The 531,173-nt window shown below is 41.7% G+C and overlaps 2 protein-coding genes across 8 annotated transcripts; one reads left to right on the forward strand and one right to left on the reverse strand.

The window, feature by feature from the left end:
• Nucleotides 1-2,939: 2,939 nt before the first annotated feature.
• On the forward strand, nucleotides 2,940-206,508 carry ASPH (aspartate beta-hydroxylase). Of its 7 annotated transcripts, XM_077810224.1 has the most exons (30): nucleotides 2,974-3,112; nucleotides 9,123-9,203; nucleotides 41,830-41,979; nucleotides 42,497-42,541; nucleotides 44,076-44,144; nucleotides 82,973-83,062; nucleotides 88,325-88,399; nucleotides 88,893-89,129; nucleotides 89,988-90,053; nucleotides 93,863-93,919; nucleotides 96,119-96,163; nucleotides 98,551-98,589; nucleotides 103,546-103,590; nucleotides 104,058-104,090; nucleotides 105,677-105,721; nucleotides 105,835-105,876; nucleotides 106,842-106,892; nucleotides 107,657-107,701; nucleotides 124,556-124,594; nucleotides 142,471-142,553; nucleotides 148,221-148,307; nucleotides 152,938-153,088; nucleotides 165,797-165,933; nucleotides 172,072-172,170; nucleotides 173,917-174,006; nucleotides 178,414-178,551; nucleotides 193,491-193,626; nucleotides 194,467-194,558; nucleotides 198,082-198,215; nucleotides 202,472-206,508. In XM_077810224.1, the coding sequence occupies exons 2-30, from the start codon at nucleotides 9,197-9,199 to the stop codon at nucleotides 202,620-202,622; spliced, it is 2,478 nt and encodes an 825-aa protein (XP_077666350.1). In that variant the 5' UTR covers nucleotides 2,974-3,112; nucleotides 9,123-9,196; the 3' UTR covers nucleotides 202,623-206,508. The 7 variants fall into 7 exon arrangements, 6 of the variants coding, with proteins under 6 accessions (XP_077666346.1, XP_077666347.1, XP_077666349.1 ...); XM_077810220.1 differs by lacking the exon at nucleotides 9,123-9,203 and having other exon boundaries at nucleotides 2,940-3,112; XM_077810221.1 differs by lacking the exon at nucleotides 9,123-9,203 and having other exon boundaries at nucleotides 2,940-3,112; nucleotides 105,683-105,721.
• A 1,229-nt stretch (nucleotides 206,509-207,737) lies between these two features.
• Nucleotides 207,738-342,543, reverse strand: CLVS1 (clavesin 1). The gene is made up of 5 exons (XM_077808987.1): nucleotides 342,155-342,543; nucleotides 310,631-310,805; nucleotides 234,782-234,892; nucleotides 232,942-233,177; nucleotides 207,738-207,825 (listed from the first exon to the last, which is right to left on the reverse strand). The coding sequence occupies exons 1-5, from the start codon at nucleotides 342,541-342,543 to the stop codon at nucleotides 207,738-207,740; spliced, it is 999 nt and encodes a 332-aa protein (XP_077665113.1).
• Nucleotides 342,544-531,173: the final 188,630 nt, after the last annotated feature.

The following is a 531,173-nucleotide window of genomic DNA, read 5'->3' on the forward strand; positions in this document are numbered from 1 at the left end:
TTATTTCATAGAATCCAAAAAATGTGCTTGGAGCCTCATAGTACAGATAAACAACACAAATCCGTGCACTGAAGAGCTGAAAATTGATGATTTGATGTATAACTCTGTTGACTGGAGGATAACTATTGGGTGAGTTTCTCTGAATGCAGCTCACTGACTGAAAAAGTGGCAGATCAAAGGAAAGCTAATTACTTCTAGAGTACCTCTGTGAAAAAGGAGCCTCTTTCCCCACTATACTCTAGATCTCCACTGTGAAGAAAGAACTAATATTGTCACACATCTATAGCCATTACCTGCATCTTTACTATGCTGCATATCCTAGCCAGTGGCACAAGGAATGGCATTTTAGTCTCCTGCTCCAGTAGCACAAACTCCTACCATTCGCACATCCTCAGCGGAAAGGGTGCTCTGAGCCACACCTGATAAGTTTGTAGTGTAGATATGGCCTTAAGTCAACCTATGTCAGTATACAGCTGCGACAGAAATTACATTGCTAATGCATATCAACACTTTCCTTCTTATGTCAGCTGTGTGTATCCTCACCAGGAGCACCTGTGTCAATTGCACTATCAGCATGGGGCAGCTTGCGAAAATAAGTAACAGTAAATCGGCATTGTAGCACCCAGGGTAAGCAAGCATATTTGAACCCCGTACCATTTTTTTCCATCATTTTCCCACCCCACTTTTCCACCCCCATAGCTCTGTGCCCTGAGTAACTGCCCCACTTGCCCCACCCTGGTTACAGCCATGGACTTAAGCAACACAATGTCTACATCAATGGTTTTCAAATTTTTTTTTTTCTGGTGACCCAGTTGAAAAAAAATTGTTGATGCCCGTGACCCAATGAAGCTGGGGGATGAGGGATTTGGGAGAGGCTCAGGGCTGGGGCAAAGGGTTGGGGTGAGGGCTGTGGGGTGGGGCCAGAAATGAGGGGTTTAGGGTGTGGGAGGGGGCTCTGGGCTGGAGCAGGGGGTTGGGGTGCAGGAGGGGGTCAGCGCTTTGGACTGGGGGTGCAGGCTCTAGGCTGGGGATGAGGGGTTTTGGGTGCAGGAAAGGGTTCCGGGTTGGGGGGGGGGCGGGCTCAGGGCTGGGGCAGGGGCAGGGGATTGGGGCACAGGCTTACCTTGGGTGGTTCCCGGTCAGCAGAGTAGCGGTGGTGCAGAGGCAGGCTTCCTGCTTCTCCAGGCACCGTGGATGGCGCTGCACCCCGGAAGTAGCCAACAGCAGGTCCGGCTCCTAGGCGGAGGTATGCAAATGGCTCCACAGGGCTCTCACTCACAGGCACCGCTCTCCCCCACTCCCATTGGCCGGAAACCAGCCAATGGGAGTGCTGAGGCAGTTCTCGGGGGGGGCATGGGGCACAGCACGTGGAGCCCCATAGCTTCCCTGCCTAGGGGCCAGTTGCTGGCCGCTTCCGGGGAGCGGCACAGTGTCAGAACAGGTAGGAACTAGCCTGCCTTAACCAAGCAGCACTGCCGACGGGACTTTTAATGGCCTGGTCGGCGGTGCTCACCAGAGTTCCGTGACTCAGTGCCTTACATTCCGCGACCCAGTACTGGGTCACAACCCGCAATTTGAAAACCATTGGTCTACGCTGACACTGTGTCAACCTAACTACATTGACCTTGACTCAATAAGTCTACCGCCACGAGTTGCATGAAGTCAGGGTAATGGGGCAATTACATCAACAAGAGCAAAATTTAAGTGTAGATACTTTCCATAGTTGGTTCAATGTAAGCTACCTTGTATGGACCTAACTCTGTAGTGTAGACCAGTGGTTCTCAAACTTTTTTTCCCGCAGACCAATTGAAAATTGCTGAGGATCTCGGTGGACCACTTAATGATCTTTCCAAATGTTGTTTTTACCCTTAGCTAAACTATTGTAAAGCGCTTTGGATAAAAGTGCGATATAAAAAAAACCCTTAATAATAATTTTTTTTGTTCTACAAATAAAAGCACACAACTCATTTTAACATCAGTAGTCTTACCTTTCTAATGTGGTGGATGTGCCCGCTCTCCCCCAACTCAGCAATCTCCAAACTTGAGCTGGGAAGGAGAGGGGGCTCTCCCCCACCACAGCAGCCCCAGAGATGAGGCTGGGAAGGAGGGTTGTCTCTCCCCAGCAGCTACAGCCCTAGCGCTGGGGGAAGTCCTCTTTCTTTTGCCGCTGCAACGCTGCACATCCCAAAATCCTCCCATCCCCTCTTCTTACCCCACTGCTCCCTCCCACCTACCCCCCCCCCATTCTCCTCAAGGCCACCACCCCACCTTACATGTGCATCTTCTCCAGGGTTCAGGCACCTAATTAGGGAAGCCATACCTGTGCAGCTCCACTAATTAGGTGGGTGACCCTGCATTCTCTCATGTGCGGCTGCCCAGCAGTGCACCTTAGAGGGAACTATCCGCAGACCACCTGAATGGAGCTCAGAACCTCTGGCGCAAACTACAGCTGGGTGTACGGTAGCAGACAGCATTAGCCAGTTCTAATACTCCTCACGTCATGATTGCACGCTGCTTTTTTGCGCAGGTAACTGAGCACTGTCCCTTTCCTAGAGATAGGGAAACTGAGGCACAGAGGATCACTTAGCAGCATAAGTAGGTGAGCATGCAGCTGAGACCAGGGTCACGCCACAAGCCCTGGGTAAACAACTCTACGGAGCGCGCAGCCACACCAGGCCCCCCCACCCCTCTAAGCAGCCCCGCCCACGTCCCCCTCGCGGACAGCGCGCGCACTTCTCCCACTGGGTCGGAAGCTGAATCCTCGCGAGAGCGCTCGCTCCATGTTGCCACGTTCCAAGCGGCCGGTTCGGAGAGGGAAGGGGAGAAAAGGGCAACGTGTCCCGCCCAGTCCTCGTGTCTACACCAATAAGACGCAAGTGATGCCGACGAGAGCGCTAGGATTGGCGGAGGTAGCTGTCCGTCGGCAGCCGGGGCGGGTCCTTTGACTGCAGTGGCTACACACGCAGGGTCAGGCGGCTGCTGCGGCTGTGTCCTCGCTCAGTTCCTGGGAGCCCGCTCCTGCCCTTCTGCTCCCTGACAGGCGGTGACATGGCTCCGCGCAGGAACCCCTCCAAAGGCGCCGGCAGCAGCCCCAGCCAGGGGGCCAGGAAAGGTCAGCGCTGCCCGCCCGCGGAGCTGGGGCCGGCCCGCCGGCTGCCCCCTCGCCGGCGCGGGGGCTGGGGCCGCGCAACAGGCTGGGGCGGAGCCGGCGGGCCGGCTCCTGGGTGTGCCGGGCAAGGGGGTGCCGCTCCCCGTTGTGCCCGGCGGCGCCCGCCCTTCGAGCCAGTCCCGCACAGGGCGCCCGTAGCGGGGGGGAGGGGGCGCGCTGCAGCAGCAGCAGCAGTCTCGGCCCCTGGTGCCCCGGGGGTGGGGCCGGCGCGACGCGTGTCCCGGGGCGGCTGGTGCCCCGCGGGAGGGGGGGGCGGCGGCGGCTGCAGCATTTTCGAAGTTGCCGCTCTCTTGAGTCCGTGGCTTCTGTGGCTGGGCCCGGGGCGCGCCTCGCTGCACACCGGGCTCCTACGGGACGGGAGGTGAAGGCGGGGCAGCGGGTGTGGGGAAGCGCCCGGCAGCGGGTGTGTGTAACTGCCTCCCTCTCGCTGCCTGGTCACCTTCAGCCTCCTCCGTGTGTTTACGTGTCAGCTTAGCTCTTGGAGGGCGGGGAGGTAGGAACAGATGGTTTAAATCTGTTACTCAGATTTCATTTATTCCCCTTTTTTGCTGGAGTTGAAGTGGAGGAAAAGCTTAGAGTCTGGCTCAGCAAACAGGGAGATTCCAAATGACAGAGGATTAATAATGAGTAGAGCTGGACATATCCCTAGGTGTGCTTAGGCCAGTAATTACCAACTTGAGTGTCTAAGAGAGGCGTCCATGTGTGTCTTAAATTCCCCTGTAAAAAGCAGTCTGATTTTTAAAAAAGGTGCTGAGCATTGCAGTCAGTGGAAAATATCGCTGTTTAGCACCTTTTTAAAATCCAACTGCTTTTAGTTAGCTGTCCAAATTTGGATTTGAGATCTTCACTTAAGGCAACCACGTTTGAAAACTGTCATTCTTAATCTGTAGGCTTCTTACTTAAATGTAAATGCAGTATGAAAAATGCGGCTATAAAGGAAGACTTATTTTTAGAGCGTAAGAGAGATGAACAACTTGAAACTGGATCAACAAACCTAATCATAGAAGTAAAATAATAAATGTTTACAGTAAACTCCTGTAACACAACAAAGCTAACCTTAATGAAAGGAAAGTACTTGTCAGGTGAAAGTATATGAATGCCTTTCTGGCAGTTGTATAACTGTACAGATTGTAAGGATCTGATCTTTTTAGCTTTACAGTGAGCAAGCTTTCTGTCTGTACTTGGTTAGCTCTTTTGGACTTACAATTTCTCAGTTTCATTTGACACCACTGGCACAGATGTGATGTTGGCCTTGCATTTCACGTATGTAATATAACACATGTGCATAGTCCTAGTAGAGCTCACAGTGCTGGATGAGAGGTTCATACGTGTGACATTTTACCCATATTGATCCCCTTGATAATTGAGTGCAATGGTTTCATATGGTGCTATAAAGAGACAAGGTGGCTGAAAAAGGACCAACATCTGTTGGTGAAAGAGCCAAGCTTTCCAGTTACACAGAGCTTAGTTATGTTAGTTGCTGCTGTATCCCTTAAATTTCTCTAGCCCAGTTGATTCAGGAATTATGAAGACAATATGATATTATAATAAGTGTCCATGCAGCAACAACAGAAGGAGCTTATTTCAGTGTAAAATTCTGTAAAATGCAGGTTTTGAAAAACAATACATTGAAAGTGTTCATCCTGTATAGAATCTTGAATGCTACAGAGAACTCCAACATAGATAATACTTAATAATTCAAATTAAACAAAACAAAACCTCTTGATCAGAGTTTGAAAAATTCATTTACCTGTCGTGAGTAAGAACCTTTCCCAGGAACGTACAGTGCTGATGAAAAGCAAAATCGGAAAGTAACTAAAATATTTCTCTGATGGATTATATCTACAAAGGGTCAACCCATCCTAAGTGCTCAATTACTGGGGGCGATATACATTCATTCCTATATTTTCTTTCTAAACCAATTCTCTGTATAGCTTTTCATGAATGATGTACTCGAGTATTCGGGTTCCAATATCTAGACCTTATAAGCAAATTTACCTAAATTTGGGTTATTGCCGATTATGTACTATATGTATTTTAAGAGGTTTTTCAACAAACTTTGTATTTGTGGATAATCTAAGCGCTATACCCAGATGTACAGACACTCTGTTCTCAACTTGTGTATCATATAATTTTAACATTAGCTTTAACAACATTTTTTACCTCTGCAAAATCTGTCCTTTTATTTTAAAAAGGTCGGGCCTGTAAGCTTGCATAGGGCACCTTCCAGTTGTGAACAGCGTAAACAGAAGCAGGGGGGGTCTATCTAAATCTGCAGCACAGTCCCAAGATGCAGCAGAGTAAATGATAACCAAAGTATTGTCACTTTTGACTACTTCTAATCAGAACTCTGTGGGTAGCTGCATGTAAATGACAAGTCTTGGGTCAGTTTCTTGCTGCTACCTGAGAAAAACAAGAAGCAGCAGAGACAGGCACTGGACAATGGCTGCTCAACAGGAATGAAAGTGGTGGAGACTCCTTACATTGCATTAGCAACTAGGTGTCTTTGGAGACAGAGATAGAGGAAGCTCCTCTCCTCACTCCAGCTCCCAGAAAAGAAAGGTGTGACGTGGTGGGGAAATACAGTTGACATTTGCAACATGAGGGTGTGAAAGATAGAGCCCTCTGACTGGGGAAGCACCTTGTAAAGATTTCAGCTATCCTTCCTTTTCTCAGCAACTAATGGAGGAAGACTTGGCTTCCCATCTAGCATTGCCCATGGACAGCGGAGCCAGTGAAGTCAGTAGGAACTGCAGTACTGTTGAACATCAGGACATTTGTTTAGGCACCAAAGTCTGACCATTTTGGTATTAGTCTCACAAGTAGATGAAATCTGAAACAGTCTGAGTTCCTGAAATTGTTATACAGAAGTTGAAATTGGTATAGACTTTGAAGTTTAAACCAAAAATTAGAATTGACTTTAAATAGCATGTGCTTTTAAGACTACAAATAAAACTCTATCCATGTTGTTCATTTTACCATTCTGAAAATTCAGATGTCAAAGTATCTTTTAACATATTTGTAATGTTTATAAATAGTTATTTCTTTCATAAATATTTGAGTTGCCTACAGTTGGTGGTGGTGATCTTGCTGAAAAGCGACACTTAGGTTAGCATGGGTGCAAGTTTCTATGTAATTCAGTGCATTGGGGTGGAAGTCAGGGCAGACCTTACCTCTAGCAGTTTTGGGGCTTAATCTTTCCTGGAACAGAATGGAGCAGCTTTGTTACTTTCTTAAAACAAACACAACAGTGTCTTATTTCGCACTACTAACTAATCATCATTGCCAGGGGACCCATTGAGAAATACATGCCCTTTGAAGAGGGACAAGGTGTATTTCCAAATTTTAAATACAGTAACTCCTCGCTTAACGTTGTAGTTATGTTCTTGAAAAATGTGACTTTAAGCGAAACGACATTAAGCTAATCCAATTTCCCCATAAGAATTAATGTAAATAGGGGGAGTTAGGTTCCAGGGAAACTTTTTTCACCAGACAAAAGACAACACACACACACAGTATAAGTTTAAAACAAACAATTTAATACTGGTACACAGTGATGATGATTGTGAAGCTTGGTTGATTTGGTGAAGTCAAAGGGTGGGATATTTCCTAGGGGATGTCTTACTGCTAAATGATGAACTAGCAATTGGCTGAGCCCTCAAGGGTTAACTCGTTGTTAATGTAGCCTCATACTCTACAAGGCACCCTGACATTAGCTCCCCTCTTCCTTCTCTCCCTGCACAGCAAGCAGGAGGCTCCGGAGAGCAGCTCCAAGGCGGAGGCTCCGGAGAGCAGCTCCAAGGCGGAGGGCAGGAGTAGCACATGGCAGTGGGGGGAGGAACAGCTGAACTGCTGGCAGTTAGCAGCCTGCTGGGTGGCTGCTGCACAGGGCACTTAAGGGAGCAGGGAGCTGATATGGGGGCTGCCGGTCCACCCTGGTTTCAAGCCCCCACCAGCTAGCTGCAACGGGCTGCTCTTGCAAGCAGTGGAAAAGCAGGCGGCTGCCAAACAATGTTATAAGGGAGCATTGCACAACTTTAAATGAGCATGTTCCCTAATTGATCAACAACGTAACCAGGAGGACTTTAAGTGAGGAGTTACTGTATAGGGTATTGGTTCATGGTTTAAATCTAACTATTTAACATTTGTATAAAGCATCATTGAGCATGAAGTTTGAGAAGCAATATATCGGGGTGGCCAAATTTACTGACCCTCCGAGCCGCATTCAACAATCTTCAGAAGTTGGAGAGCAGGAGTGCACCCGCAGAGGTGTCTGGCTTCAGCCCCGCTCCTGCTGAAGCCCCAAGTCCGGCTGGAGCCTCGAGACCCCCTTCTTCGCTGGGCAGAAGCCTCTACTCCACCACACTGCTGCAAGGCAGAGGTACCAAGGTGCCGCCCCCCCCAGTCCAGTAGGTGGAGATTGGGGAGGGGCGTGGAAGGCTCTGCACACCGCACCTCAATGGTAAAAGAGCCACATGTGGCTTGTGGGCCACAGTTTGGCCACCCCTGCAATATAGTTACATGGTATGGGGTAGAGGACAGGAAACAAGTAGGGGAAGAAGAGGTTCATATAAATTAATCTGAGGTTGATTTCTTTGACAAGGTATTCATCAAGTGAGTTTCTTTGTCGGTGTAGATTTTGGAATTGCCAGTGGAGTGTGTGACTGCTTCAGATCTTACTATGAAGTAATTGAATGCTATGGTTCTTACATTGAGAAATTACAGTGGCTTTTCCAACAATTTTTTTTCCCACAACTATTCTTGTGTTTCTCAGAGTTGGTACAAACATATGCCATACCAACTTTTACTAGTGCAAGACTTAATTTTGCTCTTAATAACTGAGACTTTGTAATCTGTTATATTTAAATACAGCCAGTAACTTAGTGTATACAACAAAATGTTGTCTTTGGATATGTAACTGATAACTTCAAATTGTTTTGGGGTCGCTAACTTCTACATTGCGAAACTGAATAGAAATCTAACTCAACATTAATAGTAGTATGACACTATCCCTATAGATATTATCAAGTCACATTGGATATGTAAGTGAATTAGAAAGCTTTGAGCTTGAAATTGAAATGAAGACATAGTTATAACTTCATTATTAAGGATGATTTTTGTGGCGTTTTCTTTTGGATATGGCTTGTTATAAAAACTTCTGTATTAGCAATTCACTTGAGTAGTAAAGTGCATTAGATATAGAAGTTTTTGCTGTAAAGGTTAGCATTTTCATTTTGTCAGAATGTGCGTATTGAGGGTTTGGGGTACATATAATAAGCCTGCTGTGTATCAGAGCAGAAAAATTCAAGTGCATATTTGTTGTTTGTGTTTTGTTTAAAAAAAGGCTACCTACAATCTAAGTCCTTATCAAACATTTGCAGCTTTCCCTGAATTATAGCTGTTTTCCTACTTTTCAGAACAATATTCCATTTATTCCAGTATCCTGTGTGTGACAGTGGCTTTAGGAAAAAGGTTCAAGAACCTCCCTAATGGTCTGTTACGTATAACCTGGGAAGTATCTTTCTAACCCATCATTGCAGTTGGTGGCTGGCTTAAACCCTTCATGTTTCAGGGCGTATATCCCCTATAAAACTTTTAATATTTGTATACAGTAGAACCTACACTCACCAATGAGAGACTGGTGCTCCATTGTGCTATGCACGGCACACGCACACAACAAAAGACAGTGTCTGCATCAAGTTACTTACAATTTAAGTATATTAGATAAGATCAAGGATATCAAGTTGGAAAAATTCTGGGGGTTGCTGTTTGTGGAGAGGTTAATGGGTCGTTCCATCCTGGAGGAGGGTCAGGAGGTAGCATGTCAGTCTTATCCTGGAGAACATGTAAGTGGGGGTGGGAGGCAGTAGTGGACAGGAGAGTGTCTCTCACTGATGGCTGGCCCAGGGCAGGGATTTGGGCCCAGCTCACTCTGTACTCTGCTCTTTTCTAGGCTGTTGCTGCTTCCTGTCCAACTGGGAGTAGAGGGTCTGGAGGAGGCACTTGAGCATCAGCTTGCAAGGAACTATGAAAAGTTTGTGGGGGACCAACTCTGGGGGTGGGAGGAGCTACTCCCCTTTCTCATAGCAAATGATGCGCTTGGACAAGAGAGACCTATTTATTTGTGTGTGAACGTTCAATCATCTGCCTTTCAATAGTCTTCTGAAGATCAGAGGAGGATTCTCCAGTTACTTTGGAGTAGTGGAGTGATTAGTTCTGTCCTTTCTCCAGGATCCTCCAAACTTCTTTAAAGGCAAAATTTGGGTCCAGCAGGAGATCTTTATCTTCTCTTTAATTTTATCTCTTATTGCAGAACTGTAACCTGTAGTATGTAAACTGTTGCTGAAGCAAGGCTCTGTACCAAATGACTGGAAGGTAGCTAATGTAATGATGATCTTTAAAAAGGGCTCCGGAGGTGATCCTGGCTATTAGAGGTTGGTGAGCCTAACTTCAGTACCAGGCAAACTGGTATTATAAACTGTAGTAAAGGATAGAATTATCAGACACACAGAGAAACACAATATGTTGTGGAAGAGTCAACATGGCCTTTGTAAAGGAAAGTCATGCCTCCCCAATCCATTAGAATTCTTTGAGGATGTCAACAAATGCAGACAAGGGTGATCCAGTTGATATAGTGTACTTGGACTTTTAGAAAGCTTTCTACAAGATTCCTCACCAAACACTCTTAAAGAAACTAAGTAGTCAAGGGATAACAGGGGTCCTGTCATGGATCAATAACTAGTTTAAAAGGTAGGAAACAAAGGGTAGGAATAAAAGTTCAATTTTCACAATGGATAGAGGTAAACAGCGGGGGTCTCACAAGCATCTGTTCTGGGACCTGTAGGTTCAACATATTCATTAATGATCTGGAAAAGGGAGTGAACAGTGAAGTGGCAAAGTTTGCAGATGAGACAAAATTATTTAAGGTACCGTTACAGAGGGATCTCACAAAAGTGAGTGACTGAATTTCACCTGTCATTTAGTTGCCCAATGTTGATAAGTGCAAAGTAATGCACATTGGGAAAATAATCCCAGCTACACATACATAATGATAGGGTATGAATTAGCTGTTGCTACTCAAGAAAGAGATCTTGGAGCCACTGTGTATAATCTCTTGAAAACTTCATCTCAATGCACAGCAGTGGTCAAAAATGCTAGAAGAAACTTAGGAGCTATTAATAAAGGGATAGAAAATGAGATTGAAAATATCATAATGCCACTATGCAAATCTATGGCATGCCCACACCTTGAATACTGTGTACAGGTCTGGTTGCCTCATCTCAAAAGGGACAAGTTCAGAGAAAGGAAACAAAGATGACCAGTGGTATGGAATGGCTCCCATATGAGGAGAGACTTAAAAAGATTAGGCCTGCTCGTCTTAGAAAAGAGGTGACTAAGGGATGATAGAGGCCTATAAAATCATGAAGGGTGCCAAAGAAGTGAATAGACAAGTGTTGGTTTCCCTTTCCCACAATACAAATACCAGGGGTCACCAAGTGAAATGAATAGACAGAAGGTTGTGGAACTTGTTGCCATGGAATGTTGTGATGGCTACAGGTATAACTGGGTTTAAAAAAAAAAAACCAAACCAGATAAATTCATGAATAATAAGTCCATCAATGGCTATTACTCAAGATGGTCAGAAACCCTCCTAAACATCTGACTGCTGAAAGCTAGGATAGGAAGAGGAGTGGATAACTCTAACTGCTCTGTTCTGTGCACTTCCCTGAAGCTCATACAGGCCACTATCAAAGACTGGATATTGGGTTTAGATGGACCATTTGTCTTACCCAGTATGGTAGTTCTTACATTCTCATTGTCCTCCTGCATATTTCTGAGATCTCCATGCTTCTCTCTAGCTCAAATACTGTGATTTATCAACTCAAAATTATTATTCTCATCTCCTAATTTGCCATAATCCTTCTTCATTCATTTTCCTCCTTATTGATTGCTCTCCTCTTCTCTTTCCTATCTGCATTCAAGCTTATCTTGAGGAAATCCTGATCTATTCAGTTTTTTGGGCTGTTTTAACTATTTTGGCTAGGGTATGATTGGAGATCTTTTAACTAAAAAATATTAAATCAGCACAACTTCTTGTGTGGATGCAGTTATACCAGTAAAAAGGTGCCTTGTATTGGTACTTTTCCTGCTAAATTTATGGGACTAAGCTATACTAATAGCAGCACCTTCATACTATACTCCTGGGGGAATTCTGTGCCACTGTGTGCATGCATAATTAATGAGCTGCACAATTTTAATTTTTTGCACAGAAAAAAGCTCTGCCCGGAAGTTGCTGCAGTTTTGCCTTTTGCCCACCAGAGGGCATTGTGCTGCTAGAACAAAGCAGCCTCCCAGGCAGCCCCAGCTGAAAATAAGGTTGGCTGGAAAGTTGCTGAGTTCCACCTTTTACCCACCAGAGGGCACTGTGACGATAGAACAGAGTAGCAGCTCCTGGCCAGGTAGGGAAGAGAAAGAGCTTGCGTTGTTCACAGCGCCTGTCCGGCGAGGTCAGGAGACAGGGGCTATGGGGAGACAGACAGCATGGGGCTGCTGGGGAGTCAGATAGGGGCTTATAAGGGCTACCTGGGGGAGAACAAATTGGTAGGGGCTGAATGGGAGTGGAGGTTTAGGGCCACAGGAGGGAGGAAGGTGCAGGGCCACATAGGGACAGAGGGGTGGCTGAGTGGGGGCACAGAGACACATGGGGACAGAGGGACGGGGTGCAGGGTCACATTGGGTTGCATGGAGTGGGTGTCTGAATGGGGGTGGAGGGACACAGGGATCGGGGGTGCAGGGATGCATGGGGACAGGGGCAGATGTGCCTGACTAATGGGAGAGGCAAGGGGTCAGCTAGGGTCTGCAGGGGGAAGCTCCCTAACAATGTCCTCCCCCAAAACCTGTTCCATACTTTTCCCACCCATATGCAACAACCCTCCAAGTTCACACCCGATCTCCTTCCCTCTTCCTCAGCTCCTCCATTACCCCGTCTCCCCAAGCCTTCTGAGGGGTAGGGAAATACGGTTCTGTATTGTAGCTTAAATGAATTATTACTCGGAGTTCTGTATTAATATACCTAGTAAGGAATCTATTTGTCAAAAAACATTTCCTGAATTTTTGTTGTTGTCTGTATTGTTACAGGCAGAATGCTGACAGATATTTTGAAATAAATTACCAAAAATAATTGAAACTGGTGTGATTATATTGTGTTGTTTTGATAAATAAAACATGCAGAATTTGAAGATATTGTGTGCAGAATTTTTAATTTTTTGACACAGAATTCCCCCAGGAGTAATATTAGTTTAACTGCATCCATATTAGTATGATGTACTACCTTAATTATATCTATTTGAAACTCTCAACAAAGTGGTACAAAACTGTACAAACAAGTCCTGTTTCTCTCTGTTGCCTCATCTCCTTTCCCTGTTATCTCCAAGGTCTTCGAAGAAGCTGAATTTTTCCAGTGCTGTTGACTTGCTCTTCTGTCAGACTCCTCCAGTACTTTCTCATCTAAATGCTCTTTCACTGTGCTCCCTGCTTGTGGAATGGCATCCTCTTTTTCTCTCAGCATCCTCACTCATTCCTCCTTGAGATCCCTCCTGATGCCTTGTCAAGGTTCCTTCCCCACTCTGAATTCTAGGGCACAGATGTGGGGACCTGCATGAAAAACCCCCTAAGCTTATTTTTACCAGCGTAGGTTAAAACTTCCCCAAGGTACAAACTATTTTACCTTTTGTCCCTGGACTTTATTGCTGCGACCACCAAGCATCTAACAAATATAACAGGAAAAGAACCCACTTGGAAACGTCTTTCCCCCCAAGCCCTATACCCCCTTTCCTGGGGAAGGCTTGATAAAAATCTTCACCAATTTGCATAGGTGAACACAGACCCAAACCCTTGGATCTTAAGAACAAGGAAAAAGCAATCAGGTTCTTAAAAGAAGAATTTTAATTGAAGAAAAAGTAAAAGAATCACCTCTGTAAAATCAGGATGGTAAATACCTTACAGGGTAATCAGATTCAAAACATAGAGAATCTCTCTAGGCTAAACCTTAAGTTACAAAAAGACACAAAAACAGGAATATACATCCCATTCAGCACAACTTATTTTATCAGCCATTTAACAAAAGAGAATCTAACACATATCTAACTAGATTGCTTACTGACTTTTCACAGGAGTTCTGACCTGCATTCCTGCTCTGGTCCTGGCAAAAGACAAACAGACAGAGAGAACCCTTTGTTCCCCCCCCCACCCCCCCAGCTTTGAAAGTATCTTGTCTCCTCATTGGTCTTTTTGGTCAGGTGCCAGCGAGGTTGTCTTAGCTTCTTAACCCTTTACAGGTGAAAGGGTTTTTCCTCTGGCTAGGAGAGATTTAAAGGTGTTTACCCTTCCCTTTATATTTATGACACATCTGCTTTGGTGGCTTGCTTTATTTCATTGACTTAAATTCCTATACTGCATCTGCTCTTTTTGCCCTATTTCGATCTCTCTATACTTTCCTTTGTCTACTTTAAATGGTAAATTCTTACAGGAAGGGATTTTTTTTTAATAACTCTGTAAAGTTAGTGCTATGTAAGTGTTTGCTAATAAGTGTTTGGACTAGTCTGAAGTCCCAGTGCTCCTCACCCCATTTCTGAATGTTAATGTGCCAGAATTAATTGTACTATTCAATTAAATAATCAGTTCAGTTCTTTAATTTCACTTTTAGGTCAAGATGAAATCTTTTCTTCACAATTTCCTGTAGCAGTTATTCAAAAATATGCAGATCTTATTTTGGTTTCTTAGCACTTTTTAGATGGATATTACATGACCATAGTAGTAGAATACCTACTATTTGTACTTCACTAGTTGAACTACTCAGGCCTTTGTATGATACCAAACTGCATTATGGGAGTTTTGAAACGTCAATTTAAAATTCTGCAAATACTTGACAGTGAAGAGATGGATACTGCATTAACAAGCTACTGGCTGGGTCTCTGATCAAATTGCCACTTAATGTGGGCCTCTAGCTATATTTTTAACACTACTAATTGGTCAGAATACTTGGATTTGGAGCAGGTAACCTTAAACTACCAAATATGCTTTCTGATTTTCAACATTGCCTTTCTAAACCAATTCATCCAAAAAGATAGATTGTAACCCGTCTGGCTGATGCTGACGTGTTTTGCCTGGTTCTGAATGCATCCTATGAAGTGAGCTGTAGCTCACGAAAGCTTATGCTCAAATAAATGTGTTAGTCTCTAAGGTGCCACAAGTCCTCCTTTTCTTTTTGCGGATACAGACTAACACGGCTGCTACTCTGAAACTTAGCTTTACCAATGGCTAGTAATGTCTATGTGATTTGTGGAGCAGCTTGTTGCAGTGATAAAGATCTGTCAGTCCTAAAATACTGATTTTCTGCTATCTATACTTCAGTGTATGTTTTTTAGCGTTTCTAAGGATTTCTGTCCAAAAACTTTAAAGCAGAAAGCAAAATAATAAAACTCCTCACATAACAGGCCTCTCTATCGACACACCATGGATAGCTACTACTTGTCGTTCTTTGGGGTTAATTTTTAATCAGACTTACAGAGGACACCAAAAGTGGAAGGTGAGCAAACTATACTGTAAAATAGCCAGAACAGTTTAGAGCAGAAACTGCTCCTCATCATCCTGCAGGATAGTGACTGCAATGTCACCATACATCCATGACCTGTAGGCTTTATTACTGTAACACATTCTACTTCAGAATAACCTTGATGTGGGTTTTTTTTTGTTTTTAAAGCAGCCTGTCAGATTTGCAACACAGGATCCAGAGTACATCACCACCACAATGTTTTCGTCTCTTCTTTGGCTTCTTGTATATCAGATTCCATAGTTCAGAACTCATCTTTGAATCCGTGAGATTGTTCCAGGTTATTGAAGAGCCAGTCAGAGGCTATCTCTCAGAAACTGCTGCCTGGGTCACCTGTGACGAACTGGAAAAAAAATGAGCTGATCAACCTAAAGCGTGGAATTTGTGTGTGTAAGACATGGAGCTTTCTCAGCAACTGGCCCATGACTGGAACTCTTACCTGAAAGATACTGAAATAGCCATGAACGTCAGTTCCTTCAGAGCAAAGTGTAAAACTCCCTTCAGTCTAACCTTCCCTCAGTAACTGCACCAAAACCAGATATTAAAAAACAAAACTCCCGATGAAATGGAGACAAGAGAGCTCATCTTGTTCTTACTTAATAGATAGTGCAGAGATGAGTGTGGTATAAGAATTTAGAACTAATAAATGTAGAGGATCCACATCTATGGAAGGGAAACAAACAGCTCTGAAATTGGGAAGTAACCAAGCACCTGCACCCATTGCATTAAAGTTTTTCTACTTAATACTGTCCTTCCTGTACTCCTTTTCTACTCTTGCAGTTAATGGACTAATTAGCTCCTCCAGCCCAGGCTGATCTAGTAATTAGTCATTTCTTCCCTTGATTAGGCCCTCTCTGAGGGAACTAATTGGATTTACAGTGATCACAGTGCTGGTTCAGTTGCTTGTTCTGAGCACTCTGTCACAGTCAGACGGGATTTGCCCAGTCTGTATATTCCATAGACCGATCCTCTCAACTGAGAATGCTTTGTCCCCAGCTCTCATACTTCATCTTGGTCTTCATCTGAATTGTTTCAGAGGAGCACAACTATTCTGACAGATAGAAATTCTGTCTTTCATATAGCTTGTTATTGATCCATTATCATTATTTATTTTATTATTTAAGTACTTAAACAGTTCAGGCAGGAACTCTGCCAGCCACCTACAAAATAGTTCCTTTCATCCCTTAATCATTCCAATAAACATACTCCTAAAGCCTTTCCAAAAACCACATCCAGTAATTGCTTTGTAGATTAGGACCCCAGGCCTCAAACTACAATTTGAAACTGACTGCTTACAAACTGAGACATTAAAAGACGCAAGTGTCACAGCACACTATTGCTAAAAAATTGCTTACTTTCTCACTTATGCCATATAATTGATAAAATAAATCAATTGGAATATAAATATTATACTTACATTTCAGTGTATAGTGTATAGATTTTTTTTTTTTGATTGACTGGCAACTCTGAACATTTTTAAAGAAGTCGTTTTGTGAATCTAAGTTTAAAAAAAAGTGTTTCAAACACTTTTTAACACTTTTTTTTTTAATTGAAGGAAATTTCGAAGTGAACCATTTTGATTCAGAATAGACACTTTTAAAATGAAGCATTTGAAAATTAAACATTTATGTTTCTTTACATTTTTAGTGCTCCAAGCCCCCCTCTCTCCCCCTCCCGTGAAACTGACACAAATTTGCTCTGCCTTCTGTGATGTCTCGGAAAGTTCTTCAAAGCATTTTCATTTGCCAATAAGCATTACTTTGGTCTTGCCAGGGGTTCAATTCGACCCAGGTACTCTTCAGTCAGGTGTACTTTTTTTAGGCATTCTGACAGGTTGTTAGTGGTGATGAATAACTTTCATAAATCTCCTGTTATGTCTCTTACCCAGAATAGACTTTAGGGAGCATCCGGAAATGGAGTGCATTTCTTCAACTGGTAGTTAAACTGATGAGCAGGGAGTTGGTCTGAAGATTCTGCTGAAGGTACTGCTGTCACAGACCAGCCAATCTCCTGCTGGGAAGCTCTTCTGCTCCATTACTAGTAAAGCAATTCAAGTCACTTTCAGTCATGAAGTAGAGGGTTTGGTGGTGGTAGTTTAATTATTTCAAAGTGCATAAGTTATACTGCCATACTAATATCTCTCTGAAAGACTAGTTTTCTATACTAGAATGATGTGGGGGCAGGAGGGGAGGAAATACAGAAAATATAAAGGGAAAAACATAAGGGGGAAAAGGGATAACTAAGCGTATGACTTTCCATTATCTTTTTTCTTAAAATCCATTTGTTCCTATCTTAAGTAATATCATGCATGAAACTACTAATACCCAACTTTGTGGCACTGTACCAAATTCAATTTGAGGCCACACTTAATAAACTCTCTAGCTTGTGCACTTTAAAAATGAGCCAGTTTTCTATTACTTGGCTTACTGTAGTGAAAATGAAAGAAATTGTCCTGATTTTTCTAGAGCAGTGGTTCTCAAACTATGGGTCGAGACCCTAAAGTGCATCACAACCCCATTTTAACGGGGTTGCCAGGGTTGTCTTAAACTTGTTGGAGCCTGGGGCCAAGCCTGAACCCACCAAGCTTGAAGGCTTCATCCCTGAGTAGCAGCCCCTTGTCTCAGGTTGAAGCCCTTGGCATTTGGCTTTGGCCTCCCAGCCCAGAGTAGTGGAGTTTGGGGTCCCCTCCTCCCCCAGTGGCAGGACTGGGGCAGGCTCAGGCTTCAGTCCCCCCTCCTGGGGTTGTGTAGTAATTTTTGTTGTCAGAAGGGGGTCGTGGTGCAATGAAGTTTGAGAACCCCTGTTCTAGAGCAACATTTCTTATACTTCAAATGCTGCTGTTTCAAGTCCAAGTCCTTTTTACAAAGATGAGTTTTAATGGTGTGTTTGGAGAAGAATTAAGGTAGTTGAATACTTTTAGATGAATGGTTTAAAAATTCTCAGATTTGCTGAATGTAAGAGCTTGTCTACATGGTGAAGTAGCTATTGCACAAAAACTTCTTCGCATTAGCTCCATGTGCGGACACTTATTCAATACTGCGTGTCCACATGGGATGCTAGTGCAGAATAGCTATTTCACTTTAAATTCAGACCCGAGTTTATTTTGAAGTTGCTCCCCTGTGAGGACAAGCTCTGAGAAATCCAGTCACACAGAAGTTTGGGACTTCCACATATATAATTATAGGTTTAACTGGCATTTTTTTAAATGTGAAGAACGAAGGGGACTCTTCCTGTAGCTTGGACTATCTTTGAAAGTGAAGCCGTTCTTCGAATACAGACTTAGTGGTTTGGGATACTGTATTTCTTCCAACATCTGATTTAATACCTGTAATCCAAACTTCTGAAGGAACAACTTGCTAAATGTGAACAGGCGTCTTCTTTATTTATATTTTTTTCTCCAATGAGAAAAAAATTCTGCAGTTACATGTGCAGTCTTTGAAAAGCTGCTGTTGTGCACGTGTAGCCATGACCTGGCACAATTCTGAGGTTTTTATTCTCTTGTATCCTATTTTATCTTTTTCTTGTTTCTGTTTGCTCATGTTTTTCTTCCCTGGGTGTCCAAATGTATAACAGAAAGCTCCGTACCCCTGTGGATAGGGTGAGTATTCTATTGTTGGCTTTGTGGTTTTAGGCTGCTTTGAATTCTTATGGCTCAGCTAACTGTTGAGAAGCAGAAAACATTTGGACTAGTGGGGTATTGCCAGAACACGTATCCATGAGCTCTTTCTACAACCCTTCTCTATCAAGGTTCACGGCCTGAGCAAAGTGTGGCCCAAGATACTTGCATTTGAATGTAAGAAGGTAGACCCAGGGCGCACGTGCTTGGTGTAGTACAGATCATTGTTAACACCTCATCCTGTTCTTAGCTCTTTTCATTGACTACCCATTGAAGAGACTCCAGTTCAAAGTGTGTCCTGATGTTTAAGGCCTTCTGTAGAATTCACCCTAGTTACGGGATAAATTTTGTCTACCATGACGGTCATGTTCCACTGGAACCAGAACTGTCCATCAAAGGATAGAGGCTCATGAGTGCAACATAGAGCTTTCACAGGAGCTAGACCTATGGAACTTACGTTTGGAAGAGATAAGAATGGCAACAGACCTTGCCATTTTTTTTTTTTTTTTAGAACGCAATGCAATCTTTTTTAAACCTGGCTTTGTTTCAGTAATTTTTTTCCACGTTCAGCCCCCCTCCTTCTCTAAATAAACTCATCAAGCTATCTCTCCTACATATTGGAATTTTGGGTAGTGTATTCTTTAATTCTACTTCATAGTGGGCATTGGCATTTAAATCATAGTAGATAATACCAAAATATACAGTTACAAAAGCATCTTTCACATTTCATTTTATGGACCATATGGTGCTTAACATAAGAATGGCCATACTAGGTCAGACCAAAGGTCCATCCAGCCCAGTATCCTGTCTACCGGTGCCTGGTATGCCCGGTGCCCCAGAGGGAGTGAACCTAACAAGTAATGATCAAGGGATCTCTCTCCTGCCATCCATCTCCACTCTCTGACAAGCAGAGGCTAGGGACACAATTCCTTACCCATCCTGGCTAATAGGCATTAATGGACTTAACCTCCATGAATTTATCCAGTTCTCTTTTAAACCCTGTTATAGTCCTAGCCTTCACAACCTCCTCAGGCAAGGAGTTCCACAGGTTGATTGTATGCTGAATGAATTAGAACTTCCTTTTTTGTTTTAAGCCTGCTGCCTATTAATTTCATTTGGTGGCCCCTAGTTCTTATATTATGGGAACAAGTAAATAACTTTTCCTTATTCACTTTCTCCACACCACTCATGATTTTATATACCTCTACCATATCCCCCCTTAGTGTCCTCTTTTCCAAGCTGAAAAGTCCAAGCTTCTTTAATCTCTCCTCATATGGGACCCATTCCAAACCCCTAATCGTTTTAGTTGCCCTTTTGTGAACCTTTTCTAATGCCAGTGTATCTTTTTTGAGAGGAGGGGACCACATCTGTACGCAGTATTCAAGATGTGGGCGAACCATGGATTTATATAAGGGCAATAAGATATTCTCTGTCTTATTCTCTATCCCTTTTTTAATGATTCCTAACATCCTGTTTGCTTTTTTGACTGCTGCTGCACACTGCTTGGATGTCTTCAGAGAACTATCCACGATGACTCCAAGATCTTTCTCCTGATTAGTTGTAGCTAAATTAGCCCCCATCATATTGTATGTGTAGTTGGGGTTATTTTTTCCAATGTGCATTACTTTACATTTATCCACATTAAATTTAATTTGCCATTTTGTTGCCCAATCACTTAGTTTTGTGAGATCTTTTTGAAGTTCTTCACAGTCTGCGTTGGTCTTGACTATCTTGAGAAGTTGAGTATCATCTGCAAACTTTGCCACCTCACTGTTTACCCCTTTCTCCCGATCATTTATGAATAAGTTGAATAGGATTGGTCCTAGAACTGACCCTTGGGGAACACCACTAGTTACCCCTCTCCACTCTGAAAATTTACCATTTATTCCTACCCTTTGTTCCCTGTCTTTTAACCAGTTCTCAATCCATGAAAGGATCTTCCTTCTTATCCCATGACAGCTTAATTTACGTAAGAGCCTTTGGTGAGGGACCTTGTCAAAGCCTTTATGGAAATCTAAGTACACTACGTCCACTGGATCCCCCTTGTCCACATGTTTGACCTCCTCAAAGAACTGTAAGAAGTTAGTAAGACATGATCTCCCTTTACAGAAACCATGTTTGTTGAGTTTTGCGCAACAATTTATGTTCTTCTATGTGTCTGACAATTTTAGACTTATGTATGTAATTGCCAGGATCACCTCTAGAGTCCTTCTTAAATATTGGCTTTACATTAACTGTCTTCCAGTCATTGGGTACAGTAGCTGATTTAAAGGACAGGTTACAAACCATAGTTAATAGTTCTTATGGAATAGCTTATTCTTCTTAGACTGTGTAGTAAGCTGAAATGTGTTTGGTATGGAATCAAGTACTAGAATTAGCTTAAGGTCTTTTGAAATTCAAAAAAAATTCCCAAAAATTCTTTCCCCTGACTAACTCTATCAAGCACTGTTTGTGTAAATACCAAAATCCACGTTGAATTCATATGCAAAAACTGTTGTTGGACGCTGTACAGTGGTATTGTATTTCATAGTTCACATTTTGGGATGCGTAGCATATTGCCACTGAACAGAAAGAGTGGATGATCCAAAAGCTTATTTTTGTGGTGGTGTCGGTTTCCTATTGCATTACTGTAATCATGCCTCAGTGGGTCACAACTGAGAATGCCAAACTTGGGGCAAACAGCTGAGAAACAGGGCAAACACAACCCAAAACTGGTAGTTATTCTTCCATAAAATATACCAAACCAGCAACAAAAGTAAACTTCTGCTTCACCATACTGGCTAACAAGAAGTCATAAAAACAGTTTCCTTAGGCATTCCAGTTCTTATATTTTTACCACCAAAACCACTGGATTTAAAGGGGAGTGGTTCTGTACAACCAGTCTCATCACATAAAAGGTTCTCCTGATCCTAAAGGACCAGCCATACACGCAGGTCAATATATAACTCAGATCTTGCCCAAAAATCACGCTGATGCCAATCCTTTAGTATCTAGAATCTAAAGGTTTATTCATAAGAAGAAAAGGTGAGAGTTAAACTTGGTTAAAAGAATCAAATACATACAATAAATGCAAAGTTCTTGGTTAAGGCTTGTAGCAGAGATGGAATAAACTGCTGGCTTAAGTCAAGTCTCTGGCTACTTCCAAATCATTGGAAGGTCCTCAATTCCTTAGTTAGAATGCTCCCATTAATATAAGTTCATAGTCCAGAGGCAGGATAGAGGCAAAATGGAGGTGTTTCCAGGCCCCCTGTACCTTCTGCAATGTGGAGGGAAACCCATTGTTTTAAACAAAGCCCTCCACACAGCTAGTGGAAAATTACAGGTGATAAGATAGTGTTTGGAGTCACATGGGCAAGTCGCATGTCCATGCATGAAGGTTTGAAAGCAGTAGAAGCCATTACCTATACCTCAAATAGCATGTTTGCAGGACAGTCCATTCCGTGTAGATGGCATCTCCCACGGTCCATTGTCAGTTAAGTGTTTCTTGATGAGCCACTTAATTTGAATAGTCCCTCCAAGATGTGCTGGCTAACCTCCTGGGGTAATGCCCACAAGGTGCAAACATTTGAAATCCAGGTATAGAGCCAATATTCATAACTTCAATTAGAAAAAATGATATATGCATACAGATAGCAAATTATAACCTTTTCATAGACCTCTTACATGCCACATTTTGTACAAGATTTGTTGCAAATACATAAGGGTGGTTGCAACAATGATCTATGTGGTCATATTTTAATCAGATAATGTCACAACTGCATAAACACCTTAAGTGTAAATATCATGTGTATTTATTCATACTTGAAATAGTTATTTGCAGTGGTGGTGTTGCTGTTTTTGATCCCAGGATATGAGAGGGACAAGGTAGGTGAGGTAATATATTATATTGGACCAAATTCTATTGGTGAATGGTACAAGCTTTTGAGCTACACGGAGCTTTTCTTCTGAAGTAGACATGGGATGTCACATTCTTCAAAAGAGCAGCTTTGCACTGCTCTAAAGTTTGTACTGTCCATCAACAGAAGTTGGTCCAATAAAACACATTCCCTCACCTATCTAGTTTCTCAAGCAATAATTAGTCAAAGAACAATTTGGTTAATGGAAGTGCAGGGTGGATGTAGCTTTTACTACTTGTCTTTTATCCTTACTGCCACGCCATCTGGAACTGCTCCTTAAGGAAGATCCATTTTGCTATTTCAAGGACCTTTGATGTGGGATGTCACATTTGCTGGTAGTCTCCATAACGAAGACAGAAGCTTTGTTATAGAAAATCTCAGGCAATAACTTTTTCCACGAGTCAGTCTAATTAATCTTAGATAAAAGGAAAGCAGCATTTATCAGCACTCTGCATAACTTTTGAAAAGTTAGTTTGTTTCTAGAAGTATCTAGAATATCAACTTGTTTTTCCAGTAAGGCAGAAGAAGTTCTTCAGGTCCTCAGTGGAGAAGCATATTTGGTGATCAGGGAAATTATGGTTCTTTGATGCAGCTTTTCTTCTGCATGTTTGTCATGTGTTTGAGTCATAGGTATGGAGTGTCAAATACTCTGAGAGTATGTATGTTGGGGGAGAGGGGGATTTTTACATCACCTCTTAGGCCTTATCTACACGATGACTTTCCACCTCATGCTGCCGCTAGGTGCAAAGCCACCCGTGCCATTAACGAGTTAGTGGTAATGTAGAATATCTAGCATTCTGCAGTGCCACTAAGAACAAAATGAAGGAAAAATGGTAAATTTGATCCCTCAGGCAGGGGATTATGGGTTTAAGTAAAAGAAATCCATAATGGAGAAGTATCCATATTTCGTGGGTATCCTACTGCTGTATGACTCCAGGATAACTACCTAAGTGTGCCAGAAGGAACTTCTGAAAATAAGGTCAGGTAGGATGCTAGGTTTATACATAAAGTTATACTGGACAAAGACAGACAGAAAAGCTTCTGTATGTTGATCTGTATAATTGATTAAGCTTACTGTGTCATAACTATCTACTAAATTATAGGTCCAGCTATAATGTGTACAGAGCAATAATCAGGTTTCACGTGTTTGGTATCGGTTAGTTCTCCAGGTGTACACATCCGCGATTAAAAAACGTAGGCAGCATCTGAATTTCTAAACTAAATTTCTAAAGTTAAAGCAGCTTCCTTATCAAAACAGATAAGGGCACAGTCCATTTTTTTTATTTCACCCTTTTTAGGGGTCATCTTTGCTCTTTCCACATTCTCCAAAAATGAAACAAAGAAAAAAAAAAACCCAAAACACCTTGATTTTTACAATGGAATTAAAAGCTATGAAAAGTAGGTCCTGGAGCACGACTGGAGGTCAAGTTGTATAGGGTTAACTGCATACATTGAATCTAATGTGAGTCACCTTATTATACAGGCATAACTTTGAAAATCTGAGCATGTGAAGTACAGAATCTTTGAATATTCAATTGCTGCAATAAAACTTTGAAGTAACGTACAGCAGTAGTGCTACAAGACAAACTTGTGTAAGCTTATATTATGAAGTGACTGTTTTAAGTCTTTTGCCCTTGCTGTTTCTGTAAACTGTACACAGACTACCACTAAACGAATAGTTCAATCTTTTAAAAAAGCTTCAGTTTTTAAAAATCTGCATGGAAACACGGTGCCTCTGCTTAATGCCCTTGTTAAAACTGTTTCAAAGCTAATTCTTTTATTGGATTCTTCATTGTAGAGAACTTATGCAGTGAAGTTCTGATTCTATCCAGGTGGTTCTTTCCTGATGAAGATCAGAAACTGGTAATTTGTGTGGAGAGCATGCAGTGATTGACTTTCTCTCCCCTTCCCCTTCCCCCCCCCCGCCCCAAGTGCATCATATGGACTGACTTCCTGCATGGAGAGGGGTTTTTTTGAGTGACTTAATTTGAAATGAAAAATAAATCTTAACCTGTATGAACTGTCTTGCAAACATTGCAATATGAAGTGATCAGATACACATATGCTGAACTTTGACAGACTGTAATATTTGTACTGTTAAAACTTTTTTTTGTTTTTAATGTTCACAATTAAAGATCCTAACCTGTGCTTTTGTACATATTATAACTAACTTACTACTGCATAGTGCTATTGGAGCATGATACCTAGTTATGACAAATGTTTCATATCAAACGCTAAGAGTGTGAAGTCTTGTTATGAACTACAGTTTTATAAACTAACCAATTTATTTGAGCATAAGCTTTCGTTAGCTACAGCTCACTTCAACTAAGTGCTCTTTTAAATATAGGATGGTGATTTGCTTTGAGGGGAGAAGAAAGGAATTTGAGTTGACCAGAATTCGAGTTATTCAAAATTAGCACGATTACTGGTCCACATCTAGCTAGAAATCTACCATACCATCTTCCATGCTTAGTACTGTGAAAAGATGTGGACAGTAGTTGGAAAATCTGCTCATGGAAATTATTTTCTGTTAAATGAACTTTTCAGGATTAATGCAGAGAAGTGATACTTTCTATTATGGATAAGATGAATGCTTAAGGGTGTTTGTTTTAAAAGTTTGGAGCCTAAGTAGAGTATATGAAGCCAGATTTAGACTTCTAATTTGTCTAACTAGCTTCTACAACTCCCGTTTGAACTCGGTAATCGCTTCAGGTTCTTAATGTTTTTGAGAATCAGATTGCTTTAATGAAGTACCAAACTTGAAGCTCCCAACTTCAGAAATGTTGTCAAAAGCTTTTAGAATGCATTTTGAATGTCTCCATGATCTTTGTAATTTTTTTATGCTCACAACATAGTACAGGGATAATTGAAGTGTAGCCATTAGAATTTCTTTTCATTACAGGTAACTCTTTCAAACCATGAAAGAAATTCAATCCAGCAAAAGAACATCTCCGCTGGCCGCTCTCCCATAGTTTTAATTGGAACATATAGCTAAACATGATGATAGGAAGTACACTACAGAGTGTATAGAACAATGAGGGAAATATTTTCCCTCAAAGAATCATGGCCTTAATTAATCAGAAGTTGAAAACTTTTAATCCTTGGTAACTAGAAATTGCCATTTAAGGTGCCCAGCACACCCTCTACATTCACATGAGGAACACCTTACAGTATCTCTTTTTATATTTAGTCTGTGCTTATATTCACACCCATTCCCATGGTATCTTAATCATTTCCCCAGCGTGGGACTGAAGCCACATCACTAGAGCTAGTAGAAAAATGTCTACAGGAATGTGTCAGTTTTGTCACCTCATCTGATAGAAACCAGGCAGGTTTTCTGGCAGCCCTCTCTGGAGGGCTGCCACAGATCTGAAAGCCTGGAGACCTGTTGGAGCCATAGCAGTCAGGGCTTTGTTCCACTCTCCAAGTCGCAGGGCTTCAGAGTCTTCAGCCAGCTCAGTGATCCTCTTCAACCTCATTTTAATGTATGTATTTTTTTTTTAAATCTTAATTCCCATTCCATTGGAAGATTTGCGATTTTGTTCTGATGCAGAAAGAAATTTTTTTTTTCTTCCCGAATTTCCTGCTGAAGGGGCATTCCAGGTTCCCCAGCCCTACATACAGCTAGATACACATCATGACTACTACTCTGAGTAGATACAAATGTGTATTCCACTTAGGAATGTGCATGCCCAGTGCACTGGAGCTGGAGAAATTTGCCTGTAAGTAGAGGGGTGTCACTTGCATCTCATGGCCACATTCCCCCCCGGCTCAATCAGGCAGCACCGCCCCAACACCCTCAGTTCCTTTTTACTGCTCGTGGCTAGAGTTGGAGTTCTGTGGTCTAAACCTCACAACTAGTTCCTTTCCTTCCCCCCCCCCCCCGCCCCATTGTGTATAGTTAGCACTACCCTCCGTGTTAGTGTAGTGTTAATTGTAGTAATTTTCCTTGGTGATGCCTTCACCAGGGTTTAAACATTGTCCTTCGTTTGGGGGAGCAAACCCCACGTGCAGTGCTTGCTCTGTTTTGGCGAGGGCCATGTGAAGGAGTTTTGCGTGATCTGCATATCACTTAAGAAATAGACTCATGTGGCCTCAGGACCTTTATCTGAAGCAGCAACTGTTTGGATAGGCCATGCGGCCTTCTTCAGTACCAAAGCCCTTGCTGGATTGGAGATTACCCTGGGACTCTGAGGGTGCTGCTGCTTCACATTCTAGAGCAGGTCCCTCTCTGAAGAAACAGGATCTGTTTTCCATCAACTGTGCTGAGGAAAAGGTCCCGGAAGACCCAATTAAGACTCCTCTTGGTCTTGGAGTGATTTTTCTGCCTCCCCAGAAAAGCGTGGACTGGCATGGAGTTGATGCTGGCATGCAGGATGTTGTGGATACCTTTAACCCTTCCTTGGTACCAAGTAGGGAGGTTAGAAACCCTGAACCACCGACTCTTGTTCCAGCTTCTGGACTCAACGGATGCCTGGTACTGATGAGGGAGAAGCCAGGTTCATGTCCACCCCCAAGGATAGGAACTCTGAATGATTGGACCTCATGGGTAGGAAGATTTACAGCTCTTCCTTACAGATGTGAATTGCTAACCAGGAAGCCTTGCTGTCCAAGTAAGACTTCAACTGGATAGCTGGGGCAGATTTTGCAGACCAGCTGCCCAAAGCTTTACAAGAGGGGTTTTGGGTATTTGTCACTGAGGGTTGCTTGGTAGCTAAGACATCCTTGCAGTCCACTCTAGACATCGTGGCCTCTGCAGTTTCCATGACTGGGGCTTCCTGTCTGGAATTCAGGCATTGCTCCCACTGTCCAGCAAGCCATTGACGATTTGCCCTTTGACAGCCAAAAACAGCTCTCAAATTAAACTTATGAGACTCTGCTCTCCTTCAAGGGCTATCATGTGGTCCTTGGGAGTGTATACTCTGGTACCACTATGATGTTCAATGGCGGTGGCAGCAGTATCATCATCAGTGCATGCTTGGACTGCCTTTCCCTCCCCTGAGGCAATGCGACTACCCCAGAAAGAGTGATAGATCCCACAGAAGAAAGCAGTTGGGCTTGAGGTTCAGACAGTCCAAGCACCCATTTTGACTCCTTGGTCCAGAGCACTGTTGTAGTTTGTTGCTCCTCTCACCTCATCTATGCCCTTTGGGGAAAGGCTAGCCTGCTTTCACAATCCTTTGGGCTCTGTCACCACCAATAGCTGGATCCAAAGCACTGTTTTATCAGTTATGCTATCAGTTTCCTCTTCACACCTCCTCCCCATCTTTCCTCCTCGTCTCTCTTTAGGGACCCCTCTCATGAGATATTGCTCCTCAAGCAGGTCTGTTTTCTTCTGGCTTTGGGAGTGGTGGGGAAGGTACTTCCAGTATCCAAATCCAAGGGAGGCATAAGACCCATCCTCAACCTTTGCAGCCTCAACAAATCTATCAGGCACAGGAGGTTCTGAATGGTCACTCCATTGATGTCCTCCCTGCATTGTCTCAAAATGATGGGTTTGCTGCTCTGGACCCCTACTTGCATATGGCGATTTTGCCTAGCCAGAGAAAGTTCCTTGAGTTTCTTGTGGTGGAACACCCCAAGAGTTTTTACTAAATGCATGGTGATTGTTACGGTGTATCTCACAAAGAGGAGATTTCACATCTTCCTAGATCTGGATGTTTGGTTACCGAGGGGCAGATGCAGAGGGGAAGTTCTTGCTCATGATGGCACCACACTGAACTTCTTCGACCCATCTGTGTCTCATCCTAAACAGTGGAAAGTCAATGTTGGCTCCCACTCAAAATATTGAATTCACTGGGGCACTGTGTTAAATTTTTAGGGATGGAAAATGTTAACCAGTAAGCATTAGTCTCACCAGTTAACTTGCTGTCAGGGTTCCCTCCCCACTCTGAACTCTAGAGTACAGACGTGGGGACCTGCATGGAAGACCCCCTAAACTTATTTCTACCCCCTTAGGTTAAAAACTTCCCCAAGGCACAAATCTCTACTTGTCCTTGGACTGAGGTATGCTGTCACCACCAAGTGATTTAACAAAGAACCAGGGAAAAGGACCACTTGGAGTTCCTCTTCCCCCAGCAATCCCCCCAAGCCCTTACACCCCATTTCCTGGGGAGGCTAGAGAATAATATGCTAACCAATTGGTTACAAAACGTTCAAAGACCCAAACCCCTGGGTCTTGGAACAATGGAAAAATCAGTCAGGTTCTTAAAAGAAAGATTTTATTTAAAAAAAGAAGAAGAAAGGTAAAAATAATCTCTGTAAAATCAGGATGGAAATACTTTTACAGGGTATTCAGAGTCAAAACACAGAGGCTTCCCCTCTGGGCAAAACCTTAAAGTTACAGAAAACAGGAATAAACCTCCCTCTTAGCACAGGGAAAATTCACAAGAAAAACAAAAAATAAACTGATCTGCCTTGTCTGGCTTACCTATACTGGTTGTAATATTGGAGACTTGGATTAGGATGGGTTGGAGAAGATGGATTTCTGTCTGGCCCCTCTCAGTCCCAAGAGAGAACGGCCACAGAAACGAAGAACCCAAAGCAAACCCTCTTTTCTCTCCCCCCCCTTCACCCCCCGAATTGGAAGTATCTTTTTGTCCCTATTGGTTCCTTTGGTCAGGTGCCAACCAGATTATTTGAGCTTCTTAACCCTTTACAGGTAAGGAGGAATTTTAGGCTACCCTTATGGTTATGACACCTGCCTTAACGGTTAACCCCCACACCGTCCAGAGCAGTCCCGCATCGGCCCTTTACCGGCCAGCTGGCCCTTTAATTGGTTAACTGTTTCAATGAAATATTTTTTTAATAGTTTAAACGGTTAACTTTTTAAATGGTATTTACATCCCTATTAGATTCCATGACATCAAGAGCATTTCTGCTGACTGACCATTTTCAAACCATTCACCATCTTTGTCTCTGTTTGCAGCCTTCAACCTTCCACAACAGTTCAGACATGTCTGAGGTTCTTGGACCACATGTCTGTTTGCACACAGGTGGTCCAGTTTACAAGGTTGTGCCTTTGCCCTCTTCAAATATGGCTTAGGACAGTCTACTGTCCATCCTCTAGACAGGCTGGTTCGTCTCTATCCGCTCGTCCTGGACTCCTTGCAGTGGTGGATGCATCTAGAGAAAGTTTACCAAGGTTTCGATTGTCTGGCTCTTGCCAGCCAAGTTGATTGTTAATGACTCTCCCTGATGGATGGGGGGGGGGGGAAGGGGGCACCTGGGGTCGCTGAAAGTACAGGGACAGGGGTTCGAGCAGGAGGCCTCACTACATATCAACTTCCTGGAACTGTGGGCCATATACAGTGCATGTCACACTTTTTTCGGCACTGTGTCAGAGACTCGGTGGTTCACATACTCACTGAGAATACCACTGTGATGTATTATGTGAACAGGGGAGTGTGCTCCAGGTTGCTCTGCCTAGAGGAGAACATTACTCCGATAGCCATTCACTTACCTGGGATTCAGAATAATCTCGTGGACCATCTCACCAGGTATTTTTCCCTAAGTCACGGATGGCCCTTGAAGACAAGTGTCCTCTGGGACAAGAAGAAATGTCATCTGTTCTGCTCTCGAGAGGGCCTCACTCCAGGCTCCCTGCCCAAGGTTTTCTATCTCAGGTGGTTCTTCTGAAATCCTTTCCCCTAATCCAGGTCATACTCAAGCTCAAGGCTGGCTCATTCTTATTGACCCAGCCTAGCTGAGATGGTGGTTCTCCGATCTTCTCTTGCTGTCTGTTCAGCCTCCTATACTGCTGCCTCTCCATCCTGACCTACTAATTCAGAATCACAGCTGCATCTGTGGGGCTTGGGGGCAACACCACCTCATATAGCCAGGGGAGGGAGTACAGGTAGGAGGCACGTGTGCCACCCCTTTATGGGTACTGTTAAGCAATATTTCTGGCTCTGGTGCGCTGGGTGTGCACACACCTAAGTGGAATACACAGCATCATCGCATCTTGAAGAACCAGTTATATTAAGTAGCTGTTTCTTCTATTAGAAAAATACTAAGCATGAGTGTCAAACTACCTCTTTTAGAAACATGATAGGCAGCTTATAACCTTAATGTTCTACCATGGAGAGCTTGTATGTGTATACACACACACACTTACATTTTTGTTATCCTATTCAAAGTAGTTTAAATAGTATCTCAGATCTGCTTCTGTTATGAAGCTGACTTGTACTTTGGGGTAAGAGACGATTAATATAGCTCAAATAAACTTAATTCTGCATTGTCATACTTATTTTTTGTAGATATGTCAACTTGACTTTGAATTTCCTGTCTTGCTGATACTAAAGATCTACACATTTAATATTTTTCTCCCTTATGTATTTACAACTTTAAGTGATGCTTTAAGATTTAACTGCTTTGGTCTGTGAATATCTCCCCACTTGAAAAACAATTTAAGTGTGTCTACTGTGTGTATGAGTGTGCACACTTTTTGAAAATTTGATTGATAAAACACTGTTAAGGTCCACCATTAATAATGAAGCAATTAGGGTGGATAAAAGTAAACTTAAAAAAAAATCAGATTTTTTAAAAATTTAAATTAAATGCATATTTTAAAAAAACTATTTAAGAAAAGGAGTACTTGTGGCACCTTAGAGACTCACCAGTTTATACGAGCATAAGCTTTCGTGAGCTACAGCTCACTTCATCCAATGAAGTGAGCTGTAGCTCACGAAAGCGTATGCTCAAATAAATTGGTTAGTCTCTAAGGTGCCACAAGTACTCCTTTTCTTTTTGCAAATACAGACTAAGACGGCTGTTACTCTGAAACCTATTTAAATTAAATTTGAAATTGACAGCCTATACTTGTTTAAACTCACAATGATCTATTAAAATAATTTAAATTAAATTTTTAAACAAATAAGTAGTACACTGGCTGAAATTTTTAAAGGAAGTCAAACCACTGAACTAATGGAAGTTGCTGTGTACACTCCGGGGACTAGAATTTGAAGTGCTAAACCAGCTTTTGACAGCACCAGCCTCTCCTCCAGCTGCGGAGAGAATGTTTTCTTTATTTCAGTTTTTATTCAATGAGTTCAGTTCGCTGACAAGTTTCATTTAGAGTTAAGAAACTGATAGGTAATTGGAAAAAACAGTAAGGGTATTTTTGCCTTCTTCTATGCCTTCTTCTAAACAATAAGTAAAAACTAGGTGTGAGAGCATGAGATCTACTAGTTTTAAAATCTTCATGGCTCTGGTGACCAGAAAACCAACCTTCCACACAAACTTCCTCGTGGCTGGACTTTACAAAAACTAGACAAGCCATTTACAAGACACACTTTGCTTCTCTACAAAAGGAAAAAGGACACTAAACTATCTAAACTACTACATGCCACAAGGGGCCACAACAGTGGCTCCCTTAACCCACCCAGCAATATTGTTAATCTTTCCAGCTATACTCTTAGCCCAGCAGAAGAATCTGTCCTATCTCAGGGCCTCTTCTTCTGCCCCTCCACCCCCACAAACATGATACAGTTCTGTGGTGACCTAGAATCCTATTTTCGACATCTCCAACTCAAAGAATATTTCCAACATACCTCTGAACAACATACTAACCCACAGAGACCTTCCTACCAAGACTACAAAAAGAAGGATTCTGGGTGGACTCCTCTTGAAGGTCGAAACAACAGACTGGATTTCTACATAGAGTGCTTTCGTCGACATGCACAGGCTGAAATTGTGGAAAAGCAGCATCACTTGCCCCATAAACTCAGTCGTGCAGAACACAATGCCATCCACAGCCTCAGAAACAACTCTGACATCATAATTGAAAAGGCTGACAAAGGAGGTGCTGTCATCATGAATAGGTCGGAATATGAACAAGAGGCTGCTAGGCAGCTCTCCAACACCACTTTTTACAAGCCATTACCCTCTGATCCCACTGAGGGTTACCAAAAGAAACTACACCATTTGCTCAAGAAACTCCCTGAAAAAGCACAAGAACATATCTGCACAGACACACCCCTGGAACCCTGACCTGGGGTATTCTATCTGCTACCCAAGATCCATAAACCTGGAAATCCTGGACGCCCCATCATCTCAGGCATTGACATCCTGTTGTCAGGGTGTAGATAATGTAGACTCCCTCCTCAGACCCTAAGCTACCAGCTATGTAGACTCCCTCCTCAGACCCTAAGCTACCAGCACTCCCAGCAGTCTTTGAGACACCACTGACTTCCTGAGGAAACTACAGTCCATCGGTGATCTTCCTGAAAACACCATCCTGGCCACTATGGATGTAGAAGCCCTCTACACCAACATTCCACACAAAGATGGACTACAAGCCATCAAGAACCGTATCCCCGATAATGTCACGGCAAACCTGGTGGCTGAACTTTGACTTTGTCCTCACCCATAACTATTTCACATTTGGGGACAATGTATACCTTCAAATCAGCTGTACATGCATGGCCCCACAACATGCCAACATTTTTATGGCTGACTTAGAACAACGCTTCCTCAGCTCTCGTCCCCTAATGCCCCTACTCTACTTGCGCTACGTTTGATGACGTCTTCATCATCTGGACCCATGGAAAAGAAGCCCTTGAGGAATTGCACCATGATTTCAACAATTTCCATCCCACCATCAACCTCAGCCTGGACCAGTCCACACAAGAGATCCACTTCCTGGACACTATGGTGCTAATAAGCGATGGTCACATAAACACCACCCTATACCGGAAACCTACTGACCGCTATTCCTACCTACATGCCTCCAGCTTTCATCCAGACCACACCATACGATCCATTGTCTACAGCCAAGCTCTACGATACAACCGCATTTGCTCCAACCCCTCAGACAGAGACAAACACCTACAAGAACTCTATCAAGCATTCTTACAACTACAATACCCACCTGCTGAAGTGAAGAAACAGATTGACAGAGCCAGAAGAGTACCCAGAAGTCACCTACTACAGGACAGGCCCAACAAAGAAAATAACAGAATGCCACTAGTAGTCACCTTCAGCCCCCAACTAAAACCTCTCTAATGCATCATCAAGGATCTACAACCTATCCTGAAGGACGACTCATCACTCTCACAGACCTTGGGCCAGTCCTTGCTTACAGACAGCCCCCAACCTGAAGCAAATACTCACCAGCAACCACACAACAGAACCACTCACCCAGGAACCTATCCTTGCAACAAAGCCCGTTGCCAACTGTGTCCACATATCTATTCAGGGGACACCATCATAGGGCCTAACCACAGTAGCCACACTATGAGAGGCTCGTTCACCTGCATATCTACCAATGTGATATATGCCATCATGTGCCAGCAATGCCCCTCTGCCATGTACATTGGTCAAACGCTACAGTCTCTACGTAAAAGAATAAATGGACACAAATGAGACGTCAAAAATTATAACATTCAAAAACCAGTCGGAGAACACTTCAGTCTCTTTGGTCACTGTATTACAGACCTAAAAGTGGCAATTCTTCAACAAAAAAACTTCAAAAACAGGCTCCAGCGAGAGACTGCTGAATTGGAATTAATTTGCAAACTGGATACAATTAACTTAAGCTTGAATAGAGACTGGGAGTGGATGGGTCATAACCCAAAGAAAAACTATTTCCCCATGTTTATTCTCTCCGCCCCTCCCCCCCCACTGTTCCTCAGATGTTCTTATCAACTGCTGGAAATGGCCCACCGTGATTATCACTACAAAAGGTCCCCCCCCGCCCCCCAGCTCTCCTGCTGGTAATAGCTCACCTTACCTGATCACTCTTGTTACAGTGTGTATGGTAACACCCATTGTTTCATGTTTTCTATGTATATAAATCTCCCCACTGTATTTTCCACTGAATGCATCCGATGAAGTGAGCTGTAGCTCACGAAAGCTTATGCTCAAATAAATTTGTCAGTCTCTAAGGTGCCACAAGTACTCCTTTTCTTTTTTCAGAGACTATCAGTTCAGGGAAGAAAACCAAAGAGAAAAAAGGAGCTGAGCGCTGGCATCTTCTGAGAGAGTATTAAAGGCACAATATCAAACTGTCTGAATTTGAAGAACAGTAAGGGGCCAATATGGCCACATCAGGAGCTCATTAAGAACCTGAAAATCGTATGGAATCCTACAAAAAGTGGAAATATGGACAGATTGCTGAGGAGGAGTACAAAGAAATAGCACAAGCATGTAAGGAGAAAAATCAGAAAGGCTAAGGCACAAAATGAGTTGCACCTAGAAAGGGACAGTAAGAAGTTCTTTACATAAATTAGAAGCAAGGGAAAAACACAAATTGTAGGTCCATTACTGAGCAAGGAAGGATAGCTAATAATTAATAATATCAAGAAGGCTGAGATGTTTAATGCCTATTTTACTTCAGTCTTCACTAAAAAGATTAATGTTGATCATGTGTTCAACACAATATTAACAACAAGGTGGAACGAAGACAAGTCAGAACAAGGAAGGAACAGGTTTAAGAATATTTAGATGTATTCATTTGAAATTTAAAATCTGCAACACAAGTTCTACTTTTGGGGGGGAGGGAACGCTGCAGTAGGCATCTTAATGTTTTGATGGAAATACTACCTTCAGTAGTAAGTATAGGAGTAAGACTGGTTTTTTTTAAATAACCTACCCAGTTATAATTAATAGATATTGATAGTGATAGAACACTCCCAAGATTATCACAGCTTTACACTGGCAAGGAAGTATTCTAGCTAAGAATGGCTAATGTATGACTAAGGGACATCATTTTCTTGTGTATATACAGAAAATAGCTGTAAAATTAATATATTGTTGCAAAACAATAATCCAGCAGATCAGGATGGAAGATTCAGACATGTGACAGAAAAAGTTGAAAAAAGAAAAGTTGGAAAGAATAGGATGCAGAGAGATTTGTATTTATTTATTTATTTATTTATTGGAGGCAAGAGTCCACAAATAAGCTATTGGTCTACCAAAGTGTTCAATTATGAAGGCTAGGTAGATGAAGTCTGTGTAAAAGTTGTCAGTTGCTTTGGTAACTTACTGAGTATTGGAGACCATAAATCTCTGAAATTTCTCTCCCATCTGCTAACTATCATTTTTCACAGGAAAGACTTTAATGGAAAATCTACTTTAAAGTCAAATCAGAGAAGAGTGAGTTTTCTTTAGTTACCCTTTCTTGCATACCACTGTTACCTAATCTAACTAGGTTCTATATGTCCACCTTCTCTGAACCCTTTTAACCTTGTATGATAGCAGACTGAAAGCGTTGTACAAAACCACATAGTGCAGGGGTTCTCGCAACAAAAAAATTAGTGGCTTCAGAGTGCGACCCCCAACTCTTGCTGGTGGCCACTCTGACAGTTTTTCCTAAAATACTTCATTAACTTTAGGAAAAACAAATAAATATGCACATATAGGTCCAAATCAGTGTAATTTATTTATGTAGGGTTTTTTGCAGACTCAATAATAAAAATAACATACAGGTGTCTGTATTGTTTACTGGACCTAAACAGAATGGAAACACAAATGCAGTGCATTGCATGTTCTTATCTTTTGCGGGTTTTTATTCTTTCTTTTTTTGCTTGCTTTTTTTTAGTGACTTGCTAGCTAGTAAGTCTTGTTTCTATTAAGTGATATTTGTATGTTAATATCACTTTTCACAGCAGCAGTCTTGCTAGCTAGGAGGCAGTGAAAAGCTATATTAACAAACGTGAAAAGTGATATTAACATAACAGACTTATTCAGCTCTGGTAAGCTGGAGGACAAATTAAGCCTTGGATGGGGAAGTGGTAGGGAAGCAGCGGGAGCCAGAGGCAATGGGGTGGTGAGGCTGGACGGGGCCAGAGCCTGAAGCCCCGCAGTCGTAGGATAGAGCCTGCTGCCCCAGAGATGAAGCCAGAAGCCTGAACCCCACCACTCCTGGGAAGGTGGTGAACTCACACTAAGCTGCCTGCTCCTTTGGCGTTTTTGGCTCCGCTGCTTCCCCCCCAGCACCCCCCAGCACCAATCACGTCCAAGAGGCTGTGGCGTCAAGAAAAGCCCCTCATGGATGCATTTGAGAAACACTGAGTCATGGTGTATCTTTATAGTTGTCAAAACAACATTTTCAGGTATCCATGTGCGATAGACTATACATAGTAATTACCTTAACTGGCCCCAATTATATGGCCACTGTCTTCACCACCTATTCTGTGCCTTTTCCCTATTATTTGAATTCACTTCCTATTGTACTTGAATCACAAGTAGTATTCACTGAGCACTGCCAAGTCATAGCAGATGCCAAGTTTTTAAAATTTTTGTTTGGTTATGCCTTCTTAAAAAAAGGGCTTTGAAGAAATTTTTAGTTGGTGGATGGTTTTATTTTTAAAATTAGTTGGTTATGGTTTCTCTATACATGTTTTAAAAGCCTTTTTGTGAATTACTATGATCATTTAATAAGCAGTATCATCCATTAACACCTTATTTTCCTCTCCAGTGTTGTGAATTATTTGAAGTTGTATTGTGGAGATTATGGTTTCTAATCAACAAAAGCAGTGCAAGTTTGCTTATATTCTGCAAGGTAGTAATACTGTATTTTCTGTTGCCATATCTGATTATTTTAAAAAATAAATTGTCATATCCCTGCCTTATAGTATAGGCTCCACTATATCGCCACTGTTGCTGGTAAATTACTTGTCTTGTTTTCTCAGCATAGGGAAAACATTGTGACCTAAAGAGAGCTTTTGAGGATGAAGGGTATTGAGGATTAAATATGTGGAATGTAGCATTGTCACAGTTATCTAATTTTTCTATCAGAGAACCACTGTGGGTGTTGGTCACCACTGAATTGGTAACAATCATGTGTAGGTTTGCAGAACTGAAAAGGACGTGAAGGATGCCCCTATATTTGTTTGTGCCACATTATTTTAGAAATTTTATGCTTATAGAGAGATTATGTGGTTACTATTGGTAAAATCAGCATGGGCTTTGTAGGAAAATGCTCATTTAATAAGGAAAGAACCTCTTTGTGTGTATTTATGCTGCAGAGTTTAAGAAGTCATTTTGGGACTGAAGTCCATCTTCTTTCCTTTTTGCTAATGCAAAATGGCTCGTAGCTGTGACCCAAATTAAGAATGCTAGAGGCGAACTTGAGGTGCAGTTGAAAGGAGCGACTATCTGGGTTACTCAGTTCATATTTATTCTCTAATTCCTGGATGTTCTTAGTAGTCATGTTTTTTTCATTTGTAGTTATTTAGCTGTGTTTTATCCTTTAATGTGGACAGCAACAAGTTTCAAAAAAACAGTTTACTCAGGATGTTAGGAAAAAGTGTATGTGCCAACACAAAGCAAGTTTCTTGGGTGCAGGCTAGCTTGAAAATTGCTACACAGACAAACTCTGGGTCTAGACTTTGTTTTAGTTTATGCTGCTGGATTTAATGCCCTTACAACTTGGGCATTGAGGCATGACTTATTACAAAAAATACAGCAGCACAGTTTGTTCTGTTTCATTTGCCTGGTATGTTTGGTGTTCAGGGATTAAGGGAGGAGAAAGGACCAACTATCCAGAATGCTTTGTTAAGAGGAGGGAGTAAATTTGATTGTCGTCAGCTCTGGATTTCCATATGAGAGCTTAAAAGCCTGTAGCTTGTGAAGATTGCTCTAAAAATAGCTTCGGTGAAGAGTTGGCAGTCAGGTCCAGTTTCAGGTTCTAGCTGAGTTAGCTTTATTAAACTTTTTTTTGCCACTGTTGCAAGACTAGATTGAGGGTAACTCGTTCCTTGTTCCGCCTTGGACGTTGATTTTGGATTCCAATATACTTATTTTATCCATGGATAAAGAACACTAGTGCCATGGCTGAAGATTCAGGTATAATTCTAACCTTTGGCAGAAATGAAAAAAATGCATAATTGTACTTTGGCTGTGTCTGTCTTTTGTGCTCAGCTGAATAAGGAGCATATTGTAGTATGTGGGTGTTTTGGATTCAGTTTACTATTTTGCTCTGCATCACAAACTGCTTTTATTTTTGTTATTTAAATTAATTCTGAAGTAGAGATCTTTTTTTCCCTAGATTTTTATTTATGGTAGGTGGTCAGTCATACTCAACATAGGTTTTTAGCATAGTATTCCTATTAAAACAGAAGGCTTTTTTTTACATGTGAAGGTTTCACTTGAACTTGCTTGCTTGCTTTATTTATTTTATTTATTATTTTTTTTAAAGTAGAGCACATTTCAGAACGTATTAAGAACCATAAGTAAATGAACAAATTTGTTCCCACATAACCTCTTTATTCATAGAAACTATTCATAACCAGTAGCTTAACATTTGTTATTGAGGAGTATTATGTAGTTCAAGACACTTATGGTATCTGTATAAAGACATATGGCAGGGTAAGCAAAGGCTTACCAGATATGGAAACTGACCTATTTTCTACATAGCTGATATGTGCGGAGAAAGGGCTTCAAAGTTGAATTAACTCCCTGGAATGAGTTCAAAACCAGAGTTAGTATTCCTTAATGGTTAGCTAGCTTTTAGCTCTGACTCTATGTATGTATGTTTGCTTCTGTAAATGATGGATGAATCTTATAGTAAAGAATTGAACATTTTCTTTTTTTTTTTTTAATGGTTGCAAGTTCGAGCAAATCTGTTTTGTTTGATTTCTGCATAGTAAAATTGTTCAAAGCACTTAAAGGTGGGGAGTCAAAGCTTGTAAATGGAAGCTACACTTGTAACATGATATTTGTGTTGTAGGGTCTGATTCTGCGAGACTTGGATAAAACTGTTCTTTAGAAGTGGAAGTCTGCAGCAGTAATATTAGGTTACTTATTTAATTTAAAAAGCTATTATTTAGATGTCCTGTCTTGTTGCTCTGTGGTACACAGTCCTTTTTCCAGAGAGACAGCGGTAAAGAAAATGCCACAAGAGAAAAGAGTATAGAAAAGAAATGGAAGTATAAAATAGAATCATGCTATATTTGCTCATGCAAATACAAATAGTTTTCTTTACTATATCATATGATCTTTGTCACAGACTTCTTTAAAACACCCATTTAATATAAACTGTTCTTACAAGTACATAATCACAATTATGTTTCATAAGAGTTGGATGTGTGGTGGTTTAGCTTATAAAATAGCATATTTATCTATGCTCTCTCTAAACATTCAGTAACTTCTTAGCCAGGGATTTTTTTTTCATATGATTTGTAATATTTGCTATATATATTACACCTTGTTTATCGTTGCCTGCAACCTTCCCTTGTGAATTTAACCACTAATCACTAGTGTATTGAACTATACTCATGTGTCCGAGCATGAGGTTAAACTGTCCTAGTCTCTTTCTAAAGATTAGTGGAAACACCATACTAGGGGAAAGTTATGGTTAGAATGTCAAAGAAACAGAATTCTATACTTTATAAACAAAAATCTGTGCTTCTAGGACCAATATTAAATAGATTTTTTTTCTCCACTATAAATATTGCATCAGTAACAACTGAGCTGATGCAGCCGTTTTTGTGACTGTCTTTACTCTGCATATAAAGCAATAAATAGGGTGAAGGGTTAGCTTAGTATGTCTGTGATCCTGACATCAAGCAGGGACTGGAAGCCCTTCTGCACTGACTTTCCCTCCCCTCCCACCCCTGCCATGTAAGTCAGCTAAAGAGGCCACCACTATCCCTACTTCCTCTACCCTTATCAGGGCTACTACCTTTTAGTGTGGCTTTTTGTGTGTGTTTTTTTTGTTTTGTTTTGTTTTAAACTTGTGATCATTTAGCATTTAGGTCTCATTTTTCCTAATTAATCATATTAAAGATGGCAAACAAATATTTGACCTGGACTTTATATGATAATACTGATATTAAACACAAATCTTAATCACAGTACATTAGTGATGCTTAAATATTCTTTGCATTTGAAAAATGTATAATGTATCTTTTTAATTCAGTAAAGATTTGGCCTAAACTATTTGGGTTAACTCTGTTGTCTGGCAACCTTTGAAAAGTTGAGTCATTACAATAACTTTGCTGCTGTATTGTCTGATTATAATACCCTTTTGTAAAGTTTTTACTTTTCCCTAGTGGGTTTGAAGCGCATGCACATTGCACATCTAAATAGTCATTAGTTCCTTTTCTTTCTAACTAATTGTACTGGCAGACTCCCTTCACCTGTGAGAAAATCCAGGAAAAAACTGTATTCTGTTTTTATTCATTTTATTTGTGTTTATAACGTGGTGTGTGTTCTTTTAAAAAATGTAGTTAATCTTTTTTGGTATTTTTACTTTTATTTTAAAAAAAAAAAAAGAGTTTTCTTATTTCTAGCTGGATTTTTTTCATTGTAACTTTAAATGTAAATTTAATATCTCCAAGAAACATCTTGAAGGTTTGCAAGATTTACATTGGAAAGCAGGGACTACCTGTCTGATACTTCTGTGAGCAAGTGGGTGGGGAGTAGGAATAGCACTGGATCTGCCATTGCTTGCCAGCAAGAATTGTTGGCTAGGTACACAGCAGGGAGTAAACTGCTGTATGAAAATGTTTTGAAGTAACCTTTTCCCTAGAGCAAGGGGGAAACGGGAGAAATTTTGATGCTCTAAGTCACATTTCTTTCTCTGCCCTTAATAAAGGGATGCTCATACCAGATTGTAATTTTATAGTTTAGCCCTGTGAGTTGGGTACATAATATACTAACTCTGTTTTTAACATGAAGGCTTTAGAAACTTTTGGCAAATGGATACAATTAATCTCGCTGCTATTCATTTGCCTCGTCCTTTTTGAGCAGTAAAGAAGGGAACAACAAGGTGGCTGCGTTGTAGATCAAAACCCGTAATGTGTTCTAGCATTTGAACTCTGTCTACACAAGTGACAATGATGTGTGGTTTTTTTAAATGAGTTAGCTCAGTCAATTTATCTTAACTAGATAGAAAATCCTGTTTAAACCAGTGTAGATCTGATTTAACACGTCTTAGATCCTTTGATCTGATCATATTGTCACCTTCGTGGGGGCCTAGGAAACAATACAACCAATTTAAACCATCTAAAAGGAGTTAAACTGTGTATATGCAGGCATTAAGGAGGTGGATGTTCAATCGAGTTAGCTTCACTCATTTAAAAAACACCCTTTTTGCCTGCATATGCAAACCCTCTCTATTACAATTACTACTACTAATAAAGGAGATAATAGTAGTGAAAGTAACTTAAACCTGGTCTAAAATTTATGTCAACCTGTCTCACTTGGAGTTAAGACGATTTAAACCCTGGTACTGAGCCCAGAGAACGGATAGGTCAACAGATGAATTTTTCCGTTGACCTAGCTACTGCCTTTCCAGGAGGTGGATTTACTACATTGATTGGGAAAAACCCTTTCTGTTGCTGTAGCAAATGTCTACACTATGCTATGTAGTGTTATGGTGGCACTAGGTAATGCTATAGTGCTGTACACTGTAGTGCTTGTAGTGTAAACAGCCTTACAAAAGTTATTGAGCACTTGGTACTACAGAAACATTATTCTGTCATGATAGAATACGTTGCTTGCGCAGTTTGTAAAAACATGCATACTTTTATAATAAAATATTATGCCTTCTAATAGTAACCCAGTTTCCATGTTTACACATATTTAACAGAGACAAAGCATGGAGGAAACAAGAATGGGAAGAAAGAAGGCCTCTCTGGAAGCTCGTTTTTCACCTGGTTTATGGTAATAGCACTGCTGGGAGTTTGGACATCAGTAGCAGTTGTTTGGTTTGAACTTGTAGATTATGAAGAAGTTCTAGGTAAGAACTTTCATTTCTTAATATGTATAATTTAGTGCGTCAGAAAATGTGCTTCTTGTATCTTCATTCATTGAATTGAAGCATTTTCCGATTTCAGGAAGAAAGACTGAAGATTTAATCTTGCCTTCAGATAGATGGAAGCACATCACCAATTTGTAAATTAACTACTGCACATATATTTGCAAGTGTATTATTTTTACTAGATAAATATGTCAATGGACACCTGGTATGATAGGATGCGTACTATGCTTTTTGTATCATGTTTAAAATTCACAGTTCTGATAGTATTTGTTTTGTTTTTTTTAAAAAAAAAACTTCATGTTTATTAGGCGCTAAGAAATCTGTCCAGTCTTCACCTAGCTGATGCTTTGTTAGTTTGTACTTGATCTTTGATGCAGGTGAATCTAGGAGGATATTATAATTGACCTGTATGTAAGGTTCAAACATCTGATTAAAAACCTGATAGGGTCTGATGATGATGCAAATAATGATTTTTGTATTTTTACCATGCATGCAGCCAAAGCAAAGGACTTCCGTTATAACTTGTCAGAGGTACTTCAAGGTAGGCTACTGGGAAACAAACTTCCTTCACTCTCCCTGGAATTAAAATTTCATGCTAATCATATTCTGTTTTACTCTTTATTTTAACTTTTAAAAAAATTTCTTTCCTTCAGTCATTATTCAAATAAAAGACTCCGGCATTTTGTTATTTCTAACTTTTTTCTTCCTATTCTTGGAGAAATTCAGTTCTTCTTACTAGCTGAATGTTACAGAATTTCTAACTATGTACTTCAATCTCAAAATCAACAGCAATAATTTAGATTTCATTGGTGCAACAGAGTAGTGATGGCTTATTTATAGTCTATTCTGGACCTGTTCCTGGAATTCTGCTTCCACCAAACTGTCCTATTTTATAAACTATATTTTAGTTTATTAAAATTTTCTGTAGGATTATTTTTTTGTGAAGAACAGGAAAATAGTGGTTAACATTTATTTTTATTTTTGTATAAATTTTTGCCCCTGTGTTAGTGGTTGGTAACCGTTCTTTCCTCAAGGGAAAAGCAATGGCATGCTCAGAATAAACTGATAGGCTGTAAGAACCTCTAAATTTTACAACTCCTCCCCATGATCTTACAGCTTTGTGATTCAGGCTTGAGTTTTGCCATGATAATTGAGATATATCAAAAACTAATTAAGTATTAAATGACCTACTAATTGATTTGTTGATCCCAGGAAACATCTTCTTTTAGATGACATAGTTTTAGGTAATACTTTATTTTCTAGAAGAGACTACGTTCCCCTGAGTGTTAACTCTATATGGCTGCTAAAGCTACTGTGGCTGAAATAAAAGAAAAGCAAGATCTCTCATGTTTTGATCATGTATTAAAAATCCTTACTAGATTTTACTGATTAAGGCAGCTACCATTTATGACATGTTGCTTTTGCTTCTCTGTGTATACCATGGGTCATGACTAGTGATGATGATATGCCCTGGATGATGATTAGTTTCTTAGCTACAGTAAACCTATGTAGCCATTGGTGAAATGTCTGTGAATTCTTTCCTGCTTTTTGTGGGATATGGGCTGCTTCTGTTCCACTAACCCAATACTGAAACCAGTCTACCATAATTTTAACTGTCCGATAACATATATATGGGAAGTGTCTAGAATAGCAGTCAGTATGAAGAGAGAAAAAAAGAAATGGTGATTAGATTGCATAAATTTGTTTGATTACACCCTTTCAGATTGCTCGTGGTCATACAGCTAGCTTTGAATTCAATACATTCAGATAAAGTGCACAATTTCTAATTGAATTATATACTTGCTGTTGTGTGTGACAGACTAAAGAAATTATGCATTGAAATAGATATCGACCTATACTCCATTAAGAATCCTATTTAGAGAATGTGTTGTACTCAGTATGGTTTTGCTGTTTTCCACATGACTAAAATTGAATTAGGCAGACAGAGGCTAAATCATTAAAATATATATAATATTTACAACCCACTGTATATAATGAACACATGTTGAACATATTACTTTGGAAGCATTTTACTGAAGTCTTTCATCCTTATCCCTTCTTTTTTTGCGTTTTAGGCAAGCTTGGGATATATGATGCTGATGGAGATGGAGATTTTGATGTGGAAGATGCCAAAGTTTTGCTAGGCAAGTACACACAGAACTTTTTGGATTACAATCTGAAGTCTATGTAACATACCCTTCATATTTCATATTGCTTGATTTTGTCTCACTTTATGACATTAAGTGATTAAATTGGGAAATAGAGAAATACCCTAAAAATATAATTCTTTGCATGAAAATTGTAGGAACTCTTTTTCCTCTACAAAGTAGGTAGAATTATTTATTACCTCACATTACTTGACTTTAAGATCCTCAGACCTCAAAGTATTCACTTATCATTATACCAAGAATTTTTAAAAATTGATTATTTTATGTAAGATGGACCAGTACTTAAAACGCTCACAGTATTACAGCATTGTTCAAACATGTGTCAGGTCCATTGTAAATCAGGTTGTAGTAGAAATAACTAAATATTATATAAATGCTTTCTATACATTAAAAGTATGAGCATTTTGCCTTTATTGTCTGTTGTCCCTCAGAGGGGTCCTGAAAGCTCCAAAGATCACTGTTTACTTCCTTTGCCCTTCAAAGGTCTTGCATAACATTGACTATCCCTTTGACATAGAAAAAGCCTAGTCTAGGCTTCCTCTGGAGCACACCAACATTACTCCATTTGTGGCTAGAGAATACCTTTTCCTGTATTCACCTGGAATTTTAGTGGAGATACTTGTAGAACATAAACTTCAGATACTATTCATGTTAATGTACTACATCAGATTCATTAAGACCTCTGGACCACCATGTCTCAAACTTGGATCAAGACTTGCACGGTTATTTCATATGTAGCTGAAAATAAGTTTCATGTTGGGTTTTGACTTCAGTTTATTCTTCTTTTCTTTTTCTCTTGTTCAAATTAACCTATTCAGAGTTCTGGGCACATATATAAATGTTACCAATAAAAACAATACATGTACTGGTCGGACTGACATTCAAACTAAATCCTTCTGAATCTCTCCCACAATTCCCTTCCACTCTATTATAACAACATTGATCATCACAGTCTTTTAAAAAAAGGTAAATAGGGAGCCTGAATAGAGGGAAATAAGGAGCAATATATTGATCTCAAAACTCACCTCACTGTTGAAACTAAAGAGAAAATAATTTGTGTACTTGTTGAAAAGAAAACTTTGAGAAATTGTTACTCAGTGTACAAAGCTGGTGAAATACTTTGTCATCAAATGGAATTGGAAAGAGTAACTGAAAAATTTCAATTCAGTGTCCTGAAATTACCTGTACTGTTTGCATCTTGATGGTGCATCACTGCAAAATATTACATAAGAACAGCCATACTGGGTCAGTGGCTAATGCCAGGTGCTTCTGAGGGAATGAACAGAATAGGCAATCATCAAGTTGATCCATCCCATGTTGCCCATTCCCAGCTTCTGGCAAACAGCAGCTAGGGACACCATTCCTACCTATCCTGGCTAATAGCCATTGATGGGCCTATCCTCCTTGAATTTATCTAGTTCTTTTTTTGAACCCAGTTATAGTCTTGGCCTTCACAACATCCTCTGGCAAAGAGTTCCACAGGTTGACTGTACATTGTGTGAAGAAATACTTCCTTTAGTGTTTTTTTTTTTTTAAACCTGCTGCCTATTAATTTCATTTGGTGACCCATGTTCTTGTGTTGTTATGTGTTGATGCCACACTTCAGTGCAAACTTCTAGTATAGAATCAGAACATTGTGCATGCTCTCTGAACGGCCATTTAGTGCTACCCTCCCCGATTCCTGTCTGAAGAGAGAGGCAAGAATCTTTGTTCTTCAGTCCATTTGTTTAGTTCTTCTGTTTAGGGAGAGAACTCCTGAGATCAGAGCTACATTCAGTCTGCTGAAGACAGGTAGAGCAAGAAGAATTCTAATCAAACCTATGACTATGGGGCTGTGTGTGTCTGTAGAGCTACAGATTGGGAGCTGGCACTGAACATTACACATGCTTGTATTTTATCTTGTTTTTTGTCAACTTATGATCAACTCTAACAGATTTTTTTTCCTGTAATCATTCTGCAAATCTGAATTTTCTGATGGTGTATATAAATAGGACAATACTCTGAATATTGCTTTCATGGCCGTCTCATTCTGGCTGCATAGCTGGTAGCAAGATACATGTGTTGCTCTTTGATACATCTCCACTTTTACAGAACTTGATATGATTGGGGATTCTGCCAGTTCTGTGACACTGTTTCTATAATAAACTCACCTTCCAATGTGCATAAAACATAAATACTGTCTCCTTTAAATATGTTATAAAAGGTCACAGATCAGTTACTATTTTTCCCCTCTAAATACTAGTTTTGAAATATAATTTTACTGTTACAACAATATGTTCTGGAGGATGGGAAAAATAATGGGTGGTTTTAAGTAGTTTAGTTCTGTTGCAGATTAATACACAAACTTTAGGAATTAAAAAAATAAAACTGGTCAAGCCATTCCATAGTATGATTTAATTGCAGTTCACATTTTAGGAAAGAAATAGATAGTAGCCAAGGGACTTGGTTCTGTTAATAATCTTGTATAAATAGATTATAATCTGTATAGTACCATATATATTCATAGGGCTCTAAAGACAAGTAAAAGAAATGACCCTGCCCTGAGAAACGTGCCGTCTAAAATTAAGTTTGTGAAGCTAATGAAGAAACACGTATATTAATAAGGCTGCTTCATCTGCTTGTGTGCAACTATCCAAGTACTTGCATGGTGTGACTATTTTACTATGTATCTTGTGTGACTTTGATTAGATTTTTTTTTTTTTTCGTTTTGTCAAAGGATATCTTTTGTGGTGCATATATCTGTGGGAGTACAAAATTAAGAGATTGTTTCCATGTTAATTTAATACAGTATTAATAATGAGAAGATCTTTACTGCATAATATTTAATGCTAATAAACCATAATTTTTTCTGCTCTTTAACTGGCCTTTAAAGTAGGAGAGAAATCACTGTGCTTTAAAATCCTTGACATTCAGACCTCCTACTGGCAGCACCAAAGGTGACATCCACTTTCAATAATATTGTAGCTGCCAGCAGGTTTAAAATTTATTTTAGTTAACTTAATTATAAATATAATTTACATTTTCTAAATAGCGAAAAGTGATTCTCACCAATGTGCTTTCAAGAGGAGCAAAAGGAATGTAGGTTTTTATTGCAGGAGTGTGATAAGTAGATGATTTTAATATACCATGTGCTACAATAATTATGTACGCTGGAACAGGAGGAGACTGCAGTATCCATCTTAAATTTCTTTTGTATTGATTTTGGACCCTATTCCTCTTTCTGTTGAAGTTATTGACTTCACAGGGAGTAAGGTTGGGTGTTTGGCTAGTACCCTTCACGCATTTGAAGCAGTAGTTTGGGGGGGGGGGGGGGAACCTTTATCTTTCTGCCCAAACAAAATAGTTTTTCGCAGTTCAGTTGTAGACCCTTATTTTCAGGCTGAATTGATTTAAGTTTTTGGGGATCTTTGAAAGATGCATCGTATGTTTTATAAAAAAGACATTGGAGATGGCCTGTAACTACTGCATGAAGCATTGGTGTAAATGAGGGCAGAATTTTGGTCCTCAAAACTTATTTTTGAAACTTTAAGCAAATATAAGGTTCCTGCATTATTTTGGGCTGGAGTAAATAAATGCATGGCTAATTTAAATCTATATTGGATTTCTCTATATTTGTTATCTTTTTTAAAAAAAAAAAACAGTGCAAAGCAGCATTATGTTTTAAGTTGCCAGATCATGCATAAACAAAGTAATCAAGAATAGAGAATATTAGCTTTTTTAATCCTGCTATTCTTTCTTTGCTATGTTATGCACCCTTTTAAAAAGAAGTTAGCTTTCAAGTTTGCTAAATTAGTTTCTTGTATGTCCACTGGTGCCATTTGATTAACCTTCTCATTCCAAATGATGGAGACAACTACCAAGAGTTCTTGTACCCTTTTTTCCTTACTTGCTAGTTCCTCCTGTTGACTGAACTGACACCTCAATCTTGTCTACTGCCTCTGCTTAGAAAAAGGGAGCTTCCTCATCTGCGTCTCTGAGAGCATATGTTTTGGGTTCTTTTTTTAACCTCTTCCCTCACTTTCATCCTAACTGAAAGGAAATTGACGTCCTAAGTAGAAGTGAGGGCGTTTTGGGGAATTCCCTTAGCAGTAGAGGTCTGCCCAAGTGCTTCTTCCTGCTGCAGTTATTAGTGGCTTCAGTGGGACTTCAAAGAGACATATCTTGTGCTCAGCAATGCCTAGTGCAGAAGTGACCTTGAGGCCACTTCTGTTTTCCAGGCTTATTGGGAACTATTTAGGAAAAATTCTACAAGATCCAGTTTTTAATAGATCAACTCCTAAACCCACAGCAATGTGTCCGCAGCCTAATTCCTGTAACTGATTGATAAAGTGGTCTTGTATGTGGATAAGACTCCTTGGAAAATGTTACATTTCCAACCTTTTTCCAGAATTTTTTCATTAGAAGCTGGAATTTCCAGGCTCTGGAAGTGTCTTACGCACTTCCTCAGTAACACATTCCCTTTATTGATAGAAATCCAAATGCAACATTCTCATCATCTGTCTGAATCATGAAGAACACCATTTGGAGTGTGGAATCAAGATAGATTTATTTCTGGGTCATTGCAAGTAGACGTTCCTGGAAGGTTGCAGCATGATCAATTTTCTGGAATTTTGGTGTAGGAAACTCCGTCAATATACTGCTCCTCTGGATTCCTCAACATTATGTCTTTTCACATAAAAAGAGGGAACAACTATGGTCCCATAATCACAGAATGGGGTGAACAGCATACTCCCTAAATCTGTAAGCCAGCAAATTTCTTCTCAATCACAACCATTTATGTTCAGTGCAAAATACCTGCAAGCAGCAGGAAAAAGGGAGCACCATCAGAAAAATCTCTGATCAGGTAACATTATTTGCAGCGTTCAGCTTGGTAGGGCAGTCCTAAGATTTGCTCTTAATATTTCATCTTCAAAGATGGAAGACTGGCATGCTCTTATTCTGTGGGAGAAGTATTTGTGGGAGCAGAGATGCATTTCCTTATTTCTCTTGATAATAAATGTACCCCCCTCAAAAAAAATCAGTCATGACACGGAAGCAGTTGTACTACACTTATCACATTCTACAGTCTGTGAAAACCCTGGTTCCCTAGATTGCTATTGATTTTAAATAGCGCTATCTGGTTTCTTCTGGGCTTAAGGACCTATTTAATTAAGGACCATTGACTGAGCCTGGTCTACCTAAGAACAAATCTACAATAGCTACTTCTGATATTTAGTTTTACTTCTGGATAAAATCTAGAAGAACTTGTATTGCTTATGCCTATGCAAGTATCTGGACAGCTTGGCTTTTTGCAAAGGCATCTATTCCCTTTTTTGGTCTAAGACAGACACATTAGGATTTCTCTTGGGTGGTTTTAATATATGCAATGTATATTAGCTTGGGTTTTAGATTTTTTTGTAAAGACTAAAAAAACTAGGTCATAGTTTTCTGAGAAGTTATTTTTGGCAGTCTTTTTCAAGTTCACCGTTAATTGTCTGGTTATCTGTTGTATTCTTCCTATATTGTTGGAACATATTGATTCCTGGCTACTTTCTAGATGTATAGCGCCAGAGCAGTGGTTTCTATATACAAAAAATGTAAAATCATTGTTTGTATTGTAGCTCCCAGAGACCCCACTTAGATCAAGCTCCTGTTGTGCATGGTACTGTGCAAACATAGTACCGGTAAGTCTTCACCTCAAGAGTTTACAATCTGTACATTTGTAATTTTGATTTCTTTTAGTAGCTCTCCACGGCTCTGGTTAGCCCCAGCTCATACTGCTTTTGTTTTAAAACGAAGGAATATACTTTTTTGACATAATACAGCTACAGAGTAAAAAAGCATCTACGCTTATTTCTGGTGCCTGCGGATCGGATCATGTCTTGTGTTGTATATATCCTCAGCATGCCAGCAAGGGGAATTGACAAGCAAGTGTTAAAAAAAAAAAAAAAAAAAAAAAAAAAAAAAACCAACAGAACACTATGGTTATGATGTAATAGAAAACTCTGAGGTAGAAACGATAGAAAACAAGAACAAGCACAGCTCTTGATACCCACCTCCATATATAAGCTGGAATGGGCAGAATAACTCCAGAGACACTTGATCAGGCCAGTGGATACTGACTCTGAGCGCATTTTGCCCTTTAATTGTGACAAACTTTTGTTTAAAATACAGAGTTGTTAAACCAAACGTTCTCGGATGTTGTCATAGAGATTTAATAATTGTGAGCTCTGAAGTTTGATAGCCTTAAATTGGATTTGATGATTCTAAGCAGGGATGCTTAGTTTCTTCTTTGACTGCTAACTCATGTTGATTCCATGTTAGGTGTGTGCATGCCCATGTGCACAGCTGCCGGAGATTTTTCCCCAGTAGTATCCATAGTGCCCCCTGGGATCCTATACTCATGCATCATTATAAGGGACAGCCCCATGCCCCCTCAGTTCCTTCTTACTGCCTGTGACAGTTGTTTGAATGTCTTTCTCTCTTGCACTTCCAAGTGTTCCCTAGTGGCTTTTGGTCTCCGTTTCTTGCGTATAGTTACCTATTAGTTCTTAGTTGTTAGCTTAGTTAGTATAGGTAGTGGTCCCATCATATCCCAGGGCGCTCCCCCGTACTGAAGAAGGATAAGAAAGCAGTGGTGGATGAGCCAGGACCCGTGCCACGCCACTTGCTGTCTTCTGAGCTGCATGCAGGAGCATCTCCAGGGCTCCAAGCCCAGTGAGGAACCGCCGCCAAAACCTGGAAGCAGTTGGGACTTGCACTTGAGAGCCCCTTTGACACCAGAGGCATTTCAGGCTTCCAGGGACCTGATGGCCTTCCCCATTCCGCCCACATTGCAAGACTAACCTTCGACCTCGGAGTCAGTGAAGGCGGCTTCCTCCAGAGGGAAACCCCTCATGGGCCTGCCGCAGTGGTCTGTCGCTGGATCCTCGATCCCAGACTCCTCAGCATTCTCTGTCTCAGTATTGATTCCAGTCTTCACGGTATCAGTCTCCGGAGTCACGATGCCAGTCTCCTTCCCTCTAGCGTCAATCCCCATCATAGCTGGCAGGGGAAAGCACTGACATCCGTGCCCGTGGTCTCTGAGGGAGAATTCCTTCTCGGACTTGGAAGAGGAATCCATCCCCTTGCCACCGAAACACCATTTGGCCTGTACACTGGGTTTCGGGACTGTTCCTGCAGTGGGTGCCTGACCATCAGGGGAGTAGCCAACACACTGGCCATATTGGAACCCCTGGGGGTTCTGCCTGATGCTAGGAATCCCACTCCCATCAGTCATCCACATCTGAGAAGCAAGCCCCAGCGCCGTCTGTGCAGTTGCAGTTGCCTGACTCGAACTCCAATGCCGGTACCGAGGCTCCAGCAACGGCTCCAGAGCCATCTACCCCAGTTACAGAGGAGGTTCCAGCCCCTCCCACAGCATTAGCATTGTCCTCCTCATCATCTCCAGATGAGGCGGTGGCTGGTCCTGCCCACCCATTACCATTGGATAACTTTCGGGTTCACCACGAGTTCCTTAAACGGGTCATCTCGAATTTGGAGCTAGAAGTGGAGCTGAAGGAGCCCACAGACAGTCTCTTGGATATTCTGGGCTGCAGCAGTCCCCTCTAAGTTTGCGATGCCAGTCCATGAAGGGGTGTTGAAACTGGTCAAAGGACTCTGGCAGACCCCATCATCTCTGCTCGCAATATTGAAAAGGGCAGAGAAAAAGTATTATGTCCTGATCCAGGGTTATGAATATATGTACCCACCGCCTGGATCCCCACTGGCATCCGCTGTAAATAAGTGGGAGACACAGGGTCAGGCGAGCACTACACCTAAAAATATGGACACAAGAATGCTGGACTTGTTCGGAAGAAAAATGTATTCCACTGCCAGACTCCAACTCAGGATCTCCAACCACCAGGCATTGCTGGGGAGATATAAATATAATACCTGGGACTCCATGATGAAATTTAAAGAGTCCTTGCCTCAGCATTCGAGGCAAGAATTCCTGGCCATCATGGTTGCCTTGGATGAGGCTGACTCGGCAGCCAGGTCAATGGCCTTGGCAGTGTCCATGCGGCATAGCTCATGGCTGCAGTGCTCTGTCTTTTCTCCAGAAGTGCAGCAGTCGGTCTAAGACCTCCCCGTTGAGGGCAACACCCTGTTCTCTGAGCTGACGGATGCCAATCTGTATGGGCTGAAAGACTCAAGGGTCATGCTGCGATCTTTGGGCCTATACGTGTCCCTGGGCTCCAGAAAAGGCTTCCGGCCGCAACCACTTCACAAGTTCTCAGGACCTCTAGGCACGAGCCCTTCAAGAAGAAAAGAAAGGGCTATAAACGCAGACAGCCTGCACCTTCCACCTCGGCCTACCCAGCTAGCCCTAGACAGGCCTTTTTTGAGGGTGCACCTGAGGGCAGTGTACCAGACTTAGCACAGGATCCACCCCCCCCCCCCCGCCCTTTTGTTTTTACCATCTATCTACGTTCCATACTTCATGGTCCCAAATAACTTCGGACCACTTGGTGTTCTCCACTTTGACACTCCGATATATTCTGCAGTTTTCATCCATCCCGCCCTCTTATCCCCCAGTCCTGTCCCTCTTCAGGCACCCTTCTCACAAGCATCTCCTCGTCCAGGAGATAGACTCTCCTGTGGGGGGGGGGGGTTGGGGGGGGGTTACTCCCAATATTTCCTGATCCCGAAGCCCAAAGGAGACCTCAGACCCATCCTAGAATGAGCACCTTCTCCTCAACGAACATCTCAAGAAGTTGAAGTTCTCCATAGTCTCCCTGTCCTCCATCGTTTCCTCCCTGGATCTGGGAGATTGATATGCCACCCTCACCCTAAAAGACGCCTATTTCCATATCTCCATCTTCTGTGGACACAGGAGGTTCCTTCAATTCATGGTGGGCCAGCGCCACTACCAATTTACTGCACTCACCTTTGGACTTTCATCAGCCCCAAGGATTTTTACAAAGTGTATGGCGGTAGTTGCGGTTCACTTGAGACATCGAGGCATACAGATCTATCCATACCTTGATGACTGGTTAATCAAGGGCCAGTTGCGTGTTCAGGTTCAACACAGCTTCAGTATAGTAAGGGTCACTTGGCTACGGCTGGGTCTGCTGATAAACAAGCAGATATCCACTCTGATCCCAACACAGAGGATAGATTTTATAGGAGCAATGCTCAACTTCAGTCAGGCCAGAGCCTACCTGCCAGAAGTCCAGTTCCCCCATGTCAGATTTCACCCGCTCATGACCCCTCAGTTATGTTTTGAGATTGCTGGGTCACAAGGCAGCGTGCACGGTATGTACAGCTGCACCTCAGAGTTCTACTCCTCCAGCAAACGCCACCTGGAATTATTCCTCTCAATCCCGTCAGCCGTTCTCGCATTGTTGACTTGGTGGGCAGATCCGCGATCAGTAATGACCGTTTGCCACTCTATGCCCGTCAGTGACATTGATCTCAGATGCATCAGACCTGGGTTGGGGACCCCACCTTGGCAGTTGCAGTATCCAAGATCTCCGGTCACAGGAGGAACTCTCCCTCATCATGCATGTCAGGAAACTGAGGGAGATTTGCTTGGCTTGCCAGGTGTTTCTTCCTTACATCTTGGGCAAGGTGGCGCGGATCCTGATGGACAATATGGCCTTGATCTATAATAAAAAAGGAGGGGCTCCTTCCTCAGCCCTGTGCCAGGGGGCGTTACGGTTGTGGGACTTCTTCATCCAACATGTTCACCTCAAGACAGTGCACCTTCCAGGGGACTGGAATACGCTGGTAGATTGCCTTAGCGGGTCCTTTTCCTCTTGCCACGAGTGGTCCCTCCACCCTGAGGTAGTCAGTGCCATCTTCCAGAAGTGGGGCACTTCCCAAATGGACCTGTTCGCCACCAGGAAAAACATGAAAGGCTAGTAGCTCTGCTCAATGTGAGGGCTCAGCAAGCGCTCCCTGTCCAATGCCTTTCTGCTCTGATAGTCTGTGGGGGTCTGCTGTACGCCTTTCCATTGATACAGTTGATTCACAAGGGCCTCGTAAAGATCAAGAGACAAGGCAAGGATAATCCTAATCGCCCCCAGCATTAGTTTGGCATACTTCTGGAACTGTTGGTAGTAGCTGGAATAGAGCTCACGATGCACCCAGACTTGATCTCCCAGAACCAAGGCTGCTTATTCCATCTGAACCTCGCATCCCTGCACCTGGCAGCCTGACTGCTGTGTGGCTGAACTCGGAGGAACAAGCCTAATTGGAGCAGTACCAGCAAGTTTTATTAGGTAGCAGAAAACCCTCCAACAGAGCGACCTTCTTGGCCAAGTGGAAGCACTTGTAGGTTCATACTAAGGTCAGAAGGGACCATTATGATCATCTAGTCTGACCTCCTGCACAACGCAGGTCACAGAATCTCACCCACCCACTCCTGAAAAACCTCACCTATGTCTGAGCTATTGAAGTCCTCAAATCGTGGTTTAAAGACTTCAAGGAGCAGAGAATCCTCCACCATGCTACAGAGGAAGGTGAAAAACCTCTAGGGCCTCTTCCAATCTGCCCTGGAGGAAAATTCCTTCCCAACCCCAAATATGGCGATCAGCTAAACCCTGTGCATACGGGCAAGGTTCACCAGCCAGATACCCAGGAAAGAATTTTCTGTAGTAACTCTCATCCCAACATATTGTAACATGATTATGTAACCAATTATATCCCACCACCTCAATTAGTTTACACCCAGCAAAATTAATTATACAGCAGACAGGAACAATCACAGAACCAGACAGAGATTATACAGACAAACAACAGCAAAGTGGGAACTATAATGACAAAACAATACAGAAGTGAGGATTTCACATCCCAGCTATTGATAAGTGAGTTCTTGCCAGACAGGATGCTATCAAACTAAGTTTCCTTTTACATTGTCTAGGCACTTCCCTTTCTCTGGAGGTGATAGGAACTATCCTGTCCTGATAGTGCCTAACAGCCCAATAGCACCTTATTTCAGTGTGACTAGTTTGGAATGTGAGGATGTGACCGTTCGCTTCCCAGCTTATGGCTGCCTCTGCTGCTTAGCCAAAGGCCTGAGCCTAAGCACAGGGCCACAAACTGTCACAGTAAGAGAAGGCCCTTACACTGGCAGACAGTGGTTTTGATTCTTTCTTTTATACCTCTATCACTAGCCAAGTGATAAGAATACACCTAAATTCTTAGAGTATAGGCCTTTACAGACAGGCCTGAATATCTATATCCTAACACTCCACCCCTTTTTTTTTTCTTTTTCTTTTGGGATCCTCCTGCCCAGGTATCCCTGGAAAAGCATAGGACATATGGCGACACATTTCCTGATAGGGCCAGGCATCAAGGTGGAAGGTGTCGATATTCCATTTGTCCCACTGCCCCTTGTGTAGTATTGTGCCCTGCACCTTCTCTCATACGGGCATACCACACTTATTCCAATTAGTGTTCCAGACTTCCCATTAGAGTGGGCCTGAGAAGGTTGGGTCCGGGTTGTCTAGTACACTGCAGGGTTTGGAGGGCTTATTACATTCCTAATAGGTTATCTCCCTATGCAACGTAACACAAGTATAGTTAACAATACAAAATCCACAGCAACACCGAGTCCTGACCACTGCAGTATGGTCCAACATCCGAGACACCCCCAAAATACTGCCTCTCCTCCTTCGATGGGGTCACGATCTTGTGTCCAGTTGCTGGCAGTTGCAACAAGCTGCTCCTGCAAGTTTTGTATGCTTTTGTCCATATCACAAGTCCATTGAATGTTCACAGAGAAATGGGATATTGTCCAAACCAGCTTGACCACTTGGTATGGAATCAGGCAGTAGGCACTGGCTTATTCACAGCAATAAGATTCACAGATCCATTTGTGCACCAAAGTCCATATAGCAGCATGTAGATGGGTGTAGTTTGGTTATGGGCCGGTGTAATTGTGCCCCCAGTAATATGTACATTCCCAGCAAAACACCTTATACACAGTACACCCAATTGTCCACCCCTTGCATAGGCCATTGATCCTGCTCCTCTATAGTCATAGGAGAGGGGCACATCCAAACATCTTCTATTGATTTACACTATTTTACACACCCCTCCATTAATTCCCAGTGAGCTCCTCCCCTTTTCATTATTTCCATAGGGCTTGTGGGGGCCACCTTAGTTGCCATTCCATTTCCAGGTACCACGGTAGCTATTACACAGGTCCTGGCCTCCTAGTTGAGAATTTGCATTCCCATACACATCTTCCCCCCCCAAGGCCAGCCTTTTGAAGCCACCCCCCACCCATATCATGAGGTTTTCTGTTCATTAAAACACAACAATGCTAGCAACAAGACAAACACCACAGACAAACAACACAAAACATAGATCCATGGTATTCTGGGTTATTTTTCCCGCTGGCGCCAGCTTGCTTGTAGAGTGTCTGAAAAACAAAAGAAACAATTTCCTTCCCCATGGTGGGGACAGATTATTGCTTAATAATAATACCACTTTCTTTTACAAATGTCCTTGCTACTTGCAGGAAAAACAGAAGAATTACCTCCAGACTGTCCTTATTTTGTTCTATAGTCAGGCTAGTGAATTACCTCACTCACTGGTCATTTATGAAATTCATGAGATGGTGTACCTCAGTTTCCCCTCTTGTACAACAGACCAAGTTTGCAATAGTTTCTCTGCTGTACCAAGCTTTAAGTTTATTCTCAGGTAATAGCTGAGACACAGCTTCAGATTTTAGCACTGTACACACACACACACACACACACACACACACACCCCCCTTAAGGTTAACCTGTCCCCCTTATTTTCAGGCTTGACTTGTTTGTTTTTTTTTCACCTCCCTTTCCTGAAGGGCCATAATCTGAGTCTTCTAGTAGCTTGTTTGCTGACCAGATGTATTCAGTTATTTGCAGCTCCTTTGTGCCCATCAGCTAGGTAATTTGCATTTGCACACAGAGGCTTACTAGCTTGCTTCTGGATCCAAAGCTGTTAGCAGCTCAGACACTGTCTTAAAAGGGAAGCATTTTACTTCCACCAGAGTTCTGATTACTTTCCACTTTCATCTCCTGCTCCAAAACACAACGATCTGAAAAAGAAAGCACAACCTATTGTGGCTCCTTTTGGAGCCCTATTAGGATTTTAATGAAGTACCATGTTTTATTTGCATTTCTTTTACTCCTTTTTCAATATACACTGCACATGTCCTGGGAAAATGCAAATTCCTTCCATATAGTTTAACCTCCATAACATCATATTAGCCAAATTAATTTTACACAAGGTATAACTGCCTCCCCCATGCCTACAGAGTTTTCATGCACACCCACCAAAGCAACAATCTAATCCCCCAGAGCCATCCCAAGGCTCAGTGTTCCCCTCATTCCTCCCCTTTTCCTTTTCTTTTACCTGTGCACACACACACAAAATTCTGTTTTGCCTAACATCCCTTGCACTGTGATTACTCTTTTTTACACAACTGTACCCTGATTACACTTCCATCTTGTACAACTAGACACAACTAGGGGCAGCCAAGTTAAGTTCCAAAAGAAACCTCTTCCATCCTTTAGTGATTTTGATTACATTACCCAATAGTCAAATAATTTTGCTCAGATTCTCTCTCTGCCTGCTGCCTGCAGCAGTCCCCTATAGACCATTTCTGTGGGAAAAGGGCCCATTTTCCCTCAGAATAGCCATAAAGGCTTCTGGGGACAGAAGCATAGTGGTGGTAGTAGCCACTCGACCTGACCCCCTTGGATAATCTAATTACCAAGCTTCCATCCAATGTGACTGCCCAGAGTTGCACATACAGTTACATTTATATAACTGGGTTTTATCATTAAACAAAAACTTCCTTCTTGACATCTCACATAAGTATCCAAAGTACCCTCCATTAAAACTTCAGAAAAACAAAAGAGTGTGGAAAGGCAGGTTGCACTTTGAAACTTTTATTTTTTTTTTTTTTTTCTCCACTCCCCCAGGACCAAGTCTCAGATCCAGTCTCTAAAGGTGGTCTGTTAACTCTGCTTTTGACCTTAAACCTTTTTGTGCCAAATCATCTTTCACTACCCCTAACTAATTTACAACCCTTCAGCAGCCCTTGCTGAAGCAGCACCAAACTTGAAAGATTACTGGCAGCTTCCCATAATGCTGCCCTTACTTCAAACCTCTCAAGCAGACTGAAGTGCCTCTTTTCCCTGGGAGGCATTCAGTCCCCATGGGTAGGGACCTTCTTCCCCTACCCATATACCAAGGAGGGTGGGCTCCTCAGCCACCCCCCATACCTCTGGGTCCCCTAACACTTCCTCCATTTCCTTTTTAATCTTATCCCAGGTTGACCCCTGTACCTGGTATGGGCCCTGGTCCTCCCTTATCCATTCATCCAAAAAATCCTTTACCCTGGCTTGCCAGAACCCGCAACTACCATCACGAGAGTTCGCGATACCCCCTCCAAGCAGCTGCGCGGACTGTTGGGGAGGGGGACTTACAGGCTGCCACTCACCTATCCAATGCGATGCATCCGAGTCACGGCACCAAGATGTTAGAGGGCTTATTCCTTCACCCACTTACTTCCCTGGTCCTTCTCGCATGAACAGAGAGCAACAATACCCGAAGTCCAAAGGTGCAAACAATTCGATGTTTATTGGGGTGAACTTCCAGCAAGCATGATTCCAGTTTCCTTCCTTAGTATCCTCCTTCCCAGCTCTGACACCACAGAGCCTTACACCTGTGTCCCTGTTCCCATTCCTACCCTTAGCTAAACATGATTCCAACTTCCTTACTCCCATTCCCTGTTCCCATTTCCCCCTTTAGCAAAACATGATTCCAATTTTCTTACCCCCATTCCCTGTTCCCATCTCACACACCCACATGCCCACCCCCACCCACACCCACACCCACACCCAGTCACTTCCTCATTGACTACAGATTATATAGTAAAACTTGACTTCTGCTTAGCTATACCTTAACCAATCATTTTCCTGAAATTTAACTAACCAATCCTAACATATTGTAACATGATTATGTAACCAATTATATCCCACCACCTCAATTAGTTTACACCCAGCAAAATTAATTATACAGCAGACAGGAACAATCACAGAACCAGACAGAGATTATACAGACAAACAACAGCAAAGTGGGAACTATAATGACAAAACAATACAGAAGTGAGGATTTCACATCCCAGCTATTGATAAGTGAGTTCTTGCCAGACAGGATGCTATCAAACTAAGTTTCCTTTTACATTGTCTAGGCACTTCCCTTTCTCTGGAGGTGATAGGAACTATCCTGTCCTGATAGTGCCTAACAGCCCAATAGCACCTTATTTCAGTGTGACTAGTTTGGAATGTGAGGATGTGACCGTTCGCTTCCCAGCTTATGGCTGCCTCTGCTGCTTAGCCAAAGGCCTGAGCCTAAGCACAGGGCCACAAACTGTCACAGTAAGAGAAGGCCCTTACACTGGCAGACAGTGGTTTTGATTCTTTCTTTTATACCTCTATCACTAGCCAAGTGATAAGAATACACCTAAATTCTTAGAGTATAGGCCTTTACAGACAGGCCTGAATATCTATATCCTAACACCCAGGAAAGAATTTTCTGTAGTAACTCTCATCCCACCCCATCTAACAGCCCATCACAGGCCATTAGGCCTATTTACCATGAATATTTAAAGATCAATTAATTACCAAAACCATGTTATCCCATCATACCATCTCCTCCATAAACTTATCAAGTTTAATCTTAAAGCCAGATAGATCTTTTGCCTCCACTGCTTCCCTTGGAAAGGTATTCCAAAACATCACTCCTCTGATGGTTAGAAACCTTCGTCTAATTTCAAGTCTAAACTTTCTGGTGGCTAGTTTATATCCATTTGTTCTTGTGTCCACATAGGTACTGATCTTAAATAGTTCCTCTCCCTCTCCGGTATTTATCCCTCTGATATATTTTTAGAAAGCAATCATATCTCCCCTCAACCTTCTTTTAGTTAGGCTGAACAAGCCAAGCTCCTTGAGTCTCCTTTCATAAGACAAGCTTTCCATTCCTCGGATCATCCTAGTAGCCCTTCTCTGTACCTGTTCCAGTTTGAATTCATCCTTCTTAAACATGGGAGACCAGAACTGCACACAGTATTCCAGGTGAGGTCTCACCGGTGCCTTGTATAACGGTACTAAAACCTCCTTATCCCTACTGGAAATACCTCTCCTGATGCATCCCAAGACCGCATTAGCTTTTTTCACAGCCATATCACATTGGCGGCTCATAGTCATCCTATGATCAACCAATACTCCAAGGTCCTTCTCCTCCTTCATTACTTCTAATTGATGCGTCCCCAGCTTATAATTAAAATTCTTGTTATTAATCCCTAAATGCATAACCTTACACTTCTCACTATTAAATTTCATCCTATTACTATTACTCCAGTTTACAAGGTCATCCAAATCCTCCTGTAGGATATCCTGGTCCTTCTCTAAATTGACAATACCTCCCAGCTTTGTATCGTCTGCAAACTTTATTAGAACACTCCCACTTTTTTGTGCTGAGGTCAGTAATAAAAAGATTGGTCCCAAAACTGATCCTTGAGGAACTCCATTGGTAACCTCCCTCCAGCCTGACAGTTCACCTTTCAGTAGGACCCGTTGTAGTCTCCCCTTTAACCAATTCCTTATCCACCTTTCAGTGTTCATATTGATCCCCATCTTTTCCAATTTAACTAATAATTCCCCATGTGGCATGGTATCAAACGCCTTACTGAAATCTAGGTAAATTAGATCCACTGCGTTTCCTTTGTCTAAAAAAATCTGTTACTTTCTCAAAGAAGGAGATCAGGTTGGTTTGGCACAATCTACCTTTTGTAAAACCATGTTGTATTTTGTCCCATTTACCATTGACTTCAATGTCCTTAACTACTTTCTCCTTCAAAATTTTTTCCAAGACCTTGCATACTACAGATGTCAAACTAACAGGCCTGTAGTTACCTGGATTACTTTTTTTCCCTTTCTTAAAAATAGGAACTATGTTAGCAATTCTCCAATCATACGATACAACTCCTGAGTTTACAGATTCATTAAAAATTCTTGCTAATAGGCTTGCAATTTCGGGTGCCAATTCCCTTAATATTCTTGGATGAAGATTATTTGGGCCCCCCGATTTAGTCCCATTAAGCTGTTTGAGTTTCACTTCTACCTCAGGTATGGTAATATCTACCTCCATATCCCCATTCCCATTTGTCATGCTACCATTATCCCTAAGATCCTCTTTAGCCTTATTAAATACTGAGGCAAAGTATTTGTTTAGATATTGGGCCATGCCTAGGTTATCCTTAACCTCCACTCCATCCTCAGGGTTTAGCAGTCCCACTTCTTCTTTCTTTGTTTTCTTCTTATTTATATGGCTATAGAACCTTTTACTATTGGTTTTAATTCCCTTTGCAAAGTCCAACTCTACTTGACTTTTAGCCTTTCTCACTTTATCCCTACATGTTCTGACCTCAATAAGGTAGCTTTCCTTGCTGATCCCTCCAATCTTCCACTCCCTGTATGCTTTCTGCTTTTTCTTAATCACCTCTCTGAGATGCTTGCTCATCCAGCTTGGTCTACAACTCCTGCCTATGAATTTTTTCCCCTTTCTTGGGATGCAGGCTTCCGATAGCTTCTGCAGCTTTGATTTAAAGTAATCCCAGGCCTCCTCTACCTTTAGATCCATAAGTTCATCAGTCCAATCCACTTCCCTAACTAATTTCCTTAATTTTTTAAAGTCAGCCCTTTTCAAATCAAAAACCCTAGTTGCAGATTTATTTTTGTTAATCCTTCCGTTCAGTTTGAACTGAATAAGCTCATGATCACTTGAGCCAAGATTATCCCCTACAACCATTTCTTCTATGAGGTCCTCACTACTCACCAAAACCAAATCTAAAATGGCATCCCCTCTAGTCAGTTCAGCAACTACTTGATGAAGGAATCCATCAGCTATCGCATCTAGGAAAATCTGAGCCCTATTATTATTACTAGCACTCGTCCTCCAGTCTATATCTGGGAAGTTAGTCTCCCATGATCACACAGTTTCCATTAGTATTTACTTTATTAAAAACATTAAAAAGGGCTCTATCCATATCCAAATTAGATCCCGGCGGTCTATAGCACACCATAAGCACTATCCCAGGGAGGCTCTAATAGTTTTCTTCCCCAATGTCATTTTTGCCCAGACGGACTCTGTCTTATCCATTCCCTCACTTCTTATTTCTTTACATTCTACCTCATCATTGATATACAATGCTACTCCACCACCTTTACCTTTATTTCGGTCTTTTCTAAACAGCACATACCCTTCAATACCTGTAGTCCAGTCATGACTACTATTCCACCATGTTTCTGTTATCCCTATAATACCTGGTTTCACTTCATCTGTTGGGCTCCTGATCAGAGTCTTGCCCTGATATAGACCTCTCTATAGACCATCTTGGACTACCTGCTCCTCCTGAATCACCATGGTCTGGCTCTATCCTTGGTCAGGGTCTACTTTGGTGGCCATTTCAACCTTCCATCGTCCAGTCCAGGGCAGGTCAGTATTCTCTTATGAGATGACAGACTGGTTCCTCAAGGGCTTAGAGAAACTATATCCACAGGTCCACATCCCAGTCCCCCGTGGGACCTAAATCTGGTTCTGTCCAGGCTCACACAACTCCACTTTGAGCCATTGGCTTCTTGTTCGCTGCTGCTCTCCTGGAACGTGGCCTTCCTAGTGGCAATTATGTCAGCTAGAAGGGTCTCTGAAATCAGAGCCCTGACTTCAGAACCCCCTTACACAATGTTCTCCAAATACAAGGTCCAGCTGCACCCCCATTTGGCCTTCTTGCCAAAGGTAGTGTCACCGTTCCACTACAGCCAGGACATTTTCTGCCTGTCTTATTCCCGAAGCCCCACAGTTTGGATGAGGAACATGGTCTGCATGTGTTAGGCATGCCCTGGCCTTCTACATTGAAAGGACTAGACCCTTTCGCCCTTTCGCAAGTCAGCACAGCTATTTGTGGCAGAGGTGGACAGGATAAAAAGTCTGCCCATGACATCCCAAAGAATCTTGTCCTGGATAACTGCCTGCATCAGGTTTTGCTATGAGTAGGCAAAGCTTCCGCTGCCGACTATCTTGACGGCCTATTCCGTGAGAGTTCAGGATTTGTCAGCGGTCTTCCTCGCACAAGTTCTGATCCCAGACATCTCCAGAGCTGTGACATGATCATCTATTCATACCTTTGCTTCCCACTATGCTATCACCCAGCAGGCCTGGGACAAAGCACACTTTGGGAAAGCAGTGTTACAATCAGCATGCCTGTGAACTCCAAGACCACCTTCAGGGATACTGCTTGTGGGTCGCCTAACATGGAATCAACATGAGCAAGCACTCAAAGAAGAAAAAAATGGCTACATACCGTTTGTATGTGTTGTTTTTTGAGATGTGTTGCTCATGTCCGTTCCATGACAACCCACCCCACCCCCCTGTCAGAGTTGCCGCAAGAAGGAACTGAGAGGCGCCTTATACCGGCGAATGAGCGTGGGGCTCCAGGGGGCACTACGGCCAGCCCTATGGATACCATTAGGGGAAAAATCTCGGGCAGCTGCGCACGTGAGTGTGCCCATACCTAACATGGAATGGACATGAGCAACACATCTTGAAGCACGAAAGTTAGGTAACTGGTTTTTTTTCTGAGACTGCTCCTGCCTTTTAATATTAAGTGCCACAAGAGACAAGATGAATATGAACATTATTCAGTTTGTTTACAGGGAGGAAGGTGTGAAAGAGGAACCAGATTTGCCTTGTTGCCTGAAGCATTGACATGGTGCATGTATTGTCCAAATTTGAATCTCTACTTCTTTGCAGAGTGACACTTTTTGTAACCTCTCTTCTATTTCTAATTAGCATTCCTGTAAAGACTGCTGTCTGTGACATGAGATGTCTTTTCATAGATCCTTCTTCTTCAGTTTCCTTTTTCCACCTAACTGCTCTCCTTTTTTTCTCTCTCTTTCCTCTATTCTTGTGTAGGCTTGACCAAAGATGGCAGTAATGAAAATATTGATTCCCTTGAGGAAGTCCTTAATATTTTAGCAGAGGAAAGTTCTGATTGGTTTTATGGCTTCCTCTCATTTCTCTATGATGTAATGACTCCTTTTGAAATACTAGAAGAAGAAGAGAGCGAAGCTGCAGATGATGTTGATGGTACGTCACAGAATGAAGGGGTTCAGGGAAAAAAGACTTGCGTTATTGTGGATTTACAGAACCAGTGACTCATTCAGGGGCTAATTTTATTGGCTTGTGAAAATGTCCATGCAATCATCAATCTTAATATGACAGGGCTTTCTGGCAGTGGGTGGATTTAAAAAACAAACCAAACTCTGAATGAACATTCTAAATATGAGCTAAAATCAGCCAGCCAGGTGATATAGTTTCACTACTTGAAAAGCCTTTCAGTGACTTTCTCCATTTTGTGACTAGGAGATTAACATTTACACAAATGTGTAATTATGCCTAGGATAAAATAACTAAATAAAAAGTATCTGCAGTTATGTAGTTGGCTTCTGTATGGTTTTGCTTCAATTTGTGCATTTTGTGCACTAAAGTTGGCAAACTAACTATAGTAAGCTGTACCGTTACCCCTTATAAACATTTGTCTTTCTAACGATCATTAATTGACGCATTTTGTAATGGGCTTGATTACAAGATATTCTGGCATGATTAATATGTTATGTAAATATATATTTATATGTTAATCCTTACTAATATAGCTATTATAAAAATGAGTGCTCTTATGAAATACCATATGATAAATTATTCATACCTTAAACTTAAAATTAATTTTGTGATTCACTGATTTCTCAGATACATGCTTTTTACCCATTTAATTAGAAGCACTGTATAGTGCTTGTAAAATGTGTAAAAATTATTTTGTTCTAGGTTAGTTAACATATCGTATTCAGGAAAGAGCATGTCAATATGTTTATCTAATTTGAAAGAAAGCTTTCAGTCAAATTTTTTGTATAATAATCACACCCTAAGGGCTGCTCTGATCTGTTTTCAAGGGTTTTTTTTAGTGAGCATTTTATGAAAGTGGGAAATTGTGAATATGTATTTCTTATGTAATGATGAAATATATTAAAGATTACTCCACACAAAATAGAATTTAATGTCTTCTATTTCTTGCGAAATTCAACAAACCTGATTCGATTTTTGCAAGGGTTAATCTGTTAAATTGTTTAATGCATGTTTCCAAAGTCTATTTTGGCATATATGGATTTGTTGATAGTGAAGGTAACTGCTGTAGATAGACAGGTTTTCAGTGGTGTTCAATCAGCTTCAGTTCTTATCTAGTTCAGAAACCTTGAACTGAGATCTCACTTTAAATTTACAAATATGGTATATTCATATAATTAATTCTTTGATATTTTAATGTTGAAAATACCATAAGATTTTATTAATGATGCCTATTAACTTTGCTATGCTTACGTTTTTGTAAAAAAAATTCTGTTATGAAACTCGTATCTCAGGGTTTTAATTTGTCATATCCAGGCTGAAACTTAATGTGCTTTATTTTAAATGGATTTTGAATTGACACGGCCGTTTTAAAGATATATAAATAGTGTTGTAGCTCGGACAGCACTGATACATAATTCAAAATGAAACTAATGAAATTAAGCGTAGGTGGCATCTTGAACTGCAAGTAAATTGCAGAATGAGGTACGGAATTTGTCTTGAAATATTAGGGAACTGGAAACTCCCAGAAAGGGCAATAATTACTTAGAGTAGGGTATAACTCAAAGAAACAAGATAAAATGAAGGGAGGGAAACGTCTGGTTGAGTGTCATGAACATTTATCAGCAATAAGACATATTAAGAATATAAGGGCGTTTTCCAAGCAAAATGGTGGAAGCTGAGGACGCTTAAAACAAAATTAGAGCAGTAGAAAATACTTTAGAAAACAGACAGGGGGGTAGACTATATGACCTACTAGAGCTTTTCAGTCTCTAGAATGGGATTTTTAAAAGTGCTCATTTATTGGCTTAAACTCTGTTCCTGTTGAAGTTAACACTGTGTCTATACGGTGAATTAAGGTGTGACTGTATCATGGGAAGGCATATCTGCATTAACTGTAATTTAGCCTGTGTGAGTAGTGAAGAAGATGTGGTGGTGCAGACTTCTGTGTGGGTTAGCAACCAGAGAACATATCCAGAGTCCCCAGTTGGCTTCTTATGGGACATAGCCAATACTGAAGTCACCACATCTCCACTACTGTCATGCACTAGCCTGATTACAGCAAGTGTGGGTATTCCTAACTGCACTACAATTACACAGGTGTAGATGTACCCTAAAATCCCATTGACATCAGTGGGAGCAGTGTTAAGTCAATGCTGAGCAGTTGTGAAATCCTACTCTTAAAGTCTATGATAAAACTTGTTTCATTGCACTGAAATATGTTAATGGTTATCTAACGATGCGAGGGACTTCGGTCTTGGAGGTCCTAATACAAGTTTAGTGAGTTTTACTTTTACTTCAGTGTTTTTTAAAAATTAAAATGTTTGTTTATTGTTGGGATTCCCTCCGAGACCTTTTCCATGCAGCTTATCCAGAACATCTTCTCTAGTTTTGGGAGAATACTTCATCTGGTTCTTCAGAAACTCAGTTCGACTCCACATTTCATCACTCAAGTTCCTTTATTTGGTGTACAGCAAGGCTACGCTGAGTAGATCAGACTCAAGCGTAGGGGCTGGGTATAGGGCGTACCACATATCCAAAGTTACACAGAAAACCTCTTCCTTTATATACATTTACATATATGTTTATGACATTGCATCGCATGTTTTTGAATTGGCTTGATTACTTTTCAGGAATCTCTCCCTTTACAGCCTGCTCTTTCCATGTGCTGCTCATATAGAACCTGATTTTTACATTCTGTGTTTATCTTGTCCATTGTCCCCAGCATTGGGGTGTTCTGGCTTATCTTAGCTAGCGTAGACATCATGACTTCAACGTACTGCTTGTTAAGCCCCTATTTACAGTCTAACCTTCCATTCACCTTCCTAGTCATGCCCATTAAGAAATACTGCAAGTTACTTATGTCAAGTCAGGCCTACAGTTATATTCAGGTAAGCAAGCGAATAGTTAGAACTGAAACTCAATTCCATCATGTCTAAGTACAAACAATATGCTTGAGCCTTACATAGTTTGTTCTGAAATGCCCATGTAACAAAATGGTGGGTTAAAGTGGGTTAAAGCCTGAACTTAAGGTTAGCATATTTCAGGTTCCCAAAAAGAGGACACTGCAGAAGGAGGGACCTGGGGGGAGGAGAGGGCAGAAGGGGGAGCTGAGAAGGGAGGACAGTTGGGAATGCTGGAGGGGGTAGCTGCAGCAGGGGTACTCACTGGAAGGGATGGGGGGCAGGGAGCAGTGTTGTTGTCTGTCACTGTGGCAGAGTGGCTGGCCCAAGCTCAGGATGCAGCGACAGCCATCAGTCAGTGCCTTCCTGTGGGCCCTCTTGTCCAGGGCTGAGATCCAGGACCTGGATGGGTGGGATCTAGCAGCTGGGGCTTGCAGGAAAATAGACCAGTTAGCTGCAGGGTACGGATCAATTGGGAAGCAGACCAGTTGGGGGTCTTTCTGAGCTGCAGCTTGTGTGCTCTGCAAAAATCTAGGACACTTCCTGTTTATAAAATCCCCCTTGGACAGAGAAAAGAGACTCAAAAAAAGAGGCTTTGTCCAGGAAAAGCCAAACATATGATTATCCTTTGTGACTTAATTCATTTTTTAAATGCATTTGGTATATTAAAATATTAAAATCACAAAAGCCAAAGAAATGTGTAAAATGTGCAAAATTTCATTTACTTCCACATACATTGATACAATCTAAAATACGTTCAGAGAAGAGAGCCGGGTTACATGTAACAGTTGAAGTTAAGTGATAATACATATTTTAATGGCACGTATATGCCGCATAAATAATAAATTCTCAGTTTATTTTGTAGTCCTAAATGAAAGAATACTGTTCTGTGAGATCTTATTAATGTGACATGAACTGAACTCACATCCTATACCATATTATTAATTTTACTGTGAAGATTTATGACTAAATATTTTCCCTTGGGATACATTTATGATGGTCTTCATCTTTCTCAAAAGGTTATTTTTAATAAGGTGCATGGAGTTGCATCAAATAAGTGTCCTGTTGCTTTAAAAAAGCTGCAGTTAATGATTCTCTTCACCTCTCCAGAATTTTTATGAACAATATTTCTGGATGCCCTTCTCTGTTCTGCTCCCTTATGTTTTCCATAGATGGAAAATTTCATAACATTCAAAATTGCAAACAGTTATCAGAATTCAAGTCCACAACCTACAAACAAGATATTATATGACAAATTGCATTTGTAAAATTGTTAGGTTTTCCAGAGAGCTCAGAAAAGCGTTGGGGCTAAATAACTTCAAAAACTAGGCTTGCTGACCCTCAGTTGAATGGGTTGGATCTGAAAATGACTGGTTATGAGGTTTCAAACAGAAATCTTAATTGTAAATATGAAATACGATTCTTCTAACTTGTGCAATCTTCTATAATTTTATTCTAGAAGAGAAAATCAGGTTAATTCTGTGATTTATCATTTTTGTTTTCTACACAATGGTTAGGGGGAGCACTGTTAAAAAAAACTTAACTTCTGATCAGCTTATTAAAAATACTATTTAGTGATCTGAGATGGTGGATGCTGGGAAGTCCTTAATCTTTCTGCATAAGCTTTTGCTTGCTTTTCTGTGATACTAATAAAAATGAGTTACATAAAAGTTATAGTTTTGTTCCACCCACAAAAATTGTAATGGCTGATAATATATTGAAAGGCTGAACCCCTGATTTCTGTGACACCTTCAACAGTATTTAATGTGAAAGTGTAAGCAATTTTTTTTTTTAAGAGACCATGTTTAGAATGTCTGGAATCAGTTATATTAAAGTTGAATAAAATGAACCAAGAAATGTTTATATATCTTTTGAGATTACTATTGCATATATTTTGGAGCTTTTTAAAAAAAGTACCTTTAAAATTTTCACTCTTAAACTTTTTCAAGGGCAGTTGGTTATAGGACCGCTCATTCTTAAGTAACATTTCATAATTTTGTATCATTAGTTAGTCTCCAGTGACTTACCTTAGAAGAAATTAAAATTTTGTGAATTATTCATTTAGGTTACATGTGGGGGTTGGAAAGGAAGGGAAAGGCATTGAATGGTTAGGGAACATTTTAATTGCAGCTTCGGTTAGTAAAAATGGTAGGATAGAACAAATCCATTTTTAAAACGTTTTTTGCTTAATACTTTGAGATCAAAAAGTCTGTCAGTGTGGTTCAGTCAGTCTGCACTGATGTGTTTCCCAACTCCATAGCCATCCATCAAGGTAGTTTTCTGTAGAAATTAATGCATTTCATGCTGCTGCACCACTACCAAGGGGTTTTTCAATCAGTTTTCACAGTTGTGTTGCACTTATGAATGGTTCCACTCTGATGAGGCTAACAAAGAGAAAAGACTTACTTCTTGGACTTTGTTTCTACTTGGCGAACAAGATGCAATACTCGTACATCTGTGATTTATCTTCACAAAGAAAAGCCAATTTTTAAAGCCCAATTCTTTCTATTCAGAGAGAAGATAGATAATCTGAGCTATGAATGTTCTCTAATAACATACATTCCGTCCCAGATATTCTTGGGATCCGTACAACTGCGGGAAGTGTTTTAATAGATTTTTAGGTCAACATCCTTCAGCTCAGAAACCCTGATCAGATGTACCATGGCTACGACTCAGTTCTTCCTTTCATAGTTAGGTGAACAGGCAAGCAAGAGAGTCTTGAGAGAAGCTTACTCTGAATGACTTGACAGCAGTTCCTGCAATCCTCTGTTATGCTAGCTGTGTAAACTACAAAGCTGTCTTTCATTTGAGAGTGTGGGAAGAACATCTTTCCAAGCTCTGATTTGCCTGTTTACCTGAAGGACATGTGAAACTTGGTAGCAAATAGAATCCAACTTAAGGTAAGTGGTAGCCTTTTATAAGCAAACTATTTTGGTTGAGCAGAAGGCCATACAATTCCAATATAGTAAATTGCAGAAGTAAAATAAATGATATGGACAAGATAAAAAAAAAACAAACATAAATTAGTTTTCTCTTGTGGTTCTTGTGTGGAGTATAGATAGATGTGTAAAATTCAGAGATCAAGATCGGTGGATTTATAATATAAAGATTAACTTCTTGCTTGGAAACTTACTTTTTGCGTTCTTAGTTCCACAATTTAAATATCTTCCTTTGTTAATCTTCTGTTAGAGATAAACTTTTTGTATGCAAGCTAAAGATGGCTAGTTTGGGAAACTATTTGGTGGTGGACTGACATGAAACTCTTTTTTCTCTCTGCTACCCTGATGTGTCTGGAATTTTCTGGGGTATGGCAACAAATATGCTCAGACTGAATGTGAACTACAAAACTTATTTCTAAGTATTAAAGTGTAGCCTTTGATGTTTACTTACAGTTCTAGTAAATGTGCTTTACCTTTGTAGAACAAGGATAGTAATAAATAATGTCAATGTCAGTAATGAATTTGAGATAATTTAACTCTTAAAATTCCATTAAACTGTACTAAAGCTTTAATATCGCTAATTATTAAGTTCAGCATTGTGACTCCTGGGAAAACAGGACTTTCTTTTGTTAGAAACTCGCTCAGAAATATTTACATTTTACCTTCTTAAAAAAAAAAAAATCCACCTAAGAGTGGTCAACTGATGGGGGAATGTCCTCTGGATTCTAAATGTATAGGACCAAATCATGCTGTCAGTATTCAAACAGAAATCCCCATCAACTGGGAGTTCTGCTTAAAAATCGGTGACATTTTATGAGCATTTTTATGTGCATTTTTTTAAAAAAAGAGAGAGAGAAAATTACCATCCTTTATTTATTTATTTTTTGAATAACCACTGGTTTAGTAGACCCTACCAAAAAAAAAGAAAAAATCCTTGAAATACAAAACAACAAACACTGCTACAGCAGTTCTCTTCAGATCTATACTGACCTCAATTTAATGAAACTGACTCTCAAAGGCACTTCATAAGTGTATTCAGTCATGTTAGTTTAAATGTTTAGAAAAAAATGAACATTTTGTCAAATAAAACATGAGAAGTAAATTGTTTTTTAATTATTTATTTTTAAAGAGTGAAACTTGGAAGTTTCCAAGAAGGTATTGTACATCAGAATATAAAGTGCGAACATCTTTAAAATGATATCCTTTAGAAGTTTCATTTTGTTTTAAATACTCTAACTATTCTTTGTCTTTAAATGTTGTTGTTTCTGAATTAATAGTACTTGTGTATTGTTTCTCTAGTGATGAAATGCTTGAGGTGCTTTATTCGTGTGATTCATTCTACATTTTCTTTTGTATTAAAAAAAAATGTGTGATACAAGCATAAGAATTTAAGAATCCCTTGTGTGTAATGTTTTAAAAGTTAGTGTCAGTTAAGTAGAGTTGTGTAGTACCAAGTTGACTAACATTAGGCATTATGAAAAGACACTATATTTATAGTAGTATTTGTTTTTACATAATTTAGTAAGCAGCTTGTGAAAAGATTTGCAGAAGTCTCCAAATCTGTCATAAACCTTGAAAATAGTATGTGTGGCAAGGCACCCCTTCTGTCTCGCTGGACTTAGCGCTCCCTCCTCTGGCAGGGACAGGGCCTGGGGTAAATCAGCCCCACTCTGGAGCATGTCTCTCTTCCCTTTCTGGGGTTTGTTTCTCAGAGCCTTCCCACTAAGCCTCAGGGCAGGCCTGAGGAGTGGTCCTCGGCCAAACACAAAAGAAAACAATTCTATAACGCACCGATTCTAAAGGGGAATAACTTTCCCTGGCCCCCTCACTGGGGCAGGTGTTGTCCTGTCGCTGGCCCTGGGGTGTCAGTCCTGCCCCTAAACAGGCACTGGGTTTGGGTGTCTCCCCTCTGGGGAGGAGCGCACTCTCTCAACTGGAGAAACCTGTCTCTATGCTGCCACCAGCCTTGCAGCAGTTTGTCCTCCCCTCACCAGAATAGATATTTTTTTTAAACAGGTTTCAGGCAGCCCTTAATTGGACTCAGGTGTCCCTAATTGACCTGAAGTAACCCTTTCCCAGTTTGTAGGAAAAAGGGCCTTTAGCATTCTAGGGCTAACATATCTGTTTTCCCAGACCCTCCTGCAGCCATCCAGCCTGACTTTGTCACATATGTTTATCACATATGATTGAAATGGTAGTAATACTGACTTTTACAATATATGCCTTCAAATTTATGAAAACTATATTTTAGTATCTTCTAAAAAATGTGGTATGTACAGCCAAAACAAAACAAACTTTTCAGGAAAAGTTACTGATTTGGTTGAAATCTTTCTTGTGGCTAGCTGTTTGTTTATGTATGTATGAATGTATGTAGCAGTGTGGTATAGGATTGATTTCAGCTATTACATCGTTCTCCTAGAAAGTATAACTATAATATGTTAATGTTAACCATGTGAGGCATTAACCGCTTGATATGCGGTAAGGGTTTTGTTTTGTTGAAATCATATTTGTTTACCATAATAATTCTCTCTAACAAAACAAAACTAATATTGGTGCCAAAAGTTGTAAAGCATTCAAATCAGATCAAAATAGAGTAGTAATTTTAAAGTATGTTTGTTCTTGTTTTAAGTGTTTAGAGATATTTTATTGTAGAATTCTGTGACCAAGAATGATAGACATGGCTTTGATTTGGAAATACTATTAGTTGGCTTGCTAAATAGAGGGGAACGTAAAATTTGCACAGCTGAGGGCTGCATTAAGAACTTGCTCAGAACTTGAGGACTGTTCTTTGTCTACATAAAAAGAGTTGGACTGCAGCAAATTATGGGTATTTATAAACAAGTGAAACATCCATAAAATACAAACAGGGTATTCGCTGAGCTCTCTCCCTATGGAGTATGCACATTTCAATTAGAAATAAAATTTTAAATTACTGATCTTTTGGGAGAAAGGTACAATTAAGTTCTGTACATTTTTTCCTAATTAAATCACTCTCTTATTTATGCAAAAAGCTTTTGAAATAACCAGTTTTTTTTACCATTTTAAATTATTAAACAGCTTAAAATGTGTTTTCATATCTACTTGCTTCATAAGTTTGCTGAATACATTTTATTACTTCTGCTATCTCCATCAGCTCAATAGTACTCCTCCTTTTGCTTCAACTGAGTGATTTATTTGGTTCTTGTAAGTTTATTCGCTCGAGGCAGTAAAGTTACACAAGTATAATTTTGCCAGCCAAGTTAGGCCTTAACTATTTTATCACTGATAAATCATGAGGCGAGAACACAGTTTGGCTTTCAGATCTCAGGTCAGGTTTGCAGGGCCAGCAGTTCAAAAAGTCTTTTTCAGTACAATAAAGATATTTTTTGTCAGTTTTCAGCACAAAGTACGCAGTTTAACTGTAGAGGCCAAAAGTATTCATATAATCGATTGGTGGATACGTTTAGTAGTTTGAAAGTTGTTTCAGTTAAAGTACCTATAGCCCCAGACACATACTGTACTTGGTCTTCATCTCACTGGCTGGCTATGCCGTAGCAGATTACACAATGCCTACTGAAGTAAGCTTGCTCATCGGTAGGGAAGGCTGCCATCACCATGGTGGTAATGGTCTAATTCTCCTTTTGTTGCTGTCTGTGTGATGGGTGCAGGGGTCTACTTATGCTTGGTATTTGTGGGACTCATTTAACTGTTCCATGAACATCTTACCCTAATTTGAGCCCAGTCCTGCAATCCATGCTGTCTCCAACAAATGGAAGTACAGTAAAGAGTTCTTATTTTAACAAATATATTACTCAAAATATATTTAGAAATGGTTGGCATTTGGAAGAAATCTGGAACTCTACCATAAAGAGCCAATGAAATGTTGTTGCTTTAGATTGGTAAATTATGTATGTTGTTTGCTTAATGTATTGAATATCACAAAATATGTTTATAACCTGTTTCCATCTTACAAACATCAGGAGAGGAGCCAGGAGGGGTAGACAAGAGAAAAGCTAAGGCCAAAGGTACTTAGTGCTTTTTGTCAGTGAGTTTGGTGCAAATAATTTCTAATGCCTGAAATGCATGAGATTTGCAAACCAGGTAATTGAACTCTGGCTACTAATGCTAGATGTGATGGTTGTCTTTTCAGTTGGAGACGCAGCAAACAAATACCCTGCAAATTATCTCAGTCAGAATTTCAAATTCCGTTTATCCATCTGCAGCTAATTTGCGTGCTTTCCTAATCCAGGATATAATTAACTGTAAATCTATTCAAAAACACTTTGTGCAAGTTTTTTGCATGATTTCGCTGAGTATGACTTACAACTTTGTTATTTCATATTGTGTATGTAGAAAGATACATTTTGAATATATGCCACGATTTTGCTTTGTCCTTAATCCTCTTCAGTGACATCTTTACTGTTTTCAGATATTTAAGGGATTTATTGATCTTTGGGCAGAAGAGGGACCATTAGGATCATATAGTCTGGTTATTTACCGAACATAAACCATAGAATTTCATCCAGTAATTCTTCAGTGTGGTTTAGAAATTAAAGTAGAGTTTAGTGGTTGTTCCTATTATAATTGGATGTTGTTTCTAGGGTTTGCAATTCTAGTCTTATTTGAAGAAAGATTATTCCCGGCGAATGTATTGCATCTACTACTCTGTACTGGGCAGCCTGTTTGTTGAATGTAACAAACTTTACATCATCATTGGTTATCATTTTTTCCTCTCAGGCTAGAGTACCAAATTATTTTTTTGTTAATTTACAGTGGAAAGATTGTTAGAAAAAATGTCTACTGGGGAAAGCTCTCATGCACATATGAATACTGTTTTTTCTTATCCTTGCATGCCAGCTGAAATGTATAGCTTTTGTTTTGCATTGTGTTTGGAATAACTTGTTTTGAAAATATTAATAAATGAGCCATTTAATTACTTGTTCTGTTTGGGTTCTTCCTGAAGAATTGTATGGTATTGTAGTGAAGGAATGTTATGAAATGCCTTTAGTCTTTGTACATCCTGTAGAGAACCTGTTGAGAGGATATATAGTGGCTGAATTATAAGTTTTATGAATTGAAAGAGTATATTCTTTTCATATACAGAAAACGTAATGAGAAGGTACAGGTAATCAGTTAATAATACACTACATTACAGCTTTTGCTATTATTTACTCTGGCAAAACCTCCGGTAGGCTTTAAGGGGAAACTTTCCTGAGTAAGAATTGAATATCTGCTTCTGTTAAATTACATAGGTAAAAAATTACTATTGCTTTTCATAGGAAGAGGACCAGACTAATTTCTTTTATTTGTAGGTGTGAACAGGGCTGAAAGTAAATTACTTTTTTCTATGCTAAACTCGTCATAGTAAGCAAAACATTTTTCTAGTTTCTAGGTTTATGTATGAAGTGGAAAGGTATTTTGACAGATGATTTTTTTTTTTTTTGCACAAAGTATGAAAATAGCATCAGAGTAACTTTATTTTGCTGAATCACCTTTTCTGCATATTGTTAAGGAAATTAAATATTAAATCCTAATGACAATTGAGGACAAACATTAGTGTAAACCAGGGGTGGCCAGCCTGAGAAGGAGCCAGAATTTACCAATGTACATTGCCAAAGAGCCACAGTAATATGTCAGCAGCACCCCATTAGCTCCCCCATCCCGCTCCCAGTGCCTCCCATCCACCGGCAGTCCCATGGATCAACACCTCTTCCTCCCTCCCCACACCTCCCAATCAGCTGTTTGGTGGCATACAGGAGGCTCGGGTGAGGGTGGAAGGAGAAGGAGCAATGGCATGGCAGGCTCAGAGAAGGGGGCAGGAAGGGGTGGAGTGGGGGCAGGGCCTGTGGCAGAGCCAGGGGTTGAGCAGTGAGCACCCCCTGGCACATTGGAAAGTTGGCACTTGTAGCTCCAGCCTCAGAGTTGGTGCCTATACAAGGAGACACATATTACCTCTAAGAGCCGCATGTGGCTTTGGAGCCACAGGTTGGCCACCCCTAAACATTCCCTCCCCGTTTGAAAATTTCTACCAGTTTCAAATACCTTACAGTAGTATTCCCTTTTTAAAATATAACTGATAATCTTTTTTTGTGTGTGTACTTTCAGTAGTTGAGAAGGCTGTGTTGATCTGCTTTGTTAGCATGTTATCTGAATGTTGCATCATAGTCCTAAGCTATTGTAATTTAAATAAATAAGACAAATTAAGTATGAAAGGGACAATGTCAAGATAAAAATCAGAATAAAAACGTATGTATATTAATGCTATTGATTAAAATGCCAAGATTTTAAAATCAGATTTACCTCTCATGCTGTTCATTTGCGTTTCATTGTACAATGAAACTAGACGGATCAGTTTGGGGTTTTTTTGTTTTTTGTTTTGTTTTTTTTTACAATCAGTTTCTAGTACTCCCTATTCTGGTTTTAATTCACTAACAGTGTTGTTGTGGTCTCAAACTTTTTCCTATTCAAATTAATTTTTTTTGTAATCTTTGGCCTAACTAAGGTGACAGTGTCCCTAAAGTGTTATGCTATTGATATTAGTTACTGTAAATTTCCTTGCTGATCTATGAGGTTGAAAAATTCATTAGTAGATCTTGTTTTAAAGAAGTAGTCTTACAAATACAATGCTTTATCATGTAAGATTCAAAGTACCAGGATCAAAGAGGTGTTAGACAAAGTAATTGAAAAGCCTGAGTGTTCCGTAAAAGTAAATTAACGGTATCAGGTATAGAAAAGTAGTTTTATTAGTGGATGAAATTGAAAATACAGCAGTTTAATATAAGATGCTTATTTTCTGCATCTGCTCCATGATTTCAGACTTCAGTATTAAACTCAGATCTAATTTGTTTAGTTTTATAAATGTATTAATAGCTTTAAATTGCAGTCCTAATTAACAAATCTTTAGGCATCAAGATATCTTTCTGCATAAATATTTCATTAATTTTGTTATGGGTTAATTAGAATAAAAAGTAATCTGCTAGCTATGCCAGCATTAGATGGGGGAAAAATAATATGGGTGGTCATCTTAGATTATTCAGGTTTGGAGCTGCAATTGTCATTGAATTATGCAGATAAGTTGCACAAAATTGTGTTCAATGATCTAAACATTGTGCTCTTAATTAACGTTTTTCATTTTTTAAATGAAAATCTGAAAAGTAAAAGAAGCAATTAAAGAACCACTCAAGAAAATAAGAGAGAGAGAAGCATCCAGGAAGAAGGAAAACAAAGTTGTAGAAAAGAAAAAGAAAGCCATGGAAGGAAAAGTTGCTGACCGAAAGGTTAAGAAAGTTGTTGAGGTGGCTAAACTGAAGAAAGATTCTGACAAGGTTAAAAAAGACAAAGGCAAGGAAAATGAAAAATCAGGAATAGACAAAAATGTGAAACCCAATGAAACTATGAAGAAATCAGCCACTGAAAAGGAGGTTACCCCTTCTCAAGCAGGGAAAGACACAGTAACTAAAAAGATAGCTAAAATCCCTTCCGGAGTTTCTGAAAATTCAGCAAAGGAAGATGAGAAGAAAAAACAGAAATAGGAGTTTGATGGTGAGAAAAATTCAGTGTATTGGTAACATAATTTAGTGTATTAGTAACAATTTTTCTGAAAGTCATTAGTGTGAGTGACAGTTATGCAGACTGCTTATGTGTGTACTTGCATTTGTAAACACACAACAAATATATCTGCTGTGGAGCTCAAATGTGTACATAATGTATTTGATCACAAGTCCTGTACATTAAAAATTGTTGGTATAGCTTTGAAATCTGACTTTTTTCTTTTTTACATAAAATATCAAACCAATCTAACCCTTTAAATATGTCTCTTGCTTTGTATTAAAATTACATTTTTCTTGTAGATATGTGAAGAGTGTAAAAACATTGTGGATCATATGTAGAAGTTTATTAATGTATTATTTAGAGGTCAACCTGGACATTAGCCAAGTGTTGAAAATTCCTGTTGTAAGAAACTAATTCTCATTTCATTAGAAGACATGCAAACTAGAAATAGTGTCAAGAAACACATTTGTCAGTCTGATGCTTTTATTGAGTGCTGTAATGTTTTTCAATGGTCCTGTGACCGTTTGCTTTGTATTGCTATTACTATGCTAAATTACTGTTGTGTTGGCTTCATCTTTTGTCTGAAACCTTTGTTAGGTCACTATGGGTGAGATTTTCAAAAGTATTCAGCAGCCAAAATTGGGGGCAGATTTTCAAAAGTGCTCAGAAGCCAGCAGCTCCCTTCTCAATGGAAGCTTCTGGGCACTTTTGAAAATCTAGCCACTTACTGAGATGTCTAAATGGGAATTGTTGCTTGCTGATCAAATTTCAGGAAGCTAACATTGTACCATTATTTGTATTTTGGCTGGACTGGGTTAGAGAACAGACTTGTGTATTGTAGCCACTCATAGAATAGCTTATTCCTACAATAATTCTAAATGTTCTACTTCTGTACATTAGCTCACTTTTTGGATTGGTATTTTATTGTTTTATTTTCAGCAATGAAGAGTGAGAAGTATCCAAGAGCCTTATTAATTGGGGTAAATAGGATGTTACAAACTTTCTTCAGAAATAGTGTATTTCAGTATGTTACAAAATCTGTACTTAATTTCTAGTTGGTATATGATAAGAGATACTTATTGTACAAATTCTGATTTTATTGTGCAAACAAATAGAATTGATTATATGCTGAATCATTGCACAATAAAATTACAAGAGACTAGAACAAAATCTGAAAATGATACTTGAGGGTCACTGACTATAGTGGCTGGTGGTCCCTAGCAAGGTTTTGGAATTTGACACCTCAGTTCTGGTTCTACCATAAACTGTTCTATGACCTTGTATAAATTACTTCACTTCTGTCTCTCAGTTGATCCAGTACATATATGCATGCTTACTTGTATTGAGGCTTAATATTTGTATGGTGCTTTAATACCTTTATATAGTGCTGTGAAGGAAACAATATTTTTGAAAACAAAAACAATGGCAAATACTACAGTACAATGTGACACAATTAGGAGGAATGACATACTGAATTACTTTCTAAATACTGGGAAAATATAAATATAAAGTGTATATATACACACCCGTGTACTGATCAGGGTACATTTTAGATTAGCAAAAATGTGGGAGTGAACATAGAAATCTCTCAGAACAGCTCTAAAAATTTTTTTCTAAATCTTCTTTGGAAATGGGACTGGACATCTATTCTTGCATAACAAGCCCAGACTTCTCCTAAATTTAAGTTTCAGTAACAATATTAATACTCTTATCTCTTACTCCACTGTAATCTGTTGGAAATGAAGATAAATATTTGATAGAGAAACGCTTTTCTTGTAATTAGGTACTGGACGTACTTCTATTGGCAGATTACATCTAGGGTCCCTCCAGTGTCTGGATTGAGGGTGTGTACATCAACATTTTTCTTATATCTGGTAACAGAGAAAAGTACATCTGGGTGGAGGGAGGTGGAGATTTGAGTGTCTATCTCTAATGCCTCTATCTCTTCCAAGCTCTGAACTGCCACATTACAGTTAACAGTATCAATTACTTTAGATTGCTTTTTTTTCTCCTACTGGGAAACTGGAACAGATGTCTCAGTATACATAAAAAATAACTTTTTTCACTTGCCATAAAAAAAGTCTTCAAAGTGAACAAAGCAGTTATATTTAAGAATATGTACAAGTATGTATTTTTAAGTTGCACGCATCGAGTGGCATTGAGGAAAAAAGGCAGAATTAACTCTCCCTCATACGCTCCCGTGCCCCCCCAAAAAGCCACAAAAACCCCAAACAATCCTCTTATGTCCCAATCTTACAAAGATTATACACACATGAAGTTCCATTGATTTCATTGGGACTATTCCCATGCATAAAGTTAAGCACGTGTGTAAGACTTTGCAGCCTTGGAACCTTACTTAAGATGCTGTTCTTTGAAAGCAGCTTCATGACAACTTCTAATGTAGTTCAGACTGTCATGTTTCTTTGTAATTGTTAATTCACGTTTTTCTGTGAATTCTAATATGTATATAGTTTTAAATGGAATAAACATACACATACAGGGTGTGTGAAAGATCAGTCACACTGTAATCTAGTACTTGGGATTGTGTCTCAAAACACATTTCATTAAAATCAAACATCTAAATCCAATGCAGTTGTTACTGTATAAAGGCACGTTTAAGAGCCTGAAACTAAAATGTGTGTACTGTTTCAATCAAGGAAATGATACTTACAAGAAACATCTCAACAGAAGATTGTTCATCATAGTGTACCTTCTTTCTGAAAGCTGTTGGTCCTCTGAGCATATTCTGAGGACATTTGGCCTGGTCTACACTGGGGTGGGGTGGGTAGCTACAGCTACGTGAGTAGCTGAAGTCGACGTACTTAGATCTACTTACCACGGTGTCTTCACTGCAGTAAGTCAACAGCGATACTCCGCCGTCGACTCCACCTACGCTTCTCGCTCCAGTGGAGTACCAGAGTCGACGGGAAAGCTCTCGGCGGTCAATTTATAGTGTCTTCACTAGACGCGATAAATTGACCCCTGCTGGATCGATTGCTGCCTGTCGATCCAGCAAGTAATGTAGACAAACCCAAAGGCATGTCTTGCATAAGTATGTTGCACTAGAGTGACCCAGTCAATCTTATGTTTTTTTTATAGAGAAAAAGTCAAATATGCAATATTAATCTTTTAACTCTGGATTTGCTGGTCTGCTACAATCTGTTCATGCTGTTCCATGTAATTTAAAAACACCTGAGCTTTATTAGTATAAAAGATATGAGTTAAACAATCCTTGTACCACAGTAATTTAAAATATCCCATTAAGTATATAAAAGTACTTGTTTACGTACATAAAAATGGTTCAGAATAGCCCAGAAATGGTTGTGAAATTAAGGTATATAATGCAGATTTAGCTTTCAGAAAAATTGTTCTAAACAGAATAATAGTAAAAAGGCTGATGGAACTGAAGTGGTGGCTTAAAGTCAATTTTAAAGGGGTATGGTGTAGTTCACTTTGGAGCAACTTGTTTGCTTCCTGACTTCCTATCACATACTTACAGCATATCTGTTGCTCTGCCAGTTTATACTTAAAGAGAAATGGAGAACTTGAAACAACGAAACCAAGACACGAGCACATACTTTAACATATATTTTATGCTCTGTTGATCTACCAAGTTTGTAAACGCAGTTGATATTGTGAGAGATCTGAAACTAAGAGTTTGTTTTGGCGTGTGCAGCAAGACGACTGAATTGCCATGGTGTTGGTTTTTTATAAGTGAGGAGGAGTTAGTATGCAGAGTGGTGAACTGCAGCTTTGTTTGTTTTTTTTTAAATCAGGCTTCAGATATTTTAAGTACTGACATGTTTCATCTGTGCTTGTAACTATTAGAAAGAAGATCCTACAGAGCTGTTGAAATACTTATAGTTGGTCATTTCTCTAAGTTTTTTGTTGAGAATGAATTAAAAAAACCTATAGAACATAATCCTGTCTAAAAACACCTAAAATAGAGTTGAGGGAACTAAAGTTCTCACTGCCGCCTCCATTGTTGAGGCCTCAAAAATTAGACCTGTTTGAGCCCTAATGAACGCTGTTCATGGACTAATGCTGGATTTCATTAATCCTAAAACAAATCCTGATGTATAATCAATTTGAAATTTTATGAGTTTGACATTTTAGGAATGAATGTTTCTATTAATGAGAGAGAGACAATACAATCTGATATGTTTCAATGAGAACAATACAGGAAGCGTGTAGACCTTATAGAGTGGTTATTGAATAAGAACTCTGGCTTGTATCCACTCTCTTATAGCAGAGGAAAATTTATCCTGATTATCAGGATATCCTTGAGAATGTTTTACATCCTAAGATCTCAATCTCTCAATGTGAGTGACTCAGACCTTTCACTTATGCAGTCTAGTTTTAGAAAGTAAGTGGTAAATGTGCATTAGGTACCAATTCTGCACTGGACACCTAAAAGATGGGACTAGGTGATCTTCCCACCTGGAAATTCTGTGACCCTCTTACCCTGGCACTGATCACTGTATGTGTGCATCTCCCTTGTTTTCCATTATGGTGAGATCCAAAGGCACTTATTTAGTTGTACGGCAAGTCTTACTATGTTGGGGAAACCTTTGTACCAGAACTCTGTGAATCATAATTTTGCTACAGAATTCATAGACCTGATTTATGGACTGAAGAGAACTAAAGGGTAGATTGCTAAATCTGAAGGCACAGTTAGGCTTGTAGCCTTCTTTACAATTTATTGAGCTATATTTGTGAGCCTAGTCAATTGTTTTATTGCGAGCTATGTGTTATGAAAACTTTTTAGAAGAACTCAAGATAAGACAGCTTAAAAAAAATCACGTACCATTTTTTAAATTTGGAAATAGGTGAAGTGAAAAGAAATGTCTGTTTTTATCAGCATACATTACTTTTTCATACTAAACAAAGCCTATGAACAGTATTGTGATGTGTTTAAATCAGTGTGGATTTTGTTCAATAAACTTATACCAATGAAAGAAGTTTGGGCATCTTTACCCATTTTTCTAAATTTATGTTTATGTATTCTTCAAATAACCTCTCAACATGCTTTAGTCTTTGCAGAGAATGTATTGTTAGGGACAACCTAGAACAGTACATTGTTTGAGTAAATCCTCAGGTGCTTATACTGTCCATTTGTTTTACTGATAATATAATTGAATCTCATGCTGATTATCAAGATTATCTCATGCTGCTATATAATTAAATCAAGACAAAAAAAGCCTAAAGTTAACTTTATAACTGAAAAATGCAGGACTTAAAGAAAGATCTGTCCCAGCACAGCCAACACCAGCTGAATCTGAAGAGTCCATTCAACCTGCAGAGCAGTCATTCGTTAAATCAGGTAAGGTCTCTCACAAACTGTACATGACAACAAAAGGCAAGAAAAATTTCAATTGAATTATGGTCCTTTTGTCTGCGTGGATGTGAAATTGCATGACCTCTCATTACAGGTAAAAAAAATCCCTTCTTTCTGTTGCCAACATTTGCCATTTTACTTCTTAATAGTTGTTGGTTTACTGTAGTAATTCATTCACAGAATATTCAGGAATCACTTTAAGTAACTGTTCTAAAATCAATAAACATTAAAATTCTTAACTGGTTAATTCATACAACAGAAAGCATCTGTAAACAGTCTTGACTACAATTTGTATAGTATTGTTCCAGTATATTTTTCTCTAAGAATACAAATGCTGATATGCATATAGATGTAGTAGAGTACTTAATCAAAAATGGGAGCAGATTTGCTGGTTTGAATAGTCTTCAAAGTTTAATTTAACACTTGCTCCACCAAGTGTTACATGAAGGTAGTACAATACATAAAAATGTACATAAATGCTGTCTCTTATGATTTCATTGCTCTCCTGGTTAGAGGACAAAATATCCAAATATAGAATTTAAGTTTGTGACTTGGAAAAAGGCATAAAACTTGTTTTTTAAATTAAAACAACATTTTTAAAAATTGTTTTTATAACATATATAATAGTTTATACTGGGAGTTCATATTTGGCTCAGCTGCTGGAACAAAAGTGTGGAAACAATTGTAAACTCATCATTAATGCCCCTTTATATAAATATTAATAATGTTGCTGCTGCTATTATTATTTGTATTGTAGTAATACCAAGAGGCCACCAAACTAGGCTCAGGAGCACACAGTGGTTTGCACTGCACACACACACACACACACCCACCCCAAAAAGAGGTATTTTCTTTTTGTAATTTAAATGCTTTTTGTGTGTTTGCAATATTTTAAGCTCAATAACTGGGCAAAGTTTGATCAGTGTTACATATTTTAAGCATTCAGTACTTACGTACTACTGAAGTACTTGTACTTATGTTCAGAATCTACCTTCAGGAACAGATTTCCTGATTAAAACATCACAAAGATTAAAACCCACCAGTCCTACGCAGAATTCAAGGAAATAAAGACCTAATTTTACAAGTGCTTGCTAGTAAGTATTACTTACTACCAGCCACAATGCATGGATTGGACTCTAAAAACCGATTTTCTGCATCTTTTTCTATCCATTGAGAAAGCACATCCTATTGAATATGTGCATAGGACTATACAGAATGAGTTACGAATGTAGGGCATATTGTTAATAAACTGGAAATTAAGAGTGTGCTAAAAATGCCGAATTATTTTTCTTGTACCACAATTAATAAAATTCATAGAGTTTTTAAATAGTAATTTCCATGTTTTCTGAAGATACCAGGTATATGCACTTCATCCAAACATACAAACGTTGCTGGTTTTCCTACAGCATTTAATTTTGCTATACAATTCATTTAAAAGCTGAGTTAATAATTTTCAATTTCCCACACTGATTTTAAGTGATCTGAATGCATGAACTGCATAAGTGCCCAAAGTATTATTACGCAAATTAACTATTTTGAGTGGTCCTTTCTGCAAACATGTATAGTACCTATTTGGTGTAATAATAAATATAAATATTAATATTATAAATTGATTTATATTTAATATTAATAGTACAACTTAATCCTACAATTTTGTATTAAATAATTTCTATCCTATGTCTATAATCTTATCAGAAGAAGCACCCTAGGAAAACAAAGATCTGGTGTGTTTTCTAAATTCCTATGTCGGAAACGTTAACATTTGTCTTCAGTGTTTAAATTTATTTAATCTAAAAAGCATATTAAAATAATTTATCTAAATTGAATTGAGTACAGTTTGGTATATTCCTTTAAGCAGTTATTCTCCCAGTGTCTGTAAATCCATTGTTGTCACTTACTCTTTTTGAAATTCTAAATTCAAGTATCTAATTATATAATAAATTTATCTGACACTTCCCTCTATATAGTGTAACTTTTTTGCTCCTGAATAAGGGATTAGAAAAAGAATAGTCACTATTTGGACCGCATATATAATAGTCTGACTATTTTAAATTTATATTGATAATGGAAGAGAGTTTTATGGAAACTTTTGCAAATGAGTTCTGTGGTTTTGTTTTTAAAATCTTTGTAATAGACATCAGTATTTAAAAAAAGAAATCTATTGGTAATACTTTATTTATAAATAGTACTTTCCTACTTTAAGCATTAAAGATTAACCCATTCCATTTTTCTTGGCTCAGACAAATTCTTCAGTTTGAGCCACTGTGAAGTAGGCTCTGGACAAGGACTAAAAGACTTCCTTTCTGAAAAATTAGTCCATTTTACGAGTAATATTTTAATTTGTTGAGAAGCTCAGGTAGCTCAAGCTGACATGAATTTATGTAGTATATGTTCAGTGTGTGTAAAACTGAAGAGCCAGAAGGCATTTAAGGGTCACTGGTTTTTACAAGACTTATTAGTTGCCATTTTGTTTACCTTTATCTTTGAATTTCAAATTCAGAAAAAGATTCATATAAGGATTAATAAACTGGTATTTTCCTCCATATCTCATTGTGTGTGTGTGTGTGCGCACGCTTCATAATAGGAAATTAAATCTTTCTTCAATTGATAGAAATATAGTGTTCCAAAATTTCATATTTAAAACCCAGGACCTATCTTTCTGGAACTTATAATGATTACCCCTTAGGGCATTCTGCACCAAAATTTTTAAAATTATGCTCCAAAAAATTAAAAATTCTACATACAGTAGTTTAAAATTCTGAAAATTTTATCTGTCAAATAAATGAAGGCTCCAGCATGACATTGTGGATCACAGGACACTGGCTGCACGGAGGTGGGAGATCACTGTGCAGCTCCCCCCACCCTGGGACACAGACTCAGCGATGAAGCTGCACCCAACCCTGACGTAGTGCAAGGACAGGGCCCTGCCCTGGAAACACCACAGAGCCCTGCCTCTCCATGTCAAGTATGGAGGGACTTAGTATGGGGGGATCCAGGTGCAGCTGGTTGGGGCTTGGTAGAGTGGGGATCCGGGGGGGGGGGTTTCTGGGTGAGGGGTGAGGTTCAGTGGAAGGGTCTGGATATGAGGGGGGTTTGGATGGGGGAACAGCTCCCTGTAGTGATCCCTCCTCCTGCAGCTGAGGCACGATGGGCGCGGGAGGAGTGGAGGAAGGAGGGTTTGCAGAGTTTCCTACAGCCAGAAGAGAAATCTGGGTAAGTCTGACATGGCCCCGGATACTGAAGGGGAAGATGAAGTCCTGTCCTCCCCAGCCCAGTTGGGACTAGGAGCTGAGCCCGGCGCAGGGTAGGAGCCATCAGCTGGTTCTTCCCCAGTCCCATCCCGTACCCCATGGTGATTTACCTCTTTGCCAGCTGCCCTGGACACCTGAAGCATACTGCTGGGGAGGGTCTTATAACTGCTCTTATGGCTTCCCTGTCAGAAAGCCATTTTTCGGCAGGGAAGCAAAGAAATCTGCAGGGGACATAAATTCTGCACATGCGCAGTGGTGCAGAATTCCCCCAGGAGTAAATCTGGTGACTGTCAAACACTCAACCTTCCTTCCAGTATTTGCATATTGTAAGAAGAAATGGTATCTTTAGTAACAGTGTAGGCCAAATATTCAGTGCAGGAAGATGTTATTGTGTATAAACCATTGCAGACTCAACATAGGTTTTCAGAGCTTGATGTTGGGAGTGGGGAGAGATAGCTCAGTGGTTTGAGCCTCGGCCTGCTAAACCCAGGGTTGTGAGTTCAATCCTTGAGGGGGTCATTTGGGATGTGGGGCAAAAATTGGGGATTGGTCCTGCTTTGAGCAGGGCGTTGGACTAGATGACCTCCTGAGGTCCCTTCCAACCTTATATTCTGTGATTCTATGTCTTCATTAAAATTGAGTATTTTTGTATTTACCTAGTAGTTGCGCACCTACCTGGCCACATGCTTCTGTGAATTTCTAGTTTAGCCTGTGCACATTAAGTATTTGTAACTGAGTTACGTGTACACAAATGAGCGGTTGCACATACCTAACTGTAGTAATCAGTTTCTGTCTCTATCACATGAAAGATGATAAAGGAAGCAATAAATAATATGGACATGGCATATTTTTTCTCATCAAGACACCTTTGAAAGCTCAATTTGATAATACAGTATGTATTGCTGTTTATCACCTCTTCTTTTTTTTGTGTGTGTGGGTAGTGTCTTAAATTAGAGCCCCGTAAATCTGAGAGGTGAAATAAAGTTAAGACTTACAAAACAATGTCCTTGAAGGCGCATGCGTGCATGCACGCATACGTACACTTTCTTTTCGCAGGCTTGTCTTTTAACTCCTGTAGTACTGCTTGGGAAAATATTCTGTATTCACATCTTATTTATGGAGCTATATAATTGCTGGAAGGAGAACCAATCATCTGAAGCAATTTTTAAAACCAGGTGTGTGAGGGAGCGTGAGACAAAGGTTTAATCATAAATAAAGGGGTCAGAAATGGGACCGTTGTGTGTAATGTGGCATGAACTGCTTGGGAAGTCTTAACAGTGGAAAAATTGACACCACTTACCTGTTTTTTTTACAAAACAAAAACCCCACTGACTTGGATAGTATTTTGCTGTCCCTACAGCATGACACACACACGACATTGCCCATAAGGTAAAAGTGTTTTATTTAAGAGATTGAAATAATGTGGTGGGTTTTAGAACCATAAAACGTAATAGTGGGTCAGGTAAATTACAGAGTTTTACTGCTACTTGAAGCAGTTCAATTTTTTTCAGTGCCTGCCATTTTTATTTTTAAAAGTTGTGGGGGCTGATTTTTTTTTCTTGTGTATGTTTATGTTTATATAGGTTAACACCAGAGAGTTCTTGGTGATTACTATATGGCAGCTGGAATGCAACTATCTGAAATCACTCGAGATACTGTCACTTAAAGTTGTACAGGAAAGTTGATGTTCATGACATACTAAAAAGCATAAAGCAAATGCTTTCAATTCATCTTCAGTGAAATTGCTAGAAGTCTGGCAAAGGTGTTCATTTATACTGTTTAAAAAAAATGCAACCTATTTTATCTCATCCCCTACCTCCAATCCAATTAATTACAGAGGTGATAGGAAAACTCTACAATGATCTAATGAGGTCAAGGAGTTTCTTTACTGAATATGTCCATCTTTTTACTACAAACTAACTAATTGCAACAGTTTCAAAGTGCAAACTTTGTTATCCTTTGCACCTATCTTTGACATATTTTATAACCCATTTAGAGCACAAGAATGTTGAAGCAGAACTGGAAGAGGAAATTCAGGCCATTCTTCATGAAGCACTCCATTCACAAGCTGGTATGAATTCAGACTTCGCAGTCACCAGAGAATTTATAAACAGCACAACAGACTAGACAAATTTGAGAGAGATTCTTGATGATAGTGTACTGTATTTCCTTTCTACTGTATGTGAGAGGATAGCCAACAAGTTGTTAACGCCCAGGTGGTCTAGGGAACAAAGCCCGATAACGGGCCTGATTTTTCAGAGGTTCTGAGTACCTGTCGCTCCCATTGACCAGTCTACAAGTAATGTTTCAAAATGTTATATCTTGACATAGCAAGAGAAGATACGGATGGTGTCATCTGTTACTGGTTCTCTCTCCTAGCTGTTTCTCCAGTGGATCAATGTACAGGCATTTTAGAAGTTCATTCTGATAATGGTTAAGACCCTACTTATTTAGGGGAATGTCTAAGAACTACTAGAGATAAATTTGAATGTGGATTATTTGTTGGAAATTTAATTCAGCGGGTGCTGGGTATGGTGTTTACATCCTCTGTACTTATTAATCAGGAGAGAGGCATGAGGAAGGTGCAGAGGAAGGATTAAATGACGAGCATGAGGAAGGTGCAGAGGAAGGATTAAATGACGAGCATGAGGAAGGTGCAGAGGAAGGATTAAATGATGCACGGCAAGAGAAGGATGAAGTATACCAAGAAGCTTTTGAAATTCCTACAACCGATGACCTTTATGGAGCTTTAGAAGATGAAATACCTGAAGTATCTGAAATACTAAAACAAATTCAGGAAGGTATCTGAACCAATTAAAATATTTCTAGTTGATTCTTATAGAAATAGTAAGAGCTAATATATGGAACTTATCTAAGTGTAACAAGACAGAAATTCTCATTGAAGTTTTTAGGGCCTTTCTTTTGTGACAGGCCGGTTACTGCGTTTGTGTGTACAAACCATTAACTCTGAACATAACTGGCAAATATTCACAAACAAATACATCTTTGGTCACCTACGGGAGTGAACATTGCACTTTATGAAGTGCATGTAGTGCATGCCTTTTAAGAGTGTGATTCTATCTAAATTTTAGTTTGGTGTAGATATGTGACATGTTAAACCTCAGCAAAAGCTATTCCCAAATATACATATTTCGTAAATCAAGACAAGATTAACGCATTTTAATTCATAGCATATTAATTAATCCTATTGTTTTATTTGTTTTTAGCAAGATTATTTTTTGATTGCTTTAGATTTTCTTTCTTCTACCTACACATTTTTATTATATTCTCCAGATGGTCTTACTGTGGAAATTTAGGGGCTGTGCTGAAGCCTATTTGAAATTTGACTCTGTCATTACCTAGTTTTATATATATATATGTGTGTGTGTGTGTGTGTGTGTGTAAAATCTCACTCACATTCTCTCTCTCTCTCTCTCTCTCTCACACACTCTCACACTCTCACACTCACACACACTCACACTCACACACTCACACACTCACACACACACACACACACTCACACACTCACACACACACACACTCACACTCACACACACACACTCACACACTCACACTCACACTCACACTCACACTCACACTCACACTCACACTCACACACTCACACAATTGAAAACACTTCTTTCATTTTTGTGTCTCAGAAACTGACAATCATGATCAGGTAGAGGAGCATGGAGTAGGTGAGCCTGAAGCAGTTGAAATTCCTGGTATGACTCTTTTTTTCTTAACTCCATAATACTGGTGTTTTTTGCTATACTGCTAAAAATAAAAACAGAAAAGCTAAATAGAAATCACTGAACTAATCTAGAGTTGTGATTTTAAAAACACTTCGTACTGCTCCAAAATCTTTATATTGTTGTCTGAGGTATTTGAATCCTTTGAATGGACTAAGAAGTTTGCAATTTAAAATTAATAATGTAAGGAAAGAATTTTTGTAATCACAAAAAAGTATCTGTCTTCAATAGTGCAGAAGCTGCAGAAAGACTTAGTGCATTCAACGTATGCCCCTGGCTGTCTAGAATATGTATTTGACAGTAAAATTCCACAAAGAACATGTTTTTTTCGCATATGGACAGACTAAAAAGACTAGGAAAAGATCTCTGGTTGGATATTCTAAAAGTAAATGCATTGCTTTTCGAGTAAGGTTTTATGTATTAAGAGTTTTAGTATCTTATTTAGTTTATTTTAAATCAGTAAACAAAGGGGGGGTAATAAAGCAAAAGAGAATTTTTAAAAAATTATTATCCATAGAAGTAGACTTTCATTATGTTATTTCAATTAATGCTGTCAACAGCAAGCTTTGCTCTCAAGACTCCTGCCTCCATGACTGTTTGGTGAAAACCTGACTTGTCATGCAAGTGACAGTTTTGTATGGAGACTATTATCCCAGAACCCTTTAACCAGGTAGCTGATTCACTAAGCAATATTGACCTTGACCTCAAAAAATATTTGAAAAATACAGCCAAAAATGGTGGTGTCCTGTCATTTAACTGACTGTTCTTAATGGTATAATGAAAACTTTTTTCCCCTCTTTCTGTGGTACATCATAGATTAATGTACAATTTCCCATAATCTTGTCTCCCTATTCTTGAACAAAGATGTATTAGTCACCAGACCAATGCTGACTTGATTTTTTTCTATTGTTTAGTTGTAATGGTTCTATATGTATGTTGATAGACAAGAGTGGTGGTAGAATTTGTAAGTGAGCTGTAAATGGGAGGATTTTATTGTGATATGGGCATCCTTATATAACTATAAAAAGTTTGGAATCCACATTTTTTTTCCCTCTTGTTCTTACTGTGAAATTGCTCTTGAAATTTAGGCCCTATGCCTACATATGGAACTAACATAATGAAAGTCTACTTCTATGAATAATTTACATTGATAAAAATATGACCATGTAGATCATTGTTGCTACCACTGTTATATAATTGCAACAGATCTTGTACAACGTATGTTATGTAAGGTGTCAATAGAAAAGTTATGGTTTGCTGGTGTGATCATCCTATTTGTATGCATGCATCATTTGTGTATCTGGAGTTATGAATATCGACACTATACCTGTATTTCAAATGTTTGCTCCTGGGTAACACGCACAAGGTATTTACATCCAGTCTAGCTAGCACATTGGGAAGGGAATATTTTAGTTGATGGCCCATCAGTGAACACAATAGGCCATGGAAGAAACCTATCTTCACTTGATGAACTTTCGTGTGGACATTCTAGCTAGAATATGGGTAATAGCCCCTGCTATAAGAAAAGGAGTACTTGTGGCACCTTAGAGACTAACCAATTTATTTGAGCATGAGCTTTCGTGAGCTACAGCTCACTTCATCGGATGCATACAGAAGCATGCAAGGGCATGTGACTAGACCATGTGGTACTGAACTCCATTTAGTTTGTGGAAAAATATAGGCACAAAGACTGAGAGCTTTCCCTCCACATGGCAGAAGCTATAAAAGGCCCTGGAAGCATCTCCGTTTTGCCTCTTTCCTGCTCTGATCTCTGGATTATGGAGTTATACTAATGGGAGCATTTTAACCAAGAGACTGAGGACCTTTCAATGATTTGGAAGCACCCAGAGACTTTACAAGCCAGCTGTTTATTTCATCACTGCTTGAAACCTGCTATAGGAACTCCTTGCTTAACGCTGTAGTTACGTTCCTGAAAAATGCCACTTTAAGCGAAACGATGTTAAGTGAATCCAATTTCCCCATAAGAATTAATGTAAATGGGGGGGCTAGGTTCTCGGGAAATGTTTTTCGCCAGACAAAAGACTATATATAGATATACACACAATATAAGTTTTAAACAATTTAATACTGTACACAGCAATGATGATTGTGAAACTTGGTTGAGGTGGTGAAGTCAGAGGGTGGAAGAGGGTGGGATATTTCCCAGGGAATGCCTTGCTGCTAAATGATGAACTAGCACTCTGCTGAGGCCTCAAGATTAACACATTGCTAATGTAGCCTCACATGCTACAAGGCAGCATGAATGGAGGGAGGGGAGACAGCGTGGCAGAGAGAGACAGAGACACACACCATGTGTGTGTGACAGAGAGATGTGCCATTGCCCCATTAAGTATGCTGACCTCACTCTAAGTACATTGCCTTTTTAAGTAGATCAGCAAGTTGAGACAGCAGCTGCTGCCAGCAAGCTCCCTTTGTCCTGAGCTGTGTCATGTCCCTCCCATCCTGCTCTGTGGAGATGAGATACAGGAGTGAGGGGAGGGGGACACCCTGACACTAGCACTTCTCTTACACCCCCCTTGCACAGCAAGCAGGAGGCTCCAGGGCAGAGGGCAGGAGCAGCACATGGCAGTGGGGGTGGGACAGCTGAACTGCTGGCAATTGATAGCCTGCTGGGCGGCTGCCGCACAGGGAACTTCGGGGAGCTGATGGCGAGGCTGCTGGTCCACCCTGGTTCCAAGCCCCCACCAGCTAGCTGCAACGGGCTGCTCTTCCTAAGCAGTGGACAAAGCAGGCGGCTGCCAAACAAGGAGCATTGCGCAACTTTAAATGAGCATGTTCTCTAATTGATCTGCAATGTAATAACGAAACAAGGTTAACCGGGACAACTTTAAGTGAGAAGTTACTGTACAAGAACTCTGCAATTATTGTATGTATTTGATTCCTTTAATCAGTTTTAACTCTCACCTTTTTCTTATAAATAAGCCTTTAGATATTAGATACTAAAGGATTAGCAACAGCGTGAGTATTGGGGAAGATCTGAGTTATATATTGATCTGGGTATGTGGCTGGTCCTTTGGGATCAGAAGAACCCTTTGAAATTGACTTTAAATAACCATTCATCATTAAATCTAGTGTCTGATTGTAGAATCCAGGGCTGGAATACCTAAGGAGGCTGCATTTCTGACTTCTTGTTAGCCAGTGCAGTGAGACAGAAATTTACTTTTGTTGCTGGTATGGTATAGCTTGTGGAAGAAAAACACACCAGTTTTGGGATGTCTGCCCTATTTCTCAGCAGTTTCTCTTGAATTTGGTAGTCTCAGTTGTGATCCGCTGAGGCACGGTGACAGCCTACATATGGAACTTGATATTGAGTGATAGCCATTAATGGAACTAACACAATGAAAGTCTACTTCTATGGATAATTTTCTTTAATTCTCTTTTGCTTCATTGTCCCTTTTTGTTTACTGATTTAAATCAACTAAATAAGGTACTAAAACTCACAATACATAAGACCTTACTCAAAGAGCAATGCATTCACTTTTAGTATATCCAACCATAGGTTCCTTCCTTCCTTCCTCTTCTTAGTCTATCAGTGTGTGAAAAAAACATATGTTCTGTCTGGAATTTTACTATCAGACATACATGAGTCCAACCACACAGGTTCAGTTGCAGGTTCAGTTGCAGTTGTTCATTCTCGGCCAGTTTTCCCTATGTACATGGAGAAGTTGGGGGTTATTTGCAGTGATTGAGAGCCAGAATATTGTCACCCATTAAAATATCAGAACATTAAATATGAAAAAACAGCAAATGTCTTTTTACAGATCCATATGAATATTACATGGATTTAGAAGAGCCAGCACATGAGTCAGAAGTTCCAGGTTTGTAAACTATTAAAAAACCTCTCATTAAAAATTATTTGTATATGTTATATATGGTATTCAGGTTTGTAGTCTCAAGTAGTTCGGCATAATAAACAGTTTTTGGTGTATGTTGTAAATGTTAGTCTGTAATGAGGAATGGGCAAATCTGGGTGTGGCTTTGGTTTTGCAAAACAGCAGTTCTGTTTAATTTTGGTAAGTGAAAAAAATTTAGGCCACCACTGGTGAAATCTTTGCCTCATTGAAGTCAATGATAAAACTTCCTGGCTTCACTGAAGTTAATGGATTTCACTCCATGTGTTTTGGATTTTTTTAACCTGTAAGGAGTTTCCTGTGCTCACTTGTGACTCTTAAACTGGAGTAACTATAGATCCTTAGATTTTAAGGCCAGAAGGTACCATTATGATGATCTAGTTTGATCTCATGCATAACACAAGCCATACAATTTCACCCATAATTCCTGCAGCAAGTCAAATAACTTCTGATTAAACTAGAGCAGCCTTTTAAACGGACATCAAATCTTGATGTAAAGTCTATAAGAAAATCCACCACATCCCTTGGTAAATTGTTTCAGTAGTTAATTACCATCATTGATAAAAATTTGAACCTTATTTTCCCATTTGAATTTGTTTAGCTTCAGCTTTCAGCCATTGTTAAATTTAAGATCCCCCTGCTATAAGAAATCTTCTTCCCCTAGAGGTAGCTACAGATTGTGATTGTTTCTCCTTAACCATCACTTTGAAAAATTAAATAGACTGAGCTTCTTTAGTCTCCCACTTTAAGGCAGGTTTTCCAGACTCCAGATCATTCTTGTAGCTCTTTCCTGAACCATTTCCAATTTGTCAGCATCCTTTTCAAAATATGGAAACCAAGACATTTCATTACAATAATGGAACACAGGGACATAGTATTCCAACGGATGCTTTATATGCAGGTAATACCACCTCTCTATTCCTAACCTATATTGCCCTCTTTATACAGCCAAGGATTGTGCTAGCCCTCTTAGTCACAGCTTTGCACTGGGAGTTTGTGTTCAGTAGTTATACACCATGACCCCTAAATTCCTTTAGAGTTTCTGTTTTCCAGGATATACTCCCTCATTTTGTAAGTCTGACCCACAATCCATTGTTCCTCGTATTATCTTTTGCATCTGACTATATTAAATGTTCAAGTGAGTCCAGTTTACTACACAGTCCCAATCCCTTTTATTATTAATGACCTGTCCTTATTTACCACTTCACCAATCTTTGATTAATCTACAAACTTTATTTGTAAAGATTCTGTGTTTTCTTCCAGGTCACTGATAGATAGCACTAGGACAAGAGCAGATCCATGCCAGACTACACTAATAGTACCCCCAGCTGATGAGTCCTCATTAGTTATTTTTCAAATGTCAGCCAGTTTTTAATCCATTTAGTATGTGCTAAGTTGTATTTGTTTAGTGCTATTTTTAATCAGAATGCCATTTGACTTAGACTTCTGCAAGTCATGTAGTACTAAGTAGTGAGCTGTAGCTCACGAAAGCTCATGCTCAAATAAATTGGTTAGTCTCTAAGGTGCCACAAGTACTCCTTTTCTTTTTGTGTCAACACAGTTATCTTTATCAACCAAACATGTTCTCATCTAAAAAATATATAGTTTGCAAAACAATATCAAGTTCATAATTCTATCTTCCCTTTCATCTTGAAATAATTCTTACCCTGTTTCTGAGACCACAAGGAAAATGAAAAATAATAGCATACATTTTTTAAGATCATGTATAGTATATGTAGAAACATTATTTTGATTAAATGCAAAAATCTGTTGCCCTAATTCTTGGAATACTATTTGCTTTATAGCTGTAAATACAACTCCCTAGGCCCCAATCCTGCAAATACACACGTGCTTCATTTGACTTATGGAAATAGTCCCACCAAAGACAACGAGACTACCCACATGCTTAAAGTTAAGCACGTGTATAAATGTTTCCAAGACTGGGGATTCCTATTGTAGATTGTGGATGTATGGTTTTATAAAACAATATTCAGTCGTTAAACATAATGTTGCATGATTACAAATACTATTAGTATTAGTATCTGGAATATAATTGGAGTAGAGCTAAATGTTTACTCTCGGGGTATTTTGGTTACTGCTGTGTTCCATGGCTATTTTATGACTGATTAATCTAGACAAAGCAAGTAAATATATTTTTCTTTTTAGATAACACTGAATTAGCACAGGAAGATGCTCTTGAACATCATGGAGGTACTGTAAAAGAAAACTTTTTCCTTTTCATACCATGTGGTTAAAAAGCTACATTTCAGTTGTGGGGGGAAGGGTGCCTTTCTTCCTACAATTTAAGGACTTCATCAACTTTTTGATGGTGCCTTACATTTATATTATAGTTTCCATCCTGCGGGATTCCAAAGCACTTTATAAACCTAACTTGTATATGATGTAAAACAATGCAGCTGCCCCTGTAATGGGGCCACATGAGTGGAACACTATCTTGCTCAGAATATGCATGTGGGAAAGACAGAAACTAGAATGGCTCTTAAGTAGCAGGCAACAACTTTATTAACTTAATACTGGGTAAGGGCAATATCTACCCATTGGTAGGGCCCTACCAAATTCACACAGCCTCCAGCATGTAACTTAATCCCAGCTACACAGTAGTGAATGCCACTAGCTACCTATTCATGAATTACCCTGCAGAAGAACACCAGCAGATTCTCTAGTCCCAGACTTTCGCCCAAAAATGTGCATATCTTATTGCCCAGCACTCTACTGGACAATGCAAGCTCATAGAAAGTTTCATTTCATCAAAGGAAAATGACATGCACCGGTTTTGTTATCCTATATGTGAATCACTGGGATTCACAAAGCCTGAATTTGGTGCCTAGGCTTCCTATATAATGAATGTGGAGAGACAGGCCCCTCAGAATGGGATTCACACAAGTCAATACTCTAGTCAGCTTCTCACCTAACGTAGCCAAAGGAAGGTTCCAAGCTGAGATGTGTGTGCTAAGCTCCTCCCTCTATGTGCCTAAATCTGGGCTACAGGAAGGCACCTCTGTCCTCTTGGGAAACCCTCTCTTGGTGTTAGGTGGTTATGCTATTTTAGTGAGAAGGTGGGGTGACAGTGTCCACACTGGGCTAGAGATGAAAAAGAGAGCATGAGAATGACACTGTAGCATGATGTTTGGAGCACTCACCTGGGAAGTGGAAGGCCCAGGATCCAGTCCCTCTGCTCCAATGATTTTTTTTTTTTTTTAATTATTTCTCCACAGGGGTGGATAAACGGCTTCAACAGGAAAAACTGGGGAAGCCCCCACATCAGAATATCCCATAGTCAAGAGGCTATGGCACTTACTTGAGAGGTGGCAGATCCCAGTTCAAATCTCTTCTCCCTGCAGGTGAAGAAGGGACTTGAACCAGGGTCTCCCACATCCCAGGAGAGTACTGTAACCACTGAGCTAAAAGTTATGAGGAAGAGCTTCCTCCCCTCCCCTTCCCACAGCATTTTGTGTAAGCTTCTCTATGTGGGCCCAATCCAGTAGGTGAGTTTTCAGCATGCATACCAGATTGGGCACTGCAAGTAAGTTAGTCAGAGGAATGCCTATATTTTCTTGGTTCAGGCATTGCTGTGGAGTTTAGGTGCCTGGACTCATGACATGGGTTGCAATGTGCATGCTCACAGGCAGAAACATAGGCACTTAGGGAAATTTTACTGCAAACACTTAAATGCTAAGTGAGTTTAGGCTCCTGCAGGGTCCCAGGGATAGCTGAGCAGGGATTTGTGAATCCTGTTGGTGCCTGATTCTGGGATTTAGGCACCTGAGGTGGCAGTTAGGCACATAAGTCCTTTTGTGAATCTTGTTCTAAATCGTTAGGGGTATTCAATTTTTAGAATAACATGTTAATTTGTTTGCATTTAAATTGAGCTTTTCTTTTAGTACTTACTGATATTGCATAAATTTGAAATAAATACTCAGTGCCCATCTAATGTACTGGGTACCTTTCCAAAATTTTGAAATTCACATCATCAGCAACACATTAAACCTCAGTATAATAAATAGCCAGTTCTTAAAGTTCTAATTGCCATTGCCCAACAGCAAAATAATAATAAAGCCTTTTAGTCAGTTAGTCTCTTTCCTCTCCAAAGACTTCAAAGAAGAAATAGCCCTTGAATTATGTACAAAGGTAGCAAATTTGGCTTGACTAAATAAATGTATAAAACTATCCTGTATATCAATGATAATTGTCGTGAGTATTTATCTCTGTTTGGGTCAATGTGCTGAAATCTAACTTTGATCTCATCTGGTTGAATGGAAAAATACTTTTTGAACTTTCACTTTGTCAAAATTCTCTTGATTAAAATTTTTAATGAGACATTTATGGGTCCGGTTATATAGTTGTTCCATGTGTGGAATTCCCATTGATTTCAATAAAGGCTCTGTGTGTATGTGGAGCTGCTGCCCAGTCAGGCCCCAAAACTTTACTGGGCAAAGCACTTGAATGCGCTGCATTGACTAGATGAGCTCATTTCCAACTCTAACACCTACACTTAGCAAATGTGCTACATTTTTATGATGCTTTGCTAAATCAGACCCCAGAACTTTTGATTAATATTAATTCTTCTGTTTTTTTAGAACCAAATTATGGAGAAGGGACTGAGACCCAGGATACAGGTAGAGATCTAATACTGTTATATTGGACATGTGGGAAGATATTTCGGCTCTTAAACAAATGTCATTAAGGTGGAGTTAAAGCTGAAAATAAATACCAATTAAATCAAATACTATAATATCTTAGTTTAAATGTGATTGAGCATTATATAATTGTTAGTTAATGCTCCCCAAACAACCTTAATTTCAGCCTACAATCCAGCTATATTACAGTGTGGAATCTGGGTCATGTCAGAAAGTTACAAATACCTTCTGTGGCCTATTCAGTCAGAATATACTTTGGGTTGTGGAAAAGATAGATTATGCTCTTCAGCTAATGGTGGTTATAATGAGACATTAGTTTTGAATAATATTTTGGGCATTATCACCTCCACATATGTTTTTTTAGATAATATCCTCAAAGGATTTTCACTCTTGAGGTCTGACCCAGTGAGAGAAAGGTTGGGAACTTCTCTAGCTCCAAGCTTCTTGGGGGAGCTCCCTCGGATAGTTGTGATGTGATAGTTTAGCATTGCTCCCCTCTACCTACTGGTTGTGTGCTGCCCATTGCCACTACCATAGCCCTAGAACCTTCCGGGCCTTTGCTTATTGACTGCAGTTAGGCAAGGAGCCTACAGGAGCTGCAATCAAAATCATCTGGAGCTGTCACTAGTGGCTCTGCTTTGACCCATTGATCCTGCTTTCAGTGCTGGATGTCCTTTGTTGGTGTCTCTACCTTCTTGGCAACACCAATAAGTTAAGTTCATTTATTTTGTTTGGATGCAGTGTGTTATATTCAGGAATATGAAGCTTCTTTGAGGCCATTGCACATGAACAGAGGTGATTGAAAAGACTCTGATTCTTTAGCTTTCGAAGGAGACAAATAAGAATAGCCACAATAAAAGTATATAAAATAGCGAATGTTATAGAGAAGGTAGATCAAGAGCTTCTGTTTTCTCCTTGTTCTTATTTTCTGTCTCAGAACATAAGAAAAAGGAGACCGTCAATTAGATTAAAAGGTGGCAAACTCCTAAAAGGAGTTTTTTTCCCCCACAACATATATAATCAAGTTGTGGAACTCATTGCCACAGGATGTCCTCAAAGCCAAAAATTTAGCAAGTTTCAAAGAGACTGGTGTTTATATGGATAACAGGAATACAGACAGTTAAAGCAGTTAATCAAAACAAATTTTGGAAGAGTTTCTAAGCCTCATGCCTCAAGCTTTAAGCCATGTTAAGTTATGTCAGTGTACAGCAGGGGTGGGCAAACTACAGCCCGTGGGCTGTATCCGGCTGCCAGCTGTTTTAATCCAGCCCTCGAGCTCCCACTGGAGAGCAGGGTCTTGGGCTTGCCCTACTCTGGTGCTCCAGCCAGGGAGCAGGGTAGGGGGCCGCTCCACGCGGCTCAAAAGCAGCAGCATGTCCCTCCTCTGGCCGCTATGCGTAGGGGCAGCCAGGGGGCTCCGCTTTGCACACCGCCCCAAGCACCCACCCCGCAGCTCCCATTGGCCGGGAACCGCAGCCAATGGGAGCTGCAGGGGCAGCGCCTGCAGACAGGGCAGCATGCAGCAGAGCTGCCTGGCCATGCCTCCATGTAGGAGCCGGAGTGGGAACATGCTGCTTCCAGGAGCTGCTTGAGGAAAGCACCGCCGGGAGCCTGCACCCCCAAGCCACCTCTTCCTGCTCTCCGAACCCCTCGGTCCCAGCCCAGATTACCCTCCTGCTCTTCGAACCCCTCATCCTCAGCCCAGCCCCAGAGCCTGCACCCTCAGCCGGAGCGCCCCTTGCCCTGGCCCAGCCCGGAGCCCTTTCCCACACCCTGAACTCCTCATTTCTAGCCCCACTCCAGAACCCGTGCTCCCAGCCAGAACCCTCACCCCCTCCCACACCCTAACTTTGTGAGCATTCATAGCCTGCCATACAATTTCTATACCCAGATGTGGTCCCTGGGCCAAAAAGTTTGCCCACCCCTGGTGTACAGGCACCGCTGTAATTAAACCACAGTTGTGTGTCCACATTATGCTCCTCATGTCGGTGGAGCTCATCCACCATAGCAGCTCTTGCAGCGACACACAGAACAGTATACCATGGGTAGCTGTCCCACTGGGGAACTGGCCGCATCATGTTTTGGGTAGGATTTGCAATGCCTCATGTGGGCGGGTTCAGCGTCACGTGATGCAGGTTTCCCAATCCCATCGTTCATAGATTCACAGATATTTAGGTCAGAAGGGACCATTATGATCATCTAGTCTGACCTCCTGCACAACGCAGGGCACAGAATTTCACCCACCACTCCTGCAAAAAACCTCACACCTATATCTGTGCTATTGAAGTCCTCAAATCGTAGTTTAAAGACTTCAAGGAGCAGAGAATCCTCCAGCAAGTGACCCGTGCCCCATGCTACAGAGGAAGGCGAAAAACCTCCAGGGCCTCTTCCAGTCTGCCCTGGAGGAAAATTCCTTCCCGACCCCAAATATGGCGATCAGCTAAACCCTGAGCATATGGGCAAGATTCATCAGCCAGATACTACAGAAAATTCTTTCCTGGGTAACTCGGATCCCACCCTGTCTAATATCCCATCACAGGCCATTGGGCCTATTTACCATGAATATTTAATTACCAAAACCATGTTATCCCATCATACCATCTCCTCCATAAACATATCGAGTTTAATCTTAAAGCCAGATAGATCTTTTGCCCCCACTGCAAAAGGCATGGGCATCCTACTAGATTACCAGCTGCTTTTCAACTGCCATGGTAACCTCCAGCCCAGCCATCTCTGTCAGAAAGCATGGATCCTGCGCTGCTATTTAGTATTGTGCTGTGCATTCTGAACCCAAGGAGGAGCTCAGTGGGGGAGGAGTGCTGTGTGGCTGAAGGAGGCCTTGAAGGAGCATTTTAACACTGAGCCACAGTAATGGGTGCTGCTGTAGTGTGTTGAGCCTGGCATTGTTTCTCGCGCTGTGCTATGAACCTTGTAATGATTGCTATGTGTGCCCAAAAAGTAACGCATTTTAAATCACTTTGGAAAGTAGCACTTGGTAATGTGACCAAACTGACATTGCTGAACAATAACACAAGAAGCCCACAGAAGTGGGGGGGTAGAGCAGGGAGAGGAGTGTGTGAGAGGAACTGTGTGTGTGTGTGTGTGTGTGTGTGTGTGTGTGAGAAAGACAGACACACACACACACAATGTGTGTTGGGGGAGGGGGGTGAAAGAGTCTGTGTGTCAGCATGGTGTGTCTCTTAAGACAGGGGACTCAGCCATGCAGTCTGCCTGCCGCTGCAGCCCTAGTGTTGCAGAGAGCAGGATTCCCCCAACACTATGTTTGGCTGTCATTGTGTTTTAAATTCCCATGAGTAGAGTGCTTGGGTACTGCTGCAACCTTGGAAGATACCTAGATCGGGGGGCTGTAGGGAGAGTCTTATGATTCTCTCCCCCTGCCTCCCTATAGTGATTTCTCCCCACAGACCCCGCCTCAGACCCACAGCCTCAGTAGAAGCAGCACCTCCCCTGTAGTACAGAAAAGAGCGCATTTGCGAGGTGCAGCCAGCTTGGCAGATGCTACATGAGCTCTCCAGCTGAGCAAACAGGAAGAGCAATTTCAAAACTTCCTGGGGCTTTAAAAAGGGAGGGGTGCATAGCTGTGTAGCTGGCTGCAGGAGAGTAGAGTTCAAAATAGTGACCAGAGTGGTAACGGTGGGCATTGTGGTATACCTGCTTGAGGTCAGTTATGGCAATGTAAGGAATTCAGTGTTTACACTGGTGCTGCGTCATGTCGCAATGCCTCTCATCAGGATGGTTTTATTATGTTTACATATCAGGTGAGTTAAATCAGCAGGAGGAGCATTGTAGTGTGTAGATCTCTACTGTTTTGTCGATAAAAGCTGCCTTTTGTCAGAAAAACTGTGTTGTGTAGACAAGGCCTAACTATAAAGGGATTCAGAGGCAACGTGATGTTAGAGACAGATGATCCCACAGCTGCCTAATGCAAGATATCTTGCACCTTCTGAAGCTTCTGGTGCTGGCACAGGAGACTGAATATGGGATTAGAATATGGACCACTGGTCTGATCCACTAGGGCAATTCTTACCTACCTATAAAAGTAATAGGAAAAAACAATAGACAGAATTAAGGGGGAAAAGAATTGGTTCACGGGTAGAGCAAGACAGCTCCAGAGAAGAGAAAAAAAGTAAAGAGCAAAGTTAACAACATTTAGGTTAGTAACCCTAATACGTTTATGCTGGATTTTATTTTACAGAAAAACCTATTAGTCCGTGTTTTTTGTATGACTGCACTTGTGTAAATAACTGTAAGATAAAATTATAACCCCTTAGTGTATGCATAATTGGAGACTGGAAAAACGGAAGAAACTGCAGGTAAACTACTTTGGGATAGTAACCTTTAAATATAAGTAAATCTCCTCAACATCAAAATAAAGAGAAAACAACCCCAACTGCCACCCTATTTCTGCGAGAGGCAAAGGAGATTGATTGATTTTTTTTTTTTTTTTTTTTAACTGCTGCACAGGTAACTTAAAATTCCCTATCTGAAAAATTTATTATTTTTCAAGTAACATCTAAAGTTGCTATAGGTGAAAGATTAGAGAGAGTAGTTAATTTTTCTCTTTGTATCAAAAAATTGTTTTTGGTGCATTTACAAGAACCTGTATATAGGTAGCTTCACTGTTCTGCCTGCCTAATCAATTGTTTCCCCCTATTTGTGTAGAGTGGGAGAAAGAGAACTTTAAAAAGTAGGAAAATGTGATTTTTGAATCCATGAAATTTGGCAGGGAGATTCCAGGACGTGTAATATCTGAAACTACTTTTAACACATTGAAATTGACAGGATTTCAAGCTAGCATCCCCTTGTAAATTAGATTGTAAATAACATCTTGCTTATGAATTCTGCATTTGTTTAGTAAAGGTAATTTTAAAGAATGTTGTTCTCATGTATCATTTGAATGTATCCCCATTTCAGGTAAAGAGCCTGTAAATGAAGACTACTACGAAGAAAGCATACAAGGTGAAAATAAATACATTTGTTAGTTGTTTACATTACATTAATTATGCAACAATGTTTGTGTATTATTTTTAGGATTTCATACACAGAAGGTTCCTAAATGTTATGAAAATTGGGGCCCATATCATATTGGCATGGTCACTTTCTCAGTCCTTGTCAGGAATTTTAGCCTCCTTAAAACGAAGCATGATTTAAATTAAGCCCCACTGTGGTAGACTAAGTCTACTGTTCTGGGTAATGCAAGCCTGTTCTAGATGATGATTTGTTTGTGGTTATCTTTCAACAAAATCATGTACTTGTTTCCATTTTTATAGAGTAATTAGAAATTTCTTAATATTGTAGAACATTATTCCTTCCTTAAAAGAACCTTTTTTTAGGCATTTCACATTTTATAAATGTTCTCTTGACGCTTAGCAATGATGTTGGCCCAAAAGAATAAGTTTGAATCTAAGAAATGTTGTTCCCAACAGAATCAGCTGCTGATGCTGAAAAGGAAGATGAAAGTGAGTATAAGCTGTTCTCATCTCTCTGAAAGGAGGGCTTAAAGTTTATTTTTCTAAAGTTACTCTATCTTAATACAGCTTTAAGACACTTGTTAAAACATGTACTTGACTGAGATTTTTCCTGTTGCATACAGTAGTTTTAAACAGCTAATTTCCTTTGGAGTGTAAAATTTAAAAAAATATAAAAGCAGGTTTTCTTTCCCCCCAGGTTATAACAAAATGTTTATTAATATTTTTACTGCTTACTGCCTCTTGTGAATCTCAGATACTGAATGTGGTATCTGAACTCCACGGTTGTCCAAATCTATTTGTGGTCTTGTTGTTCCTTAACCTTTTTATACTTCAGTTTCTTCAGTATCTTTGGACTTGACTAAATTAGGTTCTGCTTCTGCATGTTGTTTCTTTAACTCCTGTGTAAGCAATGGAAACAGAAAGTACTCAGAGCCTTGCAGGAACAGACCAGTTCACTCCAATAGGTCTTACTCGCATGCCTAAAGTTGCTCATCGGAGTATCTGTTTGCAGAATTGGGGCCTTAGGCTTTGTCTGTCATGAGGGTTTCCCCTGAATTCAGCTATTGATGGGCAGTGACTAGAGTAGCTGAACCAATCAAGCCTCCAGGGGTAGAAAAGATAAAATGATGTACAGTAAGTCACAATTTTCACTGGTGCCGCATACCTGGTTCAAGTAAGACTAAGCTCGACTGGTGCAAATAGTCTCTGTGTGTCAAAGGGTGACCACCACCTGCCCCCGCCTCAGGGTGGCCCTGCAATCCCCCTGCCTCGATTTCCCTCTTCCATGCACTGGCTGTTCCCCCTCTTCCAAAAGGCCCATGGTCCTCCCCCATTCTCCACCATATTTGATAAGATGGCTCCTGCCTGGGGTGCTCTCCAGTTGCAGGTCACAGTATGATAGATCTGTCTGCCTCAATTTCCCCTTTCTCCCAGAGTCCCTAATAACTCCACACATATTGTCCACATGTAAATAGCCCTTTGCAGGGTTAATTTATTACAAAAGTTCCACAACAAAAGACCAATATTCCCCACCACAGTATGTGAAATATTTCAAGTCCCACTAATCCATGAACCCTGGCAACTTTCATCATGCTCCTGCTCTCTGGCATTCACTGGTAAAGTATAAATTGAGCCTTAGTTTGTCTTAGTAAACATGTCCACTAACTTTAGTGCAGCTAAAATTGAAAAATCAAACACATAAGTCAGGAAATCAAAAAGTGTTGGCTCCTATAGCAATGTTAACTCTGCCATGTAGTACAGTTTCTATACAACACAGTTGTTACTAATGGTTTTGGGAAACTTCTAACATTTTGACATTTTCTTATTTGAAATTGACTTAAATTTTTTCATCTGGAACGCACGCTTAGAGGATGGATGGTCCACTGGTTGAGGTGCTTGCTTGGGAATCGGACACAAACTTCACAGAATTTTCCTTATCTCAGTTCTCTTCCTGTGAGGTTTTCCATGGGAGGGGTAATATGAGCCTTAGAAATTAGCCTTCGCTTTGTTTTGTTGAAAGTTTAACAAGTGTAGAACTTACTTTAGGTATTGCTACAAATATTCTGTCTTCTTAGCTGCAGGGGCACTTCCAGAACCAGTAAATGAAGATACAGAGCCAGGTATATGTTTTCTAAGTATAATCTTAAATGTCTGCTATATGCATTTTTTTGAAGTATTTGACCCTAAAACAGCTAATTTTTTTTGTTTTATTTTTGTAAACCTTGAACTCTAGGTGAAATTCCTGAGGACGTGGAAATTAATAAAAAGCAATCAGGTATGAATATTTGTTTTGTAAAAGTATTTATTTTCATATTCAAATTGCCATATCCGTCAGTTAAATGTAAAACAAAGGGATATAATTAATTAATGTTTCCTACACTGGATTACAAGAAATATTGAGGTTTTAGATCTCCCAATAGAAAATGTTAATGTTGCCCACTGACGCATCAACTGTTAAATAAATGTTTTAATTACTTGCAGAAAGTATTTGCATTTGATTTAAAAAATTGAATGTATGGACTCTTAATTCTGAATGCAGTGTTGTTGTCGCCATGTTGGTCCCAGAATATTAGAGACACAAGTTGGGTGAGGTAATATCTTTTATTGGGCCAACGTCTGTTGGTGAGAGACAGAGAAGCTTTAAGTTGGTCCAGTAAAAGATATTACCTCCCCAATCTTCTCTCTTTATTTTGACGACTATTTGAAAAGATTTAAGTTTTGAAAACCTTTAAATTTGTGGCTTTGGTGTTGCTAGCTACTTTCTTGTTGGGCTGAACTTAATACAAAAGCAACTTAATATGTCAGCTCACTGTGAGAAAAATCTTACAAGCCTTACTCTGTCTTTGCTCAGTCAGTGCTTCCAGTGAACTAGATGGGAGTTTTTCCTGAGTAATGCCTACAGGATTTGATCTTATATTAATGTAGTTTTTTTTCTTATGAAAATGTTTTAGTTTAATGAACTTAAAAAACCTTGCTCTAATACAACTAACTGAAAGTGTATATTACTGTTGGTATTTCATATTACAATTATTTCAACTTTTAATACATAGCAGTTTTACTGAAAATGAGATACTTATTGTAGTGAAGAGGCATTAAAAACTATTGCACATAACAGATTTTAATAAGTAATATCTAGTGTCACATCCGTACCCATCTGTTGAGTCTGCAGTTAGTCTGATAAGCAAACTCATGCACACAATACTGTAAGTGTATCATACACCTTAATTTTCTTTGTAACAGAGGAAAAAGAACATACAGAAGACACTGTTGCTGTTGAACCTCAGGAAACAGGTTTGTGTAGTAACTCTTCTCAATACATCTCTGAACTCCTAATTGTTTTTAGCAAATATTTCTATTATGAAACTCAAGAACTGTGACTGCTGTGAAATGGAATCCTGTCCTGTAATTAGGAAGTTATGAACTAAATTCTTTTTTCTGTTTCCAGATTTGTTCTGCAAAGGTTAACAGTGTTAAAGTGCATACTTTTTTGAAGCTTTTAGTGTGGTCATTTTTGTAATAACACCTTTGCTGTAATAAATGTTATCAAACAGTGAGGCTGAGTGACGAGGTATATATTTTTGGCTTTAAATACAAAAGGACATAAGAATAGTCATACTTGGTCAGACCACTGATCCATCTGGCCCAGTATCCTGTCTTCGTACAGTGGCCTATGCCAGATGCTTCAGAGGGAATGAATAGAACAGGGCAATTGAGTGATCCGTTCCCTATCGTCCAGTCCCAGCTTTTGGCAATAAAATACAGTAATACAATTTTAAATTTAAATGTGTGTAAATAAAGTAAAAAGCATACATGCTGAAAAAGTGTACACGCACATTTCAAAAGGTGTGTGTAATGGGCCCAGTGTCCCCATTACAGACCCCTAGCAAAAGCCCCCTTCTCCCCACACGCTCTAAAAATAATCTGTTCAGAAAATTATTTTGAAAGAGTAGCATGTGTTAATGAAATAGTTCCTAGTAAAATGACCCATACAGGATTATTTAACAGTTTTGAAAACAGACACATTATATGTAATTGCTGCAAAATTTGATTTACAGAAGTTCCTGTTGAAGCAGAGAATTACTCAAATGATGATCTAGTGGGTAAGTTAATTTTTAGAGTGTTATCTTTAATAAGATTAAACCCTTCACAGTAGTGAAATTTAGGAAGAAATTTGTGTGTGTGAGAGAGAGAGAGAAAAGTATAGGTGCTCAAATATTATTACTTGAATTTGCTTTCACTTTCTGAAGTAATAGTCTTATCTTGGTGTGAGTACACCCTAGGGCCATTTATTATTGAGTTAACAGGAAGTAACTTCAGAATACTATTCCAATTATTTTTAATTCAAATTTTAAATGAATAAGAAAAAAATTTGCCAAAATAAAAGCAGACTGTCCAACAGATGAAGAGGTAAAAATAAAAATGTGTGTATCTGAAGAAAGCAATGCATTCTTTAGTGTAATTTTAGGTACTGGTCTGAGAGGAAGACTTTTTATGACGGGGTGGGCAAACTTTTTGGTTCAAGGGCCACATCTTGGCATAGAAATTGTATGGTGGGTCATGAATGCTCAGAAGTTGGGATGTGGGGGTGGGTGAGGGCTCTGGCTGGAGGTGCAGGCTCTGGGGTAGGGCCAGAAATGAGGAGTTCAGGGTGTGGAAGGGGGGCTCCAGGCTGGGGCAGGGTGGTGAGGTGCGGAGGGGAGGGGTGAAGGCTCTGGGGTGGGGCTAGGGATGAGGGGTTTGGAGTGTAGGAGGGTGCTCCGGGCTGGGATTGAGGGGTTCAGATGGCAGGAGGGGGGATATGGGCTGGGGCAGGGGGGTTGAGGGCTTCAGTTGAGGGTGCAGGCTTGGACTGAGGGATTTGGAGGGCAGGAGGCGGATCAGGGTGCCGGAGGGCGCTCCAGGGGTTTGGGGTGCCGGAGGGTGCTCCAGGCTTGGATTGAGGGGTTTGGAGGGCGGGAGGGGGATCAGGGATGGTGTAGCGGGTTGGGGCGTGGGTGGGGGTGGCTCGGGGGTGCAGCCTCTGGGCAGTGCTTACCTCAAGCATCTCCTGGAAGCAGTGACATGTTCGCTCTCCAGCTCCTACATGGAAGTACGGCCAGGAGGCTCTGCTGTGTGCTGCCCCGTCCGCAGGTGCCACCCTGCAGCTCCCATTGGCCGTAGTTCCTGGCCAATGGGAGCTGTGGGGGCGGCGTGCGGAGTGGAACCCCCGTCTGCCCCTATGCACAGGAGCTGGAGGCAGGACATGCTGCTGCTTCCAGGAGCCGCGCAGAGCGGCCTCTGACCCTGCTCCCCATCTGGAGTGCCAGAGTGGGGCAAGCCCCAGACTGCACTCCCCAGCAGGAGCTCGGGGGCTGGATGTGGCTGGCAGGCCAGATGCGGCCCACGGGCTGTAGTTTGCTCACCCCTGTTTTATGACATGCTACTTTGAGTATTTTTGTCTTAGTCATCGGCTTACCAGACCGCCACAGTACTTCCAGTTCCTCCATTCATTATCTAAATGAACAGAGTGATGCATAATGTTTGTCAGACTCCAGATGTTCAGAACTTAGTACCTTTTGAGATTTAATTCTACAGATAGATACATGGTTTTGTTCCTTTGTCACTATCCAATAAATTGAGCCCCATGCACACGCTTTCCTTGGGTCCTGCTTTCAGAGTTCAACATCAAACATTGCCAGTTTTTCTTTTAAAACAGAGCAGACAAGTTGTAAGAAGTACAGTGCAGAATTTCCCATGAGCCGATGGATAGACCTTGCAGTCCAGAGGGAGATCAAATGTGCCCATCCGACTGGGCCACTCTGGGGGTCCCCAGCATAATTTTAGTCAGCCTTTTGGTTAGAGGGCAGTCTAATGTATGGCACCCTCCCTGGGCTTCCCAGAATCTCTGAAGTACTGTGTTGTGGCTCCATCCCTAGCCATGCCCTGGAATACCCCCTTCACTAGAGGTTGCCAGGCATCCTTGAAAGGCAACCTTATGGATGTCCTCCACTGTACCTGTGCTGTAGGAATCTGTCTCTGGCATGGTTCAGGACTTTTAAGGTCTATTTAGACCACTCCAGCTCTTTCATCTGGCATAAAGGGGCTGCAGCAGAGATGAACATCTGATTCACTGTCTTTATTTTTTTGTCATGTTTCCTGTCTCTTCTGGGTGCAAGTCTGTTTCTTTAGTCTTTGATCAATCTAATAGAGTTTTAGACACATACTCTTCAATTTGTATCATTTAGAATTTGTCAACTTTTTGTTTGTCTTCAAGTGCAAAATATTGTCTGGGTTTATTTCCTGGTACAAGACAGAGATACACTCATCCTTGTTCAGTTTTCAAAAAGTGCTATGGAGAGATTTTGGATGAGTTAGTCTATTGTTTAGTCTTGTTCTCATTCCTCTTTCAGTTAATTCTTCATCCTCAAACTTTTGTGTATCTTACATACTACCTGGTATCTCGGATATTTCATGTGCAGGCTATATTTCTGGTTAAAGTTTTCACTATACTACTTTTGATTGAATCATCTTTATTTTTAATTGCAATGAAATCCTATTCAGTTATCATCCAGTAAACAGGTGGTTCAGTGGTAAAATTGTCGCCTACTATACAAGATACCTGCATTTGTTTGACTTTTGGTCAATGCAGGAGTGGCTGTGGTAGTGAAAGATCCAAGAACCCCACGTTATGGCTTTTTCCAAATCTCAGTTGTGAAGTGGTTAGTATGCTAAATTACATAATGAACCTTGACTGAGGGAATCTAAAATGTTTGTAGTAGTACATAATTCCATATTGGCTATGAGGTTTATCCAACAAATGTTTTGTTAATCCTGGCATGGTACATTCCACTGCTTATGACACGATATGAACATGGATATGAGATTTATCTAAAAATGCAATTTAGTTAATTGTTTAACAATAGCTGTTTTAGAAAAAGTTTATAAACTAAATAAGGTATGGCTGATAGATATCTTTGACAGTAGTAAATTCAGTAAAGATAGTATCCAGATTTGGTATGTTTTTGTTTTGAGGCTACAACCTTAGTCCAAGGAAAGATACTTGTTATCAAGGCTTATTTGTTCCATGGAAATGTTACTGCTTCCGACTTCAGTACAAATGCAATACCATATGGTAGTACACATAATGAAGAAGCTAACATTTTATGGCTCTGGTGCAACTAGTCCCATAATTTTCAAATTAGAGAATTATCCTACTTTCATAATGTTCTTCAGACTGGTACAAAATGTAGTAACATCACCCTATTGTGTGATTTGCATACTGTTTTGATGCTTAATTCAAATTCCAATCATCAATTCAAAATGTTTTGGTAGATGCCATTGCTGTAATTTAGGATTTCTTCTGATGTGATTTTTGCCTCATAATCATGTGTCAGTGAATGTTTCCAATATTTGCTCAGAGTAATTTGGCATATGTTAAATACGAGCGTCTGATTCTCCTGTCTTTCCACATGTGTAACTATGTAATCCCTACCACTGTTAATGGAAGCGTGAATGGATCATGTGGCAGAACTGGGCCCTAATTGTTTACTGTGTTCTGGTGTAAAGAGAGCCTTCAAGGCTGTTACAGATTTTCATAAACCATGTAGAGACTGGCTCAGAGGTAGTCTATGACATGAGTTTCTACCAGCATGGTTGTGTGTGTGTGTGTGTGTGGGAGGGGTCTGGTGAATCCCTGTCTGGAGAAATTGTGCCTTGCTACTGTAACCCACACACCTCCTGGGTGTGGTGTTCTGAGAGAGAGGGAGAGAGTGCTCTACAGCCTTAGCTAACAGCCAGTTGGCTTTTGGCTCATGCACTAAGTTCTAGAGGTCCCAAATTCAATCTCATCCGCCGCCGACCAGGGTCTATCAGTGTTCAAGTGGGGGCTTGTCTGGGATTTCAACTGGGAAGTGTCTGAAGCTCGGGGTGTGCTTCCTCAGCTAGGGGATGTATGTAACCCCCACACCTACTGGGTGTGGTGCTCTGTCCTATCTAGTGGCACTGAGACCACAGAAAGAGATTAATGAGTCTGCTCTACAGCCTTAGCTAACAGCCAGTTGGCTTTTAGTTCATGCGGTAGAGGCTCATGCACTAAGTTCCAGGGGTCCCGGTTCGATCCCGACTGCTGATGACTGGGGTCTGTTGGTGTTACACTACCAATACAGAAAATGCCAGTAGCTAACACAGTTTGACTGTGCGTTTGGTCACAGTAAGTACCCCTTTTTTTAAGGTAACTTTCTCTCAGTCTGTCCCTTAAAATATGAAGATATGTAACTTTCTTTTGCCAGTATTAACAAATAATTTAGTTTAGCATAGCAAACGTGTTTTAGTACCTAAGGGGGACAGAACTTCATCTCTATATCGTTTGCCTCTTTTATATTTGTATTCATTACAGTAACTGAAGTATGAAGGGTAGCTCAGATGAGAGAGTAAAAGACATTTACCAGCCTCTAATCAAGCGTAAATTGATTTGCATGTGGAGTTTTAGAAATCTCATATGGTACAAGTAAAAAGGTCCCATTGTTTAATTACTGCAGAATTCTCATAGCTCCCTTGCTGGTGATTTTAGGGTTATCCTTCCACTGTATGTTGTTTTTACATTTAATATAGCCCTTCTCAAACTGTGAGACTGGCCTTCTGGTGGATGTTGCTCCTCTTCTGGGAAACTCTGGGAAATGTAGGGGGAAGAGAATATATTTTTCTCTTTCTCCTTAGGACTTGGAATAAGCTAGAGCTTGTTAAATTAACAAATTCAGTGCTAATTACTAAATATACTATCTGACTATTCAAAATAAAATGACCCACTCAACAAAAAGAAACCGGCTACACTGTTTATACATACAGTGTGTAAGAAAAGCATTAAGTTTTTTACCTTGCTCAGATGAGAAACTCTGGTAAGTGTGGAAAATCTTGATCTAATTGCACAATTCTTTTTAAGAAAATATATATTGTAAATATTGTGAGTCCTGCACTTAGGATGGAAGAATCCAATGCACCGCTACAGACTAGGGACTGAATGGCTCGGCAACAGTTCTGCAGAAAAGGACCTAGGGGTTACAGTGGATGAGAAGCTGGATATGAGTCAATAGTGTGCCCTTGTTGCCAAGAAGGCCAATGGCATTTTGGGATGTATAAGTAGGGGCATTGCCAGCAGATCGAGGGACGTGATTGTTCCCCTCTGTTGGACACTGATGAGGCCCCATCTGGAGTACTGTGTCCAGTTTTGAGCCCCACACTACAAGAAGGATGTGGAAAAATTGGAAAGAGTCCAGCAGAGGGCAACAAAAATGATTAGGGGACTGGAACACATGAGTTATGAGGAGAGGCTGAGGGAACTGGGGATGTTTAGTCTGTGGAAGAGAAGAATGAGGGGGGATTTGATAGGTGCTTTCAACTACCTGAAAGGGGGTTCCAAAGAGGATGGCTCTAGACTGTTCTCAGTGATAGCAGATGACAGAACAAGGAGTAATGGTCTCAAGTTGCAGTGGGGGAGATTTAGGTTGGATATTAGGAAAAACTTTTTCACTAGGAGGGTGGTGAAACACAGGAATGCGTTACCTAGGGAGGTGGTGGAATCTCCTTCCTTAGAGGTTTTTAAGGTCAGGCTTGACAAAGCCCTGGCTGGGATGATTTAATTGGGGATTGGTCCTGCTTTGAGCAGGGGGTTGGACTAGATGACCTCCTGAGGTCCCTTCCAACCCTGATATTCTATGATTATATGATTTTAAAACTTAGGTTTATGTCAGTGTGTAGGCTACAAGTCTACAATTAATTTTAAAAAAGTAAAGGTGAAGATGTAAGGGGGAGAAGTAAGTGTAAAATGTGTGTCTTGCCTAAATGTCTGCATACATGGGCAGAAATGGATTTTGCTATCGATGCAGGGGAAGTGCATATGGTGGGTGTATGAAAAATGACACCACAAGAAAGAGAGGAAGCTACACAGTACCTATTCTGCCATTTCAGAATTGGTGAAGTAGGACTGTTAAATGGAACATTAGGTTACTGCTGGCACTTGGTAGTGTAACTTGTGATATGCATGATGGGGAAGGAAAAAGAGTTTCCCCTAGCTCCTGATTTGGGATTATTCTCTTTCACCCCTTCTCCTAACACAGCTGGTTTTCCACAGCTGTTACATACACCTCATTATCACCAAACCAAGCGGTAGCTAGCTTGCATCCAGCTGTGTCTGCCATCTAGTCCCCCCCTTTAGGTAGTGGCTTTTTCCTTGTGTTTCAAGCACCCTAGCCTTCCATTTCCCCCATCCCTTGTTTTTGATGGAGTTCTGTGAGCATTTTCTCTACTCAGTTGTCATTTTGGGGAGAGGAGGATAATCTTTTTATAAATTGCTAACTGGGTATGTAACGTTTGTTCAAATATAGATGGTTCTGATACTTTTAGGTCTCAGACTTTACTAGCTGCTTTCACACAGGAGACATTCTTGTTATATTCCCCCCTATCCTCCAGAATATAAAATTCACACTTATCAAACAGTCCTGACTGAAAAGACATTTTGGGTGATTGAGTGTTCCCTCTCTTTCAGATGGGTAAAAATCATTTTTTAAAAAAATGACGATACATTTAAATTAAATATTTGAATTTAAAATATTTTTTTAAATATATGTACATTTGAAATTATGACATCCAGTGTTAAGGCCTAAACCTACTATAATCTATTAAAACAATGAGGAATTAACTGTTAGTCTTTAAGGTGCCACAGGACTCCTTGTTGTTTTTGTGGATACAGACTATCACAGCTACCTCCTGATACTTATATCTATTAAAATTACTTAAATAAATATTATTAACCAGTACATGTTTGCTGCTGCAGTTTCAGTCAGACCACTGAATTGGTGGAAGTCACTGGAACCAGAGTTTGTTGAAGTGCTAAGCCACTTTTTGACAGCAGTAGCCTCTTCTGCAGGTGCACAGAGATTATTATTTTCATTTCATTTTATTCAGTTGTTCAGTACAGTTCCGTGCCTAGTTCATTGAAAGTTAAGAAACTAATTGGGAGTTGAAAAAGCAGGAAAGCTTGTTTTCCTCTTCCAATTGATGAATAAAATCTAGGTGTAAAAGGATAAGATCTACTAGTTCTAAAATTGGGAAGGACTTGGTGACCAGAAATAACCATTTCACTTCACTAAATACAGATACTTCCTTTGTTTAATAAATCAAGTAGTTTAAAATTCAAAATATGTTTTGATAAAAGCGTTTACTTTTGTATCCGGCATATTTAAGGTACTGGTAGTTTTGTTTAACTAATAAAAAACTGTTTTAAATGCCAATTTCCATTCAAATAGAATTTGACACAAATAATGAGTAAACAGTCATCTAGGAAATAAAAAATTCACCATTTCTAACATCAAAAATGCAAATTAAGACTCTGAACAGATGTATAGGAATACTTGTGGCACCTTAGAGTCTAACCAATTTATTTGAGCATAAGCGTTCGTGAGCTACAGCTCACTTCATCGGATGCATACTGTGGAAAGTATAGAAGATCTTTTTATACACACAAAGCATGAAAAAATGGGTGTTTACCACTACAAAAGGTTTTCTCTCCCCCCACCCCACTCTCCTGCTGGTAATAGCGTATCTAAAGTGATCACTCTCCTTACAATGTGTATGGTAATCAAGCTGGGCCATTTCCAGCACAAATCCAGGGTTTAATAAGAACGTCTGGGGGGGCGGGGGAGGGTAGGAAAAAACAAGGGGAAATAGGTTACCTTGCATAATGACTTAGCCACAGATGTATGTTAAGCTATATAATTAGATATAGTGTAACCTTCTGAATAGCAAAAAGTACCAAATTTAGTGCAAAGGCTATATTGAGTTGTGAATGAGCATGTTTTAATAGGTTGATTCTCACTGGTTGGAAACTTCCTTTAGGAAAATAAAAAGTACAAATGCAAAACAAGATTAAAATCCGTTATTTTTCATAGACTACATAGAAGGGTGCGATTATGTAGTCCAGTGGTGCCCAAGCTTTTCCTCCCGTGCCCCACCCCTTACTAGTAAGGGAATGTGTCATTCACCCCCCCCCCCCCAGCCCCCCAGTGCTGGGAGAAGAGCGGTACATCCTCCCTGCTCCCCAACGGGGGCTGGCCTGGATCCAGTTGCATCCCCTAGGTAGATGCCCAACAGTTTGGGGGCCACTGATCTAGTCTGACTTCCTGTAAAGTAAAAGCCATAGAACTTCCCAAAATAGTTTAAATCAAGGACTTCTATTTTCTGATTTAAATTAATTCACCATACCCTCTTTGGTGTTATACTATATCTTTTCTTTAATTTCACTGGAGTTCAGTTCATCAGAGTTATTCAGTGTGAGTTTCTTCTGTTTATTTAAAACTCTGTTAAGTTGGTGCAACAGAAGTAGCCATTCAATTCAATATGCTCTATTCACTTGGTGCCTTTAAGTGTCTTTGGGAAGCTTGGTTGATTAATATTTAATATATTTGAGCTGCTTTTGGGGAAACTGAGAGATCCAGGAGGTTTCACAGGCATATTATAATGTCAGTAGGGGTGGCTTGCAAATGTAGGGCCAGATTCTCACCATGTGAACTTCAGTTGAGCTGCACATATTTAAACTTGACCGACTTGCACCAGCTGACGATCTGGCCCATTATGTGTGGGATCTCTGGAACAGAGGTGTTTAGGTGTGGGAAGCCTCTGAACACTAGGAAAGGAGAGAAGGGGCTTAATACAGGGTTTGGGTGTATTGGAGTTCTGAGACAGGTATTTCTTATGGATTTTGGAGAATGGAAGCCCAGTGGAAAATCTAGCAAGGCACTACAGCACAATAATACTTCACAGATAGACTTGAATACATTGTGCCAGTCAAAGCCAATGATACATCAGGGTAAACAGAATCATTTCTAATCTTTTTTTTTTAAATGCATAAAACTTCAGGACCCAGTATTGGTAAATTGTGGGGTAGATTATAAACACATTTCATTTAGTTAAAGGCAATAAAATTAATGAAGTTCTGCTTTTAAAAAAAAAGCTTTTTAAAAGCATGGAAATTGTGAGTTAAGGAAATCTAAACAACCACAGCTTTGTTGCTGTAATTCCATCTATCCTGCGCGCACATGCAGGATTCAGCAGATTTAGAATCTGCAAAAACTCTGTTTTTAATATTGATAATAAAATATATACCTGCATTAGTTTGTACCAAATTTGACATTCTGATGTAAGTAATATTCACTGGAGATATGTGCAACCTAAGTTACTCTAGACTGTCCATCAAGAAATCCTCCATAATCAAGAATTTAAGACCAAAGGTCCTATCAATTCACCTTCCCCAAAATGGCTTGAAAAATTTCAGATTTTGGAATTTTTATAAACAGTTTAAAACCACTGTGGTCAGGCCTTTGCAAGGATGGGCACTCTTGTTGCTCAATTTCTCAAATTTAGGGGATAAGTTATACTAATATAAGCTCCTGTATACTGGTATAATTGTGTCCACACTAGGGAATTGTATCACTTTATCTATATCTGTTTCTAGACCGATATGATTACGGCAGTGCAAAACTTGTTTGTAAACCAGCCCAAGATGTAACGCAGTTCTCAGGGTCTCCAAACAGTCATGGTATGCAGTGTGTGAGACGTCAATAGTTATTGTAGTGTGATACTTGCCAGAAACACATCCGTCTTACATGAAGGGTTCAATGTGGCAAGGATAGAGGGAAGGGTTCAATGTGACAGAGTTAAGGTTTTTCTGTATTTACACATTTGCCAAATTTCCCCCAGCTTTCTGATTCTTAAAACTGCAGATATTCTTGCAATTTTTTTTCTCTTATCTTGTTGTTGTGTGCTTTACATCTTTAAATTCAGCTTAACATGTGGTTGAAATCCCTTTGTACCCTGTCCCTTCTTCCCTTCCACCTGTCACTGACTTTTAAAAATATAACTTTTTTATATTTCGACATGGCCCTAATTTCCTTTGCAAGTTAAATTCAAAGATCTATTCTATTTTCAAAGATCTATTCTTCAGATTAGTATTTAAATTTGGTACTCCCCATCTTCTATAGCAAAGTAGTATAGATCCTGGGAATTATAGCTTTCTCCAAATAAACTACAATGCCACAAAGTTGCATTTTTTTTAGCATGTAGATTTTTTTTTATTGTGTTTTGGTTGGTCCTTTAATTTAGATTTCCCCTTATTTTTTCAGATACTTAAAGCTTCAAAAAGACTGTTCCTACAGCAGGAGGACCAGCCCTAACCATACGCTACACAAGGGGAGCAGATGGTTGTACTAGATCTCATGATGTAATTACTGAACAGTTCAGGATCTTGGGAAATGAACACTAAAATATTATAAATGGGTTTTAGCCAACTGTCATTTTATTACACTTTTTTTTAACGTTTAGATGTTTAAATTTACATTCCTGTCTAACTTTTTTGTCAAGTTTAGTGCATTCATTGGTTTTATTTCTCTTTCTTCCCTGTTTGTGACAGCTGTGTGTTGGACATTCATTTTACATGTGGTATTCAAGAAATTTGTTAATATTCTATTTATGATGGAGCATCAGTTGAATTTTCAGATTTTAATATATATATATTTTTGTTGTAGGTACATACAGGAAAACATTGGGAACAGATTGGGCAAACAATGTACAAATGTGATCATAAATTTAAAAAATGTTACTACTAATGTAACATGAGCTTAACTGCATTTTTATTGGAAACACTAATGAGACATGGAGCTGTGAAGTTATGATTTGTATCTGTCTGCACTGATATGTCAACAGTTACACTACATGAGCTTCAAATCATTTATAATAATTCTACAGTTTATAAAACATACATGTCTAATTCTAAGCAGTATATAGACAGATTATTAAATTACTTTTTCCATAATCCTTTATGTTGAAATTTGAACGCATTACTTTATGCTTATTTGATTTTAAAACTAAGGAACCCGAAGACTTTAAAACAGTCTGGCAGGAAGTCGGGGTGTATATCGACACATAAGTATGTAATTGGAATCAGTTTGGGCTTAGTAAGGCCTACTTTATATTGGCCAGAGCACTGACTATCACAGCCGTAATTTATGTATTGTGATACTCAATAAACTATTCAGAGAGGGAAAAACAAAACAGATTTGCATAAATACCCAGCTTTTAATTTTAAAAGCTGACCTTGTCAGATAATATTTACCTAAAAATAAGGTTTAAAAATTTAAGAATACTGTAAATATAAAAACAGTTTTAATGACTCAACTCCATTTAATTTAGATTTTGAGTGACTGAGAATTTTAATAAAGCTGATGTGTTGTCTACCTGTTGCATGCTGCTGTTCCACAACTGTAGAGACGACATCTTTTCATTCTTGGGCTTTTTGTTGTTCCTTTTCAGCTCAGGAATAGTTGCTGTGATTAAAATATTTTAAAGTCTGATATGGGAACTAGAAAAAATAAAATACACCTTATTTTAAAATAGAGAATCAGTAAAATAACGAAGGTTGTGTTTTACTTGACAGGGAGATTTTTTTTGTTTGTTTCTTTAACACTGTTTTGAGATTTTCTGATACACCCATAGGAAAGGACATATGTGCTTGTTTAATGTGTAGGACTCCAATTCACTTTGAGTTCCATGAGCAGAGCAAGTGTAAAGTATGCCCCAAAGTGATTTCTTTAAACTTGTCAGGTTAGCAATAATCTTCTTAAACTGTGATGTGGGTTGAGGCAGAGTATGGCATTCTTCTTGGTGTAAAATTCTCAGTGTTTGTGAATTGCAAAGCAATACATTTTACAAAGCCATATTTTGTAGGGAGCTTGGAAGTAAAATTTAAGACTTGTGAAAGAAAAGAACATAAACTTTACTGCATTTTTGTGTAATATGACAGTCTGTTTACAGAATTATGGGACTATGAGGATGTTATGCTGTGATCAAATTTTAAACACTTTGTAATTAAGTATGTGATTTTTTTTTTATGAGCTTCTTGTTTACAAAAGTGTGCCAAGCTGGGAATGGTCAAGGGGATCTTTTAAAAAAAAGAAAAAGAAAAGAAAAAAGTGTGTTTCTTCTGTTTTAATGTTATCTGCAATAAAACACAGAAGAATATCTTTGCTTTGGTGGTGTCTTTATTTTGTACTCTTAAGTGCAGAAATCTGGTATCTGTGTTAATAAAGGTGTTTCAGTACCTACTTATCTCATCTACTAATTAATATCACCAATCTGTCCTCATATAGTTCTTTGTCAACATTTAATATACAAGGAGGACAAAATCTGAGCAGGACATAACCTTTATTTTGGTTGTGGGGGAGGGGAGATGAGGCAATGGCAATGGGTTGAGGACTTTATCTACGACAATGTTGCTGCATGTTTACTCCGCTTTTGAAGCTTGTCAGTCCAGTTCTAAAGCCAATTATGTGGTTGGCCAAAATTTGGTCCGGGGTATATATTTTTTTTTTCTTTGTGACTTGGAAGGAATGACATTTTACTCACTGAAATACACCAGTGTCTGGCAAAAAGGTCACGCATTCAGTGTAAATTTTCTGGAGGAAAATTGTGCCCGTGGTCCATATTTTGAATTAGAAGTGTAAAGTGGATGCTGTGCCTACACCATTTAAAGCAGACATTAAAAGGTCTGGTACACCTTGATTCTCTGACAATCCTGTGTCCTAATGTAGACTGGAACGTAGCTGGGCAAAGGGTTCCAAGCAAGGCACATCCCCACCCTTCCCTGTACTTTTCCATGCCTGCCCTGCTGTGCCCTCAAGAGACCACGGATTCTTACGCTCTGCTGTCTTTTTCAGTGGTGTTGGAAAACACACCAGTTCGGGAAAATAATACATAAATATCATGAAATGGGTCACTGTTTAACAACTAAAATATATTAAAGTTGAAAATACATTAGCACTTCAGTTGCCTCTGCACATTAGGGAAATACAATGTAGATGGAACTACTATAAGGTGGGTGCATAACTGGTTGGAAAACTGTTTCCAGAGAGTCAGTAATTAGCAGTGCTTCACAGTCAAGCTGGAAGAGCATATCGAGTGGGGTCCTGCAGGAATCAGTTCTGGCTCCGGTTCTGTTCAATATCTTCATCGATGATTTAGATAATGGCACAGAGAGCATACTTAAAAAGTATGCCAAGCTGTGAAAGGTTGCAAGTGCTTTGGAAGATTAAAATTCAAAATTATCTGGACAAACTGGAGAAATGGTCTGAAGTAAATAGGATGAAATTCAATAAGGACAAATGCAAAGTACTCCACTTAGGAAGGAACAATCAGTTGCACACATACAAAATGGGAAATGACTGCCTAGGAAGGAGTACTGTAGCAAGGGATCTGGGGCTCCTAGTGGATCACAAGCTAAATATGAGTCAACAGTGTAACACTGTTGCAAAAAAAGCAAACATCATTCTGAGATGTATTAGTAGGAGTGTTGTAAGCAAGACATGAGAAGTAATTCTTCTGCTCTACTCCATGCTGATAAGGCTTCAGCTAGAATATTGTGTCCAGTTCTGGGCACCACATTTCAGGAAAGATGTGGACAAACTGGAGAAAGTCCAGAAAAGAGCAACAAAAATGATTAAAGGTCTAGAAAAAATGACGGATGAGGGGAGATTGAAAAAATTGGATTTGTTTAGTCTGGAAAAGAGAAGACCGAGAGGGGACATAACAGGTTTCAAGTACATAAAAGGTTGTTGCAAGGAGGAGGGAGAAAAATTGTTGTTCTTAACCTCTGAGGATAGGACAAGAAGAAATGGAATTAAATTGCAGCAAGAGCTGTTTAGGTTGGACATTAGGAAAAACTTCCTAATTGTCAGGGTGGTTAAGCACTGGAATAAATTCCCGAGGGAAGTTGTAGAATCTCCATCATTTGGTGATTTTTAAGAGCAGGTTGGACAAACACCTGTCGGGTATGGTGTAGATAATATTTAGTCCTGCCATGCATGCAGGGGACTGGACTAGATGACCTCTCGAGGTCCCTTCCAGTCCTGTGATTCTATGATTCCCACTAATCAGAGATGAGCTAGTGGTTATGATATAACTCTTGTAAATAGGAAATTCTGGGATATACTGCAGATATAAATCATATATTTACAGCAACATATGTTTTGTAAAATTTGATATAAAACCGATGTAATTTAGATATTTGTAAAACAGTATAAATATAAAATAAAACTAAGTAACCACAAACATATAAATTGTATATTAATTAGAGTTGATGTGTGTATGGGTATAGTATGTATTAATTATATATGGTTGTATGTTTAATGTGTATCTGCAAGATGCTGCATATTATCTAAGCATGAAACGGATCATTTTTCTAATATGTAAAATATATTTTCAATTTTGAAAATACTGTTTTTAATGCTACATGAAAAGTAAATGTGTTTCTTCGTGGTAACACGTGTTTTTTGGTTGGTTGTTTTGTTTTTTTTTCATGGGCGAGCACTTTGCTTTACATTTGCACAGCTGCTTGCTGGCTGCTGAGAGCTGCTCTAGTTATCACAATCAGCTTAATGCAAGTTTACCCAGATGTTTCGCATTAGGATCACAGCAGTGTAATTTTTCAATAACTACACCCTCCTATTGCTCCAGAAACATTCACTTTTGCACATTGGTCAGAGTGAATGATGACACTCAGGTTATAAGACAGAATGACGGAGGATGGAGGTGCTTTGTATGAGGGTGAAAAACAGGGGAAAGGGTTGGTGGGCTTGAAAGGAGCTTGGTCTGAGTCCTGCTAAGTTTAAGACCCTGGCAAGACACTTGCACGGAGACGTCTAATCTCTACTGGAGGAAGACAGTTGTTTACAGTGTCGTTGTAGGTGTTTTGGACCCAGGATATGAGAGACAAGATGTGTGAGATATTTTATTGGACCAACTCCTGTTGATGAAAAAGATGCTTTCTAGCACCACAGATCTCTTCTTCAGGAGGGAGAAAGATCAGATTTGTAAGTCTTTACCATGGAGATGTTAGTTAAAACCATGAGTGCAGATAAGATCACCTAGACATAAGTAGTGAGGGCAGCAGTACTCACTGACCAAGATGCAGAGGGGAACGCTCAGTGAAGTAGGCAGAGAACCAAGTAAGATGGGGAACCAAAAGCTAAGGGAATACAAAATTAAAGGAGGGTACGATCAGTGTCAAAAGTAGCTCAAAAGATCAGGAAGAATGAGGATGGAAGAGACACCCTAAGGACTGCTCAAGAAAAGGTAATTAGAGTCTTTGAGAGCAAAAGCAGCTGAGAGGGCAGAAGCCAGATCAGAGAGAATTCAGGATGAAGCTAGAGAAGGGGAACTTGAGGCAGTAGTTATAGATGGCACATTTAGTGAACTTAGAGATGAAGTGAAGAGGGAAAATTGGGTGAGAATATACCGTACTTTTTACTGAGAGAGGAAAGAACCTGTAGAAATAAGTTGTGAATGGTAAGGGAAGGCAGGAGGGGGAAGAGCTTACAGAGGTGAGTGGAGTGTGTTGGTGATGGGGGAAAGGATAGAGAGGAGTGGGAAGTTAAAATAGTTCACTACTTCATGATTTACTACACAGTCCTGCCATATGCTCTGTGGATGGAGTTTAGTGACAGTGAATTCCACACGATCATAGAAATCAAAAACTCAGATGTATCAGTTTGTCTCTGTCAGCTAGGGTTGTAGGTCTCTCTAAAATATCATTCCATGAAAACACTGAAATGGACTTAGAAAAAATGTTTTTATTACAATTACACATGCAAATAGCATAATTATGCAAACAGGTGACAACTACATTTGTTTGTGTACAATCATAAATCAGAGTAAATGTATTCCTTATCCAAGCGGGCCTGTAGCTTTTGAATATATCAACCTATGAATCCTTTCCCATTTCTAATTAATATAACTTGTAGTTTAAAGATTTTTATATTTAATTATGGAGGCAAATAATTCTGACACTCCACCATGTTTATTTAATTCACTATTTTGTAACTTGATTAATACATTACAGGGCACAAGTCAATATTAAGGGAAATCCAGAGAATTTAGCAATCTAGGCGTATTGAAGTAGCAGTAGTCACTCCATAGTTAACTGTAAAGATTTTACATGCTGCCGATCATTCCAGGATAGAATTTCTAGGAAGTCTGGTAAAAATCAGGCAATTTTAAAGATTTAGTGTGTTGAAAATGTAGCTGTAGTTTACTTTCTTTTTCTTTTTCATCAGATCTCCAAAATGTCTAGGCTTAGGAATTTCTCATTTGTTTTGTTTTTGTAGCCCTTGCTGAGGAGAATTGTCTTTTAGTATTTTAATTAGTGTGTAGGTTAATGAGAGAAATTCTATGAAAACTATAAACATAGAGATATTAGGTAGATTGCATTGATACATACTTTCAGGCTGGGCTGTTTTCTCAGGAAATGTTTTGTTTGTCATTATAAAGCTATCTGAAGTACTAAATAGGTAAATTAATATATATCACAGGTAAAATATTCACAAACATCTAAATGACTCAGAAGCCTAAGTTCCATTTTTCAAAACTGACTTTGTCACCAAGGATCCTAAATCTGACTGAAAGTTAGAGATTTAAACACATTTGAAATTTTACTCCTATTGTCAAGCATAAGTGAATAGGTAAAAATAAGAAAAGTAAACAGAACCCATAGGTACAAAGTTAATCAAACATTTAGTGGCTGAAGAACTTAGAGGAATTATGTATAATATTGTGTGTGTGTGTGTGTGTGGATATCATTCACATACGTGTGGGGCGGGGGACGGACTTTTATCTTCTTTGGAAAAGATTGCTATTAGTTCTAAAACATTTCATGCAGCATTATCCCCATCCTGTGTTAGATAATAAGCTATAATTGAACTATAAAGTACCCAAGCATTTTTGATGAAAATGACTTAAGTGAAAATATGCTGCCATGAAGTCCTACAAAAAGTTTTTACGTTAACTGTCTCTTTTCCATAGGTATTGATTTACTGGTAGTGTGTTTTTGTACTGTTCTTCACTAAAATGCTTATGCTATTTCATTTTTAATCTTCCAGGAAAAAGTAAAGAAACTGAACAGGAACAAAAAGAAAAAGGTAAATGTCTATTCTCTTAAGGATGAGAAAGTTGTATTACATTGAAGACCAAAGTTATACCTTGTAGAAAGTGCGATTTTCATTAAATAGATAATTTGAAGTTAAATAAGCATAAAGTGTATTTGCTTTTGTGAGTTAATGTAAGAGTAATCTGAGAGCTGTGTTCTGTGTCATGAAGTCTTACCAATTTGTTCCCATGCATATGATACAGAAGATGGAATTAGCTAATCATTAGTAGTCCCCCTTGACAAAGCTTGAAACACACTAGCAGAGTAGCATGGGGGGACCTTCTGCTTCAGCCCATTCCATGTTTGTTCCATGGATAAGCAAACTATCAGGCACAATTAAAATTGCCGTGTTCTTATAACATCGTTGAGCAAGCCCCTTTGTCCTCCTGGGAGTACATTATGTGTTCTGTATATGGCATGTATTTTCCAGAAGTAGTATTTTTGAAGTGTTTCAGGGAGCTTTGAAAATAAGGATTGGGACAGGAACAGTCTTTGTTCTGTGTTTGTACAGTGCCTAGCACAACAGGGTCCTGGTCCATGATTGGGGTTCCTGGGTGCTACCATAATATGTATAAATTATTGTTATTTTGACTACAGATTTTTGAGGACAAATTAAAAAACCAAACCAAATTCAACACATTACCTAAAATAGCATTTCCATATCTAAATATGTACGGAAGTATTAAACAAATTCTTTGTGCTATAGAAAGCAAGGAATTTCCTCCTTCCATTTCCAAACTCCCATTTCTAACCCTTCAAGGTCATAACATTGTCCCTTAAATTTGTATCTGGTCTGGGATTGAAGATCTCTCATCCTGAGCCTCAGACCAGTGAAACTGGGGGGGAGCAAAAGTTCCCTATTTTAAGTTGTAAAGAAGGAAATATTTTGGTGATCGACTGATTTAAAGTTAGTTGAAGCTGTGTACAAATTTGTAATATTATAATTGGTCCTAAGGAGATGAATTACTAGACAGAGTGGAAGTGAGGCTGGCAAAGGTATATGCTAATAAAAGCTTTCATCATATGGCTCTCTCATATGGGTCACCACCACGCATACAGTATATACCTATCCATGAATCTAAAATCCTTGTACAGTAACTCTAGATATTTGTGCAGCAACATAGAACACCGTTAAAGCATGGCTGCCTTGGTTAGTACAATAAAAATCTAGTATGAACTAAATAATATACTAAGTTCATAAACTTCATACTTAACATCCTGTACTTGCATTCAGTTCAGAAAAGTGGATATATTGTTTGGAAAAATTGGTGTGTGCTTTAAATGGACACCAGATGGCTCTAAAAACAACTCTCATTCTACTTTAGTGTTTGCCTGAAAACAGTACATACATGAGTCACATTATGATAAGGTATCTGCTACTTTAGCACCAGGGTTCCTCCATATGTGGCTGCATCCCCTGTGGTCAGACAGTGCACACTGAGTAGAGCTGACTACTCTGGGGAGCTCCTTCACTAGGAGGCATCAGGGGCTTCAGGGTTTCCTTTCTTCCCTGGTGGAACCATAATTTTTATGTTTCCTGGCTTCTGAGTCCTTAGCCACGCAACTAAAAATGTTCTTTTAGCATAATGGGTTTTTGATGGAATTTCTAGGACTTTTCCCTCCTAACTTTTTTTAAAAAAAGTATTTAGTTATGTATGTACTGCATGTATGTATGTAGTTAGTAACGTAGTATTATTGTATGCATGTAGTTATGTATGTATTTAGTATATGTATGTAGTCATGTATGTATGCATGAAATATTTATTTTTTAATAAATCACTTGGTTTACTTGAGAATTAAACTAAGAGATTGGAAAAATAAGTGCAAGGATGTGAACAGTTGCGGGGGGATAGGCTCAGCAGGAAATATGGTACTCTAATAAGCTTAAATACTTGACAATTAAAAGTGTTCTAGGTAAATTTAATTAAACCATTTCAACTGTAGAATGAAATAATAAGAAATAGAATCAGGTGCCCACTTATATAGAGATCACATTTCAATCAGGACAAAAGCAAGGGTAAAGAAAAACTCACCACCATCCTCATTCAAAAATGGAAGTATATATAAAATTATAACTTCTTCAAGATTACTTTAAATATTCCCAGGGTAATGCATTGATTGGTGCAGCGTAATGGTAGAACCTTCTCCAGGCAGTGCATGCTAGAATGCACATGAGCACCCTCTTCCTCTCCCCTAAGGATCTCCAAATGATCTGAGGGTGAGGCTATCTGTATAAGGGGATGCTGCACCCTCTACTTTTTCAGTTCCTTCCAAATAATTGTGCCAGATGAAAGTGAACTGTTCTGGTCCATCAGATCAGCGGGTTTTCTCTTAAATTAGCAACTTTATAGAGTTGTAGTTGTTAGTTTTTAGTGTTAGTTTAGTTACAGAGTTTGTAGTTAGCTGAGTTTGGTTTCAGGTTCAGTTCCGTGTGATGGTGGACCTAAAGAAAAAAGCCCAGTTTTAAGAGAAGCACTTCAACACATTCTTGGCATTGCTCGAACATTTTAGGTGTTTTAATTGCCTCAAAGAAGGTCACTGTCACTCTGTCAGACTTTCACACCCAGAGCATGTAAGGAGAGGCAGAATAGACTTCAGGTGCTCCTGCTTAAGAAAGTTCGTGTTGCTAAGCTGTTGGGTTCTATGAGAGTGTCAGTTCTGAAGACTAAGAGGCTTGTTTTGGTTCCAACTGCTTTGTCTGGTAAGGCTAAGGTGCTTAAAGGATCCTGGGGATGTGTTGGGCTCTTGTTTCTGTTTCGTCAGATCCTCCTATTAAGGTTGGTGAGGTGTCCGAAGGCACTGTCAGTTCAGTTGGTGGCAAAGAATCTTAAGGTTAAACCCTTGGTTTCAGCTGTGTTGGTTCAGAAGAAGGCGGTGAGAGAGAAAATGGCCATTAAACCTGTATTTAATTAAAATTCTTAAAATCCTGGACTACTCCATATTTGCCTATTCTTGTAGGCTCTAACTTCTTCATAATTAGGATCCATCCACCCAAAGCTAAAACTTTTAGCAGGGCCCATTCTCCCCAAAACAGCCTGTCCCTGGGATATTGCTCTTTCTGTCTCCACAGTCCTTCATTCAGACTTCACAATAACCCAGGCCCCAGTAGTTTGTGGCATAGTGTCTTTAACAGCCCCTCTCTCCCTGGTTCTTCTGGTGCTCAGTGCAATCTTGGTTCATATAGGGGCAAAGCCATCCTGCGTGCCCCCACTTCTTCAGTCAAAACGTACCATTGGTTGAGCCCTGTGGTGCCTTCTCTTTCAGTGTCAACAATAACTGACTCTTTTCTGCATCATGATGCCTCCTCAGCAGGCCTCTCCTGCATATTGGATATTCCCAAAAATTGGAGCTGGCATTCCCAAAGCTCTGGCTGCCCCTCCATATGCTCTTCAGCATATTCATAAATGATCTGGAAAATGGGGTGAACAGTGAAGTGGCAAAATTTGCAGACCATATGAGATTACTCTAGACAGTTAAGTACAAAGCTTGGCCGCAAAGTTACAAAAAGATCTCACAAAACTGTGTGACTGGGAGACAAAATGGCAGGTGACAATCAGTGTTAATCAGTGCAAAGTAATGCACACAGGAAAACATAATCTCAACTATCCAGACTAAATGATGGGGTTTAAATTAGCTGTTACCACTCAAGAAAGGCATATCTGAGTCATTGTGGATATTTCCCTGAAAACATCTTCAGTGTGCAGCAGCAGTCAAAAAAGCTAGGAGAATGTGAGAAGCCATTAGGAAAGGGATAGATAGAAAAATATCACAAGGCCACTTTCAATCCACTGTACATCTACAACTTGAATACTGCATACAGTTCTGGTTGCCTCATCTCAAAAAAGATACATTAGAATTGGAAAAAGTGCAGAGAAGGGCAACACAAATGATTAGCAAAAAGAAAAGGAGTACTTGTGGCACCTTAGAGACTAACCAATTTACTTGAGCATAAGCTTTCGTGAGCTACAGCTCACTTCATCGCTCACGAAAGCTTATGCTCAAATAAATTGGTTAGTCTCTAAGGTGCCACAAGTACTCCTTTTCTTTTTGCGAATACAGACTAACACGGCTGTTACTCTGAAACAAATGATTAGGTTATGGAAGAGCCTCCATATGAGGAGAGACTAAAAACACAGGGACTGTTCAGCTTAGAAAATAGGAGACTAAGGGGGGATGTGATAGAGGTCTATAAAATCATGACTGGTGTGGCAAAAGTGAATAGCGAAGTGTATTTACCCCTTCACATAACACAAGAATCAGAGGTCACCAATAAAATTAATAGGCAGCAGATTTAAACCAAACAAAAGGAAGTATTTCTTCATAAAACACACAGTCAATGTGTGAAACTCATTGCTGGGAGATGTTGTGAAGGCCAAAAGTACAACTGGGTTTAAAAAAGAATTAGATAAATTCATGGAGGATAACTCCATCGATGGCTGATAGCCTAGATGGTTAGGGATGTAGCCCCGTGCTCCGGGTGTCCTTAAACTCCAGCTGCCAGAACCTGGGAGTGAACAGGAGATGGATCACTTGAAATTGCCTTGTTCTGTTCATTCCCTCTGAAATATCTGACACCAGCCACTATCAGAGAGGGTACTGGGCTAGCTGGGCCATTAGTCTGACTTAGTATGGCCATTCTTATGTTCTGAGGGTTAACATCTTCCAGCTGAGAAAGGTCTCTGCACTGCATTGCTTGGTCATCCCTTCTTAATGGGAGGGTGTCTCAAAATCCCCCTTCTCGTGCCAGTTGTCTCAGCATGTGCCTGCCCTGTAACGCCGCATCCTGGCCTAGTGTGGCATTGCAGGCACTCTCTGCCTAAGTTTCCCTTCTTTCAGGGCTTCTTAACAACTCCATGCCCCAAAAGGATGGAAGACAAAATTTCCCTACTGAGGTTCTACTTCATTAAATCCAAATAAGCTTGAAATAAAGTCTTTCCCCTGGGGCTCAAGGGTTGCTCAGCCCTCCTCTTTTGGGCCTGTGATTCTCAGTCCTGGCCTCTCTGGCCTGCAATCTCCACCGTTTGGCTCAGGGTATGTACAACTCTACTCCCTAGGGCCTGTTTTTCTCTGGGAGTGCCTTTCCCTTAAAAGAGCATCTCTTTCTGAGCACCTCCCTGTAACTGAGCCCTGATGGCCTTTTATAAGGCTCAGGTGCTCCTTATTCAATTAACCATTAATTAGCTTATCATTAGTAGCCTGGGCTCATAGTCCTCTTAAAGGGGCCAGCAACCCTGTGACATGGTTTAATGGTTCTAATTTTTGTCCTTCACCTTTGTATTTTATCAGCATTTAAAGCATCTCCCTCCCTCTTGCACTGGTCTTAGTGACCATGCTCTGGGATGTTTTGGCTTCACTTCAGGTGTCATTCTAAATCCAGCTTAGTTTATTTTTAAAGATGCAAAGTCCATATAATTCTAATTTGATTTTAACATTATTTTTATTCTATCAGTTACAAATAATGAACATATTAATATATTGCCCCTTGTAAAAATACTCCAGTATCTTCCTTCAAGGCACCCAACACTGCAGTAACACTATGCTAAGCCTTTGTGTGTATGACCATTACTAGAATACTAGAGTGTATTATTATGGAAGTCAATATGGAAATCTATTTCTGGACTTAACGAGGGATGTATAATTTCCTGTGAGTGAAGTCAAAACTCATTAAGAGGCCTGTGATGATGAGCAAAGAGGGGATATACTGAAAAATATCATTATTGGTCAGTAATTGTTCCCTATGATGAGCGTTGGCATATAAATGTACAATAACCAGTTTCAGCAGAAACCCTGAAGAACACTTTATGCTGCAGAGAAAATCACACAGGAATCACCACTGCTAAAGATTTATTATAGTCATTAAATTCAACAGTTTTATTAGTTTCTAAAATACCTAAGCATTTATTGTCTGATTATATCTCTAGATAAGTTAATTATAGGACATTTCTGACTGTTACATTAGGATAATTTAGAAACATCTTTAATTATTGCAGTTCAAGTGCTTTTAAATAGTCCTACCATAGTTGCTGTCAAATGCACATTTGTTTTGCTATCTTCTAATTTTTCCTTTATAGAAACCTATAGAATTAGCTGATCATTTAGGCCACCTGTAACTCACCAAGTGAATATTTAGCCCACCAAACCACAGGGCTATGACAGGAGTTTTCCATCATCATCAAATACCCATTCTTCTGCTGCCCTTTGGGAGACAGAGCAATTTCAACAGCTAATTTGTATAATGATGCGCACATAGGTTGAAGAAGAAGAAAAACAATATTTCCTGAGCAAGTTTTGAATTTCAAGTAGAGAGTAGTTATCCAGCTTATATACAATACACCGTGGTTACTCTTGCTATTCTTTCAGTTTAGCCTTTGTATCTTTGAAAATAGGACTGTAGTGTTCACAGTATTAGAACAATAGTAAAATTAGGCTTAGTACAATATTCAGTTACAAAACCAAATGGGAAGCTTTTAAGGATGATTGCTGTAAATATCTCTTTATCATTTATTTCTCTCTCGAGAAAGTAAAAAGTGCCCATCCACAGATCAATGGTAGGAGGTCATTCCAGAGACCCAGATCCTTACAGAAAATGTCCTGCCAGCCACAAGCTGGATCTAGCATCACTGCTTCCACTGATCACAACTGTGGCGGTGTATCACAGGAAGAGACTTATAAAACCACAAGAAGCAGCCTATATCTCATTGTAGGTAGACCTGACAATTGATTAAAAACACAATGAATACTTTCAAACAACAATGGAAAATCCAGCACTAGCAGCCCCACAAAATCTAACAAATAACTAAAGGAACTGTCCAAAGTAAATAAATTCAGTGTCATGTGAACACCCTTCCTATACAATACCATTCCATCAGCATTTTCCTCCTCAATGACTCTATTAAAATAATAAGTCATTCAGTGCACCCTGAAGGTAAATAGATCAGGGCTAGATCAGTTGAAACACCGCAAAGGCAAGAGTCCCTCATGGAGAATGCTTTTGTACACGGGAGGGCTGCTTTCTCTCTTATTCTCTGGCTCTGCCAGCTGTAACAACACAACTTCCACTTTCTCAGAATGGGATAGTCATACCAAATGTTTCTTGTGCCTCTCTTCATGTGCCATGAAGGTCCCTCCAACTTATTGCCCTCCTCTCTCCTGTGTGTTTAATTTATTGCACTCATCTGGTATCCTCATTCTTGTTTCTCATTTAGTGCAGGAAAAGCACCTTTCACGCATTCCACTAAAAGTCCTTCAAGACACACAGACTAAAAGTTTTGTTTGTTACTCAGTGATCTTAAAAGATCAAGAAGATCACTAGGTTACTTGTGGTGGAGTTTCTGTTCAACAGACAGATACACCTGTCCCCATGTAGGATCTGAGAATATTTCGCTTGAGCAATATCAACAACTTGGGTGGAGTGGTCTGAATACATGTTTAAACAGCCGTAAGTCAAAGCACCGTAGCAGGGTCCAAGTGGACGATTAGTGCATGGCATGCTGTAAATCAGTGGAGATTTACATTCCAGCTTGCTGTGCACTAACTATTTATCTAGACATACCTAGGAGTAGGGAATATTATATCATTACAGCATTAGTCAGACTATTATTGTGTCCAGTTTTAGTATCCACTCTTCAAAAAGGATGTGGACAAATTGAACAGGGTTCAGAAAAGAGCTTCAGTAATGACTCAATGTCTGGAAAACTTGGCATTCAGTGGGAGACGAAAGAAGTTCAGCTTGGTTAGTTTATCCAAGAGAAAGCTAAGAGGTGGCTTGGTCACATGTGACAGGTAATTACAAAGGAAGAACTTACCGATGTCTCTTCAGTCTAGCAAAAAAAAGGTGTAATGAGGTCCAATGGCTGGAAGCTGAAGCTAAATAAATTCAGATTAAAAATAAGGTGCACATTTTTAACAGTGAGGGTAAAAAACCATTAGAACAACTTGCCTAGGGATGTGGTGGATTCTTCCTGGGTAATCAGAAGTTATGGGCCTGATGTAGAAATTAGTGATTGAAAACCTTTGACCTGTGTTATGCAGATCAGACTAGATAATCATAATGCCCTATTCAGTCCTTCAGATATGTGAATCGATGAAAGCTTAACTTGTTTGGAACTGGTGAGGTATCTTTCAGTAGAACTGTGCTTCAGTATTCTGTTTAGATGCATGGTTGCCATTTGTTCATAATGGAATAATGTTTTTATTCAAGAATGAGGAAGAGGAAAGACCAGTAATTTGATTTGCCATCATCTTTCTCTTCCTCTTGCTTCTTCCTTTCCTTTTTTCCCTCCCCTATTTTAGAGGTATGGTATTGGCTTGGGTAGGTTAGTATGCTATGGTGCCTTTAGCTGATGATCATTACTTAAGAGGTTGAGGTTTGTAAATATGATGGTCAGGTACTATCTTTGATTTCTGTGCTTCTCTGAAATTTGACTTGAAAGCTAGCAAGGATCACTGACCTGTTCTTATAAAACTTATTCATTTGATCATGAACTTTGTTTATATTTGACTGTAATATTTTTATCATGGTATTTTCAGGCAGTCATTGGAATGATCTAAGGAATAAGGTATGGCAGGATATGCTTTGTTTGCTATTAATTGCATTCCACAGGTCTGAGGAGTGAAGCCAAAGGCAGATTGTCTTTTACCCCTGAGAAATCTGACAACAGCACAGCAATGTTTACCTCACAGTGCCTAATTGTGATTATAAAATGAGACTGAGCTATTAGGGAAAATAAAACATTTAAAATGATTATCTACTCTGTATCCTTGCTAGACTTATGATATAATTTCACAGGCCATTCATCAGAAATCTCCCCGCTACTAACTTACATTAGTCTGTCAAAATGTTCAGATTTATAATAATAATAATAAAGCACAGTGTTGTGAGCTGCATCTTCCAAGTTGATCTCATTGTGTAGGTAGTTAACGATTTCAATTTAGCTTGAAAACATTAATTAAACCAGCTACCAGGAATGATAATTGTGGTTGTTTTCTGTGTTCTGTACAACCATTCATTTTTGAGTTTGCTGTTTTTGTTTTGTCCCCCCCCCCTTTTCTTCTGTGAATACACCCAAGCAAATCAGAAACAACAACTATAAATTTTTACAAGTAAAATAGTGATTCTCTGTACAAAACCACATAATAGGGCAGTAAAAGCCTCTTGAAAGGACGCTAAAGGTCTCCTCCATTTTGGGCACAAGAGATGGGAAGGTAGACTGGACCAGATAAACAGTCCTTGGCTCTTGGCTGGGTGTGTGAGCACAGGCCCCGCCCTCACTGGTGCAGTGAGGCTATCAGGGTGGATAGATCCCTCCTTGCCTTGGTGGCCCATTGGGAGATCTGAAGTGTGTGGTATAAACTGATGAGCTCTCCCTGTCTTTCAGAGCTCCTCCTGGGCTCAATGTTTACTTGGTGTCCAGAAGCTCCCGCTTCCTCCTTTATCTGGTTTATGTGATGCATGTTATCACTGGGTTTCCAGTTATGATGTGAGCAGAGCCAGTCATCTCTTGGCTCAAGGAATGGTTTTCTCCCCCTCACTGGAGAACCGGCGAAGTGCAGTGTGGATTTTGTTTGCCTTCCTCACAGCAGTTGGGAGGCCTGATGTGGGAGTTAGGTCTTATTGTTTTCATGTTACTCACAACTTTGGCTGTACCTGTTTTTTTTCCCATGGCTAGTGGGGTCAGTTCATGCCATGCGGGACAGAGATGAGGGGGAGTTAATGGAGTAGGGAAGGGGAGGCCTCAGGGTAGCTGTTGTTGGGGGTTGCCCTGGCTGGACAGATCTGGAACCTGCACTTGACTGCTAGTGCTAATTTGAGGCTAGTTCTTTTATTTTGGATTTGGTTTACAAAGCCACAGCCTCCACTTCTATCCATGTGTGTTGCTGTGGATGTGGAAGCAATGAGACACAGACACCATAATATGGCAAATAAAGAGGCCACAACGTTATCCAAAACTGTTCCCTAACTGGGATAACTATCCCAGACTGTCCAGTAGCCTTCTTGCAGTGTGGTTCTCAATGGACACAAATGGCCTGAGTGGATTATAAACCAGAGGGTGGGTCTGAAGGCCATGCCCCCTCTCTACCCTGAGGTCTGCCAACATATCCTGACTGGAAGTCAGACCCCCAACCAGCTCCTCTCCGCCACACCAGGTATAGGGGAGATGAGGGGAGGGGACCTAAAAGCTTTGAGATATAGAGGTATAGCCCTTCACCATGCCTTGTTGTGCTCAGGACCAATGTCCAAACAGAGAACTCCTTAGACCATTACAGAGAACTCATTAGACCATTTCTAATCCACCAACTACTTTGGCAACCTGCCAAAGTTGTGACAATGGAAATTTAACACCCTCCCCCCCACCCCCCAAAACCAGACTTCCAGAATGCCAGATGGAAGGTGAAAAAACCCACACAGTTGTTTTCCAATTTCCAATATGGGAAAAAATCCTTTCCAGACCCCAAACCTGGAGCTCCGCCTACTCCCCAGCTTCACCAGGGATCCAGCAACTAGTTTAAGGGTGGGGCAGAAACAAGGAGTTCACAAACTCTACCAAACTTCCTAACACTCTACCACTAGCAAATGAGCCCCCAACACCACCCCAACCACCTAATGGCAGCAGCAGTAGGCAGGACAGGCTCCAGATTCAAGGCTCTAGATGCAGCATGTGACACCCCCTGCCCCTCCCCTTCCAATCACCACACTATGAACAGAAGGAAGGAAGGTGGAAGAAACATCCCCCCTACATTGTATGCAAAAGGGTAGGGGGTAGAGGTAGGAGAAGGGAGAGGGAGCACATGCTCCCAATTGAGATCTCTTCCTTATGGCCCTAAAAGGTATATGCACTACTCCTTGTCCATCAAAGCCACACCCTAGCCAGCCAAGTGAGCATTTGTGCACATCTGTGTCAGAGTAAAACTACAGTATTGCAAAATTTCTGTTCCCAAAATTTAAAGAGTACAAGAGTGGGAAAATATGAATGTATGCAAAATAAAATACTTTAAAATCAGTTAAAATTAACTGTAACTATTCTAGGATTGTTGATGATGATGTTCTTCTGATGTCCTCTCTTGGGAGCAAAAGTTTATACAGGAACTTTTAAGTCAAGGGATAAAATAATGTGTCCCATAAGGACAAAACATACTTCTCCTGATCCTGCTTTATTGTGATACTAGTATCTTGCCCTTTAATTTAACTTTCCAATAGATGTGATCAGTAAAAAGTGCCTATATTATAAATAGTTGATGAATCTTGTGCATAAAAGGCCCATTAAAAGTAACTTGCAATCTGTTAAAACCCAAACGATACAATGTTTCTTCACATAAAAAGGTAGGAGTAACACAACCCTCCCTACAATAACCTTGCAGCCTCTACCCACGACTTCCTTTTGGGTTGTGACCCCCACTGTTACAACACTGTGAAATTTCAAATGTAAACATCTGAAACCATAAAATTGACTATTTTTAAAATCTTCTGACCATGAAATTGGTAGGGCCCTACCCATTGTTTAACAATGGAAATGGAATTGTGAGAGACAATGGAGATTGTTTTATGTCACCAAATCTTAGTAGTTCTGTGCCATTGAGTAACAAACCTGTTCCTATATCCAGGATTGTAATTAAACACACCTCATACCATTCTTGCAAGACTAAAGCGTGATATATAAATACATAATTATTATTTTAGTATCTGAGCAGAGATGAAATGTAAATCTCCTAAGTGGTCATATCACTCTGCATTTATTTAGGGACATTCTCCCGCCTCCCCACCCCGAAACCAGATTTGTTAGCTTCTCTGTAATGTCTAATTTAACAGATGTGACCTCAACTGTTAAAGGATTATAACACTAGAAGGAAGTTATGTATAATTTATTAAAATACCCCTGCAGGAAGACTACAGGCTACATTTGATATACTGGAATACTTGATGGTTGCATTGAAAGCTCCCAGATGAACCCTACAGCATCTCAGTAAAACGGGCAGATGAAAATGATTGCCCTTTATGTAATGTTTACTGTGTCGTATTAGTTAGTGCCTCACAGCTGAATAATATTTATGTTAACAGTTCATTTTCAGCTTTGCATATTGGCCTCCTGCTGGTATAGAGTTGATGTGTAATTTTAAGGGGGATCAAAATGATATTATTTTGATTGAAACAGAGGAAAGGTTCTTCCAACCTGAGAAAAGAACAGGAGTACTTGTGGTGCCTTAGAGACTAACAAATTTATTTGGGCATAAGCTTTCGTGAGCTACAGCTCACTTCATTGGATGCATGCAGTGGAAAAAAAAACTGAGAAAGAGACTCAGTATATCATATCTATCCAATTTACAGTGCTGGTTTTTTTTCTCACTATCACTTCTGTGCCGTTGTTTGCTATATGCCTGATATCTCCCTCCCTTCTCATATCTATGTGAACATCACTGTCCTCAACTCAATGGGACATATTCCCTGTGTGGGGCAGTCTGCCCTTTTCCCCCAAGGAAACTAACCATTCCCATCCTCAACAGAAGTGAGAAGGACGAGACCCAAAATACAAAATAGCTCCTGTATATGGTAACAGATACCCTAGCCACGAGACCATGTAACTTTCCTTCGTATCTTATGGTAGTCAGCTTCTCTGCAGTTAGCTAGTCTTTCACTTAGATCCTGATTCATGCGTTAAGAACTGAGAATTAAATTCTGAGAAGTCACAAATGTGTAAAGTTTTTCTATATACAGAGTTCCAGTGTGAAGAACTTTGTTAAATTTGGCTGAATACCAAAAATAACTCCATAAAAAAGTACAGTAGTATTTAAAATCAAGTCATATATTTGGAATCAATAATAATAATAATTAATAATAAAGTCTAACGGGTTTTCTCGCCAAAAGAACTCTGTCATGAAAGTACTGAGCTCAAGGCATATCTTTTGGTTGTTCATTTGCCATAAACCTTTCTGATTAGCAGGTTTAATCCTGAAGATAAAGAGAGGCAGCATGATCCATTTGGAATCAGGAGACCTGATTTCTGTTGGTGGTTCACCCACTGGCTTGCTGAATTGGGCAATTCACTTGATCTTTGTGGCTCTTCTTCCTTTACAATCCTTTGAGAGTTTAGATTGTAAGTTCTTTGTGGCAGGGGATGTCTCTTTCCAGGTGTATTACAGTATTTAACACCATGGTTTTAATCTCAGTTGGGGTCTTGAGATGCTACCATAAGGCTAGAAGTGGAGAAAGCCTTTGAAAATTCTGTCCTGTAAAACACACACTAATTCTGTGCATTCAAGCATTCCCAACTGTTTTGGGAGCAATCATGACTATATGGCTCATGAGATAATCCAAAGATACATTAGATGGGTAGGAAGGAGGAAAAGGATATAAACTTTCTTGCTTCAGGGCCTCTATTAATCACTAGCTGATGGGCAGATGTCTTATGGCCCTGTTTTTCATAATTGTTCTTTACTAGGTTTCTGCCACCATCTCTATAGCATATGGTGCTGCTCACTGCTGGAGGCAGGATACTGGACTGGATGGTCGACCAATCTGATAGGGAATAACAATTGTACTGGTTCTGTTGGGTTCAAAATACATGAATGTTTCAATCAAGACTTTATCATAGCTAAAACACTACTTTACTTTACATATGAAAATACACCAAACCTGTTCCTCTCCTGTCATAGATCAATACAAAAGAGAGACATAGCAAAACAGAATATCAGCTTAGGCCACAAAGTAAAATGAAGATCTATTAAATCTTCCATGGGGAAATGAAATGTAATTCATACTGTGTTATCTGTGTTAAAAAGCATTGCATTTTTCACTCAAAATATCCCCCTATTCACTAGCATAGTTCATATTGCACTGTGCATTTGGATAGTGCAATTTGAGAGTGTCTGTTTCCATATTATGTAAAACACTCATAGGATCAATTTGATCATCATTGCCTTCTTGAAGTACTTTCTTCTGTACTCATCTACAAATGCTGACTTTCAAAGGATGGGATACAAAGAGACAATAAAATGGTTAGGAAAGCAAAAACAATCTGTTAATGAGGTGAGATTCTTTTGAATTTTATTCTCCATCCTATTTGTTAGTAAATACTAAGTAGGAGCAAAATCTTTTTAGATTTTGTATAGCTTTTCCCCATCTTACAAAGCAGTTTTTGAAATCCAGTTAGTCACTGTGTTGTATCAGGGATCAATAGGGCTAAAATAATGATGATGATAAATTTGTGCTTCTATAGTATTTTTCATCTAAGCATCCCAAAGCGCTTCCTATACTGAAAGTTTCACAGCAGCCCTGTAAGAAGGGTAAGGGATACTTTACACAACGTTTAAATATCACCATCTCTGAAATGAAATTTGGCATTTGTTTAACGTTCACAGCAATGCTACACAACAGTTTATAAAGAAACTATAAAAGAATACTCTCTCCATTTGAAACTTCAGGAGGAACTGAGATCTGGAAACTGTAATTACTAGAATTAAAATTTGGCCAAGACACAAGAGTGTTATACCAAAAGTGCCAAAGAATCTTCAATGACCAAAAGTGGTCAGGACTAGAAGTGGACAAAATATTTTTGGTTAATGGCGTATTCACCAAAAAAATGCAGATTTGGTCGACCCAAACTATTCACAAATTTGTTTTAAGTTCACTAAATGGTTACAACTGAACTAAAAATATCAACATGTTTCAGAAACGTCTAAATAGAATGTTTTGTTTCAACCCAACTTGAAAATGTTCATTTTGATTTTGGTTATTTTGACGAAAGCAAAACAGCTGGGAGGAGGCAGCTGCCTCCTTAGCCCCATCATTGGGAACCTTGCCAGGGATGTGGGAGGATTTGGATCAGATTCCCCCTCTGCCTAATGTGGAGAAGGGATTGGAACATGGTGTCTCACTTTGCAGGAAAGTGCCTTAACCACTGGACTATGGGATATTCTGGTGTGGATCTTTCTCAATCTGTCCTCTTGAAGCTGATCCACTTTTTATAAATAATAAAACGGTCATTGGAGCATAGATTTGATGTTGGTAGAGAGCAAGAGAGAGCAGACTCTGGGCTCTCATTGCAAGTGCTGCCTGGGAATAGGGAGACAGGCCAGAAGCTGGGAGGCCTGCATAGCAGGAGGAGACTCGGGAACAAAAGAGAGGCCCAGGGGAGTGCCCTGTGGTCACATAGAAGGGGCAGAGAGCTGGGAAAGACCCAGAAGTGTCTTCAGAGTTTTGTTAAGCCCTGGGTGGATGGACATTGTTTGTTGTTTCAGAGTAACAGCCGTGTTAGTCTGTATTCGCAAAAAGAAAAGGAGTACTTGTAGCACCTTAGAGACTAACCAATTGTAGCTCACAAAAGCTTATGCTCAAATAAATTGGTTAGTCACTAAGGTGCCACAAGTACTCCTTTTCTTTTATTGTTTGTTGTATTGTTTCATTTGAGCTTCTGAACTCTAGTAAGGGACTCTGGCCCTCCAGTCTGAGGGACAGTTGAGACAAACAAAGATCCTGGAGTCATGAAAGATGGTGGAGCCCGAACCTTTTGAGTTATAGTATTGAACTTTATTTTGTCATCTGAGGTGTCCATTTTAATAAATTACTGTGTGATGTGGGTGTTTATTAGCCTAAGATAATGTTGGAGAAGTATTCCTGAGGACCTCTGAGAAGGGAGAACAGAGGCTGAGGGGCCAGCAGGGCCACTCCATGCCAGGAGTGGGTGTTCTGACATGGCGACAGCGTGCCATTTACATGTAGTATTAATCAAAAAGACTGTTGCTGTTCTGAACTCCGACACAGAAATGTAATATTTCTGTTTCCTCTCATTTTATTAATGGCTTTTTGTCCCGAGAGAAACAAAGAAATAATTCAATCTAATTTAAATAAAAAAACATGCAGATAATTATAATTTAAATAAAAGCATGGACAACTAGTAGGTTTTTGTGTCAGGGAAGATATTTGTGTTAAATGAAATGTAAGAGCAAAGATTGTTTATACATAATCCATAATAAACTTGGAGAAAAGCAGTTATCTGCTGCTTTATCCTGTACACATCAGTAATTTTGTGTGCGCGCTCATGTTTAATACAACCAAATAGAAGATTTTTTTAGGAATAAAGAAAATAAGATAGATGACTGTCCTGGAAAGCTGTGACTCTGGAAAAGATTCAGGGTCGTGGTGGATAACTAACTGAACATGAGCTCACAGTGTGATGCTGTGATTAAGAGGACTAATGCTATTCCATATAAAGAGGTCATCATTAGGAGCAGGGAGGCAGTATTACCTCTGAATACAAAATTAGTGAGACCATTAATGGGATAAATACCACATCCAGTCCTGATGTGCACACTTCAAAAAGGATATTTCAAAAGGTTCAGAAAAGAGCTACAGTAATGGTTCAAATGATGGAAAACATGTTAACTGTGAGAGAATACAGAAACTCAATTTATTTAATTACATAAGAACATGAAGTTGCATTCCTGACCATCATGGCTAATAATCATTGATGGCTCTATCCTCCATGGACTTATCTAATTCTTTTTTGAACTCAGTTATACTTTTTGGCCTTCACAACATCATTTGACAATGAGTTCCACAGGTTGACTGTGTATTGTGTGAAGAAGTACTTCTGTATGTGAGTTTTAAACCTGCTGCCTATTAATTTCATTGGGTGTTATATGAAGGGATTAAAAAAAAATTCCTATTCATTTTCCCAACACCATTCATGATTTTACAGACCTCTATCATATCCCCTTAATCATCTCTTTTCTAAGCTAAACAGTCGGAGTCTCTTTAGTTTCTCCTCATATGGAAGCTGTTCCATACCCCAATCATTTTGTTAACCTTCTTTGCACTTTTTCCAATTCTAATATACATTTTCTGAATGGGACAACCAGAACAGCATGTAATGTTAAAGGTGTGGGCATATCATGCCACTCTCTAATTATCTATACCTTTCCTAAGGTTTCCTAACACAGTTAGCTTTTTTGACTGCCATTGCACATTGAGAAGATGTTTTCAGAGAACTATCCATGATGACTCCAAGATCTCTTTCTCAAGTGGTAACAGCTAATTTAGATGTCATCTGTTTTGTATGCATAGTTGGGATTATTTTTCCAGTGTGTGTTACTTTGCTCTTATCAACATTGAATTTCATCTGCCATTTTGTCTCCCAGTCACCCAATTTTGTAACTTTGTAACTCTTTGTAATCAGCTTTGGACTTAACTGTTTTGAGTAATTTTGTATTGTCTGCAAACTTTGCCACCTCACTGTTCACTGCCTGTTTCAGACCATTTTATGAATATTTAGTTTAATAATGAGTAGGTTAAGAGGTAACTTGATCATTGAGAGAAAATTTCTGCTAGTAGAGAAGTCTTTAATGTAACAGACAAATGCATAATAAGATCCCATAGATAGAAGGTGAAGCTAGATAAATTCAAACTCTAAATACAGTGCAAGTCTCTAACAGTGAGGGTGATTCACTGGGTTGAGATGGATTCTGCATCACAAGAAATCTTTAAAACACGATTGGATTCAAATCCCGGTGAAATATAATTTTGGTATGGGAAAATTAAGTTTTTGTAGAGTATGTTATTTCCAGTTTGTATTTCTTGTTGTACTAATTATTTAGACTGTATCCAGTCAGAAAAGACGTTTGTACATTCAAAATGGATAATTTTATTCCCAAAAGTCCATTTAAGTGAACCGTTATTCAATTTAAGTGCATACATACTGGCTTTCATATGTAAATATAGTTTTTTGCAGGCATAATGAATGGTTGCCTATTTTTTTCTGGTGTATTCTGAAACTACCTTATCATGCTGTGGTTAAAGGAAACGTCCAAACATATACTTGTGAATGTTCAGGGAAAGTCATAGTAGTTTTTGTTTTGTTTTTTTTTAAACTCTTCTAGCTAAGAAGAAACCAAAACTCTTAAACAAGTTTGATAAGACCATTAAAGCTGAACTGAATGCTGCAGAAAAGCTACGTAAAAAGGTAGGTTTGAATTCTGTTTCTCCTGGTGCGGTGAACTATGGCTACAAACAAACAGGCATCAAGATAATAGGGATAATGAATTTTATATTTGTTTCTGTTTTTCTCTAACCAGGCATTCAGCACACATTTGTGATTGTACTTCAATGTTCATTTTAGCTTGGTCATCACCTTTCATTCTTTCGGGTCATAATGTATGTTCTTTCATGTCTGTCATAGGCACTCACAGTGTTTTATAAAATTTACATCTTAACCACTTACTGAATTTTGTATTTTTTTTTAAATGTTCACATCTTTCTCTAAGTGCATATACAAAATATTTATTTTAAAAAATTATCAGGCCCTGGTCAATGGATATATGGACATTCTATATCCACCTGTAAAAATAAATATACTCCTCTATCTCTTCAGGCAGAAACCTGAGTGAACAGACTAGTTTTTACAAATCGTCCTGAACATCAGTAAATTCTGGCTCTGTCTTACTAATGGGTACACAAAGCTCCAACCTCTCTACTCACATGTTCAAATTGAATCACTGCAACAAAAGCACACCAGCTGAGCTCAACTGTCTTTAAAGTGATTAAGGAGATAGCAAATTCTTCAAATAAATAGGATCATATAAGGACTGATAATACTACAGCTTGTTAATATAAATGCCCAGCAAAACAAGAGAGATATAAATATATGCACAAGATGGAAATACCGTATGAATAACAAAATTCAGTGTTCATTATTTGTAAAACCTGGGGAAAAAAACAAACCAAAACCAAACAACCAACACCCCCCCACACACACATACACACCCCCCCCCCCCCACACACACACATAACAAACACCCATAACCTATATTGGTCATGCAGGGCATCAAATGTTAAAATGACTAAGTAGATATATAAGTGAAAACATAAGCTATGAGTATTGGGGACTAATATATCCTAAACTGCAAAAATATGCAATAGTTTGATGTGTAACCAGATAGCCTTATTTTTTCCCCCAAGTATTGCTATTAGACCATGTCATTTTTTTCCATTAATGCAATAGTAAAGAGCTCACTAAGCCAGTCTGTGTAGGAGGGAGGAATTGCAGATTTCTATTTTCTGAGATAACTCTTTTGGACACTGCTGCAATCCATTTCTTAATGTTAACTGGTAATACCAATCCAGCACCTCTCCAATACACAAGCTTAGAGAATGAAAAATAGCAACACTTAAAAATTTGAGAGAGCACTGAATATGGGGTTGAAGAACACATGCATTTTTGACAGGTATAGAGGATGTGTTAAAGGTTGGCATGGGGCTGTTTGCATCTTCAACAATCTAGCTTTAAACATTCTGGAGTCCTATAATACCTGTTTAATATCTTGTCTAGAAGAATCACAAGTATAAAGAACTTGAAGTATCCTTCATGTTAAGCCAGATATCCTCCCAGTTTTCTGTTGTGACAATAAGGCTAAGTTTTTTCCCCTGTTTTACTCCGAGACTGAGATTGAGAGGTAATAGCCACCTATAAGTAATTCCTACAAAGTGGCTTTTGTTTCCAAATTTCTTAACATGTTCCTAGAGGTGAGAGTTGAAAGAGACCTATTGTCCCCCATCCTTGCATGAATCCTTGAGCATAGCTGCTGAAAGAAGGAACTGTGAGACTGCGGTAGCCGATATTGCATATATAATCGAAGAAGGCCAGTCTATTGTCTTGTATTATATCTTTCATTATTGTTAATCTTTTTTCTCTTCAAATTGTTTTAAGCATAGAGCTGGCTTTGATCCTGAGGCCTGGGCTATTCTATAGTGGTACAAGAGGAGAATTAGTAAGATGAGACACTGTAATCAACATGGTGCAGGAGGCTCCATGGAGATGCAAAGATTGGATTTTTCCTTAAGTGTGTGGGTAGTCTCTTAAGGATATAAAATAAGAAAGGGAACCAAATGGCATAGCTATGCTTTTTTCAGTCTCAAACCAGGCCAGTGTGTATACAGAGCTACTAGAGGGCATCCACCTTCCAGTAGGATGCATTTGGAATGGTAGATAATCCATCCAGTTGCCTAGGATTTTTTAAGAGAGTGGCAAGCAAAGTTATTTTATATAAATTGCATGAAAAGCCTATTTTTTCAAGCAAAGGAGAGACCTTGAAAGGCAATAAGCAAATGATATAAGTCTGTCTTGTGCAGATATTCATTTTGGCTATTTCTATTCCTCTGCAGTAAGGACAGAGGGAGGAGACACCACATCTCTACATTCTTGGAAATTTCTTTTAATACATAGGCCATATTTATAGAAACAACTTTGGGGTGATTAGGATAAATCTTAACACCTAAATAAGTTATTTCCTTGCATTTTTCAAATGGAAAATGCTGAAACTGAGAAAGATCTGTTCTCTTGGATAGATCCATTGCTTGTGATTTATTCCAGTTAATGCAAAAACCAGAGATCTTTCCAAAAATATCAACTGCATTCAATAAAGAGGGGATTGATGAGGATGTCTGATTTAAAGCTTGTTAGAATTGCTTAATATGATTATTTATATCTATCGGTTCAAAGATGGCATTCCTGTCCTCTTGTAATAAGGAAGAAATATTGTTGGCTAGATCCAATCTAAGTCTTCTGGCAAATAGTTGACTTGCTTTATTTCCCTATTCATAATATCTTTATTTGACCCTGTTGAGTGAAAATTCAATGAATGCTGGATAAGCATTCATTATATTTATATTTCTCATTGATTAGAGAACATGGAAGGTTTTCATTATTTGGGTCAATCTTATACTTTCTCAGCAACTCATCTGTTTCCTTGTCCAGAAAGTCTAGTAACTTGAGTGTTTCTCTCTCCTTTCAGAGGCATACTTTCTGCATTCATCCCTTACAGTAGCATTCAGAGCTTCCCAGAAGATGGTATCTGAGGGAGCTTCTTTCTTGTATGACTTCAGAAATGACTGTATCAACTGCAGAACAAAACTTTGCATCTTTTAGTAGCAGAGTCCACCTAGGAGATTTTAATGATGCGCAACCAGTATCTGTGATAAATATAATTGGAGCATGATTACTAAAAACACACTTGTTGTATGATGATTCTCCATTTACAATTACATTAGAAACCTATCAGTTAGCCAAGTTTTAATCCATTTAATGTGTGCCATGTTAATTTTATATCTTTCTAGTTTTTTTAATCAAAATGTCATGTAGTACCAACTCAAATACCTTACAGGAGTCTAACTATATTATACCAACACAATTACTTTTATCAACCAAACTTGTAATCTCATAAAAATTTTGATTGGCATTAATTATATTAACCTCCTTTAATTCTTTATTAATAGAGTTCCATATCATCCAGTATATTGCCCAGGATGGATGTCAGATAGAATAACCCGGTAATTATAGACGTGTTTACCCTTTTTGAATATTGGCACAACATTAGCTTTCCTCCAGTCTTCTGGAACTTCCCTGGCATTCCAAGACTTGTTGAAAATCACCATTATTGATCTAACGAGCTCCTCAGCCAGCTCTTTAAAACTCTTGGATGCAAGTTATCTGGACCTGCTGATTTAAAAATTGCTAACTTTAATAGCTGCTGTTTAACAACCTCCTGTGATACTAGTGGAACAGAAAGTGTTATCATATGATATTGCTACATTACTACAGATCACATAACTTCTGTTTTTCCCCCAATTACAAAACAGAAATATTTCTTTCTTTCTCTTCTGCATTATTATTGTTGTACTATTTCCATCTAGTAATGGGCCAATACCATTGTTAAGATTATTTATGTTACTAATATACTTAAAAAACTTCTCCTTATTGTTCTTAACTCTGTTGGCCATAGATTTTTCCTTGAGTCCCTTTGCTTCCCTTATCACTTTTCTACAGTTCCTGGCTTCTGATTTATGTTCATTACTTTCAATTTCCCCTTTCTTCCATTGGTTATATATATAGATATAGATATAAATCATTTTTATAGATGCTTTCACTCTCCCCCCTAAACCAGGCCATTTTTTTAACCAATATGACCTTTTTCCTGAAATGTGGGATTGTGGCTTTTGAAGCATCTAGTAAATGTTCTTAAACAATTCCCAATTATTCAATTTTTTCTGATTAAATTCTTCCTCACAGCTGATTTGGCTCATAATTGTTTTCAGCTTTATGAAATTGACCCTTTTAAAGCGCCAGTATATATAACTGGTCTGGACTTTATTCTGTTTGCACATTATAAACGTGGTCAAGTCATGATCACTTGTACCCAAGTTACCATTAATTTTTAGTTCTGTGATCGGTTCCTCTTTATTAGACAGGGTCTAATATAGAATTTCCCTGTATTCTGCTGCAACACTTTTTGAGTTAGGAAATTATAATATTTAGAAATTCCAGGTAGACTTCAGTACTGTCAGCATGAGACTTCCAGCATATGTCACCCAAATTGAAGTGCCCCAGCTTCTCTCCCCCTCCGCTTACCCGCCAAGAAGGAGAGAAATTGGAATACTCAAGTACAATCCTATCCATCTGTGCCAGGGACAAAGTTGAGTCAATCACATCAAAGGCTGCCGATATAAAAGAATCGGCCTGAACATCTGATCGCTGTCCATTTTTGGGAAGAAGTTTCCAGCCAGCAAAACTTCTGTGGACTCCGTCCCATACCCAGATTCAGTGTAGAGGAAGCAATTGAATCTGAAGACTCCAAATGATCCCAAAGTTCCATTGTCATTGTCTTCTCAATGAACTTATGTAAAGATGCAGGTTAGAGACAGGGCGACAGTTAGCAAGATTCTCAACATCAGGAGATGGATTCATGAGTACCAGCCTAATGACTGCTCTTTTGGGTGAAGCTGCCACCTTGTCTTCTGTGAAGGGTTAAGGGTTAGTATATCACACTAAATAATCAACAGACTTGTTTACTGGATGTATGGTGTATACATTTCTTATTTATGTCTGAAACCACTTTGGGTCGGATCCATCTCTCTGGGTATACCAATGAAATATGTTCATTCCCTAACAGGAGCAGAAGTGAGACATCACTTCAAATGAGAGACGGTGATGTTCAGCTCATAATACAGCAGTAATTCTTATTCTTGTAATCATAATCCTTAAAACTAGATCACGTGGGACTGGATCATAGTTGTCATGTCAATCATTATATATGGTCAACCAAGAGGGGCTATTGGCTATGTGGTCATTGAAGTTGCCCATTGCAAAAAAGCGTAGATTACTTGGGCAAGGCAAAACCTTGGTCAACTCAGCTCTACTGAAGTGAAAATTCTAGCTACAGTCAGCTATTTCTAGTACTGCATTTTAAATTCCTTGATTAACTGCTTCTGACCAAATTTACTTTTTAAGGTGTAATGTGATTTGCCTTAGTGTCTAGTGTTTTACAGTACAATTTTAATCCATCTAAGTTTTTTTTCAGCCATTGTAAGACCAAGCAAAACAATTGGTTTTAACCAAAAGCAGCTAATTATGTTGAGCTATATGTATTCATAAAAATGCATTTCTCTGGAATAAGCAGGCAGTCTGGTCAGATAGTGTGTAAGAGAAAAACCTCTAAATTAACCATATGAAATATTTTTCTGCTTTGTTTTATGGAATCGGTGGTACTAGTCATATTACACCATTTATCCCTCAGGGTTCTGTAAGTGTTTTGCTACAAGATACAGAAAATATTTAGTATAAATATCTTCCTTTCAGGGAAAAGTTGAAGAAGCTGTGAAGGCCTTTGAAATATTAGTGAGCAAATATCCACAGAGTCCACGAGCAAGATATGGGAAAGCACAGGTACCAGTGAAACTGTTGTAAATGGAAAAATAATATTCAGAGGTTACCTAATAATATAGTCCTGTGTACAAAACAGACTTTCTGTATTCTATACAGTGATCCCAGTTTTTAAGTTAAAACCCCCGCTTATCTATTTCAAGCATCCTCCCCCTGAAAATAAAGACACTGGAAAACAAGCTCTGACTTCATAATAATTTAGTTCCTTGATACAGTAACTCCAAAACAGAAATAATCATTTTATTTTCATAAAGCATGAAGGAATCACAGGAACAGGTGTAATAAAAATCTGTTTGAACTCATATTAATCAAGATAAGCCAAGTGAAACCATCATAGTAGAAGGAAGTTGCTCTGTGCTACAATTAATGAGGCATTTGAACTGGAGTCACTATCCATTTTCACTCGGTAAATAACAGTTATGCTAAAACCAAAGTCCCAACTACTAAAAAAAATCTAGTGCATAGACACTGCTACACAGTGGACCAAATTCTCTGGTCATGTAAACAGATGAAATTCCATTGACGTCAAAGGAGCTACACCCTTTTACACCAGCAGAACATTTGGCCCCATTTGTGCGATGGTGCTTCAGTTAAGGACAGATTTCTTTATTAAACAGTGCTTTTCATATTTCCCTTCTTTATGAATTAACCCCTTCCACAGAGCTGTAATTTAATGCTTGCAAACGTTTTAAACAGTAACTCCTCATAGTATAATAGAATGCCGTAAATGTGTGTAGCACTATTCTCACAGTCTCACAGAGCTTAACAGTCAGAAAAGAACAAGACTCCATAACACTAAATAAAGTATTAACAAAATACCAAATGGTAGTTCTCTTGCTGCTGAAGCAGTCCGCTGGCCAACAGGAGGAGGGTTCAACTGGTATCAAATGTCTGTGGAAGCATTACAGAAGAATTAAAATTGAAACCAACAGCAGCCTGCATTTCAGTGGGGACTTTGGATGAAGCTGGTACAAGTGTGAGAGGAAGGTGATTTTAATACTTATCCCCATTGCACTTAGATTAAAGCTGCAGTTGTAAAAAAAAAAAAAAAAGAGAGAGTTTTTTTTTAAGAGAGCGGTTTTGGCACAACTTCAATCAAAGTGATTTTTTTGTGTGTGTGAGAGAGAGATAAGTACTGGGCCAAATTTTGCCCGCAGCTAAAGCCATTTTGTTACCCCACTGAGTTGTCCAGGTGTAAATGGGAACAGAAGTCTAACGGCTCAGGAAGCAGAGAGCAGTGTTCGTGTTAAATGCCATTTCTGCTATTTACTATTCTGGGGCTAGCCAGAGGCTGCTCTAATGTACTCTAACAGGAACAACTCCCTGTAAGCTGTTCCACTGGCGGAGGATTGTCCGGAGTTCTGGCGATGGCATGTGCCTCTCCTCACCCCCAAAGCACCCCTTAAACTGGGAGCAGGGGGTATGAAACCAGCTATGCTGACTTTTTGACATCCAAGGTTTCCTTCAAAATGTTGGGAACTTCAGTTGCCCTTTTAAGACAGTTTTAATATCACTTTGGACCACTTCAGCGTAGCAGTATGATTCTGAAAGGGGCTGAGGATCAGGCTCTAATATCATAATTAGCACTCTTTTCTCAGGCATGCATAAGTAATTTCTTATACGTCCATCTCTGGTTTTGGCAGCCTTGTATTCTACCTATAGAATTTGTAATCAGGGGCTAGGTGGCATTAACTTTCTACTTCTGTATGCTTTAAGTAACTGATGGAACTCCTATTGATTTCAGTGGAGGATAGGGACCTTTGAAAGCAGTTGGACAATCACGGTGTGCGCTGAAGTACTACGGATCATTCCCAGGACTGCCATAACATAATTTTATTTATAAGACACTGTTACTTTTAACAGGGTATTTGAACCAGTAAAACCCTACTCATATTCACTGTCTCTGATCACTAACTAAGGGCTCGGTCTGCAATGAAGAGCAGAGATGAAATCCTGGACCCACTGAAGTCAATGGGAGCTTTGCCAGAGACTTCAAGGAGGCCAGGATTTCACCCTAAGAGTGTCCTCACTCCTGCATTATGAAGGCACCATTGACTTCATACAATACATAAGAACTGGCCAGATTCTAATAGATAGATGGGGCTTGTTTTTTTTCTTGTTCTGAAAATTGTAAAGGTGTGGATGTTCCTCTCCCCAGATTTCTGCAACAGCAGTTGTTGTTATGGTATTATCCCAAAAGTACAAGCAATTTCTATGTTGATTTCTTGGCCTGGCTGAGACCATATCAGAATTGCTATATTGTAGTGGTAATATCTTACATAGATGTAGTGCCTTTCATCCTCAGAGATCTCAGAGCTCTTTCCAAATGATATGTGATGTGATATGTATCACTGAGATTTGATATATGTTAGTATCTTACCTCAGATTATACGATGGCAGCTGTTCATTCCTACTATATTTTTTCCATAAACATCCTTCCCCATCCTGCATCCTAGAAAATAAGCCAGTTTCTTGGAGGGTATTCCATCAAGAAAAAATAAATTATTCCTAACTATTGATTTCTGAGTTTGTCTCTGGGACAAACCGCTCAAATGTTTGGCCGATGTGACCATGTTGCTTGGTATTTTCCCATTTCAGTTTCAGCATAGTGAGCCTGAGTCAATCAGTCATGATGTGCTGAATTGATTGTATAAACAAAGAAGTTCATTGAACATTGCAAACTTTAAAAAAAACCCTGTAGGTAAAGAGTTGCTAGGTATTAACTACTGACAGCAACAATATGCAGCTAATGTGATTGAAACATTTTAATTAATGCCAGTGTAGCCGATAAAACATTGAATCCAGATTGATTGACCTACATATGTTTCCATTACTGAAGTGCTTGTGATACACAAAAGCACCTACCTCGTCATGCTAATTAGCAAAACATGAATGAAACACAGGACAATAAAAATAGGAGACATTCGGAAGGAGTCATAGAACACTACTAATTTGACTGAGCATAGAAAGCATATAAATTAATATCCACACTTTTAAAATTAAGTATGTGAGATCAGTCTAGCTCTGTTTCACTACTGAATACTCAGGAGCAAAATATATGCAGACAATGGAGAGAGGTTCCATGGTAGCGGTGAAATCTTGGTTCTCTTGAAGTCCATGGGAATTTTGCCATGGTCTGCGAAGGAGTGAGGATTTCATCCTTCATGTCAATATGCATCTAAGTCTGCTTTCAAACTTGAAAAACAAAATGAGGTTCATGGAACATTCCTAGTAGAATTTATCAGCTACTGTAGGATGAAGTGGGGGAGACAGTAAATAATTTTTGCGAGGTAAGAGAAAAAACTAGGTAAAGGGAAGAGTGAGAGTGCACGAGTGCAAGGTATAAATGGAAGAGGTAAGGGTGAAAAGCACGATGAACAGGGAGAAGCAAGTTGGGGTCCAGAAGGGTTCCAATGGTGGAAGAAGAACTGAATGGAGGCTGGGAGGAGAGCAAACAAAGGGGAAAATATCCAGAGTTCTCATACTGTCAGAAGGCTGAGAAGGTTGCTTTCCTGGCTGTTTCCCCCTCATTGGGAGAGGAGAGAGAACTCACCCAGCAGAGGGGCAGGAAGGGGATCTAGAAGGCCTTACCTTGCAACCTTGGCTATGGCTGGTGCTGGCTGCTTTGAGGGAGGAGTCCTGAGAGTCTGGGAATTGTCATGGTCTGCCACTCCGCCCCCCCACAGGCTTCTCCTGGCTGCAGCTGCTGTGAGGTTGGAGTGGAGGGGAGAAAGTGATGGGGTCCAATGTTCTGAGCGTTTTCCCAAGCCTTATAGAACCAATCTTCTCATTCACATGCTGATAAGGTGTAGCAATTTGTTTTTAAATAACACAAGATTTATTGTTATTGTTATATGCCACAAGCTACCAGAAAATTATTGAGCACCTGGTAAATTATGGTATCACTTTAACAATAGCTCAGGTATCGTTCAGCTCCCAGGGCGGCTGCTTCTCTGACTTTCTCATGAGCCAACGTCTGGAGAATTTAGAAAATTAGGCGTTCTCCACTGACAGCTCTGATTTGTATAAAAACATATTCCTTCCATATTGGCTTTTTAAAGCAGAAATTCTGATTTCAACTATCATCACCCACAAAGTTTTTAGAATTTGATATGATGCATTGCATTAGCATGTTACCTTTGAAAAATACAACATGACAAATTTTCAGTTGGAATAAACTCAGTGACTTCAGTGAAGTTACATGAACCAAAAATTTGGCTCCAAATCTATATATATTAGTAAATGGTCTATGCTGATACACCTTCTGATATAAGAATGCTGTTTCATCTCATTCACACGAATGCCTGTCAAGAAGAGAATGCGGAAGTAAGAATCTGCTGTAGGTGAACAAAGTGCCTTGTGCTTATATGCAGGTATATTTTCTCATACATATGATGACAAATATTTCCAAGGGATATGTGAATGCTGGATATAAATCCACCTTGCCAGAGTGCACAAGCAACTAGAGTTCTGCTCCAAGCTCACACCAAAATTGCCTGCACTTGAAGACACTTGTTAAATTTGACACATTAATGAGGAATGATACAGTTTTGCCTTTACCCAAAATAATTTTTTTTAAACTCCCAACTATATGATGATTTGTTATTTATAACAATTTTGTGATTCCACCTAGTGTGAGGATGACTTAGCTGAGAAGATGAGAAGCAATGAAATACTGCAAAAAGCCATCAATACGTTTGAGGAGGTGGCTAGCCTGCCAGACGTCCCTGCTGATCTGGTAAAATTGAGCCTGAAACGACAAGCAGACAGGCAGCAATTTCTTGGTAAGATTTAAATATCAATAAGGTTCAATAAGGATAAGTGCAGGGTCCTGCACTTAGGACGGAAGAACCCAATGCACAGCTACAGACTAGGGACCGAATGGCTAGGCAGCAGTTCTGCAGAAAAGGACCTAGGGGTGACAGTGGACGAGAAGCTGGATATGAGTCAGCAGTGTGCCCTTGTTGCCAAGAAGGCCAATGGCATTTTGGGATGTATAAGTAGGGGCATAGCGAGCAGATCGAGGGACATGATCGTCCCCTTCTATGCGACATTGGTGAGGCCTCATCTGGAGTATTGTGTCCAGTTTTGGGCCCCACACTACAAGAAGGATGTGGATAAATTGGAAAGAGTCCAGTGAAGGGCAACAAAAATGATTAGGGGTCTGGAACACATGACTTATGAGGAGAGGCTGAGGGAAATGGGATTGGTTAGTCTGCAGAAGGGAAGAATGAGGGGGGATTTGATAGCTGCTTTCAACTACCTGAGAGGTGGTTCCAGAGAGGATGGTTCTAGACTATTCTCAGTGGTAGAAGAGGACAGGACAAGGAGTAATGGTCTCAAGTTGCAGTGGGGGAGGTTTAGGTTGGATATTAGGAAAAACTTTTTCACTAGGAGGGTGGTGAAACACTGGAATGCGTTACCTAGGGAGGTGGTAGAATCTCCTTCCTTAGAAGTTTTTAAGGTCAGGCTTGACAAAGCCCTGGCTGGGATGATTTAATTGGGGATTGGTCCTGCTTTGAGCAGGGGGTTGGACTAGATGACCTCCTGAGGTCCCTTCCAACCCTGATATTCTATGATTCTATGATTCTATGAAATATGGCTTATGTGTATGACTTAAATGTGCAGAATTTATGGGGAAGATTTTCAAATGTGCTTAAGGGAAGGAGAAACACCGACCAGTTCCATTCATTTTCAATGGGATTTGTATACCCAAGTCCCTTACATACTTTTGAAAAATCTCCCCCTAAAATGCTGTTAGTTATCACTTATTTAGATTACAGTAATGCTTAGAGGGCCAAGAATTGGGCCACATTTTGCTAGGTGATGTGCCTATAGTGAATGACAGTCCTTGACTCATAAAGTTTACAATCTATACAGACAGAGGTAGGAGAAGGAAGTTTTGCTAGGCTTATTTTCAGAGGGTGTAACTGAGGCAAGGAGAGATTAAGTGCTTACACATGATCATGCAGGGAACCTGCAACAGAACAACCTTGGGTATGTCACTTCACCTCTTTGTCTCAGTTTTACTATCTGTAAAATTGGAATAATGATGCTTATCTTCACTTTGTAAAGTGCTTTGAGATCTACTGATGAAAAGCACTGTACAATAGTTAGGTGTTGTTGCTATTGTTGTTCTCCTGAGTCCCAGTCTGGTGCCTTTAGCGACTGTCCTTCCTCCCTGGATGTTTGGGAAAGTGCTGTTTCTCAAAATCAGACCGTCATTTTTAATGCATATTTTGAGGTTTTAAAAATCTATTTTGAAGCTGTTAATGTACTGTTAAGGGACTGTAATTAGTGAGTATAATTCTGTCAACAAGAAATCTCATATTTATTATTGTTCACAAGCTTTCTGTCAGTTTTATTTGTTTAGTTTTATTTATTTAAACTGTTCTATTAACATAATTTACACTTGTTGCTATTGAAACTCTTTCTAAGAAGCAGAAAGTTAAGTATTATGCCACCAGTGAGGTATTCTGTATCTCAGCTGTGTGGTTTGCTAGATCTCATGGGTTAAAGCACGACATGAAAACGGTCTTAAACAACCAATCAGTTGGCTGACAAAAAATCACTTGTCTTTAGTGGTGTTGCAGCCATGTTGGCCACAGGATTTTAGAGAGACAAGGTGGGTAAGTTAATATATTTTATTGGACCAAACTTCTGTTGGTGAAAGAGGCCAGCTTTGGGACTCTTATACCTGAAGAAGAACGCTGTGTAAGCACCAAAGCTGTCTTTCACCAACAGAAGTTGATACAATAAAAGATAGTACCTCACCTACCTTGTCACTCAAAAATCACTTGTTTATTTAATGGATAGGGTCTTGCACTGGGGTGGAGTACAACTGTATTCAGTACATTCATGGATAATTTAGGGCTACTTCTAGATTGTCTAATACAGATGGTATCTTGTACAGTTTTCCTTGTATATTTCTGTGTCTAGGTTTTTATGAAGTAGCCCATCACCATGGTATCTGAATTCTTACATGCTTTTTTGTAAGTTGGTCATACTTTTCAGCTAATAACTTTAGCTTAGAATTCTATCTTCATTGCAGAACAATGGAAGCTTAATCATTACAGTCATGAAAAGCATCTGCCCAAACTCTGAACTGCATAAAATAAACTTTAAAATTAGGGCTGTCGATTAATCATAGTTAACTCATGTGATTAACTAAAAAAAATTAATTGAGATTAATTGCAGTTTTAATTGCACTGTTAAACGATAGACTACGAATTGAAATTTACTAAATATTTTGGATGTTTTTCTACATTTTCAAATATATTGATTTCAATTGCAACACAAAATTCAAAGTATACAGTGCTCACTTTATATTATGATTTTTTACTACAAATATTTGAACTGTAAAAATGGTGAAAGAAATAGTATTTTGCAAGTCACCTCATAGAAGTACTGTGGTGCAATCTCTTTATTGTGAAAGTTGAACTTACAAATATATAATTATGGACAAAAAATAACTGCACTCAAATACAAAATAATGTAAAACTTTAGAGCTTACAAGTCCGTTCAGTCCTATTTCTTGTTCAGCCAATCGCTCAGACAAACAAGCTTGTTTACATTTATGGGAGATAATGCTGCCCTCTTTTTATTTACAGTGTCACCTGAAAGTGAGAGAGGCATTCGCTTGGCACTTTTGTAGCCGGCATTGCAAGACGTTTATGTTCCAAATATGCTGAACATTCGTATGCCCCTTCATGCTTCAGTCACCATTCCAGAGGACATACTTCCATGCTGATAGAAAAGGAGTACTTGTGGCACCTTAGAGACTAACAAATTAATTTGAGCATAAGCTTTCGTGAGCTACAGCTCACTTCATTGGATGCATGCAGTGGAAAATACAGTGAGCAGATTTTATATACACAGAGAACATGAAACAATGGGTGTTACCATACACACTGTAACGAGAGTGATCAGGTAAGGTGAGCTATTACCGGCAGGAGAGAAAAAAAAACCTTTTGTAGTGATAATCAAGGTGTGCCATTTCCATCTGTAGACAAGAACGTGTGAGGAACAGTGGTGGTGGGGGGGAATAAACATGGGGAAATAGTTTTACTTTGTGTAATGTCACATCCACTTCCTTCTTTATTCAAGCCTAATTTAATGCTGTCCAGTTTGCAAATTAATTCCAATTCAGCAGTCTCTCATTGGAGTCTGTTTTTGAAGTTTTTTTGTTGAAGAATTGCCACTTTTAGGTCTGTAATCGAGTGACCAGAGAGATTGAAGTATTCTCTGACTGGTTTTTGAATGTTATAATTCCTGACATCTGATTTGTGTCCATTTATTTTTTTATGTAAAGACTGTCTGCTTTGGCCAATGTACATGGCAGAGGGGCATTGCTGGCACATGATGGCATATACCACATTGGTAGATGCGCAGGTGAACAAGCATCTGATAGTGTGGCTGATGTGATTAGGCCCTATGATGGTGTCCCCTGAATAGATATGTAGACACAGTTGGCAACAGGCTTTGTTGCAAGGATAGGTTCCTGGGTTAGTGTTTTTGTTGTGTGGTGTGTGGTTGCTGGTGAGTATTTGCTTCATGTTGAGGGGCCGTCTGTAAGCAGGGACTGGCCTGTCTCCCAAGATCTGTGAGAGTGATGGGTCGTCCTTCAGGCCATCCATAGCTTCAGAAACAACTAGGACATCATAATCAAAAAGGCTGACAAAGGAGGTGCTGTTGTCGTCAAGAATAGGTCAGAATGTGAACAAGAGGCTGCTAGGCAGCTCTCTAACACCACATTCTACAAGCCATTACCCTCTGATCCCACTGAGAGTTACCAAAAGAAACAACACCATCTGCTCAAGAAACTCCCTGAAAAAGCACAAGAACAAATCGGCACAGACACACCCCTAGAATAAAGACTGGGAGTTTGTGTCATTACACAAAGTAAAACTATTTCCCCATGTTTATTTCCCCCACACACACACTGTTCCTCACACATTCTTGTCTACAGCTGGAAATGGCCCACCTTGATTATCACTACAAAAGGTTTTTTTTCTCTCCTGCTGGTAATAGCTCACTTTACCTGATCACTCTTGTTACAGTGTGTATGGTAACACCCATTGTTTCATGTTCTCTGTGTATATAAAATCTGCTCACTGTATTTTTCCACTGAATGCATCCAATGAAGTGAGCTGTAGCTCACGAAAGCTTATGCTCAAATTAATTTGTTGGTCTCTAAGGTGCCCCAAGTACTTCTTTTCTTTTTGCGGATACAGACTAACACGGATGCTACTCTGAAACCTTCCATGCTGATGACACTCATTAAAAAATAATGTGTTAATTAAATTTGTGACTGAACTCCTTGGGGAGATTTGACAAAATGCAAAGAAGTTACCAATGTGAGATTTCTAAAGATAGGGACGGCACTTGACCCAAGGTTTAAGAATCTGAAGTGCCTTCCAAAATCTGAGAAGGACGAGGTGTGGAGCATGTTTTCAGAAGTCTTAAAAGAGCAACACTCCGATGCAGAAACTACAGAACCTGAACCACCAAAAAGGAAAATCAACCTTCTCCTGGTGGCATCTGACTCAGATGATGAAAATGAACATGCATTGGTCTGCACTGCTTTGGATCATTATTGAGCAGAACCCGTCATCAGCATGGACACATGTCTTCTGGAATGGTGGTTGAAGCACAAAGAGACAGGGCCATCCTTAGGCATACTCAGCATACTCAGCTGCGTAGGGCACCGTAAAATTTGGGGCACACCTAGATATTAGTGTCCACCCTCCCACCTCTTCCTATCCCTGTTCTGACCCTTCCTGCAGGCTCCCACAGTTTGCTGCTGCAGCCTGGTGAGTCTTCCTCCAGAAGACAGGTTTCAGAGTAACAGCCGTGTTAGTCTGTATTTGCAAAAAAGAAAAGGAGTGCTTGTGGCACCTTAGAGACTAACCAATTTATTTGAGCATAAGCTTTCGTGAGCTACAGCTCACTTCATCGGATGCATACCGTGGAAACTGCAGAAGACATTATATACACAGAGACCATGAAACAATACCTCCTCCCACCCCACTCTCCTGCTGCTAATAGCCCATCCAAAGTGACCACTCTCTTTACAATGTGTATGATAATCAAGGTGGGCCATTTCCAGCACAAATACAGGTTTTCTCACCCCCCGCTTCCAAAAACCACACACACACGAGCATAGATTTTTAGATGCACAATCTGAGTATTCATCTTAGCCTTAAATGCTTAGATCTTCAGACATATAGTTTTTTTAAATAAATCCTTCAAAATACGCATTTTAATCTGAATTACGAAAGTACAAAAAACTTGCTTCCAAAGTCTTCCTGTCCTTTCTGTCCATCCCTTTCGCTGGACAAACGGGTTTCCCTTGCTTTACTTCTGACTATTTGATGAACTAGTTTTAAGAGAGTTTTCTAGCAAAATCAGTATCTTAGTAAGATATAAAATCGTTTGTTATGCCTAAAATCTTTGGAAACATATTTTTTAAAGTTGGTGAAATTTCATAAACATGTCTATTGTTATGGAGATCACACAAAGTAAATTAGTGTTCCCTTTTTCTAAAAGCAATGAACATTGTTACGAACACACTAAATCTCTGTGACTGATTAATTTAAAATAATGTCTTTGTTTCAGTGAGTTAAATATGTAATAATCTGGAATGATTATTTTATGAAGGCTTAAGAGTACATTAAAAATATAAAATCAGCTTAGAAATACTGATTAAGACAAATGTAAAGCAGAGAAGAGCTGTATCATGTATTCCCTAATATTTAATGTTGTATTCAGCAGGACAGCTGACTTGCCCTTACTACATAGTTTTTGCAAATAAATCTCTGACAAACTTCAGTGTATATCAAAAAACCTGTGACTGACATTTTTTATTTCCAGGTTTAGTGTTTTTAATTAGGTCCCTTCTGCGTGTCCAGTCTTCACCTTCTGGCATGCAGTGGAAAACATGCTCCATTTTCTTTAGAAAGAAATTGCAGAAGAGTGTTTTTTTCAAATGTCATTTGCTTCTTTTGGGTTCAGGGATTTGGCTGGAAGGGGTTGAGCAGGGTGGGGGAGGGAAGGAGGAGGGAGACAGTGGGGAGAGGGCGAGGCCTGGGCAAAGTGGGGGGCAGGGCCTAAGGCAGAGCAGGGGTGGAGTATGGGCAGGGCCACCGGCAGAAGAGGTGGGCTGGGGAGCTAGCCTCCCCGAGCGACAGCTTCACCCACTGCCCATGACAGCACGTAAGAGCAGGTCAGCTCCCGCACACCCAGTGCACACTGCAGTCTCCTTAGGCAGGAGCCGTATTCACAGAACTGAATGCGTCGGCACCACGCGTTCTGCGTGAGGGAGAGGGTATGGGGGTCTCTGTGGGGAACTGTGACTCTCCACTGCTGTGAGGCAGGCCGGGCATCTCAGTATCCTTTGCTGCCTCGACCCTCTCCCACCAGGCTGCGAGCTCGGGCTGCCATCGAGCGTAGGGGCGCCGGTTTAAGAATATTGCGTAGGACTCCATAAATCCTAAGGATGGCCCTACAAAGGGACATATGAATCTTTAGCGCATCTGGCATGTAAATATCTTGCAACACCAGCTACAACAGTGCCTTGTGAACGCCTATTCTCACTTTCAGGTGACATTGTAAACAAGAAACAGTCAGCATTATCTCCTGCACATGTAACCAAACTTGTTTGTCTGAGCAATTGGCTGAACAACAAATAGTACTGAGGGGACTTGTAGGCGCTAAAGTTTGACATTTTTCAGAGTAACAGCCGTGTTAGTCTGTATTCGCAAAAAGAAAAGGAGTACTTGTGGCACCTTAGAGACTAACCAATTTATTTGAGCATGAGCTTTCGTGAGCTACAGCTCACTTCATCGGATGCATACTATGGAAACTGCAGAAGACATTATATACACACAGAGACCATGAAACAATACCTCCTCCCACCCCACTGTCCTGCTGGTAATAGCTTATCTAAAGTGATCATCAAGTTGGACCATTTCCAGCACAAATCCAGGTTTTCTCACCCTCCGCTCCCCCACACACAAACTCACTCTCCTGCTGGTAATAGCCCATTCAAAGTGACCACTCTCTTCACAATGTGTATGATAATCAAGGTGGGCCATTTCCTGCATAAATCCAGGTTCTCTCACTCCCTCACCCCCCTCCAAAAACCACACACACAAACTCACTCTCCTGCTGGTAATAGCTTATCCAAAGTGACCACTCTCCCTACAATGTGCATGATAATCAAGGTGGGCCATTTCCAGTACAAATCCAGGTTTTCTTACCCCCCACCACCACAGGAAATGGCCCACCTTGATTACCATACACATCGTGAAGAGAGTGGTCACCCTGGACGGGCCACCACCAGCAGGAGAGTGAGCCTGCCGGTGGGGGGGGCGGAGGGTGAGAAAACCTGGACCTGCGCTGGAAATGGCCCAACCCGATGACCACTCCAGATAAGCCACCACCAGCAGGAGAGCGAGCCTGCGTGTGCATGGGGGTGAGGGCGAGAGAACCCCGACCTGGGATATTCTATCTACTACCCAAGATCCATAAACCTGGAAATCCTGGGCGCCCCATCATCTCAGGCATTGGCACCCTGTCAGCAGGATTGTCTGGCTATGTAGACTCCCTCCTCAGGCCCTATGCTACCAGCACTCCCAGCTATCTTCAAGACACTGCTGACTTCCATCGGTGATCTTCCTGATAACACCGTCCTGGCCACCATGGATGTAGAAGCCCTCTACGCCAACATTCCACACAAAGATGGACTACAAGCCGTCAAGAATACTATCCCCAATAATGTCACGGCTAACCTGGTGGCTGAACTTTGTGACTTTGTCCTTACCCATAACTATTTTACATTTGGGGACAATGTATACCTTCAGATCAGCGGCACTGCTATGGGTACCCGCATGGCCCCACAGTATGCCAACATTTTTATGGCTGATTTAGAACAACGCTTCCTCAGCTCTCGTCCCCTAAAGCCCCTACTCTACTTGCGCTATATTGATGACATCTTCATCATCTGGACCCATGGAAAAGAAGCCCTTGAGGAATTCCACCATGATTTCAACAATTTCCATCCCACCATCAACCTCAGCCTGGTCCAGTCCACACAAGAGATCCACTTCCTGGACACTACACTGCTAATAAACAATGGTCACATAAACACCACCCTATACCGGAAACCTACTGACCACTATTCCTACCTACATGCCTCCAGCTTTCACCCTGACCACACCACACAATCCATCGTCTACAGCCAAGCTCTGCGATACAACTGCATTTGCTCCAACCCCTCAGACAGAGACAAACACCGACAAGATCTCTGTCAAGCTTTCTTACAACTACAATACCCACCTGCGGAAGTGAAGAAACAGATTGATAGAGCCAGAAGAGTTCCCAGAAGTTACCTACTACAGGACAGGCCTAACAAAGAAAATAACAGAACGCCACTAGCCGTCACCTTCAGCCCCCAACTAAAACCCCTCCAACGCATTATTAAGGATCTACAACCTATCCTGAAGGATGACCCAACACTCTCACAAATCTTGGGAGACAGGCCAGTCCTTGCCTACAGACAGCCCCGCAACCTGAAGCAAATACTCACCAACAACCACATACCACACAACAGAACCACTAACCCAGGAACTTATCCTTGCAACAAAGCCTGTTGCCAACTGTGCCCACATATCTATTCAGGGGACACCATCACAGGGCCTAATAACATCAGCCACACTATCAGAGGCTCGTTCACCTGCACATCCACCAATGTGATATATGCCATCATGTGCCAGCAATGCCCCTCTGCAATGTACATCGGTCAAACTAGACAGTCTCTACGTAAAAGAATAAATGGACACAAATCAGATGTCAAGAATTATAACATTCATAAACCAGTCGGAGAACACTTCAATCTCTCTGGTCACACAATCACAGACATGAAGGTCGCTATCTTAAAACAAAAAAACTTCAAATCCAGACTCCAGCGAGAAACTGCTGAATTGGAATTCATTTGCAAATTGGATACTATTAATTTAGGCTTAAACAGAGACTGGGAGTGGCTAAGTCATTATGCAAGGTAGCTATTTCCCCTTGTTTTTTCCTACCGCCCCCTCCCCCCAGACGTTCTGGTTAAACTTGGACTTAAACTTGGAGAGTGGTCAGTTTGGATGAGCTATTGCCAGCAGGAGAGTGAGTTTGTGTGTGTATGTGTGTCCCCGGAAAAGGGGGGGGGGGTGAGAAAGCCTGGATTTGTGCTGGAAATGGCCCACCTTGATTACCATGCACATTGTGGGGAGAGTGGTCGCTTTGGATGGGCTGTTGCCTGCGGGAGAGTGAGTTTGTGTGTGTATGGGGGTGGGGAGGTGAGAGGGCCTGGATTTGTGCTGGAGGTGGCCCAACTTGGTGGTCACTTTGGATAGGCTGTTGCCAGCGGGACAGTGGGGTGTGGGGAGGTGTTGTTTTGTGGTCTCTGTGTGTGTATGGTGTCTTCTGCAGTTTCCACGGTGTGCATCCGATGGGGTGGGCTGTGGCTCGCGAGGGCTCGTGCTCGGATGGATTGGTTGGTCTCTGGGGAGCCACGGGTGCTCCTTTTCTTTTTGCGAATGCAGACTAGCGCGGCTGTTACTCTGAAACCTATAAAGTTGTCGTCAGATCTGGAGCAGGAGGCACTAATACTGTGAGGAGGGAAACATGCCACACACAGGTTTCGGAGTGACAGCCGTGTTGGTCTGTGTTCGCGGGGGGAGGGGGAGTGCTTGTGGCGCCTTGGAGACTGGCCAGTTTATTTTGGCATGGGCTTTCGTGGGCTGCAGCTCACTTCGTCGGATGCGTGCCGTGGAGGCTGCGGAGGACATTGTGTGCACACAGAGACCATGGGGCGGTGCCTCCTCCCACCCCACTGTCCTGCTGGTGGTGGCTTGTCTGGAGTGATCATCGGGTTGGGCCATTTCCAGCACGGATCCAGGTTTTCTCGCCCTCCCCGCCCCACACACGGACTCGCTCTCCTGCTGGTGGTGGCCCATCCGGGGTGGCCACTCTCTTCGCAATGTGTGGTGGTCGTCGGGGTGGGCCATTTCCTGCATAGGTCCGGGTTCTCTCGCTCCCTCGCCCCACTCCAGGGACCGCACGCACGGACTCACTCTCCTGCTGGTGGTGGCTTGTCCGGGGTGGCCACTCTCCCTGCGATGTGCGTGGTGATCGGGGTGGGCCATTTCCAGCGCGGGTCCGGGTTCTCTCGCCCCCCCCCCCCTCCATGCACACGCAGGCTCGCTCTCATGCTTGTGGTGGCTTATCTGGAGTGGTCATTGGGTTGGGCCATTTCCAGCGCAGGTCCAGGTTTTCTCACCCTCCGCCCCCCCACGGGCAGGCTCATTCTCCTGCTGGTGGTGGCCCGTCCAGGGTGACCACTCTCTTCACAATGTGTATGGTAATCAAAGTGGGCCATTTCCTGGGGTGGGGGGTGAGAAAACCTGGATTTGTATTGGAAATGGCCCACCTTGATTATCATGCACATTGTAGGGAGAGTGGTCACTTTGGATAAGCTATTACCAGCAGGAGAGTGAGTTTGTGTGTGTGGTTTTTGGAGGGGGGTGAGGGAGTGAGAGAACCTGGATTTATGCAGGAAATGGCCCACCTTGATTATCATACACATTGTGAAGAGAGTGGTCACTTTGGATGGGCTATTACCGGCAGGAGAGTGAGTTTGTGTGTGGCGGGGCGGAGGGTGAGAAAACCTGGATTTGTGCTGGAAATGGCCCAACTTGATGATCACTTTAGATAAGCTATTACCAGCAGGACAGTGGGGTGGGAGGAGGTATTGTTTCATGGTCTCTGTGTGTATATAATGTCTTCTGCAGTTTCCACGGTATGCATCCGATGAAGTGAGCTTAGCTCACGAAAGCTCATGCTCAAATAAATTGGTTAGTCTCTAAGGTGCCACAAGTACTCCTTTTCTTTTTGCAAAGTTTGACTTTGTTTTATTTTTGAATGCAGGTTCTTTTGTGCATAATTCTACACTTTTAAGTTCAACTTTTATGATAAAGAGATTGCACTACAGTCCTTGTATTAGGTGAATTGAAAAATACTATTTTATTTTTACAGTGCAAATATTTATTCTAAAAATTAATATAAAGTGAGCACTGTACACTCTGTATTCTGTGTTGAAATTGAAATCAATATATTTGAAAATGTGCAAAACATCCAAAAATATTTAAATACATGGTATGCTATTATTGGTTAACAGCGCAATAAATATTTTTAACCATTTGACAGCCCTATTTAAAATCCCTTCCCTAAAAAAAAATCTGGGGAGTTTTGGAATTTTGTCTTTTTAAAAAAATAAAGAGAGAAATTCTAAGCTCAAGCTCCCATAGGATTGTGGGATTCAACCTATTTATGCCCCCTCACCCCACAAGTATTATACTAGAGAGAAGTTTCAGAGTAGCAGCCGTGTTAGTCTGTATTCACAAAAAGAAAAGGAGGACTTGTGGCACCTTAGAGACTAACCAATTTATCTGAGCATGAGCTTTCGTGAGCTACAGATGAAGTGAGCTGTAGCTCACGAAAGCTCATGCTCAAATAAATTGGTTAGTCTCTAAGGTGCCACAAGTCCTCCTTCACTAGAGAGAAGATGTGGTCTAGTGGAATGAGTGAAGATCTGGGAGTCAGGAGACCGAGGGTCAGTCACACTGGCACTGATGCAACATGATTTGAAAGGAATCCCTTATGCACACATTTTGAAAAATAAATGTTGAGTGCCTCAGTTTTTAAGTTGCTTAACTTTAGACTCAAATGGCCTGACATTCAGAGATGGCAGCACCAGTATCTCCCACTGATTTCAGCTTGACTTGTGGGTTCACACTGTAGAAAACTAAAAACTGAAGCTGCCAAACTAGAGGGCACTTTTGAAAATTTAGGTCCCAGTCCTGTGATGATCCAAACTGACCCCTAAACGTATACAAAGTCAGACTGACTTAATAGGCATAAGAGTCCATCCAGATGGATCAGTTTTCAGGATTGACTTGCTCTTAACTTTTCTGTTCTTCAGGAAGATCCCAGTGCAGGAAGCACATACTTAATTTTAAGCATGTGAGACAATTGATTTCAACGAAACTATTCACATACTTAGTTAAGAACATGCTTAAATGATTTGATTTATCAGGGCCAAAACTTGAAGTTAAAGTGCTTTCCTGACTTCATGGAGCACTTTGAGATCTGCAGAAGAAGAATAGCTACAAAAGTGTAAAGTATTTTTACTATTACTGCCATACATAGAATTGTCCACTAGAGGTTCCCATAACCCTGGAAGATATGTACAGTACCATCGGAGATTTCTTAGGTATTGCTTGTAAGGTGAGAATGGGCTAATTAAATGTATTCATATGTAATGAAGTCCACTTTTATGTTCTGCATCATCTGTGATCGTTAATGAAAGATGGGGACACAATTCTTTGATCAGCATTTATTTCTTGTTACAATTGTTATAATTCACTTTTGTTCAATCAAATTAGGTCACATGAGAGGTTCTCTGGTTACTCTTCAGAAACTAGTTCATCTGTTTCCCAATGATATCTCATTGAAGAATGATCTTGGAGTGGGTTACCTCTTAATAGGAGATAACAGTAATGCCAAGAAAGTTTATGAGGAGGTGAGCTTCCATTTCATATCAATTGAGAAAAAAATACATTGTTAATATATTTATTCAAAATTTTGCTTACTAACTCCCTTAATGCTTTGTGAAACAAATCATGTATATGTATGGCTCTTACGGGTTAACATAAATAACACTTTTTTCATGAATAGTTGATTTTAAATTGGTTAATCAAATATTCCTCTTCTTTATAGACTAGTAAAGTTCAGGTGAAACTTTTTCACATGATTAACATAAATTGGCTCCTTATATCTTAGGGTAACCAGCTGTGTGTGTATTTATATACTAATGTACATAGGAATCTAACACTCATGATGAGAGGTGAAGACTTTTAATTATCTATAGGACAGAACATAGCACAGACCCCTTACTTTGCTCTGCCAATGCGCCTCAGCCCTGTTCTGGAGAGATGGATGTGTAGGCCCTACCAAATTCACGGCCGTGAAAAACACTTCACGGACAGTGAAATCAGACTTCCCCCGTTAAATCTAGCTATTGGAGGGAAGGAGGATGGGCAGGGCTGGGGGTGCCGCAGCTGGGGCATCTACTGTTCATCGGGCTCCAGCTGCTAATCAGCTGGGTTCTGGAGGGATGGGACTTCCTCTTTTCTTGCACAGCTACTCTCGGGAGGAAATCAGACCCACCTTTATCTCTGGGTACCTCCTCCAGCTGCAGGAAGCCCCTAGAGGTGGGTCTGATCCCTCCCCCGGCCGTGTAGGCGAAAAGGAAGTCCTGTCTCTCCTCAGCCTGGCTGCGTCTAGGAACCCCTGGCTGAGGCACTCCCAGTAGCACGGGGGAGATCAGACTGACCTCTGTGAACCTCCCCCAGCTGCAGGAAGCTCCACAGGTATTGTCTTCAGAGCCCAGCTATGAAGGCAGTGCAGAAGTGAGGGTGGCAATCCTGCAACCCCCCTACAACAGCTTTGCCCCCCCACCCCACCTCCTTTTGGGTTGGGACCCCTGCAGTTACAACATCATGAAATTTCAAATGTTAACATCTGAAAATGTGAAATTGACCACATTTGGCCAAGAAATCGATCAAAATGGACCATGAATTTGGTAGGGCATTAGGGATGTGATAGAGTGGTTCAATCTCTGACCTTTCAAACCTTGTCGTCTTTGCTCAGACTGCCAACACAAGTGCCAATTTAATCATGTATTTTATGTGGTGTTTTGTTCACTAGGATTGATGCTGCTTACCTGTTTCACACTTTAGTTGAATATCCTGGTAGAAGCTCCACCCATCTGGGAGGGTTTCCCTAGCCACATGGCAGAGAAAGCAGGAAACCCCTCCCACCATGTGTGGAGTTTCATCTGGTCTGGCAGGTCAGAAGCTTCCAGAGCTCAGGCTGCGTGAGGGGCTGTTCCCTGCTGAGTGAGGGGAGGCCCTGTCCTTCCCCTGAAGATGCTGGTGCTCTTGTTGGACCACCCGAGCTACAGGATTAACTAGGTTGGCCAGTGCAGGAGAAGGCTGTTCTCCAAAGTGAGGAATAGGCTAAGCTGTTGGTGCATTGTGCTGGGTCCACAGGGTAGTCAGTTGCTACTGTAGCAAATAAAATTGTTGCTCTACCTTGCACAGCTCTGTCTCCCCCACTCTCCTGGGAGGTAGAGGGAGCTCCTTCCCCATGTGGTGCCCCCAGAGGATCGATGAGCTGCTGGAGCTGGATGTCATGTTTAGGGAAGGGTGTGGTCGGAGCAAGGAGACCAGTTCCAGTCCCCACCTTCCAGGTGTTCTCAGCACAGTGTTTGCTGTGGCTGCTGCTTTGGCATCTTATATAAACCCTGCCTTAGAAGGTTAATGGTCCGTTATTATTTTGGCATGCTGCCAACGTTTTCCTACAGAACGTAAGTGAGATGAAAAAAATGGCAATTTTTAATAGTTGGTATCTCAGCTAAATCTGCACAGAATATCATGGAACAATGAAAAGACATGACGGACCTTGGACTAGAGACTTCCTTCTGAATTTCAATGGCATGTTGCAAACAGTGTAGGTGTTAGAGCTTGTTAAAAAAGGTCACAAGATTTCACTTGGAGTCACAAAGAGGCACTCATCACTACAGAGGATCAAGTCCTAAAATCCTAAATCAGTAATGGAATATACTGATGTAATTCTAAATAGCTACATTTTAAAAGAATATTGCTGAAAATCATTTCTTACTTCAAGCAGTGACCTGATTTTAGGGCTGTAGGTGTTTTCTTGCAACAATGAATGACATCCCCTAAGAAAATGAATGCTGCTCTTTGCAAATATTAGGTGGTAGTCATGTCATTAGCTGTTGCAAAGAAAATAAAGTAATCTGAATTTGAGTCTTGGCAGATTTCCATTTTCCCTCTTCTCCGCTTATTTGCCACTGAAGTTGAATCATCTTTGTAACAGCGGAGTTGGATTCAGAAAATGAGATAAGCAGCACTGTTTTAAAATCAGTTTTTCAAAGTTTTCCATAAGAAGTGGCATGTACAGTCAGGTTTTGATTTCAGAGGTGATCGGCTTATGTGCAACATGTCCTTTCTTTTCACTTCAAAGATGATGAACCTAAACATCATACCTTGAATTAAAAGACTTTTATGTCTATAACTAGACTTTAACCTGATGGGAAATATGCCCTATTTTATCAGGCTGTCCCCGTACCACTGCTGGAAGGGAATGTTAAGAAATAGGATTTCAATTTTTCCCCCCTTCCTTTGAATGTTATATTTAGGAATTCAGGAAGAGTGCATTAAAAGCAATCTTTGGAGGAGTCACAGATTTGTTTGTTTTCAAAGGTCTACAGATCATGATTTAACGCTCTTCAAGGAATTCCTCACTTACAGAGCAAGTGATCTGAAGGCAAATTCTGTCTGCCCCTTTGTGCCACTGATTGGTTATTATTCTGAATAGCCCCTGAGGAGCAATTTAGCATAACTTCTTTCTAAGCATAATTAATATTGTATGCAACAATAGCAACAGGTTAATATAATTTACAATAAATGCTTCAAGTGTACTTTCTGCTGATTTTTATTGGATCACTCTCTTGGAGTGGTCCTGAATGTAGATTTTTGTCTACTTTGTCTACTGCCAAACTAGAGGGCACAGATAAAAAATAATTATATGAGGTGTAAAAGAGCACAGAATCTAATCCAAAGGAAAGAAGAGAAGGTACTTGCCCAAAGATCTTTTTAAGAGGCAGGATTGTGTGTTGTGAGACAATTACTGGAAAAGACACAGGAGTATATGGGTGAAACATGTATGTGCATTGCTAAGGACTGACATAACTAGTAGTTTCAGGAATGTTTTTGTACTGTAGTTCTATAACTGCATTTTTAAAATATGGAAGGCTTCGCTATTGCCTTAGCCCTGGTCTACACTTAAAATTTAGATCAACCTAGCCACATTGCTCAGGGTATGAAAAATTTACTTCTCTGAGCACAGGCACTGACTTTCATTTTTCCGGGTGGGTGCTCCACCCCAAGGCCCTGCCCCCTCTCCGCCCCTTCCCCTGAGCACATCCTGCCCACTGCAGAACAGCTGACTGGCAGGTGGGTGCTAAGCACCCACTATTTTTTTTTCTGTGGGTGCTCCAGCCCCAGAGCTCCCACGGAGTCATCATCTATGTCCCTGAGTGCCATAGTTAAGCCAGCCCAACTCCCAGTTGACATGGCTAGGTCGATTGAAGAATTTTTCCATCCACATAGCTACTGCCACGTGAGGAGGTGGATTATCTACATCAGTGGAAAACCCCCTTCCCTCGATGCAGGGAACGCCTAGGCTACGGTGCTAGAACAGCAACTGTGCTGCTGTAGCCCCTGGCGTGTATACAGGCCCCCAGATTTGGTCACTCTGCTAGATCCTCAGCTGGTGTAAATTGGCATAGCTCCATTGATATCCACGGAGCTCTGCTGATTAAGCTGAGGATCTGTCCTGGTGTCCATGCCCATTCCTCTCACTCTTTAAAATAATGGAAGTTGTAGAAGTTGTAACAAAAGACAGACTTAAGAACGTAATTGATATCATATATTACCACACATGACACTAAAGTAAACACATAATTAGTCTCAAAAAAATAGAGAAGGGTGAAAGTGGTGAGTGTAGTTTGAGGGTATTGGAGCTTAGACCCACCTTCTTCATACTTCACCCTTTGCTTAAAACACTCCCATTCTACAGGGATGAGAAGATGCATACAATACTGTGACGCTCCCCAGGGGCACTTCGCTACCACCTGCCCTTAGCCAGAGGAAGCCTTGTCTGTGGGTCAGCTCCCAAACACCACCAGCCTCTGGCAACATTTACAGTACTCTCCAGACTTCCACAGGCCCTGCTCTCTCGTTACAGGTTAATGATAGGCACTTTCCAACTCCTGAGTCTTCCAAGCAGTCTCCAGCATCTCCCTGGAATGTCCAGCCCTGATCCACTGGGCACTCACAGAATTCCCAGAGGGCCTGTTCTCAAAGGAACGGTACCCACGGTTTGCCAGTTACACCATAGAACTCAGCTCTGCCTAACATATAGCACTTAAATTTGTTTATAGAGAAAGCAAGTATAAGTTTATTGAACAAAGACCAGAGAGTCAAATGATAGCAAGCAGAAGTACTGGAAACAAAGGGCTACATTTGAAATCAAATCATAACATGCATACTAGAGCCTACACTTAACTGATAAAATATTGCCATGTCAAGAGCAAAAGCTCTTCCAGCATACTGCAGTAAGGCTTGGCTGTGATCCTCCGTTCATGAAACAACCACGCTGTACTCTTGCCTCCTCAGTGGAAAGATTTATACTTTCTTTGTCTCTACAGTTATAGTTGAAAAATCCATTGTCCGCACTTGTGACAGGATAACCCCTACCGCTTGTGTTTTCCTGTCTAGGGCCTCCCCTGGAGACTTTACGATCACTTGATTAACATTTTGCTGAGACGGTAATGTGTGTCCATTGGGAACCATACGATACTCAGTTTGCATATAGACGGACAGATAAAGGTTTCTTGCCTGAAAGAAACTTTTCTTAACTTTTTTGCCCTAAGCCACAGACCTGAAGAACATAAGTTTCAGTATATAAACATAACTCCTTACATATTCTCTGTATACACATTTTACAATGATTGAGGACCAGTATGACAGACTTTTATACATACCTTATATGACATGCTTCGATGAACTACTATGTAGATACCAGACCCAAAGATCCCTGTAACCTCTGTGCACCCCAGTGCCCTCTGTCAGCAGACACCAAGAGGTCCCTCGGTCACAAATATCCTCTCTAAGCCTATTCTCCAAGCCACTTCAATCTATCCCAAGTAACATCTCACTTCTCTATTGTCTGTGGGCTTGTCTTCACTGCAGACTTGAGCATTGCCCCCAACTCAAGTTCATCCACACACAAAAACCCTTTAACTTGAATGTGGTGGTTCTTTCAACTCAAGTGGGCTAGCCTGTCAGGCGTTATAGGCTATAGCTTGAGTTTGCACAGCTTGTCAGTCACATGGTAACGCAGCCATGCTGCAGTGAGGACACAGGCTAGCTCCACTTGAGTGATGTAATTCCCTCTGTGTGCCAAGGAAAGGACAAATAAGTTATCCCACAACTCACTGGGAAAAAATTCATAGAGCAGCTCTGTTTGCTGCAGTGCAGAGAACCATGGGATATGCCCCTAGAAGTCTTCACACCACACACGAGTGAGTGCAGTGTGGTCATAGTAGCTGAAAAGTTATTTTACAATGTGGCCACTCGCACTTGAGCAAGGCTAACTCAAGAGAATTAACTTGAGTGTAGATTACTCAAGTTAATTCTGCAGTGAAGACATGCTCTATGAGACATGAGGGGGAGGAAAGGAAAATAAAGAAATGTAGCTGAACTGCTAAGATACGTGCAGATAATGTTAATTTGTGCGGCTTGTGATTTCTAACTATAAAGATGTGCTTGATGCTGTTTTACTGTACACATAAATTATTGTAGTGAGATACCAAAATGTCATGAAGGAGCCTGGAAAAACCTGACCAAGTCAAGTGATTCTTAGAGAGTTGTTAGCAGATGATAGTGTTTGTTTAAACCACAAAATCCTAACACGATTGTTGGTCTGTCACATTCTGAGCAATCTAAATTAATTTTGAAAAGAAATGCATAAATGAATATGTAATCATTATTTATTTGCTTTAAAACAGGTCCTGAGTCTGGCTCCAAATGATGGCTTCGCTAAAGTACATTATGGCTTCATCCTCAAGGCAGAAAACAAGATAGTAGAGAGCATTCCATATTTGAAGGTGGAATTCCTGTATTAGTCATTTTCTTTCTTTCTTTCTTTCTTTCTTTCTTTCTTTCTTTCTTTCTTTCTTTCTTTCTTTCTTTCTTTCTTTCATGAAAAATACATTTTACAGGTAGAAAAATGGTAGAAAAGGGGGAGGGGGAATTGTGATAACACGGGTTTAGCTATAAGCACAATAGTTATAAATAGCTATTTATACTACCCCAGAATATATTCATAACTGCACATATCTGTAAAGTGAGACACCTTTATATATCCAAGATTCAAGCATAAAGTATTAATGTTTCCTTGGTCACTAATGAATGATCTTATGTGATGGACAGGTTTGAGTTTCTGATTGTTTTGAGATTGGCAGTATGGGGCCAACCTTAAGGTGCTTGAGTAATCCAAATTATTCATCTGCATACTTTTGAATGTTTGGGAGGAAAGTTTGTAAAGTGAAACCCTGTCTTGGAATTTCCACGCTTCCTAAAAAAAACAAAAAACCTTCTTTTTGTGGGGGAGGGCTGTGAAGGAAGATGCAGTTGAAAAAACCACAGTGTTTCTAAGATTTTTTTGACTGAAGTAAGTGTTATTCATTCAACCTCAATGGGTAGTGATCAATGGCTCAATGTCTAGTTGGCAGCCGGTATCAAGCGGTTTTGTTCAACATCTTCATTTAATGATCTGGATGATGGGATGGATTACACCCTCAGCAAGTTCACAGATGACACTAAGCTGCGGGGAGAGGTAGATACACTGGAGGGTAGGGATAGGGTCCAGAGTGACCTAGACAAATTGGAGGATTGGGCCAAAAGAAATCTGATGAGGTTCAACCAGGACAAGTGCAGAGTCCTGCACTTAGGACAGAAGAATCCCATGCACCGCTACAGGCTGGGGACTGACTGGCGAAGTGGCAGTTCTGCAGAAAAGACCCTGGGGATTACAATGAACGAGAAGCTGGATATGAGTCAGCAGTGTGCCCTTGTTGCCAAGAAGGCTAACGGCATATTGGACTGCATTAGTAGGAACATTGCCAACAGATCGAGGGAAGTGATTATTCCCCTCTATTTGGCACTGGTGAGGCCATATCTGGAGTATTGCATCCAGTTTTGGGCCCCCCATTACAGAAAGGATGTGGACAAATTGGAGAGAGTCCAGCGGAGGGCAACAAAAATGATAGGGGGCTGGAGCACATGGCTTACGAGAAGAGTCTGAGGGAACTGAGTTTATTTAGTTTGCAGAAGAGAACAGTGATGGGGGATTTGATAGCAGCTTTCAACTACCTGAAGGAGGTTTGCAAAGAGGATGGAGCTAAGCTGTTCTCAGTAGTGGCAGATGACAGAAGAAGCAGTGGTCTCAAGTTGCAGTTGGGGATGTCTAGTTTGGATATTCGGAAAAACTATTTCACAAGGAGGGTGGGGAAGCACTGGAATGGATTACCTAGAGGAGTGGTGGGATCTCCATCCTTAGAAGTTTTTAAAGCCCAGCTTGACAAAGCTCTGGCTGGGTGCTTTAGTTGGGGTTGGTCCTGCTTTGAGCAGGGGGTTGGACTAGATGACCTCCTGAGGTCTCTTCCAACCCTAATCTTCCATGATTCTTCTATGATTCTATGAACCTAAATTCCAGGATAACAAATAATTTTACTTGTATATATTTATTTAGTGATATTTTACATGTCTATTTCTTGGATTGAATGGACACCTTACTGTAACAGCTAAATTAACTCCGTTTTACTGGTGTTTCTTTTTATTTCTTTCTCTAGGAAGGCCTAGAGTCTGGTGACCCTGGCACTGATGATGGACGCTTTTATTTTCATTTAGGTGATGCCCTGCAGAGAGTTGGAAGCAAAGAGGTACGAGTCTTACATATCCCTTATTCTAAAAAATGCAGTCCTGCAAGGTGCTGAGCGCTCTTTTTCCAATCCAGAAAAGCACCTAAGCATGGTCGTAACATTGGGAACGTGAATAGTCCCATTGGTTTAACAGCCTAGAGTGTGGTGGTGCTCAGACTGTAAGACATCAGCAGCAGAAAGTCTGCCTGGAGTGTGGGTGCACAGCAACCCATTGTTAAATCCTGATCCACCGGAGCGGAAGGGAAGGGCACAGAAAGATAACCAGTGCAAACCAAGGAGTAGGCAGGGCAGCCAGAGGAATTCACAGCTTCAATGAGTGAAATTTTTGACTAATAAGTCTGTGTTTGACTAAAAGATATGCTGCTACCACTGAAGGTAGAACCAACTCTGGACTACAGGAACTTTTCCCCCAGGGACAAAAATAGATGAATACAGTATGTGTGCATACTTGCTCACAGGTTGAAAGTAACAAACTCCCTTCGACCTCAACAATGGGAGTAGGACTCTCACTGCAACAGACATATAAGTAGTGCAGGACTTGGAACCAGTGCATTGGTTTCCTGTAATCATTCATGGGTTAAATTAGCAGGCAGATCAGTAAAATAGGATCCTTGCTTAAATATTGAGGATTTTTCTTCAGGACATATTGCGCACAAAATATGATGGAAACCAAGAGAGCTTCTGATTTATTGAATTTAGTATATTCAAAGTTCCACATGTGGATTAGCCCTACTTCTTTTGTGGGGAAATCAGAAGACCTGGGTATTTTTTAAACTATGAATCCTAATATTGACAGGAAAATAAAAAAGTTTCTTTGATAAGGAATATGGACAGCTGAAAACAAGAAGTTTTCTATTTGTGTGTTGTTTATCAGTGATACAAAAAATATTTCAGAGGCATTGACATTCAAGCCATTTTAGAAATGCAGTCCTCTTGTGTATCTTATATCCAATCATTGGAACAAATGAATCTGCTCATGGCATTTCTGTAGTCAACATAAACCAGTGGCTATAATCAGATTTTGGCTGTGATCTTAACTGGAACCAGATAACCAAATATGACTGACCTTCAATTATTTTATGAAAATCTTATATAACTGTGATTATAACTCCTCATGGAACAATTAGACTGAAGCTAAATCTCCAGATCCAGGTGACAATATTTTAGCACCTCAATTTTTAAAGTTGGGCTATCTCCTGTGGAAGTTTAATAAAATATCCCTCTGCTGAATTCTTGTGGATTTAAAAATTAATTTGCAAATAAGAATTAGTTGGCCTCCCCTTTATATATATATTTACTAATTTGTATTTGTACTAATATATATATATATATATAAATAAAACAAAATTGAAATGCTTTTATGCTCAAAGTGGAGAAGATTAAGGAGAAGAAGAAGAATCCTGCTTGTAAGGACTATACTAGAGGACTAAATTATTATGTGTGGCTAACGATACCACACAGACACAATTAATTTGTACCATCCTAATTCCCAAGTAGGGATTTGTACTAATGTATATGGAGTTGAAGGCCAAAGTTCTGTAGAAAAAGATCTGATCAATGATGAATGAACTTCTTGGGGTAGAGCAGACTGTTAAATTTATCACAATGGGAAAGTCCACTGTTAATCTAACTTTTTCTCACTGGCCTTGCTAGACTTGCTGAACTTCAAGATTTAATCAAGGAAAGAGATCAGTACATAAGGAACATACGGAATTGTCATCACAGAAAGTAGACATTCATCTATTAGGGCTAAATTAGCAATTCATCTTTGGTAAATTGCAGGGGGTAGAGTAGAAGAGGCTCTTTCCAACTCAAATAATCCTATAAGATGGCACACTGAATTAAAAAAATATAAAATAAATGGAAAGTACTATGTAAAGAATAAGTGGAGAAAATGATTTTTCATGGGGACTATATGGACTAAGTAATTATCAGACTATTAATCAATTGGAAAACATTGTTTATTGTTGCAGCTATCTTAAATTATAGAGTGGGCTCCGTCTAATCTTTCCCGACATTAACAGATGTATTTGAAATAAAAATGTTTTTAATATGGGCTAACAATAATATACATCCCTACACATAAATAGCACTAGTGATCTCTCTCCACAGTCAGTAGTTCAAACAGGTAATTCAAACTCTTGTCACCTGGGCTAGCTTTAGGTATATTGCAAATGAGCATGTAAAGTCTACTAGTAGTCATAGTTGTTACAACTACAGGCTGAGGAACATATGTTAAAAAATCATCCTGTTTCCATTTCAGAGGCTTAACCCAGATAAACTTAAACTATAAAGATATACTGGAGATTACCCAAGGTAATACATAACATTTTTATGATCCATACCTAAAGACACAATTTTAAAAATCTCCTCTCAGAAACTTGTAATATTTTGTAGCAATCAAAAGGAAAAGCTCCAAGGCTGTCCACTGTTATTCTATTTGTCAACATGGCTTTTCAGTGCTTTATACATCTACTGTAAGAGCACATTTTGCAGCAATTCTATCCTTCATAGATCAGAGTTTTATACACCAGAGTATCATCCAACGTTTTAAGAGTGATGAAAACTTAAACATAGACCTCCAAAGAAATAATTCTCTCTGGTTTCATAGTCCTTGATGGTTGCTTAATAACTTGTCTTTGAAATCCAACTCAGCCACTAAAGTGTAAAGTACTTTTTTTATTTGAACAAAAGTGTATTAAGTAATTGGTTAAAATGACACATCAGATTTTTTAGGAAGGAATTCCATTATGTGAAGAAATCCAATAGCTTCTTTAATCGGTGATGGCTAAGATTAAGTCAAAGCATGCAGTACTGTAGTATCTGATTCCTGTACAAGAAACACTTCTATTTTTGTTTCTACTTCTCTAGGCTTTTTGGGGCAGTTTAATATGCTGGCATTACTGTCCTATACTGGATGGAATGTCAAATGTGCTTAGTTGGATTGTATTCATTTTTGTCTATAAGCTTACCTACAGAGAGAACCAAAAGTGATTGTCCTTTCGCTTAAATGTTAAACATCTGTATTTCTACTGCAAACAATCTTGGGTGTTCGTCCTTTGTGCCATATGTGTGCAGTTTACTAGATGACTGTAGTTACTGTGTACAGCCAGGGATTCATTGTAACAGAAGGGATAAGGGGACTGTTTTCTATTCTATGTTTGTACAGTCTAGCACAGAGTGCCTAACCGGGGCCTTTACGTGTTACTGGAATACAAATAATAATTAATACAACATCATAAACACACGCAGTGTTCCACCTTCTGGTGAGTTCTCTTTGGAGTAGATCATCTTTTCTTCTCCTTGGATCTGTACTTTAGTGGCAGAAAAAGGTAAAATTAACCTTGCCTGCTGATAGAGGGTGAGAGCCTACGATTCCTTGCTTATGTGAGTAGTCCCACTGAGGTCAAGCTTGCAGGATCAGACCAAAGCAAGAGCATAAGAGTTAGACAGGATTTATTGTGGAGCAGTGGTTAGCAAACTGTGGCACACTGGCTGCAATCAAATGGGTCTTTATAATTGATTCAATAAATCAAAATGTGCACAGTCATATGGAACTGGGTGGGGAGAAGGCAGCTGCCAGTCAGCCCCTGCCTCTAGGGGTTACTGTTCCCATGCTGGGCAGTCAGGATGCTGGAGCTGGGTCTCCTCTCTGGCACCAGCTGATCTTTCTCCCCTGCCTCAACCTCTGCTCCCCAGCTGGCTTGGAGTGGCTGAGGCATGGTAGAAGAGGGGTGGGCAAGCAGGGTGGGTCCTCTGTTTCAGGAGGTCTGGGAGAGGGGCTCTTGGCAGCACTGCCTTGAGCAGGGAAGCCTTGGAGAGGGGACTGGAGAGCAGGGAGAATTTCGGGGGGTCACCTCCTGGTCTGGTGAGTGTGGTGTGTTGGCTAGTATGGAATCAGGATTCCTCTCTCACAAAGCCCCTGGTTCCATGGTGTCTGAGTGCTTCACAGTCTTTATGGTATTTGTCTGCACAGCATCCCTGTGTGCTAGGGAAGCGCTGTCATCCCTGTTCTATGGATGGGGAACTGGGGATGGGGGGGGGGAGTGATTTGCTCACGTGGAGCAAGGGATTGAACCCCCAAGTCTCCCATGTCCAAGGTTAGCCCCTGAACTATTGGAACAGCGGTCCTCTTAGTGAATTGCCATGGGTTGATTTTCACCTGTCTTGGTGACTACAGACTGGAATGTCTCACAACTTTGGTTGACTCGAGCTATCTACTCTATTTTTTTCTTAAGTGCTTATTACCAGGCTATCTTAAAGGATAAAATGATGCTCCTTTAGGAAGCCTGTTGCTTTGTCAAGAGGGAGTGTCATTCAGAGGTGTTGAAATGCCTTTTTAAGATTATTCTTTTCTGCTGAAGTTGGGCTGATGTAAATTGTTTGTTAACAATTGCAATCTGCTAGGCATACAGGTGGTATGAGCTTGGGCACCAGAGAGGACACTTTGCATCAGTTTGGCAGCGCTCTCTCTACAATGTTAATGGACTAAAAGCTCAGCCTTGGTGGACAGCAAAGGAAACTGGCTATACTGAATTGGTGAAGGTAAGTAATGAGTTTCTCCCTCTCTTTTTACCTAATAGACTATAAAGTTAACTCCAGATGCTTTACACTGGGTGGCTGAAATAGATTTAAGTAGTAAATACAACATTTACATGATAGGCCATTGAAGTTTATCAGGTGCAAAATGACATCAGAACCTCAGTGATTTGCACCAATGATGGGCACCCCCTATGAACTGTTGAGTTTTTGTAATTAGTAAGGGCTGAATCCTTCATCCCTTGTACTACAAAAGTCAGTGGCTTCATTCGGAGTTTTAATTGCATCAGAAATATGAGCCAAGGTCCCAAGTGACAGATACAATAAAGGATACCAGGATAATACTGTTTAGTTCTTTTAATGTTCTTTGCTCATTTAATTTGACAAGTGTAGTTCAGTTTTAATATTTATAGTAATACTTCATCATGTGCAAAAATGTATTCTAGTATATCTTGTAAAGAATACAGCCTTAAACAGAGACCTTACTACAACAGACTGCTGTGAAATCCTTGATGAGAAATGGGAAGAAGTAACATTTTTGTGCATACTTGTGTGTTGCAAAGTGTGAATCAGCAATATTCTACTATGCGGGCATTTTAAAAACACGACTACTCATTTCCATGAAAAAACAGACTGATTCCTCCAAGGCAGCCATTTTTATATTTATATATAAAACAACATATGTTATGGTTCTGGTGCAGCTCTAAAGCAAAAAAATTGACTGTCCATTGTAATTTCCCAGTTACTGAGAAAAACACATTTTCCTGAATAACTTTTGATTGAATATAAAATCTGCGTGTATCTACTGTGGCAGAGCTCCGATCTTGTCCCTGTGGGTCCCGCGCGTCCAGGCGGTTTATGCTAGCCTCAGAGGCTCACTGCAACCCTCCATGTAGCCCTTCTGTCTCCAAGGCCAGGGATACAGTCTACTGAGCCCTTTTCATCATAAGCCAGCAAGGAGGTTTGGCCTCATACCAAACAGTTTAGCCTCCTGTCCTGACAGGAGCCTGTTTTCCCCTCCCAGGAGGTGTTTCTGTAGTGGTGGATTGGGGGGAACCCGGGCCCACCCTCTACTCTGGGTTCCGGCCCAGGGACCCCAATGGTAGCAGCTGTTGGCAGCCAACCTTTCACTGCCAGAATTGCTACCTTTCCCTGGGCCACTTCCCCACAGCTCTCCTGCTTCTCCCTTACCAATGACTTGAGGGTGTCTTCATTAACCAGCCCTTCAGCCATACTTCCTCTCTTCTGGCTCCTCCCTGCCTGACTGGAGTGAGCCCTTTTATATTATCAGAGGGCCCTTAATTAGAGTCAGGTGGTCACATTAGCTTAATGGCCTCACCTGACTCTTTGCAGGTTAATTGGAGTCAGGTGTTCTCATTAGCCTGGAGCAGCCCCTCTTCTGGTCAGTCAGGGAACAGAAAACTGTTCATTCAGTGGCCAGAAGCACTGCCTTCTGCTCCTCTGCTGAACCCAAGTGGCCTGGAGGGAGGAGGGAGACTGCTGCTCTTGCTGCTGGGCCTCTGAAGCTAGCTCCTTGGTTCCCTGTCCTACCTCCAGCCTGGTTCTCCCCACTCCCCATGTGGTACCCCTGCCCTGATTGGTCCCTTATTCAGTGTGCCCATGCCCCACCCCCCATGCGCTTGTGCCTTTCGCCTGTTTGAGTTTGCCCCATCTCACTGCACCCCCTAACGTTCTTATGACCCCCCTCCCCTAGTGCAGCTAGAGGAGCCGGATTCCCATTCTGAGTCAGTGACTGCCCCCCATGAGCCCTTGATAGCCCCCTGTCCAGCCCACCCCTTTTGGTGCCCTCCTCCCCTGCCTGCAGCCTAGCAGGGAGGAGTGGTCGACCTGCTTCCCCTTTCCCCTCCTCTCTCTGGTGTTTTCCCCTCCCTCTCTGCTCATTATGATGGGGGATATGGCGGGTGGGGCCCCTCCAGCAGCCCCAGCTGCCCCTCTCCCACCTGCCCTTCCATCACCCCCCGCCCCCCGAACTTCTACCCTAACCGCCGCTACCAAACCACTGACCACTGCCCCCGCCAGGGCGCCGGCAGCGGCAGGCACCGGGGTGACCTCCACTGCTGCCACCTTCCTCGCCCCCTCAGATTCTGGGGGAGCCCCCCAACCAGTGTAAAGGGCCAGGGTAGGAAGAAGGGGAAGGGCCCTGCCAAAAAGACCAGGCCCTTCCATGGCAGGGACTGCCCTCACTGCCACGGCCCCTCCACCGGCCGCGGCATCCCGCCCCGCTGTTCCCTCCGCCAGCTCTGTGGGTGCTCCTCCACCGGCCCCCAGGGCATACGCCCAGGTGGCGGCAGCCCCCCCTCCTGCTGCTAAGTCATCTCTTCCACCCTCCGCTACCAGCTATAGCGGCCGGGGCCCCTTCCCGACCTTGACCAGGAAGCACGGCATCCGTTGCCTCCTGGTGCCCGCCTCGCCCCACGTGGAGATGTACGTGCGGGCGTTGGCGAGGGTGGTGGGGCCCACGGCCATTTTGTGGCAGCCTCCAAAATGTATGGCAAGGTCGTCTTCTTCTTAGCATCGGAGGCCGCCGCCCAGGAGGCGGTGGAGAAGGGCCTGGCGGTGGGGGGCATGTTCACCCCCCTGGAGCCGCTAGAGGACCTGGGCGTCTGCCTGGTCCTGACTTCCATCCCTCCTTTCCTTCCCAATGCCACCCTATTACCCGCCCTTTCGACCCTGGGGAAGCCCATTTCTGTCGTGAGCCCTCTCTCGCTGGGCTGCAACGACCCCGCCTTCCATCACATCCTCTTGTTCCGCCGGCCAGTGCAGCTCCAACTGCCACTGGCGGCATGTGGCGGAGAGGCGCTTGAGGGGTTGTTCTTGGTCCCCTACCAGGGGGCCCATTACCAGGTGCATTATTCCATGGGGGAGGCCCGGTGCTACCTCTGCCGGGCGATGGGGCACATCCAGAGGGACTGCCCCTTGGCCCAGCAAGGAGAGGCATCTGGGAGCCCCGGCAAGGCACCGGCCCCGTCATTGCTGGCGCCCCTGGCTGCCTGGCACCCGGAGCCGCCCCTCCTCCTACTCAGTCCACCAGTGCTCCCCCTCGGTCCCAAGGGGTGCTTCCCCCAGTGTGCCCAGATGAGCGGGAGAGCCCCGCCTCTGCTGCCTGCAATCTGGCAGGGCCCCTAGAGGAGGGTATGGCAGGGATACCGCTGGGTATGGGAGAGGGCCGGCCGCAGGGGGAATCTTCCCTCCCTCGTGCTGCCCCACCACTGCCTCCCACAGTCCCTGAGCCATAGCCCCTGCCCCCCAACCCGACCCCTGTTAGCCGGCCCCCCTGATGATGCCATGGAGTGCTGGGCCCTAGTCCAGGGGAAGCGGAAGGCTAGAGCTCTGCTCCTTTCCGCCGATGCGGGAGCCCCCCGGAAGACCAGAAAGGGGGGCACCGATGCCAAGCCTTCTGCCTTGCCCGCGGGTGCGTTCCATCCCCCGGTACCAGCTGGGGAAGACGTGGCACCACGGGAGGGCAGTACCGCCCCTCCATTGGAGTCCCTTCCCTCCAAGGCCCCCGATGGTGCCCCTGGAGCCCCTGTGAGCCCTGAGGCAAGCATTGCTTCGAGAACTGGCGGGGAAAACTCTGGGGTGGTGGAAGGAGAGTTCCCTTCCATCTACGAGGAGATTGAGGCCCTGGGTCTGACCCCGGTCACCCAGCGGGAGGATGACCCTCTGCCAGCGGGCCTCGATCTGAGCAACCTCACCCCGGCCCCGCCTTCTCCATGCTCCCTCCTCCTAACCGCTGTTTTTACTCCCGCCTCCAAGGGTTCCCTGGGCTCCTCCATCTGCCCGGCTGTGGGTGGCACCCTGCTGTTGGCCGCCAAGCCCACTGAGGCAACCGCTGGTGCCGTGCAGCTGGGACCCGAGCCCCACAGACTGCCCCTCGTGGGCAAGTGGCGGCCGACCTCCTTCCCGGGTGGGGACCCCACTGAAGATGCCATGGCAACTACGCCGGCCATTGTGCCGGAGCCCAGCATCACAGAGGGCCCCCTTCCCTGCCCTCAGCTCCCAGAGCTCAATCGAGAGGGGCCATTTCCCAGCGGCCTGGCTACTAGGGCCCAGGATCCAGCTTTTGCCCCTCTCCAAGACTCTGCACCCAACCCCTGCCTTGCTCCCACTCTGGATCCCTGCCCTGCCTCTGATGTCAGCCCCGTCCCTGTCCCCTCCACCTCCCGTGATATCATTGCTGCCCCTGGGGCCGTCATCTCCTCGCTCCTAGAGGATAGCTCACAGGGAGCGGCCTCTGTATTTCCCAGTTCCAACTCATTAGGGGCTGCTATCTTCCCTCCGCCGCCCCCAATCGAGCCAGGGTTTGAGGGGGGCTGCGTGGCGCCAGCCCATCGGGCTCCACGTCGGGGGTCTGCTCCTTGCCTGCCCATTTCGGTGGGCCATGGGGTTGTGTCAGTGGTCCCTCCGGAGGAAAGCCGGGGCTAGTGACCCTGGCCCCCCCCATACGCTGCGAGAGGAGCTGCGGGAGTTCCTTGAGGATGTCCGGGGCTCCTGTAACAAGGTGCAGCTCGCTCTCCAGCGATGGGGGGACTTCCATCAAATCCTCCAGGCTGCGAGGGCCCTCATGGGGGAGGGTAAAAGGACTGGGAAGCAGGCTGCCGCGTCCTACCAGCGGGTCTGCCTCTTCTGTGACTCTCTACTCACCTACGGGGTAGGTCACAGATTGTTGCGTGGCCCGTTGGGAACCGCGAGCGTCCCTGCCGGCGAGGATCCCCCCCAGCCCTCCTCATGGCACTTCTCACCATCACAATGTTAAACACCCGGGGCTGTAGGATGGATCTCCGCAGGTACCAGGTGCTCTCCTTCCTTCGGGAGGGGGTACTCTGTGGTTTTCCTGCAGGACACCCATACGGATCCGGCTGCCGAAGATAGCTGGCGGCTGGAATCGGGGGACAGGGTCTACTTTAGCCATCTCACAGTTCGTACGGCTGGAGTGGCGACCCTGTTCTCCCCCGACCTACGGCACGAGGTGCTGGGGGTTGCCAAGGCTGTGCCGGGCTGCCTGCTGCACCTCCGGGTCCGTATGGAGGGGCTTGTGGTCAATCTTGTCAACGTTTATGCCCCGACATTGGGCCCGGAGTGGCTGCGTTTCTTTCAGCAGGCATCCGCCTTCCTCAGCACCTTGGATCCTCCTGAGTGCCTGGTCCTGGGCGGGAACTTTAATACTACCCTCGAGGAGCGGGACCGCTTGGGGACCAAGCAGTGCCTGGCTGCCGCGGACATCCTCTGGGAGATAGTCTACCATCACTCCTTGGTGGACATCTGGCGCAACCATCACCCGGACAATGTCTCAACGTTCACTTTTGTCCGGGTGGAGGCCCATCGGTCGCGACACTCCCGGTTGGACCGCATCTATTTATCGCATTTCCACCTTTCACGGGCCCACTCCTCCAGCATCCGGCCGGCCCCATTCTCCGATCATCACTTAGCCACCGTGACGGTCTCTCTCTGTGCAGAGAGGCCAAGGCCGGCCTATTGGCATTTTAACAACAGCTTGTTGGAGGATGTGGGCTTCGTGGCGTCCTTCCAGGAGTTCTGGCTGGCCTGGTGAGGGCAGCGGTGTGCCTTTCCCTCGGTGCGGCAGTGGTGGGACCTGGGAAAGGTGCGCGCCTGGCTCTTCTGCCGTGACTACACCCGGGGCGCCAGCTGACGGAGGGATGCAGCGATAGGGCAGTTGGAACGGGAGGTCTTAGAGCTGGAGAGATGTCAGGCCGCCAGCCCCGAGGATCCATCCCCCTGCGGGGCATGCCGGGAGAAGCGGGAGGAGCTCCGGGCCCTCGAGGACCATTGGGCCCGGGGTGCCTTTGTTCGATCCCACATCCGCCTCCTTCGGGAGATGGATTGCGGCTCCTGCTTCTTCTACACCCTGGAGAAAAGGAGGGCGGCCAAGAAGCACATCACCTGCCTCCTAGCAGAGGACGGCACCCCCTCACGGATCCAGCGGAGATGTGCGGGAGGGCCAGGGCCTTCTATGGAGGGCTTTTCTCCCCGTATCCGACTGATCCTAATGCTTGCAGAGTGCTTTGGGACGAATTCCTGATGGTCAGCGCAGGCAACCAAGACCGGCTAGAGCTGCCTCTCACTCTGGCTGAGTTTTCGGAAGCCCTCCGCTGCATGCCCTCCAATAAATCTCCAGGCATGGACGGGCTGACTGTGGAGTTCTACCGCGTGTTCTGGGATGTCCTCGGCTGAGACCTAGTCACCGTCTGGGCCGAGTCTCTGCAGAGCAGGGTCCTCCCTCTTTCGTGCAGGTGAGCCGTGCTCGCCTTATTGCCGAAGAAGGGGGACCTCTACGATTTACAAAGTTGGCATCCCGTCTTGCTCCTCAGCACGGACTACAAGGTCGTAGCGAAAGCCATCTCGCTGCAGCGAGGGTCCATGCTGGCGGACGTGATCCACCCAGACCAGACCTACACCGTCCCAGGCCGCACCATCTTCGACAACCTGTATCTGGTCCGGGACCTCTTGGAACTCGGGTGTAGGGACGGTCTGTCGTTTGCCCTCCTATCCCTGGATCAGGAGAAGGCGTTTGACAGGGTGGACCATGGGTATCTCCTGAGCACTCTGCGTGCGTTTGGCTCCGGACCCGAAGCGTTTGGCTTCGGACTTCGGGTGGTGTACGCCTCCGCAGAGTGTCTTGTCAGGCTCAACTGGACTCTGACCCAACTGGTCAGCTTCAGGCGAGGAGTACGGCAGGGGTGCCCACTCTCGAACAAGCTGTACGCTCTGGCGATCGAGCCCTTCCTCTGTCTCCTCCGCAGGAGGTTGACGGGGTTGATGCTGCTGGAGCTGGAGCTGCGGCTGGTCCTGTCGGCATACGCCGTCGATGTGCTCCTCGTGGTCCAGGACCTGGGTGACTTGGCGTGGGTGGAGGCTTGCCAGGCTATCTACTCGGCAACCTTCTTTGCCCGGGTCAACTGGGTTAAGAGCTCTGGCTTGGTGGTAGGGGACTGGCAGCAGGCGAGCTCCCTCCCACCCGTGCTTCAGGCCATCCAGTGGAGCGCGGGTCCGCTGCTCCATCTCGGCATTTACCTTTCTGCCACGCATCCGTCTCCACCGGAGAACTGGCACAGTTTAGAGGGCAGGGTGGTAGAGCAGCTCCGGAGATGGACAGGACTACTCCAGTGCCTCTCCCTTAGATGGAGAGCGCTGGTGCTTAATCAACCAACCTTAGGCTGGGGGGGATCCTTTTGCACTTCCTCGATCCCAATAAGGCTACTCTGCTCTACCCAACTGGACTGGGTCTATCACACTACACACACACACACACTGTATATGAAGAAAAACATGTAGAACCATATATTGCCTGGCACAAGGAAGAGATCAAAACACAGGGTGCCTCTTGCCCTGTCAAGGAGCTGTGCACTGTGCAAGTCCTCAGGGCAGTGCCTTTCAGAGCTAGCTTCAGGAAAGATGGAGCCATGGCCCGGTCCCATCCACATCCACCAGCAGAGGCACAGAGAGGAAGTGAATACTGCACCCTCACCAAAGGTGATGCAGTGGTCATGGTACCCCAGCACTTTGGGATTTCCAGGAGCTGAGCCTGCCTTTCTGAAGTACAGTGCCTCCCTGAATTTCTTCAGTGGTGATACTGCGCCTTAAGAGCACTTTTAAGTCCATAGAATAGAGTTATGTAAACCATACAAGCAATGGAATCCCTGAAAGCACAAAAGTACAATCACAAAGAATGACAGAAGAGAGTAGGAACAGTAAGAGGAAGATCAATAATATAAGGAAGTGAAACAACAATTGGGATAGATGGATGTCAAGGAAAATGTAGAATTTCTGAAGCTTGATATGAATTACCATCTGCAATTTCCAGGCTTTTGTAAATTTGGATCTGAAAGCTGACATTGGAAAATATTTGTATACTCACATTATGTGTCTCATATTTATTAGTTTATGATATTTATTTTATTTTGTGTCTTTCATTTATATGTTAAAAATATTGCCCATGATGGAATTTAAAATGTTTTTGTTTGTAGTAGTTGTAGTCAATTACAGCTGTATACAAAGTTGTGGAGTCTGTGTTTTTCCCATGTAGAAAATGGGAAATCACTACCAAGGTAGCTAGGTCAGTCATTTGTCCAAATAACAGCGAAATCTGGTCCTTTAACATTTGTTAACCACTGTAAGCAAAATAATGATTAAAAGAAAAAGCTAAATCAGGTTGGATGCACAGTACTATGGGGTGATGACTACTAAAGTACTCAGAGGTAACGCAATATTTAGACAGATTATGTCATTGCACTTGGACTGTATTACTGGTCTTGATTTATGTGCACATTTTACTTTAACTGGGGAGAGAGATATTTCACATTCTTTAAGTTTAAGGTAACCTTCACAATTGCTAGTGTGAGTCCAAAATATAAGTTGAAGGCATCTCCAAAAAAAGATTTGTAGTATTGTATCCTCTCCCACCCATTACCATTCCCACCCCCCAATAACTCAATACAATTGTTTGAATATTTAAAAAAAGGTCAAATTAATTCTAAAGATGTACTGTGCTGCGAGCAAAATGTGCAGTAGCATTCCCGAGACGGTGGTAACAAGCTTAATAAAAACGGCTGTTTTATTAACTTCAAAGACATTCTGACTTCCGTTTAAATTTTTGTTAAAAGGATGAAAATCTGTGGAAGTTGTTTCCCCATCCCACATGATGAAAACCAATCTGTAATCATTCTTCCCTGCTTTGCATCTTATATGGTCATTTAACATCTATGTGAGATGGATGTAAATTGCAACCAAACAGGAATGAAAGAGTTTGACACTTTCTTTGCACAGGGGTACATGGCTGCACAAGGTGCCAGGCAGTAGATAATCAGGCCTCTTCTCCCTTAGAGCTGTTCTACGTATTGTTGAATGCAAGTTAGCAGTCAGTGTAGACCAGAACAAACCATATTCAGTACTATGGCAGCTTTACAGTGATTAAATTCTACACACTGAGGGTTTATTCATTATTAGTGATACAATGCTGAACACAGTTTGTCCTGATCTACACTGTCTGCTATAATGTGTTCATTGTATTACTTAACACAGCAGTGCATAGCCATGTTCAAAACAGTACCATTTTGTCGCTTAGACTACCATAAACGTATTTAATGTTCTGTTATGGTTTCTTTGGGATGGGAATGAGAATTGAACTATGTCTTGTCTTGCCCAGTGTACAAAGAGCTTAGGGGAAAATGCCTTTTTCTAGTATTCCTAGTTTGAGAATAGTCACTTTCCTTTCCTTTACTTTATAATAACACAGCTAATTCCAGGATCCAAAGAATATTCAAAAATGAGTATAAGCATATTTTAAAATATTACCATTTCAAGGGATGCTTATGCCTGGTAAGCAAGGGGTTAATGCCCCTGCAACTGCTGCATACAGTTTAATAATTAAGCTTTGGAGGGTCCTTGGAAAAAAATAGGGACAAGCCTAATTGGTGACAAGCCTCCAATTCCCTAGAGTGCAGAGAATCTAAACGAGCTGCATGGAAAGAGCCTGTTGAGTGACTGGTAAGTAGGTATGCTGGTAATATTGCTCTTTCTATGTCTATCTCGGTCATCATCATAGTATTTGAGGGATTTGGATTCTGAGGGCTTGTCTACACTGGCAACATTAAAGCCCTGCCGCGGCAGCGCTTTATAGTGGCTTGTGTAGTTGTGGCACAGCGCTGGGAGAGAGCTCTCCCAGGGCTCTTAAAAAAACCCACCTCCATGAGGTATTTTTTCACACCCCTGAGCAAGAAAGTTGCAGTGTAGACAAGCCCTAATAAGATGCAGGAAACTCCTCCTTTCTTCTTCAGTCTCCACGAAAGGAATAAATACGTCTCTGAATGAAAAGCAAACTAAGTTGCTTCTGCAGCTGGCACCTTTCCTTGGTGCAATTAGTTGCCCCTCTGCTAGCATGTAGCAGGATATTTTTGATTCATTGCACCGTTGTGTGGTATTTTTATTTAAATCCAATATATGTTTACTTTCTGGTGAGTTAGTTCTCATTCAAAATGTACAAAAGGTAAGCCATTTTTTGTATCCTGAAATAATCTTCACTAGTCCTAAATACGTACCAACACAAATAATGTTGTCCTTTCCTTATATTGTAGCTTTGACATTTGGAAAGGATCCCAGTAATACTTTGCCAGCAATGTACTACACTGAGTGGAAATGATTGATTAAACTAGATCATGTACTCTCTGTTTTCTCTGGCAATGTGGATTTTACTAATTAAGAAATTCAAGCCATCCTCAGCTGGAAGAAAATGAAAGCGGTAGCTACCCTACCACATATCCCCAATCCATAATTGGCCTTGAAAAGAGTGCTGGGTGGTTAAATAGAACCTTTTGCAGGTCGTGCTGACACCTAGGTTTGAAATGGTTTAGAAAACAAAGGATAAAGGTTAAAACTGAATGGTGAAATTAAGTTGTAAATTAGGAGGAGTAACTGTTTAATATAAAAAAGTGGGTAGAGACTTTAAGGAAAGCCCTGTCTTGCAAAGAGCAAAGGCATTAAACATTTATTTTGTGACACTGGTGATTTTATAGATTAAATAGGCTTTGGAAACTCAGAGTGAGGATTTCTTGTTGTGTTCAGTACTCTTTTTTTTTCTCTAAAAATCAAGATTAAGTGAAGAGAACCCATACTCAGGTGTAGTACAGTATTTGCAATTAAAATCTACAGTGTAATCAGATGCAAAGCAATAATAAGATGCAATTACTGTTTAAGAAAAAGACATTGAGGAAAAAAACATGTAGGGGTTTATAGAAATCAGCTCTTATTGAACAAATGCTTGTACTCAAGATACTATTCACATTTGGATTCTTGATTCGAACCAAGATTGGCTCACAACTGAAAAGAGTTGGCTCGTCTTAACCTGTTGTTTGAAATTATGCAAATAATACGGTATGGTAATTTTAAATATTTTCCTGGGAAATGCCAGTACTTGGAATATCAGCAAGACAGTTGGTCCCAGTCCTGCAAACACTCATGTGCTTGACTTCAACAGGACTACTCATAGTTAAGGCTACGTTTTAGTCACAGGTATTTTTAGTAAAAGTCATGGACAGGTCATGGGCAGTAAACAAAAATTCACGGCCCGTGACCTCTCCACGACTTGTATTATATACCCCCGACTAAATCTTGGGGAGGAGGGCAACACAAGGGGTGCTGTGGGTGTTCGGGGGAGGGGGCGTCCTGGGACTGCTGCTGGGGCAGGGAGGGCTGGGGGGGAGTTGGCGGGGCTGGCAAGCTCCCTACCCAGCTCCACACCTCCCCGGAAATGGTGACGTCACACAGCTCTGCGTGCTGTCTCCTCCCCGAGTGCTGGCTCTGCAGTTCCCATTGGCTGGGAACTACAGCCAATGGGAACTGCGGGGGTGTTGCCTTCAGGTGGAGGCAGTGCAGAGCCCCTTGGCCTAGGAGCCAAGGGAAGTGCCACTTCTGGGGAGCTTATCCCCACCCCCAAAGTAAATGCCACCCAGAGCCCTCACCTACTCCTGCACCCCAACTCCCAACCCTGAGCTCCCCACCCAAACTCCTGCTGTTGCTGGGGTGGTGGTGGTGGCCTGAGACTGCCCCAGCAGTGGCCGGTGCAGCTGGCCACTACAGAAGTCGCGGAAAGTCACAGAATCTGTGACCTCCCGGAGAAACTCGCAGCCTTACTCATAGTTAAAGTTCAGCATGTGTGTAAGTGTTTTCAAAACCAGGGTCTTGGAGATAAACACCGAGCTGTGTTTGAACTTTTCCACGTAGTGCTCAGGCTCCTGAATCCACTTTCCATCTGATAAGAGACAGATGTAAATATTACTTGTAGTGAAGAATTATCAAGTTGCTTTGCAGACATATTCAGTTCTATTCAAATCAGTTTGTCCGCAGGTCTGTGGAGACAGAGTCTTAAAAGGAAAGTAAAAGGACCTTCCAGTTGAATTTTGGCCTGGTTTGCTTACAAACCTCTAGAAGTGGTAGGGAAGATGCTACATACAAGCTGTGATATAGACCCATGCTCTTCATATTAGCAAGAGATGGGTGCTGGACCAGTTATTGTCAGGGATTAACAATATCTCCTTTTGGGAGGGAAAGATACAGACCTTTTGCATTAGATCCTTGCTCAAATGGAAAAAATGCTTGATACTGATATTCTAGCTAATCACTGCCCAATCTCAGCCTCTCCTTTTTGGGCCAGAGGATTGAGGCATTTGTCACAAAGCACCTTTGGCACCATTTAGAGTTTTCTGATTTTCTTGACCTGTATTATTTTAAATTATGGCCTGTATAAAGTCAAGCTGCATTGGTGTCCTTCCTCTGTTCCTGCCAATAGGTGGTCAGTTATTCACGATAGTACTTTCATCTGGAACAACAGCGTTTTATAGCTTTGAACATGAATTGGTATTAACTCACCTGCCGATTCTGGCTTGGGTTAACAACACTGTCTTCAGTGCTCCATTCTAGCCTTTCCAAAAAGTCTCAGAGGCGGATGATATGAAACTGCATATCCATAAAGTACCCTGCTTTAGGGTTTGCAGGGCTCTTTGATATGCATCTGAGGCAACTAGGAAGCCTGTGAGCTATTTAGGACTACATTACTACCGGTATTCTAAATTCAGCTCTGTCTTTTCCATCAGACCTAAGCAGTGCAGTCTTTCTCATCTGTTTGGACACTATGTAGGTCATACTAGTGTGGAAGGGTGAAATCTCTAAAGGACTTCATAAGGCTTGCATCTGATCCCTCTATTTACCCATCTGTTGCCCATGCATGTGTCAAGGATGTTTTCTACCCTCATATACTCCTGGATTCCCAAGCAGTGAAGGCGTAAAGTATTTTTACCAATGTATGGCTGGCAATGAGTCTGTAAACTTGTTTGATCATTGGACTTTTGCTTCCCTCCCTCCCGCCCCAATAAGAAAAGTAAAGCTTCTGTAGTTTTTGTTGGAAAATGATTTTTTTTCTTGTTGGAGTTAAGTATACAGGAAGATTGTAGTGAACCCCACCTGAAAAGAGGCTACAATGAGCACAGTAGGAAGCACAGTAATTGTAAACACTGTCTCTTATATTGGAGAGGGAGAGAGAGAGAGAGACTCCTAGCCACTAGAAAAAAAAAGGGAGATCTACAATAGACAGGAAGTACAATCCTAATTTTCCTAGATCTTGGCACACACACTCAGAAAAGAGCTGGTAAGAGTCGATCATTTTATTGTGGAAAACCTAGAGAATTCTAGGAATTGTACTTCTAAAGCTCTTTAGATACATCTGTGCTGCAAAGTGAAGGTCTGATTGTCACATGGGTAGGCACAACCAGATTAGTTTTGATCTAGTTAGCCAGATAATAATATCTGTGTAGATGTGGTGGCATGGACTTCAGCATGGCATAGCAATCAGAGTCCAGTCCCTCCCGGGTATGTCTATGTTGCAGCAGGGAGTGTGCCTCCCAGTCTAAATAGACAGACTGGTGCTAGCTTGGCTTGAGCTAACCTTTTCAACCCCCATGTACAAGCTTGGGTGATTGGCCGAGCAGCCGCCTATGCTGCAACATCCACGCTGCTATTTTTAGCATACTATCTCTAGCAAAGCTGGCACCAATCTGGCATGCTCTCGGAGCCAGCTGGGGTATGTACTCAGGTTGCTAGATGGTGCCTCTATGTCTACACTACTATTGTTACCTGTACTAGCTAAATTAAAGCTAACACAAACATACCTACCCATGCTATAATCACATCTTCACTTTGCAGTTGTATCAAGGTATCCATTTTCTGGGCTCCGCTTGCTGCCTGTCATTTAACTGAAGAAAGTCAAGTGGCAAGGCAGCCATTGGAAATGTCATGGATTCACACATTTTAAGGCTAGAAGAGACCATTATGGTCATCTACTCTGACCTCCTGCGTGAACACAGATCTTAGAATTTCTCATTGCAATCCTTGCATCTAGCCCATCACATTCAAACAGATGATATGGAGACGAACCAGTAAGAGCCCATGTTGCATGTTGAAATGAATTAAAATATCCCTACACAAATGCTTTTGTTTTCAAAAATTGGAGGAGGAAATGCAAAATTGCTCATGCAAAATGTGGTTCAGTGAACAAAATAAATGGTTGGGAAATAGAAATCATTTTTGTATCATTAGGTCCAATTGTTACTGTGTTCACTTATACGACTGTAAGATTAAAATTACTGGCTACAATTAGAATATTAATTCCGTAATTTATAAGATTCTATGCAAATATAATGTCCTAAGGAAGCAGAGAAGAGTAGAGCTTTAAATTTCTCATACTAACTTTTGAAGAATGATTCAGTTTTGAATGCATACTGGCTAAAAAGAGGATAGATGTTTATGATTTAAACTTCTCCACCATTTTCAGGGACTGTGTATATAATCCTTCTGCTGGAATTTCAAGTCAAATATTATCTTCCTTTTCAATGGTATCAGAGTATGCAAATGAAGCTTAGTAGACCTCACTGAAGTTTTAACTTATAATTGCAGAGTTAAGTAGAGTGCTTATATTGTTCCACTTTGAACCGTAAAACTCAGTTGGTCGCTTTGAGTTTCAGATTATGGTAGTGGGCTTGTTGTCTCGAGAGTATGCCAAGTACTAGTGTGCTGAGAGTGAACAGATCATCAGCACTCTTGTTAGCTTGCAATATAAAATGATATGTTACACAGCCCTTAGGCTAATGAAAAAGCAAATTAAAGTGGGGGCCAGTCTGTGAGCTGGCTGGGGATTATTGAAATTATTATGATACAAAAGTAATTGAATCTGAAGAATGACATGATGGTTGTTTTTACAGCCTTAAAATGCCTTCACAAAAACTGAAAGTAAGGAAACTTGACAATGATGAACGCTGTTACTGCTGTTAAATTAAAAAAAGAGAGAGAAGCAGAAAAACTAAGGAGGTGCTAAAACTGAACACAAATTCTCAGAATAATAATGATGGTTCTCACTACAGTCCCTAGAAAAAACCTGGAAGCTTATTCGTGATGAAGGGCTTTCTGTGATGGATAAAGGAAAAGGCCTCTTCTTACCTGAAGATGAGAACCTGCGAGAAAAGGGAGATTGGAGCCAGTTCACATTGTGGCAGCAAGGTAAGTAACCTATTTATTAGTGTTCCTTCTCATTGGCCCCTCCCCTTCGTTCACTCCATATTCTGTAATAAGAAATAGTAATATAGCTTTACGAAACCAATGCTATTTTGTTAAGTTTCTGGAACCGTCATCTGAGCCTGTGGAATTTGCACCCTGAGCATAGTGAGCAAGAATTCTTTATGATAAATCACATTGCCCAGGAGCACCTGCAGAATCCAACACCACAATACCCATCTCTTGGCAAAGTTGCCAAGATTTTGTTCTAGCAAAGTCAGTAGTGCACAAGTACAAATCAGCCCAGAAGATGGAGAGAAGGTGGGAAGGAAAAAATGTATCTCCAGTCTTTTGTCACCAACCAGATTAAATTCTGTCATTCAGAAATGATATGAGCTACAGTATATGTTTTAATAAACCAGCTGCTCTTTCTCTGAGCTGTGATGTGGGAGGCCTGAATGTTGGAATGACCTTAAGTAGTGTAGGGATTTACACATTAGAAAGAACTTTAAAATATATCATTTCAACACTGAGGTATAGTTTGTCTTAATGGGAGTCACTTTCATCTCTTTTTCCCCATAGAGCCTCATTCATTGTCTTATGACTCATACCCTAAATGAATGATTTAAAAGCAGGGTGCTATAACTTAAACTGATAATATTGCAAGCCATCTCTCTGCTTTAGTTTCAGTGTCTATCCTCTCTTTGCTTCTGTGAAATGGGGACAGTGACGCTTACCTGGCTTTTGTAGAAAGCTCTTTGAAATCTTTGGATGAAACATGCTTATGTGAGTGGGAAGCGTAGAGATTATTCATTTAGTGTTTCACTTGCCAATTTGTTTTGTTAGGAAGAAAAAATGAAAATGCCTGTAAAGGCGTCCCTAAAACATGTGCTTTCTTGGAAAGATTCCCTGAGGCTACAGGGTGCCGAAGAGGACAGGTACTTATTGACATGCTTCATTACTGCAATCCAAGAGGGTGGGGCAAGGTGATGCCGATGAGTACTGTACCCATAGGGGACACTGACTAGAGCAGAGTTCATTCCGTGGGCCAGATCCACTGCAGCTGGTTCAGGGAGTTATAAACGATACCCACTTGCACCAATCTGGCTCATGGGTCAGCGTGAAGATTCACCTCAAGGCAGGCAGGTAGTAGTGCCGCTTCCATTGCCCTTCCTCAGGTTTCTGCCTCTGGAAGGCAACTTTAAGACTCACCACAGGATGCTGTGTATCTCCCTGCCAAGTGCCTGGTCCACATAGAGAGTAACAGCCTATTCCTGCTACCAATTACTCAGTTAGTTGAGGATCTAAATGTCCACACTCAGCTGATGGCCCGAGCTAGGTCAGTATGATTCTACAGGATGAAATGTCATTTTTTTCAATGTTTTAATTAGGAAGTTGCTTCCAAAAACTGCATTAAAAGGATGCTAGGGGTGCAAAGTCAAGCATTCCAAATTTAAAGAAGTATAGAAATGTAGGTCTGGAAAGGACCTCAGAAAGGGACCCTGCTGAGACAGGACCAAGTATATCTAGACCATCCCTGATAAGTGTTTGTTTAACCTGTTTTTAAAAACCTCCAATGACAGGGATTCCACAACCTGTCTTGGAAGCCTATTCTAGTGCTTAACTACCTTATAGTTATACAGTTTTCCCTAATCTCTAGTCTAAATCTCCCTTGCTGTAGATTAAGACCATTACTTCTCGTCCTACCTTCAGTGGACATGGAGAATAATTGATCACTTCTTGATAACAGCCCTTAAGCTATTTGAAGACTGTTATCAGGTCCCCCTTCAGTCTTCTTTTCTCAAGACGAACAGACCCCTTTTTTTTAGCCTTTCCTCATAGGTCAGGTTTTTTAAACCTTTTATCAGTTTTGTTGTTCTCCTCTGACCTCTCTCCAGTTTGTCGATATCTTTCTGAAAGAGTGGCATGCAAAACTGAACACAATAACCTGGAGAGGCCTCACTCGCACCAAGTAGAGCGGGACTATTACCTCCTGTGTCTCACATACCACACTCCTGTTAATACACCCCAGAATGATATTAGTCTCTTTCACAGCTGCATCATGTTGTTGGCTCATATTCAATTAGTTATCCACAATAACCCCTCAATCCTTTTCAGGAGTACTGCTGCCTAGTCAGTTATTCCCCATTTGTATTTTCATTCCACAGTGTAGTACTTTGCACTTGTCTTTATTTAATTCCATTTTGTTGATTTCTGACCAATTCTCAGTTTGTCAAGGTTGTTTTGAATTCTAATCCTATCTTCCTATGTTCTTGCAACCTCTCCCAGATTGGTGTCATTTGCAAATTTTATAAGCATGCTTTCCAGTCCATTATCCAAGTAATTAATAAAAGCATTGAACAGTACCAGATCCCAGACAGACACCTGCAGGATCCCACTAGATACTTCCTCCCAGTTTGACAGTGAACCACTGTTAGCTACTCTTTGAGTACAGTCTTTCAACCAGTTATGCACCCAGCCTTATAGTAATTTAGTCTAGACCACATTTTCCTAGTTTGCTTATAAGAATGTTGTGTGGGACTGTGTCAAAAACTTCATTAAAAGCAAGATATATTTCATCTACTGCTTCCTCCCATTTAGTACCCTGTTAAAGAATTCTCTCTGTTCCTCAGTTCCCTTTCCATAAAATAAAGTTATACACTCACAGGGTGTTGTAAAGATAAATTCGTTCATGTTTTTGAAGCACTCAGATATTATGAGGAGAGCATTGTAGAAACACCTGTAAGGAAATTCATAATTTTTTATTCAGCACAGGGATTTGGATGGTGTGCATTAAATAAAGTCTGGGGACACACATTGAATGAGGGGGGGAAAAATGAATAATTAACTACTCATTTTCTGAACAAGACAGAGATCCTGTGGAAAAAATAGTATGTGATACCATATAAAGATTTTATCCTATCACATATCATAACGGAGTCAAATAAAGTAGCGTGGGCAGATTTAATTCTGGCATTTCCTAAGTTTTGAATGCTTGACTCTACAACCGTAACATTATTTTAATGCAGTTTTATGGATTTATATATTAATAATGTATGTGTGGTACAGTACTTATTAATTATATGTATGGCATAAGTTGTTTGATTATACCCCATATGCGTTCCAGGGTGGGACCATAGGTGTGCAGTTGATCGGGGTTTTATCTCTGTGTTGAAGAAGGTTCTCTTGGGATATTTGGGTGGCCTGTTCCATGAGACCCCAAGGGGACCTACTTCAATACAGAAATAAAAACCCCTCTGACTGCACACTCTAGTTGTTACATACCACCCCCATTGGAACCCACACAGGTATCATCAAACAACTATAACCCATACTCAGTGGTGACCCATCCTGAAAGAATCTTTCCTGAACCTTGATAACCCCCCAACCTCTCCAAGCTCATTATCAGAAGCAAGCTTCCCACAGACCGAAACACACCAACTCAAAGCAGCACCAGACCCTGCTAAAACAATAGATGTAAAACCTGCAGACTGATCTCCACGGCTACAATGATCAACACCCCACACAACACAGCTTTCAAAATCCATGGGTCCTACACATACCTGTCACAACATGTGGAGTACCTCATCCAGTGCACTAAATGCCCCAATAACCATAGGTGTCAACTCCATGGGTGCTCCAGGGCTGGAACACCCATGGGGAAAAATTGGTGGGTGCTCTTCACCCACTGGCAGCCAAGCTCCCTGCCCCATCCCCCCGCTCAGGCTCACCTCTGCCTCCTCCCCTGAGCATGCCGCGTCCCCGCGTCTCCTCCCAGTGCTTGCTGCCACAAAACAGCTGTTTCACGGTGTAACAAGCTGTGGGAGGGAGGGAGAAGGAAGGGGAAAGTGGCATGCTCAGGGGAAGAGGTGGGGCCGGGGTGGGGATTTGGGAAAGGAGTCCAGTAGGGGCAGGGAGGGGGCGGAGTTGGGGTGGGGACTTTGTGGAAGGGGTTAGAATGGGGACAGGGCAAGGGCGGGAGGGGGCGGGGCAGGGGTGGAGTCGGGATGGGTGGGGGTCGATCACCCACCAGTGCAAAGAGAAGTTGATGCCTATGTCAATAACAGCTATGTGGGTGAAACCAGACAATCGCTATGCTCTCAGATGAACTCACACAAGAAAATGGGCTGGTTTATTCACACCCCTGAGCAACATAAGTTATACTGACATAAGTGGCAGTGTAGACATAGCCTTAGTACCTTTCCCAGATCTGAAGCAGAGCTCTGTGTAGTTCAAAAACTTGTCTCTTTCACCAGCAGAAGTTGGTCCCATAAAAGATATTCGCTCACCCACCTAGTCTGGGGTGTCTAATATCTGGGGTCAGACACAGCTCCAGCCACACTGGATACTGCAATGCTGGGCTCTCATGACTCATCTTGAATCAGCTGTAGTAAAGTTCTGTTCTTCTAGTAGAAGGTTAGTGAAAATGACCTGATTAAAGAATTGTATCTCTGTTTGCAGATCAAGTATTCCGTCATGCACCCAGGGACTCATGTCTGGCCTCACACAGGGCCTACTAACTGTAGGCTGAGGATGCATTTGGGCTTGGTTATACCAAAAGAAGGCTGCAGAATTCGATGTGCCAAGGAGAACAGGTATGTTTATTTCCTTCTCATCCCTAAGGCTTAAAGAATTGGAGTGCACCTGTTTTCAGATGTGACCCACAACACAAAAATGACAATTCTGATGTGTTTGGGTTGCTGGCAAAGGGGTCTTCAATTAAAATATATAACAAGCAGTTTGGTCCCTAGAACTTGTTACAAATAAATGAATTTCAGTTGTCATGCAGTGACCCAACACTCTTTTGAGATTAAACCTGCTCTTTCATGCCACAGCCATTTTTCTCTTAGTAACTGTATCCATAGCCCAAAGGCTTTGAATCACAAGCCGTTAATCCAATGACATTTACCAGCTGAATGCAAGAGTTATGCCATTTTTCCCTTTCCCCTGCTTGGAGATCAGTCATCTTGATCAGCAAAATCTAGATTCTTCACCGCAGCTCTGTTTACTTCTTTACTGCTGTGGATAAAGAGCACTCTAGTCTGCCCATATAGACCAGGTCCTCAGCTGGTACGTATTGGCATAGCTCCATTGATTTCAATTCAATTGAAGTTAAAGGTAGTGAAGCTATGCTGATTTTACAGTAGCGGAGGATTTAGCCCAATATGTGGATTTGATAAAAAGTTTTCTTAAGTTTAAAATGCATTAAGAAGAAAAACTGCTTTCTATTAGGAAAAGTTGCGTTGCATTGCAGACCTGTTCAATATCCGTTTGCTCACCTTAAAAAACAATAACTAGATATTTGAGCTCAGGGAACATAATCCCCAGAGAAACAATATGAAAGACCAAGCTGTAGCATCTGATGCCTGCATATGGCATTATAAATAAAATCACAAAAATCTAAAACGAACAAAATGGAAAGTTAAGCAATTTAATTACCTTAACTTGGAAAAATTTGCCTTTCACTTATAGATTTTTATTTTTTGAGTCAGAAGCCGCCCCTCCCCAACCCCGCCCCTTGGAGTTCTGTTGTTTACACTAGGAATTTTCAGAGAGCTAGTATATTTCTTACAGCATCTGAGTGCATCCTGCTACTGTGGAGATGCATTTGGTGATGGAAAAACACATCAAGCATCATGACAACATGTAGCTGAGTGAAGTCTTCTGTAAACCAACCAGAGCGGATGATCTGCAGAATTCTGAGAGTAGGAGTTTTCAACTATTAATAATCTAGCTGTTTGCAGAAGTGATAGGACTCCTGCCAGCATGTACCTCATTTAAATAGTCCGTCACAGTGTCAGCGTTACAGCTAATGTAGTATGTTTTGTCTAATCACTGATGAATACGTTTGTTCTCAGCTTTCCGGCTCAGTATTTGAAATAGGTTGAAGGTACTGTACACATTTGGGCAGGAGGGAGTGGTGGTTAGATGGCTTAGAGGCTTGTTAATGAGCGTGGAGCCTTCCACCTTTCGGTCACTGTTGTGAATTCAGGGCAGTAGTCACTGAGAGTCATCAAATGGCTGTTCGTTGACCTGTGTGAAACAAAGTGGTGGGTCTCATTCCAGATCCGAGCGTACCGGTGTCCACAACTCTCAATCCATGATCACAACTGACATCCTTATTTGTCATAATCTGAGCGGACAGCTTAGTGGCATGGAGACTGAACTACCCTCTCACCTGTTGCACTGGTCCCTCCACATCTGGTACCTGTCAGCGAAGCATAGGGAAGCTGGTGGTGTTACTACTCTGTACAGAGAGGGTTTCAGTCCCTAGTGCTCTGAGTCTGGCACATTCTGTACACACTAAATTCACTTATAAAAATGTAAAACTAATGTATAAGGGCCAGGTTCTGCTACACTGACATGTACAGCTCCAGTTTACTTCAGCAGAAGCTGAATATTCATTACCAAAGACACAATTCCTCCCCCCGCCCCAAATGACAATATTTAAGGGAACTGTGTTGTTTGGACTTCTGAGTAACCAGTGAGGTAATAAAGAAGCTGTTTTATGCTGGCTTGGTGAATCTAGGTATTGGAACCATCTTTATGGGGATTGTCTGCCCCGTTATTTGCATAATTGAATGACCACAGCTTGCTCCCCACTAGGGCCCCGGTCACAGAGGTAAAGAGATTAAAACATGGACAGGAAATAAAATGAGGTTCAGCTTGAAAAAATGCAGCCTAATACATTGGGGTAAAAATACAAACTGAGGCATAGCGAAACAATGGGAAGGAGAAGGCGGACAGCAGTACTGCTGAAGGAGACTTCCGCTGAGAGTATATAGCAAATCTCCTATTCAGGGCGTACCAGCTTAACTGGGACCTCAGACTTGAGACTCAAACTTCCCCTGATGAAGTCTAAGCGGATCTGAGATGACAGAATCAGGACCCAAGGATCTTTTATACAATTTCATGACTTCTGACAAGTTGGAATTCCTCAGGGAACAAAAGGTAGTTATAGGATGGCTTTGAAGGAGGTCCATCACCAGTACTTAGCTGTACAAATTAACGTAAGGCCATTTGCTTGTTCCTCCACCATTCACAGTACATGTCAAAGAGAGATGAATACTGAGATATCCTGTGTTTACAATTCATTTACATGCTAGTATGTTGTTTTGACCTCTAAATTATCAGAATACAGCATAGACAGGGACTGTTGGTTACATTATCCACCCTACTCATACATATGTGAATGTACAAAAACACAAACCTTATCTCCCCATATGTCTTCCGTGGGTTATTTATTTTGCAGGATGTTTAACCCTTTCTAGCCATGTGTCACAACTTCCCTTTGTATTATTTCTTTGTCCTCACTTGCAATACTTAATTCAGCACCTCAGAATTCAGGCTCTCGTCTTGCAAAGTGATACACACTCAAGGACGATTATACTCACTCAAGTGTCCCATTGACTTTGCAATATTGAGACCTTAATTAACATGCCGTTAAACTCCTTCTCAAGGTCATTAATGAAGATGTTAAAACTGAACCTAACTCTGATCCTTCCAATCGATTAGGTACCTTTGCTTCTGATACGCTGCTTCTCACCATTGTCCTTTTAAGTTTTGTTCTTCAGCTTGTTGTTAAAGAATGTGACTGCTCATACACAAGCCAGTTTGAATGAATTGTACGTATTATGGTTTGTGAGAGAGTATCAATTTTCTGCACTAAAATAAAAAACATGTAATATTTACTGTGTTCCCTGCCTAAGGCCATGTCTACATGGGAAAATTGCACTGGAATAACTTTACTTTCCCCATCTAGCCATGCTTTGCACCTTGGAATACCCACTCAGAGCGCTATGTGTTTTTTCCATATGGTGTCACACTCCATGGAAGCAGCGCTTAGCAAGCAAACTACAGTAGAACCACGGTTTTATGAACACCGGTCTTTAAAATGACCAGACATATGAACCATTGTTCCCAATTGGGGGGAAAAAATCACATAATGAAAGTGATGTCTGTGAAGAACAAGCTGTCATCCCTTCACATTCCAATGCTTTCAGGGCATTGGAAATCACTTTGCAGTGGGTGGAAGGACAAGAAGAAAGTGCTGCAGTGCTGCAATGTATGCACCAAACCTACTATCATTTTGAAATGTTCCGTTTTATGATTTTTTGATGTTATAAATGCCTCAATCCCCAATTCCTAAAACAGAGGTTATACTGTAGCTTAAAAGGGCATGGACAGAGCAGCTTGGACTCTCACTTTTGATTTAGTTATATCAGCATAATTATACCAAAATAAACTATGCTAGTGCAGCTTTCCCCTGTAGACACGCGCTTAGGCTCCGATCCTGCAAAGATTTATGCAGCGAGTCTACTTACATTCTTGACGTTAAGTTTGAAACCAGGATTTAATTTTGTAATTCTGTTTTTTTTAATCCAGTTTGTTTGACATGATGTGTTTCTTTTAAAACCACGTTGCTGGCTATTGCTCATCTCTCCATTATCCTCTAATAGCACATGTCTAAAAAAGGCGGGGGGGAAGACTTGATTTAAAGTATCCAGATAATTGAGAAGGGTGGATGCTCAATGCCTCCTAGACTCAGATCCCTAAAAGATATATACAAATAATGTATATTCCTGTATGTATACAAAGAGAGACAGAGAACATAAAAGTATAACTCAGTGAATGGAGCTACATCAAACTGAATTTTCTATAGTTTATTTCATTCAGAGCTCTGATACAGCATCTCATTTCTCTTTAAGTAGTACTAGATTCCTTATGCAAAACATGCTGATTACCTTCTCCATGTACAGAAGAGCATCTCCAGCACAAACACCTGCCCAGATAAGTACCCACTAATGGGTGCCCAAAACACAATAAAAAAGGATGTTCTTTTCTATTACAGAACCTGGGAAGAAGGGAAGGTTCTTATCTTCGACGACTCTTTTGAGCATGAAGTGTGGCAGGATGCTGACAGTTATCGGCTGATATTCATTGTGGATGTGTGGCACCCTGAGTTAACACCCCAACAGAGACGCACCCTTCCTGCCATTTAAGAGGTCATTTCTGATGCAAGAAACAGAGGAGGTTTAATCCACTGGAGTTTGGAAATATAAATACACAACATTAATTTGGCTGGCCATGTGGAAAATGTCACCCTTCTAGGGGTTAGAAGATATGAAGAAATTGTTCCACAATTACTGTGGACTTACTTACAAATGTTCCATTCTGTTTCATACTGAAATGGCACTGATCTGAGAGATTTGCTTGTAGGCTGCAAGTATAATAATACTCTTGTCAGCCAAAGAGTTATCAGGCCAAATTTTCAAAATGAGGAATGTGCAAATGTTTGTGACATGTCTCTATTATGTGTACCAGTACCACAGATGTACTTATTGGCCATGTTAATGCACAAATATCTGATTTGTACATGCACTGCTACCTGGTAATGACATGTATACATTAGATGTGCATAAACATTTGCACACAACTAGCTTTGAAATTCTCTCATGCAATTTCTAATCATAAATGTTTTAGGTATGAAACAATATGCATATAGTATCAACTGTAGATAATGTGAATGAATGGTTTTATTTTGTATTTTTCTACATGGGTAATTGTATTTTTCTATCATAACTATACATTTATCATTTCCTTTTGTGAACCACTAATTTTTTAAAAATATGTTTAATAAGTGTACGTCCAGCTTTTAGCAGAGGAAGGAACTCTACGTGCTAAGTGTGGCCTTTTCTTGCCATCTGGAAATGCAGACAGTAACCTGTATTATATAACTGCCAGTTGATAGAGTTTAAAAACTGATATCCAATCACTTTTGTTTTCCTAGAATGAAAGAATCCTTTAAGTCTCCTTCACCTATAAGGATCTCTTCAATTTTAGGACCTCATCCTGGGAAGTACTGGGACGTCCATTGTCTTAAGTGGGAGTTGCAGGTGATCAATAACTTTAGGACTATGTAGTTAACTGTTATGTTCCCTATCATTTCAAAGCCCCTTGTGTCATGCCATCTTCTGTCCAAGAAGAGTTGGACACAGCTCCTTCCAAGGGCTGCTTCTAGATTGACCTGAGTGGTCATTCCTCAGAATAAGAACCTAAATAGAAGAGAAACAGAATTCTCTGAGCTGGGAGCAGAGGACCAAATTCTGATTTGGAATTCTGATCCTTGCCTGGAAGCACAGACTTCCTGCTAGAACGCAGAGCCAGATAAGAACAGCTTTGAATATAGTTTTCAATGTATTAACTTCCATGTCAGAAATTAGAGCTCTTAGATTTTGTTAGTTATATCTCCAGAGTAGGGAGACAGGCCTCTTCCCATTTTAGGCTTGCGAAACATTCATGTTGCAGTAAACTGTCAAATGTATTGTGTTATTAAGGTGCCTTATATCATGGTATCTAAGCACCATGCATACATACTCTATATGCTCATAATCAGACTGTCCAAGATTGTTTACTGCATTACAGTGGCAATGTTGATAAAATAGCCTTAACTTTGTATTCCCATAAACTAAGAGTCACTTAGATTTTGGATCTATTAAATAGTTAGATCATATAGTGCCATATAACACATTGTATGATGGTTTGTGCCATGAGATGCTGTAACTATTTTTTGGAGTTGTGCATGTTTATTTCCTTTTGGATTAGCAAAATTTGATGATCATGCACTGATCAAGACTTCAGTTTCAGCCAGTCATGATCCAGAAAAACTTGGGTGTGCTTTCTAAACCAGACACAACTATATACCCACCTCAACAAGAAATTCACAACTCTCAGGTTAATTATCAGGAGATCCTAAAATAATTATATTCATTTCACAATTTGAAACATGTAAAAATGCTTATTGGGAGGATTTGATAGAACGATATATGAGAACTATTTATAAATGAGGTGCTCAGTATAACTGGGCTCAGTGGGAGGCAGCCTCTCCAGCCAATTGTTTAGTTGCATGGCATATTTTATAATACTGTAAAATGATTAAGAAAGATAAATGATAAAATAATTTTTAAAGAATGAATAGAAGTGTTTGGCTTTGACCCAAAATTCTTTCCTTTTAGAGTATATGTAATTCACCTGAAACTACATTGCAATTTCCATTGCTTGGATTTAATACCCATTCTCTAGAGGTGTAACAGATGTTGTTTAGGTTTTAATTTGTGAAAACTTGCCCTGCTTTTCTTGTAGCTCCGTTTGTTCCCTTGTTGTTTAGTAGTGTTTATTTTCTCTTCCTCTGAAGGTAGATGCTTTATCATTTGGGATTATGATTGGCAAATACATTAAAGCACTCAACACTAAACATGAGCCTATAAACATATTAATGCTCATTAAATAGTGAGGGATGCATCATTGTAGCATTTTATTGTGCCTTAAAAACAGAAGTGCCTTGATGCGGCGATGCGGATGATGTGGCTTCATTATTAGTAGCTTCTCCACCACTGAAATTACTTCTGTTGTGCTTTGGGGGCAAGGAGTCAAGAACATTATTTTTTGTTGGCTGTAGTTATTGGAATAGCTGTGCACCCAGTAAGCATATAGGGGAACCTATAAAATTGTACAGTGTATACATGACACATCATTTTAAGCTTTTTAGATTGCAAACTGATGCTAAGAAAGAACCTTTCTACATTGGAAATGCTAATGGAAGAAACAAATGAAAATGATTTTTAAAGTGAAAAATATCTTCAGTAAAATATTTTGTCCTTCATATTCGTTCAACAAAGGGAGGCAATTTGGCAGAGAAGGACTGTACAATCTAATGTTTGTCTCATACCAATAAGGTCAGTGAAAATTGCATTTCTTTTTCCTGTTCATAGTTATCATGTACCTATGCACAGAGTTATATGAGAAACACCATCTTACAGTCATGCCCTGATATTTTGGGATATGTATTACAGGCCAACACAGATGTTTATTCATGTCACCATTGTATGTTTTAGTCATAACAGCTTAAAGGGCTTTCTTACCTTTTATAGACACTGATGCTCATGGACTATGAATTCAGTAACTTTCAAAACACTTCAGCTGCACAACGCTGACTTAAATAAACTCAGGCTACTAAAATGTATTGCAGAATTCCCCAGCTAAGATTTTCTTAGTCTTCTTTCTCTCTACCTCATGACTTACAAAATGTTACATCACTGTTCTTGTGAGAGTATCATTTTAGTGGCAACACAGGTAAATGTGTTAACTAGGAAGGTGTAAAACAAGGCATCTCTCTTTAGTGACACTACAGTACTGTCTCCATTGAAGCCAGTGGAGCTATGCTGTGTTACACTACTTGACGACGTGCCTAGTGTATTCTACCATGAATTTTAATGGGGGGGAATCACTAAGATATATGTCTTCAATCTGGCAACATGCTGAGTGCTCATTTGTGGTTCTGGGCATTCCTGCAAAGTGCTTAGGGCCCTCAATACTTGTTGACATCAGCATGACCTTGCAGAGCTCTTAGCACCTTGCAGATCAAGCCCTATATCTACCCCATCCTGCTGAGAAATACAAACCACACCAATTATACTCTTTCTGCAATTATTCTGCATGTAACATTAGCAGCTGTAATAATCCCTAGTTGAGTATAATAGTATCGGACAGACCCCTTCTGGCCAGGTATAAATGTGATATTCTATGTCAGTTAGAGGTAGCACATTTTATTTTCATTCATTAGGGATGACTATTCCCAGTTGAACTATGTCATCGCTTCAGTGTACCACTCACAAGTTATGTGGCCCTCCCTGAGGCATTTTTAAAAGAGTATTATACTGTCCACTGTCAACTCATGTTGTTTATCTGACTTACAATTACCTTATTTGACATATGGGCAGCGACCACTTGTTCTAATAAATGCCATGTAGCACAACTGAATGAAAGGTAGAAAGTGCATGCAAAAAAATTGTACAATGGTTTAAAGAAATAAAGTCACAGCAGATGCAATTTCTTAACAGTGGATTGTTTTTATTATTATTTTTATCTATTTCCATTTCAGTGTAGGGATGGGATTCATTTTGCAAGTAGAGCAAAGAGAGAGATAACAAACTGATCTTTGGCATTTCCGTTCTACATTTCTGTTCTTCCACATTTCCTTCCAGTCAAAGTACTACATTATATAATTCATTCTAAATTTTCCCTTTCCGATTTAACCACAGCCACCATCTGCAATCAGCAGATCCTTCTGGCTATACCTTTAGCTGATTGCAGGAGGGAAGAGGGTTAAATGGCTCTGCAGAGCTTTCATTTGCTGTAGTGACCTAAATGAAACAATCTGGATTGAACCATTAATCACCAGTGAATTTTTTCCAAAGAGTTCTCCCCACCACACACATTTACAGACACACACAGGGCTAACAGGCTGTAGAGTTGCCTGTGGAAAAATACATTGGTAAAATTAAGTAATTGCATTTCAAATTGTGTGTGTCTGCTGCCCGCATAGCTCATTACATTTAGCTGACAGTTTTATAAAGGCTTCATAAATAAAGAATAATCTTTTCAGGGTACAGAAATAAATGAACCCTTCAAGCAGCCAGGATGATATCACATACTGTAATGTTGAATGACATTATGCTGGTGATGTTTTGGGTTTGGTTTTGTTTTGTTTTTTTAAAAAAAACCTTGGTAGGGATTGAAGGGTATTGGAGATGCTGTTATCTCAGGTCTGCGAGCTACATTAAACCTAATAATTCGACTGCACAGGTTAACTTCAAGATACTGTTCTTTAAAATGCACTTAATCTAAACTTTGTTTTAGGAAAATTAAAGCGCATCCCTGCATAATGACTCAGAAAAACATCCATCTGTGCATTCTTTGTATGTGTACAGAGGAGTTCGTCCTTCGCTTTTCAGTCATTTTAATGTTGCAAATCTAAAAAGGAAAACAAATTTTTTTTAATTTTTTTTTTTTTTACAACTAGACTCCTTACTTTATCTTAGTTAGCAACCTGCACCAAAAGAAATCTCTGTCTTTGTTTAGCTTTGGCTGCACAGACAGGTGGCTGGTGACAATCGTTAGTTGGTCTGGAAAAATGAAGGACCTGTTTTCAAGCACACAGAGAAAGAAAGAGAGTGAGTGTGAGTGTGTGTGTTTGTTTAAAGCGTGTTGTGTGCTTCGCAGGTTTCTGGTGCTGTTGAAGTTTGGAAATGCGTTTGTGCGTGTTGGTGATGCAGAACTCAGTCTAGAGCCAGTAGAAGTTGGGTGTTCTCGCTCTCACCCAGTTCCTCATGTTTCAGCGTGCCAGGTTCCACCACAGACTGAGACCTGAAAGCAAAACACACACATGCTAAGAAAGAGTAAGGCAGAAATACTAACATCTTCAGCGTGCCTTAGCTTCTTCAGGATATCGTGATCTTTGCTTTTTCTATGGTGCTCAATTGAAATGCATAAAAGTATTGATTTTACTATATATATTCCATATAAAATCACTGGAAAACATCTGCTTAACAGGAATACCACTTGCTTATTACATGTCCAATTTAACTATCTAACACTTACACATCATCATTCATGTTCTTTACTGTAAAGTAAAGGCCTGACCCTGAGAGGTTTAAAACAAACAAAAGGAAGCATTTCTTCATACAATGCAGTCAACATGTGGAGCTCCTTGCCAAAGGATGTTGTGAAGGCCAAGACTGTATCAGGGTTCAAAAAAGAACTAGATAAATTCATGGAGGATAGGTCCATCCATGGCTATTAGCCAGGTGTCCCTAGCCTCTTTTTGCCAGAAACTGGGAATGGGCCACAGGGAATGGATCACTTGATGATTACCTGTTCTGTTCATTCCCTCTAGGGCACCTGGCACTGGCCACTGTCGGAAGACAGGATACTGGGCTAGATGGACCTTTAGTCTGACCCAGTATGGCCATTCTTATGAGGTGCTGAAATGAAGACAATGGGATTTGTAGGGTCTCGCTTTCTGGATAAGGCCACAAGGCCCTGATCCTGCAAATACTTCAGTGGGACTTCAGATATGTAAAATTGCTCATGTGTGCCCTGTGCTTGCAGGACTGATGCCTAATTTATTCTTGCTACACACCTTGAGGTTGGCAAGAAAGAATTAACCCTGATTTACAAATATGGGAAATTAAGGCACAGGGCTTCTATGACTAGCCCAAGGCCCCAGAGGGGGTCAGACCCAGGATGAGAAGAGATGAGTCCCTGACTCTCAGTCCTGTGCTCAGATCTCTAGATCACAACCCTCTCTACCCGAAACAACTTGGCTTGCATAAACTCACTTTAAACAGCAGACCATTTTAAAGCCAACTCTCCATCCTCAAGCTGATGAGAATAGTTTGTCATTCAGTGCTAAGCTTTGTGGTGTGCCTATGAGCAGTTAGAGAGGAGTGAATGAGTGAGTATTAAGGGGAGTTTAATTTGATAGTGGCAAGATAACATGCAAAAACTAAAACTGAATGCATTAAACTAACAGGAAAAAATAAAACACATTCATTTTACTGGAGCTATTTGCCTCTACCTTTGCCCATGCTCACAATTTAAGAAGGGAAGGGCCAGTGTATTTTGTAGGATAGATATGCTGCGTAGCTCCAATGATGTTTCTTGTTATAGTGGGGGATAAAGGATTTGTCTACATGCCTCAATCATCTGTGTTTTGGGGCAGGAATTTACTCGTGTTGTTAGTTGGGGCAAAATCACTTGGTTTTAACATTTAAGAATGAACCAACGGGGAAATCATTTTGAGTTTTAAAATTAAAAAAAGATAGAAATAAAATCGTAAACCACATGATAATCAGTATGGTTTTAAAGAATAGTCTTTCCTTGATACAGTTATCCAGGATTACTGCCAGTTCATTATCTATAGTACATGTCTCTAATTCCTAGTCCTTAGTATGATGATAACCTCAATTTGACCACTAGCTGACTCACTGCTCACTGGTTAGATACTGCTGGACAATTGATAGGAATCATTACTTAAATGCATCTTGCAGTACTGAGAACAGAGAACAAATCCTGGTTAGGATTGATTGGTAAATTAGTAGAGTCTTCAGGTTTCTAAATCTTTTTCTTAAACCCCAAACTTATAAATAGCTGGTTTTTTACTAGCTATTTTTTCAAATTAAAAAATCTCCAAGCAGCTTCATTCTAGGTTTTCTAGATCACAAGAACTAGATACTTAATATGAAGTCTTTGTATCAAATGTTTCAAGAAAATACATTTCCCCAAATATATCCATTGCATGGAGAATTCATGCATTTTAATACACAAAGATTACTGAATCCATTATATTTGAGTTCACACAAAAATAGAGATTGAACCCAGCTCTATACATAAAAACAAATGACACAGCTGTGAAAATGATGCAACCTGAGTTCAAATAAGAACATAGTCTCTTTCTTTCTCTCTGTGTGTTTATGCATATACATGCATGCACAGTACTGTAATATATCAAAGAAACTGAAACCAAGAGGAAAAACAGCATTCATAGTCTATCAGTCCTTTCCTCTGCAAAGCTTGGTTTATGCCCCTACTGGTTGCAATTAAAAAAAAAAATCAACATTTGCAAACATACCACAGATAGCTCCTCTTCTATGTATAATGGAAAAAAATATTATGATTACCAAATGCTGCCTTTCAGTGGCCGCCTCTGGACATCTTTGCTCAAGCTTTATCGTCACTCCTCACTTGGGTGCTGTGACAAAGTTTCTCCTCTGCCTTGGTGGGTCCTGCGCTTATTGGCGGAGTTGCTTGCCTCAGAGATTCACGGCAGCCCTCAGTTTGGCCACTTTTGCTAGTGGCTCAAACCTGCCGTTAACTCATCTAACCTCATCACTGGCCAGCATGGGAAAAAGGAAGAAGAACAATCCCCGCAGTCTCTGCTGACCCACCATGTGGGTCGGGGAACAGCCCAGAGACCTTTCCCTCTGGTGGAACCCACAGTCCAGGTCAACTCCTCCTGTGTCTGATCAGGAGTTGGGAGGTTTGGGGGGGACCCGGGCCCGCCCTCTACTCCGGGTTCCAGCCCAGGGCCCTGTGGATTGCATCTGTCTAGAGTGCCTCCTGGAACAGCTGTGCGACAGCTACAACTCCCTGGGCTACTTCCCCATGGCCTCCTCCCAACACCTTCTTTATCCTCACCACCTGGTGTCTGATTATGCTTGTACTCCTCAGTCCTCCAGCAGTATGCCTTCTCACTCAGCTCCTAGTGCCTCTTGCTCCAGCTCCTTGCACACGTCACAAACTGAAGTGAGCTCCTTTTTAAATTCAGGTGCCCTGATTAGCCAGCCTGTCCTAACTGATTCTAGCAGCTTCTTAATTGGCTCTAGGTGTCCTAATTAGTCTGCTGGCCTGAATTTGTTCCAGCAAGTTCCTTCTTGTTCTGGAACTGCTGTTGTTATCTTACGCAGGGAAAATTGACCTGCTTAATCTGGGACTAATATATCTGCCTTCTAACACAATCCTGTAGCCTCCGTCTGTTTACGTGTCTGGGCAGAGTTCCTCTGGGCAGCATCCACTGACTCCCTTGATGCCTTCGAGGAACAGTGGGTGCTGTCTGGGGTTCTCTACTCGGTGTCCCTGTCTGGTTCAATTCGTTTGACCCTTTGACCGCACTACTGTCCCTGTTAGTTCATTAGTTGTCCCCCGGAATTACTTGGTTTCCACGTCCTGTGGATCCCCGTCTTAGGCTGTGGGGAGGGATCCTTTAGCAGTGGGCGGGCTTCCGCCCACCCACTTCCTGGATCCCAATAGGATCACTCTCCTGTAGCCATCTGACCTGACCCTGTCACAGTGCCTTTGCTCTGAAAGGCTGCAGGTCTCACCACTTCTGTTGTATCCTTCCCAGGCTCCTCATCTCACCTTTTTCCATGTGGGCCCATACACCTGAAACTCCCTTCTGAACCGGGTATGCTGTGCTTCATCTCCCTTCTTCCAATCTCCCTCTGTTAAACGTGCTTCTCCCCTGAAGCCTGTCAACTCGTTTAATTCACCCTTCAAGCACCTGAGCATCCAGGGCACCTGGGTTTTGCTTCTCTGCTTAGATTGCAGGGTCCATATCTTCAGTTTCTTCCATGTGTCACCCACCACTGTTCATATTCCACACATAATTAACCTAATGTGGCCCAGTGATGTGGAGAGGAAGAGACACAAAAGCAAGGTCCTATGCATTGTAACAAACCATTCAAATCATACTCCCTCACCCCTTTCTGTGCTGTGCAGCTAATCCTAATGCTCTCTGAATGGCAGGTAACTGTTTCTTTGTTTTAATGAGAGCAGCCCCTTCCTTTTGAACATAGCGTAAGTGAGAAGCCCCCTCCTGGGATTAACTTGATGTCGCAGAGAATGTGCGCTCTCCCGCACAGAAGCAAAGGCTCTTGGAATGCCCAGCCTTAGAGGGTGACATTCACAGGCACACAAAGCCTAGGTAAATGATCTGCGGGCAGGAGAGCTACAATGGGGTGGGCGGGAGCGAATCCCCCAAACCCCTGACAGGGCACAGAGCAGCCCTGCCACCGCTACTACTATCACAGCTCAGGGGCTGGAATAGGAGTCACAACTCACACACGTGCACACGTAATCCTGCACCCACTGGCTAGTCCTTCACTCCTGCCCCAACCCACCTTCAGTCTGAGTTAAAATAGCCTGAATACCTATTGAAAGATCCCTCATCAGAATATACTTGTCCACTAGATGCATCACAGGGCACTTGTTCACCACATTCAAGGCCACTGCATAAACCAGGTCCAATGACCAGCACATTAAAATAATACAAACAGAGACCCAACCTCAACCTTATCTGTGGCCCAGCTCTCTGACAGCAATAATCTGTTTCCCCCCTTTGTCTTCATTAGAAGCAGCTTAGCCCCTCCTCCACTAAAATAAATAGTTCAGCCCTTTCTTTCTAATACTTAAATCCAGCTTAACCCGAGGGGCAGAGTACTGATTTAAACAATCAGCACAGCTTGCCTGATCTCAACTGCATCTCTAAGTAATCACAACAAAGTCCTGTCCGGATTTTCACTTTCTAAACATGGATATTTTTATTTGCTGGAAAATGAAAGTTTAGGTGTGTTTGGTGGATTTTGTTGTTGTTGGGTTTTGCTTTTGTTTGTTTTGGTTGCTTGCTTTATGGAAGGAGTTAGGAAGAAACCAATGAAACAGCTGTTGATTATGTTAATTCTCACTGGGATGGAAAAGGAATTTTTCATGTACATGGGCTCCGGTAGTTACTAAAATGTAGCTCCTCAGAAAGGAATGTTGTCCATTTACACCAGTGAGGATCTGTCTTATAATGTCCTAGATTTCACAGTGGGCCGCAATAGGGTGATCATATTTCCCAAAGGGAAAACGGGACACCATGTGGGGCTAGCCCAAACGCTTCCCCCACCCCCACTGCAAGGCTGGCCCTAGCCGCTTGCCCAAATCCCCACATACACAAATGGGTCTGGCCCAAGCCCTGTCTGCACCCCCCCGCTGCCTTCGGCGAGGCTGTTCACCTGAGCCCTGCCTGCACCCCCGCCCCCGCAAGGGGGCTAGCATCGCCGCTCACTCCTCAGCACCCAATCAAGAGCCAAGGGGAAAAATGCCCACTTTTGCCAAAAATTCGGGATAGCTGGGACAGTGCTTAAAAAAGGGACTGTCCCGGCCAAAACAGGATGTATGGTCACCGTAGGCAGGGTGCTCCTATTGATGTGATGATGTGAATTGGTGGAAGGTTTGCAACATGAATGTATATTAGTGTTTTAAAATACGTCGTGAAATATTATATTCTGTAATTACTTTACCTAATTTTAGAAAGAGACTGTGGTCTATTACAGACTGCCTGTTTAGAAGGCACTTCTGCCTGCCATAGATTATAATATTGTCTAGCTGCAAAAACCAGTTAAATAAATGAAATACCTGTTTTATAACAGTGAAACTCACTCTCTTGGCTCCTGTTTCTGGGCCTACTTCATGTCTCCAATAAGTGCCTTCAATCCATAGAAAGCAGTAATGTTCTAGATGTGCACAAACAGATTCAACTCCGCATTTAAGGGTAAATGCTCAATCTAATATTAAAACTAGGATTCACAGTAGGGTGGGCTTTTTTTTTTTTTTTTTCAAAAATACCGAAATAGAGGAAGGTGTATTTACACTTTCTTCACAGCAATTCTGTCAGTCGCTCATCAAAATCTATCAATGAAATCTGATCATGTTGGCTGCATGATCATGTATATAACTTGTAGCCCTAGCATTTAAATACCAGTTTAAGCCATTTTGATTTTAACTGTTAAGTGGGCAGTACAAAATTTTGCACTTATGGTAGACGAGTTTACCTTGACTTATACCATCATCCCTGATAAAACTCAGAGACTATTTTCCTACCAGTGTTGTGCATAAACATGATGTAACACTTATTTAAATGAAAGACACAAATAAGTGGAAGTTCATAATTCCAACATTTCTTTATTTTGTTGCCTTTAAGTGATTACCTAGTGCCAAATTCCAAAATGATGGATAAGGTGGTATAAGTTAATTTAGATTCCTGCTCTGCGTCCATGTCTAACTTACATGCCAAGAAGCCAGAAGATGTAAGTTAAAGTAGAATGGAGAATACTTTAGCTTGCACCTTCTAGACTCTCAGTGAGTAAGGCAAACCTGTGTAGCCTCCCTTAAGCATGAGTGAAGCAGGCATAATTAGGTCTAAGTGAGTATAATTAAATGTACATTTCTGAAGGTATCTCCTATGTCCCAGTTCACCCATGATGTAACTCCAATGCATCTGCATTTACTTGGCTCTGAAGGCCATTTTCACCATGCATGAATGGGATATTCTATTCCAACAATGGTGTATCCTAATAGGAAACTAGACTTAGGGCCAGATCCTCAGTTGGATTGAATTCAATGGAGCTGCACCCACTTACACCACCTGAGGATCTGCCCCTTAGTGTTATAAACAGCTGCATTTTCACTTTATTGATTTCCATGGTGTAATAGCATGGTCTACTCTAGGCTGATTATTACACAGGGATCATATCACAGATATTATAAAAGAACTTGGATATTTTATAAGGTACAGTATCCACTGACTTCTGAGTGCGAAAATACACAGTGGAGATAAATGATATACAGTAAAAGCTGTTTTATCTGGCATGTTGGGGGAATGGGGGTTCTGGTAAGTGAAAAATGCCAATTAACTAAGAGGGAGGGAGGAAGTGCAGGGCTGGGGGTGCAGGCTGCAGGCTCTGGGAGGGAGTTTGGGTGCAGGAGGGGGCTCGGGGCAGCAGATTGGGGCATGGGAGGGATGTGGGGTGCTAGATCTGGGGGGCGCTCACCTTGGGCAGCTGCCCACAAGCGGTGACCTGTTCCGGTTGCTCCTAGGTTGAGGTGTGGCAGGCAGCTTTGCTCCCTGCCCCACCCCAAGCACTAGCTCTGCAGCTGTCATTGGCTGGGCACTGTGGCCAATGGGAGCTGCGGGGGCGGCGCCTGTGGGTGGAGGCAGCTCACAGAGCTGCCTGCCGCACCTCTGCCTAGGTGTACCCGGGACAGGTCACCGCTTGCAGGAAGCCGCCCGAGATTAACAGTCCCCGGTCCAGCACCCCGAGCCCCCTCCCTTGCCCTGAGCCCCCTCCCGCACCCAAACTACCTCCCAGAGCCTGCGCACCAACTCCCTGCCGGCCCTGCGCCAACCGGACTATAAACCTGAATTTCAATGAAGATCAGAAATGTCGTTTTATAGAGCTTTCCGGTTGGTGAAGTGCCGGATAAAACAGCTTTTATTGTATATAAATTCAGATGTCATGGGATTATGTTGAAATTGAGGTGAAATTGAGGTGATGGCTGCAGTTGAGGAATGAGTAGCTCACAGGACCAGGGAATAAGCCACAACCACTGAGAAGCAGATTTAGCCTATGTAGTCATGCTTCCCTGCCCTTCTGTATTTGTTTTCTATATTCAAGAAGAGAATTCAGTCAGTTCCACATTGTTGTGTGTGTTTCCTAGTGAGTTAGAGAATGGACCATTTTGATCAATTTAATTAATTTAAAACTGCATATTGCCGTGTATTCACTTTTCAAAAAAGAATGCTCTTCAGTGAATTTAGCTCTTGTGAATGTGGCTGGATGGACAGTCCTGGGTAATAAAGACCTTTGTTTATCCATGGAACAGGGGCAGTGGAAATGCAGGTGCCCCAAAACCCCTCCACTCAGGGTATCTTAACTCTTACACGGAGGATAGTTCATCCTCCCTGCCAATTAATTCCTAGGCCTTGCCAGTAAGATTATCAAGGGTGCTATCTGTGAGGTGGGTTTGGTGGTGTGGATCTCTGCTCACTGGGGGCAAAGGTAAGCACCCTAATTCACACTGAACAACCACTTTCAAGTCACTATGTCCTGGGCCATATGTGAGCCAATCATCTAAATAAGAAAGATGAATTATCCCTTTATCAGTCTTCTGGTCCATCCAGTCCCCGTCCCCACCTCACTATATTTTAGTGATTTGCTTGCTGGTTTTCTTCTAAAGCATTTGCTGCCACAATTTACAATACCCATCACTCCAGCCTTGCAAAGCACATCTTTTGTCTCAGTGGTTTTCATACTGCAAACCACAACTGACTGACTAAACTGAAAAATCTCTGCTGAAAAACTCAAATGAAGGTTGTGGATGCAATACCTACCTTTAGTGTCACAGGAGAGGAGGAGGATGAAAACACTGGGCCCCACCCGTGTTCCCAGTGAGGCTAATGAAAGTTTTGCTGCCTTAACTGGATGAAGGATTCAGTCCTTCCTGCGCCTTTTCAGGGAAACGTAAGTCACGATGGAGGAAAGGAATCCTGAATGGTTGTTAGCCTGAGCACTTCAGTCATGTATTCATTCCCTGCTTCCTTTGATAACCGCACTGGGATTCATACTGCTTCCTGTGGTAATTGAACATTTTGTTCTAAGCCCACAGGTGGTCATGCCAAGTGATCCTCCACACACATTTTACTTTGGGCTGGTGACTCATTCCCGTTTAATACCATCCAAACATTAGCTGGCTTCAGAAAGTATGAATCATCTTCCTGATAATAGTATCTGAAGTTATTGCGAGACGTGTCAAGCTAAAATGCTAGGGCTAGTCAGAGCACTAACATGTGACTGTGTTCTCCTTACAACCCACTGATCTAAGATGGATGCTGGTTTACATTGTATTTAGAAGTGAGGGTCTGCTTGGGGGCAGGAGCTGGACATGCAAACTCTGGCTTTGTCCTCCAAGGATCACAGCTGCTTCCACTGAAGGAAAGTAGAGGACATCCTCCACCCCTGGAAGTTTTTCTTGTCTTGAGGTAAGCCTGTGATGTTCACTGATTATTCACACAACAATTAAAGCCCCAATGCCCTTTGCTCCTGCTTCTAGGGTAAAACTCACCTTCTGCAGTCTGATGCAAAAGAAATTTCCATGGAACTTCTTTACATGATGTGAGAGGATATAGTAATGCTGCTAATGCCTCATTGTCTAGGATTTTGGAGCTGTCGATTCTAAATCTCATTTAAGTATCCTTTTTTAGAATAGCATTAAAAGTATTTATTCTTGTGGCACAGACTCACAGCATTTAGTATTCAATAAATAATATTCTACTTAAGATGTCTTGAAGCTTTTTCTTCATGGATTCTATTTTCCTCACCCTAAACCAATGGAAGATCAAAGACACTAGTGAGACTACTTTGCAGGAGTCTAACCTGTAATCTTGTGCATGGTCTTTCAGGACCCGTCTGTGATCAGCAGATTGGTAGAGAGTACACCATTTATTTGATGAAAGAAGCAGGGTGGGAGGGTTTACAGGCCAGGATTCATGTGTGGTGGGTTTACAGGCCAGGATCCATGAGCCAGGTGGTTCTGTCTCTATCTACTATAGAACCTCAGAGTTACAAAGACCACAGGAATGGAGGTTGTTCATAACTCTGAGATGTTCGTGACTCTGAACAAAATGCTATGGTTGGTCTTTCAAAGGTTTACAACTAAACATTGACTTAATGCAGCTTTGAAGCTTTGCTATGAAGATGAAAAATGCTGCTTTTAACCATCTTAATTTAAATGAAACAGGCACAGAAACAGTTTCCTCACCTTGTCAAATCTTTTTTAAACATTCCCTTTCTTTTTTTCAGTAGTTCACATGTAACACAGCACGGTACTGCATTTGCTTTTTCTTCTTTCTGTCTCTGTTGCTGCCTTATTATATACTTCCAGTTCCAAATGAGGTGTGTGATTGACTGGTCAGTTCATAACTCTGAGGTTCTACTGTGCATCCATTTTTAAAAAGGGTGGATTTACTTAGTTACACCCAGAATTTGCTGTCCCTCTGACAGTGTGTGGCGGTGACAGCTGTGGTCTCCCTGAGACAAGAATTAGGTGATTACACTGTGATTTCTCTGCCTTGGAGTAGCTTTTGTGGAAGGCTTGGGAATAAATATGGCTTTGAAACCCAAGCAGGGTGATTATCACAATGATGGGAGCAGCTTGTTGGTGCTGGAGAGGGAGACACTAGCAATTTCAGATTGATGTCTAGGTCCAGCGAGTGCGCCCAGAACTCCTCTAGTAAGGGAAGGTTCTATCATGCAGAAGAGTGGGAAGCACCCACTTTCAGTTATTTGGGGGTTGCCTGTTCAAAGACATGAGTCTTGCATGGTACTCAACAGTGGCAAGACGTGCTCATTCTGCTTGGGCTCTAAGGAGTCCCCCAGGCCTGGGGCTCTCCATCGCAATTGGCAACACAAATGTTTGCACTCTCAGACAGGTTAGTTACACATTTAAATTCTATTATTTGCTCCCACACGGGATGGCAGGCCCATTTTAAAGGTAATTTAAAAACAAAACAAAACAGGTCCTAAATCTTTCCTCATAAATCAGTGTTTCATATATGTTGGAGGTAGAGGGGGATTTGTATCATATCAGTCGCAAGTACAATTATTCACAACAATCCTCTTTCAGGGGACCACATAGCAACTCAGTTTTGGATCTGGCATTTAGTAGAAATCAGGTGACTCCTTTCTTCAGCAGTCTGCAAAGTCCTTCAGTCACTATGACACCTGCACAGAATATGGCCCTGATTCAGCAGAGCACTTAAGTCTCGATGGAGTAAAAAGAGCCTTGTTGAATGGGGACTTTAAATTGAGAGGCAATATTTTTCACCTGTTGCAGTTACGCCCCTTCTAAAGCTAGCTCCCTCTATGCTACGCAACCACATAGAGTTAGGGGTGGGCACAACTGAATCCCAGATTCTGTGGTTTTTGTTCAATAAAACTGTTCAGTAAATCTGAAAGAGAAAGTGCTCAGGTTTATGAGGGTCTGGAAGTGTGTGTGCGTTGGGGATGGGGGCAGGTGAGCTGGAGTTTAACCCCTTAGTAGAGGGTAGCATTCACTACATGTAAAAGGTTCCTGTGTAAGGCCCTGAGCTTGAAAACAAGTATTCATGTGTTCACTTTTATGCATGCGAGTAGTTCAATTGATTTAGCTGAATCTGTTCTTCTGTATTCAGTTAAGCATGAGTGTCTTCGCAGGGTTGGAACTCAGGAGTATGTCTCATTCAGAGCTATATCTGAATGTACTGAAAAGCCATTCAATGATCTTAAACTTCTCTACCAAACCAACCTTGCTTAGGAGAGCAAATCCAAAGTGGAAAGAAGAGTGAATCCTCATGCTCACTTCTGAAGCTTTGAATAATGCTCAAATATGTTCTTACTATTGAAAGAGTAAATGAAAACAAATGGGGTGATTCACTCCCCAGTGGGGATATTCTGAAGCTGGGAAAGCCAAGAAAACCCTGCTGTTTCTCCAGCAGATTAGCCTTCATTTTCAAATGACAGCATTATGTAGGGGTATGTATATAAATATGCGAGAGAGTGCAGCCGACTTTACTTGTGTGCGTAATTATATTAATGTGATTACATTACATTCAGTCACAAACTCTACAACAAGGCCCAGATTGCTACTCTCTTAATCCAGGTTTATACTGCTCTAACTCCATTGGTTTCAGAGACAAGGTAGGGTACGAGTGAAGTAAACCTATGGTGATTCAGCTGCCAGGAATTTAAGATGGCTGATCACACTTCCGAAAGGTGTTATAGACCAACAAAACCCCACTTCTGTACCAATAACATGCTCATGACATGCTCACCTTGAAAGCCACCTTTTCCAGTCCTATGCCTCCTTATTTAATCTTTCCTTCCTGCTACTAACAAGCCGATGCGCTGTGGCAAACAAGACGGTCGTGCCCAGGTTGTTGTTTTTTCCCCTCAGGAGCGAGAGGCTTCCAGCCTTTCAGACAGACACCAATTTGAGACACCAAGGACCTAGTTTTTCAGAGTACTTAGAATTATATAGCACTGCATATGTCCAAAGCCCAGCTCCCACTCACTTCAGTTTGCAGCACTGTGAGTGCTCTTCTGAAAATCAGGCCCCAGGGTCTCAAGTCTGGCACCCAGAAAATGAGGACCACACAATTATTGACCACCTGTGAAAAGTCTGAGTTAAGTGGGTTGCTTCACGTCACATAGAAACTCTGGCAGAGGCAGGGATAGAATTCAGTTCCCCATGGCACCATTCAAGAGCCTTAACCATAAGACTGTCTTTCTCTCCCTACAATCCCATCTCATTCACCACACACCTTCCAATTTCTGCAACAAATGAGGCAGGGGTCTTACACACAACAGTTTCCTTCACTACACCACCCCAATTCATCCCCAAAGCAGTTTCATCCTGTGCCCAGAAGAAGGGCAGGGTCCTGTGGAAAAAAAGAGTATGTGATGAAGTAATTAAAGCCTGTATCATAACGCACAAAGAGGCTGAATTAAAGTTACACTGGCAACCTTATTTCTGAAATTTTCTAACTTTTGAGTGGTTGACTTCAAACCTTAATAATGTTATTTTAACATAGTTTTTCTGTGTATATAGTTTCCTAGGGTTTTTAAAAAAGCAAACTGAAAAAAAACCACCCCAAAATCCATCATGTGGCATTATTTTGATACTCATTGTTCACAAGCAGGATTGGAACCTTTAGATCCTCCACACAGACCTCTGCCACGAGAGCAGAGGAGTAACTGGAACACCTGATAGCAATAGTAGGTTGTCAGACTCTGTGTGGACTGACACTACAGGAGGAGAAGACACAATTCACCAGTGGGTTTTGTGGATATTTGGTGAGAGTTAGGAGTCTTGGGTTCCCTGCCAGGCTCCAGAAGGGGTGTGTGCTTGAGTGAGCACAGACTCTTCTGCCCCATTCCCTCCAAAAAGTCCCTGTCCCAGTCCTGTCTCTTCCCCACCCATGGCTCCTTGTTCCAATTGCGTTCTCCTTGCCTACCTAGTCCAAGGCTCCACTCCTCACTCTCCTTCTCTCTACACTCATGCCCAGCCTCCTTTTGCAACTGGTTCCAGATCCCCACTGCTGGATCTCATCTGATCTGTCTTTCCCATCCCCTCCCCCCCACTGGCTTCCAGGCTCCTCATACAATCTCAGTCTCCCCATTGTCACTCCCTCACCCCCTCTCTGGCTTATTGTCCCAATCTCTTTGTCCGGCCAGTGCCAGTTCTCTTCCCCATCCCAAGACACGACCAGCTCCTTCTAAGATCTGTCTCTCCTCCCCTCTGCCCCCATTCCCTCCCACAGTGGTTCCTAGGCCCAATCTTCTTGTGCAGCCAGTCTGTCTCTCCCTCCCACCCCTAGCTTCTCATATGATATGTGTTATCTTCCCATTTCCCCTATCTGCTCCCAGTCCCCTTGCCCAACCAGTCACAGCCCTCCAACTCCCACAGTTTCTCTCTCCCCAACTCCCAGCTTGGCCAGACTCCTTGTCCCAGTCTACTGCTTTCCCTCCCCTCCCCTCTGGGCTGGCTTTTGGTCCTTCGATATTAAAATCAGATGGCTTCCTTCTCCCTGCTGCCTGGGTGCAAGCAGGGGGGTTATTGAGAGCACAGGAGAGACAGGCTCCTTGATCTCAGTTTCAGTGCTCAGCCTGGCCCAGAGCTGTTGGAAACTGCATCTACAGGAAAAGTTCAGCTTTGTTCCTGTAGCCCTGGACTGAAGCATGTTTGGTTGTTCTTTGGGGATGGTCCAGCACTATGAGCTGACTGAGTGGGCTCAGTGAAAATGGAATATTTGGAGCTTTTAGCTGCTAAAATCAAAGACATCTTTACTGAGTGTGTGCAAACTGTGATTTTTCAAAGGTTTATAATTTAGCCAAATTTTGGGTGGATTTTCACAGAGATGGCAAAAGGTAAATCACTGACACAAAGACCGTCCCCCCAATTTCAAGTCCCTGCTCCAAAGCATGGGGGCATTAGAGCTGTTCAAAGAAAAGTTCTTAAGAATATTTTAAAATTGGCAAAACAATTTTTTCCCCCAGCTTCATTCTTGGAAACAGCTGTACAATTTTGTCTAAAATTTCTCTCCCAATAAAAGTCAGCCTGGCCTGGAGTATTTCAGCCCTGCTGGATAAAGTTTGGCAGAGTTATATACAACTGAAAATAGGGTGTTATAATGGGAAGCGTTGGGCCACCTTACTAATAGGCAGTGCTACAAGTCCTGGCTATAATACGTCAGCTGTGTTTGTCTGCACTCCTATGGTTCACGGATCACTGTAGTACTTGAGTGCTGTGTATGGATTAAAACCACAGCCAGAGCTGCCTAGTAGAGCAGCCAGGTCTCTGCCCCACTCCAGGTATGCTCAGGATACCTAGTGTTGTAGATGTAGTCATAGCCTGTTACTTCTGACCACGCCTTCAGATTCCTTGCCCTCTGCTTCTTCGGAGAACGCTCTAGCATTTCATATGCTGCCTGCCAAAGATCAGTTAACAGGGCAAATGCACCACAGCCTTTTCCATTAGTTTCTGAAACTTTAGCAAAATCCGGTCACCAGTTGTAACATTTTTCAATAGCTAATAATCAGCACAGGCTACTGTACATTTACTAATGTGATATATGACATTATGTGCCTGCAATGCCCCTCTGCCATGTACATTGGCCAAACCGGACAGTCTCTACGCAAAAGAATGGACACAAATCTGACATCAGGAATTATAACATTCAAAAACCAGTAGGAGAACACTTCAGTCTCCCTGGTCACTCAATAACAGACCTAAAAGTGGCAATTCTTCAGCAAATAAACTTCAAAAACAGACTCCAACATGAAACTGCAGAACTGGAATTAATTTGCAAACTCGACACCATCAAATTAGGCCTCAATAAAGACTGGGAGTGGTTGGGTCATTACAAAACCTAATTTCCCCCTACTGTTACTCACACCTTCTTGTCAACTGTTTGAAATGGGCCACTCTCATTACCACGACAAAAGTGATTTTTCCTTCCTTGGTATCCTACTGTTAATTGAATTGTCTCCTTAGACTGACCTCCCACTTGGTAAGGCAACTCCCATCTTTTCATGTGCTGTGTATTTATACCTGCTACTGTTTTTCCACTCCATGCATCTGATGAAGTGGGTTCTAGCCCACGAAAGCTTATGCCCAAATAAATTTGTTAGTCTCTAAGGTGCCACAAGGACTCCTCGTTGTTTGTACATTTACAATATGCCCTCAGGCGCCTCCTTGGGTATTATGACCTGTTTCACTCATCATGAACCACTGACAGGGACGAAGTGCCACAAAGAAGTAAGCAGTTTCCTCATTTTTGAACCCAAAATATGAATAGTGAAAACTAAGCGCCACCTCCACCAATATTTTATATGTTGTTTATAACGCAAGGAATAGAACTATTTTGACTCAATACTAATATGAAATATCTGTTCCCCTCCTTGCATCCCTCCAGTTGGTGAGAGGAACAAGGCAGTTGCTGTTCATGGGCAATCAGAAGCTTTCACATATTTTCCTACTGATTTTATTAGGGCTGTCAAGCAATTAAAAACATTAATCTTGATTAACCGCACTGTTAATCACACTGCTAAACAATAACAGAATACCATTTATTTAAATATTTTTGGATGTTTTCTACATTTTCAAATATATTGATTTCAATTACAACCCAGAATACAAAGTGTACAGTGCTTACTTTATATTTATTTTTGATTACAAGTATTTGCACTGTAAAAAACGCCAAAGAAATATTATGAAAGTTGAACTTACAAATGTAGACTTAAGTAAAATAACCCCATCTGCATTCAAAAATAAAACACTGTATAATTTTAGAGCCTGCAAGTCCACTCAGTCCTATTTCTTGTTTAACCAATCACTCAGACAAACAAGTTTGATTACAATTTTAAGGAGATACTGCTGCCTGCTTCTTGTTTACAATGTCACTTGAAAATGAGAACAGGTGTTCTCATGGCACTGTTGTAGCCAGTGTTGCAAGATATTTACGTGCCAGATGCGCTAAAGATTCATATGTCCCTTCATGCATCCATGCTGATGACAGGTTCTGCTCGATAACAATCGAAAGCAGTGTGGACCAATGCATGTTTATTTTCACTATGAGTCAGAAGCCACCAGCAGAAAGTTGATTTTCTTTTGAGGTGGTTCTGGTTCTGTATTTTCCACATCAGAGTGTTGCTCTTTTAAGACTTCTGAAAGCATGCTCCACACCTCATCCCTCTCAGGTTTTGGAAGGCACTTCAGATTCTTAAATCTTGGGTCAAGTACTGTAGCTATCTTTAGAAATCTCACATTGGTAGCTTCTTTGCATTTTGTGAAATCTGCAGTGAAAGTGTTCTTAAAATGAATAATGTGCTGGGTCATCATCCCAGACTGCTATAACATGAAATATATGGCAGAATGAGGGTAAAACAGAACAGGGGACATATAATTCTCCCCCAAGGAGTTCAGTCACAAATTTAATTAACACATTATTTTTTAACGAGCGTCATCAGCATGAAAACATGTCCTCTGGAATGGTGGCTGAAGCACAAAGGGGTATACGAATGTGTAGCATATCTGGCACGTAAATACCTTGCAATGCTAGCTACAAAAGTGCTGTGCAAATACCTGTTCTCACTTTCTGGTGACACTGTAAATAAGAAGAGGGCAGCATTATCTCCTGTAAATGTGAACAAACTTGTTTGTCTTAGCGATTGACTGAACAAGAAGTAGGACTAATGGACTTGTAGGCGCTGAAGTTTTACATTGTTTTGGTTTTTTTTACTGCAGTTATGTAATAAAAAACATCTACATTTTTAAATTGCACTTTCACAACAGAGATTGCACTACAGTACTTGCATGAGATGAATTAAAAAATACTATTTCTTTTGTTTATCATTTTCACAGTGCACATATTTGTAACAAAAAAAATATACACTTTGATTTCAATTACAATACAGAATACAATATATATGAAAATGTAGAAAAACATCAAAATATTTAATAAATTTCAATTGGTATTCTATTGTTTGACAGTGCAATTAAAACTGTGATGAATCGCGATTAATTTTTTTGAGATAATTGTGTGAGTTAACTGTGATTAATGTAGACTCCCTCGTCAGGCCCTATGGTACCAGTACTCCCAGCTATCTTCAAGACACCACTGCCTTCCTGAGGAAACTACAATCCATCGGTGACCTTCCTGAAAACACCATCCTGGCCACTATGGATGTAGAAGCCCTCTACACCAACATTCCACACAAAGATGGACTACAACCCGTCAGGAACAGTATCCCCGATAATGTCACGGCAAACCTCGTGGCTGAACTTTGTGACTTTGTCCTCACCCATAACTATTTCACATTTGGGGACCTTCAAATCAGCGGCACTGCTATGGGTACCCGCATGGCCCCACAACATGCCAACATTTTTATGGCTGACTTAGAACAACGCTTCCTCAGCTGTCGTCCCCTAATGCCCCTACTCTACTTGCACTACATTGATGACATCTTTATCATCTGGACCCATGGAAAAGAAGCCCTTGAGGAATTCCACCATGATTTCAACAATTTCCATCCCACCATCAACCTCAGCCTGGACCAGTCCACACAAAAGATCCACTTCCTGGACACTGTGGTGCTAGTAAGTGATAGTCACACAAATACCACCCTATACCAGAAACCTACTGACCGCAATTCCTACCTACATGCCTCCAGCTTTCACCCAGATCACACCGCACGATCCATTGTCTACAGCTAAGCTCTGTGATACAACCGCATTTGCTCCAACCCCTCAGGCAGAGACAAACACTTACAAGATCTCTATCAAGCATTCTTACAACTACAAATACCCACCTGCTGAAGTGAAGAAACAGATTGACAGAGCCAGAAGAGTACCCAGAAGTTACCTACTACAGGACAGGCCCAACAAAGAAAACAACAGAACGCCACTAGCCATCACCTTCAGCCCCCAACTAAAACCTCTCCAACGCATTATCAAGGATCTACAACCTATCCTGAAGGACGACCCATCACTCTCACAGATCTTGGGAGACAGGCCAGTCCTTGCTTACAGACAGCCCCTCAACCTGAAGCCAATACTCACCAGCAACCACACACCACACAACAGAACCACTAACCCAGGAACCTATCTTTGCAACAAAGCCCGATGCCAACTGTGTCCACATATCTATTCAGGGGACACCATCATAGGACCTAATCACATCAGCCACGCTATCAGAGGCTCGTTCACCTGCACATCCACCAATGTGATATATGCCATCATGTGCCAGCAATGCCCCTCTGCCACGTACATTGGTCAAACTGGACAGTCTCTACGTAAAAGAATCAATGGACACAAATTATATGTCAAGAATTATAACATTCAAAAACCAGTCAGAGAACACTTCAATCTCTCTGGTCACTGAATTACAGACCGAAAATTCTTCAACAAAAAAAACTTCAAAAACAGACTCCAGCGAGAGACTGCTGAATTGGAATTAATTTGCAAACTGGATACAATTAATTTAGGCTTGAATAGAGACTGGGAGTGGATGGGTCATTACACAAAGTAAAACTATTTCCTCATGTTTATTCCCCCCCACCCACTGTTCCTCAGACGTTCTTGTTAACTGCTGGAAATGGCCCACCTTGATTATCACTACAAAAGGTCCCCCCCCCCGCCCCGCTCTCCTGCTGGTAATAGCTCATCGTAAGTGATCACTCTCATTACAGTGTGTATGGTAACACCCATTGTTTTATGTTCTCTATGTATATAAATCTCCCCACTGTATTTTCCACTGAATGCATCCGATAAAGTGAGCTGTAGGTCATGAAAGCTTATGCTCAAATAAATTTGTTAGTCTCTAAGGTGCCAGAAGTACTCCTTTTCTTTTTGTGATTAATCGACAGCCCTAATTTTTATGTTATGGTATTTTAGCGCTTCTGCAGTAACTAGGTGCTGACTGTGAGCCAGCATCAAACGTGCCCCATAAAAACAGAAGGGGGATAGTAAGGTCATACTGGAGTTAATAACTAATAAAACAGTGAAAGACCTGACTTCCACAACCTAGCCATCAGGAGCCAGTCTGAATAAATAGGAACCCTGCATGTCTCTGCCCAGAATGAGCCCCTAGTTCAGGCTCAGAAATATTCCAAAAAATATTTCTTTGTTTATTATGCTGTCTTAAGTACTGTTTTTTTTCTATTAAAGCAGGTATTTGTTGTCTTCGTTAGATATGGGAAATAAAATCTATCCTCCCTAAACGTACAGCTCCTTCTCTTTGAGCACTGCGGGAATTTTCTGAGACAGTAGAAGCAAATTTGTTAATTAGATTCAGTTATTTGTCTTGAAAATGATCCTTTAAGAAACTGAATCATGAGCAGAAAATATGAAAAACATCTTATGTGTACTTAAAAATCAGTTTGATCTAATCTGGGGTCACAAACCCTAAAAATGCCTTAATCATAATCTTTCAGGGCCAGATGATCAAAAGAATTTAGGCACCTAAAGGGGCCTATTGGAATTTCAAAGCACTTAACTAGGTTAGGCACCTAACTCCTACTGATGTCAATGGCTAACCTATTGAAGTGCTTTAAAAAATCCCAATAGGCATCTAACTACATTTTTAGGCACATAAATCCTTTGAAAATCTGGTCCTTGGTCACTGCAGGGCAGAGTTAAGGATGTTCTGGTGTCTACACCATGGATTTCCACATGTTAGCATGTCTGGATTTCTTTCAAGTGTAACTGTAATTCTGAATATTCTCGGTTTATAATGTTTGATTTTTGGGATAATTGCAACATCCTTGCAGTGGCACGGGAACACTTTTAAGAGTGGGGGTGCTGAAAGCCAGCCCCCTTATCCCTGTCCACCCCACCCCCCAGAACTGTGGCCGCGAGCAGGGCAGTGTCTGTGGGAGAGGGGGACTTGGACAAGGGTAAGGGGGCCAAGGCTGGAGCCACAGCTGGGAGCAGGCGTGGAGCAGGCATCCGGGACCCCGCATAAAATGGAGCACTCCTAGGTCCTGCGCCTATGGTATTTTGCCCTTAAATCACTCATACGTGTTCTCAACCTAACCTCTGTCATAACACAGTGTTTTGGCTGGGTAGTTTTGTTAAATTTCATTTCTCAACAGTTTATTTGTAAGTGGTATTGGCTTTTCAGACCTGTCTTGATTAAGGCAAGTTCCAAGGGGTTGTGCTTGTGCTGACATGGGCAACAGAGAGAGTGGGGGAGGAGCAGTTAGCTGACAAATTGTGTCCCAGTCTACCACAAGTCAGGGATTCCCCTTCCATCTCCTTTGCCAAGGATCTAGCTCAGAGGAAGACGTGATCCAAGACCCAGCTGTTGATAGGCGACGGCAGTATAATAGAGAGGCAGGTATTGGAAATGAAAGAGATTCACATGATAGTAAGGGCAGAATACATACTGCTGCTGAATCCAAGCAAGACTAAGGTGGCACTCTTGGGAAAAGGGAAGATCTTCAAAGAATTACCTTCCTCTGTAACATCCACCCTGATTGCTAACTCAGTCTTCAGCTTGGAGATCCTTTTGCACTCACTGCTAACGGAAGTCCAAATAGCTATGGGCAGTCATTTCCATCTGTAACTGGCATGTTGGGCATTCCTGACCCCCTAGGCTTAATTAGTTCAACCCATTATATCTAACTGTGAAGCTACATGGCCAGAAAAAAACTCCAACTGGTACAAAATGCAGCAGCTCATTGATTAAACAACGAAGATCTCCATGAGGACTTCAGTCTGGTGCTCTGGTCTCGTACTGACTGCCTATTGAATAGAGTCCAACTCAGGGCCCATATCTTGATATTCAAAACTCTGTGTGGCATTGGCCCTCATTAGGCGAGAGAGAACTTCTCCCTCCATAATCATGATCTCCCACAAGAGCTACATTGCTCAACCAAACAGGCTTGCCATCACTGGAGGCAGAACTTTCACAGGAGCTGGACCTAGACCGGAATGCTCTCCCAAAGAGAGATGACTGACCCCAGTTCTCACCCATATAAACAATCTAAAACCAACGTAACCACACTTTGAGAATGAGTTGATCTTGCCATTACTATATTAATGCTAGTTTTCACGTTTTATTACCTTGTCTATTTCAAAACTTCATTGAACTGAATCTTAGTAAACAGATCAAATCTGAATGGATTTTGTTGTTGCTGCTGCTGTTCTGGCTATTACACTCATTATCTGGAGTCATCAGCAGTTTTGCTGTGTTTTCCATCTGTTACTCAGTATAAGGGCTCTGGTATTTTTCCATGGTATGAGATAATTTCAGAGGCTGGGGCTATCATTTCCATTTGTTATGATTTTTTCTCAGTGTGAGTGGTTGATTTCCGCTCAGGTCCTTGGTTGGACCAAAAGGAAACAGCAGATGGTTTGAGTAAGACCCTGTTCACACTATAATATTTTCCAGGTCGTGAAACTGCTTTCAAAATCATTTTAATTCCTAGGCTCAAGAACTATTTTCTGTGCTGTTTTTTAGAATGTTTTCCTCATTTACACAGACTGACATTTGCTAAAATAAACATGAAATTGTTTACAAGAACAGATCTTGTCCAGCAGTTTCATGGTACTGGAAAAAACCTGCTGAGGATGGGGGAGGGAGGTAGTGTTGTGGTCTCATTGCTAATTAGTATTCCAAAACTCGGCTCAGTTTTGCATCTCTGAGGCAGCGCATGTACCTGTTCCTTCTTCATTGTACCTGTATCATTTGCCATCATCCTAGACTTCCTGGGGTATTTTCTTATCTCTGGTGTTATGTAGTTTGATATGTGCAGGTGAGAATTTGACTAAAAGTGTCAGATATATGTATATTTTTAAGCTACTCTCTAAGCACACACCAGGTGTTGGTCATCTGATAAATTCTAAACAAAATTATGCTTGAGTTAAGAGACAAGATTTTATGATGCTTGTGGAGAAGCAGATCTTCTCTGAGAGGAGAGAAAAAAAGAGTGATTAAATGATGTTAAGGGGAAAAACTCATTTGTATTGTATGAAAAAAGGGAGATTTAAGATCAAGAAATCACTTACTCCTAAAAATACACTAATGACTAGTGCCAGGCTTTGGTGGATAAGCAGCCAGTTATCTGCATGCTAAGGCCCTGGTTCCACAAAGGCTTACAGATGCGGTTAACTTTGTATGCTGTGAGACGTTTCACTGAAGCCAGTCAAAGCATGTGTATGTGTATAAATCGTTACAGCAGTGGTGGGCAATTTGCGGCCCATCAGGGTAATCTGATTGTGGGCTGTGAGACATTTTGCTGACATTGACCATCCACAGGCACGGCCCGCTGCAACTTCCAGTGACCGTGGTTCACCATTCCCGGCCAATAGGAGCTGCGGGAAGCAACGGGCCACAGGTTGCCCACTACTGCTTTACAGGATCAGGGCCTAAATTTGCAGAATAAGAATGTGGAATCTCTCTTATGTGGGAAGCTTTAAAAAAATGCTTTTTCCCCCTCCAGAGCTGTAATTAATTCCATGTCATTTTGGCTTGTCAGTCCTGTCAGGCTGGATTCCACTGTTACAAAAAGAGGTCCTATCCCTGTCACACAGAGTGATTCAGGTCTGTGAGTCCTAAACGCCTCAAGTGTCACCAGTGAGGTAAGCATAGATGCAATCTTCATTGAAAACAAAGTAGTGGGTTGCAGTTTAGTGGAATAGAATCATAGAATCATAGAATATCAGGGTTGGAAGGGACCCCAGAAGGTCATCTAGTCCAACCCCCTGCTCGAAGCAGGACCAATTCCCAGTTAAATCATCCCAGCCAGGGCTTTGTCAAGCCTGACCTTAAAAACCTCTAAGGAAGGAGATTCTACCACCTCCCTAGGTAACGCATTCCAGTGTTTCACCACCCTCATAGTGAAAAAGTTTTTCCTAATATCCAACCTAAACCTCCCCCACTGCAACTTGAGACTATTACTCCTCGTTCTGTCAACTGCTACCATTGAGAACAGTCTAGAGCCATCCTCTTTGGAACCCCCTTTCAGGTAGTTGAAAGCAGCTATCAAATCCCCCCTCATTCTTCTCTTCTGCAGGCTAAACAATCCCAGCTCCCTCAGCCTCTCCTCATAAGTCATGTGTTCTAGACCCCTAATCATTTTTGTTGCCCTTCGCTGGACTCTCTCCAGTTTATCCACATCCTTGTTGTAGTGTGGGGCCCAAAACTGGACACAGTACTCCAGATGAGGCCTCACCAATGTCGAATAGAGGGGAACGATCACGTCCCTCGATCTGCTCGCTATGCCCCTACTTATACATCCCAAAATGCCATTGGCCTTCTTGGCAACAAGGGCACACTGCTGACTCATATCCAGCTTCTCATCCACTGTCACCCCTAGGTCCTTTTCCGCAGAACTGCTGCCTAGCCATTCGGGTTCTAGTCTGTAGCGGTGCATTGGATTCTTCCGTCCTAAGTGCAGGACCCTGCACTTACCCTTATTGAACCTCATCAGATTTCTTTTGGCCCAATCCTCCAATTTGTCTAGGTCCTTCTGTGTCCTATCCCTCCCCTCCAGCGTATCTACCACTCCTCCCAGTTTAGTATCATCCGCAAATTTGCTGAGAGTGCAATCCACACCATCCTCCAGATCATTTATGAAGATATTGAACAAAACCGAGCAGAGAGATTGTGCTGCTGCACAGCTGGTGAGACCAGCGGAGATGATATCACATTCCCCAGGGGCCAGCATATCCCTCCATCCTTGAGTTTTTCTTAGGGCAAGTCTACACTTAAAACTTTAATGAAGATGCTCTAAGCTGACAGGAGAGAGCTCTCCTGTCAGCATAGTTAATCCAACTCTGCAAGAGGCGGTAGCTATGTCAGCAGGAGAAGCTCTCTCGCCGAGATAGCACTGTCTACCTGGGAGGTTGGATCAATTTAACTACTTTGCTCAGGGGTGTGGATTTTTCACACCCTGAGTGATGTACAGTAGAATCTCAGAGTTATGAACTGACTGGTCAACGACACTCGTTACTTGGAACTGGAAGTACACAATCAGGCAGCACAACAGCAGAAACCAAAAAAAAAAAAAAAAAAAAAAGCAAATACAGTACTGTACTGTGTTAAACATAAACTACTGAAAAAATAAAGGGAAAGTTTTAAAAAGAGATTTGACAAGGTAAAGAAACTGTTTTGTGTTTGTTTCATTTAAATTAAGATGGTTAAAAGCAGCATTTTTCTTCTGCATAGAAACATTTCAAAGCTGTATTAATTCAATGTTCAGTTGTAAACTTTTGAAATAACCATAACATTTTGTTCAGAGTTAGGAACATTTCAGAGTTACGAACAAGCTCCATTCCTGAGGTGTTCGTAACTCTGAGGTTCTACTGTAGCTACAGCAGTATAGGTCTGTGTACTGTAGAGCAGACCTCAAGAGTGTGGTGTCATCCAGCAATGACACTCAGAAATCCACAAACCTCACTATTCTGTACTGGGTCCCCCACCAGTCAATTAGTACAAATTAGTGAGCTTCGTGGATTTAAAAACTACCATTTTAAGCTTTGGAAGCACTATGCACAATCATCAGATCCAAAAGTAAAGGTCTTCCTATAGGCTTAAGAGACCAGCTTTACTAGCTGAACAGATAATGGGTAGTGACTGCATAGGCACTTGAAGGAGACTACTCAGTTTTTAGAGGGCTACGGTGCTTGTTATACACCAACTACCAGTAGTACATTACAGGGAGCTAAAATCTATCATTGACAAGTGTGCTCAGCATGTACCAAATCAATATGTGAATGTAAAACAGAACAGAAATAATCCTGTATATTATGTCATGGAAACGGCATTCCATTGTGATATTTTTTCATTGAATACAATGAATTTCATTAATTTCAACTTGTTTTTGTTCACAGTCATTTGTAATCAGAGAAGTAATTATGGTACTGCCAAGACACTGGCCTTTCACTGCTATGTAGTAATCACTCTTCAGGCTAAAGTGCCCCTTACTTTCAGCTTCAGCAAAATGAGCTCCTGCCTCTTACTAAATTGGGTTAGTCCAACCATTAGACTGGTGATGACTAAATACAAAACCTATCATGTGAAACAACAGGACAGAATTTGCACTCATGGCCAGTTCTCACCTTGTCATGTGTTTCGGTGAGCACCCCCTCTCTAGGTTGGAGGATGAGTGCTTCACGTGCATCGCGTTGTAGGAAGTGTGAGTGTATTCATTTTCATCACTGTAGTCAGGACCAAGTAATGTCCGAGCCCAGGTTCCCATGTCATAAGGAGGAAGCATACCTCCAAATTCAGAGGGCAGGCATTCAGGGTGTATTAGCTGGTGAAGACTGTTCAGATTGTTGCCATGGAGAAAGATCTGAAACAAAATAAAACAAAGGCACAGTCAGTTCCTTATTTCATAAAGCATTATAATTTAGAGCAGTGAATTTGCTCTGCAATTTATGGGTGGGGCTTTTCAAAAGCACTCAGCGTTAGCTTAACTCTGCTGTCATTGAAGTCAATGCTGAAAATATGGTACTAGAGATGTTCCCTGCCATTCCCATAAGATATCATATAAAACCAGGGAAAGTGGGTTGTGGAATTATTTTTGAGGGAAGGGAGGAAAGATTCCTGGAAGTGGGTTCTAAAGCAGGCTCTGAAGAAGTGGGATATGGTTCTATTATTGGGTGCCACAAGAGAGAGAGCATGAAGAAGAGAGAAGGGGAGATAATAAAGGGATGGGAAAGGTGAGAGGTCTGTAAAGGAGCATAGGGAGCAAGAGGAGACAAGATCAGAGATATAAACTAGAACAAGATCATGAAGACCTTGAACATAAAGGCAATGAGCTGAAACTGGTACAGTAGCAATTAAACGTGGAGTCCAGCTCAGTGACAGAATCACTGTCTTTTTCAGATAGGCACCAAAATCTAGACCTATGTATTTTCAGAGCTGTTCAAAACTCAGTAGTTTTGGTGTGCAAAGGGTCATGTGTGAACATTTTCCTGCATTTGCATCCACATTCTCTCCAGTCAAGTGAGTTGTTTTGGGTTCAAACAAAACATGGCGTTTTGACTGATTTTTCATCAAAATTGCACAAATTGCTAATTTTGTGCTGTTTCAACACATTTATAAACTGACCCAAGTCCATGTACCTGAACAATTTTCTTTGAATTTATCCTCAGTTTCTGAATTTGTAACAAAACACTGAACCACACAAAGCTTCTAGTAATTTATGGTTTTATTTGAACACTGCCCAGCTCCAATTATCCTTCCACTCTTTAATCCGGACATGTTTTCACACGGAAGGACTCCTCAGTCTGTTCAATACTCCTCAGATGGAGCCCAGGCCAGATTTTGGTGCCTTTCTGAGATCCATTCTCGTGACTATGGACTTCAGGATAAAAGTGGACAAGGACAGTGAGGTCCACTAATCCAGGTACATCTCTTCAGCAAAGACCTGCTTCTCTTCCTGCTGTGTGAGCTGATGTAGAGAAGTGGAAGTTTTTGTGGATACCAGTGGGAGTTAAGAAAGGCAACGTGCTGAAGAAGCAAAACTGGCAAGTTCCTTGGAGTTGATGGTATCTCACTGGGCAGAGGTCTAGCTCTATGGGAGCTTTTTCATATGGGTGGCTTCAATGGGAGACTGTGCCTGTCCTCCACTATCATAGCTCATAGGCTCCGTCCATAGGCATGCCTTATCCACTGTATAATAGGATAGCGCCTGTTCTTTGTAAGTAATCAAAGGTTCTCTGGGCCCTGACTTGAATTCTGAAAATAACCTACTTCTGCTGAATTATTGATTAAATCTAGGCTAATTCCAAACTCCAGCTGAGGCTTCAGTCATAGCTGCAGTTCTCAGAGGCCCATTCCAAAAAAAAAACCCCAAAAACCCAGAGAAAAAAGAATAAAGCAAAGAAAGTAGAGAGTTATGCAAGCCATTCTGGGTCTGAAGCTTCACAGGTATTCTCCCCCTCTAATTACCCTTTTTCTTGTCTTGTCTTTGAGGAACGGTTTGATTAGCGTGTACAGGGCATGAATGTACCAGGGCTGGTTGACAAAATGGACTCCCCCAAAACGAGCAGGAAAGCTGTCCTGTAGAGAAGAAAGAAAGGGAAGGCAATTAACAGATGCACCAAATTAGTCAGGCAGCCAGCAGGACTAAAGTCAGAGGAACAAGTTTGCATCTTACTATCTAATACACCATTTAATCAGCAGTCTGCTTGTGGTGGGGGGATGGGTAGTGCAGAAACAGATGCACTGTTTTAAGGAGCCACTATCCCATTTCCCTCCGTGCAGTTACACCTTGGTTTCTAGTGCTTAAAGAAAGCAGATATCAAGATCTCTGCCCAAATTTCTTCTGACTCCACTCCAGCACACTGCAGCTTGCCGAGAAGGGAAATGCAGCAGGGGTGATGAACACAGCTTGTTTCCTGAAAATCCCTTGGGGGGACTAATTTTAACTCCTTATTGTGTTATGTAGCTGAACTGCAAATTCCCACTTATGTTCCAACACACAGCTCATTTTTTCACCCTTTCTGCCACCCTTGCCCCCTCCCCCATCCCATTCCCCCTTAAATCATCATTACAATAGCTGAACTTTCTGGGTGAGTGAGCAGCACATTATGGGGAGCAGGGCGGGTGGGAAATGCTGATATGTGAAGGTGTTGACAGAGAGAGAGAGACAGAGCATGTGACAGCACCATGGAAACTGACACCACCAAGTGCTTGCTGCTAAGGTTTAGTACAAATATCCAAGCATTAACATTCAGGTAGAGTAGTCTAACAGAGGTGTTTGCTTAGGTGCAAGAGCATGCTACTGCAATGTGGTACACATAATAAATAGGCTACTGAAGTTTCTTTAAAGGTACACTGTAAATGATATTTTGTATCTACATTCACATCATGCAAATGTCAGGGTCTATCAGGGAACAGGCTAGGCTCCTTTCACTTTTGTAAACAGTGCAACGGCTGCTGCATATATGTACTGATGACACCCACAGAGAGAAGCAAATTGGCTGCTTTCTGACAGGAACTCGGGCCTCTTTGTAAATAACTAAGAAGATACGTTTGCTACTGATACATTTTGCTTGTCAACAGCTCCAAAGGGAGGCAATTATTATTTCCATTATGGCTATAGCATTCAGTAAGAATTTTAGGACCAGCTCCTCAGCAACTATAAATTAGCGTGGTTGCATTGACCTCAATAGAGCTATGATGATTAACACCAGCGAGGATATGGCCCTTAAAGTAGATGCACCTGGAAAAAAATGGAAATATATGAACTTTCAGCAAAGCCAAAAGTGATTTCTGCTCTGTACAAGAATGATGTAAAAAGAGCACCTGAAGCTGATTGGAAAATGGCATTTCCATCCCATGGAAAATTCCCATATATTGATATTTGCTTTTGTCCCAATTTGGGATGAAAAGTCAAAATATAGAAACATTTCACAGAATGACAATTTCTGAAAAATTTCCATTGAGAATGACATTAGTCTCTGTGTCTGCCTGAGCCACCACAGTGCCTCATGGGAGCTGTAGTTCTGGGTCACTCTTGGTCTCTGTAGCAGAGCTGCAGACTGTCTCTCCCAGTAGCTCAGCCACAGGGAAAGACTGGAGTGCAACATAAGAGATGTAGTATGGACAGGAAGCAAGGGAGCATAGAGGAATTAGGGACCTGGAACTACAACTCCCATAAATCACCATGGTAGCTCATGGTAGCAGACACTGAGATTAATGTTGACCCAAAACAAAATGGTTTGGTTCAAATGACCTGCTATTGCTCTTTTCCCATGGCAAATTTCAATTTCAACTGAGCTCCATTTGCCAATGAGAAAACATTTCACTTCAGAATATTGTGACCAGCCCTAATGGCACCTTCTCCCAAAGTAAATCTACTTTCTATGTGCATACAGAATTATATGGGCCAGGTGGTCAGTGGTGTATATTGGCATACCTCCACTTGGCCCATATACATACAATTTAGTGAGGAAAGTAAGTTTTACTACTATCAGTGCAACACAGCCCTGGAGGTCAGTGATTCTGGAGGTCAGTGATTTGTGTACAATGGGATATACTAAGTACAATAGTGAAGCCACCCATGCAACCACATTGTTTAAATACATTCACATTTAAACAATGTATGCCTTAATTACTGATGGAAACCACAAAAGGCAATAGGATTCCCCAGGGGGTACAGAGGGAAACTTCCTACAGCATCCTGCAGAGTTTTTATGGAAAAACTTAAGTTTCCTTTATGAACAGGAAAAAGCCCAGCTTTACTTTCAGATCCCAGCCTGGGTTTGTAGGGCTATCAGTTAGAAAGACACATCATTTTTCTTTTCAACTCTGTACATTCAATATGGATATTGCTGAGAGACAGCTCTGGAACGCCAGTGTACTATTTTTACATAGACACCTATCATAGCAGAAATATATTTGAAAAAAAGACTGACGTCTCAAGAAGTGTTTTGTATTGTTTTTAGCTAGTTGCACTAAGATGTGTGAGATCTCTCCCTGATCGCGCCTGGGCTCTCTGCTGATTTCTCTGAGGCAAGATGAAAGTAACTAAAGTTGATTTTCTGTTGGAGAGCTTGTGCTTTTAGGAATTCTTTGTCTTTCTTGTGTCTTTGTGATTCCTTGGGAACGTGCATTTTATAATGAGAAGATTTTTTTTTTTGGGTCTGTCTTGAGTACATTTTATTTGAATCCATGCTGGGAAACAGATACTTAGTCTTTTCTCTAGCTGAGTCTTTCTTACAAAAGTTGGGCCTAAACCTTCCCATTGATATCAATGATAATTTTGTCATTGAGTTTTCTGGGAGCAGGGACTGCATCTTGCAAATAAATCTGGAAATACATTAATGACTGGATCCAAAGCCATTTGAAATCAGTAGGAGTCTTTCAGTTTCTGCACTGGTGATGAAACTGTGACATCTGCGGATTTCTCAGACTAGCTATCTATGTCCTTATCTCACTCCATGGGGCTCGTATATGACAGCATCATACACAGATTGTAGGAAACTTTTTGTTTCTAGTATTGACTTAACTGGTGCTGTAGAAAAGACTTTCTGTTACAGAATTCCTCTTTTTTGTTTGACTGTGTTTCTTTCTCTCTCTCTTTCTAGTGCTTTTTTTCTCCAAAGAAGCTAGTAACAGAAATAAACACTGAAGTGCCAGAGTGGAACTTTCAAGAAAACTGTGAAGTCCACATCCATCTCAATATACCTTTTCCTTTCAGATTGTAAAGACAAGACTCTCCTAGTTCAGAGATCAGAAGGGAGGAGGTGCCACAAGTTCTCCTTTTCTTTTTGCGAATACAGACTAACATGGCTGCTACTCTGAAATCAGTTCTTTCCCTCTCTCAAGTTTTATGTGCCACCTGTGCACTGCAATGCACAGCAGTCTGGGACTGAAAACTGTCAAGCACATAATGGTATGTTAAATAACTTGGGAGGAATATCTATGAATTGAGTGTGAGACACTTTTTCACCACTTCCTCCCACTCCCTCCATCACCGTGTTCTTTTATTTATTTAGCCATGTGAACACGCAGCAGAAACCTTCTACTGTTCTTTCTTCATTCTTTTGTGCTAAGGCTAAAAATCAAGATGATCTTCTAACATTAAATAAAAACTTCTGACACCAAAGGATATTAGCGAGGGAAGTTAATCTTCTGAATATAAAAGTTAGAAATGGGTCTGAGGTGGAACACTGGATCCAAACCTTCCGAACTCAACCACCAATGATCAGAACCAACATACAAAATCCAAACAAACTTCCAAATTTGGGAAAGTTCAGATTGAAATCACATTCCAGTTCTGAATTTTGTGACTCAAACACATCACTAATGACAGTGCATGTGTACAACCATTTGCAATCAAAAAGCAAAATCATATCTCCTTCAAAAGTCCAGTGCAATCTGTGTAAAAATCCCCTCATCAATGCAAATAAATGCACAGCCTCTTCTATTTGAACACAGTTTTGCCTACATTTGGGGAGGGTTTTATTCGCAAACAAAAGTGTTTAGATTAGGTAATTTTTTTCTACATTGAGCACAAAAACTAAAGCTTCTTGCTTCTCAGTACATTTGATCATTCCCTATAATGGTTTAGAGCTTCCACAGATGGTATTAATAGTTCAGTAACAGTCTCTCCACAGAGAAGTACTGTGACTAGTGCCATAGTGGTGTAAGGAGACTTTCAGCTCTAGGTCCCAGGTCCAAAACTAGCCTAGTTTGGTGGTGAAAGGAACTGAAACTTATTGCTGTCTGATGCCTCTGCAGTGGCCTATGGCTATATGTAGGTTAGGCTAAAAGGTGTATTTTAAAACATGTTGGCTAACGTGCTTTAACACATTTTGAAGCCCTCATGTAAACAGGGCAGGTTGTGTTAGCCAGCTGAGGTAAATATTTATGCTTGTCTACCCATTGAATGAGCATGGGGGCTGACTGTTTTCCTACCCCCGCCAGCACAGTTCCTCAGACTCAGGGTGCTGGAGAGGCTTGTACTGGTACTGCCCAGGCTTTTGCTGTTTGGTGGATAGTTAGAAGGTTTCCTGTTCAATCTCACAGCTTCTCCCTGCACTAAATTCAATTTTAAAAAGACACTGTAAGAACTCATTAATTTTCCCATGGCTAATCAACAAGCCTAATGATTCTCACCAGAAGTCCTCTCTTCTAAGAAGGATTTAATAACAAAGGGCTGTAGCTAAATCTGAAGTATAAACTGAAGTATAAAGTGAACATTGGGATGCACTATCCCAGGGGTTTTTTTTGTGTTTGTTTGTTCTCCTGCCATACTGACTAATTCACAAAATTCAGTAATTCACAATAGGTCTCCCAGTCATTAGTGCAAATTAATGAGGGCCCACAAAGCATCTGTTTGTGAATCTTGGCAGATGGTACCAATGAATTAGGGTAAAGAACACAGATTTGTTTAGTAAACTTTAATTTGTGATAGAATCACACTGTCATATCACATGGTCTAACCAAATAGCTTTTAAGGTAACCTTGGGGCTGCAGGGGGAATTCTTTCACTTTTTCCTCCTCTTCCTCTGCTGAAGCAGCTCAGAACCATTTAAGAATTTTAAAAATATCCAAAACTCCAAAAAGCATGCTAAAAATTGTTATTCTGGGTTCCCCCACCGCAGACTAACTTTCAGCCCAAATCAGCCTCTGGTATGACTTCTAGCTTGAGTAACTGTCATGTCTTCACTTTGGAATCCTGGCAGAGGTGTTACATGCATACATGTCCTCTCTCCAAAATAACATGCAGTCCAATTAAATACAAAAAACCCCTCAACAGTGTGGTTGTGATTTTACAAAATTGAAGTGAGGAACTCAAAAGTTACCGGGACGCATTGCTCATCTGCATTTTGTACTACAATACCGGCAGTTCTGTATCCTCTTTGTTATATGTCATATAGGTGTGTGCTCACTGTGACTAAGTTATGGTGGGTGTCAAACTATAACTTTGAATTTCTTAGCATCTGTGGGTGTAAAATCTGACCCATTAACTTATATTAACATGTTTTCGTTGTTTTTTTTTTAAATGTAGCTTCCCTGTTCTTTTAAAGGGGGTGGGGGTAGGGGGGATAAAGTTGCCAGTGAAGAAGTCTGCAAGATTATTTGATTATACCTCTGAACCCTGCGGAGTATACAAATTTTGAAATTACATGTTGGGGTAGTGGGGAGATGTCATAAATATAAAGGCAAGGTAAACACCTTTAAATCCCTCCTGGCCAGTTAGATAGCCCTCCTGGCTAGTTAGATATGCATTAGATTCTGTTTTGTTTAAATGGCTGATAAAATAGCTGTGCTGAATGGGATGTATATTCCTATTTTTGTGTCTTTTTGTAACTTAAGGTTTTGCCTAGAGGGATTCTCTATGTTTTGAATCTGATTACCCTGTAAGGTATTTACCATCCTGATTTTACAGAGGTGATTCTTTTATTTTTTCTTCAATTAAAATTCTTCTTTTAAGAACCTGATTGCTTTTTCATTGTTCTTAAGATCCAAGGGTTTGGATCTGGGTTCACCTGTGCAAATTGGTGAGGACTTTTATCAAGCCTTCCCCAGGAAAGGGGGTGTAGGGTTTGGGAGGATTTTGGGGGGAAAGACGTTTCCAAGTGGGCTCTTTCCCTGTTATATATCTGTTAGATGCTTGGTGGTGGCAGCAATAAAGTCCAAGGGCAAAAGGTAAAATAGTTTGTACCTTGGGGAAGTTTTAACCTAAGCTGGTAAAAATAAGCTTAAGGGGTTTTCATGCAGGTCCGCACATCTGTACCCTAGAGTTCAGAGTGGGGAAGGAAACTTGACAGGAGGCAACCAAAAAACCATCAGATCTGGAAGTACTTTAAGGTTTAACTTGAAGCCATAAAACTCCTGGGGTGCTCTATGGAATCCTGTTCTAGAGGTCTGCTGAATGAATGCATATGCTATTGTTATACTGAGTAATCAGAAATAGGCTAGAGAACTTAACAAAACTCTCTGAGCTACCAAACCTACTGTGAACTATTAGCTACAGTTATTCATCTGAAGTCCTCAAAACAGCAGAGGAACTGTATAGATGCCAGGTTTCTAAGAGGAACCATGTTTCCAAGCCTCTCTATGACAGCAGGTTTAGCAATAAGCTTAGGAGAGTAGTCAAGGCCTCGAAGCTAATTCTGTTTGTCTTTGTGTTACCCTCTGGTGGTTCGTTGGAGGTGGAACTTCAGGCTTGGATTGAACTGGGATGAGCCAGGGATAAGAGAGACGACATTGACTTGACCCTGACAATGTTTATGATTAAAAGCTGTAATAGTTTTGTCTGTTGGTTAAATGATTTTTTACCTGAAGATGTCCACGTGGTTTTATGTTGTTGCTGTTATAGCTATGCCCGGAGCCAGAGTTCCAGGTCAATAATATTTCTTTGACTATTGTCACCACACTAGCTCCTGCAACAGCTCCCAATTTCCTCTCCCTTCTTTCATGAACCCTGTCCTCCTCGCTGACTGGATTAGGATCCTCTACCTTTGCGGTCTGTTGTAAGTCGCTTCTGGGAGGCATGAGGTAAGGCTGGCATTGACAGTAGTGCAGCACCTTTCTCGTATTGCAACGAAGCAACATATAGCATGATGGCCTGTGTCCTGGTACAGAACCTTTCAAAGTAAAATGTTAGCACAGTATCCATCATTAAAAGTCAACATGTGTGGTCACAATGAAGACCCCTGTCATTTCCTTATATTTGGAAAAATAACTGTGGGGTATTTCAGACAAAAAAAGGGAGCCAACTGTGGCTAAATGTTGACCTTTTAATGGTGACCACTAATTGAAAAACCTGATTTTTTTTAATTGAAATTTTCAGGGAGAGAGGAAGGTGGCAAAAAATTGAGTTTTGGATGGAAAGTTGAGTCAAAAATTCTAAATTCAGAGAATTTTGCCTAGCTAGAGTAAGCACAGTATTCTAAAGGAACAAATGGTGGCCACATATACATACCACAGCCCAAGGGGGACTGACCCAGTATAAGCCTCTCCCACTTGAGCTAAGGGAGTAGCTGCTTTAATTGTGAATAAATAGGAGGCTCTTTTTCCTCTCTGGGAACAGATTTGATGGTTTGCACTTAGCCATTATAATATCCTGGTTTACTGGTGATTAATGCAAGAAGCTGATTTGGACTGATGTTTCTTTATTTAGATGGTATTCAAAATGTGGCTATCACTGGACTATAGGCACATTTGAAAAAATTTAATTCAAAATACATACAATATCAATTGGACCAATACACAACATTTACAACTTACCCCAAACTATCCAGACTAAAAGTCTCCCTTCCTAGCTATTTCCTACCCTATAGAAAGCCTGTGAAAACAGAAGAGCTTTGCAGCCTGACCTGAAGGTAATAGATCAGTTATGATATCAAATCAATAGGTCGAAGAATGGGGGCACTGTGTTTCTGGGGGGCAGAGAAGAAAACACTGAGTCACTTTGACCATATTTAAAAGGGCAGTGAAGGGAGACACATAAGTGCATGCAAACAGCCAGGGGTAAAGTGGATAAAGTACACCAGTTAATTTCTCATACATCAGGAACTGTAAAAGCAAAAGCTGCTTTAAAAGGGAAACACCTCTGTAGAGTCAGTCTCCTTAAACATGCATTGTTCCCCTGAGCCATATTGTTGAAGAAATCTACACCACTAGTATAGCACTTTTATTCTGTATTTCCTTCACATTGGCCTTGCAGCATCTGCTCATCTATTCTCGTCTGAAAGAATTTCAGACATGACGAAAGTAGACACTGAATGACTTCTATTAAAATGTCACAGAGAGGACAAATGCCCATAGCATTGGTTAAAGTGGATAAAGACAACCAAACAAAAAGCTATTAGGGAAGGTCTGCTGGCACTTGCCTTTCATCTCCAGAGATCTATTAACTTTAAACCAAAACTCCCCATCATGCTTATGGTTGTGGCCATGTATAAAACGGGAATATCATTGCGGGACTAAGTTTGTTCTGTGATCCGTCACTTTTATGTAACAAATATGACAATGGAGAAAAGAGGATTTCATTATTTATAACAATGGGCAAACTAGTTCAGACTAAATAGGAATGTCACTGAAACTTTGCGCAAGACCCAAATGGCTGGGGGGGAGGGGGGCTCTGGGTTTCGGCAGGGGAAGGGGGGGCTAGAGGGGCAGGGCCTTAGGCAGAAGGGGTGGGCCGTGCCGGGGGCTAGCCTTCCCGAGCCCGTGGTTCACCCACTACCCATGAATAGGCAGCTGAGAGTCTTCCAGGTCCAGGAGGGCAATGAGACAACAGTGGCAGCAGCAGCTGTGCAGCCCTGCAGGTGGGGGTAGTGGGTAGTGTTCAGTGAATTTGGATTTGCCAGGGCAAGGATCACCCTGGTGTCCCTAGGCAAAGACTCTCCCCTTCAAAATCCTCTCTTCCTGGAGCCCCATGATCTGCCTGGACAGAGACCACTTCTTCAAACCCTCCAGCTCTTTTGCAGCCTTGCAAACCCTAGAAGATGATAAGGGGATAAGTAACAGTCAGCATGGATTTGTCAAGGACAAATCATGTCAAACCAATCTGATAGCTTTCTTTCACAGGGTAACAACTGTTGAAAGGGGGAGGCAGTAGATGTGGTATATCTTGACTTTAGTAAGGCTTTTGTTACTGTCTCACATGACTTTCACATAAACAAACTAGGGAAATACAACCTAGATGAAGCTACTGTAAGGTTGGTGCATAACCGATTAGAAAACGGTTCCCAGAGAGTAATCATCAGTGGTTCACAATCAAGCTGGAATGGCATATCGAGTGGGGTCCCTCAGGGATCAGTTCTGGGTCCAGTTCTGTCCAATATCTTCATCAATGATTTAGATAATAACATAGGGTATGTCTACACTACAGAATAAGGTCGAATTTATAGAAGTCGTTTTTTTAGAAATCGGTTTTATATATTCGAGTGTGTGTGTCCCCACAGAAAATGCTCTAAGTGCATTAAGTGCATTAACTCGGCAGAGTGCTTCCACAGTACCGAGGCTAGAGTCGACTTCCGGAGCGTTGCACTATGGATAGCAATCCCACAGTTCCCGCAGTCTCCGCTGCCCATTGGAATTCTGGGTTGAGATCCCAATGCCTGATGGGGCTAAAACATTGTCGAGGGTGGTTCTGGGTACATATCGTCAGGCCCCCGTTCCCTCCCGCCCTTCCTCCGTGAAAGCAAGGGCAGACAATCATTTCGCGCCTTTTTTCCTGAGTTACCTGTGCAGATGCCATAGCACGGCAAGCATGGGGCCTGCTCAGGTAACCGTCATCCTATGTCTCCTGGGTGCTGGCAGACACGGTACGGCATTGCTACACAGTAGCAGCAACCCATTGCCTTCTGGCAACAGACGGTACAATACGACTGGTAGCCGTCATCGTCATGTCCGAGGCGCTCCTGGCCACGTCGGCTGGGAGCGCCTGGGCAGACATGGGTGCAGGGACTAAATTTGGAGTGACTTGACCAGGTCATTCTCTTTAGTCCTGCAGTCAGTCCTATTGAACCGTCTTATGGTGAGCAGGCAGGCAATACGGATTGCTAGCAGTCGTACTGTACCATCTTCTGCCGAGCAGCCTTGAGATGTGGATGGCATGCAGTCCTTCTGCACTGTCTGCTGCCAGCCAAAGATGTAAAAGATAGATGGAGTGGATCAAAACAAGAAATAGACCAGATTGGTTTTGTACTCATTTGCTTCCCCCCCTCCCCTGCTAGGGGACTCATTCCTCTAGGTCACACTGCAGTCACTCACAGAGAAGGTGCAGCGAGGTAAATCTAGCCATGTATCAATCAGAGGCCAGGCTAACCTCCTTGTTCCAATAAGAACAATAACTTAGGTGCACCATTTCTTATTGGAACCCTCCGTGAAGTCCTGCCTGAAATACTCCTTGATGTAAAGCCACCCCCTTTGTTGATTTTAGCTCCCTGAAGCCAACCCTGTAAGCTGTGTCGTCAGTCGCCCCTCCCTCCATCAGAGCAACGGCAGACAATCGTTCCGCGCCTTTTTTCTGTGCGGACGCCATACCAAGGCAAGCATGGAGGCTGCTCAGCTCACTTTGGCAATCAGGAGCACATTAAACACCACACGCATTATCCAGCAGTATATGCAGCACCAGAACCTGGCAAAGCGATACCGGGCGAGGAGGCAACGTCAGCGTGGTCACGTGAGTGATCAGGACATGGACACAGATTTCTCTGAAAGCATGGGCCCTGCCAATGCATGCATCATGGTGCTAATAGGGCAGGTTCATGCTGTGGAACGCCGATTCTGGACTCGGGAAACAAGCACAGACTGGTGGGACCGCATAGTGTTGCAGGTCTGGGATGATTCCCAGTGGCTGCGAAACTTTCGCATACGTAAGGGCACTTTCATGGAACTTTGTGACTTGCTTTCCCCTGCCCTGAAGCACATGAATACCAAGATGAGAGCAGCCCTCACAGTCAAGAAGCGAGTGGCGATAGCCCTGTGGAAGCTTGCAATGCCAGACAGCTACCGGTCAGTTGGGAATCAATTTGGAGTGGGCAAATCTACTGTTGGGGCTGCTGTGATGTAAGTAGCCCACGCAATCAAAGATCTGCTGATATCAAGGGTAATGACCCTGGGAAATGTGCAGGTCATAGGGGATGGCTTTGCTGCAATGGGATTCCCTAACTGTGGTGGGGCCATAGACGGAACCCATATCCCTATCTTGGCACCGGAGCACCAAGCCGCTGAGTACATAAACTGCAAGGGGTACTTTTCAATAGTGCTGCAAGCTCTGGTGGATCACAAGGGACGTTTCACCAACATCAACGTGAGATGGCTGGGAAAGGTACATGACGCTCGCATCTTCAGGAACTCTGGTCTGTTTCAAAAGCTGCAAGAAGGGACTTTATTCCCAGACCAGAAAATAACTGTTGGGGATGTTGAAATGCCTATAGTTATCCTTGGGGACCCAGCCTACCCCTTAATGCCATGGCTCATGAAGCCGTACACAGGCAGCCTGGACAGTAGTCAGGAGCTGTTCAACTACAGGCTGAGCAAGTGCAGAATGGTGGTAGAATGTGCATTTGGATGTTTAAAGGCGCGCTGGCGCAGTTTACTGACTCGCTTAGACCTCAGCGAAACCAATATTCCCACTGTTATTACTGCTTGCTGTGTGCTCCACAATATCTGTGAGAGTAAGGGGGAGACGTTTATGGCGGGGTGGGAGGTTGAGGCAAATCGCCTGGCTGCTGGTTACGCGCAGCCAGACACCAGGGCGGTTAGAAGAGCACAGGAGGGCGCGGTACGCATCAGAGAAGCTTTGAAAACCAGTTTCATGACTGGCCAGGCTACGGTGTGAAAGTTCTGTTTGTTTCTCCTTGATGAAACCCCCCGCCCCTTGGTTCACTCTACTTCCCTGTAAGCTAACCACCCTCCCCTCCTCCCTTCGATCACCGCTTGCAGAGGCAATAAAGTCATTGTTGCTTCACATTCATGCATTCTTTATTCATTCATCACATAAATAGGGGGATGACTACCAAGGTAGCCCAGGAGAGGTGGTGGAGGAGGGAAGGAAAATGCCACACAGCACTTTAAAAGTTTACAACTTTAGAATTTATTGAATGCCAGCCTTCTTTTTTTTGGGCAATCCTCTGTGGCGGAGTGGCTGGTTGGCCGGTGGCCCCCCCACCACGTTCTTGGGCGTCTGGGTGTGGAGGCTATGGAACTTGGGGAGGAGGGTGGTTGGTTACACAGGGGCTGTAGTGGCAGTCTGTGCTCCAGCTGCCTTTGCTGCAGCTCAACCATACACTGGAGCATACTGGTTTGGTCCTCCAGCAGCCTCAGCATTGAATCCTGCCTCCTCTCATCACGCTGCCACCACATTTGAGCTTCAGCCCTGTCTTCAGCCTGCCACTTACTCTCTTCAGCCCGCCACCTCTCCTCCCAGTCATTTTGTGCTTTCCTGCACTCTGACATTATTTGCCTCCACGCATTCGTCTGTGCTCTGTCAGTGTGGGAGGACAGCATGAGCTCAGAGAACATTTCATCTCGAGTGCGTTTTTTTTTCTTTCTAATCTTCACTAGCCTCTGGGAAGGAGAAGATCCTGTGATCATTGAAACACATGCAGCTGGTGGAGAAAAAAAAAGGGACAGCGGTATTTAAAAAGACACATTTTATAAAATAGTGGCTACACTCTTTCAGGGTAAACCTTACTGTTAACATTACATACATAGCACATGTGCTTTCGTTACAAGGTCGCATTTTGCCTCCCCCCACCACGTGGCTACCCCCTCAACCCTCCCCCCTCCCTGTGGCTAACAGCGGGGAACATTTCTGTTTAGCCACAGGCAAACAGCCCAGCAGGAATAGGCTCCTCTGACTGTCCCCTGAAGAAAAGCACTCTATTTCAACCAGGTGACCATGAATTATATCTCACTCTCCTGAGGATAACACAGAGAGATAAAGAACGGATGTTGTTTGTTTGAACGCCAGCAAACATACACTGCAATGCTCTGTTGTACAATGATTCCCTAGTACGTGTTACTGGCCTGGAGTGGTAAAGTGTCCTACCATGAAGGACACAATAAGGCTGCCCTCCCCAGAAACCTTTTGCAAAGGCTTTGGGAGTATATCCAGGAGAGCCACGAATGCCAGGGCAAAGTAATCCTTTCACATGCTTGCTTTTAAACCATGTACAGTATTTTAAAAGGTACACTCACCAGAGGTCCCTTCTCTGCCTGCTGGGTCCAGGAGACAGCTTTGGGTGGGTTCAGGGGGTACTGGCTCCAGGTCCAGGGTGAGAAACAGTTCCAGGCTGTCGGGAAAACCAGTTTCTCCGCTTGCTTGCTGTGAGCTATCTACAACCTCCTCCTCCTCCTCATCTTCTTCGTCCCCAAAACCTGCTTCCGTATTGCCTCCATCTCCATTGAAGGAGTCAAACAACATGGCTGGGGCTGAACCCCCTAAAATGGCAGGCAGCTCATCATAGAAGCGGCATGTTTGGGGCTCTGACCCGGAGCGGCCGTTCGCCTCTCTGTTTTTCTGGTAGGCTTGCCTCAGCTCCTTCAGTTTCACACGGCACTGCTTCAGGTCCCTGTTATGGCCTCTGTCCTTCATGCCCTGGGAGATTTTGATAAAGGTTTTGTAATTTCGAAAACTGGAACGGAGTTCTGATAGCACGAATTCCTCTCCCCATACAGCGATCAGATCCCGTACCTCCCGTTCGGTCCATGCTGGAACTCTTTTGCGATTCTGGGACTCCATCATGGTCACCTCTGCTGATGAGCTCTGCATGGTCACCTGCAGCTTGCCACGCTGGCCAAACAGGAAATGAGATTCAAAAGTTCGCGGTTCTTTTCCTGTCTACCTGGCCAGTGCATCTGAGTTGAGCGTGCTGGCCAGAGCGGTCACAATGAGCACTCTGGGATAGCTCCCAGAGGCCAATACCGTCAAATTGTGTCCACAGTACCCCAAATTCAAGCCGGCAAGGCCGATTTAAGCGCTAATCCACTTGTCAGGGGTGGAGTAAGGATATCGATTTAAGAGCCCTTTAAGTTGAAATAAAGGGCTTCATCCTGTGGACGGGTGCAGGTTTACATTGATTTAATGCTGCTAAATTCAACCTAAAGTCCTAGTGTAGACCAGGGCATAGAGAGTACACTTATAAAGTTTATAGATGATACCAAGCTGGGAGGGGTTACAAGTTTTTTGGAAGATTAAAATTAAAAGTGATCTGGACACACTCAAGAAATGGTCTGAAGTAAATAGGATGAAATTCAATAAGGACAAATGCAAATTACTCCACTTACAAAGGAACAATCAGTTGCAAACATACAAAATGGAAAATGACTGCCTAGGAAGGAGTACTGCGGAAAGGGATCTGGGGGTCATAGTGGATCATAAGCTAAATATGAGTCAACAGTGTAACATATTGCAAGAAAAGCACATCCAGTCATCTTCATTGTCTCTTCCATTCTTTGGGTCGCTACCACTGCTGCTTCTGTAGCTGTCATAGCCTTCACTCCTAAGCTCCTAAGAAGGAACCACCTCCTGCCACACACACATAAACTCTCCAAACCTACAAAAACACCACACACACACCTTCCCTCAAACTCCCCTAACAAATTCCCCCCCATGCTCCCCCTCAAATTCCCCCCAAATTCTCCTAACAAACTGTCCCCCAAACTCTCCTAACAAACTCTCCCCCCCAAATTCCCCTAACAAACTCTCCCCCAAACTCCTCCGTTTTCAGCTCTGTTTGCTGTCTCCTGTGCCCCTGCTCCTGTTAACCAGCTCCAATTTCAACTCTTGTAAAAATGTAATATGACAATTGTCAAGGTTCCTCCCCCACTCTGAACTCTAGGGTACAGATGTGGGGACCTGCATGAAAAACCTCCTAAGCTTATCTTTACCAGCTTAGGTCAAAACTTCCCCAAGGTACAAAGTATTCCACCCGTGGTCCTTGGAATGGCCGCTACCACCACCAAACTAATACTGGTTACTGGGGAAGAGCTGTTTGGACGCGTCTTTCCCCCCAAAATACTTCCCAAAACCCTGCACCCCACTTCCTGGACAAGGTTTGGTAAAAAGCCTCACCAATTTGCCTAGGTGACTACAGACCCAGACCCTTGGATCTTAAGAACAATGAACAATCCTCCCAACACTTGCACCCCCCTTTTCCTGGGAAATGTTGGATAAAAAGCCTCACCAATTTGCATAGGTGACCACAGACCCAAACCCTTGGATCTGAGAACAATGAAAAAGCATTCAGTTTTTTACAAGAAAACTTTTAATAGAAAATAGAAGTAAATAGAAATAAAGAAATCCCCCCTGTAAAATCAGGATGGTAGATATCTTACAGGGTAATTAGATTAAAAAAAACATAGAGAACCCCTCTAGGCAAAACCTTAAGTTACAAAAAAGATACACAGACAGAAATAGTTATTCTATTCAGCACAATTCTTTTCTCAGCCATTTAAAGAAATCATAATCTAACACATACCTAGCTAGATTACTTACTAAAAGTTCTAAGACTCCATTCCTGTTCTGTCCCTGGCAAAAGCAGCATGCAGACTAACACAGACCCTTTGTTTCTCTCCCTCCTCCCAGCTTTTGAAAGTATCTTGTCTCCTCATTGGTCATTTTGGTCAGGTGCCAGCGAGGTTACCTTTAGCTTCTTAACCCTTTACAGGTGAGAGGAGCTTTCCCCTGGCCAGGAGGAATTTCAAAGGGGTTTACCCTTCCCCTTATATTTATGACACGCCCCCCAAATCTCAGCTAGGGTGAAACACTGGCTGGGATTTCTTCCTGGAGCTCTAGGAAAAACAGAGTTAATAAGACACATGCATCTCTAAATATACTACCAAGTACATAAAGACTAACAATATTTTCCACATCTCAAGGACGATTTTAACCAGTTGATTCTGGGAAACTTTCACGGGAGAGTGCATCAGCCACTTTGTTAGAAGCTCCTGAGATGTGTTGGATGTCGAAATCAAAATCTTGGAGAGCTAAACTCCACCGAAGAAGTTTTTTGTTAGTTTCTTTGACGGTGTGAAGCCACTTCAGTGCAGCATGGTCGGTTTGCAGGTGGAAACGCCGTCCCCAAACATATGGGCGTAGCTTTTCCAGAGCGTAGACAATGGCATAACATTCTTTTTCAGTGACTGACCAGTGGCTTTCCCTCTCAGACAGTTTTTTGCTGAGAAACACTACAGGGTGGAATTCTTGATCAGGTCCTTTCTGCATTAAAACTGCTCCCACACCACGCTCGGATGCATCTGTGGTTACTAGGAACGGTTTGTCAAAGTCTGGGGCCCTTAGTACAGGGTCAGACATGAGTGTCGCTTTAAGCTTGTTAAAGGCCTTCTGACACTTTCCGGTCCACTGAACAGCATTTGGCTGTTTCTTTTTGGTTAGGTCTGTCAGTGGGGCGGCGACTTGGCTGTAGTGCGGTACAAATCGTCTGTAATAACCAGCCAAGCCTAAGAAGGATTGAACCTGTTTCTTTGACTTTGGGACAGGCCACTTTTGGATAGCATCCACTTTGGCCTGTAGGGGGCTGATAGTTCCTTGACCCACCTGGTGTCCAAGGTAAGTCACTCTGTTTAGGCCTATTTGACACTTCTTAGCCTTAACAGTTAGTCCTGCCTCCCTTATGCGCTCAAGGACTTTTTGTAGATGTTCCAGGTGGTCTGCCCAGGAATCCGAAAATATGGCCACGTCGTCAAGGTTCCTCCCCCACTCTGAACTCTAGGGTACAGATGTGGGGACCTGCATGAAAAACCTCCTAAGCTTATCTTTACCAGCTTAGGTCAAAACTTCCCCAAGGTACAAAGTATTCCACCCGTGGTCCTTGGAATGGCCGCTACCACCACCAAACTAATACTGGTTACTGGGGAAGAGCTGTTTGGACGCGTCTTTCCCCCCAAAATACTTCCCAAAACCCTGCACCCCACTTCCTGGACAAGGTTTGGTAAAAAGCCTCACCAATTTGCCTAGGTGACTACAGACCCAGACCCTTGGATCTTAAGAACAATGAACAATCCTCCCAACACTTGCACCCCCCCTTTCCTGGGAAATGTTGGATAAAAAGCCTCACCAATTTGCATAGGTGACCACAGACCCAAACCCTTGGATCTGAGAACAATGAAAAAGCATTCAGTTTTTTACAAGAAAACTTTTAATAGAAAATAGAAGTAAATAGAAATAAAGAAATCCCCCCTGTAAAATCAGGATGGTAGATATCTTACAGGGTAATTAGATTAAAAAAACATAGAGAACCTGTCAAGGTTCCTCCCCCACTCTGAACTCTAGGGTACAGATGTGGGGACCTGCATGAAAAACCTCCTAAGCTTATCTTTACCAGCTTAAGTCAAAACTTCCCCAAGGTACAAAGTATTCCACCCGTGGTCCTTGGAATGGCCGCTACCACCACCAAACTAATACTGGTTACTGGGGAAGAGCTGTTTGGACGCGTCTTTCCCCCCAAAATACTTCCCAAAACCCTGCACCCCACTTCCTGGACAAGGTTTGGTAAAAAGCCTCACCAATTTGCCTAGGTGACTACAGACCCAGACCCTTGGATCTTAAGAAAAATGAACAATCCTCCCAACACTTGCACCCCCCCTTTCCTGGGAAATGTTGGATAAAAAGCCTCACCAATTTGCATAGGTGACCACAGACCCAAACCCTTGGATCTGAGAACAATGAAAAAGCATTCAGTCTTTTACAAGAAGACTTTTAATAGAAAATAGAAGTAAATAGAAATGAAGAAATCCCCCCTGTAAAATCAGGATGGTAGATATCTTACAGGGTAATTAGATTAGAAAACATAGAGAACCCCTCTAGGCAAAACCTTAAGTTACAAAAAAGATACACAGACAGAAATAGTTATTCTATTCAGCACAATTCTTTTCTCAGCCATTTAAAGAAATCATAATCTAACACATACCTAGCTAGATTACTTACTAAAAGTTCTAAGACTCCATTCCTGTTCTGTCCCTGGCAAAAGCAGCATACAGACAGACACAGACCCTTTGTTTCTCTCCCTCCTCCCAGCTTTTGAAAGTATCTTGTCTCCTCATTGGTCATTTTGGTCAGGTGCCAGCGAGGTTACCTTTAGCTTCTTAACCCTTTACAGGTGAGAGGAGCTTTCCCCTGGCCAGGAGGAATTTCAAAGGGGTTTACCCTTCCCCTTATATTTATGACACGCCCCCCAAATCTCAGCTAGGGTGAAACACTGGCTGGGATTTCTTCCTGGAGCTCTAGGAAAAACAGAGTTAATAAGACACATGCATCTCTAAATATACTACCAAATACATAAAGACTAACAATATTTTCCACATCTTAAGGACGATTTTAACCAGTTGATTCTGGGAAACTTTCACGGGAGAGTGCATCAGCCACTTTGTTAGAAGCTCCTGAGATGTGTTGGATGTCGAAATCAAACTCTTGGAGAGCTAAACTCCACCGAAGAAGTTTTTTGTTAGTTTCTTTGACGGTGTGAAGCCACTTCAGTGCAGCATGGTCGGTTTGCAGGTGGAAACGCCGTCCCCAAACATATGGGCGTAGCTTTTCCAGAGCGTAGACAATGGCATAACATTCTTTTTCAGTGACTGACCAGTTGCTTTCCCTCTCAGACAGTTTTTTGCTGAGAAACACTACAGGGTGGAATTCTTGATCAGATCCTTTCTGCATTAAAACTGCTCCCACACCACGCTCGGATGCATCTGTGGTTACTAGGAACGGTTTGTCAAAGTCTGGGGCCCTTAGTACAGGGTCAGACATGAGTGTCGCTTTAAGCTTGTTAAAGGCCTTCTGACACTTTCCGGTCCACTGAACAGCATTTGGCTGTTTCTTTTTGGTTAGGTCTGTCAGTGGGGCAGCGATTTGGCTGTAGTGCGGTACAAATCGCCTGTAATAACCGGCCAAGCCTAAGAAGGATTGAACCTGTTTCTTTGACTTTGGGACAGGCCACTTTTGGATAGCATCCACTTTGGCCTGTAGGGGGCTGATAGTTCCTTGACCCACCTGGTGTCCAAGGTAAGTCACTCTGTTTAGGCCTATTTGACACTTCTTAGCCTTAACAGTTAGTCCTGCCTCCCTTATGCGCTCAAGGACTTTTTGTAGATGTTCCAGGTGGTCTGCCCAGGAATCCGAAAATATGGCCACATCGTCAAGGTAGGCGACTGCATATTCTCCTAATCCCGCTAGGAGACCATCTACAAGTCTTTGGAAAGTGGCGGGTGCATTTCGCAGCCCGAAAGGGAGTACATTAAATTCATACAGCCCGAGATGTGTGATGAAGGCTGACCTTTCCTTGGCAGATTCATCTAGCGGTACCTGCCAGTACCCCTTTGTTAAGTCCAAGGTAGAGATGAACTGGGCCCGTCCCAGTTTCTCTAACAGTTCATCTGTGCGTGGCATTGGATAGTTGTCTGGGCGAGTTACAGCATTTAGCTTACGGTAGTCCACGCAAAAACGTATTTCCCCATCTGGTTTGGGAACTAGAACCACTGGAGATGCCCATGCACTTTCAGAGGGGCGGATTACACCCATCTGTAACATATCCTGGATCTCCCGTTCTATAGCAGTTTTAGCTTGAGGAGACACCCGGTAAGGTTGGACCCTAATTGGGTGAGCATTACCTGTGTCAATGGAGTGGTATGCCCGTTCAGTCAGTCCTGGGGTGGCTGAGAACGTTGGCGCGTAGCTAGTGCACAGCTCCTGGGTCTGCTGTCGCTGCATACGCCCAAGGGTCATGGAGAGGTTCACCTCTTCCACACCACCAGCACATTTCCCTTCGTAGTAGACACCTTCAGGCCACTCAGCATCATCTTCTCCCTGGGCTGTAAACTGACAAACCTTTAATCCTCTGGAATAAAAGGGCTTTAGAGAATTAATATGGTACACCTTAGGCTTTCGGTTGGAGGTGGGGAATGCTATGAGATAATTAACAGCTCCCAGGCGCTCCTGGACCGTGAATGGCCCTTCCCACGATGCTTCCATTTTATGGGCCTGGAGCGCCCTTAAGACCATGACCTGGTCTCCTACTTTGAAGGAACGCTCTCTGGCATGTTTATCATACCAGGCTTTTTGCTCTTTTTGAGCATCCTGTAAGTTTTCTTTAGCAAGGGCTAAAGAGGTTCGGAGGGTGTTTTGTAGGTTGGTTACAAAGTCCAGAATGTTAGTTCCTGGAGAAGGTGTAAATCCCTCCCATTGCTGCTTCACCAACTGCAATGGCCCCTTAACCTCACGGCCATATACAAGTTCAAATGGGGAAAACCCTAAACTGGGATGTGGTACAGCTCTGTAGGCAAAGAGCAACTGCTGCAACACTAGGTCCCAATCATTGGAGTGCTCATTTACGAATTTACGTATCATGGCCCCCAAAGTTCCATTAAACTTCTCCACCATGCCATTTGTTTGATGGTGGTAAGGAGTGGCAACCAAGTGATTTACCCCATGAGCTTCCCAAAGGTTTTTCATAGTTCCTGCCAGGAAATTAGTCCCTGCATCTGTGAGGATGTCGGAGGGCCAACCTACCCTGGCAAAAATGTCTGCTAGTGCCTGGCATACACTTTTAGCCCTGGTGTTGCTTAGAGCTACTGCTTCCGGCCATCGGGTGGCAAAATCCATGAAAGTCAGTATGTACTGCTTTCCTCTGGCTGTCTTTTTCGGAAAAGGACCCAGAATATCCACAGCTACTCGCTGAAATGGAACTTCAATGATGGGGAGTGGCTGGAGAGGGGCTTTGACCTGGTCTTGGGGTTTTCCCACTCTTTGGCACACCTCACAAGACTGGACATAGGTAGAAACATCCTTGCCCATTCCCTCCCAGTGGAATGACCCCCCCAAACGGTCTTTGGTCCTGTTCACCCCAGCATGGCCACTAGGGTGATCGTGGGCTAAGCTCAAGAGCTTGGCCCGGTATTTAGTTGGAACTACCAACTGTCTCTGAGGATGCCAGTCTTCCTGGTGTCCACCAGAAAGAGTTTCCTTGTATAAAAGTCCTCTTTCTACAACAAACCTGGATCGATTAGAAGAGCTGAGAGGCGGTGGGTTGCTCCGTGCCGCTGTCCAAGCTCTCTGGAGGCTTTCATCTGCTTCCTGTTCGGTCTGGAACTGTTCCCTTGATGCTGGAGACATCAGTCCCTCATTGGATTGTGGACCTAGGCTTGGTCCCTCTGGAAGCAATATAGGGGATGGAGCTGTTTCTGTTGACTGTGAACCGCTCTCCGCTGGTGCACTATGTTGGGATTCAGGCTCCGGCTGAGCCTCTTGTGTAGGGTTATCGGCTGCTGCCAGTTCAGGTTCAGTGGGGCCCTCTGGTGTTGAGGTTGCAAGTACTGGATTCAGTGCTGACACAGGGTCTGGTGTTGGTTGTTCGGCTGGTTCCGGTTCTGGGACTGGTTCCGTCTGGGTCTCTGGGACTGGATCCACTACTGCTGTTGCAGACATTGGCCTAAGGTCCAGGTCCATCACCTCTGACTGGGTCCTGATAGCAGTTTCCGGAACAGAGCTAGGCCTCACGGCTTGTTTAGCCTGGCTGCGGGTGACCGTTCCCACCCTCTTGGCCTGCTTCACATGATTGGCCAAGTCTTCCCCCAACAGCATGGGGATGGGATAATCATCATAGACTGCAAAAGTCCACATTCCTGACCAGCCCTTGTACTGGACAGGCAACTTGGCTGTAGGCAAATTGAAAGAGTTGGACTTGAAGGGTTGAATCGTCACTTGGATCTCTGGGTTGATTAAATTGGGTCCACTAAGGAAGCATGGATAGCTGACACTTGTGCTCCGGTGTCCCTCCACGCGGTGACCTTCTTCCCGCCCACACTCACAGTTTCCCTCCGCTCTAAGGGTATCTGGGAAGTATCTGGGCCTGTGGACCTCTGGTGTGATTCCGGTGCAATGAACTGTAATCTGTTGGGGTTCTTGGGGCAGTTGGCCTTTACATGCCCCAGCTCGTTACATTTAAAACATCGTCCAGCTGACGGGTCACTGGGGCGAGGAGGGTTGCTGGAGAACGGGGTGGCAGGACGATAAGGGGTCTGGAGGGTTCTTTGGGAGGTAGGTGGGGCCTTGGGCGGCCCCCGGTAATAGGGTGTGGTCTGGGGTGGTCCCTTCTGGTCTCCGCTCCAACTGCGACCAGTTTTCTTCTTCTCTGCCACCTCCACCCATCTGGCTCCAATCTCTCCTGCCTCGATTACAGTTTTGGGTTTCCCATCTAGGATGTATCTTTCTATTTCCTCAGGAACACCCTCTAAGAACTGTTCCATTTGCATTAGGAAGGGCAAATTTACTGGAGATTCAACACTTGCTCCTGATATCCAGGCATCCCAATGTTTCACAATGTGGTAGGCATGTCGGGTAAATGACATGTCTGGTTTCCACCTTAGGGCTCTGAACCTCCGACGAGACTGCTCGGGTGTTATCCCCATTCTGACTCTCGCCTTGGATTTAAACAGTTCATACTTGTTCATGTGTTCTTTAGGCATTTCAGCTGCCACCTCAGCTAAGGGTCCACTGAGCTGCGGCCTCAGCTCTACCATGTACTGGTCAGTAGAGAGGTTGTATCCAAGGCAGGCCCTTTCGAAGTTTTCTAGGAAGGCCTCAGTATCATCGCCTGCCTTGTAGGTGGGGAACTTTCTGGGATGGGAAGTGGTACTTGGAGAAGGATTACTAGGGTTTGTTGGGATATTCTGCTGAGCCTTTATCTTCTCCATCTCCTCCACATACTTCCTCTCTTTTTCCTTCTCCTCCAGTTCTTTGTCCCTCGCTTCCATAGCTCTCCTGTGAGCAGCCGCTTGGTGTTGTTCTGCCTCCCTTTCTTGTTCCTTCTTCAGCCGCATGAGTTCTATCTGTCTTTCATGTTCCCTTTGTCTTTCCTCAGCCTGAAATTTGGCTAATTCCAGCTGTAGTCGAGCTGAGGATTTGGTCATTCTAACCTCTCTGTTTTTAACTAACTTTACACCCGAGGTTTAGAAATAAACAAACAAAACTTGGCTGTAAAATTTTGCTGTGCTGGAATAGAATACCTATTCTCTGATAGTGATTGTCAGCCTACAGAAAAAGACAATTCCCTTGTCTCTGTTCTGGGCCCAACTTAAAGCAAAAAACCTCCAAACTACTTGGAAACCTGCTTACCCAGCCCAAAGAAAAAGCAAATGGGTAGAACACACACCCCCTATTTACTTTTAGGAAGAAAAGAAAAAAAAAAACCTCTGGGTTGGAAGACTGTGAATTTCCCTGCAGGAGTTAAGTACCCTGCCTCCAGGCAAAGAAAACCTGCAATTCACAAGATAATCCCCTTTTGTCTCTGCTTGGCCACAAAGCAGGGAAAACCCAAGATGCTTTCAGTTTCAAAGCTGCTTCAAAGCCACAGGAAAAAAAAATTCCTTTTTAAAATCTGTATTTCTAGTTCAAAAAATCTCAACTGGATCTCAAAATGATTTCAGGTTAATCCCACCACTATGCCACCATGTCAAGGTTCCTCCCCCACTCTGAACTCTAGGGTACAGATGTGGGGACCTGCATGAAAAACCTCCTAAGCTTATCTTTACCAGCTTAAGTCAAAACTTCCCCAAGGTACAAAGTATTCCACCCGTGGTCCTTGGAATGGCCGCTACCACCACCAAACTAATACTGGTTACTGGGGAAGAGCTGGTTGGACGCGTCTTTCCCCCCAAAATACTTCCCAAAACCCTGCACCCCACTTCCTGGACAAGGTTTGGTAAAAAGCCTCACCAATTTGCCTAGGTGACTACAGACCCAGACCCTTGGATCTTAAGAACAATGAACAATCCTCCCAACACTTGCACCCCCCCTTTCCTGGGAAATGTTGGATAAAAAGCCTCACCAATTTGCATAGGTGACCACAGACCCAAACCCTTGGATCTGAGAACAATGAAAAAGCATTCAGTCTTTTACAAGAAGACTTTTAATAGAAAATAGAAGTAAATAGAAATGAAGAAATCCCCCCTGTAAAATCAGGATGGTAGATATCTTACAGGGTAATTAGATTAGAAAACATAGAGAACCCCTCTAGGCAAAACCTTAAGTTACAAAAAAGATACACAGACAGAAATAGTTATTCTATTCAGCACAATTCTTTTCTCAGCCATTTAAAGAAATCATAATCTAACACATACCTAGCTAGATTACTTACTAAAAGTTCTAAGACTCCATTCCTGTTCTGTCCCTGGCAAAAGCAGCATACAGACAGACACAGACCCTTTGTTTCTCTCCCTCCTCCCAGCTTTTGAAAGTATCTTGTCTCCTCATTGGTCATTTTGGTCAGGTGCCAGCGAGGTTACCTTTAGCTTCTTAACCCTTTACAGGTGAGAGGAGCTTTCCCCTGGCCAGGAGGAATTTCAAAGGGGTTTACCCTTCCCCTTATATTTATGACAGAACCCCTCTAGGCAAAACCTTAAGTTACAAAAAAGATACACAGACAGAAATAGTTATTCTATTCAGCACAATTCTTTTCTCAGCCATTTAAAGAAATCATAATCTAACACATACCTAGCTAGATTACTTACTAAAAGTTCTAAGACTCCATTCCTGTTCTGTCCCTGGCAAAAGCAGCATGCAGACTAACACAGACCCTTTGTTTCTCTCCCTCCTCCCAGCTTTTGAAAGTATCTTGTCTCCTCATTGGTCATTTTGGTCAGGTGCCAGCGAGGTTACCTTTAGCTTCTTAACCCTTTACAGGTGAGAGGAGCTTTCCCCTGGCCAGGAGGAATTTCAAAGGGGTTTACCCTTCCCCTTATATTTATGACAACAATACTTTCTGTTCCCATCACATGCTTTAGATCCAAGTGCCACACAGCAAAGACAAGACCAGTCTTTGAATGCTGAGAAGACTTTAGAGCTAGTTGGAACCGTTCTGACAAAACACTCCAGGCTAGTATGGTCCCTCTCATTAAGGTTTGCATGTCCTTGATAAATACATGGGAGAGGCTTAGCCATGATCTTGTTGAATGGTCTTTTGTGATTATTTTTCCTTTTGAGGAAGAGTTCTGTGGGGTTTAAATTCTGTAACTCCCATTGGCTTTAATGGGAGTGAGACAGAGTGCTGGGAAAGAGCAACTGAACGAGCACCCTGATCACTGTTTAACCATTTATGCTCCCAGAAATGGCCTGACTAAGGAGAGGAATTTCTGTTTACCAGATCAGATTGGGGCAGGGAAGCTAATGAGCTAATTAGCCCATTAACAGGGAAACTGGAAAACAAAGCACAGGAAGGAAGTGCAGAGCAGAAGAAAGAGAGACACAAGGCTAGCTGGACTACAAGGGAGCTCTTTGTGTGGAGAGACCTTTCCCACCTTTCCCCACCCCTTGGTAGAAGGGATAGCTAAGCTGAATGTCTCTGTAAATAGTATGGTTGCATGAGAATGGGAAAGGTGGTGAGGTGAAGCACTGTAAATAAACTACAGGGTGATATCTCCAGAAGGAAGGTCTGTGAGCAACCTGTATGAGAGCAAAGAAAACAGGAGCAGCAGGTGCCCCATCACAGGGAGTCTCAAATCTAAATCCTGGTTCACTGCTGAAAATGTTCCCCTAGGGAGATTTAATACAAGGCAGCTCTTAACGTAGTGATAAACACATTCCTACATCACTGCCTTTGATTCTGCATCACACACACATTCTTAGTCTTCAGAACAATGGAAATATAAGGAATCTATCTGATCATTTGGGAATACTTGTGTCATTCAGTCGCCACCTAATTTCTAATATGCCATTAGGTTTACTTTTTTGCCACATCCCTCCATGCAGAAGTGAAACCTGTTTCATGTATTTGTGTTTCGCAAAGACGAAAATAGCCCCAGGTCTAAATTGACAGGAGTGGAACAAAGTGCTTGCTCTTCAATAAAATATAATCTCTTTGTGTAGCACTCTGCCCCTATAAAATCCTTTTTTTCCTTCTAATAATGCAGCAGTACCCAGCTAATAAGAAACTTAATTGTAATTAACTGTCCTTGACATATATTTTGAGGCCAAACACAATATGATTAATACCAGAGATTCATGGCTTCACACTGAGCAAAACATATTATTCAGAAAAGTTGTCTTTACAGTGACAGATAGCTTTTTGAGTTTTATTCATGATATTTTCTATGCAATGCATTTAAAAATCAGCTATGAAGGACACTTTGGACTAAAAAGTCTACTGCTATAGAGTACAGAGAGCAGAATGATTTTCTTCATCATGATTGATTATTTTATCTTTTTTAATATTATAGGCTTTGTTGGTAGCACCACCTATAATTAGGGTTACCCGACACTTTCCATTATGAGACCCTGTGTCAGTTGCTTATAACTTAACCAGACTGTAACTGTTTGGGCTGAAATGTTCCAGGGCAGGTCTCTGCCTCAGGCTGATTTTTGTTTTCTAACAGTTTCAGCTAAAACAATTCACCCATTCCTGAGAATGAGGTTGGGGGAAATACATTGTTTTGCCCCTGTTAATAAAATTCTTATGACCACTTTGTTGAAAAGCTTTATTGCCCAAATGCTTTGGAGTAAGAACTTAAAATTTAGTTGGGGGGAAGGGTCACGTTGGTATTAGGGATGTGCATTTTGATGTTTCTGTGAAAAGTTGCCCAAATTTGGCCAAGCTATGAGCCTCCAAAAATGGAAAAATCTCAGTTCTCACATGCCGTAATGCACCTGTATTGTGCAGGAGATCAGACTGGATGATCACAATGGTTCAATTTCAGTTTGCACGTGTTATAATTAATTCAGGGGAGTCCTGTGGCTTGTATTGTGCAGGAAATCAGACTAGATGGCTCACAATGGAGCCTTCTGGCCTTGGAATCTATGGATCTATACTCAATAGAGACTTAGAGTTTGGCAGCTAAATTTTCTGATGATTCCTTCTGCACCAAGCATGCTACAGCTAAAGGCAGATGGGGCTGAGCAGGAGTTTTCCTGCAATTGCTGCTCCCAACTGCATCATAATGCATACTCACAAGGATCTGTTTCAGAGTAACAGCCGTGTTAGTCTGTATTCGCAAAAAGAAAAGGAGTACTTGTGGCACCTTAGAGACTAACCAATTTATTTGAGCATAAGCTTTTGTGAGCTACAGCTCACGATGCTTATGCTCAAATAAATTGGTTAGTCTCTAAGGTGCCACAAGTACTCGATGCTTATGCTCAAATAAATTGGTTAGTCTCTAAAGTGCCACAAGTACTCCTTTTCTTTTTACGAATACAGACTAGCACGGTTGTTACTCTGAAACAGATCCTTGTGAGTATGCATACGATTAAGTGAGCTGTAGCTCACGAAAGCTTATGCTCAAATAAATTGGTTAGTCTCTAAGGTGCCACAAGTACTCCTTTTCTTTTTACAAGGATCTGTATTAAGGTTGACTGGACAACTTTAATTCTGGTATCTCTTAACTTTTTAGTGCTTGAGTTTGCAACCTTAACCTTTTTTTATATTTATATATATATATATATATACTATGATTACACATATGCCATACTAAATTCTGTTAATTTACAGTGAAGGTTGTTCAAGGGAATGTCCTATCATTTTAATCACTAAAAATCATGGGAATTGCCAGTTAGGGCAGCATTAACACCCACATCAACCTCAGAGCACATGCCTTACCATACACCAACCATGCTCACAGACTTCTACAACAAACGCTTTTCCTTCCAGCGTACAACCAGCTTCAGGGCACACATCCAATTTCTCATTCTTTCACTCCAATGCACAGTCATAACTCTGATCTCAAAAAGAGCATTAGCGTTTACCAATAAAAAAATGTTGCTGAAAGAGCCCTCAATTTCCACAATCCAAGCAATTCCAAAGGAAGCGGTGGTTGTAGCTCACCAGCCATTTCATTGCCGACAGCCAAGCATGAAAATCATGAGTAGAGGAAACTTTGACTAACTCCAGGGAAATTTTGCAGCTTGAGCAGGAAAGTTCATGCCTGTCTTGTGCAGGAGCTCAGACTCGAGGATCACAGTGGTCCCTTCTGGCTTTTGAATCTATGAATCTATGTTCAGTAGAAACTTGTTAGAGTTTGGCAGCTATATTTTCTGCAGAGTCTGCCTGTAGTTCCACCTTCCTCCACCACAATACCAATGCAGGACAAGCCTGCAGAATACAAGTAGATCTATCACTTTCCTCTTCCGAATCTCAGTAGCCACTTCCCCACCCCGATCCCAGTGAGTCCAGGTCAATTCCAGGGTGCAGGCTAGATGGTTCTGTCGTATTTTTAAAATTAGTTCTGATTATTTTTATGAACTATTTTTCTTGGAGCATGAGTAGGAAACTGTGGCTATTCAGATTCGCTGAAATTTTATGGCTAGCAGCAGACCTTGACTTCAGGTTTTGGCATCACCCACTTCAGCTTCAAGAACACACAAAATTTCCCCTCTTCAAACTGCTTCTTGAGTCTAGCATAAAGTCCCATGTCAAGGGTTTATTAACACTTAAAGTATCAGATAAAATAAAACTTCATCTGTTTGACTGCCTGTTGTACTTATAGTTCAGGTTCCCAAGATTGTAACTGCTGCCTGGCCTGAGAGATTGGGGAAACGGGGAGTTCTCTGTGAGGGGCCCGCAGCTAGGGAATGCTCTTACTTGGATGTATCCAAAGCTCAAGACCTTTTGCTGTTGTTTCTGCTTCGTTTTGGGGGTTTGCATGTATTTTGTGCGTGCACATGTGTGAAATTGTTTGTTGAGGTTTGTCAGACCTGTTGGGGAATTTACCTAGTCACGTTGCATACTTATGGAGTGACCATTAATCACGTCTTAGGTATGATTGCAGCTGAGTTTCTGTTTAAAGCTGAATTTGCATCCCTTCTAAAATCCATCATAAAAATCCTGGTAAATTAATGGCATGGAGGGCTAGGTTTATTTTTAAGATATGGACCGCAATAAAGTAAAGTTCATGCTTGTGAACATGACTGACAACAGTAAGCAAAAAAAAAACCCCACCCCCAATTCAGACACAGCTAAATCTTTATCACAAACTAACTGCATTGCAGCCACGCTCCATAAATGCAGGATTTCTTTTATATCAGTAATGTGCTGGAGTCTAACATGAGTCATCAGAAAAGCTGCATTACCTACTGATTGCTAAAGTATTTCACACATACCCCTGTGCATATCCATCTTGCGTATGTCCATCAGCTTAACTGACCAACTACCCATTACTGAAACTGATAGCTGGCACAGTAATTTATCTAATCTTTTAAAATAGCTTCATTTATGTTGTTCCTTGGCCAGCTTTCCAGTGGGTCAAGGTTATTTCCAGTAGGAGCATTTCCAGCAGTTTGGTAAGAGTTTAGATATAACATTTCAGAACCAAAGCTGGTACTTGTCCACAAAACATTAGTGTAGTGTGAGTACTATTGAAAAAAAACTAGGTTTAACACTGGGGGGGATACCTGACCAGGAATCAGAGTAGCAGCCATGTTAGTCTGTATTCGCAAAAAGAAAAGGAGTACTTGTGGCACCTTAGAGACTAACCAATTTATTTGAGCATGAGCTTTCGTGAGCTACAGCTCACTTCATCGGATAACCAGGATTGTTTTTTTATGACATTGCACGTTTGCCATGTATGTGTAGTAGTTTCTCAGTGTAGTGAGTCTTTGAACAGAAATTCAAGAGAGGGGCCGCTGACACACTTACAATCCAGAAGGAGGAATGAGTCATTCATTCTTCTCTATCTCTACAGTCATTTGGTGGGAAAATTTAGGTGTCCACATTTGTTGGCACCTCCCCCAAAAGTGGTTTCAAGACCAATCAGAAAGCACCAGTTTCATAATTACCTGATTTATTCCCTTGATTGCCTTAATCCAGCCCTGAAAACTAACTGAAGCACACTGTGACACAGGGTATTCCATGGCTCTGACTGTATGGCCACACACCTACCAGAGAAACAGGGATGGTAGCATCTCCCTCCCTGCTTAGAGAGGGCAGGCCGGTGGGTAGCAGCAGAGGCGGAGAATAGAGAGATGAAGGCTGGAACAGTGGGCAAGATTGGACTGGGACACATGGCTAGTTTCAGTTGAACTGGCCATCAGAGCAAGACATCTGCTCTTCACGTGCATGACACTTAACAATGGCCTTTTCATCCAGTCACGCCACAGTTCTCTATAATTTGTGTTACTTCCATGGTGAATTGTTTTTATAGCTCCAATTCTTTCCCCTTTCCCAATTGTTAAAACAAGACACAATGTAGTCTCCAGTATTGTTAACATCATCCATTCCAGAGTACTCTCCAAAATAGATAGTATAGACCATAGAAATAATCAAGACTCCCACAAAAATATAAAGCAGCTAGCACCAGCGATTGTAATATAAATAAAATACAACCATTGTTAGAATGTTCAGGAGTTCAGATACTGCTTCCACAAGGCCATTTCTGAAAGATTTTAAAATGTGTTCTTCTTACAGAATACCCCCTTTCTTTTTTCTTTTCTTTTTTTTTTTTTTTTGCTATGAACAGTTAAACCAAGTTCAACATTAATCAGACCAAGGATAATTCATAATCTTGCACACTGTTCATGTTATGCTCCCAAGCTCTGTTTTTGTAACTTTCTGTCTCAGGCAACATTGTTGATCAGGATCAGGTTGCATTATCTGACCAACTGTTAACTTCTCTTAAATTTCTCTGTTACTCATATTGATTAATGTTGCTCCCCCACACCTTTCCAAATTCCTATAGTGAAGCTGCTCCTTTAGCTTGCTGAATAGAAGTCTGTGGATGAAATCCTGGCCACATGGAAGTCATTAAGAGTTTTGCCATTCAATTCAATGGAGCAGGATTTTTTCAGCCAGTATTTTCTGGGCAAGAGTACAAGAGCTATATTCTTCATTGCTGCATAAACAGTATATGGCTCACTAACGAGCACATGTCTGTATCTTGCTAGAGATAGTTACAAGATTAACGTATATGTGTCAGGAAATGTAAACAAGATGTTAAACACTCTCTTTGAGTCACAAATATATACAAAAATTTAGTTATGAAATTTTGAAGGTCACCTGATTTGGGAGATTCGTGCCAAACGGAGTGGCTCATGAATTTGTACTACCTTATATTTTCTGCACAAAGCCAAGTGAAACTCAATCATTCTGTCATGAATGAGTTCTATTTCAAGCTTTGGGTTCAGGTTCGTGTATATTCATGAACAATGGAACTGAAGAAAAAATTGAAACCAAAAACTTACAAATTTTGCACACAGAGCAAGTTATGGGCAATATCTTCTCTACCACCAAGAGAACCTGTGTAAAACACTTCTCTGGGACTGAAGAATGAGAGCTGCAGTCAAATTTGCAGAATTTCCCTCGCTATAGAGCAATCCTGCTGTGGATATAAATTGGAGCCTCAACTGTGGACCCAACTCCACATGAGGTTAGGGTTAGGAAAATGTCTGTATAAATGACAATTTAGTTCTGCACATGCCTGCCTCTATAGGGGTTCACCTCCCATTACAGTGAATTGGGAGCTTTTCCATCAACTTCACTGAGCTTTCGATCAATTCGTATAAATTAAATTCCTTCCTGGTGTGTTTCCAGTGAGGTTATTGGAATTACACCAGGGATGAATTTAGCCCTATACATGTGTCATGTCATAAATCTGTCATGTTAAACTCACTAATGTGTCTTAGTTCTGACTCCAGACTCACTGTTGTTGATGATGCGTAAAGTAGAAAATGTTTGTATCTGTAGTGTTTGCAGTTAGGCCGCTATTGCTTTATGTTTTAAACTGAACAAAATTTGGTGTGATTCTCATATGCGGAGAATAAATATAGAACATCAAGATGCCATTTTTTCCAGTCACTTTTCAGAGCATAATCACATTTCAGAGCCATCTATTGAAAGCCTTTCCTCCTTATAAAGAGGGAATCCTATAGTTTGGTAGGTATAGTGTAGCAATGTCAGGCTGTTCTAAAGAACCCATCACCATGGCATCTACATAATAGCTCAAGGCGTAAAGAACAGCACATACTGCTGAAGAATTTCAAGTTCTTTGTTCCCTTTTTTACCTCAGGCTCTGGAGAAACAACTGCCATATCAAGCAAGTATATTTTAAATGCTGCCTACGCTTTGTCTCAGGCTTGGGAAGATGAAATGATCTTGCATTTAAATGGAAATAATATGGAACACTGATCTGATGTCAGTTTGAAAGATTAAAATTATCAGTGGAAGTCTATAAGAGAGTTTGCAGTGATGTCTGACTACCATGGGGAATATTCAGCAGCCAATATTAAAGAGCACCATACAGTTGAGTCATAGGATGGCTTGGATACTTGGAAGAGACTAGGCTCACCTCTTTTGTTCTCGGACATAGAATTCTTCTGCTTTGCACCGAATAACACTGTACACATCCTTCTACATTACCACGCACCTTATTCATCCCTGTGCACACACCCCGCATAGTTGGACTTCTCCCACCTACCTTTCTCTCTGTGACTGCCCATCCCCAGCTTCTCTTTCATTCTCTTTCTTGGAGCTCCACAAATTCCTTTCTCCCATAGTGACTTCTGATTCCCTCCTTTCCATCAATGATCCCACACTTTAAAATCCATCTAACCCTTGAGACTCATATATTGGGTGTCAGGGATGTCTTATCTCCAGCAGCTTTGATGGGTGGGCCTCTGTTTTTGTTCTTAGATCCTGGTGCCTTCAAATGTGGTGCCTAATGCACTCTGGGGTATGCTCATTACAACGGAAGCCCAAAAATGGGGTAGACTAGAAAATAATCCAAGTCCCCAAGGGCCAGACCTAAATACCGCCTTCCCTATATTCCCAGTCTTTGGCCCTGGTTGTGGCCCTGGTTGTTCCTGCCACTGTTATTTCTGGTGCTCCGTTTTTTGACTCACCATGAACTTCTTTGGCTTTTTGAAAAACCATACAGTTTGATTCAAGCTCTTAGTGAAAGTAATTCACCACAGAACCCAGGATTCCCAGAGAGATGCAATTCTTGCATGAGTCCCCCAGAAGAACAAAAACTGTTATTAGCAACAAAGAGGTATAGTCTCATCTGGTTGTGCAGGGAATTGGGAGCTACCCACAGTAGTCCCTAAGCATGAGGATGTGAATATCCTTCATATACTTCAAATACTTGTCTGCCACTGGATTGTTGCCTACTATAATTCTTCTCTTGACAGTATACTGTACTCATCCTCTTACTTCCCATGGGCCTTAAAACTGTATCTTTTCTTTCATGGCCCTGGATGAACAAGGGAAACCATAGAAAACCTCGTCTAACAATATGACAGTTGCTGGGTACTATTTCAATCATTTGAGTCAAGTAAGAAAGAAAATGATTTACAGGACATGGCAAAGAGAAAAACATGTTTTCAGTAAAGGTTTTTGTACATAAGAAATTACTGAAGTTATAGCATGCTTCTAAACAAGGATCAATTGCAAAAAAAAAAAAAGCTATCCATTTAGAATAAACAAACATGCTGAACCATTCTGTTTCCATCCAATAGCCAGCATAAGGGAAGCACAATCCTGTTCTCCATGCATTATTGCATAATCATTTCAAAAATGAAAAAAATGGATTTTTAAATGTAAATCAGATTTTTTTAACTTAAATGTTTTTAAAAAATAAACCTATTTAAAATTAATTTGAAATTATGATAACCTATGTTAAAGGCCTAAACTTACTACAATCTATTGAAATCATTTAAATTACATTTTAAAAAATAATATTAATCAGTTCATGATTGCTGCTGAAATTTCAGTCAGACCACTGAACTGGTGGAAGTCACTGGCCAAGCACCTGGAACCAGAGTTTGCAGAAGTGCCAGACCAGCTTTTGACTGCCTTTTGTAGGTGCAGAGAGAATATTTTCTTCATTTCAGTTTATTCAGCTAGTTCAGTTCAATTACTATTTTAAGAAACCAATTGGGAGTTGAAAAAGCAGAAAGGCTTGTTTTCCTCTTCCACTCTAAGATCTACTAGTTCTAAAGTCTTGAAGGATGTGGTAACTAGAAACAGTCCAGTTCACTAACCATGGGTAATACTTGCTTTGTTTAATTAATCAGTTGATTTTAAATGCAAAACACATTTTTATAAGCTTAGGGCTTGATGACATGAACATTTAGTTAATAGCAAGCTGGGGTGTGAATCTACCTCTCACTAGCCTGCTACGGACTAACTGTCTGGGTGGACGCTACTGACGTGTGTGAACTATTAAATGAATGTATGTCACCAAGATCGATGCAGGCTGTGTCTACACTACCACTGATGTCGGGATAATTTATGTCACTCGGGTGTGAATAAAACACAACCGTGAGCGACATAAGTCACCCTGACATAAGCACTGATGTGGACAGTGCTATGTTGGCTGGAAAGCTGCTCCTGCTGATGTAGCTACCATCACCCGTTGGGGGTGGATTAGTTATGTCAACGGGATAGCTTTCTCCTGTCAGCACAGAGTAGCTACACAAGAGATCTTACAGTGCCACAGCTACATCGGTACAGCTGTGCTGCTGTAAGCTCTTTAGTGTAGACATAGCCTCAGACAGCTAATCCACAGTAGGCTATTGTGGGTTGCTTCATACCCCAGTTTGCCATGCACTAATTGTTCATGTAGACAGGCCCTTATTTTTATTTGGTCTTGTGTAACTAGCACATTTCAGGTGGGTTTATTTCACTAATAAAATAAATTTCAAAGGGCTTTTTGTGCATTTTGAATTCCAATAATCCAAATATTATTATTGTATTCTGTAGCCCCTAGGATCCCTAGTCACTGGCCAGAACTTGAGACAAATCATGAGTAATCAAATGAATAAAAACATCTACTAAATAATGAGTACATCATTCACTATTTCCTAACATTAAAAAAAAAAGAAGTAAAAACTGGGCTGAGCCTCTGAACAAAATACATTAAGCTATATCATGGCTTAAATAAATGTGTATAGATTCAGTATATCAGTTAGCATACAGAAGTATCAAATTTAGTGTAAAGGTTATATTTACTTGACAATCAACATGTTTTCATGGTTATCAACGAATGAGAATCAACCTTTCTTTAGGGAAATAATTAAAAATTGCATATGCAAACCAATCCTGAAAAAAAGTCATAATTCAATAAAATCTTCTTCTGCTACCTAGAATCACAAGTATTTATTTATAGAAAAATAACATCAAAATAATCTTAAATAGGTGGTTTGTTTGGGCTATGTGTGTCAATGGCACATTTATAAAATTGTGCTGATTGCATTTGATTAAGGTAGGCAGGCAGGTCTGCAAGGAGTGAGTGCGTGGGTGACATTATCAAATGTAAGATTTTGCTGCATTTTGTAGATGTCTCTCCTATTAAAATGTCAAATGAATGCTTTTATATAGCCCATGATATTGCACCCATCTTATTACTGCCTCTAGGGTAAATTTTAATTAGACCCCACTATAGAGTAGTGTGTTAATAATTGAACTGGTTTGCATATTCTTTTTTAAAAAATGAAGTGCTATGTATAGCATCATAATTATGATATTTCTTGAGGTTATTTTATGTGATAATCCAAAGGAACATGCCAGATGAGACCTGCGGTCCATCTAACCTAGTATCTTGTGACAAGTACCGGAGGTTTCAGAGGAAAGACGCAAGAAATGCCAAAGAAACTCTGGCCAACATGAACTCTCCCTGTCTAGGTAACTTGTAAAGTCTTGTTGCTGAAAAGCTCTCTCTAAACTCTGTCTTTTAGGTTCTAGGGAGACTGCTACAAAATCCAGGAAGAGAATAGGAATACAGCAGTCATACTAGAGCTGGGGAACTTTTGTGAACAAAACTATTTTTTGCTGAAAAAATGCAGTTTTAGATTGACTGAAACATTTAGCAAATCCATGTAGAATTTTGAAGGATGATGTCAATTGAATCCCCCTTCCCCTCCCAAAAAATCCCCCCAAAATCAAAATATTTTGTGTCAACATTTTTAAACCAAATATGTGGATGCTAACTCAGCATCCTGTTGATTCCCTCTTGAATTCTAACCCAATCACAAATGCTGATAGCTGCAAACTTTTCTTAAAGCAGGTACTCCAGATAGGTAGTCACACTGTGTAAAGGGCATATTTTCCAGGGCCACCTCAGTAGCTGACCAGCCAACTCCACAGATGTGCTGTTCAGCCACTAGACGTTTGAATACGTATGTTGCATAAACTGCAGGTTTCCTACCCGCAGCTTGGAATAACATCTCCCTTTGCCAATCAGGCACCACAATAACTATGTCCTCCAAAATGTGGACGGCCTGAAATAATAGAAAAACTTTTGTAGCATGGCCACCGATGGGCCCTACCGCCACTACCCAAATCCAAGTAGTTTTGCAGTTTTCTAAAATAAAAAAAGCAGCTTTGTATTTTTAATTTACCATGCCTGCAATTCTTTTACTGCAATTAACCAGGCTGTGTCCAGGGAGCTTCTGTGGTCTGAAGCATCCCTTTCACAGTATACTGAAGTTCAGTATGTAAAAGCATCATTCTGAGTCCTTGAAATTCCACGAGGCCTTTTTTCCTCTGTTCCTGCACTGAGTTATTTGAGACAATAACTCTGTGTGTCCTGTTCTGTTCTGGGCCCATTGATCTCTACAGTCTGCTGTAGAGGATCCCCCCCCCCCCCCGAGTTTCATACAGGAGGTGTGCAAGGTCCCAGGTGGAACTTTTAACTACAGCACCGCATTAGTGTGAAATGTAAGTTCTGCGGAGGAGAAGTGCCCCTGGGGCAAGGAGTCACTTTTTTGTTTACAAACAGAGGCAGGGTGATTAAGATAAGAAAGGGTTGGTGTTTAAATTAAGGATATGGAAGTTTAGCCTGTAAAAGAGGAATCCCTCTGTGGAAGGGGAAGGGGGGGGGACGTGTGCGCAGGACTGAGCCTAGGTTGCATTAAAAAAAGGGGGAGATTTAGGTAGTAGGTGAAAAGAAGAGGTCAAACCCAGGGAAGTGCTAGCAGTGTATAGAGAAGTTCCGACTCTATCTGTGGTACTTATGTGGCCCCATCACCATAGTATGCTGGGCCCCGCAATGTCTAACCTATTTCTCCTCCCAGGCCCTTGGTGAGGTAGAGCAGTGCTGTTATCCCCATTGTACAGATTGGGTACTGAGGCACACACAAACTAAAGGCCAGATTTTCAACGGTATTTAGGCACCTAGTGAGATTTTTCAAACACACTTAGAAGTTTTGGTGCTTTGTAAACCCCATTAGATGCCTAGCTTCATATTTGGGTGCCTAAAAACCTTTCAAATTCTGTCCTTAAAGCACAGGCCTAGGGTCAGAGAGGAAGTCCATGGGGGGAGTAGAACCCAGGTCTTTCAGAGCCAGCTCCCTGTCCAGCAGACCTCTCTCTTTCTGTTGTATGCGGCAAAAAAAAAGAGGACTCTGATAGATGGGAGCAAAACCAAGGCGGACAGTTCTCTGAGACTCCAGCAAATGGTCCCAGGATGGATGCCATGGTTAACAGCATGAAAAGCAGCACAGAGGTTAGGAAGGATGGAAAATGAAAGTCAGTGAGAGGAGATCACTTAAGTCCCAAAGGGAGGCAGATTCTGCCCCAGGCTGGGCTGTACAGCAATGGCTGCTGTGAAATTTTACGTTTTAACTGGAAACCATTTTGTTCAGTCAGTTTTTGTTCTGAGTTTGAGGAAAGGAAGGAATGAGAAAGTGTTGTATGAGTATCAGATATGTTTATGCCTCAAATTCTTAGGGTTTCAGCTGGATTCAGGCCAATTCCAGAACAAAGAACAGAAACTGCATCCACAGAGTCCATAAAGTCAACGATTATTGTCATGATTTGCATTATTTACTGAGCACCATCTGTATGCTCAGCACTGTTCAGAAATTGCCAGAAAATCCAGTCCCTGAGCCAATGCATATAAGATATAACTCTGGATAAGATGGCTCAGATACTTAAATATGAAGAGCATAGTTATTGACCACACATGTTATCACATGTTCACTGTGATGCTTATATCTATGAGTGGAGGCACTGATGGCAATAGAAGTTTTAGTAGATTAAGGACTAGAAGATTTGACCCGCCAACTTCTTTCTAAAGGAAGAACTGCTCAAAGTTCCTCTGCCTGTTTATTTTCCTTTCCTGCCTGTAGTGGCCCTGATATACCTCTGAAGTCTCAGGTTTTCCCCCCAACTTTATAGAATTTTCTTGGTGTTTAGTTTTAAATATTCTTCTGAGAGAATTGCAACTCAATCACTGTAGTGTTGTGTTTAAGAGCCTTCTGGAAAGTAACTAGCCTTTAAACAGAAGTAAAAGCAGTGTTGCCAACTCATGATTTTGTCATAAGTCTCAGGATAATTGTTTTCCTTAAAGTCCCAGCTCCTGGAGTGAAGTGGATATGCATTAATTTCAGCCTTCATTCTTAAAGAAAAATGAAGTTTGTAGTCATTGTGGCTGTGGAGAAAGCTTTAAAATGCGACCCCAGTGCAGCCTAAAGGCTCAAAAAGCAGAAGGCAAATAAAAAGAACCCAAAATCTGTTGTTTTTACATAATCTCATTATTTTAAAGCCAATCTCATGAAATTTTGGTGAGCCTGATTCGTGATTTTTTAACATGTGGAATTGGCAATACTGTGAAAGTGACTTGAAAGTGTAGGCTTCACTCCTGTTGAAGGTTAGTTTCTAGTCTATTATTTGACTCAAGCCCTGGGTTCTCTAAGCCAAGATCAGCTGATTCAAGTCCAACCAACCCTGGGATCACATTTTAGTGTAGACATACCCTAAGAGGTTGGCTTATACCCTGAAGCATTAGCATATGCTATCTTCTTTTTAAAGATTTCTCATCTTGTGAAAGGGGAGGCAGTATGATCTAGTGGTTAGAGAACTGATTCACTGGGCACCAAGGTGCAATTTCCCACTCTGATTTACTGTGTGACCTTGGACAAGTTACTTGCGTTGCCCTGTATTTCAGATCCCTCTATTAGTGATAAGAGGGGTAAAGGGACTAACCTTCTTTATAAAGTAGTTTGAGATCCATGGACGAGAAGCAATAATGTAAGTGTCAAGTGTTGTCGTTGTCATTTTTATTATAACTGTTTAAATTATGCTTTTGCTTTGTATTTTCTGAACTGGTAAACACGACTGATTCCATATCAATGTACTTGCTTCATGCTAGCACAGTGAGGTTATTCATTGTACTAAATCAGACCTCTCTATCTAACGCAGTGATCAGCTGTGCTGAAGATCTGATTGCTGGTTCAGCAGTTGATTGAGGAAAACCTTGGTTAATGGTCTGATGTGGAATGGAGGGACTCCTAATTTTGTCCCGCTGAAGTGGGACAGAAGGATACTTATGGAAGCAGCCTGTAGTTCCTTGGTGACAGAGCAAATGACCAAATATCCACTGGAAATAATCACCTGCATTTGGATGCTGAAAGTAGCACAAGTTTGTGCTGAGCAGGATATTTTTTTCATCAATTGACAGGATGGGGTAGTGTCCCCCAGTTTCCCACATTCACACACACCAGTACGGGGAAGAATGGGGAGACACATACCCTGTCAAGCCCTCTGTTGGAGAAGGAGAAGAATGGAGAATTAATGTGTTTGCTGGATGGGGTAGTGGGCCTGTCAGTCATCTCTGAAGATGGCACATATAGGATATGTCTGCACTGCAATCTGAGGTGTGACTGCAGCTGGAATAGACTTGCCCATGCTAATTTTACTTGTGTTAGCACAGCTAAAAAAGGTGGAATAGATGACGTGGCATGGGCTTCAGATCAGGCTGTACAAATATGCAAGGGACCCTCGGTACTTACTTGTTTCTAGCTTACACTGAAGTCCCTCCCGCCATGTCTATGCTGCTAGTTTTAGCAATACTAGCATGGGTAAAACTAGCATGGGCATGTCTATCCCAGCTGCAATAACCCTTTGGATTACAGTGTAGACTTACCCTGAAATAGCAGGTCACTTTGTCTGTCCCTTTTCCACTTCACAAGCATCTTCGTCTGCACTGAGAAGACATTGACAGGAAAGGGGATGACATGCTTTTTCCAGTTTTTGATGCTATTTTATAATATATGTAATCTAAATGCTCTCCTTCATAGCTGATCTGGTTTGGAGTTTAAAAAAAAAATTTTTTTTTTGGCAAATTGTTTTTTGAAGCTTTTTAGCCACCTAACTGGGTGGTCAAATTTTTGACAAAAAAAGTTGTGAAATTTTATGTATTTTCAATCAGCTTTAGTTGATAGCACTAGAAAAAGTGTAAGAATTATTTTTAAATTATTTGCAGCACAAAACAAGGCAACAAATTTCGCAAAAGAAAAGCTAAAACCATCCCTCACTTGTCCCATGTCCAGTAATTACAGCGATTCAGAGAAGACCAAAGAGTTTTAAACACAGGAGATGAAATCCTGGCCCAACTGAAGTCAATGGGAGTTTTACCATTGACTTCAATGATGCTGGATTTCCTCCAGGATGTATAACCAGTATGTTGACTTTTCATGCTCCTGGCAGAGGGAGCCAGGCATAGGTGTGCACACAGGGAATTTTATTTTATTTTATTTTTTTAAAGGCAAACATTTATTGAATACTCAATCATAAAGAACGGTATTTTTATTCATCAAACAAACTAAAGAAACTAAAATTTAACTAAACTTACTTTTTTTTAAATTAACAACTAAATTTTACTTAAAAATACAAACTTAAAAAATGAGACACAAAATACCAAATTCTTGCTGTAATGATAATCAGGCGTATACAAAGATACAGTCAATTTTCACGATCTTTATCCTTAACCAGATAATGAGCTAACCCAAATTGACCAAAACAGATTAAGGTTTCTTCATTTTCTTGTCCTAGAGAATGTCGCTCACCAGGTGTTATGGACTTAAATGCCTCAATCACATCATTGTAATTAACTGACGAAGCCAATTCTTGTTCAATGTACAAAATCATGAGTGAGTCGAGGCACTGTTGGGACATTGTACTTCTTAGTTTGTTTTTTACATGTGCTAATTTTGAAAAGGTTCTTTCACATGAACAGCTTGTAACAGGTAAGACTGCAAAGCATTGAATAGATTTGTAAAAGGCCTGGAACATGGAAGACTGATCTGATTCCTTTAGCCAATCAATCCACTCTCTGGTGGTGTTTGTAGTGCTACCTTTAGGAACAGATCCGTCATAACCCTGAAGCAATCCGACTTCAGCTTCCAACTCATCCAAGGACACTTTATATTTGTTGGCAATGAGTCTCACATCATCCCTGCCAATGTCTAAGCTCAGCAGTTTTCCCATTGCAGTCACAATTTACAAGTCTCCTGTTCAAATCGCTGGTCAATGCCGGTAATCACTGAGTCTAGGAGTGGGTAAAATGAAGTTATTCTCTCCTGCTCCTCTTTTGGATCACTGTAGACACTGCGCTGGGCAGGCCTGATGCAGCCGCTTATTCCTTATCCCTTATCACTAAATGCTGGATCAGTGTGAACTTTGTTTGCTGCATCATTAGAGGAGAAGAAATGGCAGAAAAAGCAAAACGCTGCATCCTTTGATGGGCTATATTCTAACCACCTATACTTTTCATACTAATTGGACTGAAAACTTCTTTGTTTATTCCCTCTTTTACTTCTAGGAAACATGCTCAATCTAGGCTGATAAGGACCTCTAGATAATCGAGACTGGCGTTCTAATCTATATTTTGGAATATCACAGATGGGTCATCAGTTGGAATGTTTGATGGCTTTGAATAGGAACTACACTGACCTGAACTAAGAGACAAAGTCTGTTTCTGTTGGTCATTACTCAGTTTATTGCGTGCACTGGAACTGGTGGTGGCATTATCTTCATGTAAGTTCTTAACCGAGGAGTCCGAGGTGTTTGCACTACTATCAGCACATTCATTATAATTCAGTTTCTCTGCTTCTTTTCTTATCGTAACAACGAACCAATCCATATTTTAAAATTAAAAGGGGTATTGATTGAATTAAAATGTAAAGCCATGGGCTTGTTATGCTATTTCGGTAGAGTACACACTGAAGATTAAGAACACTGTAGACGAAGATTACAAACACTGTAGACACTGCGCTGGGAAGGCCTGACGTGGCCCCTTATATAGGTCAAATAATTTTCTAGAATAGTAGTTGGAGGGGAGGACCAATGGTAATGCGGTGCCGCAGTAGTGGGGATGTATGCTGCGAGCGAACGCGGGCTTCCTATACATTTCTACAACATCTATATTACACAATTCGGCCCTTATTGCATAATACAACAATCCATACTTCAAACTAAAAGAGCATATCATGCGATTAAATTAAAACGCAAAGCTACTTTTTTTCTTTGAGACATTAGTGTGTGCTGGGCACACCTAGCACACCTCGTATGCATGCCCGTGGAGCCAGGGAACTCAGTCTGAAGCCCGCAGAGCCCTTGAGTTTGCAGACACAAACCTCAGACCCAGTGGAAGCAGGAGTTTGAGCTGGACACAGTCCAGGCCATGTGGGAGGATGACAACAGCATGGAAATAAAACTATTACTTTACTTATCAGCATATCAGGCAGAGAGATCTGCACCCCTCTGAAGCTCACCACTGCCTCAAGCCTCAGAGCAGTCCTAGAAGCCCTGGGGACCTACTGCTCCCCAGAGCAGAATGAAACTGTGGAGTGACACAGGTTTTTCACTAGAGACCATGCCAAAGGGAAGGGGATAGATCTCTAGGTTACTGCCTTACACACACTGGCTGCTACATGCAATCTGGGGGATTTGACAGATCCTCCCTCCCCCCCCGATTTGGGACAGCACAGTATGCAGCACATGGGGGATCACCATGTACAGGAGCAACCCCTCCAAGAAGGAAAGCTCACATTAGATAGATGCTTAGCCATGGGGCATGTGGTTGAAGTCTCAACAGAGAGGATGAAACTTTTAAGAGGCATCGCACCTCCCAGGAACATGCTGTGAGACAACAGAAAAAGGGAGCAAGTAGCCATGATTCTGTATGCCCACAGTGAGATGTACTTACTGTAGGAGGCAGCATGAGCAGGTAAAGGAGAAGTGCCTTGCACTAGGACAGCATTGCAAGGAGTGTGCCATGGTGAACCCTTTTAGCAGTGTGGGCAAGAGCAGAGGAAGGTCCCAGAAAGATTCAGTCAGACTTGTACAAGTGTACAAGCATCAATTACATGTCCTCATTGTTTATATTAAAATGTTAATAAAATAAGGGAGTGTCACGTGATCAGTTGAACTGGAATCAAAGGGCCCGTGTCCCCTGTGGAACAGGAAATGTGGGGAGTTAGGTGCGAAGCAACTCAGGCACATGAACTGGGTTTAATAAAGTGCACTGGGTTTAACAAAGTTCCACTTGTTCAACTTGAACTGCATTCAGCTACACACGCTGTGAATGAAACAATTACTCCTTCCCTCCAGAATAATTCATCCTTATTTGAAAAGAAAAAGGAAAATCACTTTTTACTTTAAGTGTTATGAAGTACACATAAAATGCAATCAAAACAGTGGGGAAATAGAATAAATTGCACATGGCCTGAAGAAAGATGTGTGTGTAATCCTTAGTTTTAACAACCATAAAACCGTAAAGTGGTTCTGAATCAATGAAAAGAATGGTGTGACAGCTGGAAATTGATTAGAGGCAGTTTTGGGAAGTTCTTTGAAAGCCTGCCAGAAAAATCCCATTATGATTTAGTCTCAATGGGACAAATGCTGCAGTCTGGACTTAGGCAGGACCTCCATCAATGGATGTTTTCATGTCTGCAGGATTTGGCCCAACATTAAGGCCCCATCCAACTAAAAAGGAGCCTATGTGATAAATGACCAATAGAAGCTCTACTGACCCATAGAGCTACATAGCCACTAAGGGTATGTCTACACTACGAAATTAGGCCGATTTTATAGAAGTTGATTTTTGGGAACAGATTGTATAAAGTCAAATGTGTGCGTCTCCACTAAGCACATTAAGTCGGCGGAGTGCATCCACAGTACCGTGGCTAGCGTCGACATTCCGAGCGGTGCACTGTGGGTAGCAATCCCACAGTTCCTGCAGTCCCCTCTGCCCATTGGAATTCTGGGTTGAGCTCCCAATGCCTGATGGGGCCAAAAATTTGTTGCGGGTGGTTTTGGATAAACATAATCAGTCAACCCTCGCTCCCTCCCTCCCTCTGTGAAAGCAATGGCAGCCAATCATTTCACGGCTTTTTTCCTGAGTTAACCATGCAGACGCCATAGCACTGCAATTGGCAGCCCGCTCAGCTCTCCATCACCGCTGCTGTTGCAGGCAAGTCTAAACGGTAGTGACTCTGGGACATGTGCGGGCCAGTTTAAATTTTAGCCGCATCATATTCATCTCCTTTGTTGCTGGAGAAGAAGTCTTGCGGCCGTCCTCATCAGTAGGACTTGTAGCCGTCTGGAACAGCAATGGTGTTTTGCTCGCTCCCCCGCTTCTGCTGCAACTCTGCCATCCAGAGCTCCTGCAATCCAGCAGCAGATTGTGCAGAAGGACTGAAAGCCGTCGTCATATGTATGACTTTTAGCCGTCCTCGGAGTGGCAATGCAATGTTGCTTTGCTCACTCGGCTGCTTCCACTGCAACTCTGCCATCCTGATCTCCAGCGACCTGGCTGCTCTCATAGCTGGCAGCACCGCGTGGTTGCACCTACCCCAGCCTATCCCTTGCTCCCATAGCTCATGACCCCTGGATAGTAGTAAGGAGCAATGGTGGTGCAATGCGCCTTTGGACGTTAACAAGCTCACTGCCGCTGTTCATCAAACCTCAGTGCAACTAGCATTTGCATTGTTTATTGCTGCTTGCTGTGTGCTACATGATGCCTGTGTAAGGGAGAGACGTTTATGGTGGGGTGGGCAAGGCGCGCTGTGCATTACAGAGACTTTAAAACCAGTTTCTCATTGCTGCAAACCCGCCCCCTTTGTTGAATTAACTCCCCGTAAGCCACTTTGAAATAAAGCAACTATTGTTTTGAAACCATGCACTCTTTCTTTATTACTTAAAAATAAACGAGATAACAGAAAAGATAGCCGCGGGTGGTTTGGGGTACATGTTGTCAGTCACCCCTCTTTCCCCCCTCCCTCACCATGAAAGCAACGACAGACAATCCTGTCACGCCCTTTTTCCTGGATTGCTCGCCTATGTGCCATAGTTCTGAAAGCGGGAGTCTGCTCAGATCACAGCTGGAGTTGTGATCATTGTAAATAAACATCTCGCATTTGCCTTTGTCATCAGTCCCCCCTCCATCCCTCCGTCCGTGAAAGCAATGACAGACAATCATTTTGCGCCCTTTTCCGTGGATTGCCCGCACAGACACCATAGCACTGCAAGCATGGAGCCCGCTCAGATCACCGCGGCAGTTATGAGCATTGTAAACACCTCGCGCATTATCCTGCAGTATGTGCAGAACCAGAACCTGCAAAAGCAGGCGAGAAGGCGACAGCAGCATGGTGATGAGGACATGGACACAGACTGCTTTCAAAGCACGGGCCCTGGCAAATTGGCCATCCTGGTGGCAATGGGGCAGGCTCATGCCATGGATCACCGATTCTGGGCCCAGGAAACAAGCACAGACTGGTGGGACCACACAGTGTTGCAGTTCCGGGATGATTCCCAGTGGCTGTGAAACTTTTGCATGCATAAGGGCACTTTCATGGAACTTTGTGACTTGCTTTCCGCAGCCTTGAAGTGCAAGCATACCAAGATGAGAGCAGCCCTCACAGTTCACAAGCGAGTGGTGATAGCCCTCTGGAAGCTTGCAATGTCAGACAGCTACTGGTCAGTCAGGAATCAATTTGGAGTGGGCAAATCCACTGTGGGGATTGCTGTGATCCAAATAGCCAACGCAATCACTGAGCTGCTGCTATCAAGGGTAGTGACTCTGGGAAATGTGCAGGTCATAGTGGATAGCTTTGCTGCAATGGGATTCCCTAACTGTGGTGGGGCAATAGATGGAACGCATATCCCTATCTTGGGACCAGACCACCAAGGCAGCCAGTACATAAACCGAAAGGGGTACTTTTCAATGGTGTTGCAAGCGCTGGTGGATCACAATGGACGTTTCACCAGCATCAACGTGGGACAACTGGGAAAGGTACATGACACCTGCATCTTCAGGAACTCTGGTCTGTATGAACAGCTGCAGCAAGGGACTTACTTTCTAGACCAGAAAATAACCGTTGGGGATGTTGAAATGCCTATAGTTATCCTTGGGGACCCAGCCTACCCCTTAATGCCATGGCTCATGAAGCCGTACACAGGCAGCCTGGACAGTAGTCAGGAGCTGTTCAACTACAGACTGAGCAAGTGCAGAATGGTGGTAAAATGTGCATTTGGACGTTTAAAAGTGCGCTGGTGCAGTTTATTGATTCAGTTAGACCTCAGCAAAACCAATATTCCTATTGTTATTACTGCTTGCTGTGTGCTCCACAATATCGGTAAGAGTAAGGGAGAGACATTCATGGAGGGATGGGAAGTTGCGTCAAATCGCCTGGCCACTGATTACGTGCAGCCAGACACCAGGGCGGTTAGAAGAGCACAGCAGGGCCCGCTGCACATCAGAGAAGCTTTGAAAACCAGTTTCATGGCTGACCAAGCTACGGTGTGACAATTCTGTTTGTTTCTCCTTGATGAAAACCCGCCCCCTTGGTTGACTCTACTCCCCTGTAAGCCAACCACCCTCTCCTCCCACCTTCGATCACTGCTTGCAGAGGCAATAAAGTCATTATTGTTTCAAATTCACGCACTCTTTATTAATTCATCACACAAATGGGGGATAACTGCCAAGTTAGCCCGGGAGGGGTGGTGGAGGAGGGAAGGACAAGGCCACACTGCACTTCAAAACTTATTGAATGCCAGCCTTCTGTTGCTTGGGCAGTCCTTTGGGGTGGAGTGGTTGGGTGCCTGGAGAGCTCCCCTCCGCCACGTTCCTGGGCATCTGTGTGAGGAGGCTATGGAGGAGGGCGGTTGGTTACACAGGGGCTGCAGTGATGGTCTGTGCCTTTCCTGCACCTCAACCATACGCCGGAGCATATTAGTTTGATCCTCCAGTAGCCTCAGCATTGCATCCTGCCTCCTTTCATCATGCTGCTGCACCTCTCCTGTTGCTCCAGCCATCTATTCTCTCATGTGCCCCTCCTGTCCTCGTGTTCATTTTGTGCTTTCCTAGACTCTGCCATTGTCTGCCTCCACGCATTATGCTGGGCTCTTTCAGTTTGGGTGGACAGCATGAGCTCAGAGAACATTTCATCGCGAGTGTGGTTTTTTTTGCCTTCTTATCTGAGCTAGCCTCTGGGATGGAGATGCTATTCACAGCATTGAAACATTTGCAGCTGCGGGAGGAAAAAAAGGGATATTAAAACTGAAAAAGACACATTGGCCATTTAAAAGGAGGGGCTGATGTTTTGGGGTTAATGTGCAGCACAAACCCAACTAACCCCTCACCACACCCAATTTTCTGGGCTTATCACTTCACCCCTCCCCCTACCGTGTGGCTAACAGCGGGGATGATTTATTTTCAACCACAGGCACACAACCCAGCAGGAACGGCCACCTTTGATGTCCCCTTAATAAAATTCCCCTATTTCAACCAGGTGATCATGAATGATATCACTCTCCTGAGGATAACACAGAGAGATAAAGAATGGATGTTGCTTGAATGCCAGCAAACACTGGGACCACATGCTGCCATGCTTTCTTATGCAATGATTCCAGACTACATGCTACTGGCCTGCTGTGGTAAAGTGTTCTACCATGGTGGACGGAATAAGGCTGCCCTCCCCAGAAACCTTCTGCAAAGGCTTTGGGAATACCTCCAGGACAGCTTCATTGAGATGTCCCTGGAGGATTTCCGCTCCATCCCCAGAGATGTTAACAGACTTTTCCAGTAGCTGTACTGGCTGTGAATGCATCCCAAGTCTTCAGGGCAAATTAATCATTAAAAATGCTTGCTTTTAAACCATGTATTGTATTTACAAAGGTACACTCACCAGAGGTGCCTTCTCCACCTTCAAGGTCCGGGATCCCGGGTTGGGAGGGTATTGGCTCCAAGGTGATAAACAGTTCCTGGCTGTCAGGGAGAGCAGTTTCTCTGCTTGCCTAGTGTGCGCTATCATCTTCCTCATCCCCAAAATCCTCATCCCTGTTGCGTGACAGTCCCTTGCAGGAGTCCAGGTACAGGTGTGGGGTAGTTGTAGGGCCACCCCGTAGAATTGCATGCAACTCATCAAAGAAGCAGCATGTCTGGGGCTCTGACCCTGACCAGGCGTTTGCCTCTTGGGTTTTTTGGTAGGCTTGCTTGAGCTCCTTAAGTTTCATGTGGCACTGCTGCGGGTCCCTGTTGTAGCCTCTGTCCTTCATGCCCTTGGAGATTTTTTCAAATATTTTGGCATTTCATCTTTTGGAATGGAGTTCTGATAGCACGGATTTATCTCCCCATACAGCGATCAGATCCAGTACCTCCCGTTCAGTCCATATTGGAGCTCTTTTGCAATTCTGGGACACCATGATCGTCTCTGCTGATGAGCTCTGTGTAGTCACGCCACGGTGGCCAAACAGGAAATGAAATTCAAAAGTTTGCGGGGCTTTTCCTGTGTACCTGGCCAGTGCATCCGAGTTGAGAGTGCTATCCAGAGTGGTCACAATGGAGCACTGTGGGATTGCTCCTGGAGGCCAATACTGTCGAATTGCGTCCACACTAACCCAAATTTGACCCGGTGGTGTCGATTTCAGTGCTAATCCCCTCGTCAGGGAGGAGCACAGAAATCAACTTTTGCCCATTAACTTGACAAAAATGGCTTTGTTGTGTGGATGGGTGCAGGGTTAAATCGATCTAACGCTGCTAAATTTGACCTAAACTTGTAGTGTAGACCAGGGCTAGGACTTCTCCTGATTCATTCTGCTCCTCATTACTGACACTGCATTAGGCATCAGAAAACCAGCTATGACCATCCTCTTGGTACAGACTCTGACCAGAACAGGCTCTGGTGAATGACACCAACTGATGCTACGCCACTTATATAACTGTTATTATTTCTCTTTGGATATAATATTAAGTACTTTATAAAGCTGAAATGTTTTTAATTCTAAAGACACAATGTCAGGTTAAAATTCTACTTAAACCCAGTTTCCCAGACTATGGCTAATATTAATGTATCCCTTGCATAACCCTTTACATTAGTATAACTGAAATAGTAGTTTAATTACAATTGCAGGAACACTTAACATCCGATTTCCTTTGTACCCTGCTGTTAGTTAGCGATGACTCAGATGTGAGCCATTCCTGGTCTGGGTTTTGAAAAACTCCCCCTCTCATTTTGCTCTGTTTGGAAAAAAGATGAACCCCACATGGAAGCATTTATCTACTTTCCACCTAATTCCCAAGCTTGGAGGGGGGTAAGCAAAATGGGACCCAAATCCAAACCATTGGGTTGGAGATTACTGTAATTATTCACAATTAGAGATTGAGCAGTCTTGACTGAGTACCCAGAAGCTGTTAGTACCCAAGTGACAGACCACTGCTTTAGCTCAAATCACTGTTTCTGCTGAAGGCATCTTTAAGTTTGCCTTGGCTCAAGTAAAAGATAAACTACAAAGAGAAATCACCAGGTCCTAGGAGTGAGAAGCTGTTTAGTGCTGCATTAGTACAAAAATCTTTCCTATACTTCCCAGGAAGGCCGATTGCATTATTACCTTCTTGGCGTCACATATCAGCTCTTTCTTTACGTCTAAACTGCAAGGGCAAGATAAGGGTTGGAGGCCTTATTCTCACTTATACTTTTGCTCATCCCAGTCTCTCATTGGACTCAAAGTGCAGGTCAGGCACACAATTATCTCATTAAACATGATATTAACCATTTTGTCTTATTTGAAACAGACATTGTGTTCTCCTATATTTATAGTACACTAGTTCCTACTGGGAACTCTAAAAAAGACAGACCTGGGTCAACAAGCTCTTCATGATGTAGTTCTTCCACTTGAAAAATCAAAAATTAATTTGGGTTCAAATGAAAAGTTTTGTAAGTTTTAATAAAGAACATAATTTAGTAAAGAACAAAAGTAAATACCTGGGCGAGAAGGCCCAAGTTTGACCTGACTAATAAAATTCTGTAGGTGCTGATCATCTCTTTCTAAGACTGCATCCTTGTCAAAGATTGATTGGTTCGGTGCATAAAAATGTTTCCCTTTAGATTTTAGATGCTGCCTTGTCTCACAGGAATACAAAGAGACAAGCAACATTAAAATGTGTTTCTACACTGAAAAGTGACTGTGCAAAAAGAGCAGAATCAGTTTTCCTATTTTTCATAGATTCCTAGATTTGAAGGCCAGGAACAACCATTATAATTATCTAGTCTGACCTCCTGCCTAAACAGGCCATCAAATTTCCCCCACTGAGTCCTGTGTCAAGTCCTGTAAGGCCTGACTGAGCTAAAGCATATCTATTAGGAAACCCTCCAATCCTGATTTAATGATTTCAAGTGATGAAGGAGTCACCAAACCTCTAAGTAAATTATTCCAAAGGTTCATTACCCTCGCCGTTAAAAATGTGCACTGTATTTCTAATCTGAATTTGTCTAGCTTCAGAATCCAGCCATTGGCTCTTGTAATGCCTTTGTTTGCTCGAACGAAAAGACCTCTTCTATCACTATAACAAATGAGTGCTTGTTGTCTATCTCACAATGATTTCCAAATCAAATATATTCATTTTGCCAGTAAAAAAAGATGTGTTCTTCCTAACAAACAAACCACATAAACTCTACCTAGGATTTGAAAGTACTGTTGGGTTCTTTTCTTCTTGTTCATTCTCACCAATAGTAAAGGGTTTGTAGGTCAAATTTTGACTTTAACACTTATACAGCCCAGTGAGTTTGCACAGGTATAAATGATTAGTGAAGAATGCACAAGCGTTTCCAGCATACTGTCTCTTTGCTGGTTTGTCTCTGCAGGGCTAACAGAAACAAAAAGCAGTATAAATGTATTCTTTCATCACTGGAGTGCCTCCTAATTTAAAGGAAAACACATTTTTTTAAGACACTGCCCCTCCCCTGTGATGGCAAATATCTGAACTGCAGTCAATAATGTAATGAGGTACTTTTGTGTCAAAACTGGCCCATCCACCAGCACCCACCTAGCAGATGACTACTGACAATATTCAGAGTAAGGGGGTAATTGAGCCCCATGTTTCCACTAATGGCACCATTTCAGATAAAGATGAATAAATAGATCTGAAAGCAGCACTGCAAAGGAACACAATTAGCACTTCCACAGGACTAGTAAAGGCGAGGTTGTGAGGAGCCCTTGCCTAAGCTCCCAGGGGCTATGGGTTAGGCAAGCAGCCTTGTGCCCCTATTGAAATCCTACCTGCAGCTGAAGGCCCCTCCCCCAGCCTAAGGGGAGGAGCCACTGAACCCAGAATTCAAGTAGAGTTGGGGGGCAACAAACGATAAAGCAGTGATGGGATGCAGCTGCACAATCACAGTGTTGCCATCTCTCACGCTTTTATCATAAGTCTTGTGATTTTTGGCATGTTCCTTTCCAGCAGCTGGAATCATGATCTTGCATGAGGATCTCAGCTTTCATTTAAAAAAAGTAGCTTGAGCCCTCATGGTGGCAGAGAATAGCTTGAAAACGTGAATCACGTGCACCTTAAAGGCTCAAAAACCTAGAAGGCAAATACAATTAGCCATGTTATTTTTAAAAAAAAAAAACACATGATTTTAAGCCAATGCTTTTGTGGGGCTTTATTCATGATGATTGAATGTTTTGGGTTGACAACACCGTACAAGGGCCTCCCACAGTATCAGTCTCTGCCCTCCCTGAGCTCTGGGAATTGCAAGGACAACTCACACCTGGCTTCACTGGCGAGCAAGATGCCAAAGAAAAGGCAGCTATGGGCAGGGAGTAGGCGGGGTCATGGTCCAACTCCTTCCCCCTACTGGCCCAATGGTTGGTGCAAAGTGCCTGTAGAAAAGCACTGGGAAAGATGGTGCCTGTGTGAGTAACAATCTCTCCAGTGCTCATCCTGAAGTAGTACAACCCCTCCACCTCCACCCCATCACCTTTACAAAATAAGGGGGGTAAATAACACAGTTTAGCGCTCTGTGGAGATCCAACTGAAATGTTGGAATTATTTAAGGAAACTATGCTTTTAGTGCACTGAACTCTGACATGTACATGGCTAGATGTGCAAAGTGAGAAACGCAAGCAGCGTTCCACTGAACGCCAGCATTTAATACACTTTTCAACATTTTGGTTTCTTGCATGATTATTTTTATCCTTCAGGCAAATGTTTCCGCAGCCTGTGAACCTTTTTATGTAAATCAGCTGAAACATTTGGCAAGTTGTATCAAAACTGCAGCTCCATATATTATTGAAGCTGAAAATAAATGGAAATAATACGTATGCATTAAAGTACAGATTTGTTTTAAAAATGAGGCCTGTAACTCAAAGAGGCTGGACTACATACATTTAGCGATTCCCTGTTCATTGACACTGCATATGATGTACTGATATATTTAAACAATATAATTCTGATGTTAATACTAACTTGTTTGCATTTACAACAGTGTAAACCAGAAATAGCTGTTGAAGTCGTAAAAGGAGAATCAGGTCTACAGTGTTGCTGTGTAGAGTTCAGTAAAAATGGATTTTTCAGTTTGTTGGGAATTTCAAAAAGTTGGAAAAAGTTTGTTTCGGGTCAGACTGAAACGAACATTTTCAAAATTTTCAGCAAATTGAAAAATCAAAAATTAATTTGGGGTCAAATGAAAAGTTTTGTAAGTTTTAGTAAAGAACAAAATTGTCAGACATGTAGATGAACATAACTTGTTGGGGAAGCGTCAACATGGTTTTTGTAAAGGGAAATCATTCCTCACCAATCTACTAGAATTGTTTGAGGGAGTCAACAAGCATGTGGACAAGGGGGAATCCAGTAGATATAGTGTACTTAGATTTTCAGAAAGCCTTTGACAAGGTCCCTCACCAAAGGCTCTTAAGCAAAGTAAGCTGTCATGGGGTAACAGGGAAGGTCCTCTTATGGATTGGTAACTGGTTAAAAGATAGGAAACAAAGGGTAGGAATAAATGGTCAGTTTTCAGAATGGAGAGATGTAAATAGTGGTGTCCCCCAGCGGTCTGTACTGGGTCCAGTCCTATTCAACAAATTCATAAATAATGAGGGTAAAGGGCTAAACAGTGGGGTAGCAAAATTTGCAGATGATACAAAACTACTCAAGATAGTTAAGTCCCAGGCAGACTGTAAAAAGCTACAAAGGGCTCTCTCAGAACTGGGTGACTGGGCAACAAAATGGCAGACGAAAGTTAATGTTGATAAATGCAAGGTAATGCACACTGGAAAACATAATCCCAACTATACATATAAAATGATGGGGTCTAAATTAGCTGTTACCACTCAAGAAAGAGATCTTGGAATAATTCTGGATAGTTCTCTGAAAACATCCACTCAATGTGCAGTTTTCAGAGTAACAGCCGTGTTAGTCTGTATTCGCAAAAAGAGAAGGAGTACTTGTGGCACCTTAGAGACTAACCAATTTATTTGAGCATAAGCTTTCGTGAGCTACAGCTCACTTCATCGGATGCATACTGTGGAAAGTTTAGAAGATCTTATTATATACACACAAAGCATGAAAAAAATACCTCCTCCCACCCCACTCTCCTGCTGGTAATAGCTTAAGTAAAGTGATCACTCTCCTTACAATGTGTATGATAATCAACTTGGGCCATTTCCAGCACAAATCCAGGTTTTCTCACCCGCCCCCCCCAAACACACAAACTCACTCTCCTGCTGGTAATAGCTTATCTAAAGTGACCACTCTCCTTACAATGTGTATGATAATCAAGGTGGGCCATTTCCAACACAAATCCAGGTTTTCTCACCCCCCGCCCCCCACACACAAACTCACTCTCCTGCTGGTAATAGCTTATCCAAAGTGACCACTCTCCTTACACTGTGTATGATAATCAAGGTGGGCCATTTCCAGCACAAATCCAGGGTTTAATAAGAACGTCTTGGGGGGCAGGGGGTAAGAAAAAACAAGGGGAAATAGGCTACCTTGCATAATGACTAAGCCACTCCCAGTCTCTATTCAAGCCTAAGTTAATTGTATCCAATTTGCAAATGAATTCCAATTCAGCAGTTTCTCGCTGGAGTCTGGATTTGAAGTTTTTTTATTGTAAAATAGCGACTTTCATGTCTGTAATCGCGTGACCAGAGAGATTGAAGTGTTCTCCGACTGGTTTATGAATGTTATAATGCTTGACATCTGATTTGTGTCCATTTACTCTTTTACGTAGAGACTGTCCAGTTTGACCAATGTACATGGCAGAGGGGCATTGCTAACACATGATGGCATATATCACATTGGTGGATGTGCAGGTGAACGAGCCTCTGATAGTGTGGCTGATGTTATTAGGCCCTGTGATGGTGTCCCCTGAATAGATATGTGGGCACAGTTGGCAACGGGCTTTGTTGCAAGGATAGGTTCCTGGGTTAGTGGTTCTGTTGTGTGGTATGTGGTTGCTGGTGAGTATTTGCTTCAGGTTGGGGGGCTGTCTGTAGGCAAGGACTGGCCTGTCTCCCAAGATTTGTCAGAGTGTTGGGTCATCCTTCAGGATAGGTTGTAGATCCTTAATAATGCGTTGGAGGCATTTAATTGGGGGCTGAAGGTGACGGCTAGTGACGTTCTGTTATTTTCTTTGTTAGGCCTGTCCTGTAGTAGTGACTTCTGGGAACTCTTCTGGCTCTATCAATCTGTTTCTTCACTTCCGCAGGTGGGTATTGTAGTTGTAAGAATGCTTGATAGAGATCTTGTAGGTGTCTGTCTCTGTCTGAGGGGTTGGAACAAATGTGGTTGTATCGCAGAGCTTGGCTGTAGACGATGGATTGTGTGGTGTGGTCAGGGTGAAAGCTGGAGGCGTATAGGTAGGAACAGCGGTCAGTAGGTTTCCAGTATAGGGTGGTGTTTATGTGACCATCGTTTATTAGCACTGTAGTGTCCAGGAAGTGGATCTCTTGTGTGTACTGTACCAGGCTGAGGTTGATGGTGGGATGGAAATTGTTGAAATCATGGTGGAATTCCTCAAGGGCTTCTTTTCCATGGGTCCAGATGATGAAGATGTCATCAATATAGCGCAAGTAGAGTAGGGGCGTTAGGGGACGAGAGCTGAGGAAGCGTTGTTCTAAATCACCCATAAAAATGTTGGCATACTGTGGGGCCATGCGGGTACCCATAGCAGTGCCGCTGATCTGAAGGTATACATTGTCCCCAAATGTAAAATAGTTATGGATAAGGACAAAGTCACAAAGTTCAGCCACCAGGTTAGCCGTGACATTATCGGGCTTTTCTTCATTCCTTTTCTTTTCAATGTGCAGTGGCAGTCAAAAAGGCCAACAGTATGTTGGGAATCATTAAGAAAGGGAATAGATCATAAGACAGAATATATTATATTGCCTCTATATAAATCCACGGTACGCCCACATCTTGACTATTGTGTGCAGATGTGGTTGCCCTATCTCAAAAAAGATATATTGGAATTGGAAAGGGTTCAGAAAAGGGCAACAAAAATGATTAAGGGTATAGAACAGCTGCTGTATGAGGAGAGATTAATAAGACTGGGACTTTTCATCTTGGAAAAGAGATGACTAAGGTAGGAATATGATAGAGGTCTATAAAATCGTGACTAGTGTGGAGAAAGTAAATAAGGAAGTGTTATTTACTCTTTCTCATAACACACAAATTAGGGATCACCAAATGAAATTAATAGGCAGCAGGTTTAAAACAAACAAAAGGAAGTATTTCTTCACACAATGCACAGTCAACCTGTGGAACTCTTTGCCAGAGGATGTTGTGAAGGGCAAGACTATAACAGGGTTCAAAAAAGGTAGATAAATTCATGGAGGGTCCATCATTGGCTATTAGCCAGAATGGATAGGCGTGGTGTCCCTAGCCTCTTTTTGCCAGAAGCTGGGAATGGGTGACGACGAATGGATCACTTGACGATTACCTGTTCTGTTCATTCCCTCTGGGGCACCTGGCATTGGCCACTGTCGGAAGACAGGATACTGGGCTAGATGGACCTTTGGTTTGACCCAGTTTGGCCGTTCTTATGTTTGTTTTGACAAAATCAAAATGACTACTTAAAAACATTTTTGAATTTTTAAAAATAAAATTAAAGGAACTTTTAAAATGAAAGTCATTAGCACAATATGTTTTGATTTTTTTTATTTTGGTGGGGGGGTTTCAAAACGAACAATTTGGCAAAACATTTTTGTGTCACTGACTCAGTGGTTTTCTCTAGAAAAAAGTTGCAGATGAAGAATTTTGCATTGTGTTGCTAAACAGTTGCCACACTCCACCCCATAGATGGCTATGTTTCAGCAATAGATGAATCCTTAGAAATAAAAAGATTTATACAATTATGATAATGATAGGAGTGGTTTATTTATTTATTTAATTTTGTTATGGAAGTGTATAAGGAGAGAGACAGGCTGTCTAAAGAGAGACACCAACAGGTCTTTCTCACATGTTGATTGCAACTTCTTTCATTTTACAGGGTGCATCAGAGAGTTCTCTCTTTGATCAAAACAGTGTTAATTGTTAGGATATAGATATTCAGGCCTGTCTATAAAGGCCTATACTCTAAGAATTTAGGTGTATTCTTATCACTTGGCTAATTATAGAGGTATAAAAGAAAGAATCAAAATCACTGTCTGCTGGTGTAAGGGCCTTCTCCTACTGTAACAGTCTGAGGCCCTGTTCTTAGGCTCAGGCCTTTGGCTAAGCAGCAGAGGCAGCCATAAGCTAGGAAGCGAACAGTCACATCCTCACATTCCAAACTAGTCACATTGAAATAAGGTGCTATTGGGCTGTTAGGCATTATGAGGACAGGACTGTATTCCTATCACCTCCAGAGAAAGTGAAGTGCCTAGAAAATGTAAAAGGAAACTTAGTTTGATAGCATCCTCTCTGGCAAGAACTCACTTATCAATAGCTGGGATGTGGAATCCTCACTTCTGTATTGTTTTGTCATTATAGTTCCCACTTTGCTGTTGTTTGTCTATATAATCTCTGTCTGGTTCTGTGATTGTTTCTCTCTGCTGTATAATTAATTTTGCTGGGTGTAAACTAATTAAGGTGGTGGGATATAATTGGGTACATAATCATGTTACAATATGTTAGGATTGGTTAGTTAAATTTCAGGAACATGATTGGTTAAGGTATAGCAAAGCAGAAGTCAAGTTTTACTACATAGTCTGCAGTCAATCAGGAAGTAGGTGGGTGGGGGTGGGCATGTGGGTGTGTGAGATGGGAACAGGGAATGGGGGTAAGAAAATTGGAATCATGTTTTGCTAAAGGGGAAAATGGGAACAGGGAATGTGGGTAAGGAAGTTGGAATCATGTTTGGCTAAGGGCAGGAATGGGAACAGGGACACAGGTGTAAGGCTCTGTGGTGTCAGAGCTGGGAAGGAGGATACTAAGGAAGGAAACTGGAATCATGCTTGCTGGAAGTTCACCCCAATAAACATCGAATTGTTTGCACCTTTGGACTTCGGGTATTGTTGCTCTCTGTTCATGCGAGAAGGACCAGGGAAGTAAGTGGGTGAAGGAATAAGCCCCCTAATATTAATCTACAAGTTTTATATTAATCAGAGGTAGATAAGCAAGAATTAATGAAAAAAATGATCTTTAGCAAATCTAGTTTAACAGGGTTGTTGTTTTTGCTTTTTATACACTTTGAAAGTAATGGGTCCGATCCTCAGCTGGTATAAATTGGTGAAGCAATACTGATTTTAATGGAACCATCTGGTTTACACCATGAAACAATACCTCCTCCCACCCCACTGTCCTGCTGGTAATAGCTGGTAATAGCTTGTTTTTGTTTCATGGTCTCTGTGTGTATATAATGTCTTCTGCAGCTTCAATGGTATGCATCCGATGAAGTGAGCTGTAGCTCACGAAAGCTCATGCTCAAATAAATTGGTTAGTCTCTAAGGTGCCACAAGTACTCCTTTTCTTTTTGCGAATACAGACTAACACGGCTGTTACTCTGAAATCTGACTCCTGAAGTTCTGGACCAGTGTCTTTAACGATGGGACAAATTCCAGCCCAAACTACTAATTCTTGATAGTACTTTAAGCATAGTATTTGCACGCTGATACTGATCCCACTGAGGGAGACAATGTGCTTCATACAGTTATGACTGAGATGGACAGGAAGAGAGTGAGATCCCTATGAGTGGGTGTGCTGAACAGCTGGTGCCTGAATAAGAGGGGAAAGGCTTGGACATGCTGAACAGCTGGTCTTTGGACACTACTGATGCCTAGAGGCTGTTGTAACTCCCAGAGCTCATGTGCGCCACTCAGCCTGGGGAAAATGGCTGGTGGAGCCCAGCAACAGGGTAACCTAGCCAGTCCTCCCTCTGCCCCCTCCCCCCCCGCCGACTCTCGTGTGTGACCGTGCAGCGAACCCTTTATAGGGAGGTGAAATATCATAACACTTGTCCTGTCTCAGAACACAGAGCCAGTTCTTCTGTGTCTGGGACCTCTAAGGATTGGGGCAGGATTTCCTCATAAATCTATGTGTATACTGCCCCCTGCTTGATAGAGCGTCTGACCTGCAGTCCTCTCTCCTCTAGTGGGTGCCACCAGAAGAGGATAGAAACCCTTATATTCGGTGGCTACTCTAGCTGTAGGTAAACTAGGCAGCTGCCTATAGCAGCATATTCTGCTTAGGGCATCAGGGTGGCTAGGCCAAACCTGAATGGGACTGCAAACCTGGACACTGGATCACGTCAGTCACTCAAATTTGGCCCATCTGACCCCATTATGAGGGAGGGGTGGCTGGGCCAAATCTGAGTCAGTGGTGCTGAGACCTGCTGCTTGCCCCCTGCCCTGACTTCTGCTATAAATACCAAACCATTTAAAGGCTTTCTGCCCCCTTCCCCATGAAAGTCCAATGAACCTGGTTGAGAAGCTCTGTTCTCGGGCTAGGCCGGGGGCAGCACACTGAATTTTGCCTAAGGTGGCAGAGAGTCTTGAGCAGCTTCTGCTTATATTGCTACATAAGTAGGCATATTTTACAGGCATATCTACCTCTAATTTTACTTAATTTCTTTTGCCACAGGATGAAAACTAATGTATTTAATCTATGTTGCATTCATAGGGATTTTCAAGGCCCTGCCAAAAATAAGTTTACAATTTGAAAAATGTGCTGTTTTCCCCCAAATATATTACAAGTTTTTAAAAGATCTTCATCCTTGAACCTTTCAAGATCCTCCCAGCCACCTGACGTACACCTCTTTGAAGGAGAGACAATATCTCAGAAATCAGGTTTTAGAGGTAAAAATTATCGGAGGAAGGACATAACACGGGAATGTGATGGTTATGGCAATAAAATTTGTGAAACAGCATGTTCTCTTGTATATTTAGCAAAGCAAACTACTGTAAATTTCATTCCATTACTGTCTCCTTGTAGAAAGCTTATTAATATTTGATTCATTGTCACAAAGAACATTTGCATAATTCTGACACTGAACACAAATAGATGGCACTGACGGCTCTGCTTCATATAGTTTCCTTCATGGCAACATTTCACTACTTACTGCATGTGGATGCATGCAATAGCAAGCAGGAAGCTAAGCGAGGTCATGATTGAAGATGCAGAAATCGAGATAAAAAGGAATTGATAAAACATTCATAAGTTGCTGCTATGTTGCATTTTGCATGTACAGACACTATTTAGAGATCTTTAAAGAACCGCGGTACATACTTTACATGACAAAACAGTTAAGCTGCAATGAAATTTGAGTTAAGTCAAGGAGTTCAAAGTGTCCAACTGTGTCACTTTTTTCAAGGCTGTCTTTACAGAAGCGGACAGGTTTAGAAAAGAAATGGTGCCTACATACACATCAACAGATGTTTCATCTCCAGTTAAATCATTTACAAAATGTTTTTCCACTCTTTCAGTGTGCCAGGTTGCCTGATTTCAGAGAGCTCTGATTTGAAAGTGTGGCCTACAGGCCCCATGCAGAAGTGATGTGTGGTGGTTCTTTGGGTTTGGAATTTGCACACCCAACCTGTGAATGAGCACATACAGAGGAAGTCACAGATTTTTGCCTTTTGGTTGCCAGAACGTCAGGAATAATAACAACTGGTAACATTATATACTTGTGAAATTGTGCTCCCAACACAACATAAACAGTGGGGAGGACACTGTCTATGACCCAATGTCTGAGACAGTGATATTGCGGGGAAATAGAAAGTGCAATCAACCAGAACAATTGTACCAGCGGTGCCTTTAAAAATAGATTGTTACAGTTTCCAGCAAAATGTTCATGTCCTTGCAAATCATTCTATTATTAGGCGAAGCCTTCTAAGACTCATTATTCTGAACCCATGAAGTGGTTATTCAGACAGTATTTGTACTGTATAATACAACCAAACAAAAAAATGTTGTTAAAAGAGGATTAACTGACAAAGTCGCTTTTAGGCAAAGATGATCACTTTCCAAATTCTTCCTGGCTATTAAGCTTGTGAACTTCCAGACCTAGTTTCCTCCCTGGGATAGGGACATAAAATAACTCTGTATGCTGTAGTATAACTGGCTTCTCTCCCTCTCCTATCCATGCACACAGCTAGAGCTGGGCGAAATATACTGTGACTAAGTTTATCCTCTGTCTTGGTGGGTCCTGCGCTTATTGGCGGGTTTGCGCGCCTCAGAAATTCACGTCAGCCCTTGGTTTGGCCACTTTTGCTAGTGGCTCAAACCTGCCATTTATTCAGCTAACCTCATCACTGGCCAGCATGGGGAAAGGGAGGAGAACAATCCCTGCAGTCTTTGCTGACCCAACGCCTTCTCACTCTCAGCTCCTAGTGCCTCTTGCTCCCAGCTCCTCACACACACCTCACTAACTGAAGTGAGGTCCTTTTTAAAACCAGAGATGTATCTAAATTATTTTGCTTTGCCTAATAAGATAATACAAGTGGGATTTATTTGCCTTGCCGGCTCAGCAAACTTGTTGATAAGCCTATCTCTTTAAGAGCAGTTGCTCTACTTTTAGAGTAGAATGTCTGTAAAACAGGGTACTTCATTAAAAATACCATAGCTGGCACTTTCCAGAGGCACAGAAAAAGAATATTCACTGGGTAAGTAATACATTATAAATTATAATTGAGATTCAACTCTCCAAGGGAGAAGGGAAGGTAACTTGTCAGTTGAAGCATTTTGCATTTCTGAAAATGGAGTTGGAGTTTAGACAGTATAATGATATCATTAAGAAATGCCCTTGCAAAGAAAGCAAAATTATACTATGCTGTTTCTTGCAAACCACAGGAGCTCTTTATTGTTCCGTCAGTGGCAGTTCAAAGAGCTCAGTGACCCCATTAACATTCACTCAGGCATTTATAGTAAATTGGAAGGGTGCAATTTATTGAATAGTTAATTATATTTGTGTGTTTGAATAACGATCACAGTTATTGATGTGGACTGCACTCAAGATTATCCAACTCGCACACGTTCTTCCCCCACAGTTTTATTTTTTTTAAAACACTACTCCAGGTAGAAGTTGATATGTGAGAGTGGAGAACAGCAAGAGCATGGGACAGTCTCTGGAGGCAGGAAAAGGGAAAGAGATGTGTGAGAACATTCGGATAGATATAGTATAAAACTAGAGCTGGGCAAAAAATTCCAGCAAACTGTTTTTTGGCAAAAAAAAATTGGGTTTTTAACTGAAGAATAATAAAAAAAAAATCTGCTTTCCATGGAAAATGTTGACTTTTCATCAACAAGCTGAGCACCCAGAACATTTTGTTTTGGAAATGGTGCGGCAGTGCCTCATAAGAGTTGTAGTTTGGCTGTCTCCTGCCTCCTTACTCCTCTATCCACCAAGTTCACAAATTGGACAATATCTCTCTTGATGCAAACTGTCCAGGGACTCCCATGATGCATCACGGTTGCTCAGTCAGAGGACGGACTGTGGTGCATCATGAAACATGTAGTCCACTCAAGTAGCCTGTGTCATGGAAGAGAATGGGAACTTGACAAACACCATGAGGCATTTATGGACTGGCATTTATGAATCAAAGTTTTTGGTTTTCTGCTTAAAGTTTTCAGTAACAAATTTTTAAAATTGGGTTTAGATTTTTTGCTGAAAAATTAAATGTTTCCTTGGGGAAAAGGATTATTTTCTGGCTAACCCTATATAAAACATACACATTGGGTAAGTAACTCTAACTAACCAATTATCCTTACACATTGGGTAAGTAACTCTAACCAACCAATTATCCTTATCAATTCATTTTATTTTAGGTAAAGTGCAGATTCGAGAGTCCTTATAATTTTAGAACCAGATTCTAATAGCCTTACTCACATTGAATAGCACTTCTTGAGTGGTCTCACTGAATTCAATGGGACTGCTTGCAGAATAAGGTCTTATTCCTCTCAAGTAGTGTATCAGAACATGGCCTTTATACATTGTATTAAGCAACATAGAATGTACAATACAATAAGAAATAACAGAGTAAAATAAAGATGGTTATGTTATAGTTCCAAGAAAGTTTAAAAAGTTTAGATCAATGGAACTGCACCAATTTATACCAGCTGAGGATTTGTCCCTAAATGAATTGACTTAACCTAGGATGTTAAAGCTTAATCAGGAAGTAACTGATAAATCAGAGACTTATCACAAGGAGATAAATTTGCTCCATGTTCTTTTAAGGTTGTAATTTTGGTGTCAATATGGCTCCTTAATTCAAGTTCTTATTGATTCATCAGTCAAGCTTTATACTTTCAATATTGTTATAGGATCGCTAGTGAGACTGTTAATGACAATTCAGTTAAAATTACAATGGGAGACAATTATTTAACTACTCACATGTCAGTTCAAACTTGCCTCCCAAATAACTACAACTGAGTCAAGCCTTCTTCCCACATATCACACACTAACCCTGAATATGGATTTATCGATTGCTACTTCTAATTTTGCATAGAATTTACCAGTAGTTTTAACTATAGGTAATTTGCAATTCTAATCTTAGTTTATAAAAGGTTGTGGTGTTATCCTAAGCAAATGTTTAAACAGCAGTAAACTCTTTGGCTCGTCACTAATCAATGTAAGCTTCTGTCTTTTGACTGACAACCTATCAATTTTGTGACATCCAAAATCATGTGTTAGTTAAAATATATCTAGCTGTAATTGCTCTAGGCAGCTATGCCTTCGTTCAGCTATATTTTCACTGCATGTAAACTAGAGCTGGTCAGAAAATTTAACTGAAATGGAAATGATTTTTTATTAAACTTTTTCCATATTTTGACCAGGTCTAATATAAATAGTTGGAAATAGTGGAAGATGCTTGGGTTGAAACGCAGTTTGCAAATGCAGGTGATCAAATGGGTGCCTAACTTGTCTAACCAAGAGGATGCATAACGTATATGTAAAGTGTTTAATGAGGTATTTACGACACATGAGGTTATAGCGGGTCAGGAATATTCTGACAAAATGTTTTTTGTCAGAAAATGCTGACTTGTCAAAACCAATACTTGTGTAGGAAAGGGTTGGTTTCTAGAAATTTCTTGAATTGGAAGAAAGTCCTGCTTCTCTGAACACAGTGGGAACCAAACAATAGGAGGCAATTTCTTTGTTTTCACTTCAAAACCTTTTTTCAGCCAGCCCTGTGCCCAATAAAACTTTCCCGCTTGGCTTTCTTTCAGGGGCGTGTTACCAGTGCTTCTCTTGCTGGCTGTTTCTCCCCAGAGACACACAGACCTCTACCAAACTAATACCCAAATCCCCTGTGTTTACATTCAGCCTCAGTAAAACCCCTCCACTCACATAGCTCAGTTTCTGACTGGACTTGCATATGGTGTGTGTTTCAGGTAGTGACTCCTATTGTTTCAGCTATTTTACTCCAAAAAGGAGCTTAACTGTTTCTTACATTTGTCCTAAATGAAGGGCAGCTATCACCCCACCAACTTCAGTGCAGTTTCACCCACCCTCCATCGTGACAATGTAATACATCACATTGACATGGATCCCAGTGTGCCACCAAAAATCTATGCAGCAGGACCATGCAAATTCTCAATAACAATGAGAAATAAAGTAAAAGCTTTTCTTGAGCAGATCAGAAAGTTAAATGTTACTGAGCAACCTGAGATATCAAATGACTGTGTTAAGGCTATGACAATCCAGGCATAATTTGCCATGATTATGTGCTCTACTAAGCATGTTGCTTTTTGGCAATGCAGAATGGCACTGGGATGACTAGGAAGAGAAAAGCTTTTGGGAATTAAAGAGAAGTTGTTGCAAAAGCACCAGTGTTGAAATATTTTGAATTAACGAAGATGCTAAGATCTCAGTGGATGCAACACAGGCACATTCACAATCCATGGCAAGCAGGAAGTTTTAGGATTTTACTTGACTGTATATGTCCTTGGCAGTGGGAGGTATCAGTTCACTACTGACATAAACTCTTGCTATTGTTTTAAGAGCTACTTGTAAGAAATGTTTGCTTCCTGGTTTTAAGAAATTATTAGTGTTAACATTGCTAAGAAGCCATAAAAGTTAACATAATATTCTCTTACTGTCTAATTTGTATAACCAAACTCCATGAAACCTATACTAAAATACAATAACTGCGACAGTAAAAAAAATGGCTCTAAGCTTGACATCTCCAATTTCTCTGTCTTAAGGAACACTAATGTTCATATAGCACTCTACTCTTGCCAAGAGCCAAATACTGTGAAAAGCCTCTGCCTGGCAAATATATTGTTGTGCTGATAGATTCTATTAAACAGTTAAATCTAATTTCCAAGTAATAAATGTGAGTTTATAGCCTGCTGTGCTTTTCTTTCTATTTGTTCCATTCAGTCTCTGGAGATGTTAGGCAAACAACCAGCATGGAGCTTCTCTTACTGAGAGAAACGTCTGTTTATCTGCATTTATTTTATATATATTGAATCAATCCCTATTTTCCTTCCCTAAAATTTCAGAGGTGTTCCCGATAGATCATTCAGACAACACTTTACTCTTCATCATATTGCAACAGCTGTGTCAGGCAGCTAGCACAAGCATGTTTTGGAATATTTCAAGTTGATCTGTTCCAATTGGTATTAAATGTTCATCATTGCAGTTTTAACTAGTTGTGACTGCACATTAAGCTATTCAACAAAGGAGGCTAATGTTATAAAACATTCCATGGTGGAGGTGGGGAGTTCAGCTCAATGAGCAAATGTATCAAAACCCTTTAGGGACAATTTTTCAAAATTTGGTGTGTAAATTAAGTCTACAAAATATATTTGTATGTGTATCCATTGCCAGTGGGTACTTGTTTATCCAAATATATTTGTGTATACAATTGCATGTTTTGTGTGCGTACTTTCAGATAAATGTATTCCCATTTTAGAATTCAAAGTTCTGAAATCTTTTGTCAAAGCTGTATGGGAGGCAAAGAAAGGTATCTTCACCTCCATTACAGCCTCCAATAAATTGTAATCTGTAGACATGTGAAGGGTGGCAAATAGCCTTGGGGAACCTGGGGTTGTCTTTGTTCAGAAACAGTTGAATGTTTCTTGTTGTAAGGAGCAGTCTATTTTCTTTATTGAAAAGAGTAATTGGAATCTGACCAGATTTATAATCTCTGTGGAGGCAAAGTCATATCTGGTACAGACAAATGTGAATCTTGCCTGTTTGACCATAAGCCACTGTTATTCATGGAGGAGCTAGAGGTGCCTGGGGAGCTCTGAGCTATGACTTGCAGACTTGACCCATATCCTGCCAGGCTGGTAAGATCAAGTAGGGAAGTACTGAGTCTGTTTTTTGAGGAGATTGTCAATCCCTTTCTTTGGTTGGCCTTTGCTGAAGAAACCTTGATTCTCAGAATTCAGCTCATTATCTTCTGTCTCTAATCTCCCTTTTCTTGGGAACGTAATTGGAAAGGTTATGTGGAAAGGACAACTCTGACAAATCCAGAGTCCAAAGATTTCCTTGGTCACTGTCAATCTGTTTTTAGGCTTGGATGTGACACACAGACTACATTGTTGTCAATGTTTGATGCCCTTCCAAGAATGACTTAAAATAATGGGCCAAATACTCAGAGAGTGTAAATCAGTCTGAAGTCAACAGAGCTACACCAGTTCACACTATCTGAGGATCTGGCCTCAGATGCCCATTCTAATTCTTTTATATATGTTACCAGCTTTAGACACCATTTGCTGACAGGTTAAGGCCCGGAGCAGGGACATAAGGAGTGCCTCTTGAGTAGCTCCATTCTAGCCTGTCAAAGAGACAGCTTTGGGGCAAAGGTTCATCTTCACTGAGGGAATTCTCATGCTGGGTAGGAGGTGGTTCTATTCTCTCACCCCTCTAGTTCAATGTACATATCACCATTAGTGAGGTGTTTGGGTGTTCAGCCTTCAGTATGCAGCTGATACACAGTTCTGCATCTCTGTTTTTTGTGACTTATACAGTACATGAGGTGAGCCTTCTCAGTAACTAACAGAGATGCATACTTAGATGTGAATGAGCTATCTTATTCTTAATTTGAATAAGAAATAATAGTGATAGGCTGGGGAAATCAGCCAGGAGAAGTGGAAAGATTTACAGCAGTTCTTTTACCTGAAGGACTATGCCTACCTTTTTTGTTACTCATGTTTACAACCTGGGGATCTTGATCTGGATATTTAGATAGCAGCAGTGGCCAAGAATAATGTTAACCTCTGTTTAGGAAGAAGGTTGTTAACTTTTTTGTCAGTTACATATCTTGCCATGGTCCATGCCTGATGAGAGTCTTACGATGCACTGTGGTGGCTCAGCCACTGGGAGAGACTGTGGTGCACCATAGTAGATAAAAGTGTAGCTGGGGAGTAAGGCACGTAAAGGAGAAAGGCAGCATGAGGGAACTGGAATTATAATTTCCCTGAGGCGCGATGGCTGCTCAGTTGGACACAAAGATTAATGTTGACTGAAAATGAAATATTTCATTTTGACCACACAAAACAAAATTAAATGTTTCTATTCAATGAAAAGAAGCCCATGCAAAATATTGGGATGTTTCTGAATAGAGATTTTTTTTTAATTTATTTTTCTGTGGAGAATTTTGCCTGGAGCTGGTGAAAGCTCAGAATTTCCAGAAATTCTGACAGTTTGAATTTTATTTTCTTTTATACATAAATAAATAAATACAATCAAAATATAGGAAACAAATTCTTTATGAAATAAAAATTGAAATTCATTCTGGTAATATCAAAATGGAATAATCAAAACGCTTTGTTTCATTTTTTTTTCAAAATGAAGTTTTGTGGAGATCAGAAACAACGAAAAGTCTGGTGGCACCTTAAAGAGTAACAGATTTATTTGGGCATCTTTAAGGTTAGTCTTTAAGGTGCCACCGGACTCCTCATTGTTTTTGTGGATACAGACTAACACGGCTACCCCTCTGATACTTGTGGAGATCAGCACATTCCTGCAAAATATGTCAGTTTTGACAAAAAAGCATTTTCTGACAGAAAAAAATGTTCCATCAGAAATATTTCAACCAGCTCTAGTTTTGATATTTATACTCTTCATCCTATTTGGAACAAAACCAAATGCAGAAATATCAGAATTTCCCCTGGGACAGAAGTTCCATTTTTCAGTCAGCTCCACTCTCAAATCTGTACTTCTAGATAATATTTTTAAATTAATTTTTTTGCACATTTTTATATCAAATTGTTTGCATGTGATCCTAAAGCATGATACAGGTGCATCTGATTTTATACAAGAAATAAAATATGTCAACATCAGGGACAAATTCTCCGCTAGTGTTAAGTCAGAGTCACACATTCTAAGGGACCATTATGATCGTCTAGTCTGATCTCCTGTATAGCACAGGCTAAAGAACTTCCCCTAAATAATTCCTAGAGCATATATTTTAGAAAAACATCCCAGTCTTGATTTAAAAATTGTCAGTGATAGAGACCCTACTATGAGCCTTGTTAAGTTGTTCCAATGGTTAATTACTATAACTGTTAAAAATTTACACCTTATTTCCAGTCTGAATTGTCTAGCTTCAACTTCCAGCCATTGGTTCATATTATACCTTTCTCTGCCCGCTCTGAAGAGCACTACTGTTAACTTGTTAACTTCAATTGAATTACACTAGCAGGGAAATAGCTCCCAAGTTTTTATAACTGTTTTACCAGCATATAGATAGAGTTGAGCAAAATCAATAATACAAGTTTCAACTTGGTGAATTTTGCCTGGTTTGGGGTTTCCTTCCAAACTAGGGCCAGGTCCAAAAACTTTCAAATAAACTTGTTAGCTTGAGCACATCTCCTGATATCAGCTGCTGCCCTATTTTGTGTAAATATGTCTGTACAACATTAGAGAAATTTATAATCAAAATCCTATTAGCATGTGGCTTTATTTATCCTTATTTTAAGAATTCCCTCAGAACAAATTCTGCCAATAAAATATATTGTGAACTTATTCTCTGACTAGAGCTCAAGGATATATTTTTCAAGGATACTAGTGTCCTACTTCTCTGGATGATACACACCGGACAACTTCCCAAGGAAAGTTTCTGAGTCAGCCGTAACCTGCTAAAGGAAGTTGTTAGTAATAACTTCCTCCACATTCTTAGTGACACAAGCCTGGGCACAGATGCTCAGTTGTGGTGCGGCTGCTTTGCATTGCTCTGACAGTGAAATCTGGCTACTGAGCTGTGTTAACGGATACAGACCCTGAATTCTCCAGGGGCACAGAGTGAGCATAGAGCTTTTATGCTACCTGCTCCTCCTGCACCTAACCCTTGTTCCTGGCATGGCAGGGAAAAAAGAGACATGGTCAGGACACCTCCTGATTCTGTCTGTGGTTTTAGCCCCAGGGGACTTTTGGCACGGGTGGTGTAAATTAAAGCAGCCTGAGAGCAGACAAGCGTTATATATGGCAGCACCCAGTTCAATGGAGTGCCAAAATGATCTTTACGCCACCTTTGCATGCCCATCCCTCAACTGCTGACTTGTTCTGCATGCTGCTCGGCTGGACTTCCAGATCCTTTGATCTTCTGGATTTCTTTACTAAACTAATCAAATTGGGATCAGTTTTTGTGAGACACTTTTCCTGATTTTTCTCAAGTGATCTGTAGTGCTTCTGCGTGGTGTTAAAGAAGCTGTCACATGTCAACTCATAGGTGGCTGCTCTTCGGTGCTGGCTGAGTGATCTATCTTTGTGCATTCGTATGTGTGTATACATACACTAGAACAGAGCACCAATTGCTGGAGACATATTTGCGTAAGCAGGGTCTGAATGAGCTCTCCCCTTACATCTAGTGGTGAGCTGTGGAAAAAGACTTCAGAAGCTGATCTTGTTTGCTTGACACACCCACCCTGCCTAGGTGCTCAGCATGATGGGATTGCTTGCCCAAATGATCAGTTGTGGCTGGTGTTAGATTCCCAGTCCTCTTGTTATTGGGGCAGGAATAATAAATGGTTGTTATCCTTGTTGTGTGAACGGAGGGCAGCAGAACTGTACTGGCATGCCCCAATAGAGGGACTCACCCTCACCTGAATGGCACTCGCTAGGGAGGGGACATGAGTTCCAAAGCCCAATGAGTTGAGAGAGGGTGGGGACAGGTACTTGTATGTGGTGCTGTAGGCCTTGTTTAATGGTCCTAGATACCATTTGACCCTTCCTCTCTCCATAGTATAATAAAAGAGCTAATTTAGACTCAAGAGAGTCTTGTTACATGCTGTAGAGCTGAAATCACTGATACCTAGGTCTAAGTATTATACCTACTTTGGGACAGTGTCTCTATTGCAAGAGACTGCCCAGTGTGCACCAGCAGTGAGGCTCCCCCACTAACAGCTGAAATCACTGAGAGCTGTGTTAAGTATGTGTGTGTGGGGCTCCTGAAGACATCTTGGTGAGTGGCCAGCCGGGTAGCTGGTGGAGAGGCGTGGCAAGTGGCCAGCAGGGAGGCTGGTGGAGAGGTGTGGCCAGCAGAGAAGCTGGTGGAGAGGGTCAGAGCAGAGCCCCGCAGAGGCATGGCAATTGGCCGTTGGGGTGATGAAGGAGTGCCTGAAGAGTGCAGCATGTAAGGTGCCTCCTTACCACCCCCTGCCTTTCACACAGGATGGGAGGTGAACTCTGTGAATGGACCTCTGAACTCTGGGGGTGCACCAGCCAAGGACAGCAACTGTGAGTGGAATACAGAGAAGGGACAGGCACGTTAAGGGGACTTTTGGGTTGTAAGACCCAGAGGGGAAAAAGATGCTGCCCATCTTACTTGGGGGTGGGTATTTTACTCATGGTGTGTTTATGAACCCTAGTTGCGGTGTTTTCCCAAATTAATGCTGAGTTAATTCCCTCCTTTTATTAAAAGTTTTTGCTACACTCAGACTCTGTACTTGTGAGAGGGGAAGTATTGCCTCTTAGAGGCACCCAGGGGTGGTGTGTAATTATCCCAGGTCACTGGGTGGGGGCTCGAGCTGGTTTTGTGTTGTATTGTTGAAAAGGAACCCCTAGATACTGAACCCAGCCCTTGTTGCTGCTGGCTCCACCTGGCAGGAGGATTGTATTTGCATATGGCAGAAGAAAGCTCAGTGTCTCCAGGATGACGATACTCAGAGCCATCCCTTGGGTAAGGCGAATCAGGGCAACCACCTCGGGCCCCACACTTTTGGGACCCCTGCACTTCAATAAAATCAGTACTGTCCCAATATTTAGCCCTTTGTCCCGCATCCCAACTGATGTACAATCAGGATGCTATTTGTCCCGATATTCAGGTGAGGTGATGGGTGGGGAGATGGGTGAGTGGGGCGAGGAGGCAAATGGGGAGGCGAGCAGCAGGTGGGTGGGGGTGAGGAGGCAGGAGGGCAGGTGGAAAGCGAGGAGAAGAGCGGTGGGCGGGCAGACAGAGGGGCGGGGGTGCTGGACGGACAGTGAGGATACTAGTGGGGAGGCAAGCAGTGGGCAGGTGGGTAAGGAGGCAGGTGGGAAGGCAGGAGAAGGGTGAGGAAGCAGGCAGTTGGGCGGACGGCGAGGAGGAGAGTGGTGCAGGGGGCATGCCGGACAGACTGCGAAGAGACTAGTGGGGAGGCAAGTGGCGGGCAGGTGGTGGTGGGGTGAAGAGGCGAGCAGGGGCTGGGTGGACGGGCACGCCGGTTGGACAGTGAGGAGACTAGCGAGGAAGCTTATTTGTCCCGGGCCCCGCACCCACCTAGGGACAGCCCTGACCATATCACTGGCAACCCTTCATGCACCTTCAGAAAAAAAGTAGCCACAAAGACATATTTATTTTCGCATTTGCCTGTGCACAGGGAAGGGGCCATAGCCCCAGTCCATCCACCCATACACCTTCTGGGATGGTCAATGTGCCTAGGAATGCTCTTTCCCCTTCAGAAAGCTCTGGCTGCAGCTTATGCAGAAATGCTGGGCAGGGAAAAGGAAATCTCTGTAGTTCTCCTTGCACCCAGTACAGCTTCACTGCAGCAGCTATACCTCTGCCCTAATTTTCTTAAGCATCCATGGTCTTTTCAGTGGAACACTCCAAAACGTGTCCCCCTACAAAAAGGATTGTGGTGACTATTTTCCACAGTTCACTATATTTCTTGGAATTGTTTTAGTTATCCATGAACATATTGTTTGAAGAAATGTTGTTATAGGTAAACCCTGATGAACTAATCTCCAATTAACTGAAACTACAGTCAATATTGCCCACAACCTTAGGGATAATTAATAGACCAACATCACAGACATAGGAATATGACTTCACAGCAGGAGCAATCAGAAAGAGAAAGGCTGTGAAGGGGGAAAGCTGTTCACATAGAAATGCTAACAACAAATAGAAATCAAAATCCAGCAAGTTATTGGCATAGTAAATTGTTTTTGTATAAATATCATCTTTTCCCCCTTTGCCTCTGTATGACCATTTTTCTGTAAGATCTACCCTTCCCCCAGACATCAGTGAAAGAAACAGAAATAGAAAATAGAAAAACTCTAGAAAGAAATAGAGCATCTACTAAGACATACAGCAACTATTTCCTCACTATGAAAGAGTGGACTTCATTAATCAGAGCCTTGCTTAGAACACATTTGTCCTTGCACATTTGAGGTATAATTAAAAGCGCCACACTGTACACAGTCATTTAGCATTAGAACGACCCTTGTTTAACATGGTGATGCTAGCACTATTTTAGGTAATTAAATAGGGTAATTGAGAAAGAGGAGAGCTGCTCTGTAGAGCTATAATGAACTCACCGGTGTGATCTTACATACAGAGAAATCCAATAAACAATGGGAAAATGAGCAAAATGTGATTTCAGGCCAACTTGAGTTTTAACTGGAATTTGTACATCTGCAAATCTTCATAAATAAGAAATCTGCATAACATCTATATATGAATAATTTCATTACTATCAAGCATATTAGGTATAACTAGAGGAGGTTCTACAGAATGGGATTAATTAACATGTGCACTGAATAACATCCATTCTCATTACTTAGTGTTGTTGCATTGCAGGAGCAGATTGAGAAAAACTGAAAGGGCTGAGTTGCAAAGACAAGCAGCTGTCTTTCACCAGGATGGAGAACACGATGCATCTTAAAGGTGACAAGAAACATTATTACATAGATTAATATTATTCAGTCAATTAAGGTTTATTTTTCAATAATCCTAGATTTCAGACAAAGATGGGCCCAAAGCTCTGAGTTTGTATCCAGATCAGTTTCCCTAAGACGAGAGAGAGAGGGTTCAGATTTGGAGTTTAGGTTCAGCCAATTAGGAAGAGAATCTGCAAAATTCATATCTGAAGCTCCGTAGAGATCAGGAGTTGGGTTCAACCCCATATGTAATAATAAAATAATGAACTGATTTCATCCCTGCTATAACTCCATCCACTTCACTGGCCTGATGCAGGGATAAGTTTGGTCCAATATTGTTCCTTAAAAAAGGGAATGGGTATATTCCATTAATTTGCCTGGTTGAATATCTGCATGTGGAAATTAGTGGCTGCAGATATTTACAAAGCACTAAAACCACTTAGATATTTTGTGGACATGATAAACCTTGAGACTAGAACCTCCTAAGTACTTCCATTCAGATTGGGAAAAAGGCATACATTTTTAAAGGTGAGAGTAATTAACAATTGGAACAATTTACCAAGGTTCATGGTGGATTCTTCATCACTAACAATTTTAAAATCAAGATTGGATGTTTTTCTAAAAGATCTGCTCTAGGAATTATTTTGGGGAAGTTCTATGGCCTGTATTATACAGGTCAGACTAGATGATCACAATGGCCCTTATGGCCTGGGAATCTATGAATCCAGGCACCCTCTGAAGTAGAAGCAACACACTCATACAGTGGTTCTCTCCCTTTCCCCCTCTAATATAGGTCTTGCTTATATTTAAAAAACCATCTGAAGCAACTAAAACATTTATTAGGATAGTGACAGGTATGTTAAAATGAAAAAGTTACTGAAACTATTTAAACAGGGAAATCAGTCACTTGAAAAGTCTGTATTTTATATAAGAGCATTTGACTTACAATCTCCACAATGATTTTGCAATTCATATGTCTGAATGCTCTAAAGAAGTTCCTGATTCCTTTATTCTGATGTCAGATGAATGGCCCAGTACTGGTTGGTGTCAGATTGGTAGATTATGTTCAACAAAAAAGAGAACAATTTTCCTTTTTGGTTGCGTGAGATGAACAGAATGGTTGTTTGGAAGTCATGAGGTGTAGTAACCTTCAAGAAGCATCAAGGCATTGTTTTCCAGCATTTGCAATCCAAATTGCAGCGTTTACAATTACCATTGCAAATGGAATCCTCCAGTGGTCTGCACAGTCCATAACACATTCCCCTTGTTTTAATTTGTTCTAGAAACACAGTTATTTTTATTTCCACATATATTTATTGCAATCATCTGTGTGTTCTTTTTAAATAAAAAAATTAAGAAATCATCTGCCACTAAGACTGGCAGCCTGTAGATAAACTGGCAGCCTGTAGATGAAATCCTTGCACATTACACAGGGATTTATCAGAAAATAATGCAGCCTCAGAACCTGTAATAAAAAGCTTTGGATTAAGGCACTAGACTAGGACTCAGGCAATCTGGGTTCAATCCTGTGTAATTTTGGGCAAATCACTTAATCTCTCTTTGCTTTAGTTTGCTATCTGTAAAATTGTGGATAATACTAATTCCCCATAGCACAGAAGGTATTGTGAGGATAGCTACATAAATACTTGGGAGGGAGATGATAAAGTGGGAGCCATGTAAGTACCTAAACTGTTCACACAAACATGTAATTTCTTGCTAATATTGTAAAATATTTGCAGAAATCTAATTTTAAATGCCTTTTCTATGAACATTCTCACCAGAAACCTAATTCTGAGAGTTATTTTCATTCTTTACAGGAACAGAAACAAACAAGGTGACCTAGGGGTCTGTAATGGGGCATGCTGACCCTTTAAGACAGGGTCTGGATCCAGCACTGGCCTGTTCCCAGCTTCTACCCAGTACAAAGGCATTCAGGAGGGAAGAGAAGAGGTTGCAATTTCCAAGGCACATGAAAATTGTAGGCCTCTCAGAAAAGCATGCTGGGAAAGTGGACAAGGACAGCTCTTTTCTGAATTTAAGGGAGATTGGTGGAGAGTTAGACCTGTACTGGATCTCCATGATGAGGCAGGCTGGGAAAGAGTAGGGTGTGGCTCACTTTTTTGAGAGAGAGATTGGTAAAGTGGTTTGAACTTTGGGTCTCTCCAATCAAAGGTCCTGGGAGGGGCTTTAGGAAGAAGCCTGTGAAAGGTCCTGAGAGGATACCTAAGAGACTGGCATACTGAATGTAATATATCCCCAGTGGAGGGAGTTCATATGGACTTTATTACAGAGCTGTCAAGTAGACAGAACCTTGGAGTGGGAACAAAAGGATTCTTGAAGTATCCAAGTAAGGGTGTTAGGCCAATGAGCCAGACAGAGGACTTCATGAAGTCATCAAGTCCAACACCTTGCACTGAGGCAGGACCTAGACCATCCCTGACAGATGTTTATCCAACCTCTTCTTAAAATCCTCCAATGGCAGGGATTCCACAATCTCCCTATTCCACAGCTGAACTACCATTACAGTTTAAAAAAAATCCTAATATTAACCTTGCTGCAGATTGCTGATTACTTCTTGCCCTACCTTCAGTGAGCTTGGAGAACAGTTGATCACAATCTTCTTTATAACAGCTCTTTTAAAGAATGCTATGGCCCCATTGTATACAGATCTGGTTTTCATGTAGTTTTACCTTGTTCCTATTTGTTTACAGGTGTCAGATGCACGTACCTCCTCTGAACTGGACTGTAACATAATTTAATGTCTGGTGTATTATCATGCTTGGAGGGCTTCTGCGGGAAATTAGGGAAGTCTGAATGGCAGTACATTGATTCCCACAGGGGGTCTTCCCTCCCTCTTCCCCATTACCCCCCAAACCCAAATATATTTGAGGGTATGATTTGACAGTATATTTCCATCTCCTGATAATAACAACTACTCCCCCTTCCTTTCCCTTCACTACCCTGCACATACATATGCACCCCGCACATGTATGGCATGCTTCATAAGGCAGAAGTTGTGGGATTTTAATCCCCAGGAACTCTTAAATGGATTAAATCTCAAATCTCTAAACATTATTCTAATTGCTACAGTAAGTAATACAGGCTTGAGGCAATGATGATTTTGTGTTTAAATGAAAGCAATAGATAATCAAAAATAAACATCTGAAACTTGTGCTAGGCTATAACTGGATGATACTCAAATGATTTTCAATTGAAATTTTGTATTGATTTTTCTCCCCTTTGCTTTCTGAGAAATATTATCCTGACTACAATGACAAAACCTAGTTAACTGAGTGCTTGCTTGCATCCCACATTCAACATACCTGTAACCCTTCAATGGCCAGTTTGAGGATAGACGGTGTTAGCTTGGAGGCTTGCTTGAAGGAGAAATTGCTCCAGTCTACAATTAAAATGAAGCCGTTTATCTGAAGCTCTTGATCTTCAATGAGAACTTCCAAGGACAACAGAATAGCCCGTAGAATATCTGTGAAGGAGTTCCTAAGGGCAAAGCAGACGTAAAGGATTGTAATTATCTTCAGACCACAGGAAATGCAGATATGCCTGGGATTTTTCATGTACAAGGAATCAGATATTTATTTTGGTGAAGTTCTTTAGAGAAGACAGATATTTAAAAAGCATCACCAAGGTATTCCTTGATTTGATAACATCTGTTCACTGATTGATAAAATAGATCCTGAGTTAAATCTCTTGGCATTTTGTGGCATCCCTTATAATAGATTTTAGCTCAGCTACACTGGAAAAATATTTGTCTACAGTAAATGAAACAGCCTTAGGGTATCAGTTTAAAACACTCTGCATTAACTATGACAACTAGCAAGCCCACAGAACGAATGAGACAGACATGCATCAGCCAGATTTTCCTGTGTTTCACAAAATTCAAGTGTTCTCTTTCATTAATTTTTTGCTGTTCTGTTCCTTTTTTACAATAATGCATCTGGTAACAACTAGAAACTAAATGTGATTAAACTCACACTCACAGACCCTGATAAATCAAAGACCTATGGTCAGATCTTCACCTGATGCAAATCAGCATTCTTGCTGGAAGAAAATATTCTATGAGCTATAGTCGTTCTCTTCAGAAACAGAAACATAGCCTATAATGTAGGGAGTACCAGGTGTACACTAGCTGAGGATTTGGCCCCTCGTATATATCCTTTCCTAGCCAGCACTGCCTGGCCATATATTGGCATGCTCCAAGGTATAGAAACAGCACAGTAACTCAAAAGTACAGATATCAGTGCTAAGATCTTTGAGTAAGGAAAGCCCGTTAGAATTTGAACAACATTTCTGGAGTAAGAAGCAATAAACTCGTGTTAAACCACAGATGTTTTAAAAACCAACAACATATGATGAAGTGGGTTATAGCCCACAAAAGTTTATGCCCAATAAATTTGTTAGTCTCTAAGGTGCCATAAGGACTCCTCGTTGTTTTTGCTGATACAGACTAACACGGCTATCCCTGTGAAACCTGAAACCACAGATTATATTTATTTAAAAAAGAGCTAGAGAACCCTGTTATAAACCTGAGACAATAGGATTCAGGTGGATGAAATAAGTAATGCATAGAACAAGGTTTAGCTTTATTAAGAAAATTTGTTTGCGCTAGCCCTCCTACTGAATTCCTGCACCTTGGATACATTCCACCAACAATTTGTTTACAATATAAGGAGGAAAACCAGAAACAGACAGGCAAGTCTGTACAAGACATGCATAAATTACATAGCAATAAATAAGAGAGGTATTTGAAAAGGAGGGAAGGGTTCATTTTTTGTATAATTAATTTTAGCCATTGCCCAGCTTATATGGTTCAAGCATAAAATGGAAAATAATGACAACAGATCAAAATAGGAACTTTGTATTAATTTGCACTAGGCTGACTGCAGGGGCTCTGTCAGCTCAGAGAGAATAATTACTAACATACTAACATCTGTAGTTATGAAGAAGGGAGAGATAAACAAAGACAGAGAAGGAAACACGGTACATTTTTCTTAACATGTAATTCTGGACTGGGAAAGTTTCTTTGGTAAACAATGAGCATGAGTCTCTCCAAAAAAATTATAGCTTAGTCCTTATGGAAATGATTATGTAATGCATAGGCACTGGCTTCCTCCAGGCCCGGGGGGTGCTCAACGCCCCCCCACCCCGTTCCACCCCAGACCCCATCCCATCCTTTCTCCCAAGTCCCCACCGCTTCCTGCCCCACCTCTTCCCACCCAATTCCACCCCCTCTCCTGAGTGTGACCCATCCCCTCTCCTCCGCCTTCCTTCCAGGGCGTCCTACATGTCGTGAAACAGCTGACTGGGAGGGAGGGGCAGTAGTTGATCGGCCAGGCTGCTAGGGGCAGAATGCACTGGGAGGGATGTGGGGGAGCTGGCTGCTAGAGGGTGCTAAACACCCGCTAATTTTTTTCCGTGGGTGCTCCAGCTCTGGAGCACCCACAGAGTTGGCTCCTGTGATATAATGTACTGGTACAGTAGCCTTTGTTATCTTTGCACTGTCTTTTTTAATTTCTAAGAGCTTTGACCATGTGGAAAGATGGCTGCCATTTTGTTTTCAAAGTTAATATTGCCTGTGACAGGGGAGGGACACATTGTGCTCTCTCATGGAAAATCTAGTTCTGTTTTATTTTGCTGTTTTTTTAAATCTTTAATGAGTCATTTTATATTGAAGGTATATTGTTTCTATTTGTATTAAACAAAAAGAAAACTGGAAAGCATAGTTTTAAAGCAGGTTTTGCCTTTACTACATAAAACCAAGGGCAACTCCACTGATCTGTCAGGACTGAATCCAACCCTTAGTTTTGCTCACCCCTTTTGGCAAATTTTGACCTAAGAGTTTATAATTTCTGCTTTGAAGAAACTGTATCCTGAAGATTGTTGTGTTGTGTGTAGCCCTGACCTGAAGAAGAGTTCTGTGTAAGGTTGTTTTTCTCACCAACAGAATTTGGTAAATAAATATATTACCTCACCCACCTTGTCTCTCTAATATCCTGAAGAATCAGTTTATTTTCTGTGCTTCTTTGTTCCCGCTTCATAACATAGTAAAAATACCCTTCAAAGTATAATCACCAGGGCAAAATATGATAATCTCAGAAGACTGCAGATGTTTGGGATGAAAGTGTGTTTAGCTTTCTTGGCATTGGGCATTATCAGCACCCTAGCAACAACAAGGGGGCTACTGGGAACCTAACCAAATAGTACCCCAAAAATCTGAGTTGGGAAGTCAAACTAAAGACAGTGCTTTCCTCAGTAGTGGAAGGCTGCAGCACAACAGTAAATTAATCTGTGTCTCATCTGAATATTTATTCTATTAATTTTAAGGATCCTATTGTCCAAAGAAGTGCCAAATGTACATATAGCATTTCCTCTCTTACCATTCTTTGGAACCACATCCAAAATAGGCGGCCAGGTCCACTCGTCAGCCTCTGGTGTGATCATTCAGATTTACCCTAATTGTGAGCTCAACTATAAAAAGTGAGTGACAGTTTATAAAAGGTGACCATAACCTATAATAACAAATGTTAATGGGAAAAGATATTGGAGGGAAACAGACTGAATTAGTCCAAATAAAAAAAGTCTATTGATATAACTCAAGGACCGTGTTAAGATCATGCTGGTAATCAAGAAAAGTGTGGAACCAGAAATTAGTAAACAAAAATTGGAGTGTTGGCAACTAGGCCTAATTGGTGCACAAAATAATGAGAGGACAAGCTATTCCATCCACCACTCCCTTTGGAGGTCCTGAAAGAAAGAGATTTTGGAAACAAACCTGACTACTGGAGTGAGCTTCATCATCATGGCTGTCACCATCACTTCCTCATCCTAATCCTGAAAAATCTCCTGACTAGATTGGGCCAGATGATGCCACCACCTCTATTGGCATTGGCTGAATCCCGAACACCACGTAGAATGTGGGACTCCATTTCCTCCCCTGCCGCCCATGTATCCTTTTCCTTCCTTGCCTCATTTATCCTCTATCCTAGTCCTCTCCTTTTTCCTTCTGTCTGATAAGAGTCTGGCCTAGTTGGCCAAGACTGCATATTTTGCAACACTACTGCAGGCTTGTGACCAAAAAAAGGCAGCTAAAACCAATGCCCTAAATAGCCCAATGCTGGTACAAGTTTGCCAGATCAAGTGGCTGATAAGACCACCGCTGTGCCTGTGTTTTTCCAGAAGCGAGATTCCCAGTGAGAGTCAGCACCAGACATAGAAGCTGCATTTTTTGTCTTTGATGTTATTTTCTCTCCCCTTGGTGAGTGTGTTTGCCTTGTTTTGTCTTCTTGGGAATGGGATTGGACTTTAACAACAACAGCAACAATGAGAGCTCCAGCCCATCTCAGCTAATTTCTTCTCTTTTCCCCAAAAAGGACAGTTATTACCATCTTTAATACCATCTAAGAGACTGTCAAACAAGAAGGTTTTTCCTTCTAAAAACTCTCTCCAGCTAAAGAGAAAGGAAACATTAAAATGAAAGCCATACTTAATATGTTACATTTCAAATGAACCTCATTTGAAACTGTTTAATGGTCAGACCAATGACTCAGTTATGTGAATACCATTGGCTCATATATTCCGTCTAAATTAATACAACACCTCTTAGCAGGATTTAACCAATAAACACTTTGGACAACCATGAACTTCCAATAAAGGAAAAGTAATTTCTCCTTCAGACTCTGTGCCCTCAATTCACACCCCACTGGCATTCTTGTCACATCATGGGAGGGTTGCTTTAGCTTGTGGTCAGACCTCCATGAATACCAGTAGCAACTTTCTAGCAGGGGGCACTGAATTGGAAAATGTGATCATGATATACTGGCCATGCCTCCTCACACTGTGCTCTCTCTTTTTGGGGCTGTCCTGGATTATTGTAGTTATCAAAACAGAAAGGGGATTGCAGGCACCTTGCACAATTATGCCAGGTGTATTCTCTGCCAATGGCAGCTCTGTACCTTGGATTATGTTGTGGGGGGGAGAGAATGGAATAATCCAAGTCTGAATTTAATCCCACATATGCCTTTTTAAAAACAGATTTAATGTTCATCACTGTAGGAAGCAACAAATAGGACTACACAGGGTGCAGAAATGGATTGGTCTCCTAGTTCTGGCCAGGAAAGCTTCCTTTATAGAACATTCACGGTGACGTTCCTTGTGCTGCCACCTTTGACACCTTAAAAGGAGACGGGGTGGAGTAATTTTAGGGATGGATGAGAACTGCTTGCACAAAGCATGAATATGTTTTATTTAAATTCTAAATCATACTGAAATGTTTGTTATGATTGGGCCTAAATCTTCATGGATGCCTACACTTAGGTACCGAAATCTGTATTTAGGCACCTAACTAAATGACCAGATTAACAGAGCTACTGATCACCTGCATTTCCCATTGACTTTAATAAAGGTTACTTGTGGGAGAGTTGGACACCTGATTTTGTAAGTGTGGGAGGATTAACTAATCTAGCATTTTCCTGCATACTGTCACACCCTGTCTACAAATTTGCATATTCTAAGACATGGCACATATAAAACTGAATGCTAATGCTGTTTCTTTTATTGGGTGAGGTACAACTAGGCATGAAGGCAGCACACTGATCCTCCAGGTGGATTCTTTGCAAGCATGCCAGTCAATGTTTGCAGAATCTCTATGGAAATCATGCTGACTGCCATCTGATATTGAAGCCCTCAGCTTCCTAATCTTGTGGCTTTCATATGAAGCACTCAGCTGTTTCACTGATTTGCATCCAAATCATTTTCCATACATTAACTCATAAAAATTTTCTGGGATTCAACTACTTTTGTTACTTGGTTCAATTTTCCATTTCCTGCCCCAGCTTGACACACTTACAAAAAAGTGATATAAATTGCTGTTTCAAGAAAGGGAACTACAATACCGCTGTGTGCTCCTCAGCATGGAGCCTACTTCAGCCTGTCATTAATGAATTACCAAAGATATGCACATGCCACTCAACAACAAAAGCCAGGAAGGAAGGAAACAAGCAAACAGTTTGATTGAATAGCAAGGTACCATAAAATAAGTCCTCAAGCCAAACAAGTATCCCTAAGAAAATGAGGAGTTAGTCAAATGGAAGATAGTAGTAAGGAACCAATAGCATGATAGAAAAATGAGAAGGGTTTAGCTAAGGGATTTTAAAGGCAGATTAGTCAAACTTAGTCAAATTTATAAAAAGTAATTAAGAAATTACTTAATTATAGCAGGAGTAAGCCACCTGTGAGAGAATTAATTGACTGAGTGGAGTATTGGGTACAAAGGGATCAATTAAAAGGGATAAAGACGTTGCAGAGAAGCTAAATGATTTATCTGCTTCAGCCATCACCACCACGGATGTTGAGGAGATACCTACAATTTTCAACTGATAAAGATGAGGTGCTGTTGAAGATTAAGATGCTGAAAGAAACATATATTTCTGAGAAATGGTATCACCCAGGCGTTTTGAGATCACTGGACTCAATCTTCAAAGTACTTAAGCATACTTAGATTTAACCATGTGAATACTCCTGGTGACTTCAATGGGACATAACCTGATTTCAGTGGGACTACTCACATGTGTAAAGTTGAGCATGTGCTTAAGTGTTTTGCTGCATCACTGCCATTAAGGATGAAGTGATACAACTACTAACAGAAATATGCAAATTCTCATTCAAATCTGCTGCTGTACCACAGGGGGAGGGATAGCTCAGTGGTTTGAGCATTGGCCTGTTAAACGCAGGGTTGTGATTCAATCCCTGAGGGGGCCATTTGAGGGGTCTGGGGCAAACATTGGGGATTGGTCCTGCTTTGAGCAGGGAGTTGGACTAGATGACCTCCTGCGGTCCCCTTCCAACCCTGATATTCTATGATTCTATGACTGAAGGACAGCAAATGCTATATCTATCATAGATCACTGAGCTTTAGTTCAGCACCATATAGACTTATTTAAACAATAATTAGAGTGTTATAAAACTGCTAGGTAAACATGATATAATGGGGACAACAGCTTCTGTAAAGGAAAAGTTTATTTCCCCAAGGTACTAGAATACGTAACCCATCTCAACAAAATAGTGGTTAAACTAGAATCAAATTAAATGTATTTGACCTTCTGATAAAGTTTTTGCAGAGTTTCTCACAATAAGTTATTAAAGAGTCGAAGTATCATGGAATAAGAAATAAAGTTTTGTCATGGATTAGAAACTAGCTAAAAGACAAAACAACAACTAAAACCCCACCAACAATGAGTATAAATAGTTAATTTTCAGTCTGGGAAAGGTTGACAGTACAATACCAAAAGGATTCCTACTAGGACTGTGGATATGTAATATATTTTCTTTAAAAAGTGAAAAAGGAGGTGAAGAGCAATGTGGCAAATTTTGCCAATTCCCTAAAATGATTTAGGTTAATCAAATCTAAAGAAACTATGAAGGGAACTCCAGAGGGACCCAAGAAAGTGATGTGTATGAGCCACACAATGGGAGGTGAAACTTAATACTGATTCATGCAAGCTAATGCAGGCAGCACTATTTTGATCAACTCAGCCACAGGAAAGAGTCTTAGTGATCATTGTGCACCTCGTTTATAAAGCTCTTGTGATCAACTGATGAAAAGTGCAGTATAAGAGCCAGGCATTATTCTTTATTATTGTTTTATTATGTAGTTCCCTTTGCTCTTCATGGAGTATCAATGAGAGGGGCCCAATTTCCTTGAATTTATTTATTATTAGAAAGGGCTTGGTCATTTGTGCAAATTGTTTAACTTCATGTGAGTTTATCAGTGATCTCTGCTGAACAGGTGACTAGCAGGGATTACTATTCTCATCACTATCTTGTTTGTTCAGATCTTTGACTCAAAACCTGCAAATTGTGGACTGACGCACTCATGCAATGCCTCATTGACATAAATTGAACTCTACATGGGCACAGCAGTCAGTTCACACATTGTAACCGCAGGATCACAGCCTTAAAATTTAAGTTCTTTGGGGCAGAGACCGTCTGATCCTATGTCGGTTCTGTCTGTTCCTACCACACTCAGCCCAAACTGATTGGAGCCACTGGGAACTATGGAAATATAAATAATAATTAATGATAATGATTGTGAACAGGTCTATAGAAATATGTTTCAGTATTTGATCTTCAAAATGTGATGGTTTGATCTTCAAAATGTGATTCACTAACAGAGAAAAAGGGATAAATTCACAACTAAGATTATTCACATCAAATATATTAACCAGCCCTAGTTATTTTCTTCATGGAATCCAACAAGTTAAGTTAGTCATTTTCTCTTATCTCCTGAAAAATATGAGCAATTTAGTAGCACACTCAAAACAGAGAATTATCTTACTGCAATACAAGATTTTGATGAGGCTCAGACTCATTTTGCTTATCACAGTAAATCAGAATTTGCTCATATCTCTACAGAACCAGAACCAGCATTAAATTAGTTGGTGTTAACTCCAATTTACTCTTCTCTAACATCAATTTAGTTAAAGACCATTATTGTATGTCATTTCCAGGCAGGCATCTCTAACTGTTTTGTTACTGGAACTCATTTAATTTTTCTGTACAGCATTGCTACCTATCAGCTCTGTGTTCTTGGGGAACCAGGGCGCAGTACCCAGCCTGTCTGACTCACGAAAGACCACTCCCCCTCCGCCTCTGCTTGAATCAAAACCGATCAGAAGAAAGACTTACAAAAAGCAATGAAAAGGCAGTGGGAGACACAGCTAAACCCATGGGACCAGGGTGACAGGATTAAGGAAACTCCCCTAGCCTCATTTGCATCGAAGATGGGACGGGGGCATCTCCATTAGCATACAGAATGGAGAACAGAGATTCCAAGGCAAGAACCGCATGGAACGCTGGGACCAGAAAAGCAGGGAAGCACTGCATCATGGGGGTCTCTGCTCCTGATGTTAATGAACCCATGCTGCACACACCCAGGTCAGTAGTTATCAGACTAATTCTAGTAATAAATCCTTTATCGGTATCCAACATAGTGATGCTCCCTAATTGCATTGTGAGCTCCTTCCAAGGAACACCACCCATAGCCAGAAATGATCAGTTCCTATTGTCTAGCCTGAACAAAACAACTTTGGTATATTCCCTTGAGCAATCAGTTTACCCATAAACAAATCTAGTGCTCTCCCTTGAACCACTATTCTTTCCCTACAAAAACTCCTGTCCATGCTCAAGTAAGTGTTCTGATGCCTGGATTCAAAATCTTGTATCATTTCCACTGGGACTTCATCTTCTCCTGACTGATTGTGCTGGGGGCTCTGCCTGCCTCCAGCACTCAGGACCCTCACCTACCACCACCACCTGGGACCCCCGATCGATTCAAGCTTCACGGAGTGGTGAGAACCCAGCTCTCTCTCTCTCGGTATAGCCTTCTGACCCTGACTTGTGTGATCAGGTATAGTTTTCTAAACCTGACTTTTATAATCAAATTTAGGTTAGATTTAATATAATAACTGTTTTGTTTGTTTGGCTCCCCTATGGTTATTACCTGGTAATAAACAACTGTCATGGTTAAGCTGGTTGCTTCTCTCTCTCTCTCTCTCTCCTGCACTCCCTGTCCCCCCTCGGCATTCACTCTGCAGCAACACTCCTTATACCTAAGCTAAAGATCCCCGCAGCGCCAAAAAATCCTGTGGGGTTTGCTCATTAAGTGGGTTATTACCAGAACAACTGTAATGTGAAGGTGGGGATAGGGACGTTCTGAAGCTGGGACATGAAGGTGGCAGCTTGGAAGTTCTGCTTGACCCAATGGGCTGGCATATAAGGGTGGCATATAAGGGTGGTAGATTGAAAGTGTTGCTCGACCCAGCCTGCCCAGGTGTATGCTATTCCGGTGCGGTGCCCAGGGCATATGAGGGTGACAGCTCGGATGTGCTGCTCGAGCCAGCCTGCTGAGTCCAGGGACATATAAGGGGTCAATTTGGGAGTGTGGATTAACCTGGTCCTCTTAGACTCTGTGTGTGTGTGTGTGTTTGTCTGATTCTGGGGCTGGAAGAACCCAGGCCTGGGCAACCTAGGTCTTGCAGGAGAGCTCCATTGGGAGGGAACTTGCAGCAGGGAGAAGTAGAGCTCCACATGAAAACACAAGTGACAGAAGCAATACATTGATAGAATTGCAGAACTCCCCACCCCGGCCCCAAAGAGTAACCCTAATAAATGAGCATACCCCAAAGTAACAGGCAAATCAGGTAACAGCATGTGTGTGGGAATATAAATATTGTTTCCAGGTAACCATAGATCCAGGATAAAGGGATGACATAGGTCAGCGCAGTAGCTTTGTGGAATCCTTGGTTCAAATCTGTATGGGGTAACAGTAAGAAGAGTCCGGTGGGCTAAGGTTAGGCTCTAAAAGCTATTTGTCCATGTCAAAAAAATACCATGTAGTTTAACATGATTAAAAGGGGGACAGATTCCCCCCACATTTCCTGACTGGCTTTGAATTCCTCTGGATATATTTCTTTCCTCAAAGCAAGTGGGAATCTTTGAGGTTTCCCACTAGAGTGAAAATATTCCAACTCCCAGAAGAATTGCATAGCCATTTTTTCATATCTTTTCTCAGAATTTGCATCTGTCAGCGAGTGCTTCTTAGATGTAAAAAATATTCACCATATTAGGTTTCTATTTGAAGTCCTTTTATATACCTGTATTATCCCTTTATGAGGCTTTTTGATACCACTTACTGCTTCAATAGGGCTCTATAGCAACCAGTAAAAAGCAAAGGGGGAGAAAAGCATCACACGATCTACGTTCAACCCTATGTTACATATCAAATGACCGGTTATTCCTTGATCATAGTATGAGTATGCAAGGGGCGGGGGGGGGGGAACTCCTGATGCACAAGGGCCAAAGACGTTTACAGTCTATGCACTTGAGGGGTGGGGGAAGCATAGGAACTGTGCCTGCAGTGAAACTCTGGAAGTGGGAATTGCCTCAAAAGAATATGGGGAGGGACAGGCAGGAGGTGGGGAGATGGCAAAGCGGTTTCCCTCTGCACCAGTCCATGGAGAGAAGAATGAGCTGTTCCATCCCATGGTGCTTCGTTCCAAGGCACAGTGAAAAGTGGGTACTCCCCCAATGCTCTCTTGAGCTCCAAAAATCCTTCCCTGAGCTCTCCTGGGGCTTGATCTGAAAAGGCGCTGAGCATTCTGTCTCGATCCAGCAAAGCACCAAAGCACATGCTTAACTTTAAGTATATGAGCAATCCCCTTGATTTCAACAGGACAACTCAAATGCTTAAAAGTTGTGTGTGTTTAAGTGCTTTGCTGGAGAGGTAGGGAGGTGGGGGCAGTGTCCTCAGCACCTTGCAAAATCAAGACCCTGGCAGATGTCAAAGAGGTACGTGGCTGTACACTGCTCATTACTGCTCAGGGTAAATGCTACAATCTAGCTCCAATATGTAATATGTGCTCTGATTTCTTTCGTTTGTTTGTTAAACAGGAAAATGCCTCTAAAATATTCTCTGGCTATTTTCTTGGCTATATAGTTTCCAAACCTACGCTGGATATACACACAATTCTTACATTCAAAAGGAGTGGGGAGATGTCTGTCTTTCACTGTGGCTGCCAGTCCTGGGCAGTATGTTGTTTTTACTTATGTAAATGCACCCTGAGGCTATGGCAGTCCTTACAAATTTTACAGTAACGGCCACAAATACAATCTGGTTACAACAGAGCTACTGTAGTGTTCCAATTGATTACTATAGACTCCCATAGCTTTTTTGCACAAGGGACTGGACAAAGAATACCTGTCTATACAAAAACAAAAAAGTTGACATAAATATCATGTATGGTTATTTTGGAAAGGTATTTATGATTTATTTAACTTCTTCTTTAGGAATCTAGGAAATGATGTGCTGAAACAGACAAATGGTCCGTTCAATCCTATATTCTTTCTCCATCAGTGGTCAGTGTTGGGTACTTCGATAGGAAGGCTTAAATCTCCCATCGCCCACCTTGCAATGTTGTAAGTACACCATAGCCGCTGGGCACTATCGTACTACTATTACTACTAATGATAATAAGGACATTTTCTCTAATGCCACTTGGTGAACAGTTTATGCTTGGAAGCATGAGAATTGATGGCTTTTGTAGTTTTTTCCTAGCCTGTGTAATTGCATAGTCTTTTCGTATTCAAACACTGTGTGTTATAATCTGTTCTTGCACCATATTAAGCTATTTGCTTCAATTTCTTGCATCAGTGAGTTCCACAAGTTAATTTTTTCATTACAGAAAAAACAATTTCCTTCTGTACATTTTAAATTTAGTGTCTAATTACAACATGGTTCAGCCTTTGTTCTATTATTATGGAAAGGCATGAGCAGGAGCAATCAGCCTTCTCTGTACCATACATTGGTCTAGATTACCTCTTTTAAATCTCCTGTCTTTTTCCATTCCAATTTACATAGTTCTGGGCTTTTTAATCTCTTCGGATGTGGACAGCTCCTTCACTTCTACCTTCCACAAATTATATCCGTTGCCCTTCTTTGAACATTTATATTTATGCTATGCCCATGTTTTTTTGATGACATGATGAAAACTGAATTCAGTATTCAAGGTGAGGATAGAATGTCAACACACATAATGGCATTTTCCATTTATTCTCTAGTTAATATAACTTAACCTTATATTTTCTGACCACCACTGTGTTTTGAGAATGCTTTTTAATTGTCCTCTCAAGAATGACTAGATGTTTTCCAGAGAGGGTAAAAGTAATTCCGAATCCAACAGTGTGTACAAATATAAAGGACAAAGGACCTGAGTACCAGATATGTCCATATGATAAAACTTGGCGTTTACTTACAATGAACATCGTCTACTAGCTCATTGTATGATTAGCTAAATCTAGAATTCTTTTCACTCCTTCCTAATCTTCACTAACCCACAACATTTTGTTAAGTGCCCATTTTGCCATTTCACTATTCACCTCACCTTCGTGAACAACAAAGATCTTACTACTGGGGCAGTTTACCATTAACCTCTGCTGATAATTGGCCATTTTTGACTCCCACTCTTTGCCTCAAGTCTTTTAAGGAGTTTTAAAGCTTTTAGTTCTCACCATATCATTGCAAAGGGCTTGTCTACACTGGCACTTTACAGAGCTGCAACTTTCTCTCTCAGGGGTGTGAAAAAACACCCCCCTGAGCGCAGCAAGTTTCAGCACTGTAAAGCGCCGGTGTAGACAGTGCACTAGAGCTGGGAGCCGTGCTCCCAATGCTGGGAGCTACGCCCCTCGTGGAGGTGGATTTTTCAGAGTACAGGGAGAGCTCTCTCCCAGCGCTGCGCCGCGACCAAACAAGCCACGGTAAATGATGCCCTCTGGTTGACTTGTACCCATCGTTTTGTTTACGCTGACAAAGACCTCTAACAACTGCCTAATAAACCTATTTGTGCACAAATTGATTATTCTTACAGTAGATATATACCTAGTGGTAGAATTGGTCAAGTAGTAAAACTAAGCAAGCAAACAAACCAAAACCCCTTTACATTCACAAATATTCACAAATAAGTGCTGACTTCAGTTCACTGTGGTTCTTCCTCACCTGCTGCCACTACAGTGGCTCTGGCAGCTCCCAGACATTGCCAGTACAAATATGCTAGCGCTGCAGCTGCTGTGGTGGTGGTGTGGGTCTACCCTTAGAGTGTTAATATGTTCAGTTATTATTTTGACAGACCTCCAAAAGTTTCCTGAGGATTGCAAAAGAGAGAAGGGAAATAATGTTTTTTAACAGTTTATAACTCAGCTCAACTGGAATGATATTTCTTGGGAAATGCACTTCAAGGACATTCCCTCTGCTGAATTTCAAAGGCCTGCAGCAAGCAACGCAGCTGTTTGAATATCTCAAATAATACTAATTACAAAAGTATTAGACAACCTAAAATGTAAGGCAGCCTAAATATAGGGGTCACTACCAGTTCCCTTATAATATAATGCTCTCAGATTTACAGATGTTTGATCCCAGTCATAGGCCAGGCGCTTGTGTTATGTTATACGTACTTTTATCTCATCTAAGAAACTTCCTGTTGAGGATTTGGGGTGGTTTATGAACTTTTATTTGTGGCTGTATTGTTTGTTTTCGTGAAACCAATGTAAAGAACACTAAATGATTTTTTTCACAGTAGCAATAAGACACTCCCACATAGTGCATTTACAGAGAAATATTAGAGAGGTTAGGTAACTGAAGTCATCGTTGTGCCCACTTGTTTAATTATAAATAGCTTCTTATGTGCTAATGCATATAGCAAATAGATGTGATAAAGAGCTCATACCAAAAGCTTTAATGGTCAAAAAAGTCAGAATTTAGTCCTGCTTTTGATCTGACAGGTTTGATGCCAGTAAATGACTGTCTTTATCTTGGACTTGATGTCACCATGTTCATACCTTGATTTATTGAGGCTGTTGTTTTGTAAAAGTACCTGTGGGGAAAGACGCGGATGTACAGGACATGGAAGGAGAAACCTGAATTATAAAAAATGGAGTCAACCCTTTGGAAGATTTAATTTATGAAGACTGTAATTTGATAGGATGGGAGTCCTTGATGAAATTGCAGGGTTTAGTAATATCAGTTGGCTGGCCCGTTTTCTCTATTGCTCTCACAGTAACATTACATCAAAAATGGAAAATCAGGACTTGGAGGTTTTACTCCTATTGATTTAAACACATTCTTATAACATGTTTGGGCTGCTTGAAAATCTGAGGAGTATCTTTTAAAGCAACTGTGGTGTATACTTTTCTTTATTCTAGCTAGTACTGTGACTTGTCAAAAATACTATTAAAGGGTCTTTACTGCAATACCAAACTTTGAGAAAATACAGCAAGCCAAGCTTTTGCAGGATAAAAGTCCCAATATATTGTTTGTTAGTTTCCTTCTGTAGTAATGCAAAGAATGAAAACTTTCCCAGCCTCCCTGCTTTTGAATTTATGTTTATATTTAAACTGAATAAATCAGAGGTCTCACAGAATTCTCTGCCATTTCATTAACTTGCATTCAGCATTAGCTAATGTTTTGTAATTTTAGTACTGTATAAACAAAATAGGGCTCTATATTTAAGGAAGTGTGCTGGTTTCATTTCCATTTAAGACATACATGTCAGTGACTTAGGTTCCACTTCAGCAAGGTACTTAAGCACATACCTAACTTCAAGCATATGAGCAGTTCCATTTCTATACTTTGTCTCTGTAGTTAATGTCCACAGGACTATTCATAGGCTTAAAATTAGGCATGTGCTTAATTATCTTGCTGAATGGAGGCAGGAGGGAAAATCTCCAGTTTTCATTACTGTGTTATGGAAAATTATTGTTGGATTAATGTTTATGCTTTTGAAATAGTGAGCTAGACATATTGCCTCACTTTAGCCAGTCCTGAGAGTGAACAGCCATTGTATAAACTCCAACCTTCCTCCCCATAGCTCTGCCAATGCACTTTGTTTTTGAGCTGTATAGTTCCTGCTTCTCCATTCTAGTGCCTCTCCTGAGCAGAGACAGCCAGCTGAGCTATATAATGATAAATCATATACAAACACAAACATGGTTTAGGTTGAGAATTCTCACATTCATTCAATCTCTTGTGACTTCAGTAAGATGTATTTTAGCCCAGACCTCCAAAGCAGAAAGGCTAATGCAGCGGCTCTGAACGTTTCCAGACTACTTTACCCCTTTCAGGAATCTGATTTGTCTTGCGTACCCCCAAGTTTCACCTCACTTAAAAACTACTTGCTTACAAAATCAGACATAAAAATACAAAATTGTCATAGTCACACTATTACTGAAAAATTGCTTACTTTCTCATGTAACTGTAAAATAAGTCAATTGGAATGTAAATATTTTACTTACATTTCAGTGTATAGTATATGGAGCAGTATAAACAAGTCATTGTCTGTATGAAATTTTAGTTTGTACTGGCTTAGCTAGTGCTTTTGATGCAGCCTGTTGTAAAACTAGGCAAATACCTAAATGAGTTGATGTACCCCGTGGAAGACCTCTGTGTACCCCCAAGGGTATATGTACTCCTGATTGAGAGCCACTGGGCTAATTAATAGATATGCTTTGGATTCTGTCACCTTGTCTCATGTTGGACAGTATCTTAAGTGGTCCCATAGATTTTAATGGCCTTACACTAGGAGCATGGTACTACTCACCATTAATAAGGATGGCACAATCTAGCACTTTGTTACTTGTGGACCTGATCCTTTATCCCACAGATGTCAATGGGGCTACTGATGTAAGAGCTACTGTATCTGCCCTGGGATAACACAATCCAATGTTACTGGGAAAGGGGCTTATTCAGGCATCAAAATCTAAATGATTTACTTTAAAATACAACAAGCCATGTATATTTTATTGATTTTAAAGTGTAACTATTTCCATAGGTCTCATCCCTTCTGTTTTCCATTACTATACCCTTTCTCACCCTGATTGAAATTCCCCCCGTGCAAAAGTGCCTGAGCAAGGGCCTGTGCACTATTTAAATTCCATTCAAGCAGCTGTAGCTCTTAAGATTAAGCATGACACACATGAGGAACAGGCCTCATGTGATCCTTCTGTACAGGGGTGAATTCAATCTCCACTGAATAGAGACCACCAAGAAGCAATTTAGGGCTGCTTCTCAGCCTATGATCCATGCTGGATTCAAGTCTTAAACCAAGCTGCTCTGGGCTGGATGTGGGAAGGCTGAAAGCACCAAACTTGAACATCTCATCTGAAGGATACACCTACATCATTTCTGCAACCTTCTCCAGAATGGGGTGTGAGCCCACTAAGAGTCATTTATGCAACTGGAACTCACTGACCCCATAGGGACATAATATGGCACTTTTTAAAAGAAGACATTTAATGTAATAAGTACAAAAACAACACTGTTCTTGCTCCTTCATTGTGCCTGCACAAGAAATGTCCATTTGCATACATAAATGCCACAGCTTGCAGCCAGGCCCATTGCACTTAGCTTTTAAGGTTTGGCTATAAACCCATCCAGACTGAAGTCAGTTGTAAGACTTTCACTGACTGCAATAGGGACAGGATTGAGCATTTAGCCCTAACTGTATTTCTAACTTTAGCCAATTTATCTCTAATTATTAGGCATTAAGATGAGACCTCCATGGGGTGGGGGTGCTGATTAGCTCATATTTGCCTATGGCAGGTTTCTTGCCATTTCTCTGAAGCATTTGGTGTTGGCCAATGTTACAGACAGGCTATAGCACCAGGTGGACTATGGGTGTGATTCAATATGGCAATTTCTATCTTTCCCATATTTGGGACCTTTCACTGTTTCCTATGAGCCATAAATTCAAAATAAAAATTATTAGTCACTTAGGGCTTGCAAAACCAAAATTAGAATCAATGTGGTTTTGACAAAATCAATACCACTAGACTGCTTCAGCCCATTTCAAATTTCCACCTACCACAAGTAGAAACTTCAATAATATTTTATATTAAACATAACTAACAAGGATACTAAATGACTGATGATTTTTTTAAACTTAATGTTTTACAATCATTGCATAGATAAATCCCTTACTGTGGATGTAAAACTGTAGTTAATCAGTTCTCTCTCTCTCTCTCCCTCTGTGTGTGTGTGTGTGTGTGTACAGAGAGAGAGAGAGAGAGAGAGAGAGAGAGAGAGAGTTTAGCCAAAGGAAAGGCCAGTGTTACTGACTAAGAACACACTGGCTGGAATACGTGTGTTCCATTTGTGCTAAACTATGCAGTAAATTTGTGATGTGCCCAACATTCACTAGGAGTAGGTTGACCTCAACAAACTAATGTTAACTTGTGATCTACAGTACATAGGCTTTGATCCATGGTCTCCAGAAATGAAGAATTTGTGAGGTATCCCATAGCACCACTTGCCCACCATAAATTTTTCTTGGCCATTAGCCTACGAACTAATTTAATCTCTCTAGGTATTTCATGATAATAAAATAGCCATTTATTATAACAGACATATTTATATTAGTAGTTTATGATGAGCAAAATCCTAGGCCAGGTTTATGAAATGGCAAAAGGAACCATTTCAGATTGTCTCTTCAGGAAATGTTATTATTTCATGAAAGGAGGTGGCTGGAGTAAGGAATTCATACTGCCCACCAGCTTCATAAGGATCTGAGCAGCTGGATCATATTCAGACATCCAAAGAAGGAGAAAGACAGAGAGATGCTAGGATGATGTCCTGTCTGCTATCCATAAATTCCATAACATATTAGGGGGTAGGTGGGTCCTTAACTTGGCATTTCAGTTTTACACAGATTTACAATTGTTTCAGGGTTACAAACTGTTACAAGTGAGGCGAGGGGATGGGAGTGTGACGTTACACTCCATATTCTTCATAGAAATATTGTTATGCTATGAATATGGCATAACTAAGATATGTTTTATGCAAGATGGGTCATGTGAGATATCATTGGAAAGGTTATGATTTACTGAATGTGATTATCCAATTTGTATACACATATCATTCTGTATCTAAAATTAGTAATATTGACTGTATAACAATTACAACTGTGTGTGTATTTGGGAAACAACCACCAGACAGCAGGCCATCAGCCTTGATGGGCCATTAGGAAGAAACAATAAGACTTTGAAGATACTAATCTTGCTCCTTCTTGAGAAGCTTGGACGTTGCTTTGACGTCATGTGGTCATGTCACCTGGTACTAAACACCATCTTGGACGTCTAGGGATTTTCCACTAAAAGGAGTGGGAGGTCAAGACTGGGAAACAAAAGGTTGCCACCTTAGGTAAATTCCATTTAAGGCTGGGGAGTAAGTTGATCTAGGTTCACTCTTCACTGAATCCCCACCCAGGATGACAGCTAGAAAGATCTAAGAAACAAAGACACAAGGTGGGTGAGCGATGGGGAGAGTTGAGCCCGGGTTGGAAAAGGGATCTGGTCTGTGAATATGGTGTCTAAAGATTTAAGATGCAAGCAGGGTAGCTATCCTTCAAGAATTTCTGCATCCTGCCCCAAAGCAACATTTATGGTGAGAAATTACTTCTTGAAACCAATCTATTTAAGATCTTAAGCTTAGTATGCATGTTTTGTTTTATTTGCTTAGTAATCTGTTTTGTTCATCTGCTCTTCCTTATAATCATTTAAAATCTGCCTTTTGTAGATAGTAAACTTGTTTTTGTTTATTATATAACCCAGTTTGTGCAATTTATAACTGGGTGGGGGGCAAGAAGTTGTGCATATCTTCCTCCACATTGAGGGAGGGGTGAATTTATGAGCTTCTGTTGTACAGCTTTCTCTAGGGTGCAAGACAATATTATTTTGGGTGTACTTTCCAGAGGGGAGCTGCACTTGAGTGCTGGGCAATTTCCTAGCTGAGTCTTCCCATAGAGAGCTGTTTGCAGATTCCTGTGTGATTCTACAGCTGGTGCATCTCTACCTCTGTGTGTGTGCTGCCAGAGGCTGGAGAGCCTGATTCAGCAAAACAGGGAGAGGGAGCCAAGGCTACTGGAACAGGCAGGCTCAGTGAAACCCCAGTACATCAGGTGGCACCCTAGAAAGGGGGTCCAACCCATCACAAGGGGGTCTTGAAAATCACCAACAAGTGTGTTACAGAGTTTATGGACAGTCCTCCATGGGACATTCCCTAAGTCAGATGACTGCGAGGCGGTGACTAGCATGTTTCCTCATTGGCTATTGCGTGGGGGCTTTGACCTCCAGGAACTCATTTGGTCATTGGCTAACTGCTCTATATCAAAGGCTTCATCCAGTGTTGCTGTCTGTGGGCAAGACAGCTCATTCAGTCCCTCTAGCTATGAAGAACATTCCTCCTACTCTGCTCCCTTTAGTATAACCCCACACCCCAAATCCATACATGACAGCAAGGGATAGGGGGAATTAAAACTTAGAATACTTTCAGTTGGAACAGGGTGATTCAAAAAATGTACAGAAACGATTCTGAGACCGAAAGGCAACATTGCACACAAATGAGAAGACTCATGTACATTTCTTTTAGAGATGGGAAGAGAGGGAATGTTGCTCAGAAACTCCACAGCTGGAGAAGAAATATTTCATGTGGTTAAAATGCTGGACTGAAATTCAAGAGACTTGAGTTCATTTTCTGATTCTGCCACAGATTCACTCTGTGACCTGGAACAAGTCACTTCATCTCTTTGTGCCACAGCTCCCCATCTGTAAAACGGAGTTGATAGTATTTCCTTTCTCCCACCCTCCAATTAGCTTCTCTATTTAGAGTGTAAGGTCTCTTAGGCAGGGATAGTCTCTTACTGTGGGTTTCACACTGCCTAGCACAATGGGACTGTGATCTCGATTGGATCACCTAAATGCTACTGTGATATAATTAAATAAAGTTAATAATAAATGTTTGAAACTGGCTTGTTCGTCAATGATCACAGCATTGCCAGCATTATTCTACTGCTGCTTTATAAATATAACACAACAGGCAACCACCTATTTGTGTATTGCTATCGCTATAAGAGTTTTGGTATAACTATATTTATATTCCATATTTAGCTCAGTTTATATTTTATTTTACTCTTGGCTGTTGTCTATATATCATCTCCCTGCTTACACATTCTGCACTTTACCAAAGCATGGTAAATAAAAGCTTCAGTATTTACAGCCTTACTTGATTCTTGTATCATTGAATGGGAAGGCGCAGTAAACAATTTATATACCTACCCCAGTGGCATTGTGATACAGTCAATATTTCCAGATTAACAGCCCTGAGAGTATTCCAAGAAGTATATTTAAAAATCTTGAGGCTAGATCCTCAGCTGCACCAAAACAGTGCTCCAGTGTAGCTGGTGGGGATTAAGGGGGAAAGTGGGTTTATACCAGCAAACTAATCCTGGATGTAATGGCCGCAAAGAGACCAGAAACAGTCAGGGATAGCCACAGCACAGTGGTGCTTTGGCCATGCTTCCTGTCCCCAGTCACACTCCAGCATGCCCCCTATGCTGTGTCTTGGAGGTTTGGAGCAAGTGGCACAGGGCTGGTCACACCATCCCTGGGATTCCCCTACATGAAGATATAGCCAGATTTCAGACAATGGACAGGATCTGAATTTTAAAGTCCACAGATAGTGAGATCACTTCCCCCACCATGGAAATACAAATACCTCTGAAGATAAAAAGTGCACACATAATTTCCCTTCTCCCTCACCTATCCTGCATGTCATTCCTCTCAACATACTTGTGCACGAATGCTTTAATTCCTGGAATTTCCCCCTTTTGGGAAATGCCAGCAAATCAGTGTTGATTACTTTGGAGGACTATTTCTTGAAACCTTGTCTGAATATAAATTCTGTACTGCAAAATGACTAAGCACATACTAGGATGCACAGACATACACTGCACCCCATCGTCCTCTCACAACAATTTGAACATCTCCATTATTAGATAGCTGCATACAGGTCTGTAACGGTGTGTCACCCACCACTTGTGAGCGCCCCTTCTGCTCAGGCATGTCTGAGGTCTTTAAACCAGTCCTGGTCCTGGTATCAGGCCGTACCCCCAGGGCTTTTTCCCTGGAGGCAATGGTTTTGCCCCTTACTTTGTTCTGGCCCCAGCTCTCCAGCTGGGCCTGCTGACCATACATTCGCTTTCTCTGGGTATGTTGCTGTCCAATTTTAGGCCCTTCATCAGTGGCCTGGGGGGAAGGGAGAAGACATGGGCCCGCCAGAGACCGTAAGAATTGCAGCCACATGCCATCTTGTCCCTTTAGCAAAACTGCCTTCAGTTCCCAGGGCCACTTCCCCACAGCCCCAGCCTTCATCAATACCTTACCCTGAACTTAGGGGCCCTGAGTACAGAAGGATATTGAGGGGACCCAGACAGAATCCCAGGAGCAGTGGGATACAGTTGGGACCCAGACAGATTTTCAAGGTCAGCCAGTTATAGTGGGAATCCGGGCTGTACCTCACAGTGAACAGGTTAGTGTAGGTCACCGCAAGGGAAAAAGGTATGTCAGGGCAGTTCTATCAGTTCCCTCCTAAGTGTTGATGAGCTAACTGAATAGCTGGAGCCAATGGAGAGTGAGGTGGAGGGTCTCAGGTGACAGAGAGAACAGTTGGCCATGGATTTCCAGTTTGCTAAGGAGGAGAAATAATGCCTGCTCCACCTGGTATATTACCTCAAGACAGAAGTGGAGCCTTGGCATTCAGGGATGGACGAACTGTGGCGTGCAGAGACCCTGAAGTCCCAGAGGCAAAGGTGAACTGAAAGGACTCCTAAATGCTCTCTAGGTAAGAGAGACCTAGGAGAGTAGACCCTGACTAAAGGGGGCAAAAGGACAGTGAAAAACACTCTCCAGACAGAAGTCTGGGAAGGAGAAAACCTTGCTAAAGCAGGGCAGAAGACAGCAGTAGAACCCTACCCCAATCCTGTCTGAGGGGAGAGGTGTGTGATAGGGTGGACTAGGCCCAGAAACCCCCTGCTGGAGGCCTTAGCATCCTCCTACACCCCATCCCAGGAAATAGCAGAAGAGAAGTCCTCCAAGCAGCCTAGAGTGGTTGTGGAGAAACAGCCAATTAGAGAGGCTGCAGGGAGCAGGCAATCAGGGCACAATCAGGCCATATAAAAGAAGCTGCAGAACAGAACAGAGTCAATTGCTGCCTGGAGCTACAAAAGAGAGGACTGTGTTCCTGGATGGCTGAAAAAGCATCCGGACTACAGATAGCTTGGCGCTGCCAGGGACTGGGGGCGGGCGGGAACAAAGGAGCTACTGGCTGGCTGCTGGGACTAAGTGACCCTGGGGAGGGCTGCAGGAAGGTAGTGTCTCCAGGGAGGGAGCCCTGCGGGTATAGTTCCATACCAGGGCCAGGACTACTTAAAGACTGAGCCCATGGAGGGCTAGTGAGACACCAACCAAGGGGTACTGAGGTAGACCCCTGGTGGACTGTATGTCCCGGAAGGGGTCTGTTCTGATTCACATACAGGTAGTGTGTGTGTGACTCAGCCGGAAGGCTGAGTCACTGAAGAAACACATGAGAAACCATTGACAGGGGTCACCAGAACTGAAAGACAGCAAGCACACCTAACCAGAAGGGGGCACATGTGAGAGGTGGGTGCTTCCCTGTTATAAGGCCCAAACCAGCGTCATGCACTTACTAGATACCAAGACCAACAGGGATCTTGTAGTCATCATCTTTGGAGGTGTGCACCAGGCTGTGAACACTAAAGTTCAGATCTTCAAAGGTATTTAGGCACCATAGAGGATATGGGCCTAAGTGTGGGAAATGATGACTATAGCAAATAACTTAACATCCAAGCTATCCTCAGTGGTTGCATTTTTAAGTATGAGATATACATAAAGCACATAGAAAATATTAAAGAATTGGGAACTAGATATTGGAAGAGAATTTGGTTTCATAAAGCATCTTTAAATACAAGGTATCCTACAGCACTTTTAGATACACAGTCTGCTAACATAATCCTCATGTTCTTTACTCAAAGTACTTTATTGGTTTATCCTTTTCAAATGCTTTTGTCTGAACTAAAATAATCCAACCCAAATGCTTTTATCTAAAAACTAGGGGGCAAGGCCCCCTCTTCAGCCTAAAGCATCTGCTAGAAATAAACCTTCAATGACAGGCACATCATGTACTGTGTGTCTATCTAAGAAAGGACATTCTGGGTTTACATCTTTTTTGACTGTTTTTAGAGTAAATCACCAAATAGTTTGAATTTTGATGCACCAATGAATTATGTTTTAAATGAACTGTATAAAGCGTTCACTGAAGGAAAATAAGTGTGTGTGTGTGTATCAGTAGAGAATAATAGGAAGATGCTTGGCATTCATTTCTTGTTATTTCACTCATTCATCCTATCTAGGGCATCCTCAAATTGCCACCCAGTATTTCCTGCCCAGAATTGCAGGCACTGTTCCATCCAAAGAAATGAAGGGCTTTAACAAAGTGAAACTGAATTTAAATTGCGGTGGGTGGCTAGAAATCGCTTGGATTAGAATGAGCAATTTTCTATAGTTTTTCTGTTGGATCAGAGCTTACTCCTTTTTATTACAGTTTTGAAATGAATTTTGAGAAATATTTTAGAGAAAGATTTTAGATTTCTTTATGAGCTTAAACTGTTTTGCTCCTGTTTGCACTTACACAACAGAGAATTAAGATTTGGCCTAGGAAACCATATTCACAAATCTTTCATATTCACAAATCTTAAGAAGCTGTTTCCTAGGAGGATAGGTCAAGATTAGAGGTGGAGGAAAAAGGGGTAGGAATGGAGGAAGAAGGAAAGTCCAAGTTGAAAAACAGGTACCTGGAGGGAACAGTCGGAAAGAAACTTCAGAAGAGGGAATAATAGAGTTGGAGAGCAAGGGGCAGAAGAAAGGAAGAGCCAGAGGAAGAAAATGGGAAGATACCATAACACATCATTAAGATTAAAGAGAGAGAGGCAAGAAAGAAGATAAAATAAACAAAATGGAGAAAACGAGACAGGTTGGAGGGGAAAAGAAAAGGAAAGAATTAAAGGTAGAATTAAAGCTGGGTGAAAATTTTCAGCCAAAATTTTTTTTTGTCAGAAATGCAGATTCAGGTTGACTGAAACATTTCACAGATTTGTGGGGAATTTATTGAATTGTTGCAGCCGGGAAAAAAAATCCTGAAAAAGTTGAAACATTTCATTTCAACACTTTTTAAATGAAACATTTTGACTTTTCAGTGGAAATGAACTTTGTTTTAAATTTCAGTTCAATTTTGTTTTTAAAGAAAGTTTTAAAGACCTTGAAAATGATATAAAACATTTTGCAAAAATAAAAGGAGTACTTGTGGCACCTTAGAGACTAACCAATTTATTTGAGCATAAGCTTTCGTGAGCTACAGCTCACTTCACAGCTCATGAAAGCTTATGCTCAAATAAATTGGTTAGTCTCTAAGGTGCCACAAGTACTCCTTTTCTTTTTGCAAATACAGACTAACACGGCTGTTACTCTGAAACCTAATAAAACATTTTGTTTTGGATTCAATGAACTATTTCGTGGGACTTGAAATGGAATTTTTCCAAGTTCTTGGTTTGACCAGCACACTGAAAAATCAGTTATTCACACATTTCTAGTTGAAAGTAGATGGAGAAGAGGAATTAAGTGAAGACAGCAACATCTTCTAGGTTAGTGGATTTTATTCTTTTACATGTAGTATCTCCCTGGCAGTCATCCAAGAGCAAGGGTTTAATTTCGTCTTCTGCCTGCTTCTTTTTTGAACTCAGGTATTGAACTATGTAATGCATTTGCACTACTCCGATACAGTATTTGCTGAATTCTGCTCTTTGGTAAGATATTGAGATGCACATCAGAAGTGGTATTGGGGATGTAACTAATTTTCATGGAACAAGCTGCATAGTAATCAGCTCCATTAGGTAAGTGTAACAAACATTTGCATTGCACTAAGATGATCGTTCAAAGCTATCAGTGTTGTTCTGAACTCAGACAAGGCACCTAAGTTGTGCAACGAAGGGCCTGATTCTCCTCTCACATCACTGTAAACTTAAATCAGGAGAAGCTCAATGGAGTTACAGGAATTGGACCTTGTGGTGGGGGAAAGGGACCTGGACATGGACATAGAAGGAGCAGGCACCATTTGCATCTCTTCACTGAAAGAATTTGGAACTCAGTAAATGAAACAGTACTGGGTAAAAGAAGAAGCAAGGGCATGAGGTTCCAATTTATTTTATAGGCTACGTACTTAGTAACCTAGTGAGGAGGGCTTTAAACTAGGTTCACCAGGGGAAGGAGACCAAAGCCCTGAGGTAAGTGGGGAAGTGGGATACCGGGAGAAAACATGAGTAGGACAGCGCAAGAGGGGAGGGCTCCTGCCTCATACTGAAAAAGAGAGATGATCAGCAAGTTATCTCAAGTGCCTATTCACAAATGCAAGAAGCCTGGGAAACAAGCAGGGAGAACTGGAAGTCCTAGCACAGTCAAGGAATTATGATGTGATTGGAATAACAGGGACTTGGTGGGATAACTCACATGACTGGAGTACTGTCATGGATGGATATAAACTGTTCAGGAAGGACAGGCAGGGCAGAAAAGGTGGGGGAGTTGCATTGTATGTAAGAGAGCAGTATGATTGCTCAGAGCTCCAGTATGAAACTGCAGAAAAACCTGAGAGTCTCTGGATTAAGTTTAGAAGTGTGAGCAACAAGGATGATGTCATGGTGGGAGTCTGCTATAGACCACCGGACCAGGGGGATGAGGTGGACAAGGCTTTCTTCCGGCAACTAACGGAAGTTACTAGATCGCAGGCCCTGGCTCTCATGGGAAACTTCAGTCACCCTCATATCTGCTGGGAGACCAATACAGCAGTGCACAGACAATCCAGGAAGTTTTTGGAAAGTGTAGGGGACAATTTCCTGGTGCAAGTGCTGGAGGAACCAACTAGGGGCAGAGCTCTTCTTGACCTGCTGCTCACAAACCGGGAAGAATTAGTAGGGGAAGCAAAAGTGGATGGGAACCTGGGAGCAGTGACCATGAGATGGTCAAGTTCAGGATCCTGACACAGGGAAGAAAGGAGAGCAGCAAAATACAGACCCTGGACTTCAGAAAAGCAGACTTTGACTCCCTCAGGGAACTCATGGGCAGGATCCCCTGGGAAAATAACATGAGGGGGAAAGGGGTCTTGGAGAGCTGGCTGTATTTTAAAGAATCCTTATTGAGGTTACAGGGACAAACCATCCTGATGTATAGAAAGAATAGTAAATATGGCAGGCGACCAGCTTGGCTTAACAGTGAAATCCTTGCTGATCTTAAATACAAAAAAGAAGCTTACAAGAAGTGGAAGATTGGACAAATGACCAGGGAGGAGTATAAAAATATTGCTTGGGCATGCAGGAGCGAAATCAGGAAGGCCAATCACACCTGGAGTTGCAGCTAGCAAGAGATGTTAAGAGTAACAAGAAGGGTTTCTTCAGATATGTTGGCAACAAGAAGAAAGCCAAGGAAAGTGTGGGCCCCTTACTGAATGAGGGAGGCAACCTAGTGACGGAGGATGTGGAAAAAGCTAATGTACTCAATGCTTTTTTTGCCTCTGTCTTCATGAACAAGGTCAGCTCCCAGACTACTGCACTGGGCAGCACAGCATGGGGAGGAGGTGACCAGCCCTCTGTGAAGAAAGAAGTGGTTCGGGACTATTTAGAAAAGCTGGATGAGCACAAGTCCATGGGGCCAGATGTGCTGCATCTGAGAGTGCTAAAGGAATTGGCGGCTGTGATTGCAGAGCCATTGCCCATTATCTTTGAAAACTCATGGCAATCAGGGGATGTCCTGGACAACTGGAAAAAGGCTAATGTAGTACCCATCTTTTAAAAAGGGAAGAAGGAGTATCCGGGGAACTACAGCCAGTCAGCCTCACCTCAGTCCCTGGAAAAATCATGGAGCATGTCCTCAAGGAATCAATTCTGAAGCACTTAGAGGAGAGGAAAGTGATCATGAACAGTCAGCTTGGATTCACCAAGGGCAAGTCATGCCTGACTAACCTAATTGCCTTCTATGATGAGATAACTGGCTCTGTGGATGAGGGGAAAGCAGTGGACATGTTATTCCTTGACTTTAGCAAAGCTTTTGACATGGTCTCCCACAGTATTCTTGCCAGCAAGTTAAAGAAGTATGGGCTGGATGAATGGACTATAAGGTGGATAGAAAGCTGGCTAGATTGTCGGGTTCAATGGGTAGCGATAAATGGCTCCATGTCTAGTTGGCAGCCGGTATCAGGTGGAGTGCCCCAAGGGTCGGTCCTGGGGCCGGTTTTGTTCAATATCTTCAATAATGATCTGGAGGATGGTGTGGATTGCATTCTCAGCAAATTTGTGGATGATACTAAACTAGGAGGAGTGGTAGATACGGTGGCAGGTAGGGATAGGATACAGAGGGACCTAGACAAATTGGAGGATTGGGCCAAAAGAAATCTGATGAGGTTCAACAAGGATAAATGCAGGGTCCTGCACTTAGGACGGAAGAATCCAATGCACCGCTACAGACTAGGGACCGAATGGCTAGGCAGCAGTTCTGCAGAAAAGGACCTAGGGGTGACAGTGGACGAGAAGCTGGATATGAGTCAACAGTGTGCCCTTGTTGCCAAGAAGGCCAATGGCATTTTGGGCTGTATAAGTAGGGGCATTGCCTGCAGGTCGAGGGACGTGATCATTCCCCTCTATTCAACATTGGTGAGGCCTCATCTGGAGTACTGTGTCCAGTTTTGGGCCCCACACTACAAGAAGGATGTGAAAAAATTGTAAAGCGTCCAGCGGAGGGCAACAAAAATGATTAGGGGTCTGGAACATATGACTTATGAGGAGAGGCCGAGGGAACTGGGATTGTTTAGTCTGTGGAAAAGAAGAATGAGGGGGGATTTGATAGCTGCTTTCAACTACCTGAAAGGGGGTTCCAAAGAGGATGGATCTAGACTGTTCTCAGTGGTAGCAGATGACAGAACCAGGGGTAATGGTCTCAAGTTGCAGTGTGGGAGGTTTAGGTTGGATATTAGGAAAAACTTTTTCACTAGGAGGGTGGTGAAGCACTGGAATGTGTTACCTAGGGAGGTGGTGGTGGAATCTTCTTCCTTTGAAGTTTTTAAGATCAGGCTTGACAAAGCCCTGGCTGGGGTGATTTAGTTGGGGATTGGTCCTGCTTTGAGCAGGGGGTTGGACTAGATGACCTCCTGAGGCCCCTTCCAACCGTGATATTCTATGATTCTATGATACTTGGTAACTTGCAAGTTATTATTTTGGGAGGTGGGCATGGGTGAAGTGGGAAAGATATTGATTTGCTCTGAAGAGCAGTTATGATTTCTCATGTACACTAAATCCATATTTGACACTTTTTAAAAGTATGCCACTGTAATGACTTTGACATCAATGGAGCTATTTCTGATTGACGCCAGTGTAAATGTGTAGACAAACAGATCCTGAATTTGGACCTAGTATATCATTATGGCTATAAAGATCTATTGTGGGCTGTTATGTAAATGCTTGGGTTTTTTAAACAATTTGTTATTGATGTTACATACAATGGCTCCTTTGGATATGTGATTTATATGGCTGTATGAATGATAGTCAGAGCTATGTGTAAACACATACACATACATACTCCAGTCACATCTCAACTTCAATGGAATAATGCTATTGTCTTTTGAGAAGGAGAAAACACTGACAAAGATACTTATACTTTGCTCTACCTGTTCCTTTGAAAATCAACATCTACTGAGGCAACTTTACTCAGCATGATCAGAAAATAGATAGTTAAATGGTCTATTCCAGTAGGTAGGTATCTGGCTGTGTTGCATTATGACCCCTGCTACAAATGGGCCCAATATGATTTTTCTGTAGCTGAAATTCATCTTGGGATGATAGAAAACTCTTATTGTCACTATGCTCTCTGCGTTTATTAAAAATATCGACCTTGTGAGCACAGATAGAATTTAGTTGTAGACAGTTTCCAATCCTCAACTTGCATTTTCTATTTTCTACGCTTTAGTGCTTTGGAAACTCTTGTTCTGATACATTTAATTACTGCTCACCCTCCTTTTTACAGTGCCCACCCATAAACACAGGTTTGTTAATCCCTATATATGTATTAATTAAGAAAATAAACCTACTTGAAAGAGACTGAGCATGGCAGCACATATTTGGCCAATAGCTGTTTCGGAGGGTGGGGAGAAGGGCATCTGTTTTCTGGCAAAAACTCAACTTTACAAATATTGGGCAAAAATGTACACATTCCATGTACACATTTAAGTCAATGGGAGTTTTGACATTGACTTCACTTGGGCCAAGATGTCACCCAAAGTGAATAAACTACTTTTGCACATGCAGAATAAGATAGCTGAATGTATTTATCCTGAATTTGCACGTGCAAAGGTTAATGACACAGACATCGAGTTTTTCATACATGATAACATATGGGTAAAAAAGATGTTCAAAAAAACTTCAAAAAATGCAAAATACAGGCACAGCTCTAGACTTGCCTACTAATTCCTGAGTTTGAAAGACATACTTTTACTCTTGAGAGAATTCTGCACCCAAAAAACAAAAATTCTGCACACAATATTTTAAAATTCTGCAAATCTTATGGTCAGTAAATAAATGTGGAGGCTCCAGCCTGACAGTGGGAAGCATAGGCCACTGGCTGAATGGAGGTAGGAAATCACCCTGCACACACCCCCTTTGGGGACATGTACTTGGCTGCACCCAACACTGACACAGCGAAAGGGCCAGGCTTGCCCCAGAGTGCCCCCCTGAAGTGATTTCACTCTCTACCAACTGCTCCGGGCACCCATGCTGCTGGGGAGAGGCACAGGACCGTTCTTGTGACTTGCCTTTGCTACCCCATCAGAAAGTCATTTTTCTGCAGGGAAGCAAGGAAATCTGTGCGTGACATGAATTCTGCATGGCCAGTTGCACAGAATTCCCCCAGCAGTAACAAACCCCCCATCTGACCAGCACTGAGTTTTCGGGTTAAAATCTTAATCCTGATATAGATTACACTGCTTTTGGGCCTTATCTTTATAATGAGCCATCCCAAATCCCTGGAACAGAACAGTGCAAACTTTGGGAAGTTCAAAATTTGAATTTGGCCTTTTTGCAGCTTGAGCTACCCTGCATTAAAATCCTGTATTTTATTAAGTTTCTCAACCTCATCTTGCAGGCAGAAGAACTGCAGGGGAGTGACTTGAGAAGAGAAAGATACTGTGAGAAGAACATTCCAGATCTGCCCCTTTCGTATATGTCTATACCACCTCAAAGGGGTAGAGAGAGCTGAATAAATAGTCACATTAAATTTTAATATCATTTTATTTTAGGGGTTGGAAGAGATCTTTGGTTGTAACACATTATAGCAGAAATATGAAAATATCCTTTGCCTGATTGTATCTCCCAAATATCTGACTTACCCACAGGCACCAAAGTGTGTAGAAATTAAGATGCCGTTCTTGTGAATATTTCATTCAGAGGCTGTACTTTCTGGAATGATTAAAACCAAGACTGTATCCCCTAGAGGTGTGGAGCCAGAACAGGTAAGGTAAATGCCCTGTTGTAATGGGGAGTACTCTACACACTGGTCTTGAGGGGGTTGAATTAGGCTAGGCAAGATTAGAGGGTTGGCCTGATTTCCCATACCAACCACTACAGAGTGGTACTACTAGGGGTAGTGAACTAGAAGACTGCCTGAGTCACTGCAGGAGTGACAGGGTCAGGGTGTCAGGTGTGAGGACTGCCTAATGCCACCTGAACAGAAAGACTTTGAAGTACTCCACCTTGGAAGGGAAAACCACTTAGTGACCTGGCCAGAGGGCTGAGTCATGAAGAGGAAGCTGCAGCTCCTGGGCTGAGATAGGGGCCCCAGTGTGAGAGAGAGACAGAGTCATGGAGTGCAACTGCAGGAAGGGGCATCTGCCTGGAAGAGCTAATCCCCAGAATAGCCAGGAGGGGGTGGGGTTGAGTAGAATAGAGTGCCCCATTACATCTATGTATCACAGTTCATATGAGAATTGTCATGTGGTGACAAATTGTCAGGTTTTTGCTCTCAACCTGTTCGGCTCATGTCTGACATAACTAAAGTTATTGTGTAATAGGTATTAAAGTACTTATTGCAAGAGGCAATTGTCTGGCTTAAATCTGCAAACATTCTGGAAAAATATGAGCTACCTGTTTGAAGTGATGTATAGTAAATCCTCAGTGGCATGGGTATGAGAAATGATAGACAATCACATTAGATGAAGGCTTTAGTGAAATGGACTCATGTTTAGAATACATGTTTATCAAAATGATCTCACTGCCTAAAATATGGTAATTAATCAACAGTGAACAGGTTTTGTGTGTGTATAAATATATAAGTACACTATCTACATTTACCTACTCTGATCCCAGTTAGCTGCAAAAAGCAGAAGAATCTTCCTGCCATAGTGATCACGTTTTTCCAGCACTCCAGGGAATCCATCAATCAGAGCCCGTTTGATCCCAGGATCATCAGCCTTGAAGTTTTTGAACATATCCAGATTTAACTGGCGGTACTGGAAGTACTGGGCCAGCAGTCTGAAGGCATCTGTTTGGTGAAACTTTCTGGCTCGGAGAAATCTCAAGATGAAGGCATCATCTGTACGTAAAAACCCAATGTCAGGCCTGGTGATGATCATGTCCCTGACTTGTTGGATATCCTGATGCAAAACATCTGGGTTTTCATTCAGTTCTAGACGGGCTTTCTCTATAGTCTCTGGACTAAGTCCAGTTTGTAAATGGGTCATCTCTGCAAAAATCTCTTTTCCAGATCCTTAACTTCAGATTATTTAGCAGGAGAAATGCTGATCCCATTCAACTAATGGTCTGCTGTAAGCGTGATCCATTCAGAAGCTTTTTGCTCCCCAGCTGTTTGAAAAGGATTGTTTGAGGGCCTTTTTCATCTCCTTGCAAGGAGGTATAATTTTCAGTTTGTATGTAGTGTAATCCATCCAAAAGCAAGTGTAGCTTATTCCATCACTCACTAAAAAACAAATATATATAAAAAACATGGATTATATATGTACTGAAGGCTTAAATGAATGCACTTCTGAGCTCGAATACAATAATCACTGCACTGCTTCTGTATTTAAAGTATTCAGAGGATAACAACCAAATAGTCTTTGAGTGGTCAGTTAGCCTAATGCCATCATTGACATCTTGAATACATAATATATAAGTATCCCAGAAAGACAGTCTGATGAACTTAGCATTATATTGAGCATATAGCAATGGCAATGTTATACTGGTTTAGTACTAGATTATTCTTTCTCAATTATCTTAGAAATAATAACGTAGAAAGGCCAGCACTTCATAGCCAAGCTCTATTACTATTATGCTTTTCCTGTGATACAAGTCTCTTCCAGGGCCAGCCTGGAGTGACAGCTGTAAAAATAATGGCAGCTCATAGTTTACTGGTCTGTTTTTTCACCCATGATATGACAAAGTGTTCTCTTCTAATGAGCCAAGCTAAAACAAAAAAGCAACATTTTTAGCCTTTTAAATAAGCAAATTTCCACTTTTCATGATGAATCTAGTATTTTTTTAAAGATTGGTTTACCATGAATAGTATCATTTCATAAGTTTCCCTTTATCCATTTATTCCCTGTGTTTATAACTTTTCCCTAGACTTTATTCCCTGTGTTTATAACCATGATAAAATTGTGAACACCATGGCAGCTGGGGTCATTTGATACATGGAGACCACTCTCAGAAAAAAATTCCATTGAGGGTTTTCATTTTTTAAAAAGTTCTTCCTTGTTTTTTCCAGTGGTAACACTTGTTTGAGCCAATGATCTAGAGGCTTTGTCTTCACTGCCATAAAAGGTGTGTTTTCACCATGTGACAACTAAGGTGTGTTACCTCTTGCTGTAAAATCCTACTGGAGACAAGGCACTGTAGTTTTACAGGGGTAAACTAGGCGAGGTCAACCTCAGGTGGGGAGAATATAGTGCTGATCTCACCTAGCTTCCTCACAGTAAAAATTACAGGTGCCTTGTCTCCACTAGGATTTTATGACTGGGTAGCTCAGGTGTGTAAACTATGCCACTAAAAGAATCCACCTTTTCTGGCAGTGAAGACATAGTCAGCATCTCTTTAATTGCCAGGTGCAGAATAACATCACTAGCAAAGTTTAATGCTCAATACAGACTCCCAACCCACTGATATTCCTCCAGCAATGTTCTTCCTGGTGAGCATCTCTCTCTCTCTCTCTCTCTCTCTCTCTCTCACACACACACACACACACACACACACACACAGAGTCTCTTCTCACCTCCCAGTCCCTTCTCACCTTCTCTCTTTCCTTTTAATGGTCTTTTAAGTAATGGTGCTTACCTTCTTAAAAGAAAAGAGTATCTAATTTGCTTAGCCCAATGGTCCAGAAGTTCAAAACACAAAGTCTCACAATGAATATACTGTGAAATGTGTTTGATAATTCTAGCATTGCAAGCTTGATGTTTTAATAGTTAAGATGATAATTTTATTGTAAGCTCTTACGTTCAGTATCTTGTAATTTTTCTGGAAAAACTTTACAATTTGTGTTTAAGTTTTTCATACTTGTTCTTAGCTATGCTTATAAAAAAAAGTCCTGGACTGCTACAAGCATAACAAAAAATGCCACAGAATCTTCTTAGGAGTTTCACCGGTGTAAATCAGGAGATACCTCCACTGAAGTCAATGTGTGAAGTAAGATCAGAATCAAGCCCAGTTTTTCAGCCTTTACAGAAAAAAAAAGTTCAGATGTCTCTTTTGAGATTGAATACCTGAAAAGGAGATTGGTTTTAAAATGTAGACACTACATACCCCTCAGTGAGGCGGCTACTTTATTAGGTTTGAAAAAGGTTGTTTGAAAAATAATGGAGTTTTAGGGAATGTCTACACTGCAATTAAAACCCATACCTGGCCTATGCTTGCTGACTCCAGCTCGTGGGGCTCAAGCTAAGGGACTGTTTAATTGTGTGTGAATGCTTGGGCTGGAGCCCAGGCTCTAGGACCCTGAATGGCGTGAGAGTCCCAGAACTCAGGCTGCAGCCTGAGCCTGAACGTCTACACCACAATTAAACAGTCCCTTAGCCCAAGTCTCATGAGCCTGAGTTGGCTGGCACGGGCCAGCCATGGGTGTTTAACTGCAGTGTAGACATACCCATAGACAGTGACACTGGGTGCAATTTGAGGTAACTCCATTGATGTCAATTGCGTTACACTGGTTTAAAACTGATGCAGGCTGCACAAGAACAAGGCCTTTGTTTTTTAAGTAAAATTTCAAACTTAATGTGGCATTAGTTTTCTTGCATTTAGTAAGTTTTTAATTTTAATTGGTGGCATTTAACTTATTTAAAACTGACACCCCCTAACATCGGAGTGTTGTCTAAGAAGTGGTATATCAGTTTCCAGTCTGTTTTAGCAGTGGCTCAAAATCCAAAGAAACACATGGGACCAGAATTTTTGCTGCTGTAAGGTCTGCTAAGCAGAGGAGGGGTGCAGTCAGGGAGCCAATTAAAGCTCCCTAATTCTCAATCTGCAGCAGCTCTGACCCTACCCCTGGAGTAAATTAAAGCAGCCTAGGAGCTACTCTGATTTATGTCAATTGGATATGGTTCTAAGGGATGATATGCCAGCTGAGAATTTGTGGAATAGAACTTCACGCTGCCCTGCTCCTTTCCTGCCCCTTGCTTCCTTCACCATGTCTCCATTGTTAGAGTCTGGGCACATTCTTGGTTGAGTTGAGACAGCCAGATTCTGCTCCTCACCAGTGAACAGGGGCAAGAAATGGGGGAAAGAATCTGTCTCATTATATTTATTTAGTTTTTTAACACTACTGTTCTTTCAGATTCTTAAAGTATGGGTGGAGGCTTTACGACTTACGATCTGTTTTACATGACTTCTGTACAACAAGCATCACAAATGATGCCACTTCTTAATATGAGTATTATTTTTATTACCTTATTTAGGTTATGGAAGCACCCATAATGTGTTAAACACATCCAGAGGGAGACACAGTCCCCACTTCACGAAGATGGTGGTTGCCAGCAAGCGATTTAGAAATACCCAATGCGATTAAGACCATTTATTTTCAAATACATTTTACAGTTTGCAAGCTTCTTACCCTACTGAACACTCTGATCAATGGGCTAAACAGAGTTTTCTCTGAACTACAGTATTGGTACTGCAAAATAATCCACAGCACATATAAACAAAGCAGTAACTGTCAGAATTCCATTAGAAATCATGGGACTCGTTCCAAAGCTGTTGTAATTTGCTGTAGCTATGCTGATTTACACCAGCTGATGACTTGGCCCCCACGGTATTTACATTAGTAACATGCATTAATGCCAGAGAGCTACCCAATTTAATTGTCACTCTGATTTCTCACATGGTACTGAGCTCTTGAATTCCTAAATATGTAACAGATGCACATTCCCCATCATCATACCCACACGTTGCCATTTTCCCTTTCTCCTCTTGGGTTGTCTACATCTCTTGCTTGTGTAAAATGCTCCAGATTTCCCCCTCCCCTCGAATGGTGTTGCTGTGCAATGGCAAAACAGAGCCTTTGTTCGGCAAGAGCATTGCTCAGAACATATTATGACTTCTTCCTCTGCTGGGGCCCTTTCACAGCTTCTTAAATCGGCCCTCCAAAGGAACAAAGCCCAGACATATACCAGGAAAAATAATGATCATTATTCAAAACAAGAAACATTGAACGAGAAGTAATTATTCATCACATATGCCATTTTTTATTTTCAGTGTGTTCAGTTCCCAACAAAATTCAGAGAAGGGGCAGGATGCTTGTGATACTGAAAATATACTGGTTTCTCCAGTCAATGGCCTGTGATTTTGCCTGCTATGAGGGACCTGTTTATTTTATAGTAGTAATAATAATAATACTGTTGGTTCACAGCACCTTATTCTGTAATATTCTGTGTGACCTTTCTGGATTTCCCCAAAGACAGGCTACCCCCCAGCCAATACCCAGGAGACCTACCTCTATGCTGTTGTCCCAGCATGAAGTATCTAGCAGAAAGAACTGTATCTAGGAGAAGGAAAACTCTGATTTCAAATGGGGACAGACAGGGATTACTTAGCTTCTTCAGGCAAGTCTATCTAGGAGAAGGAAACTCTGATTTCAAATCTGAGCAGCCCAAGCTCATTAGCCGTGGAAGGTAAGAGGACAAGGGTGGAACCACTGATACCTGTTCCCAGCGGGATATAACATGGTGTTCCCATGAGTGGGATAGATTGGGTTGGCCTAATAAGCCACTGTTACTTATTATAGAAACAGTACAGCAAGCCAGACTGACTTATGTGGATTTTGACCAAGGCTCATCACGCCTAGCAAATGGAAATATTAATGGATTTTTGGATAACAGCTGGAATGTTAGAACTCTACTTTCCCCTAGCCTAACTGAGCTAGAAGCAGAGGAGTTACAGAAGTTACACATTTCCCTTGCTGCCTTACAGGAGACACATTGGCTGGGTACAGGAGAGTTGACAGTTAAGAATTATACTATCCTTTAGTCCGAACATTTAAGTGCACAAGTGAAGCATAGGCATGGGGTTGCTATAACAGTGGACAAGAGAACAGTTACTTCAATGAACAGCTGGAAACTGATGTCTGAGCAGATTGTCACTACTGCCTACAATGAACTATGCATCATTGTGATCTGTTGTTATGCACCATCAGAAGCATCAAAACAGGAAGAGAAGCATGGATTTTATCAACAGTTGGATGCCACTGTAGATGAGATTCCTTGTTATAAGATCCTGATAATGGGAGATAGAATGCAAAGGTTGGTAACGGATAAGGTTAGCAAATGAACAGTGTTGGACCACATGGCATTGGGATGACAAACCATATGAGGAAAGGTTAATGCTGTGAGATGCAAAATCTAGTTATGGGTGGTACTTGGTTTCAAATGACATGCCCAAAGTTACATGGAATTCATCGGATGATCAAACCAAAAACCAGACTGAGCACATTATTATCAGTAAAAGGGATAGATGGTCACAGTAGGATGTTAGTCTATAGAAGCACCAGCTGTAGCTGTGATTAACGTAATCCTTCCAATTAGTAGTTCAAGTCCAAGAAAAAGATGGGTGCAACTGGAGCCAAATTTGGCCTTGATAAATGAAAGGGTAGCAGAGTGACACTTGGAACGTCTTTCCAGTCATTAATTTGCTATGATGAAGAAATCTCACTGTGGAATGGATAGAAAACAATCAAGGGAGTGATAGAAAACACTGCAAAGAAAGTTATTGGAAGGCATAAACAAACAAAGAAGAGCTGGACAAGCAACAAAACAAGAATATTACAGGAAAAGTGTAAATAAGCGAAGACTGCTGGGAAAGTGGAAGAAGTAAAAGTGTTGGGGAAAGTAATGAAGAAATCACAAAGACTGGGCAAGCAAAAGTTCTGGAAAAAAGGCTCAACAATTATAGGAGGCATCAAGAAAACAAGACATGAAAATGATATACACAAAGGTTAATTTGTATGGAAACACAATCAGGTCAATGATATGAGTAGTAAGAAAGGCAACGGGTGAACTGACAATAAATGCCAAAGAAGGGCTGGAAGTATGGAAGGAGCATTTTGACAAAATGCTCAACCCTGTCATCCATCCAGATGCAAGCATTCTAGACAAACTAGATGAACATGGCAGCTTGCAAGGCACAATGGATATCAGCACTAAACAACCGTTGAAAGAAAGAGCAGAGAAGCAGTTAGAAAATAGGAAGGCTGCAGGAATCGACAATATAACAGCTGAGCTGCTAAAAGTTGGCAGGACAAAGTACTATCAAAACATTAGGAAAAATATACATGAATGTACGGGAGCAAGAGGAGATGCCGGATGACTGGAAATACAATAGTTGTACCAATCCTGAAGAAAGGAGACCTGCCAATCCAAATAATGATCAGTCCTGGGAAAAATGAAAGCAGTTGTTAACAGATTACGGCCAGTTTTTGAGGAGGAGTAGGTGAGGAAGAATGAACCTTCACACCTTGGCAAAGTTGCATTTGATATTCACGCTCCAACAGTTAATGGTGTAGGGGTGGGGAAGTGAGAATGGGGATTATAGATGTTTTCGGTTTTCATGTACTTCTCTCCAAACCAATCAAATGCTTTTGTGAAGCATTACAGAAAGTAGTAAAACCATATGGAATCCCAAATAGGATAAATGCAATTATAAAGGTTATATATGAGGACTCCTGTAGTGCCATAAGTATTGGTGGAAAATTAAGCAACTGGTTCAAGTTGAAGTTTGGCATAAGACAAGAGGGCATGGTCACTTTTCATCTTGTACTTAACTTGGATGTTAAGAATAGTAAATGAGTTTGGTGGCTGTGATCTAAAGTTAAGCTCTTTAGTTTATGCGGATGACGTCATATAGCTGACAGACATCTGAATTAATGATCAAACTCTGCACACCTTGGAAAATTGGTGTAGTTGACTATATAATAAATGTCAAAAAGACCCAGTGGGTGCATCTTGGAAAATGGACAATAGACAAACTGTTAAATGCAGCAGCAGTGAAGTCATAAAATCTTGTGTATCTAGGAAGCTTGATCAGTGCTGATGGTTCCATCAAGGATGAGGTTAAATGATGTGCCTTAGCTACAAGTGCAGCATAGAAGTTGATGAAATGAGAGACTGATAAAAACATTGGTACCAAAGTGAAAACTTATCAAACCAGTATGCTAACACTATAACTCTGGTCTGGCAGCAGCTGCAGAAACAGCTGCATGAAACAGACATCAGAAAGCTGGAAGCAGTGGAGATAAGTTGTCTGGAAGATGACAGGTGTAAAATGAAATGATTTTAAGGCAAATGAAGACATTAGGAGAGAAGGATGTGAAATCTGGGTGCAGGATTGGCTAAAGTAAAAACGATGATGTTGGTGAAGATGCTGCTGAAGATAAACCGCTGACAGGATTTCAAAGAAAATATTACAAATACAACCCAGGTCAGTCCAACCTAGAGGCCAATCAGCTTTTAGATGGTGGGACATCGTATGCATGGACATGACCAGGATACGCTTAGCGGAGGAACAAGCCATGGACAGGAATGCATGATACTGTACTGCTCTCTGTCTGTAAAGATGCTTTGAGATGAGAAGAAGAAGCAGCCCTTATATAGGTCTTTCCATCAGAAGATCTCAAAGTGCTTTACAAAGATGGGTAAGCACGGTTAATGTCATCTGATATGTGGAGAAACTGAAGCACAAAGTTTAAGTGACTTTCCCAAGATCACATAGCAAGTCAATGGCAGAGCCAGAAGTTAGCACTTAGGTATCCTGGGCCATCTGCATTATTTTCTTTGGCATCCTACCAGCTGTTTGTCTCTACCATTGAAATCTTTTCTATAGCCAGTCCTATACCCAGATTTCTTTGTTTGCCTTAAAATCATTCCATCTCCATCTTTCCGTCTTCCAGACAATTCTTATCTCTATTGCCCTTCACACTACTACATCTGGCATTATAGCTTGTGAATCATCATTGATAAATTAATGCTATACATTACCAACAATCTGATGACTCCAGCTTTCCAATGATGTATAACATTTCTCTGGTCCTGTGGGTTCCCATCAAATTAGATATTAACATCACTTCATGTGTATCTTTGAGCACTGCTCTGATTATTCTGATTACCATCTTGCCTTTTACCATTAACTTCAGTTCCAGTTGGATTTGTTACCCCTATCTCCAAACCTTTGAGAGCTAGATCAAGTCCGTAAGTCATCTGAAAGCTTGCTGTCATGGCTTTTAGATGACCTAAAGTATTAGGGCAAGCTCCTCAGCTGGTGTTAATAGGCATAGCTCCATTAGGATCTGATCCTTAATTTCTAACTCCTGGCATCCGTGAGGATATTGGCTGCTCAAACCATTCTGGAAGGGAAGTGAGTGGGCAGAAATGGAAGTAAGATGATAGTCCAGAGTGACTCAACTTTCAGCATGTGGGTGTCATCTCATTAAATTGCTTTTTAAAATATGTTGATTTTAACTCTGTGAAACAACTTGGGGTTAGATTCTATTCAATACTGGCATAGATGCTGGAATAGGAGTGTGGGGTGCTGCAGCACTCCCTGGCTTGAACTGGTTTCCATTATATACAAGGTTTGCAGTCTGGTTCAATGGCTGTCAACACCCACACTATAAAAATTGTTCCAGCACCCCTGTCTAACAGGAAAGGAGAGATGGAGTTATAAATGAATCTATGTATAGTGCATATATGGCCTCTGTTACACTAAATACCATGAGATACTATGATATTTATCCTCATATCACCCCTATCGTGCAGCAAAGTACTATTATCCCCATTTTACAGAGGGGAAACTGAGGCACAGTGGGACGAAGTAGTCTGCCCAAAGTCATACAGGAAGTGTTTGATGGAGCAGGAGGCTGAACACTGGTTTCCTGAGTTAGTACCCTCACCATGCAATTCTCATTCCATCCCTTACATACTGACCAGGGTTATGCTGTACCTCATTGGCTGAAATGAAGCTATGTGCATGTTCTTCCTATGCACTAGAGAGCTCCATGAGACAGTGTGTCCAGTGCTCCTTCCAGGGCGCTGCAGCTCCACATTGTCCCCAGTGTAAGGCTGAGTCTAAATGGCACAATCTAGACCTCAGCAGTTTAATGTTTCTTTATGTTTCATTAATATTTGCACTTCTTCTTTGATTTGCTCTCCCATCAAAATCCGAGAGGTTGTTAGAGTCCCATCTTACTAGTGCCATCACAATCATTTCCTACTTCTCTATATGAAGAGTTAGAATGGTTCAGTGAGGTTAAATGGGGGAAAATATCTTATTTCATTATCTTTCTAAGTCTGACATTTACTTCACTGGAGCATTGTAGCTTCTCTTGAATGTGGGAATAGGAAATGGTTGTGATTATAACATCAACATCAGACTCAACAACTCAAGACTCCAGAATTTCCTGGAACTAGGAATCCTTGCTACGGTACAAATATAAACACTTCCTTAAGTTTAGTGACACTAACACATGACAGATCCCTAATGCTCTCAAGTTAGTCTCCCCCACGCTACCCTCCCCCCCCCCACACACAACTTTTGGCCAGGTCTTAATTGTGGAGTAGTGCACATTATGGGAGTATGATTTCCAAAGCACAGTAAGGTGTCATGCAGTCTGTGCAGACCCTGCTCGTTCCCTACTGTGTGATAGTTGTTAAAAAATAATAGGGAACTTTTGAGTGTGAACCAAAGGGGTCTACATGGACCAATTACTGTGCAACATAGTAGTGGCTTTAGAAATCATACTCCTGTAGTTTGTATTGCTGCACCATGTAGACAAGCCCTAAGTCAGTTACAGGTTACCTGAGCGCAACACTTATCTATCCAGCACTGGTAGTTCAGCCATAGTGCAGGACAAAACACTGCAGCCACTAGATTGATATTTGTGGCACCTTTCCACAACAAGTAGAGCAGCAAAGACTGCACCACCTGCTTCCATTTGCTCCTGTTGTTTCTATGGGTTGATAGACATTAAGAGATTCAAGTAATAAGGTGGCAGGGTGTAAAAGCGATTGAGAATTTGGCCAATTATCTTTAAGTCTGGAATTTGCATCATATATTTTCATAAGTTGTGTAGAAACAGTGTCATGGTGGCACTCAAATATCTTTTAAATAAATATTTTGTACAAAGTATCTTATAAGCTCATAAAATGATAGCAGTCTTTCCTCAAATAATTTGATATCAGTAGGGAACCAAGCCTTGATAAAATGCATATCATATGCAATGTCATCAATGAACTTGGGCATCCAAAGTATGGAAAATTCAGAAGGAATAAAACAGGCAGTAGGACACATGTTATTCATGAAATGTGTGTCAAATAGTCCAAATGTCAGTATGCAGTCCTTCACAAACCATCATATTCATAGGCTTTTGTCATACTCAATCCAATGGACTACACTGTGCATGCAGTTTAATATTCTTCTTTTAGAATACATTGTCAGTAATGGATAATGCCATGAATTCTTGCATACAAATAGGATATCTGTGAAACATGCTGAAATCTGAGTGGTGAGTGACGGAAATGCTGAGGGATGGGAGTTACTATATGGGTAGAGACAATTGTGTTACAATATCTGCACAAGCATATGTATAAGTTGTACCTGACACATAATCAATGGATTTATTCCTATGCCTTTAAAAAAACACAACTTACCTAATTTGCCTGTTCTTTTGATCCACATTATAAATGTTGGATCCTTTAAAAACAACAGTTCACTGCATGCTAATGTTAATCGTACATGACTGGCACAGTCTTGCCACTTTTAGTTCTAATTGGGGGCATAATTCCCAATGAAGACAGTGCACATTTTTTCCTGAGTAGGGCCTGCAGGATCAGTCCCTTTACTAACCCTGTACTGCATTTATTTTGAAAGAAAGAGATTGGACTTCCACACCACTGAAATGAGGAAATGCTGGAATTTTCCTGTAGTTTTACCTCTGAGCCCTTGCACACACCTTCAGTTCCAAATTTACATAAAAGGAGAAGTTTCATTTCTTTTTAGAATGGATAAAGGTTTGTAGTCTGTTAAGGAAAGTGCTAGACATTAGGATTTTGATTTCCACAAATCCTATATGGAAGAATACTGTTTGGGGAGTTCTCAGATTAAATCTCTTGAGATTATATTGAATTCAAAAGGGATGAGGCTCTGTTTATTCACCAAACAAAATCAGCATTGGCCACTACTCATTGAACTTCACAACCCTTCCCCTCCTCAGTAAAATAAGCCTGATATTGGTTCTGTTTCTTTACTACATGCCATGTGTATGTCATAGTGGTGTCCAGATGCTACAGAGATGGTAACACTAGAAATAGCTATAGTGAGAGAATAAAATGCTCTTGCCAAACAGTGATGTAAATGTTTCATCGATTGCACATGTAACTGGAAAGCTGCAGGGACTTACAGATCCAAGGTTTAAGGAACGTATCTGAAGTATACTATAGAACTAGTCAAGACATTTGCATTTTATCCGATATTGTCCTCTTTTGGAACATCAGCAGCCCATCCTGGTGTTTGAATAAGGTATGCTCTATGTACAAAGCAAACAGACTTTAATGAATTATATATGTGAACCAATGCTGTCAAATTAATTCCTGCAACCCTTACATTGCAGAATCTCACTGGAGTAAGAGCTATGCAATATAAGTAAGAGTTGCAGAATCAGGTGTGCACAAGATTAAAAAGTCAGGAGTGATTAAATAATGAACCAGGAATTCAAAAGGTTCTTAAAATGGATTATTACAGTTTCCATTATTTTGTATTACTTTGCAAAAGGCTGACTCCTACAAAAATACTCAGTGATTTTCAAAGATGAGATTAATCAATAAAATCCTTAAAATCATCAGCAATATTTTCTATATGTTAGAACTGATTATGCTGACAAAAACAAATGGACCCTGTTAATGTCAAGCTGGATACTTAACTACAAATCAGTAAAAGATATATAAGGTTATCCAACTTACTATTAGCTGAAAAATAAAATCCTTACCTTTGCTATGCCATGCATGGCATAATGTTGTTGCATAGTATGTCATTTACATGCTGGCGCCATGTTAACTTTTCATATACTAGAAAATCAATTTTATCATCTGATTCCATGAAATCTGTCTTTCTATAATTTGATCATTCCTTCCAAAATATGATCCAGTCCAGTCGCTGACAAGTGAAAGAAAGACCAGCCATCTGTTCCTTAACTTCATTTTTATTTAGGCTTATTTGGAGCAAATATTTAGGAATCAGCATTTTGAGAAGGGGGAAAAGACCCACAGAAACAACATCCTCCCCCAAGCTTTGAACAGCTGACAATCAGTTGCAGTCGGTCCGATAAAATACGTGGTATTTCTTGCCTTTATTTGCCTTTCGGGTGTTTTTTAATCGATTAAGATAAATCCTTTTTTTTTTTTTTAATCTTACATTACATGAGAGCAACTTACTCCTTGAGTTTCTGTAGTGGAGGAGCTGAGGGGAGCCGGGTGGAAGTGACTCACCCCACAACCCTCCCCCGCGCGCGCACCACCATTAATGATGATTTCCCTTCGGGGAACCAGAACATCGGCTTGACCCCTGATTGTTCTCCCCAGCCTGTCCTCCCGCTTCGGGTTTAACGTGCCGGGTGAAAACACAGACAGCAATTTACTGAGGAGGAGCGGCTCCCTGCTGGTCTTGGGCACGCGCCCCATCTGCCAGCGCCTGGCTAGGGGGTCCTTCCAGCCTCCCCTCACTTTCCTCCCCCCCCCCCTTTGTTTTTAGATTGCATCATTCAGCTGAACTTCCCCTCCCCCCCCCCCCCACAACTTGCGCCCCTGCCCCGCCGGGGGCTGGGGTTTTGGCTGGAGAATGTCTATACTACTGCTCCCGGAGAAGTGCAAGATGAGGAGCAGAGGAGCGGCGGCCAGGAAGGAACGCGGGGCAGGACTGCGGCTGAGAGCTGTCCAGGCAGGGTAGTGCTGAAACGCCGCAGCCGTGGAGGGGTTGGGGGCGGGAGGAAGGGGCGGCAGGAGCCTCTGAAAAGCCAGAAGAAAACAAACCCAAATACCTGCACAGGGCCACGCAGCCTTGCCTGGGGGTATTTTTCCCGGCAGGTGCCTTTGCTGCTGAGATGGGTGGGGGAGAAGGCTCCCTCTCTGCCGGCGCCAGGCTCAGATCTCTCGCGGAGCCGGGGAAGGGGAGCGCCCCAGCGCCACCGGGCTGTGGATTTTTGGTAGGAGGCGTGGGCACCAAAGCCTCGCACGGTGGCTGGCATTCCCCTGGGTCCTAAAGGCCTCCCGGGTCACCTATTCCTCCGGCAGGGGGGGTCACACTCGGAGCCCCCCTGATGTGAGAGCGGCTCCGCGACAAGCGGCGCCCAGACCGATTGTGAGGTTCACCCTGGAAGCAGGATGGGAACACATGACAGGAGGACACACTCCCCAAGGGAGCTCCTCGGTGCTCTTAAATTCACCGCGTGGTGAGTGGAGGTCCCGTGAGAGGTCCCGTGAGATTGATGATTTTGCAGACGTTTCTTACAGCTCTAGCAGCCTGAGCTGCACTGGGCAGATGCGGGAGGGGAAAAAAAAATCCACCCCAGGCTGTTCTCCAGATTTCCCAGTTAAATCTCAGCGCTAATGGAACCCCCTCCTCCCTGACTGTCTAGGACTATGGCTGTGAGTCCAGCCAGGAAATCTGGGGCTGTCACAGAGAAAGCAATCTTTAATGATAGCCTTAATCTGTGGGCCTCTCTTCCAACCCTAATATTCTGTGATTCTATAACTCATGAATTCCTTCCTGAAAACACTGATGCAGCACAGAGGAACACATCTCTCTTCTCCATTGTAAGGACAGGACATATGATACTGTTGTATTTGCAAGGACATAGCACTTGGACAAACTAAACAAGATGATTGGACAGTGACTACAGAATGACTGCAACTGGTAGAGTGGCAGTTTTGGTCCCATCTGATGAGCACCAAGTGGTGGGGCCAAATTGAGAAGCAAACCTGAGATGACAAGCAGTGGCTCCAGAACTTTCAAATGCAGAAAAACAAATTTCCGGAGTTGTGTGCTCAGCTCAACCCCATCTTGCAGAGAATGAACACCAAGATGAGTGCTGTCCTTACACTGGAGAAATGAATGGTGATCACCATGTGGAAGCTTGCAACCCTAGATTACTTCCAACTGATGAGTCATCAATTTGGCTTTGGAAAAATCAATGGTGGAGGTACTTGTCATCAAGATATGCAAGCTGCTAAAGTGTGCCTTGATGTAGACAGTAGTGAGGCTGGACAATGTGCAGGAAATAATAGATGGGTTCACTGAGCTGGACATCCTAAACTATAGTGGGCAGTAGATGGGACACAGATCACCATTGTCTCTCTGGCCCTCCCGATGTAGTATCTCCTTCTTCCCTTTTCCAAGCTAGCTGGGGTTGGGACACTGGATTAGTCTTTTTTCAGGCTTGCTGGTCCAATGTTCACTCCTGTTGTATGTTTGAATTTATTAACAATTTGAAATTGTCAAACAGGCTCAAATGTAATTATTTAATCAAAGATGATCAGTCTGAGATTCGTACAGCACTATTCAGAATACAGAAAGAATAGATACATTATTACCCGTAGTGTAAGGTAAAGAGCTGGCTTTTGCATCTCTCTCTCTCCTCTGTGACTGGTGGGATGCCAGCAGTTTTCACTCCCTACCTGATTTTCAAAACCTCTGTCCTTCTATAGGGGAGGAGACAAACCCCTTTTTGGAGGGAAAAATACTTTCCCATGATTAATTTCACTGTGTCATGTTTTAACATTTTTTACTTCATTACTTATGGAATATCTTTTATGGTAGCTTTATCTTATCAATCATGTAACCTCAAGGGCATTCTAATCCAGTCATTATTACTGACAGCTGGAACAACCAGCAGTTGTCACTGAGTTAACATCTTTTAATGGATCCCCATTTCATCATTACAGAAAACATCTGCAATAACAATTGTTCCTTATCAATCTCCCAGTCCTGATTATATTTCTGCAGACTCTTTTACTAGTCTGAGGGAGGGTCTCTTTCCTGAACAACTGTTTTCCCAGAGTTGGAGGCACCAGCCATAATGAAGTATGGTCCAATACTCAATCTTAAGAAATTCTTTAATATAGGTCACTCACAGGTTATAAACCAGCACTCTGGCCTTACTATTCAAACACACTCTTTGCTAATACCTTAAAGATTTTGGGACAATAGTTCATATGTAAATACATTTAATATACAAGAAAAAGAAAACTAAAAGGGTTAATATTTACTAACAGGTGCTAACACTTTACGTCCACTCTGGCCTCCCATACCTGGTGTATCCATTGTTTTCTTGGCCGTGCTCTTTTTCTCCTCCCATGAATCCTAGTCTCAAATGCCTCCCCAAAAGAGATCCCTTTAGCCATGCATGGCCATACCATCTCAGCCTCCCCTCTTACAGCTTCTCTTTGATATTGTAGATCTTGGTTTCACTCCTGATGACATCATTAAGCATTTTGTCCAGCAATATCATCCCACTCACTCCCCTCAGACATTTCATTTCAATGGCTCCAAGTCCTCTCAAGTGCCTCTCTTTGGTTACCCATGTCTCTGATCCATACAGAAGAGCTGGTCTTCCCATGATTTTGTATAACTGACCCTGAAGTAATCTGGACATCTGTTTATCATGAATAAATCCACTTATCTTTCCCCACACTGAACAGGCTTGTTGCAATTCTCTGTCAATTTCTACATTTTCTTCTAACCGGCCCCCAAGGTACTTAAAAGCAAAAACCTGATTTAGGCGCTGGCTCTTGATGTTGATATTCATCTCTCGTATGTGAGTCACCTATATGTCTTCATTCTTTTCTTTACTCATTTTGAGCCATGGTTTGTTAGTTTCCTGCTCCAGGCATCAATCATCTGGACCAAAACTTCCTCACTATGGGCCATTAATGCAGTATCATCTTGTATTTGGATTTGCTTTCTTATGAAGGCCACCAGAATTATGAATAGTAATGGACTAAGGGCTGATCCTTTATGGAGCTCAACCTTCACCTCAAAAGCTTCCATTACACTGAAGGGCATTCTCACCTTTTTCATTTTGAATTGTCATACAAACATTGTCTCACCTCATCATAACAGTAGTTGCCAAAGTACTTTGTTAAATACTTTCTCCAAATCAAAAAAAGTGCTCAACATTTCCCTCCAGCTTCTTTTCTACCAACTGTCTAGCAATGAACATACTATCCGTTGTCCACTTTCCTTTTCTAAAAACAAACTGCTTCTTTCCTAAAATGGGCTCCGCTATTTGATGAATGCAACTATCTGATTCTCTGTAATAGTTTCATGAAGTGGGACAGCAGCTTAATTCCTCAGTACTTTAAACAGTTGTGTACTGTTTCTTTAACAGTACCAATATACATTCTCCAGTCTTTTGGGATTTTTCTTTTATTTTGAAATAGCATGCAGGATTTACATGAGCCAGTGTATACCAACCAGTCTCAAGGCTTTGATCATTTCCAACATGACTTTGTATGGATCTGCTGCTTTTCCAGGTGCCATCTTCAGCAGGGCAGCCTTAACGGTCAGCAACATCTGTGATTGTCAGTTCCAATGATGGTAGTATCGCATATAAAGGGTTCTCCTCATTAAGTAGACCAATGTAATGTTTTCACCATTGGTTACATACAAGTCTGCCACTTGCATCCCTTATGAATGGCATGGTTGCTTCATGTTCCCTCCTTTTGTTTCTTGTCTGTTTGATCACATATACTTCTTGTTGTCAAGTTAAGGACAGTTGTTCAACTTATTATACAGCTCTTCTTAAATTAGGTTTCTTGCCTTTCTGACTACTTGATTTGTTGTTTGCTTGGAGGTTCTGCAGGCAGCAACTACTTCTTCTGAAAGGTTATTTTCCATCACCTTTCTGGCTTCTCTTATTTCTTACTTCTTTCTGCATCTCCTCAGTACACCAGTTTTACATGAGATTGTGATCTACCCATCTGAGCACATCAACATAGCATATCAGCTTCTTGGATCAATATGTTCCTGAAGATGCACCACTCCTCTTCTGCTGTTCCAATGTATATATCTCTTGTCTCAAACCTTTTAATTGTCTCCCTAAACTTGACTGCAGTCGTGCCACATACTCCCCACTTTTGATACATGTCTCACTGGAGCAAAGCTCAGGCCGTGTCTATTTGCCAGTCAAAACCATTGCCACCAATGGGTTGTGTTGGAATGAGACTGCTTTTGCTCAAGATAACCTTGCAATCTTTAACCATCTTACTCTGGTTCATTTGGGTAAGCAAGAAATCTATTTCTATGCATACTGCACTGCTTTGGTATGTGTAAAGATGATAGTCTCTTTTCTTAAACCAAGTGTTGGCAATCACCCACTGATTGCCTAAATACACATCATGCACTTCCTCTGTGTTCTGTAATCCCAGTACATTCTGTCCCAATATCTGATCGTGCTCTGATTGATTTGAGTCTCTATAGGCACTGAAAGCTCTGAAAATGAGCAGTAATTCTTCTGGTCTAGCATATTCACTAGGTTCTGCAGGCACCAAACTTATCAGCTGAGTATATAAAGTGCAAGGAGTACTATTCCATGAATATGAAGGCCTTGATGAATCACTCTGGGTACATTAGTGACAGAAACATTGGCTGGTCTGGAAAAATCCGTGACACCTGGATTTTTAGAAACACTGAACTTTTTGGCAAAATGAAAGCAGGGATTTTTTTCTCACGGTCCAATTGAATTTAATGGAGCTTTTGTGCCAAATATGATATGTGGTTATTCAGACTTTTATTTCCTTGGTTTATGGAAGATATATAACAGCAACCTGGACAGTAGCACGAAAAGGTTTAACTATTGCCCGAGTAGTTGTAGAATGAATATGGAGTGTAGTAGGTTGTCATTCACTATGTAGACCAATCACTAAAGGAATACTAAACACATGCTTTGCCACAGATAATTGCTGACAGCATCAGAATGGTGAGACTCAGGAATCTTTGATTCCATGACAGGTTCTTGAGGGGAATGCGCTTTAGAGGTAACAGACACTTCTGCCCCTGCCCTTGCCCCTCTATTCTGTCCCTGTCCACCTTCTCCCAGTTGCTCATCCTAATCTGCCCCCTTTGGCTCCTTGACCCACTCCCAAGGCTCTCCCTTTGCACAGTTAGACCCAATCTCACCCTCCAAGCTCACTGTCCAAGACCCGGTCTTCCCCCATGGCTACCTTCTGTTTTCCCCCCGTTCTCCAGTCTCCATCTTCCACCCAAACACCTTGTCCCAGCCAATCCCAGTCTCCCCTGGTTCTTTATCCAAGTTCACCTCCCACCCAGGTTCCTTGTTTGATTGCAGTCTTTCCCCCCTACTCCCAATCCCACTCAGATAGTTGTCCCAGTATCTGTGCCCAGACAGTCAGTCTTCCTCGCCTCATCTCCTCACCTGCTCTCAGTCTCTTGCTGCTCACTGGATCCCATTTCCCTCCACTCACATTCCCCACTCTCACTAGCTTGCAATCCCAGTCTCCAACCCAGCTCCCAGTGTCACCTCCATAGCTCCCAATCTCCCCCTACTTTTTCCCAATCTACTCCCTCCACCCCTACTCCATCCATCTTTTGTCCCCACTGCATCTGAGTCAGGCAGTTTCCTCCTTCTGTTCCACACTGCCTCGTTGCCAGGAAAGTTGGGGGTGGGCAGGAATTGAAAGCACAGGGTATTCAGGAGGAACAATTGCAGGTAAAATCATGCAGGCCCAGGCTGGAGCATGCTCAGTCTGTCTGTGGAAATGGTAGATGTGCAGTTTGGTTGGCAGGTAGGAGCTCTGAGGGTATGGTTCATTCTCAGTACCAACAGACTCTTCAGAGAATTTAGCTGCCAATCTCTAATAAGACTCTATTGAGCATGTATGAACTGTGTTTTTTCCCCAAGGCTAATAACTTGCCCAAATTGTGGCAGTTTTTCATGAGCATGAGAAAAAGCACATCTTTGATACCAGGGCAACCTCCCTGACAAGCTTCAACCTCCTGCTCCAAAGTAGGGAGGGTCTAGAGCTTTTCAATGAAACAGCTATAGGAATTTTTCCTAATCTTGTTCTAAGGAATGGCTGAATCATTTGTGCTGAAATAGGGTTGTTGTTTTTAAAAACAGACACTCCGCAAGGAAAATTTTCAGGCTGAATGATATAAATAAGCAATCGAAAACAGGGTCTTGCAATGGGACATGTCAGGTAACTTTAACTATGGGCATCGCTATCAGCACTGCCTACAATTCAGAGGTTACATTCAATTCAAATAAAAGGGGGAGCTTTCACTGCCCCAGCCAAGGGGAAGGGAGATCTGTGAGGCAGATCCTCTGCTTTTAGTGAATGGTGAGCTGTGTCCATTTATTCACCCCCTTCCTCCAACCCTGTATATTTAAAACCAGGACACCAAGCCGCTTGTAGTCTCTGACCCAACCACAGGAGCTGGGAGAGGTAAAGCAGCAGTTTCCAGTGGTAGAGGCAAGGAGCTCAGAGTTCAGAAAGAGTCATGTGGCGCCCCGGAAGGCATCTTCAGAGCTCTCTGGACACCAGGGGTGTCATCAGACTTTTATGTCCTGTTCTGAGAGAATTTTTGAATAATAATATACATTCTATTTTTAGAATCCTACTGCAAGTATCCAGTTACTGTACGTATAGTAAAAATAATCTACTATACAGTACTTCAATGGGGATTGCTAACACTATTACATACAATGAACATAATTCTATAGACCACCTTGAGTAGGCAGTCCACTTTCTGAAGTGACCACTTCAAAGGTTTAGTAAGAAGGTGCAGGTTTTATACAGTCACTTTTAAGAGTGATCCAAAATGATCTTTTGATATGATGCTCACTATAATTTGGCTATTGCTATTTCCATAGGCATGTATGCGTCATTTCAGAAGAAAGCCAGTGAGATAACACAAACATTTGAAAGTAAAATATATTTGCATCAATAACAGAAATCCTACCACTGGACATGTATGTGTGGCCTGCATTGACAGAAAGTCACAGGAGGGCAGAATTCAGCTCTTCATGTCACAGGTAAGATTATAAATGGATCCAGCTGGTTACCATCTGGGCTAAAGCAAAAATGTTTATCTTCATACAATATCAGTGGCTGTTAGTAAGCTGTATAACTGGAATTTGTATAGTAGGCAATAACCAATATATTAAGTGTCAATTTAAATTTTATATGAAGCGTTCAATTAGAGTCTGCTTTCACTGACATTAGGTCCAAAACTCTCAGGCCCAGCTCCACAAAATGACTCAGGCATTGCAAAGCTGATTCCCACCAAAGCTGATTCTGATTGGGTGCTGCGATCGGCCGAACCTGCGGATGCTGCAGGTAAACAAACCGTCCTGGCCTGCCAGCAGATTTCCCTGACAGGCTGCGTGCCAAAGGTTGCTGATCCCTGGGTTAAGGCATTCACCTAAGAGGTAGGAAAACCTCTGTCCAAATACCTTCTCCTCATCAGGCAGAGGCGGGAATTGGACCAGGAGCTCCCACATCCCATGTGAGCCCAGCCACTGGGCTAAAGGTTATAAGGGAGGCCTTTCACTCCTGGCTGTTTTGTATGAAGTTGGGCATGCTCTTACCACACTTACCAGGTCAGGCTCGACAGGTGGGTCAACATCTATCTTCACCTGACTGAGGATCATGTTGGGACTTCGGTGTGACATAGGTGCCCAGACACCTGCCTGAGGCTTCAGTGTGCATGCCCAGAGGCAGAAAAATAGGGACCTAGGGAACTTTTACTGAAAAAATGTCGGCATTGAGTGAGTTTAGACACCTACAGGGTTATGCAGCAGCTGCACAGGGGTTTTGTGAATTGCAATAGCATTTAAATCTGGAATTTAGGTACCTAAGTCTCTTGTGGCTCTGGGCCTCCCTGACCTCAAGCAGGATTGGGCCCTTTAAGTGTTAACCAAAACTTGTGCACCAGTCTCTGGTTTTTATGCTGTTCATGTGAACGTTATCCCTGTGCAGAGGACCAGCATAAGACCTATGCACCACTTAACCTGTCAAACTAGGGCTCAGTTGGGTCTTAAGTGGTGCCATGACCTCATGCTTTGCTCTTGGAACAGGTATGAATTTCACCCTTCAGGATTAGAAGTGTTTAAAATAATTAGCAAAGAATCCAAGAGGGGAAGGAGTTTCGGAATACAAATAGCACTAAACTATGTCACTCACTTCTCTGCTGATGCATACACATAGCTACAGCAAATGGCAACTGAAGGCATTTAGCATTTTAAAGGGTCAGAAGCAATGTTAGTGGAAGTTGCACGTATATTAAGAGGACAGTAGATCTTAAAAAAAAAATCCCTCTAGTTTCATTTTGTTTTTTTCAGTGTTAAGTCGCTGGTCTTCAATTTGTAGCAATCAACTGGTGGATAGGAAATTTTTAAAAATAACAATAAAGAAAAATTTGGCATACTCTTGTGTCTTGTCTTGTCTTTCATGAACAAGTTGCTGTACCTAAAACTAATAGTCCAATTTTAATAATAATTGGGAACTCATTCTTTCCCCCTCATCTACAATTATCTGTGTTTATTTCCTTGCAAAGTTAATGTACTGACAGCTCCAGTAGATTAAAAAAGATGCTTAAACTGTTTGAGCCCAATAACTTACAATTCTTAAAGGAACAGTAATGCCTATATCAAATTTCAGAGGATTTCATATATATGTTAGAAGACTTTGAATATTTTTCAAACTCTAAAAATATTTTAAAATATGTACACAATGTGCTATTTTCACTGAATGAAAAAATGTTCACTAGTGAATTGTTGATGTGATTAATTTAATCACAGATAGCCTGATTCTGTCATGCTTACTCATGATGGGTAAAAGTCACCCCTCTGCTGAGTGCTCTCACATTTCCTGTGCACCACATAAGTCCCATGTAATCCAAATAGGTCATAGGTGGGGCTTAAATAGAGATGAGGCCTTGGGGTGAGCCATCTTCACAGGACGAATTTCAAATGTTAAGCAGTACCACACTCCAAGCAATCTCAATGGGCCAGACCCTCGGCTGATGTGCGTTAGCATCATGCCATTAAGTTCAGTAGGGATACCCTATTTTAAAGAAGCTAAGAATCGGGCCCTAACTGAATTCAATGGAATTATTTATAGGGTAAGATTTTACTCAGCGTGAATGAGGGTGGCAGTATCATGCCAAAGATCAGGAGATGAAATGTTTTTTCACTGGAATGTTATCGCCTTGAACATATGCAATATTTTGGATGGCTAGTTAGGATGCTGTCTTCATTTTTAATATAGGAATTTGTGGAACGTGGATCAGCTGACGTTACAGTGAGAAATTAACTCTTGACCTGCCAAATTATTTTGTATGTATTTGGTAACTTTGCTGTGCCCAAGTGCTGTCAACCAAGAGGACAATAAGAAAACAGATTTACTTTTAGAGTGAAGAATGTCTGGTTATATTTTGGCTGGCCCCATACACAGGTTTCCATAGCCGAGGGGGTGTAAAGAACAGACCCACCACCTTGTGTAGGTCAGGTAAAGCCCCTGTGCTCTGGAGCCCTCTGGGACTGCATACTCCTTACTCTTCCAGGGTGCCCTATGGTCTAAATATAGCTATTGCTGCCTCTCCTTCACACACTGTCACATCACTGGGGGGCATAGGCATCGACTTCATGGGTGCTCTGGGGCTGGAGCACCCATGGGGAAAAATTAGTGGGTGCTCTGCACCCACTGGCAGCCAAGCTCCCCTCCCACCCCACCTCCTCCTCCCCCCTGAGCACGCCACGTCCCCGCTCCTCTGCCTATCTCCCAGCATTTCCTGCCTGGCCGCCACCAAACAGCTGTTTGGCAGTGTTAGCATACTCTGGGTGTGGGAACGTGCCGTGCTCAGGAGAGGAGGGGGAGAGGCAGGGCTGGGGCGGGGATTTGGGGAAGGAGTTGGAATATTGGCAGGGAGGGGGTGGAGTTGGGGTGGGGACTTTGGGGAAGGGGGTCGGAATGGGGGCAGGGAAGGGATGGGAAGAGGCGGGGCCTCATGGAAGGTTTGGAGTGGGTGCGGGGCCAGGGGTAGGGTGGGGGATCGAGCACCCATGTGAAAGAGGGGAAGTTGGCGCCTATGGTGGAGGGAAGTAAATTATGTTGCACAAAAGAATGTAGTAGCAGGAATGCTGCCTCTATGTACCCATTTTGTATCCCTGAAGAAGGAATTCCCCTGGTGCTACTCTTGAGGTGTTATTCAGCAATGCTCCTTACTGTAGGCTGTGTCTAAGTACCATAATCTAGCCCTTAATGAATTACAATGCCATCTTATAAAATCTGCCATTAGTATTCTGAGATCAGAGCTAATGTTTTTCTCCCTGATCCTGAGATAAAGATCCCTAGTGGAAACCAAGTCTGCAGAGAAGACTTAGGGTGAGGAAAATTATCCAGGTGGTAGACAAGCCTAAAGAGAACGTTTAGGATAGGGTTTCATGTAGAATTATTTTAGAAATACCTTTTTGTTTAAAGACCTGCACTCCAGGAAGGAGGAGAGTTTCTTGGTCCTATGAGTGTGTAGTTTTTGTTGGAGCAGTGTGGTTATATACACCACACAATTACGTATTCTGCATACACTACATTTTACAGAAAATATTCTGGAAATGTTTCAGAGAGGCTTTTAAACTTTTTTATTGGCACTATATTTTTGTATTCTTCCATCTGCCAATCTCAACTTCCTTAGTGCAATGGGTCCAGTGTCCTGGCCAGGCCTTTAGAATTCACATCCCTATTTCTGTCCCAAATAATCTCAATTGTTGACCTCAAAGCACAGTTATCTGCCTTCTGATTGGAGAGAACTGAAAGGTGAGTTTGATTGAGATTGCTGGAGATGGGGCCAATATCAGTGCACTGTCAGTTGGTTGTTTAATTTATTGTATAACTGGGGGATGGTTTAGAATTTGTTATTTTAAAATATTTTGTATGTTATTTTAAAATGAATGAAGCACATAAATGTTTGATCCTTTGGCTAGCAACTCTATAAGCCTATAATAATATTGATAGTAAGGACTTACATGTGTGCAAGCAAGCATGCATGCGGTATAACCTCAATTATCTGAATGTCACTGGGGATATTGAATAATTTCACATATTTCTGGTTTTGGACAACTGGGAGAGTTTTCAATGAAAAAAACAGATGGGGGACATGACCCCATTTTGGATTGCTGAAGTTTGTGTAATTGGGGTTGAAGTGCATTATGTGCATACACAGAGAACAAGCGAGATTATGACCCCAATCCTCAACTGGTGAAAATCAACAGAGCTCCACTGAAGTCAACGGTGCTGTGCTGATTTACACTAGCCAAGGCTGTGGCCTTTGTGTCTGTGTGTATGTATTTATATGTACATAACTGAACAGGAGTTATTTCACTCACCTCTGGGGAGAAACACAGTGAGCAGTTTAACAGCTTACGTTAACACTACGTATCAGGAAATGAAAGTCACAGTAACCCACTGAAACTGCTTCCTAGTGCAAATTCATCTCCTAGGGATCCAGCATTAGAGTTGGGGCCTAAACATTGACAATATTATCTTGCTACTGGTGGGTGGCGAGCTCCTGTACAATCCACAAAGAATGTATAACAGATCTAGGGTCCTGCAGCAGCCTGACAGGTTGGAAGCTTTTGTGTTTTCTGCTTGTCAAACCTGGCAGGTCCCTCGGGAGGAGAGGCTGCTGCTGTCCCCATTCCAAATAGGTGCTGATTTAATCATTAAAATGTGTGTTCATCGTACTTTCCCAAGGCCTGACAGTGCACGACAGGTTTAACTACATTGCCAATAAAAAACCGCCTGAAATCATCTGCTGCCCTGACTGGCAGCACCAGAAGCAGATGCAGCAGCAGATCCTAGGACTAACGGGGGCTGTTTAGCAGCAGCTTTGCATTTTTGTATCAGCCAGGTATTTTCATCATTAATAAACAAACAAGAAAAAGGTGGGAGAAGCAGGAGAGAAAAGGAAACGCAAGAGCAATAGCACCTTCTCGCTGTCTTATTTGTGTCATTACCCACTCTTTTGTCAGCTGTTCAGCAGGAGTGGAGAAGGAGCCGCTACCCCAGGCACCCTAGATTTTATGTTCAGAAAGGAATTAATAGGCTTGTTTTCAGAGACCATGGACCTGGAGGAGGGCTGACTGGAGAAATGCCAATGAGCTGTCACTTCATAGATCACAGAGCAGTGGTTCTAGTCCTTTCCTTCCCCTTTTGTCTGGGACTTTAATTGCTCTGAGGGACATGTCTCTCTTGTTCTGTCAGTGTATGTGTGGACAGATAGTGAGAGACAAAGAATACTGGGTATGTGAATATTCTGTGTGTGTTCCACTATCTATACATGCTCCGATTATATATAGCGAGTTAAAGAAACCCTTAAAATGGAGAATTAATTCCAGCAGAAGTAGTCCCTTTTGCCAGGTGCTACTGAAGTCTGTTCCATGGCTGCCAAGACATCTCTGGAAAGCCAACATAATCCAGAGATTGTTTAACCCTGTGTTTAAACTAAATTGTCATCTATAAATTGGGTCTGGCCATTCAACCCTTAAAACAAGAGCAGGGGTTAACTTTGGGCCATTTCTGTGGTGATAACTTGGTAGAAAGCTAAATCACCCGTGGCAGACGCTCCCCAGTATAACAACTACACTTATTACCATTAAGAATAAGCAAAATTATGCTGCATGTAGGATGTTGAGAAAATGTGAGTCGGTGAGGCGGACACTCAAGGTTTGATGTGATGGGAATTTTATAATGTGTACGTGTTAGTGGGGGACAAAATAAATGTTTTGTTTTGTTGATTATCAAATTAGCTCTTTCTATCTTTTGGGAAAAGGAAAAATTATTTCAAAGCTGTACAACATAATGTATTGCAAATTATTGTCAAATTTCCAAGTGACCATTTTGGCCTGCCTCTTTTTTTTGATTGTTTGTTTTTTGGTAGTGCACGTATATCTTTTGTAAGGCACATGCTCACTAACTACACCGGGCACAATCTTCAGCTGGTGTAAATCAGCGTAGTTCCAGTGATTTCACTGCTGTGCTGCTGATTTACACCACCTGAAGATCTGGCCCAATTTTTGTCTTTATATATACTGAATTCCTACAGAATATACCATTTTTCATAAGGGTTTCGATGGGTTGTCTGATTAAAAATACCACATTCCCAACTGAAAAAATAGATTTAGGCCAAGCAGACTAGGTTTTGGCGTTGCAAAACAAAATTAGGGGTAGCTGGGATCCAGACTTTATTTCAGCTGAAGCACTCAAGCTCAGCAAGTTCAGATAAGGGGTTCCTTTGGTTACTTTCTACTGACTGTGGCACACTCAGGATTGAAAACCCTCTCAGTCAAAGACCCTCGTCACTGTAGTGTCTGAGTGCCTCACAATCTTTAGTAAATTTATCCTCACAACACCTTTGTGAGGTAGGGACGTGCCGCCATTCCTATTTTATAGATGGGGACTGAGCTGCAATGGAACTAAGTGCCTTGCCCAGAGCCATACAAGAAGTCTCCTGAATCCCAGGACAGCACCCTAAGCACTGGGACCATCCTTCTTCGAGTAGACGACGACTTGGTGGCCTGCAGAAGCACTTCAGAGGGGACAATTTATTCTATTCTGCACCATGGCTTGAAATGTGCTAGTCATACCCACGATCAAAGAGACTGTCAGTTCTTTTACAACTCTACATGGTAAGTGTTTCCCTTCACTGTTGCTTCTAGGGCAGTTTCCTCATTAAATATTTTAATGGCCCTGAGCTAGCCCCATAGGCACAGCTACAAGAAATCCAGGTATGTTAGGCTGTATCTATGTTTGAAAATGGTTTCAAGCACATGAACAAGACACCAGGGATGCACAGTATTTCCGAACCCCTTCGTTGTTCATTGTGTGGTTTCTAGTTTCAGAAGTGATGCAAGATAAGTGTTGCTGGGAAAGCAGGAATAGGATTACACGAGGGATTGTGACTAAAATGTGCATTGAATATATGATATCTGAGGATCCTTATGCCATCGTCCAGGATCAGTATTGTACCTCTGCTGTGCTTTGTATTTAGATTCCTATTCCATGTTCAGCACTATGGTATCTGAGGAGCTGTTACGTGCAGTGACTATGAAATAAATATTGTGGAAATGCAAGGGGGATGCATTGGTGAGCTAGCTTTGAAAAGGTGGTTTACACTTAGACCAGTTAATATAAATTAAATCCCTGCTTTTTGGAAGAAAGGCTCTTATAACAAATGTGTAGTTTAAGAAGCATTCTCCAATGGAGAAGTTACAATACTGAGGATCAGGAGATCTGGATTTTATTCCTGTCTCTCTTGCAGATATGCTGCATGACAGCAGACAAGGACAAGTCTCTTACCCTATTGCACGTCAGTTTCCCTTGCTGTAAATTGCGGTAAGTAATACTTGCCTACTTGACAGGGGCATTGTAGGAACTAATTTAGTAGGATTTGTAAAGCCCTTGAGACATTACAGAGGGGAAGCACTAAAGAAATGCAGAGTATTTGTAATACAAACAGGATCAAAATCTTAGGGAATTCAGTTGTATTTAATGTTATTGGTAAGTAATTTTATTGGCTAACAGACCATTTCTGTGGACCAAATGCCATTGTGACTTGAAACAGCCACAGCTGATACCACACCCCAAGAGATTGCAAGAGAACCAAGATCATCTGTACTATGCAGGCGTCCCTATTTCTGATTACTGAATCAAAACTCTTAGCACATTAATCCATTCAAGTGGATTCTGCCTGGTGTGCACGGGTTTCTTGTTTTGGACTTTAAGGCTGAATCATGCTTGGACTCCAGGTTTTGATAACCCTCCCCTTATATGGAGCAAGACATCATATCTCCCAGTTTGGCAGCACATGGAAGGTGTCCCACATTAATGCCATTATGGTGACTTAACAGTCATGTATGCTCACATAGGGCTGTTGAGATCAATGGAAGTTTTTTCCATTCACTTCAATGGACATTGGGTCAGGCTCATCTCTAGGAGGCTATTTTGGGATTAACCTGAAGAAACTAGAGGACCCACTTTCATTTAGGCTAACAGCCTTGCATAAACACAATGAGGTTGAACTAACAAAGCTCTTTCATGGAGTCTGATTATGCATATATTAGGAAGTGGGGCTTCTTTCCTTGAAGAATTGGGGTTTGGTCATGGCAGACCATGGCATAATTCTAACTTGATGAGGAGGGCTCTTATATAATGATACTACCCCAGCAAGAGAACAAATTTAACAGTAAACTTATACACCTGACTTTTGCCTGTCTGCACACTAATGACTGGTAGTCAGCTAAGTTTGCTATGCATGTCCTGCACCGCATACTGTTCCTTGGGTGTGCAATTAACAAACTGAGCACAACCACTGCTGAGCTTGCTCAGTGAGTGATTTTCAAACCCTCTTAATGCAGGCAAATCAAAATCAATTTCCTTTGGAACTAGATTTTATACTGCTTTAATGCCACATTTCTGCTTTCAACCCTCAGCTGCTGGAAAACCCAGAAAAGTCATAAGAATGCTGTTGCAGTGGGGAATAAATTGGTCAGGAGTGGCCCCAGCTGTTTTGCCAGCCAGGGTGGAAAACAGTTTGTGTTCCCTTCCCCCAGCATACACACGCACCAGAGTGGCTGGTGGGGGAGGGGAAAACATGAGGGGCTTAGTGATTCAGCGTCTCCTGGAAGTAGGCTGTTGCCTTGGATGCCAGCTTGCCCGCCCCTAGAATCGACCCTGTACGTGGCCAAACCATTTTTGCTCAAATTAAAAAAAAAAAAAAAATCTGGATCACTGTAGCTGTCGCCAGTGAAGCTAATTTACTTCAGATTATAGTATAATTATCCATGGTCACAAATATGCAAGCCCAGGAGTTACCAGCCAACTGAATGCATGCAGCACGAGGAAGAGAATTTAGGAGGCTTAACTCTAAACAGTTAAAGGAACAATTGGGATAGGACATATGTGCAACACTTCCTTCAGATCTGATCTACTTCATCCAGTAGTGGACAGTCATAAGTCACTGCCTCAGAGCTTCCCCCCTACTTCAGATAAAGATGGTCTTCAACTTCAGTATAGAGAATCTGGGAGTTGTAGCATTCCATTCCAAGACCTGGATACGGATATATAAATTATCTGTCGCTGATGCATAAGGACAAAGTCATTAGGTAAACATAACTGTGTGTCTTCAAATTCCAGCTAAAGACCTTTAACTGCAAAAACACGAGCCTCTCTCTGAGAAACTAAGGCAGCTGTTCCTGTAGCTTGGCTTATAGAAGTTGCTGTTGTACGCAAGTAGGTCTTTCATATTCTATTCCACATACCCGTAGTATTCAAAAGAAGAATCTTCAAGCTCCAGGACTTGCAAAAAAAAAAAAAAAAAAACACCACACAGAGTATGCATATTCCATGAAATTATTTGGCTAGACATCACCAGACTGCTTCCATCTTTGCTCAAGGCTACTAGGACTCAGCTCTCCAAAAGGAGACAGAGAAGGATGATCCCCTTGACCACCTCCTAGTATTCCTGAAATATATGTCCAGGTAGTTCAGAGCACTTTAGGATACTAAAAATACAAAAGACATTTTATTAGGTGAACAGTTAAGCATTTAGCAAAAGAAATTTGCAGTTCATGTTCAGTATGGGCCATACTGTGATTCCTTTTCTTGGGTTGACTAGTACCTTACACTATAGTGTAAGTCATGGGGCCTGAAACCACAGAGAGTAGGGAGTCCACTATTGGCAACTGTTGGTGAACAGCAACAGAGCTGCTTGAGGAGTGTGAAAAATTGGGACAGAGGGTGGAGGGGGGAAAATGGAAGCCTATATAAGAAAAAGCCCCAAATATAGGGTCGGTCCCTATAAAATTGGGACATCTGGTCACCCTATGCACCATAGGGGAGAGAGATCTCTACTGGCATCTATTGTGAGCAAGGGGAAATGACTAAATGAGCCAGGCCTCATTTGCATGTCTGTCATATGACAGTTTGGGATATTTTGGTCAAAAATTCAGTTAAGTTTTGTGTTAACAATATTGTTATCCCTGCTGGGTAATAGAAGGGCAAGAGAACTGCACCAAATGTGTTTAGGGCGAGTGGTGGGCCTAACCATAACTACAGATGGGTTGTGGTGCCTGGACAAAGCCAGAAAAATAGAGGGTGCTTCTGTAGTGGGAGCACAACCATGGGGGAAAGGACTCTACTTAGGGTTTTATATGCCACTGAGTCATCATTTTGGGTCATTACAAAACCTAAACGTGATTTCCCTAATATTATTTTCTCCTTACTGTTACTCAGACCTTCTTGTCAACTGTCTGTAATGGGCCACTCTCTTACCACTTCAAAAGTGATTTTTCCTCCCTATGTATCCTGCTGTTAATTGATTTAACTCGTTAGACTGACCTCACATTTGGTAAAGCAACCCCCCATCCTTTCATGTATTTATACCTGCTCCAGTATTTTCACTCCATGCATCAGACGAAGTGGGTTCTAGCCCATGAAAGCTTATGCCCAAATAAATTTGTTAGTCTAAGGTGCCACAAGGACTCCTCATTGTTTTTGCTGGTACAGACTAACACAGCTACAACTCTGAAGCCTGATTCCTCACTGAAAACTTTGTGAAGAGGTGGCTTTTGTTAATGCCACAGAGGGTAATCAAGGTAGTCTAAGTTGCATATTCAAACAGACTCAGTGCTTATGTTCTGAGGGTTGAGTGGTAAAAAGATCCCTTACAGTGGAAAAGCTGGAGTAACAGGCCTTCTGAACTTTGGGAGTGTTTGAAATTCAAAAACTGACTTGGATCAGAACTTTCCTAGAAATCCTTGTGTGCATAATGGGCTGAAGCAAATCCCTAGATCCAGATGCTTCAAAACTTTGAAATGTTCAGAAGCATTAAGAGCTAAGTAGTTATGCTTTCCTGTTATTCTTTATTTTTGGACCCAGTTTAGTATTGTCTGCCTTGAGCCTGTAACTCAGGGGTGGGCAAACTTTTTGGCCCAAGGACCACAGCTAGGTATAGAAATTGCATGGTGAGCCATGAATGCTCACGAAGTAGGGGTGCGGAAGGGGCTGAGGGCTCTGTCTGGGGGTGTGGGCTCCAGGGTGGGGCCAGAAATAAGTTCAGGGTGTGGGAGGGGGCTCCAGGCTGGGGCAGGGTATGGGTGCAGACTCTGGCTGGGGGTGCAGGAGGGTGCTCCAGGCTGGGACCGAGGGACTCGGAGGTCGGGTGGGGGGGGGAGAGGGAGAATTAGGGCTGGTGCAGGGGATTAGGGCAGGGTGGGGGTAGCTCAGGGGTGCAGGCTCCAGACAGCGCTTACCTCAAGCAGCTCCCAGAAGCAGCGCCATATTCCCCCCGCCCCCTCAGCACCTACACTGAGGCATGGCCAGGTAGCTCTGCTGCACGCCGCCCCGTCTGCTGGCACTGCCTCTGCAACTCTCATTGACCCTGGTTCCTGGCCAATGGGAGATGCAGGGGCTGTGCTTGGGGCAGGGGCAGAGAGAGGAGAGGAGAGGAGCCCCCTGGCTGTCCCTATGAATAGGAGCTGGAGAGAGGACATGCCGCTGCTTCTGGGAGCCATGTAGTGGCCCTTGGCCCTGATCCCCAGCTGGAGCACCGGTGTGGGGCAAGTCCCAGACCCCGCTCCTCAGCGAGAGCTTGAGGGCTGGATTAAAATGGCTGGCGGTCTGCATGTGGCCCATAGTTTGCTTTAACTAGTTAAAAATAGTTTTTAGTAAACAATTTAATCAATAACATGGTGAATATATTATGTTGTGGGAATACAAAGTAATACTAAAATACCTGTGCTACAGAGTTCACTTTTATGTCGTCCTATTTCACTATCTCTATGAGACACCTTTCTAGATGGACCACACCCCACCATGACCCTGCCCGGTCTATTCAAGAAAAGTTGGTGTTTAAGATTGATGGATTGAAAAAGAGAGAAATCCTTTAAAAAATAACATACTGCACAAGAAATAAGATGAAAATAAGAAAAGTAGTGAAAAAAATGTAGTATAGTATTACAGAAAAAATATTCCATGCAGTAGAAGACTCCACACATAGCAAAAATCTGTTGACACTTGCTCATATGCATATATAAAACTCTAATGTACACGTATCTGTCAAACAACCCAGTTGTTTACATGTTGATGTGGAGTGGAATCATCCCTCAGGGTTATTTTATCAGCCCACCTGCCTGGCCAGCAGCTGGTATCAAATGTCTGAGTGGAGCTGATTCACACCCACACATGTTCATTTGTCATCCCTAATGTATGCTGGGATACACAGATTTGTTATTGGTAGGGAAGCAGAATACACAGTTAGGAGGGGAAAAAAACAGAACTGGTCTTATTTTTAAGATTTTCTAGTTTTACTGGATATCCAAAAGCAAGAGAACCTTTCCACACAAGTTTATAGGGGCAGTGATTTAATGTTAACACATTTAGAATTGGCTGAGAAGGGTCATCCTAAACATGTGCTGAAAAATTCTAATAAGTTATAAATCTTCAAACAATGCTGCTCATTTGTGAAAATAACTTTGAAAACACAGGCCAGAAAACATATGCAGAGTTCAAGGATTTGTAAGATGAGATCACCAAGATTTTCAAAAAGGTGTAGGGATTTTTAGTTCCTCAGTTTATTTTGAGTGCATCTGGTTTAATCCAATGTAGGGTTGTTCACTCAAAGGGAGCCTCATTTCATTGCAGGGATCACCAATTTGATGTGGTAATGCACACAAAACCTTCCTTCAATTACATCATTTTAAAAGTTTTATTGATGGCTTATGAGTATTCACCTTGACAGTCCCAGAACTGCATTCTGTTTATCATAATTCTCTGTGTCCATGGATGATTGTTGAGAGACGGTCCCATAATTCTTACAATAGCTGTCATAAGGAACATGTTGATATTACCCTAAAATGCTAGCATACTGGCATGCTCTGATATTTTGAACATGTTAAGCCATGTTAATTTTAAGGGCTAACCATGGTCCTGACAGTGTTATGTGGGGTTCCCCTTGAACCCAAAGCTCGGGTAACCCTTGTTACCCGCAGTTCCAATGAACCCACAGCTCATGGTAATTTTACTCTTTGTGAGTCGGTATCAGGACAGACCAAGGAAGATGCAGCATCTCTGTCTGCTATATGGTGGGCATAAACAAATCAAAACCATGTGCTTTCACTTAATGCCAGTACTTTATTAATTCCTTGCACTCTCAATGGAACGCCTTTACTTTGTCACTGCTTTATCTAGTTTCAAGCATGCATAATCATAGGTTATAGAACACCCCAAACTGCAAAATAACCCTCAGGAGTTTGGAACGGTCTTCGGGTGATTTCAGCTGCACATTTCCAGTGGCCAGCTTTCCATCTGTGGCTGGAGATTGTCTCAATGCGTCCACAAAGTGATCCGCCTGACTAAGACCCACAATTCTACCCCAAAGTTACAAAAACATGTCAATCAAAGGTGAAACATAGCTGATCAGATGGAATCGCTGGTTACAAAGCAAGTCAAAACAGGATGCGGTTTTGTGGTATCCAGCGGTTAAATTGGCAGGTGTAAGTATTTCCATACTGCCTATTTTTGCACAGATGCTCACCCCCATACTCCAAGAAAAAGGGAACAAAGGGTCAGGTTCATCCCTCCTCTGCCTTAACTAAGCTAAGTTACTGCAAAGATCTACTAAATAACTATCCCTAGCAATAAGCAAAACAATTGATAGTCCATCCCAACCGTTGGCAGTGGCTTAGGTACCAGGTTGTTTGTTAAAATACCCCTCTACAAGAGTAACAGGAGGATGGGGAAAGTGGTGGATTTAGAATACACAGATCCAAAGAATTAATTAATGCTTAAACAAAAAAAGAGCCCAGTTGTATGCAGTGATGATGAGCACCCTCATCTCCCTTTGACTTCAGTAGGGGAGATAAGGATGCTTAGCACCTTGCAGGATTAGACCCAAAGTTCTGGATGAGAACATTTTATATTAAATGTTAATTCTTTTGAGAAGAGTTGGCTCTTTAAAGTAGCAAACCAGCTATTCACTGTACTTATTAATCTGCTAATCTTAAAGAAGGATCAGTTTTCCTTTCATAGTTATGACAAAACTTGCTACTGGGCCTTGGTTTCCTGAGAACATTAAATCAGTTTAATTGCAGAGCGCAAGCTGTTTGGAGTAATTTGCGAAGCAGATGGAAGAAGTGTACTGAACACTTAAGGCCTGATTCATCATGCCATTATTCCAGTTTTATGCCCTGATTGATTTCAAGGGAGTTACACAAGCTTAAGATTGGAGTAAAGCCGGGATGAATGAGACCGTTAGATTTTCTTTTAACGTTTGTTTCGATCACCTACATATTGAAAGGCAGAGAAAAGGAATATTTTCATAAGCAGGCCTATTCATTTATTTTACCAACAGCAATATTTGTATTAAATTAAATTAATCAGCAATTAATTCTTAGGGAAGATCCATTTTTTCCTGGAGTTTATTGGAAATACACTAGTTAAGGCATGTTTCATACCATCTACCTGGAATACTGTGAATGAGTAGTTACACACATTAACATTAAGCAATAACGAAGGACATGCAGAGAGACAAGGTGGGTGAAGGAATATCTTTTATTGGACCAATTTCTGTTGGTGAGAGAGACAAGCTTTCAAGCTACATGGAGCTCTTGTTCAGGTCTGGGAAAGGTGCGGAGATTGTCAGAGCTAAATACAAGATTGAACAGATAATTTAGCATAAGTAGTTAGCACATATTCTAAGGGACAATTGGGTAAAATTTATCAAAGATTACAGTGGATTCTCCATCACTGATCATTTTTAAATCAAGATTGGATGTTTTTCTACAAGATGTGCTAGGAATTATTTTGGAAGTTCTATGGCCTGTGCTATTCAGGAGGTCAGACAAGATGGTCACAATGATCCCTTCTGGCCTCAGATTCTATGAAGGTGAAGTTAAAGACCATTAACCCAGCCAGTCATTAATCCCCAGGAAATGCCCTGTGCTGAGATTGCTACTGCCATTATCAAATTTGCAACATACAAAAGCATCTGTAAAATTTTCAAGGTCAGTTTTTCCTATATATTTCATATGTTGAAGAATAGGTACATGATGTCATCCATGTGTGCATTACCTTATGCATTAGGTTACTGAATGCTATATATGTTCAAGTACAGCACAAAGATTGTCAGTCTCTTTCTTGCCTCCAGCCTTGATTTGATAGTGCTGGATAGATCAGGCTGCTATAAGATTGAGACACCTTACGTTCAAAGCTTTTCAAAATTTTGGAAAGACCAAAGACGGTTGTGTGATGGCATGAGATATTTGAGTAGGAACCAAAGGCCAGTTTTCACACATGCAGAATGTGTGGGGTGCCCTATGGATCAGTTCTAGAAATGGAAAATGGGCAATGTCTTTATTAAAAAATCTGGGGGGGCGGGTGGGTGATGAATGTGGAGAGAGAAGTTTGATGAAAAACACAAAATTATTTACATTGGTCAAGACCAAAAAAGATTATATAAATCCCAGGAAAGCCAAATAAAACTCAGTTCTGGTCAGGGTTCTCTCTAATTTTTCCCACCCAGGTGCAGAATGAATTTGGTTATGTGCACCAATATGGAGGTGATGTGTGACACATAACCTTCATATCAGCCCACATAACAAAATTCATGTGGTGGGGGCAAGGGGTTCAGAGTGTGGGAGGAGATGGGAGCAGAGGGTTGGGGTATGAGGGCTCTGGAAGGGGGTGCGGGCTCTGGGGTGGGCCAAGGATGAGGGCTTAGGAATGGGGCGGGGGGGGAGGGCTCTGGCTGGGGAGTGAGGGCTCTGGGGTGGGGCCAGGGATGAGGGGTTTGTGGTGCAGGAGGGTGTTGCGGGGCTACAGCAAGGACTCCCCCCAGCTCTCTCCCCCTGCAGCAGCACCTGGGCTTGGGAGGTGGGGGGAGAAGAGGCGCTTCTCCCTGCCACAGCAGCTCTGGGGCTGGGGCAACAGGATAGGTGCCCGTTGCCTGGCCCCCACAGGTCTGGGCTGGGGCTGGGTTGTGGAAGGGGTGTTCCAGCCACGACAGGTCCGGGCCAGGGCTGGGTTCCAGGAGGAGCATGGCAGCTGGGCTTGGGCAGGGCTGCCCTGGCCGGGTTCAGGCCGGGGTAGGGGTGCTCTGGCCTCGGCAGGTCTGGGGCATGGCACAGTTGGGGCTGGGCGGCCGCACCAGCCATGGCAGGTTGGGGAGCTGCAGCAGGTCTCTGGGTGGGTTCCCTGAGTGCTTGCACAGCCACACAGCTTACAGGGAACTTAGGTCCTGGTCTACACTAGAAAATTTGGTGGCATAACTACGTCACTCAGGGTGTGAAAAAATCCACAACCCTGAGCAGCACAGGAAAGCCGACCTAAGTCCCTATGTAGGCAGCACTAGGAATTCTTCCATTGACATAGCTGCCGCCTCTCAGGGAGGTGGATTACCTGCGCTGACGGGAGGGATTCTCCTGTGGCTGTAAGTAGCGTCTACACTGAAACACTACAGCGGTGCAGCTAGCTGCACAGCTGTGCTGCTGTAGCATTTTACGGGTGCACAAGCCCTGAATAACTGCACACTGTAATAGCAGATACCATTTAGTTTAGATAAATAAAAGGCTTTCATATATGTACTTTGGGACTGATCCAAAGCCTGATGACATAAATAGGAGTCTTGAGAACAGAATCATATAAATTTATTCTTGTGCTGATCATCATGATCATTTTTGGTCATTTGAGCTCAGAATGGACGTAGCAGATACTGAAAAGGCCCATCAAAGGGCATTGAAAAAAAGATTAGAAGCATGAAGACAATAAGACTTAGTTTAGGCAAGACTCGGAAGACTAGAGGTATTTAAAATGGAAAGGTGATGACTATATTCAAAGTATATAAACTAATTAATGGTATAATGAAGACCAGACGTTTGGGCCCATTATCCCTTTATTATACTACAAAAACAAGTCATCACTCATCAAATCTGAAAGGTAACAAAGTGATAGAAGGACATACTGTGTTTTGTACCACACATAATTAACCTGTGGAGATCATTGCCACAGGATATTATTGAAGGAAATATTCAGAAAGGAATATCATCTGTTGTTAAACTAGATATGACAAACATTTAAAGGTATATCAACCTTCATGCTTCAGGCTATAAACTGATTGCCAGCTGGGTTCAGGAAACATTTTTCCCTTCTATGGCCTAATATTATATGAGGTTCCACATTCATCCAATATAGACCACTGCTGAAGGCAGGACCATTACTTTGTACTAGTATTGCAATCACTGTCTCTCTGCATATTTCCCCTTCACATAATACAAGAACCAGGGGTCACCAAATGAAATTAATAGGCAGAAGGTTTAAAACAAAAGAAAGTACTTTTTCCCACAACATGTGGAACCCGTTGCCAGGGGATGATATGAAAGCCGAAACTATAATTGGCTTAGAAAAAATTAGATAAATTCATCGAGAATAGGTCCATCAATGGTTATTAGTCAAGATGGCCGAGGATGCAACCCCATGGTCTGGGTGTCCCTAAGACTCTGACTGCCAGATGCTAGAATTGGACTAAAGGGGATGAAAGAATTGCCCTATTCTGTTCATTCCCTTTGAAGCATATGGCATTGGCTACTGTGGTGGAAAAACAGAATACTGAACTAGATGGACCATTGTTCTGATCCAGTATGGCCCTTCTTATGTTATTTTTACATAATTGGAGGGGATAACCTAATTTTAATCAAGAAATCCATTTTATTAAGATCACATAAAATATCCTTATTCATGTTTACTTCTTGTAAGATTCATTCTCTTAGCAAAATTCAAGAAAGATGTGATTTGTTTTTAAATTTGGTTTGAATATTAGAATGGTGGCAAAACTGACATCAAAAGCGGAGAATGTAGTCATCAGAAAATGAACTGAATTTGTATCTTGTAATCCAAATGGCAAAAAATATTTAAAATGAATATCCTGTATCCAGTAAGGAAGTATGGCTATTAGCTAGAGCACAGTATTAAGAGTTAGACGCTTTGGTCCTGTTGCCAGCTCTGACCCAGAATGCCTGGCCCCCACGTGGACAAGTCACTAAACGCTTATGTCACTCAGTTTCCTCATCTGTAAAATACAACTAATAATACTTCCATATTTAGAACAATATCTATGAACTTATATTGTCTGACTCAGTGATCATGACCCTTTTTCTCTTAAAGATATTCAGTTCCCATTGGTGTTATCTCTGTTGAAACCTCTGATGCAGGAGATAGCAAGTATTAAGAACTCTCTCTCTTTGTATTTAAAATCCTGTTGGATGGATTATGGTAGGATTGGTCTAACTGGCAAGCTAGATGATCCCTTTCCCCTGCCCCCCCAGCTAAGTCTGATCTGGAGAAGGAAAAACCTAAAGTTATAGGGAATTTTGACTCAGACTCAAGATAGAAATATAAATTTTATTAATGTCACTAAGGCTAAATCAATTGAAATTAACTCCTCTTCTTGGTTTGTCATAGACAGGATTTCTGAGGTTTCAAAGGACTATTTCAAGGAATAATTCTTCCATTCTTAGAAATCTTTCAAATATCCTAGACACTTGGAAAATTCCAAAAGTTTGGCCTTCTGATAATTGACATAAAGTGCCTCCTGCATTGATTTTTAGTGGATTATATCATATAGGCAGCCCTTTCAGCTATCAGTTTCGATCAATTACTGGCTAATAAGGTTCATTTTTAGCGACCATCTAATTCTGTTAAATTTATACAGCACTGTAACAGGGTGGGACTCACCACCATGGTGCCTCCTGCTAGTTGTTCTGGGAATTAGCTTAGTCTTTTCACAGGGTGCCATCCTCCGGTGGTGTCTCGCCTGCCATCACTTCTGCTACAGACCCGCATCGCCTCAAGGATTGCAGTGTCCTCTTCAGGAGGCAGCCCTTCGGCCATGCCCCATTCGGTTCTTCCCCCTTCCGAGGGAATAGCAGTCCTCTGTCTAGCCACTCACCTCCATGGCTGGCTGCAGCCCAAGGTTCTAGCCACTTGCCCCAGTGGCAAACTGCAGCCCTTCACTGGCCACTCCCCTCAGTAGCAAGTGGGAGGGGAGACCTGAGCCCACCCACTACTCTGGGTCCCAGCCCAGGGACCCTCTAGGTGGCAGTCACATACTGCATCTCCGTCAACCCCCACCATCCATTTCCCTGGGCCACTTCCCCGTAGCCCTAGCACCTTCTTTGCCCCTATATCCAGGCTTCAGTCTTTCAGCCACTCAGGCTGGAGCTCCCTTTCACTCCCCTGATCCAGCTCAGCACTGCTCTGTCCAGGGTTCTTTTATATAGGGGCCTGCTCTGCCCTGATTGGTTGCTCATCACAGCCTCTCTCTGATTGGCTGTCTGCTGCACAGCCTCTCCAGGGCTGTTTTTAACCCTTTCTCCACCAGTGTGGGGCAGACGTCCCATCACAGCACTTTTATTCTTGCAATATGCATGAGAGGTGGGAGGTAGAATTCTTAATGGCATGTAGTTTACAGAATTCGGAAAATGAGGAAACAGCTATGGCTCCAAGGTGTCTTCATCTCTAGAGTAGAAAACACTCTTGTGAGCTCCTTACTTTTGAGGGAATTCCCAAATAATATAAGGTATAATGTTTTGGCTCTACACGAAGAAGCTGGTTCTTACTTTCTTGAGAATATATCTCAGGATTTTACATCAACTCTTCCTCGGGTACGTTATAGAACTTTTTGTACTATTGATTTAACTGGGTCATGTAAGTCTGACCCTCTGGTCTCTTCCTCTGAACCCACTAGTTTTACCATTCCCCCTCCATGAAATGGGCCTTCATCTTTTTTTTGAGGTCTTGAGATAGAATTCCAAGAGGATCCCCCCTTATGTTTACAATCTCGTATGTGGATTGCTTGTCAGAATAATGTGATATTTGAAGATGACGATTTTTACAATCGGGCTGTTGACTAGATTCTCTGATTTCATTTCCTCCACCTCAGGAGAGATTTTGCCAGAATAATTTACATATCTTATCCTGCAATTCATCTGGATATAAAAATAAGGTGAAAAATATGGAATGTTTTTTAATTTTTGGAAATTTTGGATTTGTTTCTTTACAGGAAACATGTTTATTAGAGTCTGAAATCATAGTCTTTCCTGGTTTTGAATCCTTTCTCCAAGAAGGAAGACAAATGTCTAAAAGGGGCCATATATCAAGAAGACTTGCCACCTGGTTTCCTTATGCCTGAAAGCCCATATTTTCTCTCTTAAATCAAAGCGTCAGGGCATTCTGGCTGTATTTTTTTTAAATGTTCCTGATTTCCAAATTTTAGTATTCAATATTTATTTTCCCCATGTCTTCCTTTTATTCTGAGTAATTGTAGGAGTGACTGATGAGCAAGCTGTTATAGTAGGTCTTCAATTGCCAGAGTCTCATCCAATTATTTTGGGAGCTTGTAATGCTTCAGTATTACTCCAATTACCCTAATCTCCCTCGAATCTCTAGAGATCAAGTCTCTAGACAAATATTAAAGGCACTATTAGATAAGTTGAATTTGATACCTGTAAATGGAAGAAGTGTAGGGGACAGAAAAGAATATTTTACTTATATTTCAATGATTGGTGTAATATTATTGATTATATTATCACCCCTATAATTAATTTGTCCTTTCATAGGGAATTTTCTACACTTTCTCACCCAGATAGTGACCACTAACCTCTGGCTATAATTATGACTGATGTACCTTTTCTAGAGTTTTATTTCTGATGGGTTAGAATACCTTAATTACCCCTTGGAACAATGTGGTTGTAAAAGACTAACATGAACCTCAGCCACTCATGACAAATTATCTAGGCAACTGGAGGACTCTGACGTTAAGATTTCTCAGAGACATAATTATATTAAGTCTGAGAATTCCTCTCAAATGTGTGAATTATATGAGTTGCTGGTAAAGTCTTTACAACCATTTGTTTCTAAACAAATTGATTCTGGTTTACCTATTCCAAAAGTGCGTTCAAAGATAAATGCATTTGGTTTGATGCATAAAGGAAAAGTCAGCTGTAGCGCATGTAGCGAATAGGGTGAGACGCAATCCCTCTCCTAATTTATTTCAGAATTTAATAGCTTCCAGAAGAGGATACAAAGGTTTATTATAAAAAAACAAGAATACCTTAGATAGTTGCGGAAGGACTTAGAAGCAGCAGCTAAAGCTAAACATTCTTCCATGTTTTGGAAGATGGTGGCCTCAGGCTCTGGTAGATATACTCTAGTTGAGGAATGCCATATTAATTATGAAGCCTGGAAAGTACATTTGGGCCAGGTTTTTAATAATTTCTCTACCAGTTTTTTTTATCTAATTCTACCTTAATTGCTGCAATGAGGAATCCTCTCTTCAATTTACCACTGTGACCTTCAGTAAGGGACAGTAAAGTACAGTCATTTATTTTAGCTCAACAATGGAAAAACGCTCCAGAAGAAGATTTTCTCCATGTTGAAAATTTTCAGGAGACTCTTAATTGGTGGTCCTCAGTCTTGGCAAAAGTATTTACTATTATTAATCATACTGGATGTATTCTGTCTGTATCTTATGATACTGAAGCCCAGTATCATACTTCCTATTTTTTAAAAAGGGGTTAGAAAGTATCCTGCTTCATATAGTCTGTTGGATGTGGCAGGTGGTCTTTAGAGGCTAATATTACTATATGAAGAGCAGTCTGGCTTTAGGGCTAGCAAATCCACAATTGATCATTGTTTTATTTTATCCTATCTGATTTATAAATATACTGCGGTTAATGGTACTAGATTGTCTGCTGCTTTCATAGCTTTAAAGATGGCATTTGATTCTATTAACCATTAATTTTGATGAAATTAAGAAGGATGTGTATCCATCTAAGAATTTTGCATATGTTGGAGGCATTACACCAGGGCACTATGGCTAGGGTAAGAACTAAAGCCAATGGAGAATGTATCAATATTTTCCCTGTTTCTAAGGGAGTACTCCAGGGATGCCTTCTAGCACCTCTTCTTTTAAATTGTATGTTAATGATGTGGTGGCTCTTTTAAAGGAAAATAATGTTTTCCATCACAAATTCAGAGTACATCTACTTTGGTGGTGTTATATGCTGATGATATAATTGTTTTATTACAAACTCCATTGGTTATTAACTTGTTTTTCCTCTTATGGTAACTGTCAAGACTTGGTTCTCTATTATTAGATGACCAAGGTCATGATTTTGTAGAAGAACCCTCTGCAAATTGAGACGATAGATGGCCATCCTGTAGAACAAACCTCTGCTTTTACTTATTTATGGATAGAGTTTCATCACTAGGGCCACAGCTCTGCTTATTATAAAGACTTAAAACAAAAGCCCTTAGCACTGCTCAAGGGATGCTCTGTTTTACCCACTCATATGGTGGGAACAGAGTTGATCCAGAGCTAAGAATTTTTAATCCTAAAATAACAACACAGATGCTCTGTGGGACTGAAGTTTGGTTTAGGGGCCAAATTATGGCCTTAGAGAGTGTTCAAAACAATTTTTGATGAGATGTTTAATTCTCCCAAATTCTACCTCTGCCTCATTTTTACATGCCAAGGTGAGTGAGCATTCTGTAAGTAGTAGAAGTTGTATTGCTTTTCTTAGATTTTGGTCTGTATTCTTCTAGATTATTGATTGCCCCATCTTTGCCTTCTGGAGATCTGGAAATCGAGGAACAACCTGTGTACACCTTATTTCCCAATTTAGTATAGCTAGGTTGGGTTTTTTAATCAACATAATCAAACAGAATGTGACATATAGTACCCAACAAGAACTGGCTATAATTCTAAATTTGCCTTTTGGTTTTCTACTTAGAAGATGGCTCATTTTTAACAGTATTTAAATGCATTATTTATGTGAGGCATATACTCAGTTAAGATTCCAAACCAAGGAAACTCTGTCCTTAATGAAAGATATGGAAAAGTTCCTTCATGTCTTTGTTTTTGCCATGTTAATCTGGAGCACTGGAAGATCTACCTCATTAGCTTTCAGATTGTAGAATTTTTCAGCTTCTGAAAGTACGATGCATTTTTCTTCTCTTGTATAAAAAAGAATTTTTATCACCATCCCAAAAGATAATGTTTTACATTTTTTCTCAATCCACAGTAGTAATCAAATAGGAGGCAGTTTTGCCCTTTCAGCATTGGGCTGAAGAAAAGAATTTTTGTTAGGTTCTGACTGACATTTTAATGTATTACAAGGGTGCTGTTTTAGACTGTGTATGTTTTTCTTTTTGCATTTGCAAGAGAAATATATCAAATGTGATTTAATAAAATGTAATTGAAATTGAATACTTCACTACTTAACAAGAATGTTGGGACATGCAATTCACTAATGTTTGTACTGTGCTTTGAGATCCTAGGATGGAACATGCTATAGAAGTGCAATGTGGTTTTGTTTTTGTTGTTGTGTATTTAAAGTTTTTCTGATATTCTTACAAAGTAAGGCCTGGGCTACACTGGGAGGGGGGCAGGGTTCAAACTAAGATGCGCAACTTCCGCTACGCTATTCACGTAGATGAAGTTGAAGTTGAAGTATCTTAGTTTGAGTTACCTGGCTGTCCTCACGGCGGCAAGTTGACAGCGATGGCTCCCCCGTCAACTCTGCGTACTCCTCCTGCCGAGCTGGAGTACAGGCGTTGATTCGGGGATCGATTTATCATGTTTAGACAAGATACGATAAATTGATCCCTGATAGATCGATCACTACCCGCCAAGCCGGTGGGTAGTGAAGACGTACCCTAAGAGTCATATTTCACAGTTATCAACTCTTAGCTAGAACATAGTTCTCTTATTATACCTCAGCTGTGAAATAGGACACAGTATGATAACTGGCTATAAGGTTATTATTATACCCATTAAAGAAAAATGGATAAAACTCATACCTCAAGGCTCCTATTTGAACTTCTGTGAGAACAGACAGAAGAGCACTCTTGGTGGAATCCATCTAATTGCAGAGGGACAAGATCTATGTGCTGCTTACGCTCTATGTAAGACCTATTTTAAGGGTTGAGTGAGCCTTGACCTTGTCCTGGTCCTCTGCAGTTGAATGGATTTCATTCTCTTGATGGAATGGAACTTACTAAAGAGTATTTTAGGTTTCACAGGGATATTTGGAACCAGAAATACAGCACTTTAAGTACCTTTACATGGGCCAAAAGTTATACAGTGCAGTTGGTTAACGTCAGTGGGAGTTGTAGGAGCTCAGCAGCTCTAAAAATCAGATGATTTAAATCTCCCAGTATGATTTAGGAAGCTAGCTGTGGGCACCATGTTTGAAAACTTGAGCCCTGGAAAACTTGAGCCTTATAACAAGTGCTGGTTTGACAGCCATAGTGTTCCAAGTCCTCTCTCTAGCCATCAGAACATATGTAAGAGGGCAGTACAAGCTTCCTTATTTAATGTGTCTCAACCCTAACCTGGATGGAGCACTTCTAGCAGTGAGGAAGTAGTTCAGGCTCCCATTAATCGTTTGCCTTCCTGCTAAGGAAAGCACCAAAAATATTGTTGGTTTCATGATGTGGACTAGGAACTGCATTCAAGTTAATTCAGATAGATCACTTTGCTGACAAAAAGCAATGCATTTCATTCTCTACCACACTGGACTGGATTCAGAGGGACCACACAGTAGAGAAAGCCACTGTATCCTATTATCAGTTCCATAAGCCATCCAGTCTTAGTTCTGTAAATGTCCAGTGCCTTTATTTGATCTAGCAACAAAAAACTACACAACAGTAATTTTAACACCAATTTGACATCATCATAATTCAAGGACAAGAATCTTGAGGATTCTTATGTACGGGGCAGGTGCCCTATTTTTTTTTATTTCAGGTCTCGGTCATCTTAAAATGAGTGTCAGTGATCACATTGTTGGGTATAACAAAACCAGTTCTTTGCCTCCTACTTAATCCCAGCAAGCATTACTGTCCTGTACCTTTGTCCACATGCATTATCATTTGTGTCTATTATCCATGTCCCCAGAGACCTAATACTCTTCTCTTTGGTGCAGCTTGATGTGGAGCAGCAGTAAGAATCGCTGCAGGCAGTGTCTGACAAAAACCTGCCATTTGGTCAGTGTCAATTCTTTTGGGGAGAGGCGGGCATTTGTTTCATTATTGGAGGGGAAAATCCTATATTCATCAAGACCCAAAGAAAATACGTAACATTTGGAACAAAAGGTCCAAGTTCCAGTCCAGCTGGCAATACTAATAGCTACAGAGCCAGTCTCCTGATGAGCACATTCATTAAGGCCATATTAATACTATGTAAAAATAGTAGAATGTGCAGGAAATGGCTCTTTCCTCTGTCAGTTTGAATTTCACCTTCCACTACCTCTCATTGATCCTGGCATTCGAAGAGTCTGTGTGAAACAGCACCTTGTATAAAACCGGAGACTGTTCAATTAAAGTGCTTGGGAGAAGGAAGTAACAATAGTGAGTGAGCCCAAAGCTTTAAAAAAATAAGCTTATTCTGAAGCTTATTCTGCCATTTATCATCATGCTTTTATATGGATACAGGCTGAATGTGAATTTCCATAATTGATTTCCCTCCCTATTTAGTGAGGTTAAAATGGATATGGATAAAAACTTTGGGGCACCTTAGTACCACACACAGATATCCAATGCAAGTGCCCTTAGTCTGTAGTGAAGTGCTTTTCCACAGTTGTCCAACATGATTGTTCAATACCCATGTTTCCTCCTTTGCTTCACTTCTGTGTCCTCCATGTAAGAAATGGGATCTGAACGCGATGGTTACCCCTTGTTACAGTCAGCAATGAGGCCTAAAAATGGGCAGTGGTGCACAGACACAGGGTAGAATCCTGGGCCTAGTGAAGTCAATGGAAGCTTTTCCATTGACTTCAATAGGATGGTGATTTCAACCACGGTGTGCCAGTGATCATCTGAGCCAGACTGTGGCTGGGACTTACATGGGAATCCAAGGTGGGAGAACACAAGGAGGCTCCCCCACTTTGAGGATTCCCATACAAAGGTCAGCCACAACTGAAGTGCAGTCAAAGCAGTGTGCTTCAAAAGGGAAACAAAATGTACATTTATCCTGGGTACAGCTGGCTAAATGCTGTGGAATTTTGAGTTTATTTTATTCTACTGTGTTGTTCTTGGGAACTCTCTACCATATGATTTGATTCAGTTGTGGGAAGGCAATAGGTTTTGTTTGTGGGACTGTTTTAATATCAATAGTAGTCATTTTGGCTCTTAAAAACAATAAACATTTATTAATATGTCATTTAAAATTTGCATCTGATATAGTTGGGTTCAAGTGGTATTGCTGACCCATTATGCAGAGAGTTCTGTACCCTACAGTAAAAAATGTGAGACAATACTTCCACAATAACAAATATCTAAAAAGGCTCTGAATGACAGACATTTGGAACCTAGTGTATTAAATATTCTGTCCAATGCAGACTAGCTTTATTTTTGAAAACCAATTTGGTTTTGTATTGTACAACTATAATTTATTATCTTTCAGTGTTGTCTCTTTAGGTTTAGTAGCACGCTAGGAAATGAATCTATTTCTTTACCATTAGATAGACGTGCTTACAAATTAAATATTTGTAACAGTCCTGTAAGAGTCCCCCCCAAAAAAGAAAATCAAGATGTGTGAATTAATGGATGAGAAGGGGGGGGCATTTGGACAAAATGGCACACTGGGGACACTGTCAGAATCCTGGACTCAAATCCCCATTGAATCACCAATAAAGGTGGGTTTCATAGTTTCAGTCTAGTTCCTACACCATGTTTCTATACCACAGAATTGGTTTTGCTTACCAATTTTTGCTCTGCAGCCAAGTTTGGATAAGCCAGTTTTAAATACATTGGCACAACAATGTGCGAAAGGTGTTCCAATATCTGTCACTGTAGGCCATCTTGGGCACATGGTTAGTAAAAGTTATCTTGCCTTTTTGTTGTATATTATAGGGTCCTACACTTCCTTCATCGTCCTCTTGCTTCTAATGTATTTATAAAACCTTTTCTTGCCCCTTGATAGGTGTAACTCATTTTGCACCTTCACCTTTCTATGTTCTGACATGCTTCTGCTCTTCTTTTGTTCTCATCTTTATCAATTTGTCCATGTTTCCACTTTTTGTAGGATTCATACAGATCATTAAAGAGCTCCTTATGCAGCCATATTGGCCTTTTACTATTCCTCCTATCTTTCCCTCAGATTGGAACAGTTTGCCGTTGTGCGTGTTTCTTTAAGAAATTCTCCTGAACTCTATTTCCCTTAGATTTGTTCTCCACGGTACCTTGTACTTAGTTCTCTGAGGCCTGTTCTACACTGGGGGAGGGGGAGGGGTTGATCTAAGATACGCAACTTCAGCTATGAGAATAGAGTAGCTGAAGTTGACATATTTTAGATCGACTTAGAATCACTTACTTTGTGTCCTCGCGGCGTGGGATCGATGGCCGCCGCTCCCCCGTCGACTCCGCTTCCGCCTCTCGCCCTGGTGGAGTTCCGGAGTCGACGGCAGAGTGATCGGGGATCGATTTATCACGTCTACAGTAGATGCGATAAATCGATCCCCAATAGATCGATCACTACTCGCCAATCTGGCAGATAGTGTAGACGTGGCCTGAGTTTGTTAATCTCCCCTTTTTTAAATCCATTGTCCTTATTCTGCTGCTCTCACTCCTTTCCCCTTAGCTTCATGATTCTATCAGTTCATGATCACTTGCACCCAAGTTGCCTTCCACCTTCAGATTTACAATCAGTTCCTCCCTGTTAGTCAGGATCAAGTCTAAAATGGCTGAACCCCACCCCCTACACTTACTTCCTCGAACAAGAAGTTGTCCCCAGTGCATTCCAAGAAGTTACTGGATATTTTGTTCTTTTGCTGTGTTACTCACCTTATCTTGCTGCGCCAAAATGACATCAAATGTCTTTAAAATATCAGCTAGCAAAACATGAGCAACACAAAGACTTCTTGTTAGTCAGGATGTCACAGGGTAATACTGGCCCTGTAAGAGCTCAGTTGACCTCCAATGAGGTTTAAGAGAGGGCACTTGGGTCCTACGGGGGAGAAGATTGGGTGAGTCAGAGATCTGGTGGGTCTGAACTTGAGAGAATCAGAAAGGTGCAGGTGAGAACCATCTGAGCGCTCAAAACTGAGTCCAGAAAGGGGGCAAGCTCAGAGAGGATGCCCCTGAAGGAAGGAGTGGTGAGAGTTCTGTAGTGAGGTGCCCAAGGCAGGGCTCACCTTATCACATGGCCATCTTAATTTAAATACTTTATAAACATTCTCACCCACAGGGGCACTATAACAGAGCATAATCATGGCTGAACTTTGCCACGTGATTGTTTATCACAATACTGACTATAAAGAAATGTACCGTCACTGAATGGAGAGCATTAACAATAGTTCTAAAAAACCCAAAAAAACCAGAGCCGCTCAAAAATGTTCTAACATAATGTTTTGTCATTGGAAAAAGCCATTTCATTTATATTGAAACTGTCTGTGGGAAAGTTTTTTGACACAATTTTGTTTAGAAAAACAATAACAGTGGCATTTTGATAAGGCTGATCTTATTAGAACGGAATGTTTTGATTTTTTGGGTTTTGAAATTTATATTATACTAGAATATAATGTCATAACATTAAAAAAACAAAATGAAACTTTTACTTATCTAATTGCACTTTTTCAAAATATTTTGTGTTGTGGAAAATTTCAAAATTTGATGTTTTGTTTTGCTTTGGAATGAAAACAAATGTCAGGACCATGGACATGGGAAATTCCAGTTCCTTCTCAGCTCTAAAAAATATATACATATAGCATATTTTATAATCAGACTTTATCAGAATTTCACTGAAGACAAAGATGAAAACACTAGCTAAACAATCCCATCCCTCCAAAACCAGCTTAAAGCTTCCTTCCTACACATTTTTTTTTCTTCAGAGAGAGCCAACTGCATGATGCAGGCAGCAATATATGGCAAAGAAACAAACACAAATCAGTATGTTTACTATTTTGACATCCATGTTCCATCCCTGGAGCAGGCATCTGCTTCAAGAAACCCTGTGGAGAAAGCAGCAAAAATGTGCTGTGTAATGCCATTATTCGATTAGCAAAAGAACTTGACCTTTATAAAAATGTAACAAACCCATATGAATACTCAGGTAAGATGATAACCTTATGGAAAAATATTCTCTTCTCTGTAAGGCATTACATATTTATTATGTGTTATATTCTATCAGCTTTGCCTGTATATATTAAAATATAATGTCCTACATATCATATGGGTAACCTTCAAGTGCACTATGGCAAGATTCTGATGTCACAGCATTTTTATACTGAGGAAAATCCACTGACTGAAATGGAGTTATTCCTAGTGTAAATAGGGGAAGTGAGAAAAAATAGAGCCCACCATTCACTCACAAAGAGGAGCGGAATTATCCAAAATGTATTTATTTTTAAATTTGGCTAGAGTTCAAACACCAAATATGAGGCACTAGTTGTACAGCCGTGAAGGGTTCAGTATCCTTCCATACCTATCACTAATTGCTCTGTACTGAATCCTCTTCATTTTGCATTCTTCCCCCAAATTAAGAGGAATTTAAATTAAATGAGAATTTAAGATGTGAATAAAAGATAAAAAAAATAGTTGTTCAAAGAGAGAACTTGTAATGGATGGATATTAGAGATATGTGAGATCTTTCTGCTGAATCACATTTAATGGTCATCAACGCATATTAAATTAGAGGTCCACATTCCAATATAAACTAGTCTATTTCCAGATGGACTCTTTGCAGACGTTGTGTTGATCATATCCAAGATTAGCTCAATTGATCCTTCACTACAGTTCAATGAGATTTGATTATGGGCCCCCAGATGATCAGAGAGTTAGGAGAGAGCTTGTTCAAAATAGCTACTTGGATAGTTCAGGTTCCTTCCACCACTGACAATTTTTTTAAGCAGCAAAGAATATATAATATGCCTAAAAAGGACTCATTAGGGCTCAATAATACAGATCTTTGAAGCAAATGAGAAAAAGTTCTGGTCGGCATGCTGGTCCCCCCACTGCCCATTTTGAAGCTTGATTTGTATTCCAACCCATCTAGCAGAAATCTCCTCACTACCTGCCTGTCCACCCACTTTCTGTCCTCCATCTGCCTGCTCAACATTCCACCTCACCAAACATAAAGCCAACCACCAGCTAGATATGCCAAAATTACAACCCCCCCGGGAAGCTGTTGCTGCAATGCTACAAACACTAAAGCAGAATTAAAACAGTACACAGCTGCTGCTTTCAAAAGACCCTGCCTGAACTCCAGCCTGAAAACTTGCGTTAGCCATAGGCTGCAGAGTAAAGCATTAACAACAAAAGTGAATCACTTGAGGGAAAGCAAAAGTTTGAGCATGTGGTAAATGAAGGATGACAAGAGATTCACTGAATCAAACAAATTATTGGCCACCACAAGAAGGGTCATTAAAAAAAGACAAAAGTTTACAGTGCTGTGGGTGAGGGAAGCAGAGATGAATGGAAGGAAAATAATCTCCCTGAAAAACTACCTCTAAATTCTTGAGTAACAACTGAGTAACAAAACTGAGTAACAACAAATAATTAAAATGAAGCCTAACAGGCTTATGTACCTACCCCCATGTCAACCCACATAATCACAAGGTTAAACATTGGCCTCATCACATGTCAGGAATGAATCACAGATAATTTGGGGGTCCCTGTTTAAATCATGTAAATTACAAAGTAACCAAAGATACTTCATCAATGATTTAATAACTTATAAAGGTTGCAGATGTTACCAAGCTGGGAGAGGTTGCAAGTGCTTTGGGGGATGGGATTAAAATTCAAAATGATCTGGATAAACTGGAGAAATGGTGTGAAGTAAACAGGATGAAATTCAATAAGGGCAAATGCAAAGTACTCCACTTAGGAAGGAGCAATCAGTTGCACACATATAAAATGGGAAATGACTTCCTACGAAGGAGTACTGTGGAAAGGGATCTGGGAGTGATAGTGGATCACAAGCTAAATATGAGTCAACAGTGTAACGCTGTTGCAAAAAAAGCAAACAGCATTCTGGGATGTATTAGCAGGAGTGTTGTAAGCAAGACACGAGAAGTAATTCTTCTGCTCTCCACCATGCTGATTAGGCCCTCAACTGGAGTATTGTGTCCCATTCTGGGTACCATGTTTCAGGAATGAAGTGGACAAATTAAGAGAGTCCAGAGAAGAGCAACAAAAATGATTAAAGTTCTAGAAAACATGACCTATGAGGGAAGATTGAAAAAATTGGGATTGTTTAGTCTGGAGAAGAGAAGACTGAGAGGGGACATGATAACAGTTTTCAAGTACATAAAAGGTTTTACAAGGAGAAGGGAGAAAAATTATTCTCCTTAACCTCTGAGGATAGGACAAAAAGCAATTGGCTTAAATTGCAGCAAGGGCAGTTAAGGTTGGACATTAGGAAAAACTTCTTAAGTGTCCGGGTAGTTAAGTGATGGAATAAATTGCCTATGGGAGGTTGTGGAATCTCCATAATTGGAGCCTTTTAAGAGCAGGTTAAACAAACACCTGTCAGGAATGGTCTAGATAATACTTAGTCCTGCCATGAATGCAGGTAACTGGACTAGATGACCTCTCAAGGTCCTTTCTAGTCCCATGAGTCTATGAAAGAGAAAAATTTCTCTTAATCAGATCCCATAAGCACAGCCATGTGTTTGTAACCAGTTCATGACACTTTGATCTGATTCAGACTCAACAAACATGGCTGAGTTCTCAAAGAAGCTTTTTTCCCCAACACAATACAACTCCTGTGTCAGCTGTGTTTGTGCATGATACTTACCACTTTCTTGAACAGGGTTTTAATCTGTGCATTCTGGGAAAATCTGGGCAGCTATCCCATAATACTGTGGCACAGGATATAGTGCAGGAAAAAAATAACCCTGAGCAGCATCAGCAGTGTGCATGGGAATGCACTTTGGAATGTCCTATTGCTGAGAGAGCTAGGGAAGAAGGCGAGCTATCTTAGATGCACAGATAGCAGTGTTGCTAACCTGAATCATTCAAAAACCATAGATCGGGACTAAAATTATCATGAGATTGGCTTAGCAATCATGAGATTTAAAATATGTCCGCATTTTGAGTTATTTTTCTTTGTCTTCTAGCTTTTGAGCCTTTGGGATGCTCTCAGCCACATTTGCCAGCTTTTCTCTAAACCTTGTGGGTTCGAAACTTACTATTTCCAAATGAAAGCTGAGATTCACACATAATCACAGGTGTTCAGGAGCTGAGGCTTTAAAAAAAAGTCAAATATTGTGAGACTTGAGATCAAATTGCTAGATTTGGCAACACATGCCACTCTTCTCTAGACCTTTCTGATACTAAAGACCAACAACTATTTTAACAGATTTGCTGCTCGCAGTGTTTACTCTTTCTTCTGTTTCTACATTAGGGAATTGTATCATTGCCACTGCTGCTCGTACAAGTTACGATCTGCATTGTATCCATTAATGACATTGACGCCAAGCACACTTTCTGCAGCCATTGCAGATTGTTGCACTTATCCCAAAATTCCAGCCACAGATCACTGCAGTTTTCCTGGAGCAGATAGGAATTTAGAAATTGCCATCTTGGTCCATCTAGGTCATTATACTGTGCCTAACAGGGGCCAGCAGCAGATGCTTTGTTGGAAGGTGAAAGAAACCCAGTTGGCAGATGGGGAGTAGTTTGTCCCCCATCCACATCTCCTAATTCTCAATAGTTAGAGATTGGCTTAAACCCTGATAGTGGAGGTTTAACATCCCTTCAAAAATTTTATCATGAAATATTATACAGCTGAATATTCTTGTCCATCTAAATGTCCCGTCTGTTTTTGAAGCTTGCTAAATTATTGTCCCCAATAACTTCCTGTCGCAATGAATTCCACAAATAAATTATATGTGGTGTGAAAAAACGTTTCCTTCTATCAGTTTTGAATTTGCCACCTTCAGTTTCATTGAATGTCACCTTCTTCTTTTGTTATGACACAGGGAGAACAGAAACACCCAACCTACTTTCTACCTGCTGTTCTTCATAGGCTCTCACATTGTTTGGCCAACACATCTCTATTGTCCAACGTGATTGCTTTAGACTGCCACATCAGATAAGTTCCAAAATTTCAGGGAATCATCTAGGCATCAAAGGGTAGAACCCCATTGATTTGGGGGAACATTGAAAAAACAGACGGGGAAATGGCAGATACATGGAGACTCACGCATCTGGTTAGCAGGCTCAGAGCTTCAACCACCTCTGTAATTGCTTATACATCAACAAAAATGTGATGGCAGCCATTAACATTTTCAGCATAAGAACACACCCCCATCTCAGCTCTGCCCATCCTCCTAATACAGTTTAGAAATGTGACACTCTAAATGAATTATATCCCAGACAGAAAGAAAAGCCATAAGAATGGTGGGGGATCGGGAGAAGGAGGTGGCACACAGAGCCCCTGGCATTGGGCTTGGAGGTAGGTGTTGCAGGGATATAGAGGGAGATGAAAGGGTGGCACACAGAGAGCCTGTGGGATGCAAGAAGCCCCTGGCATGCACAATGAATTTAGTCAACTGAAATAATAAAGTTTGTGCCCTCCTAGTTTTATATATTTTTATCATGTCCTCTCTTATTTATTGCCTTTCTAAGATAAGCAATCCTAGTCTTCAATCTTCAATAAATCTGTTAGTCTTTAAGATGCTACTGGACTCCTTGTTGTTTTTGTGGATACAGACTAACATGGCTACCCCCGAGACTAGTCTTCAATCTGTCATCATATGAGAGGCTTTCCTAATCATTCCCATCAGCCTTTTCAGATTCTTCTTGAATTCTTCATAAGGGTGCATACAGTCTATGATATGTAATGTCTATCTTCACCTGTTTAGGTTTCTGTTTGTTTGGTTAGTCTCTAAGGTGCCACAGGTACTCCTTTTCTGTCTGTTTCCAGTGGCCTGCTTTGGTTCTGTTCTACATAAGGATTTGTGCCTGTGGCATAAGGGACAGAGGATGAATGTCCTACCACACTCTACATTCCCAGAATAGTTGCCTTAATCAAGGCCAACCTGAATCATTGCCAGGCTTGGTGGTCCAGAGTTATTGCACTGAGTACTGCCCACTTCATGTGGAAGTGCTTCTGGAGGGAATCGGCATTTTTTAGCATTTAAAATGGGGATTTTGTTGCATTATTGTTCTTTTCTTGTTTTCTTTTGTGGTTTGTTTTGCAGCTGAACTTATGGTTTTATTCTCTCATGTTTCTCTCTAGGATCCAGAGACTGCAGTGGTGTGTGCCTGAGTCTTTAGAGAGGACACCCCTGTAATCCCTCCATATGGCCCAAGGAGTTCTCCTCATCCCTCGATCCGGTCTAATGTGGTGGGATCCCTGGGAAATATCCTGCCTCGAGGAGGTAGGAGGTACTAAATCTGGCCCTTCAGGGCTTCTTTCTCCAATTCCCCTCTGCAGATGCCACTCTCACAGCCTAGAAGATTCTCCTCAAGATGAATGCTATGGAATGACACCTTCCCTGCCTTGGCCCAGCCCCACCACAGCCAAGGGCTCTCTGGCAGAGACAGACACATCAGACAAAGGCATCTCCACACACTGAAACATATCACTGCCATTTCAAAAGCATACTGGGGAAATGCAGCCAGGAAATGTGTTGTCCCCATCCTGATAATTAGTGTCGGTTGCTATCATTAACCAAATGCTTCTGGTGTCAGAAGTTATCAGTGACCTAAAGCAAATGCTCATGTCCTGAAATTTTCAACTTTTATCCTACCACATGAGTGCAAATACTTCTGTCAAACAGTCATGCTTTCAATCACTGTTATATCTGTGTTTGAAACTCTTCAGGACAGGGACTCACTCTTTTTTGTACATCTGTACAGTACTTCACACACAAGGGCTGGGGTCCATTGGTGCTTCCACAACACAAATAATAAATATATAACCTTATCCTAAGTTTAAAATTTACTGCATACATTCAGATGCAGAAACCCATTTAAGCACAGCGTTTGGATATAGTGTTTTTGTTATTTTTTCTGCTAAAGAGATATGTCAACATACTTCTTATTTTTATTATATAAATCAATTGACTTGGCTTAAGTACAGTGTGTCTTCTTTAATCTATTGATTTCTCTTAAAATGTGACCCAATGGTCTATTTAACAACAAGATTCAATATTTATTGACCTGGCTGAAGCTTCTCTTACATTCTGTCACATATCCTGAGTAATCGTTGCATAAATATTTCCATGAGGAATATTATCATGGTTTCTAAAGCTAAGGACTTGTCTGTGTGGACACTTAGTACACGGCAAGCTGGGCAAATCTATAGCACACTAGCCTGCTGCACACTCACTGGCCATGTGGACCCTGCTACCTTGCACTAAAAGTATCCCATTGCATTCACAAAAGGCAAGCTAGGTGCTCTGAACAAGTGGTGTTCACTTGTCATTGTGATATGCCCCAGAATTACTGAAAAAAAAGGGACTCTAAAGCCTTCTCCATAACCAGTAGCTTTAATCAGTTAAAAGTAAACCAAATAGAGAATGAGTCCTTGCACTGTCATTAGAATAAAAAAATAAATACCTCTGTAGGTAAGGAAATGCCAGTGAAGGCATAAAAGTGAAGTCAGCTCAAAATAGTCTGAATTTATGGCAGGGGAAAAAAGAATAGGGTCTGATGTTTCATTCCCCCAGGGTTTTGTCAAGGATACAAATGTGAAGAAAGACAAATGTGAGAAAGACTCTAGAGGCCACTCTGTATTCACTCTTCAATAAATTAACCATGTGCAAGTTTGACTTGTTTTTACTGACAGTATTTGCTGTACTCAGAGAAGTGTTTAATTTTTGATAAATATCTGAGACTGATAAAAGTTTGAGCGCCTCCCCATATGCGGGACTGGTCGGCTCTGGAGATTAGCATATTGATCTTTTTCTTCTATGTCACTCGTTTAAATCTAACTCATGTAGACAGTAGCCATGATTTGAGGTGAGCAGCACAAGTGGTGATCTGATCTGGGTTAGGTTTAAAGTTGAATCAGCACTAGAATTAGGGTTCAGATTTGGCAGCACCAAAATATCATGCCTTTGGGCCAAAATCTCACAAGAACCACCTCTCTTGCAAGATTTCAAGTGAATAAGAGCTGGAAAATTGGTGCATTCTGGCTTTGGATTTGAGCCTAAACTGAAGGTGAAGAGTCAGAGCTGAGGATTCTATTCAAACTCTACCTTCCTCCCCTCCTGAAATTCGCAGGATTGCAGATTAGAGCCGTTAGTTTTAGATTACCTCTACGTGAAAGTCATTTTTCTTTTCAGATGTCTGTGTCTTTAATAATATTCAGTCAGGTAGCCAGATCACTAAAACCTGGTCATGTCTTAGTCTCTTGTTAGCAGTCTCAGCAGAAAGGTCAAACTTGAATGAGCACATGACTAGAAACTCCAGTACATTCTTAGCATCCTTCAACTGGCTCCCGTCTTTGTTTCTATTGGTCTCTGTTAGTTTCTAAAGCATGATTGTAGTGGGGCAGTTACCCCGCTCCTGAAAGAAAAGGCTAGGCTGATTGGGGAAGCAGCCACAGCTGGGGCTAAACCCCAATCAGGCCACAGCTGGCCCTATAAAAGGGCTGTGATCCAAGTGCTAAGTCAGTCTCTCTCTCTCTCGTGGTGGAGAGAGAAGGACCTAGCTGCCTGGGAGCAGGGTACCAGAGGAAGAGACATGCTGGGGAAAGGCAAGAGGAGCTGGAGAGCTCCAGTCTGGCAACTCCCCGGGCTGCAGGCCTTGTGCAAGGCATAAAGAGAGGTGCTGGGCTGCAGGGAAAGGCAGCAAGTCCAACCCCCACCCTTGCCAGTGATGAGTGGTTTACCGACTGCAGTCTGTCCCAGAGAGCGGGGGCTAGATGATGACTGGCAGTAGCCACTGGGGCAAGGTGGGGATAGAGGGTTGAGGGTTCCCCTGGGAGGGGAGACCCAGATTGTGGGTTACAGCTGGGGGCAGCACCCCAAGGTAAAGGGCACTGGGGTCTGGGAGGGACACGGGGCCAGCAGCAGGTGAGACACCGGCCAGGAGGAGGTGCTCTGTATGCTGGAGAGCTAATTCCCAAGATGACCAGCGGGAGGTGCTGCACCAGTGAGTCAATGCATCACTACAATGATTCTAATAGCTACAGGAAACTATAACACAAGGAACCAGTAGATCCATAGACCTGTTGCTCTGTTCTAAAACATAGTTACTAACTGGAACCAGTTGACATTTTTCAACTGGAATTTTCATTAGGACATAGAGATGAAATAACTAGACAATGATGACCCATATGGGGAAAACTGTTAAGGTTCTGGAGAATCTGATTAACTTCAAATATTATGTTTATTTTTTGTGCTTTTCTGCACTTCCTGATTCTGGACAGAAGCAAAATAGTGTGAGAGAGACTGTTCTTATCAGATTACCAGTATTTCCTGTCTAAGAAGCTTGAATAGTTAAGCTAAGTCTGGGATAAGTATCCAGATCTTTGGGTGCTCATAAATGGCCATGGAAGAATGGGGGATATAATTTATTTTTATTTATGTGGATTATAGTTTTATTTGCAACCTAGAAACATTGTTTTAAACAATGTTAAATGGTGTATCTTGTTCAAGGTACTGAAGAACGTAAGAATGGCCATACTGTGTCAGAGCAATGCTCCACCTAGCCCCGTATCCCATCTTCTGACAGTGGCCAGTGCCAGCTGCTTCGAGGGAATGAACAGACTAGGGCAACTTCACGTGATCCATTCCTAGTTGCTCAGTCCCAGCTTCTGGCAGTCAGAGGTATAGGGACACCTGGAGCATGGGGATGTATTCCAACCACCTTGGCTAATAGCCATTGATGGACTTATCCTTCATGAACTTAATTAGTTCTTTCAAGTAAAATTGATGGGGTGAAAGGAAGGACAATAGTTCCAAACTGGACCATTGCAGGCAGCTGTCCATTATGACTCTCTGCTGACAGAGCAGCAGCACCACTCTGGGAAGCAATAGAGTTGGGCAGGACAGGAAAGCTGATGCAGTAAGGCAAAAGAGGAACTGAGACTCAGGGGCTAGTGTGGGTTTTGGCCCTTCAGAATGAGTGGGGGACTTTTCACCTTTACTGGGTAAACTTTTGGACAGTCTAAGAAGCCCAGTCTAGGGGTTGTCAAGGTTTGGAAGAGCTCTGTGCAGATAGCAGAACCCTGTCCAGGGAAGTTAAGGAGTCACCAGAAATAACTGAAAGTGACTGTTCTTCTAGTCATATTGAAATACAGTTCTCTACAGCTTTCTGTGCCTGTATAGTCCTCCAAACCCTCCATGTTGTTCAGAGTGCTACATGTATCTAAATAGAACTGAACTGGTGAGCCTTTGGAGGTTCACCCATCAATCACTACTATCAATGGATAGCCTATTGCCCTTATTGATGATGAGCTCTGCAGATGAAAATTGAATTGGCGCTCCTTTGCTTTGTCTTTTTTGGAGAGAGAGAGAGGACTTGAAACACTTAGGATGTCATCCAAAAGCACAAAATTCACTTACGTTTATGTTTGAACTACCTCCGTTTACTTTAAATTCTCACATTCTGCAGTGCCAAGAACACATTATCAACTTCCCAATGATCTCAGGGGCCTATCTCAGAATGTGTTGTAGAATCAGCAGCTGTGTGTACATGTACCCAAGCATAGCAGCTGATTTTACAGGATAAGCTGTGATATGCACTTCATATCTGAAATCAGATAACGCCCCAAATCCATCAAACGTTTGGTTCAAAAAAAATCTGGCTACTGTGAAGTTTACAGCAAACATGTCTCTTTATTAACTGCCTCACAGCATGGTTCCTAGCTCAGAATTCAGCTGTTTCTGGGTTGCAACTCCCTGTTAAGGAAACATTGGCTTGTTTTGTATTATGTCTGCTGTCTGCAGGCGACCTTGTGACTTTCTGTTGTCCCTTTAAAAAAACCAAAAAGACAACATTTCTGCCTGTCCATTCAGACACTGGGAAACATGGGGCTAGAGGAATGTCATCTTAGGTCACTCCAGCCAGTATCCATGGAGTCCTGTATCAGGGCTGTGATTTTTTTTCCATGATAGTCTCTGTGAAAATATTACAGCCTTGGTCATATGTTAAAAACACAGTAAAATGCTGGAGTCTGTATTCAGGCAAAGGTCCCACTGAAGTCCTACAGGATTATTACTGTTGATGATTTGTATGTTGGTAGTGTATACAGGCCCCAACCAAGGATCAGGGACCTGTTGTGCTAGGTACTGTTCATACACATAATGAAAAGATATTTAATTCCCAAAGAATTTACAATCTATCTATAAGACAACAGGCAACTGGTGGATACAACACAGTTGTGGTTAGTGAAAAGTAAAAGTGAGGTGATTATAACTGGAGTAGTAAACAACAGTTACAGGTCACCAACTGTCAGACCACTGTCGAGTGTTTATTTTCACATCTTTATTGCTGAATCCAAGCTCCTTCTGCAAGATGCTGAATGTTCAGCTAGAGTGACCAGATGTTCCAATTTTATAGGGACAGTTCCAATTTTGGGGCCTTTTTCTTATATAGGCTCCTATTACCCAACCACCCCATCCCGATTTTTCACGTTTGCTGTCTGGTCACCCTATGTTCAGCCTCTTGCAGAAAATGCTCTGTACCTCACAGTATAAGGCCCTGAATAAAGACTGCAGGATTCAGCCCCAAATATTTTATGCCTCCCAGTTGGCTCTACCAGATCAATAACCATGCTTCTCAGAGCTTCCACCAGTTCTGATAGGCATGATTCCCAAACACAGATGTTTTGTCAAGATGAGATATTATGTAGGCCAGTGTTGGTGTTTTTATCTATTAAAAACTCCAGCTAAATTTCAAACTATTTGAAAAGAAAAAATCCATGTTTGCTCAAATAAACTGGTTAGTCTCTAAGGTGCCACAAGTACTCTTTTTCTTTTTGCGAATACAGACTAACACGGCTGTTACTCTGAAACCAGGGAGAAAAATGATTCCCAAGTCTGTAAGTGAATATTGCTAACAATGAAAAGCAAAACTAAAAAATAAAGTGCAAAAGAATTACTAGACAGAGCTTTCACAATTGCTCCTTTGGGTTTCTCCTTAGTCTTCCTCTCTCAGGGACTTAAACAGATTTCTGAAAAAGGAAAAGTATCTAAAAAGTGAGTACTTACAGTTTAATAGTCCTGTTTAAGTGATTAGCTTTCCAATCCTCTTGACTTCCCCTAATTAGCACATTTGTTGGAAATTTTATTTCCTATCTACACCACAGGTGTTTTCAACAAGGCTTAGTATTGACTTAACTCGGTTCCTATGGAAGTCAGTCCAACACAACACTTATGAAAAACAATTTTTTTTGCAACCAGCTTGTGACTCTCACCTGATCTGGTTACAACAAACAAGATTGCATTGTATCTACATCAATTCTGTGTACACAACACAATCATAATCAATGCTAACAAATTTTGGAAGGGTTATTAAACTTCATACTTCAGGGTTTAGACCAATCTCTATTAGACTATGATGAGACCTAATGAGGGTGGGGTAAGCAGATTATCTCATATCTGCCTGCTGGAGGGTTCATACATCTTTTTCTGGGGCATTTGGCCACTACTGGAGGCAGGATACTGGACTAGATGGACCTCAGGTCTGGTGCAGTAGGGCAGTGCCTATGTTCCTACCATGTATCAACCATGTTGCTGCTCACAAATAGGGAAGAATTGGTAGGGGAGTTAGAAGTTGGTGGCAACCCTGGCAGCAGTGACCATGAGATGGTCAAGTTCAGGATCCTGACAAAAGGAAGAAAGGAGAGCAGCTGAATATGGACTCTGGACTTCAGAAAAGCAGACTTTGACTCCCTCAGGGAACTGATGGGCAGGATCCCCTGGGAGGCTAATATGAGGGGGAAAGAAATCCAGGAGAGCTGGCTGTATTATAAAAAAAAAAGCCTTATTGAGGGCTCAGGAACAAATCATCCTGATGTGCAGAAAGAATAGCAAGTATGGCAGGCGACCAGCTTGGCTTAACAGAGAACTTCTGAGAGCTTAAACACAAAAAGGAAGCTTACAAGAAGTGGAAACTTGGACAGATGACTAGGGAGGAGTATAAAAATACTGCTCGAGTATGCAGGGGTGTGATCAGGAAGGCCAAAGGACAATTGGAGTTGCAGTTAGCAAGGGATGTGAAGGATAATAAGAAGGGTTTCTACAGGTATGTTAGCAACAAGAAGGTGGTCAGGGAAAGTATGGGACACTTACTGAATGGGGAAGGCAACCTAGTGACAGATGATGTGAAAAAAGCTGAAGTAATCAATGCTTTTTTTTTTTGTCCCCTCAGTCTTCACAGACAAGGTCAGCTCCCAGACTGCTGCACTGTGCAACACAGTATGGGGAGGAGGTAAGCAGCCCTCTGTAGTGAAAGAATAGGTTAAGGCCTATTTAGAAAAGCTGAACATGTACAAGTCCATGGGGCCAGATGCAATGCATTCGAGGGTGCTGAGGGAGTTGGCTGGTATGATTGCAGAACCATGGGCCATTATCTTTGAAAACTCGTGGTGATAGGAGGAGGTCCCGGAGGATTGGAAAAAGGCAAATATAGTGTCCAGCTTTTAAAAAGCGAAGGAGGATAATCTGGAAAACTACAGACTGGTCAGCATCAATTCAGTCCCCGGAAAAATCATGAAGCAGGTCCTAAAGGAATCCATTTTGAAGCATTTGGAGGAGAGGAAGGTGATCAAGAACAGTCAACATAGATTCACTAAGGGCAAGTCATGCCTGACCAGCCTGATAGCCACAGAGCAAGTTATCTCATCATAGAAGGCAATGGGGAAAGCAGCGGACATGATATATCTTGACTTTAGCAAAGCTTTTGATACCGTCTCCCACAGTATTCTTGCCAGCAAGTTAAACAAGTATGGATTGGATAAATGGACTCTAAGGGAGTATAGATGGAAAGCTGGCTAGCTCGTCAGGCTCAACGGATCGTGATAAACAGCTTAATGTCTAGTTGGCAACCAGTATCAAGCGAAATGCGAAATCAAGTCAGTCCTGGAGCTAGTTTTGTTCAATATCTTCATTAATGATATGGATGATGGGATGGATTGCACCTTCAGCAAGTTTACAGATGACACGAAATTGAGGGAAGAGGTAGATATGCTGGAGGGTAGGGATACGGTCCAGAGTGAACTAGACAAATTGGAGGATTGGGCCAAAAGAAATCTGAGGATCAACAAGGACAGGTGCAGAGTCCTGCACTTAGGATGGAAGAATCCCATGCACTGCCACAGGTTGGGGACTGACTGGCTAAGTGGCACTTCTACAGAAAAGGACCTGGGGAGTACAGTGGACAAGAAGCTGGATATAAGTCAACAGTGTGCCCTTGTTGCCAAGAAGGCTAATGGCATATTGGGCTGCATTAGTAGGAGCACTGCCAGCAGATCAAGGGAAGTGATTATTCCCCTCTATTCGGCACATGGTGAGGCCACATCTAGAGTATTGCATCCAGTTTTGGGGCCCCCCACTATAGAAAGGATGTGGAAAAATTGGAGAGAGTCCAGTGGAGGGCAATGAAAATGATTATGAGGAGAGGCTGAGGGAACTGGACTTATTCCATCTGCAGAAGAGAAGAGTGAGAGGGGATTTGATAGCAGACTTCAACTACCTGAAGGGGGGTTCCAAAGAGCATGGAGCTAGGCTGTTCTCAGTGGTGGCGGATGACAGAACAATGTTCTCAAGTTGCAGTGGGGGAGGTCTAGGCTGGATATTAGGAAAAACTATTTCACTAGGAGGGTGGTGAAGCACTGGAATGGGTTACCTAGGGAGGTGGTGGAATCTCCATCCTTAGAGGTTTTAAAGGCCAGGCTGGGATGATTTAGTTGGGGTTGGTCCTGCTTTGAGCAGGGGGTTGGACTAGGTGACCTCCTGAGGTCTCTTCCAACCCTAATCTTCTATTATTCTATGTTTGTATATGTATGTCCACTAAGGTCACTTATGTTTCTATCAATGCATTACAGGACAGTCTGCTTAGATATCCCAAGTGTTTCAGCATGAGACAGAAAGCCCAGAGGATATGCACGTAGTGTGGCAGCAGCTGTATATGGCAATGCACACTGGAACGGGTTACAGAGGCACTATTAGGGGGTCTCATTGACACTGAAAATAAACCTGTTACCACCTGTTTAGAGGAAGAGAACCATGCACCAGCCTAGGCTGCTGGCAAGGATGACACACTGTTAGCCACTATGATTATTAAGTACTGCATGAACCATGTTGTGTGTGACCTAGCATATATTTAGAGATAGCCTGTCACAAATAGTGCAGTCAGCGTTGTAGTAGTGAATGGCCAGTGAAATGTCAGGGACGCTGTTCTGTTATTTCACTGAGCGAGGGTGGTTCTCTCCAGGAAAGGGCTGAGGGTGGGTCAGATAGTGAAAACAATTTGTTGGCATTTCATATCATTTTGATTACTTACTACTTCCTTCCTGCATTCGCTTTCCTGTAAGCAATTTTTGTTTGCATGACATTTTGGGCGGGTGCTCGTATTCAGGAGAATGCAGTTAGCCATTGCATGCCGTTCTGTGTGTTTGTGCAAACTCCAGCCCACAGACCCTAAGAGATATTTGAAATATTGTGGTTGTCAGATGGAACATGGTGCTTAACAATATAACATGGAAGGGACTGTTCCCAAAGCTCCAGGCCACAGGCACTAACAAGGGTGTGTGAATGTACCCTTCATAGTTAGATCTGTGTAATAGCCCTAACCAGACCTTAGGCAGAGAGGAAATGAAGTGGAAAAGAAGAATCTGGCTATCCCCTTCACAATTAAGGGAGAGCTTGTCATATACATACGTAATTAACTGGTGTGTATGTTACAAGAGAACATTAAATCTAAAGTCTTCTGAAAACATCCAATAAATCTTGCTTTGAGTTGTGTGTGTGTCTTTCATGCTTTCTCAATCCGGATTAAACCCCACTATTTTAGACACTTGGGTCCAGTTCAAGAGCCAGAATATAATACACTGTTTTATGTGAAAGATCCTTGTTAATTTTCCTAAACCTGTTTATCTCCTGGCCCCCTCTCTTCTTCAAGGTTCTTGTACATGCCCTGTGAGAAGCAGCATCTCAGTGCATGCTTGTTTGTTATTTATAAAGAGTTAGTCATCCAATTAACTGGATGGGGTGGAGCCTATTTTTAAAAAACCCACACAGATTAGTTTTAAGGAGATTGATTTTTCTGCTTCCAAATGAGACATATGACAGTGGCAGTAACAAGGAGATGAAGCGAACTGACAAGATTTCCATTCTTTTAAAAAAAAAGTCAATCTTTTTATATTTTATACATCTATTACTTGATTATCATTGTTTGGGTACCCAGCACAGCATTATCACAGATTCTCTTCAACGCTGCTGAAGAGTGTTTATCCCATTTCTTTGTACCTGCTGAAGTAAAATCAAGTTAACAAAAAAAAATCTAGTTGTTTAATATTAGCAGTGTAGTCACTCCAACCATGCCCCCTCCCTCTTCTCTTTTCCTTGCTTAGGGTGACTCACTGTGCTAACTGAGAACCAGCAGAGCAGATGCCCTTGGATACGCTGCTATCAGCAGGAATAATAATAAAATTGTATTTCAAAAGCACTCCCTGCACAAGGCTTGAACACACCAGTTGGACAGACTTTGCAAAATGCATTTTTAAGGGTACATTTAAGAACTTACCCATCTTTTGTGACCAGTTTCATTCCATAGTGCTTGTTTTGTTGCACTCTTTGACATAGTCTGCATAGTTTGCTTTTGCTCACGTAGTTGATTCATTCTTATAATTCCACAATGGGAGATTTTAATATAGTTGTGACATACTGAACTGACTTTCCTCCTCCGAGCAACAGAGAAAAATGATTTGTTGCTTTTATTTACACACTATAAAGGCAGAAAATTGACCGGATTTATAGTAGGTCAATAACCAAGAAAGTAATTTCATGAAAATTTCAATATTTTCTCTTTAACTTCGAATTTCAAAATTTGAAATTTAATCAACATTTGAAAAAAGCAGACCATCTCCACTCCAGACAAAGATCTGCACAAAATTATGCTTTTCACAGCAGTAGACTGTGATATTTACTCACACTGAGTTGTCCCTTTGTCACTGTGAGCTGCCTTGAAGTCTACAGAACTATTTGAGAATACCAAATGTCAGTAAGAGTGGCTGTCAGCATGCTGTGGCCCCATGCCACTCCTGGAAGTGGCCAGCTGGAAGGGGCCAGCTGCTGGCAAGTCTTGGCAGCCCCTGGCGGGGGAGGGGGAGCAGGAGAGGCAGCTCGACACACTGCCCAGCGCCAATGGGAGCTACGGGGTGCAGTGCTTGTAGGTGGGGGGGCAGTGCTTGTGGGCGCGGGCAGCACACAGAAATACACTGTCCCCCTCCCCCCAGGGGCGTGCAGAGTTGTGCCAGAAGCTGGCCGCTTCCGGGAATGGCATGCGGCCACGGCATGCAGGCAGCCTGCCTGAGCCCTGCTGCGCCACCAGCCGGGAGCCGCCTGTGGTAAGCACTTCCCAGCCAGAGCCTGAACCTCGCACCCCCTCCTGCACCCCAATCCCCTGCCCCAGGTCAGAATCCCCTCCTGCACCCAAACTCCCTCCCACAACCCGCATCTCTCACCCTCTCCTGCACCCCAACACTCTGCCCCAACCTTTAGCCTCCTCCTGCACCCAAACTCCCTCCCAGAAAGCAAGTAATATAACAGCTGTTCTAAGGTAAGAAGTAGGCCATTTGAATTAACTTAACTATATTCTGCATGTTTTAAGACTGAAATGTAACCAGAGAACGGCTTTATGTTAATTAAAAGGCAAGTTTAGTATAGCGTTAATAGCCTCGATGCCATAATTGTGATCATTTTGTTTTAAATTAGGAAAAAGCAATGTACAGCACTACAAAAGACATTACAAAAAAATTACTTATGAGCTTCAAATTCTTTGGATGATCTAAAGCAACAACATGGATAGGGAGATCTCTTCATATTAGAGCAGGCAAAAAATGCAAATGAAGTCATTCATATTTTTTTTATTTTGAAATTTGTTGAGATTCTGAAAATGTAAAACAAACAGATTGCTCAGCGAATTGATCAGACAAAAAAGAAGGAAATAATTTCATTAACATTTCATCAACATTTCCCCTTTTCTCAAATTTCAAAATTTTGACCATTTCCAGTCCAGATATTATCCAAAACACTAAGGGTGAAACCCTGGCTGCATTAAGTCAAAGGCAAAAAGCGCCCATTGACTTCAGTGGAGCAAAGATTTCACTCCAGATCCCTGCAATGTAACTTAGGAAATATAGTTCCAGTTCCCATGGGCTGGCCAATACATAGTGGGGAATTAAAATAGTATTGAACTAACTTAAAAGATTAGGGCACTGATCAGAATAGGACATCTCCTCACCATATGTAGACAGCAAGGATCAACCATTGTTGCATTTTTTGCTCCAGAGGCAAAAAAGTATAGTTCATAATTCTATAGGCTCTTTGTGAATATACCATTTTATAAGGTGACTCCAGAAGCCTAAAGATGAACAAATATGGCTACTCCCTGCCATATGGAGCTGGTTGCTTTTCTTACCAAGTCATAGTTCAGTTACATTTACCAATTTGTAATCCATTCCAATGATTAATTGCTCTCACTGTTAAAATATGCATCTTATCTTTTATGGGTTTCCTGTTCCAACCAGAGGGAACATGAGCACCCCCTGTTGGTCCTGAAAAAATTGAAGAAAAAAGGCTTGTACTGATAGACCAGGGGTGTCAAACGTTCAGCCTCTGGGTTAGACCCGATCCATGGAACAACTTCATCTGGTCTGCAGACTCCTCATGAATCTTCAGACTTGGCTACACAACCCTGAAGTCCATACTATGAGTGTGTGATTTGTAGAGCACACCCGTGTATTGTGCTGAAAGTACATCAATGTGCACTAAGGAACATTTGATACATGCCAGCAGGATCTACACACAGGACAGTTAGAGAGCAACCCACTAGTGCACTCTACAAATCACACCCCTGTAGTCCAGACTCTGGTGCAACAATCCAGGAAAACCTCACATGCGGGTGTCAAATCAGCTGTCGCATTTAAGAGGTGCTGGAGAAGCCTAAGTCTGGCAGGAGCGGATACATGTCCAGGAAGGGGAAATGGTACTGAAGAGAGCTTACCCACTTGCTGGAGAGTAGATAACCCAACTTTGCAAGTCAAACAAAAGGAAACTTCAAGTAAGTCAAAAGGTTAATACCTATTGCAGCTGGTAGACTGGCAGGCTCACCTTTAAAAAAAGAAGAAAAAAGAGAGAAAAATAAAAGGGCTTATCCTTCCTTCATTTCTTTATTCAGCTTGTGATAAGTGGCCATCATGTCTTTATCCAAGATGAGAAAGGTAAATCAAAAGTATTGTGCTTTTCAAGAGGAATGGAGAATTTCATATTTCTTTGTGGACATGAAGGGAAAGCCCACCTGCTTGATTTGTAAGCAGCAGGTAGCTGTGGTAAAAGAATACAACATTCAAAGATACTATGAATGAAACCATGATGAGAAATGATAATTACACAGGAAAGTTACACAAAGATAAATACTCTGAATTAGCTCTGTAGTTGAAAAAGCAGCAATTAGTGTTCACTAATGCTCATCATATAAGCGATTCTGCTGTTAAGGCGAGCTATGTGATTGCCCATGAAATAGAGTTGTCACCGAAACCATTTTCTGAGGGAGAAATTTTTCAGAGCTGCATACTAAAAGCTACAGAAATAGTGTGTCCAGATAAGTGGCAAGTTTTTGCAAATATCAGCCTCTCAAGGAACGCAATTGCTGAGAGAATCAATGATTTAGCGGAGAATTTGAACAGTCGGCTTTGGGACAAAGCAAAGTTCTTTGCTGCTTTTTCAATTGTAATTGATGAAAGCACAGAAGTGGTGTCTTTGCTAGCAGCATTCATTTGTGGAGTTGATGAGAACATGTGCATAGCAGGGGAGCCTATAGAATTGGTGCCAATGAGAGACACAACAGTCACAAATGACCTCTTCAGCAGCTTAGTAGAAACTCTGAACAAATTAGATGTGGACTAGTCAAGAGCTGTGAGTTTTGCCACAGATGGCTGGGGCACCTTCAGTGGTGGGCAAGAAAGCTAGAGATGTGACAAAGTTGTAGGCCAAATTGCAAACTATCAACCTTACCAGTAGTTTAGCAGTTTTCACTGCACTTTACATCAAGAAGCTCTCTGTAGTAAAAGTTTGAATATGAATCATGTGAAGGACGTGGTAGTTAAAACTGTATATTTTATTTGAACTTGAGGGCTCAACCACTGGCAGTTCAGCTGGCTATTGAAAGGATGTGACATTCGTCATGGACTGCTGTATCACATTGAAGTTTAGTGGCTAAGTTGGTGAGCTGTGTTGGAGCACTTTTTTGAATTGCATGGTGAGATTCAACCCTTCATGGATCAGACAGGGAAAGATGTCACTGAATTACAAGACAATGAATGGCTTCAAGACTGCTTTCCTGGAAGTATGGGAACAAAATCATGCTCTGAAGTGTCCCTAATCTCTGTTTGCCAGAAGCTGGGAATGGGCAAAACAGGATGGATCACTTGGTGATTACCTGGTGTGTTCATTCCCTCTGAAGCACCTGGCATTGGCCACTGTCAGAAGACAGGATACTGGGCTAGATGGACCATTGATCCGACCCAGTATGACTGTTCTTATGTATTATGGAGCACCTGAACTTGCTGAACACAAGAATGCAAGGGGCACAATCAAGTAGTGACAGAATACTATGACAACGTTCACACCTCTGAAATTAAGCTTCAGCTGTGGGAGAAGCAACTTTCCCAGAGTAACTTGGCACATTTTCCCGCCTTGAAATTACTACATGATACTGGTGGGTCTCAGTGTGATGATGCCACAGAAAAGTATGTGGCCAAAACTGCTGAACTGAAAAAGGAATTTCAAGAATGATTCTCTGACTTCAGGAACCAAGAAGGAGAGCTTGCAATTTTTAGCACTCTATTTTCTCTCAGTTTGCATAGCGTACCAGAGGAGCTCCAGATAGAACTGCAGTGCAACACTGAGGAAAGACAAGTTTTCTAATATTGGTATTCTCAAGTTTTATCACTATCTGGGATCAAATTATTCCAAACTGAAGTCCTTTGCATCAATAATTCTTTAAATCTTTGGGAGCACGTGTGTGACTAGGTATGCTCCATCAATATCAACAAACCTAAACTATGTTCTCAGCTAAGTGACACACACCTGAACTTGATACTCAGCATAGCTTTAGCCCAGTCATTTTCTCCAAATGTTGACGTGCTGGTTGAAGCTAAGAGACCCCAGGTATTGGGGAGCAGCAGTATCAGTCACTAAACTCTAAAATAAAGGTTTAGACCAACAAGATTTATCTTTATCTACTTCTATTTTAATAACTTTTGCTTAATGTGGCCCGTGCCAAGGGGCAGGGTATCAGATCAGGCCAGCCACATGAAATGAATTTTACATCCTTGGATTAGACTGAAGGCAGCATCACAGAAAGAGCAATAGGTGAGATTCCCACAAGTACCGATTTGCAAATGAATGAATGAAACATTTTAAAGTGCTCCCACTGTACTCCATAATTGTACCTTCCTCTAGCTTGAGCCAACTCCCGTTAACTTCAGTACAAGCAACACGGGACCTTTAAGTATACTGTTTCCATTTCTGGAGCTGCAGTGTTCTGTGAGTAATTTTTTCTATAGCATTTTATGAAATAAATATTTTCCCCACTAACCTTGAAACTCACCAAAGATTTTAGACCCCCCGCTTTTTTCAATTTGAAACTTAATATCTGTTAAAGCCAGATTCTACCTCATAGATATTTGGGAGCTGCTCCCAGTGATTTCAGAGGGAGATACTCTGTCTTTGATATCAGAATTTGCCCTTGAGTATTTCTTTGTAAGAATCTCTCTCTTCTATACATTTGATTAACCTGGCTGACCTCAATGTCTCTCAGGTTTTCCTCCCGATACCGTGACCTGAAACCTTATTGACATCTCCCTTTTTTTCTTTCTTTTTCAGTTCTTAGTTGCTAGCAATCTCAAATGTTTGTTCTTGACCCTTACATCCATTTTCTGTCACTGAGGGCGGGTAAAATAGACTTTTCTTTAGCGTCTCATTTCTTCTTCCTCCTTGGATTTTGTATTTTAGGAATTGGTATTTCAAAAGCTGTTCAGGAGCTAAGTACTAATTCCAGCAATTGTGTGTCTCCTGGACTATAAAATGATCTTCTCCTGCAGTGAATAATGCTGACTCTCTTTTTAAAATAAAATATCAGCAGTCTAGGCTTGTTTCACAAACTCTCTCCTTATGCCTTCTAAGCCCTTATTAACAAGACATATGTATGGATTGTTAATGTTCTGGGTTTCTTTTCTCTCCTTTGTCATATTTCTGTATTGACAGAAATATCAGTTAAAACCTTGAATCCTACTTTCCTTTGCCCAGCCAGTGCTCTCTTGGTGGAATGCCACTAATGATGGGTGAGATGAGTACAGCTCTTCTTATCACAGCATGCATTCCAACCTTCTAGGAAACCCAGACTCCCTGGATCAAGAGATTAATGGAATAATTGATGTATCAGTAACTATACGGTGCCCACAGATAACAAGCACTTTGCACACCTATTCCATAAACCAAACTTTACTCCAAGCCTTTCTGTGGTGTTGGACTGCATGTTCTCCCTCATGTTTCTCACACTAGGTTCCTTTTCCTCCTTTGAAACATTTTGGCCTCAACACACTTTACAAATCAGGAAATCACTTTTTATATCTTTCTTTCTCCCCCATCCAAAATGGTAAGAGAACATCTATGGCCACAAGTGAGCTGAGCTAAACTCATATAGAGGCTTCCAGGAAAATAAAGGAATAACTCACCTGCCTCACTTCTCAATTCACAAAACCAAATGTTCAGGAGCTAAAAAACAAAGGTGGCCATGTTATGACTTTCTCCCAAGGTAGTCTCTTGGTTTTACCTTATTGTGGAGATAGTGCTGTCCGCTTTTTCTCCTCACCTGTTGGCTACATCCACACTATACGCTATTGACAGTGGCATGCAGTGTACATGTAGCTACATGCCACAATAAAAAGCAGACTGCATCCACCCTGCGGAGTGTAGCTACACATTTTAGTGAAAAGCTTTGGCACGGCAAAGGCAGTGGGGAAAGGCTTCAGCAGCTCTCCGCTTCCAGAGCCTTTCACTGAGCCTTTCCCCATTGCCTTCCCACAGCCAGAGACTTTCCCTGCTGCCAGAGGCTTTCAATGCAATGGGGATATGCTCCTATTGCAGGGAATCAGCACTAAACCTTACAGTGTGGATGGGGAGGCACTGCTTGGGCAAGTAGAGAGCTATGTAGGGTATGTACTTTCAGGTGTGTTTTTACTCTACTCACTTAAGCCATGCCTCACAGTGTACACAGCTATTTATACTCATGCGAAGGACACTAAGCGTGTATGTACATTACATGCCATAGAAAGAAAGAAAGAGTCAGTATAGACGTACCCTTTAAAAGAAAACTGTACAGCTTCACCAAAGACCTCAGCTCTGTTTCAAGTGATCCTAAAGGGCTGGTGTAAAGGGTTTTGACTTCAAGCCAACTGGTGTCTCAACAACAGTGACTTTTATTGCTGAGTGTGAAGGTCCTTGAGGCTTCCTGGACCTACTGACAACTGCTCTTTGCTGGTAGGAAGAAGGCAGCAGAAGCACCTTTCACACTTTATAAGGAATTATGCCCCAATAGTTATTATTTGTTGGTAGGAAACAAGCAGTTTCAAGGGCTTCCTTCCCTCCCAATGAATTATATCCCAATGCCTCAATATCCCCACTTCAGCGGGTTCTCAAATCTTTAGAATAAACATCAGAAATAAAGATAACATGTGAAAACCAAACTACAAATCATTAAGCCACTAAATTCACTAATATATTCACGCCTCCTCTGCTAAACTGCACAAACTGTGGAGAACTGGAGGATACCATACAGAAAGGAAAATACTGTGTAGAAAATTTTCCTCCATGCTACACAGCAACCAACAACCTCTCTGGGCCCACGTCCAGGCCATCGTTATACACGAAAGGGGTGAGGGTGGTTGAAGAAGTGAAGTTAGGACATAATGAAGTGAGCTGTAGCTCACGAAAGCTTATGCTCAAATAAATTTGTTAGTCTCTAAGGTGCCACAAGTACTCCTGTTCTTTTTGCGGATACAGACTAACACAGCTGCTGCTCTGACACCTGTATGTGGCACGTTCCTTTTGGGAAAAGGCATAAGCCAAAATAACTGTCCCTAAGGTGCAGTAGCTATTATTACATATTCTGTGATGCCTTCCCCCTGTGCACCTCTCTAAGAGAGGACACTTACCTGGTCTATGTGCTGTTATGAGTGCTTGTGGAAGTATTCAGTTGGCAGCATGGCGTTAAAGGCAACCTACACAGATCTTAAGACTTTGAGATTTGCACTGTTATTTCTCAGAGGACCCCCCAACCAACGTGTGTAATGTGGAGATGCATCCACACCTGTTCCAGTGGTCCAGAAAGGGATCATGTGGCATAATGGGAGATTCCCCAAGCATCTTTGGTGGTAACTTTCTTTTTGTAGACTTACCTGGGAGGAGACGCACAGGCGTCACAGCCTTACCTTTCAAATGCCCTTCATTGCACTCACTTTGGTCCCAAATTACCTCTGCTCTAACACAAATTAGGTGTCTCCTCCTTCTATTGCTGAAATTATTTGCATCAGAAATAAAAAATCATAAAACTAAGATCATGCAAAGTTGTTTGTATAAAGGAATTAATCTGACATCATTTAAGGCTTCTGGCTGAATAATATTTTGAGATCCCTTATTTTTGTTCTTTGTGTCCCTTAGGCATTGTGTCCCCCAGAAAAAAAAAACTCATTATTTTAATGCTTGTATCAGATAATAATATTTATAGCTTTTCAAAAATAATGAGATTATTTTTCTCATTTTAGATTAGTTTTATGTAACCATTATCAGGTTTAATAACATGAAGTTTCCTGATGTTAAGTGATATCTGACAACAGGTATACCCAGGAGTGACTCTTACCTGACTCTGTCATCAATTTCTCCTCCTAAAAGAAACAATTTGAAAGAACCAAAACTATACTAATCACTCAGGCCAAAAAGGGTTACGAAAACAAACATCATCTAGTTTTTCAGTCCTCAAAAATGGTTTGATGTGGTTTGGGTTCCATTCCAGTTCTAGATGAAGATTTTGGACCAGTTTTATTTTATACAAGCCAACTAGCTCATTCCTAGGCTGTGTGTCTTGGTGTAAAATGATGCAGGAGATTTACCTTTCCTAGTTACAAACAAAATCTTGAAGCAACATTCTTTGGGGTAAAGTGTGGCTGCATTTCCCTAAAGTAAAATGACTGATTATACCTGGTATACACTCTGCACAATGATGCATGCGGCCAAGTTTCTTTAATGATATGTGATGCCTGAAGCAATATTTGCCTGGTATAAAGAACATAAGAAGCTACTCCTGGCCTTTCCCTATCTATAGTGATGCATGAGATACAGTTTCTCTGATATCCAGTGATGCATGGCGTTGTGTTTCCCTTATGTAAATTGATATAAGAGGTAGTGTTTTTCTGATGCCCATTGATGTGTAATTCAATTTTTCCCATGTGAAAAGAGAAATAAGAGGAAAGTATTCCTTGATGTAAAGTGATATTTGATGCCAGGGTTCACTGACATAAATTGATGCACGAGATGCTGAGGTAGCATTTCCATGATGTAAACTGTTGTGTGAAGCTGGGTTTTTCTGATGTTCATTGTCACTGGTGGCTGCATTTCCCCTATGTAAACATATACAAGACACAATATTTTTCGGATGTCCTTCAATATCAGAGGCCCACAATGGATGCATTCATCCATGTCTCTCTGATTGGGGGAGGGGGATAGCTCAGTGGTTTGAGCTTTGGCCTGCTAAACCCAGGGTTGTAAGTTCAATCCTTGAGGGGGCCATTTAGGGATATGGGGCAAAAATTGGGGATTGGTCCTGCTTTGAGCAGGGGGTTGGACTAGATGACCTCCTGAGGTCCCTTCCAACCCTGATATTCTATGATTTAAAAAGTGAGACAACCTTCCTAATTTATACTGTATCTACCATTCAATAAGACATGATACCAGTCTGTCTTAATGTAAATTGAAGTACCTAATACATGCTCCTGTGCACCCCAACTGGGCTATACATTCCAAGTTTGCATTCCAATATTTCTGCAGATGCTAGGAGGTGAACGTAACCTCCTTCAAATCATCTAACATCAGAGCAGCTAACAAAGTTATGACACTCCAGGAACCATCATCAAAACTCAAATACAGTGATAGCACCTAAAAAGTTCATTCCATTTTCTGCAGCAGTGTTTCCCATTTTAAAAGTATAGCAGTCTGGTAGCCAAATGCAAGATTTTGGCAGTGTCTTACAATGCATTTTCTTTTTAATTCTGAATTTCAAGACCCCAAGTTCAAAGAAAATGCTTGATGACACCTTGTCACTATTGAGCATTTTGAAATATAAGCAGTTATTTCCACCCCATCCTGATTCACAAGCCAGGTGACGGTGAAACCACTTTCACTGAATCTCCATTATTTTCAATATAAATTTCACACTAATATTTTATTATGGAACTAATTAGCTAGGAGATGCATATGTTATGTCCGTATCAGTGTCTGTATTAGCCGTATACCTTGCTATTATGTCCTCTCTTTCTCCCCAAACAATGACATAAGGCATATTCTTCTTGTGTTCTCAGAGTATGCTCACTTGACAAATTCTTACCTATTCACTCAAAAGAATTCATTTTCAAGTATCGGACAGCTATAGAAATTCATAGATTATAAACCAAACACACAGTATCCCTTTGACCCAAGTAAGCACCCAGAGACAATAGTAACCATTGTCAGTGGTAGAGTGGCACCACTATCGCCAAGGGAGAGGACACACTTCCAACTGGAATTCACCAAGTGCAAAAATCTATATGTATCTGGCTTTTATGGCCTAATATCAAGGATAGTAGAAACACTGGCAGTGACCCAAAAAAAAAAAAAAAAAAAAAGCACGTACAAGCTGGTCCAACAAAAGGTATTTGATGTTATCTATTCAAGAGTGATAGGCCTCCCTTTGAGTTCATAAGAGGCTGATATCAAGAATATTTTGCCACAAGATTTGGCTCCTGTACCAACATCAATGTTCACTGACTCTGGTGACATATGGATAGCCAAAGCTAAGTCTAACCTAAAGAAGCAGCAGCAGACAAAGGTGCCAACTAGACGTACTTCACAAGAAGTCAGCTGCACAGTCATTGACAATTCTGCAGTTCTTAGGGTAGTTCTATAGGCCAGCCAGTGGTATCAAGGGCTTTGTAACCAACTTCAGAGTCTACACTGAACACAAGTTGGCAGCAGATGATGTACACCTTGTCTTTGACAGGTACAAAGACTTCAGCATAAAGCATGTCACAAGTTCTCGCAGAGCTATAGAAGCAAGCAGAATGAATCTGTTGAGTACGAATACACAGTTACATCCACAGAAAGTTGTCTTGACTGTTACTGAAAATAGAAACAGTTGAATGAAATCATCATTTGTGCAGAACGCATTCAAGACAAGAAGTTTCACCTTTGACACTCACTAAAGCATAAGGTAGTTATCATGGGTGGAGACAACACCCCACCTGAAATAAACCAGGGAGGTGTGGTGATCAACAGAAAAGATATGACAACCTCACATGAGGAAGCTAACAACATCCTTGTACAGACTGATGTATTTGTCTTACTCTTGCAGTACTACCTTATACAGGGCCTAATGTCTTTAGTGATTATGGAAGCCTTAGTCCAAGACAGACCTGTAATAGACCTCCATGCTACTGCAGAGAACACCAGAAAGTGGTACAAGGACCGCTAGTTGCCAATGGTCTCTCAGGCTGATACAATAGCTTCCTACTTTGGCCTTGGCAAAGGCACTGTATTGATACTCCCTCTCCCTCCTGGGTGACACCAGTGCAGTAATACCCCACATTGATGTCAGTGAAATACCTTCAATCCCACAGAGAAGTATCCCTTTATACTGATGCACTCCACCACACGATGGTCAGGGGCCAAAATTGGAATATGCATGCCATCTATCACCCCGCCGCAGTTAGGGAATCCCATTGCCGCAAAGCCATCTACAATTTCATGCACATTGCCAAGAGTGGTAGCAGGATCTGATTAATGGCCCTGCACACTTGCATTACCACAGCCCCAACGGTCAACTTCCCAACTCCAAACTGATTCATGACTGACTGGTAGCAGGCTGGAGTCACCAACTTCCACACAGCAATTGCCATGGACTTCTCCACCAAGAGCATTCTCCACCAAGACTCATTTTGGTGTCCTTGCACTTCTGGGCTTGGGCACGCACCGCACACGGTTCCAGGAACATGGCTCTCCCCATCCAAAAGTTCTGCAGCCACTGCTCCTCATCCCAGACCTGCATAACGATGTGATCCCACCACTCAGTGCTTGTTTCCAGAACCAAAAGTGACAATCCATCATGTTCAGCTGTTCCATGAATGTCAAAAGTAATCTGCTATTGTTTCTTTCCATGGCATACAGCAGGTCAGTATACTCTGATTCCTGTTCGCATTGGGTGCTTATGCATGACCATCTACAATGTGTTCATAACAGTGATCTCAACAGCAGAAAGCAGTGCAGGATCCATCCTTTTAAACAGAGATGGCAGGTGCAGAGTAAACAGGGGCCATTTAAAAATGCCGCAAAATGCAGTCAGAAGCCCATGGAATGCTGGGACAGAAAGAACTGCGTCCAGTCCAACTTCCCACAACTCCTAGCTGCAGAAGGTGGTGAGTAGCACAGTGGAATAGCTACCCACAGTGCACTGCTCTCTCTGTCTATGCTAGTGTACCAAATGTGAGGTGCTCTGCCAACAGAAGGAGCATTGTGAGAACATGTACAAGCAATGTAATTATACCAGTTTTTGAAATTTGGCTTACCTTGCATCAAGAAAACTCTAATGTGACAAGCCCTGGGTTGTAAAACCCAACCCATTCAGACAATGTGAGGAGCTCTTGCACTGACTGTAATGTTTAGCACTTCTGCAGGAATCTCATTTGAAATATTTGTTTCAATAAAGTTATTGAATACATTTTTTACAAATTTTACTGTGGAATTTAAGAAGCCAGGTTTTCCTGGTCCAAAATGATGCACGATTCCAGAATTCACTAACTTAAAGTGGTGTGAAGCTGGTTTACACTAATTATAGAGTGAAGATGCACAAGGCTGGTTTCTATGATGTGAAGTGATGCAGAAGGCTGCTTTCTTATGTGAAAAGTAAAGCATAAGGATGGAATTTATGGATGCAATATGATATGTGACGGTGTTTATTTCCTCAAGGACACTGTTATGGGGCCATGTTTTTCTGATGTCAGTTCATATGTGTGAAGATGATGTTTTCAGTTAGAAAATTAAGCACACTGATTACTCTGGTGCAAAGTGATGAATGATAATTTTGCTGATGTCAATGGATGCGTTAGGTTTGATTTCTCTTATTGAAAATGCAAGGTGAAGAAGGGATTAATTTCATGACCATTTGGGAGCCTGGAGTTCCCTTCTTCAATATACAATTATATAAGATCATAGTGTTCCTGCTTGGGTAGACGTATGCATGCTAGCTCTGATGGCACGTGCACAGATAGCAATGTGAGTGGCAGGATGGGCTAGCTACTTGAGGACGTAGCTAGCGTCTTGGATGGGCTCACGTTTGAAGTGCCTAACCCATGCTATCGCTTGTGCTGCAATGGCTACTCTACTATTTTTTGCACATTGCTGACTGAAGCTGGGTTACTTTGGTATAAGACAGTGGCATGAGGCCAAGTTTCTGAAATGGAACCATAAATATTGATGGAAGTGAAAAGCATGAGGTAGGATGCTGAGCTCCAGCAATATCAATGATGTAAGAACCTAGATTTGATTATATTGTTATGGCACGCTGTTGCCCTAAGAGCCCCTTTATGCCAGCTGACAAAGAAAACACTCAACACTCTGTTGTCAGAATATTTAGCCAAACAATGGTTTGTACGGTATCACATAAGAGCTGGTGACACGCCGGTTAGGAATATTATTGTGTGATGTATGCAGGATTCTGTATAAAGACAATGAAAGTACATTTACATATTAAGTAAACAAAGCAGTCAAACTAATAATCATAGAATCATAGACTCATAGAATATCAGGGTTGGAAGGGACCCCAGAAGGTCATCTAGTCCAACCCCCTGCTCGAAGCAGGACCAGTTCCCAGTTAAATCATCCCAGCCAGGGCTTTGTCAAGCCTGACCTTAAAAACCTCTAAGGAAGGAGATTCTACCACCTCCCTAGGTAACGCATTCCAGTGTTTCACCACCCTCATAGTGAAAAAGTTTTTCCTAATATCCAATCTAAACCTCCCCCACTGCAACTTGAGACCATTACTCCTCGTTCTGTCATCTGCTACCATTGAGAACAGTCTAGAGCCATCCTCTTTGGAACCCCCTTTCAGGTAGTTGAAAGCAGCTATCAAATCCCCCCTCATTCTTCTCTTCTGCAGACTAAACAATCCCAGCTCCCTCAGCCTCTCCTCATAAGTCATGTGTTCTAGACCCCTAATCATTTTTGTTGCCCTTCACTGGACTCTCTCCAATTTATCCACATCCTTCTTGTAGTGTGGGGCCCAAAACTAGACACAGTACTCCAGATGAGGCCTCACCAATGTCGAATAGAGGGGAACGATCACATCCCTCGATCTGCTCGCTATGCCCCTACTTATACATCCCAAAATGCCATTGGCCTTCTTGGCAACAAGGGCACACTGCTGACTCATATCCAGCTTCTCATCCACTGTCACCCCTAGGTCCTTTTCCACAGAACTGCTGCCTAGCCATTCGGTCCCTAGTCTGGAGCGGTGCATTGGATTCTTCCGTCCTAAGTGCAGGACCCTGCACTTATCCTTATTGAACCTCATCAGATTTCTTTTGGCCCAATCCTCCAATTTGTCTAGGTCCTTCTGTATCCTATCCCTCCCCTCCAGCATATCTACCACTCCTCCCAGTTTAGTATCATCCGCAAATTTGCTGAGAGTGCAATCTACACCATCCTCCAGATCATTTATGAAGATATTGAACAAAACCGGCCCCAGGACCGACCCCTGGGACACTCCACTTGACACCGGCTGCCAACTAGACATGGAGCCATTGATCACTACCCGTTGAGCCCGACAATCTAGCCAGCTTTCTACCCACCTTTCCATTAGAGGAAACAGCTTGGAGAGCACACCAGGGGAGACACTGGAGTTTTCCTGGCTCTTGAGACAAAGACAATGGACTTTGGGAAATATAAGGCCAGCAAAAAGACATTCTAGTTTATCCATCACCTAGGGGACAAAGGGAACAGCAAATCCTGATTCTGTGAAAGCTGGATCCTCTTGCCTGGAGATGCTGATACCTTGATGAAAGTGAGAAACTGTGTGAGACAAAGACACAGATTGCTAGAATTAAGTCTTAGGCACTAGAAAGTATGTTTTATTTTCCTTTGTTCATAACCCTTTTCTACCTCTTATTCTTGCTTGGTGGTCATTTATATTTGTGTTCTTTATTAATAAACTTTTTTCTTGTTGTATTACAAAACCACCTCCACGTTGTTATATTAAAGTATGGGATGTCAGCTAAACTCACAGACTCGTGTGTGCACTATCCCTTTGGAGGCAATGAACTTAATAATTTCTGTGAATGCCCAGTGAGAGGCTAGAGGCTACAGAGCAATGTCACTGGGGAAATCAAATACTGGGTTTTAATGATTGTTTCCTGCAAGGCAAGGTTAACACTGGCAGAATCTCCAGGAGTTGGCTGGTGTTGTGGCAGGGAGCTGTCTCACAGTGTAAGCTCTGGCAAAGCTCTTGTTTGCTAAGGCAGAGAGGTACCACAGTGGCTTACAGTTCTGGGTTCCCAGAGGAAAGCATCACACAGGCATCAGTCATGGTGATGTTACACTGGGTCTTTCAAGAGTTTTTCTTAGCATCTGAGCAAATGTTCAGTCTACAGATGAAATACAGTCTTGTCAGTTTTTGAGCTATGCAAGGTTCTGTGCAGCGGCAGTAGTTGCTGGAGAGGGAGCTGTGTGAGCAGCCGGAGAATTTGCTCTCTGCCTTGTTCTTGGATTTGAGTCAATTCTTGAGGCAGAGTTGCGCTCCCTGGAAACCAGGCATTGGTGTTAGGCTGGGATTCCTGGAAGAAGGGCTTTCCCTGCATACTGTTTGACCATTGCATCACTGATTGCGTCTCCACTGGGAAGCTGCCCTGAAAGGCCTAGATGTCTGCTACTGTTCAACAGATGGGTGTCATAGGTGTCAGATTTTTCTGATGTCCACTAAATCATAAAAGCATAGTTTCCTTCATGACATTGATTTTCTCAAATGGCCAGTGATGCAATCACTGCCATAAAGCTGAGGTCCTCTGACATACTCTTATGTATGATCTTATGTTTCCATCATGTCTAGTTGGCAGCCGGTATCAAGCAGAGTGTCCCAAGGGTCAGTCCTGGGGCCGGTTTTGTTCAATATCTTCATTAATGATCTGGAGGATGGTGTGGACTGCACCCTCAGCAAGTTTGCAGATGACACTAAACTGGGAGGAGTGGTAGATTGGTTGGAGAGTAGGGATAGGATTCAGAGGGACCTAGACAAATTAGAGGATTGGGCCAAAAGAAATCTGATGAGGTTCAACAAGGACAAGTGCAGAGTCCTCCACTTAGGCTGGAAGAATCCCATGCACCGCTCCAGACTAGGGACCGAATGGCTAGGCAGCAGTTCTGAAATAGAGGACCTAGGGGTTACAGAAGACAAGAATCTGGATATGAGTCAACAGTGTACCCTTGTTGCCAAGAAGGCTAACGGCATTTTGGACTGCATAAGTAGGGGCATTGCCAGCAGATCGAGGGATGTGATCATTCCCCTCTATTTGACATTGGTAAGGCCTCATCTGGAGTACTGTGTCCAGTTTTGGGCCCCACACTACAAGAAGGATGTGGATAAATTGGAACGCGTCCAGCGGAGGGCAACAAAAACGATTAGGGGACTGGAACACATGACTTATGAAGAGAGGCTGAGGGAACTGGGATTGTTTAGTCTGCAGAAGAGAAGAATGAGGGGGGATTTGATAGCTGCTTTCAACTACCTGAGAGGTGGTTCCAGAGAGGATGGTTCTAGACTATTCTCAGTGGTAGCAGATGACAGAACAAGGAGTAATGGTCTCAAGTTGCAGTGTGGGAGGTTTAGGTTGGATATTAGGAAAAACTTGTTCACTAGGAGGGTTGTGAAGCACTGGAATGCATTACCTAGGGAGGTGGTAGGATCTTCTTCCTTAGAGGTTTTTAAGGTCAGGCTTGACAAAGCCCTGGCTGGGATGATTTAGTTGGGGACTGGTCCTACGTTGAGCAGGGGATTGGATTAGATGACCTCCTGAGGTCCCTTCCAACCCTGATATTCTATGATTCTGTGATCATACGTAATACTGAATATTCCTGATAATGATGTGTAAGGCTGGGTTTCTCTGATGTAAACTGATTGACAAGCTTGTTTTGTTCCCTACTGTCGAACACCTTCTGTGTTTGGATTTCCTTCATGCTAAGAGATGTACTATTTTTGCAGAGGTCAATTATGATAATTCATCAGACTGTGTTTCACTCTAACAGAAGGTAATGTGTGGCTAGGTTTTTCTGATATGAATTGATGTTTGAGCCTGGATTTCCATGAAACTAATGGATATAGCTACATTTCCCTGATGCCCAATGATGAATGAGTCTGGCTTTCTTTGATATTCTCTGATGCATGGTGCTAAATTTCACTGGTATAAACCAATGCATGGTACTGAGTATCCTTGGCTTAATATGATACATGAGGCTGGGTTTCCCTTTTCTGGACATAAAGAGGTGTACAAGGATAAATTTCTCTGACATTCAGTGATCTATGATGCTACATTTCTCTGATGTTCAGAGAAACTCCTTCCCATACATTAAGCAGTTGCAGTCTTTTCACACTTCAGCAAAGACGCAGCCCTATGCATTACTGGTTATCAGTAAACCTGAGCTTCTTCCATCATTTACATCAGTGACAACAGATCTCAGGCACCATTTTTTATCAGACAGCGCCAGTCTCATGGATGCCTAGACAGAAGAGATGGCTACATTATGAATCACTTTACATGAAATAAATGTACTTTATCAGGGTTGGGTTTGTTTGGTTTTTGGTTTTGGATACATCTTTTTACATCTGGAAATCTCAGCCTCACTCAGGATTTTATATTCTGAAAAACCCCGTCTCACACATCACATAGAAACCAAGTGTTGTACAATACTGTACTTCAGGAACAAACAAACAAAAAGAGTCCGATCTATCTCTTTATGTCTCAGAGAGTAACCCGGCCTCATACATTTACTTCTTGGAAACATCATCTCTTCATTCACTTTCCAACAGGGAATCTAGGCCTCAACTGTCACGGTGAGTCAGAGAAATCAAGTTTCATGAATTTCTTTGTACATCAAGGGAAACACGTCCTGAAGTATCAATTATTATCAGGAAATTGCAGCTCATTTATCAGCTCTTGTGACCTTCAGTCCAGAGGTCTGTTACATTTACCTTGAATAAAGAAACCTTTATCAGAAGACAGAGAGAAAATCAAAGTTAAGCCATATTAAAACCATTTATAATCTAAGGTCTGGGTAACAGTTTAGCTAGATAGTCTAACTTTTTGTATTTATGGATTTAATCTAGAGTAAAAGTCTAAGGACCAATTATTGTGTCGGTGCACAACTCCGGTTGACTTCTCTCTCTTTCTCAGTATCTCAGTCTGTGTCGTAGAATCTTAGAAATGCAGGCCTAAATTAACCTCAAGAGGTCATCTAGTCCAGCACCCGCTGCTGAGGCAGGACCAAATTTACCTAGACTACCCCTGACAGGAGTTTGTCTAACCTGTTCTTAAAAAGCTCCAGTGATGGGATTCCACAACGTCCCTTAGAAGACAATTCTAGTGCTTAACTATACTTATAGTTAGAAAGTTGTTCCTAATGTCTAATCTAAATCTCCCTTGTTGCAGTATAAGCCCATTATTTCTTATCCTGACTTCAGTGGATGTGGAGAACAACTGATCACTGTCCTCTTTAAAACAGCTCTTTACATATTTGAAGACTAACAGGTCCACCTTCAGTCTTCTTTTCTCAAGACAAAGCATATCCATGTTTTTAAGCCCTTCCTAATAGTTCAGGTTTTCTAAACCTTTTATCATTTTTGTTGCTCTCCTCTGGACTCTCTCCAATTTGTACATCTCTTTCCTAAAGTGTGGTACCAAAAACTGGACACAATACTCCAGCTTATGCCTCACCCACACCAAAGGGAGTGAGACAATTACCTCCTGGGTCTTACATATGAAATTTCTGTTAATACACCTGTGGCAAATTGCCAGCACTACTCTGATGGGTCTCGCACTTTCTCTTCTTGGGGAGGGTTCAGGGCACCGTTTCTTGCCCCGGAACTGGGGTATTAACTGCCCCACTAGTGTCCTCCAGGAGGGGAGTGGAGAGGGAGGGACCCAGGCCAGCCCTCTACTCCAGATCCCAGCCCAGGGGCCCTAGGGATAGCCGTAAACCGCTTGAACTAGCGGTTGCTTCTCCTGGGCTACTTCCCTCTCCTGCCCTTCAGCTTGTGGGGCTTCCTGCCCTCCCTCTGCACAAACCAGGTGTCCCTTTAGCTAGGGTCTTGGTCTTCTTAGCCCACCGCAGCACTTCTCCAAACTCTCCTCTGCTTCCCTCCAACTGCTCTCTGCTCCAACACCAATCCACTCTGCTTCAACTCCTCCAAACTGCTCTCTGCTCCAACACCAATCCACTCTGCTTCAACTCCTTCCCTTGTCTGACTGAAGCGGGCGGGGAGGTGGTTATCAGGTGACTGGCTTCAGGTGCTTTAATTGGCTTCAGGTGCTTTAATTAATTTATAGCAAACTTTCTTCCCTCTACAAAGAGAGTTGCAACATTTTCTGACAGGGAAGCTCTTGCCGGCCTATTTATATTATGTCTCAAGTCTTTTATTACTGAGCTGTCGATCCCTCTCTATCATTTGACTTCTACACAAACCTCTTTGTAAAATGAACACTGGGATTAGACTTCATCCATATAACTACATTTCTGCCACTATACCGTTCTCCACTGTGTTTTTCAGTTTGTCCAATATTTAAAGAACCAAATTAAACAGACACTTATATTCTTTTTCCTTTTTGTATTACTACAAAGGAATCCTTTGAATTTAGGTCTGTGTGTAGGATAGTTACTCATGTCCTACTTGCATGCAGCTCAACTTCACACCTGATATAGTTTGTCCTTTATAGACGAAAGTCTAGCTGCGTGTTGATACCCCATCCTCCTCATAGGGTCACTTGCTGCCTTTGGAGGATTCTTTTAGTCATAGTGTAAAGTTACTATATTTCTTTAATTTGTGTAATTTATATCAAATATGATCTCACCTGGATGGTCCTCCATCTGTTACACCTGTTCATCAGCAAATCCCAGCCTCAGGCCATTTATATTATGGAAAAACAGGTACAGATTTCACATTACATTGGAGAAGCACAGCACCATGGATCATGGAGCATCAAAAATCCCCCAGTTTACATCATGTATATCTGACCTCAAGGAAACCCAGCCTCATATTACTCTTTGTTTCTGGAAAAGGAATTTGAGGCCTACATATCCTGGTTAATCAAGATACTAACCCCGAGACATCACTTTATATCAATGAAATCCCTGCTCGCTCATCACTGAACACCAGGGAATCCCAACGTTATTCATCATCTTGAATTGTGAATAACTAGGGTCAGCCATGCCTTTACAGTAGAAAAACCTCAACCTCATTCATCACTTTACCACACAAGGGCTCTTTCTCCTACATCACTCTACACCAGAAACAGAGCAGGTTAGCCATGTGTGTTATTTTACATCACTGGCTTACCTATGAGTTTACATAGGATGTTTCAGCATCAATCATTTTATATAAAGGAGCTACCTTTGCCCATCACTGCATACCAAAGAAACCCAACTTTCAGCATCACTTTGAGAGAAAACCAGCATCACGCATCACTTTACATTAGGGCAAAAACCAGCCTCATGTAGCACTTTAAATCAGAGGATTCCAGATCCAAAATGATTCATGAAACATGGTTTCCCTGGTATAAATAGATTAATGAGGAAAGATTTTACTGATTAAATCTGATAAATGATATTGTGCTTCCTATATCTAATATGATGTGCAAGGCCAGGTAGCAAAAATGGGAAAAGATACATAAGACTAGGCTTCCTTCAGAGTGTGATAAATGAGATTTAGTTTCTCTTTTATTACACAATTCACGGGGGTCAGTTTTCCTGCGGCAAAGGAATACAACAGTCTGTGTCTTTCTCATAGAAAGTGGTGCTTTATATTGAATTTTCTGTATTTAAAGACAATGTATTAGGCTGGAAGTATGAGTCTGAACAGATACCAAAATATATTTTGGACAGGCAGATCTCTTAATTCAAGATAATGCATGGTTTTATAATTTATTAGTATATTTACCTGTCTCTTATGACTTAGCAATATTTATTCAAATTAAACAACAACCCCACACCCTTAGAGCTAATAGTGGGTTGTAGATATCTGTGCAAAGGAGCTGTCCAATTCATTTTACTGGATATACTGACCCCTGGTGGTTCATAACTGAGTATGACATTTCTTAATTCTTAAAATTTCTTAATTCTGAGCCACAATAACACCAAAACATTTTTTCTTTACAATAACTAATCCATCTAATTATTCAGGTATTTGAATATTTATATGCATTTAATTAGAAAAGGTAAATGTCAATTTCCAAAAGTGTCTTTGGTGCACACTTTGCTCAATGCGAACATTTGAAGGGCCGCATTCTGCCTTTTTTGTTTTCCCTGTCTAACACCAGGGAGTTTTTCTTTTATTATTTGTGAGAATTATGATTAGTTTATAAAGGTTAGTTTTAATATGGCAACTGATATTGTTCATATCTGTGCACTATTATCTGAGTACATTGACTCTACTAGTTATTTTAGTTTAACTCTGTTGATAATATGAGAGCATCTCTGCATGGCTGAACTCTCTGTCTGTCTAACTGGGCCTTTTCATATACAAAATATTTTGAATCATCAAATGAATATGACTCATCCCTTGCTGTCATAAATATAAAGGGAACGGTAAACCCCTTTGAAATCCCTCCTGGCCAGGGGAAAGCTCCTCTCACCTGTAAAGGGTTAAGAAGCTAAAGGTAACCTCGCTGGCACCTGACCAAAATGACCAATGAGGAGACAAGATACTTTCAAAAGCTGGGAGGAGGGAGAGAAACATAGGGTCTGTGTGTCTGTCTATATGCTGGTTTCTGCCGGGGATAGACCAGGAATGGAGTCTTAGAACTTTTAGTAAGTAATCTAGCTAGGTATGTGTTAGATTATGATTTCTTTAAATGGCTGAGAAAAGAATTGTGCTGAATAGAATAACTATTTCTGTCTGTGTATCTTTTTTGTAACTTAAGGTTTTGCCTAGAGGGGTTCTCTATGTTTTTGAATCTAATTACCCTGTAAGATATCTACCATCCTGATTTTACAGGGGGGATTTCTTCATTTCTATTTACTTCTATTTTTATTAAAAGTCTTCTTGTAAGAAACTGAATGCTTTTTTCATTGTTCTCAGATCCAAGGGTTTGGGTCTGTGGTCACCTATGCAAATTGGTGAGGCTTTTTATCCAACATTTCCCAGGAAAGGGGGGGTGCAAGTGTTGGGAGGATTGTTCATTGTTCTTAAGATCCAAGGGTCTGGGTCTGTAGTCACCTAGGCAAATTGGTGAGGCTTTTTACCAAACCTTGTCCAGGAAGTGGGGTGCAAGGTTTTGGGAAGTATTTTGGGGGGAAAGACGCGTCCAAACAGCTCTTCCCCAGTAACCAGTATTAGTTTGGTGCTGGTAGCGGCCAATCCAAGGACGACGGGTGGAATATTTTGTACCTTGGAGAAGTTTTGACCTAAGTTGGTAAAGATAAGCTTAGGAGGTTTTTCATGCAGGTCTCCACATCTGTACCCTAGAGTTCAGAGTGGGGGACGAACCTTGACACTTGCCAATGGTTCTTTCCTAGCAGAAAGTTTCCCAAGTTCAGAACAGAGAGTCAGTGTGTCTTTTTCTAATGTTAATTTTCAGTGTGTGCATTATTTCCATAGCTTTTCCTATAATATAAAATGAACTACTTTTCTGTCTTTAGGACAAGACTTGAAGCCCCAGGGGATATTTTGTCAATTTAAGGATTGTGTAAGGACTTCAAAAGACTGACCTCATATTAATAATACTGCCCTTTGATTTTACTTTTGGACGCTTCAGTTTTATTTTTGGCTAGTCTCTTTATGCCTTGTCTTCACTAGGATTTAATAGTTATTTTTAACATGTGTTAGTTTTTCCCAGTGAAGGCAAGGCCTAAAAGTGTTTCATTCAAGTCCATTTTAACAATGCAACTCCAAATGTACAGTAACAGCCAAAACACTGATAACAAGCTAACTCTCCCCTGAGTTAATGATTTGTTCCTAAATTGTAACGATAATTATCTTTTCCCTTTACCGCCTATCTTTGATTTTAATTTCCTAGAGATGTATAATATATTTGAAAACTGAAACATTCATGAAGGTATATTTTCTCAGTAGCTTACTGGCATTAGTGTTCCAGCCTTTTCAGTGATTCACTTTTAATTACACATCAAAGACTAAGGCCCAGATTATTAAAGGTATTTAGGTGATGTAGTGGTAACCGATTTAAGAGCCTCAGTGGTTGTCTATACAAACACTTTGTTTGTGAAAGCTGGAGTGCAAATCTACCCCACACTAGCCTGCTGTTCACTAAGGGTTCACATAAACCCTGCTGCCATATATTAAAAGTTCCAAAATGCACTTTAATCTGCTCCCATTTCAAAGCAGGATAGCTCACAGAGCACTAGGGGACATTTAGAGCATGGCAGGCTACTGCAGGGTATGTTTACACCCCAGTTTGCCACAAATTAAGTGTTCATTTAGGCAGGACCTAAATCTCACTTTCAAAAGGATTTAGGCACTTAGGAGTAAAATTCCATTGACAGTCAATGTGACAAATGAACTGCTCCATAGTCCTTGGTATGTTATCATTCAAAATTGTTGCGCATCTTGTAAGTCTAATCCTCTTACTTCTTCTGAGGTAATCAACAGCACTGTGCTCTCGCTGGGTAAATCTGTGCAACGCTGTCTCTGTCTCTTTGGTCACAGCCTTTCAGGATCCACTCACAAGCACAGTCTTCAGAAACAATGTTGTTTTTCATCCAAACTAACTCCCAGTTGGGATTTCTAATTATTATGGCCTCTTCTTTCCTATGGCCATCAATAAAGAGCTTATAAGAACTCATGTCTGAGCCTCTTGCACCCACATATATTGTGTGTAATGCTATCTGTTCTCCCCAAAAGATTCTCTTTCACCTGTACAACAGCTCCATTTTCTTTAGGGCCTTGCTTTGCCGTTTCCAAATCTCAGGTCTCAGAGAGGAGCATTAACCCCTCCTCTTGTACTTCAGCTGCTTCTTGGGCATGCATTTTTTTCCTCACCAGCTTGGAGGCTTTCCCTGGCAGGCACAGCCTCACCCGGTCTGTCTTGGGCCTGACATTCCCTGGGTTTCAGTTCCTTGTTGGGGGCTACCTTTTCACCCTCCAATGATTCAGTCTTCTTATCCTGTGCCTTGATAACCTGGGACTCTTGAATGGCTTTTTCACAAAGCTCCCTCAGCTCCTTCTGTCATTCATTGCCTCCTTTTTTATGCTCATGCAGACTAACTCTTGCTCTTGTTTTATGGCTACAGCTAGGATCCAGTCCCATGAAGAGCGTATTTCCTCTAGCTCCTGCAAGGCTACTGCCTTTTGGCCCTCTGGGGTGCTGAGTTGTGCCATGACTTCCTCTTTGACCCTATTGGCACAGCAACCTTATTTTCTACCTTTCTCCATTCCAATGGGGATTGTTTGTTGGGTAGCTGGAGAACTTACTGCAGCTTCTATAGTTGACACAGGCTATGGACGAACATGCTAAGTCCTTCACTGGGTGGTGAATCCATCCCCTTAAAACTTCATGCAGCGTGCTTGAATAATTACCCCATTCTCCTCTGGGGATGTAAGCTTCCGTATCAACTGTCACCAGGCTTTCTATTTCAAAGTTCATGCTTATGCACTTATTGCACCTCTGTGCCTCCTCCTGGACTGTCACCTTCAGTTCTCTCAGTTCCTCAGTTTGCTCCAGGGGGTGGTTGTTGGCTTAGAAGGATTCTTGTAGCTGAGTTTAGAAGTTGTCCCATTGCCTTATGAGCATCTCTTTCTCACTCTGTTGCTGCTGCAGCTCCAGGCTAAGCATTATGCTTTGGTCTCTCAGACACATCTCCTGAATCTTCAGCATCTGGATCTGGTCCTGGCAGGCTTGTCGAGCCACCTCACATGCCTTCTGCTGGCTGTGTAGTTGGTCCTTGGAGACACTCCGCGTAGATGTCTGAAGACTCTGTTACATTTTATGGTGTGAAGCTGCAGCAATTTCAGCTCCTTGTCCTTCCTGCCCTGGGTCTCCTCAATTTGTGGTCTTGCTATGACTAAAAGGAGTTTCCTTCTCTACCAGTATCTGCAGGAAACTCTCTTCGATTTTTAATGTGCTTATCCAGCTCATCCTGAAGCCTAGAGATCTGTTTTTTTCACAATCTATACACTCTGCAATTGTTCCTTCCTTCAGCAGCCTCTGCTCTTTTTTCTCCATCAGCAGCTGCTGGGTCTGGGAGGGACTGCTGTCTGGTGTCTGCCTGTCTGCAGGCTCTGCCTCTTGCATTGGAGGTCCTGGGGGCTACCCTCTACCCCCCACCCCTGTCCTCAGCCTGATGGAGTACTTCCTTTTGTATTGCTCCTGCAGGGGTGCCACATTTTTCTGGAGTGCTGTGTTCTCAGCCTGTAGCTTCAGTTGTTCCCCATTTATAGGGCCCGGGGTCTGTGAAGCACTGGGACTCTGTATCACATCCTCTTGTTGTCTTCCAGCCATTCAGTCTGAGAACACTTCTCAGAGGACTTCTGCATGAGCATGCTGTTCTGGAGGTGAAAGTCATCCTCCGGGCTATGTAGCTTGTTCTGGGGCATCTCATTGTCATGGAGCAGCACTCACAGCCTTCTGAGCTGTGTCAGATTCCTTGTCCACAAATACTACGTGCTGGTCAGCTCTGCACTGTTCTTCTGCGGCTCATCTGACAGCTGACGGTTGTGAGTCTGGAGTTCTAGCAGCTGCCCCTGCATGCACTGGAGTTCCTCTTGGTCATCTTCTCATCTCAAGACGTGGCTGTTACTCCAAATCCTTTCAACTTGGTGCTGGCCAATGTCTGTCCACCCTTTCGGCAGCATCTCTATTGGGGCCAAAAGGCTTGTTCAGGCCCTTTCCATTTTGTCTCCTGGGAACTTGTCCTGTTAACAGTCCCTTCTTCCCCTGGGTTGCCTCGTGGCCATATGAAACTGGTGCTTCCTGGACTCTGAGTCCTATTGCTGTTGTTGCCAGGTTATCCTTCCAAAGCAATGAGGGAAGATGTGTACTTGGACACCATCATATCTCCTATCATCCTTATAGTCTATATAAGTCTATATTTGCTTTCCTAAACTGATTGTCCCTCGTTATGCTTTTGCTGTGGCACTCCTCAGTTTGAACTACACAGTACTCTCAGCCCTGCTTTCCTTCTAAAGTTAAGGTTCCCTGGCCTTGCGTATTGGCCCTGCAACTGGTCCCTCCCAGCCACGTGCCATCTGGCCTTTGATATCTTGTTCACGTGTACAGTCCTCCAGCTTGGGGACTACTTTAGACATCGCCTAATGCAGCAGCACCCTCAGCTGCTGAGCCTCTTGGATGTTAACCCAGGCTTTCTCTTGAAGAAGGCCACATTCCTTATGCAATGCCTTAATCAGCCCCTGTATCTTAGACTCAACTAGGTAACTTACCTCCTACTAACTCAATCTACCTCTTTGGTAGTCTCTGGGTTTGCTTCCCTTTTTGGAATAATTTTACTAGGAAAGCCCACATTTGCATCTGCAAACTGAATAAATACTCCACCATCTCATTAGTAATCTTGCTCCACCTGTTCCCTGAGATGCTGAGGACTTTGGGACCTAGGCTGACCTTCCCCACCTTCTAAGTGATTTTTTTCTGGCTCCTGTATTATGCCCTTCAAACGTCTCAAACTCTTATGCCCTGAGGCTGAAGGAGGCATCACCATATCCACAATAAATGGGGCGAAACGTGAACCCCATTGTTGAGCACTTACCCTGGTCTCTATATCCTGGGTCTGCCCAGACATACAACCTCTGACACACTGTAGTGATGTCCCATCTGTGGTTTAGAGCTCTTTCTAGACAATGTCTCTTTACATGCCCCAGATCCCCACACTAGAAACATATTATCCCTGGGACTTCACTCTTCTCAGTACCAAACTATGATTCATCAGACGTTTTGTTTGGCTTTATTATCCATCGGGGTCTCTGGCATCTGAGATGCAGTGTTCTGCATAACCTGGACCTCCCCAAGTGTGTCAGTGCTCTGCATCATCAGCAACCCCTTTGTCTCTGCCATTCTAGGGACAAGCCCAACTTTCTGGATGCTGTGGTGGATACTGGGCTCCCTGCAATTCCCAGGACAGGTGCTCCTGGAGTCATTGCTGCTGCTCCATCTGTAGATATCAGATATCCAATATTTAGTGCTCAAGAGGGATGTAAGCATTGCTCTGTATCATCATCCCTCCTTTATGGGAGGGGCTCTCTCATCCCACTTTTCGTACCATGTGTAATATGGGTCGTTTATCTGTTGGTGCTCCCTTGTTGGTGCTACACCACCTGACTCCATCCCCCTTTCTGTCACCACACACAATTCTGTGTTCATCAAGTCCTTGTTATGGCCCAGTCCTTTGGCCAATAGTCTCTGTCCCCTTCAGGATAATGGGGAATCAGAAGTTCCATGGCTCCAGTGGGGCCAGACAGCGTTAGGTCTCTTGGGTTTAGAGCCTTCTCCAAAGTCTTTGGACGGAGTAGGCAGGGGAACTCATGCCTTTCCACTCTAGTCCTCTCCTGCTCAGTGCCCATGTTTGGAATAGCCAGAACCAATCCTTCTCAGTCCCTTGCTGCTCCCTAAGCTACCTCTCCTCTTCTGTGAGCTTCCCCAGCCACCTCCTGTGCCACTTCTCCTTCCTTGGAGTGTCAGCTTCTCAGGCAGCTTCTCACCAGTTTGCTGGAGGGATCCTCTCTCTGTTCTATCACTAAAGTCAATGGCAAATTCCCATTGATTTCAACAGGGCCAGGGTTTCACCCTTTAATTTTTATATTGATCATATTTGCCATTTACAGTAAATTTTTAGGGCTGGCCACTTGCCCACCCATAGCAGCACTTCACCTGGAGTCTCCTTCTCTGCCCCTATTGCCCTTCAGTCTCCTACTCTCCCCTACTTTGTGCCCTAACTTTCCTTTGTCCTATTTAGCTTTTAAACATTTAAAATTAAAATTTTTAAATCTAAAAGTGTTGATTTAAAAACACATTTAAAGCCTGATCAGGGCAGGGGACAGAATGGAAGCAAGAAAGACTCATCCAGTAGTTTGGACACCCACATGGGATTTCAGAGACCACAGTTCAGTTCCCTGCTCCACCACAGACTTCCTGTGCGACCCTTGAACACTTAATCTCTCTCTGCCTCAATTTTGTAAAATGGGAATAATATCACTTCCCTAACACACAGGGGTGCAGTGATGACCCTGTTTTCCTCCCTTCCCCATACCACATAGCTTGCAATGCTGATATAAAAACTTTTGATTAACTGATGTCTGATTGTCATGGGTATCAATGTCAGCAATGAACACATCAGTGCCTCAAGTGCTGTGAGGGTTTGTCACCAATGTGTTTGTCATTGAGCTCTGTAGTCACCGAAGAGTCCCATACAATGGCATCACATGAAGGCAGACAACTAAATATTGACAAATTTGATAAGTGCTTGTATATAAATGCTAGATGTCAAAATGTAAGCAGGGTCTGAATGAATTCTTCTCTGACAGCTAGCTAGAGACTTTAGGTGTGTTCATGTAAATACAATTTGCTCCTGCTTAGATATCCAGCAGATAGAGCAGTGTTTTGCTCAAAGTAATCAACTTTGGCTGGTGTTGGGTTACCAATCACTTTAGTACTGAATGCAGGGATAGTGAAATGCTGTTACCAATGCTGTAATTATTGTATGAATAAACGGGAGCAGAACTGTACTTAACCTGTCCCAATGAGGGGGCCACCTTCAGCTGAAAGGACCTCGTTAAGCCAGGGGCTTGAATGCCAGAGCCCTGTGAAAGTAAGAGGGGTGGGGACAGGGGTCCCAGCCAGGAGGTGTGGGGCTTTCCCCAAGGGTCCTCCCTGGATTGTTTTAACCTGTTTCCCTCCTCCTCCCCCCAACACACACACACACACACACACACACACACACACACACACACACACTTCAAAGAAAGAGCTAAATAGGCTTCATTAGGTGCCTCTTTGTTATTTTAAATGCTTAATCAGAGCTGAAATCAGCTGTGGTAGGACTGTGTTTCTGCCCTGCCTAAGAGCTAAAAATTACTAAGAGACTGATGTGCAGAGGTCACAGCAGAGAGGCAGGTGGCAGCAGAAAGTGACTGACAGTTGGCTGGTGGTGAGCAGCCAACTGGAGGAGAGGGGCAGCAAGGGTGGTGCATAGACAGCCAGTAGGAGTGGCCGGCGATCAGCCAGCAGGGCAGCTGGCAGAGAGGCATGGTGAGTGGCCAGCTGGGCAGCTGGCAGAGAGGGCCAAAGCACAGCCCCCCATAGAGGCGTGGTGACTGGCCGACAGGGCAGCTAGCAAGTGCGCGGGCAGTGGAGCGAGTAAGGTGCCTCTTTACCCCCCATCCACCCAGGGTGGGAGGTGAACTCTGCAGATGAACCTCTGAACTCTGAGTCTGCACTGATCAATGAAAGCAACTGTGAGTGGGGTGCAGAGAAGGGTCAAGCATGTGAAAGGGACTTTTGAGTTGCTGGATTTAAGAACCTGAGGGGAAAAGGACTCTGTCCAACTTACTTGGGGTGGGTCTTTTGCTCAAAGTTTGTTTATGAACCCTGATTGTGGTGTTTTCCCAAATTAATGCTGAGTTATTCCCCTCCTTTTATTAAAAGTTTCCTTTCTACACTCAGACTCTGTGCTTGCGTGTGGGGAAGTATTGCCACTCAGAGGCACTTAGGGGCAGTGTGTAATTTTCCCAGGTTACTGGGTGGGGGCTAAAGTATGTTCTGTGTTGTATCAATGGAAAGGAACCCCTAGATATTGAACCTGGCCCTGGTTGCTGCTGGCTGCACCTGCAGAAAGGTTACACTAAGATGAGTGAACTTGAGTGCCCGGTATTATGAGGATATTGATATAACAGGCATCACAGAAACTTGGTGGAATGATGATAAGCAATGGGAAATGCAGGGTACAAAATATATAGGAATGACAGAGTAAGTTATGCTGGTGGGTATGGCACTATATGTGAAAGAAAGCGTAAAGTCAAATATAGTACAAAACTTAAATGAATCAGTCTATACCATAGAATCTCAATAGATAGAAATTTCATGCTTGAATAAGAAGATTATAGCAGTAGAAATGTGCTACGAATCACCTGACTGGGATAGTGACGGTGGTTGTGAAAACTCTCAGGGAGATTAGACAGGCTACAAAACCAGAAAACCAAGCAACAATGGGGGATTTTCAGCTATCCCCATACTGATTGGGAACATGGCAGGATGCAAAGATATAATTTTTAGGTACCATGAATGACTGCTTCTTGGAGCAGCTAGTCCTGGAACCCACAAGGGGAGAAGCAATTCTTGATTTAGCCCTAAGGGAAGCACAGGATCTGGTCCAAGAGGTGAACTGCTCAGAACTAGCAAACATAATGTAATTTTAATTTAACATCCTTGTAGGGGGGAAATACCAAAGAAACCCACCATAATAGCATTTAACTTCTAAAAGAGGAACTACACAAAAATGAGGAAGCTAATTAAACAGAAATTAAAAGGGAATGTCACAAGACTGAAATGCTTGTGAGCTGCATGAAAACTATTTTAAAGCACCCTAATAGAGGCTCAAATTAAGTGTGTATGCCAAATAAAAAAAACAGTAAGAGGACAAAAAAAAAAAAAAAAGACACCAGCTAAACAACAAAGTAAAAGATGATTACAAGCAAAAAGGTATCCTTTAAAAATTAGAAATCAAATCCTACTGAGGAAAATATAGTAGTGTGTAAAAATATAATTAGGCAGGCCACAAAAAAAATTGAAAGGCAAGTAGCAGACACAAAAACTAACAGTAACAAAGTTTTGAGTACATCAGAAGCAGGAAGTCTGAAAAACAATCAATGTGGCCATTGGATGATTGAGTGCTAAAGGAGCACTCAAGAAAGACAAGGCTGTTGGAGAGAAGCTAAATGAATTTTTTGCATCAGCTTTTACAGCAGAGGCAGTGAGGGAGAGTCCTGCAGCAGAGCCATTCTTTTTAGGTGACAAATCTGAGAAACTGTCCCAGATAGACGTGTCAATATAGGAGGTTTTGGAACAAATTGATAAGTTAAAAATAAGTCACCAAGACCAGATGGTATTCACGCAAGAGTTCTGACGGAACTCAAATATGAAATTGCAGAACTACTAACTGTGGCATGTAAACTATTGCTTAAATCATCTATACCAGATAACTGGGGGATAGCTAATATAACACCGATTTCTATAAAAGGCCCCAGAGGCAATCTTGGCTATTACAGGCCAGTAAGCATAACTTCAGTACCAGGCAAATTGGTTGAAACTATAGTAAAGAACAGAATAATCAGACACGTAGATGAACAAAATATGTTGGGGAAGAGTCAACATGTTTTTTGTAAACGGAAATCGTGCATCACCAATCTATTTGAATTATTTGAGGGCATCAACAAACACATAGACAAGGGTGATCCAGTTGATATAGTGTACTTGGGTTTTCAGAAGTTCTTTGACAAGATCCCACCCCAAAGGCTCATAAGCAAAGTAAGCAATCATGGGATAAGAGTCATGGTCCTCTCATGGGTCAGTAACTAGTTAAAAGTAGTAAACAAAGGATAGGAATAAGTGCTCAGTTTTCACAATGGAGGGAGATAAACAACAGGACCCCCCAAGGATCTGTACTGAGAGCTGTGTTGTTCAACATATTCATAAATGATCTGGAAAAAGGGTAAACAGTGAGGTGGCAAAATTTGTCGACAATAGAAAAGTATTCAAAATAGTTAAGACCAACACTGATTGCAAAGAGTTCTCACAAAACTAGGCAACTAGGCAGCAAAAAGGCAGATGAAATTCAATGTTGACAAGTGCAAAGTAATGCACGTTGGAAAACATAATCCGAACTATACATATACAATAATGGGGTGTAAATTAAGTGTTACCACTCAAGAAAGATATTGGAGTCATTGTGGATAGTTCTCTGAAAACATCCTCTCAATGTGCAGCAGCAGTAAAAAAAAAAAGCATCAGAATTTTAGGAATCATTAGAAAAGGGATAGATAAGACAGAAAATATCATAATGCCACTATATAAATCCATGGTACTCCCACACCATGAATACTGTCTGCCCCATCTCAAAAAAGATATATTAGAATTGGAAAAGGTACACAGGAAGACAACAAAAATTATTAGGAGTATGGAACAGCTTCCATCTGATGCGAGATTACATGTTCATCTTAGAATAGAGAAGACCAATGAAGATACGATAAAGGTCTATAAAATCATGAGTGGTGGTGAGAAAGTGAATAACAGTTTTTTATGCAATCATGTAACACAAGAACCGGGGGTCAGCCAATGAAATTAAAAGGGAGCATGTTTAAAACTAACATAAGAAAGTACTTCATCACACAATGCACAGGCAACCTGTCGAACCTGTTGCCAGGGGATGTTGTGAAGGACAAAAAAGTATAACTGGGTTCAAAAAAGAATTAGATAAGTTCATGGAGGATAGGTCCATCAATTGCTATTTGCCAAGGTGGTCAGGGATGCAACCTTATGCTCTGGGAGTTCCTAAACCTCTGACTGCCAGAAGCTGGGACTGGATGGCAGGGGATGGATCCCTTGATAATTGCCCTGTTCTGTTCATTCCCTTTGAAGCATCTGGCATTGGCCAATGTTGGAAGACAGGATACTGAGCTAGATGGACTACTGGTCTGACCCACAATGGCCATTCTTTTGTTTTTATGTTGTGTTCTAAGGGTAAGATTTTCAGAAGCGTTCAAGACTGTACTCACATACTCAAATCTGCTCCCATTGAAGTCAGACTTCTGAAAGTCCATCTACTAATTCAGAGTTCAGCAACCATCTGGAAGTAATGAACTGGCAGTGGGACGCAAAGTGCTGATGTACCAAATTAACACAGCACCCAGGTGCTGATGTGTTATTTCCAGCTGTTGATCAGTCTCCATCATTCAAGTGCATAGACTTCAACGACAAGCACATTAGGATCTTGATGTTGTGGTGCTTTTGTGCCAACGTGTTTATCGTTGCATTATATTATTGCTAGAGCTGGTCAAGTAATGTGGAAAGTTGAAATACTTTTTCAAAACAAAGGGCAAGTATTTTCCAAAAAATATCCCCTTTTTCTTTTGCCCAACTCTAAAAATCAGGTTCAATAAAACTTTAAAAATTGTGTTGTTATTTTCCTTGATTCTCTTTTTTCCTTTGCTTCTGTATTTTTTCTTGCATTTATTTGATTGCTATATATGTCTCTCGGTCTCCCCCACTCATTTGTTTCCTATTACAGGTTTTTTTTCTCCTCTGATTCTCTATTTCTTCACCTGAACTTATTCCTTTTCCATCCCAATATATTCTCCTTCAGCGTACATCTCTGTGCCCTATATTTTATTCTATTTTCATATCTTCATCATGTTTCTTCTCTTGCTTCATCTCTGTCTCCACCTCTCACTTTTCATCACCACATCTAGATTACCCTGTCTAGGCTATCCTCTACAGTTCCTCCCCACATTACTCTTTGTCAAACTTTACATTCCCTACTTCCACCCTATTTTCTTTGCTAGTTCACACCTTCTGTCCTTTCCCCAGGCTCCCCTCTCCACCCCATACCTTCTCCAGCCTCTCCCAATCCCCATGGTTTGCCAGTTCCAATCTCCATCCCCTCCTCCAGGGGTTTCACTCAACAGTTCACACTTTCCATCCCTTGTTAGAGGTAGATAAAAAGTGTGGAAGGGTGGCCCCTTCTTGGACCCATTTTAGTATTAATATCCATGTAGGTGTTACAAGTGAGTATGGCCTGTGGTCCCCAGAAAGATACTGGCTACCTCCTATGCCAGGTCACAACTGGGAGAAGCTACTTTGCATAGTCTTGTCTTTTCCCACCCAGAAGGGTCAGCTAGGAAAGAATCCTATTGGCTTAAGAACATAAGCTTTTGCGTGGAGATATAAGTAAGAGTAGTTTATTAAGAAAGGGGAAAAAAGTTTTTGTTGCAAATATTCCCTTATGTTGAAATTTGTTTGAAGATGAAATAAGATTAATGCTCAATTGTTGGATTAACAAAGTATGCAAAGTGAATAATAACTATTTAAAAAGGAAAAAAATCTGTTGTCAGGCACACAGGTTTGATTCCCATTGACTTTATTGGGAGTTACACCCCTGTAACTAACAGAAGACTCTGACTTCAAATATAGGATTGGATGCTGTGCATGTGTTGTTTATTGTATCATGATCACTGTTAGCAAAAAGATTTTGTGGGTGAGAGGAGAGAGAGGGAATAGAAAGGGAAGCTATCGAATGAGGGGGGTATTCTTGTCTCATAAATCCCAACACATTGAAACAGATAATAAACCCCTAACATTTGCATTCTTTTAAGCCAGCCCTTGCCTAAATTTCACTCCCGTCCTGAAATTTGCTGAACTGTTCAGCATATCTACCCTGAAGTAATGAATTGGCAAGCCTATTTCTTATGATGATTAATGAAGCCTTTCAGATGCAACCCATTATTTGATCCAAAGTTAAAACAGTGGTTCACCATTAATCACTATAAGGAATAGCCTCTCAGATTCATAATTCTAAGCAACCCCTTTTCATTAAGGATCCCAATCTTTCTTTTGTTAACCCAGAAGCTCCACATATTTCATAGCCCTTTGCTAATCACCTTCCTGACATTCTATTTCCCGATTAGTTTAAATAAAAAGTCACATTCCCTGGCAATATTTTTCTGAGCCCCCCAAAGCCTTTGAAAATTGAAACCTCTTCTTTTACATTTAAAAAACTCTGCTCCCATAGAAAGATGCCTCCGTATATTACAGATGAGCCAACATTGGCACCCAGTGGCTGAACAAATTAATCACAGACTTAGATTCTCTTGAGGCTACTTTTACTGTTCTTCAGAGACCACTTTTCCATAAAGGTATATGTGCTATTTAAGATATATGTGCTATTCTCAAATAGCGTACCAGCCCAGTCCCACCTATCCAAAATTTTGAACCAGTGACTTTAAAGAAAGCTGGAAAGAAAACACAGATGTTTTGAACCTGATTCTCCTCTCCCACTGCGGTAAGTCAGGAATAACTGCATAAAAGTCAAAGGCATACCAGTGGTGTAAGTATGAGGAGTGTCAGACCTTTCATCTCTACATTACCTTGTCAAATTTGTTGCAGGCCAGAATTGACTGAAAGTTGTTATCAGAGAGCAGTTATTTGGTGGCCTGAGTAAATGCAATAGCAGTCACAGGCCATGACCAGCACAGTCAGCACCAACAGACACCCTTTATGCCAGTCTCCACAGAGAGGTCAAGGATTAAACAGATAAAAGGCCAGACTGGCTTTAAGCCCCTATCTGCATTACAGGCAGGTGAGGAAGGGCCACAGATCAGCCAGAGTCCCTCAAATTATTTTCTTAAGCTCCTTTGGACGAGTTCATGCTGGTGGACTTTTAACGTATTCCTCCCATGAGGCCAGATCTCCTGACTGGCACAAAGGGAAAGGTGCAGACTTTCTTCTTGGCCACTTCTTCATGTGAACTCCTTTTGTGGTGTCTGCTGTGACACTAGCACTGTAACATGGGCCTGTGTTCCCTGCCCTTGCTGCCCGTGCTGCACCTGTCATGTGGACAAAGAGGCTTCAGTTATCTGGACTATCCATCTGGCTCCTTTCACAATCACTAAATTCACTGTGAAATTTTAAAGGAATTCTAAAGAGCTAAGTGGAGGAAGAGGATTATAATACTCAAGTTGGACTGTAAATAATAATAATTAATCAATTAATTAATAACACTTAGTATTTATGAAGCAGTGCGGATTTGGAAAGCACTTTATAAACATTCAGGCCCAGACATAAGATGAGATAGTCCCTGCAAGCCTGTCTTGGGTTGAAGGAAAGCCTGAAGACTTGTATTGGACTCAGCCACAATCAAACCCCCAATGAGCTTGGATGAGCAAAGCTTGGATTAGCATTCAGGAGTTCTGGACACTCAATCTAACACTCATTCGTCTACACTACGATCTGTGGGAAAGTCTGAAGTTCTAAATTTGTTATTGTTCCAAACTGAAACAAAAACCTAAAATTTACTGCAGAATGGAAATTCCAAAAAAACCCTCAATTTGGAAACATGAAACATTTCCCTTAAATAATGTTGAATCATTTTGTTTTGATAATGATGAAATGTTTCATTTTGATGCGGTAAAAACAGTTAGTTTCAAAAATGTGGAAACATTATCATATAATGTAAAGTGTTAAATATATCATATCATATTAAATATATTGTACATAAATATAATGCAATGTTTAAATTCCAATTGTAATATAATATAAAGTCCAAACAAAATTAAATGAAATGGTAAAGCTGAAACACAATGTTTTCATCTTGTCACAACAAAATCTTTCAACATTATCAAGATGGAATGAGAAAGTCAAAATGATTTGGTTAGATTTTTCTCTCATTAGAAATCTTGTTTAAGTTACACATTCCCACGAAACATTTCAGTTTTGATGAAACTCCATTTTCTGATGGAAAACTCTTCTGTTTAAAATATCATGACCAGCTCTAATCACTAAGCCCATTTTCAGATGTGTAAACGTAGGAGAAAAGAAGTGACTGTCTCAAGGCTGCACAAGTAGTTAGTGGCAGTGTCAGGGATAAATTGCAGGGCTCCTAAGTCCCAGTCCATCGGTCTCTCCACTGTGCAATGCTTTCCCCACTAGGTTATTGGGACTATGTCCATATAACTATTGTTTCAATTAGCAGTGAGTAAAACTCAGGCTTTAGTTTGGCCCAGCCCAGTCTCCAAATAGTAGCTGAAGGGACAGATAAATTTGCTAATCCATTTTTTTGTTTGGCTGTTTTTTCTATGCTGCCCCATTTATCTCCTGCCCATAATACAATTCTAAATACTTATAAGTGTGAATCTATGTCTAGCACTTGAAATACAGATGCAGCATGGAATTGGACAGGATACCTAAATGCAGGTGTTCGTTTATTTATAGACTGAAACAGATCAAGACATGAAAAGGCAAAAATATGTTTAATTTATAACATTCAAAGCAAGAAGAAAAGGAGTACTTGTGGCACCTTAGAGACTAACCAATTTATTTGAGCATGAGCTTTCGTGAGCTACAGCTCACTTCATCTGATGCATGAATGCATGTAGCTCACGAAAGCTCATGCTCAAATAAATTGGTTAGTCTCTAAGGTGCCACAAGTACTCCTTTTCTTTTTGCGAATACAGACTAACACGGCTGTTACTCTGAAACCATTCAAAGCAAGATTATCCAAAAAGAACACAGCACTTAAAGGAAATGAAGATAAAATAAATACTAAATCAAAATGAAAGCCTTATATGGAGAAAGCTGATAAGAGTTAACTTTCTTACCACTTCAATGTACGTGTCTCATCATGCATATTTAATAGTGCAGCCAAGACTATGAAGATGTACAGTAGCATGTACAGTGAACCACATTCAAGGAGCATGTTTCATGGACATACCAGGTAAAGCTACTCAGCTCATGAACTGAGTTTTTAAATACTCAAAAACTAAAATCAGAGAAAAATAAATCCAATGCTGATCACCTTGCATCTTTATTGGAGCCTTGTACTGGTAATAGTCTCACAGCGGAGTGGAACATTTGTTCTCATGCCCTGTCAAATAAAAAAATGCTTTCCCTCATGAATTTTGAATACAAGCTCTGCATTGGTTAGGTATACTCAGCAGAGATATGCTTTCTGTAAATATTTTCCTTTTCTGTCCATCAGGTGTATCACACTATGGCAGAAATGGTAGCAGCGAAAGTTTGAGTGCATGTGCATGAGAAGATCATTAGTAGTTGGACAGGTGACAGACTGCAAAGGTAGTACTTCTACAGTAGATGCCATATTTGCATAAGTCTGCATGTAAGTATATGCATGAGAAGTTTTTAGTGCTGCTGAAAAGTGCCCTGGAAAATGAAGTTTTCTATTTACCAACAGAAAAAGTGCCACAACTGTCATGTGAGCACAAGCTTTCTCACACTGCCTCACCAAGGCACCTCAGCCTTGACCCAGATGGACTGTCTTTCAGAGTAAGAGCCTAGTTCAGTCTCCAGGCCTATTCAGAGTCCTTGCCCTCTTGGCTGATTCTCTCAGTAAACATGCCAATTACTGACATTTGCAGTGTTAGCTTTGCAATATTGACATCTGTCCACTGAGCATTCAGCTGACACTACCAAATGCTTAATGTTCTCAGAATTGCCCTTTTTATTGTTTGTGATTTGGCAAAGGATCTATTTGGACACCGCTTGACTACACTCATTATCCACAGCTAGAGAACATACAATTGCTCATCTCAACATTGCATATCTGTGTCTCCAAAAGGGTTTTTTTTAAAAAATTTATGATCTGACCCAAAGTCAGTAGAAACTCTCTCTTTGATTTCCACAGGCTTTGGATCAGGCCCAAAGCCTTTTGGATGGCATAGCTAGTTTTGATAAACAAAATGTATGGTGCTAATTTGAGTTTTCCTGCTTTTTGAGTGAGAGAGGCAGAGGAATCATAGAAAAGGCTACAAATAGTAATTAAAAATAAATTTTAAAATGGACACTGAGCTGGACAGAGGGAAGGAATATTTTGCAAATTCATTTTGTGAAAATTCCTCTTCTTTCCTTAAGGTGGCAGCATGTATTTACAGCTCTTAAATCACAGGGAGCGGTTTCACTCCTGCAGGGGAGCATACATTGTGTGTGTTCAAATATTGCTGGTTTAATTTTCCAGAAAATCTGGCACAAGCAATTAAAATGTTAATATTGTGAGGGAAATGCCTCTGTTGAAGTTCAAGAGTCAGTTGTGCTTGGTGGAAGGAGGAACAGTCTATTGATTTTGAACAAGGTCATATCAGACTTGCCACCTGGATTATTTTTGTTTGCCTTGATCAGCTACTGAGTCCTTGATTTCACAGTTAGTTTGAAACCACCTTAATGGAGAAAAAAAATTCCCACCAAGAGTTTTTTCATTACAGAAATATACTCCTTCACCTGTTTGTCTCTGACCACCTGTGTACCTCTGTGCTTCTTAATGGTAGCTCATTAAAGAGACAATGCTTTAAATTGGCAAGACCAAATTCTGACACCATTAGTCACACTAAGAAGTACTTTCTGAATAGTGCCACTGAAAGCAGCAAGACTACTGGTGAGATCCTTTCTTTTGGACATATGTGTCATATAACACTACCCACCTAGGATTGTGCAAAGACCCCACAAATCGACCCCTTTATTTATTATGACTTTAAAAGGCACAAATGTAGAATTTACATTACATTTTATTCTGCAGTGTAGCAAGAATATGTTAAAAGTACGGTTCTGCTTTCTTTATGACCATTTACACTGATCAGCATGTAAACTGCATAGCATTGAAGATGGCCTAAGGACACTATCAATATATATGCACAATCAAATGGTCAGTACATGTTTCATTATGTCATTAAGAGCGAGAGAGAGATAAGGGGTAGATGCTGCCATCTCAGTTTTAGTCTTTTTGGGGACACCTCCTCCTAACCCAAGCATATATTCCCTCATTCACAAGCCAGAGAGCTCTTATTGCTCCCCCTTCATGACCATGGCTACACAAGAGATGCGAAGACAGGTAAATATAGATTTTTTTGCTTAAAGTAAAATGGATTATATTATTTCTGGCGGTATTTCTGGCCATGATTCTCTAAACCATCTGCATGGATAAATGCATTAGTGTGCCTATACAGTGTTGCTGTAGCCATGTCAGTCCCAGGATATTACAGAGACAAGGTGGGGGAGGTGATATCCTTTATTGGATCAACTTCTGTTGGTGCGAGAGACAAGTGCTTGAGCTTACACAAAGCTCAGACCTGAAGACGAGCTCTCTTTTAGTTTGCCTATTTCATGTGTCTAATTACCACAATTGCACATGCTCCCTGGTTCATTTTGTGTGCAAATGTCATGTTAGGTACATAACTGACCGTAACATGTGCAATGTGACTGAGTTGTGTTAGCACACATGGCAATTTTGTGAACAGCTGCATATGTGCTTTACACACTAAGGTTCAGATCCTGTCATAAGCACCACACGAATAGAAATCTTGTGCCTGCGTGGCATTCAATTTAAACAAATGGGCAGAGATTTCTTCTCTTGTGGATCTGATGGCAGGCTAAGGTCCTTAGTTTGGAAAATCAGGTTGAAGGGATCTGTCGTGTTTAATCAAAGTTTTACGATTACCTTGCCAATTGAGTTTGGGTATTATAAAGCAGGATATATTCAATATTTATTTGAAAACTAATAATCATGCAAGTGCAACTTTATAGCCTGATTGCCTTGGGTTGAGTTAATACAGACTTTCCCTGTCAGATGGGAGACAAAGCCCAGCCTGTCTCTTCCTATATTCCCACAGAAAGCACAACTGTGAATAACCTAAATAGCTCAGTGTTAGCAATAAAGGATACTAGCACTGCTTTGGACCAGGGCAGCTGGACAGCCTTGCTGCAGTAGCAGGAATATAAGAAAACCCAAACTTTATGGACAAAAGTTTGTATTTTCCCCCTTTCATGAAAGATACATGATTTTAAAATAAAAATACCCAAGAAAGGACCAAAACATGTATGAATTCAAGGCACAGCGAGACTGAGTTGTAATTTGTTTAATCCTTCACTTTTTCCTTCTCCAGCAAGTCTCTTGCTTTGAATTTATGACATGCAGTACAAAAGGGACTGTCTATAGATTTAACATTGACATTTCCTTCATGCATTAATCCTTTGAATCCCATTTACTGTACATTTCTGCTGAATGACAGAAAAATGATGATTTTTTTTATTAGTGAGCAAATTATAATGAGGAGCGTTTTCACCACTGCTGAAGAAAATACTGAATGGGAGTCAGAGCCCTTTGAGCACCAGAATGTGCCTTTATAGTACTATGAAAATATAGACTCTTTCATGAAATAATGTTATTTATTTGACAATGCCTGCAAACATTTTATACCATAATCAGCAGGACTACTCAAAGTAGTAAGCACTATGCCCAGGATTACACAGTTCCTGTATAGGGCCTTTAGTAATGATTGTTTGGGATATATGGACGCTGAGGGTAGGTGTTAAAGTCCCTTTTTAAAAAAATCCAAATGTGCAAACGATATAAGAGTAATACTATTGCATACAAACTGAAGTCAATACTTGTTTTGATTATGGTTTGTGCTCTGAACATATCTGTCATGTGCCTGCTGATGTTCTCTGTACCCACTGCCAAATCATTCTTTCCTGTGTGCGGGGTTTTTTACAGGAGCTCAGCTGCTAGGGTGTTGAGTAGAACTGATCACAAATTTTCAAATATTTGAAATTTTGAGGGGAAAAAATTGCTAAATATTTTCAACATTCTTTGACCAACCCAGTGCTAAAGGATGACTAGCTAGAGAGAAAGAGAGAGATTTGTCCATAAAATAGCATATCCTCTCTGGAGCTGTAGAAATATTGACAATATGATTCCATAGTTTATGTAGGTTCTTTTTTACTCCAAGATAATATGCTTTTAATTTTAAAAAGCAAAACAGAGAGAAGTTGATACCAGGTAATAAATGTACTATGATCAGGATAAAATAACCACAAGAAAGAAAACTCAAGGGATAACTGTTCCCATACTGCTTTAGCACACCCAGCAGAGTAAGACTTGGAAATACTTTCCAGGCCATGAACTTTCACAAAGAGCTGGAGTACTGCATTTTTCTTATTAATTCTGACTAACTTTGAGCCATCAAAGAATGGAGAAATGACTTCTTCAGACGTACTCAGAGAGATTTCTGGTCAATCAAACCTGCAGGTCATTCCTGGAAAAGTGATCACAATGTTAAAGATTTCTGCGTACTCCCCTGAAGTCTACAGTGTCTCTTTTCCACTATGCCACTCCATACCAAACCTGTCTAAAGACTTTGTTGATGGCAAGAGGTTACGAATTTTCCCAATGCAGATGATGGCTTATTTCCTGCAAGGATTTAGACTAAGATTTTTAAGAACCCATATTAATGAATGATGGTTAAGGTCATATCATAATCATTACTTATTTTCAAGGCTCAACTTGACCTACAAAGTCTCGCATGAGAATCCATTTTTTAAAAACACATTTTTTAAAAAATAAAATCAATTATTTTTATCCACTTATACTTTGCACAGGGCTAGATCCTGCCATGTAATGTTCAGGTAGATTAGAAACCTCTTCCCATCTAATGCACTGATGCAACAGTTGTGAAGGATTACATCCTAGCTAAGTGGGGGCTCAGCTAACATACCCACCTGTACCCAAGGGCAGTAGAGTCTATCCATTTGAAGGCATGACTCGTTTTCTTGTCCCCCTGAAATAAGCAGTCGGCACTAGGAGTGAGAAGGACACACAGTGCTTTTTTTACGTGCAATGGAAAGGTGCACTACACAATACACTGCCTTCAAGACACAGCAATATCTGGCAAAGGCAGGATTGAGTCCTAAAGGTCCAGAAGGCATCTCCCAATCATAGAATCATAGAATCATAGAATATCAGGGTTGGAAGGGACCTCAAGAGGTCATCTAGTCCAACCCCCTGCTCAAAGCAGGACCGATCCCCGACTATGGTATCTGCCTTCACTTCCAGTCCTAAACTATTATGTAGGTTGCTGTGTGCTGTTAAACAACAGCCGCATTCTACCCCCGAGGTGACTGTATTTCAGTGGCAGGTGGATCAAGTGGTTCCTGTTTACACAGCAAATGTAAATTGCTTGGGGATGAAAGGTACTGTATATATGACTGGATTCATAGAAAAGATCATAATTGTGACAGGTATCAACTGTAATGTAAATCATTTCATTTTTCAACCCAGGGGACATTCTTTTCATTAAAAAGAAAATTCTCTCTTTCTTTTTCCCCAGAGAGAAAAAATTCCCTTGTGACAATGGAATGTTCCAAGAGGAGGAAAACTCCTTTCCAATCAGTCAGATTTTCACAGTATTCTAAGGGCTGCACTTAGCCAACACTCTCAGAAAAACAAGTGTGCTTCAGAACCTAGGCTGTTGTTTGGAGGTAATTATACATGATGAAATATACAAGGGGAGACAATACAGGGCCTGATCTTGAGAAGGGCTGAGCACTTATGAGGCACTGAACTCCATCAGCTCTCAGTGACAGTCGTTAAGGGCATGCAGCACTTTGCAAGAGTGGCTAAGCACCTTAAAGACTCAAACCATAGCTCAGATTTCAGAATATTGCACTGACAAAAAGTAGATTTTTTTTAAGTTTGTTTTTATTTCTGGCCCGATTCTCATTTACCTGAAGGCCCCTTTACACCAAATTAAGAAACATTAATATTACCCACTCTTAAACTGATTGAAGAGTTACCCACTCTCATATCAGTTTAAGACTATCCTCACAAAGGAGTTGCAGCTGATTTAGCTACATCAATTTAGTTACGTTAGTGCAATTTCTATATAGATCAGCTCTTACCTTAAATGAGAATCAAAACCACTGTGGCCCAATTGATTCTATTACACAGAGAAACATCTTTTTTTCGTTACAACAAAAGCCTAAATTTAATGCAGGTTTAGATATGAATGTCAAAATGTGATGGGGTATTTTATCTATATCTAGAGTGACCAGACAGCAAGTGTGAAAAATCGGGATGGGGGAGAGGGCGTAATAGGAGCCTATATAAGAAAAAGACCCAAAAATCAGGACTGTGCCTATAAAATCGGGACATCTGGTCACCTATCTATATCAAGTCTGTTTCCAGGCATCCCTGGGGACTACGTCTCCAGTTAGGCCATGTCTACCCTACCACATATGTTGGTATAGCTTCTGTAACTCAGGGGTCTGAATAAACCACCCCCCCGAGCGACATAAGTTAGAAGCTCCAGTATGCACAGCGCTATGTTGGTGGGAGAACTTCTCCCACCAATGTAGCTACCACCACTCATTGAGGGGGGGTTAATTGCATCGACGGGAGAGCTCTCTTCCATCGGCATAGAGCGGCTACACGAGAGATCTTACAATGGCACAGGGGTTTGTGCTGATGCAGGGAGCAATAAATGATCCCTCTCTGTGCTAGCTTGAGTGAAACATAATCATGTGATGTAGAAGATTAGTAAAAGACTGGTCTTTATTGCCTGGACTCTGTCATGTGACGGCTCAGGGCTCAGAGTTAGTAACCTTGGGTCAAGGTTACAAATGGTAGCATCTCTGTCTCATGGCAGAGTCAGTACCATTGACTCCATTGGGTACTGTTGCACAGTGATTCTAGCACTGTGAGACAAGCCCACAAAAGCCAGGAATGTCAAAGCTGACTCTGTGCCTTTAATTCACCTCCTTCTGCCTAGGTTCTGCAGGGCCATTGGTTTAGAAATGGAATGTTCCAATATACCCAGGATGATCTATGGGTTCTGATGGCTTAATGTTTATTGTTGTTCTTCCCTCAGAGCATCAGTGGTCATTGCTAACATTACACTGCTTAACTATCTACTGCCCCTCAAGCAGTATACAGTGTTACAAAGATATACATTATAGGACTCTAGGCACTTCAAGCTGTAAATATGACACTGCCCATTAGATACCGACAAATGCATCATATAATTTAAACCATACTCTTCATCAAGAAGTCCTGAAATAAACAAGGTAGACAGCAACAAACATTAACATCATGCAGTCCCCTGAAGATCTTCCCAGAATATTTGGTCTGGATGGACAGGCCCTGAGTCGGATTCCATTTAGAGTGGTATAAATCAGGAGTAACTGCACTTCAGTCAATGAAGGCCCAGTAGTGTAAACGCAGTGTAAGTAAAGTAAAAAACAGGTTCACAAGGCTAGTGGAGGTTCAGCACAGGAAAGTCTCCTGGTTTGGGTGCTGTAAGTAAAAGACACCTCTTTAATGTAGGAATTGTGTATTAACCAGTCTTTCACTGACAGTTGTAATCTATTTGTCATGGCAACAGAGCTTTATTCTCTGTTTTTGTCTTCCCAGACCTGCAAAACTCCCTTTCTTTGCTATTTACCTTCAGCTGTCGAGGCACTGCTCTTCAGGTGGCCTTAGCCTGCCTCTTAGCTTTGACCTTAATTACTCAGTTTCCCACCTGTAAAATGAGACTAATAATATCTCCTCAGCTCGGGGGGGTGTTGTGAAAATAAATTAATTGATGTTTGGGAAGCAATCCGATGCCATAGTGATTATAGTACTATATTGTCTACCTTATGCATGCCTTCTCTAATCCATGGACTATAACCATTTACTTTTCCCCCTCTATAGATCCCAGTTCAGCAGCCATCCCTTTGACTTACGCACACGCCTAAGGTAAAGCCCATGCATAAGTAAGGTGACCAGATAGCAAGTGTGAAAAATCGGGGCGGGGGTAGGGGGTAATAGGTGCCTATACAAGACAAAGCCCTGAATATCGGGACTGAGCCTATAAAATTGGGACATCTGGTCACCCTATGCTTAAGTCCCATGGACTTGAACTTAAGCACATACCTAAAGTAAAGAATGTGCTTAAGTGCTTTGCTGAACAGGGATGGACTTAAGCATGTGCTTAAACGCTTTGCTGAATGGGGCCCTAGTTCATGTAAATTGTTTTGGGTATACAGTTTTTTTTTATATACATATATAAGCAGTCGATATATATATAAGTAGTACACAGAGATTTTTGAGTATATCTCTGTAGTATGTCAGAATAAATAAACAGACCTGCCTGTTTCTTCCTAGCTCTTCCTCAAAGGGATCCAACTGTTAACATGTTCACAATTCACCTGATGAGAGGATGAAGCACTAGAAGCTTTTCTGTTTGTGTTTACTTTGAAACATGAAGGAATGAATCTGGTGTTTGTGAAAGGCGGCAGCTTCACAGCCCCAGAGCACAAAGTCCTGTCTTTTCCACCAACAGCACAGGCCCTGGGAACAGTCTTCTCCTTACCATCCTGCCAGTGTACCTCAACGCTGTATTAGAGGGACCACATTAAGGGATGAAAGGATAATTCATTCTCCATGCCCATTCAGCCTTTGGTTTCTCTGCTGGATCTGCCAGTTTGTGCCAGTTGTGTTGGTGGAACTGGACTGATATCCCCAAACTCAATTAACATAGGTGGCCAAAAGTTAGATGGTAGCAGAGGGGGATTGGTGAGACTGATGATGCCTGAGGCTTCACAAACCTCAAACTAGTTTTGGCTTCACAAGACCAGCTGGAATGTAGAGAAAGGTTTTTCTTGACATTGAAATCCAGGGAAATCTTTTTCACCACCAGGGTGATGCACTTCTTAAAAACAAATTCCACTCCTCACCCCTTGCTAAAAGGAAACCTGTCCTGTATATTGGGAAAAGAACACCGAGTTGTGGCACACCTAGTTTGTGTGTATACAGAGAACATGGAAGGAGAATGCACAGTAGACAGCTTCAGACAACTAGATACCATATTTGTGTTCCATTAGGATTTACCTCTTTGTCCCTCCCCCCTTCCCAGTCTTTCCTCAGCTATGTGCAAACTCAACAATCAAGTTCAAACGATTATAAAATTAGGCAAAATGAATTCATCTATCAATCGTAATAATTTTCCAACACTATTGACCTAACTGAGGTTCTCATGTGGCCCCATTACAATAATATCTGAGCACCTCACAATTGTTTTAACATATTTATTCCACAACATCCCTGGGAGGTAGGGAAGTACTGTTATCTCCATTTGGAAGACCTAGAGAAACCCAGGGTACGTCTACACTGCAATTAAAAACCGGAGGCGGGTCCATGCCAGCTGACTCGGGCTCTCAGAGGTTATTTAATTGCAGTGTGTATGTTTGGGCTCAGGCTGTAACCTGAACTCAGGGCCCCTCCCACCTCGCAGGGTCCTAGAGCCTAAGCTTCAGCCGGAGCCTTGAAAACTACACTGCAATTAAACAGCCCTGCAGCCTGAGCCCCGTAAGCCCAAGTCAACTGGCACAGGCCAGCTGCAGATATCTAATTGCAGTGTAGACGTACTGCAAGTGACTTGCCCAGGGTCATATGGGAAGACTGGCAGAGCAGGGAACTTAAACCAGATCTTCAGCTAGCACCCTAACCACTGGACAAGTCTTTCTCTGAACTTGTACTGAATTCAGCCTAGTGACTTTAGAGGTAAATAGCTCCATATCCCAATTCCAGTCTGCTAAGCTGGGCACTCCCTCTATTTCTAGTTCGGTTGTGAATAAAACAAAACTATTGTCTTCAATCTCTTGCTTGTAACATCTTTTCTTTAAGCCTCAGAAGCAACTCAAACCCTTATTTTTCAAATTGCTTTTACATACTCTAAGAACATATTTTAAAATTCCCCACTTCACTCTTGCCAGTGACCAGGTCAGAAGTGTTGTAATAAGGAATGCAATAAATGTCAGTTTGTCTTAGAAGATACTCAGCAGTGGTTTAGGTTCACCATCCCCAAACAGTATTATCTTCAGTGCTATCATAAACCTGGAGGAGGAATGGGTTACCCCAGACCTTTGGCATTTCATGTGAAGTAAAGTTATACAATTAAACGTGTTAGGAAATATCCATAACTTATCAAAAGAGGAGCGCAGTTAAGAGCATTACCAGCTGTCAGCACCTGCGGAACTAAATTGACTGGCCAGAGTATTGAGATATGAAAAATAAAGAGAAAAATTGCATTTGCCTACTTACTTTACTGCTACAGTGTCGTAGGTCATATGTCCTGCTAACCCATAAGAAATAATAGGAACTCAAAGATAAAATATAGCTCCAAGTGTGAAACAGGGCATGGTACAGGAGAAGTTAAGCAAGGACAAACAGATTACTTGAACTCAGAAGTGTAAAAATAAATGTCTCAGAGACCTCTCATTTTACTACTGCAGCTTTATTAGCTAAACCAACTGATACAAGTAACATTATTTGCAGGTTTTTTAAAAAGAGACGGTTGTCCCAGTGCTTCTCTCTTATTTATTTTCTCTGGTCATAGGAATAAATAGGAATTAAAGTTCCTGTATGCTTTTCTAATATATAAATGTTCTTCCCCACACATTTTTACTTTAAAGAAATGCAATTTTTGCTAAACTTAATTACATCAATTTTAAGAGCCATCTTGTAATCTCAAATGCATGGTGCCATGACAGTGATTCTAAAAAAGTCTGCTTATGCACTTGTGCATGCAGTATTGTTTTAGGGGGATACACAGTAATAACTAATACTAATAACAAATAATTTGATAGGATTTTCTAACCCATCAAAACTTGAGGAGACATCCTGACTAGGCGATGTCTTGCCCCAAATCACTGGGAGTGAAGAGGAGCAGTAGCTCTTGGTGTCTTCCACCACCTAGGGATGATGGTGAAGAAAGTGAGGCACCCCCAGCAGGAGAAAGGATGAAGAAGAGTAGGAATCTCCTACCCCTGGGATGGTGAAAAGGGACTACCTGCACCTCCCCTCATGGTAAAGTGGGTGCAGAATCCTTTATCTGGATGCATGGTATGTGTATGGGAGACAGGGTGCATCTTAACATGTATCAATAATAAAGAAGTAAAGGAGGGTAATGTAATTAAATGATGTCAACATGGGTTTAAGGAAAGTAGATCCTGTCAAACTAACTGGATATCTTTTTTTTTTTTTTGCTTCGATTACAAGTTTGATTGAGAAAGTTAATAGTATTGACAAAATATACTTAGACTTTTATAAGGCATTTGACTTGGTACTGTATTGTATGACATTTTGATAAAAAATAGCAGACCAATATAAAATTAAGATGGCACCCATTAATGGCTTAAAAGCTGGCTAACTGTTAGGTCTCAAAATGTAACTAAATGGGAAACCATCATCAAATGGGTGTATCTCTGGTGGGGTCCCGCATGGTTAAGCTTGGCCTTAAGCTACTTAATATTTTTATCAATGAATTGGAAGAAAAAGTAAAATCATCACCGATTAAATTTGCAAAGGACACAGAAATTGGGGGAGTGGTAAATAATGAAGAGGACAGGTCACTGATTCAGAGTGATCTGGATTATGAGATAAACTGGGTGCACAGAAACAATACACAATTCAGAACGGCTAAATGTATACATCTAGGAACCAAGAATGTAGGCCATACTTACAGGATGGGGGACCCTGTCAAGGGAAACAGATTTGGTGGTCCTGGTGGATAATCAGCTGAACATGAGCTCCCAGTGTGATGCTGTGGCCATAAGAGCTAATGGGGAATAAATATTGAGGGTAGTGGGCTGTTTAATCTAGCAGAAAAAAGTATAACATGCTCCAATGGCTGGTAGTTGAAGTTAGGCAAATTCAGACTGGAAATAAGGCATACATTTTTAACAGGAGAGTAATTAACCATTGTAACAATTTACCACGAATTATAGCGGATTCTCCATCACTGACAATTTTTAAATCCAGTTTGGCTCTTTTTCTAAAAGCTCTGCTCTAGGAATTATTTTGGAAAAGTTCTGTGGCCTGCGTTATACAGGAGGTCAGACTAGATGATCATACTGGTCCCTTCTGGCCTTGGAATCTATAAATCATAGGTATATTTTGCAAAGGATTGGTGTGGGGCAAGGGTTGGCAGGATAGAGGGAATTTGGGGCCATGCAATAGGATGGAAGTTGGGCAGCAGGGGCAGCAGAACCTTCCCAAAAGGGGAAGGACAGGGGCTCTGTCCCCTCCATGGCCCCACCCCTACCCCTCCTCTTCCCCCCAAGGCTCCACCACCAGCCATGCTAGAAGCCGAAGTGTGCTGGAAGCAGGGATGGGAGGGCCGAGAGCAGCCCCCAGCCCGTATCCCCACCCTGCAGGCCCCCCGCCCAAAGTAGGAGGGTCTGGAGCTCCTGATAGCTGCCCGCGCAGCTCTTAACCTGACCCGGCTCTGGCAGGGGGATGGGGCCTTGGAGCTGCAGCCGGGCGATGGTATGAGCCACACAGGAGCCACGGACCCTCCATCTGCCCTGGGCGGGGGGCCCACAGGGCAGGGACACAGGCTGGGGTCTGCTCTTGGCCCCCCCACCCTGGAAAGGTGGCGGGTCCATGGCACAGCACCTCACAGCTGCCCAGGCTGCCCAGCCAGGCTCCAGTTGCCAGCCTGTTGGGGGAGGCAGGGCTCAGGGGGAAGAGCAAGGGTGGGGGCTGGAGTTGGGCCAGGCAAAAAGTGAGCGGGCCAAGCCTATCCACTTTCAAGAAGTGGGAGGGCCATGACCCCCTGACCTCCCAGCTAGTGCCTTGGGGATTTTGAAAGGCAGGAAATATAGGGTGACTGAGTGATGTGGTATGAATTAAGAGAATGAGTAGGAATGAGTAAGAATTAAGAGGGTGAATAAGAACAGGAAACTTTCACACTTTTCAAAAAGCTTTCTGAGCAGTGATAATGAAACAGCAGCCCAAAGGCACTTACTCCTATTTGCTTCTTTAATGCATCAACCTGAACCACTGCTATCATCACACACTGTTCCCACAGAGCAAATGGAAGGGGGTGGGGAGGCTGGCCAAATGCAGGGCACAGTGACATCCTTACCTTGGGGTACGTGAACAGCACGTACCAGAGCATGTAGTAAGACTCAATCCAACCCATTCCTGCCTGGTTCCTTGCAAGACAGAGCACAGCTTGTGGTACTAAAACAGAGCAGAAGGTGCGTGGGGAGGAGGGGGGGCAGAGGAAGAGCCAATATGCTCAATGCATGACAAAGAGCTACACACCTCAGTAAATGACAGGTTTCAGAGTAGCAGCCGTGTTAGTCTGTATTCGCAAAAAGAAAAGGAGTATTTGTGGCACCTGAGAGACTAAGCAATTTATTTGAGCATAAGCTTTCGTGAGCTACAGCTCACTTCATTGGATGCAGTGAGCCGTAGCTCACGAAAGCTTATGCTCAAATAAATTGGTTAGTCTCTAAGGTGCCACAAGTACTCCTTTTTACACCTCAGTAACATCACTTCACTGTTTGGGTCAGAACATGGCTTCAGCCAGGCAGTGAGGCAGCAGGAACACCTCCAGGGAAATTGACTGACTCACTCAGATTAAGGTTGTGAAAATGCAGTAATAGAAGAGCACGTTTGTTTTTGTGCGTTGATCAATCACTTACTGCCGTCATGGAAATACAGACGATAAGCGCAAATACAGAGTCTATCCATAATAGTGAGAGTGAATGGATACAATTTAGAAATTCTAACATCTGAAATATGGCATGTACAAAACTCTTCTGTTTTGTATTAAATTACAAGTGCAAGTCAGTAAACAAACCTAACGGGCTGTAGAACTCTGTGTGATGCTAAGTATTGCTTCATCAGAGCTACATAATGGTACTGTCTGTAGAGGGGAGGGGAGGAAAGGGAGGGTAGCACAGGAAATACACTGTAACCATAAAATGAAGGGGGCAGGAGTAGAAGCTTGGACCAAAGTCCTTATGTTGGGTTTTTGGCCTCCTTCCAGTGAAAGACATTAGAAACTAATATCAAGGGTGGAGCAGCAGTAACTCCTACAGTGACTCATTCCCCCATGACAGTAGCTACCCAGCTGGCTGGCATGAGGGTTTGCTGTGTAGATGGTCACGTAAGCAGTTGGCACATTTTTCTCCTTTAGAACATAAAGAAACAACTAAAATGCAGATAATGTAACATGGATACATGAGCTTTATCATACAGATAAGACAATTATTTTATAATAGAAATGGAATCGGAATGGTCTTTGCATGACTTCTAATCCTGCCTGCACTGCAGAAAAGCATACAGCATTATGTTAGATAACCAGGAAATGAAAGTCCAGATGGAAAGAGATTAGGGACTGTTAAAAATCAGGACTAACCTTCGTGTTCCATGTTCGAGCATAAAACACGTGACAGCCATGACAGTGCAACATTCAGGCTTTATTCCTTCCTCCACACGTGCTGTTCTTTCTCATCAATCACCACCTAAAAGTGGCGTTCTCTAAGTTCTTAGTCATAATTGTACCTTTAGCACCCACTATTGGGAACTATTCATCATAACATTCCTTTTGTCGTATTTATTTGAGATAGCAAAATGATATATGACTACCATTACCTGCATACATAACATTCTGTTACACCCACATAAAGTCTATATCATCATATATTTAACTTAACACCAACTCTTTTTGTTTTAATTAACAAACTTTTAACTTGCTTAGTTATCAAGGTATTTTCCTCTAAGTTTGGGAGGGACGTTCTTTCATTCCTTAGTGTTGTATAAAGTCTTGTGTGTAGCTTGCAGGTGGTTTGATGTTGGAGTGCAAGTCTTTTTTGTGATGACAGGAGACTGCCTTGCACTTGGGTCCTTCTGATAATGTGATGTTTTGAAAGCCTGTTCTGACATCCATCATGGTTCATGGCCACATGGTTTATCCACATCCTTCTTGTAGTGTGGGGCCCAAAACTGGACACAGTACTCCAGATGAGGCCTCACCAATGTCGAATAGAGGGGGACGATCACATCCCTCGATCTGCTTGCTATGCCCCTACTTATACATCCCAAAATGCCATTGGCCTTCTTGGCAACAAGGGCACACTGCTGACTCATATCCAGCTTCTCGTCCACTGTCACCCCTAGGTCCTTTTCCGCAGAACTGCTGCCTAGCCATTCGGTCCCTAGTCTGTAGCTGTGAATTGGGTTCTTCCGTCCTAAGTGCAGAACCCTGCACTTATCCTTATTGAACCTCATCAGATTTCTTTTGGCCCAATCCTCCAATTTGTCTAGGTCCCTCTGTCCTATCCTATCCCTGCCCTGCAGCGTATCTACCACTCCTCCGAGTTTAGTATCATCCGCAAATTTGCTGAGAGTGCAATCCACACCATCCTCCAGATCATTTATGAAGATATTGAACAAAACCGGCCCCAGGACCGACCCCTGGGGCACTCCACTTGACACTGGCTGCCAAATAGACATGGAGCCATTGATCACTACCCGTTGAGCCAACAATCTAGCCAACTTTCTACCCACCTTATAGTGCATTCATCCAGCCCATACTTCTTTAACTTGCTGACAAGAATACTGTGGGAGACCGTGTCAAAAGCTTTGCTAAAGTCAAGATACAATACATCCACTGCTTTCCCTTCATCCACAGTACCAGTAATCTCATCATAGAAGGCGATTAGATTAGTCAGGCATGACCTTCCCTTGGTGAATCCATGCTGACTGTTCCTGATCACTTTCCTCTCATGTAAGTGCTTCAGGATTGATTCTTTGAGGACCTGCTCCATGATTTTTCCGGGGACTGAGGGGAGGCTGACTGGCCTGTAGTTCCCAGGATTCTCCTTCTTCCCTTTTTTAAAGTTTGGCACTACATTAGCCTTTTTCCAGTCATCCGGGACTTCCCCCATTCGTCACGAGTTTTCAAAGACAATGGCCAATGGCTCTGCAAATCACAGCCGCCAGTTCCTTTAGCACTCTCGGATGCAACTCGTCCGGTCCCATGGACTTGTGCACATCCAGCTTTTCTAAATAGTCCCTAACCACCTCTTTCTCCACAGAGGGCTGGCCATCTATTCCCCATGTTGTGATGCCCAGCGCAGCAGTCTGGGAGCTGACCTTGTTCGTGAAGACAGAGGCAAAAAAAGCATTGTGGAAAAAGCTAATGTACTCATCTTCTGTCACTAGGTTGCCTCCCTCATTCATTAAGGGGCCCACACTTTCCTTGGCTTTCTTCTTGTTGCCAACATACCTGAAGAAACCCTTCTTGTTACTCTTAACATCTCTCGCTAGCTGCAGCTCCAGGTGCGATTTGGCCCTCCTAATTTCATTCCTACATGCCCGAGCAATATTTTTATACTCTTCCCTGGTCATATGTCCAACCTTCCACTTCTTGTAAGCTTCTTTTTTATGCTTAAGATCCGCTAGGATTTCACTATTAAGCCAAGCTGGTCGCCTGCCATATTTACAATTCTTTCGACACATCGGGATGGTTTGTCCCTGTAACCTCAACAGGGATTCCTTGAAATACAGACAGCTCTCCTGGACTCCTTTCCCCTTCATGTTAGTCCCCCAGGGGATCCTACCCATCCGTTCCCTGAGGGAGTCGAAGTCTGCTTTCCTGAAGTCCAGGGTCCGTATCCTGCTGCTTACCTTTCTTCCCTGTGTCAGGATCCTGAACTCAACCAACTCATGGTCACTGCCTCCCAGATTCCCATCCACTTTTGCTTCCCCTACTAATTCTTCCCGGTTTGTGAGCAGCAGGTCAAGAAAAGCTCCCCCCCTAGTTGGCTCCTCTAGCACTTGCACCAGGAAATTGTCCCCTGTGCTTTCCAAAAACTTCCTGGATTGTCTATGCACCGCTGTATTGCTCTCCCAGCAGATATCAGGAAAATTAAAGTCACCCATGAGAACCAGGGCATGCGATCTAGTAGCTTCCGCGAGTTGCCGGAAGAAAGCCTCATCCACCTCATCCCCCTGAAATATATGCTTACCCACTACTACATTATATCATTGAGGATTTATTTGTTCAATACATATAGCTTGCTTCCAACTGAATGATTTGTCCTGAAGAAATAGTTTAATCCTGAAAAGGTTCCCTTGTTGCAGTTCTGGGAGGTCTTTAGCTTGTCGACGTAGTAGTCTTTGGCCTTTGAATGCCTCTCTTTCTTTAGTCAGTTACTCTGTACATGACCAATGGCTGTAGTAATTCTGGGGCCATAAGCACCAGGCCATACGTGTGACTTGTCATCAAGTGTTGAATCGGGTTGCTATCAAGGCCTTCAGAGGAAGAGTTTCTCCATTCAAGGATGGCTTGCCATATATTTTCTTTACTTTCTGCAACTTTCTTTAATAGCATCTTAGCAATTGTAACTGCTGATTCAGCTTTGCCACTTGACTGGCTATGGTATAATGATGATGTGATTTAAGTGAATTCCCATTCCATGGTAAATTGCATAAATTCACTGCAAACAAAGTGGGGTTTGTCATCTGAAACTACACAGTTTGGGATGCCATCTTTGCTGAAATGCTCCATTGCTTTGTCTGTGGTGGTCATTGAGGTAGCATCTAACAGTTCATCCAGTTCTCGGAAGTCTGAATAGTAGTCTACAATAATGAGATTGTTTGTGTCGTTTGTGGTGAAGAGGTCCGTTCGTATTTTGCTCCAAGTATGCTGGGGATGCTGTGTGTTTTCATTGTCTCTTTTTGCTGCTTGTTCTAAATTTCTCCACATGCATCACACCTGCATCACACATCAGCTCCCTGATTTCTTGGTCATACTTGGCTAGTATATGGCATCTCTGGCTTTCCAAAGTCATGCTTCTATTTCAGAATGGTTCTGATGTATTATTGAGAGAATTTCTGTTCTCAGTGACCTGGGTATTATGATTTGACTGCCTTTATATATTATGCCAACTTGGACAATCAGTTTGTCTTGGTAGTTCCAATATTCTTGTGAGGCAGGTGGGGCTTCTCCTCTGGTGTCTGGCCATTCTACCAGAATGATGGAGGTAAGCACTGGTAAATCTTTGGCTTGTATAGTCTGTTCTCAGATTCTTTCTAGCCCCTGCCTAGAAACTGACACATAGCGGCTTGGTTGATAACTTATATGTATTTCTGTGCTTTCTGTATTTCTGAGACTCTCATATTCTTGTTCAATAGCCATATTTTTGTGCTGAAAGGCTGCTCCAGATAAAAAGTCAGCTATATACACCTTAGTCCCTTTCTTGTAGTGTACATCTGAGTTATAGCATTGCTGCTTCAGTGGCATACACTAAAGGTATTTGGGGGCTGCCAACACGAGCTTTTTTGAAATGCTCTCTCGTGCTTTATGGTTATGTTCTACACAAAAGGTTTCCCATCCTTGAACTTTTCATGTGGAAACACTGTTGCAAGACACCCCCTTTCAATCTGGGTGTCTCTTATTTTCCCATTTGCGACAATGACCACGATGTAACAGCTACCAGCTGTCCCTTTTGTAGAAGTGATGCCCCAAACCCCGTCTTACTCATATCACATTATTGGTTGCTTCTTCATTCACATCACAGTATTTCAGGATAGGATAGTTAGTCACCAGCTCTTTGACATGTGTATGGCTGCATCCTGTTGAGGTAAGCATGTCCACGCTGCATCTTTCTCCCATAGTCACCTCAGGGCTTTACATATGGCTTGGAAGAAATTTTGTCACCTAGTTTGCAAATCCTAATAGTCTCTGACATAATTTAATATATTTAGGTGTGGGCATCTGCTATATGGCTTTTACTGTTTACTGTATTATTTTACTGTTTTACTGTATTATTATTTTACTGTTTCAGGATCAGGTTGTAGCCCTTGGGAGGTCAGAAAGCTTCCCATGTGCAGGACTGCAGCAATCACAGTTTTGTTTTTCTTTAATTTTATATTTACTTCCCTCACTCTTGCTAGGAGACAGGTGAGGACGTAGTTGAAATCTGCCACAGCTTCCACCACGTCCATGGCCATACATCAAAATGTCATTAGCTATGACACTGATCCCTGTGAGTCCTGTCAGTATACCTTTTGGGTGATGTTGATATTCTTCCACTGCAGGTTTGATCCCAAATGGCATTCTCAGTGATCTGTATCTACCTGATGGTGTTCAAAATGTGGTGAGGTAGTTGCTTTCCTTATACGATAGCACTTGCCAATACATATGTTCGGTATCAAATATTGAGAATGTTTTTGCTTTTGTCAAGTTAGGTAGGAATTCTTCAATTGGTAGTGATAACTTTTTAGCACTTTGTTTAAGTGGCTTGGGTCTATGCAAATGCACAGCCTGTCCGGCTTCTTGGTGGTTATATCATACTGGAGCTCTGAGCAATCATACCGCTCTCTTACATACAGTGCAACTCCTCCACCTTCTATAACGGGCTCTGTGGATATGGGGAAAGCAATGGACGTGATATAGCTGGACTTTAGCAAAGCTTTTGATACCGATTGGATTAATGGACTATAAGGTGGATAGAAAGCTGGCTAGATCATCGGGCTTAACAGGTAGTGATCAACGGCTCGATGTCTAGTTGGTGGCCGGCATCAAGCAGAGTGCCGCAGGGATCGGTCCTGGAGCCGATTTTGTTCAACATCTTTATTAATTATATGAATGATGGGATGGATTGCACCCTCTACAAGTTCACAAATGACACTAAGCTGGGGGAAGAGGTACATACGCTAGAGGGTGGGGATAGGTCCACAGTGACCTAGACAAACTGGAGGATTGAGCCAAAAGAAATCTGATGAGGTTCAACAAGGACAAGTGCAGAGTCCTGCACTTAGGACGGAAGAATCCCATGCCCTACTACAGGCTGGGGACCAACTGGCTAAGCAGCAGTTCTGCAGAAAAGGATCTGGGGATTACAGTGGATGAGAAGCTGGATATGAGTCAGCAGTGTGCCCTTGTTGCCAAGAAGGCTAATGGCATATTGGGCTGATTAGTAGGAGCATTGCCAGCAAGGGAAGTGATTATTCCCCTCTATTCGGCACTGGTAAGGCCACATCTCGAGTATTGCATCCAGTTTTGGGCCCCCCACTACAGAAAGGATGTGGCCAAATTGGAGAGTCCAGCGGAGGACAACAAAAATGATCAGAGGGCTGGGCACATGACTTATGAGGAGAGGCTAAGGGGAACTGAACTTGTTTGTTTGCAGAAGAGAAGAGTAAGGGGGGATTTGATAGCAGCCTTCAACTACCTGAAGGGGGGTTCCAAAGAGGAGGGAGCTAGGCTGTTCTCAGTGGTGACAGATGACAGAACAAGGAGCAATGGTCTCAAGTTGCAGTGGGGGAGGTCTAGGTTGGATATTAGGAAACACTTTCACTAGGAGGGTGGTGAAGCACTGGAATGGGTTACCTAGGGAGGCGGTGGACTCTCCATCCTTAGAGGTTTTTAAGGTCCGGCTTGACAAAGCCCTGGCTGGGATGATTTACTTGGTATTGGTCCTGCTTTGAGCAGAGGGTTGGACTAGATGACCTCCTGAGATCTCTTCCAACCCTAATCTTCTATTGTTCTATGCTGCTTATCCAGCTTGTGGGTTCTGTGATGTTGGCAATGATGCCTTCTTTTTCCATTCACTTTTTGGGTCCCATTTTTTTCCCCTCTTCATGCACTGGGTAATGTATTTATTTCCAGGTGTCACTTGCCTGGAAGACATCCCAGCCTTTCAAATTCATCATGGTAATCTTCTAGCAGCTTTGATGCAGGGATGCCACAGTGTATTGTCTGCTCTGGATATGTTTTGTTGTTTTTTTTTTTTGCTTGTGTGTTTAGTGTATGAATTGTTTGTCTCAGGTTTAATGTCACTAAGTTAATTAATTCACTTGTTTTAGTTAAAAACAGTGGTTTGAGTTGTCTGTATTACCTGAAATGTCAGCCTGTATTCTTTCCTTTGGTGTTCTGCTTGTAAAGTGCACTATCCTAGTGGTATTATGAACATGCCATCATACAATTTTAGCTTGGCTTTGCTAGGTGGCATCTTTCTTTTTCTCTTTTACATAATCTGAGGAATTCTTTGTAGCCTAGCACATTCACTGATTCCCTACTGTCGGTTTGGCATTCAATTTTCTATTTGTTTGTGCACTGTCACATTGTCTTTATATCTGAAGCTAATCAGAGTTTAACAAATCATTTATTGTTGCTGTTTTGTACTGCACTAATGTGCTAAATCTCACGCTCTGAGTCACTGTTTGCTTCCTTGATGCAGTGCATTTTTTTGTTTGTTTTTCTTGTCTGCAAGCTTTGGCATAGTTATTTCTCTTGTCACAAGTATTGAATGTGACACCATATGCTGTGCTGTCTCAACAAGTAATTCTGGAAAGTAGAGTTCTCTGCATTCTTATACATAATCATACAGTAGGGTCCCCTGTTGGGAAGCTATGTATTGTTACACTTAGGACTCTGGTGAAGGCTGGTGAGATGGTCCTTTTCCTCCTGCAAATTCAAACGTAACTAATTTTTTAAAAATAAAATGATAGGATGGTTGGTTGGGGCCACCAGCAGTGCTGAGGTTTGTGCACAGGGGCCAACATTGGGGAAATCTACCAGGAGTCAATGTCTGCTAAACCTGGCACCTGATCCGACAACCACTGAAATCAATGTGAGGCAGTGCAACTTAGAAGATAGGATACCTGGACTGGGACTCAGGAGATGTGGATTCTATTTTCAGCTCTGCTGCTGGGCGACCTTGGTCAAGTCGATTTCCCACTCTGTGTCTCAGTTTTCCCATTTGTAGATGAGGTTAAGGATGCTGACTGCCTTTGTTAAACTGCTTTCAGAGGGGCTATATACATAAGGGAAGGAGGAGTAATGGAATTGAAATGCATGTTGGATCAGGTCCTTGAGGCAAAATGAGCTGAATTGCAGTTGCCCCTCTAGCAAGTGTTTTGTGTGCATAGTCAGGGGCTGGAGGCTGAAAGAAGCAGAGGAGCCATCCCCTCCCCACAAATAATACATATGAAGGATTCAAATCACTTCCACTGTGTGATTATAATGTACTATTAAATGGCAGGGGAAGAGAGCTAGTTCCTGTACCACAAGTCTCTCCTTCTCCCCTTTCCTAATAAGCTACTAAGAATCCATTTGGTTCCTTTTCCCACAGACTGGTTGTTATTTAAAACTTGTTTGTGTCATGTGATGGCAGTCCCCTTGACTGACGCACTGGAGAATGAACTGGAGACTTCCAGAGCTAACAGCACAAACTGCTGCAACTGAGCTGAAGAGCAAAGGCTCTATAGCGGAGGTCTTCAACAACTCATATCTTCTGTGTAGCAGCACAGCTGAGGACTTATAAAACACACTCACCAGACATTTACACAATATTTTAGCAGCTGCTTGCAGCAAAGTGCTTTGAGATCTGCAGCTGATGTGTGTCCTGACTTACATTGAAAAATGGGATCTGGTGAATTTTCTTTTACATAGTTTAATATAAACTAGAGTGGTCACCACTAAATTATCCCTTATTTTTGTTGTATACATCTTGTAGTTAAGATTTCCCTAAACTTGGAATTTCATCTGAGATTTTTTTCAAGGCCATCATATTAGGTCACTGGGTTTAGATCACCCTCTACCTCCTCATCTCCAGGGTTCAAGTTGTCAACTGTCTCTTAAGCACGCTTTGCTAAATCAGGATGCTTTGCTGACATGTCGATTAAACACTGTATCCATGAAATAAAGAAACAAAAACCCAACAATATTTACAAATCTGACAAAATTTTGCTGCAAGGGCTGAATACTTCACTTTCCTGAAGCGCAAGGAAGTGGCTCTAAGCCACCCTTTTCTCTCCCAATTCTAGAGCTGGTCTAAGAGCTGATCTAAATTTTGGCATCTGCAATGGTTCCTGTTGACTCCACTCCAGCAACTGTGGATTGATCGGCATGTTGTGCAGTCTAACTGTGCTCCCAACGCACCCCAATATTCCTCTCCCTAACCCTGGCATCCCCCCAGGCAGAGGTGGCTTCATGGGTACTATGCCAACTTTGCGCCACACAGAAGATTCTCTTATGCTTGGTGGTTCCCATAGGGATGTTTTAAGTCACTTTGTGCTGCTTGAGCAGTGCTATTTACACTGATAAATATGTACAGATGAACCAAGCTTTCAAGAGAACTTATCATAATATAGCATTATCGCAAGGTTGGGACTCGCAGCTGTGGCGCCTCCTGCTGGTTGTCCAGGGAATTAGCTCTTTTCAGCCAGGAGTGCCCTCTGCCGGTCGGTGTCTCTCCTGCCGCTGGCCCCATGCCCCTCCCGGACCCCGGTGCCCTTCTAGCTTAGGGTTCTGCCCCCTGGAAGTACCCCTCAGTCTGGGTCTCCTGTCCCCGGGGGAACCCCCCAACCCCCTATCCCTCCCTTGCCTCAGTGGCTACTGTCAGTCATTGTCTAGCCTCCTCTCCCTGGGGCAGACTGCAGTCTGTACCACTCATCATCGGCAAGGGAGGTGGGAATCTCTGTCTAGGTCTGGGGTGCCCCTCTGCATCCTTAGTACCCTTTTGTGGGCCTTTACCTTGGCCTGCAGCCTGGGGCTCTGCTAGGCTGGAGCTCCCCAGCTCCCTCTGCCCTTCCCCAGCACTGCTCTGCCCTAGGTACCCTCCTCAGCTTCCCAGGCAGCCAGGTCCTCCTCTCTCCATGTAGCTAGAGAGAGTGTCCCCCTCCTTCTGGCCCACTGCCCTCTTATAAGAGCCAGCTGGGCCCTAATTACACAGGCTATAGCTGTGGCTGTTTTCCCAAACAGCCCAGCTTTTTCCCTCTCAGCCCTCTCCCAGGGCTGTTTTAAGCCCTTCAAGGCATGGGAGGAGGACCACCCCGCCACAAGCATATTAAGAATATTTAAATAGTCTTATTAATAGGAAAAAGCCACTAATTTCTAATACTAAAGTCAAGAGAAATTTATACCACAGCTTCTTTCTTTAGGAGCATGTATTTAGCTGTATTCTACCAGCACAAGCCATGCAACCTTAGGCCCCAATTCTGCAATCACTTACGTATGTGAGTAGTGATGTGGAGCTCATTGGGACCACTCTTCTTCAGGAAATTACACAAGTGCTTAAGTTTTTCAGTTTTGCAGCATCAGGGCCTTAGGCCTGATCCACTCCTGAAACTTTGGTTGATCTAGGTACATTCCCCAGGGCTATGAAAAATTTCATGTCCTGTGAAACATATTTATCATAGAATCATAGAAGATTAGGATTGGAAGAGACCTCAGGAGTCCAACCCCCTGCTCAAAGCAGGACCAATACCAACTAAATCATCACAGCCAGGGCTTTGTCAAGCCAGGCCTTAAAAACCTCTAAGGATGGAGATTCCACCACCTCCCCAGGTAACCCATTCCAGTGCTTCACCACCTTCCTAGTGAAATACTGTTTCCTAATATCCAAGCTAGACCTCCCCCACTGCAACTTGAAACCATTGCTCCTTGTTCTGTCATCTGCAACCACTGAGAACAGCCGAGCTCCATCCTCTTTGGAACCCCCCTTCAGGTAGTTGAAGGCTGCTATCAAATCCCCCCTCCTCTTTTCTGCAGACTAAATAAGCCCAGTTCCCTTAGCCTCTCCCCATAAATCATATACCCCCATCCCTGAATCTCCCCTGAAGATGCAGATAGGTCAAAGGTAGAATTCTTCCATCTCGAGGGGCTGGATTTACTACAGTGACAGAAAAGCTCCTTCCATCACTGTAGTGTCTGCACTACAACAACGTAGTCGCCGAACATAGTGCTTGTAGTGTAGACATACCCCTCAGTCTCTTATGTCCCTGGGTTACTTAGGACAACTGGGTTTCCAGCTTTAAGATTTATCATCCCTTAACCTGTGAGACTGTAGAGCAGCCACCCACTTCTTCTCCAAGCAGTGTCTAACACCAGACTCCCTGTCTTCCATCTCAACTGGACAGCAGCACTTGAGAGCTTGTATCACTTAAATATAATTTTTACAGTGAATAGTGTTAATTTGATGTACTGTATCAGCTGAAGAAGTCTTTGGTGTCCCAACTCGATGAAATGTGGGCTGGTTTGATACAAACAACAACAATATTCAAGCACTCCTTGTGGCCCATCGAGCCATGCACCAAGTTAAACTGAACAACCCCGCCTCCCTCACGGCTGCAGAAGCCTTCCAGAAATCAAAATCTGAAGTGTAGAAAAAGCTGCAGGAGATGGAGGACACTTGGTAGAGAAATAAAGCAATAGAACTAAAAGTTCTTGCTGATACTAACAACACCTGAGGTTTTTTTCAGGAGTTAAAGTCATTTACAGACCATGAAGAGCCAATAACTGTCCAATCCTGCCCTCTGATGGGACCACCCTCCTAACTGAGCACAGTATGATAGTAGAAAGATGGAAAGAACATTTTGCAGCTCTCCTCAATCATAAGTCAAGCACAAATGATCAAACTGTAGACTCAATCAAGCAAAGACCAGCCCGATTTGAACTTGAAGATCCACCAACTTTGGAGGAGACAAAGAACACACCTATGGAAATGGCAAATGAAAAGGTAGCTGTAGCCAATCAAATCCCAGCTGAAGTGCTGAAACACAGTGGTCCTGAAACACAAAGCTTTACTCCACTTATTTACTTTCTTCTGGAAAAATGAGGTTTTACCCCAAAAATGTCAAAATAGTCACAATCTACAAGCGTAAAGGGGACATGATTGTGGCAATCTTCATAGCATTTCACTCCTCTCCATTGCTGGTAAGCTGTTGCTGAAAAGGTTTCAGGTTATTGCAGATGTACTCTCTAAATCCCAGTGTGGTTTTCATTCATCACGCAGCCCTGTTGACATGATATTTACCTTACGCCAGTTACAGGAGAAAGCTGCTAAACAGCAAATGCCCCTATATGTTTGCCTTAGTAAGGCATTCAACTCCGTTGGACGATCTGCTCTCTGGTGCCTTCTTGCAAAGTTTGGCTGCCCAGACAAACTAATCAACCTTATAACTGCTTCCTGTAGCCTATGGGGTTAAACGAGGCTGTGTGCTTGCCCCTACATTATTTACTTTGTTCTTGGCAGGAGTGCTAGAAGTTGCTGCACATAATACCACTACAGGTGTCACTTTAACAACACAATTCGATGGCAGACTTGTAACCCTCTGCTGATTCAAGGCCAAAAGCAAATCCCAGCAAAGTAAAGTAAAGGATCTACTGTATGCCAACGACTCCACCTTTGTTGCCCTTTCTGAGAATGACCTGAAACATTTGTTGAATTCCTTTGCCCATTTTTGGCCTTTGTATTAATGTAAAGAAAACAGAAATCCTGTACCAACCATCTCCTGGCAGAAACTCATCACTTTCATCACCACCAGAAATAAAATTGAATGGCTGCTAATTAAACAATGTCAAGTCCTTCTGCTACCTAGGTAGCACAGTTACCAATGACACCAGCATTGATAATGAACGTTCAGCACACTCATCTGTCTCAGCTTTCAGTTGCCTACAAAAATAGACTTTGGACAAGATGGGTGGGGGGTCAAAGTGTACACAAATGCCAGGTTTAGAGAGCTGTATTCCCTTATCTTCTATCCTCCTTAGAGACCTGCCCCCTTTATCGTTGCCATATCCAAAAACTTAACTGCCTGCAACAATGCCATGTGCACAATATAAAGGGAATCAAATGATCTGACAAAATCACCAGCAACAAAGTACTACAGCTGGCAGCCATGCTAAGTGTGGAAACCATGCGAGCAAATGACTTGGGTCGGCCACATCATACGTATGGTAGCAATCAACTGCCCAAGAGAGTTCTGTATACTGAATTTGAAAAAGACCACAGGAATGGGGGAGGGATAGCTCAGTGGTTTGAGCATTGGCCTGCTAAACCCAGCGTTGTGAGTTCAATCCTTGAGGGGGCCATTTAGGGATCTGGGGCAAAAATTGGGAACTGGTCCTGCTTTGAGCAGGGAGTTGGACTAGATGACCTCCTGAGGTCCCTTCCAATCCTGATATTCTATGATTCTAAGGCTGGCCATCCCAAACCCTGCTACAAGTATTGCATCACACGACACATACAGTCTGCCAGGCTGGGGCTTAATGATCTGGGAAGCTACAGCCCATGACGGGTGAACTTGGCACTCCACTATGAAGGAAGTAGAATATCAGAACAACAAAATATCACCACGCCACCTTGGCCGACAGTAGGCGGGAACGCTGACACCAACTTGCCTAGGCACGTTTCATGAACCCTACATGTGAAAACTGATTTCTAATCATAGTCATACTCGAATACAAGTGACAGTCATTATCCTGTGCTCTGATAGAAGGAACGCAGCATGCATAAGGCAAGAATGATGTGTGCGCCTATGTGTAGGAAGACGAGGCATTACTATAGTGTTGTCGGTTGGAATCTTTGCCTTCACCTTTGTCCACTTCAGATTTCATTTATAATCCCTTTAATATGCTTTTCCAAGTCCTGAGCATAGTTTTTATTCAGTGCATTATTACATTACATATCCACATATATGTAATATTGAATAATTTAAAAGTATAATCCACCCAAAAGATATTTATAACAATTTAAACTTCCCTGAACAAGGAGTTTAGAGGATTAGAAATGAGATTTAAGCAGTTGCCAAGGGGATAAATGTACACTTACTTTATATTCCAGCACTCATTTACTTTAAGGCCAAAGGGATGGAGATATTCGCAGACAGAAGATGCGACAGACATGAAGATGCGAATTAAAAGTTGTCAGGGTTAAAACTGAGAGTCTGTTCATTATTATGGCTTTTGTCTTGCAAGTTTGGAGGGCAGAACACAAATGGGCAAGTTCTGCTGTCCAATCTCTATCCCTTTCCCCCTTCCAGACAGCCTCTTCCTCTCAATCCAGCACTGGTTGCCAGGACCCTTCCTGGGCTTAAAGGGAGAGAGCAGGCTGAAATGTACTCTTGCTAATATCAGTGGAAAATCTCCAGATGCACTGTGACATAGGGCATGTACTGTATCTGAGGACACATGTGGACATTAAAGGTTTAAACTATACTAACTCCAAGTTTGTCAGGGAAGAAGAGAAGAGCAAGCATCCTAGCGATAACGACATACATACCTCAAAGAAGCAAAGTGATGTTACTTGACTTTTCTGGTGTCTTGGCAATACAACTTAGACACAAGTATTGCTTCAATTTTAATACATACCTGTCATATGTTTATGTGGAGACATTTATGCTTTTTTTCCATTCACAGACTATTTATATTAGATAATCATTGTTAGTCTGACAGTTTCCTTTGAAGTAAAAATCACCCAACCTAGTTATCTCTTTCACAACCCCAGCAGCCCTTTCCTGTATTTCTGCCTTGCTGATGAAGCAGAAGGTGAATTCTGTAACCATCTCTTCTGACATGTTAGCACTGAAGGTATTTCCGATTTCTTGGTGCCTAGATGTTAAAATCCAAGAGGCTTAACACAAAAAAGTAAATGCCTCATATGTGCAATGTTTCTACATGCTGGGCCAAATTCATCTCCAGTGAAACTCAACAAGAATGATATCTGAGGCAAGTTTATTCCAGTATTCTCAGAAAGAATTTTTTTTAAAGAACATCTTGTTTCTGAGTAACTGCTTATCTACATAATCTTCCCCTCACATCTAAGGTACCAGTTTACAATTGCTCAGCCTAGGAGTGAGCAAACATAAAGGGTGCAGAGTTAGATTGGGGGCATCCAGCTAGAGCAGACTGTCCAAGCCACAATTCTTATGGGTTTGACTCAAAAGGAGTAATAATGTGGAACCCAGACCCCTTAAATACAGGTATTTCCTGCAAGACCCTTCCAAGCTTCTTCACAGGGAAAACCATGCTCTAGTTCACATGGGGAAATATGGCTTTGCTAGAGTTGTCAGGGTGTGTAGTGAATGTAGGAGAGCTGTTTATTAAACGTTCATTTATTTCCCTAGGTTTCAAAGCCTTTTCTACAGTAGCAGTTTTCGTAGTTTACTTGGAAGGGAAGAGAAATAGTGGCATTTGGGTACTAAGTGCAAGGTAGAACTGCAGTGTATCATCACTTCCTCTAGGTGCACCCTAGATGATGGGGTGCTTGGGGTTTTCATGATTTACCAATGCTAAGAAAAAACCTACACATTTGTTACCATTCTTCTTCTGATTATTGCTACTCTTCTGAATAAAGATGCCTGTTAAGGTAGCTGAACTCCAAACCTGATTCTATTTTGCAAAGCCTGTAAAAGCCTGTATTTATGTGGGGGGAGAGGGTGTTTAAAAAGAGAGAGATTTCAAACCATCTTTCAGTGCCCAATGCACTGCCTTCTCACAGCAAATCACAGTATGCAGACAATACAGGGGGAAATCATGTTTTAGATAAGGAAACAGCTTTCATATGAAAGTCCTCAAGAGGTTATTGCATATAATGGGGGGAGGGGAAAGAAATTACCAAAATGATGATAAATAGCTCATCTATAAATTCCACCTGCTGACACGGTTTAGTGGGCAGACATGAGCCCCACCTGAGGGAGGAAAAGGGAAGCCAGCAGCAGGACAGGAAGAGGTTAGGCAAGATATGAGTGTACAGGAAGCAATAAAGGTTGTGGAGGTTTAGCAGGAGTCTGGTGTGTGTTTGACTGAATCCTTGGTTAGGGAGCAAACTTGACAACATTATCTGGTTTTGCATAGGAACAACTGCTCACTTGTCTAAATCTTGCCCTCAGTGCTGATCTCTATCAGCCTTCAATTTACTTTTGCTTCCATTTGAGTCACAGTATGAATCAAGCACATCCCTCCCTCCCCCCAGCTCCTATGCAGATGGTGTGCAGAAAACACAATGCACAGTTTGTTTTAAGTGTGTGGCTTTCTTTTCAATTGAATTAGGCCTAATTTGTTCTTCCATTTCCTGCCTAAAGCTAGTTTTTCACTGTGCAGACAGGTGGTGTTTTCGAGGGTTGGGCGGGCAATTTGGATGAAAACTCCAAGGTGTCTGAACATGCAGCATTCACGCCTGCCAAACTGAAGCCAAATTTTGCAAGTTCAAGTTTGGCAGGCAGCAGTGGCATGAAGGCAAGCCACAGCGAAACAAAGAGAACACTCTTGGAGCCCAACCCCCAGAAAAGGCAAAAAAATGAGGCCAGCCACTTCTGAGCAGCTAGGCAAACAGAGTCCATGTCTGAGAGCCAGTTCCCTGAGCATAGCCTGAAAGAATGTATGAAATGCCACACTAGATCAAATCAGTGACCCCATCCAGTCAGGAATCCTGTCTCCTAGTCTGGCCAGTAACAAATGCTTCCAAAGCAGGAGTAGCACTGCTCCCCCACAGACAATGATCATTCAATAACATGCCCATGAGTGAACTTTCATTGTAAACTAAGCCAGGAGTTAGTGATTGTCTCATGCCCTGAAGCATGAGGTTTGATTTTTCTATGCATTTTTTTTTTAATCCCCGGTAGTTTAACTGTGGATATACTTAATATCCATAATCATGTCTAATATTTATTAATCCAGCTAAACTCTTTTTCTCAGTAACATCTTGTGGCAGTGATGTGTTAAGTATTTAGTGTTTCAGATTTAAACTTGTTGCTTTCACGTCATTGGGTGTCCCTTTGTTCTTTTATTAGGAGAGAGGGTAAACAGCAGCATTCAAATGATCTCTCTGTACCTTCCACTATTTTATGTACCTCTCTTACTTGCCATTTTTCTAAACTCAATTAACCTCATCTTCGTCTCAAAGTCTTTCCACACCTCTGATCATACCTTTTGCTGATCATACCTCTACACTTAAAAATAATCTCTGCCATGTAACTCTTTTGAGGTGAAACTGACTATACCTGAATGGAGTATTCCAGGTGAGAACATACCATTGATCCATTCACAGAATGACATTATAAAGCTTTCAGTGTTATCCTTTATCCCTTTCTTAATACAGATTAATGAGGAGGCCAGGAACCTATCATCAGAATGTTCCTTAAATGGAAGAAGGAGTTCAGGTTCTCTGAATTCTGAGTCTTTGCAGAACTTTGTGTTGAACAGCAGAAACCAAATCTTATCCTGTTATCAGGAGTCAGTTTTATCTTATTCATAGAAAACTCAATGGGCATTTAAGGGGGTAATGCCATTTACATTCTGATCCATCAGAATTTTCAATGTGGTTTCATTTCGATAAATTATCCTTTGCCTGCCATTTTTAAATAAACTGCTGAGCCGCATGTTGGCAGAAGCTGACTACTAGCTTCCACTCCCCAGAGGTGGCTGCATTTCAGTGGCAAGTGAAGGTGATACCACTGTGTGTGTGTGAAAGTATTTTGGTATCCCTCTCTGTGTGTATGGACAACATTATTATATATAGACCTCCCCAACTCCTGCCACCTTGCACACATTCTTGGCGTATAGGGACAGCCCTATTCTAGGAATTTTATAGGATGGGGAGGCCACCTCAATCAATTTCCTCTGTGGCTCTTCAGTATTGTCATAGAAACAGACTAGGTGTTTACTGCTTTATCCCAGAATGCTGTCCCCTTTTGATACCCTGCCCTTCGGTATTGAAAATGCAGTGGTTTTACGCTGAGTGACTTAAAATGGGATGCCAGAACTAAATACGAAAAAAGCAGATTTAGGAAGGAGGGGCTTTAAGGATTTAGAAGTAATTGAATCTAATAGACTCAGTTGAGCAGATCCTGTTGGAGTTGGGATTTTTCACTCCCTCTGAAATGCATACATACTTGGTCAGAGTAACTGTGATATATAATATCCCTGCTTTGTTATTTTCTTCTCTTTGTACCTGAATCCTAAAACTTAGAAAATGTGTATCCAAGTGTGTCTAGCTTTGTGGTGGGCACTTGAACTTTAAAAAGTATGGGGAAAAAAGGAGAAGAGAAAGGAAATAGGAAGAGGAATTTCAGAAGATCTGAAAAGCATGTTAGAAGGAATCTGACATGTAAAGACTAACAGGAACATCAGGAAGAAAGTTGTTTGTTCTGTCTATGTCATTACTCAGCTATTACAGCAAGATATTATTGCTTTGCCTTGATTATTGTGATTGACTTTGGTTCCTCTGCAAAATATAAGAAACAAATATTGAAAATATGAAAAGAGAGAATGGTGAAAGGAAAGAAGAAAGAAGAAAAGAGAGGTAGGTACATTTAAGAGGCATAAAAGAAAACCTGAGGTAGAAATTTGTAATGGATTTCCATCATTGATCAGATTATTCAATAAGCAAATATAGTATATTGTGGATAATCTAGAAACAATCCCTCTCTTTTTAAGGTTACTGGATGGTCTTGTAGTTAAGGCAGTGGAGAGGGATTCAGGAATTCTGTTCCTGGCTCTGACACAAACTTTCTGTGACTTTGGACAAGTCATTTAATCCATCAGTGCCTCTCTTTCCTATCTGTAAAATGGAGATAACACTTCCTTTCTTTCACTCCCGGTCTGTCTTGTCTATTTAGATTTTAAGCCTTTGGGGGCATGGAAAACTTAATACATGATATTTTTTCCATAGATTCATAGACTTTATGCCCAAAAGGCACTGATGAGTTCATCCAGTCTGACTTCCTGCATAACACAGGCCATAGATCTTCCCTGAATTAGTTCCTACTTCAAGTCCAATAGCTGTGGTTGAAGTAGGGCATATATTAGAAAAATATCCAATCTTGATTTCAAAATTTCCAGTGATGAAGAATTCACCACAACACTAGATAAGTAGTTCCAGTGGTTAATTACACTTACTGTTAAAAATTTGCAATTTATTTCTAGTCTGAATTTATCTAGCTTCAAATTCCAGCTATTAGTTCTTGTTATGCCTTTGTCTGTAAGACTGAAGAGCCCTCTGTTATCAAAGTTCTGTTCCCCAGGTAGATATTTCTAGCCTGTGTTCAAATCACCTCTTAAACCTTTACTCTGTTAAGCTAAACAGATTGAGCTCTCTAATGGCTCTTCTCTGAACCTCTCCAATTTTTCAACATCCTTCTTCATGTGTGGACGCCAGAACTGGACACAGTATTCTAGCAGTGGTTGTACCAGTGTCAAATACAGAGCTAATATAACCTCTCTACTCCTATCTGATTATTCCTTTCGTATACATGCAAGGATTTATTGCATTAATCTTTTTGGCCATACTGGGAACTCATGTTCAGCTGATTATCCACCTTTGTCGGAGTCACTACTTCACCACGTCTCAACATCACCAGTATGGATAGAGGATTATGTTCTCAACAATGTAGAAACATTCACATACTTGGGCAGCACCACCAGCCAGAATGGTGGAACAAGCCAGGACATCTGGAACAAAATCAATAAAGTCAGGAACACCTTCAGGAGCTTAAATAGAGTCTGGAAATAATCAAAATACAACACCAAAACCAAACTCAAGATCTATCAGAGCTGCATACTTTCAACATTACTTTATAGTGCAAAATACTGGGGAATGAGAAAGTATGACTGTCCAAACTGTATTCATTCCATACAACCTGCCTCAGAAAAATCTTCCATATTTTTTTGGCCCAGAACAATCTCAAACCAAGATCTATTGAGACAGTGCAGCCAGGAGGATATGAGCACCATCATTACCAGGTGGCGTGGGAGATGGATTGACCATGTGCTTTGGATGGAAACTGATTCCATCACCAGAGTAGCGCTAAGATGGACACCTGAAAGCAGGTGAAAACAAGGCCACACAAAAACAACATGGCGAAGAGCTGTGGAAGCTGAGCTGAAAAACCTGGGGCACAGCTGGGGAAACACTGAAAGACTTGGCAGAAACAGACAGGAGTGGAGGAGTTTCGTCATTGCCCTTAATGGCAGAGGTGTAATGGGAACATGATGATGATGATGACTTCACCATGATAGAGTCCCCTATCATGTCAATATAGCCTGCAGTCTTTATTCCATGAAGTATGACCTTACATTTGACCATATTGAAATACATAGCATTTGCTTGCACACAGCTTATCAAGTGATCCAGATTGCTCTGTATTAGTGTCCTGTCCACTTCATTATTTACCACTCCCGCAATCTTTGTGTCATCTGCAAATTTATCAGTAATCACTTTATGTTTTCTTCCAGATCATTGATAAAATTATTTATTAGTGTATGGTCAAGACCCAATAGCTGGGTGCCCCAACTAGAAACATATGTACTTGGTGATGATTCCCCATTGACAATTATATTTTGTAACTAACCATTTTTTAATCCATTTAATATGTGCCATGCTGATTTTGTATCATTCTAGTTTCTTAATCAAAATACCATGTGGTACTAAGTCAAATGCCTTTCAGAAGTCGAAGTACGTTACATCAACACTAGTACCTTTATCAACCAAACTTATAATATCATAAAAAATTATATGAAGTTAGTTTGATGAGATCTATTTTCCATAAACCCATGCTGATTGGCATTGATTATATAACCCTCTTTTAATTCTTTATTAATCAAATCCCATATTGGCCTTTCCATTATTTTGTTGAGGATCCATGTCAGCTTGACAAGCTTATATTTACTTTGGTCATGCCATTTACCCTTCCTAAATATTGCACTAGCTTTCTTCCAGTCCTCGGGATCTTTCCCAGTGTTACTAGATTTATTAAAAACCTGTGTTAACAATCCAGAGTGCCTCTTTATCCAGCTCTTTTAAAAGTCTTTGATGCAAGTTATACAGACCTACCAATTTTAAAAAATGTCTGACTTTAGTAACTGCTATTTAACATCCTCCTTAGTTACTATGGAATGGAAAGTATTTCATCATCATATGATATGAATACATTGGCTTTTTTCCAAAATGCAGAATAGAAATATTTTTGGATACTTCTGCCTTTTTTGCATTATTATTGACATCTACCATTTCCATCTAGTAACGGACAAATGCCATTGTTAGCATTCTTTTTGTTCATAATATTCTTTTAAAATACCATATTATTTTCCTTAACTTTGTTGGCTATAGATTTCTCCTTATGTTATTTTGCTTCCCATATCAATTTTCTACAATTTCTAGCCTCTAATTTATATTCATTGCTAACAACTTCCCCTTTTGTCCATTTGTTATAGTTTTTTTTTAAAAAATATTGCTTCTTTCACATCCCCTCTAAGCCAGACTGTTCTTTTAAACAATGTAGCCTTCTTTCTTGATTGTGGAAGGGGGTTTGGGGGCATCATGTAAAATGTTCTTATACAGTTCCCAATTATCATTCACATTTTTCTGTTTAAATTCTTTCTCCCAGCTGACCTGGCTCAGAATTGTTTTCAGCTTTGTGAAATTGGCCATTTTAAAGTGTGTGTGTGTGTGTGTGTGTGTGTGTGTGTGTGTGTGTGTGTGTGAGAGAGAGAGAGAGAGAGAAAGAGAAATTATACAACTTTAAAATCTAGCCTCTAGTGCCTGGTTCTTGTTCAAAGATCATTGGGGCACAGACAGCCTGTGGGTGCTTGATACAATGGGGTCTCCATCCCTGACTAGGGCCCTAATTACTATCGCCACATAAATAAAAACATACACCTAGAACTTCACAGTTGAGTTGTGATGTAAATTATGGCCCCATGGAACTTCAAGTTGGCAATAGAACAAATAAAAATCAGATCCTCCTACTACAAACTGCAGGTTCCGACTATTATTTGAGCTAGAGGATCTCTATTAGCTGTTATTGCAATAGGCTCTGTGGCACACAGATGAGCAGCTTGGATCTCATGCAACAGAGAGCACTGCTGCTCAAGTAAGCAGGATCTGAATGAATTCTCCCCTGACAACTAGCAGTGGGGTGGGAGAGACTTCAGGAGCAAACTGTATTTACATGAACACACCTCTGCTAAGATATCCAGCAGTGTTGCTCAAAATAATCAACTTTGGCTGATGCTGGGTTATAAATCACTTTAGAACTGAATGCTGGGGTAGTGAAATACCGTTACCAATATTGTTCTCATTATTGTATGAATAAAGGGGAGAGAAACTGTGCTTAACCTGCCCCAAATGAGGGGGTCACCTTCAGCTGAAAGGACCTCGTTAAGCCAGGGGCTCGAATGTCAGAGCCCTGTGAAAGTAAGAGGGGTGGGGACAGGTGTCCCAGCCAGGATTCTCCCCAGGGACCCAGGTCTGGTTTAACCTATTCCTCCCTATTGTTCGAAGAAAGAGCTAAATAGGCTTCATTAGGAGCCTCTTTGTTATTTTAAATGCTCAATCAGAGCTGAAATCTGTTGTGGTAGGACTGTGTTTCTGCCCAGCCTGAAAAGAGCTGAAAATTACTAAGAGACTGATGTGCAGAGGTCACAGCAGAGAGCAGGTGGCAGCAGAAGGTGACTGACAGTCGGCTGGCAAACGAGTGACTGGTGAGGCAAGGAGCGGCTTGCAAGGCAGCGAGGAGCCGCAGCTGGCGGCACAGCCAATGGAGAGGAACTGCTGCTGGTGGGACGGCCAGCGGAGAGGAACCGTGGCTGGTGGGGAGGCTAGCCAAAGCATGTGCTCAGATGGTGGAAAAAGTAGATGCCTTATTCCCTGGGTGGGAGGTGAACTCACACAGATACACCTCTGAATCTTGGGACTTCACTGACCAAAGACAACCACTGTGAGTGGGGTATGGTGGGGGAGAAGAGAGGGGCACAGACAAGGAACTTTTTGTTGTAGAACTCAAGAACATGAGGTAGAAAGCGCTGCCCCATGCACTCTAGGGTGGATGTCCTGCTCACAGTTTTATGATTATGAATCCTGTTTGTGGCATTTTCCTAATTAATGTTGGGTGACTTTCCTCCTTTCATTAGAAGTTTCTTTCTTACACTCACACTCTGTGTTTGTGAGTGGGTAAGCATTGCCTCTCAGAGGCCTCCAGGGGTGGTGTGTAATTTTCCCAGATTACTGGGTGGGGGCTCAAGCAGGTTCTGTGTTGTATTGTTGAAAAGGAGCCCCTAGATATTGAACCTGGCCCTGGTTGCTGCTGGCTCCACCTGGCAGAAAGGTTACACTCACATATACTAACCAGCGCTTTAAAATGCTTTACAAGAAGGCATTGAAAAGGGTAAGGTACAGTGACATTTTCTGATATCTTAATCCTGTATTTGAGACAGAGGGATAATTGAAAAAGGGTGTACGATTGGGAGAAAAAAGATCACAGAGAAAGAGGAAATTCTTCAGAGGGATTCAACAGATCTTATGTTGATCTTTGTGGAAACCTTTACTCCCATTCCTAGGTTTAACTTTAATCTCTGTTTAAATGTACATAGTAAGGACCAGATCAGCTGGTATCAATTGGCATAGCTCCACTAAAGTCAAGCTTGCTACACTAATTTACATCAACTGGGGATGTGGCTCTACCTCTTTTCAAGATGGGAGATTGATTCTCTGCATAACCTCTTCTGTAAATGAGTGTGATTGCAACATACTTCCAAAAAAAGAAACTCACACTTCCTCCTTCTAGCGATACTGTGGATGGAGGATGTCATCTCTTTCTCAGCGTTATTAGTACAATGCCAAAGCTTAAATGGAGTAGATGGGAACACATCCCATTAGCCATGAGGGTGAGATTTTAAAAATTAATAGACTAGAAAACTGCAAAAGGATCAAGTGAAAAAGTAATATTAAAGTGAGAAAAGCGAGGAAATTTAGAATAAGGGCATAAACACCACCCTTACCCTTCCCAATCGTGTCTAGATATTGCAGGGCTTTCCAAACAGTGAATGATTTTCATATGTGTTGCAAAGCCTATTCACGAGCTGATTGCATTGACGAAAATGACTTCTGTTTAAATAGTAGCAACAAACAAATGTAAGTCAGGCAACGGCCCTTTATAAGTCACTAAAATAATAATAATAATTTGCACTTCTAACATGCATTTCATCTGACAGTCTCAAGGCATATTGCAAATATTAACTAAGCTTCAGGACCTCCTTTGAGATCAATAAGTATTATGGGTGAAATTCTGGCCTCAGTGAAATCAATGGGTATTTTGCCTTTATAAGCTATATTCCAATTCAGAAAGAGAAAAACAAAAGACATTTTAGGCCAAAGTTTATTTTAAATGAAGGCAAACAAAACAAGAAAGAACAAAAGTCTCCAGAAGAGTGCACTGTCAACCTGTCTCCTCTGTAAGAGGGAGTCTCCAGAAATTCTGTACAAATTCTGATCAAAATTGCTGCTGGTTCTACCTACAGGTACACCCAGCACCACGTGTCTTTTTTGGTGGAAACTGCTGGATGTTAAGCTTTTTGAAAAATCTAGTCCTAAAGGTGAAGTACACAGAAAACAAAGTAAACTCTTTTTAGGGTAACCATATGTCCTGTTTTGGATGGGACTGTCCCTTTTTTAGGTCCTGTCCCAGCCATCCCAACTTTTTTGGCAAAACTGGGCATTTGTCCCATTTGCTCTTACCAACTGATCAGTTGGCAAGTACAAACAAGACAAATGCCCAGTTTTGCCAAAAAAGTGGGGTGGGATCCCTAGCAGGGCACAGAGGAATGTGCGGGGGGGGGGGACGGACAAGCAGCAACGCCAGCCCCACACTGGAAGGAGGGCTAGGAAGAGCAGCTTGGGCCAGCTGGCCAACCCTACATTCAGGCAGGCTGCATGGGAGTGTTGCACAGGGGAGAGAGAGGAGAGGCCTCGGGCTGGGCCATGGGGTGTCCTATTTTCCCTTTGGGAAAATATGGTCACCCTAGCTCTTTTAGGCCCAGATCCTGAAATCTGATACACATGGGTATTTGTGGAATAGCACTGGCTTCAGTGGGACTCTGTAGAGGCCTACGACCCTGCCCAATCATAGGAGCCTTAGATGGCAAACTCTTCAGGTCAGGAACAGTGCCTTTGTTAATGTTTGTATACTGGGGCACCTCGTGGACACTAAAGAATAATAAATTGAAGTGTCTATTAAAAATAACTACTAATAATTGTAATTTCATAGCTACACATACCACAATGCCTGTTAAAAAATGGAAAAACTAAGGAAAGGGTAAGTGACTAGGTCACAGAGACAAGGTAGGTGAGGTAAATATCTTGTGTGGCTCAAAAGCTTGTCTCTCTCACCAACAGATGTTGGTCCAATGGAAGATATAACCTCACCCACCTTGTCTCTCTAATATCCTGGGACCGACACAGTTACAACCACACTGCATAAAATCACAGAGTCCGTCAAAAGTAGAGCTAGGATTAGAACCTTGAATTTTTGACTCACAGTCCTATAGTCTAACTCAGAGATTGGCAACCTTTGGCACGTGGCCCATGGGGGAAATTCGCTGGTGGACCAGGACGGTTTGTTTACCCGCACCGTCCACAGGTTCAGCCGATCGCAGCTCCCACTGGCCGCAGTTCTCCGTTCCAGTCCAATGGAGGCTGTGGGAAGCTGTGGCCAGTGGCCCGCACCGCTTCCCGCAGCCCCCATTTGCCTGGAATGGCGAACCGTGGCCGATGGGAGCTGCGATCGGCTGAACCTGCAGACACTGCAGGTAAACAAACCATCCCGGCCTGCCAGTGGATTTCCCTGATGGGCCACGTGCCAAATGTTGCCAATCCCTAGCCTAATCACTAGCCACACTACTTCCCAAAGAGGACTATACCAAGATAAAGCACTTAAACAATATTTATTCTTAGAATGGGGGAAAGGAGACAAGACAACACAGAAGATTTTTTTAAGTGTTCAAGTGAAAACAGACTTTGCCAGGACTTTACACAAGACTTTAAACAGACTTTACACAAGTTCCAGTCCCTTTCTGGAAGTTCAAATAGTTGCCTTCTGGTTTGGCTGCCAGCATCAATGTCCAGTCACAGACTCTTAATTCCGGCAAGCCAATCACTTGTCTAGGTCCAAATGTCAACATGCTAAAGTGAATTGGCACCACCTGATAAAACAATGACTCATTTCTATCATGCACCACAAAAAATGAAAAACAAGACAAATCAAAATACTTATCATGTAGAGAAAGAGTTATAAAAAAATCACTCCTAAAGCAATCAGTGTTTACAAATGGGTGATGAAACTGGACTTATTTTGCTCCTGATATAATTGTTATAACACAGAGCACCAAACTCATTAACAATAGTATATCATTCACAGAGTAAATATTATACAGAGTATTCACACCAGTGTTTTGTGCAAAAGATATCGTGGTTAATAGTGCAGTGTCTAATATTACACAACACAGCTCAACAGTAACATATTAATATTACAAATCATAGCTGAAACCCTTTTCAGAAATTATAGTGGCAAGGCTGGATTTTTTTTTTAAACTACTAGGTTGCTCAATGAGTAGAATCATGAAAAAGAAAATCAATTATTTAAAATTCTCATGGATGCCTAAAGTAAGAGATGGAATGCTTGTAAAGCCTCCAGGAGAATCCAATGCTAATACATGCAAATTGGACGGATAATAAAGAGACAAGGTTCCCAAAGAGAAAAGGATATATCCGTAAAGCAGAATTGAAAAAAATAAATAAAAGAATAGGAACAACAGCAAGAATAAACCCTCATCCTATAGCACTCAAATAATAAGAAATGAAAGACGGGTAGGTGAAACTGAATACATACCTCACTCAGCCACCAAACTTTTTGGAAGCCATGAATCAGACCTCTGTCCTTTCCTCATAAGATGCCATTCCAGGTATCTTCTGCAAGCACCCCACTGTGACAATATAAGGAACAACCATCCAAACACAAAGCAAAAGAACTGCCCTTCCTAACAGAAAGTAGGACTTACTTATGTCCTTATTTCAAAATCGACAAAATGCAGATTCAGAAAGTCTCACATTGTTTTAATATTTTATCATCTCACCAATTCCTCTTCAATCTTGGAACATGCTCATACCCCAGGAATCAGAATGGTGAAAGTGAACAAGAGTTGTCCAAATACTATTCAATGGGGAAATTCAACAGTTCCTCTCTGAAGGGCTGATTAGTGGTTGATCATCTTTGTTTTAATGCTCCAAAGGTCTTCCCTGTATAACAAAGGCCACAAAGCTATAGTAAATTACTAAACAGGAAACACACATAATTCTAATGGTCTTCCCTCAATATGATGTTTATTCCCTGTTGCAAGATGATAACATTGATTTCCAATTATCTTATTATGGCAATTTATAAAAGTGCCCACAGGCAGGATGTTCATGAAGAGAGAAACTGGCTCACATCTAGGTTAGCACGTGTGAATGGCCTCTGAATTTAAATTCTTCTTAGAACAGAGAGGTATAATATAAATATATCCAGCTATAAAAGGGACCAAAGATCTTTGGGGCAAGGATGCTATATACATATGTGTTTGTATAGCTCCTGCAATAATGGGGCCCTGATCCAGACTAGAGCCTCTGCACACTCCTGTGACACAAATAATAATAACCCAAGGTTTTAAATAAATAAATCTTCATGTCCCGAGCACTGAGACAAAAGGTCTAATCTTGTAGTCATTCAGTACCCAACAGTTCTTTGGGCAAAACTCTGCGCTTACTCAAAACTCCCACTGAAGTCTATGGGATTGCATGAGTATGACTGAGAACAGAATTTGGCCCCTTGACTTCAATGGGCCTTATGCACTTCTGAGTGAAATTTAGTCCTGTGCAGAGGTCCAATACAAGGCCTATGCAAATCGTAAGCCCTAGGAGGAGTTAAGTGGTCCATAAGTCTTGTGCTGTCTTATGCACAAATCCCTTATGCAATGGGATTTGAAGAATCAGCCTTCGAAGGTGGAATTGTTGATAACAGAAAAGTCTTTGTGCTCAAATATTCAGTTCCCTTTAAAAGACTCCATCTATTTAGAGGCATTGTTGGGAGTTCATGGGCATGTGGTAACCATTTTACACAGAGGAAACTGGCATAAGTAACTATCAGTCCTCCGCACCCCATACTCCCAGTACAGGAAGCCACTTCAGGAGGCACAGACCCAAACTAACTGGCTTCCTGCCCACCTCCATTCTAGAGGCGTTCCTAGCACAGGTGAACTCTCTTGCAGCTGAGAGCAAGTTAGGGCATCTTTCAGAGCTGCCTTACCCTGCACCGATGATCAAACCAGCCCCCGGTGACCCAAGATAGGGGAAGAACAAGCTGCTCGCATTCAATCTCTGCACCAGAGTCACTGCCACAGGGATGAATTTCTCGCATAGACAGCAGGGATTTTTCTGAGCTGAAGGAAGCATTTACTGGAAAACGAAATCCTTCAACCTTCAAACTAACGGATACAGGAGAATTACTCCTTAGCCAAGTGAATCCAAGATGGCTACTATGATTTCGTGTGTGTGTGTGCATGCACGCTTGCATAAGATGGCCTAATAGATATATATTGGACATACCGTAAACTAGTTTGAAAGGGACACATGCTGAACTCTCTTTTTTTCCATTCTTCATGAAATTCTCTTGGTGTTTCTCACTCCTCTGTAGCCATGTTTGTTCAGGGATTACACGAACACCTCTGCATTTTCATTCATATATTCTGGGAACATGTGCATGGGAAATTACAGTGAAGTATTTAGTGGTGAGGGAAAGAGCGCGACAGAGGCAGTTCAGGAGTACAGTGAAAGCCTCCTTCTTTGAACAGGCTGAAAACAAATACAGCACTTTGAAGAGTAAGGGATTCATGAAAAAGATAAACAAAGAATCTTCTGTTTTCAGCTGTTACCAAATAAATAGCATTGCTAATGACTGTTTACATCAAACTCCCATACATATGGAGATGAAACACAATTCAGTACTTCTGAAAGGCCAATTTTCTACCAAAGAACTCAAACTCACCACTAGAACTATTTAATACATTGCAGAAGGACATACTCAGCTGTTGTAAATAAACATATCGCCACTGATGTCGAAGGGGATATGCCAGTTTACACTGAGAAACTGGCACTCTAGGAGTATTATGTAGTTGGTGAAATTCAAGGAATTTGGGCTAAATTCTTCTGCTCTGGTGTAAATCTGGAGAAACTGCAGTGAAGTCAGCTGAGTTACTCCAGATTTACATAGCATTTGGCAATCTGCCTTTTATTCCTTTCATGAGTCCACCACATAAAACCATAAAGTGAAGTCAAATCTTGTTTTCCATGTGTTGTTGCTGCTGCGGCACTTAAGCTTCTTCTTCCCTGTTGGCACTTCCCAATGCACACATTCTCTCTCTCTCTCTATCTCTCTCTCTCCTCTTTCCCCGGCCACTCAAGATATCTCGTCACAGTTAGACCAGGCTCTTACCCAGGTTTTAGCACTCACCACCATTGTTCACACATAAAAACCTTTCACCCAGGTTTATATGTGCTTTGAACCAAGACTCTTTACCTAGCTGGGGGTACAGGTCAAAGCTAGGTCTTCACTTTAATGTGGGCTCTATCCTGCCCACTTTTCGGTGTGCAAGCAGGTTGAAACCCAGGTTAAAGAACTTGGGTTCTGATAGGTCTCCAATGTCTTCCCACAATTCCATGAGGAATGTATTTTCCTATCCTTCTGTCTACTCACTTTCTCTGCACCTGAAGCCATCCACCAGTTTTTAATAGAGATCTATCCGGTCAGCATTTGAAACCTCTCATCCAGCAGGGCCTGCTCCATTTTTGCACAGCACTTGAACAGAGCAGCCATCCAGGACATCCTCATCCTAATGTGCTGCTAGCTGGCCGAGGACCTACACCACGGGTCTGGTGTGAGGTTCTGGTGCAAGGTTCACAATCTGGGGCAATGTACCCAAAATCAGCACCTCTATGACAACATCTCCAAGAGGTTGGCAGAGAAGAAGATTAAGCCAATGGCAATTCAGTGCAGAGAGGGAAGAAGAAGGCATCCCACAAGGCAAAAAAGATACCAATGGCAAGTCTGGAAACTAACTGTCAACTTGCCCCTACTCTGAGGAGTTTGACTGGGCACTTGGCACTGCCCTGAGCAGAGTCTAGTGTCTTGCTGGCAGGCTTTTGAGACCAAAAGAGCTTATTTTTGGCTCAGCAGAGCCAGAGGAGACCTCCTCAGCAGAGGGCCTAGAGGAGCACAAGCAGATCCTGGAACTGGAGCAGAGGACTGGAGACGTCCTCAGCCCAGAGTCTGTGGACCTGTTCAGGGAAAGGGAAAGTGGTTGCGGAATAGAGCAGAGAGGAAGCAGCGGGAACCAGAGCCAAAGTCAGGTAATAGGCTGATGCTATCTTTGTTATTGTTAGGGAGGAAATTACAGAATAAGGGGTGGGGTGTGTTACTGGTTTATGACCAATTTGGTTATTGTTATGGAGGATATTACATACTGTGGGCAGCTTTTGTTTCAGCAGAGGGCCATTTCTCTGCCTCCTTTTCCCCCCGGAATGTGCAATGCAAAAACATGTGGGGAAAAATGTAAACATGCAACTAGTGATTTATTCTAGCTGGGATTTAACTGATTTATTCAGAGCTGGAATTACAAACTGAGCAATGCCTCCAGACAAGGGACACGTATGGCACAAACACACATGCATATCTGGTTGATACTGTACTGTGTTTTCTCACACTGGCACTAACATTAAAGCACTGTCCAAGAACCTGGATTATAAATCCACTGTATGACCTAGGGCTATATTAAGCAGAAAAGTCTCTTGTTATTGCTGGTCTACTGGGTTTGCTAATCAGTCACTAGGTGTCAAAAATATCTCCTTCACATAAATGGTCTTCTACCAGAGGCCTGGAGAAGTTGTTCCCTTTTCCAACCTGGAATCTCCAACAAATTAACATCTTCCAGTCCCACCACTCCCTGAAATAGTGTTCAAACCATCACTGCTAAAAAGTCCCTGGTCTATGGAATCAAAGCCCCTCACCCAAGCCAAAAACAGTTACTGAATTGTTTTAATAAAATATTTCCCATTGGCTGGGCGGGCGGGGCTGATGATTTGAGATGAGCTGCTTCTGAACAGGCAAAAATGGAGAGGGCCACAGATATCAACTTGTGGCCTTGCTGTTACACAGAATGTTAAAGGGGGGAAACTTTTTTATTTCTTTCCTTGAACAAAAGTATTGCCATTGCAGCACTTTCCACCTTTGCTGGGCCCAGGCAGCCACCCAGGCCTCTTGGGCAAGGACCCTGAATCAGCAGGGGAAAAGGAAAAGGATCAAGGACGTCCTACTGCAGGACATACAGAAGGACTTTACTTTGGCTGCAGGTTAGACTAGCAACTAGAATTCTAGAGCCAGCTGCTGGAGCAGAAATGGGAGACGGGGATGAACAGGGAGGTGAAGGACAGAGAGAGGGAAGACAGACTGGTGGTGGAATACTGTGACTATGACAGGGCAATGAGGGAGCAGGACCAACAGCAGCAGATGGAACTGTTCGAGCAGCTGCTTAGCCTGGTAGCTAGCAGTCAGCAGACCCTAGAACCCACACCATCACCAATGGACTCTCCTCCACACTACCCCATCCTGCAGCCAATGCAGCCACTGGAGAGTTGTGCTGTAGGGTGGTCAATGAGTCAGTCAATGAACTCCAGGAATGGAAGTGTGCATGGGCAGATGTAACCTGTTCACTGTACCTCCATGCAACCATGGGGGAAGAAGAACAGATAAAGTGATGATGTGCAATTACACGGACATTGCACCGATTAGCATTAACAATTATTTTCATTGTACACTGCACTTTTTACTTTTCTTATCATTTGCACTTTCTATATAGTGGCAGCTGCGCTGCCTGTATTTGTTTTCAATAAGGCAGTGGTGGGCAACCTTCAGCCCATCAGGGTAATTCGCTGGCAGAACCCAAGACCGTTTGTTTACATTTGCTCAGCCACCCACAGCTCCCATTGGCCAGGAACGGCAAACCGCAGCCACTGGGAGCTGTGGGAGACCATGCAAATGTAAACAAATAGCCTGGTGGCCTGCCAGCAGATTACCCTGATGGGCCAAGTGCAACCTGAGGGCCACAGGTTGCCCACCACTGCAACAAGGTATTCAGTTATACAATCCATCAGCCTGTGAGTGCTTGGGAAACAAAAAAGAAGCAGGAAGTTTAAACTAAAGCTTTTAACAATAGCAAATAAACAAACTGATATGCATTGATCACAACAAGTGATCAGTGGAAGGTTGGACATATGACCAGGGAAAAGTATAAAAATATTGCTCGGGCATGTAGGAATAAAATCAGGAGGGCCAAATCGCACCTGGAGCTGCAGCTAGCGAGAGGTGTCAAGAGTAACAAGAAGGGTCTCTTCAGGTATGTTGGCAACAAGAAGAAAGCCAAGGAAAGTGTGGGCCCCTTACTGAATGAGGGAGGCAACCTAGTGACAGAGGATGTGGAAAAAGCTAATGTACTCAATGCTTTTTTTGCCTCTGTTTTCACTAACAAGGTCAGCTCCCAGACTGCTACGCTGGGCATCACAAAATGGGGAAGAGATGGCCAGCCCTCTGTGGAGATAGAGGTGGTTAGGGACTATTTAGAAAAGCTGGACGTGCACAAGTCCATGGGGCCGGACGAGTTGCATCCGAGAGTGCTGAAGGAATTGGCGGCTGTGATTGCAGAGCCATTGGCCATTATCTTTGAAAACTCGTGGCGAACCGGTGAAGTCCCGGATGACTGGAAAAAGGCTAATGTAGTGCCAATCTTTAAAAAAGGGAAGAAGGAGGATCCTGGGAACTACAGGCCAATCAGCCTCACCTCAGTCCCTGGAAAAATCATGGAGCAGGTCCTCAAAGAATCAATCTTGAAGTACTTGCATGAGAGGAAAGTGATCAGGAACAGCCAGCATGGATTCACCAAGGGAAGGTCATGCCTGACTAATCTAATCGCCTTTTATCATGAGATTACTGGTTCTGTGGATGAAGGGAAAGCAGTGGATGTATTGTTTCTTGACTTTAGCAAAGCTTTTGACATGGTCTCCCACAGTATTCTTGTCAGCAAGTTAAGGAAGTATGGGCTGGATGAATGCACTATAGGGTGGGTAGAAAGCTGGCTAGATTGTCGGGCTCAACGGGTAGTGATCAATGGCTCCATGTCTAGTTGGCAGCCGGTGTCAAGTGGAGTGCCCCAGGGGTCAGTCCTGTGGCCGGTTTTGTTCAATATCTTCAAAAATGATCTGGAGGATGGTGTGGATTGCACTCTCAGCAAATTTGCAGACGATACTAAACTGGGAGGAGTGGTAGATACGCTGGAGGGGAGGGATAGGATACAGAAGGACCTAGACAAATTGGAGGATTGGGCCAAAAGAAATCTGATGAGGTTCAATAAGGATAAGTGCAGGGTCCTGCACTTAGGACGGAAGAATCCAATGCACCGCTACAGACTAGGGACCGAATGGCTAGGCAGCAGTTCTGCGGAAAAGGACCTAGGGGTGACAGTGGACGAGAAGCTGGATATGAGTCAGCAGTGTGCCCTTGTTGCCAAGAAGGCCAATGGCATTTTGGGATGTATAAGTAGGGGCATAGCCAGCAGATCGAGGGACGTGATCGTCCCCCTCTATTCGACATTGGTGAGGCCTCATCTGGAGTACCGTGTCCAGTTTTGGGCCCCACACTACAAGAAGGATGTGGATAAATTGGAGAGAGTCCAGCGAAGGGCAACAAAAATGATTAGGGGTCTAGAACACATGACTTATGAGGAGAGGCTGAGGGAGCTGGGATTGTTTAGCCTGCAGAAGAGAAGAATGAGGGGGGATTTGATAGCTGCTTTCAACTACCTGAAAGGGGTTCCAAAGAGGATGGCTCTAGACTGTTCTCAATGGTAGCAGATGACAGAACGAGGAGTAATGGCCTCAAGTTGCAGTGGGGGAGGTTTAGATTGGATATTAGGAAAAACTTTTTCACTAAGAGGGTGGTGAAACACTGGAATGCGTTGCCTAGGGAGGTGGTGGAATCTCCTTCCTTGGAAGTTTTTAAGGTCAGGCTTGACAAAGCCCTGGCTGGGATGATTTAACTGGGAATTGGTCCTGCTTCGAGCAGGGGGTTGGACTAGATGACCTTCAGGGGTCCCTTCCAACCCTGATATTCTATGATTCTATGATTCTAACACACTATAGCATCACATTTCCCCATGCAAAGCAAGATTGTGGGCTCACTGGGCATCCCTTACTTCCCTTGCTTTCCTGGACTCAGCCGCAGTGATCAGAGGTGCATTTTCTTGTTACCTGTAGCAGGCCAGTAGACCAGCATGGTCTTTTACCCACTCCTGGTGAAAGCTCTCCCCCTATTCCTGACCAAAAATGTGCAGTACACAGTGCATCCCAACACCACAAATGGCATTGTGCACACAGGCATCCAAATGGGTCTATAGGCAGCTCCGTCTTGCCTTCCATCAGTGAAATGCACATTCTTCCACAATCCTACAACTATTCAGTGTGTGATTAAACCTCCTTCCACAAGGAGCTTGGGTGGCTTCATAAGCCAGAACAGTAGAGGATAGGCAGGGCCTCCTAAAATAACAGTGGGCACAGACCACCATTAAAATCCATATTATGTGGAGAGAATAAAAGTTCCTTCTTGTCCAAACAGGTAAATGTCAGCTTTCCTGAGGACCTTGGCATCATGCACCCACCTGGTGCATCCCACATTGGTGGTCATGAATCTCCTTCCATGGCCAACCAAGGCCTGCATAATGAACAAGTAGCGTCCTTTCCATTTGACATTCATGTGCACCATATGAGGTGTGGTGGAGTACGGTGGAGGGGATTGAGGATGAGATTCAAGCTCCAGGAAAATTAGGTTCCTCTACCAGGAGAGTAGATGTAAACCAAACACATGAGGCCTCTCTTCATGCCTTGCTGATCTATCTATCAGCTAGAAGTAGCTAGCTAGCAGGATGAAGGTAAACCTGATAATACTGAAATGAGAGACTGATAATCTGTAATTGCTGCCAGATTTAACAGAATCCAGAGCAAATCCCAGGAAATCCCATTGTTTGTTACAGGAAACAATGTTCTGGACATAAAGAACTGGAGACACCATACATTCTACATTGCAGCACAAGTGCTTCACAAGCATCTGGCTTCCATAATTCCTCTTCTAAACATTTGGGAGCCACACTATCCATCCGAGCTTGGACTCAGGTGGCTAGTCCAACCTGCCATCTGTGCAGCAACATCCTGTACATCCTTCCCATGCCAATGTCGGTGCACAGGACGGAAACCAGTCTCTTCTATTCCTCTCTGTAATTTGCTGCTGCTTCCATTTCCTCTGTGGTGTTGAGACTCTCATTCTGCCCTCCCTGCTAAGGATTGCCCTTAAGGGTTCTTCTTGCTTTTGGGAGCCCTAGTCTCCTCACACCAGTTGGTTTCCACTGAACAGCTTCATGTGAGAGTCTCTCGGCATCCAGAATACATGCACCAAATATGTCCAGAGCTTCCTTCGGATTCTGGTGCAAAAAGTAGCTGCAGGTTGATGACTTCTTGGATCTCTTTGCTGGTGATGAAGTCTTTCTAACAAATACCCAGAATCTTTCACAGGCACTTATTTTGGAAGCCAACTAGTTTCCTGTGTAAAGTTTTAGTAAATCTCTAGCTCTCACAGCTGTGTGCTAGCACCAAGATTATGTCTGAATTGAAAATTCTCAGTTTTGTTCAGGTGCTGTATATTTTTGATTTCCATATGTTGTTGAGTTTAGTAAATGCTGTGGTTGCATTTCCTATCTTTGATGCCATGTCATTCTTGAGGTCTCCATTGGCTAATATGGTTCTATACAGGTAGATGAACTGTTCTACTTTCTTGATATTTTTGCCTTCAAATATGATGCTACTGCTTGACGTCTGGGTTTTAAGAATGTTTGTTTTAGCATAACTAATTTTGAGCCCTGCTTGGCCTGCTATTTTTGCCAAGTTATCTGTCTTTGTCTGTAACTTTTCAGAGGGGTTGCTCAATAGTGCAATATCAGCAGCAAAATATAGATCTTCTGGGCGGTTTGCATCTGCCCAAGCTATAATTGTGTTTGTGTTGCTAAATGCTTCTTCACTATCCAGTCTATGGCAATGCCAAACAACAATGAGATGAAATGCTGCCATGTTTCATACCAGTGTCCACACTGAACCAATCTCCTGTCTGGTTGTTCACTCTTATAAAGCACTTTGCATCTCTAGATATGGCCATGATGATGTTGACAACTAGCTTGGATTCCATAGGACTGAAACATATTCTGTAATATATGTCTGTGCAAGCTGTCAAATGCCTTTTGAAAATCAATTAAATTGATGAAGAGGGGGGCTTGTCATCCTATACATTCTTCTATGATGGTCCTTAGTGCAACCATGTGATGGACACAGGATCTCTTGGGTCTGAATACAGCCTGATTTCCTCTAAGCTTTACACCCATTGCCTCTTTTGTCCTGTGTAGTATTACGCTGCAGAAGGCTTCCCTAAAAGAGAGAGTAATAAAACTCCTCTCCAGTTGTTACACTCAGTAAATTCACCCTTTTGGGGTGCTCTGATAATATTCCATGTTTGCACTGGTCAGGCGGGGTCTCTTTTTCCCAAACTTCACTGAACAGCTCTGTCAATTTCGTTAGGACAGACGCATCAGGTACTTTTAGCATTTCTTTTCTAATGTGATAATCTCCAAATGCTTTGTTATTTTTCAGCTTTTTGATTGCAGCTTGTACTTCTGACATCTTTGCTGGGCCATGTTAATGTCAAGTTGATCAGGTTCATAGGTTTCATTAAAATCTGGTGGGCTGGGTCTGCTGAGGACTTGTTTGAAATGCTCTGCCCATATTCTACCTCAGTTGTAAGCATTGCTTTTTATTGGCCCCCGTCCCATTTTGAAATTTGGAGTCATTTAGTAAATGGCTCTGTGGTTTCCTGTCACAGCAGCAGCAATGTCCACATTGCAATTTTCAGTACACCAGCCCAAGCAGAGCTAATGCAAGTCTGTCCCCCTGCACTGGGAATCACACCTCCTAACTGCAATGGAGACATACCCCATGTTTGGAAAAACAATAGAGAACATGCATGATGTGGCATGACATCACTAGAAACAAGGAGCTAATCAGTTATTCTCAGTATAGGTATGCAAGGACTTGTAAATGCCCTGTCATTAATAATTCATTAGATATTTATCGTAATTACTCTGCTTGTAATGATTTCATTTGGTATTAATTTAGATGTCATATGGACAATATTTCTATAAGAATTGCTGTATGATTCATCATTAATTCATCTATCTTTAAAGCGAAATATTAACAATCAGTTCACATTATTAGGGTACTTAAATTGTTGGTAGCACTTTTATTATGATTATTATTATTTACAGACTGGAGGAAGTAGACTATTACCATATATGCAATTATCTATGCGTTCCATACGTACAGCACAGTCCAAGACATCCATATATCCCCAGGGTCTTGCCAAACTGATTTGTCTAATCAATACACCAATGTCCTTATCTCTAAAGATGTCATCTTGTATTTACAGTCATTGGCAAGCCACTATACATAAAGATACTCAACTGGTTCTTTTTTTTATTGACAAAACCTACTGTATATTAGTTTTACACCAAATTTGCCTCCACGACTTTCCACTCTTCTTTCTTCATTGCAGAGACAGAGGAAATGAAAAGCAGGTGGCCAAAGTTTAAAAAACAATCCTCAAGGAATTTGCATCAAAGAAGGGGGATTTATGCAAATAATAAAATGACACTTGATTTAGAAAAGGCTTTATTGGTAAAAAGAAGTCTTACTTTAATCAGATCTTGATTTAGTTGTACTACAATTTAGTTCTCAGTACTATAATAAGAATGCAGTCATTTATTACAGTAAGATATTCAAAGGCATCAAATAAGAACAGGAGTTATTGCTGTTTAACTGCACCCTATCCTTCACCTTATGAAAACTCCAAGGCAATAAAAATGGAGCCACTTTTAGAGCAGGTAAGAACTATGAACTCTATTTAAATTAAATGTAAATAAGAGAAACTAAAGTTAAGCTGCAGTAAAGCTGAATTTACTGTGGGGTCAGGGAACAATGAGAGATAGCCCTTCATATTATTCTTACAGTGATTTTGGATACATGATTACCCTTTGTAGCTCTCTTGATACTTGATTTCCAAATCCTGGGAACAGATGTCTGATGCCTGCTGAGATCTTTTTATTCAAAGTTTCCCCACTGCACCCCACTGACGCAACGTAACACTTTGTACTGGGCCAGTGAATAGCTTATTGTAAAATACAGAATTAATATTAATGCACATTCTTAGTGGCTTTTATCAGGAATACAGTGTGAGCCTCCTTGAAAGATTTTTTTTGTCCTCTTCTTGGGGTATGACAGTATGATGTATATGATCTATCATGCTCATTTCCTTCACACATTCTTACCGCTACTAGAGCAGCCTCAGAGTGATGGTAATCTTACAAAAACTCAAAATGATTTGTTTATTACTGAAGGTTTATTTAAGGCTGTCACCATGACCTATATCCATTAGTAACCTCAAGAATTCTTAAAGGGACATTGGTCCCATTACCTGCTATTTTCAGCAGTACTCCCTGATAGCAGAGAGCTAGGGCTGTTGCTTCTAAGAGCCTTTTTATAAATTATATCTCTATCTCACTGTCCCCATCAACCTTCCTTGTTCTATGGTGATTAGGGTTGCCAACCCTCCAGGATCGGCCTGGAGTCCCCAGGAATTAAAGATTAATCTTTAATTAAAGATTATGTCATGTGATGAAATCTCCAGGAATACATCCAACCAAAACTGGCAATCCTAACAATGATCTTGCCTGAAAAAAGTTTAAACCTCGCGTATCATCACACATGTAAGGTGGATTGAAAGAAGGGAAAGCACACAGCTAACATTGTGCTTTTCAAAGTATTTGGTCTCAGTGATTTCATGTAGCCAGCAAATCATTTTGAATACAAAGCAACATACAGTTTTAAGATTATGAATACAAAATACATTAGTTAGTTGCATATGCTTCTCCTGTGTCATGGCTAAATCACTCTCATTTCCTCATTAGCCCCTGTCCTCCAACCACCCCTTCTCCCAGCCAAAATATTTTAAATCTTTTGGGGCTTGATCCTCTGGTCTGGCTGCTCTGAGCTCTGCACAGGACTCAGTGAGGAATGAAAGAGGTAGCATGACACCACCTTTAAGAGCCCAATCCGGAGGGCCGCAGCCATGCCCCTCTCTTTGCCCCTTACCCCAACAGGAAATCTTCAGATGGCTGTTTAAGGGGCTAAATTAAAGGCCAGAACCTGGCCCATTGTCCGTGATCTCAAAACCAGGCTGGATTTAACTAAATCACCACAGAAAATGAGAGATGGGTGGAGGGACAAGACTTATTGGGTCATATAACACTAATTCCTGCAGCTTCTTTTCCCACCGTATATATTCAGTTATTTTATCCTATCCAGCTTTAAATGGCTCAAGCATTGTGGGTCTCATCACTTCTATTCTACAGCCTAACAAGTCTAATAGGAATTTCTCCCGATATTCATCCTACCATCTCCATTTATTTCAGTTTCTCCTACTAACATGACCCAGGAAAATATTCAATAGTTCTCTCTCCTACCTTTTGTTTGCACCATTCCAGTGCTTGTAGACAGCTCTCAGCCATGCCCTCTAGTCTCGTGTCCATTCCACTGAATGATCCTTGTTTAGCCAAGCTTCTACATGCATTTGAGGAATGAAAACTAAAATAAAAACTTAATCTGCAGATGCTGGGCCTGATTCTGAAGTCCTTACATGGTCAATACTCACACTGAAGGAGCAAAGGTCTTGTGGTTAAGACACAGACCTGAGACTTTGTTCCCGCGTGGCCCTGTCACCACTCTGTGCCTCAGTGCCTCCATCTGTAGAATGGAGATAATGATGCATACCACATACAGGGTTGAGGGGCTAAATGTATTGATGATTATAAAGTACTTTGAAGTTGGAAGTTGCTAAGAAATTGTGTTATTAATAATCTTTATTATAGTGGTATTAAGGACTGAATGATTAGGCTTCCTTAGGACCAATTTCTCTCTTCGGGCATGCATACACAATTTCCACTGAGACACCTAGGCAGATATTGGCCTAAATCATTTCAGATTACAATGACACGGACACATTTGTGCTACCATGTTCCTTGTCTTTCCTTGAATGAAATGAAGCAAAACTCTGTTTAATATCAAAAACTGGCTTAACATGCAATGATAAAAAATATTCCTGAACAGAAAGTCCCAAACCTGCCTATCCATCTCTCTAAAGCATTTCTACAGTGCCCATCACCAGCATACCAAAGCACTATCAAAACCAAAGCAAGGCTGAGTTCAACTTAAACATTTGTTTATATTGTATTTATAAAAACAAGCACCTTTTACTGGGCCTCTGGACATGGATGCATTAATAAAGACATAATTAGTATCAAAAATAACTACATGTAAACCAATGTAATCTTCAAATAAATTTCTAATTGCCACAATAAAGAGCACCAGCTCTCCAACAACATCCCCACCACTTGCCCAATGGTTCAGCAAAGCACCCATCATGTCCTACCCACACTCGCACTAAGGCCCAATTGAACTGATGGGCTATGCATACTGTGCACTGAATGTCAACAAGAGATGGCTCCAGCAAATTGACCAAGGAATTGAGTTCTAGAGACAGGGACAATCCATGAAAATCCCCTTTGTGTCCAGAATTTGAAGTCTAGAGAATGTAAATAGAAGCACCTTTGTCTGATTAATGATCTGGAGGATGGCGTGGATTGCACCCTCAGCAAGTTTGCAGATGACACTAAACTGGGAGGAGTGGTAGATACGCTGGAGGGTAGGGATAGGATACAGAGAGCCCTAGACAAATTAGAGGATTGGGCCAAAAGAAATCTGATGAGGTTCAACAAGAACAAGTGCAGAGTCCTGCACTTAGGAAAGAAGAATCCCATGCACTGCTACAGATTAGGGACCGAGTGGCTAGGCAGCAGTCCTGCAGAAAAGGACCTAGGGGTTACGGTGGACAAGAAGCTGGATATGAGTCAACAGTGTGCCCTTGTTGCCAAGAAGGCTAAAGGCATTTTGGGCTGTATAAGTAAGGGTATTGCCAGCAGATCGAGGGACGTGATCATTCCTCTCTATTAGGCATTGGTGAGGCCTCATCTGGAGTACTGTGTCCAGTTTTGGGCCCCACACTGCAAGAAGGATGTGGAAAAATTGAAAAAAGTGCAGCAGAGGGCAACAAAATGATTAGGGGACTGGAACACATGAGTTATGAGGAGAGGCTGAGGGAACTGGGATTATTTAGTCTGCAGAAGAGAAGAATGAGGGGGGATTTGATAGCTGCTTTTAACTACCTGAAAGGGGGTTCCAAAGAGGATGGATCTAGACTGTTCTCAGTGGTACCAGATGATAGAACAAGGAGTAATGGTCTCAAGTTACAGTGTGGGAAGTTTAGGTTGGATATTAGGAAAAACTTTTTCGCTAGGAGGATGGTGAAGCGCTGGAATGGGTCACCTAGGGAGGCAGTGGAATCTCCTTCCTTAGAGGTTTTTAAGGGGTCAGGCTTGACAAAGCCCTGGCTTGGATGATTTAGTTGGGGATTAGGTCCTGCTTTGAGCAGGGGGTTGGACTAGATGACCTCCTGAGGTCCCTTCCAACCCTGATATTCTATGATTCTATGATCTCACTAGTCAAGAGTATTCACTGGGAGAACGTCACTCGTTCAGGCACCCAGGACCCAGACGATATAGGCTTATCTAACACACCTCTTTTAGACTTGCCCATAGATTTTTAACAACCAGCTCTTCATTTTGTCTAATTCAATTCGAACTAGTAGTGTAATGTAATGTAGTGGTGCACTAGAAAATACCATCGAAGCTTGCAAAAACAGGTACCAGTTTTAACCTGTCAAACAGCTTGTCTCCAGCCTAGAACATATTTTTCCTACTGTTCTGGAAAAGACTGGGTACAACCAATAACGCCTATAGAAATACAACAATGTCCCACAGAAATTTCTCTATAATAACTATAGGATCAGATCCTCAGTGTGAATTGGCCCAGCTCCAAAGAAGTCAAGAGAGCTATGATGAGTTACACAAGCTGAGGATCTGGTTCAGAGAATTGAATACAAAACTAAAAGCTTTCGCTAGGATTTTTAGAACCATGCTATAGAATTCTATCAGAGGGAAGGAACTGTCTGTCAAATTCCATAGGATAGTTAAAGCAAAACCCCATAGAGAAAACTTCTATTCCAGTCTATGGGATTTTTCCATAACAGATACCCTTTTATTTTTATGGTTCCTGGGCAACTTAGGTGTCTCAGTAAATTACAAAGTTGAAACCAAATGAATAAAACGTTAAAATGTGCCAATGGTTTTAGTAAATAATAGGAACTTGACACCCTTTGAAAAGGAGTTAATTTGATGGCCATTCCAAGGTCAGGAAGAAGGGTATTCTTAAGACCCAAAGACACAGAGGAAATAATATAGGAATGTCTATCCTGCCTCTGCAAAAGCAACATTCCCTCTAATTTAATAGGATGTTTTAGCCCATATGGCAAAAAATGATTTTTAAAGTATGCAATTCATGCCCTCAAACAGGAGGGTTTTTTGCCTTGGAGATACGTTTTCCTTTTTAACCAGTGGTGTTGATGCAGCGTTTGGAAATCTTACTTGTGGAGGGAAAGTTACACTCATTTTCAGTAATAAGAAAGGAGCCCTTATCTGGAGCACTGCAATTCCAATCACAGCAAATGGCCCGAAATGACCATCTGTTGCTCTGTTGAAATGTTTGAATGAGAGACTGAAAGAGGAGGAGATGGCTGATAAATTAGCGCTCTCCTGAAACATTTATATGCATAAATATTACGGCTGAAATTGATCAACGTGACACCGGGGGAACATGGAACTCTTCTGATATTCTTGGGGGGTGGAAAGTTTTAATCAGATGCAGTCTTTCATGAGGAAACCCAGCCTTCAGAATGACAGAGTTACATGGGCCCCATATATATCTTGGCTATCTTTCCGGAAGATACAGTCTAGTTCAGCCATGAATTGTTGGGCTAGATGTAGAAATCACTGTGTGAAATTCTATGGTCTGCATTATTCAGGAGGTCAGAATAGATTATCATAATTGTCCTTTCTGGCCTTAAAAATCTATGGACTATTAAATCTTACATAAAACAGAGCTTATTCAGACAAGGAATGTGAAAACTAAGTGTAAAATTATAACGCTAATGTATTTTAAATAGGGATTTTTAACCTAACCCATTGTAAATCTAATGCTTCAAAAACTGATTTTTAATTTATTAAAACAGAGAATGAATATAAATTAAACTGTTCTGTACTTTCAATCTCTCACTGAACCAGAGTTTGAATCCATGTTGATATTTAAAATATAAAGACATTTCATTTGAAATGAAAAAAACAACAAAAAACAAACAACAACTAAAATTTTAGAACAAAACCCCGAGTAAATAGTAACATTAATCTGGTCCTTATACAGAGGGACCTTTTCAAACTACCAGCATCTGCCTCTAAACATAAACTAGCTTCCTCAAAACTGAAATGCACATGAGAAAGATTGGCATCTGGTAATGAAAGTATTGCTTCCCGGATATGTTGGGTAAACATCATTTTGATTAAATCATTTGGGGTTTAATAAAGAAGAATGGATGCAGCAAATACACAACAAAATTGGCTGGATCTGTGGCAGGAGCAAAGTATAGATATCCTATTTTGTGATTTTTTTTCCCTGGCTGTCTCAATGTTTTTGAGCGCACCAAGGATATAAAAAGGAGCTTCACAGAATATTTAGAACTTGATTTAAAGACAACTACAACTTCACATAAATGTGAAAGATACAGATAACATGCTTGTGAAAGATTTTGCATGGTTGTACAGCTCAATTCATTTAGATCCTATGTAGCAGCAGCTGATACATCCTGGGTCAGGGGACTATATTGTACTGAAGCAGCAGGATGGAGTCATTGATATAATGGGACTTTTCCATCTCTAACTACCATGATCCAAAACCATTTGGCCCAGAAAAATAATGAAAGGGCTACCGTGTCAGGTCCTTACTGAGATAGTGGGTGTTCCAAACGCAGCCAGTAGATGGGGCACAAGGCTACAAACTCAGCTAGGTGGAACCACAGTCATTGTGCTGCATAATGGCAGAGTATTTTGATTCATAAAAAGCATAAATCCTACAAGATGAATAATAATAGGAAAATGAAATGACTGCTTTTGCCCCATAGGAATAAATTTTGTAAAGGCCTAGAATCCAAGATGTTCAAGCAAATATTTATTTAGTGTGATTTATTTATTCACATTTGCATGACTGTTCAATATGATCATGGAGATGACTTATTTAGATTGTATAGCTTCTAAATGTTTCTGTTGAGTGTGAATTTTGCTCAGCTGCTTGGGCCTCAAAGAGAAGTCCGTTCCCATCCCCACCCTCCGTGTAAACACATATACGGTAAAAGAATTTAGACATTGTAAGAGCTATCCTACATATTGAATATGAGGAGGAGGACTCGATAAGGAACTGCTAGTTTATCCAAGCACTAAGGCCCATTCAGAAGAATCGTAGAAAAACAACTTTTTAAGGAAACAAATCACCATTAAAGACATTAACAGTATAAAGCATTGCCTTTATGGGCTGAATGACTCCTGAAGAATCATCATAATACCTTTGCTATAGTTTATGCGTACAATTGATTTTTGTATTAATATCAAAACTATATAGAACTTAATGTATGAATGTGTCTATTTATTTTTCTCCCAGTTTTATTTCTAATGTGCCTCAGACTATGAGCAAATGTGAATTTGTGTCTGTGAGTTCAATAGATATTTATTACCCTTAAAGGAGGGGGACAAAAATCACATTTCTAAGTGCTTCCTACACACACACACGCATGCATGCGCACACACACACACACACACACACGATCTGCTGTCTGTGTACCACTCCCCTATTGTTTTCACTGTAACTGATTTTGGCACCAGCTCTTTAGCACTTTGGAAGGGCCTTCATTAGCACTGGGATACTGTCCAAAAGGAATCCAGAAAAATCAACACATGGCTGCTCTTGTTCTCATGATAAATGACAGCTTTGGCTGAAAAACAACAACAGTAAGGAAGCAAAACAAAAACCAAAAAGCAACAAGGGTAGCCATAACGTGAATAGAGGAAGTCAGACATGACTAACTCAGCGTAGATGGGGGAAATGGGCTTGGCTGGAGGGGAGGGGAGGGGAGAGGCGATCTTCGCTTGGCACTGTATTAAGAAAGGTAGTTTGTCCTCTTTGCTGACATGGGTGGGGCATTCTCTACGTTATGAAGTAAAGAGGGTGAGCTAAAGAAAATGGGGACCGTGTAGAGCCAGAGCCCACTGCTTCGGTGAAATGAACAAACAGGCAGCAGCAGACAGTAGGCTACAGAAAATAAAATGCCTGCTGCCTTCACCCACTAAGGAGGGGAATCTGTACCCTTTAAATAAAATGAAGATTACAAATGCAGAGAATATATTAATGCTGTATGAACACGGTTTTCCAATGAAGGTTTTACAGTTAAATCCCGCAGTCCTTACTCAGACAAAACTCCCCCTGACTGAAAAGGAGGACTTGTGGCACCTTAGAGACTAACACATTTATTTGAGCATAAGCTTTCGTGAGCTACAGCTCTCTTCATCAGATGCATTCAGTGGAAAATACAGTGGGGAGATTTATATACACAGAGAACATGAAACAATGTATGTTACCTGACTGCCGGCCCACTAACTTCAATGGGAGCTTTGCCTCAACAGCAATTCAGGATTATACCCTAAGAAGTGTCTAAACTAGAGCTAGTTGGGATTTTTTTTGTACAACATGATCTTTCCTTGAAAAAACCTTTTTTTCCAAAAGCAAAACTTCATGACAGTTTGTCAGCAGTTTTGACTTCCCCCCAACTCTCCCGCCCCAGAAATTTTCTGTGATCATTTTTACAAAAACGTTGACAGAAATTTTAATCGAAAAGTCTCCAGAACAGTTATTTGTAAACCAAAATTTTCAATAAAAGTCATTTTCAATAAACAAAATGTTTTTGAAATTATGTCAGTAAAAATTATGGTAACAAATATCAGGAAAAATGGGTCAAGCTGGAAACTTTAAATTTTTCAGAAAATGATTTCCTTGTTTTAAGCCATCTCCAGTATAAATTATTAAATACTATTTGGGAATGTACCAGAATTGATAGGAAATTGCCTTAAGTCTCTAAAACCTAATTTCAGACCTCATTATGGAAACTGAAAACTCTCACATTTAGGCCCTGATGCCAGAAATACCAGCATGTGCTTAATTCTATATACTGAGAGGAACCCCACTGACTTCAGTGGGACTTCTCACAGTGCATAGTGTTAAGCAAATGTCATTTTAGGAACAGGGTCATATTCAGTACAGTAAGTAACCCTTTAACTAGATTGTTTATGTGTAAGGCCACACACACATGTAGATGTGTATAAAATAGCCACAATAAAAGGAGAAACTCCTGGAACTATTTGAAAATTGGGTTGTGTACATTTCATTACAAATCTGAAAATGTACTCCTTTTCCAGGCTTCCTCTTGAAGTTCACCTTTTTAAGGGGGAAACAAATAACATTGGAATTGAACCCAATCTGAGCAAGATGTGGCTTTGAAATTCAGGTTTCCCATTGTTTAAAATTAGAAAATAGTCAGTTTATTGAATTCCACGGAAATGCAAGATTTGAGAAGCACAATAGTGCTCCAAATGAAAAAGCAATATTTTCTGGGAAATATTCACTAGCTTTGCACCATGCCGGTCTCATGCAATCTTGGAAAATATCAGACAACTGGTTAAGAATTAACTTGAGAATACATTCAAAACCCTCACACATTAGCTCCATTGCAACTTCTTCATTATCACACTCAGCATCACCCATTGTTCGTGAATATATATTTCATTAGAAAACGGACTGCACGCTTACAAGAAAGAGTTTTGAAATGCTTCCTCTTGAAGTGCACCTTTTTATGTGGGAAACAAATAATTATAGATTCCCAGACTGTATACGACAGTGATTAGATGACATTATTTTATTAGATCTCAGACCCAAGTCTAGATCTATGCAAAACAGTCATAAACAAAACAAACACAAATTCATCGTTTGGGGTTTTGTTACAGATTTGAAGCTCAAATGGGGTTTGCTATAGCTTCTGAATCTGGATCAGGTTTAGAGCAAATCTGGATCAATTTCTGGGTTTGTAGCAACACAAAACTAGGAGCTTTCAGTGGTTTCAATGAGTTTCATTTAAAGTTTTGGAGTTTATTCGAACCCACACATCAAAAACAAATTCAGGGGCACACATGGATTAAAGCTAAACATTACCCACAACTCCCTCTGCAAAGCTAAATCACTCAGAACAAACAGTTAAGAGATTTCTAAATTCCCCTTCAGACCCACCCAATAAAACTTTCATCAAATTGGTAGATCCGCTTTGATATAAAACACAAGTCTGTCTTAATGCAATTTGAAGTTGTGGACTGCCTTCTGGGAGAATGGCAGATGCCTGATGTACCATAAGTTGATTCAGTTTTTTTCTGCTTTATGCCATTAAAACACTTGTTCACCATATCCCCTACCATGCTGCCATCAGGGAATTCCAAGTTTGGCAGCAAGCTGGGATCCCTGCCTCTAAGTTGAAAGAGTCTGAGCTATTTGCAGAAATAATGCTTTCCAGACGTACTAAACAGCACTCAACTTTCCAGATGGAGTGGCATTAGTACTGCTTCCAGCCATTTCTTCACCTTCTGGTATACTTGTCACTCCTCCCTTATGTACCATGAGTCTTGTGTTTTGGAGACTTCCTGCATTTTGGGAATCTCTGATATCTGCCTGCATCTCACACCCTCAGGAAGATGCTACAGATTGTTGAAATGCTGTTCCCCTCTCCCCCCTACCAACCCCCTGGAATGTAACAGATTGTTCACTGAGGGACGCAGAGACCTTGAAAGTAGCCAAACATTAGGGAACCCCCAGCGCCTCCTGGATTTGATATTTCTACTTAAAGTCCTTACAAATGAGAGGGTTTGGCATGTACACTGCCGGATAAATAGAAGTTCTGATGGCAGCCAACTTCAAGGGATTGAAAGAGACAGAGAAATTCAGTGATAAAGAGGTAACCGCCCCATTGCAAAGCCAAAGCTTTTAACTGTCCCATGAGGCCTGCAGACTGTCTGGTCCAATGACTAAGAGCCAAGCCTTGAACTTGCAGTTCTTGGATCTGCAGCACAAAAGGCTAGCCCAGCCTAGGTCAGCTGGATCCTATGAAAGCTGAAAGTCAAAGAAGTGGAAATTTTTTATTTTTGCTTTTTTTGGGGGGGGTTCTTCTCGTGAATCCCCATGGAAGAAATCCACCAAACAAGCATGTTGATTTTGGCACCAGCACACAGTCACTCTGTTCTAAAGATGAGCTGACATGTTCAGATTCACAGATTAGCCATTTCTAAAAGGTTAATTAAATATTACCATTGTTTTCCAAGCTATTAATGTATGTTATTCTATTTCTCTGTATTAAAAAAAAAAATTGGGTTTCTGAGTTAAACACATCACACAGTCCCCTTCCCCCATGAAACATTTAACACAACCTCCCTTTTAAAAATATCAAATGAGCTGTTATCTCACAAAAGCCTGAAGCTGAGATGAGATTTTTGGAAGCGAATCCTAGGAAAAAAAAATTCTCCTTCTGTAAAGCAAAGCATCTGACATGTAGTCTCAGCTTGTGACTGAGTTTCAGAATGACCACACACTATAAAGGGACTATACCAAGGCTGAAAGAAAAGCTCCCAGTATCTATCAGCCCTTCTTTACTCTGTGAAATTACCAGAAGTTGTAGGCCTCAAAGATGTTACTAACTGAAAGCATTAGTCAGAGCCAGGACGTGTGTCAGCCAGGTCTGTGTGGAATGCTGGGACACAGAAAACTTCCAGACACTACTTCATTCATGCACCCAACCTGCATAAACTTCTTACCATTTTTGTCCTGGGGCTTTCCGAAGCATATCAGACTGTTGTGTGTAGGTTTGGAGGAAGGAGGGGAGATAAAGAAGGGGAGGAGGTTACAGAACTAAGAACATGGAGCCTGACTCACCATTACCCTGTAACCCTGTATAAAAAGCTATCAGGCTGCTTTGGTAGAGGTTTCCACACACTTGCACTGCTGTAAATGACTTCAAAAGGTACAGGGCAATGGTGTCTCTATGCCCCAAAGCCTTATAATTAAGGCTGAGGAGTGGGAATCAATAGAACTGAGTTCTGCTCCTAGCTGTGACCTTGAACAAACCAGATTCTTTGCTGCCCTGCAGCTGGCACTCACTTATGCCAGCGCATGCCAGTAGTGAATGCTACTAAATCCAAATGGTACCATTTTGCACAAATGTAAATGACTTGCACAAAGTGGAAGGCAGGGGAGAATCAAGCCTCACCATAGCTGTGTCTCACTGTGCCTCTGTTTACCCTTCAGTAAAATGGTGATAATAATACACCATTGACCCTCAGGAGTGTCAAGAAGCTTAATTCATTAATTTTAGCAAAGACCTAGATCCTAATTAGGCACCTAAATAACTTTGAGGATCTGAGCCACTCAGGCACTGTGCAAATGCAAAGTATTATTGTGTCACAATGGGAGGTGATTTTGTATATGAGACATCTATTCCTCTGCAGCCTGACTGGGACCATCAAATCCACATTATTTGTACAAACTGAAATCACACTTCAACTCAGTTTCCAAAAAGGGTGTGCATGGGTCTCAGTTCTGATTCAGGATCCACGCCAAATCAGGCCCGATCACGAGCTAGTGTAAATTGTTGCAGTTCCATTGACTTCAATAGGGCTGGTGCAATCTACACTGATTGGTTATGTGGCTCACAAGCTATTTAGATTCAGTATTACACCATCTGGCCTTATGACTCCAAAAAACAATTATATTTACCAGCATTCAGGGACTGGTGTGGGAGTATCCCTTCTCTCTTATGCCACCCTGTCATATTGGGATCCAAGAAGTGGGTGGGCGGGCTTTGCTGCTAAAGGATCCCCCCTCCCCAGCCTAAGGGGGGTGGTCCACAGGACCTGGAAAACCAAATAATTACGGGGGACAACTAATGAACAACAGGGACAGGAGTGTGGTCAAAGGGTCAAATGAAAGGAACCGGATGGGGACACCAAGCAAAGAACCCCGGACAGCGCCCACTGCTCCTCAAAGGCTGTGGCAGGCAGGTTTCTGTTTCACTCCCTGACCTAGCAAAGGAAAGGGCAGTGTCACATTCTCTCCTGCGGAGGCGCTACAGAGCTGATGTGTCCACTTCATCTCATGGGAGCCCGGTGAGGATGCCTTGGGGCCACCTCTTCTATTCCCTCACAATAGAGTGAGGAGGACAGAGCATCAAAACCAGATGTCTCCTTCACCCTCACCAAATGGATGCAGAGGGTTCTTCTTTCCTCACTAGGCCTGGCTTCAAGAATATATTTGATTTAATGAAAGCTGCTTATGTGCTTTCCGGTATCAGGGCCACACTCAAGACGGAGGGAGGGTTAGGATACGGCTACATTGGATACATACATGTGCTCTGACCCATACTTCCAGACAAGCACACTAGATCAGGCTCAACACCCACCTAAGTACATGTCTAAGGGCTTTGAGTATGGATGATGGGGCCCTGAGCAACGACCCACAGCTCCACAAGCAGAAAGCCGGCAATCCACGAGCTTCGCATAATGGCAGGGGCAGAGGCAGATCAGTGTTCCATTTAGTTTATCTAAGAACAGGCAGAGCTAGCTGAGAACTGAGTGGGATTAAAGAATACTTTCCCCAAACCTGAATGTCAGTGACACAAGATATTTAGGAAAAATATGATATATTTGGCTTGAGGCAAAAGTCTAAAGTGTTAACTCTCCTACTCTCCCTTACCTAGTCCAGCACTTCATTATGCTGAGCCATTTGCTAGTCTGTTAAAACAGCAGCAGTCAGATCTGAAAAGAAGAGAAGCCAGTTATTTATTTCTGTCAAGTTCTGCTTGGAAGGTTTGAAGATTCCTCCTAACAGGCATTTTACTAATAAACAAAAAGTTATCCATAGTGTGATGCCTGCAAGTTGGTGAACAATAAATCTTAATTACAGCTAAATGCCAGAATTTGCAAAGAATGAGGTAACATTAGTCAACTGTGAATTGGTCCTGACTCCTGCTTCTGCTTTGGCTAGAGATGCAGCTGCAGGAATACATAAATTAGTTTTTGATTTGGTTGTGCCAGTACAATCAGTTGTAGCTGTTTCTTAAGAGTGTTTCCAGAACTAGTGGGCTTAATGGCATTTATCCTATTCGCATCTCTGATGTGGGTGACATCTGCAAAGTTTTATTTTAAAGGACCTTTAGTATTGTACTTAGGTTAATAAGAAAGCACTATTTTTAAGTATCTCGGCAGTTTTCCAAAGTGTAGCTCAGTCTCATGACATCTGCTCACTTGATGCTTGTTACCTTTGGGTTTATTCAAGAAATCTTCTGAGTAACCCTTTTTGTTAGCAATCTGCTTTATAGGCTCTGAAGCAGACTAGCACTGGAGTGCAAATGCAGTCACTAGTGAAGGGGAGGGGGGATTTTCTGTGTTGTAACAAGCTCTTTGGGATTCTAGCACTTACATGTCATGATGTGAAATAAAATCACCCAGTCCTCCTCCTCCTCATTTTTCCCCCTTTGTGAGATTCCACCATGTTTATACAAGTGCTGGAATTTAGTCATCAGCAGTATAACTCAGTTTGATCAATTCAGGGTGGTTTCCATTCTCAAACAGGAATCTTGGCACGGAAAGGGACTTGCTAGGGGAGGATTCAGGTTCTACACCCCTGTTATCAATTTGCGCATCCTCTAGTTTTAAACCTAGCAATGGGACAAATCAGTATGGAAAAATGTATGTACCTCCAAACATCTGAGGATATCTGCCCGTCTATAGATAAAGGGACAGATGTTTAAAGCTATACAGACACCTCATTCCCATTGATTTCCGTTGGAGTGAGGCACCTAAACACCTTTAAAATAAGGGCCAAAGTGACTATTTTAATAGCTAATAGTGGTGTTGGTGCGGCAGAAAGTGCTGATAACTTACATTGTCTGAGTAAAGCCCCATTCATCACAAAGCAATGAAGGAGTCACAGAGTAAATTGCATCCAGTATTCATGATTAAAAAAAATGAAAACAATTTTATGGGAATTCTACTTGTAAGCAATAGGATTTGGTTTATATGCAAAAATGCAAGTTTCCTTGTTGAAATGTAAAACCTATACTCTTTATGAGATTCACCTTTACCACAACTAAAAGTAACCTTGTAAGAAAGTGTAGCTGATAAACCAAACCAGTTATTGTGGGAGTGTCCATATATTAAACCAAAGCATAAAGTGCCTTTGCTAGAGGAACTAACAGAGACTGGATTATTCTTTGGGGACATCCTTCTCTACGCACTATCATACTTTACAGATTAAACTGCAGTAGAACCACAAACATAAACCAAAGTAATGCAGCTGAAATAGTGCTTTCCCTTCCACCATGTTAAGAACATTAGTTCCACTCTAAACATGTAAGTGTGATCCAAGATCTCCTGCTGGTGTAATGTGATGTAGCTGAAGTCAAAGCAGTAAAGCTGTAAATAGAACTATGTTGATTTTCATCACTTGAGGATCTGGCCCAATCTTTATAATCAAGTACTAGTGAAAGTTCAGTATGACGCTTGGAGTTTGGGTATGGAAAATCTGGATCACTCTCTACATACATTGCAGACCTTCCATTAGATCTTGCATTGTGATTTTTCTGGTTCCTGATACCATCACCTCTAGGGTTGCTGGTTTTAGCACTAAATCTGAAAGGAATTTTTCCATATATAACCCCTAATCCAAACCTCAAAATCAAGGTTATTTTTAAAAAAATGTTCCTACATGGCCATCAACTTGCTTACTGATAACTTGGACCAAACTGGCCAACAAAGTCAGTGGCTCAAAATTTCAGTGCTGGTTGTCAGCCAGTTTTTAGTTAAAGGCCTTCAATTGGCCACCACAACAATGGAGCTTGTTGCACAGTCACCTCTGGAATGACATACAATACCTATTTAACAGGACACAAGAGCACTATAGATTAGCACATGAGGTCAGGAACAATAATATATACATTTGAATCTTCAGAGATATGTAAGAAGTCTGAATGTTATTACCAGAGCTGGACCTTGGCTAGGAAACCAGGGTTTACACTTACAAAAAGTGCCCAAAGATCTTTAATAAACCTAATTGCTTGGGACACCAGTTTAATATATTATCCAAAAGATGACATCTCCAGTAGAACAATGCACCTTTGGGGCAGTGGTGCAGAGCATTGACTCAGAACAAATAGGACCATGAACAGAACTTCTTGTAGTTCCTAGATATTCTTTGTAGGTCTTTCATCTAAGTATTGACCAAATATGGCCTTCCTTTGCTCATGAGATCACAGCACAAAGTAGGAGATTTCCAATCAGGGAGACTGTTCCTAGCAGAAGTAACCATATTTACCGCAAAGACGAGGAGCAGACTCAGAAACTGATGGAGGTATGCCATATCCCCCCTAAACCACCAGGATAGTGCAGGAGTCATCAAGATAGAGGGCCAGAAGTGGTGGAATAACCAAATCCTACTCCCATTGATATAAATGGGGATCTTTCCGTTGACTTTAATGGGAAATGAATAGACTCTATGACATCAGAACCCAATGTTGGTAAGTAGTTTTCAGTTTGGGATTGGTATTAGTAGAAAGTGTCAGTAGCAGACATCATGGTTTTATGAGGTGGAAAGACGAGTGTTGATCTAAAAAACTGATTGTTCCGCTTGAAGCGAATTTCATGACACATCACTGTTGGAAAGATCAGATTTTTGTCCTTTTTTACCAGCAAAGCTGTGCTAGTTGCACTGAGTACACTGGAGAAGGTGAGAAAGCTCAGGGCATTGTTAAGAAGTAGGACTGGTTGAAGAGACGCCCGTCCCCCCAAATTGTTGATATTGTCAAAAGTTATGTCTGCCTGTTTGGAGAAGTTTTTTGGTTTGTTTGTTTGTTTTTGGTTGGTTGGTTTGTCAAAAATAAATTTTTGATGCAATTTTTTTTGTCAGGATGGCCCCCAATTCTTAAGGTGTGGAGCACTTCATCCATTCTTTTACTGAGCAGCTCCATCCCCTGGAACAGGAGGTCCTGAATAGTGTCTACAACCTTTCTTGGTATTCCAGATGGGAACAACCCAGAGACCTGCTTCATGGTTATACACATGGCCATCAACCTTGTGGCTGTGTCAGAGACATCCAGGACTAGGACTGATAATATTCCTGAATTACTCCTAATGTCCTGTGGCATTTTCAACAGGAAAAGAGTCACCCTTTCCTGTGGCAGGAAATTATATTTGGCAAACAATGCCTGGTAGTTGGCCACATGGTGTTGCAGTGAGGCAGAGGTGTAGGCTTTGTGCCTGAATGCTGCAGCTTTTTGCAGTTCACTGATTTCGACTTTTCCTGCACTGCTGCAACTATTAACAATCCTGAGTTTGGGAGGGAGTAGAAGTCCTCAAAGCTGATAACACTTTTCCACCTGTTTAGATGTGGGCTGAGAGGTGGCAAGGTTTGCCAGAACCACTTGGCTAGCTCTAGTAAAGTCTTCGCTGGTAGAGAGTGGTCCTGGCCAGGGTTGATGTGGCCAAAATGTCAAAGAGTTTATGAGATTTCTCCTGTATGACTGTTGTTTCCATACTTAGGGTCTCCGTGTTGTGAGTGAAGAGATCCTGAAAAAGCTTAATCATCTGCAGGACAGTCCACCACAGGACAGTAAGGGCTAGTGATGGCAATGATGAAATTTCTTTCAGTAGACTAAGCATGCTATTGTTCTTCTGTTGCTCCCAGCTCCTGACAACTGGCTCTGGCATCGATGTCACTATGGCACCTGATCTCCTCTCCTCCGGGAGCTACAGGAGTAAGATCTACTGTGAGATACTTGAGTTGATGGTTCCCAGCAGGGCCAATATGTCATGTTATATGCATGGTCAGCCCATTGCCACTCGCATCTCTTTTGTGGTGGTGCCCAGTGAGAGGAATTTCTGGTACCAGCTCTACCCTTGGAGCATGGGCCATCTTTTTGTTCTGTATATATTATTCTTTATATAGTGCCTAGCACAAAGGAGTTCTGATCTATGACTAGGGTAATACAAACAAACAACAATAATAAAAGGTCACTCTCAAAAGGAAGAGTAGAGGCATCCTTACTCAATGCCAGGGAGAAGGCGTAGTGAAGAAGAGTAATACTCTTCAAATAGTAGAGCCATGTGGTAATGTTTTAGGTCTGGTTCCTGCGCTGGGTGCTATCTAGTTACCAGTGATGTCCCTGTTTGGTTCCATGAGAGCACAGCTCAGACCCGTAATTCAGATGGTGGTCAGCGTTGGTGCTGGTGTTGATGCCAGATTGCAGAACATCACTCCTGCCTTTGTGGAGGATTTAGCACTTTCTCTCTCTGAAGGGTAATGCTTCTCCTCCTCCCTATGCTTCTGGGCTCTGCCTTTCAGACTCATCCTTGTGTTGGGCTGGTGGGGTCAGCTCTGATGATGATGTTGGTTCCAGTACCAAGTCTGTTGGCACCCATGATGTTGTTGGCACCACTGCTGGTGTAGCAGCAGCCAGCGCCAAAGGCCCTGATTTCTCGGTAGTTAGTAGTTCTCAACATGGTCAGTGCCAGTTTTGATGGTCTCTTCTTTCCTACAATCTTTTCAGTGCTAGAGACCGGGGTTTGGGTCTACTCAAGGGACTGCCTGTTTTTCTTCTTTACCTGTGAATCAGCTACAGTTTTTAGGAGGACCATGCCACTTTCTACAGCTCCTTCCCTCACCCACTTTTCCTATGCATTCCCGGAGCTGGATGGATATCTGGCACAGGAAGAAAGGTAGCCTCAGAGAAGAGGAACAACATTGTGCCTTCCCCTTATGCAGGGCCCAGCCTGGGTTCCTCTTTAGAGTTATCGCCATCCATGCTGCACAGCTGGCTGCAGCCAAAAGCTGTACTTGTTGTGTAGATGAATAGAGGAGTTCAGTTTCCTGTGCTGTTAATCAGGTGCTTTTAATATCACTTAATTCACTTTTTAAAAAGTTACCATCTTTTTATTATCTTTTTTAGATCTTCCCCTGCTTCCTAGGAAAGGGCGATCCCCTGAATGATATGTCAGTGGCTCAGAGTTCTGATTAAACTGAACTCGGTGCAGTGAAAACAGCATTTGTTCATGCACCAGACGAAAGGACTGACCTGCTTTCTCTTTGAGTTTCTTCTGGGTCAGGATACCCAATTAACCTGCAGGCCCTGATATTGACAGGTACCTGCTCTTCAGTTTGAAATCAAGTCACTCTCCTGTTTGGGAGCTTCACCATTCACAGTGCATTCCCACTCTTCAATCTGATAGAACAAAGCAGCTGTAACCACTATTAAAAATGAAAACACAGCATCATTCAATATGTGGCTTATCCTCTCCCATGGAAAATATGGTCCATTTTGAACTGCCTCTGCAGCTCACATGGCAGATGTGCCTACGTCCTCCATAAATGGGGACTGAGACACAAGCCTATTTGTGACTTCAGAAACTGAATTCAAACTATGGAACATCTTGTCAACCAACGTCCAAATGATCATATCCTCGTGGTATCTCTGCCATGCACTCCACAACACCTAAAGTAGAGGTGGGCAAACTACAGCCCAGGGGCCGCATCTGGCCTGCGAGCTCCCGCCAGGGAGTGGGGTCCGGGGCTTGCCCCACTCCATGCGGCTCCCAAAAGCAGCAGCATATCCCCCCTTCAGCTCCTATGCATAAGGGCAGCCAGGGGGCTCTGCACACTGCCACTGCAGCTCCCATTGGCCAGGAACTGTGGCCAATGAGAGCTCCAGGGCAGCACCTGCGGACAGAACAGTGCACTGAGCCTTCTGGCTGCACCTCTGCACAGGAGCCGGAGGGGGACATGCCGCTGCTCTGGGAGCTACTTGACATGCTGCTGCTTCTGGGAGCTACTTGAGGTAAGCACTGCCCGAGCCTGCACCCCTGACCCTCTCCCATGCCCCAACCGCCCTGCCCCAGCCCTTATCCCTCTCCACCCGCTAAACTCCTCAGTCCCAGCCCGGAGCACCCTCCTGCACTCCCAACCTCTCTTCCCCAGCCCCACTCCGGAGCCCGCACCCCCAGCTGGAGCCCTCACCCCCTCCCGCACCCCAACCCCCAATTTCGTGAGCATTCATGGCCTGCCATAGAATTTCCATACCCAGATGTGGCCCTCGAGCCAAAAAATTTGCCCACCCCGACCTAAAGGAATCAATTGGCTCGCCTAATTAGACCCGAACATCTAACGTTGCCATTTTTAAGCCATGCAAGAGAAGAAGATGATTCAATATGAACTGTTATATGCATGGGTAGCACTCTATAAAGTTCAATTACATTGTAACTGTTTGGCTACTGAGACCGCATGCCCATGTTTAAGTGTTTGCAAGATCAGGTCCCAAATAATGTATAAATCTTTTTATAACCCACCTCTGCCCTGGTCTATCCAGAATCTTAGGACTGATCTATCAATACAACTCAAGTCAATACAGAACCAAGTCCCACTGATGTTTGTTTTAACCTGACATAGAATTAAGAGTTTTGGGGGAGCATTCCCAGCTTGAGGAGACATACTCATGTTAGCGCTCATCAAGCTAATGCACTAAAAACTGAGTGCAGCTGCGGCACCACAAACAGCAGGGAACGCTAGCTGTCCCGAGTAGATGCCCAAAGTCTCGGATGGGCAGCTGACCTGTCTTGCTGCTTATGCTGCTGTGGCTACACTATTTTTAGCACACTAGCTCAATGAGAATCACACCCCCAGCTTCAAGTGTAGACATAGCTTAAGTGCAGTTATCCTCCAGACCTGGTTCTCCATTGCCCTGCACCACGTGTAATCATTTAAATCAGTGCAAAGAGAAGATAAAACACTACCAGCTCAGAATGAACACAGGAGCTGCAGTACAATGGAGAATCAGGCCCTCTGTTTCTATCAGCAAGCCAAACAGCGTTTTCTCTTGTATGGTATTCATCCATCTAGCTCACTCTCTTTAAATACAGACAGAGAGCTAACTCATTCGTTATTTTACATAGGACAGTTTGGAACAGATGGAGCCCAGGAGACAGTGGGCTATACCCTCCTTTGATCTGATTTTAATCAGCATAGACTTAACAAAAGTACAATGATTTGGGATGGACATTTTTGTTATAGTTTAATTTCATGCACATGCTCTAGACTTTATGACTCTACCATACTGTAGAGTGAAGAATTATATGCAAGAATATCCTACAATTGCCTCATAGATGCTAATTGCTAAACTTCCCAGGAGTCCTAGCTTGTCTGCATCCCAAGACATTTTAAGCGCTTCTAGTCATTAGAATTCCCTGGGTTTCTAACTCCCTTCCTTGCAAGCCATCTGGTGTCTCTGTACTCCAGCTGCAGTCCATCTTCCCCTCACCACTCACACCTGATCTTTTTACTCTGTGCACCTGAAACAACCCTAGCCCAATCTATCAAACAACATAAAATTAGATAATTAACTGGGCTTTTCCAAAAGCTTCAAATGATCAATCCATCTTAAAAAACCAAACACTTTCTTTCTACAGTAGCCAATACAATATTAAAATAGGGGTGACAGGGCTTTTTTTGGTGGAAAGTCTGAACCCACTCAAACTTCCTAAGATTAAAATTATCTAATGGGACAAAAAAAAGTTAGGGTCTGTGTATTTCTTTAAGGGGTTGTTCCCTTAACGCTTGCTGGTGGGATATTTTGACTGACAGCTCACTCATACCCTCCCACTGACTAGCCAATCAAAATGTGGCATGTAAATGAAAGGTACTATCGAAAGGATGCAGCAGGCAGGGAAGGTAGAATAAGTGGTGTTCAAGTGGCAGCAGCTGGTAGTGTTCTGAGGGAGTATGACTGAATGGCGGCAGAACTGATGTGAAGAGATTGTTATTCCTATATTCCACCTTGTCCCAAAGCTTAGAATCTATCACCTTTACAACAGAGCTGGGTTTTTCCTTATTTTGTTTCTTTCCTACTTTCCACATTATGAGGCAATACTGAAAATGGATTATTTGAATATTTTACAGTCTGTAAGAAGGAAACAAAACTCCTTACAATAAGTCTTTTTCTGCAAGGCAGGCTTTTGTTATGCTACAATAAGCTGTACTGTACCAGCAAAGTACCTGTGATACAAGATGGAAGCCAGTAAGCAGTGAAAGCATATAAGTAATAGGTGAACCTTAGTAGGCCTGGATATTTGGTTCAGAGGTTTAGTGAAGCATAATCGCTGGGAACTAGTACTTTCTGGTTTTCATCAAATCTCAGCAAACCAGTTTTGAAACCTGGAAAGAGAGTTAGACCTAAGTTCTGGGCAGAATCCAAAGAGGTTTTATTTTATCATTTGAAACCATTGGCCCATCCGTACAGTAAGAGACAAACAGCTGTTGCCTTCTAGGTTCATCACAGCTTTTTATATACTAAAATTAGACCATTCATTTATATTATTTTTGCCACTATCTGGCAGCTATTGTCTCTGCAGCTACAGAAATACACCCAAAGTGTTGCAACCACTCGCACTGGGACAAGATTCTGCTCTGTTATCCCCTGCTAACTCCATTGACTTCCATTGAGTCACTCTGGATTTACACTGATCAGATTTACAAGATCAGATTTACCCCTAAATTCATAGCACTAAGTGTAATAATTCAATTAAAATATGTGCTGAATTTGTCTTCTCAGAACTGAAGCAGTCTTTATGGCATTAATAAGTCATAGAACTGCTTTGAGGCCTTTGTTTTTAGTACAGCTCCTAAATTTTCAGATTAGGTGAACCAAACATGTATCACAGGATTCCCTTGCTGCTAGTTCCTGAGCCTTTGAGCATTGCATCTCATATTTTCCTTCCCTACTATTTTACAGTAAGAAAGTCAGTAGAAAATATAGAGTTCAGCACTACAGAAGCCAAAAGCAGCCATGGGCAGCTGAAACTAACAGGGGCTCTGATTCAGCTTCCTGTGTTTGGTTCCTGCTTCCGTTTCTGTTTCCATGGAAATCAACATCAGATCATTGAAAATAAAGTAAGGATTTTAAATTACCTACTTTAAAAATTTTCTCCAACCCGGATAGTTGGGGGATGGTCATATATAATTCTAATACATTTGAATTGTTTGTTAATTAAATACACATTTCTAAAACATTTGATTTCTTTATTTAAAAAAAACGACAAAAGCATTATTACCCTTCAAGTAGTGCACTTATACTGGCTACCCTCCCTCCTCTTTGGGGAAGACTAGTTTTTTTGCTCTTTTCCTCTGCAATGTACCAAAGGCACATAGACATCACGTATAACGTGCACACCTTGTTCTGTGCTGTTACTTATCCATTAATATTGTTACGCTGAAAGTTGCTAATAGTTTGCCCATTGGGGTCATTTAAGCATAAATGACCCTCCTGAAGGTGACTGTGTCAGCTAAAGCACTCTCCTTTGTCTGGCTGGTAATGCTCTGAGGTTTGTTTGCAGCTGCACAGAAGGGTCCAAGCCCATCTTTGAAGACCATGTAGTTCCAGAGGAGGCGCTTTGAGCTAGAAGGGTTTCCCAGGAGAAAAGCCCAGGGACTGGGGCAAGAGGAGAAAACTGTTTTGTTAAGCTTTGAAACTTGTGAGAGACAGAGAGACAGGAAGCAGGACCTGGGTGCATTTATAAACAAAGAAAATATTTGATTCCACATCACCAATTTCTGTTCCAAATGGGAGACTGACCTGCAAGATCCCCAGATATGCTGCCACTTGACAAAGGGACAATGATACATTCTGGTTCTAGTTTGTGATAAGTTAGGCCATGAAGATGAAATGTAAAGGGCCAATTTTAACAGAAACATCCCATGTCTACAGTTCAATATTCTTTCCACCAGCTCCAGTGACTGCCCTTATTGTACAGTGGCTAGAGGCAAAATTAGTCGCTACCTGGTAGTCCGACAGTACTGTTCTACCACCAGATGATTATTCATGCCTTTTTCTCACAGCAGTCCTCTAATTCTATGAAACCCAATGGATTAACCTGAACTTGCTAGCAGAATCGCACAAAATGGTATCTCTGCATGAGCTAGTATTCTTTGCAACCTGCAATTACATGGATCCAGTTTAAAAGCCTAAGAACATTATTTCATTAATTCAATTAGTTTCAATGCCAATAAATACTATATCTTCTGATTGTTTTTAAGTGATACGTTACCCAACAGGTAGCTGGGGAAACACAGTACTGTTTGGCAAAGCATCTAATGAAGTGTCAATGTCTTTAACACACACACCCCCAACAAGAAAAGGAAGAGAGAAAGCAATCAAGGTAAATCTACATGGGATGGTAGTTTTAAATCATCTAATTACTGTAGCGGCAGCCAGTTATCTCTAAAGCATGGATCACAAAAGCTTTGCTCCTGTGGAAATCAGCCATGCGTGGGAGATCAGGAATTACAGCTACTTTACCAATGTTAGGGATTTGCTCTGGTCTCTGAATCAAACCTTTAAAGAGATTTCCTCCAGTGACAAAAGCCCTTTGCCTGATGCTAATGCACAGCATGTAACTAATTTACTTTACAGAAAAGTAGCCTATAACGCAGTCACAGCCAGTCCTAACCCTAATTTGTTTAAATGACTTTTATGAGACTTTTTATTATATCACAGGCCTCTCATTTTTACTCAAAGCCATCACTGTTGAGCAGTCTAGTGTGTCACTACGGAGAAGAGATAGCCAGATCATAAGTAACGCCATGGTGTCAATGGCAGACGGTCTGATTTTTATTTTCTTGACGGCTCGGTCAGCAATCTTAACTTTGAGTGATCTCTTTCTGCTTCCTTTCTATGTGAGGTGGTTACTCTCGTGGGGACTTACAGTTCCAAGGCAGATCTGTTTTTTAAGGTCTCCACCCTGCAAACACTTATACACTATTTTAACTTTAAGCACATGACTGGTCCTACTCAAATCAATGGGACTACTCACATCCTTAAAGCATATCTGTGAGCATTTGCATGTTTGGAATCTAAGTTGGAAGCACTGGAGTAGTTCACCAAGTCACTGGTAATGAGAGCATTGCAGAATGGATGAAAGAGAAACCTACTGAGTTTCATTTGGATACTTGCACTGAAAAGCATATAAGAGGCAGGTCGCAGAGTGCAAAGCACTTAAGGGACACACCAGGGACAATAAAAGAGCTGGAATCATAGTTTAAGGCCTAGTTTAAACTAGAAAGGGTTTGCTGATATAGCTATACCAGAAAACCTTCCCAGTGGAGACACAGCCCGTACCAGTTCCCCCATACAAAATAAGCTATACTGGTTAAAAACACTTTTTATCAGTATATAAATATCATAAAAAACCCAGACATTGTTATACCAGCAAAAGTTTCTAGTGTGGACCTGGCCTAGTTGTAAGTCTGGAGAGAAGATCCTCCAAGATTCTTCTGCTTTGTGTTTGCGTCCCCCAGATGTTGGGGAGCTTTTCAAGTAGTAAGACAGAAGAATTACTAGTGTTTCCTAAAATACAAGAACAGCTGGAGAAAAGTGAGAATTGTGTGGCCTAGTGGGTTGGAGCCTGGATTAGGGATCAGAAGACCTGGATTCTATTCCTGGCTCTGGGTACCTTGTGCCAGTCACTTTGCCTCAGTTTCCTCATTTGTAATATGGGGATAATGATACCTACTTCCTTTGTAAAGAGCTTTGAGAGCTACTGTTAGAAATTCTAAGTGTTAGGTATTATTATATATTGCATCCAATTCACCACAGTGTTACTCCAGTTTGCCCATTTTACGCTGGTATGACTCCACTGAAACCAATGCAGTTATAGCAGCTTAAAGCAATTCCATGGTGCTGGCACAGTAAGACTCTTCAACTGTGTACAAAATTTAGTTCACCAATCAAGGCAACATCCTTTCAAATTACTACGCACTGAGTGTATTATGATTTGTAAATTCATTCAACACAAAGAAACATGAAACATTCTAATTCCCTCAAAAGGCTGAGAAATCTGGCATGTCAGATTTGCAAGATGGATGTAAAAGGCCATTATTTATTATTAAGACTAACTCCATCACAAAGCAGTGACCTCAAACTTGATGTTCATGCTAACCCAACTGGATTACTGTTCAGAAAGCTTCATCATTACCATATAAGGCTCAATCAGTGCATTAAAAATTTAAATAATTGTTAATTGTAATTTAATTAGCTTGGCTTAATTACTTTGCTCAATGGCTGAGCATTTTATTGTTATTGTGAGAGCTTCTCTCATTTGGGGACTGACGTTAACTGGAAGAGCTTTCCTGATCTCTTCTCCCTTTTCCACCTTAATTTTCAGCATCAGGAATGCACTGGTGAAAGTTTTACCCAAATTTTGCAATGTATCCTTATCAATATCATCACAAATTATAAAAAGCTTCTAGCAATATAACTTCTAAATGAAGTGTAACCAGGGCACTAGCAAACTCAGCTGCTAAGTCATCATATTTCCCATCTGGCCTGACACACTGTCCAATTTGCTTGCAAACTTTATCCCAAAGACAGCTATGTGAGCTGTTTGTGACTATGGATGGAATGGGGAAGATGGAAGGACACCCTGCTAAGCCTGCTTGGCTTTCTGAGCTCCCACACTTTGTATACGACCTATCTACAAACTAAAGGCAACTTCTTAATGACATGACATCTTTGCAGTTTAGCTGTTTTCTTAATTAATGAAAGCTCCCAGTCCCTAAGCAACAAAACAATTACACTATTGATTTGTAATGTGCCTTAAAATCTATTGTACAGGATCCATTCCTGACCATGATCTGATTATATAGTTCACATAGGATGTTTAAAAGATCAAGTGAGCAAGGTAATATTTCTAACTGTATTTCCATGTCCCATGCATCTCACATTTAGGGGCAAATCCTATGAAATTACCTATGGGAAGAGTGCCAGGCAACCTTATAAAGTCACCCACAAACCTTCCCTTTTGGGCAGAGGTTACAGAGAGCTGTGAAGGTGGACATTAATATCCCTTTACAGGGTTGGTTGCTCTGTACTACTTCTCCGAAGCCCCTTCCCTCCCTTCCCCTCCTGCTCTGGCCACCCTGAACCTATGAAACCTCCCCCCTCTCTGAACCACAATTTACACTGATTCAAGCAGCATTATCTCAGTCACAGATGTCTTCCATGTAATCATAGATGAAGACCATAGAAAGCTGCTCCTCCTCCCGTTCCTGACAACCCAAAGCCGAGCTCAGCTCCCATGGTTTACCATAAAATGGCTTCCATGAGATCTCGAGGGGGTTGGAGGGAAGAATCAATAATGCTGATGTACTCCAAAGCTCCGAGAGAAAGAGTGAAGTGACTCTATTTAGAAATGTAACTGGCTATTGTGGCTTAAATAGTAATTTGTAACAAATAAACAAAGATGGATTATGTGGGACATGCAAGTTCCAGGAAACAATTGATCCCTTCATGGGAGAGTGCAAAGAATGTACCATTGAAAGGGGATATTAACATGAAAAACTTAGAGGCCTTCAAGTATCAAAATTTTCACTGCAACACCTAGTAAGAGCATCAGGAAAATGAGACCCTATAAAGAAGCCATATTGCAATTTTTTAAGAATATTGGGAAAGGTGAAAGACTTCAATTTTGAGTTATCTATGGTGTCCAGTGCTTGGCAGTCATAGACTTAGTAAGTGAGTCTGCTTCATCAAGAAGAAGAAAAAGAAAAAGAAGATGGACATAGTGATCTGATTTTGTATCTCATTGCCTGGTAAGGGTCAGAAAAAAAATATTCTGCTGGCAAAAGCAGAGGGTGATGATCTCAGCAATAACAAGATGGACAGTATCTCAGGGGACAGAGGTAAGAATGGAAAAATCCAATGAATTCAGATGTTTCAAGACCTTTAGAAATTTTTTTAAATGACGGTACATTTTAAATTTGATCCCTTGTCTTCTCTTTTTCATCCTTAAATGAATCACAAACCTTGTAGTGAACTTCTGAAGTGTTCTAAGACTTAGAAATCATGAACTTGTAAACTGTAGACTGTGTCTGTGGCTATTGCTAAAAATCTTACTGAATCTTACTGAAAAGATATAAATGATTGGGAAAGCTCTTAGGTCTGAATGTTAGAAATGTTAGCTGGGAAAAACTAAAACTGAACCAATGCTTCTGTAAATTCAAAAGAGTTTTAAAAAGTATCCCTCTGCAACAGAATGTACCCTTGTGTACACCCTACACACTACTGTCATAATTTTGTACAAGGCATGTCTTGTAGGTTTATCATTTGACAACTCATAATTTGCTGGTCATTATTGTCCTGATCAAATGTGTCTGACAATATGGTATGTGAAGTTATAAGATTTCCCTGTATGATGTTACGAACACATGTTCCAAACAGAGGTTGGCAAACAGGTCTGGCTCAAACAAAGGAACATGTGTTCTGCTTAATTTGTATTTAAGAGTAAACAGAAACAAAGGAAGTTCAAACAGGTGAGGAAAAAAGCAGCAGGGAACATCCTTCCCCACAGACTTTTTGTCCCCTGGTACCTAGCTGGAAATGTTTTTCAAGATGGGGATGAAACTATAAAGAGGAAAGACAAACACCCCAAGGTACACCCTCTCTCTCTCCATTGCGCTACTGCATCTGAAGGAATAAAGGAAGCAGCCATTTGACTGGAGAAGGGGTCCTGACCTAAAGACTTTAGTCAGTACGACTACTGAAAGCATGTGGTGAGAAAGCTTTGCTTTTAATTTAGCATAGTCTGTTAAGTTAGGTACCACTTGTGTCTTATCTTTATGTTTCTTGTAACCATTTCTGACTTTATGCCTCATTATTTGTACTCGCTTAAAATCTCTTTATAGTTAAAAAACTTGTCTTATTGTTTTATTTAATCTAGTGTGTTTAAATTTAAGTGTTTGGGAAACTCCATTTGGGGTGGCAAGTTGTGTACATATTATTTCTATTGAAGAAATAACACACTTTATATAAACTTGTATTGTCCAGGAGAGGGCTGGGCAGTATAGGACATATGTTTCTGATGGAAAATCTAAGACTGGTGTGTTGGAAGTCACCCTGCGGTATAATCAAGGCTGGAATGTAACCCAGGTATGGCTGGCAGGGTACAGTTGCACACAAATACTCAGGGTGTGGCTTGACTGCTGGAAGGCTCCTTGTGAGCTGCCCAGATGGGAGCTCCTTCAGCAAGGCATTGTAAAGCATGCACATTTGCAGAACAGGGGTGACACAGTTGCTCGTTAGTCTAGATTGTACGTGGGTATGTCACACCCTCCCTCTTCCTGACCAAAAGACTGTCATCCTTTGTGGGGCCTCACTAAGTCCATTGCTTTCTGCTAGGAGGATATCTGCTGTCTTCAAATTCAGCACTTCCCTGTAGTCACATGGTGGATGAAGTCACATAGTATGTTAGAGTTTAAAAGAGCAGCCAGTCAGACCTCAGCAGAGAATCAAATATGAGGCTGGCCTCCACCATGAATTATCAAACACAAGGGACTGCTGGGGAGTCAAGGAAACAGAAAGATGTGGCAGTTATTGTACCTGTTGCTCTTAAGGGAGAGGGACGTGAGGAAAAGGAAAGGAGAGCGGAGGGCTACGTGATCTGGAAAAGTTAATTGAGGGAAAGAGAAGGATGGATTAGGGCAACCAAGAAGAATCTGATAGGAAGAAGGTAGGGAGAAGCTTGAATGCTGAGAAACAGACGGAAGGAGAAGGATTAGTCCAAGTTCAAATAAGCTTCCAAATTTGGGGATGCCTATAGGAACCAAATAACCATGTGTTAATCTCCTGAGGCTCTGCCTACCACTGCTGAACATGAGATCTACGTGTTTTGCAGGATGGACTCATTAGAAAATGGCCCCCGTTGTTGACAGCTTTGTCAGTCATTTGGTGCAGTTCCTGTAACAAGCATCCTTTTTAACGAATGTGTCAGGAGTCAGGCAGAGACTGAAATGCAAGAAGGAGAGTGAACATCTGCTGGCATATTTGGCAGTGTAACTCTGAGCTGAGATTATTTCTAACTAGAGCTGTGTTTCAGTTCACAGCATGCTTATGCCACCTTACTATTGTTTGGAGGTGCTTGTGAGGTCATGTCACTGAACTTTGCTTTGAACTTTAGGTTCAACCAATTCAGAGCAAAATGCAGCTGCAATCGTTGATTTCTGTATGCCTTTGATTCAAAACCATAACTCTGCTCAGGTTTGCTTGCGGTTCCTGAGCTTCAGCTTGCACTGAAAGGTTTGCACAGCTCTGCTTATAAGTTGTTTGCTTCTTATCAGCCTCGGGGGTATATTTTTCAGCTGGCTGACACCTAGCTGGCAAGCACAAATTGCACCCAGAGAACGTACTCATCTCTCCAATTTCATCTGCATGTGTGATCTGCAGCATTGCAAGTTTGCCAATTGCCCCAGCAAAAAGAAGTCCACCCCTCATAAAATTTAGCCACTATCCCACTCCTATTGATGACAGCAACAAAATTCCTAGGCACAGATTCTCACAGATTCCTAACTTCCATGGAAATCCATTGAGGATCTGGACTCCACTGACTTAGACAGGGCAAGATAGATCCTTGTCATATAGGTTTGATTGAAACAGGCAAATTCCAGCCCATTTTGAGCTAAGTGTAGGCCTGCTCTTTGGACTTGATCCTGTGCAATGCCAGCCACTGCCTGGGAGTTAGTGTTCAGTAACTTGAAGGAACATGCCTGTTTTCAGCCTGTCTGAGGGCTTGCAATGGAGAGGGGTTAATACAATCATTCACCAGTACTCTTTCCAGACCATGCTATGAAACACTGAACAGAAGGAGGATTTCCCTTCCCACTCCATAAATCCATTTAAGATAAGATTATGAACCATATTCACCCAATTTTTGTTGTGAGCTTAGTGCACCACAATCCTCCTGTCATGCTTACAGAAGGCTGTAAAGTTCAGGCAGCATCCGAGAGGCTCAGATTCAAACTTCCAGATGTGAAATGGCAGCTTCTTTCATTCCACAGGACTCGAACAGAGTAGGTCTGTGTTCCAGCCACACTTCGAGGTCGCTGCATAAGATATTATGGAAATACACAATGTGTGCACAGAGCTTAGCAGGAAAGGGCTTGTTTTAATAACTAAATGCATGTTAGCAGCGTACAGAGAATGTCCTTTTCAGCAGCTCTCTGCCACACTGAGATGACAAAGAAATAACAGGGAACGCTTCCTCTCTGGACAGATCTTGATCTGAATATGGATCTCATTTCAAGTTAGTGAACAACTAGCACTGAGGGTCTCAAACCAGGCTCCAAGTATTATTTCCCAGCCTGGATTTTCTACCTTTATATTTCTTCCCCTCAATGCCAGTGCCCACAGAAAGAAGAAAAACAAAACAACAATGACACTGCTGCTGGCAGGCTGTGTGAAGCCTCCACACGTCACCTGCTTCCAGTGCTGTCCTTCCAATACCTATCCCTGATGAGCTGGCTCAGTGGTGCAAGGTAGCTCCTAATTACCTCTCTCCTGGTTTCTCGTTTTCCCCCCTGAGGACAGCCTTTCCAAGAAATAACATACATGCACACACCTGGCACTGTGAGATAGGGAAACTCACCATGGATACCAGGCTACCATTCCCAGCCTGACTGGTGCTTCTGGGATTTGAGTAACTATCTCCAGAATGCTGCAAACTCCAGGTGTGCATTACCCAGTGCCTTGAGACACTGCACACAAATAGCTAAGATGGAGAAGGGTAGAAAAAAGCAAAATGGTAATCTTAATCTTCCTTTTAATATGCTACCCCATTCCAGATAAGAGCAGCTGTGCTTGCACAATGTGTCCAACTCGGCATGATAAATAGTATATATATATTATATATATACACACACACACACTCTCTCTCTCTCTCTCGTAGGGTTTTCAAACATGTTTATTTACAGGGGGTGGAGGCTAGCTCACAATGTCTTTTATCAATATAAAAGCTGAATAGAAATAAGTATGGCCTGCCAGGGTTGGGACTGCAAATAAAATTGTACAGTAAATGTCAACCAAGGTACCCCAAAGGGTTAAACTGATAAATGAACAAATACTGGAGCTCCTCTTGTTACAGTTTAAATGCTGATTGGAAGGAAGAGATCACTGTAGGTCAGCATGTCCTTTACATTGTGAATAGCTTGACACAAGCTAATAAACCCAGCCACCTATGGCAAAGATAATTTATTTTATATTCCTAGACATCACATGCAATGTATTTTTTTTTTTAAAGGAGGGGACAGAAATCTGGTTCAAGGAAAATGTTAAAACAGGAGGATGTGAAAATTTGGCACCGAAGTTTGATAGCTCAGATCTCACTACCCTTCTGTGATACAGTATAATCCTATTTATACCTTTACATTTTTCTCTTCTCTTAAGTGTGGTACATGAATGTCATAGCCAATGTGACTTTGAGCCAGTGCAGTGTGGTTCAGTGGACTTCTTTGGGATTGGGGATAAAGTTAAATCCACACACACCACTGCCTCACAGGCAACCACATGTAGATACACATCCCTCTCCTGTCATAAAATAAACCCAGTTGATTTATGAAGAGCCTCTTGAATCAAGATAATTATAAACTAACAGATTTCAAGTTTACTTCCTGAGTAGTCCAGTTGAGGACAGCTCCTCCACAGTCTTCTAATGAGGAAGCCGTACCCTAGAGAGTAGTCTGCTTTGCTCCTGTCTTGCACTTGCTACATTTCACATGGATGAGGTAATTTGACTGCAGATGAGGTAACCGTGCGACTTGCCCATGAGCTGGAAGAGGTTACCATATGATCATTCATGTAAACATAGGGACTGTTCCCCTAGGACGCTGACTGACAGCTGCATTCTGCTGTCGTGCTGCGCTCTAAAGACTGGTAGAGGAGAGGAATCGGTGGGAGTAACACAGGACTCACAGAGCCTGTCTACTCTCTTAAAGGAGACAGATCACAGACTGAATAGTTGTCACGTACTATAAACACCAGTACACCCAACAACAACAGCACAGCTCTGAGAAGTCTCGGGCCTGTTGTGCCTGAAACCAGCATATGGCTTACAAGAGAAGCAATAAGATCCACTAGGTGGGTCATTACTACTGGCCATGGACTGTTTGGGTAAAATGAATCTGAAGGCATGTTACTGTGCACATCAGACTGTGCTAACGCCCTGGGAGCTGGTGGGTAGAGTCCACAGAAACAAAACAGGTGGAGTCAAGAATCGTTTTTTCCATCAAGGGATACAACCAGAAATCCAAATGAGTTACTATAAGTATAGAAGAGTAACAGAATTACTCCATCCTGCGGTTTAACCCAGCCCTATGCCCTTGGGATGGAGCCTGCCTTTCCGGAGGAACTGTGCCCCAGGTCTCCCAAGCAGCCAGTTTATAGTTCTTTCCATGAGGATGGAAAAGGAGAAGCCGAGTGAAGGTTAACCCCCCATTCATGAACCCTGCCATCATCAAAAGTCCTCTCTAGAAGCAGTGTCCATATTGCACTGCATCAGAGATACAGGAACATTTGCTTTTCATTGTTCATGGAACATTCTTAATATTTCATTTCTTTTTACCTGGGGTAGGATTCAGATTTTGCATCCTTGTTTTTCTTCTCTCTCTACATTACCCTTTCTAAATAGGTGTGCAGCTTCTCTTCTCCTTCTCTCAGTCCAGGTGATTATGTTCCTCTCCAAGTGTCTGGTTACTACTCAGGGGCACTTCTTCCTGTGCTGTAAAGTGCTTTACTCCCAAGGCATCAAGGCGCCATTGTTTGTTCCTTTGTCCACAGAGTGTACAGTGAGAAGGGTGAGGTACCTACCAGAAAATCATGCGTTTTGCTTGTGGAGGCTGAATTTTTTGTACATGACGGTAAAGATTTCATCAGTTCAATTCAGAAATGGGGTGAAAGTCCCTGAATCTGCAAGAGGCTGAGTGTAATTATTTTCTGCTAGTGGACACAATATTTTCCCAGTGACATGATATTCATGTCTTCCCCTCTCCACTGGTTGCAGGTACAGAATGCCTAGGCCCCACAGGATTTGCTGGCCACATTGGCCTGACATGCAAGAAAACCCTAAAACACTCACCTTATGTCAGGGGCCTCACAACATTATGATGATTTATATTATGGCAGAGCTTAGAAACTCCACACAAGGATGAGCACCCGATTGTGCTAGGTGCTGTTCTGACAAGTGAAGACGGCAGTCCCTGCCCCCAGCGAATTTACCTGTCAGACTGAACAAAACAGACTGGGGGTTGGCTAGGAGGATGAAAAAGAACAGAAGGTAGCAGAGGAAAGGAAATTCTCAGAGTCCTGTGTTGTCATTCTGGAGCCTGCTAAATGCCTGGTAGATTATGGGAGTTTTCCAAGAGCATCCTTTCGGCTGAAGATCTGCCCAGATCAAATTGTAATGCAGTTCCCAGCCGTGACTTCTGCCTCAGTGGACTCTATTTAACCTCACAATGTTTGTTTAAACTAGTAGTTTAAATAAACTTCATTTCAGCACACTGACTGCTGTAGGTGGACCGCTGTTCTAGAGAGACCACAAACCAAGATAACTCTAGGAACAAGCCACGAACAATCTAGGGCCCTCAAAGTTAATGTTGATGGTGCAAGGCCCCTTGATGTAGGGAGGCACATGTTCTATTCAGCCCTAGGCCCACCAGATATACGAGGCTGCACTTACCTGGCCAAGGCCTTAAATAGCTGAACTCCTTAGAAAGGCCGTTTGAGGCAGGTCCAATCAATCAGCAACTGTGCAAAGCATTGCCATATGTAAGATCCAAGCGCAGGTCCCCAGCTCAGTCCCTGTCTCCCAGGCCAGCAGGTGCTAAAAGCACTGTGGAGTCAGCACATTCGGCCCCTAGAGGGGGGGGAGCACTTTCAATCACTCTTTAGTGAGCCTGCCTGGTCAAAATAAGGAATAGCACTAATGGTCCCTGGAGGGAGCCACACTTTTATCCTTCTCCTCCTCCCAGAGGAGCGGTCCCAAGGACCAGAGTTCATGAGATGAAAATTAATAGTAGTTATAATTAGAACATATACAGAACAAAAACTGCAGCATACAGGGTGAGACAGTGCCTGACCATTACGGCGGTGCTAAGACTGGAACAAGGAACCTTTTATGTCCCTTGATCTTCCACCCTTGTTTAATGACCAGGCAAGTCCCCAGCAAGCCATCGTGAAGGGCAGGAAAAAGGAGGGAGGCATAGCATGCTCTCCCTCCCTCTGCATCAGCCAGCAGAGCTGGCCCGCCCTACAATAGAGAGCACTCTGCACCAGCTAGAGGAATGATACAGGGTGCACGCTTCCCTGCATAGCAGCAAGAGCCAGAAAGAGTTGCACCTTCTGAGACACCACTTCCCTGGGGCAATGCAGCGCTCCACCATGATTTGCTCAGACTGAAACTCCACAGCTCGATTGAGCCCACAGCATGTGGTCAGCCTGTAAATTCACTAGTGCAGGATGTTGGACTCAGACACCAGAGCTAGATTTCAAAAAAGAACTTGCTAATCTTATAACCTATAACATTTGCTGTCGTTAATAGTAAGATACCGTTAATCATACCCATGCCTCCTGCTGTAATCCGATCGTCTGCACAGTCTCTCCTCCTCACGTAACATGGCTAGATGAAGTAGGTTTCTCATCTTACTCAGAAGCATGAAGCATTGGTCGTTGCTGGAGGCAGGATACCTGGCTTGACAGAACAATGGTCTGATCACATATAGCAAGTCCTAAAGCGTGTTGCCATTTCACAGTGTCTGTGAATACAAGGCAGCATCCCAAAAAGCACAGGTTGCTCTGGAACCTTGCCCTCTCCTGTAACTCTGAAATCTTTAGAGTTGGAGGCTCTCACACTGAACACTTTCTCTATTTTAGATATTTATATGGTCCCCACTATTGTAA

The sequence above is a fragment of the Eretmochelys imbricata genome, chromosome 2 (genome assembly GCF_965152235.1).
Source record: "Eretmochelys imbricata isolate rEreImb1 chromosome 2, rEreImb1.hap1, whole genome shotgun sequence".
NCBI lineage: Eukaryota > Metazoa > Chordata > Testudines > Cheloniidae > Eretmochelys > Eretmochelys imbricata.

What these genes read in the sequence shown, in the direction of transcription:
- CLVS1 (XM_077808987.1), bottom strand. Translation starts at nt 342,543, where the DNA reads ATGACCCATTTACAAACTGGACTTAGTCCAGAGACTATAGAGAAAGCC. An exon ending in GCTAACTGGGATCAGAGTAG is followed by an intron (nt 310,806 to 342,154) that starts GTAAATGTAGAT and finishes CTTTGCCCTTAG; the next exon opens with GAACTCCTTCACAGATATTC. An exon ending in TCACCGAAACACATGACAAG is followed by an intron (nt 207,826 to 232,941) that starts GTGAGAACTGGC and finishes TTTTGCTTTCAG; the next exon opens with GTCTCAGTCTGTGGTGGAAC.
- ASPH (XM_077810220.1), top strand. Translation starts at nt 3,049, where the DNA reads ATGGCTCCGCGCAGGAACCCCTCCAAAGGCGCCGGCAGCAGCCCCAGC. An exon ending in GACTGAGACCCAGGATACAG is followed by an intron (nt 98,590 to 103,545) that starts GTAGAGATCTAA and finishes TCCCCATTTCAG; the next exon opens with GTAAAGAGCCTGTAAATGAA. An exon ending in GCTATACTGAATTGGTGAAG is followed by an intron (nt 178,552 to 193,490) that starts GTAAGTAATGAG and finishes TTCTCACTACAG; the next exon opens with TCCCTAGAAAAAACCTGGAA.